Genomic DNA, 576,716 nt, shown 5'->3' on the forward strand with positions numbered 1-576,716 from the left:
GGAAAACAAAAGTTAACCCCCCCGCCCCCGATCTGCTATTGGTGGTCGCGTCTAGACCACCAATAGCAGGGATAGGAGGGGTGGCACCCGTGCCACCTCACTCCTATTGCTTCAGGGGGATCCTGGGTGTCTTAGACAACCGCGATCCCCCTTATATTCCGGGTCACCATAGACCCGGAATCGCAAGTGTGAATTCACTTGCGATTTGCCGTGATCGCCGACATGGGGGGGGGGGGGGGGGTGGGCGGAAATCTCCATGGCGTACGTCATGGGTCCTTAAGTACCGGGGGGTGTCATGACGTACGCGTACGTCAAGGGTCCTTAAGGGGTTAATCGCGTTCTGGATTGTGATTTATACCTATGTATAGAACTACCATCTCTACTGAAGCAAGTTCACAGCATATTGTACAAGTATTCTGACATCAGTGATCTTATAATATCAGCGCTCTGCGATCCCGCAACTTAAACGCTACTACCAGCGGCCGGGTGTTCGATCGGTGAGACCAGACAGGGTCCGCACTGTGGCTCACTGGCTCGATTGAGGACGTTTGCATAAATTGTGGGGAGCTACTGCAGTGAACCGGATTACAGGACTTTTTCTTTGGGACACTATTTTTGTTTGTTTCTTTTACTTTTTTTTTTGTTTCTTGTATTATTGGGTATCTGTACATCACATGGGCCCTGTGATTGTCTATACGTGACTTAGTTTTTAATGTATTATTAAATCTAATTATCAAATATCCATTGTACATCCAGTTGAGGTATTTTAGTTTGGTTCATTTTCTCTCTCTCACCTGCAGGTACAGGTGTACCCAGTTAAACTCATACAATTTTTGTTGTTGAGCTGTCTATATATTTTTAGATTTTAGTATTGAATTAGGTTGGGGACTGAAAGCCAACCTTTTTATTATCGTGGATAATAAGGCCTTGCTAAATAAAAATGTCCGCATGGAAAGGATGCATACCTGACATATGCTTTAGCATGGGAGGGGTGTAAAAAGAGACTAACATGACCATCTTCACAGAGTAAAAGCTGCTTAATCACAAAATAAGGCAGGTTCTATCCGACAATGCCTTCCTGAATTATTTTAATATCTTAACTGTGATACTCAAATTTTAGATGCTTGCTTTAAGGTTACTATTATGATGATGTGAAAGAAAAAAAAGGTGGTTCCCCTTACAGGTGAAACTCAAAATATTAGAATATCGTGCAAAAGTTCATTTATTTCAGTAATGCTACTCGTCTGTGGAAGGAAGCATGAAGTGTTCCAAAATCTCCTGATAGACGGATGCGTTGACCCTGGACTTAATGAAGCACTGTGGACCAACACCAGCAGATGACATGTCTACCCAAATCATATAATATATTGTGGATTTGGGGTTTTCATGAGCTGTATAGCCATAGTCATCACAATTATGAAAAAACAAGGCTTGAACTATGTTGCTTTGCATGTAATGAGTCTCTTTTATATTAGTTTCACCTTTTAAGTTGCATTACTGAAAGAAAAACAATATTCAAATCTTTCGAGTTTCACCTGTATTTTCATTCTCATCCAGATAGCAACCAAGTAGCAACACCCTCATGTTACCAGGGTGGGTGAGGACAATTGTTATTGGCTCTCCCCAGATTTAATAACACTTAGCCCAGAAGTGCCAACTTTTATTCTCTGGGCCTGTTGGTACCAGCTCTAACTGGTACCACTGGGGCGGTGGGTACCGGGGTAATATTTGTTTGTTAGCACTAGCTGTTATTGAGGCAAACGCTAAGTCCCAGCTTACAATATACTCTAGAAGACTGCTTCCACTACTAAGCCCACAAGTTCAGTTGAAAAAAAAAAAGAAACACTGAAGATGGCCGCAGCAGGAAGAAGGCTGGTAAATGATCTGTTTTACTGTATACATTATTCAACTCCCCAAGGACAGAACTAGTGCTGCCCAGCTGCACTAGATAACACTTTCCTTGGTAAGTTGGCACATAGCACTCAGCCCTGCAAGATGTTACACTAAAGTGCTGTAGTGGCTGTATTGCCAGGTTCGCGTGAGCCACCCTTTTCCCCAAAGTTTGGGTTTGTCAGAATCTGGTTGTGTAACTCTACAGGATATCTATAATTGATGTTGGACCTGTCACATTAGAAACCGTACAATGGATATTTGTAATGCAGATTTGTACCTGTCATGATCTTGTTAAATTTTGTAATCCTCCTAATTCACTGCCCCCCATCATGATAAACCACCCCCTGCCTTTATTTTTATTATTTGTTAGTTTTCTACCTTGATATTGCTCTGTATTTTCTGCTCAGTCTCAGTCAAATTCACAGACTGAGAAGGGGCATTACCCAGCAGGCTGTTATATCATCTGAAGCCATACAGGGGAGAACTTCCTCCCTCATTCTGCTACACACAGCCCAGAGCAGTTCAGTGTGAGATGAGCTATGATTTGGCTAAGGCTGCACCCCCCCCCCCCCTCTCCTCAGCACTCCAGACTGTTTCCTGATTTTGACCTTCTGCCAGGCCAGCAGGAATCCAAAGTCTGTGCAAAAGATGGGGGGGAAATGTGATCTGGACAAGTAGGGAGACACCTAGTGGCAGCTTTTTTTTTAAACACAAAACATAGAAAACTTTAGAAAGATTTTTTTATTTACCATAAGGAAAAGTTAGTTTTAATGATAGTGCCCATATAAAGATACATAGTAATGGTAAGTAGTTAAAATTGGAAATGTAATTTAATTGTCATACAATGTTGTGCCTCACTAAACAGACAATCTTGCAAGTCACACAATATGTGATGAAATTGGGCTTTTTTATTTTTTTATGGTCTGGCATGGTGACTGATGTGACCAGAGGGGCATTCAATTTACATCTGTTCACATCCAGTTATGACCATTTGTCAAACTGTGCGTGCTCAAAACAGGAAATGAGGCTAGATCATGCATTCTAGCTACCCAAAAAACAGCAAAAAGCTATTTAAAAAATGCATGAAAACAGATGTAAACTGTCCAGATTTTTACCTGAGCATTAGAATTGATCCTTTGATATAAACGTTCCTTTTTTAAATTTTTTATTTGTTCAAAATATGATCCATGCAACTATATAAAGCAGTCCATCACTACTTAACCCCTTAAGGAACAAGGAAATACCAGTATGTCCTGAGTCCTCTCCCTTACTATAACGAAGGGGCCACGGCATGGCCCAGAGTCACAGCGGGTTGGGCCGGGACCCGTGGCTAATAGTGTGTGGCACTGTTCGCAGTACCGCTTGCTATTAACCCTTTAGACGTGGCGTCCGATCGCCGAATGACTGCTCAGTGCCAGGCATGAGCAGTCAAGCAGCAAACTCATTGATCAATGGTTTCCTATGAGAAACCATTGATCAATTTACAAGATCAGTGTGTGCATTGTTAGCCCCCTATGGGAGCTATAACATTGCAAAAAAAAAAAAAAAAAAAAGTGAAAATAAAAAAGTGAATACAGATCCTTTAACACCTTCCCTAATAAAAGTTTGAATCACCCGCCTTTTCCCATTTAAAAAAAAAGTGTAATTAAAAATAAACATATATGGTATTGCTGCGTGTGGAAATTTCCTAATTATAAAAAAAATATATAGTTTATTAAACCGCACGGTCAATGGCGTACGCTCAAAAAAAATTCCAAATGTTAAAAGTGTATTTTTGGTCACTTTTTATATCATGAAAAAATGAATACAAAGCGATCAAAAAGTCTGATCAATACATAAATTGTACTGCTAAAAACTTCAGATCACGGCACAAAAAATGAGCCCTCATACCGCCCTGTACATGAAAAAATAAAGTTATAGGGGTCAGAAGATGACAATTTTAAACGTATACATTTTTCTGCATGTAGTTATGATTTTTTTCAGAAGTACGACAAAATCAAACCTATATAAGTAGGGTATCATTTTAACAGAATAAAGATAAGGTGTCATTTTTACCGAAAAATTTACTGCTTAGAAAAGGAAGCCCACAAAATTTACAAAATGGTGTTTTTTCTTCAATTTTTCACAATGATTTTATTTTTTCCGTTTCGTCGTAGATTTTTGGGTAAAATGACTGATGTCATTACAAAGTAGAATTGGTGGCGCAAAAAATAAGCCATCATATGGATTTTTAGGTGCAAAATTGAAAGTTATGATTTTTTAAAGGTAAGGAGGAAAAAAGTGCAAAAAACGAAAAACCCCAGGTCCTTAAGAGGTTATTAATTAACCTTCTCAGGAGGGTATTCTGTTCAACCGCTGACTATCTCAAAGGCATTTTGCAGGTATATGACGTCACGATACTCCGCCCCGTAGTCGCCCCGTATCCTTTGGATAGGGGATAAGATGTCTCAGGACCGGAGTACCCCTTTAAGGACTTAGGGTTTTTCTGTTTTTGCACTTATGATTTTTAGAAGGTGAGGAGGAAAAACAAAACTCTTCCAGTTTTCCACCTACAGACCTATATGAGGGCTTGTTTTATGCGCTACAAATTTTACTTTGTAATGACATCAGTCATTTTACCAGAAAATCGGACAAAAAAAAAAATGTGGGACAAAATTGAAAAAAAAAAAGCCATTCTGTAAATTTTAGCAGCTTCCGTTTTTATGCAGTGCACTTTTCTGTAAAATTGACACCTTATATTTTTTATGTAGGTCCATACGATTACAAGGATACCCCATTTATGTAGGTTTTATTTTATTATACTAATTTAAAAAAAAATTATCCTATGCAAGGGACAGCATGTAGTCCTATGCCGCTTCCTCTCCAAGCACATCTGGGATCCTGAGCAGTACACACAGTCAGTCCAATTGTTACCTTGGATGGTGCTCTATCTTGAAAGTAATAGCATGTGTAGATACCAAAATCCAAAGAATAAGAAGGCACTCTTCCAAACGATAAGCTGGTCTTTATTAGGATAAAATCTGGTTACAGACAATGCATGGCCGACGGGCTGTTTCTCACTGCACAGGGCGCTTAATTGTGACCTCTTCTGGGGTCATTTTATAAAGGTCATCTTCTGACCACTATAACTTTTTTATTTTTCCGCATACCGGGATATAGGAGGGCTCATTTTTTGAGCTGTGGCCTGTAGCTTTTCATTTTTGTTTTGATGGGACTTTTTGATCGCTTTTTATACACTTTTATCCCTTTAGGGACTCAGCCTATTTTTACTTTAAGGACTCAGCAAATTTTCGTTTTTGCATTTTCGTTTTTTTTGCTCCTTCCCTTCTAAAAATCATAACACTTAAAATTTTGCACCTACAGACCCATATAAGGACTTATTTTTTGCATCACCAATTGTACTTTGTAATTACAATACTTATGTTATAATATAACCTGCGGCGATACCCAAAAAAAATATTTATGGGGACTCTTTTGGTAGAGCACGCTTTTGGTACAAATGACACCTTATCTTTATTCTGTAGGTTCATATGGTAAAGGATACCCAATTTATATAGGTTTTATTTTAATACTTTTTTAAAATTATAAACTACATGCACCAAAATTAGTATGTTTAAAATTGGCATTTTCTGACCCCTATAACTTTTTTATTTTTCTGTGTACGAGGCGGTATGAGGGCTTATTTTTTGCGCTGTCATCTGTAGTTTTTATCAGTACCATTTTTATTTTCATGGGACTAAAGACCAAAGTGCACAATTTTGGACTCTGGTATTTTTTTACGTTTACGCCATCGGCCTTGTGGTTTAGCTAACCTAATATTTTAATAGTTCAGACATTTACGCATGTCGCGGTACCACATATGATTATTTTTATACATTATTACATACATTATTTTATATACACCCAACAACATTCTGTGGGAAAAAGCCCCAAAAAGTCCCAACAGGGAAATAAATGACTAGTAGTAAACTTTAATATGAACTCCAAAGAAAAATTACTAGATACTCAAATAATGTAAAACATTACAAAATCTTTATTAAGCCAATACAAATATACATAAAAAGATAGAAAAATAGCACAGCAAAGTAACACCATGGATAGCATACACCAAAATAAGCCTGTAATTACATATAAGTTAACAGTCCAGACATGCTTCCTGAAGGAGACTCTCTAAGTGCAACAAGTAATGAAAAAAGTATAAGTATAAGTATAATGAAGACATAAGCCAGACAATTATTACCAATACCGTATGATACAATAGGTCTTACCCAGGGATATGCACAACCCCTACATATGTTTCGTTCCTTCGAGCTTCCTTAGGGGGCATGCAGGCTTACCTTTGGTGTATGTTATCCATGGTGTTACTTTGCTGTGCTATTTTTCTATCTTTTTATGTATGTTTGTTTAAATAAAGTAATGTATGAACTCCAAAGAAAAATTACTAGATACTAAAATAATGAAAAACATTACAAAATCTTTATTAAGCCAATACAATGGGAAAAGGGGGGGTGATTTAAACTTTTAGTAGGCAAGGGGTTAATGAACTTTTTTTTTTTTTTTTTTTTAAATGTACACTTTTTTTTTTTTTAATGTACACTTTTTTTTAGCCCCCATAGGGATTCTTTTACTTTCGTTTTAGCGAAGTTGATCGCGGCATCGAAAACAAAAGTAAAAGAATCCCTATGGGGGCTAAAAAAAAGTGTAACATTAAAGGGTTAGTGCCGGGCCACGACCCAATCGGCCTTGCTCGGCATTAGCCGTGGGTCCTGGCTGCCCGTAGCAACCTGGACTCACCGGGTTTAACCCGTTCTCTGCCAGTGAGAACTGTTTAAACCTGTTAAACTGGACCATAGCGTACAGGTACGCCCTGAGTCCTTAAGGATCAGGGATGCAGGGCATATGCATACGCCCTACGTCCCCAAGAGGTTAAGTTTATTATGCTTACATATTTTTTATATGGAATTTGGGAAAAGGGGGATGATTTAAATTTTAGTATGGAAGGGGTTAATTCACATTTATTAACTTTTTTTAACCTTTTTTTTTTTTTTACACCATTTTTTAGTCCCCATAGGAGACTATTACATGCAGTCTTCTGCTTGCATAAACTGTTTAATGCTATGCCATAGCATAGCATTGATCAGTGTTATCGGCTCTCTGCTGCTCCAGCCTGCTGAGCAGGCATGGAGCAGCAGATCACTGATCGGACGGTGAGGAGGCAGGTAGGGACCCTCTCCCCATCCTCTTAGCTGTTTGGGACGCTGCGATTTCACCGCGGCGGTCCTGAACAGCCCGACTGAGCTGCCGGGAATGGTTTCACTTTCACTTTAGACGTGGCGATCAATTTTGATCACTGCGTCTAAGGGGGTTAATGACTGTCATCACCGCGATCAGTGATGTCCGGCATTAGACACAGGTCCTGGCGGCTGATAGCCCCCTGGACCGCCTGGCTATGACTTGGGGTCAGCCCGTGAACCTGTGTGATAGAAGGGGAGCGGGCGCAGGGCGTACATGTACGCCCTGCGTCCTTAAGGAGTTAACAGTGGGTCCCTGTAGCTGTCCCAACAGCAGCTGTGCCTGTTGACTAGAGGGAAAAGAACAAAACTCTGACATGGGGAAGATTTATCAAAACCTTTGGTTGCTATGGGCAACTGCACCATTTTCCAATCGGAATGATTTTTATTTTTTAAAAATTCCTCTGAAAAAGAAACAATTTGACTGGTTGCCATGATAAACATTTTCTCTGCACAGCTTTTGATAAATCTTTCCTATAGTCTAATACTCCTCTTGGATCTACTGCAGACTATAGGGACCTCCTCTGTAAATGGGGAATGCTGGATTTAAAGAGGTACTCCGGTGCTTACACGTCTTATCCCCTATCCAAAGGATAGGGGTTAAGATGCCTGATCGCGGGCGTCCCCAGCTGCGGGACTCCCGCGATCAGGCATCTTATCCCCTATCCTTGGATAGGGGATAAGATGTGTAAGCACCGGAGTACCCCTTTAAAGATTGGCTTGGAAGCAGCTAGTGAAGTGTTGACCACAGGTGTTGCACTGGTCGCTGAAGTTGGTGGTGTGCCGGCTGCAGGTGATGGAGGGGTGCTTGTACCCAGTTGCTTGCTGAAGCTGGGATTTGACATGCTAAAGATCTAGATTGTGCTGTCTCTATAAGTATATATTACACAAACCCGGGGCCGAAGCCCAGAGCACAAATCCCTATAGGGTAAACCCCCCAAAATAAAATATAACTTTTATTGTATTATTATATAAAATGATGACAAATGATTAAAACCCCAAATTTCACAGTTCCTGAAAACATCATTTGACTACATGATAGTCTCATCCTATGGGACAAATATCCTTCGGGAAAATTTGATACATATGAGTCAGAGTAACTGTATATCTATGGTCCGGAATAGTAACATATATAGAAAATGAATGGACTGTAGATTTCTAAGTCCTAGCGCATGCGCCGTATTCGCCATTGAGTTACACACTGGAAGCGAGCGGAATATTTTCTAAGTCCCCGCGCCTGCGCACCAAATAGGAGGCGATGTTTAAGTCCGGGCGCATGCGCGGCAATAGGACAAGCGATCAACCGATCATGTGATTACACACATGACCAGGACATCACAACAATGGCGCATCGTGATGATATCAACTTACGTCATCAGACACGAACAGATAAACATCAACCTGGTTGGCCACTTTCCACACAGGAAAGTGAGGTGGAAAGCACTCATTGGACATAAGGAAAAGAAACAGGGATTGGCCTGGTAGAGTGTCGGGGAGTGATGAGGCAATTAACCTAGGATATAAAAGACAGAGTGAGACACGTGGAAGGGTGTTTGCCGCATATTCCTCCTGAGGACGGCGCAGGTGCGCCGAAACTAGTAGAGGAGGCAAATTTCAGATTTTAATCTATTTCACAGATTCCATTTGTTTGGGTACTGCAGACCCATAAGACAGGAAACTACTGGGTTAATCCCAGAATTCATTACTTATCTGGAACTGTGAAATTTGGGGTTTTAATCATTTGTCATCATTTTATATAATAATACAATAAAAGTTATGTTTTATTTTGGGGGGTTTACCCTATAGGGATTTGTGCTCTGGGCTTCGGCCCCGGGTTTGTGTAATATATATTAGTGGGATCCCTAACCCACCCAGGGGTTCTTTTTGTGGTCTCTATAAGTAGAAGCTTGGTGTATTTGTGGCAATAGCTCAGTCTTTATGGCTGTTAAGAGGAGTGCTTTTTCTCTTTATTAAGCATTGCAGGTGGTGACTGTATTTTTAGGAACTGGAGGATATGTACAGCTGCAAACTGGTGACTGGAGGCAAAGGGACTTTTGAGCAACTGGGAGCACTGTAACTGTAATGTAGGAGTATTGGTGTTGGTATACCAAGAATCCAAGATGGCAGTGCCAATGGAACTTCCTGCTTGCATCCAGTCTGTTTTCTTTACCACGTGCAACACCAGATGATCCTTTTTGGTTCCTCCTCTCTGCTGAAGCAGGCATTTCTAAAGCTAAGTGCGGGAGAAGAGTTTGTATACATGGGCTGTGTTAACACTTGTGGTGCCGCAACAGTCAGTACCTTGTGCAAATTGCACTCCGAAATGTTGCACAGCTAGTGCGATCAGTTTTGTAATCCCAAGGTAGTGATTAATAGCTTGCATAGTCTCTTGGTCCACAATAACAAACAAACAAAATTGTGTTTTTGCCTTTATAAAGGAGATTTGAGCATAGATAGAAGAAATGGTGCACAGCTGTATTCTGTTGGTGAATGCCAAATTATGTAGTGTGTGACAGGTTTGTAAAGGTGCAAGTGGCAATCGAGCAGGCTTTTGTGATATGGCTGAGGTACGGAAAATGTCAAGTTCATGACGCCAGAAATATTATCACGTGGCTGACAGGGTGCAGCCTTATCTTACTATAAAGATTCCCGCAAAGTATTATTTCAATTAAACTGTAATCTGTACACAAGGCCCTGAGAAATAAAATCTCAAAAGCCAGGTGTCATGGTTGGTCAGCAGATCTGCACATTGGATGGACAAAGGAAATTAAACTATTTATGCTGACCCCCTCATGCCTGGATGGGGGTAGAGTGCTTGTGTCCAGGTCTGGGAGAGGACACCTTGATGCCCCACAGGGATCTGAGAATGTGAGATAAAGTGGGCTGGGGGATTGAGGCAGTTGTAGGTTTCCTAGAGAGGAGAATCGGATGGGTTGTACAAAGCCTCACTTAGAAAGATTTGTACCGCAATATCTGTGAGGTTGTAGCTATATTGGGGAGAAGTGTTGAGCTGAGTCCAGCACTATGGAATGTTGGGGCTATCGCTTGCCTAGAGACATGAATGGGTACAAAACTCCTCACTCGAATATCCACAGAGCTGAATCCCGGGACCTGCATTTAGTTTATTTACTTTGTGCCCAGTAAGTGGACTGCTCTGTGGACTGTACCCCCTAGCTGTGGATTGTGTTTTTCTGCTTGGCCAGGGATTAGGGGTGGAGTAGGAGAGTCCTTTGCATTATTTGGCTAAGTGGTTGCTAATGCAATAGTGCAAGAAACTAGAAATATTTAATCCCTAACATACAAAATAAGACTCAAGTAATACAGAAAACACATTTGGAATGTAAAAAAAAAAAAAATGATATTTAATAGAGATGAGCAAATTTACAGTAAATTCGATTCGTCACGAACTTCTCGGCTCGGCAGTTGATGACTTATCCTGCGTAAATTAATTCAGCCTTCAGGTGCTCCGGTGGGCTGGAAAAGGTGGATACATTCCTAGGAAAGAGACTCCTAGGACTGTATCCACCTTTTCCATCCCACGAGAGCACCTGAAAGCTGAACTAATTTATGCAGGAAAAGTCATCAACTGCCGAGCCGAGATGTTCGTGACGAATCGAATTTACTGTAAGTTCGCTCATCTCTAGTATTTAATTTACACTTTTAGACAAAAAGACTTTTGAGTCTCCATCAATCCTGGATAGTAAGACTACAGACACCCAAACTAGGTTCAGTTTGGCAGCTGGTACTTCTGCGCTAGGCCACAAAACTGATGACAGACTGATTTAGGCAAGGGTAGGTCCAGAAGGTAGAGCTGGGGGTGGGTGGTGAATGCATAAATCTTCTTTTTATCCCCTATCAGGATGACCACTATTTTAAACACAGACTCTAAACAGGTTAGGGTAAGACTGTGTTTAGTTTTTTTGCCCCAAACTAGGAATACCAAATCCCAGGATATCCACTCCAGGTAGTTATATAACAGAATTGAATCCCCCCTATCCTTAGTGGTTTGGCAATCGCCAATCCTCCAGTTTACAACTTGTAATACAGTTATGGTTTCAGGACCTTCTGCACAGGTACCAGCCCCTCTAAATCAGATAAACTTTACTGCAGCAAGAGTATAAAACTGGAATAGTCCTGTAAGCTTCCTGAGAATGTGATCAGGCTAGTTCATGGAGCTATACTGTGTAGACAGCTATTAATGTCAATGGGAGTTACACAAATTGCACAACTCATCCACCTTGGTTGTTTTCAGCTTCTGTGCCACCTCAGGCAAAATAGGTTGGTGGGGGCTGAAAAAACATATTTGATGTGAGAATACCCCTTTTAAAAAGCTAATAACTTGCTCCTTCTGTACCGAAACACAAATACTAAACAGTGTTCTGGACTGAACTCTACAATACTCAGGACATTGCTACATTTGGTGATACAGCGCAGCGTGACTCACTGTGCCGCAGGAAGTGGAAGAAGACAGGGAGCTGAGAACGGGACACCGATATCGGTGCAACAGGGGAACTTAGGAAGGTGAGATAAAGCTTAATTAAAAGCACCATAGTACTCTTTAAAAAAAAAAAAAAACGTGACACCAAGTTGGACACTGCAGACATACAGTATACAGAGAAACCTCTCGAAGACCACTAAAAATTGCATAGGAGAATTGGTGTTCTATAGATTGTATATTGAGTCTTCTCAAAGGGGTCTTTTTTTTTTAAAGGAGTATTCCGGGAGTAAAAAAAAAAAAAAAAGGGGGGGGGGGGGCTCATACCTGCCGCCGGTAACCCACTCCGGCCTCTGCCGCTATCCTCTTCCTGATTGCCAATGGTCGGTGAGTCATACTGCACTCAGCCAATCACCGGCCGCAGCGAAGTCCCGCATCAGCCACTAAGTGGCAGTGTGAAGTTTTCAGTCGTGGCACTGGTCTTATTCCTAGTGACATGCAGAGCTGGAATGTGGCGTTCGAGCCCCATCACCAGCCGAGGTGGGACGTCGCTGCGGCCAGTGATACGCTAAGTGCAGTATGACTCACCGGCAACTAGGAAGACGGCTGGAGCGGGTTAGCGGAGGCACTGGGGGGGGGAGCCTTTTTTTTTTTTTAACTGCTGTCTAAAAAATAAAACCGTGGTATGCTGCGGCTTTCAGTCCAGCAAGAAAACTGGATCCGGGGCAAAAATGAGCTGACCAGAGTCACTATGGGGGGATATTCATCAAAACCTGTACAGAGGAAAAATTGCTGAGTTGCCCATAGCAACCAATCAGATTGCTTTCTTTTTTCAGAGGCCTTTTAAAGAAAAAAAAAAATGAGAATCAATCTGGTTGCTATGGGCAACTGGACAACTTTTCCTCTGGACAGGTTTTGATAAATCCTCCCCTATGTGACTCCGATCAGCTTATTCAAATGAATGAGATGGGGGCAGGGTCTGGCTAAGATACGGGAGTGCCCAGTTTTCGCAGCCAGATCCGTTCCCATTATGGACAAAACGTGGTATGAACCCAGCCTTGGATGTCTAGCAGAGCAGTGTGTGTATGTACTGTGCATGCTGCAGAGCTGTGCATGTGTACTATTTCTGCAGCAGAGCACTGTGTATACAGTCATGGCTATAAATGTTGGCACCCCTGAAATGTATCTAGAAAATGAAGTATTTCTCACAGAAAAGGATTGCAGTAACACATGTTTTGCTATACACGTTTATTCCATTTGTGTGTATTGGAACTAAACCAAAAAGGGAGGGAAACCAAAAATGGTCTGGACAAAATTATTGGCATCCTTTCAAAATTGTGGAAAAATAAGATTGTATCAAGCATGTGATGCTCCTTTAAACTCACCTGGGGCAAGTAACAAGTGTGGGCAATATAAAAATCACACCTGAAAGCAGATAAAAAGGAGAGAAGTTCACTTAGTCTTTGCGTTGTGTGTCTGTGTGTGCCACACTAAGCATGGACAACAGAAAGAGGAGAAGAGCACTGTCTGAGGACTTGAGAACCAAAATTGGGGAAAAATATCAACAATCTCAAGGTTACAAGTCCATCTCCAGAGATCTAGATTTTCCTTTGTCCACAGTGCGCAACATTATCAAGAAGTTTGCAACCCATGGCACTGTATCTAATCTCCCTGGGCATTGACGGAAGAGAAAAAATGATGAAAGGTGTCAACGCAGGATAGTCCGGATGGTGGATAAGCAGCCCCAAACAAGTTCCAAAGATATTCAAGCTTTCCTGCATGGCAGGAGACCCAGGAGGACCCCACTGCTGACACAGAGACATTAAAAAGCAAGACTACATTTTGCCAAAAGGAACTTGAGTAAGCCAAAATCCTTCTGGGAAAATGTCTTGTGGACAAATGAGACCAAGATAGAGCATTTCGGTAAAGCACATCATTCTACTGTTTACCGAAAACAGAATGAGGCCTACAAAGAAAATAACTCAGTACCTACAGTGAAATATGGTGGAGGTTCAATGATGTTTTGGGGTTGTTTTGCTGCCTCTGGCATCGGGTGCCTTGAATGTGTGCAAGTCATCATGGAATCTGAGGATTACCAATGGATTTTGGGTCGCACTGTACAGCCCAGTGTCAGAAAGCTGGGTTTGCGTCCGAGATCTTGGGTCTTTCAGCAGGACAATGACCCTAAACATACATCAAAAAGCACCAAGAAATGGATGGCAACAAAGTGCTTTAGAGTTCTGAACTGACCAGCAATGAGTCCAGATCTAAATCCCATTGAACACCTGTGGAGCGATCTTACAATTGCTGTTGGGAAAAGGCGCCTTCCAATAAGGCTGGGTACACATCACGTTTTCTCCCATACGGGAGCGCATACGGCAGGGAAAGCAAAAATCTTGCTCTCCCGCATGCTTTCTATGTGCTCCCGTATGTAACTCATTTCAATGAGGCGGCCGGAGTGAAACGTTCGGTCAGCTCATTTTTGCGCTGTATGCGCTTTTACAACCGGACCTACAACCGGTGAAGAACATTTTTTTTTTTTAATCAACTGGTGCCAGACAGTTAAACAGATTTTTAAATGATTTCTGTTAAAAAATCCTTCTCTTTCCAGTATTTATTAGCTGCTATATACTGCAGAGAAAGTTCTTTTCTGTTTTGGATTTCTTTTTTTTTTTTTCTGTCCATGGTGCTCTCTGCTGACACCTCTGTCCTTATCAGGAACGGTCCAGAACAGGAGCAAATCCCCTGTTTTGTGTAAGATGTCTGCAGTAGAGCTGTATATGTACTGTGCATGCTGCAGAGCCTTGAAGGTGTATGATGTCTGCAGTAGAGCTGTATATGTACTGTGCATGCAGCAGAGCTGTTTGTGTAAGATGTCTGCAGTAGAGCTGTATATGTACTGTGCATGCTGCAGAGCCTTGAAGGTGTAAGATGTCTGCAGTAGAGCTGTATATGTACTGTGCATGCTGCAGAGCCTTGAAGGTGTAAGATGTCTGCAGTAGAGCTGTATACGTACTGTGCATGCTGCAGAGCCTTGAAGGTGTAAGATGTCTGCAGTAGAACTGTATATGTACTGTGCATGCTGCAGAGCCTTGAAGGTGTAAGATGTCTGCAGTAGAGCTGTATATGTACTGTGCATGCTGCAGAGCCTTGAAGGTGTAAGATGTCTGCAGTAGAGCTGTATATGTACTGTGCATGCTGCAGCGCCTTGAAGGTGTGAGATGTCTGCAGTAGAGCTGTATATGTACTGTGCATGCTGCAGAGCCTTGGAGGTGTAAGATGTCTGCAGTAGAGCTGTATACGTACTGTGCATGCTGCAGAGCCTTGAAGGTGTAAGATGTCTGCAGTAGAGCTGTATATGTACTGTGCATGCTGCAGAGCCTTGAAGGTGTGAGATGTCTGCAGTAGAGCTGTATATGTACTGTGCATGCTGCAGAGCCTTGAAGGTGTAAGATGTCTGCAGTAGAGCTGTATATGTACTGTGCATGCAGCAGAGCTGTTTGTGTAAGATGTCTGCAGTAGAGCTGTATATGTACTGTGCATGCTGCAGAGCCTTGAAGGTGTAAGATGTCTGCAGTAGAGCTGTATATGTACTGTGCATGCTGCAGAGCCTTGAAGGTGTAAGATGTCTGCAGTAGAGCTGTATATGTACTGTGCATGCTGCAGAGCTGTTTGTGTAAGATGTCTGCAGTAGAGCTGTATATGTACTGTACATGCTGCAGAGCCTTGAAGGTGTAAGATGTCTGCAGTAGAACTGTATATGTACTGTGCATGCTGCAGAGCCTTGAAGGTGTAAGATGTCTGCAGTAAAGCTGTATATGTACTGTGCATGCAGCAGAGCTGTTTGTGTAAGATGTCTGCAGTAGAGCTGTATATGTACTGTGCATGCTGCAGAGCCTTGAAGGTGTAAGATGTCTGCAGTAAAGCTGTATATGTACTGTGCATGCTGCAGAGCCATGCTGCAGAGCCTTGAAGGTGTAAGATGTCTGCAGTAGAGCTGTATATGTACTGTGCATGCTGCAGAGCCTTGAAGGTGTAAGATGTCTGCAGTAGAGCTGTATATGTACTGTGCATGCTGCAGAGCCTTGAAGGTGTAAGATGTCTGCAGTAGAGCTGTATATGTACTGTGCATGCTGCAGAGCCTTGAAGGTGTAAGATGTCTGCAGTAGAGCTGTATATGTACTGTGCATGCTGCAGAGCCTTGAAGGTGTAAGATGTCTGCAGTAGAGCTGTATATGTACTGTGCATGCTGCCGAGCTGTTTGTGTAAGATGTCTGCAGTAGAGCTGTATATGTACTGTGCATGCTGCCGAGCTGTTTGTGTAAGATGTCTGCAGTAGAGCTGTATATGTACTGTGCATGCTGCAGAGCCTTGAAGGTGTAAGATGTCTGCAGTAAAGCTGTATATGTACTGTGCATGCTGCAGAGCCTTGAAGGTGTAAGATGTCTGCAGTAGAACTGTATATGTACTGTGCATGCTGCAGAGCCTTGAAGGTGTAAGATGTCTGCAGTAAAGCTGTATATGTACTGTGCATGCAGCAGAGCTGTTTGTGTAAGATGTCTGCAGTAGAGCTGTATATGTACTGTGCATGCTGCAGAGCCTTGAAGGTGTAAGATGTCTGCAGTAGAGCTGTATATGTACTGTGCATGCTGCAGAGCCTTGAAGGTGTAAGATGTCTGCAGTAGAGCTGTATATGTACTGTGCATGCTGCCGAGCTGTTTGTGTAAGATGTCTGCAGTAGAGCTGTATATGTACTGTGCATGCTGCCGAGCTGTTTGTGTAAGATGTCTGCAGTAGAGCTGTATATGTACTGTACATGCTGCAGAGCCTTGAATGTGTAAGATGTCTGCAGTAGAGCTGTATATGTACTGTGCATGCTGCAGAGCCTTGAAGGTGTAAGATGTCTGCAGTAGAGCTGTATATGTACTGTGCATGCAGCAGAGCTGTTTGTGTAAGATGTCTGCAGTAGAGCTGTATATGTACTGTGCATGCTGCAGAGCTGTTTGTGTAAGATGTCTGCAGTAGAGCTGTATATGTACTGTGCATGCTGCAGAGCCTTGAAGGTGTAAGATGTCTGCAGTAGAGCTGTATATGTACTGTGCATGCAGCAGAGCTGTTTGTGTAAGATGTCTGCAGTAGAGCTGTATATGTACTGTGCATGCTGCAGAGCCTTGAAGGTGTAAGATGTCTGCAGTAGAGCTGTATATGTACTGTGCATGCTGCAGAGCCTTGAAGGTGTAAGATGTCTGCAGTAGAGCTGTATATGTACTGTGCATGCAGCAGAGCTGTTTGTGTAAGATGTCTGCAGTAGAGCTGTATATGTACTGTGCATGCTGCAGAGCTGTTTGTGTAAGATGTCTGCAGTAGAGCTGTATATGTACTGTGCATGCTGCAGAGCCTTGAAGGTGTAAGATGTCTGCAGTAGAGCTGTATATGTACTGTGCATGCAGCAGAGCTGTTTGTGTAAGATGTCTGCAGTAGAGCTGTATATGTACTGTGCATGCTGCAGAGCCTTGAAGGTGTAAGATGTCTGCAGTAGAGCTGTATATGTACTGTGCATGCTGCAGAGCCTTGAAGGTGTAAGATGTCTGCAGTAGAACTGTATATGTACTGTGCATGCTGCAGAGCCTTGAAGGTGTAAGATGTCTGCAGTAGAGCTGTATATGTACTGTGCATGCTGCAGAGCCTTGAAGGTGTAAGATGTCTGCAGTAGAGCTGTATATGTACTGTGCATGCTGCAGAGCCTTGAAGGTGTAAGATGTCTGCAGTAGAACTGTATATGTACTGTACATGCTGCAGAGCCTTGAAGGTGTAAGATGTCTGCAGTAGAACTGTATATGTACTGTACATGCTGCAGAGCCTTGAAGGTGTAAGATGTCTGCAGTAGAGCTGTATATGTACTGTGCATGCTGCAGAGCCTTGAAGGTGTAAGATGTCTGCAGTAGAGCTGTATATGTACTGTGCATGCTGCAGAGCCTTGAAGGTGTAAGATGTCTGCAGTAGAGCTGTATATGTACTGTGCATGCTGCAGAGCCTTGAAGGTGTAAGATGTCTGCAGTAGAACTGTATATGTACTGTGCATGCTGCAGAGCCTTGAAGGTGTAAGATGTCTGCAGTAGAGCTGTATATGTACTGTGCATGCTGCAGAGCCTTGAAGGTGTAAGATGTCTGCAGTAGAGCTGTATATGTACTGTGCATGCTGCAGAGCCTTGAAGGTGTAAGATGTCTGCAGTAGAGCTGTATATGTACTGTGCATGCTGCAGAGCCTTGAAGGTGTAAGATGTCTGCAGTAGAGCTGTATATGTACTGTGCATGCTGCAGAGCCTTGAAGGTGTAAGATGTCTGCAGTAGAGCTGTATATGTACTGTACATGCTGCAGAGCCTTGAAGGTGTAAGATGTCTGCAGTAGAGCTGTATATGTACTGTACATGCTGCAGAGCCTTGAAGGTGTAAGATACCTACAACACAATATATACGCACAAGCTCTGCAGTAAATCACTTCGTTCCTCATATACTTATACTTTGAACCCCGACTCCTCCCCAGCCATGTGACCGATCACATGATAATGACCTCATCACAGGTCCTTCAGCTGAGCATAGTATCTGGTGTGCGGTGACGGGGTCACATGGTCATGACATCATCAGAGGTCCTTTAGCTGGCTAGGAAATAGCATCTACCGTGCGGTGACGTCAGGACCTTCCTGATGGGGCGCTCCGTGTTCCTCACAGTGGGCACCACCAGTTTTGATGATCTGATTTCGTGCGTCTCCTCGGAGCGGATTGTCAGTGTAAGCGTGTGGGTGTCATGGAGCTGCGGGCACAGCACGATATATCTGGTGATCTGCACTATTACTAATGACAGTTCAGTCACCCGGTATAGTCTGTCCTCACGTGTTTATATGCAGTGTCCTGGTCATGTGATCACCCGTATGTAGAGATCACCTGCAGCTTGCAGTGTCTTTGGCTTTATAAAATAAGCCAATAGACTGCAACATTTTATTTTATGCTTCAGTTTTTTGTGCATTTTTAGTGTTTTACTGGCGCGTCCTCTTTTGTCACCGTACCATATGCATACCTCCCAACTGTCCCGGATTGAGCCGGACAGTCCCGCTTTTGGGGTCCTGTCCCGGAGTGGCCCCCTTCTGTCCCGCTTGTAAGCAGGCGCGGCCCATACTGCAGCCGCAGTTTATGGTGGGGTTGCGCTCCTCTATCTAGATACCGACTGTCATCTTACTAGCCGGGGTGAGGTGAAAAATTCAAACCCGTGAAAAAATCGGACCGCCCCTTTCCGAAGCTAGAAGGGGGAGGAGCAAGTTTGCCGAAGCTACAGCGGGGAGGAGCGAGGGCAGATTGGGGAGGAGCGAGGGCAGAGACATGGGTTTGATTATTTCACCGCACGTCTGCAGGTAATTAAGCCACGCCCCCTGTGTATGTGTGTGTGTGTGTGTGTGTGTGTGTGTGTATATATATATATATATATATATATATATATATATATATATATATGTGCGCTGGGTATAACGCTGTGTGTGTGTGTATATATATATATATTAGTGTGCTGTGTATAACGCAGGTTTCCTCGGGCTGCAAGGCTGAGGATGAACTGCACGGGCTGGCTTCTGCCTTTTCATGGTGTGTTCATTAGCCCCATAAAGAGGACATAAAAATGTACATGGTTTGTACAGCCAAGAACATCACTGTATGAATAGTAAGCGTTCTTACAGGGGTGTAGAGATGCACGGGGTTCATACAGGGAAGCAGAGATGCACGGGGTTCATACAGGAAAGCAGAGATGCACAGGGTTCATACAGGGAAGCAGAGATGCACGGGGTTCATACAGGGAAGCAGAGATGCACGGGGTTCATACAGGGAAGCAGAGATGCACGGGGTTCATACAGGGAAGCAGAGATGCACGGGGTTCATACAGGGTAGCAGAGATGCACGGGGATCATACAGGGAAGCAGAGATGCACGGGGTTCATACAGGGAAGCAGAGATGCACGGGGTTCATACAGGGAAGCAGAGATGCACGGGGTTCATACAGGGAAGCAGAGATGCACGGGGTTCATACAGGGAAGCAGAGATGCACGGGGTTCATACAGGGAAGCAGAGATGCATGGGGTTCATACAGGGAAGCAGAGATGCACGGGGTTCATACAGGGAAGCAGAGATGCACGGGGTTCATACAGGGAAGCAGAGATGCACGGGGTTCATACAGGGAAGCAGAGATGCACGGGGTTCATACAGGGAAGCAGAGATGCACGGGGTTCATACAGGGAAGCAGAGATGCACGGGGTTCATACAGGGAAGCAGAGATGCACGGGGTTCATACAGAAAAGCAGAGATGCACGGGGTTCATACAGGGAAGCAGAGATGCACGGGGTTCATACAGGGAAGCAGAGATGCACGGGGTTCATACAGGGAAGCAGAGATGCACAGGGTTCATACAGGGAAGCAGAGATGCACGGAGTTCATACAGGGTAGCAGAGATGCACGGGGATCATACAGGGAAGCAGAGATGCACGGGGTTCATACAGGGAAGCAGAGATGCACGGGGTTCATACAGGGAAGCAGAGATGCACGGGGTTCATACAGGGAAGCAGAGATGCACGGGGTTCATACAGGGAAGCAGAGATGCACGGGGTTCATACAGGGAAGCAGAGATGCACGGGGTTCATACAGGGAAGCAGAGATGCACGGGGTTCATACAGGGAAGCAGAGATGCACGGGGTTCATACAGGGAAGCAGAGATGCACGGGGTTCATACAGGGAAGCAGAGATGCACGGGGTTCATACAGGGAAGCAGAGATGCACGGGGTTCATACAGGGAAGCAGAGATGCACGGGGTTCATACAGGGAAGCAGAGATGCACGGGGTTCATACAGGGAAGCAGAGATGCACGGGGTTTATACAGGGAAGCAGAGATGCACGGGGTTCATACAGGGAAGCAGAGATGCACGGGGTTCATACAGGGAAGCAGAGATGCACGGGGTTCATACAGGGAAGCAGAGATGCACGGGGTTCATACAGGGAAGCAGAGATGCACGGGGTTCATACAGGGAAGCAGAGATGCACGGGGTTCATACAGGGAAGCAGAGATGCACGGGGTTCATACAGGGAAGCAGAGATGCACGGGGTTCATACAGGGAAGCAGAGATGCACGGGGTTCATACAGGGAAGCAGAGATGCACGGGGATCATACAGGGAAGCAGAGATGCACGGGGTTCATACAGGGAAGCAGAGATGCACGGGGTTCATACAGGGAAGCAGAGATGCACGGGGTTCATACAGGGAAGCAGAGATGCAAGGGGATCATACAGGGAAGCAGAGATGCACGGGGTTCATACAGGGAAGCAGAGATGCACGGGGTTCATACAGGGAAGCAGAGATGCACGGGGTTCATACAGGGAAGCAGAGATGCACGGGGTTCATACAGGGAAGCAGAGATGCAAGGGGATCATACAGGGAAGCAGAGATGCACAGGGTTCATACAGGGAAGCAGAGATGCATGGGGTTTGTACAGAGGCCTTCATGTCAGCATTCATTGCACAGCAGCTTCGAGAGAAATTCATGTCAGGAGGGACGTACAGGAGAAATAACACAGTGGCCTGTACAGCTTTATCCTGGAGAAATTGAAGAGAAAACAGATTTTGGCGGCGGATGCCACATTTGATTAAATCATTAACCTGTCTAGGATCATTTGTCAATTCAGACCAGAGATTGGCAGCGATTTCAGGTCATATGTGTCTCCGGTAAATAGGGGTGTTCAAGGCTGTCCAAGACAGCTTCAATCACCCTGAAGTGATAGGAGTGAGATGGCAGCGGTGCCACCCCACCCAGCTCTGCTATTGGTTGGTCAAAAGCGACCACCAATAGCAGATCGTGGAGGTGGCGCGAGGATTAAAGTTCAGGTCCCCTGCTCTGCCCACCCATGGTAGTCCGAGCGGGGGAACTGTGATGTGAGCATGTCCTCCTCAAGCAGTGGCAGGTGGCGATCGTGCTGTTGACGGGAGCTGGGGGTGAGTAGTTATCTAGCAACATCTGAAGGGGCACAGTTTGGAGATCACTGTGCAGTGGTCTCTAAATTGTGGCCATTAAGATCTTGCATAACTACAACTCCCAGCATGCATGAACAGCAAATGGCTTTCAGGGCATGCTGAGAGTGGTATATGTGCACTCCAGTTGTTGCATCTCTACAACTCCCAGCATGCCCTTCGGCTATCAGTTAATGCTGGGAGTTGTAGTTTTGCGACAGCTGCAGGCACACTGGTGAGAACCTGAGTGCTTACCCACCAGTGTGCCTCCAGCTGTCGCAAAACTACAACTTCCAGCATTAACTGATAGCCGAAGGGAATGCTGGGTGTTGTAGAGATGCAACAGCTGGAGGCATGCATATACAACTCTCTGCATGCCCAGAAAGCTGTTCGTGCATGCTGGGAGTTGTAGCTATGCAAGATCTTAATGGCCACAATTTAGAGACCATTGTACAGTGATCTCCAAACTGTGGCCCTTCAGATGTTGCTAGGTAACTACTCTCCTCCTGGCTCCCCTCAACAGCACGATCGCCGCCTGCCACTGCTTGAGGAGGACCTCCACCGCTGCTCACATAACAGTTCCGCCACTCTGCCCAAACTACCATGGGTGGGCAGAGCAGGGGACGTGAACTTTAACCCTCGCGTCACCTCCACGATCTGCTATTGGTCGGTCGCTTCTGACCAACCAATAGCAGAGATGGGTGGGGTGGCACCGCTGCCACCTCACTCCTATCACTTCAGGGTGATTGAAGCGGTCTTGGACAGCCTTGAACACCCCTATTTACCGGGTCACTGGAGACACATATGACCTGTAATCGCTGCCAATCTCCTGTCTGAATTAACAAAGGGGGGGGGGGGGGGGGGCACGGAATGCCTTCTGAACGATTTCAGCAGGCCTCCCGTTCCGTTCACCTCCCGGTTACCAGTGGTGAACAGAAACGCTGAGGGCGTACAGGTACGGCCTTGGTCCTAGACAGGTTAATGATTTAATCAAACTCCACTCGCAGACTGCAGCAAGTGAAGTTTTAATGTGGCATCCGCCGCCAAAATCTGTTTTCTCCTCCTCAATTTCTCCTGGATGAAGATGTACAGGCTACTCTGTTATCTCTCCTGTATGTTTTTGCTCCTGTGCGTCCTTCCTGACATGATTTTCTCTCGAAGCTGCTGTGCAATGAACGCTGACATGACGACAACTGTACAAACCCTGTGCATCTCTGCTTCACTGTATGGACCACGTGCGTTTCTTCTTCCCTGTATGATCCCTGTGCATCTCTGTTTCCCTGTATGATCCCCGTGCATCTCTGCTTCCCTGTATGATCCCCGTGCATCTCTGCTTCCCTGTATGATCCCCGTGCATCTCTGCTTCCCTGTATGATCCCCGTGCATCTCTGCTTCCCTGTATGAAACCGTGCATCTCTGCTTCCCTGTATGAACCCCGTGCATCTCTGCTTCCCTGTCTGATCCCTGTGCATCTCTGCTTCCCTGTCTGATCCCTGTGCATCTCTGCTTCCCTGTATGAACCCCGTGCATCTCTGCTTCCCTGTATGAACCCAGTGCATCTCTGCTTCCCTGTATGATCCCCGTTCATCTCTGCTTCCCTGTATGATCCCCGTGCATCTCTGCTTCCCTGTATGAACCCCGTGCATCTCTGCTTCCCTGTATGATCCCCTTGCATCTCTGCTTCCCTGTATGATCCCCTTGCATCTCTGCTTCCCTGTATGATCCCCGTGCATCTCTGCTTCCCTGTATGAACCCCGTGCATCTCTGCTTCCCTGTATGAACCCTGTGCATCTCTGCTTCCCTGTCTGATCCCTGTGCATCTCTGCTTCCCTGTATGAACCCCGTGCATCTCTGCATCCCTGTATGAACCCCGTGCATCTCTGCTTCCCTGTATGAACCCCGTGCATCTCTGCTTCCCTGTATGAACCCCGTGCATCTCTGCTTCCCTGTATGATCCCCTTGCATCTCTGCTTCCCTGTATGATCCCCGTTCATCTCTGCTTCCCTGTATGAACCCCGTGCATCTCTGCTTCCCTGTATGAACCCCGTGCATCTCTGCTTCCCTGTATGATCCCCTTGCATCTCTGCTTCCCTGTATGATCCCCGTGCATCTCTGCTTCCCTGTATGAACCCTGTGCATCTCTGCTTCCCTGTATGAACCCTGTGCATCTCTGCTTCCCTGTATGAACCCTGTGCATCTCTGCTTCCCTGTATGATCCCCTTGCATCTCTGCTTCCCTGTATGATCCCCGTGCATCTCTGCTTCCCTGTATGATCCCCGTGCATCTCTGCTTCCCTGTATGAACCCCGTGCATCTCTGCTTCCCTGTATGAACCCCGTGCATCTCTGCTTCCCTGTATGAACCCCGTGCATCTCTGCTTCCCTGTATGATCCCCGTGCATCTCTGCTTCCCTGTATGATCCCCGTGCATCTCTGCTTCCCTGTATGATCCCCGTGCATCTCTGCTTCCCTGTATGATCCCCGTGCATCTCTGCTTCCCTGTATGATCCCCGTGCATCTCTGCTTCCCTGTATGATCCCCGTGCATCTCTGCTTCCCTGTATGATCCCCGTGCATCTCTGCTTCCCTGTATGATCCCCGTGCATCTCTGCTTCCCTGTATGAACCTCGTGCATCTCTACATCGCTGTAAGAATGCTTATATAGAAATACACAGGGTCCATACAGTGATGTTCATGTCCTCTTTATGGGGCTAATGAACACACCATGAAAAGGCAGAAGCCAGCGCGTGCAGTTCATCCTCCACCTTGCAGCCCGAGGAAACCTGCGTTATACACAGCACACTAATATATATATATATATATATATATATATATATATATATATATACAGCGTTATACACAGCACACTAATATAACTCAGCCCTGCTTGGGAAACACTGGCATACACACACTTAACAAGGACGACAACTCCCAGCATGTCATTCAACACCTCTACTGTATCTGAGTAGTCTCCTGGAAGTTGTAGTTCACCAACACCTCTATTGTATCTTAGTAGTATCCTGGGAGTTGTAGTTCACCAACACCTCTATTGTATCTCAGTCTCCTGGGAGTTGTAGTTCACCAACACCTATATTGTATCTTAGTAGTCTCCTGTGAGTTGTAGTTCACCAACACCTCTACTGTATCTGAGTAGTCTCCTGGGAGTTGTAGTTCACCAACACCTATATTGTATTGGTAGTCTCCTGGGAGTTGTAGTTAATACACCAGTGTTTCCCAACCAGGGTGCCTACTGATGTTGCAAAACTACTACTCCCAGCATTCCCTGGTTGGGAAACACTGGCATACACACACATAACAGGGACTACAACTCCCAGCATGTGTCATTCAGTAGCCCCCCCTCACACATAGAAATCATCCCCAGTATAATATGTATTCCCCTGCAGTCTATTCATCCCCATCCCCTGTATTATGTCCTCTCATCCCCAGTGTCTCCTCACACACAGCAGTCATTATGGAGGTGAGGAGCTCTGCATGTCCCCTCTCCCCTCCCCCGCTCTGTGTTTCCCCTGTGCAAACATCAAACCTCCCCGTAAAGAATTGGGTCCTGCGTGTACAGAGCAGGGGAGGGGGGAGGAGGTTTCCCCCGTGAAAACATGAAACCTCCCAGTGATGAATGAGGTCCTGTGTGTACAGAGCGGGGGAGGGAGGAGCTGTGGACGTCCTCATTCTCCCCCTGCACTGTCTTGTATTAGGCAGAGCTGCGCTCTCCATCCTCCGTGAGGGGGCGTGGCTTAATTACCTGCAGACGTGCGGTGAAATAATCAAACCCATGTCTCTGCCCTCGCTCCTCCCCACTCTGCCCTCGCTCCTCCCCGCTGTAGCTTCGGCACACTTGCTCCTCCCCCTTCTAGCTTCGGCAATCTTTGGAAAGGGGCGGTTTGAATTTTTCACCCTAGATGCTGATGGTATAGGACCTGTGATGATGTCCCCAAAATGGGACTGCAGGATAGTAGAAATGGTGGATGAAGGACCTGTGTGGTGCTGTGGAGGAGGTGGGGCTGAGCTGAAGTGGAGGTCGCTTGTCACAGCAGTAGTAAGAGGATTACATGAGGAGGGGGATTGTTACAGTGTGTCACCCCAGTAGTATGTAGATTACATGAGGAGGTTTGTTACAGTGTGTCACCCCAGTAGTAAGGAGATTACATGAGGAGGAGATTTATTACAGTGTGTCACCCCAGTAGTAAGGAGATTACATCATGAGGAGGCTTGTTACAGTGTGTCACCCCAGTAGTAAGGAGATTACATAGGTTTGTTACAGTGTGTCACCCCAGTAGTAAGGAGATTACATCATGAGTAGGGGGTTTGTTACAGTGTGTCACCCCAGTAGTAAGGAGATTACATGAAGAGGATGTTTGTTACAGTGTGTCACCCCAGTAGTAAGGATATTACATGAAGAGGAGGTTTGTTACATTGTGTCACCCCAGTAGTAAGGTGATTACAGGAGGATGAGGTTTGTTACAGTGTCACCCCAGTAGTAAGGATATTACATGAAGAGGAGGTTTGTTACAGTGTGTCACCCCTGTAGTAAGTAGATTACACGAGGAGGAGATTTATTACAGTGTGTCACCCCAGTAGTAAGGAGATTACATCATGAGGAGGCTTGTTACAGTGTGTCACTCCAGTAGTAAGGAGATTACATAGGTTTGTTACAGTGTGTCACCCCAGTAGTAAGGAGATTACATCATGAGGAGGAGGTTTGTTAGTGTCACCCCAGTAGTAAGGAGATTACATAGGTTTGTTACAGTGTGTCACCCCAGTAGAAAGGAGATTACTCCTGGGGTGACACACTGTAACAAACCTTTTCCTATGTAATCTCCTTTCTACTGGGGTGACACACTGTAACAAACCTCCTATGTAATCACCTTACTACTGGGGTGACACACTGCAACAAACCTCCTCCTCATGTAATATCCTTACTACTGGGGTGACACACTGTAACAAACATCCTCTTCATGTAATATTCTTATACTGGGGTGACACACTGTAACAAACCTATGTAATCCCCTTACTACTGGGGTGACACACTGTAACAAACCTTTTCCTATGTAAGGTGATTACATAGGAGGTTTGTTACAGTGTGTCACCCCAGTAGAAAGGAGATTACATAGGAAAAGGTTTGTTGCAGTGTGTCACCCCAGTAGTAAGGGGATTACATAGGTTTGTTACAGTGTGTCACCCCAGTAGTAAGGAGATTACATCATGAGGAGGAGGTTTGTTAGTGTCACCCCAGTAGTAAGGAGATTACATAGGTTTGTTACAGTGTGTCACCCCAGTAGAAAGGAGATTACTCCTGGGGTGACACACTGTAACAAACCTTTTCCTATGTAATCTCCTTTCTACTGGGGTGACACACTGTAACAAACCTCCTATGTAATCACCTTACTACTGGGGTGACACACTGCAACAAACCTCCTCCTCATGTAATATCCTTACTACTGGGGTGACACACTGTAACAAACATCCTCTTCATGTAATATTCTTATACTGGGGTGACACACTGTAACAAACCTATGTAATCCCCTTACTACTGGGGTGACACACTGTAACAAACCTTTTCCTATGTAAGGTGATTACATAGGAGGTTTGTTACAGTGTGTCACCCCAGTAGAAAGGAGATTACATAGGAAAAGGTTTGTTGCAGTGTGTCACCCCAGTAGTAAGGTGGGCAGGACCAATAGGCGGAGTTAAGGCTTTTGCTTAGGTGGCAAAAATCCCTGCAACGGTCCTGCTTTTTAAGGCTGCTTTCACACTATAAAGTTCCTCTGTTTTAATAACCCGTTACAATGTCCCGTTATGAAAACCCTTAAAAACGGCCATTACAAAATCCCATTAAAATCTATGGGATTATTACATTATCCATTTTAACCTGTAATTGCCCGTTATGAATAATGGACGTTATTTGTGACAGGAGAAAAAATTGTACATACACTATTTATTTTTCTCCCGTCACAAAATAACGTCCATTATTCATAACGGGCAATGACAGGTTAAATGGATAATGTAATAATCCCATAGACTTTAATGGGATTTTATAATGGCCGTTTTTAAGGGTTTTCATAACGGGTCTTTAAAACGGAGGAACTTTATAGTGTGAGAGCAGCGTTGGTTAAACATCCCGGTTGTCGGCTATTTTCTTGCACAGCTGGGAAGTAGCTCTCGGTAAATGACTGCGGCCTGTGCTGCATAACATCTCGGGTCACGGTCTCCTACATAAATCACTCACACTCTGTGATTTACGGCTCCCATCATGCCCAGATCCGGCGGGACATTCCCGTATTTGGGGTCATGTCCCATTGTCCCGGAATGGCCCCCTCATTTCCCATTTCTAATTTACTTACTGACGGCTGACAGGGGCCCGCTAGGGCCGGCAGCCACTGTAAGAGAGTAATGGTTGCCAGGAGGTAGCCTAGCGGGTCTTGTAGCGCACAGGCACATCCCGTGCTACATCAACATCCTATCCAGACGTCGTGAGAGGCAGCTGGAAGATTCTAGCCGGCCCAACCACAGCGTCCGTGTCAGGTATCTGCAGCTTCTGTGCTCCACTGCTTCTCTGGTTGGGGGATGTACTGCTTAGGACTATGGCCTATAGAAGTGGGTCCCAGACCAGAGGAGCAATGGGGCACAGGAAAGTATATGGCTGCCACGGGGGTCAATCATCTTTCTTCAAAATGGTCACCGGATCTGGCTGGGAAGTGTCAAAACTGGGCGCTCTCATATCCCAGCTGGACCCAGACCCCATCTTATTCATTAGAATGAGCTGAATGAAGTCAGATAGTGTCAGCTTTGCCCCATTGCCTCATCGGCTCATCTTTGCCCCACTTGTGACATTTCCCAGCTGGATCCAATAAGTTTAACCCCTTAACGACCCAGGGTTTTTTAGTTTTTGCATTTTCGTTTTTTCCTCCTTACCTTGTGCGACAAAATTGAAGAAAAAACACAATTTTGTAAATTTTGGGGGCTTCCATTTCTATGCAGTAAATTTTTGGTAAAAATGACACCTTCTCTTTATTCTGTAGGTCCATATGATTAAAATGATACCCTATTTATATCGGTTTGATTTTGTCGTACTTCTGGAAAAAATCATAACTACATGCAGGAAAATTTATACATAAAAAATTGTCATTTTCTGACCTCTAACTTTTTTATAAAATTTTCTGCGTATGGGGCAGTAGGAGGGCTAATTTTTTGCGCCGTGTTGTGAAATTTTTTTGTATTGATTGGACTTTTTGATGGCTTTTTATTCATTTTTTCATGATATAAAAAGTGACCAAAAATACGCTATTTTGGAATTTGGATTTTTTTTGCACATACGTCATTGACCGTGCGGTTTAATTTAATGATATATTTTTATAATTCGGACATTTCCGCACGTGGCAAAACTAGGGCTTGGCGGTATACCGGTTCATATCAAAAACCAAAATTTTTGTCCTGCAGGATATGAATTTTTCCCCATACTGCAATATCGGTTGGGCCCCTCCCCCTCGGGATTGAATCAACCCAGCGATGCCCACCTGTTCTGCCTCCCCCTCCCCCCAATTAATTATCAGGCCAGCACTGCGCTGTCCCCATCGGGGTAAATACTCACATATCGCCCGCAAGCGCTGCTCTCCTCGTCCTCCTGTTTGTTGCGGCCACCGGCGCTGATACTCTATACTGTATGCTGTATCCCTATGCCCGGGCTGCAAAAGGTAAACAAAATAAACTTTAACTCTCCTTCCCTGTCGGTCCGGACCTGCTTCCTGGGAACGTCGGACAGCCATCAGCCTATCATCAACCACAGCGATGTTCCGCCTCGGCGGTTGATAGGTTGAGCCCATTGTCATGACAGTGCGCTATCACCAGCTGATAGGCTGACGGCTGTCCGACGTTCCCATCCCCAGGAAGAGCGTGAGACTGACATAGGAACGTGCGTTAAAGTTTATTTTGTTTACCTTTTGTAGCCCGGGCAGTATACTTTTTACTGCGTACAGTAGTGTATCAGGAGGACGAGGAGAACAGCGCTTGCGGGTGATATGTGAGTATTTACCCCGATGATTTTTTGCGGGGGGGGGGGTATACCATTATATACCGTGGAACCGCCATAAGTTACAAAAATACAGTGATGCACATATTTGGCCATACCGCCCTGCCCTAGGCGAAACCACATATGTTTATTTTTTATTTTTATTTACTCAGTCGTTTATTTATTTTTTATGGAAGAAGGAGGGGTGATTCTTACTTTTATTAGGGAAGGGGTTAAATGATCTTTATTAACTTTTTTTTTTTGCAATGTTATAGCTCCCATAGGAGGTTATAACACTGTACACACTGATCTTTTACATTGATCATTGTTATCCCATAGGATAACATTGATCAATGATTCTGCCGCTTGACTGCTCCTGCCTGGATCTCAGGCACGGAGCAGTCATTCGGCGATTGGACACCAGGAGGAAGGTAGGGACCCTCCATGTGTCCTTCAACTGGTCAGGATGCCGCGATTCTGCCGCGGCAGTCCCGAACAACCCATTGAGCTTGCTGGGGGTAGTTTACTTTCACTTTAGACACGGCGATCAACTTTGAACGGTGCGTCTAAAGGGTTAATAGTGTGCGGCACCGCGATCAGTGCCACACGCTATTAGCCACGGGCCCCACCCGCCGTGGCCCCGCATTAAGGAAAGGGAGAGGACTCAGGACGTACCGGTAAGTCCTGGGTCGTTAATGGGTTAAAGAAAATGTGGTGTAAATGCCCCTTTTTATATAGGTATTTCCATTCCGAATGTACAGGCGTGGTCTGGGGCATGGCTGAGGGGGCGGTCAGGGGCGGGTCTTGTCCCTCCTTTATCTCAGCAAAAGTTGGGAGGTATGCGTAAGAATGGGGGGAAAGCATACAAAAGAAACCCACAGCACACGTTCACTTGTGTGTTTTATGAGCAGAAAAAAACAGAGGTCTATAGGAGGAAAAACATCTCACCCAACCAACGCCTAATCAAAGCGTTTAAGCCAAAAAATGCTGGTAAAAAGGGGTGAAATAATTCACAAAATCATGGCATTTTCCTCAGAAACCAGCCTAAGGGTCTATTCACGTGTATTTTTCTGCATATTTTCCGCATCTGATTTTGCTACCTATTGACCAGTAATTTGTGCACGTTTGAACATATCCTTTAGAGCAAGGGTGTCCATTCTGCGGACCTCCAGCTGTTGCAAAACCACAACTCCAGAATGCCCGGACAGTCAATGGCTTTCCGGGCATGCTGGGAGTTGTAGTTTTGCAACAGCTGGAGGGCCACAGTTTGGAGACCCCTGCTTTAGAGAGAATCTGTTGCCACTTTGTGCACATTATAGGGCAGTGTTTCCCAATCAGGGTGCCTCTGGCTGTTGCATGTCTACAAATTTAAATACATTTATGTACTTCTCTTTATATTTGTCTCCTACGAACCCATACGATTAAGGCCATGTACAGTCATGACCGTAAATGTTAGCACCCCTGACATTTTTCTAGAATATGAAGTATTTCTCACAGAAAAGGATTGCAGTAACACATGTTTTGCTATACACATGTTTATTCCCTTTGTGTATATTGGAACTAAACCAAAAAAGGAGGGGAAAAAAGCAAATTGGACATAATGTCACATCAAACTCCAAAAATGGTCTGGACAAAATTATTGGCACCCTTAACTTAATATTTGGTTGCACACCCTTTGGAAAAAATAACTGAAATCAGTTGCTTCCTATAACCATCAATAAGCTTCTTACACCTCTCAGCCGGAATGTTGGACCACTCTTCCTTTACAAACTGCTCCAGGTCTCTCTTATTGGAAGGCGCCTTTTCCCAAAAGCAATTTTAAGATCTCTCCACAGGTGTTCAATGGTATTTAGATTTGGACTCATTGCTGGCCACTTCAGAACTCTCCAGCGCTTTGCTGCCATCCATTTCTGGGAGCTTTATGACATATGTTTGGGGTCATTGTCCTGCTGAAAGACCCAAGATCTCGGCTTTAAGCCCAGCTTTCTGACACTGGGCTGTACAGTGCGACCCAAAATCCGTTGATAATCCTCAGATTTCATGATACCTTGTACACATTCAAATCACCTAGTGCCAGAGGCCGCAAAACAACCCCAAAACATCATTGAACCTCCACCATATTTCACTGTAGGTACTGTGTTCTTTTCTTTGTAGGCCTCATTCTGTTTTCTGTAAACCCTAGAATGATGTGCTTTACCAAAATGCTCTATCTTTGTCTCATCTGTCCACAAGACGTTTTCCCAGAAGGATTTTACTTACTCAAGTTCATTTTGCCAAAATATAGTCTTGCTTTTTTAAGGCCTTCTTGCTGAATCCACTTTTGACTTTGGCTTAACCCCTTAAGGACGGCGGTGGATACGCCCCCGTTTTAAAGTCCTTAAGGACTGAGGGCATATGGATACGCCCGTGGGAATTTCGGTCCCCGCCGCTAGCCAGTCGGGGACCGGACCGGGATGCCTGCTGAAATCATCCCGTGCAAATGCCTGGGCGGGTCCTGAGAGCCCCCCATGTCTGCGATCGCCGCAAATGGCCGATCGATTCAGAACGGCCATTTGCGGCAATTTGGGCCTGATCAGGTCTCTGATGACCCGATCGCCCGGAAAATAGGGATGATCAGAGCTGTCAGTACTCCTGTGTAAAACTTTTTTTTTTTTAAATCAACTGGTGCCAGAAAGTTAAACAGATTTGTAAATAATTTCTATTAAAAAAAAATCTTAATCCTTCCAGTACTTTTTAGGGGCTGTATACGAAAGAAAAATCCAAAAAAGAAATGCAATTCCTCTGATGTCACGACCACAGCGCTCTCTGCTGACCTCTGCTGTCCATTTTAGGAACTGTCCAGAGCAGGAGAAAATCCCCATAGCAGACATATGCTGCTCTGGACAGTTCCTAAAATGGACAGCAGAGGTCAGCAGAGAGCACTGTAGTCATGACATCAGAGGAAATTAATTTCTTTTTTGGATTTGTCTTTAGTATACAGCCCCTAAAAAGTACTGGAAGGATTACGATTTTTTAATAGAAGGGATTTACAAATCTGTTTAACTTTCTGGCACCAGTTGATTTAAAAAAAAAAAAAGTTTTCCACGGGAGTACCCCTTTAACCGGAGACTGAGATCGGCGGGCGGCGACGTCGTGCGGCTGGATCCTACAGAAGCCTAGCGACATCTGGAGGGTACAGTCTGAGACCATTTTTTTTCCTATTATCCCTTGTAAAAATTTAAAATTTGAGAGAAAACCAGCATTTTAGTGAAAAAAAAAATTTACACATCCAACTTTAACGAAAAGTCGTCAAACACCTGTGGGGTGTTAAGGCTCAATTGACCCCTTATTGCGTACCTTGAGGGGTGTAGTTTCCAAAATGGTATGCCATGTTTTTTTTTTTTTTTTTTGCTGTCCTGGCACCATAGTGGCTTCCTAAATGGGACATGCCCCCCAAAACTATTTCAGCAAAATTTGCTTTTCAAAAGCCTAATGTGACTCCTTCTCTTCTGAGCATTGTAGTTTACCCGCAAAGCATTTTACGTCCTAACATGGGGTGTTTCCATACTCAGAAGAGATGGGGTTACACATTTTGGGGGCATTTTGTCCTATTATCCCTTGTAAAAAATTTTAATTTGAGGGAAAACTAGCATTTTAGAGAAAAAATAAATAAATAAATCCTTCCCTTCTGAGCCCTTTACTGCACCCGCCGAACACTTGACATACACATATGAGGTATGTGCTTACTCAAGAGAAATTGGGTTACACATTTTAGGAAGAATTTTAGGAAGAATTCAATAACTGGGTCTACAAGAACATGCCAGTGTAAAAAATTAAGATTTTGAATGTTCTCCTTCAATTAGCTGCTATTCCTGTGAAACACCTAAAGGGTTAACAAACCTTTTGAATGTAATTTTGTATACTTTGAGGGGTGCAGTTTTTATAATGGGGTCATTTGTGGGGTATTTCTAATATGAAGGCCCTTCAAATCCACTTCAAAACAGAACTGGCCCCTGAATAATTTCGATTTAGAAAATTTTGTGAAAAATTGGAAAATTGCTGCTGAACTTTGAAGCCCTCTGGTGTCTTCCAAAAGTAAAAACTCGACAATTTTATGATGCAAACATAAAGCAGACATATTGTATATGTGAATCAATATATAATTTATTTGGAATATCCATTTTCCTTCCTTATAAATTCTCACTGCACCCCTCATTACATTCCGTGAGGGGTGTAGTTTCCGAAATGGGGTCACATGTGGGTTTATTTTTTTTTTGGCGTTTGTCAAAACCTCTGTAACAATCAGCCACCCCTGTGCAAATCACCTCAAATGTACATGATGCACTCTCCCTTCTGGGCCTTGTTGTGCGCCCCCAGAGCACTTTGCGCCCACTTATGGGGTATCTCCGTAGTCGGGAGAAATTGCATTACAAATTTTTGGGGGCTTTTTCCTTTTTACCTCTTGTCTAAATGAAAAGTATAGGGCAACACCAGCATGTTAATTTATTTTTTTACACTAACATGCTGGTGTAGACCCCAACTTCACCTTTTCATAAGAGGTGAAAGGAGAAAAAGCCCCCCAAAATTTGTTAGGCAATTTCTCCCGAGTACGGCGATACCCCATATGTGACCCTAAACTGTTGCCTTAAAATACGACAGGGCTCCGAAGTGAGAGCGCCATGCGCATTTGAGGCCTGAATTAGGGATTTGCATAGGGGTATTCTACGCCAGTGATTCCCAAACAGGGTGCCTCCAGCTGTTGCAAAACTCCCAGCATGCCTGGACAGTCAACGGCTGTCTGGCAATACTGGGAGTTGTTGTTTTGCAACAGCTCGAGGCTCCATTTTGAAAACAGTGGCGTACCAGACGTTTTTCATTTTTATTGGGGAGGGGGGCTGTGTAGGGGTATGTGTATATGTAGTGTTTTTTACTTTTTATTTTATTTTGTGGTAGTGTAGTGTTTTTAGGGTACAGTCACACGGGCGGGGGATTACAGCGAGTTTCCCGCTGCGAGTTTGACCTGCTGCGCAAAATTTGCTGCATCACAAACTTGCAGCCTGATACTCACTGTAAGCCCCCTGCCCATGTGAATGTACCCTGTACATTCACAGGGGGGGCCTCCAGCTGTTGCAAAACTACAACTCCCAGCATGCACAGTCTATCAGTGCATGCTGGTAGTTATAGTTTTGCAACAGCTGGAGGCACACGGGGAGACAATGTTTCCCAACCAGTGTGCCTCCAGTTGTTGCAAAACCACAACTCCCAAACATTCTCAGGCATGCTGGAAGTAGTAGTTTGGCAACATCTTTAGAGCCAGATGTTGCTGAACTACAACTCCCAGCATGCTTGGAGTTGTAGTTTTGCAACATCTGGAGGACTACAGTTTGCAGACCACTAATACAGTGGTTCCCAATCTGTGCCCTTCCAGATGTTACAAAACTACAACTCTCGGTATGCCAAAACTGTCCAGGCATGCTGGGAGTTGTAGTTCTGCAACATCTGAAGGGCCAGATGTTACAGAACTACAACTCTCAGCATGCCTGGACAGTAAGGGCATGCTGAGGATGTGTAGTTTTGCAACATCTGGAAGGGCACAGTGGTCTCCAAACTGTGGCCCTCCAGATGTTGCAAAACTACAACTCCCAGCATGCCCAGACGCCAAGGGCTGTCTGGGCATGCTGGGAGTTGTAGTATACAGGGTCCCAATACAGCAATGCATGTCGCTTTACGGCGCCGTGCATTGCTGTAAAGAGCCCGACCGCGGCTGAAGATCCACTCACCTGTCGCCACCGCCGCTGTCTTCATCGCCGGGATCCGGGTCTTCAGGGACGGGGTAAGTACCGGGGCCGGGCCCCAGCACTCCCCCGTCCCCCGCCTCGTCCTCCAGTCTTCCTCCCGTCCTCTCCGGACTTCCAGGGGCCGGGCAGGGCGGGAGGAAGTAATCGTCCCCCCCCCTGCGATTGGTCGGTTAACTAACCGACAGATCGCAGGGAATAGGAGGAGGTGGCAGGCTTGCCACCTCGCTCCTATTCTTTAGCATGGTCCTGGCTGTCTGTGACAGCAGGGATCATGCAAAATTACCGGGCGGTCGGGTCCCAGAGACCCGATCAGCCCGGTATCGCCGCAGATCGCAAGGGCCTTCATGGCCCCCCTAGGCGTTTGCCCTGGATGCCTGCTGAAGGATTTCAGCAGGCATCCGGTTCCGATCTCTGCCCGTCGAGCGGCAGAGACCGGAAAACGCCATGACGTCCTGGGACGTCATTGGTCCTTAAGGCCCAGGGTGCCATGACGTCCCAGGACGTCATTGGTCCTTAAGAGGTTAAGGTGAAAAAGGGCTCAGTCCTTAAGGGGTTAAAATGGTATCTAATTATGAATTTAAACCTTTTCCATTCTAAATCCTTGTTAGCACTTACTTCAGGGATGTCCTAACAAATGCCTCTGTATTGTATATACTCAGTCCGTATACACCTATCACAGTATTTACAGTGAATAAAAAAGTACAATGAACCCACATTTTTATTGAATAGTTTAACATATTCATTTATTTTTGTCTATTATTTAGCATTGAAATATTATGTAACAATCAAATTCCCGACATCACGCATACTGTTAAAAACACCTTTTTAGGCTGGGTTCACATGTGTCTGGTGCCCAGCCTAAAACTTGCCGGAAGTGTTATTTTGCATCTGGCATCCATTGTTTCTGAATGCAAGACAAGGGAATGTAGCAGGATGTGTTCTACCGCCTGGCACCTCTGTACACTGAGGACAAGCGGGGCTCTGTGTACTGAGGACAAGCGGGGCTCTGTGTACTGAGGACAAGCGGGGCTCTGTGTACTGAGGACAAGCGGGGCTCTGTGTACTGAGGACAAGCGGGGCTCTGTGTACTGAGGACAAGCGGGGCTCTGTGTACTGAGGACAAGCGGGGCTCTGTGTACTGAGGACAAGCGGGGCTCTGTGTACTGAGGACAAGCGGGGCTCTGTGTACTGCGGACAAGCGGGGCTCTGTGTACTGCGGACAAGCGGGGCTCTGTGTACTGCGGACAAGCGGGGCTCTGTGTACTGAGGACAAGCGGGGCTCTGTGTACTGAGGACAAGCGGGGCTCTGTGTACTGAGGACAAGCGGGGCTCTGTGTACTGAGGACAAGCGGGGCTCTGTGTACTGAGGACAAGCGGGGCTCTGTGTACTGAGGACAAGCGGGGCTCTGTGTACTGAGGACAAGCGGGGCTCTGTGCACAAGGCCTTCTAATTCGAATAGAAGAATTTAAATTTTTTCTTGCCTAAGTGTGCGCACAGCAATGTTGTCAGAGCAGTTCAGCAGTAGTTCCATGATCTTGCATGTTCCTTGTGTAACCCCCAGTCTTTTGCTCTGCTAGATTCTCAAAGACCTCGGCTACAACAGACTGACTCTCCAGATTGGAAGGGGAGTAGTAGAACCGAAGTCATTCACCTCAGCTGGTTTTACCCTGGATGTCTTCAGGTATAAGGACTCTTTAGCAGAAGATATTAGGAATGCCGATCTTGTTATAAGCCACGCAGGTACTTCACATTTTTTTTTTTTAGACATGTGAGAACTTATAAAGAATTAGGTGCTAACCAACATAAGAAATAAAATATGATACCTACAGAGATTTGAGCATGTGTACATCCCCTAAGGGTAGGGTCACGCACAGTGGATCCGCAATGTATTTCAGTGTGAAGCACGCTGCGGATGCGACTGCAGAGTGAGCTCTCAGCTGCGGCAGGGTAGCTCTGTGTGTTTGCTTGTAGCTGCGGATTTCCCGCTGGCACTCACGAGCAGACACACAGAGCTTGCTTGGCTGCAGCTGGGAAATTGCTCTGCAGTCACTCTGTGTGGCCCTACCCTAAGTGTCTGTTCACACATGCACATTTTCTGCAGATAATTTTGCTACACGTTGATTCCAAACGTGCAGCCAAATCCACACGTGTGAACGTACCCATCCGATGTGGATTTGAAGTTGCAGATTTATATATATTTTACAGGGCAGTCACTTTGTTGACATGTCACTCAAAAATACATGAATTAACATCTGCAGTTTCAGATCCACATCTGTGGATTTTACTACTGTGGAGCGCATCTTCTCATCTGCATCGCATCTGATGTGTGTGAATACACCCTAAAGCAATGTTTCCCAACCAGTGTCCCTCCAGCTGTTGTAATACTACAAGAGGATATGAGACCCTGTTTTTGACCACCATCTGGTGATTGCTTCTAGCATGCGCCAAAGTTAGGGTTCAAAAGAAGTCCAAAACAAGATTAGTTGCTACTCTGAAAGGCTTTCTATTCATTTCAGGGCTGAATAAAATTTGTCAAATTCACAGTTTAGTTCATAGAATTTGGAAAATCATGGCTGTCTAACGCCAAAAGAGAGTGCTTCTGGTGAGAATGACTTCTGCCCTTCTATCTCTAATGCTCATGTTCCTCCATAGGTGCTGGAAGCTGCTTAGAAACACTCGAAGCACAAAAACCTCTTATTGTTGTCATCAATGAGAAACTAATGTCCAACCATCAGCTGGAACTTGCAAAGCAACTCCATAAAGATGGCCACCTCCTCTACTGTACATGCAGGTAACACAGATTCAGGGTTTGAGGCCTCATTCTTACTTCTGCTGTTTTTAATACAACAAAACCAAAGGTAAACAGTAACACTAGGCCATGTTCAGGATTCTGGCAGGATTTAGCATTCTGTGAAAATCTGTAAATATTCCATAACTAAATTTAGTGAATGGAATAACCAATTCACATACAGTGGAACAAAAATCTTCAAGGGAAAATATGCAGATATTAGTCAGTCGAAAAATAAAAAAGTTATGGGTCTTAGATGATAAGGAGGAAAAGAAACAGACCAAAAAAATGCTCTAAAAGCAATGATAAATCTCCCCCATGATGTGCTATGTTTTGGCGCAGTTCAGGCGCAAGCAGCATATTTAGCGACTTTTATGCGCCTTTTGATATAGACAGTTTCACTCTTTTTGCCGACCCGTAGAACCTTTTCTTGTTGACCATGCAGTGGTCACGTATTTATCATTTGTGACTTTTGTCAAAAGTCGCTATTTTGTGTGCAAAGGTACTTTTTAGGCGCAAAGCTACACCACCTACCAGTATGCGTGAGAATAATTTCTACCTTCCACAATTCAACCTTTAACCTCTTGTGGATGACAGCGTCCCACTCCCCTTCTATGACACGCGCTCAGGAGCTGAGCGCAGGTCATAGCTGGGTGGTCCTGGTGGCTATCTGCTACCAGGACCCATCTCTAATGCCAGACATCACCAATTACGGTGATGCCCAGCTTTAACCCCTTAGACACTGCAATGAAATTTGATTGTAGGGTCTAAAATGCAAGTAAAAATGTCCCGGCAGCTCTGTGAAAGTAAAAACACCTAACCTGCCAAATTCAGGACCCGGGAAAGTGTCTACTTCCCTTCCTCACAAGCGTCTAGAAAAGGTGTATGTGGTAGAGCTTTTCCCACCACAGCAGAGCTGCGCAAAATTCATCATCCTGCTGCACCTTCTTCATAAATAAGATGCACGCTAGTCAAACCCACCACCCAAATAAACGTGGGAAAATAGCTCTACCGTAGACATTCTTTTATAAATGTGGGCCCATGTGTATAGTCTAAAAATATATCACATTTCTAGATATTATACCAGAAATACAAATGATAAAAAAAAAAAATCAGATTCTCAGACATGTACAATTCATATATTTGGATTATTTTGGTATTGTGGTAAAATCATTATCATTGTAATTTCCACATTGGCCACCAGATGTTACTGTTATCTGCATTTCAGTATGAAGAAAGCCACATTGCTTGGGCGTTTTGCCATTCATACTCAATGTATTACATAAAATAACAGGGGCTCACATGGGGGGGGGGGGGGTGTTGGGGTTGGAGTTTATGGTTCTGACAGATCTGTTCCCCATTACCCTAAACCGTTTTTCAAAATAACAGCTGTATTGCAGAACGGGGAAAAGACAGGATACCAACCTGTTATCCCTTCCTTGGATAAATGGTATGTACATAATGAAGATGTAAGCTGAGGCACAATGTAAGCCACTTCATTAGGAGCACAGTGTAGGCCACTTCTTTAACCCCGTAAGGACAATGGACGTGTATCCTGATGCGATGGTACTTAATGCTTCAGGGCATACATTTACGTCCTGTATGTAACGGAGCATCGCAGTGGTGCTCGCAACTTGCACTTCAGGTCCTCGCTGAGACCCACCGGTAATGGCAGGCATCAGCAATTATGCTGATGTCTGCCATTAACCTCTCAGATGCAGTGATCAATACAGATCCTGGCATCTGCTGCAGATCGGTTCTTCTAATGGATGATCGGATCGCCCGTGGCACAGCTGTGGGGATTCGATCATCCGTGATGACGGATGGAGGTCTCCTCATCTGCTCCGGTTGTCATCCCGGGGTCTTCTTCTCATGTTTGAGAATTGACAGGCAGGGCGTGCGTTCAGCAGAGCTACACAGGGCTGCTGCAGGCAGGTGAACCCTTCCTGTCAATCAATTACATGACGTACGCAGAAAGAGGCACTGGGCTCCGCCTCTCTGACTGTCGGCCTGACTCCCCTAAGGGCTTATGAAGCTGAAGTCTGTAATTATAAAGAAGCCGAGTGTCACTGAGCTGTCAGCCAATCACTGCACTCTGCTTAGTAACCCTTTCCCCTCTGGTTTTATGCTGCACATGTCACACAGAAGAAGATTACTGGAGTTTGCCTGCTTATACACTATGTAGTAGAGCCCTGTGCGGGACTGGTTTTTCTATCCTGCTCCAGCCTGCTCCCAATGATTTTTTTTGTCTAACCCCATCTTCTAACAAAGGAATGTACAGATTCTAGGGTGCAATGCTCTGCACATATTCCCCATCTCCTTGGGGGTGACACAATGTTATAAACCTCCTCCTTATGTATTCTCCTTATTACTGGGGTGACACACTGTAACAATCCTCCTCATGTAATCTTCTTATTACTGGGGTGACACACTGTAACAAACCTCCTCCTCAGGTAATCTCCTTACAACTGGGGTGACACACTGTAACAATCCTCCTCATGTAATCTCCTTATTACTGGGGTGATACACTGTAACAAACCTCCTCCTCAGGTAATCTCCTTACAACTGGGGTGACACACTGTAACAAACCTCCTCATCATGTAATCTCCTTACTACTGGGATCACACACTGATAACACACAGAAACACCCCTTTCCTCATGCCATCTCCTTACTACTGGGATGGCACACTGTAACAAATCTCCTCCTCATGACATCTTTTTACTACTGAGGTGCACATTGTAACAAACCCCTTCCCCTTGTCATCTCTTTACTACTGAGCTGGCACACTGTAACAAACCCCCTTCCCCCTCCCCTTACTACTGGGGTACATGTCGCTGTAGGAGGATGAACATGCTGTCACACTTCTGCTCCTTCTCTATGCTATGGAGGGAACTGTGCACTGAATCCTTCTCTCACTTGAGCTGCAGTGGGGGTGTGGCCTCCTCTCAGCCAATCACAGAAGCTCACACACTGCCTGCTCTCTGTGTTCGGAGATCTTCCTGTATTCTGACTGAGTAGCTGTCCCATAATCCCATCATCTTCATTTTATGTTCTCGTTGTGTATGTGGCATGCTGTCATACTGCTTTGATAAAATCTGGATACGCAACACCCTCCACCCCACCCGGTCCAAGCTATAACTGACCTCCTCATAGAAGCAAATCAGATTAGTCTGACAGGACCGATCCCGCATAGACCATGTTGGTGCTGTGTTCTAAGATTATTTTTAATTAAAGTGTCCCTTTCACTTGAAAAAAAAGTTTGACATATCAGAGTCTTAAAGGGGTACTCCATTGGCCAGCGTTCAGAAGTAAATGTTCCGAACGCTGTTTTCGCATTGTGGGGGTCGACCACGCCCCTCATGACATCATGGCCATGCCCCTCAATCCAAGTCCAAGGAGGGTTTGGGACAGCTGTCACACCCACTCCCAGAGACTTGCATTGAGGGGACGTGGCCATGATGTCACGGGGGGCGTGGTCGACCCCCGCAGCGCGAAAACAGTGTTCGGAACAATTACTTCTGAACGCTGGCAAGTGGAGTACCCCTTTAAAAGCTCTGACTGGTTTAGGACCCAGTGGTGAGACTTCCACTGATCATTAGATTGAGTTGTGAGAAGCGCGAGGCTATGAACTTCACTCTTCTTCTGGCTGAGATCTTCATCTCATCTCTCTTACACTAGAGGGGCTCCATATAGAGCTTGTTTAGTGCAACTGGATGAAGATCACCGCTAAACCCTGAGACATGTCAAAGTTTTTAGAAATCGAAGGGACACTTTACCTTTTTTTGATACTGTCTCTGAGAAAACACTCATAGTTTCTCCACAATAGATGTTTCATTACAATACATGTCCTCCAGCAGATACAACACACACATGCTTCTGTACAGAGGCATACATTGGCCATTGGTTGCAACCCAAAAACATTTTTTTTTTTGCCGCAGCAGCTCACTGAATCGGAAAGTGCAGACTGCAGTGAAAGGGTGTGAAATCAGGTGGAGGAATGGAAAGTGACAAAGTAATAATAATGACTGTGTAGAAAGAGGCATTTTTCTCTAATAAGATTTATTACAGTATTTTGAATTGTGCTATTGTTTTATGCAGTGTTTGTACAGATTTCCTCTAAGTGGTCACTGTTGTTTCAACAAAGTACAGCGCTGCGGACACCAACAGTTAGGTCATAAGATAGATTTACGGTGCCTATTACTTCGTATATAGCTGACAGATTCCCTTTAGGGAAAGAAGCCTCATTCCAGATTTACACCCAAAAACCGCTTCTGTACTCCATTGTATTTTTAAGAGCCATAATAGCTTTTGACAGGAATGTGTAAAACCTTACTGTTTATTCTTTTCATCAGCACCCTTGAAAACACATTAAAGACAATGGACCTGTCATCTTTGAAAGTCTTCCCGCCAGGTCATCCAGAAATATTTGCAGACTTTTTAGATGGTGTTGTGGGCCTTCGATAGCAGTAAAGGAATGGACGATTCCACAATTCTCTGGAAGACTTGCTTATTATGACTGATACAGAACTATTTGTTACTTTGGATCTTATTAAAGATACATTTTCTGTGCTATTTTATTTTGTGTGCGATTTGTATCAGTCGTGACGTCACTTTATATAGTAAGAGAAAATGGAGGCATCGGAAACAAAACACAACTTTAGATACCCTAGGGGGGGTGCTGCTGTGGTGGTACCTTCTCAGAGATACCAAACCTGTCACTAGGACCGCTCATAAACATTTTGATCTTTAATATGGTATGTACTTAAATTTGGGGTAAGGATCCATTAAAGGGTACCTCTCATCAAATAAACTTTTGATATATTTTAGATTAATGAATGTTGAATAACTTTCCAATAGCATGTTAATGAAAAATATGCTTCTTTCTATTGTATTTTTCCCGATCAGTCCTGTCAGCAAGCATTTCTGACTCATGCTGGAGTCCTAAACACTCAGAGCTGCCAGCCTGCTTTGTTCACAGCCAAACAGGCTGTGAACAAAGCAGGCTGGCTGCTCTGAGTGTTCTCCTTTGTGAACAAAGCAGACTGGCAGCTCATAGTGTTTAGGACTCCAGCATGAGTCTGAAATGCTTGCTGCCAGGACTGGTAGGGAGACCCCTAGTGGTCATTTCTTCAAAATGGAAAATTAAATAGAAAGAAGCATATTTTTTAATAACATGCAATTGTAAAGTTATTCTGCATACATTAATCTATAATATATCAAAAGTTTTTTTGATGAGAGGTTCCCTTTAAACAGGAGGGCATGACCTAGCATAGAGCCAAAGTGCATGTGCTCTTCTAGCAGCTTCATTTACCAACGCTATACAGGCAGACAGGGTAATGTGCATGTCAGTAGGCGGCGTTCCCTAATAAGACTAGAATACCTAGACTTAGCCAGTGCAGGTATGAACTGGCTACAGATTCCGCTATAAACGGTGTAGTAAGCAGAAAATACCAGGTAATGGGAGATGATAGTGAGAGTTTACAGCCGAACGGTGCAAGTAAGTTAAAGGGGTACTCCGGTGAAAAACTTTTTTTATTTTAATTCAACTCTTGCCAGAAAGTTAAACAGATTTGTAAATGACTTCTATTAAAAAATCTTAATCCTTCCTGTACTTATTAGCTGCTGAATACTACAGTGGAAATTCTTTTCCGTTTGAAACACAGATCTGTCTGCTGACATCATGAGCACAGTGCTCTCTGTTGACATCTCAGTCCATTTTTAGGAAAATGGTAAAAGGAAATCCCCATAGCAAACATATGCTGTTCTGGGCAGTCCCTAAAATGGACAGAGATGTCAGCAGAGAGCACTGTGCTCATGATGTCAGCAGACAGCTCTGTGTTTCAAAAAGAAAAGAATTTCCGCTGTAGTATTCAGCAGCTAATAAGTACAGGAAGGATTAAGATTTTTTAATAGAAGTAATTTACAAATCTGTTTAACTTTCTGGCACCAGTTGATTTAAAAAAAAAAAAATAATGTTTTTCACCGGAGAACCCCTTTAAATAAAGTATAACAAATGAGTCCCTATTCAAGCATTCTAGGCATCGAATGAAACTTAATATACACTGGAGTCGTGCTTCAAACATGTAACAGAATTCGGGACAATTTCAATGCGCACCTAAGCCCTGCCCCAAAATTTGTGAAGCCAAATATCGCTTCAAAGCCATAGAGATTGGCACTTGTGGCTGCACAAATGATTCTTGTGCCTTAAAGGGGTATTCCGGCTATATACATCTTATCCCCCATCCAAAGGATAGGGGATAAGCTGTATTATCGCAGGGGTCCCGCCGCTGGGAAACACTGCGATATCTGTGCAGCCCCCAACATTCTGTGCCGGGCGCTGCCTCCGAGATGGGGATGTGATGTCATGACCCCGCCCCCTAGTGATGCCACGCCCCTCCCATAGACATGAATGGCGGGGGCGTGGCGTGACGCGCTAAAGAAAAACCCTTAGGTTATCGAACCAGATGACACACACTCAAACTCAAGAAGTGTGTCTGACTCGGCACCCATGATCCACCACTGCCGTCATGTGGATGATGGAGACCAATCTGATGCCTATTGTGCAGCTCCAAGGGAAGAATCCCACAGCAAGAAACTATGTCTGGGTAACTAAACATAAATTTCTCTATTTTTGTCACGTTTGTAAGCAATTGTGTCTGATGTGTGTAACGTCTTGAATTTTGTGTGTAATTATTTATTTTAGATGACACATGATGTTCCACACCAAAGAGTGTAAAGAACAGCTGTTTCAAGAACTTTTCCAGACTGACTGCATTTTCCCTTTCCTCCTTGTAAATAAATGTTCCCTTTTTTTTTGTTTCAATTTAATAATCAGTGTTGATCTTTTCTGTTTATTATGTGTTCACTTGCCTCCGAAACAGTGAGCAGCGGGTGACCTGAACCGACCACAATGACAGCTTTGAGGGTACAAGATATAAACCATTTTTTTAATGCCATTTCAAGCTACACATAGTGGAATACATGTTCAATATGTATTGATCTTATCAACCCACTTTAGAACAATCATGAACTTCTCTTAAAGGAGAACTTCAGAACACACAAATTGTCCCCCCCCATACTGCCGGCAGTAAAAAAAAAAATAGATGCACATACCTTCCTTCGCTCCCCCGATGCCTCCGGTAACCCGCACTGGTCTCTGCTGCGATCCTCTTCCTGGTTGCTAGTGGTCGACGGGTCATACTGCCAATCACTGGCCGCAGCGAAGTCCCGACTCGGCCGGCGATAGGCTGAGCGGCATTGTGACGTTTTCGGCCCCGTCAGCAGGTGCCGTTGTAGTGAAGAATTTTGTGTCTTGAAGCGTTCTCACACTGCCGCTCAGCCTATCCCTGGCCGAGTCGGGACTGCAGCCGGTGATTGGCTGAGTGCAGTATGACTCACCGACCACCAGCAACCAGGAAGAGGATCGCGGCGGAGACCGGAGCCGGTTATCGGAGGCCCCGGGGGAGTGAAGGAAGGTATGGGGGACAATTTTTGTATTCTGGAGTTCTCCTTTAAGGAAGTGCAAACTTTGTGTTAAGTCTTAAAACATTTAGTAAACTAAAGCTAGCGAGCCAGCCATATAAAATGTACACTTTTTCTGAAAATATTATTTTTCAAGAAACAAACTGTATTTGAGAATCTGACTACTGGGTCACCCGCACTAAACCCAATATGCTAGGTTATAGTGCAAGTGAATAGCTGTAAAATGAGGGTTCACTTACTTTAATCCGAGTTATGTTAGTGAATAGTTTTATTCATATTGCTCTCCAGCGCACATTGGAGGTGGGGAGCCAGCTGACTGAGCTCCCCTGCCTCATATTTGCCGCTGCCTGCCCCCATTTTGATTATTCCAATTCTTTACTCTCGCATCACTATGATGCCCAGTGGTCAGACACCCCCCCCCCCCCTTTCATCATAAACTTATTGCTGTGGACAGGGGATAAGTTTTATTTCCCCAGATTATCCCTTTAACCCCTTAAGGACTCGGGGTTTTTGCACTTTCGTTTTTTCCTCCTTACCTTTTAAAAATCATAACCCTTTAAATTTTCCACCTAAAAATCCATATTATGGCTTATTTTTTGCGTCGCCAATTCTACTTTGCAGTGACATTAGTCATTTTACCCAAAAATGCACGGCGAAACGGAAAAAAAAATCATTGTGCGACATAATCGAAAAAAAAACGCCATTTTTTAACTTTTGGGGGCTTCCGTTTCTACGCAGTGCATATTTCGGTAAAAATTACACCTTATCATTATTCTGTAGGTCCATACAGTTAAAATGATACCCTACTTATATAGGTTTGATTTTGTCGCACTTCTGGAAAAAATCATAACTACATGCAGGAAAATGTATACTTTAAAAATGTCCTCTTCTGACCCCTATAACTTTTTTATTTTTCCACGTACAGGGCGGTATGAGGACTCATTTTTTACGCCGTGATCTGTAGTTTTTATCGGTATGATTTTTGTTTTGATCGGACTTTTTGATCACTTTTTATTCATTTTTTTAATGGTATAAAAAGTGACCAAAATACGCTTTTTTGGAATTTGGAATTTTTTTGCGCGTACGCCATTGACCGTGCGTTTTAATTAATGATATATTTTTATAGTTTGGACATTTACGCACGCGGCGATACCACAGATGTTTTTTTTTTTTTATGGGAAAAGGGGGGTGATTCAAACTTTTATTAGGGAAGGGGTTAAATTACCTTTTATTAACACTTTTTAAAAAAATTTTTTTTTGCAGTGTTATAGGTCCCATAGGGACCTATAACACTGCACACACTGATCTCCTATGCTGATCACTGGCGTGCATTAACACGCCTGTGATCAGCATTATCGGCGCTTGACTGCTCCTGCCTGGATCTCAGGCACGGAGCAGTCATTCGTCGATCGGACACCGAGGAGGCAGGTAAGGGCCCTCCCGGTGTCCGGTCAGCTGTTCGGGGCGCTGCGATTTCACCACGGCGGTCCCGAACAGCCCGACTGAGCAGCCGGGTCACTTTCAGTTTCACTTTAGAAGCGGCGGTCAGCTTTGACCGCCGCTTTTAAAGGGTTAATACCGCACATCGCAGCGATCGGCGATGTGTGGTATTAGCCGCGGGTCCCGGCCGTTGATGAGCGCCGGGACCGACGCGATATGATGCAGGATCGCGGCGCGATCCCGCTTCATATCGCGGGAGCTGGCGCAGGACGTAAATATACGTCTTGCGTCGTTAAGGGGTTAAGGACCCATGACCTACATGTATGTCATGGGCAATTCTGGTCCCCGCCGGGCGGGGATCGGACCGGGGTGACTGCTGATATCTATCAGCAGGCATCCCGTGCACATTCCAAGGGGGGGTCATCAGACCCCCCCCCCCATGTCGGCGATCGCGGCAAATCGCATGTGAATTCACACCTGCGATTTGTGCAATTCCGGGTCATACGGGTCTATGGTGACCCGGAAAATCAGGGGAATCGGGGTTGTCCAAGACACTTACGATCCCCCTGAAGGGATAGGAGTGAGGTGGCAGGGGTGCCACCCCTTCTATCCCTGCTATTGGTTGTATAGATGCGACGACCAATAGCAGATCGGGGGCAGGGGGGTTTACTTTCGCTTTCCCCATTCTGCCCACCCACAATAGCCGGGGCAGAACGGGGAAATTACAAAGGACCGGGGACGAAGATCCACTTACCCATCCATGGGGGCGGAGGCGACAATAGACGTTGGAGATCGGCGGGTGGCGACATCGTGCGGCTGGCTCCCTGTATCCTACGGAAGCCGGTGAGTTGCTTAGCAACATCTGGAGGGCTACAGTTTGAGACCACTATACAGTGATCTCCAAACTGTGACCCTCCAGATGTTGCAAAACTACATATCCCAGCATGCCCTTCGGCGATCAGTACATGCTAGGAGTTGCAGTTTTGCAACAGCTGGAGGCACACTGGTTGGAAAATACTGAGTTCGGTAACAGAACCTAACTGAACCAGTGTGCCTCCAGCTGTTGCAAAAGTACAACTCCCAGCATGCACGGTCTGTCAGTACATGCTGGGAGTTGTAGTTTTGAATCAGCTGGAGGTTTGCAACCCCCCCCCCCCCATGTGAATGTACAGGGTACATTCACACGGGCAGGTTTACAGTAAGTTTCTTGAAGTTTGAGCTGCGGCAAATTTTTTCGCTGCAGCGCAAACTCCTAGCGGGAAACTCACCGTAACCCGTCAGTACAAATGAACCCTAACCCTTACACTGTCCCCCCCCCCCCCCCCCCCCAATAAAAATGAAAAACGTATTGTACAGCAGTGTTTCCAAAACGGAGCCTCCAGCTGTTGCAAAACAACAACTCCCAGCATTTCCGGACAGCCACTGACTGTCCAGGCATGCTGAGAGTTTAGCAACCGCTGGAGGCACCCTGTTTGGGAATCACTGATGTAGAATACCCCTATGTCCACCCCTATGCAGTCCCTAATTCAGTCCTCAAATGCGCATGCCGCTCTCTCACTTCAGAGCCCTGTCGTATTTCAGGGAAACAGTTTAGGGCCACATATGGGGTATTTCCGTACTCGGGAGAAATTGCACTACAAATTTTGGGGGCTTTTTCTCCTTTTACCCCTTATGAAAAGGAAAAGTTGGGGGCTACACCAGCTTGTTAGTGTAAAAAAAATTACACTAACATGCTGGTGTTGCCCCATACTTTTTATTTTCACAAGCGGTAAAAGGTAAAAAAGACCCCCAAAATTTGTTACACAATTTCTCCTGAGTACGGAAATACTCCATTTGTGGGCGTAAAATGCTCTGCGGGCGCACAACAAGGCTCAGGAGTGAGAGTGCACTATGTACATTTGAGGCCTAAATTAGTGATTTGCACAGGGGTGGCTGATTTTCCAGCGGTTCTGACATAAACACAAAAAAAAATAAATACCCACATGTGCCCCCATTTTGGAAACTACACCCATCACGGAACGTAACAAGGGGTATAGTGAGCCTTAACACCCCACAGGTGTTTGACGAATTTTCATTAAAGTTCGATGGGAAAATGAAAAAAAAAATGTTTTCACTAAAATGTTGGTGTTACCCTAAATTTTTCATTTCACAAGGGAAAATAGGAAAAAAAGCCCTCCAAAACGTGTAACCCCATTTCTTCTGAATATAAAAATACCCCAAATGTGGATGTAAAGTGCTCTGCGGGCGAACTACAATGCTCAGAAGAGAAGGAGCGCCATTGGGCTTTTGAAGAGAAAATTTGTCCAGAATTGAAGGCCACGTGTGTTTACAAAGCCCCCATAGTGCCAGAACAATGGACTCCCCCTGCATGTGACCCCATTTTGGAAACTACACCCCTCACAGAATGTAATAAGGGGTACAGTGAGCATTTACGCACCACAGGTGTCTGGTAGATTTTTGGAACAGTGGTCCGTGAAAATTAAAACATTTTATTTTTCATTTGCACAGCCCACTGTTCCAAAGATCTGTCAAACGCCAGTGGGGTGTAAATACTCACTGCACCCCTTATTAAATTCTGTGAGGGGTGTAGTTTCCAAAATGGGATCACATGTGGGGGGATCCACTGTTCTGGCACCACGGGAGCTTTGTAATTACACATGGCCCCTGACTCCCTGTCCAAACAAATTCACTCTTTAAAAGCTCAATGGCGCTCCTTCTCCTCTGAGCATTGTAGTTCGCCAGCAGAGCACTTGACGTCCACACATGGGGTATTTCCATACTCAGAAGAAATGGGGTTTCAAATTTTGGGGGTTATTTTCTCCTATTTCCCCTTGTAAAAGGGTTGTGAAACACATGTGAGGTTTTAAGGCTCACTATCCCCCTTGTTACGTTCCTTGAGGGGTGTAGTTTCCAAAAATAATATGCCATGTGGGGGGTTTCTGCTGTTCTGGCACCATAGGGGCTTCCTAAATGCAACATGCCCCCCATAAACCATTTCAGCAAATTTCACTCAACAAAATCCCATTGTTGCTCCTTCCCTTCTGAGCCCTCTACTACGGCCACCAAACACTTCACATACACATATGAGGTATTTCCTTACTCAGGAGAAAAAGCCCCCCAAAATTTGTAACCCAATTTCTCTCATTACCTCTTGCAAAAATTCAAAAACTGGGTCTACAAGAACATGCCAGTGTAAAAAAATGAAGATTTTTAATTTTCTCCTTCAATTTGCTGCTATTCCTATGAAACACCTAAAGGGTTAATAAACCCTTTTGAATGTAATTTTGAATACTTTGAGGGGTGCAGTTTTTATAATGGGGTCATTTATGGGGTATTTCTAATAAGAAGGCCCTTCAAATCCACTTCAAAACTGAACTGGTCCCTGAAAAATTTCGATTTAGAAAATGTGAAAAATTGGAAAATTGCTGCTATACTTTGAAGCCCTCTGATGTCTTCCAAAAGTAAAAACATGTCAACTTTATGATGCAAACATAAAGTAAACATATTGTATATGTGAATCAATATATAATTTATTTGGAATATCCATTTTCCTTATAAGCAGAGAGCTTCAAAGTTAGAAAAATGCAACATTTTCTATTTTTTCATCAAATTTTGGAATTTGTCACCAAGAAATGATGCAAGTATCGACAAAATGTTACCACTAATATAAAGTAGAATATGTCACGAAAAAACAATCTCTGAATCAGAATGAAAGGTAAAATCATCCCAGAGTTTTTAATGCTTAAAGGGACAGTGGTCAGATGTGCAAAAAAATAGCCGGGTCCTACAGGGAAAATTGGCTGGGTCCTTAAGGGGTTAAACACACACCCTAAAGCCTCTGAAAGGCTTTTTGTAAAAATTCCTTTCAGAAGATTGGTATGGATATAATAATGTTGCAAATTCAAAATCTTATGTTAACTGGTACATGAACTTAAACCTGGGACTAATCTGCATGCATAACACGCATATTGTACTGTGGATTATGGTAGAATGGGTGAAATCCATAGTGGAATAAGGCCTCATTCACATTGTCGTCAGCCTCTGCTATTCAGAGTTCCATCAGCAATCCGGGCAGTTTAGCGGAGCAAAAATTGTGCAAGCTCTATTCCCCCCCCCCCCCCCCCCCCCCCCCGCTAAAATCCTGTAAAATTACCAGGTCACCGATGAACCACATGCAAGTGAATGGGGTCCGTCATGACCTGGTCGTAGCGGTTTGCCGATCGGTCCCTTAACGGGTCGGAAGCAAACGGCCGTGTGAACCTAGCATTAGACATTATTATCTAACCCCAGTACTAGCTGAATAAATTGTTGCTTTGGGATGGACTATGTAAACTTACAATAAACTTCCAGGGCACTGTATGTATTGTTTCTGACATTTCAAAAGTATAATAGTTTTTTCCCACACTTGACTTAGATGAAGCTGACACGTGAGATAATGCCGCACTTGGAGGTGATCACGTTGCTGCATGAATTAGTCTACGAACAATAGTGACTTCTGTCATTTACCTTGTCGGCTTCTTTGTTTTTGGAATCATAAAAAAAATGCAGCAGTTAGTGTAACATCAGAATGATGGCTACATAAGTGAATGTAAATGATGTCAAAGAGAATCTGACTACTTGTTCACCTGCACTAAACCCAATATAGTAGGTTATAGTGCAAGCGAATAGCTGTAAAATGAGGGTTCACTTACTTTAATCCGTGCAGAGTTATGTTAGTGAATAGTTTTATTCATATTGCTCTCCAGTGCACATTGGAGGTGGGGAGCTGGCTGGCTGAGCTCCCCTGCCTCATATTCCGCCCGCAGCCTGCCCCATTTTGATTATTCATATTCTTTACTCTCGCATCAATAGGATGTGAGAGATGGCAGGGGGGAGGGGATTGCTCTGCTTTCTAAACACAGTTCACAATATTCAACAGAAGGATGAATGAAAGCCGGCCACTCACCAGTAAGTTCTTTCTTCAGGCTTTTATTGTAGCAACATAATACATTGACGTACGGAGGGATAAAAAAGGAAGAGCAGGGCCGGACGAAGCACTTGAGTGTGCGAAATGGAGCTTGTCGCCTCTGTACCCCCCTGCTCTTCCTTTTTGTATCCCCCCGTACGTCAATGTGAGTATTATGTTGCTACAATAAAAGCCTGAAGAAAGAACTTACTGGTGAGTGGCCGGCTTTCATTCATCCTTCTGTTGAATATTGTGAACTTGCTGAATTTCGTCTTTAGCCAGAGCACCACCCTAGTCCAGGTACCTCCAGCAGTTAGGAAGTTGCAGTGCCAAACGGACATTTCTTTGTGTTTTACGATTTCTAATCACAGTGCTGGCACCGCTACCTTTTTACCCCCGGGTGTCGGGTGTATCAAGGCTTCAGAGGCACAGGTAATAACACTGTTCACCTCTTTCTGACGATTCTCGCATCCTAGTGACCTGAGAGTAAAGAATTTGAATAATCAAGATGGTGGCAGGCAGGGGAGTGAATGTGGATGAGTCAGTCTATGAGAGTGGGTGGCTATGAGCAGCAATCTGTGTGAGGGAGGGGGGAACATGAGCAGCAGTCTGTTTTTAGAGAGGGGGGCATGAGCAGCAGCCTATGTGAGAGAGGAAAGCCATGAGCGCATTCTCATTAAAAGGAACGCCAAAAGAATTAGTCTCTGTGAAAAAGTACCAGTTTCTATGAGGGGAGGGCCAGTTAACAGCAGTCTGTCTGAAAAAGGGGGTCCATGAGCAGCAGGGATTTCATCTAAAATCCAAATGACTGTATAAATTGGTTTGGGCCCATTATTTTGTAGTTATACCCCTTATATAATAATTTCCACATCCTTACATCTGAAGTATAGTTGTTTTAGGCAGCAGTGATATTGAGGAAAGTTATGGCAGCATCAGCTGCGGCATTGGCAACTTTCATTAGTAAAGGATGGGGATAGCTGCAGAAGTGAGAAGCCAATGATGTCTAGGAATACTACAGTCATCATGAGAAGTCACCATATTGGTGTGTGCCAGATGGAGAACATCTACAATCACCTGGGATTCGCTGGATGCAATAGTTCCGTATTCTATGACTGCAGTCTGCTCCTTCTAAAGTCACCATAATGCAGACATGGTTTGGGGTCTTTAAGACAGATGATCTAGTAGATTAGTGTTTATTATAGAAGCACTCCAGTTTTTTTTTATATCATATAAAAGCGTCATATAAGCGTCATTTTGTTTTATTCTGCAAAAACTCAAGGCAAGAAAAATGCTATAACAGATGCACACCCAAAGATGCACACCCATAGTGAAAATAATAACATTTTATTAAATATACATGAAGCACAATGTAAGCAAAAAAGAAACATTGATAAAAACACTTAAAAAGGCCCATACTGAGCTACACTACAACAAGGAGACAATGGGGGAGATTTATCAAAACCTGTCCAGAGAAAAAGTTGTTGAGTTGCCCATAGCAACCAATCAGATCGCGTTTTTCATTTTTAACAAAGCCTCTGCAAAATGAAAGAAGCGATCTGATTGGTTGCTATGGGCAACTCAACAACTTTTCCTCTGGACAGGTTTTGATAAATCTCCCCCACTGTACGTGTCACCCCAGGACATAGGTGTAAATGAAAAGCCCAACCACCCTGTCCAAATGACACATTCCCCTTGTTTTATTCTAGTACCGCTGCATCCATGATTACTCTTACTTGGTCATGTGATCACTAGTCTAACTCCCAGAGGATATCAGTCCTGGGTCAGCTGATTTGCTATGAACTATAGTATGACATCATCACCTACCAGATTCCTTCCTGCTGGGTGCCAGGCCCCTCCTCATGCAGATCTGTATTTTGTTGCTGCCATTTTTATGGGATCATGATATATCGGAGGTATACACCTCCCCTGAGGCAGGGTTTTCACACCTTGTGTTTTTTGCTGTGTGAATTGTTTTTCTGCCGGGATTTTCCTAAAAGTGTTTAAAAAAATCATTCCCCACTTGTGCAAATCATGGTTAAAAATGCTACTTTCTACCCTGATTTCAGAAAACTGTAGCAGAAACAGTCAAAATACAAATACAGCCTAAAGACTTAAAATCTTGATAAAACACCAGTTTTGAAGGTATGAAAAAATTTTAGGCTGTCCTTATCACACCCCTTTTTTTTTTTTTTTTTTACAGTTTTTGATATGCCCTTCTATTCCTGAGATAGGATGGTTTATAGTTTGTTTGACAATTCAAGGAATCAGTCAGATGGGCGTGAACTTAATTTTAATAATGGGAGTGAATATCAAGTGATGGGCGGGATTATACAGTCAGGGGGTTTGTTTTTTACATGAAAAGGTGTGTATACCTTATACACACCCCCTGAATGTATAATTCCGCCCATCACCCAATATTTACTCCCATTATTAAAATTAAGTTCCTATCCTTCTGACTGGTTCCCTGAATTGTCAAACAAAATATTAACCCCCATATCTCAGGAAAGGAAGGTGTATCAAGAAACCACAAAAGGGTGTGTGACCAAGACGTTATTAATAATTATGCAATCTCATCATTTTTGGGTTGGCCACAGGTCCTTTTTTAAGGCAGGACTGTAAGATCTGCCCCAACCATCATTAATTTCTAACAATAATTCGTTTTCCCTTAGTCCTTACAGATGGGGTATTCCACCCCCTGCGAACTGGTTAGGACAGATGAAAGTTTTATTGAATAATAAAGCAATTGATTAATTAAACACACCCACATAGCCCTGTATAAGTAAGAGGGCCACCCTCTGTCCCCTTGTGTAAAAAAATAAAAATAAAAAGATACAAAAATAAAAATGATTAATAATAATAATTAGTAATAATAAATAGTAGATAACTAAAACTAGGGAGGGAAAGTTGTGCTACTGTTAGGATCAAGGGAAAACAAATTATCAGTAGAAATTAACGATTCCCTTACGTCCTAACCAGTAGCACAGATGGGGATATGGCAAGCAAAATACCCTCTGAGGGAGGGCTCTCCTGCCTGGCGGCAGATAAAACTGTCCACCCAAATGAAGAGTAATCGGCCAGTCTACTGTCAAGTCTGTAGTGGTTGATGAAGGTGGAGAGTGAACTCCAGGATGCAGATTTGCATATATGTTCCAAAGGAACTAAACTCCTTTCCACAAAGGAGGTAGATACAGACCTGGTTGAATGAGCTCTTACAAACTCTGGAGGCTCCATACCTCGGGATACCATGGAAATGCGAATAGCATCCTTTACCCATCTGCTGATGGAGGGTTTTGAAGCTCACTTGGACAAGGGGTTGCCATCTGTCCCACTGGACAGGAAAAAAAAACACAAGGGGACAGAGGGTGACCCTCTTACTTATACAGGGCTATGTGGGTGTGTTTAATTAATCAATTACTTTATTATTCAATAAAAATCCATCTGTCCTAGCCAGTTTGCAGGGGGTGGAATACCCCATCTGTGCTACTGATTAGGACATAAGGGAATTAACAATATAAACAAAATCAGGATTTGCTATATAAAGGGAGGAGTATAATTTTCCATTAAGGGTCACTTTAAAGTATCAGTAGGGCCAGTGGTTGCCTTCAGACATCGTATCAGCGTGGTATATAAGTTGTTATTTTGAACCTAAGCAGCCATGTACATAAACATAGATTTTTTGGGATAGCTTCAGGACATTTTTTTTCTGTTGCATTTATTTTTATTTTTGTAAAGAGTGTATTATAGTCACCAAAAGTGCCAGTCCCAGGGCAGTGTTTCTCTAGAGTACAATTGTTTGGAGTCCTGAGGTTTCATGGTAGAAAACCTCAAATGTATCTGTAAGGAGAGTAAAACAGTGTCAACAAATGAACAGATGCCCTCCATACTTAAAGGGTTACTCGTAGCTGGCTACTTGGACCACCATGCTGACACTTCGGTCCGGTGGTCGCTCGACCACAGCTGTCACGCCCCCTCCCATAGACATGAAGCCGTGTCCAGAACCCCAATGTGCTGGCCTGGAGATCGTGGAAGTCCCGGCCGGACCCCTCATGATTAGACATCTTATTCCCTATCCTTTGGCACAAATTCTCCTGCTCTGTTTAGACTGCGAAATTGCCACGGCAGAAAGCAGGGGCATAGCTAGAAACAACAGGGCCCGATGCTAAAAATTGCCTCGGGCCCCCTACCCACCCTAGACAAGGGCCAGACTGGGACCAAAAATAGGCTTGGGCATTTTAGAATAAGCTGCACATTTTTTTTTGTGGGGGTCCGACTGCTGGGACCTCCACAGATCACCTTGGTTCAAGTGGCTCTCCAGCTGTTGAAAAACTAAAGCTCCCATCATGTCTGGAGAGCCTCAGGCATTTGAGAGTTGTAGTTTTGTAATAGTTGGAGAGCCACAGATTGGGGCACAGTGTCATCATCATCACTGCAGGATTTACAAGTGACTCCAGCTCTGATGGGACAGTCAGTAGAATACACAATGATATTACTGACCTGATTGACTTGTTGTCTTTCCTTTCCTTTTGACTCTGTTGTCTTTCCTTTTCTTCCTCATCTGATCCAGACACCAGGTCTTCTTCCAGCGCCATCTTCTCTGCAGAGCCTGATGTCCGCACATCATAGGCTTCTCACTTTGTCAGTAGATCCTCATCCTCTGTATGATGACAATAATCATTGTAATCCTGCCAGACACTGTACCCTGAATATAATACTGCCCCACACTGTACCCTGAATATAATACTGCCACACATTATACCCTGAATATAATCTTGCCCCACACTGTACCCACTGAATATAATACTGCCACACACTGTACCCTAAATATAATACTGCCACACACTGTACCCTAAATATAATACTGCCACACACTGTACCCTAAATATAATACTGCCACACACTGTAGGCGATAAGTTTTCCTGTTGGGCATGAGACTAGACCTTTAACTTCTGTAGTTCTATCCTTCTTTTATTTTGTTGTGGGAATGTTTGATTCGGTTTTTCCCAACTAGGGTGCTTCCAGCTGTTGCAAAACTACAACTATCAGCATGCCCAGACAGCCAATGGTTGTATGGGCATGCTGGGATTTGTAGTTTTGCAACAGCTGGAGACATCCTGGTTGGGAAACACTGGTTTGGTTATAGGCCATTATATGCTTAATCTCCTCAACACTCCCACCGAACCACTGCACAGGGACAGGTCAGGTGATTGGAGTAGAAGTGCGTGCCTGCACGGGGCACGTCTACTCCCCTCAGCCCCTGGCCTGTCCAGCCCCGCCTTGATTTTTAAATGGCCCACGCCCTTGGAAAAGTTGTGCTGGCAGCGATGGCCTGGGTCCTTGGGCAGACCCCGAGCAGCCAGCCTGCTGTAGCAGCTAGTAGTAAAATGGTCCCCCCTGACTATGAGGTCCGGTCGCCATGGCGACCGTTGCGACCTTTATAGTTACGGAACTGGCAGAAAGTATATCAGCTCAAAGAATAAACATGTTCATTAATTTGGCAGAATTCCACCGAGACTGCAATTCTTTCTATGAAGACGATTGCATTGCTGTCTGAATTATCCGGCGGCGCCCTCTGCAAATGGACATTCAGAATGTAGAATTTAAGGCCTTAATCTGTCACCGCTGATCCAGCTTTAGGGTTGAGAAACTGTGTTATAGTGTGCTGTGTTATATTGGTGCACATTTCTATACTAAAACTGTAAAAAGAAGATGACCCTCGTTTCTGCATAAGCCAATGGTCTATAGCTGATAATAACACCATTGTTTCAATCAGAAGAGGTTGTACTTATAAATGTTTATTGTCAACTTAATGTTACATACAGTATGAAAGAATAAAAATCTTAATTTCAGCATACATTTTTGAAAAAAAGATAAGCTTTTATTTTGTATTCAGTGTACAAGTAAATTACAAAATACATGGAAATAAATACATTTTATGTACAAAGTATCTCTGCAGGAATAGATCTCTGTTCTGTGGTGTATAATCCAAGGTGCACTCTCAGTGAATTCTATTTTGCGTATTTTAAATGGACATTCAGAATGTTCTGTTACCCGTCTGTGCTGAAGGATTGGCAAGGCATAATAAATTTATCTCTCCTATCACTTCCTCAGGACGGAAAGAATTAAGAATCCACTTTATTCATTGCTTGGATCCCTATGTGCAGGCAAGATGCCACTTTGGTGCATATTGCTGCCATTCTATAAAAATGTAAAAAATAAAACCCATTATATTACACAAATACATGTATCATCTCTGCTATGTTATATGCATCTATATATTTATATATTTAAATAGATTTCTTAAATTCCCAGAGATATTATTTTCTGGCATCACCCATGCACATCTTCAGATTTCCTATTGCATTAAATAAATGAATGGGTTTAGGGCAAAAGGCTTTGCGGCTGCTATTTTGCACAGTGCTGCATTGAACATACAATGAACGAAGCTCTCTAGACAAAAGTCACAATAACAGACCATGACGTTTATACAGAAGGCTGCAGTACTTCGTATGGAGCTAGTATGGTACCACACTTCATACTTGTACTGTACGTAACAATACATAAGGAAAGGGTGTAAGTGAGGGGAATGTGCTTTCCTTTCATCGCAGTCTTTTAAGATGCATGCTATATACAGTATGAGGATGGGGAGTGAGACACTGTCTATTAGAATGAATGCGGTACAGCAGGGACTCAACCATGGTTTGTGCCATAAGCACTACCAATTCCCATCAGCAGAAAGCTTTGAGATGGTATCCAATCCCATTTTTGTCAAAAAACAAATAGAACTCATGGGCTCATGTATTCCCATCAAAGGGTAGGGGAAACATGCAGATCTGTTAGGGCCAAACCACTAGGACCCCGTGATCCATACAGCGGAGGTAAAATGTTCCCTGTAATGAAAGGAGTGCACCGCGCATGCTCGGCCACTGCTCCATTCATCATTGCTGGGGCTTTTGAACATTGCTGAGCGCTGGGGATAGGTGATAACATGCTGAGATGGGAATACCTCTTTAAGAGACTGGACAATTTAATAATATTCATCTTTTGCAATTCTTGCTACATATTATCATTCTATGTGCTTCCTAACAAGTAACTGGTTACAGAAAAGTACTTATGTTGTAAATTAGCGTCATCATTACAGTCGTTCTTTAAGCGTTGCTGTCATTGAAAAAAAAACATTTGACATGTAGCGCAGACATATCAAAAGTTTTGATCAGTCAGAGTTTCAATGGTGAGACCCCCCCCAATCTCGAGATACAACTGGGAGAAGTGCATTGGGGAAGACAGACTCTTTTTTATAGGTTCATGGAGCCCGTCTCCTGCAATCAGTCAGATTAAGCAGCGACCCAGGAAGAGAAGCACACAGCCGCACCCAACTATATCGAGAGATCGTGGGGGTCTCAGGGCTGAAACTCCGACTGATCAAAACTTTTTGCTTATGTGCATTACATGTCAAATGTTTTTTTTAAATGACAGTGACGTCTTAAAGGGGTACTCCGCCCCTATATGTCCCCTATGCTTTGGATAGGTGATATGATGTCTGATCGCGGTGGTCCCGCCGCTGGGACCCCCCGCGATCTCCGTGCAGCACCTGCCATTTTAAACAGTATATTTAGAATGCTGGGTTCTTACGGCGGGAGACGTCACACCATGCCCCTTCGTGACATGCCCCTCCATCCATGTCTGTGGGAGGGGGCGTGACAGCCGTCACGCCCCCTCCCATAGACATGAATGGAAGGGGCATGGCGTGATGTCACATCTCCCGTCGCAGGAACCCAGTGTTCTAAATATACTGTTTTAAATCCTGGGTGCTGCACGGAGATCGCGGGGGTTCACATATATACTTGAGGATAATTTCTCATCTTTTATGCTGATAATGCATTGGTACATCGAAACTAGTCTGGGGCATGTTCACAGAATGGATTTTGAAAGGTTTTTCGCCTTGGCTGTGTTCATATGAAGCTGATTTTTGTGCTGCAGATCTAAAATTTGCATGATGGGAAAAAAATAAGGCATTTTACAGATTAAATACATTGGGTTGCTAGTGTGTACAACAGCCAAGTTGAATGGGCTAAATCTGTATCCAAAATCGTATCAATATCTGTGGCAGGAATTTGAGGGTGTTGCTCCAATTTCAGTAGCAGATTTTATAAGGATTTTTCTATGTAAATATTCCCCTATACTGGAAAAAAAACATCAAACCTAAATGATGTAACCAGTACTAAATATTTGTTATCCATCCCCTAGTTAAAGGGGTACTCCCCTGGAAAACATATTTTTTTAAATCAACTGGTATCAGAAAGTTAAACAGATCTGTAAGTTACTTCTATTTAAAAATCTTAATCCTTCCAGTACTTATCGGCTGTTGTATGCTCCACAGGAAGTTCTTTTCTTTTTGAATTTCCTTTCTGTCTTACCACAGTGCTCTCTGCTGACACCTCTGTCCATTTTAGGAACTGTCCAGAGCAGGAGCAAATCCCTATAGCAAACCTATCCTACTCTGGACAGTTCTTAAAATGGACTGGGGTGTCAGCAGAGAGCACTGTGGTCAGACAGAAAGGAAATTCGAAAAGAAAAGAACTTCCTCTGGAGCATACAACAGCTGATAAGTACTGGAAGGGTCAAGATTTTTAAATAGAAGTGATTTACAAATCTGTTTAACTTTCTGGCACCAGTTGATTTAAAAAAACAAACAAAAACACTATGTTTTCTAGTGGAGTACCCCTTTAAACAATGCAATTGCCATTCAGTACATATTAGCGGGTGTGATCTCTCCTAATGTGTTACTGACAACATTTCATTATACTGTTTTCTATGCAGGGAAGTAGCACTTCTAATGAATCTGTTTGTCTAAGTATCACACCGCAGCTCCCAGGTGTGTGAATGTTCATCACATTGAGAACTCGCATCATTTCATGTTTTCATGGCACCGCTCAAAGGTGTGATCTGAGCTGGGAGACGTGACCTTATATGTATGCTTAAACATCTGCTTGCTATGTCAGGATTCCAGATCCTACTCTGCATGTTTATGATGCAGTTTTAGCCCCCCCCCCCCCCCCAAAATAGTGTGTTTAAAGGTTGTTGGAGGGATAAAACAATGTATGTATGGCTGGGGTGCTGTATAAATAAAAAATAAGTCATACTGGCCTTCCCTGCCACTCACTTTGATGCTCCAGGTCCCAGGAACAAGAAAGAAGTTGCAGACTTTTTTTTTTTTTTTACCCTTTATGATGCTTTTTTTTTTTTTTTTATCCCCAGACAACCACTTTAAGAACTTTTAACAAAACCTGAAAACATACACACTTCCCAGTTACCAACCCCACCTGACACAGCGGCACAAATCAGTTTGCCTTAAAGGAAAACTGTCAGCAAAGTCACCCGCACTAACAAGGCTTACTGGCAGGTGATGCTGATTAAAATTATGCCTACCATTTTTCTAATTATGCTAATGAGGCACACATGGCAAGGGTGAGGTTAAGAGCTAAGCTTGGGCACTGACGGCTAATGAATATTCATTTCCTCCCTCCACCTCTCCCCCACCTCCCCGCTCTGTAAGCGCTTGTACTGCGTATGTGCCTCTGCCTGGATACACACTCAAAGATAGCCGCCACTGTAATGAAGCTGCGCTAAGGCCGCTTCCGGGAGTACATGTGCAGTAGAAGCGCTTACAGAGCGGGGGAGTGGCGGAGGAAGGGAATGAATACTCATTAGCCGTTGACGTCACAGTGCCCCAGGCTTGGCTCGTAACCCCGCTCTTGCCAATTGTTCCTCATTAGCATATTTAAAAAACAAGATAATGGGTGAACGCAGGAACGGATACGGGGATTGTAGGCATCATTTTAAATCGGCGTCACCCGCACTACCAGCCAGAGGCAGTGCTGCACTAGTATTGTCAGTGCAGTGCCACAGTAATGATCGTGTATTGTTTGTCAGCCTTTCACTTACATCATTGTTGGCCGCATATCCCCTTTTTACAAAGAGAGATGTATGGCCGACTAATGATGATATTTGGTGTCACAGGATCCCAGCGATTAGCTAACAATTGAAAGGCCCTTAAAGGGATACTCCACTGCTCAGCATTTGGAACAAACTGTTTCAAACGCTGGAGCCGGTGTCGGTAGCTCGTGACATTGTAGCCCCGCCCCCCTCAATGCAAGTTTATGGGAGGGGGTGTGACAGCCGTCATGAGGCTATGACGTCACGAGCTCCTGACGCCGGCTTCAGCGTTCTGAACAGTTTGTTCCAAACGCTGAGCAGCAGAGTACCCCTTTAAGGCTAAATTCGTTCAGCCATAATATGGTGACAACACTTTAAATCTGCACTATAGCAGGACGGTGGGGGCTTGTTTGGGTGCACATAATATGCATGTTAATATGAAAGCCAAGTGAGACTGGCCTTAAGCTTTAAAAAAATTCTCACTGGTACCAGAACAGATTTATGGATCAACATTCTGTACTGTGCAAATAATTAACCCTGTACATTCTGCCTTAAAGGAAAAAATGTCCAACAGTCTTTGTTCCTGTTTACAGAAAGGCACGCTTTACCCTTCCCTATTGCTGCCTATGGGAAGTATCATAGTGGCCCATTAGAGTACAAAAGTATGTTCTTGTAGGCCTTTTCTCTGACACAATAATGGGCCCCTTGAATAACAAGGCCTCAAAGGTTCAGCTGACGTCAACTCCATATTATCCACGTTTGCTGCAAAGGTTGATTCACAGACAGTACTGGACTTTATTGATGATATGTCTTATGTGTGTAAAGATAACATCATTTGTAAATGGGAATTGGGGACCATGTGAATCTGCAGTTCCGTGTACATTAAGTTTCCGGGAGCACCATGTTGCAAAGAAAAACTATGATGAAGCCCCTTTATTTTAAGGATTGGAGTACAGGATTACTGTACTGGCTGCATTCCTGTATAATAGCCTCCCCTTTATATAAGGTTTACAATTTTTTTATTGACATTTACTGTGTAAACATCTAGGAAAATTTGGAAACATTAGAAATTGAGGCTCCTTTATGGTTCGGGGCTCCCTGTTATTATTTCATTTGAGCTGATTTGAATTTCTACAAATTCAACAGAATTTCTACAATTTTGGGCATTTCAAGTTGTTTAAATGATCATTGTTGTTTCAAAGAACTTCCCTCCATTTGGCATCCTATATGCTTCCTAATATATCTGTAGATTATTTTTTTTCAGAAATGACTCCATACCATTAAAATCATGGCCAATACTGTATACAATACTGTTCACTGTCTGTTGTTAGGAGAAATCGACAGATTACAGAAAGTAGGAGCTGGGCTAAGCATTTCCTATGTGCAGAAGAGGGGAGTAGAAAGAGACCCTGGGCAGGTCACATGCAAGTTCAGATTTTTTCCATTCTCTAGAGAATCTGCAATGTTCCTGAAACATAAATCAAGTTAGCAGCCTCACATGTTAGCAGCCTGTGTTCAGTGTTTAGTGTAACCCTTTACTTGCTATTCTGCTGCTGTTTCTTACCTTTCTGCTCACATTGCACCCTGCAAACCTAGTACAGTCAGCTGTTCTGTAAAGCAGTCCCCAGTAGAGTGGAAGTCTGTTCAGTCCAGTGCCTTTTCACCAGAACAATGGCATATCAGTATGGAGTGGGTGATGTACAGTGCTATGATTGGCCAGACAAACAAGGGAAAGGAATTTCCTTTGTTAGTTCTGCTGGCAAACAGTCCAATTCTGGTCCCATCCTCTGGAATGGAGAGAATGAGAAATATCTGTGCACCATGGAGGGAACTCTCAGAGGCCAAATACCAGCAGTGAGAGCCTTCCAAAAACACACGGTTAATTTAACAAAACCGTGCAGGTTTAAAAAAAAAGTTTTGAAACATGTTTTGTACATTATAAATGGAAACCCTAATAGGCCACTCAGTGCCATAGTTTCGGATGCTCTGTGTTCACAGTACTAGACAGGCACTGGAATTTTTTAAATTTATATATATATATAATTTATTTGGTCTCTTTTTGATGCACAGTTAAATGGGTTGTGCAGTGTTTACTTAAGAATATCATTTAAGAATTGATCAGCCATCAGAATTGATAAGTCACTACTGCAGAAAGGGGTTTGTAGAGAGGGCATTTTCTGAGGGTTGGAGTGGCAGCAGTGGGGGATCAAGCAGATGAGCTATGTTTTCTCTTTTGTTTTTGACCTGCTTGGCCCATATAAAAAAATTAAGGTTATAGCCTTTTAAAGACCTTTGCAACAGTTTTTATTCATTCTGTAATTCATTTTTAGAACTATGTCTAGTGTGTGTGTGTCAGAAAAAATTATAATAAACCATTACTCACCTCAAGTACTCGAGTAGTACCTCTGGTGTCTTGCTCTCGTCCCCCAGTGTAATCCTCTTCCTGAGCTGCAGCATGACCCTGGGCCAAGAAAGCACTGGGGCCAGCATGGCACATTGTATGACACATTGGGCCTGAGTGCTTCCTGGGCCCAGGTGTTATGCTGCAGCTCATAAAGAGGATTTCACCCAGGGAATTGAGTAGGACACCAGAGGCACCATGGGAACACTGGAGGTGAGTACAGGTTTATTTTTTTTGTTTGTATAACACACACTGGGCATAGGTCTAATCCAAGCCCCCTCTCCCTTCTGGCCACATAACCCCTTTAATTAAAAATAACCAACTTTGTATTTATCTGCAGGTCTTGTGTAGACCTAAGTGTCTCTATGGTTATGGGCTACAAACAGGTTCTATGTAGTGTGACCTGGTCAGAGGATGTTGCTAGTGCAGGCAGTAGAATATACACCCTCTACTAATGTATACTATGCTGATGTAACTATGTATGTAGTTACTGATATGGACATAAATCATTATTTTGCTCTTGAGACTACTTATGACATGACACCTACTGCACTGCTACTGTGTAACTGACATAGACATGCAGATATATAAGACTTACAGTATTTGTATCTCTCTTGCAACTGCTATATACAGTATATATGAGAGTAAGATTGATTGATGGCGAAATTTAAGTTAATGGTCATTTAGGTGCCCAAACAATAGTAATATTGAGCAACATTTCAGTAAATATTTGTTAAAATAATGGGAAATGAAAAGAGGAAAATCAAACAAATGTATGTGCAAATTTGACATTGGGAATTACTAGGAGCATACCGTGTATGTAAAATGCTGTTGAAAGGGATCATCCAGATTGTAGAAAAAGTCAAGTGAGATATAACAAACCAATATTTACTCACTCTTCTAATCCTGCATTGATGTCCTGTTTTAGGCTCTGGTTGTGACACTTAGTGTGTAACGGACGGCACGTGAATGTTGCAGCCAACCAGTGGTCACTTGCTGTACTCCTAGATTCATGGCTTCCATCACTGTGTGATGAGTATGGCACATGACCGCTTAGGCCGCTGATTGGCTGGAGCGGTCCTATTCCAAAAGGAAGACCAGGGTACAGACCAGAGCCTGGACAACACGGGATCGGAGATGAATAACTTTTTGGTTTGTTATTTTATATCTTTAGGGCCCCTTTTTGCAACCCAGGATAACGTCTTTAAACATTAGTTAATTTCCCCTTTAAACAATTTCAGCTGTAATTATTGCATTACCCCTAAAAAGGTGATGTCCACTCCAGAGCATTCTATGAGAGGTTTCCCTTATATCTAGAAAAATATTAATATAAAAGATACAGAGAATTTTATAGCAACTTGCCATAGATTTAAAACTATTTACTACCGATCCTACTTAATTTTAATTCTGCCAACAATTTTCAGTGTAAGGCCCCTTTCACACTGCCGGTATGCCTCGTCAAATACAGCCGTCAAACTCCCTTTTTATTAAAATTTTTTTCAGTTTGGCGGTCATAATTTTGACGGGTCTTAATGGCCAATAACGGGTCCGATGGACCCCATTATAGTCAGTGGGGTCCATCGAACGCCGTTATTTATGGAGAGAGAATTGCTGGAGAAAAAGACAGTGCAAGCACAATTTTTTCCCTGGCTATTCTTGATCCTAAAATAACGGGCTTCACAGTGCCGGAGACAAAATTAAGATTTTTTGCCCATTTATTTACATTACTGTAAAGGTTTGGACATGGAGCCATCATGAAGGACCCCAATGGATCTCTGCAATGCCAGGCACCAGGCAAATATAACTTTGTAGGTAGATTGCTTCCCTTTTCCAATTTTTTTTGGAGGAGGGTAACTTTAAATTTGCACTATATGCTCAGTCACTTTGAGTTATATAAGGTGACTAAAGAATACTAATAACTAATAGACATTTTAGAAGAAAGCAGGAACTGGTTTGTAGAAGATTCTTCAATTAGCTATAATAGTGTTACAAAAAATTTGAAATTTTGCTTAATTTACTCAAGATTAGAATTAACCAAGAATGTTTCCCGCACATAGATAAGATACACCAGCCACAGCAAAGTAATAGCCCAAGCCGTCATTCCCTCATGTGCTCTATTGACCTACTGAATGTATCACTTATGTTCCATAGCAGTCTGCCTTATCTACACGACCACTAAATGCATATATAATTCACCAGACCTTGTGCTTTATGGTTTAGTTTGAATACATTTTTTAGAACAAGTCATAATGCTTAGATTACAAACAATTTTGTAGGAGCTGCTCCTCCTGCTTCTTAAAACCATATTGAATGGATGCACAATAAATTAAGTTATAATGACATTTTTGTATAGTGCAAAGTGTCGTCGCTTTTTATAGTACAATTTAATATGTGTGAACAACTAGAAGAAGTACAAATACTTACTGAAATACTAACCAAGAATATATTGAGAGATCATTTAAGCTAGTTCCCCTGAAATAGCTATAAGAGCCCCTGAGCGGGTGTTGGGTCTTAGGCCTTGCTGGGTAATCTTACTGAAAGAGTAGAGAGTGATTAGGATTGCATAATCGCTGACTTTAGATTATTTAGTGATTCCCAGTGTTCTCCTTGATCCTTACTTTTTAAGTAGACCTTCAGAAGGACGTTTCTTCTACTTTTTACCTAGTTTAATGTGTTGGTAAATAAGGCATGGATACTACTGATGTTAGGTCAAGCTAGTTATTAGGATGCTTAAAGGGATACTCCGCCCATAGACATCTTACCCCTAACCAAAGTATAGGGCATAAGATGTCTGATCGCGGGGGTCCCGCTGCTGGGGACCCCCGCAATCAGATGGCCGTCACACCCCCTCCCATAGACTTGCATTGAAGGGGCATGGCTGTGACATCACAAGCAGGGCATTGACCGTGATGTCACGAGCCTCCGCCCCACATCACCAGTCATCCGGCACGTGCATCGGATGTCTTGGGTGCCACAGCCGAGATCGCGCGGGATCCCCGTGATCAGACATCCTTTGGATAGGGGATAAGATGTTTAGGGGCGGAGTACACCTTTTATATTTACTATATGTGGACCATACATGGGGATTGGATACTCTTGGTTTTACCATTAGCAAATAACCAAAATAAACACCTAACATATCAATAGTAAATTAGAATTAAGTTAGTTTGAAATTTCTGCTAAGAAAATTGTACTGTGCAAAGCCATTATTATTATTACGATCCATTTCTTTACCAACCATTTTTCTCCCGTGAATATATTATTGGATTCCATAATAAGAGTTATACGGAAATGTTTTATATGAAGCCAAGAATCATCTCAAGAATTCTCAAGGTTTCGTTCTGACTACATGTTTACAATTGAGTTCTATAAAGTAGATATTTTCTACGGAGAAGGAAAAGCATTATTATTATTTCATTTATAAACGGAACACATTTTAATATTTTCATCTTTATATTCCTAGCTCCATGTAAATAAACTCCCATAAAAATACATATTATATGGTTTTAAAAAGGGCCACATGTGTTTAACAATTGCAAAAAGTGGTTCAGCACTAGAAGATATGTGGACAATGGCTGGTCGCTAGCAGAAATATAACCCAAGTTTATTCCCTATAAGCGCTACTGTACTTCATTGTTCTTCTGTAAAATGGACTGCAATAGTAGAATGGACATGATGCTTAACAACATAGTAATGTTTTCTAAACCATAGAAACAGTGTTCCTGAGTTCTCAAGTTAACATTGGAAACATATGCCAGTCAAAGCAATACACCATTTAAATCCATCAAAGACCAACAAATCAGCTGAGTTAAAAACACTATAGGATTGGGATGTTGGTGGGCACTTATCTCCATGAGAAATGGATCTACAATATGAATGAAAAGTTGATTTAAGTCCAATGGGAATAGACAATGTTCTGACATACATAAACTTCTATATATCAGCGGCTCTCCCTCCATGGCCCTTCTATTGCCGATACGTTCCTGCCATGTTGCATGACTCCACAGCTTCTGTCTACGGGATACTGCAGAGTGATAAATTATAGGAATACATTGTTTGTACAGTGGCCATTTTATTTATAGTCGTTATCAAATTTAGTCCTAAAGTGCTGGGATAGGAGGGTGAAAGGTTAACAACCCTTAAGAATAAGCTATTCCCTGTAGCCAGCTTGATATACATTTTTTTTTTTTTTTTTGTGCAAACATGTCAAAATCCACATGCTGCTGGTGGAAATCACAATACAAAATTTGAAACGATGCATCAGAAAAAGAGAATTTTGGCTAAATATCAGGAGACGTATATCAGTGGGCAAGCTGTTATGATATAGTGCAGCTCCATTTGCTACACATATTCTGCATTCCCCATTAGTGTTTCTCGATAGTCAGAAAGCCCTGCTGATGCTGAAAGACTAACAAGAAAGCTTAGACACAGCTTAGTAGCATTGATATAAAAAGCAAACAAAAATGGTAAAAAAATATTGCAAAATAGATCGCTGTTAATGGACTTCCACACTCATCTAAGTGAACGGGAAGGGATTCCTACCTTATTTAATACTCTGTAAAAGAAAATTGTTACAAATCTATAGTTGCTAAATTTTACAGCAGTCCTATGTAGTTATCTTATAGTCTTGTTGTGACCTGCTCCTCCTGCCCGTCTTTCCACTTGTTGATGAGCAGATCACATGCTTCGCCCCATGAGTCAAACACGTCTTCTGTTGAGTCTATCAACTTGGCATTAGAAGAGCAGAGGTTGGAAGCACAGTGTAGGGAGCTGGTATGAATAGGAGTGTGATCCTGACTTAGTACACCAGTGCCCCCATCTTGACTCACCTCATTGAGGTTAATTTCACTTTTAGAGCATTCTGGCTCTTGGTCAGTTTGTTTTCCTTCCTGCCACATGTATTGCGGCTGGATGACACCATCGGAGATGGTGTATACTGGTTTGCTAGCAGGCTCTGGCACGTGTCCGTTCATCTTAGAAAAGAGTAAGCCTAGTCTTTTGAAGGACTCTTTCTTGGAACTTGAAAGCCTCTGCAGTTTGTTGCCATTTCGAATAAAGGAGCGCTTACTAATGCCATTACTTTTGGGAGCATCATCCATGATCTCAATCCCAGACATTGTTTTAAAGAGAGCCGAGACGTTGAAGTCTTTTTTTTTGTCGGCTACATTGAAGGATACACTTTTTGCCTTGGGACGTTCTTCTGGCCCTTCCTCTTTTTGTGAAACCTCTGTGCTGCTGGTGGAATAGCTTCTCCTTGGAGGCTTCCTGTTTCCCAGGAGATCGAGCACTTCATAACGGAAGCTGGAGATATCTTGTTTTAATTCCTGCAAGAACAGAACAAATAAGAAGGTAAGGGTAAAATGTAAGGGGATCTTTAAGTTATTGAAACTTTTGTTTGTTGGCTGCTTCCAAGACGGGGACGTGACGTCATGGTCACGCCCCCCCTAGTGATGTCATGCCACGCCACTCCATTCATGTCTATGGGAGGGGGCATGACGGCCATCAAGCCCCCTCCAATTAACATGAATGGAGGGGGAGTGGCGTGACATCACTAGGGGGCATGACAGTGATGTCACATCCCTCTCAGAAGCAGCACCTGGCACAGAATGTCGGGGGCTGCACCGAGATCACGGGGGTCCCCAGTGGCGAGGCCCCTGCGATCATACATTCTATCCCCTATCCTTTGGATAGGGGATAAGATGTATAAACCGGGAATACCCCTTTAAAAGGTTAGGCAGATTGTTTATATGACATTATTGAACAAAAATTCTTGATATTGTAATCCAGTTCATTGGTATGATCAAAACAATAGAAATAATGGGGGCGCTAACCATAGCTAGCAGTATTGTCCTTGGAGATGACAAAAACGACAATATTAGCAGAAATATATAAACTACCACATAATCCTGTGCGAAGACAATTTTGTGCTCAAGTATTTACTCTAAGGATTTCTGTAACATGTTATTTAAGTAAAGCAAGTTCTTCCTGAACATCACACGTACAGTACAATTTGCGCATTTTATCCCCCCAGTGCTATGAGAAGCTTTGTGGTCAGCTAAGAGATTGAGCATAGTAACAGAGAGAAGAGCAATTTGTTTTTTTTTAGAAATCATTATATGCCAGGATTTCAGTCCACCTAAAATATTACCAATACATTTCATGAGAAAATATGCAGATCAGTAAAAATGTGCCTTTGTATTTGGTATCTTGAGACTTATTCCATACAAAGGACAAATAACACTGATGCATTTCGAGTCCTGCAGACCCGAAACATGTTAGTGTTATTTGTCCTTTGTATTTTGTCACTTGTTGGATGGAGCAATAAATTCCTGTTTTAACCATACCAAGAAGCTGGATTATCCTTAGTGCACTGTATGTTCTGCGGGTTGGAGATACTGCCGCCCTGTCCGAGCTCCGGTGATCGGTGAGTGGAGGTGGGATCTGCTATACCTTGATTTGTATGCACATATAATTAATAAAACTGAAGAGTATAAGCCAACCCGAATATAAGCCGAGGACCCCAATTTCACCCCAAAAACCCAGGAAAAGTTACTGACTCGACTATAAGCCTAGGGTGGGAAATACATCATCCCTTCATGTCATCAACCTCCCCTTCATCATCCCCCCATGTCATCATCACCACCTGTCATCATCCCCCCTTCATCATCACCGCCTGTCATCATCACCGTCTGTCATCATCACCCCCCCTTCATCATCACCGCCTGTCATCATCCCCCCCTTCGTCATCACCGCCTGTCCGGGCATGCTGGGAGTTGTAATTTTGAACATCTGGAGGTCCGCAGGTTGAAGACCACTGCGGCCTTCGTCATCATCCAGACCCCCCCCTTTAATTTTCTACTCACCTCCCCTCGGTGGGAAGGAAGGGTGAGCTGGTCTGGGCCATCTATGCTGCTGGGACCGTCCGGTGGGGAGGGTTAGTCATTCTGGGCTGTCCATCTTCCCCGGGGGGCCCTCTTCTCCACTCTGGGCCCGGCCCCGGACTAGTGACGTTGCCTTGATGATGATGCACAGGGACGTCCCTGAGCATGAATGTCCCTGTGCGTCGTCGTCAAGGCAACGTCACTAGTCTGGGGTTGGCCCGAAGCGGAGAAGAGGGGCAGCCCGGAACGACTAACCCTCCTCACCGGACGGTCCCTGCAGCAAAGATGGCCCGAACCAGCTCACCCTTCCTTCCCACCGAGGGGAGGTGAGTAGAAAACTAAAGGGGGGGGGGGGTCTGGATGATGACGAAGGCCATGGGCTGTCTGGGCATGCTGGGAGTTGTAGTTTTGCAACATCTGGAGGTCCGCAGGTCGAAGACCTCTGAGAAGGGATTTACAGGTGGAGAGTTCACTCGAGTATAAGCCGAGGGGGGTGTTTTCAGCTGAAAAACTCGGCTTATACTCGAGTATATACGGTATTCTACTTTTGGAAGATACAAAAAGGAGATAGAACAAAGAAGATACGTATGTGAAAATAGGGTAAGCAGCAGATTTCATAGATGCATGAACTTTCATCATAGATGGGGAGAAGACCAGCTGTGAGGAAAAACAATTGCTTCCCGTGAGGCGTGTGTATCCAAGTGTGACTATTAGGAATCTTTCATGTGCCTGGCATGCAGACATCCACAACCATGTATGTACCTCACATTTCTGATAATAGGTCACATACTGACTAAATAGAATACAGAATTGTGCTGTACTGTAATAATCTACTTAGGAATTCACTTGCTAAGGATTACCACATAAAGTGCGGCCATCATAAGTAGTTACATAAGTAGCCATTAGTGATATAAGCAGAAAGCTGTCTAAAACTCAGTCTGCAGCAGCTAGCCATCACATCGATATGAGAGGCAAATACATTCTACACTATGTAAATAAAAACAAACTGAAAAACAATTAAAAAGAAAGAAAATGTAAGGCTGGGTTCACATCACGATTGTACCGTCCGACTATCAGACAGTAAAATCGGACAAAAATGGATTCATAAATTTTTTTTTTGATGCGAATAAAAATCGTTTCCAAAAATTGTACCGTAGAAAATAATATGCTTTTTCATCCTTAAACAAAAAATAAAATAAAATAAAAATGGGATCATGTGTTTGCAAAATTGTATGTCTAGACTAGAGTATTCTGAGGTTACTGAGCATGTGTCAAATTAAATTTGTCATTATTCGGATGAATTACATGATCTTCTACAATTTACATAGGGCTTTATTATGTAGAATCTGTGCACAATTGTGGTACGATTTTGAATCTGGGTGAACCCCCCCCCCCATTTTTAAATTGGACAAATTTGGATGCGGATACAACTTGATATACCGTTTTTTTTTTTTTAATGGTTTGCAGGTGAAAAATCGTGAGCTAAATTCGTATGGTAAAATGGTGATGTGAACCCAGCCTAACAGTGTGTTCTAATGCAGAGATGTGTTCTTAAATGAGGTATGGCTGCCATGGTAAAACACTTTGGCTTTTGGACATGCTGTCTATATGTACTGGTAAGCTGCTTTCACATCATTTCTACAATGAATGGATAATTCTTATTGAGTGCTGGATCATTTTCTTTTCTCCATACAAGTTTATTTTGCTCCAGAATTGGCATAATATATCTGTGCATCCCAAAGGCCAGTGTGAGTAGCAGTAACATCCTTCTGTAAACAAAGACATGGTGAGCAACTTCAGAGCCGGACTTTACCTGGAGAGGTAGTAAGTGAATGTATTTCTATATAACATAACACACTTTTTATATATTGAAATAAGAACCAGCAGTATTAGGGTCGGGTCACAGGATCCATAATTTGCTGCGTATTTGCTGCAGCTGATTATGCTACCAATTGATTTCGATGGGTAGGAAAATATGCAGCTGCAAATACGCAACTAAATACGGCACGTGTGACCCTACCCTAATGTATATCATAGATGTGGACTCTCACCTACAGAATTGGGATCCCCTGACTTGCAGTATACAGAAATAAAAGAGGGCACCACAGCAAAGACTAAACTGGTCCTCCTATTAGAGCATCTGATCTTGCCCCCAGGACAGAGAGGCCCGTTGGCTATTTACCCTTTAATCTTGAACCAATACACCCATTCCTTTATTTGTTGACAATTTGTTGAGTCCTGCAAAGTCTCCCAATACTAGGGCTCAAGTCCTGCAGGAACTCATGGGAACAGAGTTCCTGCACTTTTTCCACAGCAGGAACGCAGTTCCCATTAGCAGGAGTCCTGCAGGACCAGCCCTGAAAGGGGTACTCAGCCCCTAGACATCTTATTCCCTATCCAAAGGATAGGGGATAAGATGTCTGATCGCGGGGGTCCCCAGCAGATTTCGGCTGCGGCACCCCAGACATCCGGTGCACTGAGCGAACTTCGCTCCGTGCCAGATGACTGGTGATGCAGGGCAGAGGCTCGTAACGTCACAGTAATGCCCCCTTCCATAGACTTCCATTGAGGGGCCGAGACCGTGACATCACGAGCCTCCGAAACTGCACCCAACGCTCTAAACGAATGCCAGGAGCAGCAGGGAGAACGTGGAGGTCCCCAGCGGCGGGACCCCCGGGATCAGACATCTTATCCTCTATCCTTTGGATAGGGAATAAGATGTCTAGCACCCCTTTAAGTGGAAATCTTGGGTGAGTTCCCACACTTTTTCCCCAGGACTTGACCCCTGCTGGGGACCCTTTATCCAAGGGCCCCATAGCAGCCATGAAGTATGTCTCTATGGTATATACATTCTTGCCCCCTTATTTATGGCATTTGCACATTAATAAATAGATGTCATATCTCAACTCTACAACTTGTGGTTTCAAGGTTTTCAGGCAAAAAAAAAAGCTACAAGCTAATTACACGATGCAGAGCGGAAATGTTACATGTATCTTTTCATATGCAAATGGGATAAATAAACCGAGCCCATGCATTTTTCTTTATTGTCAATATATCCAGGATACAAAAATGTTTTATTACCTTGAAGTTTTCTTCTGTTAACCCTTCATTTGTTTTTGAATTCCTTATCATTGCTGCAACATATCGTTTGACCAGATTTCTGATCACCTCCTATAAAGAGAGAAAATATTTTGGAATGTTATAGAGGTGGAAGAAAATATATATGAATATGCAAAAATTTTACATGCTCATTTTTAGTTCTATATATTGCATTCTGATTTAGTGTTTATTTTTGGGATGGTAATAAAATTAGAGTAAGAAATGGGAAGAGTTAATTAAAAATCAATTATTAATTAGAAAATATAATGTAGAAGATGTATTTTAAAACACTCTAGTATAGTCCAACATAAGCGTCAAAGTTAGGTTATCATCAATGTTTGTGTCACCATCAGCACAAGAGTCCAGGAACATCAAAAATGTACCATGGCCTAGTAAAAATGTCAAAACTCCCAATAGTTAGGCTGCATTCACACCACGTTTTTGCAATACAGTTCCCGTATACGTTTTCTATGTGAAAACCGTATAGAACCGTATTGGAAAACGTATGCATTGACTCTCCATTGAAAACCGTATGCCAAAAGAGGCATCAGGTTGTGTCCGTTTTGCACCCTGTACGGTTTTGTCAGGTTTTTTTCCTGTACCCAAAACTGTAGTCTACCACGGTTTTAGGTCCGGTTGAAAAACTGTATTAAACCGTATACGTTTTTTTTTTAACATGGGAGTCAATGAGAACCGTACAGAACGGTATGTGTGTACGGTTACATCCGGTTTTCACCATACGGTTTTTAACTTTGCACAGTTTTTTTTCTTGGAATTTCAATCAAACAAGTAAAACTTTATTAAAAATGGAGTGAAAAGTTAAAAACATATATGTTTTTTTCTTAAAAAACGGATGCAACCGGATGTCATTTTTCAAACCGCATTCGGTTTTTAACTGTATATGGGTTAAAATTTGTACACAAGTTTTGATACAGTTTAGTCAGGTTTTGAGGAATCCGTTTTTCCTCAAAAACCTGATACGGGAACTGTATTGCAAAAACGTGGTGTGAATGCAGCCTTACTGTTTATCTATAGCAGCAGTCCTGAGCATCTCAAATTAGAATTTAAGCCTAAATCAGACTGTGATGAAGGAAACCGTTTGTTTCTGAAACACGTCGGAGTGATTTTGACCCTTGCATGCTTCAGAGTGACTTTTTTTTTAACAGCAATGCTTGGTTGAGATGCCACCGGCCTCCCACATAAAGTGTGCTGCCCGAACAGAGGACTTAGAACTGCTGTGATGAGGTTGGATCCAATTTCTTGATCGGATCACACATGAATGGTACTATGTCCTCTATCTGGGAACACTATCCACATTTTGGATAACAGCTTTTTACACATACCAGTGACATTACACATTTAGTGCTCCTAATCTTGACTGCTTTAACCTTAAGGGGTTATCCAGGAAAAAAACGTTTTTTTTATATATCAACTGGCTCCAGAAAGTTAAACAGATTTGTAAATTACTTCTATTAAAACATCTCAATCCTTTCAGTACTTATGAGCTGCTGAAGTTGAGTTGTTTTTTTCTGTCTAAGTGCTCTCTGATGACACCTGTCTCGGGAACTGTCTAGAGTAGAAGCAAATTCCCATAGCAAACCTCTTCTGCTCTGTGCAGTTCCCGAGACAAGCAGAGATGTCAGCAGAGAGCACTGTTGCCAGACAGAAAAGAACAACTCAGCTTCAGCAGCTCATAATTATTAGAAGTATTAAGATTTTTTAATAGAAGTAATTTACAAATCTGTTTAACTTTCTGGAGCCAGATGATATAAAAACATTTTTTTTTCCTGGAATACCCCTTTAACATACCACACGGTTTATACTCTCACTCTCCCCCATCTTGCACTGTTGGCTATATATAACATTTTTGTGAAATTAAAATTCTGAATTCCAATGCATATGACAATACCAAAGCTGTATATAGGTTTGCTAGGTAAACACTAATTGTTAAAAGGTTTGCAATCCCTTCATGCAAATGACCATACTTTAAAGGGGTACACTACTGGCCAGCGTTCTGAAGTAAATGTTCTGAATGCTGTTTTCGCGCTGCGGGGGTCGTGCACGCCCCTCGTGACATCACGACCACGCCCCCTCAATGCAAGTCTATGGGAGGGGGCGTGGCATCACGCCCCCTCCCATAAACTTGCATTTAGGGGGCGTGGTCATGATATCACGAGGGGCAAGAACGATCCCCGCAGTGCCAAAACAGCGATCGGAACCATACTTTAAAGGGGTACACTACCGTCACGCCCCCTCCCATAGACTTGCATTGAGGGGGCATGGTCATGATGTCACGAGGGGCGTGATCGACCCCTGCAGCGTAAAAACAGCGATCGGAACATTTACTTTCGAACGCTGGCCAGTGGAGTACCCCTTTAAGTTGTATGAAGCCATAATACCATACCCAAAGCAGTCTATGGAGTCATACTGTTGGGATCTCGCTAAATGTGACCAAAAAAATAATGATGCCGCCTTCCATTGGTCATCATATTACAGTCATTTAGACTAGAAGCATTGCTAGGTACTGGGCACTGTACGAAGGCACATAACACAGTACATGAAGTACCTACTGCTATATATATAATGGAGCAGCAAGGACTCTGTGTGCTTTATTCTAAGAAGATTGTGTACGCAGCAGAAAGTATTAAATGCATTTACAAAGCGTTGCAAATGTTGTAATAAAAGGATCTTGTCCACATTACGATGCTATTTTTGTCTCTGTCTCTTGTGTCAGTTACGTAATGAAACCTAATCAGTTTATTGAATGCAAAGTTTCAGACGGCATCAACCAGCTTTAAAGAGGCAGAGGGCCAAGAAAGACTCACCGGCGTTTGCAGACAAGTCATCCATATTTTATTGTGTGTTAAGCATAGGATGCAGGAGCTTTGTGACAGAACCCGCTATAAGGGGAAGTCTATCCTGCTTGTCATAATTGTTTTGAGTCAAAAACACAAGACTGTAACAATGTAATGCAGCAGAGCTTACCTGGTAATGCTGATTTTGAATCAGGTTGTCAGCATGCCGCTCCTGCAATATAGATGTATACATGAATTTCCTAAGCGTCAGCTTGATCAATTTGCAAAAATGTTTTCCAAAGTCCATGAGGCGAAAACCAAAAAGACCACTGACAATATTTAAAGGGGATTAGATGTCTGATCACGGGGGTTAATGCCTCTGTGACCCCCGCAATCTATGTGCAGCACCCAGCGTTCTAAACGAACATATGGGCGTCTGGGGTCATGACATCACGGCCATGCCCATCCTAATGTCACACCACACCCGCTCAATGCAAGTCTATAGGAGGGGGTGTGACCTTCCACGCCCCCTCCCATAGACTTGAAATGAGGGGTGCGGTGTGAGGTCACGAGCGGTGTGGCCGTGACATCAACACCCCTCCGCCCACTCCAAGCGTTCAGAACAATGCTGGGGTAGTGGAGTACCCCTTTAAATGAATATTTTGCAATAGAAGAAATAGAAAATAATTGGTAATGTGTCTTACAGTGAAACTCTTTAGGTTTTCATGTTGTTTCTCGAACTCTTCTTCACGTTTTCCTGGGCACAGCTGATAATGGATCCACTTGATCAGATACCAGATAGATTTTGGGCTGGCGATAATATTAAATGGAGGTGGCAGAGTCCCGCCCTCATCAAAGTAACTCATCCACAGTTTTGTCCTTGCGAACTTCCATTCAATGTCAGCATGATCCTGCCAAAGAAATGATGTCATTTAATCCAGGCTGACTCTGAAACCACTGTAAAGCCTGCAATAAGCATTTGGGTAAATTTTCATGTCTGTGAATTTTAGTGTCTGGACTTGGAGTCCTTGAACCTATCATCGAAAACAATTCTGATGGTTCCCCCTTATTATATAAAGGACACATACATTTCTGCATTGTGAACATTGTTTGCATATACAGGAAATATCAATAATAGGGAAGATCCCTACCTGCCTCCTTTCTGTCCGATCGCCGAATGACTGCTTCATGCCTGAGATCCAGGCGGGAGCAGTCAAGCGGCAGAAACACTGATCAATGCTATGCTATGGCATAGCATTGGACAGTATGAGAGATCAATGTAATGCATGTTATAGTCCCCTATGGGGACTATAACATTGCAAAACAAAAAACAAGTGAAATAAAAGTTAATAAAGATCATTTAACCCCTCCCCTAATAAAAGTTAAAAGTAAAAAAAAGTTAAAAGTAAAAAAAAACCTGTGTGAATAAAAATAACAATTGTGGTATCGCCACGTAGGTAAATGTCCAAACTATAAAAATATATAGTTAGTCGAACCACACGGTCAATGGCGTATGAGCGAAAAAATTCCAAAATCCAAAACAGCGTATTTTTGGTGACTTTTTATATCATGAAAAAAATGAATAAAAAGCTATCAAAAAGAATGGTACCGCTAAAAACTTTAGATTACGGCACATAAAATGAGCCCTCACACCGTCCCGTATGCGGAAAAATATAAACGTTATAGGGGTCAGAAGATGACAATTTTAAACATAATACTTTTCGTTCATGTAGTTATGATTAATACATTAAAATTAATTATTTGTAAATCCACTCATGAGATAAATTCTTCCAGCAAATGATTGCCTCCAAATTCATCTCCAATTGGGACTGATAAGTAAAAATTAAGCAGCACAGGAAAAGGAATTTTAGTTAGTTAGATGTAAAGGTGCACGTCTCAATTGACCGGGTCTGCAGTCCAAGCAAACTGAAGACAGCACTCTAGAATATAATGATCACTACACTATGTGTGACGTCACCCCTGCCCCCGCTATGCAAGTCTATGGGAGGGGGCGTGACGGCCGTCACGCCCCCTCCCATAGACTTGCATAGCGGGGGCGGGGGGGTGACATCACACAGGGGTGGAGTCATGATGTCATGATTCTAAAGCCCCGTGGTCACCACCCGGCTGTTTGTGAGCTGGCACCGCGGCACAATATGCAGGTGGTGGAGCATCTAGGAAATAGTGACCACAATATACTACATTATTATTTGTCTTTCAATAGGATGTTCTGTTGAGAAGCCACAAAACAGTAAACTTCAGGAAGGCAAAGTTTGATCAGCTTAGAGAAGCCCTTAACATTATAGATTGGGATAATGTCTTCAAAAACAAGAATATAGACACTAAGGGGGAGATTTTTAAAGCACTTTAAATTCTAACATTGAGAGCTATAGATCTTATGGGAATAATAGGGTCAGGAAAAGGAGAAAACCAATGTGGAGGAATAAAAATGTATAAAAGCGATAAATGAGAAAAAAGGACAATTAGGCTACTAAAACAGGAAGGTAGTGAGGGAGCAATAAAAAGCTGTAGGGAAAAAAATGTATATGGAAAAAAAACTGAAAAAGCAGCAAACCAAGAGCAATGAGGAAAAAGTGAATATATAAAGCACTTTTCTCCACTGTATTAACAGAGGAACATGAAACGGCAGGTAAAATACAGCAGGATAAAGTAAAATCCTCAATACATGTCACCTGCGTTACCCAGGAAGAAGTACAGTGCCCCCTACAAAAAAATCTAAATAGCTGAAACATTAAGTCCAGATGGCATTCAACTCAACGTTTTAAGGTAGTCAAGTAATGTAATAGACCCCTATATCAAATATTCAAGGATTCTATAGTGACAGGGTCTGTTCCCCAAGACAGGTGCCATTATTCAAAAAGGGCTGAAATTAACCCTGGGAATTATAAGCCTGGTAGTTCAACCTCCGTTGTATGTCAATTTTTAAAGGATTTTCTAAGGGATGTTATTTTGAAGTATACTAAAAATAAATGTATGACCCCATATCAGCATGGCTTTATGAGGGATCGGTCCTGTCAAACTAACCTGATCAGCTTTTATGAGGAGGTGAGCTCCAGACTGGACCAGGGACAATCGCTGGATGTCGTACATCTAGATTTTTCCAAAACATTTGATACGGTGCCACAGAAAAGATTGGTGCATAAAATGAGAAGGTTTCGGCTGGGGGAGAATGTGTGCAAGTGGGGAAGTAACTGGCTCAGTGATAGAAAATAGAGGGTGGTTATTAACCTATTAATGACCAAGGACATGTATACACTTCCTTGTGCCATTAACAGTGTATGGGGGAGCTCCTGACCCGAGCCTGCATCATATCAGGCAGCCCTCAGCTTATTCCTGTAGCTGAGGGCCACCGTTAGTAGCCAACATGCGGTTTGAAAGGGACCTTTAAACAGTCCCTGGTGGTCCAGTGGGGTGGATTGCCCCTCTGCAGTGCGATCGCAGGAGAGCAATCCACTACTGAGGTAGCCAGAGGGCTTACCTCTCCTCCTGTGGCTGCTGCGGCTCTATAATTGATAGAGCCTGGCCGGATCAGGCTTTATCAATTGAGTGCAGAGCACACAGATCAATGTAGTTCTATGGAATCTAATGATTCCTCCTAAAAGTCCCCTAAGGGTGTAAAAATAAAAAAAAAAGTTGGAAAAAACCTTAAAGAACATCAATTAACCCCTTCCATATTAAAAAGTTTAAGTCACCCCCCCCTTTTCCCAAATTCCATATAAAATACATGTAAACATAATAAAAATATACAGATTTTTTATCGCTGTGTGCATAATTGTCTGACCAATTAAAATAAAACATCATTTATCCCGTACGATGAATGGTGTAAACGTAAAAAAAATACCAAATCCCAGAATTGCGTTTTTTTAAATGACATCATACCCCAGAAAAAATTAAGTAAAAAGCGATCAAAAAGTCTGATAAATACCAAAATGGTACCAATAAAACTACAGATCACGGAACAAACGATGAGCCCTTATAGAGCCTGGTAAACAAAAAAATAAAAAAGAAAGCACCGCACTTAGCAGGAAATCCATGCAGATTTTCATTATTGCATATAGAAAGGGAGGTGGGTGAACACGGCCATACCGAGCAGGCGGCTGAGATGCAATAGGAACTCACAGGTGTGAAAGCTGTTTCTCAGGACAAGCCCGCTTCGTCAGACTACGCTGTGGCCAGAAAATGGCAATTAAAAAAATAAATTCTTAAAAGTTTTATTTTTATTAAGTAAAACATAATGCAAACAATACAAATTGGGTATAGTTTTAATCACGTCGAACTACAGTGTCAAGATTACATGTTAGTTTGACCACACGGAAAAAGGCTTAAAAATAAAAGAAAAAAAACCCAAACAAATTTGTTAAATTACTTTTTTTTCCAATTTTACTTCACATTTTTTCCCTGTTTCGTAGCATATGTTATGAAAAAAATTAACAAAGACATTACAAAGCACAATTGGTCCCTCAAAAAATAAGCCCTTATATGGGTGTGTAGATGAAAACGTAAAAGAGTTATGGCTATTAAAGGCTGAAGAGGAAAATATGAAAGTACAACACGAAAATGGGCCAGCCCTTGAGGGATTAATGGTAGTCCGAATGAGTTACTTTTACTAGTGCCATGCCCCAGGGGTCAGTTCTGTACCCTATTATTTTTAACATATTTGTTAATGACCTTGTAGAGGGATTTTATAGTAAAGTATTGATCTTTGCATATGGTACTAAACTGTGTAAAGTGGTTAACACAATAGAGGACAGTGCACTGTTACAAATGAATTTGGATAGGTTGGAGATATGGGCTGGGAATATATATTAAATGGGAAAACACTGAGGACAACTAGCATTGAAAAGGACTTAGGAGTTTTAGTTAACAGTAAATTTACCAGTGTCAGGCAGCTGCTGCCAAGGCAAATACAATCATGGGGTGCATCAAAAGTGGTGTAGATGCTCACGATTTCACCAATGTTCAAAAAACTAGTCAGACCACACATGGAATATACTATGTACAGTGCTGGGCACCAGTGTACAAGAGAGATATTGTCTAGCTAGAGATGATTCAAAGACGTGCATCCAGAATAATAAGGGGAATGGGATGACTACAGTACCCAGAAAAGATTATTAGAATTGGGGTTATTTAGTTTAGAAAAAGAAGGCTTAGGGGCGACCTAATAACTATGTATAAATGTATCAGGGTACAGAGGGCTCTCCCATGATCTATTTATACCAAGGGCTGAAAAGGAAGAAGGTTTCTACACCAACACAGATGGGGGTTCTTTACTGTAACAGCAGTGAGACTGTGGAGCTCTCTGCCAGAGGAAGTGGTCATGGTGAACTCAATAAAAGAGATCAAAAGAGGACTGAATGCATTTCTGGAGAGTAATAACATTACAGGTTACTAGATTCTGGACAAGGGTTAATTTAGGTATTTATTCTGATTGCCAGAAAATTGGCCTCTACCTCATGGGGTTTTTACCTTCCTTTGGATCAACCTTATAGGTTAATAGGCTAAACTGAAGGGACACATGTCTTTTTTAAGCCTTACAAACTATGTAAGCGGCAAAAAATTATACAACCCCCAAACTTTGTATCCAGAGGATGTAGAATGGTATGTATTAGCAATCATCTGGTTTACAATCTATTACATGTCCTTCTTAAAATTGCTGCCTTCACATGATCTAGTTTTATAGCTTTCTACTTTCCTAAATTAGCAGAATTTTGTGCAAATTCTCCCAAAATCCTATCATTGAATTAAATAAAATCTGCATTTTTGTAATCTTTTGATTTTTTAATTTATGCATTATAGCCCAGAGCCAAACACAGTAGAAAATATAAGTCATTGAGTTGTCCCTTTTAGATATGTTGTTAAAAATGTTTTCACCCCTTACATCTAACACTGTCCTCTGTTTTCCAAAAGTGACAAAACTAAGTAAATGATCTTGTATCAAAGCTTTAAAGGGGTACTCCACTGCTCAGCGTTTGTTCTGAACACTGGAGTCAGGAGCCCGTGATGTCATAGCCATGCCCCCTCTTGATGTCTCACCCCACCCCCTCAATGCAAGTCTATGGGAGGGGGCGTGACGGCTGTCACGCCCCCTCCCATAGACTTGCATTGAGGGGGCAGGGTGTGATGTTATGAGGGGCGGGGCTATGACGTCATGAGGTCCCAGCTCCAGCGTTCGGAACAGTTTGTTCCAAACGCTGACCAGCGGAGTACCCCTTTAAAAGGGATTTCTGGATTGTAAATTTCCAGAACTATATCATTTAAATTGGAATAGGCAAAATAATGTAATATTACTAGACAGAATTACCTTACAGGAGCTAATAGCCACTTTAATGGCAGCCATTTCTTTCAATTACTTTTAAAATCGGAAGAAATAATAAATAATTAAATAAAAACATACATTGTTACCTTCTTCATAGAAGGGAAAAACTCAAAAGATTTATTTTTACGTTTTTTCTTCTTTGAAGAAAAAAAAAATACTGTTAAAGGGTCAGTTCACACATGCATATGTTGCTGCATATTTTGATTCAGATTTTCTGCTGCTGATTTTTCTACCCATTGAAAATAAGCAACAGAAAGTCTGCTGCAAAATATACGTGTGAACCTATCCTAAAATGGATTTTGGCCTATTATAAAGCTGCAGAGATAGTAAATTCACAGCAACTTGCTGGAAGAGCACCAGACGTCAAAATATATGACCTTATATGACCTTATAATAAAAATGAAATACTCAATAGCAGATATGGGTCAGAGGTTATTCACACAGATAGGACAAATATATAGTGTTAATGTTCTGTAGCGCACCTAAATTAACCACATGGTGGCAGTATAATCAGGCTAATCTGACATGTATATTTAGAAGGTAGCAATAAGAAGATACAGTAATCAAAAAAATGAAACAAAACAGCAATAATATAACTTCTGTGCTATGTAGGCATCACAGCGTCATTGCAAAACTTTAAGACTGTAAATAAAGTACGGTATACGCAGCATGAAGTGCCTGAAAAATTAGATGACTCTAGTGAAAGACGACAATATATCATACGTATTGTTCACATGATGTGCAAACAAGTGCAGGTATCTTTACCACCAGGGCAGCTCATGTTGTATCCCTGGTATATTCTTACTTGGCAGTGGGAGCAACTTAAAGGGGTACTCTGGTGGAAAACTTTTTTTTTTTTTTAATCAACTGGTGCCAGAAAGTTAAACAGATTTGTAAATTACTTCTATTAAAAAATCTTAATCCTTCCAGTACTTATTAGCTGCTGAATACTACATAGGAAATTCTTTTCTTTTTGAAACACAGAGCTGTCTGCTGACATCACAAGCACAGTGCTCTCTGTTGACATCTCTGTCCATTTTAAGAACTGTCCAGAGTAGGAGAAAATCCCCATAGCAAACATACGCTGCTCTGGACAGTTCCTAAAATGGACAGAGATGTCAGCAGAGAGCACTGTGCTCGTGATGTCAGCCGAGAGCACTGCGTTCCAAAAAGAAAAGAATTTCCGCTGTAGTATTCAGCAGCTAATAAGTACTGGAAGGATTGAGATTTTTTTTATAGAAGTAATTTACAAATCGGTTTAACTTTCTGGCACCAGTTAATTTAAAAAAAAATTAAAATTCCACTGGAGTACCCCTTTAAACCATCATGAAACTGACTATTACTATTGAATCATCTTTTTAATGCCTGGGGAAAATTGCATAGCCCAACTTTTTTTTTTTTTTGAGGGCTGTGCAACATGGCATGAACCACGGAGCAGTTCAAGACTAACAGTCTTCTTAGTTTAAAGGGGTACTCCGCCCCAAGACGTCTGATCGCAGGGGTCCCGCTGCTGTGGACACCTGCGATCTCAGCTGCGGCACCACAGACATCCGATGCACGGAGCGAACTTCACTTCGTGTCGGATGATTGGCGATGCGGGGCGTCGTGATGTCACGGTCACACACCGCTGGTGACGTCATGACCACACCCCCTCAATGCAAGTCTATGGGAGGGGGCGACCGTGCTGTCACAAGCCTCCGGCGCTGCACCCGAAACTCTAAACGAACGCCGGGTGCAGCAGGGAGATCGCAGATCAACAGTTCTTTATAGGAAACCTCCACTTTGCAGGCTGACACTTTAAGATTTTGGCACTGCTTATCCTAGCACATTTTGTTTACTACCCAAGGAGTACTCTCTCCCTTTGGCTTGTCTAGAGTTGCACTGAGTGAGGCTAGGATTCCACTTGGTTTTTTGTGCTGCGTTTTTTTGGATTAAAAAAAACGCCTGAAAAAGCGCCAGTGCAATGTCCTGCGTCTGGCATTTTTTTCTGGCATTTTTTCATTTGTGTGGAAATTGCATTTTTGGCACCTTTTGGCGTTTTTTCTTTTGGTACCCAAAATTTGTTGGGTACCAAAAAAAAAAAAAAAAAGGATGCAGCAGTGATGGAAAAAATTTTATTAAACGAAATGTATATATTTTCTAACAACATTTTTTATTATTTTTTAATAAACTGTGTGGGTTTCACTTTTTTTCTCTATTTTTACATTTTTTAGGTAGTATTACTACTCCCAGCATGGAACTGACTGTTCCATGATTGGAGTAGTAGTACCTGTAGTAATAGACATATCGCCCCGGGTGTCAGGACTGGTCCCTCAGGTCCCATCTTCATATCCCGTCCTCATATCCTGACCTCCTATCCCGACCTCCTATCTCAACCTCATATGCTGACCTCATATACCGTCCTTATATCCCATCCTCATATCCCATCCTCATGTCCCATCCTCATATCCCGACCTCATATCCTGACCTCATATCCCGTCCTCATGTCCAGTCCTCAGGTGGGACTGATTTGTAATGAAGATATTGTAAGCTGAAAATAGAAGGGGGTGTGGCTTTGTGGGACTGGGCGGGATTTGCAAGCCAGACCAATGCACAAAAAGGGTAGATAATAAAAGGGGTGGGGCTTAAAATGTGGTCGTGTCTTTGTGAGATGGGGTGTGGCTTGCAAGCCGGACTGACACATTCACCAGGAGATGCAGAGCGGAGCTTGTGGAGTAAGGTACTGGAAGTCCCATATACTTGCATGGGACTTGAAACAAAAAGTCATCTTTTATGTAAGGGTGTAGGTAAGGGTTAATTTAACTATCATATATTTTTATTTGACATATAAGTAATATGTGTACCAGGTATTATTGAAATATCTCCAGCAGTACGGAAGTTATGTGGGAACATACATTTCCCATTGATTTGCATGGGACTTTAAACAAAAACCATGACCCTCACAAATGGGGGTAATTAAGGGTTAAATTAACTATCCTATATTTTAAGTGGACATATAAGTAACATGTGACCAAGTATTATCGAAACATCTCCAGCCATTTGGAAGTTATGCAGTAACATATATTTCCCATAGACTTGTATGGGACTTTAAACAAAAACCCCGACCCTGGAAATGGGGGGGGGGGGGGGGTAAAGGTTAAATCATCTATCCTATGCTTGTTGTGGACATATAAGTAACATTAGTGCCAAGTTTCATGTTAATATCTTTAGCCGTTTGGACGTGATGCTGGAACATACACACACACACACACACATACATACATACATACACACACACACATACATACATACATACATACACACATACACATACATACATACATACACACACACACATACATACATACATACACACACACATACATACACACACACACATACATACATACATACACACACACACATACATACATACACACACATACATACATACATACACACACATACATACATACATACACACACACACATACATACATACATACACATACATACATACACACACATACATACATACATACACACACACACATACATACATACACACACATACATACATACATACACACACATACATACATACATACACACACACACATACATACATACACACCCACACATACATACATACATACACACACACACATACATACATACATACACACATACACACACACACATACATACATACATACACACATACATAAATACACACACATAACTGATGTTGAGGGTTCTCTATGTAAAGCGCATTGTTTCTATTTTGACATCTACTGTACCTGGAGTTAAATCTGTCCCCGCTTTCTTTTACTAACCTATCAGACATATGTCACTTCTAAGGAACAGTGACAACCATTTCGATGTTAATCTGTCTATGTATATTACAGTATTCCCAAATAAGTTCACATGAAGGTGCTGGGATCATACTGTGCTTCTAGGCATTGTATCAAATACAGAACAAAGAGCATTTGCCAAGCCTGGAGTTCAATAAATCAAACAAATGCATCTGGCCATGAATATTGTTTAGATACATTTCTTTATTTTATTGAACTGTAAGCAAGCTGTTCTCTCTCTATTCTCTGAATGTGATCTGTTGTACTGGATAAATATCCATATTATGTACATGTTAGGGGCATTTGCAGTCATCTCTCAAATAGCAAAATCAGAACAGTTTATTGCAACTGCTCAATACACTTAATAAAAAGTAAGTGTGCATTCACTTGTGCATATTTTCTGCTGCAGATCTGCCCATTAAAGGTCACGCCCCCTCCCATAGACTTTGAGGGGGCGGGATGTGACATCACACGAGGGCGGAGTCGTGATCTCACGATACTCCAGCCCCCTGGTTGTCACGCTGCACACTCGGAGCTCACAAAGGTGGATGCTGAATGACAGATTGCGGGGGGAACCCCGGGATCAGACATCTTATCCCCTATCCTTTAGATTGGGGATAAGATATATTAGGGCTGTAGTACCCCTTTAAAGTCAATGGGCAGCAATATCTTCAGCAGCAAATCTGCAGCAAAAATACGCACATGTGAACATACATTAAAAGTTTAATACAAAAAGATATATATACTTTTAGGGTATGTTCACACATGCATATTTTCTGCTGCAGATTTGCTTCAGCAGATTTTGCTGCCCATTAAAGTCTATGGGCGGCAATATCTGCAGCAGATCTGCAGCAAACATACACATGTTCACTTACCCTAAATGTTTGATACAACATTTTTATACTTTTACTGTATTTTTTGGCTATAAGACTGTATTTTTAGCCAAAGCCAGAAGTGGAACTGATTTTAACATTTTCTGTGTTTTCGACACACTCTTGGTTTTGGCTAAAAATACAGACCAAAAGAGCAATGATATTGGCATTTTTACCTTTGGTGTGGAAATACCGTAGTTTTTTTTCTCCTTTGGCAGTTTTTCTTATTCTTGTGTCCACCTTTTTTTTTTATTTATTTTTTTTTACTCTTTTTTAAAAAATAAGATAAAAAATGCCATAAAACGGAAATGTAAAACCCACATTAAGTTTTTGATGAAGTAATGTGGGTTTTGCCAAGATTTCAGTGAAAAAACTCCATAGTCTCAACATTCTGCAGCTTTGATAAACTGCCGCCGAGCCCAACAATGCAGAAAAACGCACCAAGTGGGTATTGCAGCTAACATCTGACCCAAAAAATAAATAAATAAACAAATGAAAACCTAGCCCAAGACCTTTCCAGCACATAGTTTTGAGATAAAAGGCTCATTCTCCTTTTCCACTTCTCATCTGAATTGGGGTGCATCTTGTCATCCAGGGCAAAATTAAGCTGGAGCTCGCAAATATGAATAATTAATGTGTATTGACCAGTGGATGTGAACCCTCTGTGTTACTTAAAGGGGTATTCCGGGCAAAAATATTTTATCCCCTATTCAAAGGATAGGGGATAAGGTTTCTGATCGCGGGGAGCCTGCTGCTGAGACCCCCCGCGATCTCCCTGCAGCACCCGCATTCTATCCGGGTGCTGAATCTCCAGTTTCGGAAACCTCCAGGTTTCCGGTACTGGGGATGTGACGTCACGCCACGCCCCCTTCATTCATGTCTATGGGAGGGGGCGTGACGACAGTCACGCCACCTCCCATAGACATGAATGGAGGGGGCGTGGTGTGACGTCACATCCCCAGTCCCGTAAACTTGGAGGTTTCCGAAACTAGAGAGGCAGTCCCCACATAGAATGCAAGTGCTGCACAGGGACTGGTTTCCATTTGGGCCATTCCTGAGGGCGTTGACTAAGTGGTTCACTGGTTTTAACCCATTTTACAAGGCTCTGGACTACACTGCAGGTGGCTACCAGGTCGTTACAATGGTCCCAGTATAAGTAGGGGCTGACCTCAAGGCCACAAAACACGGAACCAATCTGAGTACTTTGTAGGTTAGAAATGGGCTGAGGTCAGACACAGGAGATACAAAGGAATGCAAGGCAGCAAGCAGAGATAAGGTGAAGAAGAAAGGCTGGGGAGACACGGTAACACAATCACATACATAAGAAAATACCTTCACAGGAACAATAGAGAAGTAGGAAGCTTATTGTTTAAAAACATGGGGTAAGTGAGGCCATCCTATAGCCATTGTCTGACTGTGATTAGCTGGGGGACATTTTGGGTGTGCTGGCCCTTGAAGAAATAGGCAAGTAGCATGCACGCATTGCAGTCGGATAGAGCACAGATCTGAGGCATGGGACAATAGTAAACCAGTGGCCGTCCCTGTCGGGATGAGCAGCACATTGGTGGGAGTGGACCACCAGTGTTACAATATGTCATCTGCTTGTTATCCCCCATCCTTTGGATAGGGAATTCATTAATGAGATGGGGGAACCCCTTTAATTATACATGGTTGTGTGCACGAGGCCTAAGTGTTTATTCATTGTGACAGCTATTTGTTTATTGATCTGTTTACTATATAATGGCCTTTTGCCCAGTGTTCTTACTGTATAAAGTAAGAGATTGTGATAGGGCTAGTTTTTGGCCTCGGCTATTTTTCTCTAACATTTTCTTCCCCATTTTATTTTGAAGTTTCTGTATTTCATACTTGGGATGGAGATAGAAAGGTTTGCTTCACGTGTAGGTTGAACCCTTCGGGACATGACGTGAGCTGCTCATGTCAAAGTCAAAACCAGTCCTGGGGTGAACTCCATATTTATCTCAGAAGGCTGATGGGTATTGAAGGCAAAATGAATAGAGCTGAAATAAAGCTTTCTTCTTGGATAGCATTCAAAGAAACACCAGTACTAAGTCTCTCCAGCATAGGCGCTGATGGCGAGGTAGACAAATAATAACCGCAGCGCTAAGCCAAAAATAGGATCAGAAATCAGGAATGTCAACTGGTTGACAAGGTGAAAAGGAGGTCTCCTACCCACAGGATGAGCTCATACCTGAAATCTGAATACAGTATCCTGCTGCATAGCATTATGGAAATTAATTTCTGGAGAGCATTAAAAAGATTTTATCTTATTACAGTGACCCCTCAACTTACAATGGTCTCAGGTTACAATATTCTCAACATACAATGGTCTTTTCTGGACCATTGTAACTTAAAACCAGATTTAACATACAAGTGGTCCCTCAACATACGATGGTAATCCGTTCCAAATGAACCATCGTTTGTTGAAACCATCGTATGTTGAGGGATTCGTGCAATGTAAAGTATAGGACAGTGGTCTACAACCTGCGGACCTCCAGATGTTGCAAAACTACAACACCCAGCATGCTCGGACAGCCAACGGCTGTCCGGGCATGCTGGGAGTTGTAGTTTTGCAACATCTGAAGGTCCGCAGGTTGAAGACCACTGGTATTGGAGGTTATACTCACGTGTCCCCGCCGCTCCGGACCGTCACCGCTCGTCACCGCTGCCTTGGATGTCGCCTTACATCGCGGTCGCCGCGTCCCCGGGGTGTCCCCGACGCTCCGGCAAGGCCTCTGCTTCCCCGGCAACCTCGCTCTCAGTCGCCGCCATCAGGTCGCTACGCACGCCGTTCCTATTGGATGATGGGACGGCGTGCGCAGCGACATGATGACGACGATGGAGAGCGACGACGATGCAGGGGATCCCGAAGAGGGAGCGCCGGAGCCCCCGAGGACAGGTAAGTGATCGCCAGCGGACCACACGGGGCACCGTAAATGGCTATCCGGTGGCAGCTGAAGCAGTCTGCGCTGCCGGATAGCCGTTTATGCGAAGGCCCCGACATACAAAAGCATCGTATATTGATGCTGTCTTCAACATGCGATGGCCTCTGAGAGTGATCGTATGCTGAAATGATCGTATGTCGGGGCCATCGTAGGTCGGGGGGGGTCACTGCTACGGACAGTCCAGATCAGCTAATTGTGTCAATGGCTGAGGAACTGACCAATCAGAATGGGTATTCCCTGGTAAAACATCTGTATTGCCGAAGTGCATGTGCTGACCGGCTGGCTGCACCTCTCAGGCAATACATGTCCTACACCTGCTCCAGCAGCCTTTATTTTACTATGATGTTGCATTCACAATGAACCTATGGTCAGTACAAAAAATGAGTTTTAAATCATTTTGAAGCCTCTGGTTGCCTTTTTATTTGGTTGCTACACCCCTGTTTCTGAGATATAGGGATATTACTATTTGATTGACTATGTTTACTATCTGGGTGTGAACTTTATTTTTAGGGGGTATAAATATTAGGCTCAGGGGGATGGGAGCATTAACATGATGATAACATTTTATCACCATTCCAACCTCTCATAAAGGAAACAAGTACATCCGTGAGGAGATTCATATGGAATGAATATTGGGGGAGATTTACCAAAATCTGCCCAGAGGAAAAGTTGCTGAGTTGCCCATAGCAACCAATCAGATCGCTTCTTTCATTTTTCACAGGCCTCTTTAAAAAATGAAAGAAGCAATCTGATTGGTTGCTATGGGCAACTCACCAACTTTTCCTCTGGACAGGTTTTGATGAATCTCCCCCATTATCCCCATTATTATGAGCCCATTTCAACTGGACATGTTAGAACCATGCTAGAAATGAAAAATGTTCATTAATTTTTTTCGTTAATATTTTGTCTTCTTTTTTTTTTTTTTCTCTAAAGAGACAATTTGTTCTGCTAACATTTAGTATTTTTAGCCATCATTCTGATTTTGAACAAATAATGAGCATGGGCAGCGTGCCAATAAAGATATGTCCATATGTTATAATAGATGGCTACTGGAGAATAGAAATAAAGGTATTATTTGGTTGTTCATGCGAACGAGGTCAGGCAATGAAATGAAGCCATGCATAAATAAAGATTTGTTTGATGTTGTGTCTATACGGGCCGCGATCTGCGTCTGGATAAGGGAATACGTGTACTAAAGAAGATGATTCGGCTATGTTTTCAGGCAATATGATTACCCTGACTTCCGCTCAGTGTAAAATGTCAATACTAAGTTGATGACTGAATGACACCTTCTCCCTTTACACGCTGTGGACAGCCTGTGGGATTTTGTAAGTAACAAGATACCTGCTAGGCTATGAACACCCTGTACATATAAGACAGATGGTGCGGAGCTCTTCTTCATTTTCGCTTATTATAAGTCGCTTCTTAAAGCTATAATTAATATCAGATCCTATTTGCATCATGATACCAATTTACAGTATGAGTTCATCTCTGGTGAACCAACAAGGGGTCTAGCTTGTGTATTATGATTTGTTTACACAGCAGTTCCCTGGAATACAGTATACAAAACTGCTCTCTTTACACGCAGAAGCTGCAGCTATGTTTCTGGGATTGCAAGTTCTCTTTTTATTGAATAGAGAGACAGAATAGGTGAAAAATGTTAGCTAAAAGCCCAAATGTTGAGACCCCGACTTATCGTAAGAACAAGGGACTCCAGTCCCACAATCTGCCCAGCTGCAAAATTGAGAACCCCACCACTCCATTTAGGCATATTTCAGGCCCAATTTATTGCTCGCCTAATCTCAGGATAAATCATCAGATCAGACTGAAGTAAATAGGAGCTGAGTTGCAGTAACCCAGCATGGCCACTACACAATGTATGGAGCTGTGTTCCTCCAGCTCTGTTACACTATGTATGTAAGGCCATGGTAAAAAATATAAATAAAGGCAGGAGGGGTGAACTGGGAGGATTAAAACATGTTGCGAGATCATGAAACGTATTCTTTAAAGAAACACACCAAAAATAATAAAAAATAAAGGCATGTACTGCTTTATATTATAATATTAAATGCTTTTACTTTTAGAGTTTTCCATTATTTTGGTGGTAAATATAGGTTTGATGTGTTTTGTATTTAAAAAAAATATATATTTTTTACAAGCTAGCATGCATTTCATATCCTCTGCTTGTAAAATACATATCACTTAAATTAGTAAATACGATTTACTATGTCTTCTTTCTGTAGGCAAAGACTTTAAGAAATCCCCCCCCCCCCCCATTTACTAAAAAAAACTACTGCATAATTCTTGACAGTAATTGTGTCAGTATCTATGATACAAAGATAAATATTCCTATGCTTCCCAACATGTCAGCCAGTGATTCATTTAAAAGGATATGCTATACAGGATTGGAATAATATGACAACACCACAACACCATGCCTGTCCATGAGTTGAGTTTAGCATAGTAGCCCAGAATGTACACAGAAATAAAAACTGTAACAGTAAATTTGTAAAATAGGTCGTATGTCTTTGAAAAGACAGAGAGATGTAAGCCCTCACTGAGGCAGGAGTACATTTTCATTTTCATATGCAATAAAAATCCCACCCAACTTCAAATCTGGAATTCAGATTAAAGGGGAACTCCAGCAGGGAATTTTTTTTTTTTAAATCAACTGGTGCCAGAAAGGTAAACAGATTTGTAAATTACTTCTATTTAAAAATCTTAACCCCTTAAGGACCAGGGGTTTTTCCGTTTTTGCATTTTCGTTTTTTGCTCCTTGCCTTTAAAAAATCATAACTCTTTCAAATTTACACCTAAAAATCCATATGATGGCTTATTTTTTGCGCCACCAATTCTACTTTGTAATGACGTCATTCATTTTGCCCAAAAATCTATGGTGAAGCGGGAAAAAAAATCATTGTGCGACAAAATTGAAAAAAAAAAACGCTGTTTTGTAACTTTTGGGGGCTTCCTTCTCTACGTAGTACATTTTTCGGTAAAAATGACACCTGATATGTATTCTGTAGGTCCATACAATTAAAATGATACCCTACTTATATAGGTTTGATTTTGTCGGACTTCTGGAAAAAATCATAACTACATGCAGGAAAATTAATACGTTTCAAATTGTCATCTTCTGACCCCTATAACTTTTTTATTTTTCCGTTTATGGGGCGTTATGAGGGCTAATTATTTGCGCCGTGATCTGAAGTTTTTAACGGTACCATTTTTGCATTGATAGGACTTATTGATCACTTTTTATTCATTTTTAAATGATATAAAAAGTGACCAAAAATGCACTATTTTGGACTTTGGAATTTTTTTGCGCGCACGCCATTGACCGAGCGGTTTAATTAATGATATATTTTTATAATTCGGACATTTCCGCACGCGGTGATACCACATATGTTTATTTTTATTTTTATTTACACTGTGTTTATTTTTTTATTGGAAAAGGGGGGTGATTCAAACTTTTAATAGGGGAGGAGTTAAATGATCTTTATTCACTTTTTTTTTTCACTTTTTTTTTGCAGTGTTATAGGTCCCATAGGGACCTATAACACTGCACACACTGATCTTCATCATTGATCACTGGTTTCTCATAAGAAACCAGTGATCAACGATTCTGCCGCATGACTGCTCATGCCTGGATCTCAGGCACTGAGCAGTCATTCGGCGATCAGACAGCGAGGAGGCAGGAAGGGGCCCTCCCGCTGTCCTGTCAGCTGTTCGGGATGCCGCGATTAGCCGCGGCTATCCCGAACAGCTCGACTGAGCTAGTCGGGAACTTTCACTTTCACTTTTAGCCGCGCGGCTCAGCTCTGAGCGCGCGGCTAAAGGGTTAATAGCGCGCGGCGCCGCGATCGGCGCTGCGCGCTATTAGAGGCGGGTCCCGGCTTCACTATGACGCCGGGCCCGCCGTGATATGACGCGGGGTTACTGTGTAACCCCGCGTTATATCAGAAGAGCAGGACCAAGGACGTACCGGTACGTCCTTGGTCCTTAAGGGGTTAATCCTTTCAGTACTTATCAGCTGCTGTATTTTCCAGATATACTACAGAGAAATGTGTGTAGTTCTTTCCAGTCTGACCTCAGTGCTCTCTGCTGACACCTCTGTCCTTGTCAGGAAATATTCAAAGCAGGAGAAGTTTTCTATGGGAATATGTTTCTAATCTGGACAGTTCCTTACACAACCAGAGGTGTTAGCAGAGAGCACTGTGGTCAGTCTGGAAAGAACTACACAATATTCTCTGTAGCATACAGCAACTAATAAGTACTGGAAGGCTTCAGATTTTGAAACAGAAGTAATTTACAAATCTGCTTAACTTTCTGGCTCCAATTGATTGGAAAACATTTGTTTTCCACTTGTTTTCACCGGAGTTCCCCTTTAAATACATGGATGGTAAGTTGTAATTCGGCAGAACCATATATTCTCATATGAGTTATTTTATTTGAAATGAAACATGCAATTTCGTATTAATGGTTTTCTCCCTTATTTTCACTGTAAAGCCACCTATTTGGGTCACTTGAATGGAAATGTAATGTCTACGGTATCTGCATGGACAACAAGCTACTAGGCACTTCAACAGAAGTAGGGGAAAGGAAATTATTTCTCACTGTGACTACCCTGACCAGATATCCAGCTCCTGATATCGTAAAAAAATAAAAAATAAAAAAAGTGCAATCAGATTTACAGAAAATGTGACAATTACAGTCAAAAATGTCTTTAGCCATCCAAGGATATGTTCACAGTACATTTGTAGTATGGAAGGATTATTGCATTGTGTGTTAGTGATATATTAATATTCTATTCCAGATGAAAACTGACCTAAAGCAATATTTTTGGATGAGGCATTTCTAGCTAGCTAGTCATAAGGGGCCAACCAGAAGCACCTAATGTGTGCAACTCCATATCAACAAAAATTCTATTAACGTAAAGTTTTGAAATGTCAGTTTTGAAAGGGACAGAATACCTTGTGAGGCAAATTCATTACTGGCAATGCTGTCTGGAAAAGTCAGTGCTCACTTTAGATAAATGAAGATGAGAATTAGACCATTAAGTGAAGCTGCTCGAGGCACTGACTTAATAATAGCCCACTGAGGGGCAAGCGAAATGTTGTAGATTACTATGTCTAGGAACTTGTCCAATATTGTGGTCTACAAATTTTAAAATGTAGGGAAATATTTCAGTTATGCTCCTGATTTAATTACAATCTCATATGTGTAATATCAGGAGCCATCGAGTAATCTATGCAGTTAAAGGGGTACTCCACTGGCCAATGTTCCGGCTGCGTTTGAAACATTTAGTTGAAAATGCCATGTGCGAGCAGTGGGGGTTGGCCAGGCCCCTCGTGATGTCCCCTCAATGCAAGTCTATGGGAGGGGGCGTTGTGTATAAGACCTGGAGTGTCCTTCAGGAAGAAAAGGAAGCAGGAAGAAAAGGAAATGAAGATGTTACTCACGGCAATCAGCTGGTAAGAGTTGTTCATCATGGCTATCAGCATATTGAGTAACACAACCAAGGAGATCACGTTGTACGTTCCAAACATAGTGGCACCAACAAATTCTGTGAACTCATGACGTGCTTTAACATTGGTGACATACAGGTTCAGGAGACCAAACACTGACCAGAACAAGGATTGTAGGGTCTCAAAAAGGCTGTAATATAGAAAAACAAGATACTATTCATTATTAGTGTAAGATATTTGAGATGAACATCCATTTTATTTACATAAAATCCTTAGCAAATTAATACTATTTTTGTTGTGCTATCAAAATAATGTTGAAAAAATGTTTTGCCCAAAAGTTTGTTCCTTTTTAACCCCTTAAGGACGCAGGACGTAAATGTACGTCCTGGTGAGGTGGTACTTAACGCACCAGGACGTACATTTACGTCCTAAGCATAACCGCGGGCATCGGAGCGATGCCCGTGTCATGCGCGGCTGATCCCGGCTGCTGATCGCAGCCAGGGACCCGCCGGCAATGGCCGACGCCCGCGATCTCGCGGGCGTCCACCATTAACCCCTCAGGTGCCGGGATCAATACAGATCCCGGCATCTGCGGCAGTTCGCGATTTAAATGAACGATCGGATCGCCCGCAGCGCTGCTGCGGGGATCCGATCATTCATAACGCCGCACGGAGGTCCCCTCTCCTTCCTCCGTGCGGCTCCCGGCGTCTCCTGCTCTGGTCTGTGATCGAGCAGACCAGAGCAGGAGATGACCGATAATACTGATCTGTTCTATGTCCTATACATAGAACAGATCAGTATTAGCAATCATGGTATTGCTATGAATAGTCCCCTATGGGGACTATTCAAGTGTAAAAAAAATGTAAAAAAATGTCAAAGTAAAAGTAAAAAAAAAGTGAAAAATCCCCTCCCCCCCAAAAAAAGTAAAACGTCCGTTTTTTCCTATTTTACCCCCAAAAAGCGTAAAAAACATTTTTTATAGACATATTTGGTATCGCCGCGTGCGTAAATGTCCGAACTATTAAAATAAAATGTTAATGATCCCGTACGGTGAACGGCGTGAACGAAAAAAAATTTAAAAAGTCCAAAATTCCTACTTTTTTAATACATTTTATTAAAAAAAAAATTATAAAAAATGTATTAAAAGTTTTTTATATGCAAATGTGGTATCAAAAAAAAGTACAGATCATGGCGCAAAAAATGAGCCCCCATACCGCCGCTTATACGGAAAAATAAAAAAGTTATAGGTCATCAAAATAAAGGGATTATAAACGTACTAATTTGATTAAAAAGTTTGTGATTTTTTTTAAGCGCAACAATAATATAAAAGTATATAATAATGGGTATCATTTTAATCGTATTGACCCTCAGAATAAAGAACACACGTCATTTTTACCATAAATTGTATGGCGTGAAAACAAAACCTTCCAAAATTAGCAGAATTGCGTTTTTCGTTTTAATTTCCCCACAAAAATAGTGTTTTTTGGTTGCGCCATACATTTTATGATATAATGAGTGATGTCATTACAAAGGACAACTGGTCGCGCAAAAAACAAGCCCTCATACTAGTCTGTGGATGAAAATATAAAAGAGTTATGATTTTTAGAAGGCGAGGAGGAAAAAATGAAAACGTAAAAATTAAATTGTCTGAGTCCTTAAGGCCAAAATGGGCTGAGTCCTTAAGGGGTTAAAGAATGCAGGTTAGGCCATCAATATTAACAAATTAATGGAGGACTGACTCCCCCCTGAACAACTTATTTAATAGAGTGGCACAGTGGCACTTCAATATTTACCAAGCACAGCTCCATACATTCGACAGTAGCTGTACCTGGTATTGCAGTTTTCCCATTCAAGGGTAGGCAGGTAGGTAATGGGGAACACCTCAGGTGTATAGGGATTGATATGTACCCATTTTATAAGTAGTATAAAAACACAGCAGTCTCCAATTCATACTCAATAGAAAACTTATTTGAGGTAATCAATAAACTTCATCATTCCAAATCCCTGAGGAAGCTTTGTTTGTAGAGATACATGTTGGGTGGCTCAGCTCATTTCTTTAGTACTTGCAATGATGACCTGTACTATCAGGACCAACCTATATTTTTAAGATATTTTCCAAGGTCACATGGTCATATTGGTAAAATTATGTTTAACACCATTATTGCAAAGTTTAGAACATGTACTCAGTGGGAACAAAACGGTACCTCACATGGGTACAGAAATAAATTTGCTTGAAATCCTGGTGGACTGAGGTGTACTAATTATTTATAATGGACTTCTAAAAAAAGAAAGAGGGTCAGAAGTGTAGGAACACTCATCTGCTTAATATAATCAGCAAGTTCTAACAGGCACAACGTGTCTTCCTTTCTGACAACTAATAGTTTGCTTTAAGAATGTTTCTATTTTATGGGTTTTAAAATGGGCTACAGTATAGTATGCATATTTGGATTGGCTTTGCAAAGTAGAATCTTCATTTGGACCAGGAGTTTGAAGCTGTGTTGAGTCCTCTTTTTTTTTTTTTTTTAAAGATCACGACAAGTAGGGGTAGCATGATCTGTAACATTAGATGTTAATGAATTTACAGTACACCTTAAATATTTACACAGTTGAAAGGGAGGGATGACATGGGACTTGGGGTTGATTCCCTTCATTATGCCTTAAAGAGGTACTCCGCTCCTAGACATCTTATCCCCTATCCAAAGGATAATGGATAAGATGTCTGATCATGGGGGGTCCTGCCACTGGGAGCCCCCGCGATCTCTCCTGCGATCGAGCAGACCAGAGCAGAAGATGACCGATAACACTGATCAGTGCTATGTCCTATGCATAGCACTGAATAGTATTAGCAATCGAATGATTGCTATAAATAGTCCCCTATGGGGACTATTAAAGTGGAAAAATAAAAGTAAAAAAAGTAAAAAATCAAAGTAAAAAACTATGTGAAAAACCCCCTCCCCCAATAAAAACGTAAATTGTCCCATTTTCCCTATTTCACCCCCAAAAAGTGTAAACATTTTTTTATATACATATTTGGTATCGCCGCATGTGTAAATATCCAAACTAATAAAATAAAATGTTAATGACATCATATGGTGAACGGCGTGAACGTAAAAAAAATAGTCTAAAATAGCTTTTTTATAAAATTTTATTCCCAAAAAAATTTATTAAAAAAGTATTAAAAGTTTTATATAAGCTAATATGGTATCAATAAAAAGTACAGATCACGGCGCAAAAAATGAGCCCTCATAACGCTGCTTATACGGAAAAATGAAAAAGTTATAGGTCTTCAAAATAGGGGGATTTTAAAAGTACTAAATTGGTTAAACAGTTTGCGATTTTTTTTTAAGCGCAACAGTAATAGAAAAGTATATTATCATGGGTATCATTTTAATCGCACTGACCCAAAGAATAAAGAACACATGTCATTTTTACTGTAAATTTTATGGCGTGAAAACGAAACCTACCAAAATTAGCAAAATAGTATTTTTTTGGTTGCGGTTGCGCCATACATTTTATGGTAAAATGAGTGATGGCATTACAATGGACAACTGGTCGTGCAAAAAACAAGCCCTCATACTAGTCTGTGGATGAAAATATAAAAGAGTTATGATTTTTTGAAGGAGGAGTCCTTAAGGGGTTAAGGTGCCCTCTTTGTTGCATTGATTTTTTGAGTTCTTTTGGCATTTCCTCACAATGCTTAGAATGAAAATCGTATGAAAATCGTATGACTCAACTTTGACCTCATCATTCCTGGTCTGGAGAAGCGCTTCGGCGTGCAACGGCTGTCACCTAGAGGATACCCCTGCGTCTCACTGCCGCACTCCCCTGTCTGTATCCCCCCGATATGTACCTGAGACCTGATGGTTGTTAACGGAACACTGAAATAAAAGCTGCTTTCAAGAGAGGACGCTGGTGAGTGCTCTGCTTTCTCTTCTGTGGATATATGAGATTCTATTTCTTTAAGCATGGTAGCACCAACGAAGTACCTCCAGCAGTTGCGAGGGGGTTTTCCAGTTGTCTATGGGTTTTCCATTTTCAGGATACTAGTTAGTGGTGCCGAGCTACTCTCTATCAGACTGAGAAAACTAAACGTCTTTACATAAGTTTCTTTACGTTAATATAAACTTTCCGCAAGTATTTTTGGTGCAGTGTATCAGTGTCCAACATACCACAGGCTCACACACCTTTAAGATCAGGTTTAGGACTCCAACATGCACACCAGAGATGGAGTATAGGAGGGACCTTATCTCCAGAATCTTCAGTCCTTCCCAAAACCCAGACCCAAACTCTAGCCTTATGTCACTGAAGCAAGAAGCCTCTGTGATACTTACCTCCCAGCCACTATTTTCCCAGCTGCTTGCTTACACTGGGTAAACCAAGTTAAGAATTGGATTCTTAACCTAATAATTCATAACTTCATAAATCAAAACTTCATTAAACCTGAAGATATATTCTGTGTAGATAATGAATGTTGTGAATTGCTGTGATTTACATTACACTTGCACCCTGTCATAAACAAGTTGTCTTGGAGGCATTACTGCTGAGTAGCAAGGAACTTAGTAAAACTGTGCACTCAGCATCCTCCGGCTTGTCACGGGTGAGTGGCCTGCCATTTTCTCTTAGTTGTCTCTGGAGCCGCCTTCCTAGAGGTTGATATTTTATGTCGTGTGTCTGCTCACTTTGCTAGGAACAGTTTGTAATGGTGTAGATTTGGAAACAGAGTTCACTTGTCAGCACGGACGTCTTCTCCTTGGAAACTGCAAGCTTAAATGACAAAGGTCTGCGGAGACATCCTGCGTCATATTATTTCATAGCCATTTAAAGGAGAGAACATCATTTGGCAGCATTCTGCCTGTGTCTGTACAAGCTGAATGAGCGCTGCTTAACCCCTCTTCTATTCATAGTGCGAAAGGCTTGTTTCTCTTAGCAATCACTTCTCAAGTGAAGGGATCTATACAAATGAAGCAGCCAAGACAATGCGTCAGAAACACTCAGAATTCCTGGCAGCTTTATCATTTAAAGGCAAATTCTCTTTATTTGTGATTTGATGTACACCACAATACTGATAATACCCTGTACCTACAGTATTCTAAATACTGGGACTGAAGACTAGTACACCCCAATTTTTAGTGCCAAGATGCACGCATGCACATCTGTGTGTTTTTAAAGGGTGTGTGCACATTTAAATGGCCTATAAAACAACTTATCTCCATGTGATACCTTATGTGCCTCCTAAATCCACTCATTTACAAAAAATTACTCCTTACCCCAGAAAAAAAAAAAAAAAAACATTGTAAAATCTTTGCTACTCGGTGTCTCCCTTTCTTGCAATCTGCTGTTAACTGCCTGTTGTTAGGGGAAATCTGCCTCTAGTAACAGACAAAGAGTTTCCAGAGGAGAAGCACTTTTTAAACTTCAGGTCTGTGTCCCTGTCTCTTACTGCTATTTGCTGTGATTTGCCTGTCTCTGTGGAGCTAATCTCCCACAATGCATATTGATATCTAAGTTTAAACATTGTATACAGTATACATGTAAAAAGATCTAGTATAAATTATAACTGGTTGTTATGTAAAATAAATATCTAGTATAACTTTAACTTGTTGATTAAAAGTCATTCTGAGGGGGTCTTAGGAGTCCAATGGTAAGGCTAAGGCTGGGTTCACATATGTCCGGCATCCGGCATAGGTGAACTCAGCCTAAATCTCGACGCAACTCATGCCACAACTGATGACAACTTGTCATCAGTTGTATGGCATCCAGCATCCATTGTTTCTGGGCAACCGACAGGGGAACACAGCAAGCTGCCTTCCTCTGTCCGGGACCCCCCGGCTTGTCCAACCATCCGGCATAAAAATTGAGACATTGGATGATTGTGAACTGTCCCATTCAAATAAATGGGATCAGTTCTAGCATTAGTTTCCCTTTGGTGCACGCCAGAGGAAAACTGTGCTGGACCCTGCACATATGTGAACCCAGCCTTACAGGGTTAGCTGTCAGTCACTTTTTAGGATTGCCCTCTGGACTCTATACATTATACTATTAATATTATAGCCTCCCCAGCTCAGTGTTCAGTCCATCTAATTGCTGGATTTGGGCTCCAGAATTATAATGAAGCCCTTTTCCTACAATCAGACAGACTGCTACCATGTGCTTCATCCAGCTACATCTAGAGATTGAAGGGGGAGTCTCAGCACTGAGACCCCAACTTATCTAAACTTTTGACATGTGAGTAATATGCTGAATTATTTTCTTTAAATGACAGTAAAGCTTTAAGATCATTTAGGGCTGGCAGGAAGACACACCATTTAATTTTTTCCCTATAAACTCATCACTCCCAGCTATCTGTATAAATAGGACACTCATCGTGACTTGCTATTAATATTTTGCTGCTTATTTCTCGACTGCACGCAGGGCCGGATTATCATTGGAGCTCAAGGGAGGTGTTGGGGGGTGAGTTAACTCCTTAAGGACCAAGCCCATTTTGACCTTAAGGACGAGGCCAAATTGATATTAGCATTTTCGTTTTTTCCTCCTCATCTCCTAAAAATCGTAACTTTTATATTTTCATCCACAGACCAGTATGAGGGCTTGTTTTTTGCACAACCAGTTGTTCTGCATAATGACATCACTCATTTTACCATAAAGTGTATGGCGCAACAAAAAAATACTATTTGTGTGGGGAAATTAAAAAGGAAAATTTTATTTAGGAAGGTTTCATTTTCACGCCGTACAATTTACAGTAAAAATGACATGTGTTCTTTACTCTGTGGGTTAATCCAATTAAAATGATACACATGATTACATACTTTTCTATTATTGTTGTGCTTTAAAAAAATTGCAAACTTTTTAACCAAATTAGTATGTTTAAAATCCTTCTATTTTGACGACCTATAACTTATTCATTTTTCGTATAAGCGGCAGTATGAGGGCAAATTTTTTGCGCCATGATCTGTACTTTTTATTGATACCACATTTGTGTAGATAAAACTTGTATTAATTTTTTTATAAACATTTTTTTGAATAAAATGTGACAAAAAAGCAGCAATTTTGCACTTTTTTTTTTTTTTTTTTTTTTTAACGTTCACGACGTTCACCGTACTGGATCAATAACATTATATTTTAATAGTTCAGACATTCACGCTTGTGGCGATACCAAATATGTGTATTCATTTTTATTTTTTTACACTTTTTGGGGTAAAATGGGAAAAAAAGGACATTTTACATTTTTATTGGGGGAGGGTTTTTTTAAACTTTTTTATTAAACTTTTTTTTTTTACTTTCACACGTTAATAGTCCCCATAGGGGACTATTTATAGCAATCCTTTGATTGCTAATACTGTTCAGTGCTATACATAGGCATAGCACTGATCAGTGTTATCAGTCATCTTCTGCTCCGGTCTGCTTGATCTAAGACCAGAGCAGAAGACCTGTGGAAGGCAGCAGAGGCAGGTGGGGGGACCTCCGTGTGCCGTTCTGGATGATTGGATCGCCGCAGCGCTGCGGGCGACCCGATCATCCATATTTCTGACTGCACTGCCACAGATGCCGTGATCTTTATTGATCACGGCATCTGAGGGGTTAATGGCAGACATCCGCGTGATCGCGGATGTTGGCCATTACTGGTGGGTCCCTGGCTACGACCCATCATACTGAAGTGTTCGGTCTTCCAGACAGCCTTAATCTGGCCCTGACTGCACGTGATGGTTAGCACTGGTTCCGTGTGCTTCTTTGCCATGCAACATGTCACATTTTGAATCGGGGAAGCGGAACAGGGAATTTTTTTTTCACTGTTTTCAATACATCTATAATACATGATTACAGCTAACCTCCTGTGGAAGATGAGCCTTTGAAAATAAGTTCCATGCAGCAGCAATAGATAATGGCTGAGATGTCATTTCTATTAACATTGTAGCCGTTTGTCAGCCAAATGAGGAGGCTATGAGCAGTTTAGATACAATGAATCAGCAACTGTCTATAAAAGCTTTGATAAACTACCTGCCTTCTGTAATGTTTGCAGGGATGATGCTACGCCACTATGAGACTCGAGATATACAGTGGTGCCATAGTGGGGAGGGAATATGTATTGACCTTCACTGCGGAATAAATTAGGCTAAAATATCATATTTTATTGCAACTAATATTTTCAGCAAGTTATCCTCATTAGGTCCATTCAGTGAACAGGTTTCCTGCTTTTTCTTCTTTCTTTTTTTGCTTGCTGCATTATGTTAAAAGTTTATTGTACCAACTATGAAGTTTCCTTGATGGACATGGAGGGTTATTGTATATTCCTAGGAGGGCACGCCAAATGTTGGCAGATTTTGAGTACACAGTCACACAGACACTATATTATGAACTAAACTAACTTTAAAGCCCCTGTAGCATAGTCAAATAAAAAAAATGCCTGGAATACCCCTTTAACTATCATATTCAGCAACATTATAGTTTTTCAAGAGATGGATTTTTTGGGACTACTGGGTTGTGACCATTGACCATGGTTGTGGCACTTTGCAACCCTTATTTGCGTTGCTTAGCCAAGACACTGTTATGACTCATGTATATCTTTTCATGTGACGACACTGAAGAAATTACACTCTGCTACAATGAAAAGCCTGTATAACAGTGTTTAATGTTGTGTCTAGAGATGAGCGAACTTACAGTAAATTCGATTCGTCCCGAACTTCTCGGCTCGGCAGTTGATGACTTTTCCTGCGTAAATTAGTTCAGCCTTCAGGTGTTCCGGTGGGCTGGAAAAGGTGGATACATTCCTAGGAAAGAGTCTCCTAATACTGTATCCACCTTTTCCAGCCCACCGGAGCACCGGAAAGCTGAACTAATTTATGCAGGAAAAGTCATCAACTGCCGAGCCAAGAAGTTTGTGACGAATCCAATTTACTGTAAGTTCGCTCATCTCTAGTTGTGTCCCCTCAATATAACTCAACACACATTCTTTATTTTCTTAATCCTGGCAACAAAAGTGAGTACACCCCTAAGTGAAAATGTCCCAATTGGGTCCAATTAGCCACTTTTTCCTCCTCGGTATCATGAGATGTGTTAGTGTTACAAGGTCTCAGGTGTGAATGGGGAGGTGTTTTAAATTGGTTGTTATCGCTCTTACATTCTCTAATACTGATCACTGGTAGCTCAACATGGCACCTCATGGCAAAGAACTCTCTGAGGATCTAAAAATGAGTTACTCTACATAAAGATGGCCTATGCTTTAAGATTACCTAGTCTTCATTCGGAGACTGAGCTGCAGCTCAGTATTTCAACATGATAATGGCCCAAACACACTTCCAAGATGACCACTGTCTTGCTAAAGAAGCTGAGACTAAAGGTGATGGACTAGCCAAACATGTATCCAGACCTAAACCCTATTCAGCATCTGTGGGGCATCCTCAAACGGAAGGTGGGAGAGCCCAAGGTCTCTAACATCCACCAGCTCTGTGATGTTGTCTTGGTGGAGTGGAAGAGGACTCCAGTGGCAACTTGTGAAGCTCTGGTGAACTCAAGAGGCTTAAGGCAGTGCTGGAAAGTAATGGTGACCACACAAAATAGACACTTTGGGCCCAATTTCAACATTTCCACTTAAGGGTGTCCTTACTTTTGTTGCAAAAATGTATACATTAATGGCTAAGGGGGCACAACAATAAACTTAGTTGTACAGGCTGTGCACTCAATACTTAATATATTTATAAAATATTTATATTAAATGTGAGGGGTGTGCTCCTTTATCTGAGATACATATGTGTATTTTGAACTTTATAGATCTTTTTATGCATGTTATATAACTGAGAACTGGCATTATTATGTTTTGACCTCTTTACACCAGAATGTTTTCATCCACTGACAACAAGTAGAGAGCTTGAACATGGTGAGACTCTGAAACACATTGGGGGGGGGGGGGGGGGGGGCATTTATCATTAGGATTAAAGCCTTTTTTGGTATACAATTGTTGCATTTTTGTGCAATGGCCTCCTTGTACATGATTTGTGTGACTTGAAGCTGAAGTGATTTTTTTTAAATCTGGCTTGTTTAACACTTTTACCTTTTTACTTTTCAGTGGTTGCTAATTTATGAAATACAATAATAAAAAATATACAACAGCCCATTCATGGCTTTCCATTTTGGGTGTGTGTAGAAAAGTTGCAATTTTTTTTTTTAGGCAATGGGTTAATTTTTTTTTGTGCAATATTAATGTTTAAAAATTATGTTCTACAGTGAAATTTAAGGAAATAATTCAACTACATCAACAATGATAACCCCCCCATTAAGTATATTAGAAAGATGCAGAACTGTTTATAGCTATGTTGTCAAGCTTGAATTTTTAAAAGCCCTATAAAATATTCACAAACTATAATACCCCCGATAGAAGTTATTTCCAATAGAACTGTGCACTGTTGAAGCTGAGAGGGCATGTGTCCTTGTTTATTGTGTGATCTTTTCTAATTCTCCATTAATTCCTTTCCAAAACCTATAGTGTATGTCAATGTAAAGCATTCCAATATCCCTGATGTAGATGAGTAATGATTTATAGCAGTGGTTTCCTAAGGCACCATAACCAGCTCACTTCCAGTTGTTTCCAGCATAAATCAAGAGCGGCCAGGGAATGGCAGACTATAGTGTAAGAATGATTGCTAGCTAATATATATGACAGAAACATACTTTAAGACACAAATTGGGAGGACAGGCTTGATCTTACGTGGAGAAGGCGTTGTTTTGTTTTTCACAGCGTATTCCTTTGCAGTTGTTGGGTTCCTCAGAGGCACTGGTCTCATAATAAAAGTAGAGTTGGTTCAGTCCATTGGCAAAGGCCAAAAGCACCAAGCAGTAAATAAAGAGGAATTTGAGAATGTCCAGCAGCATCCGTCCCAACGAAATCTGTAGGGGGCCAAGATGGGAGTTTGCTGTGAACAGTGAGATGAGGCGCAGGGAGCTCAGGATATTGGATATTGCAAAGAGTGCTTCGGCAATTAACGTTGGGTGCCACATATCCCATTCCTCTCTTGGCCGTGAGCCGTTGTACTGAGGGAAAAAATACAGGAACAAGCTGTAAATTATCCAGGCTGAGTCACACAGAAACTGTCCTACGGCTTGTGCCAAATGGGGAATTTAATCAATGGTAGCATTGCCCTTCTGCCTCGGGAAATGTCATGTTTTACTTGCACCGAAGGGCTTGAATTTGACTTATCTCAGCATGCCCACTTTACAAGGTCAAAACGACTAGTAGATTAAAATCCCAACTCATTTTAGTTCATTACATTTTCAATACAGCAATAGAATCTAGCAAGGTAACTGAATGAGATACGGTAGGTTTGACATGTTGATCATTATCACTCTCTGCTAATAAAATATCAGCCTCATTCACATGAGAATTTATAATAGCACTTACAGCTGCATTAGTTTCATATGAGGAAAATCCTGAATATTCAGATGCATAATGTTACGTTTGTATTTCATATTTGCACCGTGCCCAGAGGAGGGTAAGGGCACTTAAAATCTGTGCAATGTGGGAATATAGTGGTCATTTTGGCAAAAACTAATTGTAATCTCTGTCTGTGTTTGTGTATGTAAGTCATTAATACAATAACCCCTGACGTAAATGATCCTATTCCCATGCAAGTATATTTTGCAAACAAAACATTGTTTTGCAGAGGAGGTTGGGCTCCTGAATAACATAATATGAAATTCTGAGGAAGTCCCAAATATAGGGATTCGCTGAAGATAAAGTGACACTCCACTGCTTGTAGGTAGGTAAGGTCAAGTAACCCTACCACACAGTAAAGTGCTAAGTGCTGAGTGCTAAGATTGCAATCAAACCAAGTGGTAAAAAGTGTAACAGGAGCAACCACCAGTAGGAGATAAGGGAAAACTGATGAAAAATGACATCTACAAGTCATATAATGTTCTTCATGTACACACAGGACAGAGTATTCTGAAAAGTCACATTTTTAAGCAACAGTTAGGCTAGGTTTCCACTTGTTTCGTTTTTTTGGGTAAAAACGCCAATAAAACAGCCATTCTGCTGCACAGCGTTTTGTTTTTGTGTGAAAAAACGTTGTGGCCAGATGTTAGGCTCCTTTCACACTATATTATTGTTCCATTTAGGAAGTTCCGTCAGAAGTTCCGTCACTATATCGGGAAAAACCGGCCGTTACAAAAACCCCTGATGGCCGTGACTAAATCGCATTGCAGCCTATGGGGTTTTGTAACTGCCCGTTTGCACCCGTATATGCCCATAATTCATTACGGACGTTATATAGTGACGGGACATCGTGGAGGAAAAATTACTGCATGCAGGAGTAGTAGTACCTGTACTAATAGACAGATCGCCCCAGGTGTCACTTCTGACACCTGTTGTGATCCCCCTATATAATGGGCACTACCACTCTTCTCTGTTCTCCTGCACTGTACTCTGTGATGTGAAGTTCTTTACATCACAGATTCATATTTTTCGCAGATAGCTGTGATTGGCCAGATGGTTCCAGCCAATAACAACTGTCTGCAGGAAATACTGTATGAATAATTGGTATATAAACGGCAGTGCAGGGGACCAGAGAAGAGCGGCCTTGCCGCCCGCATTTATACATTATACAGGATGATCGCAGCGGGTGTCAAGAGTGACACCCGCTGTGATCTGTCCTTAACTGCAGGTACTACTGCTCCTAATATAGAGCACACTCTGCTCCATGCTGAGAGCTGTAGTACCTGCATTAATAGACAGATCGCAACAGGTGTCAGAAGTAACACCTGCTGTGATCATCCTTCATTGTTCTGAGATGTGGAGCGTCTTTCTCTTGCGCTTGCATCTCTGCATTATACTCCAGACGGCCAGTGATGTGAATAAAATTCACTTTGCTGATTCATATATGCCACCGAGAGTGGTGATTGGCTGCCACCATCCAGCCAATCACCACTCTGGGTGGAAAATATGAATCAGTGATGTGAATTCTATTTACATCACTGGCTGGCCGGAGTATAGAGCAGAGATGCGAGCGCAGGAGAAAGCCGCTCCGCATCTCTGCAATAGAAAGAACAATCGCATTGGGTGTCAGGAGTGAAACCCGGGGCGATCTGCCTATTAGTACAGGTACTACTACTCACATCATGGAACAGTCTGTTCCATGCTGGGAGTAGTAGTACTACCTAAAAATTTTTAAAAATAAAGAAAAAAGTGAAAAAGGTTAAAAACACACATACTTTATTAAACACATTATTAAATTACATTACAAATATATTATTTTTACATTTAAATGGCCCCTTTCTACATTTTTATTATTGTCAGATACATTTTTAGGTCCCTGCCTGCCCATATAAATTAGTCCCTGTTTAAAAATTACTAAAAATGTTGTAATTAAAAAATCTAAATTTTGTAAAAATGCTTTTTTTTCCCATCCCTATTGCACCTTTTTTTTTTTTGTATCCAGCAAATTTAGAAAAAAACGCCAAAGGGGCCAAAAATGCAATTTCCACTCAAAGGCAAAAATGGCAGTAAAAAAAACAAAACACCAGAAAAAAAAAATAATTTGTGGAAACCTAGCCTTACACTTTCATTTTTGTTATTTAAGATGCATTGGAGCAAAAAAAAATTTTTTTAAAAGGTGGACAGCACTACAAGCCAAGTCATTTATTAGGTGAGGAACCTTCATTTAGCATAGAGTACACTACAATTCTTACCTTTACATAAGCAACAATTTTAAGGGAGATGGTTGCAAGGTAGAGGGAATTCATTGCAAAATCCATGAGGTTCCACCAGTCATGAACATATTCAGTAAATCCCCCATCCCACATTTCTTTTATTTCGCCCCAAATAAAACCTGTGAATGAGAAGGTAAAACAGTCAGATCCAAGTATCACATAGAATTGGTAATCAAAGGACATTATTATATTAAAATAAAATTATGAGGATATAATACTTCTACTCATTTCCTCACCTGGGCGGCATTCATTTGAAAAGGGTTTGTACAGACAATGCCAATACTATATCTGTGTTAAAATCTTCTGATATGAATCAATGTCTAAGCTAACGTATACTTCATCTGTAGTTTTATATATATTCTATATACCATACATTAATGCTCTCATGGTTTAATGGAGTACCATAAGCAACATCTGCAGTGATTATACCCATTGACATTTCTTAGCACCTGCTTTGGTCCTCTTGTTCCGTGTCAGTCGCACTTTACATAAATATGCATGATATAAGCAAATCTGCATATAAGCAAAGCTTCTGCATATTTCATTCTAGCCTTAAGTGCTTAAAGGGGTAGTGCAATTTATTACCAAGAAACCATTTGACCTTATGTTTTATCATTTTAAATATAAAATGATCATGAATATTTTATTATATGCATGCCATTTCATATTTTTTACATTTGTTCGCAGTAAACAGTCAACATTTGCTTAGACAATTGTGGGGTTGAAAGGCTACATACTTACCATTTTTCGTTGAACTAAATATCCCTCAGCAGGAGATATGTTTTGAAGTAAATTTTTGTTAAGATCTTTACATTTGAATTTAAAATACCAAAGGTTTTTGTAGTATGACTTAAAAGAGAAATCATGTCAAACTCAACCTACTAGAACATTCCCTTGTTGCCTGTATTAATACATACAGGAAGCTACCGTACAAGTAATAAAGCTATTATTCTCTTACAATAAATGATCACTTCTCTTGTCACAGAGAATTAGACAAAAACATACAGAAAACCCATGCAAGCCATTGGGAGTTCCGTATCACACCATGATAGCCCAGAAGTCTACAGGAACTCTGGCTACTTATGAACATCATACGATCACTGCTGAATGCGAAACCTGGGTTATAATTTGCAACTTGAACTTTTAGCCCAAGAGATGTAAAGACAAAGAAAAATAACAAAAGCGTTAGAGAAATAATAAATTGCATAGAGACAAGGTATCAACTCCTTATTAAAGGTAAAATGAGTGGAACGACCACAGGAACAATGAAAGTGTAACAATGGTGTTATCAGAACTGGAATCCAACAGGAGAGGCAAAGACAATGGCCCAAATTTACTACTGATGTTGTTTTTTCCCATTTTTTTCCACCTGATTTATTAACCCCTTAAAGGGGTATTTCAGGATCTAACATTTTATCCCCTATCCATAGGTGCTGCAGCGAGATCGCAGAGGGTCCCAGCAGTGGGCCCCTGCAATCAGACATCGTATCCCCTATCCTTTGGATAGGGGATAAAATGTTAGATCCCAGAATACCCCTTTAAGGACACATCGATTTTTTATTTTTGCACTTTTGTTTTTTCTTCCTCACCTTTTTATAGCAATAACAGTTTTACCCATATGAGGGTTTGATTTTTGTGCCACTTATTGTACTTGTAATAACATCACTCATTTTACCACCAAATCTACAGCAAAACAAAAAACAATTATATGTGGGGCACAATTGGAAGAAAAAACTTGGCAACACAGTGCACTTTTTTGTAAAAATGACATATTGGGCCTCATTTACTAAGAGTGTCGGCTTTTTACTAGTGGGAAATGTTGTTTTAGACTTGCAGGATTCCTCTGTATTTACCATGGGGAAAAATTTTTTTTCCACCTTTTTTCCAGGTGGAAATTTCCAGCCATTCATCCACAGGATTTTCTGTGAATTCAATATAAAATAGGTCGAGTTGGGAAACCACGCCCCTTTTGCGACAGATCACACCCCCTTTCCGGCTTTCCAGAGTGCAATGCCCGGTTTGTTGGATTTTCCAGGCACACACTGGCGCAGACATGTTGCAGACACTGGGGTTTATTTACTAAGAGTGGAGTGGAGTTTTGTTTGTGAGTTTTGATTCCCAACAGGTATTTTCCCAAGGTATTTATTAAGGTTTCCCTATATTTTGCACTTTTCCCTACGTTTTGCTTTTTTACAACTCTTCTGATCTGTCAGGTTTTCCTTAGCTCAAATCCACCACATTTTCTTTGGAAACCTTAGTAAATATGTTGAGATTTTTCAAAACTGCCGGGACACGCCCGACAAAAAGGAGTTAGGATCACGTTAGTAAATAAACCCTACTCTGTGCCAAAATAACCCGACAAAAACTGGTCGGTTTTAGCTTAGTAAATGAGGGCCATAACAGCTCATCATTAATTACTTAATTACAATCATTATTTTAATTAATTATTAATTAAAAATTATTTTTTGAATAAGCAAACACAGTGTTTTTTCTTTAAAATTGGTGAAAAAAATACTGGTTAACCAGCAGTTTTTTTTCTACAGTTTTTAATAACTAATCTGTTGGGTTTTGTAAAAAAAATAAAAAATAAAAACCTGTGTGCATAATCACTTAATTTTGTGAGGTTTTGAGTTTTTTTTTTCTTTTACAGTGTTGGCAATGGCTAAACTTTTGTGGCAGAGAAAAATACGCCCCTATTGTGTTGACCCTAAACTGTCGCGATTGAAATTGAAAATCTGGGCCATAGTTATGTCCGGCACTGTGATAATGGAGGCTGCTGGGTAGTGCAGAAGGTAAGTATAGGTTTCTTTTAGCAGGTAGCCTGGGAATTTTTATAAAAATAAAATAAAATAAAAAGCATTTGCCAGACAACCCCTTTATAGTATAGTCAGAAGTAATGTAAATTTAGTAGAACTTTAATCTCTTTAGGACTGAATAGTAGGTAGCATTTTGCAGACTTAGTTGTATTTTTTATGAATACTTTTAGCGTATTGATTTATTTAGCTTTTATTAGTCATTACTGCGGTGGAATGGGAAAAAAGAGCAATCATTTTTGTTTTTAAATTTTGTGCCATTTAAGGTGCAGTATAAATAATGTGTAACTTCTATTTTATACCAAATAACTAGTTATTTTGACGTTTTACACATTTTTCACAACAATAGCACTTTTCATGCAAGAAAAATATATCACCTTACTCCAAGAACACACAATTTCTTCCAGTTGCATGTGGGATTGTTCTTTGTAGGATGAGTTATTTTTCCATTAAAACCATTTTAAGGTACATATAAAGTATTCACTTTTTTAAATAATTTGTTTCCTCTAAATAAAAACATTTATGTTTTTTTACAAAATAAAACCCCTTTTGTAAAAATATGTTTTTTTTACTGTATATATATAGATATATATACCATATATATATATATTTATATATATATTTTTTTTTTACTTTAAGTATTTTTTATAGTTCTATTTCACAATGCAATCTGCTGAACACTTGTATAATGCTTTGGTATATTCAGTGTTCCAAAGTATTATTGCCTGTCTGTGTGAAACTGACAGGCAATCTATTAGGCCGTGCCTCCGGCTGAGACCACATATTGAAGTATTCTAATGGTATATTAGGACTATTAGATGACTATTACTAGTGATCTGTAAAGGAGAAAACTGTAAAGGAGATCATGTGTTCCTGTCATCCTCTGTGCCTGTCCCTGAGATGATAAACCCCAACATCCTAATGGCAAAGTATTACTTCCATATTTACTTGTTATTCGTGGACTCCTCTGTAATAGCAGTAAAAGTAGAATCTTGCACGTTTTCTTCTCCCAACAATATTATACATTTGTATAACACAAGACATCCTATCCCACTTACTTGCCCCCTTTCTGCCCTAAAACTCCCCTATTAATGTGGTGCACAAAAAAAGATATTAGTCTGCCAATCTCACTCTGCCAATCTCAATCTAAATACCTTATTTTCAGTGCAATTAATCCAAAAAAGTGACAAAATTACATTAGCAGATTTGGCCCAGATTTATGAATCTGAGGACAAAAACTGTTTGGTTTTACCATAACAACCAATCACAGTTTAGCTTTCATTTTACCAGAGCAATTAGAGAGATGAAAACTGAGCTGTGAAAAAAACTACATGTATATACTATATTGTGGCATTGAGGCAAGATTGAGGGCAATGATTTCCCAGTCCTTTATCCTAGGTGAGCTGGCAGAGACGCTCATCAGGTGCCTTATCAACACAGAACAGCAGGAAGAGCAGATATTTAAGAGTCTAACAAATGTAGTCTGGTCACTCTCCCCAGAAGACAGCAAGGTGGCTGAGTGGTCGAGGCAGGGGTCCTTGTGACGAGCATACAGCTAGGCGCTATGAGTGACCCCCACCAGTGAAATGGACTGTGACAACTCGTGGTAACACAGATGAAGTGTTCGTTTTCCAATATGAGACAAACAAGGGGTCTGAGAACAAAAGACAAGAGGCTACAAATGCTGTGTGTGAACAGTGATAAAAAGGTTGCAGGACTCATGTTTTAATTGGCAGGGAAAAGCCCTCCAGTTGATAGTCAGGGCATGCTGTGTTGTGTAGTCAATGACTAGACAGCCTAGGATTTTGTTTGTTCCTGAGTTATATTTTTGTTTATCCTGCAACCTGTCTAATAAAGCTGGCGAGGAGCCAGACTTGCATAAAGAATTGTTGTTTGCCTGCTGAATCGAGTAGAAATGTGTCCTGTGGCTTTATCAAGGACAATACCAGAGCTAACTCCAGAGTCAAATCCCTACAATATATATATATATATATATATATATATATATATATATATATATTTGTGACCTTCTGTGGCATGTTTCTGTTTTATTTATAAGGTTAATAAAATAATAGTGTTGATCATTAGTGCTGGACTTCAATGATGTTGGATATATATTTCCTACAGAGGCTGGCCATGTAATCTATAGACAGGCTGGGAACACCAGGGAGAGCTACTCTATACTAATGTGTCTTGGCTCTGCCTAATATAGATGGCTTATTATTGCTTTTCTATGTATCTATAGGCCCTAATGGGTCATATGGAAAGGGTTTTATCCTCAAGAGACAAAATCTGCTCTTCCTTTTGGGTGTCCATCCATGGGTGAATACTGAATGTCAGCAATCTTAACTTCTGATGGTAAAACTGTCACTTTGTTATTGATTGAACGTGTTGACAAAGTGACACTTGGTTATCTATATCAGAAGAGCTGCTGTAATTTAAAAGTGACAAATAACAAGACTGCACATCCTGCTGACACAATAAAAAAGCTAAATCTAAGAACAGAAAACATAATGCCAAATTTTAGAGGTTAGATTCATATTCTAGTTATTTGTTATGTTATATCAGTGATATTAGTTTTGGGTATACCTTAATATGGGACAAAACCACGAATAAAATACAAAAGAACAAGTTAATAAAGATAGTAAAGTGCAACAGAACAAATCTGTAGTCAGTCTATTCAAGTTCTAGAGAACGGAAGGCAGCTATTTAACCCCTGAAGGACCAGGCATCCCGGCGCGCGCCGGGCGGGTTGCGAAACTGGATGTCTGCTGAAATCGTTCAGCAGGCGTCCGAGGCAAACGCCGAGGGGGGTCCCGGGAAATCACGCGGGCGATCTGCGGTGATTCCGGTCATTCGGGTCAGTGGTGACCCGATAACCCGGAACTAGATGGTGATTGGCGGTGTACGATACACCTCCAATCACCTGCCGTTGCTGGGGAGAGGTGACAATACTGTCACCTCCCCAGCAACGCTACTATTGGCTGGCGATCGTCCAGCCAATAGCAGTGCGGCAGAGGAGGGGTTAACGGTCCCTTCCTGCTGCTGCACCCGCTCTCTGTGTTCAGTCAGCGGGTGCAGCAGTGAGAAGAAGACCGTGGATCCCCCCTTGGAGCTCCGGAGCCCCCTCACCAGCCTTAGAATAGGGACAGAGGATTGCAGGGACAGGTAGGAGTTAATAAAGTTAAAAAAGTTAAAAAAAAGTTTAAAAAAAAAAGGCCCCCCACCCCCTGACCCCCTAATAGGTCCCTCAGGGTCCTATTAGGGTCTGATCCCTTACCCCGGGTCCTATTAGGGGTTCAGGGAGCTGCGTGCGCCACCCCTTTTTGGGGGGGTCGCAGTTTTTTTTTTTCTATTACTGTTGTACACTTTTTACAAGCACCACACACCATAGAAAAAAGGCGCTTGCCCGACGGGCATTTTCAGCAGCGGTGGCTTACGCTTTGTTAGCCTCCAACTCCGAATCTGCCAGTGAGGACGAGGAAGAGCCTGCATTTTTGTGTTCTTCCTCATCCTCCTCATCATCTAGTAGTGATAATGAGCCCCCTGTGTGGCGGCGGAGACGCCACCAGGCGAGGCCACCCCCCCCCATGAGAGTGACCCAGTGGCCCACACTAGTATGAGTGGCAATGCCGCTCGTAATAGGAGTCCAGCCCCCCAGACAAATGCACCGGAGCCCCCTCCCGGTGACCCTGTCTGGAGCCCCCCAGAGGGTTATCAGCCACGGATTCCTGAGTTTGTTGGCGACTCAGGAATTCGGATTGACCATGCTGGCTTCACTGATCTGGACTTTTTAAAGTTTTTTTTCAGTGAAAGCCTGGTCAATCACATGGTGGAGCAAATGAACTTGTATGCCCAGCAGTTCATTGCCCACCACCCTGATTCGCTTTTGGCCAGGCCCAATGAATGGCGTGCCATTGATGCAGTGGAAATGAGGACATTTTGAGGCCTCACTCTGCCTATGGGCCTGGACAAAAAACCAAGTGCTCGTCATTACTGGAGCGGGGACATCCTCTATCAGACCCCGCTTCACAGTATGGCGATGACACGGAGGCGGTTCGAGGCCATTCGGAAATGTCTGAATTATGCAGATAATGCGGCATGTCCGCCCTGAGGTGATCCTGCCCATGACCAGCTTTAAAAAAGTGAGGCCGGTCATCGATCACTTTGGGGCCAAATTTTTGGAGGCCTACGTACCGCTCAGGGACCTCTCTGTAGATGAGTCTCTCATCAGTTTTAAGGGGAGACTCATCTTCCGCCAGTATATTCCCTTGAAGCGGGCGCGGTATGGTGTGAAGCTCTATAAACTTTGCGAGAGTACCTCCGGGTACACTTGCAAGTTTATAGTATATGAGGGACGAGATTCCCGTATTGAACCCCCAGAATGTCCCCCCACTCTGGGTGTTAGCGGGAAACTCGTTTGGGACTACAATCGGTATATGGGGGGAGTTGATCTCTCAGATCAAGTCCTTAAGCCATATATAACGCCATGCGGAAAACACGGGCATGGTAAAAAAAATTTGCGGTCTACTTGATACAGGTTGCCATGTACAACGCTTTTGTACTATCCCAGGACGCTGGCAACACAGGGACATTCCTCCAGTACCAAGAAGAAGTCCTAAGGTTCCTGACCTTTGGCGACCGGGAAAGATCAGGCCGGACTTCCCAAGGGTCTGGAGTCATAGGCGCCAGGATCGTCCTAGGCCAACACTTTCCAGGTGTGATCCCCCACAGTGGAAAGAAGGGACAAACCCAGAAAGGATGCAGAGTGTCTAGCAGGAGGGGGATACGGAAGGACACCACGTATCAGTGCGACACTTGCCCAGATAATCCGGGCCTCTGCATAGCCTGCTTCAGGGAGTATCACACTTCCATGGAGCCCTAAATTTTCCCTTTTCAGTAGAATTTTCCATAATTTGACCAATGAACCAAGTCCAGAGTACATTCCAAATTGTTAACCTCCTAAAACCAATAAAAAAAAAAACCTGATAAGACCTCTGGGGGTGCTTTTTCAAAAATGGGTCATAGGTCACTGAGTCACTATCAACGGGGACTTTTTTATGTTGCCTCAAATGCGCAGCGCTCTCTCTCCACCTGAGCGGGTGCGCATTTGAGGCAACAGGTTAGGGACGGGCACACACATCACGTTCCCAGAATGATGACTCAGAGCATAGGGTTTGGGGTGGGCATATTTTTTTTTTAGTTTTGGCTATGCTCTGGGTCATCATTCTGGAAATATATCCTTTTTTATTATAATTTATAATTTTCTGGCCCACTGTATCCCATATTACAGGCCTCTGTACCCCACCTGTTACGGCCCGTTGCCCCCCATAGTGTTGCCCTATTTTAGGGCTCAGTACTCCCCCCATTAACGCTCCTTGAGGGGGGTCCCACATCTTCTGCTATGAAAAGCTCAAGGCCCCTGACTGACCTCATGCCTATACCAAGACCTGGTGTGCAACAGCGGAGCCAAAATCATCCGAAAATCAGGTATGTCCTTACTCCAAAGAAATGTGTTTACAAATTGTGGGGTGTCTTTTCTGCTATTAACCCTTGTAAAAATGTAAAATTTTGGGGAAAACTCACATTTTAGTGACATTTTTTTTTTTTTACATATGCAAAAGTCGTGAAACCCCTGTGGGGTATTAAGGCTTACTTTACCCCTTGTTACATTCCTCAAGGGGTCTAGTTTCCAAAATGGTATGCCATGTGTTTTTTTTTTTTTTTTGCTGTCCTGGCACCATAGGGGCTTCCTAAATGCAACATGTCCCCCCCATTTCAGCAAAATTTGCAAATGTGACTCCTTCTCTTCTGAGCATTGTAATGCTCCCGTAGTGCATTTGACGTCCACTTATGGGGTACCTACATACTCAGAAGAGATGGGGTTACAAATTTTGGGGGGCATTTTCTGCTATTAACCCTTGCAAAAATGTGAAATTTGGGGGGAAACACACATTTTAGTGAAATTTTTTTTCACCCTGCACGGGACAGCGCCACGGCCCGGGAAGGCACTGTGTAGAAGTAATATCAATCACACAAGTAAAGTGCCCCCTATATGATGTTCCTTCAGGTGCCACTGCTCCCTCAAAAATAAAGTGCAGCCCCTGTAAGCTAGCCCCAAAAACTGAAGGTGGGCCAAAACAGGGGGTCTCAAGCTGCTGCGAGTCCGTACCTATGGAGAAAAAAGGGGGAAGTACTTACCTCAGTCAGAAGAACTCACCTACTGGAGTCTTCAGTGAAGTCTTCAGTCAGCATTAGTTACCTGCATCACGCCTGGCTGCTATGCGCGAGCGAAGCGAGCAGGGAAATATGGGGACCCGGACCTGTAAGGTACCACCCAAGCGCTGACCGTTGGCGAGGGGGGGTTAACAGCGCATATACGCAATGTCTGTGCCCCCTCACTCGCAATGGGGAAACGGGGAACCGCAGTCCCTGAGTCCCCACCTGAAAACAGAAAAGAAAAGGAATAAAAAACTAACACGTTCCTAACTAGGAAAACAAAAATATTAGAAGACATGGTCTGGAGCAACCCAGACCACTTCCACCTCCTTCAGACACTAAGCTAAAACTGACAGGCTCAGAGCCTGAAGGCGGGTGTATCCTGCTTGGAGGAGCTTACTTTTTTTTATCCTAGTGTCACACCTCCTAGAGACAGCAAGATACACCCCACTGTCTGTGTCCCCCAATGGAGCAGATAGAGAAATGAAGATTGTGAATTTTCTCCTTCACCTTGCTGCTATTCCTGTGAAACACCTAAAGGTGTTCACATTTTGAATACTTTGGGGGGTGCAGTTTTTATAATGGGGTCTTTTATGGGGTATTTCTAATATGAAGACCCTTCAAATCCACTTCAAACCTGAACTGGTCCCTGAAAAATAGTGAGTTTTAAAATTTTGTGAAAAATTGGAAAATTGCTGCTGAACTTTGAAGCCCTCTGATTTCTTCCAAAAGTAAAAACTTGTCAATTTTATGATACAAACATAAAGTAGACATATTGTATATTTGAATAAATTTTTTTTTATTTGGAATATCCATTTTCCTTACAAGCAGAGAGCTTCAAAGTTAGAAAAATGCAAAATTTTCCATTTTTTCATCACATTTTGGGATTTTTCACCACGAAAGGATGGAAGTTACCACAAAAATTTACCACCATGTTAAAGTAGAATAGGTCACGAAAAAAACAATCTCGGAATCAGAATGATAACTAAAAGCATTCCAGAGTTATTAATGTTTAAAGTGACAGTGGTCAGATGTTCAAAAAAAGCTCTGGTCCTAAGGTGTAAAATGGCCTGGTCCTTAAGGGGTTAATATAGTTTGTGTAATCCCAAAGCTGTAGTATTGCTGCATAACACCCACTATGGGTCATTATTACCAGATGGCCAACTTAGCGTTGATTTCATTTCAGCTAGCTTATCAAGAAATATCGATTTGTTGCTGTAGGACTGCATCTCCAGTTCACACACTGTTTGTCTTTGGATTTTATACCTTTTATCTCAAAAGAGAACAGATATGTAACCAGAGTATTCCCATTTGTTCAAATTATATCATAAAGAAGCTGGAAATCTAGAAATCAATTAAGCAGCAGTCGTCTCCAAGCAATTCCTTTAAAAATATGCCAGATGGAAAGAGATACGTTTGACAAGAGAAAGAATAAAAATGAAATAGCTTATTCAATTCATTTTTTTAAATCACTTTTCATTTTACTAAATGACTTCATTTATTAAAGTCTATGGTGAAATGTATATTTCCCTAACCTTCTCATTTTGCAATATTCCCTGTTTGTTTTCTCTGGATCATGGCTTCTTCAGTTTTAGTAATATGCATATTACAGCCATAACTACACTATATTGGCAAAAGATTGTGACTTCTGACCATCGTACCCATACAATCCTGTAGGACATCCCATTCAATACAATTGATGTTAACATGGAAATGGGTCCTGCTTTGTTTTAACTATAAAAAAGCTTCCACTTTTCATAAGCTTTAGGTGTAATATAGATTTAGAGTATCCCCTAAACTCATATTGGTCCATCAAAGGTGCCTCATCACTTCAGAGAATCTGATACCGATACTGAATAGTCTATGGCAGGTTGTTTTTTAACACTCCAGCCAATGATTGGCTGTGACCTTGGTAAGCTAAGGCTCGTTTGCAACTGCTCCATCATGCAAACCCATTCCATAAAGCTCCTAGTACACATTTCTTGTGCTCATGTTCATTCCAAAGTTAGTTCTGAACACATGATAAACTTACAATGAAAATGTTAAATTCTCCTTGACAAATATAGAGAAATTGTAGCAGCCCAATTATACTACTTTAGAAAAGCTATATTTTCCACTGGAACCAATGCTTTAAAGTGAGAATACCTAGTAAATACAACATCTGATATAGCTTTCAAATATTTCTTTACTATACAAAAATAAACAAGGTATAACATTGGAGGCAGACTAAGGTACAGTAGATACCTCATACACTTTATTAGATGTCCAACTATAGATCTGTACAAAATAACTATTTAAATGTTTTCAGCTTATTAATAAGAACACTGAACTTTTTTCCTCAATATTTTTCAACACCTACTAAAAAAACAAAAAAACAAACAAACAAACAAACAAACACAATTAAATAATGTAGCCATTGAGAGTCATGTTGCTAAATAATAGTTCCATCTTATAGGAAATTAGAATATTAAATCTATATTGGATTTTGTAAAGTGTACGTTTATTTGAGTACTCATTCTTCTAAAAAGTTGTCAGCACACCTCCTCACTATTGCTACAGTCAATGAAAGGGACTTGAGGCAGGTAGATGAGGTCATTACTGTACACACAAATCAGTCAGAGGCATGTTTACCACAGCAAATATATTCACATTAATAAGTCTTTTTTTGACAGTGGAAAGCATATAAACAGAAATGCTAGCTTGGAGGAGAGTACTGAGAAAAATAAACATATGCACATCAATCATGAAAGAGAAATACACAGTGACAGGGCGGCCTCTCTGCAGTACTGAAATACGGAAAGAGATCATTCAATGGACTTAGGAGAAAGTAGCCCTTTTAGGCTTTTAAAGGTGAAAAGATGAAGAAAATGTACATGGTAATCAGAAGGACAACCAACATATTTTTATAACACTGTTTTATTAGTAGACACCGTTGTCAGGTAATTTTTCTTTTATTTGGCACAACAAAACACATTTACAGGGGTGCCCTTGGAGTGGTAACCACTTAGGTGCCAGGATCACTACTGACCATGGCATCTAAGCAGTTAAATGGCTGGGATTGGAGATATCAAGTTTTAAAGGTGTACTCCACTGCTCAGCGTTTTGAACAAACAATGCAAGTCTACAGCCATCACGCCCCCTCCCATAGACTTGCATTGAGGGGCGGGGCGTGACATCATGAGGGGGCAGGGCTATGACGTCACAAGCTCCCGGCGCCGGCTCCAGCGTTTGGAACAGTTTGTTCGAAGCGCTGAGCAGTGGAGTACCCCTTTAATATAAAGCTGGCACCTTCAATATTGCTTTACATCTATGACAGATGTCACCAAAAAGTAACCAAGTACAATTAGGAATATTAAAATAGTCCTAAACTCATGGGAAAATAAAAACTTTTTGCAAATTAGTAAGCCATAGTATAAATATTTCATGTTGAAAGTTAAATATAAATGCTATTGAGACATATTTGAAATAAAAGAGCAAAGAAATTATAATAGGTAAAACTGAAAAAGGCGGTGCTCGAATCCCAAAAGCAATTGGAAGTAGAAGAGGTTTGTACTCACCCGGTGTATGTGGGAGGTCACAGGGCAGTGATCCCCCACTAACACCTAGAGTCCTCTTGTCACTTATACACTGAAACGATCTCCGTCATATAGACATCCCTTAGGGAGGGCGCAAGGTGAGCCGGAATCACAGTACCGTGGTCCGTGTATAAGAAAAAGACAAATAGAAAAACCAGCGCTCGGAGACAGTTCAAAACATGATAACAGTCAAACCATAATTTAGTAGATTATCACTGAGATGAACTTACTTCACTAGGGGAGATGTGTAGGTAAAGTTACCTTTCACATCATCCCCTTCCAGGAGAGTATGACAAAAATGGCCAGGAAGCCCGTGGATGAGTAGGATAGGATTTATTGCGACGCGTTTTGGAGGGCTTACAGGAACGCCTCCTTCCTCAGGCATATAACAAGACAAAGTGATAATAGCCCCCTTATTTACATACCATGTCCGGGGTAGAGGCGTGTTAATTGGTTATTTTGTTCTAATAAAATGGTAGTTTGAGGACCTGCAGATCCGGTTCTGCAGGTCACATGTTCCCGGGTCACGTGATCATAGATCACGTGATACCCAGTGGTATGCTGGTTTCCTCCTAAGGGAGAAAAGCCGGAGGTTACGGCAATGGTACTCGCGACCACGTGATGAAAATCACCACGTGATCGAGGATCACCCGCCGACCTTCCGGAATGATGCGTTCCACAATGGAGCGCATACCTCCAATGCGCAAGTGGAGATAGGTAGAATGCTCAACGCCTGCGCACCTGATGTATCGATGACCCGATGCGCTCCAGAGTGGAACGCACTGGAATAACTATGGATAAATTGTTTAAGAACCAAAAACACCTATCCTACAGACATGTTTACACAAAGGAGGTAAATAATACATAAAGAGAAACATATTCAATTAAAAACATGCAATGATGATATAATATAATATAAATAGGATACAAATGTAAAAATTGTATATATATATAATGTACATATATACATGCAAGTGCATGAAAGCATACACATATGCACGTACACATGTATAACACACTCAATACACCCACACATATGCCAACATACACACCCATACTCATATATATATATATATATATATATACATACACATATATATATATAAATATACATACATATATACACATACACACATACACGTACTAACACACACCTACACAAATAAAATGTATACACACATATATTCATGCATACGAAAATATATACACATAAATAATATGTATACTAGTATATACACACACATGCACGCACATATATATCGCACATATATATCACACAAAACACATAAGGCATATTCTAACATATTACATCTCAATCAAAGGTGTATACTTGATTTAACATTGCAGAAAAAAATAAAATATATATGTATACATATATCTATGTGCATACGTGCACACATATGCCAAGGCACGCGCGTGCACATACACACATATCCACATTCTTTCATGTAAACAGGTAACTTTAAAATGTATTCCACAATATTTACATATCATATAAAATACGCGTCAATTACTTAATACACAAGGAAGAAAATCAATACACTTGTTCTAAGGATTCGTTTAACCCCCGGGGCATTAAGGTGTTCAATTTAAAGATCCAAAACATCTTCTTATTACATAGTAGTTTATAGTTATTATTTGTATTTAAAGATCCAAAACATCTCCTTATTACATAGTAGTTTATAGTTATTATTTGAATTTAAAGATCCAAAACATCTCCTTATTACATAGTAGTTTATAGTTATTATTTGGATTTAAAGATCCAAAACATCTCCTTATTACATAGTAGTTTATAGTTATTATTCCACTCTGGAGCGCATCGGGTCATCGATACATCAGGTGCGCAGGCGTTGAGCATTCTACCTATCTCCGCTTGCGCATTGGAGGTATGCGCTCCATTGTGGAACGCATCATTCCGGAAGGTCGGCGGGTGATCCTCGATCACGTGGTGATTTTAATCACGTGGTCGCGGGTCCCATTGCCGTAACCTCCGGCTTTCCTCCCTTAGGAGGAAACCAGCATACCACTGGGTATCACGTGATCTATGATCACGTGACCCGGGAACATGTGACCTGCAGAACCGGATCTGCAGGTCCTCAAACTACCATTTTATTAGAACAAAAGAACCAATTAACACGCCTCTACCCCGGACATGGTATGTATATAAGGGGGCTATTATCACTTTGTCTTGTTATATGCCTGAGGAAGGAGGCGATCCTGTAAGCCCTCCGAAATGCGTCGCAATAAATCCTATCCTACTCATCCACGGGCTTCCTGGCCATTTTTGTCATACTCTCCTGGAAGGGGATGATGTGAAAGGTAACTTTACCTACACATCTCCCCTAGTGAAGTAAGTTCATCTCAGTGATAATCTACTAAATTATGGTTTGACTGTTATCATGTTTTGAACTGTCTCCGAGCGCTGGTTTTTCTATTTGTCTTTTTCAAAAGCAAAGAAATGCAGGTTTCTAAAACTGTCTAATTCTTAGACAGAGCAAACCTAGGCAGACAGACTTTAAATATTCCTGATTTATCAAAGTATATCATGCTGTTCATTAAATCTAATCCAGTCTAGACTAAATGTAGACCAACTACTTACTTTAAACCAAACTCATCCACCAAATTGTGGCCTTGTCTTTTTTTAACCAAAGCAGCATTGCCTTTTTACTGGTGCCATGCCCATTTTATCAGAGCTGGCAGAAAAGTGTCTAAAATGTGTCTAAAACTCATAATAAATGTGCCAAAAAATGCTGGTACATTGTGGCAAAAGTGTTTTATATATATGATATTATAAAAACTATTGTAAACCATATTAAAGCCAGAGGACAATATACAAATTACAGTGCACACCCACATTATAAAGGACATAAAATCACACTATTAATTATACCAAATTGTAAAAGGCACAAACAAAATAAGGTTAAAAACACTCATAGAGCACACAAATAGTTACACACCATAAGGTAGAGGGCTATATAAGGTATATAGACCTACCTTAGGAAAAACATGATTCATTATTTTCAAAATAAATAATAATTTCTGCCCACAGTGAAATAATATCTCCAATAAAAATGCAATTTTAAGTCCAACATATAATCTAAAATGCCAAAAAAGTGCATGTGTATCTTTATATAACATATAAAGATACACATGCAATAAATATGTCACGCTCTAGAGATAGCCAATGCAAGATACTAAATACTAAAGCATGTGTATCTAATGTATGTGCCTGGATAGGTAGAGACAAAGACATATAGGCAATGCAATAAATGGGCTGTCATGGAACCCTCAGAGACTATTTGGACATCATTACAACAGAGTAGAGCCAAACAATTTTTGTTGTCCACGAATGGAGACAGAGACTATGAATATAAACAGACTACTCTGACATTATCACAATAATGCAGAGAGAAGAGGTTAAAAAACTATCCCCACTAGGCGCTATCTCCAGAGGAGAAAATAAAGGTGAGGTGAATCCTCTTAATCCAATAAAACTTGTTTATTAAAAAAAACAAAAATAAAATAACAGACTACATCAAAGCAAGACGCGTTTTGGGTGTTGTACCACCCTTCCTCAGTTGCAGATGTGCAACACATCTGCAACAGACTAACAGTGTGTCTTCAAAACAATATAAATTCAACCACTATACCCAATAATAGAATACATAGGGCAAGATTTCAAAAAGTCTTCAAAAAGTCATAAATGCACCAGATTCATCAAAGTGTATTGGGCTGATTGATAAATACAGCATATTTAAAGATGAAGACTGACTAATCTAAGTTTAGACCAACTATTATTGGGCCAAAATGTTGGTGCACTTTTTGACACATTTGGGCAAGTCTAATCAGTCTATAACACTCAAAATAAATGAGGGCAAGTCATGTAAGACAGATAAGGATAAAAAAAAGTCAGATCCTGTTATGACATTATCACACTAACATACAGCCAAGGAATAAACACACAATTGTGGCATCACATACTGGAATACACATACTTTATTACAAACTATGAATGAAAACAGAGACTTCTGTGATATTACATTGGAACAAAGATTGGGAATGAATATAAATACTAGTGAGACAACATTACAGTAGACATCCCATAAAGTTCATACAAGTATAAATAGATCTACATTATTGTAACAGAACAGCCCATAAAGAAAAACACAAACTACTGCTCATCCCCTTGTGGACACAGCTAATTATTATATTTTTTTCCAAAATATGTTTTTATTAAGTTTTTGTCAAGAAAAAACAACAGTAGTATTAGAGGTTGTCAGGCAATGACAACAAACGAGTTAAATATAACAATATCGTCAGCCAATTATAATTTTTTTTTTACTTCCTCAAGTCATAAAACTTACGAGGGTTTTTTTTTTTACAAAAACAATCAATTGTACTTTGTAATGACATCTTTCATTTCACCCCCGCGATCTCTGTGCAGCACCCGCATTCTGTGCAGGGCTGCTGCTCCAGTCTTGGAAACCTCTGTGTTTCCGGGACTGGAGATGTGACATCACACCACAGTATCAACGGGTGTCAGAAAGTTAAACAGATTTGTAAATTACTTCTATTAACACCTTAACCCCTTAAGGACCCTTGACGTACGCGTACGTCATGACACCCTGGTACTTAAGGACCCATGATGTACGCGTACGTCATGGAGAATTCCGGCCCCTGCCACGCGCCGGGCGGGGGTCGGACCGGGATGCCTGCTAAAATCGTTCAGCAGGCATCCCGTGCAAACGCCCAGGAGGGTCATCAGACCCGCCCATGTCGGCGATCGTGGCAAATCGCAAGTGAATTCACACCTGCGATCTGTGCAATTCCGGGTCATTACGGGTCTATGGTGACCCGGTGACCCGGAATATAAGGGGGATCGCTGTTGTCTAAGACACCCAGGATCCCCCTGAAGCGATAGGAGTCAGGTGGCAGGGGTGCCACCCCTCCTATCCCTGCTATTGGTGGTCTAGACGCGACCACCAATAGCAGATCGGGGGCGGGGGGGGGGGTTAACTTTCATTTTCCCCATCCTGCCCACCCACAATAGGCAGGGCAGGACGGGGAAACGACGGGGACCGGCGCCGAAGATCCACTTACCCATCCGGGCGGGCGACGGAGGCTGCGGGCGACGGAGATCGGCAGGCGGCGATGTCGTGCGGCTGGATAGTACGGAAGCCGGTGAGTTGCATAGCAAACATCTGGAGGGTACAGTTTGAGACCACTATACAGTGGTCTCTAAATGTATCCCTCCAGATCGCGCAAAACTACAACTCCTAGCATGCCCAAACATCTGTTTGCTGTCTGGGCATGCTGGGATTTGTAGTTTTGCAACAGCTGGAGGACCACAGTTTGGAAATCATTTTGCAGTGTTCTCTAAAACTGTAGCCCTCCAGATGTTGCAAAACTGCAAATCCCAGCATGCCCAAACAGCAAACAGCTGTCTCGGCATGCTGGGAGTTGTAGTTGCGTACCTCCAGCTATTATTAACTACATCTCCCAGCATGCCCTTCCGCGATCAGTACATGCTGGGAGTTGTAGTTTTGCAACAGCTGGAGGCAGACTGGTTGGAAAATACTGAGTTAGGTAACAGAACCTAACTGAAGGTTTTCCAACCAGTGTGTCTCCAGCTGTTGCAAAAGTACAACTCCCAGCATGCACGGTCTGTCAGTACATGCTGGGAGTTGTAGTTATGAAACAGCTGGAGGTTTGCCCCCCCATGTGCATGTACAAGGTACATTTACACAGGCAGGTTTACAGTAAGTTTCCTGCTTGAAGTTTGGGCTGCGGCAAATTTTTCACTGCAGGACAAACTCCTAGCGGGAAACTCACCGTAACACGCCAGTGCGAATGTACCCTAAAAAGACTACACTAACACATAATAAAGAGTAAAACACTACATATACACCCCTTACACTGTCCCCCCCAATAAAAATGAAAAACTTATTGTATGGCAGTGTTTCCAAAACGGAGCCTCCAGCTGTTGCAAAACAACAACTCCCAGCATTTCCGGAAAGCCACTGACTGTCCAGGCATGCTGGGAATTTAGCAACAGCTGGAGACACCCTGTTTGGGAATCACTGGTGTAGAATACCTCTATGTCAACCCCTATGCAATCCCTAATTCAGTCCACAAATGTGCATGGCGCTCTCTCACTTCAGAGCCCTGTTGTATTTCAAGGAAACAGTTTACTCGGGAGAAATTGCACTACAAATTATGGGGGGCTTTTTCTACTTTTACCCCTTATGAAAAGGAAAAGTTGGGGGCTACACCATCTTGCTGGTGTAAAAAAATAAAAAATTTTACACCAACATGCTGATGTTGCCCCATACTTTTTATTTTCACAAGCGTTAAAAGGAAAAAAAGACCCCCAAAATTTGTAACGCAATTTCTCTTGAGTACGGAAATACCGCATATGTGGGTGTAAAATGCTCGGCAGGCGCCCAACAAGGCTCAGGAGTGAGAGCGCACTAAGTACATTTGAGGCCTAAATTGGTGATTTGCACAGGGGTGGCTGATTTTACAGCGGTTCTGACATAAACGCAAAAAAATAAATACCCACGTGATCCCATTTTGGAAACTACACCCCTCACGTAATGTAATAAGGGGTACAGTGAGTATTTACACCCCACTGGCATTTGACAGATCTTTGGAACAGTGGTCCGTGAAAATGAAAAATTTTATTTTTCATTTGCACAGCCCACTGTTCCAAAGATCTGTCAAACGCCAGTGAGGTGTAAATACTCACTGCACCACTTATTAAATTCTGTGAGGGGTGTAGTTTCCAAAATAGGGTCACATGTGGGGGGGGGGGTCCACTGTTCTGGCACCACTGGGGGGCTTTGTAAACGCACATGGCCCCTGACTTCCATTCCAAACTATTTATTTCCCAAAAGCTTAATGGCGCTTCTTCTCTTCTGAGCATTGTAGTGCGCCATAAGAGCACTTGACGTCCACACATGGGGTATTTCCATACTCAGAAGAGATGGGGTTTCAAATTTTGGGGGGCATTTTGTCCTATTACCCCTTGTAAAAAAAAATTATTTGAGGGAAAACTAGAATTTTAGTGGGGAAAAAAATAATTTACACATCCAACTTTCACAAAAAGTCATCAAACACCTGTGGGGTGTTAAGGCTCACTGGACCCCTTGTTACGTGCCTTTAGGGGTGTAGTTTCCAAAATAGTATGCCATGTGGTTTTTTTTTTTTTGCTGTCCTGGAACCATAGGGGCTTCCTAAATGGGACATGCCCCCCAAAAACCATTTCAGCAAATTTTGCTTTTCAAAAGCCAAATGTGACTCCTCTTCTGAGCATTGTAGTTTGCCCGCAAAGCGTTTTACGTCCTAACATGGGGTATTTCCATACTCAGAAGAGATGGGGTTACAAATTTTGGGTGTCATTTTGTCCTATTATCCCTTGTAAAAATTTTAAATTGGAGGGAAAACTAGCATTTTAGTGAAAAAAAAAATCATTTTCACATCCAACTTTAACGAAAAGTCGTCAAACACCTGTGGGGTGTTAAGGCTCACTGGACCCCTTGTTACATGCCTTGAGGGGTGTAGTTTCCAAAATAGTATGCCATGTGTTTTTTTTTTGCTGTTCTGGCACCATAGGGGCTTCTGAAATGTGATATGCCCCCAAAAACCATTTCAGAAAAACTCACTCTCCAAAATCCCACTGTCGCTCCTTCCCTTTTGAGCCCTCTACTGCGCCCGCCGAACACTTCACATACACATATGAGGTATTTTCTTACTCGAGAGAAATTGGGTTACACATTTTAGGAAGATTTCTCTCCTTTTACCACTTGTAAAAATTCAACAACTGGGTCTACAAGAACATGCCAGTGTAAAAAATGAAGATTTAGAATTTTCTCCTTCAATTTGCTGCTATTCCTGTGAAACACCTAAAGGGTTGACAAACCTTTTGAATGTCATTTTGAATACTTTGAGGGGTGCAGTTTTTATAATGGGGTCGTTTGTGGGGTATTTCTAATAAGAAGGCCCTTCAAATCCACTTCAAAACAAAACTGGTCCCTGAAAAATTTCGATTTTGAAATTTTGTGAAGGAAACATAAAGTAGACATATTGTATATGTGAATCAATATATAAATTATTTGGAATATTTATTTTCCTTATAAGCAGAGAGCTTCAAAGTAAAAAAAAATGCAAAATTTACAATTTTGATGCAAGTATCGGCAAAATTTTAGAATATGTCACGAAAAAACAATCTCGGAATCAGAATGAAAGGTAAAAGCATCCCAGAGTTATTAATGTTTAAAGTGACAGTGGTCAGATGTTCAAAAAATGACCGTGTCCGACAGTGAAAATTGGCTCGGTCCTTAAGGGGTTAAGGACCAAGCCCATTTTGACCTTAAGGACCAGTCCAATTTTATTATAGCATTTTTCGTTTTTTCCTCCTCGTCTTCAAAAAATCGTAACTCTTTTGTATTTTAATCCACAGACTATTATGAGGGCGGGTGTTTTGCGTGACCAGTTGTCCTGCATAATGACATAACTTATTTTACCATAAAATAGCCCAAAAAAATCTATTTGTGTGGGCAAATTAAAAAGAAAACCGCAATGTAGCAAATTTTGGAAGGTTTTGTTTTCACGCCCTACAATTTACAGTAAAAATGACGTGTTCTTTATTCTGTGGGTCAATACGATTAAAATGATACCCATGATTATATACTTTTCTATTATTGTTGCACTTAAAAAAATCGCAAACTTTTTAACCAAACTAGTATGTTTAAAATCCTTCTTGATTTTGACGACCTATAACTTTTTCATTTTTCCATATAAGTGGCGGTATAAGGACTCATTTCTTGAGCCATGATCAGTACTTTTTATTGATACCCCATTTGTGTTTATAAAACTTTTATTCATTTTTTAATTATTTTTTATTGAATAAAATGTGACAAAGTAGCAATTTTGTGCTTTTTTTTAATTTTTACGTTCACGCCGTTTACCGTACAGGATCAATAACATTATATACCAAATATGTGTATACAATTTTTTTTTTTACACTTTATGGGGGTAAAATGGGAAAAAAAGACATTTTACATTTTTATTGGGGGAGGGGATTTTTCACATTTTTTATACTTTTTTTAAAACTTTTTTTACTTTCACTGTTACACTTTAATAGGCCCCATAGGGGACTATCTATAGCAATGATTTGATTGCTAATACTGTGCAGTGCTATGTATAGGACACAGCACTGCTCAGTATTATCGGTTATCTTCTGCTCTGGTCTGCTCGATCTCAGACCAGAGCAGAAGACCCCGGGAGAGGGGACCTCTGGCTGCCATGCTGAATGATCGGATCTCTGCGGCAGCGCTCCGGCCCATCCGATCATCCATACAAAGTACCGCACTGCCGCAGATGCCGTGATCTGTATTGATCACTGCATCTGAGGGGTTAATGGTGGATATCCGCGCGATCGCGGATGTCGGCCATTATCGGTGGGTCCCCGGCTGCTGCTAGCAGCCGGAACCTGCCGTGTATGTAGCGAGCACCCTTCCAATGCTCGCGGTCATACACAGGACATAAATGTACGTCCTGGTGCGCGAAGTCCCGCCAAACCAGGACGTACATTTACATCCGTGGTCTTAAAGGGGTTAAAAAATCTTAATCCTTCCAGTACTTTTTAGGGGCTGTATACTACAGTGAAATGTTTTTCTTTTTTGATTTCTTTTATGTCACAACCACGGTGCTCTCTGCTGACCTCTGGTGTCCATTTTAGGAACTGTCCAGAGCAGGAGAAAATCCCCATAGCTAACATATGCTGCTCTGGACAGTTCCTAAAATGGACAGCAGAGGTCAGCAGAGAGCACTGTGGTCGTGACATATGAGAAATCCAAAAAGAAAAACATTTCCTCTGTAGTATACAGGCCCTAAAAAAGTTTTCCAAGGGAGTACCCCTTTAAATGACCAGCATCTGAGAGTTCTCTGAAGTCAGTCATTACTGATGGGTGTCAGGTACAGATAGCAGCTGGTACCTGCCAGGTATGGTATGGGCTTCGCTCCTCAGCCTACACTATACTCCCTCACCCAACCCACCATCACAACAAAAGACAGACAATGAATAAAATATATAGTGGTGTAATATTAAAACACTAAAACATAACCAGTGGCATCACAGCAAAATAACAAACCCCAATAATGAAAACAAAGGCTACTAAAACATATAATGGAATACAGTTTAAGAATCCGTAAAAAATGAACAGTACCGTAAGTTAATTTATGAATGTCTGGGATAAACATGTATCTATCCTAAGATAAAAATAGAAAGGGAATAATATAATGGCAGACTAAATGGCCCATGTGTTCTTTTTCTACCATGAATTTATGTTTCGATTACATCTTATGTTTTCCCCATCAAAATAAAACACAGACCATAATATTATACTCAGAAAGTTGTGAGATCATCAGAATACAACACAACTGAGGAAAAGAAAAAAACTATTGTTATTAAACACAACCAAAGAATAAAGATAAACTGTAGATTTATATCATAATAATAAAACAGAGCCGCAGAGACAAAGACAATTAATTCCTCATGATAGAGCACAGCCAGAAATCAATACAAGCATTACTGTGGCATCATCACAATGCAAGACAACCCATAACAGAATGCAAAACATATTGTGGCATTATCAGAAGAAAACAACCTATAAAGAAAATGTCTATCAGCAGCCTTTCCAGGACATTGCCCAGGGGGGATCCTGAGACCCCCCTTGTTGGTGCTCTCACGGCTTTTCTGGGCCAAACTGGTCTCTGGTGACCTGGAAAATAAGGGTGATTGGTGCTGTCTGAGACCGCACTAATCACCCTTGCCCAGCAGGTGAGGTGGCACTGTTGCTACTGGTCCCGGCTGACCAATCAAGGCTCCTAAGTGGACGTTGTCACTAACAGCACCAACTCTGCTCCTAGTCCGGAGGGCGAGAGCGGGGGCCCCTGAACTCTGAACTTTGCGTTTCTGTTCACCGCCATGCATCGGGTGTTGATCTGAATGGGATGACTTCTGATATCTATCAGCAGTCATTCTAGCATGTCGCCCAGGGGGTCCTGACCCCCCCCCCTTGTTGGGGAACGCTGTGATTCGCCAATCAATTCTGTCCAGCAAATCACTGGTTTTCTGGGCCAATCAGATCTCTGGTGACCCGATGGCCTGGAAAATAAGGGTGATTGGCGCTGTCTGAGACAGCGCCAATCACCCTTGCCCAGCAAGGTCTCCTGCTGGCCGGTGTCACTTATGGCACCTGCTCAGCCCCTAATCCAAAGGGCAAGAGCAGGTGCCCATCTGTGTACACCGGCAGCTGGGGCCCCTGATCTCCGGCAGTGTCAGTGGGATCGTGCCCCAGGACCGGAGGCAGCAGCGGTAGGATCTTCAAATGCAGCAGTAGGAGGTGAGTCCTGTGCCTCCTGCTGTTGCATAAATAATACTCCCAGCATGCACAGCCAAAGGGCATGCTGGGAGTTGTAGTTATGCAAAAGCTGGAGGCACACAACTACAACTCCCAGCATGCCCTTTATTTGTCCGTGAATGTTGGAAGTTGTAGTTATGCAACAGTAGCTGTTGCATGACTACAACTCCAAGCATGCACGGCAGCCAAATGGCATGCTGGGAGTTGTAGTTGTGTGCCTCCAGCTGTTGAATACCTACAACTTCCAGCATGTCCTTCTGCTGTCAGTGCATGCTGGGAGTTGTAGTTTTGCCTAACTCAGTGCTTCCCAACCTGTGTGCCTCCAGCTGTTGCAAAACTACAAGTCCCAGCATGCACAGTCTGTCAGTGCATGCTGGGACTTGTAGCTTTGCAACAGCTGGAGGCAAACAGGTTGGGAAACACTGAGTTAGGCAAAATTGCAATTCCCAGCATGCGCTGACAGCAGAAGGAAATGTTGGAAGTTGTAGGTATTCCACAGCTGGAGGCACACAACTAACTTCCAGCATGCCCTTTAGCTGTCTGGAAGTGCATTCTGGAAGTTGTAGTTATGCCACAGCTATGGAACAAACTTTCTGACTGTCAGTTTGAATACTTTGAGGGGTGCAGTTTCTATAATGGGGTCATTTATGGGGGATTTCTTACAGAAAGGCCCCTCAAATCCACTTCAAACTTCCAGTGGGGAAAAAAAGTATTTAGTCAGCCACCAACTGTGCAAATTCTCCCACTTAAAAAGATGAGAGAGGCCTGTAATTTTCATCATAGTGTGACACTGTGGCAAGGGAAGGGTGTATTTCCCTAAATAACCCTGGAGAAACCTCCACCTGTGGCCTAATTAATGAGGTAGCAGAAAGGGGAAGTGTGTTTAAAAGTAAGTCAGACAGAATTGTTGGGGCTCTCCCCAGAAGACAGCAAGGTGGCTGTAGGGGGGAGGCGCAGGGGTCCTGGTGAGGAACACACAGCCCGAGCTGGGAGTGGCCCCAAGTCTGGACGAGACACACAGCAAGACGTTGCAAACACTGTGTGTGAACACTGAGTAGAAGGTTGAAGGAGGCATAAGTTTAACTGACCCAGGAAAAGCCCACCAGTTGATAGTCAGGGCATGCTGGATTGTTTAGTTAGTGACTAGACAGTCTAGGGTTTTGTTTTTTCCTGTCTTATGTTTTTATTTATCCTGCAACCTGTCTAATAAAGCTGGCGAGGTGCCGGACTTGCATAAAGTACTGTTGATTGTCTGCTGATTGGAACCGTGTCCTGTGGCTGTGTTAAGGATGATCCCAGAGCTATCCCCAGGGAGAATTCCTTACAATAGGTATACTTCAACTATGAGAGACACAATGAGAAAAAAAAATCATAAAATCACATTGTCTGATTTTTAAAGAATTTGTTTTCAAATTATGGTGGAAAATAAGTATTTTGTCAATAACAAAAGCTCATCTCAATACTTTGTTATATACCCTTTGTTGGCAATGACAGAGGTTGGCCCATTCCTCCATGCAGATTTCCTCTAAAGCAGTGATGTTTTGGGGCTGTTGCTGGGCAACATGGACTTTAACACCCTCCAAAGGTTTTCTATGGGGTTGAGATCTGGAGACTGGCTAGGCCACTCCAGGACCTTGAAATGCTTCTTACGAAGCAACTCCTTCGTTGCCGAGGCGGTGTGTTTGGGATCATTATCATGCCGAAAGACCCAGTTATGTTTCATCTTCAATGCCCTTGCTGATGGAAGGAGGTTTTCACTTAAAATCTCACAACACATGGCCCCATTCATTCTTTCCTTTACATGGATCAGCCGTCCTGGTCCTTTAGCAGAAAACTAGCCCCAAATCATGATGTTTCCACCCACATGCTTCACAGTAGGTATGGTGTTTGTTACGCCGAGCGCTCCGGGTCTCCGCTCCTCCCCAGAACGCTCGCTACACTCTCGTTACTGCAGCGCCCCGGTCAGATCCACTGACCGGTTGCGCTGTGATACTGCCTCCAGCCGGGATGCGATTCGCGATGCGGGTGGCGCCCGCTCGCGATGCGCACCCCGGCTCCCGTACCTGACTCGCTCTCCGTCGGTCCTGTCCCGGCGCGCGCGGCCCCGCTCCCTAGGGCGCGCGCGCGCCGGGTCTCTGCGATTTAAAGCGCCACTGCGCCGCTGATTGGCGCAGTGGTTCTAATTAGTGTGTTCACCTGTGCACTCCATATATATACCTCACTTCCCCTGCACTCCCTCGCCGGATCTTGTTGCCCTTGTGCCTAGTGAAAGCGTTCCCTTGTGTGTTCCTAGCCTGTGTTTCTGACCTCCTGCCGTTGCCCCTGACTACGATCCTTGCTGCCTGCCCCGACCTTCTGCTACGTCCGACCTTGCTTCTGTCCACTCCCTTGTACCGCGCCTATCTTCAGCAGTCAGAGAGGTTGAGCCGTTGCTAGTGGATACGACCTGGTCACTACCGCCGCAGCAAGACCATCCCGCTTTGCGGCGGGCTCTGGTGAATACCAGTAGTGACTTAGAACCGGTCCACTAGCACGGTCCACGCCAATCCCTCTCTGGCACAGAGGATCCACCTCCTGCCAGCCGGCATCGTGACAGTAGATCCGGCCATGGATCCCGCTGAAGTACCTCTGCCAGATGTCGCTGACCTCACCACGGTGGTCGCCCAGCACTCACAACAGATAGCGCAACAAGGCCACCAGCTGTCTCAACTGACCGTGATGCTACAGCAGCTACTACCACAGCTTCAGCAATCATCTCCTCCGCCAGCTCCTGCACCTCCTCCGCAGCGAGTGGCCGCTTCAGGCCTACGACTATCCTTGCCGGATAAATTTGATGGGGACTCTAAGTTTTGCCGTGGCTTTCTTTCACAATGTCCCCTGCACTTGGAGATGATGTCGGACCAGTTTCCTACTGAAAGGTCTAAGGTGGCTTTCGTAGTCAGCCTTCTGTCTGGAAAAGCTCTGTCATGGGCCACACCGCTCTGGGACCGCAATGACCCCGTCACTGCCTCTGTACACTCCTTCTTCTCGGAAATTCGTAGTGTCTTTGAGGAACCTGCCCGAGCCTCCTCTGCTGAGACTGCCCTGCTGAACCTGGTCCAGGGTAATTCTTCCGTTGGCGAGTACGCCATACAATTCCGTACTCTTGCTTCTGAACTATCCTGGAATAATGAGGCCCTCTGCGCGACCTTTAAAAAAGGCCTATCCAGCAACATTAAAGATGTTCTGGCCGCACGAGAAATTCCTGCTAATCTACATGAACTCATTCATCTTGCCACTCGCATTGACATGCGTTTTTCCGAAAGGCGTCAGGAGCTCCGCCAGGATATGGACTTTGTTCGCACGAGGCGTTTTTTCTCCCCGGCTCCTCTCTCCTCTGGTCCTCTGCAATCCGTTCCTGTGCCTCCCGCCGTGGAGGCTATGCAAGTTGACCGGTCTCGCTTGACACCTCAAGAGAGGACACGACGCCGCATGGAGAATCTCTGCCTGTACTGTGCCGGTACCGAACACTTCCTGAAGGATTGTCCTATCCGTCCTCCCCGCCTGGAAAGACGCACGCAGACTCCGCACAAAAGTGAGACAGTCCTTGATGTCAACTCTGCTTCTCCACGTCTTACTGTGCCTGTGCGGATATCTGCATCTACCTTCTCCTTCTCTACTATGGCCTTCTTGGATTCCGGATCTGCAGGAAACTTTATTTTGGCCTCTCTCATCAACAGGTTCAACATCCCGGTAACCAGTCTCGCCAGACCCCTCTACATCAATTGTGTTAACAATGAAAGATTGGACTGTACCATACGTTACCGCACGGAGCCCCTTCTAATGTGCATCGGACCTCATCAAGAAAAAATTGAGTTCTTGGTCCTCCCCAATTGCACTTCCGAAATTCTCCTTGGACTACCGTGGCTCCAACGCCATTCCCCAACCCTGGATTGGTCCACGGGGGAGATCAAGAGCTGGGGTATCTCTCGTTTCAAGGACTGCCTTAAACCGGTTCCCAGTACTCCCTGCCGTGACCCTGTGGTTCCCCCTGTAACCGGTCTCCCTAAGGCCTATATGGACTTTGCTGATGTGTTTTGCAAAAAACAAGCTGAGACTCTACCTCCTCACAGGCCTTATGACTGTCCTATTGACCTCCTCCCGGGCACTACTCCACCCCGGGGCAGAATCTATCCTCTGTCCGCCCCAGAGACTCTTGCTATGTCTGAGTACATCCAGGAAAATTTAAAAAAGGGCTTTATCCGCAAATCCTCCTCTCCTGCCGGAGCTGGATTTTTCTTTGTGTCCAAAAAAGATGGCTCCCTACGTCCTTGCATTGACTACCGCGGTCTTAATAAAATCACGGTAAAGAACCGCTACCCTCTACCTCTTATCTCTGAACTCTTTGATCGCCTCCAAGGTGCCCACATCTTTACCAAACTGGACTTAAGAGGTGCTTATAATCTCATCCGCATCAGGGAGGGGGATTGTTACGCCGAGCGCTCCGGGTCCCCGCTCCTCCCCGGAGCGCTCGCTTCTCTCTCGCTACCGCAGCGCTCCGGGCAGCTCCACTGACCCGGTGCGCTGCGATACCGTCTCCAGCCGGGATGCGATTCGCGATGCGGGTAGCGCCCGCTCGCGATGCGCATCCCGGCTCCCGTACCTGACTCGCTCTCCGTCTGTCCTGTCCCGGCGCGCGCGGCCCCGCTCCCTAGGGCACGCGCGCGCCGGGTCTCTGCGATTTAAAGGGCCACTGCGCCGCTGATTGGCGCAGTGGTTCCAATTAGTGTGTTCACCTGTGCACTCCCTATTTATACCTCACTTCCCCTTCACTCCCTCGCCGGATCTTGTTGCCATTGTGCCAGTGAAAGCGTTTCCTTGTGTGTTCCTAGCCTGTGTTCCAGACCTCCTGCCGTTGCCCCTGACTACGATTCCTGCTGCCTGCCCCGACCTTCTGCTACGTCCGACCTTGCTTCTGTCTACTCCCTTGTACCGCGCCTATCTTCAGCAGTCAGAGAGGTTGAGCCGTTGCTAGTGGATACGACCTGGTCACTTCCGCCGCAGCAAGACCATCCCGCTTTGCGGCGGGCTCTGGTGAAAACCAGTAGTGACTTAGAACCGATCCACTAGCACGGTCCACGCCAATCCCTCTCTGGCACAGAGGATCCACTACCTGCCAGCCGGCATCGTGACAGTAGATCCGGCCATGGATCCCGCTGAAGTTCCTCTGCCAGTTGTCGCCGACCTCACCACGGTGGTCGCCCAGCAGTCACAACAGATAGCGCAACAAGGCCACCAGCTGTCTCAACTGACCGTGATGCTACAGCAGCTACTACCACAGCTTCAGCAATCATCTCCTCCGCCAGCTCCTGCACCTCCTCCGCAGCGAGTGGCCGCTTCTGGTCTACGACTATCCTTGCCGGATAAATTTGATGGGGACTCTAAATTCTGCCGTGGCTTTCTTTCCCAATGTTCCCTGCACTTGGAGATGATGTCGGACCAGTTCCCTACTGAAAGGTCTAAGGTGGCTTTCGTAGTCAGCCTTCTGTCTGGAAAAGCTCTGTCATGGGCCACACCGCTCTGGGACCGCAATGACCCCGTCACTGCCTCTATACACTCCTTCTTCTCAGAAATTCGAAGTGTCTTTGAGGAACCTGCCCGAGCCTCTTCTGCTGAGACTGCCCTGTTGAACCTGGTCCAGGGTAATTCTTCCGTTGGCGAGTACGCCGTACAATTCCGTACTCTTGCTTCAGAATTATCCTGGAATAATGAGGCCCTCTGCGCGACCTTTAAAAAAGGCCTATCCAGCAACATTAAAGATGTTCTGGCCGCACGAGAAATCCCTGCTAACCTACATGAACTCATCCATCTTGCCACTCGCATTGACATGCGTTTTTCCGAAAGGTGTCAGGAGCTCCGCCAGGATATGGACTTTGTTCGCACAAGACGTTTTTTCTCCCCGGCTCCTCTCTCCTCTGGTCCCCTGCAATCCGTTTCTGTGCCTTCCGCCGTGGAGGCTATGCAGGTCGACCGGTCTCGCCTGACACCTCAAGAGAGGACACGACGCCGCATGGAGAATCTCTGTCTGTACTGTGCCAGTACCGAACACTTCCTGAAGGATTGTCCTATCCGTCCTCCCCGCCTGGAAAGACGTACGCTGACTCCGCACAAAGGTGAGACAGTCCTTGATGTCTACTCTGCTTCTCCACGTCTTACTGTGCCTGTGCGGATATCTGCCTCTGCCTTCTCCTTCTCTACTATGGCCTTCTTGGATTCCGGATCTGCAGGAAATTTTATTTTGGCCTCTCTCGTCAACAGGTTCAACATCCCAGTGACCAGTCTCGCCAGACCCCTCTACATCAATTGTGTAAACAATGAAAGATTGGATTGTACCATACGTTTCCGCACGGAGCCCCTTCTAATGTGCATCGGACCTCATCACGAGAAGATTGAATTTTTGGTCCTCCCCAATTGCACTTCCGAAATCCTCCTTGGACTACCCTGGCTTCAACTCCATTCCCCAACCCTGGATTGGTCCACTGGGGAGATCAAGAGTTGGGGGCCCTCTTGTTTCAAGGACTGCCTAAAACCGGTTCCCAGTACCCCTTGCCGTGACTCTGTGGTTCCCCCTGTAACCGGTCTCCCTAAGGCCTATATGGACTTTGCGGATGTTTTTTGCAAAAAACAAGCTGAGACTCTACCTCCTCACAGGCCTTATGATTGTCCTATTGACCTCCTCCCGGGCACTACTCCACCCCGGGGCAGAATCTATCCTCTGTCCGCCCCAGAGACTCTTGCTATGTCGGAGTACATCCAGGAAAATTTAAAAAAAGGCTTTATCCGTAAATCCTCCTCTCCTGCCGGAGCCGGATTTTTCTTTGTGTCCAAAAAAGATGGCTCTCTACGCCCTTGCATTGACTACCGCGGTCTTAATAAAATCACGATAAAGAACCGCTACCCTCTACCCCTCATCTCTGAACTCTTTGATCGCCTCCAAGGTGCCCACATCTTTACCAAACTGGACTTAAGAGGTGCTTATAATCTCATCCGCATCAGAGAGGGGGATGAATGGAAAACGGCATTTAACACTAGAGATGGACACTTTGAGTATCTGGTCATGCCCTTTGGCCTGTGCAACGCCCCTGCCGTCTTCCAAGACTTTGTTAATGAAATTTTTCGTGATCTCTTATACTCCTGTGTTGTTGTATATCTGGACGATATCCTGATTTTTTCTGCCAATCTAGAAGAACACCGCCAGCATGTCCGTATGGTTCTTCAGAGACTTCGTGACAATCAACTTTATGCCAAGATAGAGAAATGTCTGTTTGAATGCCAATCTCTTCCTTTCCTAGGATACTTGGTCTCTGGCCAGGGACTACAAATGGATCCAGACAAACTCTCTGCCGTCTTAGATTGGCCACGCCCCTCCGGACTCCGTGCTATCCAACGTTTTTTGGGGTTCGCCAATTATTACAGGCAATTTATTCCAAATTTTTCTACCGTGGTGGCCCCTATCGTGGCTTTAACCAAAAAAAATGCCAATCCCAAGTCTTGGCCTCCTCAAGCGGAAGACGCCTTTAAACGGCTCAAGTCTGCCTTTTCTTCGGCTCCCGTGCTCTCCAGACCTGACCCATCTAAACCCTTCCTATTGGAGGTTGATGCCTCCTCTGTAGGAGCTGGAGCGGTCCTTCTACAAAAAAATTCTTCCGGGCATGCTGTTACTTGTGGTTTTTTTTCTAGGACCTTCTCTCCGGCGGAGAGGAACTACTCCATCGGGGATCGAGAGCTTCTAGCCATTAAATTAGCACTTGAGGAATGGAGGCATCTGCTGGAGGGATCAAGATTTCCTGTTATTATTTACACCGATCACAAGAACCTCTCCTATCTCCAGTCTGCCCAACGGCTGAATCCTCGCCAGGCCAGGTGGTCTCTGTTCTTTGCCCGATTTAATTTTGAAATTCACTTTCGGCCTGCCGATAAGAACATTAGGGCCGATGCTCTCTCTCGTTCCTCGGATGCCTCGGAAGTCGAACTCTCTCCGCAACACATCATTCCTCCTGACTGCCTGATCTCCACTTCTCCAGCCTCCATCAGGCAAACTCCTCCAAGAAAGACCTTCGTCTCTCCACGCCAACGCCTCGGAATCCTCAAATGGGGTCACTCCTCCCATCTCGCAGGTCATACAGGCATCAAGAAATCTGTGCAACTCATCTCTCGCTTCTATTGGTGGCCGACTCTGGAGACGGATGTCGTGGACTTTGTGCGAGCCTGCACTGTCTGTGCTCGGGATAAGACTCCTCGCCAGAAGCCCGCTGGTTTTCTTCATCCTCTGCCTGTCCCCGAACAGCCTTGGTCTCTGATTGGTATGGATTTTATTACAGACCTACCCCCATCCCGTGGCAACACTGTTGTTTGGGTGGTCGTTGATCGATTCTCCAAGATGGCACATTTCATCCCTCTTCCTGGTCTTCCTTCAGCGCCTCAGTTGGCTAAACAATTTTTTGTACACATTTTTCGTCTTCACGGGTTGCCCACACAAATAGTCTCGGATAGAGGCGTCCAATTCGTGTCAAAATTCTGGAGGGCTCTCTGTAAACAACTCAAGATTAAATTAAACTTTTCTTCTGCATATCATCCTCAATCCAATGGACAAGTAGAAAGAATTAACCAGGTCTTGGGTGATTATTTACGACATTTTGTTTCCTCCCGCCAGGATGATTGGGCAGATCTTCTACCATGGGCCGAATTCTCGTATAACTTTAGAGTCTCTGAATCTTCCTCCAAATCCCCATTTTTCGTGGTGTACGGCCGTCACCCTCTTCCCCCCCTCCCTACTCCCTTGCCCTCTGGTTTGCCCGCGGTAGATGAAGTGACTCGTGATCTTTCCACCATATGGAAAGAGACCCAAGTTTCTCTTTTACAGGCTTCATCTCGCATGAAAAAGTTTGCCAATAAGAAAAGAAGAGCTCCCCCCATTTTTGCTCCCGGAGACAAGGTATGGCTCTCCGCTAAATATGTCCGCTTTCGTGTCCCCAGTTACAAACTGGGTCCACGCTATCTTGGTCCCTTCAAAGTCTTGTGCCAAATTAATCCTGTCTCTTACAAACTTCTTCTTCCTCCTTCTCTCCGTATTCCTAATGCCTTTCATGTCTCTCTTCTTAAACCACTCATCATCAACCGTTTCTCTCCCAAATTAGTTTCTCCCACTCCTGTCTCCGGTTCTTCTGACGTCTTCTCAGTGAAAGAGATACTGGCCTCCAAGACAGTCAGAGGAAAAAAGTTCTTTTTGGTGGATTGGGAGGGCTGTGGACCTGAAGAGAGATCCTGGGAACCTGAGGACAACATCCTAGACAAAAGTCTGCTCCTCAGGTTCTCAGGCTCTAAGAAGAGGGGGAGACCCAAGGGGGGGGGTACTGTTACGCCGAGCGCTCCGGGTCCCCGCTCCTCCCCGGAGCGCTCGCTTCTCTCTCGCTACCGCAGCGCTCCGGGCAGCTCCACTGACCCGGTGCGCTGCGATACCGTCTCCAGCCGGGATGCGATTCGCGATGCGGGTAGCGCCCGCTCGCGATGCGCATCCCGGCTCCCGTACCTGACTCGCTCTCCGTCTGTCCTGTCCCGGCGCGCGCGGCCCCGCTCCCTAGGGCGCGCGCGCGCCGGGTCTCTGCGATTTAAAGGGCCACTGCGCCGCTGATTGGCGCAGTGGTTCCAATTAGTGTGTTCACCTGTGCACTCCCTATTTATACCTCACTTCCCCTTCACTCCCTCGCCGGATCTTGTTGCCATTGTGCCAGTGAAAGCGTTTCCTTGTGTGTTCCTAGCCTGTGTTCCAGACCTCCTGCCGTTGCCCCTGACTACGATTCCTGCTGCCTGCCCCGACCTTCTGCTACGTCCGACCTTGCTTCTGTCTACTCCCTTGTACCGCGCCTATCTTCAGCAGTCAGAGAGGTTGAGCCGTTGCTAGTGGATACGACCTGGTCACTACCGCCGCAGCAAGACCATCCCGCTTTGCGGCGGGCTCTGGTGAAAACCAGTAGTGACTTAGAACCGATCCACTAGCACGGTCCACGCCAATCCCTCTCTGGCACAGAGGATCCACTACCTGCCAGCCGGCATCGTGACAGGGATGAATGGAAAACGGCATTTAACACTAGAGATGGACACTTTGAGTATCTGGTCATGCCCTTTGGCCTGTGCAACGCCCCTGCCGTCTTCCAAGACTTTGTTAATGAAATTTTTCGTGATCTCTTATATTCCTGTGTTGTTGTGTATCTGGACGATATTCTGATTTTTTCTGCCAACCTAGAAGAACACCGCCAGCATGTCCGCATGGTTCTTCAGAGACTTCGTGACAATCAACTTTATGCCAAAATGGAGAAATGTCTGTTTGAATGTCAATCTCTTCCTTTCCTAGGATACTTGGTCTCTGGCCAGGGACTACAAATGGATCCAGACAAACTCTCTGCCGTCTTAGATTGGCCACGCCCCTCCGGACTCCGTGCTATCCAACGTTTTTTGGGGTTCGCCAATTATTACAGACAATTTATTCCACATTTTTCCACCATTGTGGCTCCTATCGTGGCTTTAACCAAGAAGAATGCCAATCCTAAGTCCTGGCCTCCTCAAGCGGAAGACGCCTTTAAACGGCTCAAGTCGGCCTTTTCTTCTGCTCCCGTGCTCTCCAGACCTGACCCATCTAAACCCTTCCTATTGGAGGTTGATGCCTCCTCAGTAGGAGCTGGAGCGGTTCTTCTACAAAAAAATTCTTCCGGGCATGCTGTTACCTGTGGTTTTTTTTCTAGGACCTTCTCTCCGGCGGAGAGGAACTACTCCATCGGGGATCGAGAGCTACTGGCCATTAAATTAGCACTTGAGGAATGGAGGCATCTGCTGGAGGGATCTAAATTTCCAGTTATTATTTACACCGATCACAAGAATCTCTCCTATCTCCAGTCTGCCCAACGGCTGAATCCTCGCCAGGCCAGGTGGTCTCTGTTCTTTGCCCGGTTTAATTTTGAAATTCACTTTCGCCCTGCCGATAAGAACATCAGGGCCGATGCTCTCTCTCGTTCCTCGGATGCCTCGGAAGTAGAGCTCTCTCCGCAACACATCATTCCTCCTGACTGCCTGATCTCCACTTCTCCAGCCTCCATCAGGCAAACTCCTCCAGGGAAGACCTTCGTCTCTCCACGCCAACGCCTCGGAATCCTCAAATGGGGTCACTCCTCCCATCTCGCAGGCCATGCGGGCATCAAGAAATCCGTGCAACTCATCTCTCGTTTCTATTGGTGTCCGACTCTGGAGACGGATGTTGTTGATTTTGTGCGGGCCTGCACTGTCTGTGCCCGGGACAAGACTCCTCGCCAGAAGCCTGCTTGTCTCCTTCACCCTCTGCCTGTCCCCGAACAGCCTTGGTCTCTGATTGGTCCTGAAGAGAGATCCTGGGAACCTGAGGACAATATCCTAGATAAAAGTCTGGTCCTCAGGTTCTCAGGCTCAAAGAAGAGGGGGAGACCCAAGGGGGGGGGGGGGGTACTGTTACGCCGAGCGCTCCGGGTCCCCGCTCCTCCCCGGAACGCTCGCTACACTCTCGTTACTGCAGCGCCCCGGTCAGATCCACTGACCGGGTGCGCTGTGATACTGCCTCCAGCCGGGATGCGATTCGCGATGCGGGTGGCGCCCACTCGCGATGCGCACCCCGGCTCCCGTACTTGACTCGCTCTCCGTCGGTCCTGTCCCGGCGCGCGCGGCCCCGCTCCCTAGGGCGCGCGCGCGCCGGGTCTCTGCGATTTAAAGGGCCACTGCGCCGCTGATTGGCGCAGTGGTTCTAATTAGTGTGTTCACCTGTGCACTCCATATATATACCTCACTTCCCCTGCACTCCCTCGCCGGATCTTGTTGCCCTTGTGCCTAGTGAAAGCGTTCCCTTGTGTGTTCCTAGCCTGTGTTTCTGACCTCCTGCCGTTACCCCTGACTACGATCCTTGCTGCCTGCCCCGACCTTCTGCTACGTCCGACCTTGCTTCTGTCTACTCCCTTGTACCGCGCCTATCTTCAGCAGTCAGAGAGGTTGAGCCGTTGCTAGTGGATACGACCTGGTCACTACCGCCGCAGCAAGACCATCCCGCTTTGCGGCGGGCTCTGGTGAATACCAGTAGTGACTTAGAACCGGTCCACTAGCATGGTCCACGCCAATCCCTCTCTGGCACAGAGGATCCACCTCCTGCCAGCCGGCATCGTGACAGTGTTCTTTGGATGCAACTCACCATTCTTTTCCTCCAAACAAGACGAGTTGAGTTTTTCTCTCAATACTCTTCTGGATCATCCAAATGCTCTTTATCAAACTTCAGACTGGCCCAGACATGTACTGGCTTAAGCAGAGGGACGCATCTGGCACTTCATGATTTAAGTCCCTTGCAGCATAGTGTGTTACTAATGGTAGCCTTTGTTACTTTGATCCCAGATCTTTGCAGGTCATTCACTAGGTCCCCCCGTGTGGTTCTGGGATTTTGCTCACAGTTCTTGTGATCATTTTGACACCACGGGGTGAGATCTTGGGTGTAGCCCAAGATCGAGGGAGATTATCAGTGGTCTTGTATGTCTTCCAGTTTCTAATAATTGCTCCCCGGTTGATTTCTTCACACCAAGCTGCTTGCCTATTGCAGATTCAGTCTTTCCAGCCTTGTGCAGGTCTACAGTTTTGTTTCTGGTGTCCTTTGACAGTTCTTTGGTCTTGGCCATAGTGGAATTTGGAGTGTGACTGTTTGAGGTTGTGGACAGGTAATATCTGCAATCGTCAGAGCAGCTGAGAGGCAGGTATGGGGACCTCAAATGGCCATTAGGACTCATCGAACCACCACAATTATGTGCCAGGTGGTCCAGTGGTTCTCCCTGAGCCCTGATCAGTATTGATCGTGGCATCCGAAGTGTTCATTTCAAGCATGAGCGTTATAGTTGATGCTGGCTACTAATGGCCGTGCATGAAGCGAGTGCAGCTCCTGTGCTCGCTACATGTACTGGACGTAAATGTACACCCTGGTGTAATAAGTACCAGCGCACTAGGACATACATTTATGTCCATTGTCCTTGAGGGATTAAGCCATTTCAATTTTACAGAAGCCATACCCCTTTCCAAAGCCAGCCCTTTATGAACATAGTGAAAAATTATTATAAACATTTAACCCCTTCCCTCCCCAGGACATATGGACATATCCTGGGAAGGGGGAGGGGAGCCCGCAAAGGAGCGGATTGAGACTCAATCCCACTCTATATCGCATGGCCCCTGGCTGGATTCAACAACAGCAGCTAATAGTCTGCAGCAGCTTTTAACACTTTACATCCTGTGATCAAAGATGATTGTGGGACCTAAAGCTGGCAACTCAATGTTGTTGGCTGGTTGCTATGGGTGATTGGGACCACCGCAGGGTAATCGCGAGGTCCCGATTACCTTAAATGATGACCGGAGGGTCCCAACCTTCCTCTGTGCCATCCGATCTTCTCTCTGTGGCTCCAGCCTGCTCTGGCAGGCTAGAGAAACAGAGCGCAGATAACATTGATCAATGCTGTGTAATAGCCCAGCATCGATCAGTGTTAGAAATTGAGAGATTCCATGTAATAGTCCCCTATTGGGTCTTAAAAAATTATAATAATAAATGTGTATAACCCCTTCCCCTAATAAAAGTTTGAATCACCCTCCTTTTCCCATTTTATAAATGAAATAATGTAAAAAAATAAATAAATAAACATATGTGCTATAGCCGTATGCGTAAATGTCTGAATTATTAAAATATAATGTTAATTAAACAGAATTGCCCATTTTTGGTCACTTCATATAGCAAAAAAAATTCATAAAAAGTGATCCAAAAGTCCATTATAAACAAAAATAATGTTAAAACTAGAAATCACGATGCAAAAAAAAAGAGCCCTCATACAGCCCTGAATACAGAAAAGTAAAAAAGTTTTAGGGGTCAGAAGAAGACTATTTTAATTCTACTAAGTTTCTAGCAAAAAGGTTTTTTTTTCCACTTGCAAAATGTAAATATATACCTATATAAGTTGCGTATCATTGTAATCGTTGTAATCATATGGACCTACAGAATATAGATAATGTTTTTACTGAAAAGTACACTACGTAGAAACGCAACCCCCTTGCATTGCAAAACTGCGTTTTAAATTTTTAGTTTGCCCCACAAATTTTTTATTTTTTTTGGGGCTTCACCATACATTTTGTGGTAAAATTAGTGATGCCATTACAAAGTACAATAAGTCCTTAAAATAACAAGCCCTATAGATGGAAAATTTATAAAAAATAGAAAGAGTTATGGATTTTAAAATGCGAGGTGGAAAAAATTTTAACACGAAAAAAATGAAAAATTGTTGTGTCATTAAGGGGTTAATAAACAAGATGCACATTCATGGCAAATGACCACAACATACACATATTATGACTTAATGAGAATAAAACAAAGCCTTAAAAACAAACAAATAGAAAATAAAGAAACCAAAGCCAAGTAAAACCAAAACAAAAACACTGCTTTAACTTCATCACAATAAAACGTTACCAATGGATACTGAAATTACAAATACTTTTATAATTCCATCACATAAGAACACAACCTATAAAACCATACATAGACAACTGTGATATCTACAGACATCAGGAAAACAGAAAACCACCTGTAACACAGATTCTTGTAACATTGCCAACATAGAAGCTAATGAATGAAGTCCAAATATTGTTGTCACAATTCTGATATAATCCCAATAGAGCACAACCTATTTATACAAAGACTATTCTGGAGATATCAGGACATGGAACACAGATTTAGAAACATGGAAAATATTATTGTTCTAGCAACATTATAAAACAACTAAAATCTAAATACAAACACTATGATAATATTATCCCGATTTAGCATGACTAACATTATACAGATTATTGTTAAATCCTTACAATAGAACAAATCATGTAAACAACATATACACGGACTATTACAATAGCATTCAAACAAAACTCTGTCCAAACGCTTTAAAAAAAAAAAAGAATACACTATCAAGAAATAAAGATAATATCAAGTAATTTGAGAATAACAAACATCTCTGCTCCCTGCTTGAGATACAAGATGTATCAGTCGATCCTGCTCTGACAACTCATTCCGGAAATAGGTAGAAGATGTGAGCAGTGGAGGACCAGATAGAGCTGTAACGGGAGCTGCAGGGGGACCATGGTATGTAGGTATCACTTTTTTCCCATTTTTCCCCAGCCCTTGAAATGACCCTTCAATAAGAAAATACAGCTACAGTGATACATGCATACACTATTGTGACAGCATCCCTATATAACACAGTCAAGTAATAAATACATGAACTATAATGACATAATCATAATTAAAAAAATATATAATATAATATATATATATATATGTGTGTATATATACATATATATATATATATATATATATATATATATATATATATATATCTATACACCTACATATAAACACTATAAAAACAAATAATTTTTTTCTTGGCTTCACCATACATTTTGTGGTAAAATGAGTGATGTCATTACCAAGTACAATAAGACCTGTAAACAACAAGCCCTATAGATGGAAAATTTATAGAAAATAGAAAGAGATGGATTTTAAAAGGCGAGGTGGAAAAACTGAACAAGATGCACATTCATGGCAAATAACCACAGCATACACAGACTATTATGACTTAATGAGAATAAAACAAAACCTTAAAAACAAACAAATAGAAAATAAAGAAAGCAAAGCCAAGTAAAACCAAAACAAAACACTGTTTTAACTTCATCACAATAAAACGGTACCAATGGATACTGTAATTATAAAATACAGAGTGGGCCATTTATATGGATTCACCTTAAAGGGGTTATCCAGCATAAGGTGATTTTAGTAAGTACCTGGCAGACAGTAATGGACATGCTTAGGAAGGATCTGCGCTTGTCTTGGGGATAAATGGCTATGCTGTGAGATCACCATAACACTGTGGCTGGCTTTCTGTGATCCTGTATTTTCTGTTTTCTTGTTTGCCTACAAATCCCATGATTCCATTTTCCTCCTTCCCCCACCCATTGAAACTAAATGAGCTGCAGACCTGTGGTCCTCAATTAGGGTGCCTACAGCTGTTGCATTAGTTGCAGATTGCTCTCCACCCATTGAAGCAGACAGGCTCCCTGTCATCAGCTGACTAGTGAGTCAGGTCTCGACCGCATTGCAAGCTGGGAAAAATCTGAGACAACAGTCATTTTGTATGCTGGTAAAAATAAATATTGGGGTGAAAATCACATAAGAATTGTGAGAAAACCATCACACACAGGTACAGACACTATATTATGAACTACACTAACTTTACAGCCCCTGTAGCATAGTCAAATAAAAATGGGAATGGTTGGTGATATTAACTTCCTGTTTGTGGCACATTAGTATATGTGAGGGGGAAAACTTTTCAAGATGGGTGGTGACCATGGCGACCATTTTGAAGTCGGCCATTTTGAATCCAACTTTTGGGATACATATTGGGAATTTCACAAGAAAAACAATGATGTGCTTGGTATTAACGTAACTTTATTCTTTCATGAGTTATTCACAAGTTTCTGACCACTTATAAAATGTGTTCAATGTGCTGCCTATTGTGTTGGATTGTCAATGTAACCCTCTTCTCCCACTCTTCACACACTGATTAGCAACACTGCAGGAGAAATGCTAGCACAGGCTTCCAGTATCCGTATACACTGCTATATACTACTATATACACCGCAGGAGAAATGCTAGCACAGGCTTCCAGTATCTGTAGTTTCAGGTGCTACACATCACGTATTTTCACAGCATAGACAATTGCCTTTAGATGACCCCAAAGATAAAAGTCTAAGGGGGTCAGATCGGGAGACCTTGGGGGCCATTCAACTGGCCCATGACGACCAATCCACTTTCCAGGAAACTGTTCATCTAGGAATGCTCGGACCTGACACCCATAATGTGGTGGTGCACCATCTTGCTGGAAAAACTCAGGGAACGTGCCAACTTCAGTGCATAAAGAGGGAAACACATCATCATGTAGCAATTTCACATATCCAGTGGCCTTGAGGTTTCAATTGATGAAGAATGGCCCCACTTTCTTTGTACCCCATATACCACACCACACCATAAATTTTTGTGTTCCAACAGTCTTGGAGGGATCTATCCAATGTGGGTTAGTGTCAGACCAATAGCGGTGGTTTTGTTTGTTAACTTCACCATTCACATAAAAGAAATGCCTCATCACTGAACAAAATCTTCTGCGTAAACTGAGGTTCCTGTTCCAATTTTTGTTTTGCTCATTCTGCAGCACTTGAAACTACGGATACTGGAAGCCTGTGCTAGCATTTCTCCTGCGGTGTTGCTATCAGTGTGTGAAGAGTGGGAGAAGAGGGTTGCATTGACAATCCAACACAATGGGCAGCACATTGAACACATTTTATAAGTGGTCAGAAACTTGTAAATAACTCATGAAAGAATACAGTTACGTTAAAACCAAGCACATCATTGTTTTTCTTGTGAAATGCCCAATAAGTTTGATGTGTCACATGACCCTCTTCCTATTGAAAAAACAAAAGTTGGATTCAAAATGGCCGACTTCAAAATGACCCCCATGGTAGCCACCCATCCTGAAAAATTTCCCCCCCTCACATATACTAATGTGCCACAAACAGGAAGTTAATATCACCAACCATTCCCATTTCATTAAGGTGTATCCATATAAATGGCCCACCCTGTACTTTTATGATCCCATCACATAAGAACACAGCCTCTAAAACAATAAATAGACAATTGTGATATCAACAGACATCAGGAAAACAACCTGTAACACAGATTCTTGTAACATTGCCAACATAGAAGCTAATGAATGAAGTCCAAATATTGTTGTGACAGTCACATTCACAATTCTGATATAATTCCAATAGAGCACAACCTATTTATACAGAGACTATTCTGAAGATATCAGGACATGGAACACAGATTCAGAAACATGGAAAATATTATTTTTCTAGCAACACAAGAAAACAACTAAAATCTAAATACAAACACTATGATAATATTATCCCGATCCAGCATGACTAACATTATACAGATTATTGTTAAATCCTTACAATAGAACAAATCATGTAAACAACATATACACGGACTATTACTCTGTCCAAACACTTTTTTTTTTTTTTTTTAGAATACAGGGACTATTGTGGCACCATCACATTGGGGCACATGTTAGAAATAAAGATATTGCACATTGTTATTACATTATCACAATACAGCTTCTATTATCACATTATCACAATACAGTTGTTGTAGCAGAGCACAACTTGTGAAAGAGTACAATCTGACATCATCATAATGGGACACAGATTAAGAAGTGAAATACACCTTTATGACATTCTCACATTCGACCGCAGTCCATATACCTGCTATTGTTGGTTGTTGATCTGTTATCAATACTTTCACAAACAGTTTTTTTTAACCATTCACAGGCCTCTTGAATGAAGCAAATTAAGCAATTGTGCAAATGAGCCTTATATAATACGTCCTACCATTTTGTTTCTCCAGACATACAGTAAATATGCATAAAAAGCATCAGCTACAAATCAGCCTAATTTTCAGTCAAGACCTATCACAAAGCTGTTTCATTTTTCATTTTGGAAAGACTGGGATAAAAAAAAAAAACATTAAGATGTACACAGCCATTAACATTTTATCGGTCGACTGCCTGTTTTTCCACTAGATTAGGGACTGCTTATTTTAATTGATAGCTTATTTTATCTCATTCTTCTTTAAAGGACCCTGTCACCTAATTCAGGCTGCCCCCCCCCCTGGGAGCTGCATGCTGTAGTGACAGGCCCACTGATCTGAGGGGATAAGATGCCTGATCGCGGGAGTGTCCCGCCGCTGGTGACCCCCGGGATCTTGCACGTGGCACCCCGTTTATAATCAGTCCCTGGAGCATGTTCACTCCGGGTCTGATTACCGGCAACCACAGGGCCTGCGGCGTGTGACGTCACGCCTCCGCCCCTGTGTGACGTCACGCTCCCCCCCTCAATGCAGCTATCACGCCCCCTCCTGTAGGCTTGCATTGAGGGGCAAAGCGTGACGTCACACGGGGGCGGAGGCGTTGCGTCTCACGCCGCCCGCCCTGTGGTCACCGGTAATCAGTACCGGAGCGAACACGTTCCGGGGACTGATTACAAACGGGGTGTCGCATGCAAGATCCCGGGGGTCCCCAGTGGCGGGACTCCCGCGATCGGGGATAAGATGTGTAAGCACCGGAGAACCCCTTTAATTTGTTGTAATGTAATGTGGTGTGAGTGCTGTGAACCAGGAGCTGTGGGCCCCTCTGTCCACCTGTCTTTGATTGACAGCTTTCATTCTATTACTGCACATAGGGAGAAAGCTGTCAATCAGCATCAGCAGGGAGGCGGGTTGGGGGCAGGGGGTGGCAGTTGGGCTCCTCCTGGCTTACAGTGTTCACAGTGTACCACGACAAGTAAAGTCTAAGTTAAAGGGGTACTCCGCCCCCAGACATGTTATCCCCTATTCAAAGAATAGGGGATAGCATGTCTGATCGTGGGGGGGGGGGGGGTCCAGCTGCTGGGAACCCTGTGATTTCCAGGCCTGCGTTGCAGCATTACAGACACAGAAGCCTGGGGCTTCCATGATTGGGACACCCCTCCATTCATGCCTATGGGAGCTGTGTATTAGCCACTACACCCCCTCCCATAGACATGAATGGAGGGTGGGGGTGTGGCGTGACGTCACGATCACGGAAGCCCCAGGTCCGTAACGCTGTAGCGCCGTGGCCAGACCCCCGCGATCAGACATGTTATCCCCCATCCTTTGGACAGGGGATAACATGTCTAGGGGCGAAGTACTACTTTAAGCCAAACAGCATCACATTTAAGACAAAAAAAAAGACAACAATGACATCTGAGTGCCTGTCACCACTGCATGCTGCTTATATAGAAGACATTATGAAATAAGTGACAGGGTCTCATTAAATAATCTGTATTAAAATATTTATCCAGCTTTTCAAAATGCATGACCTATCATTAGCATAGGCCATCAGTATTAGATTGGTGGGAATCCTAAAGGACAGTGAGGGGCATTTACTAATCTTTTACTATGTAGTCTGGTTTTTACCCTGTTTTTTTCTACTTCATTTTTGACTATGTGCGACAAATTTACTAAATTGTTGCACGGCATTAATAAATTTGGCACACATAGGCAAAAGTGGGAAATTTACTTCATGTAGTAGAAAAAAATAGTCTGTTCCTTTTTCCTGCTGTCTGAATAGGTTTGGCTGCTGGTTTCCTTCTGGATCTTTTGTTTTTGAGTTTTTTTTTAGCTTTTTCACCACATCTAAATAATTCAATAACTACAGTGGTCCCTCAAGTTACAATATTAATTGGTTCCAGGACAACCATTGTAAGTTGAAACCATTGTATGTTGAGACCATAACTCTATGGAAACGTGGTAATTGGTTCTAAAGGCACCAAAATGTCATCCAAAATAGGAAAAAGTGACAAAGAAAAATAAGTAGATAACTGATATAAATAAAGCAAATCCTTACATATAAAAGTAATAAAGATCTGCTGGGAGCTGTAAATCACTGTCTATGTCAGTGTTTCCCAAGCAGGGAGCCTCCAGCTGTTGCAAAACTATAACTCCCAGCATGCCTGGACAGCCAAAGGCTGTCCGGGCATGCTGGGAGTTGTAGTTTTGCAAAAGATGGGGCCACCCTGCTTGGCAAACACTGGTCTATGTAGAGGACAGGATCTTCTTCAGGGGTCCTGTACAGTACAGGCAATGTCCTAAACAAGTAATGGAGTCGCCCTCACCTGGTGTCCAAAAGAGCAGCTAACCCTGATACAGGTAAAGTGTACAGAACATGTAATACCAGACACCAGTCAGTGCATACACTTCAGTAATACAGGGGTTTTACCAGTGAATGCCCATTTTGATTGGTTGGTTCTTCCAGCAATTGACACGTTTTACAGATCTGGACTGTCTGTAGCATTGTATGTTGAGTCTGGTTTCAACTTACGATGGTCCAGAAAAGACCATTGTATGTTGAAACTATTGTATGTTGAGGCCATTGTAAGTTGAGGGATCACTGTAAATTGTAGTCATGGCTCAGAAGTGGTAAACGGCGTTTAGTGTGTGTGTTTATTACATTTTTTTAACACAGTTTTTTTCTCCCTAAATGTACTTACACTTTTTTTTTTTTTTGGTTACTTCTTCTACAGATCCGTGTATCCTGTGGACTCCTTCGGATTCGGTGGACTACTTCGATGACCAGCGTTTTTCTTTGCTTGATGTTAATAAAATGGTTAACGAGGGCTTGTGGGGGAGTGTTTTTTGTAATAAATTTTTTTTTAAACCTGTTGTGTTTGATTTTTATTTTACTTTACTAGACAGGCTTAGCAGTGGAAGCTGTCTTATAGACTGAGTCCATTACTAAGCCGGGCTTAGCGTTAGCCACAAAAACAGCTAGCGCTAACCCCCAATTATTACCCCGGTACCCAACACCACAGGGGTGCCGGGAAGAGCCGGTACCAACAGGCCCGGAGCGTCAAAAATGGCGCTCCTGGGCCTAGGCGGTAACAGGCTGGCGTTATTTAGGTTGGGGAGGGCCAGTAACAATGGTCCTCGCCCACCCTGGTAACGTCAGGCTGTTACTGTTTGGTTGGTATTTGGTTGAGAATAAAAATAGGGGGACCCTATGCGTTTTTTTAATATATTTAATTATTTATTTAAAAAAAAAAAAAAAACGCATAGGGTCCCCCCTATTTTCATTCTCAGCCAAATACCAACCAAACAGTAACAGCCTGACGTTCCCAGGGTGGGCGAGGACCATTGTTACTGGCCCTCCCCAGCCTAAATAACGCCAGCCTGTTACCGCTTAGGCCCAGGAGCGCCATTTTTGACGCTCCAGGCCTGTTGGTACCGGCTCTTCCCGGCACCCCTGTGGCGTTGGGTACCGGGGTAATAATAGGGGGTTAGCGCTAGCTGTTTTTGTGGCTAGCGCTAAGCCCAGGTTAGTAATGGACTCTGTCTATAAGACAGCTTCCACTACTAAGCCTGTCTAGTAAAGTAAGAAAAAAACACAACAGGTTTTAAAAAATTTTTATTACAAAAAACACTCCCCCACAAGCCCTCGTTAACCATTTTATTAAAATCAAATAAAGAAAAACGCTGGTCATCGAAGTAGTCCACCGAATCCGAAGGAGTCCACAGGATACACGGATCTGAAATGAGAAGAAAACAAAAAAAATGGGTTAGTACATTTATTATCACCTGCTCACACATCTCCCGCCCCGCACGACTACAACTGCCAGCATGCCCTTACAGTAAGGACATGCTGGGAGTTGTAGTTGTGTGGTGCAGGAGATGTGTGGGCAAGTGACAAGCTTGTCCCCTGCCCCCAGCTGCAGGACTACAACTCCCAGCATGCCCTTACAGTAAGGTGGGGCGGAGGCCGGGCACAGTATTTCCCAACCTGGGACTTGTAGTTTTGCAACATCTGGAGGCACCCTGGTTGGGAAACACTGTTTTAGGCCAGTGTTTCCCAACCAGGGTGCCTCCAGATGTTGCAAAACTACAAGCCCCAGCATGCCTGGACAGTCAAAGGCTGTCTAGGCATGCTGGGAGTTGTAGTTTTGCAACATCTGGAGGCAACCTGGCTGGGAAACACTGGCCTAAAACAGTGTTTCCCAACCAAGGTGCCTCCAGATGTTGCAAAACTACAAGTCCCAGCATGCCTGGACAGTCAAAGGCTGTCTAGGCATGCTGGGAGTTGTAGTTTTGCAACATCTGGAGGCAACCTGGCTGGGAAACACTGGCCTAAAACAGTGTTTCCCAACCAAGGTGCCTCCAGATGTTGCAAAACTACAAGTCCCAGCATGCCTGGACAGTCAAAGGCTGTCTAGGCATGCTGGGAGTTGTAGTTTTGCAACATCTGGAGGCAACCTGGCTGGGAAACACTGGCCTAAAACAGTGTTTCCCAACCAGGGTGCCTCCAGATGTTGCAAAACTACAAGCCCCAGCATGCCTGGACAGTCAAAGGCTGTTCAGGCATGCTGGGAGTTGTAGTCTTGCAACATCTGGAGGCACCCTGGTTGGGAAACACTGGCCTAAAACAGTGTTTCCCAACCAGGGTGACTGTTTTAGGCCAGTGTTTCCCAACTGTTTTAGGCCAGTGTTTCCCAACCAGGGTGCCTCCAGCTGTTGCTAAACTACAACTCCCAGCATGCCTGGACAGCCAAAGGCTGTCCAGGCATGCTGGGAGTTGTAGTCTTGCAACAACTGGAGGCACCCTGGTTGGGAAGCCTGCGCAACTTACCGGCTTCCGTAGGATCCAGCGCTGCACGACACTGCCGCGCGACGATCTCCGACAGCGATCGTCGCTGGAGCCTCGGAAGGGTAAGTGAACTTCTTCGCCGGTCCCCTTCAGCTGTTTAGTTTTGCAACAGCTGGAGGACTACAGTTTACAGACCACAAACCAGTGGTCTGCAAACTGTGGCCCTCCAGCTGTTGCAAAACTACAACTCCCAGCATGCCTGGACAGCCAATGGCTGTCCAGGCATGCTGGGAGTTGTAGTCTTGCAACATCTGGAGGCACCCTGGTTGGGAAACACTGTTTTAGGCCAGTGTTTCCCAACAAGGGTGCCTCCAGCTGTTGCAAAACTACAACTCCCAGCATGCCCGGACAGCCAAAGGGTGTCCAGGCATGCTGGGAGTTGTAGTCTTGCAACATCTGGAGGCACCCTGGTTGGGAAACACTGTTTTAGGCCAGTGTTTCCCAACAAGGGTGCCTCCAGCTGTTGCAAAACTACAACTCCCAGCATGCCCGGACAGCCAAAGGGTGTCCAGGCATGCTGGGAGTTGTAGTCTTGCAACATTTGGAGGCACCCTGGTTGGGAAGCTTGCGCAACTTACCGGCTTCCGTAGGATCCAGCGCTGCACGACACTGCCGCGCGACACTGCCGCGCGACGATCTCCGTCAGCGATCGTCGCTGGAGCCTCGGAAGGGTAAGTGAACTTCTTCGCCGGTCCCCTTCAGCTGTTTAGTTTTGCAACAGCTGGAGGACTACAGTTTACAGACCACACACCAGTGGTCTGCAAACTGTGGCCCTCCAGCTGTTGCAAAACTACAACACCCAGCATGCCCTGACAGCCAAAGCCTATGGCTCTCAGGGCAGGAGCCCGGGCTGACATTACAGTGCAGCCGCCCGGGCTCCTCATACGGTCTCCCCGCTACCCCCCTTGTCTCCCGCCCGGGCTCCTCATACGGCCTCCCCCCCTCCCCTTGTCTCCCGCCCGCGCCGCTCAGCTCCCGCTGCTACAAGACTACAACTCCCAGCATGTCCTCACTGTAAGGGCATGCTGGGACTTGTAGTCTTGCAACAGCAGACAGATGGGAGTTGTGTGGCGCTGGCAGGTGAGAGGGGTGGGATGTAAATCACTGTAGTGTCCCGGTAGCGCAGTGAGGGTAGCGGAGAGAAAGTATGTCGGAGCCCGGGCGGCAGTAGCTTTTCCTGCTCCATGTTGGAGCTGGAGTAAATTTAGTCAATTTTTATGGCCGTTGCGACAGTTTATTGCGCAACTGCGACTGTCTCAGTTAATAAATTCCTGACCACTGCAAGTAAAAAGTGAAAACTTGCGTAAATTAAGCGGGAATTTTTTTTTTGACTTTCTAGCTCTTGCTAGGGAAAGTCGCACAATTTATAGGGTAGGCGCAATTGCGACAATTTTGTGCCAAAAATAGTCAGAAAAAAATGACTAAACCCCTTAGTAAATGCCTGTCAGTGTGAATACACTGTAATTACCATCTCTGTATGCCCGCTGTGCTTAACCTTGCACTTTATGCAGAAACACTTTGCTATTTAAAGGGGTTATCCAGGAAAAAAAACTTTTTTTTATATGTCAATTGGCTCCAGAAAGTTAAACAGATTTGTAAATAACTTCTATTAAAAAAATCTTTATCCTTTCAGTACTTATGAGCTTCTGAAGTTGAGTTGTTCTTTTGTGTCTAAGTGCTCTCTGATGACACATGTCTCGGGAACCGCACAGTTTAGAAGGAAATCCCCATGGCAAACCTTTTCTACTAGATTTTTTAATAGAAGTGATTTACAAATCTGTCTAACTTTCTTAAGCCAGTTGAGATATATATATATATATATATATATATATATATATAAGTTTTTTTCCTGGAACACCCCTTTAAATCTGTGACTAGGGGCTTATAAAGAAAGACACATATAGGATGTGATAAAAATACGTGTTATTTGAGAATGCATATAAAAATTCTGTGCTTGCTCATAATGGACTAACAAAGCCTTTGGTGTTTATCATATTCATAGTCCATACAAGTTAAATGATGTATATTACTTTCTGGAAGACATGATTTACTCAGCATTTACTTGCTTTGTATTGCTTTGGCTGAGGGATACACCCTTTAAAACAGTTATTCCTGACTATCGCTAAGGCTGGGTTCACACCACGTTTTCTTAAATACGGCTCCTGTATACGGTTGGGAGGAGGGGGGCGGGGCTTAATCGCGGCGCCCGCACTCAGCCGTATTCGGGAACCGTATTTAATGCAAGTCTATGAGCCGACCGGAGTGAACCGCAGCCTTCGGTTGGCTTAGTTTTCGGCCGTATGCGGTTTCCCGACCGCAGGCAAAAACGTGGTCGACCACGTTTTTGCCTGCGGTCGGGAAACCGCATACGGCCGAAAACAAAGCCGACCGGAGGCTGCAGTTCACTTCGGTCGGCTCATAGACATACATTAAATACGTTTCCCGAATACGGCTGTGTGCGGGTGCCGCGATTAAGCCCCGCCCTCCCTCCTCCCAACCGTATACGGGAGCCGTATTTAAGAAAACGTGGTGTGAACCCAGCCTTAGAGCGGTACGTGTGCTCTAAACACGTTGGTTGAAAGACTGACTTTTTAAATATGCTTACAATAACAAATTTTGTTTTTCAACAAGACAGGAGCTGGATAATTAAATTTTTTATGAACTTGGATCCTTGTCTATTGGTTCGTTGGCCTTCATGCACCCGTCTTTAGATACCAAGTTGAGGAGTTAAAGGGGTACTACCGTGGAAAACTTTTTTTTTTTTTTTTAAATCAACTGGTGCCAGAAAGTTAAACAGATTTGTAAATCACTTCTATTAAAAAATCTTAATCCTTCCAGTACTTTTTAGGGGCTGTATACTAAAGAGAAATCCAAAAAAGAAATGCATTTCCTCTGATGTCATGACCACAGTGCTCTCTACTGACAGCATATCTTTGCTATGGGGATTTTCTCCTGTTCCTGACAGTTCCTAAAATGGACAACAGAGGTCAGCAGAGAGCACTGTGGTCAGGACATCAGAGGAAATGCATTTCTTTTTTGGATTTCTCTTTAGTATACAGCCCCTAAAAAGTACTGGAAGGATTACGATTTTCTTATAGAAGTGATTTACAAATCTGTTTAACTTTCTGGCACCAGTTGATTTAAAAAAAAAAAAAAAGTTTTCCACGGGAGTACCCCTGTAACCCCTTAAGGACGCAGGATGTAAATGTACGTCCTGGTGAGGTGGTACTTAACGCACCAGGACGTACATTTACGTCCTGTGCATAACCGCGGGCATCGGAGCGATGCCCGTGTCATGCTCGGCTGATCCCGGCTGCTGATCGCAGCCAGGGACCCGCCGGCAATGGCCGACGCCCGCGATCTCGCGGGTGTCCGCCATTAACCCCTCAGGTGCCGGGATCAATACAGATCCCGGCATCTGCGGCAGTGCGCGATTTGAATGAATGATCGGATCGCCCGCAGCGCTGCTGCGGGGATCCGATCATTCATAACGCCGCACGGAGGTCCCCTCTCCTTCCTCCGTCCGGCTCCCGGCGTCTCCTGCTCTGGTCTCTGATCGAGCAGACCAGAGCAGAAGATCACCGAAAACACTGATCTGTTCTATGTCCTATACATATTAAAAATCCCCTCCCCCAATAAAAAAGTAAAACGTCAGTTTTTTCCTATTTTACCCCCAAAAAGCGTAACATTTTTTTTTTGAGACATATTTGGTATCGCCGCATGCGTAAATGTCCGAACTATTAAAATAAAATGTTATTGATCCCGTACGGTGAACGGCGTGAATGAAAAAAAAAAGTCCCAAATTCCTACTTTTTTAATACATTTTATTTAAAAAAATTATAAAAAATGTATTAAAAGTTTTTTATATGCAAATGTGGTACAGATCATGGCGCAAAAAATGAGCCCCCATACCGCCGCTTATACGGAAAAATAAAAAAGTTAGAGGTCATCAAAATAAAGGGATTATAAACGTACTAATTTGGTTAAAAAGTTTGTGATTTTTTTTAAGCGCAACAATAATATAAAAGTATGTAATAATGGGTATCATTTTAATCGTATTGACCCTCAGAATAAAGAACACACGTCATTTTTACCATAAATTGTACGGTGTGAAAACGAAACCTTCCAAAATTAGCAAAATTGCGTTTTTCGTTTTAATTTCCCCACAAAAATAGTGTTTTTTGGTTGCGCCATACATTTTATGATATAATGTGATGTCATTACAAAGGACAACTGGTCGCGCAAAAAACAAGCCCTCATACTAGTCTGTGGATGAAAATATAAAAGAGTTATGATTTTTAGAAGGCGAGGAGGAAAAAATTTAAACGTAAAAATTAAATTGTCTGAGTCCTTAAAGCCAAAATGGGCTGAGTCCTTAAGGGGTTAAAGTTGTGAGAGATGAGCAGTGCCAGGTAGTTTATGCATCACCTGACCTTTGCCAATCATCTAAATAGGACAATACTACAGGTCCTTGCACAATTGTTTCTAATAGTACAATGACTGCAGGTATAAGCAATGTAAACAAAATTGTAAAGGAATCCCAGCTCACCACCCCGTAGTAGTGCACGGATCTGTGCCCGGCAGGGCACTTCAACGTAGAACAGAAGAGCAATGATCCAGCACTTGGAAATACGAAAAAGCTTTATTGAAGATCACTGGACGCAGGTAAAACCGATCATACCAACAGACGCGTTTCGAGCGCATGCGCTCGAAACGCGTCTGTTGGTATGGTCGGTTTTACCTGTGTCCAGTGATCTTCAATAAAGCTTTTTCATATTTCCAAGTGCTGGATCATTGCTCATAAGCAATGTAAACATTTAAGAGGCTGCAGCCCTTGCACAAATGCCATGGGCCCCTTAATCGGCAGATCCATGGTAACTGGACCTTCTCCAATCTTATATTGATGTCCTATCCTGAGAAAAGGGCTACAATTTTGCAAGGCTGGACAACCCCTCTAAAGGTATGGCTTCTCTTACATGTTGTAGTTGTACCATTTGGTGAATAATCACTTCACATTTTTAGGAGACCGCTCAACTCCTTGCTACCACCGTTGTGCCTGGGCTGTAGGGTAGCGTCACCCCTCTCCAATACAAACGTAGAAAACAATGTCCGGCACCAAGCAGCGAGTAAAAGTCCATTGTCCATTGTATTTTATTGTCATGCTTCAATAAAAGTGGACTTTTACTCGCTGGTGGTGCCGGACATCGTTTTCTACATTTGGTGAATAATATTGTATGTATCAAATCGAGTGGCATCTTTGATGTTATAGCACCTATTCAAATTGTTTTATGTTTTATGTCTTTAAATATTTTGACAGCTCTCTATCAGATCCTTAAAAATTGATATTATTAAAAAAAAAACTTACCCCTAAAATTGTTTTGAATAACTCAGCACATGTGTAAATATTATTGTTATTAACAGCCTATACAGAAGTATGGAACAACATGATAAATGTCCTGTTAGTCCTGGGGCCAAGTCAAACAATTTCCCTGTTGCTTAAAGGGGTACTCCGGCGCTTAGAGATCTTATCCCCTATCCTGATCATGGGGGTCCCGCCGCTGGAGACCCCTGTGATCTTGCAAGCCCCCTCCCATAGCCTTGCATTGAGGGGGCGGAGCCGTGAAGTCACAATGCTCCGTCCCCGTGATTGACAGTAATCAAACCCGGAGCGAACATGCTCCGGGGACTGATTTTAACGGGGTGCGGCATGCAAGATCATGGGGGTCCCCAGCGGCAGGACCCCTGTGATCAGGCATCTTATCCCCTATCCTTTTGATAGGGGATAAGAGGGGATAAGAGGTCTAAGTGCCGGAGTACCCCTTAAAGGGGTACTCCCCTGGAAAAAAAATTTAAATCAAGTGGTGCCAGAAAGTTACAATCAGATTTGTAAATTACTTCTATTAAAAAATCATAATCCTTCCTGTACTTATCAGCTGCTGTATACAGCAGAGGCAGTTCTTTTCTTTTTGAATTTCCTTTCTGTCTGACCACAGTGCTCCCTGCTGACACCTCTGTACATTTTAGGAACTGTCTGGAGCAGAATAGGTTTGCTATGGGGATTTGCTCCTAACAGTTCCTAAAATGGACAGAGGTGTCAGCAGAGAGCACTGTGGTCAGACAGAAAAGAAATTCAAAAAGAAAAAAAAACTTCCTCTGTAGTATACAACAGCTGATAAGTACTGGAAGGATTAAGATTTTTAACTAGAAGTCATTTACAAATCTGTTTAACTTTCTGGCACCAGTTGATTTAAAAATATATATATATATATTTTCCAGTGGAGTTCCCCTTTAATACAAGACCTAATTTCTCATATTGTCATAGGCTCCTTTGTAGTCTTTCACTGCAGCCGGAAGGTTAATACATATACAGCACAATAAATTGCCATAGACATGTAGCACTTGTCAGCAGTCATATGCCGGAACACAATTCAAATCAGCAATTCAATCAATAAAATGATCGTTGAGGATAAAGTAATGTTCATATATTTCTGTGAATGTGGTAATGATCTGGTTGAAAAGCACCACCAGCACGACTTTACAAGGCAACTACAGGAGAAATATAACCAGACCATTTTATTTTCTTATTTAGGGTCTATTCACATGTACAGTATCCTACCTATAATTGATGCTGCAGATTTTTTTCTGCAGATTTAAATGTAAACTGCATCACTGAACACAGCATCAAATCTGCAGCTTTAAATCCTGTGCATCAAATATGCGCATGATACTGTACGTGTAAATAAACCCATAATGGGTTTTTTTCAATTACACTTAATACATTAATCTACACATCAATATCTGATTAGAAAGGTGCTGACCGGGCGTTCTTGTTGATCAGCTGTTCTGTAGAGCCTTTATAGCTACATCTACTCTGTCAATGGGGACAGAAGTAGTTGGCTCCATTCACTATGTAGTGCTAGGTTACTGCAGCTCAGCTCCTATTCACTTCTGTGGGATTCACTTTAAAACATTCATAGCTATCAATGTTTGATCAGAAAGGCCAATCCCTAGAATGAAGGCGAAGGAAGAAAACTTGACCCTTGCAAAGGCGCTGCTAGTTCCAGAATAACGTGGATGTCAAACCAGAGGTATTAGTAAAAACACTGGAGGGGTTTATTAGAACATAAGAAAACAACAAAGTTCAGGGATGATGCATTTCGAGGGAGCCACCCCCTTCCTCAGATCAGTGTGTCACTGATCTGAGGAAGGGGGTGGCTCCCCCGAAACGCGTCATCCCTGTACTTTGTTGTTTTCTAATGTTCTAATAAACCCCTCCTGTGTTTTTACTAATACCTCTGGTTTGACATCCACGTTATTCTGGAACTAGCAGCGCCTTTGCAAGGGTCAAGTTTTATTTCTTCGCCTTTACCTCCATCAGGATCGGATCATTCCCTTTCCTGGGACCCAGGCTTAGCAGCTGTTCCTGCTTATCTGCTATCCACGGTGTGGGTTATATGCGAACATTTTATTCGCTCAAGGTGAGCGGCCATTACTTAGGGGCAAGTGCTGCCCTTTTACGGTCACCTTGTATGAATTTGCCATCCCTTTGTAGTGGTAACGCACAAGGCGCCCTTGTCGGTCTCTTTTTCTTTTCTATTTTCAGGTGCAATCCCTAGAATGTTCCTTTTTAGCACAATGAAGGGTCTGAGGTGCTTCTGCGTTTCACTTGAAATGGATCAGCTGCAGCACCTGGCACAGCCGGTCAAATAAGCTTTAAGGACAACAGATTCACAGGAACACCATAACCCTTTTATTGTACTGATTGTTGGTGTCCTGAAATATGGACCCTCATTGGACTCCAAGGTTGGATCCTTAGGCTAGGCCATTGATGTTATAGTTTCTGAGAATCCCTTTAATATCAGACATGTAAAGCCATATATTCTGTAATACTGGGGCACTTGTCTGACATATTACCAGTGTACAATGTGACTAGCTTAATGCACATAACCTATTTTCCTTCTTGTTAAAGGAGATTTCCAGGACTTTTCAATTGATGGCCTAACCTCAGGGCAGACCATCAATATCGTATTAGTGGGGTACAGCTTTGCTCCCAATGAATTAGACTGGGAGTTAAAGTGGTACTCCGCTGCTCAGCATTTGGAACAAACTGTTCCGAACTCTGGAGCTGGCGCCGGGAGCTCGTGACATCATAGCCCCACCACCTCATGATGTCATGCCCCGCCCCCTCAATGCAAGTCATAGGAGGGGGCGTGAGCAGTGGAGTACCCCTTTAAACAGCAGTTTCTATGCAGTGTAGGCAGCCATCTTCTCCTTGCTCTATTCACTGTGTATGCCACGTGACGCATGGTGAAGAGCTGATTGTCGAGTTGGCGGTTGGCACTCTATCGATCAAATACTGATAGGCTATCAATTAAAAAGTCATGGAAAACCACTTTAACAAAAAAGGAAATAGGTTAAGTGCATTAATCTATTCACATTGTAAGATGACAATATGTCAGACAAGTGGCTCAGTATTACAGAATATATAGATTTAAAATGTCTTATATTAACATTTTAGCCTACCTGAACAAACACCCTTTTCAACTCTATAAAGATTATCTATTTATGTAGAGCATCTTGTAATACAAACACACTTTTCCCAGTAATACAATGGTCATATTAATAATAATAATCATAATACAAACTTACCTAGAACCCATGGTAATATCATCCACTCAACCACAGTGGGTGGAGGTCCTTGCATGTGCAAGTCAGTTCTAACTATGTGTTGGGATGCCAAAAGCAAGAAGAAAAGGAAAGTGAGATATGAGGCTGTGTGGCAGATAAATTTAATGAATGGCTTTTTAATGAACAGTCCCAGCCTGCTCTTGGGTGCGATCAAATAGGCCATAGAAAGCACAGGAAAAAGTAATCCAATAGTAATGCAGGTCAACAGTTTCACCGCCCAGTGCTTCCGGCGCCAACCTGGGAATCCATCGTACCACAGTGTAGCCAGTAACTGTTGACAGTTTGGCTGTGCCACAAACTGAAAATATAAAAAGAAACATATTAGAACCAATCTATCAATTACTTTATAGTATAGTAGAATATCATATCACATTTCACATGTAGGTCTACTGAGAGTCAAGTACACTTTTGACAGATAACATTTCCTATGGACACTGTGTTGCAGAACTCTACTTCTATAATAAAAAACCCCAGAGAATTTCTTTTAAAAACCACTCCCAGTTCGAGTGTGGGTCTGCAGCTCAGCTCCATTAAAGTGAATGGAGCCAAGTTGTAATACCACACCCAACCTGGGGACAGACAGGGAGCTGTTTTTGAAAGAAATTAACTCTGTTCTTCTACTCCTTGATAACCCTTTTAAAGGGGTACTCCACTGGCCAGAGTTCCGGCTGCGTTCAGAACATTTAGTTCCGAACACTGTGCGCATGCTGTAGGGGTCGGCCACGCCCGTCGTGACATCAGGCCATGCCCCCTCAGTACAAGTCTATGGGAGGGGGCGTGGTGGCTGTCACTCCCCCTCCCATACACTTGCATTGAGGGAGCATGGCCTGATGTCATGAGGGGGCGTGGTCGACCCCACAGCGCGCGCACAGCTTCAGAACTAAATGTCCTGAATGCAGCCAGAACACTGGCCAGTGGAGTACCCCTTTAAAACCAAAAAAAGATCAAGTCTTCTTCTTCTGCCCTCATGATACAGGCTGCTCCTGGGCTCTGAAGCCCAAAAGGGACGAAGAGGTACCAGTACCCTAAATAAGTAGACCCATATTATAAATAATGTGTTTGTTAGATTTTGTATTAGAAGTCAGAAGCTTTACATTCTGCCTCTGACTCTATCCCAGCCATATTTCCATGTTAGGTTGTCCCTTTCCTGTTCTACTTTTCTAGTTTGCAAATTTAGAATGTTTGTATTTGGCTTTTCATTTTCAACATTTGTTCAAGAACTTGTAATAAAATGTAATGTTTTTTTTTTAACAAAAACAAACAAATATAAAACCTTTCAGCGTGTGGCTGGTACAGTGTTTGGACTATTTAGATGTCAACGTTAAAGTAATTTATAGGTAAAGTGTGGCTGGCACCTCTGTGGAAATGTGACTTGAAATCACACATTGAGAAGGATATGTTCACAAGAGATCTCTCTCCTGTTTAGTCAAAGCTTTTCACACCTAGTGCAGACGTAGGCATTTTACTCAAGAGTAAACCATTTACTGAGTGTTAAGCATATGAGACAGATGAATACATTAACTACTTTACTGCCAATTAAATAAAGCTCAAACCTATGTTATTTTTACTGCGCGTTCTTCTAGGCGCAATTTAAAAGATTCACTTTTATTGATTTATGTTGTTCTTCAATTTGCAGCTAGTTTTGTGTCAAGTTGGTCATAGATTTACTAGTTTCTCTACATCCAAAAACAACAGAATTACAGTTAGTCTTATTTCTGTAGACTATGGTGGACAGAATATGGAGGTATTGCCCCTAGCAACTAATCAGAAAAGGATAGACGCTTTTAAGGTGCTGCTTGATACCACAATGTGTCTCCTAAATTCTTCTGTAGAGAGACAGATACTGAAACATGTTCCTTATTCTAATGTTTTTTTCTGAATAATTCAGGGGGAAATGGCACCCTGTTTAGCTGTGCACCCCTCCCCCTTTCTCACAGGTGGAGTTTTAAATGAATCCAGCATGTCACCCAGTCAGAGGCTATATGCCCAGCAGAGGTGAGTGGATAGTTGAGTGTTAGGCTCAGAATTTGTGCTAGGTTCCCATCCTAAATGAGGCCACCTCCCCGTGGTGGATGGGGGACACGTTTTGATCAAAAAGTGCGCTAAGAGCCTCAATTTTTTTGACCATTGTGTGCTGCTGCAATCCTCTTTTATATATATATATATATATATATATATATATATATATATATACAGTGATCCCTTAACTTACAATGGCCTCAACTTACAATAGTTTAAACAGACAATGGTCTTTTCTGAACCATTGTAACTTGAAACCAGACTCAACATACAATGCTATGTATGCCAGATCTAGATAAGGCCAGATCTACAAAACATATCAATAGCTGGAAGATCTATCCAATCAGAATGGGCATTCATTGGTAAAATACCTGTATTACTGAAGTGTATGCACTGACTGACTGTCTGGTAGCGCCCCCTACAGTACAGGTTGGTAGTACATGTTTTGTACTACTCTTTACCTGTGCCACAGTTAGCTGCTCCTTTGGCACCAAATGAGGGTGGCTCCATTTTACTTGTTTAGGACCATGTATGTACTGTACAGGACCCTGAAGAAGCTTCTGCCCCCTACATAGACAGTGATTTACAGCTCCCAGTAGGTCTATTTTACTTTTATATATATGGACTTGCTTTATCTATATTAGTTATCTACTTATTTTTGTTTAGTTCTCACTTTTTCCTATTTTTGGATGACATTTTGGGGGCTTCAGAACCAATTACCAGGTTTCCATAGATTTATGGTCTCAACATCCAGTGGTTGTCCTGGAACCACTTAATATTATAACTTGAGGGAGTACTGAATATATATATATATATATATATATATATATATATATATATATATACACGAATGTGAATAGATCTGCAGAATGGCACTGCTAGTATCGGTACTTCAGGGGTTAAGTGACCAAATCCGCTTTCCGCACTCACCGCACTGTATACGACTCAAAGCTCCTATTCAGAGACGCCGGCAGACCCGGGCAGCATCAGGTGCATAGCGCTCAGAGGTGAGGTGATTACCGGCAATTTCGCACCATATGCGCTTCTTCCGGCCTCTGAGTGTATGTGTGTATACAAAGGATAGGGGATAAGGTGTTTGATCATGGGGGTCCCGCAGCTGGGAACCCCACAATCTATGTGCAGCACCCAGCGTTCGTTTAGAATGCTCCGAGCGGGCGGCGAGGGTCGTGACATCACGGCCACGCCCCCTCATGATGTCATGCCCCCTCCCATAGACTTGCATTTAGGGGGCATGGCGTGACATCAAGAGTGGGCATGGCCGTGATGTCACGAACCCCGGCACCCACACCCAGCGTTCGGAAAAAAATGTTCCGAACGCCAGGGCAGCGAGTACCCCTTTAAATATATGCTTTGCAGCCCCATGGACATAGGACACAACATTATGGAGCTGTCCAACTGACTTCTATGCATGAGATTTTAAGGCATGTGCTATAACTTGTACACTTGTATAGAGGTCATTGTACATGGAGGGAGAGATCTGTTGTGACCGGCCAAATCTACCAGTACTGACAGTGACGTGACTGCTGAGAAGTGATCTCTACAAGACAGGAAGTGCCAGATTATCATTAAAGGAGTACTCCAGTCATCACATGCCTGAGGCGGGACATTGCTGTGGCCAACAATTTGCTGAGCCAAAGCGTGATGTATTGACCACAGGGAATCAGTAAGAGGAGCCCACTGGAGACCACAGTGGACAACAGAGTTACCATTGGAAGTAAGAAGATGTTTATTTTATTTTTTTTATAATGGGCTTAATGGCAATGTTGCAACCCCTCCCCCTCCATTTTGGAGCAATTCTTAGTAGCCAGGATAAAAATTGCAAGACTTCTGAATTATTTTATAGTATAGATAGTAAAAAAGAAATTTATATAAAACAATAGGAAGAATTATTAAAAATATGTTTAACATAAAAAATTGATTTAAACTATATCTCATTCTCTGACGACACATTTATGTTGAAGACCTATGAGTAAATGTCCTGCTGAATCTCTCTTTCCTTGTTTGCAAGCATGGCAGCATCTATGGAGATCACATCAATGTGCAGTTATTAAAGTAGAGAAAACTGGAATAGGCCCCTTTTATTCATACCTAAATTATACTCCTGTCTTCATGCACAATAACCAATCTATTCTGTGTCACGTTTCCCCATGTCCATGTTTTATAACCATATTTTTATAACCATATTTTTATAACCATATTTTGCGCTACAAAAACTTAATCTTCTCAATTTTAGTTGAATTTAGCTGGAGTGTGTAGCCATCAACTGCAAATGTACAAGTTCTATTTTTCTCACCTGGTATCGTATTGTTCACTTTATTTCAATGTACAAAAGAACAGCAAGGGAGAAATGATCAGGCAAGTGATAAGAAGTTCTGCCTATGAAGTACTAATTTAGATACAGAAGAAAATGAAAATAAAAGGGTATGATCAGATATAGTAATAGCTCAGAATGTGCAGAGATGGATTTACACTTTCCTCCATGTGGCTTTCTAGCTGTGTTTAGCTCATAAAATTAACCATTCTGTTATTTACTGTATTAAGTGGGCCAGAAACTTAGCAACTGGGCAGATTCCCATGCATAGAATTGTACTTAAAGGAGTACTAAGGATAGGGGATAAGTGACAGATCGCGGGGGTCCAACCTCTGGGACCCCCTGCAATCTCCCATATAGAGCCCCATCTCTCCTCCTGAAAGGGACGTGTCAACCACCGTACGAAGTGGCCACGACACGACCCCTCAATGCAACTCTGTGGGAGAGCCGGAGCACTGCACTGGTAATCTTTGGCTCTCCCATGGAGCTGCATTGAAAGGGTGTGTTGGTGGCAGCTTGATCCTTATATTTTAATGTTCTTGCCTTCATTCCTGGTTCTGTATTGCATAGTGCTGCTGGTTCTGACCCTCTGGTCAAATTTCTGGTTATCTTACTACTTGTCCTTGACATGTTTGTGTGGCATTGATCTGGCTTCTCTGAGCCTCCTTTTAGCTCCCTGTGCACTTAGTAAGTGTAGGGACCATTGCCCAGTTCGGAGCCACCACTTAGGGCAAATCATACAAGCAGGTAGAGACAGTGGTTGGGGTGATTTGAGCGCTGCACTATTCCATGCCTGTAATGACATCAGCACTTTAGGGGCTTGGGAACACCTCTTTGACTCTTGGCACCAGAGAATCAAAGCATTTTCTTTGCATAATGGAAGCACAAACATATATATTAAAGGTACTATGGACTATACATCTCCTTGTGCCAACAGCTATCTAACAGTATCAGCAGTTTGGAATGTGAAATTTAGTGTGCTTTAGAGACCTATGTGTGCACCAGAGCTGCAAAGAGCTGATTCTCCTGGCAAGGAATGGAAAATTCATTGGGCAGCGCATATAAATAAAACCACCTCCTTCCAGTCACTTTATCTGCAGTAAATGCATTTCTGTTCGGACCTTGAGAAAACTATCAGTAATCAGCAGCATGGGAAGAATGCAGAGTGACGTTAGCTTTATTAATGTATTTTGTTATTGCTATTCAATACGCATTACTTTAAATCTGTATTGCTATCAGCTTCCATGTGCCGCATCATCAGTTTAAAGCTCAGTTTCTGCCAACACTCAGGACAGAAAGCAGCAGGTTCTGCAATATAATTTTCTAATACGTTTTAGACACAAATCATCCATCATTTTAATTGGTCTTTTTTCTTCTTGCTTCTGCAGATATTAATTTCAGAACTGGTATTCATCAATTCTATTTTTAATTTACTATTAATCTATAGCATTTATGAGCTGCAGAAATGGATATATAGGGTCTGGTGATAATATGGATCTGATCTACTGTGGTATCTACTGCAGTAACATGGAGGTAGCCTTAAAAAAAGGATCGGAACATTTTTCTCAAACTTCAGCTATATTCAGGGAGCACAGTACAGAATTTCCTATTCTGTCTACATTATGATTAGAGATGATTGAGCCAAGCCTGTGAACCTGGTCTCGTGCAGAACTTTTAAACTCTTTGCCAGACCCGACTCGTGCAATCATAGCTTCTACCCTATTATTAGCAGAAGGCATAAGAAACACATGGCTTTTTGCCTGAATGAATGGAGGCAGTACAACTTGAGTGAACAGTGCTGCGGAATCTGTGTTTGCTATCTAAATAAAGAATTATTATTATTAAGTACTAGGAACACAAAGATCATGTCAGGGTAGCCCAGCATACATGGCAGCTAGCAGCAAGATCACAAGACCCAAGGTCATCCAATCATTGCTTGCATTATGTGACATACAGCATTCAGGCCAATCAGGAGACAGCATAGGGAAGGGTTTAGGAGCCTGATATAACCCTATACACTGCATTGCAGCCGCTATCTTGGAGAGAAAGCTGAGGGAGAGAGAGAGAGCAGTGAATGGGGGAACTACTGATTCCAGAAAGCCTTTACAAATCTAATATCAAGCAAGCTGAGCAAAGCATTAAACAATTGGAGACCTTAGACAGTGGCCTTCAGTGACCTTCCTGCATTACTGTGTCTAGTTGGTGCACTACAGTTTCCAGCAGTGTCTTATAGCAAATTGAACCCATAAAAACTATCAAATTACAGTGCAATGCAATCTGAGCAAAACAGTGGGCTGACATAAATTTTGACATAAATAAGCTTTAAGAGTAGGGTCACACGTGCCGTATTTTGCTGTGTATTTTGTTACATATTTTCCTACTTATTGATGTGAATGGGTAAAAAAGCAGCTGCAGAAAATACGCAACAAAATAGGGCACACATGACCCTACCCTAAAAGCGTTAATAGTGAATGTGGAATATGCATTTTAGGTCAAGATGCCAGTATTTTCTGAGTTTAATCAAACATATATTATTTCTTCCTAGGTTTAACATAAATACGCATTAAAAGCATTTATAGTGAACATGGAATATTTTTAGACATAGTTTTTCTATATGATTTTAACATAAATATGCATTAAAAGTGTTGAGAGTGAATATGAAATATGCATTTTAGGCCAAATTGCGTGTATTTTCTGGGTGTAAACAGCCAAACAGTGTTTCTACCTGTGATTAACATAGATACCCATTGAAAGTGTAAGAGTGAAAGCTGACTGGCAGTTTCTCTGCCACCTGATTACTTGGTAAATGCCATATCACCCCAAATCATAACAATAACCTCCACATTTTTTTCCAATAGAAAAAAGTCAGTGGAAGAGGTAGAAAAAGAGCACCCCAACCATGTCTTATGTCAGTAGGCATGTTAGTAGCAGTAGCAGTTCTGTGGGCACCACCAATTTGCCCAGGCCCAGTACAGGTAGCAGCAGTTAGGTGCCTGGTGATAGTAGTAGCAGCAGCATCAGTAAGTAAAAGTTGTCACTGTCTTCCAGGGGTTGTGTAGTTCGGGAGGATAATAAGGCATTTGTGGACTGGTATACTCATACTCAATCATCTCAGGAGCCAATTGTCAGTGGATTCCTCATTATCTACACTTACATGGCATGGTGGAAATGTCAACCCTAGACATTCTGCTGCATCATCTCTTTCTTTGCAACCCCTCACCAGTGCTTAGCAGAAGGATATCATAAGCCACGAGGAGCCCAAGGAGTTGTGTTAGGACAGCCAGCCTTTGGAATGTGTTGCAGAGGGGATGGAGGTGGAAGCTATGGGCAAGTATAGCACTAGTGGGACTGGTTGAGGTCGGTGTGGCGGTAAGACTGTAAGGCATCATGCTGAATATGCTGAAGGGGAACATAGATCCCTATAATTCAGACCCAATATTCAGAATTCAATATTTACATCACTCTACAATTCAGAACTTAAAACATGCCCAAAATGTGACTCCAATATTCATACTGCAGACCAAACCCAATAATACTGCAGACCAAACCCCATTATCCGGATCACATATTAGACCCCATAAATCAAACCACAGATCAGATCCCTTGAATGTTCACTTCTGCTGAAGTTTAGAACTGTCTTCTCCTCTGGGAACCACCACACATGACACCCTGATGCATGCTAATATCAAGATATTCTATGTACTGGTACTTACAGCTAAAGAGGAGCTATTTAAAAAAACGAAAAAAAAAACTGCTGAGACTGGGACAAATATTTTCTGAGCTTGCTATTAAAAAAAACTGGGACAGTTCCAGGGAAGTTAGAACTTTTGCCAACTCTGCGGATTTATGGTACATCCACATATACCGTATGCACAGTTAATTTGCTGTTGTGGATTCTAAGCTGTTAAATCATTAAAAGAAAGTAGTTAAACACAGCATCAAATCTGTACCAGCACATCCGCAGTGGATACCATATGTGAATTTACCCTCAAACGGTATACGTGGCCTGTGTCTAACTACTTCACTGCTTTATGCAAATCCTTTGCAATGTTTTGCAGAATATTTAGTGTTCATTCCTGTTTTATACTTCCAATGGTGTATGAATTGTATATACCAGAGCAAATATAAATAGAATCTATATAAAATGCTGAATTCAAGATGAATTCCGATTCCATAATTTTCCAATGAAACATGAACGCAAATAGGAAGAAGAAAGAAGACCACCTTAGGTACCAGAGAAGTAGCCAATTCCATCCAGTCAGGCTATTGAAATACAATGCCCTTTATTTTGCAAGTGAAGTGAGGGAGACAAGAACACTGTGTACACGGCATTATGGGATAAAAGACTAAAATGTCAGTCATCCCGGTGACAGATACTCATTAAAGCTTTTCCCAGCAGAACAATGCAAAGTAGACATATCTGGGTAACATAAATTGTGATCTGTGCAGAAATACTAAGGCTGTGAGGACATCACTTCAGATGCAGAGCCAGTACTCAACGTGATACTTTAAAAGTGTTTATACTAAAGTGTAAAAAGTATACTGTATTATCAACATATTAAAGTCATTGAAGAAACTTAATAATAGGCACTTGCTTGCCAATGCAGGATGCTCTCTGCTGGTTGAAGTTTGTCCAAAGGGTACCAAAACCAGTGATTATGTTATATGATCCCATGTACACATCATCCATGGGCTATGCACATTTATTTGTTTATAACTGGAGGCCACTGATGTGGTCATGTGATTACAGTATGTCACAAGATCAATTAACATGATATCATTTCCAAGCATATTAAGCAGAAGGGACTGAGTCTGACAGTCTTTATTGGTTGCTGGCTTACAGCCACTGAAGCTGAATTCCACAGTTCCTACATTGTGGAGGGGGTTGTCTCTGATGAGACAACCCCTTTTATAGGCTGGCTGCATGACTAGTTTAAGGGTATGTTTGAACGGGCAAATAAAGTCCCCATAATGCCTCAAAAATGTCTACAAAACACCACAAAAATGCTCAAAAATGCATTAAAACAATGCTGAAAAAAAAGAAGTGACATTATTTTCTCAGAGCAGTTCTGATTGGAAGCTCACATTGAAATCAAGCAATAACAAGCCTGAAAAGCCACATGAAAAGTATTGCCGAAATCAGACGTGATTTTTGAAGCACTTTTTGTGAACAGATTTTAAGAAGCTTATTGTAACTGTGTAAACATGCCCAGGAACCGGAGAGATCCTTTCTTAAAAGGGTATTCAGTTTTTTTTTATTTGACTATGATACACGGGTTGTAAAGTCAGTGTAGTTCATAATATAGTATCGGTACCTGTGTTTGATAGGAGGTCTCACATTTCTCATCTAATCTTTGCCCCCTGATGTTCATTTTAAGCAGCATACAAAATGAGTGTTGTCTCCGGCCTTTCCCAGGTTGCAGTACAGCCTGAGACAATGCATCACTAGTCAGGTGTTGAAAAGGAGCATGTCTGTGCTTCAATGGGTGGAGTGACTGCTGGGTGGGAAGGAGATCATTCTCCACAGGGCTGCAGGGAATTATAGTTTCACACACAGCCCGCATGTAAGGGAGCCTTGCTGTGCTGCAATGGGTGGGGTGGCTGATGAATGGGAGAAAGATAAGTCACCCCTATCTAGAAACAAAGGATCTTGGGATAGTCTGAGGGAGGGAACTCCAACAAGAAATAGCCAGGTCACACAAAGAAGCAAGCACCGTGATCAGGGACATAGGACACGGCCATTTATCACTACACAAGCATGTATCCTTAATATTCATTACTGGCTGACAGGTAATTGTAAAGTCCCCTGATGTTGGATAACCCCTTTAAACATAATTTGTTGACTAAAGTCAAGTGTATATTGGCTATTGGCACTAGTGGTTGATAAGGGACCCAAGACAAAGTAGGAGGTTAGTGACTGACACAGCAATAGCAGCTTTCGCCCTCCACTTGAATAGAGTCTAATATTTATTTTCCCAATAGTTGATTGACAATGTAAGAATAAACACAATATGCATATTATTTTATACATTTCCCTTTAACCATTTTAGCGTTTATGAAACACAAATAAATGTTGTGAAAGTGCTGATATGATGTATGATGCACTGCGGGTTTCCCCAGAACTGTTCTAGTTAATGTCTCTTTCCAGAAAACATTTTTTTTCTTACTAATCTCAAAGATTAGGAAGCAGCTATGTTGGCTAAATCCATCTTTATCAGCTAAAGCTATCGTTTATAAAATGGCCCTGATAGCTTACTGAAAGCAATTCTCTTTGTGTTGTTGTTTTTAAAAGGATAATTTATAAATTTGTACAGTACAGAAAACAATGTGGCTAAACCTCGAAGGGTATTTCCATTACTTAGAATGGGGCCCGATCTACTATGACCAATCTCAATAGTGAGTTCAAAACAAGAAAAGTTAATAATGTCTTCCCATAATACACTGGGGTAATGCACATAGTAATAACAGGGCATAGGGATAATACAAATTTCAGTAAATTAATCATGCATCCAGTGATGTCACAGTAGTGGGATAATGTGCATAGTGATGTAACCGTACCGGTATAATCTACTCAATGAAGATACAGAGCAATACTTATGCAAACAGCAATGTACCCTTACTGGGAAGTCACACAATGGGGTGTCACAGTACAAGAGGAAAACTAGTCATACATTTCAGATGCAGGCAGAAAACCCACTGCCAAACACATCTAATGGCAGCTCATCTCTTTCTAACCAAAAGGATAAGGATCATGCTAACATTCTTTTTGCTCTTCCCTTTTGGATAAAGGGATAAAGCACACAAGAGAGTCGCAAACATATAACTTAATAGTTGAAATGGGGCCCAATCAGTTGTCCATCACCCCTTGAACTATCCATGGAATTTACCAACTGAACCTCACCTCTGAGTGAAGATGGCCGCCATTTTTTTATTGAGCCCTATTCCTGGTGCCCTGATTGCTATGCCTATAAAATACATTAGATTTCCTTTTTGGTGACTACTGAAAGGAAAGTACTCCTAGGGACTACAGGTACCCAATGTTAACCCTTTGCCGACATCTGCCACACATATACGGCAGATGTGCTCTGGGCAAGTATGTAGAGGGTTCAGAATTTGAGTGCTATCAGCAACTGACAATTGCCATTACCTTCATTTCCAGTCATTAAACCCCTTAGATCAGTGGTTTCAAACTGCGGCCCTCTAGATGTTGCAAAACTTCAACTCCCAGCATGCCCGGACAGCCATTGGCGACAGCCAATGGCTGTCCGGGCATGCAGGGAATTAAAGTTTTGCAACAATTAGAGGACCACAGTTTGGGACCACTGCCTTAGATGATGCACTAAATAGCGACTGTGGCATCTAGGCAGTTAGATGACAGGTGCCGGTCATCTTTCCTCTAGTCACGCACTTACCCCGTAGGATGTCAATTGGATGTCATGGCATTCAGGGGCCTTCTGAAGACCTCAGTGGCTGCCAAAATATTACTCCTATTACACCTCCCCATGCCTGTGATCATTAACATCAATCCCTCACCTTAATATTATCCCTCTCACACACTTCAGGCCAGTCTACTTAGCAATATATGTTTTGATTGAATGTGCCCCTTGGAGTTAACATTGCTATAGCCTTTGTTTTCCGGCCCATCCATTTGGACTGTGATGGAGATTAATTGGACGTAGTGGATTACTGTCAACCGTCATGATTACCCAAAGGGCCCCACTGGTTCCAGCTTGTTCAGATTTATAACTCAAACCAACCATCTATGTCAAACAACCTTGTTATGTCAACTACCAGTCACATTTGGGGAAAGCAAATAATACTGTCTGAATTAGACAAGCATTAATAAAATGTCATATAGATGCAATGGACCAGCGAAGGCATTCAGGGCTTGGAGCATAAAAGACAAGCAATACTGTTTGATAACTCCATTTTAAACCCAATTTTCATGATCATTCTCATTCAATAGGTTCATGTACTTCTTTTTCTAATTCTAAAAAAACCCAACCTATTTTCCCTACGGTAACTTTCAACCTATTTTCAGGTTATGTCAGGAGAAATGGATCCAGCTGGGCAGAAAATAATTGGATATTTTCTTCTTCAGTGTTTTAGAAGGCTGAGGGGATCATACTACACCAGTTATAATTGTATCTGGAAACAGTTCAAATATACTGATCACAAAACCAATCAAATGTGAAGACCCCGACATATATATTGTGTCTCATGAGTCAACACTTGTTGCAAGCTCACTTAATGTCTGCCATTTCTTCTTATGAGATCTTTGAAGTATCTTTTGATTGCTGTGGCGATTAGTAGCTACATAATCATTGTTCGCATCTGTATCAACACTTTATTGATAGGATCCAGGACATGGAGTTAAAGTTAACTGATGGAGCTATATACATGTTCTTTTTATGGTTCTTTTTTAGTAAAGCCAAAAATAGAGATCTGCAATATAGGTGAATATTTTATGGTATCTCCATTATATTTTAATTTGTACATCTGATTTAAATGGAATCTGTCAACACTACTGTATATCATTGTCAGAGCTGCAGACTTGGGCAGATAGGGAAATAAAAAAAAGGGTACCTGTCTCTATACTGATGGCTTTTTGCAAAGTTATAAAATCATGTTTTGCAGTATGAGTTGCAGTATGCATATCTCCTCCCTTCCCCTTCCCTACACTGCATGATTGATGTACAAGTCTTAATCAAGAGAAAAAAAGGATGATACAGCCCAGCATGTAAAAGTCTCTCGTCCTGGGCAGCTTACACTTCCAGGTGCAGAACACTCTAGCGTAACCCCCACGCCACCAGATAGATGAAAGGAAGCCTGAAGTAGAAAATCCAGCCAGGAAAGGTATCCAGCACTCAATGGAAAAGCACAAAATCCAAACTCTCTTCAATCCACAACGTCAAAAAACATTCATGCGGACCAATCACTGACGTGTTTTATTTACCACTTTGCTTTACCTCTTTTACCTCTTTCAAGAAAGGACGAAACTTGTCTGTGTTTTTAAAGTGTAGGGGCCCGCATGGATGTTTTTTGATGTTGTGGATTGAATAAAGTTTGGATTTTGTTCTTTTCCATTGAGTATTGGACACCTTTCCTAGCTGGTCTTCCTCCTTTGGGCTTCCTGTCATCTACAAGTCTTGTTGCTGTAATCCAAGTAGGGAGGTGTGGGGGAGAAAGGAGGCTGCACGGGGCAGCTCAGCACCTCCTCTATGATACTTGGAAGGAAAACATGATTTTGTAACTTTACAAAGAGTAGAGACATTAGAAATAAGTTAAGAGACAGGTATAAGTTGTTTTATCTACTTATTAGCTGTCTGCTCATATATCTACAGCTTTAAGCATGATAGATAGATTTCCTTTACATATGTGCATTGAGAAAAACAAAGCATAAATGCTCTACCGACCTAGATACAGACAAATCTAAATACAAACAAAATTAAAATTTATATTTTGTGTCCATGATCTTGTGCCAATGAGGCCCAAAAATATAAAACTACTTTAACAAAAAAAAAAAAAAAACAACATGCAACAATACACACTAATATGTTATTCTGCATGTCATGTAGTTTAAGAACATATGGGGCAGTATTTGCCACTAGATATCTAAGGACTTGTGTCTAAGGCAGCCATGTTAAGGTAGTCATTGCTTAAATGGGTACTCCCGTGGAAAACTTTTTTTTTTTTTTTTTATCAACTGATGCCAGAAAGTTAAACAGATTTGTAAATTACTTCTATTAAAATATCTTAACCCTTCCAGTACTTTTTAGGGGCTATATACTACAGAAGAAGCGCTTTTCTTTTTGGTTTTCTCTGATGTCACGACCACAGTGCTCTCTGCTGACCTCTGCTGTCCATTTTAGGAACTGTCCAGAGCAGGAGAAATTCCCCATAGCAAACATATGCTGCTCTGGACAGTTCCTAAAATGGACAGCAGAGGTCAGCAGAGAGCACTGTGCTCGTGACATTAGAGAAATCCAAAAAGAAAAACATTTCCTCTGTAGTATACAGCCCATAAAATGTATTGGAAGGATTAAGATTTTGGAATTGAAGTTATTTACAAATCTGTTTAACTTTCTGGTACCAGTTGATTTGTAAAAAAAAAAAAAAGTTTTCCACGGGAGTACCCCTTTAAGTAGAAAACATTATAAAAATGTTTGATATAGTTGCTGCTGCCATGTTGTGGCTAGAGAAAAAAATTTATTTCCCCCCTTGCTGCGAAATTTGCTGCTACAGGCTTTTATTATGTTGTGGATTTATGATTTATTTCACTATTTTCTGTGTATAAGGGTCAGATGCATAATAAATCTCTGCATGAATAAATTCCGACACGTGAAATCCCCCATATCGGGTGAATTCAGTCCCACTGTACAGCGTGAGCTCTAAATACAGCGCTGTGTAAAGAGAAGCCAACCAGGTATTTGCATGGTTGCAAAGGTCTTCCTTCTCTAACACTACTGTCACACAAAGCAGTTTTTTTAAAAACTACAGTTGTAATTTACCGTATTTTTCGTCCTATAGGACGCACCGGCGTATAAGACGCACCCAATTTTTAGGGGCAAAATCTAAAAAAATAAAGATTTTGAACCCAATAGTGGTCTTCAACCTGCGGACCTCCAGATGTTGCAAAACCGTTGGCTGTCCGGGCATGCTGGGAGTTGTAGTTTTGCAACATCGGGAGGTCCGCAGATTGAAGACCACTGCATTGGATTTAATACTCACGTGTTCCCGCCGCTCTGGACCCGTCACCGTTGCCCTGGATGTCGCTCCATCGCTGTCGCTGTGTCCCCGTCGCTCCGGAACGTCTCTGCTGCCGGCTGGGTATCCTCGCTCTCCGTCTCCGTCATCACGTCGTTACGCACGCCGACGCACGTACGCGACGACGAGGAAGGAGAGCGCCGGCCATACAGGGGATCCCTGAACGGAGAAGACACCGAGGAGGTAGGTAAGGTCCCTCTCGGTGTCCTGTAAGCACTAACACGGCTATTCAGTCGGGCTGTTCGGGACCACCGTGGTGAAATCACGGCGGTCCCGAACAGCTCGACTGAACAGCCGGGTTAGTGTCACTTTCCCTTCAGACGCAGCGGTCAGCTTTGATCGCCACGTCTGAAGGGTTAATACAGGGCATCACCGCGATCGGTGATGTCCTGTATTAGCCGCGGGTCCCGGCCGTTGATGGCTGCAGGGACCGCCGCGATAGGGGTGTATTCGCCGTATAAGACGCACCGACTTTTTCCCCCCAGTTTTGGGGAAGAAAAAGTGCGTCTTATACGGCGAAAAATACGGTAACAAACAAAACAAAAAACAAAAACAAAGGATAAAAACAGTATTAGGATTCAGACCTCAAGATATAGGGTGAACTGGAAATTTAAGTAAGACTGGAGATGTAGCTGGTTGTACAAAATGAATTATGCTTTTTATTTAGATAAAATATGACTGTCTATTATCTGAGCAGGGCCCTTGCTATAACATACACTATATAATAAAATGTGGTAAAATCAAATATGGTAAAATATAATTGCATAAAATTATGAAATGATAATGTCCCCTAGTTTTGTGCCAATTTAATTGTCCAGTGTAATGCGCATATATAGGTTCGTAAAGTCTTGTTAAATATGTAAGTTGGAATACACAGCATGAATCAAGTTGTGAGCGTTGCAGGTATGGCACGGGTAAGAAGGATGTGAAGATGATATCGCTGGGACTTGCCGTCTTCATGGAAGGTTGCAGTGAGATGCCGAATCCCTTAGCTGTCGGATGGCACGGCCCCGCACGGACGTGCGTCTGGCCAGCAGAAGGGGTGACGTGCCCTCCTTAGCAGCGGCGTCCTCGTGTAGAGATTTGTATTTTGGACACGTATCACACCACAGTGGACTGCAGTGCTTGCGAAAGCCAAAGTAAAACAAACGTGGCTGTGGCTGAGCCATTGATAAAGCCACCCCCCCCCCCCCAAAAAAAAAAATCCGTCTGGCCTCAGCTGTATCTCTATTGCCACCTGTTTGCCAGTATACCACCATCTATTTCATTGTCTGCAAGCGCAATAACCAACCACATTGGTTTTACTTTGACTTTCGCATGCACTGCAGTCTCCCTGTTTGGGGCTGGGGACCACTGTGGTGTGATATGTGCTCAAAATACAAATCTCTACACGAGGACGCCGCTACTAAGGGGGGCACATCATCCCTACTGCCGGAATCTTTTCACCTACTGAGCCATCCGACAGCTAAGAGAGTCAACATCTCACCGCAACCTTCCATGAAGATGACAAACAAACAACCAAACAAACCCAAACAAACAAAAACAGCAGTTTGTGACAGCAGCCTAAGACTTGGTTTAAAAGGGATCAGGAATATAGATGAAGTGCCTTTATTTCTCTTTTATTGCTGAATCCACGGATAAGATGGGATCAGGCCATTTACAATAGGCGATAGTCACATCTCACCCTTTACAATGACCTCGGCACAGGTCGCAGATCATGCCTAAAAACACTACCCCCTTAGAAGTCAGTAGGGTCCCTTTCAGTGTATTGTTTCCTATGTCTGCCCCAGGGGCGGACAAATCACATGTGTAGCATGTTCACCTGCACAGGGGCCCGCCACTACACATGGGCCCTCAGGCACTGGCCAAGGGCCCCCTTGAGAGAGAAGTGTAGCTGGTGAGAATCCAGGATAGTTGTCCCGATCCCCACTCAGACAAGTGCTATTTTTTTTTTGCAATCCCTGCGCTGCTCCTGCTCCGGTATCATTAGGGAGACAGGCAGTAGCGCAGGGATGAAGATATCTGATTCATGGCTCCGCCCCCAGCACAGGAAGAGGACGGAGGCCGAGAGCTGACAGGCCTCCCAGGAGCACAGCGGCTGTGAGGGTAAGTTATGTTCCCTGTCCTGCCTCTCTTCTTACTAGCAGTATACCCTGGGGCTGGGGGGTAGCAGCCCAGTGGGGTCACTTTCCCTGCTCCGGGGTCCACAGGTCACCTACAGGTCACATTACAAGCACAATTTTTGAGAAAAATTGCTGCAAAAATGACGCGGTTTTACCACGATTATTTGAAATCGCGGTAAAACTGCACCATTTTTGCCGCGATTTTTCAAAAAATTGTTTTTGTAATGTGACCTGTAGGTGACCTGTGGACCCCGGAGGAGGCAAAGTGACCCCACTGGGGCCACAACATGTGGACACACTGCTTGTTTATTTATCATTAATCCATTAAGGCAGTGTTTCCCAACCAGGGAGCCTCCAGCTGTTGCAAAACTACAACTTCCGGACAGCTAAAGACTGTCCGGGCATGCTGGGAGTTGTAGTTTTGCAACAGCTGGAGGCACACTGGTTGGTAAACACTGAGATAGATAGATTGACTGGGCATAGATCAGTGTTTTCCTACCATGGTGCCTCCAGCTGTTGCAAAACTACAGTCCAGGCATGCTGGGAGTTATAGTTTTGCAACAGCTGGAGACACCCTGGTTGGAAAACACTATCTATCTACTTATCGATTTATCCATCCCACAGGGTGCCTCCAGCTGTTGCAAAACTACAACTCCCATCATACCTCAACAGCCAAAGGCCTAGGAGTTGTAGTTTTTTTTTAGTTTTGCAACATCTGGAGGCCCTGGTTGGTAAAAAGATATCCATGTCCTATCTATCTATCTATCTATCTATCTACTGTATCTGTCTTATATCTATATATCTTATATCTATCTATCTATCTATCTATCTCTATCTATCTATCCATCTAATATATTTCTATCTATCTATCTCTATCTATCATCTATCTATCCATCTAATCTCTTTCTATCTATCTATCTATCTATCTATCTATCTATCTCACATCTATCTATCTCATATCCATCTCATATCTATCTGTCTATCTCATATCTATCTATCTCATATCTATCTATTTCATATATATCTATTTATCTCATATCCATCCATCTCATATCTATCTATCTCACATCTATCTATCTCATATCCATCTCATATCTATCTGTCTATCTCATATCTATCTATCTCATATCTATCTATCTCATATCTATCTATCTATCTATCTATCTCATATCTATCTATCTCATATCTATCTATCTATCTATCTATTGCATATATATCTATTTATCTCATATCTATCCATCTCATATCTATCTATCTCATATCTATCTATCTCATATCTATCTATCTATCTATCTCATATCTATCTATCTATCTATCTCATATCTATCTATCTATCTCATATCTATCTATCTATCTATCTCATATCTAGCTATCTCATATGTAGCTATCTATCTCATATCTATCTATCTATCTCATATCTATCTATCTATCTATCTATCTATCTATCTATCTATCTATCTATCATCTATCTAGCTCCTATCTATCTATCTATCTATCTATCTATCTATCTATCTATCTCATATCTCATATTTATCTCATATCTATCTATCTATCATTCAGGACCCGGGAAAGTGTCTACTTCCCTCCCTCACAAGTGTCTAGAATAAGTGTATGTGGTAGAGCTCTTCCCACCACAGCAGAATTCATCATCCTGCTGCACCTTCTTGATAAATAAGACGCACGCTAGTCAAACCCACCACCCAAATTAATGTGGCAAAATAGCTCTACTGCAGATGTGCAAATACAAATACAACAAACCCGGAAATGTTAACATCCAACAATTATATTTTAATATACATGATTACTCATAATGATTTCTAATTATATCAATGAGTTTTCTTGACCCTTGCGTACATCATTGCGACATTTATTTGCACTTGCAGGTACGTATCTACTATACCGACATTCCCACATTGCACACAACATCTGTAGCGCTTCCTGTGATTAGTAAACATAGCATAGAACTGGGTCATCCTCTCCTTCCGAGGCTGCTGAATGAAGATGTTTTCAGGTGGTGTTGTTGACTTATCATAATACATTTACTGAGCAAAGTACTCTGAAGCATGAGACATCTTTATTAGAAAGAGTTCTATAATGAGGCTGTATGAAGTGAATGATGCAAACAATGAGTCGAGAGGAATAACATAACCACAGGCAGAGAAGTGAGTGGGTGTAGAAATCACGTAAACACAACATAAGTCCTCTATTCACTCGCATCTCTCTTTACAAAGATTTACTCCCAGCCAGAAAAGAACATTAGCATTTACTGTAGTAATACTTTGCACACGTTGTCTTATCGTACAGGTTACATCATTACTTATCTTGATGGTTTAGCTTTACAGACTACAGATGGCAAACTAGGGCAGACACAGTTGGCTACAATCATATTTATTTATCACCTGTCCCTAGAGCTGATGATACACACTTAAGATCAAGGCAGAAAGCAGAGATTGCTAATGCAAAACAGGATTTCTAGTCTTGTATTTGGCGATACTGTATAGATGTTTTCTGGAGATTATAAGAGATAAATAACAAGTGCACAAGTGGCTGCTGATTGATCCTCCCACCAGCAGTGGGTGCTGACTTATGGGAGAAGGGTAAGGGAGAGGACAGAAGGGGATGGCTCCCTTTACAAATAATAACAGATCAAAAAAAATGTAGTGGTAAATGCCATATGATATATGGCTTCTGTGCGTAGCTGATGTTTTTTTTTTTTTTTTTTTGTTACTTAACCCTCTTAAGGACCAAAACAATTAGGTCTGTACGCCCCTTAAAGACCAAGCCTGATTTTTCAAATCAGGGATGTCTGACTTTATTAGAGAACAACTCTGGTAACCTTTTGCCAATCACGATAATTCTGACATTGTTTTTTGTCACAAGTTGTCCTTCATGTACAAGTAAGCTGATATCATTTGTAGTTTTTTTTTTTTTTGCAATGCAAAAAAATCATAAAATAATTTTTTTTGCTATTTTAACACTAATAGGTTGCATATATTTATACTAACTGAGCAAATAGTTTACAAAACTTATACTTTCAGATGTCTACTTTATTCAGACAGCATTTTTTTTAAATTAACGTTTTAAATGAATTAGAAGCCTAACAATTTTACTTGAAATTTTGGAAATTTGAAAAGTACATCTATTTTTGATGTGCTATGTAAGGTTTGCAGAAACCTGGTGGTAGAACATAGGAATCCCTCATATATGACCCCTTTTTAAAAACTAGACCCTTAAGGTATTCACTATGGTGTATGGTGAGAATTTTGAATAACAACCTTTAAGGGGTGACCCCCTTGCGGGGAAAACCCTTACTAGAAACCCCCCTTAATAAAATGTAAATCTTTATTATTGCAACTCTTAAAATATACCCTATGGACACACAAGTTAAAATTATCAGCGCTGTCGGTGCTATTGACTGTAAGGGGTTAGTACCTCCTAATTATTGTAATGCTTGTTTGTGTTTTATATCTCGTGCACTAATGACTGTGCACTAATAGTCATATATGCATTACTACGTGCCGTGTGAACTCAGATGCACCGCTCGCTGTATTAAAAAATGGCTAGCCTCCCCCTCCCCCCATTTTTTAATACAGCGAGCGGTGCATCTGAGTCCACACGGCACGTAGTAATGCATGTATGACTATTAGTGCACAGTCATTAGTGTACAAGATATAAAACACAAACAAGCATTACAATAATTAGGAGATACTAACCCCTTACAGTCAAAAGCACCGACAGTGCTGATAATTTTAACTTGTGTGTCCATAGGGTATATTTTAAGAGCTGCAATAATAAAGATTTAAATTTTATTAAGGGGGGGTTTCTAGTAAGGGTTTTCTCCGCAAGGGGGTCACCCCTTAAAGGTTGTTATTCATTGATTGCCCTTGAACCTCAGGGATCCTTGTTTGTTTTGTGTATGGTGAGAATTTTAACACCATCGTTTTTTGGCAGGAATTATTACAAAGTCAGTGTTAAAAATTTGAAATTTGCTTTTTTTTCACAAATCTTTATTTGTGGGACATATTTTTTGTACATTGCTTTTGATGTTAAAAGATATGCACACAATTTTTTTATTGAGCTGCTTGTCCCATGTTTGGAAATACCCCTGCATAGGCCATATTTGGTTCCTTGGCTAGGTGACGGAACCCAGAAGGAGAGGAGCGCCATTTGGCTTTCAGGGCTTCATCCTACAGTCATGGCCGTAAATGTTGGCACCCCTGAAATTTTTCTAGAACATGAAGTATTTCTCACAGAAAAGGATTGCAGTAACACATGTTTTGCTATACACATGTTTATTGCCTTTGTGTGTATTGGAACTAAACCAAAAAAAGGGAGGAAAAAAAGCAAATTGAACATAATGTCACACCAAACTTCAGAAATGGGCGGGACAAAATTATTGGCACCCTTACAAAATTATTGAAAAATAAGATTGTTTCAAGCATGTGATGCTCCTTTAAACTCACCTGGGGCAAGTAACAGGTGTGGGCAATATAAAAATCACACATGAAAGCAGATAAAAAGGAGAAAAGTTCAGTTAGTCTTTGCATTGTGTCTGTGTGTGCCACACTAAGCCTGGACAACAGAAAGAGGAGAAGAGAACTGTCTGAGGACTTGAGAACCAAAATTGTGGAAAAATATCAACAATCTCAAGGTTACAAGTCCATCTCCAGAGATCTAGATTTGCATTTGTCCACAGTGCGCAACAATTTCAAGCAGTTTGCAACCCATGGCACTGTAGCTAATCTCCCTGGGCATGGACGAAAGAAAAAAATTGATGCAAGGTGTCAATGCAGGATTGTCCAGATGGTGGATAAGCAGCCCCAAACAAGTTCCAAAGATATTCAAGCTGTCCTGCAGGCTCAGGGAGCATCAGTGTCAGCGTGAACTATCCGTCGACATTTAAATGAAATGAAACGCTATGGCAGGAGACCCAGGAGGACCCCATTGCTGACACAAAGACATAAAAAAGCAAGACTTCATTTTGCCAAAATGAACTTGAGTAAGCCAAAATCTTTCTGGGAAAACATCTTGTGGACAGATGAGACCAAGGTAGAACTTTTTGGTAAAGCACATCCTTCTACTGTTTATCAAAAATGGAATGAGGCCTAAAAAGAAACGAACACAGTACCAACAATGAAATATGGTGGAGGTTCAATGATGTTTTGGGATTGTTTTGCTGCCTCTGGCACTGGGTGCCTTGAATATGTGCAAGGCATCATGACATTTCAGGATTACCAAAGGATTTTGGGTCGCACTGTACAGCCCAGTGTCAGAAAGCTGGGTTTGCGTTTGAGATCTTGGGTCTTCCAGCAGGACAATGACCCCAAACATACTTCAAAAAGCACCCAGAAATGGATGGCAACAAAGCGCTGGAGAGCTCTGAAGTGGCCAGCAATGAGCCCAGATCTAAATCCCATTGAATACCTGTGGAGAGATCTTAAAATTGCTGTCGGGAAAAGGCGTCCTTCCAATAAGAGAGACCTGGAGCAGTTTGCAAAGGAAGAGTGGTCCCAACATTACGGCTGAGAGGTGTAAGAAGCTTATTGATGGTTATAGGAAGCGACTAATTTCAGTAATTTTTTTTCCAAAGGGTGTGCAACCAAATATTATGCTAAGGGTGCCAATAATTTTGTCTAGCCCGTTTTTGGAGTTTGGTGTGACATTATGTCCAATTAGCTTTTTTGGTTTAGTTTTAATACACACAAAGGGAATAAACATGTGTATAGCAAAACATGTGTTACTGCAATCCTTTTCTTTGAGAAATACTTCATTTTCTTGAAAAATTTCTGGGGTGCCAACATTTACGGCCATGACTGTATAATAACGGATTATAGGTTACACTTCATGCCTGCAAAGGGTTTTAGCTTCCAGAACCATATAGAACCCCCACAAGTGACCCCATTTTGGAAACTACACCCCCTAAAGTATTCATCTAGACTAAAATTGAGTACTTTGAGTCCTTTTTGTGTTGCTAGAATGGTTACAAATTTAGAAGAAAAAATGTAAATTAGCTTTTTTTTCCACAAATGCATCTGTGGGACATATTTTGTGTACATTGCATCTAGAAAGGAGAAAATGCACCATATATTTGATTAAGCTGCTCGTCCCGTGTTCAAAAACACTCCCGCTGAGGCCATATTTGGTTCATTGCCTGCAAGGCAGGACCCAGAAGGAGAAGAGCGCCATTTGGCTTTCAGGGCTTTATTTTAGGCCGAAAGGGTTATAGGCCGCACTTCATGCCTGCAAAGGGTTTTAGCTGCCATAATCATACAGAACCCACACAAAGGGACCCCATTTTGAAAACTTTTTGTGTGTCTGTAATGATTACAAAGTCAGTGGAAAAAAATGAAATTTGCTTTATTTTTCTCAAATATATAATTTGCGGGACACATTTTTTGTGCATTGCGTCTGAAAAGGAGGAAATGCACCCCATATTTTATTACACTGTTCGTCAATACCACTGCTTAGGCCATATTTGGTTGCTTTGCTACATGGTGGGACCAAGAATGAAAGGAACCTGTCATGTATGTATTGGCCTGTGTTCACACACAGCTATTTGTTTGGTTGTTTGTGTGTGAACAGTTTTATGTTCCCTGGTCAGGGAATAGTTAATTGCCTTTGGTTTGCTAGCCAATAGCTCCTAGGGTGTGTCTATTTAAGGTCAGCCTAGTCTAGCCTCTGGGCTGGTGATACTTCATATTATCCTGACTTTCTAAGATGCTGGACAGGCTTCATGGAGCTCTTGGTGAAACCCTCTTTGTTTGAGCTTTTAATATACTATCTCTGTTTTAGTATGCACTTTGTATTTTCTGGTTTTAGCCAATGTTATGTGGCATGCTCTTAGTAGATTTTAAGCTGTTTTTGTTTTGTCGGTTTTAGTATTTGTATGTCCTTTTTGCTATGTGTTTGTTCACACTGTGTTTTCTCTTGTATTCGTTTATATTTCTGTTTTCCTACTGGGTCAGCTTCTAACCACACTGTGGAGTGTGTAGCTGGCCAGTAGTCTATTTGAATTTATCATTAATGGCTACTTTGTAAGTGGAGTGGAGTGTTCAGTTTGTGTGTCCAGTGTGAACAGTGTCCTATGTTGCATCCCTGTTACTGTTCCATGGGGACCCCTTGTCTACTGGAGGTGTTTTGAGGGATTGCTATTTATCCTGTCTTGTGTTCAGTATGAACAGTGTTCTATATCTATATTCTGTGCATTTAGGCATCCCTGTTACTTCTCCATGGGGACTCAGAGGGTATTGTTATTCCTACGTCTACTGGAGGTGTTCTGAAAGGATTGCGATTTTTCCTGTCTTGTGTTCAGTATGAACAGTGTTCTATAATTATATCCTGCTGTATCTGTTTTTCTGAGTTGTAACTAGGCATTCCTGTTACCTGTCCATGGGGACTCCGAGTCTACTGGAGGTGTTCGGAGGGATTGCGATAATTCCTGTTCAGCGATAGATCACGCTTACCTGTCAGTGGGGACTCAGAGGGTATTGTTATTCCTGTGTCTACTGGAGATTTTTCTAGGGGATTAAGCTTATTCCTTTTTTGTTCTGGAGTAGGTTCAGATATATCCGTTTTCCTGTCCTGTGTTTTGAACTCTATATGTTTATTTGGAGTTCTGTACATGACCACTTATCTATAGTGTCCTCTGTTCAAGACCACTGAGTCCTCTGTTCAGGTCCGCTGATATAGTGTCCTCTGTACTAACTCTCTGATCTGTGTCCTCTGAACTTTATACTATAGAGTTCTATGTTCCTGTTATGCTTCTGGTTTGTGACTTGGTTGTGACTTGGTTTGGTTTGTGTATGTTTTTTTATTAGGCCCCTGCACTTTAGTTCAGGGAGGGACCGGCACCCAGTTGTTCATCCACCGGTTAGGGTGGATGGGCAAGTAGGCTGCTAGACCCATACCGCACCCCCACAAGTGACCCCTTTTTGAAAACTGCACCCCCTAAAGTATTCACTTAGGATAGTAGTGCATTCTTGGAGGCCTTTTTGTGTTGATGGCATTAGCATAAGTCAGTGTAAAATATTTGAAATCGCTTTTTTTTCACATATGCATCATTTGAGGGATACATTTTTTTTTTAAATCATAGCTTCTGAAATTAATGAAATGCACCCCAAATGTTATTACTGTTTGTCTCATGTTAGGGAATACCCCCATTTTAGCCTTATTTGGTTGCATGGCCACATAGTGTGACCCAAAAGGAGAGGCGTGCCATTTGGCTTTCAGGATATCATTACACAAATTATAGGCCGCACTTCACTTTGCATAGCGTTCTAGTTGTCAGAACAAGAGATGAGCAAATCGAAGCTGACGAATCCGAATTCATTACGAATTTCATAAAAAATTTGATTTGCAATGAATGCGAATATCGCCCGAATCGCTTCATTAAACTCCATTTAGTGCGGTCCAGGCTCTAGGGCATCTAAAATGGCAGATCCACATGTGAGGACATGGGGAAAGGAACTGTGGGAAGGTGGGAACAATGGTAGGCGGGATGACCCTCAATAACATGCAGGATGCAGCCTATCAGCAGCCAGTCACCCCTGTGATGTCACAGCCTTATATAATCGGCAGCCCTATTGCGGCCAGTCACTTCATTCATTACACTGCAGAGATAGGACAGACAGCCTGTGTGTGTGTGTTACGCAGAAAAGTTTTTTCCAGCAGCGTTTCACCTCCTAGTCACATCAGCATTCTGGTGGACAGAGAGCAGTGCATTTTTCCACTGAAAAGGATTTTTTTTACTGCAGCCATTAACCTTCCAGTCACTTTCTACAGCATTGTATTACAGAGGGGGCAGGGAGCTGAGTGTTGCCTCATACATTTCAACAAGCTGCATCAACTTCATAAACCTTAGCAGAGGAGGCAGGAATAATTTTACAGCGCAATTCTGTGTCTTATAATACCCAGCAGTCCATTTCTAATAGTCTTTGACAGAGTGCAATTTTGGGTTTAGTACACGGCTTTTGTATGCTCCAGCACTGTTGTGTACTGCTGGAGTTGTGCAAAAATACGCCTTTTTAAGCGTACTGTAGCACATTTTTCTGCCCTCATAAGTGCACACCACATACGTACATCTAAATAGTGTACTATTTGTACCTGTTAATCTGTCAAGGGCCTAGATACTGTGAAAGTCCAGGTAAAAGTAATTACCGGCTGGTGTTTTACTCCAACACGTTTTTTAAGCGTACTATAGCGAATTCTTCTGCCCTCATAGGTGCATACCACATAAATACATCTAAGTAGTGTACTATTTTGTAGCTGTTAATACTTCAAGGGCCTAGATACTGTGAAAGCCCAGGCAAAAGTACTCACTGGCTGGTGTTGTACTCAAATACTTTTTGTGCATAGTGTAGTGCATTTTTCTGCTCTCAGAAGTGCATACCACATACGTACATCTAAGTAGTGTACTATTTTGTACATGTTAATCTGTCAAGGGCCTAGATACTGTGAAAGTCCAGCCAAAAATAATCACCGGCTGGAGTTTTACTGCAATATGTTTTTTTAAGCGTACTGTAACGCATCTTTCTGTCCTCATAAGTGCACATAACATACACACATCTATGTAGTGTACTATTTTGTAATTTGTTAATCTGTAGCGCATTTTTCTGCCCTCATAAGTGCATATCACATACGTACATCTAAATAGTGTACTGTTTTATACCTGCTAATCTGTCAAGGGCCTAGATACTGTGAAAATCCATCCAAAGTAATCACCGGCTTGTATTTTACTGCAGTACATTGTTTTAAGCGTACTGTAGCGCATTTTTTTGCCCTCATAAGTATATACCACATACCTACATCTAAGTAGTGTACTATTTTGTACCTTTTAATCTGTCAAGGGCCTAGATACTGTGAAAGGACAGCCAAAATACACACTTGCTGCTGTTCTAGACAAATACTGTTTTAAGCGTATTGTACTCCCCTCATATATGCACTAAGTATGTCAGGCAGAGAAGGACACAGAGCAGTGGCAGAGGCCTAAATTCATCAGGCTCAGGCAGAGGTCGCAGCAGACTAGGGGCGAGTGGCAGCAGGAGTCGCACCGAGAGGCCTGAGCTCCCAGTATCAGCTAGCGGGTGTGTCTCGACCACCAACCCATCTGCCGTCATCGATTGGTTATCACGGTCATCCACTTCATCACAAGTGACATCTGATACCCCCAATCAATAATCAGTTTCTCAGACACAACGCTCAGTTGGCATGACCCGGGAGCATTTCCTGTCCTCTCATTGCCTCTGTATTATGCTGTTCCCTCCCCTAAAGAAGTATCTTATGCTGTGGGTTCAGCTCCAATATTTACTGAGGATGATCTAATAGAGGACAGTCAGCAGCTACTGCTCAGCCAAGAAGTGGAGGAAACATCCACCACTTCCTCCGCTAAGCGAAGGTGATGAGGAGAGTGACGTGGGAGGTGGTGTCGCCAGCGTTCACGGTACTGAAACTTACACTGTTGAGGAACCTGAGATCGACATTAGTGACGTGCAGACACTCGTTTATGATGAAGAACCCAAGCGCAATTGGGAGCCGGGTGCAGAAGGAGCTTCATCATCATCATCATGAGAAGAGGGTTTTAGGTTGCCTGTGAGGCAGCAGCTGAGCCAGCAAGGTGGTAGCCTGGTTGGCAGTCAGCATGGTGGCAGAAGTGGAAATTCTGGATCCAAACGTGCCTGGGGGAGACCACCTGCTTCGCGGTAGCCTACCTTCCCGGGAGGTAGTAGAACAGGGGTTCCTGGAGACGGCGGCAGTAGCAATCAATTAGTGCGCACTATTTGTGGGAAAATTTGTGGGAAAATCAGCTTCTCGTCGGTGTGGCAGTTTTTCGTCAAGCATCCAGAGGAGGTTAACATAGCCACACGCAAGATGTGTCGGCAGAAGGTGAAACATGGCCAAGGTCCCAATGTTGGCACCACGGCCCTGCGTCAACATACGCTGCGCCACCATAAAGTGGTCTGGGAGAACAGTGGCTCCGATGTAGTGGTCCAGCCTGCTGCATCACCCAGTGGCACGCCGTTCCCTCTTTCAGCCAGCCAAGGCTCCACCAACTCAGCTGAAGGGAGCTGTGTGTCATACCCTCCTTCTGTCACTCCAGATGCTCCTTCTCCTCCTACATTTAGTCAGTCATTCCGCCAACAATCCATCGGCGAAGCCATGTCCAAGAAACAACAGTATGTGCCCACTCATCCAACGGCACAGAAGCTGAATGTGCTCCTGTCCAAATTGCTGGTTCTGTAGTCCCTCCCTTTTCAAGTGGTGGACTCTGCACCTTTCAGAGAACCGATGGCTTGTGCTGAGCTGAGGTGGAGAGTGCCAAGCCGTCATTTCTTTGTGAAAAAGGCAGGACCAGCCCTGAACAATTTTGTGGAAGAGGAGGTGGGCCAGTCCTTGAGCCTGTCGGTGTGTACCAAAGTGCACAGCAGCACTGACGTCTGGAGCTGTAACTATGGTCAGGGACAATACATGTCCTTTACGGTTCACTGGGTGAATGTGGTTCTTGCACAGCCACAACACCTCCATGCTCTTAGGACGTTGGTCCTGTGATAGTGTGCGACTCCACCGTGTCCTCAGCCTCCACCAGACAAGTCTCAGTGCCGCTTCAGCATACCATGTGTGCAGGGCACGGCGATGTCACGCTGTTCTTCACGAGGTTTGCCTTGGCTAAGGGAGTCACACAGCGGAGGAACTGCTAAAAGTAATTCGTGAAGAAATCGGAGCTTGGCTTACTCCACGAAAACTGGAAATGGAAACCATGGTGACTGACAATGGGAAGAACATCTTGTCTGCGCTGTGACTGGGAAGGCTGAGCCATGCGTTTTGCATGGCAAACGTGTTTAATCTGGTTGTCAAGCTGTTCCCCCCATTTGCAAGACATCCTAACAATGGGTCAGAAACTTTGCATGCACTTTAGCCACTCGTACACTGCAAAGCACACCCTCCTTGAGCTGCAGCATCAGAACGGTATCCCCCAACAAAGTCTGATTTGCTACGTTGCCAAACGTTGGAATTCTACCCTCCATATGTTGGACCGACTATATGAACAGAGAAAAGCCATAACCGATTTCTTGATGATCCAATAGGATAAGGGTACTCCCCTGTGTAACTTTAATGTTAACCAGTGGCAGCTCATCTGTGACACCTGCCATTTGCTCAGGCCCTTTGAAGAAGCCACATTATTAGTAAGTCGCCAGGATTACGGGATGAACGACATCTTTCCACTGCTTCATTTCTTACAACACGTGTTTGAAATGATGGTTGGTTAGGGCAATGGAGACATGGTGCCTACATCTCACAGCCACATGAGTCCTGTGGGGGCTGAACTGGAGAAGGAGGGGGAGGGGCACAATGGAGCACAGTTTAGGTTTTGCCAAATGGGCGGTCTTTCTAGTAACCTGACAGGAGAGGAGTAGCAGGAGCAGCCAGAGGAGCTAGAGGGTTATGAGGAAGGCGAGACCGAGGACCCAGGCACACCGTGGCAGTATGCAGTGGAGTTGGAAGCAGGGAGTCCGTTCGAGTTACTTGAGTAGTGACAGCCGAATGGTCACCGTTCGACAGCGGGATGACTTCTGGCTCTCCACCTTATTGGACCCTCGCTACCGGCACAAAATGGGGGCCTTTTTCACACCCACTGAGAGGGAGGACAAACTAACCAACTACAGAGACATCCTGTGTAGTCAGTTGGCTGATGCCTATCGGCGTAATTGTCCATTCTCTCGCAGGTCTGATTCGGGGGCCCTCTGCGGTCACCTTCCACAGCCATGGCTGCTGGGGTGGGGTGGCAGGAGCAGTACCAACTCCATCAGCAGCAGCCTGAGTCTACAGTCGCTTATGAGTACCTTTCTTCACCTGCATAGTGAAGCAAATCATCAGCAGGTAGACCTGAGCAGGACCTGAACCAGTAGGTGGTGGCATACCTTGACATGACCTCGCCAACACACCTTGAAGATCCGCTGGACTTCTGGGCAGTCAAACTTGATTTGTGGCCGCAACTAGCAGAGTTTGCCCTGGAAAAGCTGTCTTGCCCGGCCAGTAGTGTGCCATCAGAGCGGGTCTTTAGTGCGGCGGAGGCCATAGTCACCCCAAGGAGAATTTGTCTGTCCACGAAAAATGTGGAGAGACTGACCTTTGTGAAGATGAATGAGGCATGGATCAGCCAGCATTTCCACCTACCAACGCCTGATGCATCAGAATAGATTGACCATGGTGCCACACAAACACTTCACAAATATGTATAGTGCCAAACAGATTTAAGGCGCTGCTCCCCAGTCAAACATTCCTCAGACCTTTTTTCACCCACCTTCGTCCCCGGGTATTGGTATTGCCACGCAGCGCACCACACTGTCACCGGGTCACTTTCAGGACTCCTGATGCTGCTGCTGCTGCCACCTCCAGGCTGTGCTATTCAGCCACTATATGGTCTCCTCATGTTTCAGCACACTCCAGGCTGTGCCATTCAGCCACTATATGGTCTCCTCATGCTTCAGCTAACTCCAGGCTTTGCCATTTAGACACTGTATGGTCTTCTCATGCTTCACCACCTCCAAGCTGTGTGATTCAGCCACTATATGGTCTCCTCATGTTTCAGCACACTCCAGGCTGTGCCATTGAGCCACTATATGGTCTCCTAATGCTTCAGCCACCTCCAGGCTGTGCCATTCAGCCACTATATGGTCTCCTTATGCTTCAGCTAACTCCAGGCTTTGCCATTTAGACACTATATGGTCTTCTCATGCTTCAGCCAATTCCAGTCTGTGCTATTCAGCTACTATATGGTCTCCTCATGCTTCAGCCGCCTCCAGGCTGTGCCATTCAGACAATATATGGTCTCCTCATGCTGCCACAAACTCCAGGCTTTGCTATTCAGCCACTATATGTTCTACTCATGCTTCAGCCAACTCCAGGCTGTGCCATTCAGCCACTATATGGTTTCCTCATGCTTCAGCCACCTCCAAGCTGTGCCATTCAGACACTATATGGTCTCCTCATGCTGCCACCAACTCCAGGCTGTGCCATTCAGACACTATATTTTCTACTCATGCTACCGCCAACTCCTGGCTGTACCATTCAGCTACTATATGGTCTCTTCATGCTTCAGCCAACTCCAGGCTGTGCCATTCAGACACTATATGGTCTCCTCATGCTTTACCATCTCCATATTGTGGCATTCAGCCACTATATGGTTTCCTCATTCTTCAGCCAACTCCAGGCTGTGCCATTCAGCCACTATATGGTCTCCTCATGCTTCAGCCACCTTCAGGCTGTGTCATTCAGACACTTTATGGTCTCCTCATACTTCACCACCTCCAGGCTGTGCCATTCAGCCACTATATGGTCTCCTCATGCTTCAGCCACCTCCAGGCTGTGCCGTTCAGACACTATATGGACTCCTCATGCTGCCACAAACTCCAGGCTGTGCCATTCAGCCACTATATGGTCTCCTCATACTGATGCCACCTCCAGATTCTGTCATTGTGCCACCATGTGACATGTGACTCCTTGTTAGATTTGGTCCTTTGTAACCATATGCCGGGGCATGGGACATTCAAACTTGGGAGTCATCTTTTAATCTTAGGGATTGTGAAGCCCTATTGTCTACGCCAGCTCTAGGCTGTGCCGTTCAGCCACTATATGGTTTACTGATGCTGCTTGGCCTGAGACATTACCTAAAAATATTTTATGGTAGCACTAGCTACCATAAATCTTCTATTTCAATTTTAAAATTCATCTTTTCATCTTAGGGATTGTGAAGCCCTATTGCCTACTCATGCTGCCACCAGCTCCAGGCTGTGTCATTGTGCCACCATATCGTCTCCTTATGCTGTTGGCACCTTACTTTAAACTTTTAAAACTTTAATATATCTAAAACCTTCAAATTTCAAAAATATCTTTATTGTGAGGCCCTATGGTCTTGTCAGGATGTTGCCAGCTCCAGACTGAGTCGTTCTGCCACTATATTTTCTCCTCATGCTACTGCCAATTCCAGGCTGTGTCATTCTGCCAGATTATGGTTTCCTCATGCTGCTGCCACCTCTAGGCTCTGTCATTGTGCCGCCATGCGACCCCTTGTTAGATTAGGGTTTGTGGTCATACAGTATAAGTTCAAAGTAAACACAGGGATATTAAACTAATCTAATATAAATCTTAAATTTAAATTTAAAAAAATCTATGTAAACTTTTCAAGACTGAGGCCCTATGGTCGTCTATGTCATATTACCTGTGGAGTTATCACAAGAATCCAATTAAACAGCTTGGAGCAATAACAATGAACCATAACTGAATAAATGAAACATTCGCACTGTCATAGTTAGGGGGGCTCTGAGATGAAGGGGCTGGAACAGATGGTATCTCACCTGGCGGAGGACAGCCAGCTCGATGCTCACCAGAATGGGTACTCAAAAGATGTAAATAAATTCAAAGGAAATAAAATAAAATAAAAATGACATAAAAATTCTCTTTATTCTCTTCAATTTTGACACCATATGGTCTCCCTGCTGCCATATTGACGCCCTGCAGCAGTGATTCTAATAGTAATACCTGTAATCTGCATGTCATACTGAATAACAGTATTATTTCACTAACATAGCACACTCCATTTGCATGTTAGGACAAGGCAAAGTGCCCTTTTGAGGCTCTCTGTAGGCCAGAAATAGTCGTTTTTAATAGCAATTCACCGAGAATAAATTCGGCCCGAACCAAACTTTTTGGGAAAATTTGGTGAATCGGCTGAATCGAATTTTTCAAAAGTTCGCTCATCTCCAGTCAGAACAATACTTCACCCCCAGAAGTGACCCCCTTTTTGAAACTACACCCCCTAAAGTATTCACTTAGGACAAATGGGAGTACGTTGAGCCCTTATTGTGTGGCTGGAATTATTTCAAAGTCAGTGTAAAAAATGCTTTATTTGTGTGACATCATTTTGGTACATCGCTTCTAAAATGGATGAAATGCGCCCCATATTTTATAATGCTGTTCGTCCCTGACTGACTGGTAGCACCAAGAAGGAGAGGAGCCCCCTTTGGCTTTCAGGGCATCATTATATGAATTATAGACCCCACTTCATGCTTGCAAAGGATAGGAGCTAGCAGAACAATACCGCACCCCCATAAGTGACCCCATGTGGACTGCAAGATTTTTGTCTCAGAAAGAAATATGTATTAGCTGGACCAGGGACCGCTCTAATCGCTCCGTGGTCAGCTAGCAGTGAAACACAGTTAAAGTTCCTAATGGATGTACCCGTCATGTTGTGGGAATAAGAGCCAACTCATGGCCAATATATCCATCATTGGGGTTAAAAAAAAAAATCTTGAAAAAACTGGTTTATTTTATTGGAGGGGAGGGGGGGAGGGGTGATAGTCCCCATTCTTACTGCATTTCTGCAGTATGTTATAGGTGTTTGTTGGAGTGGAAAAAAGGGATGCCAATGTATATTGTAGCAGCCTCATTCGGAAATAAATGGGGCTGCTACAGTACCTTTTTTGATGTGATGCTGACGGATACATCTTACATACTGCTGAAATGCAGTATGAATGGGGCCTTTGTAAAAACATATTTCATAAGGGTAGGGTTACACAGAGCGCATCTGCAGCGTATTTCACACAGCGGATGTCACGCAGGCAGTCACAATAGTGAGATCACTGCTGCGTCTGGGTAGCTCAGGGTATCCGCTCATGACTGCCAGCGAGAAATCCGCTGTTATGAGTGGACACACAAAGCTACCCAGCTGCAGCAGGCAGCGAACTATTGTAACTGCTGGCGGGGCATCTGCAGCATGTAAAATGCTGTGGATGTGAGCCATGTGATCCTACACTTTATGCATTTTTATTATATTTACCGTATTTATCGGCATATAACATGCACTTTTTAGGCTAAAATTTTTTGCCTAAAGTCTACCTGCGTGTTATACGCCGATAAGCCGTTGCAGTTCAATGATTTAAAGCGGGCGCTTTAAATCAATGAACTGCAGCGGCTTTGCAGGTGCAGAGACCTGCCATCGCTGCCGGCTTCTCTGCCCCTGCCTGTCCTGGGGTCTAGAGCCCTGCTGCCGGCCCTTCTCTCCCCCTGGCAATGGGGCAGCGGCGTCGATAGCCGCCAGGGGGAGAGAAAGGGCAGCGGCACCCATTGCCGGCACCGCTGGCCCGTTGCCTCCCCCATCCCCGGTTGTATAATTATCTGTTGCCAGGGTCGGGTCCGCACTGCTTCAGGCCTCCGGTGTGCGTCCCCTGCGTCGTTGCTATGCGCTGCGAGACCCAATGACGTCACTCGTCATTGCGCCGTGCAGTGCATAGCAATGATGCCTGGACGTGTATACGTGTCCCTGGTCAGTATCGTGTTAAAGGGGATATGTGGTGTTATCCAGAGAGACTCTCCATAATAGGGAAAATCCAGCCTAAAAAAAGAGACTAATTGAAATGCGTTGGGGTTTTTATGTGTTTTTGTAGTCCATCGTGAAAATTTTTTAAAATAAATAAAGCAATAAAGTACACATATTTTTTATACCAGTGCACCATATAACGAAAAGGAGATATGGAGGTGAATTATCAGACCTGGGTGAGCTGTATTTTTTTTCCCTTTTTGTTCTGAGGCACACCTTTAAAAAAAAAAAAAAATTAGAAAAATGCCACATAGTTGTTAATTCTGTGCTAAAAGTGAAATTGGACGTCACATACCCAAGCCTAGGGCATTGAACAGTGCCTACAAAAACCATTAGATGGCACATGTACACCATGGGGCAAGATGTTCAGCTACAGGCGTTTCATTGACCTTACGCCATCATTGTGCAGACCAAGACAGCAATGGAGGCTGAAATGGAGGTCTATCCTCTTGAGTGGTGAATCCTGCATTTTTCTCAGATGCAGTGATAGGCAGATATTGATCTAAAAACCACATGGGCAATGCCACGAAGAGGCATTTATGAGGTAACGACACACCTGTCTTACTCGTGGGATTATGCTGTGGGGTGGCATAATGTACAGTAGTTGGACTTGTTTAGTTTTTATTCTGTATATTAAATGTACATTAACAATCAGTATTACATTGATTTGGCTATGGAACCAGTGGTACAGCCACTTCTCTGAAGTGTCCTAGGAGCCAATTTTCAATATGACAACACTAGGTTGCAACTTGTTCATGCTACTGTGATCAGCCTGCATGGCCTAAACAGGCTACCATGGTATGCAGAGTTTCTGTAATTACTTGTCTGACATCTGGGACATCATTGGTTAGGATTGATGAATTTTCCATCAGTGGCTCTTGATGATTTATTTACGTGGCCAGGTGCATTCGGAGTGGCAAAATATTCCTCGGACAACCACTAATAGCCTGCAATGGCCAAGACAGCTCCATGCAGAAGAAGAGCTGGGGTGTCAGACAGGAGATCACAGGGGAACTCAGCGATCTGACTCTTATACCCTTTCCAAGGGATGGGGATACATTTTTCTAAGCCCGACTACTCCTTTAAGAAACCATAACTGCATTAAGCTTGTAGGCTGCTAGAATACACAATCTAATATACAGTTTTGTCAGGTACAACATCTTAGCTTCTAGTTTACCTCACAGTATTTAGCTTTTCAGCAAATAAGGGCCAAAATGGGACAAAAAGGCATAACAGAATGTAAAATGGGCTCTTCTTTTCAAATTACAAATAGCAATACATTATGGTTGAGAACCTTGATGCTGGAAAGAAATGAAGATATGGAAGATATGTAATTTACTGATTTATGAATGTAATAATTACCTATGGTTTGTTCTTAATTTAAAATGCTCTCATAAATTTTCCTCATTTAGAAAATTAATGAAATATTATGACAGGGATATGCCACAGGAAAATGAATAATTTCATTTATTTTAAATGCGTCATAACATTGGTGTTTTGAATTAAAACATAAGAGTCACATTTGGTAATTAAATCCCAAATTATTGTTTCAAACTCATTGTTCCTCAGCAGAAATCTACAGCCATGCTGGGGTTTGCACATGCTGTGTACATTCACAGAATTAAAAGTGCCCTCTTATATAGGCTATAATAGGCTAGGTTTCCACATTTAGGTTTTTTTCGGCTAAGTTTCTACTTGGTTTTTTTTCTGGCAGTTTTTGGAAAACTGCCACTACAGTTTTTGAACCAAAGTCAGAAGTGGATCCATAAGGGAGGAGAAGTGTAAGTCCTTCCTTTATATGTCCTATTCTTTTTAAATACACTTCTGGCTTTGGCTCAAGAACTGCACTGGCAGTTTTCCCAAAAACTGCCAGTAAAAAAAAACAAGTGGAAACTTAGCCTTCTGGGGTTTTTGGAAAACTACCACTGCAGTTTTTGAGCCAAAGTCAGAAGTGGATCCAGTAGGACAGAGAAGTCTTTTCTATACATTCCATATTCCTTTTCAATATACTTCTGGTTTTTGCTCAAAAACAGCAGTGGCAGTTTTCCCAAAAATGCCAGAAAACCTGTGTGGAAACTTAGCCTTAAATTGGCGAAAGACATAGCAGCTTTACTCTTCCTTTCTATGAGAACAAATATTTAGATCAGAGAATTTACACTGATTTCCTTTTGTTACAATTTTTACAATCGTAGAACTCGTTTTGCCTTTATAAGATGGAGACGTTTATATACAGTGTATATATATATATATATATATATATATATATATATATATATATACGATTTATTTATTTTATTTACTTTATGTTGTGGATATAAATATACTTTTAAATACATATTTTAAACAAACCTTATAACACCGGTAATTTATTGCTAAATGTAACGCCATTGCTGGCTCAATATTTGATATGCACAGGAAAAACTATGTACCAGCAAGGTTACATAACTCAAAAATTCCCGCAAGGGAAATGAAAACTAATTAGATTCTTCTGCTAATGTCCAAACTGCTACAAAAAAGTTAACTATACTGTATCCATTTTGAACATGAATGTTTTTTTTAAATCACTACATCCCTTGAATGTCTTAAAGGGGTACTCCGATGGAATTTCTTTTTTCAAATCAACTGGTGCCAGAAAGTGGAACAGATTTGTAAATGACTTCTATCAAAAATTCTTAATCCTTCCAGTACTTATAAGCGGCTGTATACTACAGAGGAAATTCTTTTCTTTTTGGATTTATTTTCTGTCATGACCCAAAGAGCTCTCTGCTGACACCTCTGTCCATGTCAGGAACTGTCCAGAGCAGGATAGGTTTGCTATGGGGATTTTCTCCTGCTCTGGACAGTTCCTGTGTTTTTTTTATACTGAGACCCTACTGAAATATTCTGTCTTCCATGGAAAAACAGATTGCCAGACCATCTTAGCATCCTAACCCCTTTTTTGTAAATATCAGTCAGAGGTCTCGTTCACATTGCCGTCTGTCCCCATTATGTCATGACTGTTATTAAATCCGTTCAAGCCTTTTGCAAACAGCTTGCAAACGGTTGTAAAAGGATCACATTGATGTCAAAGGGATTGTTTTACAATCCTTTGTTATCCTTTTGCATCCGTTTGGTTTCTATTCCATTTATTTTACAGGAAAAAAGACGGTGCATGCAATATTTTTTCCCCATCAAAAAAACAGGAAGAGAAACGGATATAATAAATTTAACATTAATGTCTATGGAAAAGGATGAACCTTTAATGTCATCTGTTTGCATCCGTTTGCTTAAGTTTTTTTTCCAATCTATTATTGATCAGTTATTACTTTCGAGCATGCTCAGAAGAGGTGTGAGCAAAAAAAAAAAAAAATAAAAACTGACTCAAAGGGACAAGAAAGGATATGAACGGATGCAAAAGGATACAAACTAATGCAACAGGATGCCATATGTCCTTTTTTTATTTATTTAAATAGCCTGTTAAAATAACAGACAAATGGCATCCTGTTTTTCAGTATGATCCGTTTAGCAGCAACAACGGGAGAATATCAGGAAAGGAGAGAACGGCCATGTGAACCTAGCCTAGAGCAGTGGCCATTATTCCTAATGGAATCCAGGAGAATAAAGTGTTGGTTAAGCCCCATTCACACTGTTATTATGCCAGGGAAATGTGACGGCCATCAGAGGAGCCGGGGAGAATAGCGATAGAAAAAAACCTGCTTGTGCCGTCTATTTCTCCCGCTATTCCCGTCAAAAAACAACGATGCCCAACAGACCCCATATTAGTAAATAGGAGCGGTCAGGACCCATTGTTGGCCTTTGTACCCCGTCACGAGAACAGACGTTAAAGGCACAAAAGAAGAGAGAGACGGCCGTTCTTGATTGGGCACAACGGCAGTGTGAAAGGGGCCTTACACAGTGATTGTCATCATTTGGGGGAAATTTCTCAGCTCGCTTGGTGACAACACTGGTTTAGAAGAATTCACTGTGGTCACCTGTGTCCTTTTTGTGCCTAAGCACTTTCTGAAATAGATTTACACAATGCCTTTCATATAACCAGGTACGTAAAACACATTATGGAGTATAATATAATAAGAAATAAAAATGCAAAGAAAAGTAATTGTTCCCTGTAGTACTTTGTGGAGATATTTATCATGTTATGATCAACCCAAAATGTATGGCAGTCATTCAGAATAATTGGCTATAGTCAAGCAGATGCTTGGGGTGAATCATGGGTCATGCATTAGTTCTATCACTTGAGCTAAATGAAAGTGTCCTATACAACAACAAAAAAACAAGGTAGGGTAGCTAAAAAGGCCATGTCACTATTTTGTAGTAAAAGTAGCAACTTACAAGCACCAGGCTCTTCTTGGTGTGAACATACACTATGACAGAATTTCCTCTCTGAATTTCCTCTAAGTCTTCATGCAAAAACCCACGGCACACAAGTCATTTAAAGATGATTCAAGCAGAATTTCTATGTAGAAATCCCACCTGGAACCCTTGTAGAATCAAAGCCCTATTGATATCAATAGAAGGTCCTGACGAGGATTATTTTCTGCTTCAAGAATTGACATGTTCTTTCTTGAAGCATTGAATAACCTTTATTAGGAGCTTCCATTGTCATCAATGGGGCTTTGATTCTACGGGGATTCCAGGTGGAATTTCTACATAGAACTACTGCTTGAATCTGCTTCAAATGACTTGTGTGCCAGTTTTTTGCATGGAGAAGTAGAGGAAATTCATTGAGGTTGTCATTTTTTTCAGTTTTGCTATGGTGTCTTTCATCTTTGATTTACATTTCTGCCAACTATAGAATATTAAGATATATTTCTATATAAGCATCCAAAGAAGTAACATAGTAAGCAAACAAAAATACTGTCATACTTTGTGTCTCTATGTCTGTTGAATTCCTATAGATCATCCAGAGATGACCCAAAAATTACCCATTCTTCCCATACACCCTAAAGACGTGGGTTAAAAGTGCAATCTTTATTGTATTATACGCACACAATTTATATTAAAATACTAGGAGTCACTGTAATCCACTTTCCTAATAGATGTGAAATGACCAACTGGTTCAATGTTTGATATAAATCACACCAGATAGCGGTGCCTGCAGAACACCACTAAACTGGATACTTGGACAGATGGCTACCTATATTAAAATCTTTCACACTGCCCCCCTCGACATGTTTTGCTGGACCATCAAGAGGTAAGCGGGCACTCTTACCTCTTGATAAAGCTGGTGGTCCAGCGAAATATGTCGAGGGGGGGCAGTGTGAAAGATTTTAATATAGGTAGCCATCTGTCCAAGTATCCAGTTTAGTGGTGTTCTGCAGGCACCGCTATCTGGTGTGATTTATATCAAACATTGAACCAGTTGGTCATTTCACATCTATTAGGAAAGTGGATTACAGTGACTCCTAGTATTTTAATATAAATTGTGTGCGTATAATACAATAAAGATTGCACTTTTAACCCACGTCTTTAAGGTGTATGGGAAGAATGGGTAATTTTTGGGTCATCTCTGAATGATCTATAGGAATTTATTGGATATTGTGACCCTCCATACACCGGTCTCTCTCTTCCTTTTTGGTCTATGTCTGTTGTTCACATTTTGGTCATATACAAGTTAAACCTCTTTTTTTAGAAGACTACTTTAAAAATATAAAAAGATCTTCCTTCTCATAGGAAATAGATGACTAGCATTGATAGTATGGAATGGAAAAACAACTTAGTTGCAGAAAAGCTGGTCTGCAAAAAGACTGGTCTTCTGTAACCAACCATGAGATTATACCATATATAATGCATGCCAATGCATTATATATAGTAAAATTATCTTTTTTTAAATCCCCATGAGAGGATATGAAATTTAAAAGTCTTCTCCGCCGACCCTGTAAGTAATCCCCTGGGCTGGGAGCTACACTTACGCGTTTCTGGGTGTAAACACTTTCATCAGGTGTGAATCACGCCTGATGAAAGGGTTTATGTCCAGAAACGCGTTGTGTGAACAAAATAGAGGACAACTTCAAATACCTATGGTTCCCGATCCTTGCTGATCCCTACCAATTTGCTAGCAGCGCGGACACTAGTTTCTGGTTTCACCTTCCTCCTTCATCTATGTTTAACGCCGACGCCCTCTGTGTGGGAAGCTGCAGCAGCTTTAATCTCCTTGAAACACCTTTGTAAGTGTTGTGCCTGGAATTTGCACAACCTTTCCAGGTGAGCATGTTTCCTCTATCCATGTACTTCTACTATAGGGTGGTGATCCCGCACTAGGAAGCGCTTGTTGTCCATTTGTTTCGGCTGTAATCATGCTCCTTCAGTGTGACGTTGGCCTTTGTGGAGTGGTATTGTATATGACAAATGGCAGAAGTGTAGTATCCAAGCTTATTACCATATCAGAGTTAGGATATTATTGATTATTGTTATATTATACTGTGGTGCTCACCTTGCCTTTGTATTGTTTATGGTTTGTACAACCACATAGAACTGACACTATATGTACTTCTGTACTTATAGTAGGACGGGGTCATTTACTCAGAGCAGGGGGTCAGGGCCTTGCTCTGAGGCTGTGTTGTGGCTCTCCATGGAGCCTTTTTAATGGTTATAATGAATTTTGTAACTTGATCTGTTGCTTTGTAAATTAATAAAGTTATTGTTGATGACTTAGTGGTGTGCATTCTGTTTTCAGTGGCAGCTGTTTTTTGTAGATTTATGTATTGCACTGAGTTGCACCCACTTGTATATATTACATTGTAGTGAGCCCCCCAGACTGTTTTTTGTTGCTCCTTCAGTGTGATTGACAGCCTTTGTCACTGCTCCGCTGCTTAGGAAGCAGAGTGTTGATGCAGGCTGTTAATCATGCTGAGGGGTGTGTGATCACAGCCGGAGAAGACTGGACTATGTAAGTATAGCTCCCCGCCCAGGGGCATACTTACAGGGTGGCAGGGAGATTTTCTAATGTCATATCCTTACCATCCCTGCAGACAAGAACATCTCCCAGGAATGGTAAGGATGAAGATTTCACCATATATAATGCATTTATGTATGGTAAAATCTCATGATTGGTGGGTCCCTTTTAAGAGGTGGCATTTTGGAGAGAATTTACTTGTACATAAATTGACGCAAATAAATATGCTGCTGTCCTACATGCTTATGTTTTTGACAAGCTGGTCAAACAAACAAATTTCTTCAATGTCTGTAAATCACCACATCCATTCTTCCTTATGAGGGAGAACACGTACACATGGCCCATCTTTTGATGTTTTAGTTGCATCTCACATATCTGAGTAACTATGCTGCTATGAACTCTGACATCTACAATGAGATCATGCCAGACATAAAAATGCAGCTATAAAATATGCACTTAGAATTCTTTAATGTATTATACTCTTGGGGAAAAAAGACTTGACATTGAGAAAACAAGGAAACGAACATCACCATCTAATACCACAACTAAACTAGTTTAAAGCATACATTATTATACAGGTTATGCTTACATAACTGACTTTCATGTGTCTCTTTATGCAACACGTCACAAGGAGTAAAAGACTAAGTATGGAGCGGCGATTGACCACTGTTCAGTGTCCTTCAAGCTGGTGGGAACCAACCCTCTTAGACAATACGCATGATTGTAAAAATTATAAGTTGCTAAGTTGTTTTCCTCATACTTTCCTTTGCTTGTGTCTAGAGGTATACGTCTCTCATAGAGCTTCTTTTCTTTATTCTTAAAGGAGTACTCCGGCCCTGAGACATCATGGAAGTCACGCCCCCTCTTATAGACATCATGGAAGTCACGCCCCCTCCTTTGGATAGGGGATAAGATGTCTCAGGGTCGGAGTACCCCTTTAAGTCCTTTTACTAAAGAATAATCTTTTAGTCTGACATTTGCTATTCCACATTTTTTCTAGCACAGCATCCTCCTAATTCAGATCATACTTTAGTTCTTTAAACACATTTGTGCAAAAATTGTGTCTCTCTCCTATTTTTTTCCACTCATCTAATCTCGTTTCCATAAAATGTAGCCCTGGGGGCGGCCTCTTGTGGCCTGACACATTTACCGAATTATATCAGAAATCAGGGCCACCAAGAGGTGTAAAAATGTGTTAATTCCTTAAATTATTAACCCCTTAATTATATCAGAAATCAGGGCCACCAAGAGGTGTCACAATTTATTAACCCCTGAATTGTATCAGAAATCAGGGCCACCAAAAGGTGTCAAAATGTATTAACAACTTAAATTGTTAACCCCTTAATTATATCAGAAATCAGGGCCACCAAGAGGCATCAAATTTATTAACCCCTTAAGGACTCAGGACCCATTTTCACCTTTCCTCCTCTGCTTGTAAAAATCATAACACTTTCAATTTTGCACCTACAGACCCATATAAGGGCTTGTTTTTTTGTGTCACCAATTGTACTTTGTAATTACATCACATTATATAACATAATCTGCAGCAAAACAAAAGAAAAACATTTGTGGGGAGAAATGAAAAAAAAAAACAGCTATTTTGTAACTTTTTAGGGCTTCCGTTTCTACGCAGTGCATTTTTTGGTAAAAATGACACCTTATTTTTATTCTGTAGGTCCATATGGTTACAAGGATATCCAATTTATGTAGTTTATTTTATTTTATTTTACTACTTAAAAAAATTATAACCACATACACCAAAATTAGAATGTTTAAAATTGGCCTTTCCTGACCCCTATAACATTTATTTTTCCGCATGCAGGGATACATGAGGGCTCATTTTTAGTGCCGTGGTCTGTAGTTTTCATCAATTTCATTTTTGTTTTGATGGGACTTTTTGATCGCTTTTTATAATTTTTTTGACAAAAAATGCACAGTTTTGGATTTTGGTGTTTTTCTACGTGTATGCAATCGACCATACGGTTTAGCTATCCTTATATTTTAATAGTTTGGACATTTACGCAAGCAGTGATACCACAGAGGATTATTTTTAGTTTTTATAACATTATTTTATTTAAATAATAGGAAATGGGGGGGGGGGTAATTTAAACTTTTATTAGGAGAGGGGCTTATTCACATTTATTAACTTTTTTTTTTTTTTTACACTTTTTACTTTCTTTTTAGTCCCTATAGGGGCTATACCATGCAATCTTTTGATTGCATATCCTGTTCAATGTTATGCCATAGCATAGCATTGATCAGTGTTATTGGTGCTCTGCTGCTCCAGCCTGCATGGCTGGCTGGGAGCAGCAGAGAACCAAGTGGATCGCGAGGAGGCAGGTAGGCCTCATGCCGTCCTCTCAGCTGATCGAGACATCGCAATGCAGTATTTTTTCTCTGCTTAATTCCTGTTCTTCCAATGGACTGATGGATGGAGCTACCTTTACTGGAGAATTCCAGCATGCAAGTGAATGAGCCCTAACATACTTTTTTGACACATTGCACCTCTCTGGACAAAGGGGCTTGGCTTTGTTGAAAAGGGGTGTGGCTAACATGTAATGCCCTGTGCCAAAATGTGCCAAAAGTTTGGGAGATAATTTGCCTTCATCTGTTGCGGACGTACAACTCCAATAGCTGTCCGTGCATGCTGGAATTTGTAGTTTTGCAACAACTGGATGCACCCTGGTTGGGATCACGTGTCTAAACTAAGTTTACACTGTACACCAAATTTTTCTGGTCAGAGATTCTGCAGTAGACCAGAAGCCTTTTTGGACCATTGGGGACACCCCGGGGACGCAGCGACAGCGATGGAAGGCGACATCCAGGGTCCGGAGCGGCGGGGACACGTGAGTTTAACCTCCAATACCAGTGGTCTTCAACCTGCGGACCTCCAGATGTTGCAAAACTACAACTCCCAGCATGCCCGGACAGCCGTTGGTTGTCCGGGCATCCTGGGTGTTGTAATTTTGCCACATCTGGAGGTCCGCAGGTTGTAGACCACTGTCCTATACTTTACATTGCACAGATCCCTCAACATACGATGGTTCCAACATATGATGGTCCATTTGGAACGGATTACCATCGTATGTTGAGGGACCACTGTATATGCAGTTTCCTTTTCTTTCAGATTCTTATCTTATCTCTCAGAAAAAAGAAAAATCTCTGTATGATATTTGAAGATTGAGCTTAAAGGATACTTTTAATGACTCTGGATAAAGCGGAGCCCTAAAGAAGCCATGTGAGATCTGTAATTGCTGTCCACAGTGGTTGTCAATCTGCATTTTTTGTAAAAGATAAAGTTGACACTGAGAGCTGAATAAAATATACACTCAGGAGGAATATTGTTCTTCATTGGAAAAACAATTTGGGGTTGTCCTGTAATACAGTGAGTCATATACTGATTTATAATGATTCCTTATTATCACAGACTGTGACATTTCTCTCTACAATGTGATAGTATCTCTGATGCGGTCAGCAATACCAGAAGAGGTAACCCATTACATTGACAACCATACACCTTCCTCTGTCACCCCTATTATCATAGGAAATGAGGGGGTTACCTAATAATAACTAGTGAGAAAATAAGTATGCATTTGATGTAATAAGAGATATTCTGTCGCCTGTGTTAATCTTTCATGCATGCCATGCATAAATGTATAACAATGATGTCTGCTAAATAAATAATAAGCTGCCGGTAATGTTGTGAAATCCATCGCATGCATTTATTTGACACATAGCTGCACCTGATTTCTGCTGCTGTTTAAGAGCAACCAGATCTTAGAACAATTAGCAGAAACTATAACTTATATAGGTTTTTTGCTTTGTGCATGGACCTGTAGGGGGACACACATGGATAAATATTGCTGATAACAGCCCCAACGACTGTTATGCTACCAAAATGCTTCCCCCTGAAGAAGCATTTTGGTAGCGAAACGGTCGTCGGGGCTGTATAGGTATGGTCTGGCACCCCATATGATTCATCTAATACTTTTGTCCAGATTTTCTTTCTGCCTTGCTCTGCCTATTGCATGCATGTCTATTATGTATTTGTGCCTGGTATGTCCTGAAATAGTGTGTTAATGTCCTATGGGTATAGCCTACATATCTATTTTCTATATGTATTTTGGTGCCTTTGTGTGATGTCTATGACTGTATATATTAAGCCTTTTTGTGTTAAATTAATAAAGATATGCATATTTTTTGGTATCTTGTTTGTGATGCACTAATTTCATATCTAGGTGTAGCATTCTCTATGTGTACCTTTACCTATAGGTGTTTTGTAGGGTTTTTGTCAGTTTATCGGTGATGACCTTTATTTTATTGTTAAAAAGCATACAAAATTCGCTAGTGCAGTTTGCTAGTTACTGAAAAAAACAATAAAAAAATTAACCATTAGCCTTGAAACAACTTAAAGGGGTACTTTTTTTCAAATGAACTGGTGCAAGAAAGTTAAACAGATTTGTAAATTACATAACACAATATAAGAAAAGTATCCCGACGAAGAAAATTCGAAAGTTTCCGAAACGCGTCAATAGTTTTGTAGACTCTCTGTGCCCCCATAGTGACGTCACTATTAGCTGCTCACAACACCAAGCTACTTACCACGAGGACGGAAGCTGGTTGAGACGCTACCGGCCGGAGCGTTCTCCCGCTATCTCCGCTCAAGGACCATCACCCCGAAAAGTGACGTTCCCGATCAGCAACAGACACCAGGTACTCATTCTTACTAGAATGTTACATTTCACCTGTGCCTAAGGCAACTAGGAACCTCTTTTTTATCACAATTGCAGCACAGGAGCACCCCTAAAACGGGCCCACTACGGAAGGATTCATTATTTGCTCTTAGAAAGTGTCGCAACGCAATTATTTTTTCTAGCAATATACAGCATTTCTTACATCAGGTATTTGAATAGTTATCGTTTATTCCATCATTCACTGTAACCACCCGTTCAATCATCTAAAATCATTTAAAATCTTGGATTCATATTTCAGAGGACTATTGTTCAAGTTCAATGAAATATCACTAATTGGAAGGTAGGACATTGTTCTTTTTATTTCATATTGTCATTCCACATTTGCTATCTCTCCCAGCGCGTACTCCTACTTTTCTTATAGTGTGTTATGTATTTGTTGTACGCCTTACAGGGAAGCGTACAGGAGTAACACAGCAGAGGTATAGCCCACACTATCCTCCAGCGCAGGTAATATACATTTAATTATTTTATATTTGTAAATTACTTCTATTTAAAAATCCTAATCCTTCCAGTACTTATCAGCTGCTGTATATTACAGAGGAAGTTGTATTTCTTTCTGAAGTTCTTTCCAGTCTGACCACAATCTGCTGATATGTCAGGAACTGTCCAGAGTACAAGCAAATCACCATAGCAAATCTCTCCTGCTTTGCACAGTTACTGATATGGACAGAGGTGTCAGCAGAGAGCACTGTGGTCAGAAAGAAAAGAACTATACAACTTCCTCTTTAGTACAGAGCAGCTGATAAGTACTGGAAGGAACAAGATTTTTTAAAGGAATAGTGCAGTTAAAAATAACTTATTCCCTATCCAAAGTATAAAGGGTAAGTTATAGATAGCCGGGGGTCCAAACACTGGGACCCCCCTGATCTCCTGAATGGGGCCACAGCAATCTGCCAGAAGTGGCCATTCCGACCCCTGCAGGGAGCGGCGGCCGACATGCCCCCTCCCCTGGGATATATGGAGGGGGCATTTCCAGCAGACTGCCGGGGTCCCATTCAGGAGATTGCGGGGGTCCAACAGATGGACCCCCCCCCCCCCCGCAATCTATAACCTATATCCTTTGCATAGGCGATAAGTTATCTTTCACTATACTACTCCTTTAAATAGAAGTAATTTACAAATCTGTTTAACTTTCTGGCACCAGTTCATTTGAAAAAAAAATTTCCACTGGAGTACCCCTTTAAAAAATACTTTAGAGGTATTAGGCAGTGTATTACACGTGTTTTGAGCCTTTTTTCATTGCTGGTTGCCGTAGAACCTGTTCGCCGCGAACCAAACTTTTTTACAAAGTTCAGAAAGCCGGCCGAACATTTGAAAAGTTTGCTCAACTCTACGTATTATTATTAATAATTATAATAGTATTATTATAATTTAAAAAAAACATTTTTTACTAAACGCACAGCTTTCAATGCAATGTGTTCAGCATTCATACCAGCTGTTTACATGTCTCTTGTACTCCTGATTTTTACACATATTTATTACCTGTCTTCACCACACATATCTTACTATTTTCATATCTATCCGCTCCATCATTTCTAAATACTTGCAATGGAATTGAGACTGGTCACCTACAGGTTGTAGGATTTTACCATTGTACAAACAAAAGTCAAAGTGAATAAAAAACTGCCACAAAATACATTACACCCAGATCATGCTGCATTTTCATACAAAATGTAGGATAGCTAAAACATAAATCTTATAACAAACATTAGAAGCCATGATTTCCCAATGCTTGATTTGTCATATGTCGGAACTTAATGGATCCCAGTGACTTTTAAAGGGATTTACTGAGGTCTGTCAAGACTTGATGGCAAGAATAAAACAAATGTATGCTATTATTGCTGTCAAAAGAGATAGAATCCCCTGGCCGATTACCTAGTGGAGGTACCTGACCCTTATGAGAGCAATGCCTAACAGAGGTACCGTTTCCTGGCTGCTGATAATAAGGCATTTATCATTTCTTTATACTGGAGCATGGCAGACAATGTAAATGCCAGAACCTTCTCACGCCACAATGGTTAAAGTGAATGAATATTTATGATGGAGCAAGGATCTATACTGACCACAGTGAAGTGCAGGCATAAATAAATGCAGGATTACTGAAGCAGGGAAATACTGAGGGAGAAAAGTGCCTGTCTGACACCATGCAGGCTGTATTTAATGTTGGTGTGCCCAAGGCGGTGTGTGTAAGCATGCTCAAAAATGGCAATCATGCCCCCAAGGTACATATGTCCATCTTTCCTGTATCTGGTTCTCTTTTACTTTTATTGAACAAATTAGATGGTTGGTAACAATGTGGTAGCCCGGTACCATATTACATACCGTACCTAGTGTAGAGGTCCCCAAAGTCAGAGTAACTACGCTCAGGTAGGGTCCCTCAAGCGGGACAACCACTAGTCGCCTCTTCTTAAGTCTAATTATCTAATGTTAATATATGTTTATATTTAATAATAGTATATATCTAGGATAATGTATAGTACTTAGCTTGTTTAGCGGCGCAGGACCTTCGGTCATGTGACCATGTTAATCTCCTCTATGGTATGTTGAAGGACCTTAGGAGGTCCTTGGGTCACGTGTTACCCACAAATCTTTTTAATGGTGATTGACATCAGTAATGGACCAATTAGCACTAGTCCAGCCCCTGCCCACACTAGTCCAGCCCCTGCCACTAATCCCCTAAATCCAGTGGAACAGCGCATAATACTTAAAGACTCTAACTTGGTAAAGTTCCAACCTTTGTCAATCTCCAAAGAAAGCAGTTGTATGCACAAGAGACTGTTCCTTTATTGAAGCTTGCAGAAAATCTTCAGTAAAAGTTATACCTGTTTCAGAAAACTCTCCGGTTGTGGACATTCTATTATTATGTACCTCCCCATCTCTCTTGGGAAGGGTGGTGGTATTTTCCCTCATACTTTCTATATTTTAAAATAACCCTGGAATCTTGCATTTTTTTTTTCACTTCTTATTATCACAGACAGGATTAAAATGAGTGGTGACAGCAATATATAGATACGATGGGATTATGCCATTCACAAAAGGTGAGGGATACAACTCCTCCTCTCTGCACAGTGACCTCTGCACCGGTCACAGAACATGCCTAGAAATCTATAAGCCCCATCTAGTCTACAGTTTCCTATGTTTATGTTGCTGCTGCAAAACATCTCACTAAATGCTGTTAGTAGAGCAGAAGCTAAGGCAATATGGCCTAATAAGTGCAAACCATGCACCTGGGTCATAAAAATACTTGGGCAGAATATAGACTGTGTGATACAGTCCTAACCTCAGTGGTAGCTGCAAATACAGTGACGGAGTTTAAGTATACATGGGATAGACATAAGGCTATTTTTCATATAAGGTAGAGATAGGTATAAGGCTATCCTTCATATATGGTAGGGAGAAGGACTATTTATCAAGTATTCAGAATATTGGGCAAACTAGATGGGTCAAATGGCTCTTATCTCTGGAAACATTCTATATTTTTATGTTTCTTAAAAAAAAAACAAAAAAAAAAAAAAGCTTTTCTTTAATCACTGGGGCAAGACATATACCATGAGAGGAAAAATGTAGATCTATACTTTACCACAATGATGTGGATTAAAAGACGAGAAACTTGACGTAATACTCAGCTAGTGATATATATTGTAGTAAAGTATACAGGAAAGTGGTGGATGGGGTGTTCAGCCAGGCACAATATATGAAATACAGAAGGATATGCTGCTTTAGCAGAGCATAGTCTGCTACGGCTCTATTGATAAGTTTCATGGGCTGGATTTCCTGGACTGTAGGACAGGTTGGATGTGGGAGTGCTCCAGTCCACACCTCTAGTTCACTATGGGTTTCCCAATTTCAAGGTGTCCTCAGGTGAGGTTTGGTGCTGCTGATTGCTGGAGAGACAGAGGAGAAACAGCCACAGCCAGAGTAGCAGCTGAAACCTACCAGGTTTGAACCTCCTCTATGGACATTTGTGTGAGTTTGCTTGGAGCCAGACATTAGGCCCACAGTAGGAAAGTGAGAGATCCTGATGTTTAGTTAGAGCCGGACAGGTTTAGGTTTTGTTCACACTATGCTTTGTGCCTAAAATTCTTTTGAATAAACATCCTCTTGGACGTTTGAAACCAACTGCCTGTGTGAATACTGTCATTGCCGACCCCACCATGTGAGCTGTTCCCTACAATTGGTGGAGGATGCGGGCAAACCCTGTTGCTAGGGGCAACGGCATGACCAAACACTGCATTTGAATTTTGTGCACATTTAAAAGGCCAGAAGCACATGTTCTGCGTGAAAGCTGCTGCTGCATTGCAAGACTAATCCAGCACAATGGAGAAGATGAGAAAGAAGCTGATACAGGCTAATCAACAGCTACAGAAGTTTCATGCAGAAGCTTTTCAAGCCCAGCAACAAACACAACAGAAGACCAAGGTGTAACAATAGCAGACCATGGCACAACAACACCAGTCCATGGCACAGCAGCAGGTAACAAATCGTTTGTTAATGGAGCAGATTGCTGTGCTCAGAGAGACTGTTGTGGCTAAGACCTCACAAGTGGAGAGAAGCCCCCCTGAGACTGTGAATGTGAGGAGGGCCGTTCAGCTGGTCTTACAAAAAATGACACCTGATGATGACGTCGAGTCCTACTTCACTGTATTTGAGAGAGTGGCAGAGAGAGAGAAACTGCCAGTTGCCGAGTGGGCAGAAGTGATTGAGCCCTTTCTGACAGGTGAACCGCAAAAGGCCTACTATGACCTCAGGGAGCAGGATGTCCGGGACTATGCTAAACTAAAAGTGGAGATCCTTGCTCACCTTGGTTTTACACAAGCTGTACATGCCAGGAGAGTCCACAGTTGGAGCTACGCCAAGGACAAACCCGCCCGATCACAGATGTACGATCTTATTCATCTAGTACAAAAGTGGCGGGAACCCAAATATACACCCCATCTACCACTTTCCCATACACTTTAATGAGTGATGTATCTTTATAATGTACCATCAGGGAACAGTGGGTATAGATATATTTACTCTCCAGCAGTAAAAGTCATGCATCTAATCTGTTGAGGATGGAGGGCGTATGGGTACACCGTCGCGCTCTGTACGCCCTCTGTATTTCCAATCACTGTTGCTTGTCGAGCGGTGATCGTAACAGGATGCCTGCTGAAATCATTCAGCAGGCATCCAGTGGCAATGAAACCCCCCCCATTATGGCCGTGATTTGCCAGTTATTTCTGACTGGTGAATCACATTTTTTCCGGGCTGATTGGGTCTCTGGTGACCCAATCACCCGGAAAATAAGGGTGATCGGTGCTGTCAGAGACAGCTGAACTAATTTATACAGGCTAAAGTCAGCAACTGCCGAGCCAAGAAGTTCATGACTAATCGAATAACTGTAACTTCGCTCATCTCTGATGCCCGGGCTGCCAGCATGTAAAACAATGAAAAGAAAACCTGCCACACTGGTATCTGCTCCACTCCTCTGCTGCCATCTTCTTCATGAGGCTGAGCAGCCTCGTAAAAGCATTGGTCACCAGGATTTAATGCATCACACTGTTGCTCAGCCTATCACTGGCTAAGGCAAGACATCACTGTGGCCAGCGATTTGTTGAGGCGCAGTCTGACGCATTGACCATGGTCAAACCAGGGAGAAGATGGCAGCAGAGCGGATACCAGGGCACCGAGGGAGTGGTGGCAGGTGAGTCCTGTTTTACATGCTGGCCACCCGGGCATAATATAAAAAAAAAAAGTTGACCATGAGACTTCTCCTATAAGCCATGGGGCATTAATGTGTCAAGGTTCTTCTTTGTCCTACTGCTTTTAATAACTAGCTAATGTAGTCTTAACCTCTGCAAGGTTAACCTCTGAGGGTTCATTTTCAAAGGGGGTGACCCTCATACTACCGTTTAATATTATATGTGTGTTGGCTAATCCATTTTGATAGCATTCTTTTTGTTTGTCTCATATAATTTTCCACAAGGGCATTCATTACAAATATGCCCTAATATTTGAAGGTAATGTGGGTTTTTATTTCACTCTAATCTGTTTGTGGGGCATTGAGAGAATTGCCATCTTCTCTAATAGAAAGCTGTCTGCAGCCTTGGTCCTCTGGCTCCGTTATACCTACATCTCCAAAATACTGTGTGTGGGCATATGCCGTCATGCCCCCTCCCGTAGACATGAATGGCAGGGGCGTGGTGTGACATTATGAGGGGGTGTGGCGTGACGTCACGTCTTCAGTCCCGGAAACACAGAGGTTTCTGAGAATGGAGAAGCAGCTGCCATAGAATGCAGGTGCTGCATGGAAAATATGGGGGTCCCAGCAGCAGACATGTTATCCTTTGGATGGGTGATAAGATGTCTATGGTCAAAATACACCTTTAAGTCTAGCCTTTCACACTCTGGTCTTAAAATAAATTCTTCTGATGTTAGATAAGTTGCACGGCTCTTAATAAATCTGATGTGTCAGTGGCTGTGTGCACCCCTGACTGAAATCTACACCAGCTAGGAGCTGGCTTCATCCACTATTTGCTATGCGAATACATTTCTAACTATCTGAAATCAAAACACTGGTGTATGTGGTTAATAAATTTTCCCTTAAATGGGTACTCAGCCCCTAGCATCTTATCCCCTATCCAAAGGATAGGGGATAAGATGTCAGATAGCTGGGGTCCTGCCACTGGGGACCCCCGGGATCTCTGCTACAATGCCCCGCTATCATTAATGTACCGAGCAAACTTGCTCTTTGCGTATTGACCGGCGATACAAGGGACGTTGCATCGTGGCCCGCCACCGCAATACAAGTCTATGAGAGGGGGCGTGGCGGCCATCAAGCCCCCTCCCATAGACTTGTATTGAGGGGCGAGCCGTGACATTACGAGGGGGCGGGGCCGTGATGTTACAATGCTCCGGCCCCTGTATTGCCGGTCATTACGCACAGAACAAGTTTACTCTGTGCAGTAATGATAGCGGGGCGCTGCAGCGGAGATCCCGTGGGTCCCCAGCGGCGGGACCCCCGCGATCTGACATCTTATCGCCTATCCTTTGGATAGGTGATAGGATGCTAGGGGTGGAGTACCCCTTTAAGTCTTTACATCGGACATTGGATCTGAAGTTCTAGAATGTGGACAGAAGAGTGTACTGTATTATTCGTGCTCATGTGTTAAACGTTCATCTGATGACAAACTGTAGACTTATTCTAGTAGTTATAAGAAAAATATCATATGCCGCTGTAGGTATTAATGCAAACCTTAACTTCAGATCACTACATTATATACCAAAAACTACAAAATGACGCAAAAAGGGGGTAAGAGCACATATTGCCTCTTGAGAATGCCGTGGTGACGGCGAAACATGTAGAGGCGGCAATTTTGTGTTTTAATTAGTATCACAATTGGGAAGTTTGGGCCCCTGCAGAGCCCTGTACACTGGAGCCATGTTGCCCCAATAACTATATTACTTTCCCATGTGACATTGTATTTTTAATCATCACCTTCTGGATTTGTTACTTTTTAGATATATACTATTAAAAGTTATGTTTTAGGGGGGAGATATTTGAGGTGTTTGCACCCCAGGCTGTGGCCTTGGGGTTTGGTTAATTATCTACATTATATACAAGGTAAATAATCTACAAAGTATTTCAAGTATGTGTAGATGTGCTGGGTAAAATTGTGTTCACAGCTGAATCCTGGTAGAGCCATTTTATTTTTTACGTTTTTTATTTTTATTTGATGCCATAAAAAGTAACCGTGCAAACAATGTAAGTTCACCTCACCTCTTTCTGATGATACTTTATTGCTACCTTCAGCTTTGCCAGGTCATGACACTTCTGAGGATCCAGCTCCTCACTCTGGTCATCCCTGTGGTTAAGAATAATTTCCAGTTCTCGAGAGCTCCTAGCTTGGTCAAGCAGATCCTTGGCGAACCTCTTACATTGCTGAGATAGTTCTTCATATTCTGCCTTGAACTCATTCTCCACCTTGCTGAGCTCTTTCAGCTCCCACCCAAGGCGGAAAGCTGTCAGTATAGGGTCCTCGCTGGATAAGGCAATCAAAGATGGGCTGGCCAGAGCTTTGTAGATGTTTAGTCTAGACCTGGAGTGTCTGAGGCTGTCAACTTCCGAGCTGGAGACACATTCCACACAGTTGCAACGTATCTGGTGCGGGCGAGGTATTGTCACCCTTCTTTGGACTAAAAGTTTTATAATTTCATAGTTATTAGTGTGAGCTGCCAACATAATGGGCGTAATGTCTGGTGTGAATTCTGAAAACTGTGTATCCATCATTAATGTTGGTACCTAGGCAAAGAAATAAAGAATAAATAATAGTAAATTGGCTGTTAAAGACATAACACATGTTCATAAAGTTCAGAAAAAACAAGTTCATAAAGGTAAAACAGTTGTATGAGCAGCTTACATAAACAAATAGACGTCACAAATAATAAGATTGTTAGACCCTCTGAAAACTGAGACTGACATGAATGCGTATTCCGATACGCATTCATGCAAGATACATGGGAAATACATGCTTATTATATAATTAGGGGTTTCTTGATTATGATCCAGGGGTGTAAACTGAGGAGGAAGCTATTGGAGAGAATGTATATAGTATGCAGGGCCGGCTCTAGCCAGGCTGCCTAGAGTGCCCCCTTGATCAGAGCGCTGCCGGCGGCACTGCGCTGGCTCCAGTAGTAAGGTAAATACATGAGGAGGAGCTTTGTTACAGTGTGTCCCCTCAATAGTAAGCAGATTACATGAGTAGGAGGTTTGTTAAAGTGTGTCACCCCAGTGGTAAGGAGATAACATGAGGAGGTTTGTTACAGTGTGTCACCTCAATAGTAAGCAGATTACATGAGGAGGAGGTTTGTTAAAGTGTGTCACCCCAGTGGTAAGGAGATAACATGAGGAGGTTTGTTACAGTGTGTCACCCCAGTAGTAAGGAGATTACATGAGGAGGAGGTTTTATTACAGTATGTCACCCCAGTAGTAAGGAGATTACATGAGGAGTGGGTTTGTTACAGTGAGTCATCCCAGTAGTAAGGAGATTGCATGAGAAGGGGGTTTGTTACAGTGTGTCACCCCAGTAGTAAGGAGATTACATGAGGAGGGAATTTGTTACAGTATAGTGGGGCAAAAAGGTATTTAGTCAGCCACCAATTGTGCAAGTTCTCCCACTTAAAAAGATGAGAGAGGCCTGTAATTTTCACCATAGGTATACCTCAACTATGAGAGACATAATGAGAAAAAAAAACTCCATAAAATGACATTGTCTGATTTTTAAAGAATTTATTTGCAAATTATGGTGAAAAATAAGTATTTGGTAAATAACATTGTTGGCAATGACTGAGGTCAAATGTTTTCTGTAAGTCTTCACAAGGTTTACACACACTGTTGCTGGTATTTTGGCCCATTCCTTCATGCAGATCTCCTCTAGAGCAGTGATGTTTTGGGGCTGTCACTGGGCAACACAAACTTTCAACTCCCTCCAAAGGTTTTCTATGGGGTTGAGATCTGGAGACTGGCTAAGCCACTCCAGGACCTTGAAATGCTTCTTATGAAGCCACTCCTTCGTTGCCCAGGCAGTGTGTTTGGGATTATTGTCATGCTGAAAGACCCAGCCACGTTTCATCGTCATTGCCCTTGCTGATGGAAGGAGGTTTTCACTCAAAATCTCACGATACATGGCCCCATTCATTCTTTCCTTTACCTGGATCAGTTTTCCTGGTCCCTTTTCTGAAAAACAGCCAGAAAGGTCCCCCCCCCCCAGTGTGGTCCTTGTGATCATTTTGACACCATGGGGTGAGATCTTGTGTGGAGCCCAAGATCGAGGGAGAATATCAGTGGTCTTGTATATCTTTCATTTTTGAATAATTGCTCCCACAGTTGATTACTTTTTAAGTGGGAGAACTTGGTGGCTGACTAAATATTTTTTTTGCCCCACTGTATGTCATCCCAGTAGTAAGGAGATTACATGAGGAAGGGGTTTGTTACAGTGTGCCACCCCAGTAGTAAGGTGATTACAAGTAGAGGAGATTTATTACAGTGTGTAACCCCAGTAGTAAGGTAATTACATGAGGAGGAGGTTTGTTACAGTGTGTCACTCCAGTAGTAAGACTGTTACATAAGGAGGAGGTTTGTTACAGTGTGTCACTCCAGTAGTAAGACTGTTACATAAGGAGGAGGTTTGTTACAGTATGTCATCCGATCCCAGTAGTAAGGTGATTACAAGTAGAGGAGATTTATTACAGTGTGTCACCCCAGTAGTAAGGTAATTACATGAGGAGGAGGTTTGTTACAGTTTGTCACCCAAGTAGCAAGGAGAAAATATGAGGAAGGGGTTTGTTACAGTGTGTCACCTCAGTAGTAAGGTGATTACAAAGGAGGAGGTTTATTACAATCTGATACCCCAGTTGTAAGGTAAGTACACGAGGAGGAGGTTTGTTACAGTGTGTCACCCCAGTAGTAAGGTGATTACAGTATATGGGCTCTGGAGGTAAGGGTTTAAGACTAAAATGTTATGAATATTTATGCCGACAATCTATTCTTTATAATGTTCATTAAATCCTTCTATAAACAAAGAGTTATTTTAAAACATAAATAATAAATGGAGCAGTCCTGCCAGGCTAGGGATATAAGGTAAGGTAAGAAGGAATAAAGGGTAAATAATAGGGTAATAATCTTATTACCCTATTCTTTACCCTTTATTCTTTCTTACCTTTTATCTTATATCCCTAGCCTGGCAGGACTGCTCCATGTAGAGCTCCCAATTTTGCTTTTTTTTTTAAACTATTTTTTACTATTTGAAAACATATTACAGATATTTATGCAGAATCTGTTTATCACTTGGTATAATATTATACTTTAATATATTTATATTTGATATGCTAAATACATGAGGAATATCTATTTCGTATGGAGTAGTGGAAACATATAGTACCTTTTCAGCAACGGAAACCTCTTAATAGTAGGTATGCTTATTGGAAATGATAGAAATAACAGCACATCTCTATCCTGCCTGCCTAGTACCATGGTTACACCTGTAAAATAAATGGTATTCTGGGTGAGATTCCTCATTCAGGCAGTGTGCATGTTTTTTTAGGTAATGGATTACAATGATCTAATTTCCAATTCCCAGTCACTCATGAGTAGTTTTCTAAAAATTGCAGAAAGAGTCTCTGACATGACATCTCCAGCTTCTTGGTTTTCCGCTAAATATGTAATAACATAGTTAGACATCTGAAAGCAATCTATTAATGGGCATGTAATGACCTGAGACTTAATCCATATTCTATTAACTGCTTCTCCTGGCATAAACAAATCAACATCCCGCTCAGTACTTCCTGAAACAACCGAAAATTCATTATAGAATAGGATGGAATGAAAAAGCTCATCATGACAGGATAGTGATAAGGAAAGGTAAAATATTAGAGCCTAAAAGAGCTAAACTGTTTGTGGACTATTTCTTATTTTTTTTTTTTTATATAATAGCTATTACTAAATTGGAATTAATATAAAAACAATATAAGGAAGTAAAGAGAGGAAAGATCCTGCTCCCCGGAAAAGCAATATCCAATAAAACTTAACGTTTATTAGTGCACATTAAAAATGTTATGCCACCGAGGCAGCAAGTGACATGTCACTCATAAAAGCAAGGAGTGAAATGCCGACGCGTTTCGAGCATAAGCTCTTAGTCATGGCACTGACACCATGTCACACAGAGGTTGAACTAGACACTGAGCAATGTCAGGCCCACCATGGAAGCACCTCCCCGCCTACAGGAATAGGAACTGATGTGCTAGGCTGGGAGCTGATCAGGTGAAAGGTAATCAGACTTCTCAAACACTGAGTTAACTAGTTCCCAACCAGTCATAACACAAAAATAAACCATAGACTTGGTGTATGTGTGGAATATTGATATAACATGTTTTTCATATAGCTGGTGATGTTTCTTATTTTCAAAATATAGCAATAAGTCCAGCCTGTGAAAAAATGCACAGAAGGAATAGATTTTCTGGGTTTTAAACAAAATCCGTATAAAATCCACAAGGTGTAGAAAATGGCCTAGAAAAAACAGTATACCAGAATGGGTATCAGGAGTTCTTAGTCTCCGTTCACATGGAAAAACCAAATAATCATACTTAAATGCGGAATGCAGCTGTAAAAACTATGTAGTGTATGTTACAGTGTTCAGACTGAGATGTGAGTATAAACGGTATATGTAGTACTGCATAATGTGTTACAAATGGCATTTGACATAAAACACCATGCAAAATTATGAATGTAGAAAATAACCGCATGATGTGAACACTGACCCACCAATATGGGCCAATCCAAAGAACATATTTAAATTAGAAATACAGCTGTAAAAACTATATGATGTGTGTTAGAGTACAGACCAGAATGTAATCATGAACAGTACATATGGTACTGCATAATATGTTGCAAATAACATTTTGCATGTTACATCTTGCAAAAATATGAATGTAGAAAATAACCGCATGGTGTGGACACAGACCCACCAATACAGACCAATCCAAAGAGCATAAAACATGAGCAGACCACACCTCACGGGAATAAAAAAGAAAGAACATTTTCAATAGAAGTACATGAGATCATTTCTAAAATTAACACCTGAGGGGGCTCTGGTTTCCATTCTAAGGATCCAAAAAGCTTCCCTATTAAAGAGGGCATGTAAATTTGTTTTAAGCATATACGTCAGCAATACAGCGGTTCACTAGTGAAATGCTAACGTAATAATCTTCAAGCCAATTACATTTGCCTTGATCGGCAGTGTTGGTGGCTTTGGATGTGGTTGTAAGTTACAATACAATATTCTAGTAAAGAATAATAACAATACTGTAACTTTAGATCATTGTAACTTGATGGACACGCATTCTGTAAATACATTGCAAACTAAAGGTTGTCCTCAAACATCCTATGTGGCATTGGTGGTCTGTCTAACGTGAAAGAGTAATTAAAGGACCACTGTATAGTGGTTTGCAGCAGTCTTCATTCTGTTGAAAAAGGGCACACTACAGGCTGGTATAAAACATCTTGCATTTTGATAATTGATCTTTAGGGCATCAATGGTAAATGGATTCCTTAATGCCCTACAGGATATTATGAAAACTGACCTAAGGATCCAATAAACCAGTATATAAAGGAATTACTGTTTATGCAGTTTCTACATTTGCTATGTGGGCTCCAGGGAAGCTTCCTTCCGTGCATTTTGTTACCTGTTTACAAATTTGTTCCTCAGACATTGGCAATGACTATGTCAGGTCAGGCACATACAGTTTTGGCAACAGTTAATTTCCACCGAGCAACAATATTTTTTGGCAGCAATGTGTCATTCCTTCACAAAAATATTTTGTCAGTAGAATTTAAAATGACCTCTCCGAGTCACAGACATTAGGCAAGCTGGGATTGCCATGGCAACCAACACTCATAGTAAACTGGAAATAATAATACAGGGCAGGCTGAGGAAAGAAATAACAGGCTGAAGAAAATGTTGATCAAAGCGCGCACTGTCACTGTTTGGCTCGTCTATAGTTCTGGATAATTGTTTCTTGAAGCTTTTTTAATAATGTTGGCCGCTGATAAAACTGACTTAATGACTAAAGGAACGTTCCATTACACATCGTGTTAGAATATTGTTTCTCATAAAACAACACGCTTTTGTTTTATTGGAAAAAATATTACGTAAACAGTGATTCCTAAAATTGCCAAAAGCCTGGACATAGCTATAGAGAAAGCAGAGTGTAAGAGGCAGTGGGTGTACTGTAGATGCACTGTGCCACCCAACTTGTTTGAGCCACAATAACTATAGAGAAAGCAGAGTGTAAGAGGCAGTGGGTGTACTGTAGATGTACTGTGCCACCCAACTGGTTTGAGCCACAATAACTATAGAGAAAGCAGAGTGTAAGAGGCAGTGGGTGTACTGTAGATGTACTGTGCCACCCAACTGGTTTGAGCCACAATAACTATAGAGAAAGCAGAGTGTAAGAGGCAGTGGGTGTACTGTAGATGTACTTTGCCACCCAACTGGTTTGAGCCACAATAACTATAGAGAAAGCAGAGTGTAAGAGGCAGTGCGTGTACTGTAGATGCACTGTGCCACCCAACTGATTTGAGCCATAATAGCGATATAGAAAGCAGAGTGTAAGAGGCAGTGCGTGTACTGTAGATGCACTGTGCCACCCAACTGGTTTGAGCCACAATAACTATAGAGAAAGCAGTGTGTAAGAGGCAGTGGGTGTACTGTAGATGCACTGTGCCACCCAACTGGTTTGAGCCACAATCAAAGACATTTTCTAGTAACCCCTAGATTTTCATGCTTTAACCTCTTAATGGAAATCTGAACTTCACTGCTAGGAACTACTAGGTTGCTACTTCTGAGAGTGGTCCCAGTGGCCTGCTGGCCTAGAAGACAAGTAGACACCAATGTGAGGCTAAGGTTATAGACAGGCAACAGCTGAGTGTGGTCAGAGACAGGCAGGATGGTTGTGGCTGGCAGCTCAGGTTTACGATCATCAGCCTAGGTTATACACAGGAAAAGCGATATGGTGCAGAGAATCGGGCAGAGGCAAAGTTAAGATTGAAGAAAGACTCCAAACATAGAGTATACAAGTAGACAAGGTGGAGGAGGCAGAGGAGACTATGAGAGGAGAGAAGGAAGCCTAGGACAGAGCACAGCAGTGGCAGGTCAGCTGAGCACTGGGAAATGATACATGCCTATTGGGACAAGCCACTAGCGTTACACAGAGGTAGCTGTTGCATTTTGGCTATGGTGCCTAAAGGTGTCCAAAGGCCTCTCTGCCGCAAAACTACACATCAGTATTATAAATGGCACATGAGGGAAGGAGATTGTTAGAGATTTGTCATTGAGGTCCAGGAGCTTCAAGTTACCCCTCAATTTAAAAAGACAAAATATAGAGAACAATGAAGGAACCTTTCCCACATGCCCTATAATGGGGCAGTGTCTCCTGCTAAAGGAATTCACTATCTATTACGTGGCTTCTGGAAAACTAGAGACATCAATATATACCGCTTCAGGAAAAGCAAGCATTTATGCTGTGGTTGTCCCTGCAGATTTTACCATGATGTCTTGTAGCATAAGCCTTGTATTTACAGGATTTACAATTTGAACAACCACTTTTAATGCATTTATAAATTTTGTATCATTTTCTTTTCCCTAGAAAAATCATTTCAATTCAGTAAACATCATTTTTTGAACACTGAGGATGCTCGCTGTTTGTTTTCAAGCCTCTGATCGTTCTTTGGTGGTTGAAAAAGGGACCTTTCAGCTCTCCTGACATGTCTGTTTTAGCAAATACTTGTTTTTGTTGTAAAATAACAATTGTGGAGCATCTATTCCTAGAATTCTGCACTGTGCTGTTCCTGTTATTATTCTTGGAAACGTTTGAATAAATTAACAACTGAATGTAAACATTCCTTTTGTCAATAAGTTGTACCCCTACACTCTGTACTGACTGGACAGTGCTGGAACACACTTCACTGACTGGACAAATGACAAAAATGACAAAACAGGAGTTCTAAGAAAAAATGAGAAAATGAGAAAAAATAAGAAAGAATTAACATTTTGTGGTTAATACAAGTATGTAATGTCCGTTTATTTGTTTTTGCATTTTCCCGTTTTAGGCCCTGTTCAGACCTTGTTTTTCATGCATTATCTGTTTTCTGTGCTTTTCTTCCAGGCGTGGAAGAGTTAAGCCTTTCACATATGTGCTAGGCGGGTGTGGCTATATAGCTCCAGCACAGTCTGTATTCCAGTTGCTGGTTATTGAGTGCAATACTACTATGTCTGTTTGTGCTATACGCTTCCAAGTCTGCTTGCGCATGCACCTTGTATTTATCTTGCCTTTTTATATGGGTTTTTAGCCATGGTTATATAGCATGCTCCTTGTACTTTAGTCTTTGTTACTTCAGTCGGTTTTAGTATTCTGTCTGTTCAGCTTTGTCGGTGTTCACACTATGTCTGAGTCTTGCTTGTTACCTGTGCTCTGTATTATTATCTGTGTTATTTTCTTGTTCGGTATTCTGGAGTCTATTCAGACTCATACGGTTCTAGTTTGTATTTTCTGTGTCCCAGTGTGAACAGTATCCTATATTTATATCATGTTTGGTTGATCCGATCCTTTGTTCTTTGTACTTGTACCTGCTTGTGATAGTTCTTAGTAACTTACCTTTTGAGTTTAGTGTTTTGGCTCTCAGTTCTTCCGCTATCCCCTTCATCTCCTGGATTCTGCTGTATACTCCTATCATGCCTAGTCTTGTTCATTTTATCATGTCTGTTTGTTATTTCACTTTATTCTGTCCTGTGTGTGAGTTTATATTCTTCCCTCTTAGTATTTGTTTTGTCTAGTAGGTTTCTGTTTCTGGCCTGTGACCGACTATGTTTATTATTTGTTTTTATGCCACTGCACTTTAGTGCAGGAAGGGATCGGCTCCCAGTTGTAGGCAGGGAGAGCGGTTTTAGGGTCAGTTTAGGGCACACTCTCCCTGTCTCCCCCCCCCCCCCCCCGGTCCGTCCTTGACAAGTATTTCCTAAAATAGGCAAGCCAGGAGAATGAGTCCTACTTAACCCCTTAAGGACTCAGGATTTTTCAGTTTTTGCACCTTCGTTTTTTCCTCCTTACCTTTTAAAAATCATAACCCTTTCAATTTTCCACCTAAAAATCCATATTATGGCTTATTTTTTGCATCGCCAATTCTACTTTGCAGTGACATTAGTCATTTTACCCAAAAATGCACGGCGAAACGGAAAAAAAAATCATTGTGCGACAAAATCGAAGAAAAAACGCCATTTTGTAACTTTTGGGGGCTTCCGTTTCTACGCAGTGCATATTTTGGTCAAAATGACACCTTATAATTATTCTGTAGGTCCATACGGTTAAAATGATACCCTACTTATATAGGTTTGATTTTGTCGCACTTCTGGAAAAAATCATAACTACATGCAGGAAAATTTATATGTTTAAAAATGTCATCTTCTGACCCCTATAACTTTTTTATTTTTCCACATACAGGGTGGTATGAGGACTCATTTTTTGCACCGTGAACTGAAGTTTTTATCGGTATGATTTTTATTTTGATCGGACGTTTTGATCACTTTTTATTCATTTTTTAATGGTAGAAAAAGTGACCAAAAATGCGCTTTTTTTTACTTTGGAATTTTTTTGCGCGTACGCCATTGACCGTGCGGTTTAATTAATGATATATTTTTATAGTTCGGACATTTACGCACGCGGCGATACCACATATGTTTATTTTTATTTTTTTTGCACTGTTTTATTTTTTTTATGGGAAAAGGGGGGTGATTCAAACTTTTATTAGGGAAGGGGTTAAATGACCTTTATTAACACTTTTTTTAAAACTTTTTTTGGCAGTGTTATAGGTCCCATAGGGACCTATAACACTGCACACACTGATCTCTCATCCTGATCCCAGCGGCGGGACTCCCGCAGTCAGGCATCTTATGAGATCTTATAAGATGTCTAAGCACCGGAGTACCCCTTTAATCCACATTTCATTTGACTACAGCCCATACGACATCAAAACCAGTTTATATACTTCTTAAGATCATTTTGCACTACCGGAACTGACACTTGAATATAGCACCCAAAGAGCAAATGACTGAAATCAGTCCAATTTGGGAAAGCTACAGGCAGCTATTTATGTTTGGAGGCTTCCATTATGACCACAAGATGACCAGTCTGTGGTAATTTTCTGATTAAATTACAAATGTATATGTATTCAGCAGAATGTTTGCTGGGCTGTATAACAAGTATAATGGTTAAATCCTATATGCTCTGTGATTCTTTAATTCTTGAGGTGTGTAGTCAGCACTAAATAACATTAACCACAAAGATGTGTAATTTTATCATAAAAATATCAAAAACAGTATAATTTCAAGACTGGATCTACAAATAGGCTTAATACAATATTATTATTAAAGCCATAGCTTAAATCATTTCTGTGCAGTTGACGTTGAAGTAAACAATGGGGATAAATAGTCCTTTTATTATGTGAAATTCTTTAGGCTGCTGTCTGCGGTGTTGGTTCCTTGAAGTAGAAATGGCTCAAAAGAGGCAGTTTTTCTTGTGGCTGCTGAGAAAAAATAAGAAGACTCTACCTTAAGACTTTAGTTTGGCTGCGATCGGCTGAAGACATGCTGATCGCCACCAGGGTGCCAGATTTATTCTTATTCTATCTTCCCTTTCCAAAATGACAGGGAGTAAATGGAGAGTTGCTGTCATTATTAAGTAATAATTCTGTAATGAGCACAAGGGAAATGTTTTATATGCTTTAAAATATTTTTTTTTACCCAAGGGAGAAGTCGTGAGGCATGCCATTTCATGTTAAAATTAAAGATGAATGGAAAAAAAATGATCATTTTGACTCTTGAAAGTCACTGATCTAGCTAGACCAGGGTCTATAGAGCAAAGCTCCCTAGGAAAAAGTATGCAAAATAGATCTTTATAAAGAGCAAAACTATCTCTAGTATCATGTATAGGCAACCCTGTAAGCATTTGAAACATTTCTTAGGGGTCATGCAGGCAAACCAGAAACACCATCTGTAGACAGCATAGTCTGTAGTCCTTGCCTCTTGTCATTTAAAGGAAATGTGTCATCAGAAAATGACCTATTTTATTAAATTAAGTTTTATATGTAAAAAATTTTTTTTATAGAATTTGTGTTCATATTTTTCCAATTTTTTATTGTACTACCTATGTTTATTATAAAATAATCCTGAAATCTTGCAGTTTTCAATCAGACTACTAAGCCTAAAATAAGGACAAACCAAAGATCACTTTCCAGCAGTATCTTCCTTATTATCACAGACAGGAGAACAGTGAAATATGACACCAGTAGAAAAGATATTATTTACTATCCGTGCTGGTTGGTATGTGTGTATGTTCCACATACACATAGGTGTTTTAACCCTTACTCACCCCCATTTGCCAGGGGCGGGGTTTATGTTTAAAGTCCCATACAAGTCTATGGGAAATATATGTTACTGCATAACTTCCAAACGGCTGGAGATATTTCGATAATACTTGGTCACATGTTACTTATATGTCCACTTACAATATAGGATAGTTCATTTAACCCCTAACTACCCCCATTTGTGAGGGTAGGGGTTTTTGTTTAAAGTCCCATGCAAATCAATGGAAAATGTATGTTCCCACATAACTTCCGTACGGCTGGAGATATTTCAATACCTGGTACACATATTACGGGTCTGGATAGGAGGTCGAGATATGAGGACGGGATAGGAGGCCAGGATATGTGGACGGGAAAGGAAGACGGGATAGGAGGTCGGGACAGGAGGTCGGGATAGGAGGACAGGATAGGAGGACGGGATAGGTCGGGATATGAGGATGGGATAGGAGGACGGGATATGAGGACGGGATATGAGGACGGGATATGAGGACGGGATATGAGGACGGGATATGAGGACGGGATATGAGGACGGGATATGAGGATGGGATAGATGGACGGGATAGATGGACGGGATAGGAGGTCGGGATAGATGGACGGAGAAGAGGTCGGGATAGGAGGTCGGGATTGGAGGTCGGGATTGGAGGTCGGGATTGGAGGTCGGGATTGGATGTCGGGATAGGATGTCGGTATAGGAGGTCGGGATATGACAACAATATATGAGGATGGGATATGAAGTCAAAAGCTTCCTCCTTTTGTTTATTTTTCTCCCAAACAAGGATTAGGAAGGAAAAACCGGGCAACGGCGGGTATTCAGCTAGCCTATCTATATATATATATAAAACTCAATGGCCCTTATTTACTAAGAGTGTTGTGTAGGTTTCTTTGTGGGTTTTAATTCCCTACAATTTTTTTCCACTGTATTTACTAAAGTTTCCCTACATTTTCCACTTTCCCTACACTTTGCTTTTTTTTACACATGCTCTGATCCGTCTAGTTTTCCTCAGCTCAAATACACTACATTTGCTGTGGAAACTTTAGTAAATATGTTGGACTTTTGTGAAAATGTTGGGGACGCGCCCCTTTTCGTAAACCACGCCCCTTTTCCCGGCGGCCAATTCTGGCACAAAATCTGTCGCAGACCGAATTTCTGGAGCAATGCGAAAGAATCTGGCGCACAACCCGACAAAACCTGTCGGGTTTGCAATAGTAAATGAGGGCCAATGTGTGTATGTGAGTGTGTATGTGTGTGTATGTTCCAGCATCACGTCCAAACAGCTGAAGATATTAATATGAAACTTGGTACGCATATTACTTATATGTCAACAACAAACATAGGACAGGTAATTTAACCCTTACTCACCCCATTTGCCAGGTCGGGGTTTTTGTTTAAAGTCCCATACAAGCCTATGGGAAATATATGTTACAGCATAACATCCAAACGGCCAGAGATATTTCGATAATACTTGGTCACTTAAAATATAGGATAGTTAATTTAACCCTTAACTACCCCCATTTGTGAGGGTCGGGGTTTTTGTTTAAAGTCCCATGCAAATCAATGAGAAATGTATGTTCCCACATAACTTCTGTACCGCTGGAGATATTTCAATAATACCTAGTAAACATATTACTTATATGTCAAATAAAAATATATCATAGTTACATTTATCCTTACCTACACCCTTTCATAAAAGATGGTTTTTATTTCAAGTCCCATGCGAGTATATGGGACTTCCAGTACCTTACTCCACAAGCTCCGCTCTGCATCTCCTGGTGAATGTGTCAGTCCGGCTTACAAGCCACACCCCATCTCACAAAGAGAGGAGGTCGGGATATGAGGTTGAGATATGAGCACGGGATATGAGGTCAAGATAGGACAGGATAGGAGGTCGGGATATGTGGACAGGATATGAGGTCGGGATATGAGGTTGAGATATGAGGATGAAATATGGGGACGAGATATGCGATTGGGATATAACAACAATATATGATAATGGGATATGAAGTCAAAATCTTCCTCCTTTGTTGATTTTCCTCCCCAGTAAGGATTAGGGAGGATAAACCGGGCAACGCCGGGTACTCAGCTAGTAATGTACTAAAAATAAAATAGCAGAATTACCATCAGAAAATGGAAACTGATTTAAAAAAAGACCATGGCCCAGATTTATCAAACTGTGTGAGAGAAAAAGTGGAGGGATTTTTCCCAAAACAACCAATCACAGCTCCAGTTTAACTTTACCTCAGCTGTAAGCTGAGCTGTGATTGGTTGCTGTGGAAAATCACTCCACTTTTTCTCTCACACAGGTTGATAAATCTGGGCCCCTGTTTCTGTATTTGGCTGTAATCAGTAAAAAAAATTATAAAAATGAAAATCTAGACAATACATTCACTTTAAGAGATTTTTCCTATACCATACTCTGGAACTCATTATCCCATCAGCTTAGACTGTCCAGTTGAAACATTAAAAAACCAATATGAAAGCCCATCTCTTCATGATGTAAGCCTACAACTACAATCTGTCACCACTGCACTACCAAATAAGCAGCTTCTACCCTTCTACCTCACTGTCTGTCTCTTCTTGTACAGTGTTCCTGTGCACATTATTCTCTCTCCCTGTCTACCAGTCTATCACTCATTTACTTCAGTATTAAAGGGGCTTAGTAAACCATATGCCTTAAAGGGGTACTCCTGAGGAAAACATTTTTTTCAGATCAACTGGTGCTAGAAGGTTACACAGACTTGTAAATTACTTCTATTTAAACAACTTAATCCTTCCAGTACTTATCAACTGCTGTATACTACAGAGGAAGTTGTATAGTTCTTTTCTGTCTGGCCACATTGCTCTCTGCTGAATCCTCTGTCCATGTCAGGAACTGTCCAGAGCAGCAGAGGTTTGCTATTGGGATTTTCTCCTATTCTTGACAGTTCCTGACACAGATAGAGGTGTCAGCAGAGAGCACTGTGGTCAGACAGAAAAAAGAAAATTCAACTTCCTGTGGAGCATACAGCAGCTGATAAGTACTGGAAGGGATAAGATCCAAGGGCCCTGGGGGAAGAGGATTTCTAAGACTGGGGAATCAGAGATTGTTAGCCAAGGGCTATTAAAGGGGTACTCCACTGCCCCAGCGTTCGGAACATTTTGCTCTGAATGCTGGGTGTGGGCTGCGGGGGGTATTGATGTCACGACCATGCCCCTCATGACATCACGCCTCCTCAATGCAAGTCTATAGGGGGGGCATGGCCACACCCCCTCCCATAGACTTGCACTGAGGGGGTGTGGTGTGACATCACAAGGGGCGCGGCAGTGACATCATGTCCTCCGCAACCTGCACCCAGCATTCAGAGCAAAATGTTCCAAACACTGGGGCAGTGGAGTCCCCCTTTAATAAACATAATGCAGTTGGAAATTTCTTTTAAAGGCGTCCTAGAGGACATTGTAGTCTGTTTGATGTTGGAAAAATGTTTTCCTTACATCAGTACCATATACATCACTAAGCTTAGTGATGGTGTAATTCAACCATAACTCAGGGTCTATTTCTGGCCACAAATTAGGACAATTAGGAATGTTTAGTACAAGTAGCTTTCCAAACTTGCAATGCAAGACTATCAATGGGTTGAAGGTTTCTAATACTACAAGAAGAGCATATAATATAGCAACATATAACATAGCAACATATAACATAGCATATACATATAGGTCTCAGAGAAATAAGATGTAGATAATGAAGAAACTGGTGTTGGTTATAGGGTCAGAGAGTACCCACAGGCAATGTAAACTTAATTGACCTGCAAAGTAATATAGGTGGTAATCTGGTAGGACATATCCCTCCATGTTCTTTGAAAGTTTACATCTACAAAGGAGTGCAAGGGGGGGGGGGGAGTACCCCTTTAAGGAGTATAGAATACAGAATAATGGGGCAAAACTTCAATTTGTAAAAAAAATAAAAAAATTATAATAAAAATAAAACAATAGGTCTGAAATGCACTTGTGGTAACGGGGTGTGATGATGGCAGATGTTGTTACCCTAGGGGCAGATGGCATTAACCCCTTGTATTCGTGATGCCAGGGCGTGGCTTATCCTCGATACCACCCAAAGGTATATCGCTAGATCCTGGGCTAGGCACGGAGGACTTCCCAGATGACAGGGACTGACTTGACTGAAGACTGACAAAGCTATGACTGTAGCTTACTTGCATTTGATGGTGGCCACAGGACTTGACTTTGAGGCCTCTAACACTCTGCACACACACACTAGGCACGACTGACCTCAACAAAGACTTATCTCCAAAGAGGAAAAAAAAAAAAAGAGAGACGGTAGCTCCACCCAGGGATTATATGGGGGAGACTAGCAGGGAGCCCATAGGTCACTCTTGGGGTCACTTGGTCACTGATACCTCCTGGGTAACAATCCCATGACATATCACATGGTACAACTCTTAAAGCAACAAGACATTGTACATTACAGTGCAGAACATATGTACAGGGGGGAAACAAGTACAAGGGAGCCCAGAGGACACTGAAGGGAGGCTGCCAGAGAGGGCAGCAAGGGTACAGGGTAACACTTGGTAAGTAAATGTGAGAAACCTTCAAAAATTATTTTCAGCAGCAAGTAAATGGCCTTTTTAAGATGAATAAAATGAATATTATATTTAATGACAAGACAACCCCATCAATGTGCTGCTTATATAATCTTCCTCCAGTAGAATGTGTGTTTCAATGCCTTTTGAGGTTTCATTTAAAGTCTTACAATTTGCACAAAGACATTTTGACATGGATAATTTATTGAATGGATCAGAGAAAGTGTTGTATACCTGGCCCGCTGAGCGTCTCCTAAGCCAGCTCAGCCCCTTTTATGCACATGGCTTTCCAAGTAAATTGCTAATGTGATTACAGGGGGACTGAGTGTTGCTGTAGACTCACAAGGCATACAATCCACATAAGTGCAGCCCCATGAGTGTTCAGGAGTTTATTTTGCAAGATAAGTGATGTTTGTATTCCATTATGTAGTAAAGACTGATTTATTTCTTTATACCACTGGATTTTCAAATGTAATTTGGTAACTCAGTCGGGAATTTTCGCGAAGGAATTAATTCTATGTTGCACCGATACAATAACCCTTCAGCACCTAATAAATAGGAATAGCAAAAATAATGTAAATGTCATATAAAACATATGTTACAAGGTATACAGCTGGCCTGGGATGACAATCTGCCATCCTTGTGTGTTGTTAACCCCTTAGGGACTCAGCCCATTTTCACCTTAAGGACTCAAAACAATTTTCGTTTTTGCACTTTCATTTTTTTCTTCCTCATATTCTAAAAATCATAACATGTTCAATTTTGCACTTACAGACCCTTATAAGGGCTTGTTTTTTGCATCACCAATTGTAATTTGTAATGATATTACTTAATTGAAAACATAATCTGTGGCAAAACAAAAAAAAATTATTTGTGGTGTGAAATAAAAAAAAAAGCCTTTTTACAACTTTTTATGGCTTACCGTTCTACACTATGCACTTTTTTGGTAAAAACGACACCTTATCTTTATTTTATAGGTCCATACGGTTACAGGGATACCCAATTCATCTAGGTTTTATTTATTTTACTACTTAAAAAAAATTATAAAAATTATAACTACATGCACCAATGTCAAATTCTCACTCCCTATAACTTTTTATTTTTCTGTGTACGGGGCTATTTTTGCACCGTGGTCTGTAGTTTTTATCGGTATTTTTATTTTGATGGGACTTTTTGATCGCTTTTATCAATATTTTTATTGTATATGAAGAAACCAAAAATGCACAATCTTGGACTTTGGTATTTTTTTACGTGTACGCCATCTACCATGCGGTTTAGCTAACCTTATATTTTAATATTTCGGACATTTATGCATGCAGCGGTACCACATATGATTTTTTTTAATTACATTATTATATTATAGGAAAAGGGGTGTGATTCAAACTTTTATATTGGAGGGGGGGGGGGGGGCTTCACATTTATTCTTATTTTTATTTTTAACAGTCTTTACTTTTTTAGCCCCTTTTGATTGCATACACTTATCAATGGAGCAGTAGATCGCCGATCGGATGAGGAGGATGTGAGACAGGTGAGGACCCTCCCGTCGTCCAGTAAGCTGATCAGGACAGTTTAAACTCGTAAGAACTGTTTAAACCCCGTTAGCGGGACTCAGGATGTGCAGGTACGCCCTGAGTTATTAACCCCTTAAGGACGCAGGGTTTTTCAGTTTTTGCATTTTCGTTTTTTCCTCCTTATCTTTTAAAAACCATAACCCTTTCAATTTTCCACCTAAAAATCCATATTATGGCTTATTTTTTGCATCACCAATTCTACTTTGCAGTGACATTAGTCATTTTACCCAAAAATCCACAGCAAAACGGAAAAAAAAAATCATTGTGCGACAAAATTGAAGAAAAAAACACCATTTTGTAACTTTTGGAGGCTTCTGTTTCTACGCAGTGCATATTTCAATATGACATATTTCAAAATGACACCTTATCATTATTCTGTAGGTCCATACGGTTAAAATGATACCCTACTTATATAGGTTTAATTTTGTTGTACTTCTGGAAAAAATCATAACTACATGCAGGAAAATGTATATGTGTCACGATGCCGGCTGGCAGGTAGTGGACCCTCTGTGCCAGAGAGGGATTGGCGTGGACCGTGCTAGTGGACCGGTTCTAAGCCACTACTGGTTTTCACCAGAGCCCGCCGCAAAGCGGGATGGTCTTGCTGCGGCGGTAGTGACCAGGTCGTATCCACTAGCAACGGCTCACCTCTCTGGCTGCTGAAGATAGGCGCGGTACAAGGGAGTAGGCAGAAGCAAGGTCGGACGTAGCAGAAGGTCGGGGCAGGCAGCAAGGATCGTAGTCAGGGGCAACGGCAGAAGGTCTGGAAACACTGGCAAGGGACACACAAGGAACGCTTTCACTGGCACTAAGGCAACAAGATCCGGCAAGGGAGTGCAAGGGAAGTGAGGTAATATAGGGAGTGCACAGGTGATAACTCTAATTGGAACCACTGCGCCAATCAGCGGCGCAGTGGCCCTTTAAATCGCAGAGACCCGGCGCGCGCGCGCCCTAGGGAGCGGGGCCGCGCGCGCCGGGACAGAACAGACGGGGAGCGAGTCAGGTAGGAGAGCCGGGGTGCGCATCGCGAGCGGGCGCTACCCGCATCGCGAATCGCATCCCGGCTAGCAGCAGGATCGCAGCGCCCCGGGTCAGAGGACGTGACCGGGGCGCTGCAGCGGAGGAGGTGAAGCGAGCGCTCCGGGGAGGAGCGGGAACCCGGAGCGCTCGGCGTAACAGTACCCCCCCCCTTGGGTCTCCCCCTCTTCTTGGAGCCTGAGAACCTGAGGAGCAGACTTTTGTCAAGGATGTTGTCCTCAGGTTCCCAGGATCTCTCTTCAGGACCACAACCCTCCCAGTCTACTAAAAAAAAATTTTTTCCTCTGACCTTTTTGGTAGCCAAAATCTCCTTGACCGAGAAGACGTCCGAGGAGCCGGAAACAGGAGTGGGAGGGTTGTGGTCTGGAGAGCACGGGAGCCGAAGAAAAGGCGGACTTGAGTTGTTTAAAGGAGTCTTCTGCTTGAGGAGGCCAGGACTTGGGATCAGCATTTTTCTTGGTTAAAGCCACGATAGGAGCCACAATGGTAGAAAAATGTGGAATAAATTGCCTGTAATAATTGGCGAACCCCAAAAAGCGTTGGATAGCACGGAGTCCGGAGGGGCGTGGCCAATTTAAGACGGCAGAGAGTTTGTCTGGATCCATCTGTAGTCCCTGGCCAGAGACCAAATATCCTAGAAAAGGAAGAGATTGGCATTCAAACAGACATTTCTCAATTTTGGCATAGAGTTGGTTGTCACGAAGTCTCTGAAGAACCATACGGACATGCCGGCGGTGTTCCTCTAGATTGGCAGAAAAAATTAGGATATCGTCCAGATATACCACAACACAGGAGTATAATAGATCACGAAAAATTTCATTGACAAAGTCTTGGAAGACGGCAGGGGCATTGCACAGTCCAAAGGGCATGACCAGATACTCAAAGTGTCCATCTCTGGTGTTAAATGCCGTTTTCCACTCGTCCCCCTCTCTGATGCGGATGAGGTTATAGGCGCCTCTTAAGTCCAATTTAGTGAAGATGTGGGCACCTTGGAGGCGATCAAAGAGTTCAGAGATGAGGGGTAAGGGGTAGCGGTTCTTAACCGTGATTTTATTAAGACCGCGGTAGTCAATGCAAGGACGTAGGGAGCCATCTTTTTTGGAGACAAAGAAAAATCCGGCTCCGGCAGGAGAGGAGGATTTACGGATAAAGCCCCTTTTTAGATTCTCCTGGACGTATTCGGACATGGCAAGAGTCTCTGGAGCAGAGAGAGGATAAATTCTGCCCCGGGGTGGAGTAGTACCCGGGAGGAGGTCGATAGGGCAATCATAAGGCCTGTGAGGAGGTAGAGTCTCAGCTTGTTTTTTGCAGAAAACATCCGCGAAGTCCATATAGGCCTTGGGGAGACCGGTTACAGGAGGAACCACAGAGTTACGGCAAGGGTTACTGGGAACCGGTTTTAGACAGTTCTTGGAACAAGAGGACCCCCAACTCTTGATCTCCCCAGTGGACCAATCCAGGGTTGGGGAATGAAGTTGAAGCCAGGGAAGTCCAAGGAGAATCTCCGAGGTGCAATTGGGGAGGACCAAAAGTTCAATCCTCTCATGATGAGATCCGATGCTCATAAGAAGGGGCTCCGTGCGGAAACGTATGGTACAGTCCAATCTTTCATTATTTACACAATTGATGTAGAGGGGTCTGGCGAGACTGGTCACTGGGATGTTGAACCTGTTGACGAGAGAGGCCAAAATAAAATTTCCTGCAGAACCAGAGTCCAAGAAGGCCACTGTAGAGAAGGAGAAGGCAGAAGCAGACATCCGCACAGGCACAGTAAGACGTGGGGAAGCAGAGTAGACATCAAGGACTGTCTCACCTTTGTGCGGAGTCAGCGTACGTCTTTCCAGGCGGGGAGGACGGATAGGACAATCCCTCAGGAAGTGTTCGGTACTAGCACAGTACAGGCAGAGGTTCTCCATACGGCGTCGTGTCCTCTCTTGAGGTGTCAGGCGAGATCGGTCGACCTGCATAGCCTCCACGGCGGGAGGCACAGGAACAGATTGCAGGGGACCAGAGGAGAGAGGAGCCGAGGAGACGAAACGCCTCGTGCGAACAGAGTCCATATCTTGGCGGAGTTCCTGACGCCTTTCAGAAAAACGCATGTCAATGCGAGTGGCTAGGTGAATAAGTTCATGTAGATTAGCAGGAATTTCTCGTGCGGCCAGAACATCTTTAATGTTGCTGGATAGGCCTTTTTTGAAGGTCGCGCAGAGGGCCTCATTATTCCAGGACAATTCTGAAGCAAGTGTACGGAATTGTACGGCATACTCGCCAACGGAAGAATTACCCTGGACCAGGTTCAACAGGGCAGTCTCAGCAGAAGAGGCTCGGGCAGGTTCCTCAAAGACACTTCGGATTTCCGAGAAGAAGGAGTGTACTGAGGCAGTGACGGGGTCATTGCGGTCCCAGAGCGGTGTGGCCCATGACAGGGCTTTTCCGGACAGAAGACTGACTACGAAAGCCACCTTAGACCTTTCAGTGGGAAACAGGTCCGACATCATCTCCAGATGCAGGGAACATTGGGAAAGGAAGCCACGGCAAAACTTAGAGTCCCCATCAAACTTATCCGGCAAGGATAAGCGTATCCCAGGAGCGGCCACTCGCTGCGGAGGAGGTGCAGGAGCTGGCGGAGGAGATGACTGCTGAAGCTGTGGTAGCAACTGTTGTAGCATAACGGTCAGTTGAGACAGCTGTTGGCCTTGTTGCGCAATCTGTTGTGACTGCTGGGCGACCACCGTGGTGAGGTCAGCGACAACTGGCAGGGGAACTTCAGCGGGATCCATGGCCGGATCTACTGTCACGATGCCGGCTGGCAGGTAGTGGACCCTCTGTGCCAGAGAGGGATTGGCGTGGACCGTGCTAGTGGACCGGTTCTAAGCCACTACTGGTTTTCACCAGAGCCCGCCGCAAAGCGGGATGGTCTTGCTGCGGCGGTAGTGACCAGGTCGTATCCACTAGCAACGGCTCACCTCTCTGGCTGCTGAAGATAGGCGCGGTACAAGGGAGTAGGCAGAAGCAAGGTCGGACGTAGCAGAAGGTCGGGGCAGGCAGCAAGGATCGTAGTCAGGGGCAACGGCAGAAGGTCTGGAAACACTGGCAAGGGACACACAAGGAACGCTTTCACTGGCACTAAGGCAACAAGATCCGGCAAGGGAGTGCAAGGGAAGTGAGGTAATATAGGGAGTGCACAGGTGATAACTCTAATTGGAACCACTGCGCCAATCAGCGGCGCAGTGGCCCTTTAAATCGCAGAGACCCGGCGCGCGCGCGCCCTAGGGAGCGGGGCCGCGCGCGCCGGGACAGAACAGACGGGGAGCGAGTCAGGTAGGAGAGCCGGGGTGCGCATCGCGAGCGGGCGCTACCCGCATCGCGAATCGCATCCCGGCTAGCAGCAGGATCGCAGCGCCCCGGGTCAGAGGACGTGACCGGGGCGCTGCAGCGGAGGAGGTGAAGCGAGCGCTCCGGGGAGGAGCGGGAACCCGGAGCGCTCGGCGTAACAATATGTTTAAAAATTTCCTCTTCTGACCCCTAAACTTTTTTTTTTTTTCCACGCACAGGGCAGTCTGAGAGCTCATTTTTGCGCTGTGATCTGAAGTTTTTATTGGTACCATTTTAGTTTTGATCTGACTTTTTGATCACTTCTGATTAATTTTTTAATGGTATAAAAAGTGACCAAAAATACGCTTTTTTGGACTTTGGAATTGTTTTACGTGTACGCCATTGACCATGCGGTTTAATTAATGATATATTTTCATAGTTCGGACATTTACACACGCGGCGATACTATATGTGTTTATTTTTATTTACACAGTTTTATTTTTTCAATGGGAAAAGGGGGTGATTCAAACTTTTATTAGGGAAGCAGCGGGGATAGTTTCACTTTCGCTTCAGATGCAGCGGTCAGCTTTGATCGCCGCGTCTGAAGGGTTAATACACGGCATCACCACGATCAGTGATGTCCTGTATTAGCCGTGGTTCCTGGCCGTTGATGACCGCCGCGATATGGCGCATATCGCGGGAGACGGTGCAGGACATATATATACGTCCTTCGTCATTAAGGAGTTAAGCCCTCGGGAACCGGGGCGTACCTGTATGCCCTGCATCCTTAACTGGTTAAAGAAAACCTGTCATCAAACTATATTTTCTAAACTAACTCAAAATATATTCCCTAACACCTTCTAACACCCATCCTGCCCTTAAAATTTTTTTTCTGAGCTTTAAAAAGCTGTGTATCATAGCTTTCCCCTTGCTTACAATGTGTGAGCTCCTGGCAGGAGAAAGTCTGTGTTCCCCAACAGGCATGACATCACTGAAGCCTGCGAGAGCTTTGCCTCGCCATGCCCCACATGCACTTCCTGAGTTTGGTCTCCTGCCAGGCGGGGAGGAGACCAAATTAACTGTTTGACTTGCGGCAGAGAACAGAACAGAGCCACCTAGTGGCTGTTTTTTCAATCATGTTAAAAAAATATAAAGGAAGTAAATATCAAAGTGTCTTATAATTACGTGAGGGACAATATATTAAAAGTTTAGTTTGGTGACAGGTACTATTTAACAAGCAGACTTGGCACACAAACCCCACCAGCTCATATACAATATGCCTCACCCCACACCACAATGTGTACTGGGTCATGTTTTGCTTTACTTTGTCAAAACCATGCCACTTCCATAAATATGTAAACCGCACATCAAGGAATAGTGAAAATAGAAGTACTTAAAGAGTAGCTGTAACCAAACTTAACTTTTAATGATGACAGGTTCTCTTAAAGTTTATGCAGCAAGTTAAGGGGGGCTCAACCAGTATGTTAAGATTTCCTAAATAAGAAAATGGGGGTGCAAGGCAGTGCATTTAAAAAACACACAATGTATGTGGGCTAAGCAAGCTATCCCCTATTGCACAATGAAGTTTCAATAGCAGGAATGTGTATGTATATATATATATATATATATATATATATATATATATATATATATTATACATCAGGCAGCAATTGTGGATATTAGATATTGGATTTTTGGACTGCAGACACCTTTTACACATTGTATGGGTTGGGGATTAACTGGGTACTGTATATTCTATTTGCATGTGACCCTTGAGGGTGGACGTACTTGCTGCCTCATGTTTTGTAGGAGTTTGTTCATGTTTGAACAATTTGAATTGTCTTTATCCTTTTTGTTGCGATGTATCAGGATTGTAATTGTGCTAATAAAGTTTATTTTTTGCTATCCACTATTGTCATTATTATTTAGAGGTGTGCATTGCATTGCAGGGCATCCGCTTTGCCTTGTTTTGTTAGTTTTAGTCTAGCCCTAGTATATAGTGGGGTAATTTACCATTAGGGTGCATTTACATGTACTGTATTTGCTTCTGAAGATTTAATCATAAATCAATTAAAACGAAACAGTTGAATGCAGCATCAAATCTGCAGCAGATTCACAACATCAAATCCACAGTGTATGTTTTTTTAGATGTACCCCTAGAAAGGGTGTACAGAAAAGAGGACGATGTATATAATTCTGCTGCTCTGTTTTATGATTTCCTTCAATAGAAAAAAAAATGCAGTAAATTACCACTTATTTAATTAATGTATTACTATCGCCTCACTGCCTGGCAGTATTTTGTAGGCTTTGTTTACTTGTGTCCATAAAATGGGCCATCAATAAATATTAATATGTTATTATGCTGTCATAATGGAAAATATAACAATTGGACAAAATCTGAAACAGGAAAAGGAATAGGTCAATGAAGCAGCTGTTGTGATTGTAATAAACATAAGGAAAGTGTTACAGATCTGGCTTTGAATACAATTATGTAAACATAATGTATGTATGTATGTAAACATGCCAGACATATACAATGTTGCTTTTGGAATAAGCTAACCTGAATATTCCATTTGTATGTGACTGGGAAATCAGGAGGTGTACTGTAATGTAGGGGAAAGACACAAGCTAAAATTCTCTGTTATTTGTTACATAGTGTAAGTGCCTACAGGGTGTGTGGGCAACATCATAGCAGGTAGTTCTCACCCACTAGCTTGGGAACAAGGAAAACTATGTGATGATGTCCTCAGAGAAGAAAATGCTTTATTTATGATATATATTAGAAATACTTCTACTCCTGATGTACACACATGACAGCTTATCCTAAAGTTAGACCATTTAAAGGGAATGTTTCATCAGAAAATTACCTATTGTTTAAATCAAGATTTTATATATATTTCTTAAGAATGAATTTACCATTTTACAATCTATATTTTAAAACAATCCTAAAATCTTGCATTTTTCGTTGTGGACGCTAGGCCTAATATTAAGCTGACACTTTCTGCTCTGTAGAGATCAATTTCCAGATACATACACATACAGGAGTACAGTGAAGGGGACACCAGTATATAGATAACATGGTATTTACCACCACTCACAACAGCTAAAGCTCAGTGCTCAGTCTTCCCCTCCCTGTAGATTTCCCTCTGCACAGGTCACAGAGCATGTCTAGAAAAGGTTCCCATTCTAGTCTGCTCCAGTCTGTTGTGCCAATGACCATGGTGCCTATGTCTATTGTGCCTGTGTCCAAGATGGCTGTCCCCATAATAATGTACAAACATTAAAAACAAAATTGCAATCAGAAAATAGAAACAGATTAGAAAATAAGAACAGGTATGTATGTAGCTCTAATTGGTAAAAATAAATCCAGGTGACACATTCACTTAAAGCTTAAAGGGGTACTTTGGTGGAAAACCAATTCAACTGGTGCCAGAAAGGTGAACAGATTTGTAAGTTACTTCTATTAAAAATTGTTAATCCTTCCAGTATGTATCAGCTGCTATATACTGCAGAGGAAGTTGAGTTGTTTTTTTCAGTCTGACCACAGTGCTCTCTGCCGACACCTCTGTTTGCTTGTACTCTGGACAGTTCCTGACATGGACAAAGGTGTCAGCAGAGAGCACTGTGGTCAGACTGAAAAGAACAACTCAACTTGCTCTGGAGCATACAGCAGCTGATAAGTACTGGAAGGATTAGGTTTTTAAATAGAAGTAATTTACAACTCTGTGGCAAGAGTTAATTTGAAAAACATTGTTTTCTTCCCTTTAAAGGGGTACTCCGGTGGAAAACTTTTTTTTTTTTTAACCCCTTAACGACGCAGGACGTATATTTACGTCCTGCGCCGGCTCCCACGATATGAAGCGGGATCGCGCCGCGATCCCGCATCATATCGCGTGGGTCCCGGCGCTAATCAACGGCCGGGACTCGCGGCTAATACCACACATCGCCGATCGCGGCGATGTGCGGTATTAACCCTTTAGAAGCGGCGGTCAAAGCTGACCGCCGCTTCTAAAGTGAAACTGAAAGTATCCCGGCTACTCAGTCGGGCTGTTCGGGACCGCCGCGGTGAAATCGCGGCGTCCCGAACAGCTGATCGGACACCGGGAGGGCTCTTACCTGCCTCCCTGGTGTCCGATCGACGAATGACTGCTCCGTGCCTGAGATCCAGGCAGGAGCAGTCAAGCGTCGATAATGCTGATCACAGGCGTGTTAATACACGCCTGTGATCAGGATGAAAGATCAGTGTGTGCAGTGTTATAGGTCCCTATGGGACCTATAACACTGCAAAAAAAAAAGTAAAAAGAAAGTGTTAATAAAGGTCATTTAACCCCTTCCCTAATAAAAGTTTGAATCACCCCCCTTTTCCCATAAGAAAAATAAAACAGTGTAAAAAAAAATAAAAATAAACATATGTGGTATCGCCGCGTGCGTAAATGTCCGAACTATAAAAATATATCATTAATTAAGCCGTACGGTCAATGGCGTACGCGCAAAAAAATTCCAAAGTCCAAAAAAGCGTATTTTGGTAACTTTTTAGAACATTAAAAAATGAATAAAAAGTGATCAAAAAGTCCGATCAAAACAAAAATCATACCAATAAAAACTTCAGATCACGGCGCAAAAAATGAGTCCTCATACCGCCCCGTACGTGGAAAAATAAAAAAGTTATAGGGGTCAGAAGATGACATTTTTAAACGTATAAATTTTCCTGCATGTAGTTATCATTTTTTCCAGAAGTGCGACAAAATCAAACCTATATAAGTAGGGTATCATTTTAACCGTATGGACCTACAGAATAATGATAAGGTGTAATTTTTACCGAAATATGCACTGCGTAGAAACGGAAGCCCCCAAAAGTTACAAAATGGCGTTTTTTTTCCGATTTTGTCGCACAATGATTATTTTTTCCGTTTCGCCGTGCATTTTTGGGTAAAATGACTAATGTCACTGCAAAGTAGAATTGGTGACGCAAAAAATAAGCCATAATATGGATTTTTAGGTGGAAAATTGAAAGGGTTATGATTTTTTAAAGGTAAGGAGGAAAAAACGAAAGTGCAAAAACGGAAAAACCCTGAGTCCTTAAGGGGTTAAATCAACTGGTGCCAGAAAGTTTAACAGATTTGTAAGATTTTTTTAATAGAAGTAATTTACAAATACTGACGGCTTCTTGTTTGGTATTTTGGTTCCATAGTAGTTGCATACTATTCACACTGTGTATTATTTGTCACACTGTGACCGGTTCCGCCGGACGACCAGGGCGATATTTACACTGATTAACGCGTGGCTGCCGCCATGGCCGTTCCGGTTGTCCCGCTCCAGTGGTCCATTTTAGGTTTTGACTGTTTCTTGCTAATAGAAAATCCGTGCCCCTATAAAAAGATGAGACTTCACAGTATGAAACATGACTACTGAGGAAAGGGCCGTGACCGCAGTGCCCTGAAACGTGTCTAGTTTTGATTTTATTCGCCACTACTGATCCTGAACACAGCGCCAATATATTAATTTGGACTTGTGCCATCACAACAGCTATCGCTACCTGGTAGTCCAGCCTATTCCATCAAGTGAGCACGCACAGCCTCTGGTTCCAGCCTCTGTCTCCAGTGTTTGCCTCCAGCCAGTTACCAGTGACGTCACACGCTGACCCCACGAGGTTTTGCCAACTACCTACAGCAGTGAGTACCACCACCAGCGAGCGGCTCTCCATCGGTCCGGTGCATACCAGACCTGCCATGGCCAGCGCAAGCCAGCGTTCAACTTTTGCAACCCTGGGAAGATCGCTGGTATCCTAATTCCATCTACAGTGGACGGCTATTGAGAGACTGGTAAAATATTCTGCCACCTGTGCTATAGTGCTCTATACTTAGGCTACAGTGCTACATTTCTGAAACATCTGAACATTCAGAAACATTTTGAAACATCTGAATACTTAAGGTTAAATAACAAGGCTGCAACCTGTGTTAACCATTTAGTGACATTTATGGACGCTGGTTGTTATGACATTATTTGAATATTTTCAACAGGATCTAATGAACAGTTATTTACTAGTGGCTACAATTTTTATGTTTATTTTATGCTTAATGGCCCTCATTTACTATTCTAAACCCGACTTGTTTTGTCGGGTTTTGTTGGCGCATCTTTGTCTGCGACATGTCGCAGACATCGTGCGCCAGTCTGCAACACAATGCAACATTTTTTCCAGATGGACCCGATGTGGATTCTCCCAAACCTGAAAAAGGGGTGTAACCCGACATTTCTGAGCTTTCCCACGTATTTATAAAGGTTTCCAACCCAAATTTGTTGAATTGTTGTGGATTTTTTCCCGACAACTCAGAGGAGTTGGAAACCAAAACCCACGTGCGACAAACAGGATGCGACATAATAATAAATACCAGGTGAAAAAAGCAGTCGGGTAAGAAAGCAAGATAGACTTACAACCCGATTTTCTAAGTAAATGAGGGCCAATGTTCTATTAATAATTGTGAACTGTCTATTCTATTTTTCACTGTGAAGATAGTTTATTAGATACTGTCAATTTTAATAAAGTAAAGAATATATATTACAATTGAACCCCGGTTTTCAATAATTTAATAATTCTTCATATTTTTTAACCTCTTCAGGACGCAGGGTGTATGGATACGCCCTGCATTCCGAGTCCTTAAGGACACAGGGCGTATCCATACGCCCGTGGGAATTCCGGTCCCCACCGCTAGCCGGTTGGGGACCGGAGCCGGATGCCTGCTGAAATCGTTCAGCAGGCATCGTGGCATATCGCCCAGTGGGGTCATTATGTCCCCCCATGTCGGCTATGGCCGCAGATCGCTGGACAATTCAGCCCAGCGATCTGCGGCGATTCCGGGTCAATCGGGTCTCCAGTGACCCGGTGACCCGGAATTACTCTCTGACGGCCCCGAACAGCCATAGCTAGCAGGGGTGAGGTGGTACTGGTGCCACCTCACGATCGCCCTGATTCGCCGTCCGGTTTACCGGCCGACCAATCAGGGCACCTGCTGCGGGTGTCACTCCCGCAACCCGCTCCGCCCCTCTCTTCCGGAGGACATGAGCGGGTGCGGGACGTGGACCCTGGCAGCTGGGGACCCCTATCCCTGGCGTCCCTGTTGGGATCGGGGCCCCAGGAGCGGCGGCGACGACGACGAGGGACTGACCTGTGTGCAACACAAAACGAAAACTCTCAGCATGTACAGTCTGTCAGCGCATGCTGGGAGTTGTAGTTTTGCAACAGCTGGATGTCCCCCCCCCCCCTCCCCAATGTGAACGTACAGGGTACACTCACATGGGCGGAGGTTTACAGTAAGTATCCGGCTGCAAGTTTGAGCTGTGGCAAATTTTCTGCCGCAGCTCAAACTGCCAGCGAGAAACTACTGTGAACCCCTGCCCGTGTGACAGTACCCTAAAAACACTACACTACACTACACTAACACACAATAAAATAAAAAGTAAAAAACACTACATATACACATACCCCTACCCCTTGTTACGTTCCCCAAGGGGTCTAGTTTCCAAAATATAATGCCATGTGTTTTTTTTTTTGCTGTCCAGGCACCATAGGGGCTTCCTAAATGGCATGCCCCCAGAGCAAAATTTGCTTCCTAAAAGCCAAATGTGACTACTCCTCTTCTGAGACCTGTAGTGCGCCAGCAGAGCACTTTTCACCCCCATATGGAGTATTTTCTGAATCGGGAGAAATTTGGATTCAAATTTTTGGGGATATTTTCTGCAATTAACCTTTTGAAAAATGTAAAATTTTTGGGAAAACAAGCATTTTAAGTACATTTTTTTTTTTTTTTACATTTGCGAAAGTCATGAAACACCTGTGGGGTATTAAGGCTCACTTTATCCCATGTTACATTCCCCGAGGGGCCTAGTTTCCAAAATGCTATGCCATGTGTTTTTTTTGCTGTTTTGACACCCTAGGGGCTTCCTAAAGCGGACATGCCCCCCCCCAAAAACCATTTCAGAAAAATGTTCTCTCCAAAATCCCCTTGTCGCTCCTTCCCTTCTGAGCCCTCTACTGTGCCCGCCGAACACTTTACATAGATATATGAGGTATGTCCTTACTCGAGAGAAATTGGGCTACAAATACAAGTAAAAATTTTATCCTTTTACCACTTGCAAAAATTGGGTCTACAAGAACATGCGAGTGTAAAAAATGAAGATTTTGAATTTTCTCCTTCACTTTGCTGCTATTCCTGTGAAACACCTAAAGGTTAAAAACTGACTGAATGTCATTTTGAATACTTTGGGGGGGGGGGGGGTTTAGTTTTTATAATGGGGTCATTTATGGGGTATTCTAATATGAAGACCCTTCAAATCCACTTCAAAACTGAACTGGTCCCTAAAAAATATCGAGTTTGAAAATTTGGTGAAAAATTGGAAAATTGCTGCTGAACTTTGAAGCCTTCTGGTGTCTTCCAAAAGTAAAAACTCAAAAATGTTATGATGCAAACATAAAGTAGACATATTTTATATGTGAACCAAAAAAAATAATTTTGAATATCCATTTTCCTTACAAGCAGAGAGCTTCAAAGTTAGAAAAATGCAAAATTTTCATTTTTTCTCATCAAATTTTGGGATTTTTCACCAAGAAAGGATGCAAGTTACCATAAAATTTTACCACTATGTTAAAGTAGAATATGTCACGAAAAAACTATCTCGGTATCAGAATGATAAGTAAAAGCATTCCAGAGTTATTAATGTTTAAAGTGACAGTGGTCAGAATTGCAAAAAACGGCAGAGTCCTTAAGGTGAAAAAGGGCTAAGTCCTTAAGGGGTTAAAAAAACTTCTATACACCTTCCTTGAGGTCGAGCAAACTAGATTTATTTGTATTTATATTGTCTACACCTTGGGTATAGGTGTATGCCCATCAGACCTCGGTCAGTGTAAAAATTGTGAGTGTTACAGTGAGCGCTCCGGTCCCCTCCTCTGGATCAGAGCGCTCGCTGCCTCTGCCCCAGTCTGCTGCTTCCCTGTGCGTCCCGGTCAGACACGCTGACCGGGAGTGTAGGGTTTCCTCCGTCGGGGATGCGGTTAGTGTGGCGGCCGGTCCCCGCACACACGCCTCATCCCGTGTCCACTTACCCGCGGTCCTGTCCCCTTGCGCTACCTCTTCCTCCCGGCGCCCGAGGCCCCGCTCCTTAGGGCGCGCGCGAGCCGGCTTCATGAAATTTAAAGGGCCAGCGCACCATTGATTGGTGCCTGGCCCTTACTGTCTTTAAAAGTCTCCAGCCCCTTCCTGCCCTCGCCGGATCTTTGTGCCTCATGCCTCAGAGAAAGCTTTCCCATTATTAAAGTGTTCCCTGCCTGTTGCCGACCCTTGCCCGTGACCACCGCCTCTGAACTTTTGCTGCCTGCCTAGACCTGTTGCTAGTGACTACCGCTTCTGAACCTGTGCCACCTGCCCTGACCTTTGCTACGTCTGACTACGCTTCTGTCCATTCCTCCTGTACCGCGCCTATCTCAGCAACCAGAGGGGTTGAGTCGCTATCTGGTGGAACGACCTGGGGGCTACCTGCCGCAGCAAGTCCATCTCGCTTTGCGGCGGGCTCTGGTGAAGACCAGTAGCTCCTTAGATTCCGTTCCCTGGGTACGGCCCACACCATCACTCCTCTGGTCCAGTGGATCCACCTCCAGTCACCTGTCCGGACCGTTACAGTGAGCTGCACCATTTCTTTTTCTCATTTAGTATTAATTTACAAATCTGTTTAACTTTCTGGCACCAGTTGATAAAAAAAAAAAAAAAAAGGTTTTCCACCGGAGTACCCCTTTAATGTATGTTATTACTTGTTAATTCTAAAAACATAATAAATAAACGGTATAAAAAAAAATGTTTGAAAAGCTTTATCTTGTTTCTTTCTTTCTGACGTATCTTACAGTGATCAGGTGCCAGGGGTATTCCAGGAAAAAACTTTATTTTTTTTATATCAACTGGCTCCAGAAAGTAAAACAGATTTGTAAATTACTTCTATTAAAAAATCTTAATCCTTTCAATAATTATCAGCTGCTGAAGTTGAGTTGTTGTTTTCTGTCTGGCAACAGTGCTCTCTGCTGACATCTCTGCTTGTCTCAGGAACTGCACAGAGTAGAAGAGGTTTACTCTGGGGATTTGCTTCTAAACTGGGCTGTTCCCGAGACACGTGTCATCAGAGAGCACTTAGACAGAAAACAACAACTCAACTTCATAAGTACTGAAAGGATGAAGATTTTTTAATAGAAGTAATTTACAAATCTGTTTAACTTTCTGGAGCCAGTTGATATATATAAAAAAAGTTTTTTCCTGGATAACCCCTTTAAATGTGTTTCTAATACCAAGTTTTAAAATTATGATTTATTCTTGAAAGGGCTTTTCCTAGACTTTTATATTGATATATTTTTTAGGCCTATTCACAGGCCTGTATGAAGGAACATAGCATAGGGTGTTGGCTGTGTCCGACAATGCAGCTCAGGTTGATTTTAATTAATTCAATGCATCTAATGGGACTGAGCTGCAGTATCAGGCCCAGCCACAACGGTATACGTAATGCTGTGCCTGGGTAAAATTTAAAGGATGGTGTCATTAAAGGGGTTATCCAGGAAAAAAAAAAAGTTTTTTTAAAATATATATCAACTGGCTCCAGAAAGTTAAACTGATTTGACAAGCAGATATGTCAGTAGAGAGCACTGTTGCCAGACAGAAAAGAACAACTCAACTTCAGCAGCTGATAATTATTGGAAGGATTAAGATTTTTTAATAGAAGTCATTTACAAATCTGTCTTTCTAGAGCCAGTCGATATAAAAAAAAAAAAAAAGTTTTTTCCTGGAATACCCTTGTAATGTTTCCTCTAGCAAAACAGTGGATGTAATATGCTCCTGATTTTCTGCCAAAAAAGGACTTCATGTCTTGTGTCAAGCACTTGAGCAAAATGCTTTTTATAGAAAAGCCTGAACTCGGGCAGACGCATCCATGCATATCTTATCTGTAGTGTGAAGTGTTGCAGCTGTTAGATATATAATAAAGATTGACTGCCCCAACCTTGGTAAACAGTTCACCTGAAGATCCCAATTTTTGCCTTGTATTTAATATATAATGCCCTTCCTATAAAGCTAGTAAAATATATATATTTGGAAACCTGATGACAGGTGTGCTTTAAACATCTCTTAACATATTGCATATCTTTTCTCCAAGGATGTGAAATTCCAGATGGCAATAATAATAGTTATTTAATGTAGACCGCTAATGAGAAAAAACTATATGTTAGCTGCTGCTCATTTTCTCAGTGGAAATAAAAGTACCGCTTGAGCACAAAATGTATAATTTTCCCTTTAAAAGAAGCCTTCATAGCAATCTCTTTTCATAGGACAAATTACAAAAGTGAAACATTTCTTCATTCATGAAGATAGATTTAAGTTAAAGGGGTGTTCTGGGCAAAAACCTTTTATCCCCTATTCAAAGGATAGGGGATAAGATGTCTGATCGCGGGGGGCCCGCTGCTGAGACCCCCCCACGATCTCCCTGCAGCACCTGCATTCTATGCACTGGGTCTCTAGTTTCGGAAACCTGGAGGTTTCCGAAACTGGAGATGCAGCACCCGGATAGAATGCGGGTGCTGCAGGGAGATCGGGGGGGGAGGGGCTTCTCAGCAGCGGGCCCCCCGCGATCAGACATCTTATCCCCTATCCTTTGGACAGGGGATAAAATATTTTTCCCGGAATACCCCTTTAAGCTTTCCTGAAGAGCTTAGTGTATTCTTATCCAGCTAATTTATTTGATTTTTTCAGGACTAGGTTTTGAAAGTCTCTTCTAACCATTTAATAGAAAGTGTAGCAGTCTCTGTAATAGGGGTTGTATAAAAGGCTCCTCTCATGAGGAAGATATGGTGCAGGCTTAAAAGCTTATCAGACAGGAAATATTCAATCCATCTCTTTTATCTTGTAAATGCACGGCCTGGATGTCGTCTATATATTGCGGCTTTCTTGATGATGTAAAGAATACCCTAGAACCACTCTGGCTTATTTTACACTGCTTATTTGTAACACAAATACTATTTTTAGTAAACTGCACCATAAAAATAGGATTACCATTTTGCTTGTATGTCCTGCAGCTGTTTGCTATAATACTTGCCTCAAAAAGGTATGGAGAGCCGGATACTGGGGGATTATAGGGAACTATATGTTAGATTAATGGTTATTCCACTTATGAATAAATAATAAATACTGTAAATAAGCTGATAACTCACATCTGAAAATTCAGTGTTACCAATGTGTACACACAAATATCATGTTTATTTATAACTGTTTTTATTTATTAATACATTTATTTACCTTTTTGTAGCTATACAACTGTATTATATGAAATTTTATTCATAGCATGAAGCTTACCAGCAGGCTCAGGGAAATCAAACCCCCACCAATTGCTTTCCTCTGTCCTTGAGAACAATTTTCTGTACCCAGCAATCCATTCACGAGGCATGCATACATAGTATATGTGCATACACACCATTCTGAAGGTGCTGAAGCCACCATGACACAAAGCTTATTTACACGTAAGGAGTTTCAAGCAGCTGTCAGATATCTCTTATCTACCGGGAAACAAATGATCAATCTTTCTTTCCTCTGAATCCTGCCATGTGTGAAACTGGTGCTGTACCATATACAGTATCTCACATAAGTGAGTACACCCCTGTAAATATTTTATTATATCTTTTCATGTGACAACACTGAAGAAATGACACTATGCTAAGTGGTAAGTGCACAGCCTTTTTAACAGTGTTTAACCCCTTAAGGACTGAACCCTTTTTCATCTTAAAGACTGAACCGTTTTTGCAATTCTGACCACTGTCACTTTAACCCCTTAAGGACTCAGCCCATTTTGGCCTTAAGGACTCAGACAATTTAATTTTTACGTTTTCATTTTTTCCTCCTCGCCTTCTAAAAATCATAACTCTTTTATATTTTCATCCACAGACTAGTATGAGGGCTTGTTTTTTGCGCGACCAGTTGTCCTTTTTAATGACATAACTTATTATATCATAAAATGTATGGCGCAACCAAAAAACACTATTTTTGTGGGGAAATTAAAATGAAAAACGCAATTTTGCTAATTTTGGAAGGTTTCGTTTTCACGCCGTACAATTTATGGTAAAAATGACATGTGTTCTTTATTCTGAGGGTCAATACGATTAAAATGATACCCATTATTATATACTTTTCTATTATTGTTGCGCTTAAAAAAAATAACAAACTTTTTACCCAAATTAGTACGTTTATAATCCCTTTATTTTGATGACCTATAACTTTTTTATTTTCCCGTATAAGCGGCGGTATGGGGGCTCATTTTTTGCGCCATGATCTGTACTTTTTTTTGATACATTTGCATATAAAAAACTTTTAATAAATTTTTTATAATTTTTTTAATAAAATGTATTAAAAAAGTAGCAATTTTGGACTTTTTTTTTTTCGTTCACGCCGTTCACCGTACGGGATCATTAACATTTTATTTTAATAGTTCGGACATTTATGCACGCGGCGATACCAAATATGTCTATCAAATTTATTTTTTACGCTTTTTGGGGGTAAAATAGGAAAAACTGACGTTTTACTTTTTTATTGGGGGAGGGGATTTTTCATTTTACATTTTTTAAATTTTTTTTTTTTTACACTTGAATAGTCCCCATAGGGGACTATTCATAGCAATACCATGATTGCTAATACTGATCTGTTCTATGTATAGGACATAGAACAGATCAGTGTTATCGGCGATCTTCTGCTCTGGTCTGCTCGATCTCAGACCAGAGCAGGAGACGCCGGGAGCCGGACGGAGGAAGGTGAGGGGACCTCTGTGCGGCGTTCTGAATGATCGGATCCCCGCAGCAGCGCTGCGGGCGATCCGATCATTCATTCAAATCGCGCACTGCCGCAGATGCCGGGATCTGTATTGATCCCGGCACCTGAGGGGTTAATGGCAGACGCCCACGAGATCGCGGGCGTCGGCCATTGCCGGCGGGTCCCTGGCTGCGATCAGCAGCCGGGATCAACCGCGCATGACACGGGCATCGCTCCGATGCCCGCGGTTATGCACAGGACGTACATATGCAAAGTACCACCACACCAGGACGTACATTTACGTCCTGCGTCCTTAAGGGGTTTAAGGGGTACTCCGGTGAAAACCTTTTTTCTTTTAAATCAACTGGTGGCAGAAAGTTAAACATATTTGTAAATTACTTCTATTAAAAAATCTTAATCCTTCCTGTACTTATTAGCTGCTGAATACTACAGAGGAAATTCTTTTCTTTTTGGAATGCTCTCTGATGACATCACGAGCACAGTTCTCTCTGCTGACGTTATTATAATAACAATAATGCTTTATTTATTGTTGTCCTTAGTGGGATTTGAACCCATGTCTCCAGCACTGCAAAGCAGCAGTGCTAACCACTGAGCCACCATGCTGTTCTTAGCATACATCTGCTATGCACGGTTGCTAAAATGGACAGAGATGTCAGCAGAGAGCACTGTGCCCGTGATGTCATCAATGTTCGAAAAAGAAAGGAATTTCCTCTGTAGCATTCAGCAGCTAATAAGTACTGTAAGGATTAAGATTGTTTAATAGAAGTAATTTACAAATATGTTTAACTTTCTGCCATCAGTTGATTTAAAAGAAAAAAAGGTTTTCACCGGAGTACCCCTTTAAGCATTAATAACACTGGGATGCTTTTACAGTTTATTCAGATTCCAAGATTGTTTTTTTTTTGTGACATATTCTACTTTAACATAGTGGTAAATGTTCATCATTACTTGCATCCTTTCTTGGTGAAAAATCCCCAAATTTCATGAAAATTAGAAAATTTAGCATTTTGTTAACTTTGAAACTCTCTGCTTGTAAAGAAAATAGATATTCCAAATTAATTATAGATTGATTCACATATACAATATGTCTACTTTATATTTTCATCATAAAATTTACATGTTTATACTTTTGTAAGACATTAGAGGGCTTCAAAGTTCAGCAGCAATTTTTCAATTTTGAAGTGGATTTGAGAGGTCTTCATATTAAAAATACCCCATAAATGACAACATTATAAAAAAAAAAAAACATTTCTCTCGAGTAAGGAAATATCTCATATGTGGATGTTAAGTGCTCTGTGGGTGCACTAGAGAGCTCAGAAGGGAAGGAGCGACAATGGGATTTTGGAGAGTGAATTTTGCTGAAATGGTTTTTGGGGAGCATGTCACATTTAGGAAGCCCCTATGGTGCCATAACAGTAAAAAAAAAAACATGGCATACTATTTTGGAAACTACACCCCTCAAGGAACGTAAAAAGGGGTACAGTGAGCCTTAACATCCCACAGGTGTTTCACGACTTTTTGTTAAAGTCGGATGTGTAAATGAAAAATTTTTTTTCCCAAAAATGCAGTTTTTCCCCCATAATTTCATATTTTTACAAGGGGTGATAGAAAATGCCCCCCCAAAATTCATAACCCCATTTCTTCTGTGTATGGAAATACCTCATCTGTGGACGTCAAGTGCTTTGCTGGTGCACTACAATGCTCAGAAGAGAAGGAGTCACATTTGGCTTTTGGAAAGCAAATTTAGCTGAAATGGTTTTTGGGGGGCATGTCACATTTAGGAAGCCCCTATGGTGCCAGAACAGAAATTAAAAAAAACACATGGCATACTATTTTGGAAACTACACCCCTCGAGGAACGTAACAAGGGGTACAGTGAGCCTTAACACCCCACAGGTGTTTGACGATTTTTCGTTAAAATCTAATGTGTAAATGAAAAAAAATATGCATTTTTTCCCCCAAATTTTACATTTTTACAAGGGGTAATAGGAGAAAATGCACCACAAAATTTGTAACCCCATCCCTTCTGAGTATGGAAATACCCCCTGTGTGGACGTCAAGTGCTCTGTTGGCGCACTACAATGCTCAGAAGAGAAGGAGTCACATTTGGCTTTTGGAAAGCATATTTTGCTAAAATGGTTTTTGGGGGGTATGTCGCATTTAGGAAGCCTTTATGGTGCCAGAACAGTGGACCCCCTGTGCCCTGCTGGTGCACTACAATGCTCAGAAGAGAAGGAGCGCAATTGGGCTTTTGAAGAGAAAATTTGGCCATGTGCATTTACAAAGCCCCCATAGTGCCAGAACAATAGACCCCCCCACATGTGACCCCATTTTGGAAACTACACCCCTCACAGAATTTAATAAGGGGTGCAGTGAACATTTACACCCCACTGGCGTTTGACAGATCTTTGAAACAGTGGGCTGTGCAAATGAAAAATTACATTTTTCATTTTCACGGACCACTGTTCCAAAAATCTGTCAGACACCTGTGGGGTGTAAATGCTCACTGTACCCCTTATTACATTCCGTGAGGTATGTAGTTTCCAAAATGGGGTCACATGTGGCACTATGGGGGCTTTGTAATTACACATGGCCAAATGTTCTCTTCAAAAGCCCAATTGCGCTCCTTCTCTTCTGAGCATTGTAGTGCACCAGCAGAGCACTTTACATCCACATATGGGGTATGTTCTTACTCGGGTTTACAAAGTTTGGGGGGCTTTTCTTTCCTATTTTTCCTTGTGAAAATAAAATTTTTTGGGTAACACCAGCATTTTAGTTAAAAACATTTTCTTTTTCATTTTCCCATCCAACTTTAACAAAAATGCGTCAAGCACCTGTGAAGTAGTGATGTCGCGAACATAACATTTTCGGTTCGCGAACCGCGAATGTCCGCGAACCGTGAACGTCCGCGAACCGCGAATGTCTGCAAAAGTTTGCGAATCGGCGAACCGCCATTGACTTCAATGGGCAGGCGAATTTTAAAACCCACAGGGACTCTTTCTGGCCACAATAGTGATTTAAAAGTTGTTTCAAGGGGACTAACACCTGGACTGTGGCGTGCCGGAGTGGGATCCATGGCAAAACTCCCATGGAAAATGACATAGTTGATTCAGAGTCTGGTTTTAATCCATAAAGGGCATACATCACCTATTATTCCTAAATGGTTTGGAATAACGTGCTTTAGCCCCCTTTAGGCAGCACATAGAGCCCCCCTTTAGGCATCACATAGTAAGATTCCCCCCTTTAGACAGCACATAGATTCCCCCATATTAGGCAGCACATAGTTAGAGCCTCCCTTTAGGCAGCACATAGTTAGATCCCCCTTTTAGGCATCACATAGTTAGATTCCCCCTTTAGGCAGCACATAGATTCCCCCATGTTAGGAAGCAGTGCTAACCTCTGAGCCACCATGCTACCCTTAGCATACATCTAATGTCCACGGTTGCAAAAATGGACCGAGATGTCAGCAGAGAGTACCTGAAAAATTAGGCATGTACACATGCCTGAAAAATTTGGCATTGTTGCAGCCGCTTCTGTAGCAGCGGCCATAAAAATTGCAACACCATAACAATTGCAGCAGCAGAGGCCAGAAAAATTAGGCATGTACACATGGATGAAAAATTGGGTATTTTCGCAGCCGCATCTGTAGCAGCAGCCAGAAAAATTGCAGCACCAGAAAAAGTGCAGTAGCAGAGGCCAGAAAAATTAGGCATGTACACCTGGCTGGAAAATTTGGTATTGTCGCTGCTGTAGCAGCGGCCAGATAAATTGCAGCACCATAACAAATGCAGCAGCAGAGGCCAGAAAAATTAGGCACATGGATGAAAAATTGGGTATTGTCGCAGCCGCAGCTGTAGCAGCAGCCAGAAAAATTGCAGCACAATAACAAGTGCAGCAGCAGAGGCCAGAAAAATTAGGCATGTACACATGGATGAAAAATTGGGTATTGTCGCAGCCGCAGCTGTAGCAGTGGCCATAAAAATTGCAGCACCATAACAAGTTCAGAAGCAGAGGCCAGAAAAATTAGGCATGTACACCTGGCTGGAAAATTTGGTATTGTCGCAGCCGTTGCTGTAGCAGCGGCCTGAAAAATTTCTGTTTGTTTTGCCAGGCAGAAAGTTCCCTAAAACATTGCGGCTTGAACCCTAGTTGGTGGCGGATAAGTCACGCAAGTCATCCGGCATTCAGAGTTCAAATACAGCAGCGTGTGGACCATTTTTCGGCCAAGGCAGCTCATCTGATCAGGCCTTGTTCAGTCAAATGTATCGCCCAGTGTAAGTCCCCTCGGGATCCATCGATCATTCATCTTAAGAAAGGTGAGGTAACCCAGACTTTTTTGACCAAGGCGACTCCTCTTCTCAGTGATAATACCTCCTGCTGCACTGAAGGTCCTTTCTGACAGGACACTTGAAGCGGGACAGGCCAGAATTGGGATAGCTCAGGCCACAGGTCAAGCCGGTATACCCAGTAGTCAAGGGGTTCATCGCTCCTGAGAGTGTCGATATCAGCGGTTAAGGCCAGGTAGTCTGCAACCTGTCGGTCAAGTCGTTCTCTGATGGTGGACCCCGAAGGGCTGTGGCGATGCGTAGGACTTAAAAAGCTCCGCATGTCCTCCATCAACAGCATGTTTGTACAGCTTCCTGTCCTTGCCGGCGTGTTTGTGGGAGGAGGTGGAGGATTACTTTCACCTCTTCCCCTATTAGATCCCTGTTGTGCTGTGACATGACCCTTATACGCTGTGTACAGCATACTTCTTAATTTATTTTGGACCTGCTGAATCCTTTCCGCCTTGCTGTAATGCGGTAACATGTCAGGCACTTTATGTTTATACTGGGGGTCTAGTAGCGTGGACACCCAGTACAGGTCGTTCTCCTTCATCCTTTTTATACAAGGGTCCTTCAACAGGCATGACAGCATGAAAGACCCCATTTGCACAAGGACGGATGCCAAGCTACTCATGTCCCGTTCCTCGTCCTCAGTGATGTCAGGGAAGGTATAATCTTCTTCCCCCCAGCCACGTACAACACCACGGGAACCAGATAGGTGACAAGGAGCACCCTGGGATGCCTGCTGTGGTTGGTCTTCCTCCTCTTCAAAGCCACATTCCTCCTCTGACTCCTCTTCCTCACAATCCTCTTCCAGCTTTGCCGCAGGTCCAGCAAGAAATGCTGATTAGGCTGTTTCTGGTGGTGATGGTGTCCACAACTCTTCCTCTTCACGCTCATCTACTGCCTGATCCAGCACTCTTTGCAGGGCACGCTCCAGGAAGAAAACAAACGGTATGATGTCGCTGATGGTGCCTTCGGTGCGACTGACCAGGTTTGTCACCTCCTCAAAAGGATGCATGGGCCTACAGGCATTGAGCATGAGCCTCCAGTAACGTGGCAAAAAAATTCCCAGCTCCGCAGATGATGACCTAGCACCCCGGTCATACAAATATTCGTTGACGGCTTTTTCTTGTTGGAGTAGGCGGTCGAACATTAGGAGTGTTGAATTCCAACATGTCGGGCTGTCGCAAATCAAGCGCCTCACTGACATGTTGTTTCTCCGCTGGATATCTGACAAGTGCGTCATGGCCGTATACCTTCATGGATTGCTTCAGGATATCCTGTAAGCCTGGGTACTTGAGCACAAAGCGTTGTACAATCAGATTACACACATGTGCAATGCACAGCACATGTGTCAACTTGCCCAACCTCAATGCCACCAACAAATTTGTTTCGTTGTCACAAACCACCTTGCCGATCTCCAGTTGGTGCGGAGTCAGCCACTGGTCCACCTGTGCGTTCAGGGCCGACAGGAGCGCTGGTGCGATGTGACTCTACACTTTGAGGCAAGTCAACCCCAAGTATCCGGGATGTGGAATAGCACCTGGGGAGCTGGGGGGTGTCGGTAATGTGGAGCAAGACGCAGCAGTGGAAGAGGACTCGGCCGAGGATGTTATGGTTGAGGATGGAGTAGGAGGAGTAGAGGAGGTGGCAGCAGGCCTGCCTGCAAGTTGTGGCGGTGTCGCCAACTCCTCTGCAGAGCCATGCATTCCATGCTTGCCAGCCATCACCAGGTTTACCCAATGAGCAGTGTAGGTGATATACCTGCCCTGACCATGCTTTGCAGACCATGTATCAGTGGTCAGATGGACCCTTGCCCCTACACTGTGTGCCAGACATGCCATAATTTCCTTTTGTACAATGGAGTAAAGGTTGGGGATTGCCTTTTGTGCAAAAAAAATTTGCCCGGGTACCTTCCACTTTTTAAAGGCCTCAGACTCCACCAGCTTGTATGGTAAAAGCTGGCGGGCTAGCAGTTCCGACAAGCCAGCTGTCAGATGCCGGGCTAGGGGGTGACTTTGAGACATTGTCTTCTTGCGCTGAACATCTCCTTGACAGACACCTGACTGTGGGCAGATGAGCAGGAACTGTTCAAGGCGAGAGACGGAGAGGCGGATGGTTGAGAGGGGGCCAGGAGGGCAGCAGTGGTTGACCTGGCTGAAGATGCTGGACCAGGAGGAGGATGGCGTTGACTTTGTGTGCTGCTTGTACTGACGTGTTGATCCCATAGGCGTTTGTGATGTGACATCATGTGCCTTCGCAAAGCAGTTGTGCCTGGGTGGGTGTTGGACTTCCCACGACTCAGTTTCTTCTGGCACAGGTTGCAAATGGCCTCGCTGTTGTCAGAGGCAGACACACAAAAAAAAATGACACACTGCTGAGCTCTGCGATGACAGCATTCTGGTGGTGGCAACAACATGCGTTGATTGGCGTCCCGTCTGGCTGACCCCGGGTGCCGATGCATGCTGTCTGACTGTGCCACTAGCTCCTTGCGACGACCTTCCCCTACTTCCAACTCGTCTCCTCCTACTCTCTGTCTCCCCATCTGAACTTTCCCCCCTCTTCTTCTCTTCTAGTGGGCACCCATGTGGCATTCACGGACACATCATCATCATCAACACCTTCACCGCTACCTTCCTCTGCCTGTCATTTTTTTGGTTAAATTTGCACAAGTGTGACACCTAATGTGATTTGTACTAGGGTGACACAATTTGCCCTGCAGGCAAGAAAAATGGCAACTGTGACGTGAACTAACAGTGACGACTGATTTTATTTAACAGCCAAAATAGGTATTTTTTTTATTTGCACGACTGTCACACCTAATGTGATTTGCACTAGTGTGACAATGAGCAAAAAAACTTGCCAGCAGAGTTCCCCTTTTATGCAGTGGTCCCCAACCAGCTGTTGCAAAACACATGGACTGATATATTTCAGCCCTTTAAATACTGTAGTAGTTAGTTGCTTGAAGGAACTTAAGTTTGATTCTGGAGTACCCCTTTTAACCAGCGGTTCCCTCCCAACCAGGGTGCCTCCAGCTGTTGCAAGACTCACAGACTGATATCTTTCAGCCCTTTGAATACTGTAGTAGATAGTTGCTTGAAGGAACTTAAGTTTGATTCTGGTGTACCCCTTTTAACCAGCGGTTCCCTCCCAACCAGGACTGATATCTTTCAGCCCTTAAAGCTGATGTTACACTAGTGCTTTAGAAGTAAACTGGACCCTGTATACACCACCTAGCAGCAACCTAGCTGTAGATTTCCCTATACAGCAGGAGCAGCTTCTCTAACCCTCCACTTCTTAAGTCTGCAGCATGCTAAATGAGGCTAAAATGGCGTCCGTGCAATAGGTAGGAGGGTTTGGAAGGGAGGGGCTGCTGCTGATTGGCTGTAATGTGTCTGCTGACTCTGACTCACAGGGTCAAAGTTTACTGCTATGTTAAAGTATAGGGGGCGGATCGAACTTCACATATGTTCGCCCGGCGACGCGAACATGCGAAATTCGCCGGGAACTGTTCGCCGGCGAACAATTCGCGACATCTCTACTGTGGAGTGTTTGACGAATTATACCCCTTGTGCTCCCTATATCTTTTGTTATGTTCCGTGAGGGGTGTAGTTTCAAAAATGGGGTCATTTATGTCAGAACCACTGAAAAATCAGCCACCCCTGTGAAAATCACCAATTTAGGCCTGAAATGTACATAGTGCGCTCTCACTTCTGAGCCTTGTTGTGCGCCCCCCGACCATTTTACGCCCACATATGAGGTATTTCCGTACTCAGGAGAAATTGCGTTACAAATTTTGGGGGAATTTTTTCCTTTTACCGCTTGTGAAATAAAAAGTATGGGCAACACCAGCTTGATAGTGTAGTTTTAAATTTTTTTACACTAACAGGCTGGTGTAGACCACAACTTTACCTTTTCATAAGGGGTAACAGGAGAAAAAGCCCCCCTAAATTTGTAACGCAATTGCTCCCGAGTATGGAAATACCCCATATGTGGCCCTCAGCTGTTTCCTTGAAATACGATAGTGAGAGAGCGCCATGCGCATTTGAGGACTAAATTAGGGATTGCATAGGGGTGGACATAGGGGTATTCTATGCCAGTGATTCCCAAACAGGGTGCCTCCAGCTGTTGCTAAACTCCCAGCATGCCTGGACAGTCAGTGGCTGTCCGGAAATGCTGGGAGTTGTTGTTTTGCAACAGCTGGAGGCTCCGTTTTGGAAACACTGCCGTACGATACATTTTTCATTTTAATGGGGGGGGGAGGACAGTGTAAGGGGGTGTATATGTATTGTTTTACCCTTTATTATGTGGTAGTGTAGTGTAGTGTTTTTATGGTACATTCACACTTGTGGGGGTTTACGGTGAGTTTTCCGCTAGGAATTTGAGCTGCGGCGGAAAATTTGCTGTAGCTCAAACTTGAAGCCAGAAACTCACTGTTAACCCACCCGTGTGAATGTACCCTGTACATTCCCATGGGTGGGCCATACCTCCAGCTGTTGACAGACCGTGCATGCTGGGAGTTGTACTTTTGCAACAGCTGGAGGCACACTGGTTGGAAAACCTTCAGTTAGGCTCTGTTACCTAGCTCAGTATTTTCCAACCAGTGAGCCTCCAGTTGTTGCAAAAGTACAACTCCCAGCATGCACAAACAGCTGTTTGGGCATGCTGGGAGTTGTAGTTTTACAACATCAGGAGGGCTATAGTATAGAGACCACTGTATAGTGGTCTCCAAACTGTAGCCCTCCAGATGTTGCTAGGCAACTCACCGCCTTCTGTAGTCTGCACCATGGAGCCAGCTGCACGTGATTACCTCCCGCCACCACCGATAGTAAGTGACCTCTTATGCCGGTCACCTTCGGTTCCCCCGTTCTGCCCGGTCTACTGTGGGTGGGCAGAATGGGGTACCTAACTTTAACTCCCCCGCCCCCGATCTACTATTTGTCAGTCATTTCTCACCGACCAATATCAGGGATAGGAGAGGTGGCATTCCTGCCACCTCACTCCTATCCCTTCAGGGGGATCGTTGGTGTCTTGGACACCCCCGATCCCCCTTATTTTCCGGTTCACCGGAGACCTGTATGACCTGGAAATGCCGAAGATCGCCGGTCTGAATTGCCGACATGGGGGGGTCTCAGGACCCTCCTCGGCCATGTGCCGGGATGCCTGCTGAATGATTTCAGCAGGCATCCCGGTCCGGTCCCCGACAGGCTAGCGGCAGGGACTGAAATTCCCACGGGCATACCCATACGCCCTGAGTGCTTAAGGACTCTAAAATGGAGGAGTATGGATATGCCCGTCATCATTAAGGGGTGAATGTTATATCCCCTTAAAATAACTCAACACACAGCCATTAATGTCTAAACCAGGGGTGTAACTATATGGGGTGCAGAGGTAGAAGTAACACTGGGGTCCTGGTGCCTAAGGGCATTGGGCCATTTCCCTTCTCCAATGCTATGTGACATGTTAGTGTTACACGGTTTCAGGTGCTAATGGGGAGCAAGTGTCTTAAATTTGGGGCTGTCGCTCCAAGTTAACTGGAACTGAAAGTTCAACATGGCACCTCATGAAAAAGAACTCTCTGAGTATCTGAAAACATGAATTGATGCCCTAGGTATTAGAAGATCACCAAGGCCCTGAAACTGAGCTGCAGCACAGTGAGACAGTGGTTTCAGAGGACAAGTTCTACTCAGAACAGACCTCGCAAGAAGTTGAGTGCACATGATCAACACCATATTCTCAGGTTGTCTTTGGAAAATAGATGTATAAGTGCAGCAAGCATTTCTGCAAAGGTTGAATGAGGTTAAAGGGGGTGGGGAAGGTCTGTCACTGCTCAGACTATATGCCACACACTATATCAAATTGTTCTGCATCGTTGTTGTCCTGTGATGCACAAGAAAGCCTGAAAACAGTTGTCTGCTGAAGAAAAACAGACTAAGGACATGGATAACTGGAACTTTGTCCTGTGGTCTGATGAGACCAAGATAAACTTACATAATTTAGATGGTGTCAAGCATGTGTGGCGCCAACCAGGTGAGAAGTACAATAACAAGGGTGTTTAGTCTACAGTGATGCAAAGAACACAGTAGTGCTTCCATGAGTGGGACCTTGATCATAAGGTTGGATGCAAGCATTAGTACAAAACACACTCACCTGGTGCGGTTGTGCAGAATCCAGGCACAACATTCACAAGCGCACATCATAGATGGCAAATCAGCTGCCACGGCTTTCCACACTGGTGGCACTGGCGTAACAACTTAAAATAAAAGAAAATGACATTGGATGCTGGAGTAGCGCTGCTGATAAATCGCAAAAGTTAGAACATACTGGTACGCGGGCAGGTTAGGCACCTGTGGGGAGGGTGTGATGGAGGGCAGATGTTGTTATTACCCTAATGGCAAATGGCATTAACTTAATTCTTGAAGCCAGGGCGTGGTTTAACCTCTGTACCACCCGAAGGTATGCCGCTGGATCCTGGGCTATGCCCGGGGCAAATAATTACTCCAATGACAAGTTACGGAACAATAGCAGCTTTACTGAGGTAGTCAGGTGTAATAGTCTTGACACCTCACTTAGGCCCAATGAGGTGACCAGTGACTTCAGAGACTCTAGGGCTTGCTGGTACTTTTAGTGGATTTGGACAATTTGCTGCAGGCCCATGCTGACTTGGTACAGACTGATCTTGACTGACTTGACTAGACTGACTTCACCACCTATGTAGCTTACCAGGCTTTGGCGTTCACCTGTGGGGCACTGGATTAGTGGAAGCGTGGCTGCGTGGTAGGCCTTGGGTCTCCTCAGGACACCAGACACTCTCTCAGGACTTGACTTCACTGACCTCAGAACTCAAGAGAGTGAACTAGCTCCTCCCAGGGTTTATATGAGGGAGACTCTGGAGGGGTCCCATAGGTCACCCTGTAAGTCACGTGACCACCAGTCCTTTGTTACAACACTTGGTAACAGTATTTAAAGGCACATAACAGTATAAAGACATTATAATAGATAACACAAGGTATAATTAACCATTTACATTACACAGATTAAAGAGGGACTCAGGGGACACCACAATATAGTCAGCCTGACAGGACAGCAAGGGTACAGGGGGGCAACTCCTGTACTGGGCCACCACAAACTCCCCCTCTTAACAACAGCTGTCCTCGGTGCCCAGTCCTAGAGGGCAGATGATAATAAGGTGGCCAATGAGGCCATGTAACAATAATAGAGACAGTTCCTGGGGCATTGAGCCAATGTCCTTCACAGGGCTGATGAACTGGGGAAGAGTTCATGTGGCATTACAATTTATGTCCTAACATGCTCCATCTTTGAGGGTTTGACAACTGGGACAAATGACACGAAAACATATGAGATCCTTTTAGTCTTGTAACTGCTTTTTAGTGAATAAGGATGAGTTCGGATTGGGCTGCCTGAGGCTCTCTACCCTGTTGCCTGTGCTAATGGGGCCCTTCGGCATTAGCTACTTCTTCCCATAACTTTAGGACTAGCAGTTATACAATTTTTTTTTTTTTCATTTTGACAACACTTGAAAAAGTTACCTATATACACAGTAGCTCTGTCACTGTACGTGTTACTTACATCTCCAAGAGAACTCTCTGGCCACAGGAGAACCCTGTACACAATGCACAGGAAACAATAGACATTAGACATTTGTTGACTGACATGGACTGATCATATAGACTAGTTAGCTACAGTCCTGACTAATTATATGACATTTGACTATAGTAGTTACACAAGATATACTATGTACATTACTGACTATCTGTACACGTAATTAGTTAGAATTAATCATTCTATACTGACTAGACATTACTATACTGTAGACAGATAACTTTTACAGTACATAAAGCTACTTTTACTCTCTATACCTTGCTGGTATTAGCATGGCAGTGAGGTAAGTGGGTACACTTCTCCTGACAAAGTCAGGATACCTCCTATACAATTGCCATGGGTAGGAAAGACATTAGACACTTTAGACATTTTGTATAAACACTTTATATACACTTTTTTACATGGTGACTTAAAAAATACAGTTTCACAACAATAATGATAATTGCATTCACTTGTAAAGAGGACCACGGGACTGTGCCCCCTACAGAGGACTGACATGAGTGTTCCAATTCACTCGGGACAAAGTGGACTCAGTTATGGTAGGTCTCACAGTGACTAGGGATGAGTAAATCAAATCTGATGAATCCGAATTCGTTACAAATTTCAGGAAAATTCGCTTAATTTAACTCCATTTAGTGCGGTCCAGGCTCCAGGGCATCTAAGATGGCAGCTCCACATGTCAGGACATGGGGCAAGGAACTCTTGGAAGGGGACAAGCCGGGTAAGAGGGATGACCCTGAATCACATGCAGCATGCAGCCTATCAGCAGCGAGCCACAGCCCTATATAATCGACAGCCAGCTTGTGTGCCTACCTGCCACAGCTACTATTCTGATCCTGCCACCCGCCTAATGCCACACATCTGATGCCAAGTTCTCCCTTTTTCACCCACTTTTATCACCGGGTACTGGTATTGCCACCCACCGACCCACTCTGTCACCGAGTCACTTTCAGGACTCCTGATGCTGCTGATGCCACCCTCCAGGCTGTCTCATTCTGCCACCATATGCTCTCCTCATGCTGATGCCAGCTCCAGGTTGTCTCACACTGCCACCATATGTTCTCCTCATGCTGATGCCAGCTCCAGGCTGTCTCATTCTGCCACCATATGTTCTCCTCATGCTAATGCCAGCTCCAGGCTGTTTCATTAAACCAATATATGGTCTCCTCTTGCTGCCGCCACCTTAAGGCTGTGTCATTCAGCCACTATATGGTCTCCTCTGGCTGCTGTCAACTCCAGGCTGTGTCATTCAGCCACTATATGGTCTCCCCTTGCTGTCGCCAACTCCAGGCTGTGTCATTCTGCCAGATTATGATCTCCTCGTGCTACTGCCTCTTCCAGGCTGTGTCACTGTGCCGCCATGTGGTCTCCTCATGCTGCTGGCACATTAAATGAAAATTTTTAGGTTCATCTATTTGAAATCTTCAATTTAAATGTTAAAAAGTATCTTTAATCTTTTCAATTGTGAGGCCCTATGGTCTCGTCAGGCTGTTGCCACCTCCAGGCTGGGTCATTCAGCCACTATATGATCTCCTCATGCTGCTGCCACCTCCACACTGTGTCATTCAGGCACTATATGGTCTCCTCGTGCTGCCAACACCTCCACTCTGTGTCATTCAGCCATTATATGGTCTCTTCATGCTGCCAACACCTCCACGCTGTGTCATTATGCCACTATATGGTCTCCTCATGCTGCCAACACCTCCAGGCTGTGTCATTCAGCCACTATATGTTCTCGTCATGCTGCCGCCACCTCCACGCTGTGTCGTTCAGGCACTATATGATCTCCTCATGCTGCCAATACCTTCACGCTGTGTCATTCAGCCACTATATTGTCTCCTTATACTTATGCCACCTCCAGGCTCTGTCATTGTGCCACTCTGCGACAGTGATTCTAATAGCGACGCCTCTAATCTGCATGTCATACTGAATAGCATTATTATTTCACTAACACAGCACACTCCCTATGCGTAAGGCAATGTGTTCTACACATGTGTTGAGGCAATGTGTTGAGGCTCTCTGTAGCCCAGAAATAGCCGTTTTTAATATCGAAAATTCGGACCAAACCAAACTTTTTGGGAAAATTCGGCGATTCGGCCGAATCAAATTTTAAAAAAATCGCTCAGTGACTACCATTTGCACAGCAGCAGCTTCCGCCACTGGGGGACAATGTGTTGGTGCCTGTTTGTGCCGGCCAAACCTCCTCCTCACCAGGAGTAGGCCAAGGCACTGTAGTGTGTTCCCGGTGAATAAGCCAAACCTCCTCAGTGACAGGAGTAGGCCTGGGCACATCTGTTGATGACTTGAGTCGGAACTTCAGTGCCATAACATGCGCCTCGGGCAGACATGTTGCTTCTTCTTCTTGACAGGTTCCCCTGGCTTTAGGAAACAGCAAGCCAAAGGGGTCCGCATTTCAATCATCCAATGGAAAGTAGTAGAAAGGAAGCTGTGTGGGGTTCTTCGGACGGGTCCCCGCGGCCTCCCACTCTCCTCTCATGCTGTTGACCGGAGTATATTCCACTATCTCCCCTCTCTACAGAGAATGCAAATGTGGGGGGAGATAGTCTCTCTTGACTGCTCTTCTATTTACTAGGATGGTCCCACAGTGACGGCAGTCCATGAGGGTGCCAAACCCCCACACTTTATCAGACTTCATGTCGGTGGCTCTGAGCCTCTCTAGGAGTGGCTCTCCCTCTCCGGGGTGGTCTAGCATCCTAATGTACAGGGCCTCAATGGTCTTTGTGTCTTGTTGTTGGCGCACTTCCTATGATGATGGTATTGGCCTATATTCCATCCTTCTTTGTGCCCTCATCTCCTCCACTAATGCAGCCATTTGGGCCTCTTGCCTCTCAGACTGGGCCTTCCCTGGTAGGGGTAGAAGGTGCTCTCTCATGTACTGGATAAGTCTCGATCCATCGCCAAATAGCCACCGGGGTAGTGGTGGCGACCGGGAGCATGCTGTGGGCTTCTGGACCTGGAGGGCAGGCTCTGGGCTGGGGGTAGATGGAAGGGTAGAGAAAGCGGCCACAGCCGGGGTATTCACTTCCGATTCCTCTGTATGGATCTCCACCCAGAAATCTCAGGTCCGGTGGTGTGGAGACAGCCTCACTGGCGACGCTCCTCTGGATGACACAGGTATTCCACCCGCAGGAGTCGCTGGCCACTCTCCGTTGTCATCGGGCAGCGGGTCTTTGAGATAGGCATCTTCAGCCCCAATGGAGATCCTCTGCAGCCGGTCCGCCAACTCCTGAAACATCTGTGCTGTGGCCGCTGCAACTTTTCGGGCGCCGGGCGCCATCTTAGGACTCTCTGATCTCATGCTTGCTTGTTCTTCCACTATGTTGCTCTCTCTGCAGACTTCCAGCAAACTAAAGAGGTCCAGAGGCACTGTTTCTTTTATAGTGGGCTTCTGGAAGATGGTCACCGGCCGGAAGTATGTCAGCGGTGTAGCGGTGACTTCAGCTCCCCCAGCAACAAGGGAAGGATCTTTCAAGTTCCACCTAGAACTCGGGACGGCAACATGGTTTCCACGCCCAAGAGCGGGACACTGACCAGTGCAGGACATCTTCGTGCACTTCTCCTGCACATCTTTAACTCTTTCAGGTGCGGCCAGCACTTTGTTACGCAACATAACTTCGACCCGTATTTTACACATGGCAGGCACAATTCTTTTACGGTTCACAAAGACAGATAGCAGACTTTTCTTCACCTCCCCCTCTATTTCACAAGCACGTCGCAATAAACAGATTTTTCACTGGCAAAGTCCCAAACACTTTCTGGCGCAATTTATTTTCCCATCTGCGTGCAAATTTTTGGCAGTACTGGACACAGTTCAATCTCGGTTCTACTTTTTGCATAAGGCACACACCTGTATTCTGTTCGTAGGATGCCAAAAGTTGTGGTGAGGGTGTGATGGAGGGCAGATGTTATTACCCTAGGGGAAAATGGCATTAACCCCTTGTATTCTTGAAGCCAGGGCGTGGTTTAACCTTTGCACCACCCGAAGGTATGCCGCTGGATCCTGGGCTATGCATAGGGCAAATAATGACTCCGACGTCAAGTTACAGAACAATGGCAGCTTTATTTGACAGCTCAGTTAGGCCCAAAGAGTTGACCAGTGACTTCAGAGACTTAAGGGCTCACTGGGACTTATAGTGGATTTTGATAATTTGCTGCAGGCCCATGCTCACTTGGTACAGACTGATCTTGACTGACTTGACTAGATTGACTTCATCCCGTATGTAGCTTACCAGGTTTTGACGTTCACCTGTGGGGCACTGGATTAGTAGAAGCGTGGCTGTGTGGTGGTAGGCCTTGGGTCTCCTCAGGACACCAGACACACTCTCAGGACTTGACTTCTTTGACCTCAGAACTCAAGAGACTGAACTAGCTCCTCCCAGGGTTTATATGGGGGAGAATCTGGAATGGTCCCATAGGTCACCCTATTAGTCACATGATCACTGGTACCTTCCTTTGTTACAACACTTGGTAACAGTATTTAAAGGCACATAACAGTGTAAAGACATTTTATATAACACAAGGTATAATTAACCATTAATATTACATAGATTAAAGAGGGAATCAGGGACACCACAATAGAGTCTGCCTGACAGGACAGCAAGGGTACAGGGGTGAAAGTACTGTACTGGGCCACCACACACCTATTCCCACCAAATATTTTTCTACAGTGGAGCATGGTGGTAGGAATGTCATGGTCTGGGCCTACAGGAGTGCTGCTGGCACTTGGGAGCTACAGTTCATGGAGGGCACCATAAATGTCAACATGTACTGTGACATAATTAAGCAGAGCATGGTCCCCTCCCTTCGGAGACTGGCCTTCAGGGCAGTATCCCAGTATAATAACAACAACCCCAAATACAAGACAACCACTGCCTTGCTAAAGAAGCTGAGAAAGGTGATGGACTTGCCAAGTATTTCTCCAGACATAGTATCTCTCCTAGACTCGATTGAGCACCTCTGGAGCATTCTCAAATGGAAGGTAGGGAAGCACAAGCTCTCTAATATCCACTAGCTCTGTAATGTCGTGATGGGGGAGTGGAAGAGGACTTCAGTGACAACCTGTTAAGTTCTGGTGAACTCCATGCCTAAGAGACTTAAGGCAGTGCTGGGAATCCATGGTGGCCACACAAAATATTGACATTTTGGGTCCAGTTGGACATTTCCACTTAGGGTTATACTCACTTTTGTTGCAGAGGTTTAGACATTAATGGCTGCGTGTTTAGTAACATTAAAGATAATCCTGTCCCCAGCTATTGAAAAATTTACACCCCTTGTTGGCCTAGTTAAATATCCAGGGCTAGGCAGGTTATCGGTAGTGTTGCTCGCGAATATTCGCAATGCGAATTTTATTCACGAATATTGCATATTCGCGAATATTTGCGAATATAGCACTATATATTCGTAATTACGAATATTCGTTTTTATTTTTTTTATAGCACACATCACAGTGATCACCCCTCTCTGCTTCCAGCTTGTGTGGTGTAAAGAAGGCTCTAATACTACTGTGTGAGACTGGCGTGCATTTGCATATGCAAATTTTCGCTTATGCTAATTTTTGTGTATGCTAATTTTCACATACGCAAATTTTCACATATACGAAAATAAAACGCAAATATTATGAATATGCGAATTTAGCAAATATATGACGAATATTCGTCCATATATTCGCGAAATATCACGAATTCGAATATGGCCTATGCCGCTCAACACTAGTTATCGGGCAGGATAAAATGAGACGACTGATATATAGTTTTGTGTTATAGAGTTGACATAACTTGTAATTTTTAACCTTTTAATCCATGCTTCTTCTATCCTTAAGATCCAGTGGGTGGTCATATTCAGTGACTGACAGCCTTCACTCACTGACACAGCATACTGCCTGCAGACAGAGCTACATGTTCAATGTAACAGGTTCCAATTTATTTCTGTTTAGTGTTCCTTTTACATTAGAGATATCTAATTAAAAACATTAATCTATTAGTCAGAGCATAAGCATTGATTTCAATAAAACCATGCATAGCTTAAAAGGGATATTCCAGTATCAAAAAATTATAGGTTTTTTTTTCAAATATCACCCCAAGATACATAACTTACTAATATAGTGCTGTCCCAAATTGTACTGTCTTCAGCATATTTTTGCATGACTCTGACCGGACATTGTGTAGTTCCCCCCCCCCCTTTACAAAAATGTTTTTTTTTTTCTCCAGCTTCCCATATTCTTTCTCTCTCCACAGACAATGCATCATCCTCTGTGGTCTCAGGAGGCTTGTCTAGATCTTGCCTTTGAGTTCAATTCCCAACCCAGTGAGTTATTTAATCACCTCTGACCAGCCCCTACAACACCACTTCCCTGATGTAACAATGGGGTGTGTTTACAGCATGCTGCCTTATGCTAAACAATGCCACAGGCAGAGAAACAAACAAGCAATGAATACAGCAGTTTTTGCAGACTTTCAGAGTGGGGAGAGAGTCTCCTGTGTAGAGCAATGTTATGCAGCAGCTCTGAGCAGGAAACTGGCAGGAATGCTGTGGGAGAGGATTTGGCAGGGTGGGAGGGTTGTGATGAAGAGCTGAGGGAAAACACTGCATATTATGAATTGTAGTACTGCTCAACAAGAGAGCACAGTGATTATCTAAAATACAAAGAGACTCACAGACACAGAAAACAAGGAAACTAAGGGAAATAGATGGAGAATACTACAGTATATGCTTCCGCATATTTTTTCTTTACCTGATATTGGAATACCTTTTTCATTTCTTTTCTTTTGGTGCTTTAAATGGGCACTGTCACCAACTTTATTTTTTGATATGTTGTAGTACTTATGTACTACAACATATCTCTAATATACTTTTATTATATATATATTTTTTTCATTAAAAAGGTTTAATTTACATTTAAAAACTGGCTACTGAAAAAGGACTGATTTTGGAGTGGCAATCAGTCCTTTTTCAGTTAGGCTACACTCGCTCCCTGCCTGTCAATCAGACAGGCGGGAGCGAGCGCATTGGCTCCCCGGCCACTGGCTGGGAGGCCACTCCTCCTTCACATCACCGCCGCCGCCTCGTTGCCGCCGCTGTCCCTGCACGCCCGCTGCCGGACTCTGCAGTAACTGCAAGTGTAATGGGGGAAGGGGGTATGCGGGGCGGGGCGGGGGGGGGGGGGAGGGAACGGGGTAGTGCCATAGCGGGGGGGGGGGGGGGCACAGGCTAGCAAAAAAAATAAAAAATAGGATGGTGGGAGCTACCTGTTACGCCGAGCGCTCCGGGTCCCCGCTCCTCCCCGGAGCGCTCGCTTCACTCTCCCCGCGGCAGCGCTCCGGTCACGTCCTCTGACCCGGGGCGCTGCGATTCCGCTGCCAGCCGGGATGCGATTCGCGATGCGGGTAGCGCCCGCTCACGATGCGCACCCCGGCTCCCCTACCTGACTCGCTCTCCGTCTGTTCTGTCCCGGCGCGCGCGGCCCCGCTCCCTAGGGCGCGCGCGCGCCGGGTCTCTGCAATTTAAAGGGCCACTGCGCCGCTGATTGGCGCAGTGGTTCCAATTAGTGTGTTCACCTGTGCACTTCCCTATATCACCTCACTTCCCCTGCACTCCCTTGCCGGATCTTGTTGCCTTAGTGCCAGTGAAAGCGTTCCTTGTGTGTTCCTTGCCTGTGTTTCCAGACCTTCTGCCGTTGCCCCTGACTACGATCCTTGCTGCCTGCCCCGACCTTCTGCTACGTCCGACCTTGCTTCTGTCTACTCCCTTGTACCGCGCCTATCTTCAGCAGCCAGAGAGGTGAGCCGTTGCTAGTGGATACGACCTGGTCACTACCGCCGCAGCAAGACCATCCCGCTTTGCGGCGGGCTCTGGTGAAAACCAGTAGTGGCTTAGAACCGGTCCACTAGCACGGTCCACGCCAATCCCTCTCTGGCACAGAGGATCCACTACCTGCCAGCCGGCATCGTGACAGTAGATCCGGCCATGGATCCCGCTGAAGTTCCTCTGCCAGTTGTCGCTGACCTCACCACGGTGGTCGCCCAGCAGTCACAACAGATAGCGCAACAAGGCCAACAGCTGTCTCAACTGACCGTTATGCTACAACAGTTACTACCACAGCTTCAGCAGTCATCTCCTCCGCCAGCTCCTGCACCTCCTCCGCAGCGAGTGGCCGCTCCTGGGATACGCTTATCCTTGCCGGATAAATTTGATGGGGACTCTAAGTTTTGCCGTGGCTTTCTTTCCCAATGTTCCCTGCATCTGGAGATGATGTCGGACCTGTTTCCCACTGAAAGGTCTAAGGTGGCTTTCGTAGTCAGCCTTCTGTCCGGAAAAGCCCTGTCATGGGCCACACCGCTCTGGGACCGCAATGACCCCGTCACTGCCTCTGTACACTCCTTCTTCTCGGAAATCCGAAGTGTCTTTGAGGAACCTGCCCGAGCCTCTTCTGCTGAGACTGCCCTGTTGAACCTGGTCCAGGGTAATTCTTCCGTTGGCGAGTATGCCGTACAATTCCGTACTCTTGCTTCAGAATTGTCCTGGAATAATGAGGCCCTCTGCGCGACCTTCAAAAAAGGCCTATCCAGCAACATTAAAGATGTTCTGGCCGCACGAGAAATTCCTGCTAATCTACATGAACTTATTCACCTAGCCACTCGCATTGACATGCGTTTTTCCGAAAGGCGTCAGGAACTCCGCCAAGATATGGACTCTGTTCGCACGAGGCGTTTCTTCTCCTCGGCTCCTCTCTCCTCTGGTCCCCTGCAATCTGTTCCTGTGCCTCCCGCCGTGGAGGCTATGCAGGTCGACCGGTCTCGCCTGACACCTCAAGAGAGGACACGACGCCGTATGGAGAACCTCTGCCTGTACTGTGCTAGTACCGAACATTTCCTGAGAGATTGTCCTATCCGTCCTCCCCGCCTGGAAAGACGTACGCTGACTCCGCACAAAGGTGAGACAGTCCTTGATGTCTACTCTGCTTCTCCACGTCTTACTGTGCCTGTGCGGATGTCTGCCTCTGCCTTCTCCTTCTCTACAGTGGCCTTCTTGGACTCTGGATCTGCAGGAAATTTTATTTTGGCCTCTCTCGTCAACAAGTTCAACATCCCGGTGACCAGTCTCGCCAGACCCCTCTACATCAATTGTGTAAATAATGAAAGATTGGACTGTACCATACGTTTCCGCACGGAGCCCCTTCTTATGAGCATCGGATCTCATCATGAGAGGATTGAACTTTTGGTCCTCCCCAATTGCACCTCGGAAATTCTCCTTGGACTTCCCTGGCTTCAACTTCATTCCCCTACCCTGGATTGGTCCACTGGGGAGATCAAGTGTTGGGGGTCCTCTTGTTCCAAGAACTGTCTAAAACCGGTTCCCAGTAACCCTTGCCGTAACTCTGTGGTTCCTCCAGTAACCGGTCTCCCTAAGGCCTATATGGACTTCGCGGATGTTTTCTGCAAAAAACAAGCTGAGACTCTACCTCCTCACAGGCCTTATGATTGCCCTATCGACCTCCTCCCGGGCACTACTCCACCCCGGGGCAGAATTTATCCTCTCTCTGCCCCAGAGACTCTTGCCATGTCCGAATACGTCCAGGAGAATCTAAAAAAGGGCTTTATCCGTAAATCCTCCTCTCCTGCCGGAGCCGGATTTTTCTTTGTGTCCAAAAAAGATGGCAACCTACGTCCGTGCATTGACTACCGCGGTCTTAATAAAATCACGGTTAAGAACCGCTACCCCTTACCCCTCATCTCTGAACTCTTTGATCGCCTCCAAGGTGCCCACATCTTCACTAAATTGGACTTAAGAGGCGCCTATAACCTCATCCGCATCAGAGAGGGGGACGAGTGGAAAACGGCATTTAACACCAGAGATGGACACTTTGAGTATCTGGTCATGCCCTTTGGACTGTGCAACGCCCCTGCCGTCTTCCAAGACTTTGTCAATGAAATTTTTCGTGATCTGTTATACTCCTGTGTTGTTGTATATCTGGACGATATCCTAATTTTTTCTGCCAATCTAGAAGAACACCGCCAGCATGTCCGTATGGTTCTTCAGAGACTTCGTGACAACCAACTCTATGCCAAAATTGAGAAATGTCTGTTTGAATGCCAATCTCTTCCTTTTCTAGGATATTTGGTCTCTGGCCAGGGACTACAGATGGATCCAGACAAACTCTCTGCCGTCTTAGATTGGCCACGCCCCTCCGGACTCCGTGCTATCCAACGCTTTTTGGGGTTCGCCAATTATTACAGGCAATTTATTCCACATTTTTCTACCATTGTGGCTCCTATCGTGGCTTTAACCAAAAAAAATGCTGATCCCAAGTCCTGGCCTCCTCAAGCAGAAGACGCCTTTAAACGACTCAAGTCTGCCTTTTCTTCGGCTCCCGTCCTCTCCAGACCTGACCCTTCCAAACCCTTCCTATTGGAGGTTGATGCCTCCTCAGTGGGAGCTGGAGCTGTTCTTCTACAAAAAAATTCTTCCGGGCATGCTGTCACTTGTGGTTTTTTCTCTAGGACCTTCTCTCCAGCGGAGAGGAACTACTCCATCGGGGATCGAGAGCTTCTAGCCATTAAATTAGCACTTGAGGAATGGAGGCATCTGCTGGAGGGATCAAGTTCTCCTGTTATTATCTACACCGACCACAAGAACCTCTCCTACCTCCAGTCTGCCCAACGGTTGAATCCTCGCCAGGCCCGGTGGTCTCTGTTCTTTGCCCGATTTAATTTTGAGATTCACTTTCGTCCTGCCGATAAGAACATTAGGGCCGATGCTCTCTCTCGTTCCTCGGATGCCTCAGAAGTTGAACTCTCTCCGCAACACATCATTCCACCTGACTGCCTGATCTCCACTTCTCCTGCCTCCATCAGGCAGACTCCTCCAGGAAAGACCTTTGTTTCTCCTCGCCAACGCCTCGGAATCCTCAAATGGGGTCACTCCTCCCATCTCGCAGGTCATGCGGGTATCAAGAAATCTGTGCAACTCATCTCCCGCTTCTATTGGTGGCCGACTCTGGAGACGGATGTTGTGGACTTTGTGCGAGCCTGCACTATCTGTGCCCGGGATAAGACTCCTCGCCAGAAGCCCGCTGGTTTTCTTCATCCTCTGCCTGTCCCCGAACAGCCTTGGTCTCTGATTGGTATGGATTTTATTACTGATTTACCCCCTTCCCGTGGCAACACTGTTATTTGGGTGGTCGTTGATCGATTCTCCAAAATGGCACATTTCATCCCCCTTCCTGGTCTTCCTTCTGCGCCTCAGTTGGCTAAACAATTTTTTGTACATATTTTTCGTCTTCACGGGTTGCCTACGCAGATTGTCTCGGATAGAGGCGTCCAATTCGTGTCTAAATTCTGGAGGGCTCTCTGTAAACAACTCAAGATTAAATTAAATTTTTCTTCTGCATATCATCCCCAGTCCAATGGACAAGTTGAAAGGATTAACCAGATCTTGGGTGATTATTTGCGACATTTTGTTTCCTCCCGCCAGGATGACTGGGCAGATCTCCTCCCATGGGCCGAATTCTCGTATAACTTCAGGGTCTCTGAGTCTTCCTCCAAATCCCCATTTTTCGTGGTGTACGGCCGTCACCCTCTTCCCCCCCTCCCTACTCCCTTGCCCTCTGGTCTGCCCGCTGTGGATGAAATTTCTCGTGACCTTTCCATCATATGGAGAGAGACCCAAAATTCTCTCTTACAGGCTTCATCACGCATGAAGAAGTTCGCGGATAAGAAAAGAAGAGCTCCCCCCGTTTTTTCCCCTGGAGACAAGGTATGGCTCTCCGCTAAATATGTCCGCTTCCGTGTCCCTAGCTACAAGTTGGGACCACGCTATCTTGGTCCTTTCAAAATTTTGTGTCAAATTAATCCTGTCTCTTATAAACTTCTTCTTCCTCCCTCTCTTCGTATCCCTAATGCCTTTCACGTCTCTCTTCTCAAACCACTCATCCTCAACCGTTTTTCTCCCAAATCTGTTCCTCCCACTCCTGTTTCCGGCTCCTCGGACATCTTCTCGGTCAAAGAAATTTTAGCTGCCAAAAAGGTCAGAGGGAAAAATTTTTTTTTAGTGGACTGGGAGGGTTGTGGTCCTGAAGAGAGATCCTGGGAACCTGAGGACAACATCCTAGACAAAAGTCTGCTCCTCAGGTTCTCAGGCTCTAAGAAGAGGGGGAGACCCAAGGGGGGGGGTACTGTTACGCCGAGCGCTCCGGGTCCCCGCTCCTCCCCGGAGCGCTCGCTTCACTCTCCCCGCGGCAGCGCTCCGGTCACGTCCTCTGACCCGGGGCGCTGCGATTCCGCTGCCAGCCGGGATGCGATTCGCGATGCGGGTAGCGCCCGCTCGCGATGCGCACCCCGGCTCCCCTACCTGACTCGCTCTCCGTCTGTTCTGTCCCGGCGCGCGCGGCCCCGCTCCCTAGGGCGCGCGCGCGCCGGGTCTCTGCGATTTAAAGGGCCACTGCGCCGCTGATTGGCGCAGTGGTTCCAATTAGTGTGTTCACCTGTGCACTTCCCTATATCACCTCACTTCCCCTGCACTCCCTTGCCGGATCTTGTTGCCTTAGTGCCAGTGAAAGCGTTCCTTGTGTGTTCCTTGCCTGTGTTTCCAGACCTTCTGCCGTTGCCCCTGACTACGATCCTTGCTGCCTGCCCCGACCTTCTGCTACGTCCGACCTTGCTTCTGTCTACTCCCTTGTACCGCGCCTATCTTCAGCAGCCAGAGAGGTGAGCCGTTGCTAGTGGATACGACCTGGTCACTACCGCCGCAGCAAGACCATCCCGCTTTGCGGCGGGCTCTGGTGAAAACCAGTAGTGGCTTAGAACCGGTCCACTAGCACGGTCCACGCCAATCCCTCTCTGGCACAGAGGATCCACTACCTGCCAGCCGGCATCGTGACACTACCCTTTAAGGAAGTTGCACACTTGCTGCTTGTAAGGTGGTGAATTTGTCCCTTTAAATTGTGTTGCTTGACCTGAGTAAGGGCTAGGTCTAGAATAAGGATTTATAAAGTCAGTATATTTCTGCCTTTCTATAGGAACGATCCCAGGTTGATCCCTTACCTATTCCTACATTTGGCATGTAAAAATATCATATCTAATGGGTATATAGACTCCTATAATGACATTCTACCAGTGCTGTTGATAAATACAGTATAAACACAATATAAAAATATTATCTTTATCTAGTTCTGCTAGGTTTAGGTAATATATTCTTAATTTTAGCTAACCTTTGATGCACCAAGTAAAAAAAATCCTTTTTTTTTTTTTTAGCACTTTGAGCATGGAAATGTATATGATGCTGACCACCAGGAATAAAATGTCATATAGCACCATAGATTTCTATCACTTTTTTGCTTAGTGAGACATCTCACAATGTATAACTCCAAAAACTTCCACAGGTACCCGAGGAAGGAACCAATTTGGTTCCGAAACGTGTTGTACATTTTAATGTTAATAAAATATACCTATACTATACCTGGCAGTGCCCATTGATCCCTAATTGTGGGGGAGGAAATATTTGGAGTTTTATTTGCGCTGGTAGTACTTGGGGAGGATCAGCAGCCATTGAAGGATTTTGACTACCAAAATACGCTATTGTGTGTTGTGTCCACATGTTGCACAACCCAAACCGGTAAGTTGTTCTGCGAGTATTCCTTTGCCCTGAATTGTTTGGGAGGTTTTCACACCGGGGTGCACCTCTTGTGTGTCTTTTTGTGTTTACAGATCTCACAATGTATGGTCGGCTTTAACCCCTTAAGGACACATGACGTTCTCATACGTCTCCATTTCCGAGTCCTTAAGGACACATGACGTATGAGAACGTCATGTGTTTTACCGGCCCCCCGCAACCATCTGGAGCGGAGCCGGTCCCCGATGCCTGCTGAAATCGTTCAGCAGGCATCGGGGCATATCGCCCAGGGGGGTCATTATGACCCCCCATGTCGGCGATGGCCGCAGATCGCTGGACAATTCAGTCCAGCGATCTGCGGCGGATTCCGGGTCAATCGGGTCTCCAGTGACCCGGTGACCCGGAATTACAGGCTGTTCGGGGCCGTCTCCGACGGCCCCGAACAGCCAGAGCCAGCAGGGGTGAGGTGGCACTGGTGCCACCTCACGATCGCCCTGATTTGTCGGCCGGATTACCGGCCGACCAATCAGGGCGCCTGCTGCGGGTGTCACTCCCGCAACCCGCTCCGCCCCTCTTCCGGAGGACGTGAGCGGGTGCGGGACGTGCACCCCGGGTGCTGGGGACCCCGATCCCCGGCGCCCCTGTTGGGATCGGGGCCCCAGGAGCAGCGGCGGCGGCGGAGACGACGAGGGACTGACCTGGTGCAGCGAGGATCGTTGGAGGTGAGTGACAGCCTCCTGCTGTTGCTTAGCAACAGCTCCCAGCATGCAAAAAAGGCATGCTGGGAGCTGTAGTTATGCAACAGCAGGAGGCAGACCACCACAACTCCCAGCATGCCCTTATGGGCATGCTGGGACTTGTAGTTTTGCAACAGCTGGAGGCACATTCTTTCTATGGAAAAGTGTACCTTCAGCTGTTGTGTAACTACAACTCCCAGCTTGCACAATCAGCTAAAGTGCATGCTGGGAGTTGTAGTGGTGCATCTGGTGGTTGCATAACTACAACTCCCAGCATGCCCGTTGGCTGTCGGTGACTGCTGAGAGTTGTAGTTTTGCAACAGCTGAAGGCACACTGAGTTAAGTAGCAAACCAGTGTGTCTCCAGCTGTTGCATAACTACAATCCCCAGCATCCCCAGCCAAAGTAGTATGCCTCCAGCTGTTGCATAACTACAACACCCAGCATGCCCTTCCGCTGTCCGTACATGCTGGGGGTTGTAGCTTTTGCAACAGCTGAAGGCACACTGGTTGCAAAACACTGAGTTTGTTACCAAACTCTGTGTTTCACAACCAGTGTGCCTCCAGCTGTTGCAAAACTACAACTCCCAGCATGCACTGATAGACCGTACATGCTGGGAGTTGTAGTTTTGCAACAGCTGGATGTTCCCCCCCCCAATGTGAACGTACAGGGTACACTCACATGGGCGGAGGATTACAGTAAGTATCCGGCTGCAAGTTTGAGGTGCGGCAAAATTTCTGCCGCAGCTCAAACTGCCAGCGAGAAACTACTGTGAACCCCCCGCCGGTGTGACTGTACCCTAAAAACACTACACTACACTAACGCAAAATAAAATAAAAAGTAAAAAACACTACATATACACATACCCCTACACAGCCCCCCTCCCCTCGCCAATAAAAATGAAAAACGTCTGGTACGTCACTGTTTCCAAAACGGAGCCTCCAGCGGTTGCAAAACTACAACTCCCAGCATGCACTGATAGACCGTTCATGCTGGGAGTTGTAGTTTTGCACTGATTCCCCCCCCCCCCCCAATGTGAACGTACAGGGTACACTCACATGGGCGGAGGATTACAGTAAGTATCCGGCTGCAAGTTTGAGCTGCGTCAAATTTTCTGCCGTAGCTCAAACTGCCAGCGAGAAACTACTGTGAACCCCCCGCCCGTGCGACTGTACCCTAAAAACACTACACTACACTAACACAAAATAAAATAAAAAGTAAAAAACACTACATATACACATACCCCTATACAACCCCCCTCCCCAATAAAAATTAAAAACGTCTGGTACGCCACTGTTTCCAAAACGGAGCCTCCAGCTGTTGCAAAACAACTACTCCCAGTATTGCCAGATAGCCGTTGACTGTCCAGGCATGCTGGGAGTTTTACAACAGCTGGAGGCACCCTGTTTGGGAATCACTGGCGTAGAATACCCCTATGTCCACCCCTATGCAAGTCCCTAATTTAGGCCTCAAATGCGCATGGCGCTCTCACTTTGGAGCCCTGTCGTATTTCAAGGCAACAGTTTAGGGCCACATATGGGGTATCGCCGTACTCGGGAGAAATTGGGCTTCAAATTTTGGGGGGTATTTTCTGCTATTACCCTTTTAAAAAATGTAAAATTTTTGGGAAAACAAGCATTTTAGGTAAAAAAAATATATATTTTTTTACATATGCAAAAGTCGTGAAACACCTGTAGGGTATTAAGGTTCAAATTACCCCTTGTTACGTTCCCCGAGGGGTCTAGTTTCCAAAATAGTATGCCATGTGTTTTTTTTTTGCTGTCCTGGCACCATAGGGGCTTCCTAAATGCGGCATGCCCCCAGAGCAAAATTCGCTTTCAAAAAGCCAAATGTGACTCCTTCTCTTCTGAGACCTGTAGTGCGCCAGCAGAGCACTTTTCACACCCATATGGGGTGTTTTCTGAATCGGGAGAAATTGGGCTTCAAATTTTGGGGGGTATTTTCTGCTATTACCCTTTTTAAAATTGTAAAAATTTTGGGAAACCAAGCATTTTAGGTAAAAAAAATATATATTTTTTTACATATGCAAAAGTCGTGAAACACCTGTAGGGTATTAAGGTTCACATTACCCCTTGTTACGTTCCCCGAGGGGTCTAGTTTCCAAAATGGTATGCCATGTGTTTTTTTTTTGCTGTTCTGGCACCATAGGGGCTTCCTAAATGCGGCATGCCCCCAGAGCAAAATTTGCTTTCAAAAAGCCAAATGTTACTCCTTCTCTTCTGAGACCTGTAGTGCGCCAGCAGAGCACTTTTCACCCCCATATGGGGTGTTTTCTGAATCGGGAGAAATTGGGCTTCAAATTTTGGGGGGTATTTTCCGCTATTACCCTTTTTAAAAATGTAAACATTTTGGGAAAACAAGCATTTTAGGTAAAAAAAAATATTTTTTTTTACATATGCAAAAGTCGTGAAACACCTGTAGGGCATTAAGGTTCACGTTACCCCTTGTTACGTTCCCCGAGGGGTCTAGTTTCCAAAATGGTATGCCATGTGTTTTTTTTTTGCTGTTCTGGCACCATAGGGGCTTCCTAAATGCGGCATGCCCCCAGAGCAAAATTTGCTTTCAAAAAGCCAAATGTGACTCCTTCTCTTCTGAGACCTGTAGTGCGCCAGCAGAGCACTTTTCACCCCCATGCGAGGTGTTTTCTGTATCGGGAGAAATTGGGCTTCAAATTTTGGGGGGTATTTTCTGCTATTACCCTTTTTAAAAATGTAAAATTTTTGGGAAACCAAGCATTTTAGGTAAAAAAAATATATATTTTTTTTACATATGCAAAAGTCGTGAATCACCTGTAGGGTATTAAGGTTCACTTTACCCCTTGTTACGTTCCCTGAGGGGTCTAGTTTCCAAAATGGTATGCCATGTGTTTTTTTTTGCTGTCCTGGCACCATAGGGGCTTCCTAAATGCGGCATGCCCCCCAAAAACCATTTGTCGCTCCTTCCCTTCTGAGCCCTCTACTGCGCCCACCGAACAATTAACATAGACATATGAGGTATGTGCTTACTCGAGAGAAATTGGGTTTCAAATACAAGTAAAAATTTTCTCCTTTTTATCCCTTTCAAAAATTGGGTCTACAAGAACATGCGAGTGTAAAAAATGAAGATTTTGAATTTTCTCCTTCACTTTGCTGCTATTCCTGTGAAACACCTAAAGGGTTAATACACTTACTGAATGTTTTTTTGAATACTTTAGGGGGTGTAGTTTTTATAATGGGGTCTTTTATGGGGTATTTCTAATATGAAGACCCTTCAAATCCACTTCAAAACTGAACTGGTCCCTGAAAAATAGTGAGTTTGAAAATTTTGTGAAAAATTTCAAAATTGCTACTGAACTTTGAAGCCCTATGGTGTCTTCCAAAAGTAAAAACTCATAAATTTTATGATGCAAACATAAAGTAGACATATTGTATATGTGAACCCAAAAAAAATATATTTTGAATATCCATTTTCCTTACAAGCAGAGAGCTTCAAAGTTAGAAAAATGCAAAATTTTCATTTTTTTCATCAAATTTTGGGATTTTTCACCAAGAAAGGATGCAAGTTACCATAAAATTTTACCACTAAGTTAAAGTAGAATATGTCACGAAAAAACAATCTCGGAATCAGAATGATAACTAAAAGCATTCCAGAGTTATTAATGTTTAAAGTGACAGTGGTCAGAATTGCAAAAAACGCTCCGGTCCTTAAGGTATAAAATGGCCTGGTCCTTAAGGGGTTAAAGGGGTACTCCGGTGAAAACCTTTTTTCTTTTACATCAACTGGTGGCAGAAAGTTAAGCATATTTGTAAATTACTTCTATCTATTAAAAAAATCTTAATCCTTCCTGTACTTATTAGCTGCTGAATACTACAGAGGAAATTCTTTTATTTTTGAAATGCTCTCTGATTACATCACGAGCACAGTTCTCTCTGCTGATGTTATTATAATAATAACGCTTTATTTATTGTTGTCCTTAGTGGGATTTGAACCCAAGTCCCCAGCACTGCAAGGCAGCAGTGCTAACCACTGAGCCACCATGCTGCTCTTAGCATACATCCGCTATGCATGGTTGCTAAAATGGACAGAGATGTCAGCCGAGAGCACTGTGTTCGTGATGTCATTAGTGTTCCAAAAAGAAAGGAATTTCCTCTGTAGCATTCAGCAGCTAATAAGTACTGGAAGGATTAAGATTTTTTAATAGAAGTAATTTACAAATATGTTCAACTTTCTGCCACCAGTTGATTTAAAAGAAAAAAGGTTTTCACCGGAGTACCCCCTGAACATCTCTGCAAAAGACTTTGAACAAATAACTAGGAATACTCTAAGTAAGATTTTCAAACCATTGTGAGAATTTGCAGAAGACTGGCAAAGTGCTAAGTGTGTACTGTCTTCCCATGTGTGCACATTCATGGAAAGATGCATATTTTTGCATACCAGATGCTCACAATAGTGATGAATTTAATATATGCTAATATTAATCTTATGAAGTACAGTACACTTTAAATATGCCTGTGTGAAGATAGCATATTGAGTATTCATTAACCCTATGCATTTTGTAAGTACCACTTACTACTCCGTTAACCAGAAATATTTGTTTTCACCCTTACAACATTTATTTAAATCCACTGTTCAGTATTAGTATTTGAGCAAGAGCAAAATTGTAAAAGCTAGACAACTGGGTCAAAGTATTCCAAATTGGTAGGTCTTGTAGGTTATTCTTAGTGCGCGACAGTTAGTACCTTCCAAAAGTGGTAGAATGAAGGACAACCAATGAACTGGCAATAAAGTCCTGGGCACCCAAGGCTTATTGATGTACATGGAGACTAAAGGCTAGCGTGGTCTTGTCTGATTCCACAAAAGAGCCAATACTGTCTGCTATGATAGAAAGGTGTCTGGAGACATAGGGTATTATAGTTTGCTGTTATTGGGGCTGTGTAGATGCAGACTGACCCCTGTCCACCAGCTGACCCCTGTCCACCAGCAATTACAATTGGGCAAATGAGCACCAGATACAATTGGGGCATGTGAGCATCAATAGCATTAAAGTTCATGGCACTCACCCTCTCTGTGTTTGTCAAAGTTCTTTATGCCAAAAATCCCTCAAAAGTACATAGTGCAGGACGTTGAAGGCAGGCAAATGTGCCTGCCTGCCTGCCTTCAACGTCCTGCACTATGTTCTTTTGTTGGATTTTTGGAAGAAGAATGTCTAACGAACATAAAGAGGGTGAGTGCCATAAACTTTAGCTAATGCTAAGATTTGTCTATAATGTTGCAGTCATTGAGCAACACCCACATAGTGAATCTGTGTAGCGTATTCCTGGGCTCATTACTGTTGGAGTTTTGCATATTGGCATAGTACCAGAAACTCGCAATACTTCCTCTCATGTACGGATTGCATATGATAATTATGATACAGAGTAGTGGAAGACTTGACAGGAAGTTGGAAGTTGACAGGTTGCTTTTTAAAGTGTACTTATCAATTAAAGGGATTATCCAGGAATAGAAAAACAGCTTATTTATTTCAAAAACCGCTCCCTGTATGGCTCTGCAGCTCAGTTCCATTGAAGGGACTAGAGCCAGGTTATAATACCACACACAACCTGGGGATAGACGTGGAGCTGTTTTTGAAATAAATTACCTTTTTTCTATCCCTGGATAACCCCTTTAACTTCATAAGGACAGGGTACATTTTTATACTTTTGTTTTTCTACTCCTTACACTTTAGTAGACATAACTCTCTTATTTGTTCATCTACACACTCATGTAAGGGCTTGATTTTTGCGGGACCAATTTTACTTTGCAATGACACCTTCATTTTCCCATGACATACTCCAAAAGAAAAAACAGAATTATAATTTGTGAGGTAAAATTGTAAAAATAAAATATGCAATTTTGCTAATTTTGGGGGAGGGGGTTCTTTTTACCCTGTACACCCTATGGTCAAACTAACATGTTTTATTTTTATTTTTTGCTACTTTGGGTCAGACCGATTCCAGCAATACCAAATTTGTATAGTTTGTGTCATGTGTTACTAATTATAAAAAAAAAACTCAACTTTTTATTTTGTTATTTTCTGACCTCTAGAACTATTTTACTTTTTCGTATACTGTGCTGGATGGGGGATAATTTTTTGGGCTGCAATCTGAAGTTTTTATTGGTACCTTTGGGGTATTGATCTGAATTTTTCCTTTTTTGGGATGTGACGTGAAAAAATGCAATTCTGGGGTTTGGTATTAGGGATGAGTGAATCAAATCTGACGAATCAAAATTTGTTACGAATTTCAGGAAAAATTCGCTTTGCAACAAATCCGAATATCGCCACGATTCGATCGCACAAATCGCTTTATTAATCTCCATTTAGTGCGGTCCAGGCTCCAGGGCATCTAAGATGGCGGCTCCACATGTCAGGACATGGGGCAAGGAATGCTGGAAAGGCAGGAACATGGGTAGGCGGGATGACCCTGAATCACATGCAGCATGCAGCCTATCAGCAGCCAGCCACCCCTGTGATGTCACAACCCTATTTAATCTGCAGCCATCTTGTGGCCAGTCACTTCAGCATTTTATTGCAGAGAGAGAGGGACAGAGAGCCGTTTGTGTTGCTCAGAAAAGCATTATTACAGCAGCGATTCACCTCAAGCCCAAATCCAGCCTAGAAGCACTGATAGGGAAGGGAGAGAGATTGAGACAGTGCAATTGTGGGTGTATTACAGCAACGATTCACCTCAAGCCCAAATCCAGCCTAGAAGCACTGATAGGGAAGGGAGAGCGATTGAGAGAGAAAGTGTGATTTTGGGTGTAGTACACAGCGACTGTTTGCTACAGCACTGGTGTGTACAACAACTGAAAAGCTAATAGTAGCCAGCCAGTTAGGTAGAGCAGAGCACTAGAAGCCATAATCATCTGCTATAAGTGCCTAATACAGGTTGCGTAGCGATGTGTATTGTCCTCTATTAACTGTAACCTGTGTGTACATAGGCCAGCCAAAAGTAAACACCTGCTGCTGTTCTAGACAAATACTGTTTTAAGCGTAGTGGAGTGTATTGTACTCCCCTCATAAGTGCATACCACGTACGTGCATCTTCGTGGAGTACCATTTTGTTCCTGTTATAGTCCTAAGGGCATAGTTACTGTGAAAGGCCAGCCAAAAGTACACATCTGCTGCTGTTCTAGACAAATACTGTTTTAAGCATAGTGGAGCATATTGTACTCCCCTCATAAGTGCATACCACGTACATACATCTACGTGGTGTACCATTTTGTTCCTGTTATAGTCTTAAGGGCATAGTTACTGTGAAAAACCAGCCAAAAGAACACACCTGCTGCTATTCTAGACAAATACTGTTTTAAGCGTAGTGAAGTGTATTGTACTCGCCTCATATGTGCATACCATGTACTTACATCTAAGTGGTGTACTATTTTGTTCTTGCTCTAGTCCTAAGGGCCTAGTTACTGTAAAAGGCCAGCCCAAAGTACACACCTGGGGGTGTTTTAGACAAATACTGTTTTAAGCGTAGTGGACTGTATTGTACTACCCTCATAAGTGCATACCACATACGAACATCTACACGGTATACCATTTTGTTCCCGTTAAAGTCTTCAGGGCCTAGTTACTGTGAAAGGCCAGTCAAAAGAACACACCTGCTGGTTTTGTAGAAAAAATACTGTTTTAAGCGTCGTTGAGCATATTTTACTCCCTTCATAAGTGCATACCACGTATGTACATCTATGTGGTGTACCATTTTGTTCCTGTTAAAGTCTTAAGGGCCTGGTTACCGTGAAAGGCCAGCCAAAAGTACACTGGTGTTGTTGACAAATTCTGTTTTAAGCGTAGTGGAGCGTATTGTCCTCCCGTCATATACGCACCAAGTATGTCAGGCAGAGAAGTGCCAGGCAGAGGTCGCAGCATACTAGGAGCGAGTGGAAGCAGGAGTTGCAGTGAGAGGCCTGAGCTCCCGGTGTCAGCTAGCGGTCGTCTCTTGACCAGCAACCCATCTGCCATCTTTGATTGGTTAACACAGTCATCCACTTCATCACAAGTGACATCTGACACCCCCAGTCAACAGTCGGTGGGTTCCTCAGACACATCCCTCAGTTGGCATGGCCCGGGAGCAGTCCCTGCCCTTCAATTGCCTCTGTCCTATACTGTTCCCTCCCTCACAGAAGTATTATATGCTGTGGGTTCAGCTTCACTATTTAGTAAGGATGATCTACTAGAGGACAGTCAGCAGCTACAGCCCAGCCAAGAAGTGGAGGAGACATCTGCCTCTTCCTCCGCTAGGCGGGCACTTAGTGATTAGGAGATTGGTGTGGGAGGTGGTTTTGCGAGCGTTCATGCTCTGTTGAGGAACCTGAAGAGGACGTCAGTGAAGTGCAGACACAACTCGATGATGATGAAGCCGATCGCACTTGGGAGCCGGGTGCAGAAGGGGCTTCATCATCATCAGGAGAAGTGGGTTGCAGGATGCACATGAGGCAGCAGCTGAACCAGCAAAGTGGTAGCTTGCTTGGCAGTCAGCATGGTGGCAGAAGTGGAAAGTCTGGAGCCAAACGTGCCCAGGGTAGACCACCTGCTTCGCAGCAGCCTACCTTCCCAGGAGGTAATAGAACAGGGGTTCCTGGAGTTGGCGGCAGTAGCAGTCAATCAATTCGGACTGTTGGTGGGAAAATCGGCTACTTGGCGGTGTGGCAGTTTTTCATCAAGCATCCAGAGGATGTTAACCTGGCCACATGCAAGATGTGTTGGCAGAAGGTGAAGCGTGTTGGCTCAACGGTCCTGCATCAACATATGCCGCGTCACCATGAAGAGGCCTGGGAGAAACATGGCTCCAATGTGGTGGTCCAGCCTGATGCATCACCCAGTTTCACGCCGCTCCCTGTTTCAGCCAGCCAAGGCTCCACCACCTTAGCTGAAGGAAGCTGTCTGTCATACCCATCTTCTGTCGCTCCAGATGCTATTGCTCTTCCTACTTTGAGTCTCTCATTCCGCCAGCAATCCATTGGTGAAGCCATGTCCAAGTGACAACAGTATGCACCCACTCATCCAACAGCACAGAAGCTGAATGCGCTCCTGTCCAAATTGCTGGTGCTGAAGTCCCTCCCTTTTCAAGTGGTGGACTCTGCACCTTTCAAAGAACTGATGGCTTGTGCTGAACCGAGGTGGAGAGTGCCAAGCCATCATTTCTTTGCGAAAAAGGCAGTACCACCCCTGCACATTTTTGTGGAAGGAAGGTGGGCCAGTCCTTGAGCCTGTCGGTGTGTTACCAAAGTGCAAGGCAGCACCGACGTGCGGAGCTGTAACTATGGTCAGGGAAAATACATGTCCTTTATGGCCCACTGGGTGAATGGTTCCTGCACAGCCACAACAGCAACTTGGACAGGTCAAGATGCTTCCGTCTCCAAGCTCTCAGGCAGTTGGTCCTGTAACAGTGTGCAACTCCGCCTCCTCATCCTCCACCGTGTCCTCAGCCTCCACTGCACGGACAAGTCTCAGTGCCTATTCAGCATACCATGTATATAGGGCACAGCAGTATCACGCTGTTCTTCACATGGTTTGCCTTGGCGAACAGAGTCACACAGGGGAGAAACTGCTAAAAGTCATTCATCAAGAAATTGAATCATGGCTTACTCCATGAAAACTAGAAATGGGAACCATGGTGACCGACAAAAGGAAGAACATCTTGTCTGCTCTGCGACAAGGAAGCCTGAGCCATGCGGCCTGCATGGGACATGTGTTCAATCTGGTTGTCAAGCGCTCCTGAAGTGTTCCCCCCATCTGCAAGACATCCTAACAATGGGAAGGAAACTTTGCATACACTTCAGCCACTCGTACACCGCAAAGCACACCCTCCTTGAGCTGCAGCATTAGAACAGTATCCCCCAACATAGTCTGATTTGCGACGTTTCCACACGTTGGAATTCCACCCTTCATATGTTGGACCGACTATACAAACAGAGAAAAGCCATCACCGGTTTCTTGATGATCCAAGCAGATATGGGGACTCCCCTGTGTAACTTCAATGTCAACCAGTGGCACCTTATACGTGACACCTGCCGTTTGCTCAGGCCCTTTGAGTAAGTCACATTATTAGTCCGTCTCCAGGATTACAGGATGAACGACATCATTCCATTGTTTCATTTACTACAACATGTAGTACGATGGAAACGATGGCTGGTAAGGGCACTGGAGACATGGCGCCTACATCTCACGGCCACATGAGCCCTGTGGGGGCTCAACTGGAAGAGGAGGAGGAGGGGGAAAGGGACAGTGGAGCACAGTTTAGGTTTCACAAAATGGGCGTTTTTTTTATAGTCATCTGACAGAAGAGGAGGAACAGTAGCAGCCAGAGGAGATAGAGGGTGATGAGGAAGATGAGACAGAGGACCCAGACACACCGTGGCAGTATGCAGTAGAGATAGAGGCAGGGAGTCCCTCCGATTCACTTGCACAAATGGCACGATGCATGCTCCCTTGCTTGTTTAGTGACCGCCGAATTGTCACCATTCAACAGCGGGATGACTTCTGGCTCTTAACCTTATTGGACCCTCGCAACAAGCACAAAATCGGGGGACTTTTTTACACGCACTGAAAAGGAGGACAAACTGACCTACTACAGAGAAATCCTACGTAATCAGTTGGCCGATGCTTATTGGCGCCATCATCTCGCAGGTCTGACTTGGGGGGCCCTCTGCGCTCACTGCCATGGCTGCTGGGGAGGGGTGGGGTGGCAGGAGCAGTACCAGCTCCATCAGCAGCTGCCTGAGTCTACAGTCACTGATGAGTAGCTTTCTTCACCCGCATAGAGAAGCTACTCATCAGCAGAAGATAAACCTGGAACAGGACCTGAACCAGCAGGTGGTGGCATACCTTGACATGACTCTGCCAACAGAACTTGAAGATCCGCTGGACTTCTGGGCAGCCAAACTTGATTTGTGGCCACAACTAGCAGAGTTTGCACTGGAAAAGCTGTCCTGCCCGACCAGTAGTGTTCCATCAGAGCGCATGTTTAGTGCATCAAGGGCCATAGTAACCCCAAGGAGAACTCGTCTGTCCACGAAAAATGTGGAGAGACTGACTTTTGTGAATATGAATAAGGTATGGATCAGCCAGGATTTCCACCCACCAATGCCTGATGCATCAGAGTAGATTGACCATGGTGCCACACCAACAATTCACAAAAATGAATAGTGCAAAACATATCTAACTTGCTGCTCCCCAGTTACAGTAATTCCTCCGCATCAGACCACAAGTAAGTATTGAGGATATGCATTAGCTAAAAACTAAAGAAAAGGAAAGGTGTGCAAAAAACACACTGTGTGCTACCTACACCACCAAGTATTGATGTGATGCAAAGACCTCTAAAAGGTAGAAGGGAACAACGTATGGTCCATTGTAACCGGTGGTTGTAAAAACTTCCCCTGTAAGGCCCTACTCTCGCATTGTTAATTTGCTTCTTGGCAAGTGTTATTCGCTCTAAAAAGGGCGGCCCCACACAGGAACCTCTCTCTATTTCCACCTACAAATACTGCCATTTCTCAGTGTTTTTAGGTGGAAATAGGGAGAGTTTCCTGTGTGGGGCCACCATTTTTAGGGCGAGAAACAATTTCCAAGAAGGGAATAAATAGGGAGAGAGTAGGGCTATACAGGGGAAGTTTTTACCCCCACATGCTACAATAGACAATACTTTGTTCCCTTCCACCTTTTCGAGGAAAGTGTTACTCGTCTTAAAAAGTGTGGCCCCACACAGGAACCTCTCCCTATTTCCACCTAAAAACCCTGGGAAATGGCAGTGTTTGTAGGTGGAAATAGGGAGAGGTTCCTGTGTGGGGCTGCCCTTTTTTAGTGCGAGGAACAAGTGCCAAGAAGGGAATTAATAATGCAAGAGTAGGGCCTTACAGGGGAAGTTTTTACCCCCACCAGTTACAATGGACCATATATTGTTCCCTTCCACCTTTTAGAGGTCTTTGCATCACATCAGTACTTTCTGGTGTAGGTGGCACATGGTGTTTATTTGCACACCTTTCCTTTTGTTTGATTTCCCAAAAATTTTAGGTACATATATTTTATCCTAAGAATATTATCAAAAGTTAAGTTTTACGTGATGCATATCCTCAATACTTGTGCACACAAACACTTTTACAAAAGAGACCGTTGCCACACATCTGATTTCAAGTTCTCCTTTTTTCACCTACCTTCGTCACCGGGTACTGGTATTGCCACCCACCGCCCCACTCTGTCACCGGGTCACTTTCAGGACTCCTGATGCTGCTGATGCTAGCTCCAGGCTGTCTCATTCTGCCACCATATCTTCTCCTCATGCTGATGCCAGCTCCAGGCTGTCTCATACTGCCACCATATGTTCTGCTCATGCTGATGCCAGCTCCAGGCTGTCTCATTCTGCCACCATATGTTCTCCTCATGCTGATGTCAGCTCCAGGCTGTCTCATACTGCCACCATATTTTCTGCTCATGCTGATGCCAGCTCCTGGCTGTCTCGTACTTCCACCATATGTTCTCATGCTGATACCAGCTCCAGGCTGTCTCATTCTGCCACGATATGTTCTCCTCATGCTGATGCCAGCTCCAGGCTGTCTCATTTTGCCCCAATTTGATCTCCTCATGCTGATGTCAGCACCAGACTGTGTCATTCTGACACCATATGTTCTCCTCATGCTGATGCCAGCTCCAGGCTGTCTCATACTGCCTCCATGTCTTCTCCTCATGCTGATGCCAGCTCCAGGCTGTCTTATACTGCCACCATATGTTCTCCTTATGATTATGCCATCTCCAGGCTGTCTCATTCTGCCACCATATGTTCTCCTTTTGCTGATGCCAGCTCCAGGCTGTCTCATTCTGCCACCATATGTTCTCCTCATGCTGATGCCAGCTTCAGGCTGTCTAATTCTGCCACCATGTGTTCTCCTCATGCTGATGCCAGCTCCACGCTGTCTTATATGGCCATCATATATTCTCCTGATGCTGATGCCAGCTCCAGGCTGTCTCATACTGTCCCCACATGTTCTTCTCATGCTGATGCCAGCTCCAGGCTGTCTCATTCTGCCACCATATGTTCTACTCATGCTGATGCCAGCTCCAGGCTGTCTTATACTGCCACCATATGTTCTCCTCATGCTGATGCCAGCTCCAGGCTGTCTCATTCTGTCACCTTATTTTCTCATGCTGATACCAGCTCCAGGCTGTCTCATACTGCCTCCATATGTTCTCCTCATGCTCCTCATTCAGCCACTTTATGTGTCCTCATGCTTCTGACTCCTCCATGCTTTGTCATTCAGCCACTATATGGTCTCCTCTTGCTGCCGCCTACTCCAGGCTGTGCCATTCAGCCACTATATAGTCTACTCATGCTTCCGCCACCTCCAGGCTATGTCGTTCAGCCACTACATGTTCTCCTCTTGCTGCCGCCAACTCAAGGCTGTGCCATTCAGCCACTATATGGCCTCCTCCTGCTGCAGCCAACTCCAGGCTGTGTCATTCAGCCACTATATGTTCTCCTCTTGCTGCCGCCAACTCCCGGCTGTGCCATTCAGCCAATATATGGTGTGCTCATTCTTCCGCCACCTCCAGGCTGTGTCTTTCAGCCACTATATGGTCTCCTCTTGCTGCCGCCAACTCCAAGCTGTGCTATTCAGCCACTATATCGTCTACTAATGCTTCTGCCACCTCCAGGCTGTGTCATTCAGCCACTATATGGTCTCCTCTTGCTGCCGCCAACTCCAGGCTGTGCTATTAAGCCACTATATCGTCTACTAATGCTTCTGACACCTCCAGGCTGTGTCATATGAGCTCCTCTTTCTGCCGCCAACTGCTGGTTGTGCCATTCAGCCACTATATGGTCCCTTTTTGCTGCTGCCAACTCCAGGCTGTGTCATTTTGCCACTATATGGTGTCCTTATGCTTCCGCTACCTCCAGGCTGTGTCATTCAGGCACTATATGGTCTTCTCTTGCTGCCACCAACTCCAGGCTGTGCCATGCAGTTCACTATATGGTCTAATCATGCTTCCGCCACCTCCAGGCTGTGTCATTCAGCCACTATATGGTCTCCTCTTGCTGCCGCCAATTGAAGGCTGTGCCATTCAGCCACTATATGGTCTCCTCTTGCTGCCTCCAACTCCAGGCTGTGTCATTCAGCCACTATATGGTATCCTTATGCTTCTGCCACCTCCAGGCTGTGTTATTCAGCCACTTTATGGTCTCTTCTTGCTGCCACGAACTCCATGCTGTGTCATTCAGCCACTATATGTTCTCCCCATGCTAATGCCAGCTCCAGCCTGTCTCATACTGCCTCCATATGTTCTCCTCATGCTGATGCCAGCTCCAGGCTGTCTTATACTGTTACCATATGTTCTCCTCATGCTGATGCCAGCTCCAGGTTGTCTCATTCTGCCACCATATGTTGTCCTGATGCCAGATCCAGACTGTCTAATTCTCCCACCAAATGTTCTCCTCCTGCCGATGCCAGCCTCAGGCTGTCTCATTCTGCCACCATGTGTTCTCCTCATGCTGATACCAGCTCCAGGCTGTCTCATACAGCCATGATATATTCTCCTGATGCTGCTGATGCCACTTTATGGTCTCCTCTTGCTGCCGCCAACTCCATGCTGTGTTATTCAGCCACTATATGTTCTCCTCATGCTAATGCCAGCTCCAGTCTGTCTCATTCTGCCACCATATATTCTCTTGATGCCAGCTATAGGATGTCTCATACTGCCACCATATGTTCTCCTCATGCTAATGCCAGCTCCAGGCTTTCTCATTCTGCCACCATATGTTCTCCTCATTCTGATGCCAGCTCCAGGCTTTCCCATACTGCCACCATATGTTCTCCTCATGCTGATACCAGCTCCAGGTTGTCTCATTCTGCCTCCATATGTTCTCCTCATGCTGATGCCAGCTCCAGGCTGTCTCATTCTGCCACCATATGTTCTCCTCATGCTGATGCCAGCTCCAGGCTGTCTTATACTGCCACCATATGTTCTCCGCATGCTGATGCCTGCTCCAGGCTGTGTCATTCAGCCACTATATGGTGTGCTCTTGCTGCTGCCTACTCCAGGATGTGCCATTCGGCCACTATATTGTCTACTCATGCTTCCACATCCCCCAAGCTGCGTCATTCAGCCACTATATGGTCTCCTTTTGCTGCCGCCAACTCCCGGCTGTGTCATTCAGCCACTATATTGTGTCCTCATGCTTCCGCTACCTCCAGGCTCTGTCATTCAGCCACCATATGGTCTCCTCTTGCTGCCGCCAACTCCAGGCTGTGCTATTCAGCCACTACAACATCTACTAATTCTTCCACCACCTCTAGGCTGTGTCATTCAGCCACTATATGGGCTCCTCTTTCTGCTGCCAACTGCAGGCTGTGCCATTCAGCCACTATGTGGTCTCTTCCTGCTGCCAACAACTCCAGGCTGTGTCATTCAGCCACTACATGGTGTCCTCATGCTTCTGCTACCTCCAGGCTGTGTCATTCAGCCACTATATGGTCTATTCATTCTTCCGCCACCTCCAGGCTTTGTCATTCAGCCACTATATGGTCTCCTTCTGCTGCCGCCAACTCCAGGCTGTGCCATTTAGCCACTATATGTTTTTCTCATGCTTCTGCCATCTCCAGGCTGTGTCGTTCAGCCACTATATGGTCTCCTCTTGCTTCCGCCATCTGCTGTGCCATTCAGCCACTATATGGTCTCCTCTTGCTGCGTCCAACTACAGGCTGTGTCATTCAGCCACTATATGGTCTTCTTATGCTTCTGCCACCTCCAGGCTGTGTTATTCAGCCACTATATGGTCTCCTTTTGCTGCCGCCAACTCCAGGCTGTGTCTTTCAGCCACTATATGTTCTCCTCATGCTGCTGCCACCTCCAGGCTGTGTCACTGTAAAACTTTTTAGGTTCATCTATTTGAAATCTTCAATTTAAATGTAGAAAAGTATATTTAATCTTTTTATTTGTGAGGCCCTATGGTCTCATCAGGCTGTTGCCACATCCATGCTGCGTCATTCAGCCCCTATATGGTTTCCTCATACTGATGCCCCCTACAGGCTCTGTCTTTGTGCCGATCTGCGACAGTGATTCTAATAACGACACCTGTAATCTGCATGTCATACTGAATGACAGTATTATTTCACTACCCCAGCACACTCTCTATGGCAAAGTGTCCTACACCCCTATTGAGGCTCTCTGTAGGCGAGAAATTGCTATTTATAATAATAATTCAGTGTGAATAAATTCGGACTGAAACTAATTTTTTTGCTAAATTCGGCGAATCGGCCGAATCTAATATTTCAAAAATTCACTCATCTCTATTTGGTATGTTTTTTTTGTTTATGACATTTACTATACAGGATAAATATTGTTATATTTTAATATTGAACTGCACTGACTTGTGTAATCTGTGCTCCGGCTACCTCTTCAGTGGATCCCCCCTTCTCCGCAATCCACTACACTAGACCACAGCGATGTTTTAAAGATCTCTTTAGACTACGCTGTCAACAGCGATCTAAAGCGTTAATAGCTGCCCGTAGCAATTGCCCACTGCATACACTCTGAGCGGTACCATTATGGACTAGATCTGTCATGGGTTTGCTGTATTACCTCAAAGGCTAATGCTTATAATCTTTCCCTTCTTCTTGAATAACTGAATTTCCAATGAGGCCATAGAACACCATTGTACTGTATTTAAAGGGGTATTCCGGCTTTATACATCTTATCCCCTTTCCAAAGGATCAGGAATAAGATGTATGATTGCTGGGGACCCTACATTCATGTCTATGGGAAGGGGGCATGGCATGATGTCCCTAGGGGCATGGTTGTGATGTCACGCCCCCGTCTCGGAGGCAGCTCCCAACACAGAATGCGGGGGCTGCACCGAGATTGTGGGGGTCCCCAGCAGCGGGATCCCTGCAATCATACATACTATCCCCTATCCTTTGGATAGGGGATAAGATGTATAAAGCCGGAATACCCCTTTATGAATAATTACTTCTTTCTTCTTGGCATCAGGCAGAATCCTTTTTGTTGGTAGACTATGTTTGTACAGATCTAAGTCTATATTCTGTAGGTCTGTCTCATAATAACTTCTACTGTTAGCTAGAGTTATATTCTTATCAGTGGAAAAATAACCCATCATAAGTAATCAGTCTCTGTAACTTATTTATCTCATAGAGGGTAGATCTAATGTAATGTGACTCTGCTCCTAAATTATCCCTATGGATAACATCTCCATGGATTCTCCTGCTATGCAATCCAAGAAATTAAAGTGGTTTTAATGCAATCTCTGAAATTAATTTGCATATCTTTACACAAGTGCACCGGATATATGTAAATTATCCTTATAAAAAAGACCTTGTAAGGAATCATTTTGCTTTATTTTTAGCTCTTATACTAATGTTTAGACATTTTAGGATGAAGACGCAAGTGGATTATTAAAATAAATATACTTTTTATTAATTTATATATAATATAACACAGTTGTGAAATTGTAGGCATGAACATTGAAAATAATGGATGGTATGGATGCCTATTGACTTCAGGGGGACCTCATATGTCCTGAGTTGCTGCAGGGAAACCAGCTGCAATTCTATAGTTTCCCCATTACGCATGGTTGGAGATTCCAGTGTAGAAGGTCTGATTGCCTGGCCTGAAAGGGGTTTGCAATATAAAATTATGGTGCCTAATCCTGACAATCCATAAAAAGATTATATTTTGTGTAACTTATGATCAATACAGTATTGTGCTATTGTTCTATAACTCCTTAAATTTGACATTCATATGACAGTTGTAAAAAATCCCTTCAGCTGCTAACTTTTGGTAAGGTGTCACTCTATTCAAAGTGTTTTCTATGTTTATTATTGACCCGTTACAAGGACAGATCATCAATATCAGATTGGTGGGGTGACGACACTCAGGTCATCTGGATCTTCATTTGTGAGGTTGATGTTGTCATGTAAGGTTGATGTTGGCAGCCATTGGTAAAGTCAACACTTCTTTTCCTATGTTATTTGAATACAAATATGTTCTTACAGTAAATAAAACTTACATAGATCATTTCATGGTGATACAGATAAGAATATAACTGCACTTGTTCAGTCCTAGGCGATTCCTTCACACTATGTAGCAAAGGCCTACCAGGGAGAGATAGCAGCCTCAGGACGAATTGTTCTCGGTCAGATGAACACTGCTCAGCTTAAACACACTGCCCCATGTAGTGTGTATGACTCTACAAACAGCTAATGCATGTAAAGCTAATAATATAGTTCATGGACTAGTGATTTTTTCAAGAAAACAAAGAATTCTGTTGCTTTATTAACATTTAACAATTCTACTGTTTTCCAGAAATCGGTTAAACCCTTGTGAACAATAGACAAGATTACAATTATTTCAGTAATATGGTACTTAGGAACAAAGCAAAAGTACAATGCAAAAGAACTAGTGTGCAACATCTATAGATCCTGAATACCATTTATGTGGTTATCTCATTAAAACAACCCTAGTTAACCGTGACTACTTCTGGCAAAAATCAGCTGTTTTAATATCGTAAACCATACTTTCTCTAAACTTCAGCTTAAATAGAAAAATATATATTTTAACAGTGTATAAAATAGAGTATAAATAAAGAATAATACTTAATATAATACAAAGTAAAAATAATGATTATAATAAAAATCAATAGAAATGTAAGACCCGTCAAGAAATATTAAATAGAAACGTAAAAAAAAAAAAACACTCATCCTAGTGTTATGATAAACAAAAATGAATAATAAAGAATCTGGTAAACTGTTATGGGTTAATTAAAGGTAAAGTGTGGAAAAATGTTCTTAATGTGAAGATTTTTTTCCCCTTCTCTGTTTATGGAAGGGTGGGTGGGTGGGGGAGGGGATAAGTTACATAAATATGTGTATTTTGTATCTTGCTAATAACTTACAAAATGATGTTTGTATGAGATAATTAAATAAAAATAATAATTAAAAAAATTTCATGGTACACAACTCCTAGCTTTTTAGCAATGAGTATCCTACTGTAATCAAGCTCAAGTGGGCTCAGTGACAATAATCCCTCCTGGGGTGCTACTATGTATATCAATTGACTAACAGTCCCATAGCCCAAAACCTGGATCATAAAATACATAAAGTGCAAAATCACATATACAGCTTCCCTCAGTTTGCAAATAGTAATAATGTTAGACCTGTAAAGAACAAAAATAAATACAACCTCATTCAAGTACCACTGGGAAAGCAGGGCTATTGTACAACAGATGGAGGATAACCTTGCAGGTGCCCTCCTGGACCCCATGTGTTCTGTTGCCCATCGGCAACTTCCTCATGGGGTGTTGTGTCAATATCAGGAGGAGGTACCTGGTGGTCCGTGGCTCCATTCCTGCCTGCCCACTAGGACCCGAACGGATGCCTTCTCAGTTCACATCCGCTCGGCAGCAACACTCTTATGCATGCGCTAACTCTCAAGCCTCACTCTCGCATCTCTCGCACTCCATCAACATCCATACTCAAGTCCCACACGCCTGATTTGCTTGCGCACTGTCGTACAAGGATTCCGTTCTCATAATACACATGTTATGTTCAGCAATGCACCTGCGCATATTATACAATGCGCTTGCGCACTACCATACAGATGTTAAATTCATATAGTACATAAGTTGCGCTCCGCACAGTATCTTAGAAAGGAGATATATAAATAGTACTAACCCCCACAATATCATGAATGATGATAATGTCTATTTTGGGGTTTAGTACTATTTATATATCTCCTATCTAAGATACTGTGCGGAGCGCAACTTATGTACTATATGAATGTAACTTTTGTATGGTAGTGAGCAGGCCCATTGTGTATGAACTGTGGAGGGCCCAGAAGTACTAGCGTGGGCCCGATCGCGTCCTAGAGGGCAGGCATGAAAGGAGCCATGGACCACCAGGTACCTCCTCCTGATGTTGATTAAGGTTAATTATAAGGTATATGTAAAGCAGAGAACGTGTATAGGTAGCTGCAACCCGACAATAGGGACAATAGTATTACTGCCAGACGAGTACTAATGTGAAAAAGGTTGTGTATACCATACAACCTGCGAACAATGTACAAAGTGGGGGTACACTTTCCTCAAGGCTTGATTGTCACCAATAAATGGGTATATATAAAATTTATGTAAAAAATTATGTAGATCCAGTGAATTAATTTAAAACAATTTATTATTACAATGATAGTGCTTGTGGTGTCCTTTGTAGGGCACTTACATCGGACTCACCACGATAAGCAAGGTAGTGAATGAATAAAATATTCATACAATGAAATAAAATAAATTAAATATCTATTTTATTTTATTTCATTGTATGGATATTTTATACATTCACTACCTTGCTTATCGTGGTGAGTCCGATGTAAGGGCCCTACACAAAGACACCACAAGCACTATCATTGTAATAATAAATTGTTTTAAATTAATTCACTGGATCAACGTCATTTTTTTACATATATTTTATATACACCCATTTGTTGGTGACAATCAAGCCCAGACTTGAGGAAAGTGTACCCCCACTTTATATTAAGCAGAGAACGCTGAACATGACACAACACCCTTGAGGAAGTTGCCGATGAACGCGTGGGGCCAAGAGGGCACCTGCAAGGTTATCCTCCATCTGTTGTCCAATAGCCCTGCTTTCCCACTGGTACTTGAATGAGGTTGTATTCATTATTGTTCTTTACAGGTCCAACATTATTACTATTTGCAAACTGAGGGAAACTGTATATGTGATTTTGCACTTTATGTAGTTTGTGATCCAGGTTTTGCGCTATGGGACTATTGTTCTGAGTATACGTGACTCAGCAGGTGCCCCAGGAGTGTCTCCCCTTGTTATGTAGCGGTCTTTGGGCCTTTTTAATGGTTTTTAAATGTTTTTTTTCTGCTTTAGTTATCTGTAGATTATAATAAAGTATATTTTCTAACTTGTACCTGAATAGTGGGTGTGCACTTTTTTGGTATATCGTCCTTTTTCTTGTGGTGATATAAGTATCCTACTGGACATTAACATATTTACCATAATGTGCACTTGTTATGAATAATACAAGTAATCCTAAACCTATCAAGCAGACAATTCATAAGAACCAACATGCATAAAAATCATTGAAACACATGCATTTACAATTTTATGTCCAAATTGATATTTTCACCCACCTGCTTTTCTCCACTTGGTCTTCTGTAACTTAGAAGTAGCTCCACAGCTCCCACCACTTCCTTCCTTATTGCATACAAAAGAGCATCTCCTACATAGACACTGTGGCTGAGCAAAAGCTCCATGATCTCTAAGTTTTCGTTCTCTATGGCTATGAGAAGAGCACTTCTTCCAAGTGGATCCATGCAGTTGATGTTGATGTTGTAGTAGATTTCGGCTTCCTCCAGGGCATGCTTGACACTGGCATAGTCTCCCTTTTCCACAGCAATGAGGTAGGCCTTTTCCTCTTGCGACAACTCTGCCTCTGCCCGCACAATCTGCAGTGGAATCCGATCTCTGTAGGGTGAGTAATTCACCTTTTTGTAGTAAAGCTGGGCCATTGTTCATAGTGACATTACAACCTGTGAGAGAAGAAAAATAGATCATTGTTATATTAGTAATAAACCTCATCATAAATCTATGACAGGGGGGTAGTCTTTAATATGTTAAATGCTTAAGAGTTCTTTCAAGCGCCAAGCCAAACCCCCAATATCAACACTTAACACATTCAAGTAGTGGAAGCGGCGCTCCAAAATTCAGCAGGAAACTTGATCATTCACCCGGTGTGCAGACAAGGTTTCAATAAATGACTCTATAAGAGTTGAAACATCGCTGTTCTCTGCACACTGGGTGAATAAATGTATGGAGTTGTCTGCCGAATTTCAGAGTGCTGCTTCCACTATTTGAATCTGCTCTTGTTCTTTTTCCCCATGATGTTTGTTTCTGTTTTTATCTTTTAGCTTTGCTTCCAATTTGCACAGGATGTATATATAAATGCCTGCTAGGGCATCTGTCAGAATGCTTCTCTTCCGTACATCTAAATCCATGGTACTTGGTTCTCCTATAAAATTCTGCAGTAGTTACCAAAACAGCCAGGCATTACTGTTTGGTTGTTTCAGTAACTCCCACACACATCCTTGAATAGAGCTACATAAAAGTGCAGCCTAATGTTTATTCCTCCTCTGTCAGGTGGGGCTGGGGGGCAAATCCGACCTCCTGCAATCTCCTGCATGGGACATTGGCAGTCCGCAGGAAGGGGGCGTGTCAACCTCCGGCCGAAGTGGTGACCGATATGCCCCTTCCATGTATCTCTATAGGAAGCCCGGAGATACAGCATTCGGCTATCTCAAGCTCTCCCACAGAGATACATGGAGGGGGCGTGACAGCTGTTGCTGCATGCATGGGTCAATATGCTCCCTTTCTGGGGACTGCCAGGGTGTAGGAAGACTGCCTAGGCTTTAAGAAGATCTTGAAACTGAGCTGCAGCACAGTGGGCAAGACCATACAACGGTTTCACTGGTCAGGTTCCATCTAAAACAGGCCTTGTAATGGTTAACCAAAAAAGTTCAGTGCACAAGCTTAGCAAACAGGGCTGTCTTTAATGCGGGGCAAAAGGGGCAGCAGCCCTGGGCCCGGTCATTCCTGGGGGGCCCAAAGCAGCTAGCCCTTTAGCCCCACACTAAAGAAGCTAGCCGCTGATGCTGGTCCAGGCAGGGCCGGATTAACGTAGAGGCCGATGAAGCTTTAGCTCCATGAAGCTTTAACTCTATGCTAAAATAGGCCCAGCAGCCTGCACAGATGGCCCGCATAAGCTGCCCGGTGTCCGTGGCAGCTACATTTGCAGAAAAAGAGGGCCGGCCCTGCAATGTCCCAGGCCGGCCCTGTTTCCTTACCTAGGCTCTGTGTGATGATGTGGGCTGCGTAACCTCCTGACCTATGTGCGCACATCCCTGCTGCGTGCCCCAAGTGAAGTCAGGGTAGTGTAGGAGGCTCCTCCCCCTAGCCAACCCGTGCTTGCCAAGTTCAAAATATTACCCCACATTGTGGCTAAAGCCTGCCTGAGGTCCCGCCGACGGTCTCTGGAGTCTCCCCCAAAGGTACCACCAGTCAAGAACTGATTTGCCATTCAGGTACACAGAAAAGCTAGGTAACAATTTCTCACCTAGCTTTTACATGCTCCTGAATGGCATATCTGCTTATCATAGCTCAGCCATTATAGACAGATTTGACTTAAAGTTATAGGTAACTCTGTCTATAATAGCTGAGCTATGATAAGCAGATATGCCATTCAGGAGCCCAGAAAAGCTAGGTGACGATTTCTCACCTAGCTTAATCAATCTCCTGAATGGCATGTCTGCTTATCATAGCTCAGCTATTATAGACAGTTTTGATTAAAAGTTTTATGTAATCGATCTATAATAGCTTAGCTATTATAACCAGATATGCTTTTCAGGAGATTGGAAAAGCTAGGTAAGAAATTGTCAGGCAGCTTCTCTGTGCTCCTTGGTGCCATTTCTGCTTATATTAGTTAAGCTATCATAGACAGATTTGCCTATAATTTATAATAAGTTATCCTTCTAGGCTATAAGCGACAATGGCATTCAGGAGCACGGAAAAGCTAGGTGATAATATTTAAAAAAAAAACATGTGGTATCACCACGTGCGTAAATGTTAAAAATATTAAAATATAATGTTGAGTAATCCGCATGGTCAATGGCCCAATTTGGGTATTGTTGTAATCGTTTGGACCTACAGAATAAAGCTAATGGGAGAGATTTATTAAAACCTGTATGGAGGAAGAGAGGTGCAGTTGCCCATAGCAACCAATCAGATTGCTTCTAAATTTTTAAAAAAGGCCTTGTCACGATGCCGGCTGGCAGGAGGTGGATCCTCTGTGCCAGAGAGGGATAGGCGTGGACCGTGCTAGTGGACCGGTTCTAAGTCACTACTGGTGTTCACCAGAGCCCGCCGCAAAGCGGGATGGTCTTGCTGCGGCGGTAGTGACCAGGTCGTATCCACTAGCAACGGCTCAACCTCTCTGACTGCTGAAGATAGGCGCGGTACAAGGGAGTAGACAGAAGCAAGGTCGGACGTAGCAGAAGGTCGGGGCAGGCAGCAAGGATCGTAGTCAGGGGCAACGGCAGGAGGTCTGGAACACAGGCTAGGAACACACAAGGGAACGCTTTCACTAGGCACAAGGGCAACAAGATCCGGCAGGGGAGTGCAGGGGCAGAGATCAGATATAGTCTGGGAGCAGGTGGAAGCCAATTAAGCTAATTGGGCCAGGCACCAATCATTGGTGCACTGGCCCTTTAAGTCTCAGGGAGCTGGCGGGCGCGCCCTAGAGAGCGGAGCCGCGCGCGCCAGCACATGACAGCAGGGGACGGGAACGGGTAAGTGACCTGGGATGCGATTCGCGAGCGGGCGCGTCCCGCTGTGCGAATCGCATCCCCGACGGCCATGACAGTGCAGCGCTCCCGGTCAGCGGGACCGACCGGGGCGCTGCGGAGAGAGAGACGCCGTAAGCGCTCCGGAGAGGAGCGGGGACCCGGAGCGCTAGGCGTAACAGTACCCCCCCCCTTGGGTCTCCCCCTCTTCTTGGGGCCAAAGAACCTGAGGACCAAAAACTCAATTTTTCCGTGATGAGGTCCGATGCACATTAGGAGGGGTTCCGTGCGGTAACGCACGGCACAGTCCAATCTTTCATTGTTAACACAATTGATGTAGAGGGGTCTGGCGAGACTGGTCACAGGGACGTTGAACCTGTTGATAAGAGAGGCCAAAAAAAAATTTCCTGCAGATCCGGAATCCAAGAAGGCCATAGTAGAGAAGGTAGAGGCAGATATCCGCACAGGCACAGTAAGGCGTGGAGAAGCAGAGTTGACATCAAGAACTGTGTCACCTTTGTGCGGAGTCAGCGTACGTCTTTCCAGGCGGGGAGGACGGATAGGACAATCCTTCAGGAAATGTTCGGTACCGGCATAGTACAGGCAAAGATTCTCCATGCGGCGTCGTGTCCTCTCTTGAGGTGTCAAGCGAGACCGGTCAACTTGCATAGCCTCCACGGCGGGAGGCACAGGAACGGATTGCAGAGGACCAGAGGAGAGAGGAGCCGGGGGGAAAAAACGCCTCGTGCGAACAAAGTCCATATCCAGGCGGAGCTCCAGACGCCATCCGGAAGAACGCATGTCAATGCGAGTGGCAAGATGAATGAGTTCATGTAGGTTAGCAGGAGTTTCTCGTGCGGCCAGAACATCTTTAATGTTGCTGGATAGGCCTTTTTTAAAGGTCGCGCAGAGGACCTCACTATTCCAGGACAACTCGGAAGCAAGAGCACGGAACTGAATGGCGTATTCGCCAACGGAAGAAACACCCTGGGCCAGGTTCAGCAGGGCAGTCTCGGCAGAAGAAGCTCGGGCAGGCTCCTCGAAGACACCACGGACCTCAGCGAAGAAGGACTGGACTGTGGCTGTGGCAGGATCATTGCGGTCCCAGAGCGGTGTGGCCCAAGACAAGGCCTTTCCAGAAAGGAGACCACGGCAGAGTCTAGAGTCCCCATCAAATTTGTCCGGCAGGGACAAGCAGGGGTTAGGAGCGGACGGACGCTGGGGAGGAGTTGCAGGAGCCGGCGGAGGAGATGGTTGTTCCAGTTGCAGCTGCTGTGTCAGTGACAGCAGCTGCTGTAACTGTGACTTCAGTTGCTGTGTCACGGTGGTCAAGCATGCCAGCTGGTGATTTCGTTGGGTGATCATCGTGGAAATGTCGGCAAGACTTGACAGCGGCACCTCAGCGGAATCCATGGCCGGATCTACTGTCACGATGCCGGCTGGCAGGAGGTGGATCCTCTGTGCCCGAGAGGGATAGGCGTGGACCGTGCTAGTGGACCGGTTCTAAGTCACTACTGGTGTTCACCAGAGCCCGCCGCAAAGCGGGATGGTCTTGCTGCGGCGGTAGTGACCAGGTCGTATCCACTAGCAACGGCTCAACCTCTCTGACTGCTGAAGATAGGCGCGGTACAAGGGAGTAGACAGAAGCAAGGTCGGACGTAGCAGAAGGTCGGGGCAGGCAGCAAGGATCGTAGTCAGGGGCAACGGCAGGAGGTCTGGAACACAGGCTAGGAACACACAAGGGAACGCTTTCACTAGGCACAAGGGCAACAAGATCCGGCAGGGGAGTGCAGGGGCAGAGATCAGATATAGTCTGGGAGCAGGTGGAAGCCAATTAAGCTAATTGGGCCAGGCACCAATCATTGGTGCACTGGCCCTTTAAGTCTCAGGGAGCTGGCGCGCGCGCCCTAGAGAGCGGAGCCGCGCGCGCCAGCACATGACAGCAGGGGACGGGAACGGGTAAGTGACCTGGGATGCGATTCGCGAGCGGGCGCGTCCCGCTGTGCGGATTGCATCCCCGACGGCCATGACAGTGCAGCGCTCCCGGTCAGCGGGACCGACCGGGGCGCTGCGGAGAGAGAGACGCCGTAAACGCTCCGGGGAGGAGCGGGGACCCGGAGCGCTAGGCGTAACAGGCCTCTGAAAAATGAAAGAAGCGATCTGATTGTTTGCTATAGGAAACTGCACCTCTCTTCTTCGACACAGGTTTTGATAAATCTCTCCCAATATGTCACTGGTTGCAAAAAGTGCTCTGTGTAGAAATCCCATCAAAATTGCATTTTTTTTTCAATTTTGTCCCACTAATATTTTTTGTGCGTTTCACTATAGATTTCATGGTAAAAAAAGAGATGTAATTGCAAAGTACAATTGGTGAAACAACAAGCCCTTATATGAGTCTGTAGGGGGAAAAATAATTATTAGTTAATTAATAGTTATGTCTATTAGAAGGTGAAGAGGAAAAAAGAAACCTCAAAAATGAAAGGGTTAAAGGCTATAAGCAGCAATGGCATTTAGGAGCATGAAAAAGCTTGGTGACAACTTTTCACCTGGCTTTTCCATGCTCCTGAATGGCATATCTGCTCATAATAGATCTGCTGTAAGACAGATGTACCTATAAACAGATATGCAATTCAGGAACACAGAAAAGTTTGGTGACAATTTCTAGCATTTTCATTTGCTCCTCATGCTTCTATCAGCTCAGCTATTATAAATAGTGATGAGCAGCAGGGGCCATATTCGAATTTGCAATATTTAGCGAATATATGGAAGATTATTCGTCCTATGTTTGCGTAATTCGCATATTCGCTATGTTCATTCCTTTTATTTTTTCCATGTGAAAATTTGCATGAAAAATTAGCATAAAAATTAGCATAAAAATTTGCATGTGAAAAAATCTAAGCAATATTTGTCATTACGAATATATAGCACTATATTCAAAATCGCGAAGTGCCAATACTAATTTTAAACAGATATGCCATTCAGGAACATGAAAAAGCTAGGTGTGAAGAGCTTTTCCTTGTTTCTGAATGACATATCTTCTTATAGCTTTACTACTTTATGCGGTGCTGGGTAATTGCTGTGCCTAAAATGTTTCCCTACCAATCCTGCAGAAAATATATATGTCTGGAAGAAATCGTCACAGCTCACCGAGCTAGATGGAAAATTAAAAGAGGACGACTCTAATGAGAGAAGATATTGCCTGTGAGTTCCACAAAGTAATGGCATTACCATTTGGGCACTATAGATAGGCACTATAGATAGAAGTTGTTTAAAGTGCATCTGCCATACATTAGTTTCACACTGCTGTTGTGCCCCTGTATAAATGGCTGTTAGGCTCTTTTTTTCACAGCCTTTAACGGACGTTTATGGGATGGGGCACAACGGGCAATAACAGGTCCTGATGGATCCCATTTACTATAATTGGGTCCGTTGGGTGCTGTTATTTTGTAGTGGGACTAGCAAGAGAAAAAGATGACACAAGCGGAGGGGGGGGGGGGGGAACGTTCAAAAAATTTGATTGCCTAGAGTCCAATCAAAATTAAAGACGGCCCTGTCTGCATCATATACAGAGGTTGTCTTTGGGAAATAGATGTATTAGTGCTGCCGGCATTGCGGCAGAGGTTGAAGGGGTGGGGGTTAGTGCTCAGACTATACACCTGCATTAAATTGGACTGCACACCAAAACCCTATTGAGCAACTGTGGGGCATCAAATGGAAGGTGGAGGAGCGCAAGGTCTCTAACATCCACCAGCTCCGTAATGTCGTCATGGAGAGGTGGAAGAGGACTCTAATAGCAAACTGTGAAGCTCTGGTGAACTTCTTGCCAAAGAGGCTTAGGGCATTGCTGGAAAATAATGGTGGCTACACAAAATATTTACCCTTTGACAGCAATGGGAAGCTGTTGCAATTGGATTCTGCTCAGGAATTTCCTGGTGAAATTTCTCAATGTGAACTGGTCCTAATACAGGAAGGCGCTGTTCACACTGGCAGAATATGTTCATGGGAGGTTGCCCAAAAACATGCAAACTAGTATAGTCAGATATGCTGCTGAGTATTGTAATGACACAAGAATTATAATTCTCTAGGATCTTTTTAGAAACAAATCAAACCGTATCCATCATAGATTGATTCCAATAAAGCTGCAATCCTAGTTCATCCATTTTTCCTGGTTAATTTGCTGCCTGGAGAGTAATATTCCTATATTTGATAAACAGTGAACCAGAGATCAAGTTTGTAGCAGATTGTTACCTGGCCAGTCACATGTGGGCCTACGAGACATGACTGTCATTACTAAGATTTCTCCTTCCACATGAAGACTGCTGACATTAACTATAAGCTTGTCTTGGATTTTATCAAGAATGCTTTAAAGGGGTACTCCACTGCCCCAAAATGTTCCGAATGCTGGGTGCAAGCTGCCCTTGTGACGTCACGCCCATGCCCTTGTGATGTCACGCCACGCCCCCTCAATGCAAGTCTATTGGAGGGGGCATGGTGGCAGCCATGCCCCTTCCCATAGACTTGCATTGAGGGGGTGTGGTGTGACATCACTAGGGGCGTGGCCGTAAGGTCACAACCCTCGCAGCCTGCACCCAGTGTTCGGAACAAAATGTCCCGAACGCTGGGGCAGTGGAGAACCCCTTTAAATCACTGTTAGTCTGTGGCAGCTCATTTTGCATTTGCAATCGAGATAAGGAATATTCAGTAATGACTGGAGATCAATATTGAGGTGGGAGATTTGTTGTCCTAAAACCTGACCAAAACATAGTTTTATTGTAAAACGAGGTTATAATATTATATCTAAAGTTGAACACCAAACATTCACCATTTTTAAGGACCTAAAGTTAGACTGTAGACTCTAACATACATTTATTAAGGCTACTCTTACAGCCGGACCAACAGGAATGCAAAAAATGTAGTTTTCTTTTCCTTATGGTAATTATATAAGCTAAGATTAAACAGTTCATATGTAATGATTGGTCAGACTAATATGGTATGTAATTGGTTCCTATTTAATGAACCAATTAAGATTTATTAATACTGTTTTTGATTTAGAAAGCATAAAACTAGACTGGACAGGCAGAAGCTGTGCCCAATTGATTACAGTGGTAAGGCTCTGTGGTGGACTTGTTACGTCCTGCTAGATATGTTACACACTTTATGGTTGGCTTACTTTACTCCAGTACTAAGCTGTAAAATAATGGTTCATTCCATTAATAAATCTGGATCATTTTACAATGCCTCTTTTCTAGCTAAAAGTGTTAAGCTAGTGCTGGACAAGCAAGTTTTGTTTTATACCGATTTGAATACAGCTTTTTTATGTTTTTGGGCAATAAACTGTAGAAGAAGCCCTGCATCTCAATGGTGTCACTATCTCTGACTGTTGTTTACTGCCCTTTTACCATCTCTACCGAGCTAAACTCCCACAATATTTACTACACTTGATAATTATTCTATACAGTGACCCCCCGACCTACGATGGCCCCGACATACGATCATTTCAACATATGATGGCCTCTCAGAGGCCATCACATGTTGAAGGCAGCATCAAACTACAATTCTTTTGTATGTCGGGGCCATCGCATGAACGGCTATCCGGCAGTGCAGACTGCTTCAGCTGCCGGATAGCCATTTACGGTGCCCCGTGTGGTCCGCTGCCGATCACTTACCGGTCCTCGGGGCTCCGGCGCGTCCTCTTCGGGATCCCCTGCATCGTCGGAGCTCTCCATCGTCGTCATCACGTCGCTGCACACGCCGTCCTGTCATCCAATAGGAGCGGCGTGCGTAGCGGCGTGATGGCGGCGACGGAGAGCGAGGATGCAGGGGAAGCAGAGGCCTTGCCGGAGCGTCAGGGACACCTCGGGGACGCGGCAACAGCGATGGAAGGGGACATCCAGGGCAGCGGTGACGGTCCGGAGCGGCGGGGACACGTGAGTATAACCTCCAATACCAGTGGTCTTCAACCTGCGGAGCTCCAGATGTTGCAAAACTACAGCTCCCAGCATGCCCGGACAGCCGTTGGCTGTCCGGGCATGCTGGGTGTTGTAGTTTTGCAACATCTGGAGGTCCGCAGGTTGTAGACCACTGTCCTATACTTAACATTGCACGGATCCCTCAACATACGATGGTTTCAACAAACGATGGTTCATTTGGAACGGATTACCATCGTATGTTGAGGGACCACTGTATTCTAATCTATCAAATTATTATTAAAGAGTCATCAATATGTCATGGTTTCTCAGCTGTTCAAATGAGGTGATACAGAACTGTGAACATAAAACATTGCTCTTAATAATATTAGTATACGTGGAGGTGTGTAAACTCTATATGTTAATGCGCCTTGAACATTTTCCAGGCAGCATTAAGGTTGCACCTGTGAGGCCATGCACCTATATCAGCCAACTTGGGTGGGGCTTGTAGCCTCTCTCCCTCCTTCCATTGTATGTGTGCTCAGTCACACTGGAGGGAACTGGGAGCAGGCTGCATGTCGGCCTAGTGCTGCTGTAATTACCCACTGGCCCCTGGTTTTTGCTTATCATGCACCGGTAGGTTTAGCGTTAGGTCCCGTGCCATCTGAGAAACCTTGGTGTTGGTGTGCGGGCTCTGGTGTGTCCTTAATATAAGGATACACTGGCGAATGTCTCAATTTTAGCATCAGTGTTGAGGGATAGCCAATGTCATTGTACACATCTACCACAGTAGTGCACCTAAATTTCTGTATTGTATTATTCTAATTGTTACACATCCACACCGTTTACCTGGTGTAGGATTCTATTGTGGCACTTGTAGTCTACTGCAGGCATCCTCCATTGTATGCATTTTTATGCTGGGGATCGCCCCTAGCAACGGACTACAAGGGCAGGATCTGCTCCCCCAGTATATATGCACAACTGCATTTGGGGTTGAGCACCTCCAGCCATTTGAGACCACGTTTTTTGTTGTTGTTTGAAAATTTATACGTGGAGGTGTTTAAACCCCATATGTTAATGCGCCTTGAACATTTTCCAGGCAGCATTAGGGTTGCACCTGTGAGGCCATGCACCTATATCAGCCAACTTGGGTGGGGCTTGTAGCCTCTCTCCCCCCTTCCATTGTATGTGTGCTCAGTCACGCTGGAGGGAACTGGGAGCAGGCTGCATGTCGGCCTAGTGCTGCTGTAATTACTCACTGGCCCCTGTTTTGCTTATCACGCACAAATAGGTTTAGCGCTAGGTCCCGTGCCATCTGAGAAACCTTGGCGTTGGTGTGCGGGCTCTGGTGTGTCCTTCATATAAGGATACACTGGCGAATGTCTCAATTTTAACATCAGTGTTGAGGGATAGCCAATGTCATTGTATACATCTATCACAGTAGTGCACCTAAATTTCTGTATTGTATAATATTAGTGTAAAACATAAAAAAAAAAAAAAAATGTTTAAAAAGATTTTGACTAGTTCATTTACTTTTTGTATACATAAATTGTGCACATTTGATAAATAGTGAATTGTCCATTAGCCTGTCAGTGGGGATATCTAGCTGAAGATGACTGAAAACATGGATATTGTAGCCGAACAAATCACTTTCTTTAGTTCACAGATTCCCTCCTCTTATCTCAATTTGCTGAAAATAGATTAAGAAAAGATTTTAGTGGCTGAGTGAGCAGCTTGAACAGTTGTATAAGGGCTACTCCGGTGGAAATGTTTTTTCAGATTAACCTGCTCCAGAAAGTTATACAGATTTGTAAATTACTTATATTAACCCCTTAAGGACCGGGGTTTTTTCCATTTTTGCATTTTCGTTTTTTGCTCCTTGCCTTTAAAAAATCATAACTCTTTCAATTTTGCACCTAAAAATCCATATGATTGCTTATTTTTTGCGCCACCAAATTCTACTTTGTAATGACGTCAGTCATTTTGCCCAAAAACGGAAAAAAAAATCATTGTGCGACAAAATTGAAAAAAACCCACCGTTTTGTAACTTTTGGGGGCTTCCGTTTCTACGTAGTAAATTTTTCGGTAAAAATGACACCTTATCTTTATTCTGTAGGTTCAATACGATTAAAATGATACCCTACTTATATAGGTTTGATTTTGTCGCACTTCTGGAAAAAATCATAACTGCATGCAGGAAAATTAAGACGTTTAAAATTGTCATCTTCTGACCCCTATAACATTTTTATTTTTCCGTGTATGGGGCGGTATGAGAGCTCATTTTTTGCGCCGTGTTCTGAAGTTTTTAACGGTACCATTTTTGCATTGATAGGACTTATTGATCGCTTTTTATTCATTTTTAAATTATATAAAAAGTACTTGAGGACTAAGGTTAGAATACACTGGTCTCCATCACCAATGCAAAATGTCCACAAAATACACATGTACAATGCGGTTATAAATGTTGCACTTCTATACAAGAACCTATCAAAGAGATATAATCGGCACACGGATAGTAGGCCTTTTCTCATTGCTCTTATTTATAAGGACTATGCTGCGTAAAAATTACCTTCCCTCCCCCCGCACACAGGCTTGCTGATTCATGTAGAGGCGATTATTCTGAAGGGTGCAATGGCACCTAAATTATAGTATAGGTCTCCCAAACAGTGTAAAGACGCTTATTCCAAGGCAACCTTTAAAACATGACTTTTATTGAGTTACTATTAAAATGTTATGCACATGTGATAGTGATTTATAAAATATGTGACCAATGCCACCACCAGTGTCCTGCATTCACAGTATGTATATTGATATTAGTCCGTGTCACTTATTACTCCTGTAGATGAATGGAGTGCACCACATAAGATCAAGTTGCTGCTGTATGTGCAGTGTGTGCTGGTACACTTCTACTCAGTCCATAGTACAATAGTGAGTGTCTATGTTCTTGACAATTGCACAATGTCCCAATATTTGCACCACGTCAGTATATTTCTCTGGTGTACTATATCACTCAGACAGCAGTGTTTGTGCAATTGATGAGTTCACAATGTCCCATAAATTGCATCACATACCGTATTTTTCGCCCAATAGGACGCACCGGCATATAAGACGCACCCAATTTTAAAGGTGCAAAATCTAGAAGAAAAAAAAAGATTCTGAACCCAACAGTGATCTTCAACCTGCGGACCTCCAGATGTTGCAAAACTACAACTCCCAGCATGCCCGGACAGCCAACGGCTGGAGGTAATACTCACGTGAGGAGGTAATACTCACGTGTCCCCGCCGCTCCAGACCCGTCACCACTTGTCGCCGCTGCCCTGGATGTCGCTCCATCGCTGTCGCCGCGTCCCTGTGGTGTCCCCGACGCTCCGGACGTCTTCTTCCCCGGGATCCACGCCATCATCACATCGCTGCGCACGCTGCTCCTATTGGATGACGGGACGGCGTGTGCGGCGACATGATGACGTCGAAGGAGAGCGCCGGCCATGCAGGGGATCCCAGCACGGAGCAGACACCGAGGAGGCGGGTAAAGTCCCTCCCGGTGTCCTGTAAGCTGTTCGGTACGCTGCGATTTCACCAAACAGCCCGACTGAGCAGCCGGGTAAGTGTCACTTTCGCTTCAGACGCGGCGGTCAGCTTTGATCGCTCCGGACCCGAAGATCTGAAGGGTTAATACAGGGCATCACCGCGATCGGTGATGTCCTGTATTAGCCGCTGGTCCCGGTCATTGATGGCCGCAGGGACCGCCGTGATAGGTGTGTATTCGCCATATAAGACGCACCAACTTCCCCCCCCCCCCCAGTTTTGGTGAAGAAAAAGTGCATCTTATACTGGGGAAAAATACAGTAATCCGTAGACCTCACTGCACACTTTCCCAATATTGCACAATAATATCCGCTATTTATATTGCACCAAACAATTCACCAAACATATCAGTCACAGCAAATCAGCGTATTGCACAGTCTAAAGTGCATAGTCTCATAAGTGCATGGTGCTTGAATTGATTCATCCTTCCAGTGCATTATACCGGTATATTAGTTCGCTGCCATTAAACACAACTAAGTGTATAATGCCAGCTTCAGGACCAACTATTCCAACCATGTCCGCTATGGTCAATATACCAGTGATGTTTGGTTAAGGAAGGGCCAGGTAGGTCTGAAACTTTATTTGTTTGTGATTAAGACATTCATTGGCTCAATGTTCTAAAGAACTTGGATAATAAAGTTGAAGAGTACATGGATAATAAAGATGACAAGCAACAAAAAACTAAGTTGTATGTTGACTATATGTCTTTTATTGGATAACTATCCTGTGATCAAGAAGTGCACGGCATTAGTCCGACATCCAGGAACATCACCTCTCCAAGAGTGTACTGTATGTACTCACTGGGGGAGATTTATCAAAACCTGTGCAGAGGAAGAGTGGTGCCGTTGCCCATAGCAACCAATCAGATTGCTTCTTTCATTTTCCACAGGCCTCTTTAGAGGCCTGTGGAAAATGAAAGACGCAATCTGATTGGTTGCTATGGGCAACGGCACCACTCTTCCTCTGCACAGGTTTTGATAAATCTCCCCCACTGTCTCCATGTTAGAACCAGTTTGTGAGGTAATGTGAAAAAAAAAACGTAAAAAAACTGGTAAACCTATCTCGAACAAATGTTAACATAAAATGTATTAAACAGCTAAGGGGATAAAGGCCGTTGGTATTTTTAGCAGCAGCATTAGCAGTAAGAATGCTGAAGATCGTCTAGCTCCACATTACTGCACTCCAGCATCCAAATCTAAACACACTATCCAATTTGGATGTTGCCAGCTGTTCTTTCCTTTCTTATTTATGAGGCTGTAGCGTTGGCCTTTCATGTGCTTCCAAAGCTAATTAGCGATACAAGGTAAACTGGCAGATCCCACTGTTACCTAAGTGTGCCCTCCTGGCCTCTCGCCCATTTGGAACTTTAGCTCTCTGTAGCCAACAAGAAGATGTGATGATGAACTTACATGGACATTACAAAGCAAAACATTGTTTTGGAAAATATCCAATTTTTTTTTTGTTCCATTCTCCTATCTTGGCAAAAGCCGGAGAGCAGGATGGTAATCAGTGTTTCCAATGATACAGTTAGTCTTCCTTATAAATACACTGTGTGGTGTGGGAGTAATTTATCGTACACATCTACTACCATGAATGATGGAGAACACTGTAAAACATTAATAGAAGTGTCTCTCAAGTGCAGTCCTCAGGGACCTTAGTCAGGAAGACAAATGTCAGGTTGGTTGCTTGCACTGCGTGAGGAAATCCTTTGTGGACTATACTTTTAAAGGGGTACTCCGGTGAAAACCTTTTTTCTTTTAAATCAACTGGTGGCAGAAAGTTAAACATATTTGTAAATTATCAATACAGTAGAGAATAGAATAACATCGGCACTCACCGGTCTTCTCTTTAAAAAGGCTTCTTTATTAATACATACTCACAACTAGTGTTGAGCGGCATAGGCCATATTCGAATTCGCGAATATTCGCGAATATATGGGCGAATATTCGTCATATATTCGCGAATATTCGCATATTCGTTATATTCTCGTTTTATTTTCGCGTATGCGAAAATACGCGCATGCGAAAATTATCATATGTGGAAATTCGCATATGCGAAAATTAGCATATATTAATTTTCGCATATGCGAAATTTCGCACGCCAGTCTCACACAGTAGTATTACAGCCTTTTTTACACCACACAAGTCTTTACATCACACAAGCTGGAAGCAGAGAGGGGTGATCACTGTGATGTGTACTGTGAAAAAAAAAAAAAAAAAAAAAAAACGAATATTCGTAATTACGAATATATAGCGCTATATTCGCGAAATTCGCGAATTCGCGAATATGCGATATTCGCGAATAATATTCGAATTGCGAATATTCGCGAGCAACACTACTCACAACATGGCAGCATGACAGCATACTCACAACAGGGCAGCATGATGGCTTTATTAAAACATACTCACAACATGAAATGCAGTAAGGGAGAGGGACCCGTGCACGGGTCCCTCTCCCTTACTGCATTTCATGTTGTGAGTATGTATTAATAAAGAAGCCTTTTTAAAGAGAAGACCGGTGAGTGCCGATGTTATTCTATTCTCTACTGTATTGAAGATTTGAACTTTGCTACTACGTCAGAGCACCACCACATCTCTATCGGTTTGTCCTAGTCACACGCCCGCCGTACAATCCAGTCTAGCCAGTAGGAGCAGTGCCGAATATCACATCTCTTTCTTGATATTTGTAAATTACTTCTATTAAAAAATCTTAATCCTTCCTGTACTTATTAGCTGCTGAATACTACACAGGAAATTCTTTTCTTTTTGGAATGCTCTCTGACGACATCACGACCACAGTTCTCTCTGCTGACGTTATTATAATAATAATGCTTTATTTATTGTTGTCCTTAGTGGGATTTGAACCCAAGTCCCCAGGACTGCAAGGCAGCAGTGCTAACCACTGAGCCATCATGCTTCCCTTAGCATACATCTGCTATGCATGGTTGCTAAAATGGACAGAGATGTCAGCAGAGAGCACTGTGCTCGTGATGTCATCAGTGTTCCAAAAAGAAAGGAATTTCCCCTGCAGCATTCAGCAGCTAATACGCTAATAAGTACTGGAAGGATTAAGATTTTTTAATAGAAGTCATTTACAAATATGTTTAACTTTCTGCCACCATCTGATTTAAAAGAAAAAAGGTTTTCACCGGAGTACCCCTTTAATGATGAGTCGCTGATTACAGAAATTGGGGTAGATTGGGAGTCAGGTTTATGGATCTAAACTTCCTAAGTAAAGAATCGTAGAAAATGACATGGAGAGATCTAAAAGAGTGGATATGTTTCCTCCAAGTCACTCGAAGCCTTGGCCATAATCTGTGTGTCTGTATGTAGAGACTTTTATTCTATAAGGCCTTAGGTACATGGTCATGTTGTGGATCTGTTATAAGTCATTATGTTTGTCTCTAATTTTATTTCATGCCGAAACGATGCCTCTAGGAGAGAATATGGGCCCACATTTATCATTGCAGTGCAAGTGAAGCATTTTTTTACACCTTTTTTTTGTGTGTGCTGATAATGTGTAGGAACACCAAATTTATTAAAAGGTAAAAGAGCTGTGATAAATTTTGTGCAGGTCACATTTTCTGAAATTTCTGTCTACACATACACCAAAAAGCTACACCATGTCTGGGCTGGTGTAGTTTTAGAGACTTTTCAGTGGCTTTGCGCCTTTTTTTGCTCCTTTTTACAAAAAGGGGCAATGATAAATCCCTTCCATATCATGTCTATTGCTAAAATCAGCAGAAACGTGTAAACAAAAAGGGGCAAAAAACCCTGCTTGCGCCTTTTTGCCCCCTTTTTTAGACACAAAAAACAGTCTAAAGACAATGATAAATGTGGGCCATAGTGTCTTACATCAAAGGTGTATTCCGGAGTTTGGACAAAAAACTTAAAAGAAGACTACTATTACTTTATGCCTAAAAAAGGTGATCAGGGGGTGGTGACACATATATATTTCATTGCAATGCTATATAGTGACCCCCCGACCTACGATGGCCCCGACATACGATAATTTCAACATGCGATGGCCTCTCAGAGGCCATCACATGTTGAAGGCAGCATCAACATACGATGCTTTTGTATGTCGGGGCCATCGCATAAACGGCTATCCGGCAGCGCAGACTGCTTCAGCTGCTGCCGGATAGCCGTTTACGGTGCCCCGTGTGCTCCGGTGATGGTCTCCTACCTGTCCTCAGGGGTCCGGAGCGTCCTCTTCAGGATCCCCTGCATTGCCGGCGCTCTCCTCTGTCGTCATCACGTTGCCACGCATGCCGTCCCATCATCCAATAGGAGCGGTGTGCATAGTGACGTGATGGCGGCGACGGAGAGCGAGGATCCTCGGGAAGCAGAGACGTCCGGAGCAGCGGGGACACCCCGGGGACGCGGCAACATCGATGGAAGGCGACATCCAGGGCAGCGGTGACGGTCTGGAGCGGCGGAGACACGTGAGTATAACCTCCAATACCAGTGGTCTTCAACCTGCGGACCTCCAGATGTTACAAAACTACAACTCCCAGCATGCCCGGACAGCCGTTGGCTGTCCGGGCATGCTGGGTGTTGTAGTCTTGCAACATCTGGAGGTCCGCAGGTTGTAGACCACTGTCCTATACTTTACATTGCACGGATCCCTCAACATACGATGGTTTAAACAAACGATGGTTCGTTTGGAACGGATTACCATCATATGTTGAGGGGCCACTGTACCTGGGTAATGCTACACCTTGCAAGGCCCTGTACTAGGCATAACCTAGTATACCCTTTAAAGGAACTCATATTAAAATGCACCAGCATGGGGTGATAAGCTTAATCAACTGATTTTGGTAGGAATTTTGGTGAAGTATTACGTGGTGGCTTTTCATACATGGATGTCTTAGAAATTGAAAGCTGCATTTATAGAGCATTCTGGCTTAATAAAAGGGATCCCCAGCTTAACCCTTGCAGTGCCTAGGAATAAGGGTGTCTTCCTGAGATAACCCATTTAAGGGTTACTTGAGTAGATCATACTTAACTTAACCCTATTAGAACACTGTCCTTTGGTGCAGCCTTGAGAGTGTGCATGTGGTCTTTATCTGCGTGGTTGTATTTAACCTATTCCAGGCAATATTTGGTACAACAAATAAACAGTAGTAGTGTACACGATTATATTCTGTGTCCATCTTTCTACAAAGTACATGTTGCATTTGCTTTAACACCAGCTTTATTATCCAAATATATTCAAGATCAATAGGAAAATCAATAGGGATATCTCGCTGAAGATATTCATCTTAACAAGACAAAAGGACATTCGGTCATCCCTTACATTTTCAAGAACATTTCAGATGAAAGTTGTGGTGAGGGTGTGATGAGGGCAGATGGAATTATCCTAGGGGCAGATGGCATTAACACCTTGTGTTCGTGACACCAGGGCGTGGTTTAACCGCCTCACCACCCGAATGTAGGCTGCTGGAACCTGGGCTAGGCATGGGGACAAATAATGACTCAGATGCCAAGTTACAGAACAACGGCAGCTTTACTGAGTCAGTCAGATGTAACAGTCTATACAGCTTTGCTAGGCCCACAGACGTGACCAGTGACTTCTGAGACCACAGGGCTTGCTGGGAGTTATGGTGGACCGGGACAATGTGCTGCAGAGCCACGCTGACTTGAGACAGATTGACTTGGACTGACTTGCCTTAGACTGACTATACCTAGTTTGTAGCTTACCAGGTGACGCCCCCTCCCATAGACTTGCATTGAGGGGACGGGCGTGACGTCACACGGGGGCGGAATCCTGACGTCACAGACTTCCATTCCCGTATGTCGCGACTCAGGCCCTCTAGCGCTTCTGCACAAAAAGCAGGTGGGTGCCGCATACAATACTGCGGGGGTCCCCAGTGGCGGGACCCCCGAGATCAGACCTCTTATCCCCTATCCTTTGGATAGGGGATAAGATGTATAGGGTGGGAGTACCCCTTTAAAGGCATAGCACATTTTATATGCAATACAACACAGGCACTAAGGAATATACATAGGGTACAGGTGCAAGGGGGGGGGGGGCAGGGGTCACTGTATGGAGGCTGCCTGACAGGGCAGCAAGGGTACAGGGGTGCAACTCCTGTACTCGGCTACCACACAACTAAAGGTAGATACATAAGAAAATAAACAGTTCAAGAGTATAGTTAAATGGGCACTGTCACCAACTTTATTTTTTGATATGTTGTAGTACTTATGTACTACAACATATCTCTAATATACTTTTATTTTATTTTTTTTCATTAAAAAGGTTTAATTTACATTTAAAAACCGGCCACTGAAAAAGGACTGATTTTGGAGTGGCAATCAGTCCTTTTTCAGTTAGGCTGCACTCGCTCCATGCCTGTCAATCAGACAGGCGGGAGCGAGCGCATTGGCTCCCCGGCCACTGGCTGGGAGGCCACTCCTCCCGCACATCGCCGCCGCCTCGTTGCCGCCGTTGTCCCTGCACGCCCGCTGCCGGACTCTGCAGTAACTGCAAGTGTAATGAGGGAACGGGGTATGCGGGGCGGGAGGGGGGGGAGGAGGGAACGGGCTAGTGCCGTAGCGGGGGGCGGGGGGATGGGCTAGCAAAAAGCGACTTCTTAAGACTTTCTATATTTTACAGTGCATACTAGAAATTAGTAGAAAACTTGAGACTAGGGGATCCCAAGAATGATATAAACATATAAACCTTACCTGGTGCATTTATTGTTCCCTAAGTAAACAGTGTTGTAGTGTGGTAGGCTACTTGAGGTAATGGTGGTAATTAGTGCAGCAACTGGGTGAGGTACAGTTCCACAGCAGAGGTCTGAGGGTGACCTCCACTCTCTCTCCTCTACTCTGCACGACTAACAACTAACTAGCGCCTCTTCGTCTAGCCAGACTTTAGAGAGCAGGGCAGAAGCCCTGATTGGCTGAAGCAGTCATGTGATTATACCTAAGCAGTGGGCCCAGAGCAGACACGCTAGGTGACATCCACCTGACAGGTCAGGAAGACATGTGTTTTTCGCACTGGGACACAGCAGTAGGGTGTCAGTGCTGTGATGAGCCTACAACATGTTACAGAGGACTTGTGTTTTTTTTTTAAAGTGAGATATGGGAATCCATAGACAGGTGAGTTGATCACTTACCGGTGTATAGTATGGTCACCACCTCTGCCAGTTCCAGAAATATAGGGCTTAGATAGACCAGATGGCCTAATAAGCCCTATATCTCCAGAATCAGGGGCTTATCCCTATAGCTTAAACAGATATTTGATTAGCCCCCCCTGTCTATAGATACACATATTTCCCTTTTTGAAATAAGACCACAGGTCCTCTTTAAGTATGCCACATTAAAACAATGAGTATTATTGAATACAAAATATTTAATCCATTGGACATAGTTGAGTCCTTTATTAATATATTTTAATATATTTATATTTAGGCCTTAATTTGGCTACTGTCTAAACAGGGGACACCATCCTCCTCTGCTCCAGGCCTTTGGCTTGATGATATCTAGCGCCTAAAGCCTACCACCTGATCTTAAGCTGTTCTACAGAGTTATATGCAAATGTGACGGCTCAGGGGGCAGACTTTGGGCACTAGACCCCTCCCCCCCACTCCCATCCAGGTCAAACTGATTGGCCTACAAATATTAATCTTTAGAATGTGTAAGCTTTTCAGTAAGGAGTGTCCTTTGTTTCTCTACTAGGCTTAAAACAACAGCATGACCCATCTCTACATCATGTACACTACTGCATATCACCATATCAATGCTAATAGTCCTGATAAGTAGGGAACAAAGCCATTTTTATTCTGTTCTACCGTCTGTTCTGTTAACTCACAGGGAACATGGATTTGTTATTCTCTTCCGCAGTAAAGAGTATGTGTAATAGAATCAGCAATTCATACATAAAAGTCAAATATCTAGTATGGTCCGTGAGTTCAAGAAACAAAGATGGATCGTCTAACTAGGACAAAATGTACTTTATCTGCATTCAACTAAACACAAAGGCATGACATGAAGGGGAGGTGAAACAAAAGAGTAAGAAAGAAATAATGAATTAGACAGCCAGTTTGAAGAGATAAAACAAAATTACTGGATGTGGTTAAACAACCTCAAAACATGTCTGCAATACGAAATGATTTTAATCGTCAGTGGAAACAGCTGCGGTTTGGTGCACTCATTGCTTATTTGAAGTAATTCTGCCGTACTGGGCTCCCAGCAGAATGTGTAACAGCGCAGAGAACTGATGTATTGGTTATTATGGGTCCTCTTGAAACAAATCACATCTGATTCCTACCTTATCCTTTTATCCTCTATTTCACCAGACGTTCATAAACCTCTTACGTTGTCTCTAACAGGAGAAACTGTTTAACCCCTTCACTGCCAGTATTTGGCCTCTGACAAAAAAAATAGAATAGATTTTGCATTCATTTTAGTAATGTAGAATCAAACAACCAAACCCAGTGAAAAAACTCTTTTCTCCCCATGGATGGCGGTAATCTCCATTATCTACAAATGAGTCCATGGCGTGGGCGCATGCGACAAACTGATCGAAAGAAAATCTTCTAGTGCTGTTGGCCAAATGATTGCATAGTTTTCTTATAATTTATACAGTCGTGGACAACGTCTATAGGAATCTTTATAATCTTTCTCTGCAGATGTTGTGTATGGTGATGTTAAATAGGCACTGTTATTAAAGGGGTACTCCACTCTCCAGCATTCAGAACATTTCGTTTACTTAGAATTTAGAATTATGCCCCTCAATGTTAGTCTATGGGAGGGGGCATGGCAGCCATTACACCCCCTCTCATAGACTTGCATTGAGGGGGTGGGGCATGACATCACAAGGGGCGGAGCGTGATGTCACAAGGGGGCGGAGTGACCCCCGAAGCCCACATCAGCGTTTGCAACTAAATGTTCCGAATGCTGGGGAGTGGAGTACCCCTTTAAAATTTTCTAATGTACTTTGTTTTAAAAAAATGAGGTTTTCTATGTTTTTTTTTTTTTTTTTTAAAGCTTCCACTAGGTGTCTCCCTACTTGTCCAGAGTACATTTCCCCCTATCTCTTGCATAGACTTTGGACTCTTGCTGGCCTGGCAGATGTCCAAAATCAGGAAATGTTCAACACACAAAGCTCATCTGCAGTGCTTCACAAAACACATGTAATGTCCCACCTGGGAGCTCCACATCTCCCATAGAAACACTTGTAATACACACCGTGGGCTAGACAATAGATATAACACTGTACAGGATTAAAGACCCAGCAGGGTAGTAACTCACGATTAGGCTGATCGTTTTCCAGATATATACGAGATTTATTTTCAAATTCATAGAAGTAGAAATCTTCTTGACAAAGTGGAGCAAAGCTTGTAACAGACACAGAGCTCAGATCTTCCGTCTGCTCAACACCTTGGACGCGACGGCGCTTCGGGGGCATGCCCCCTTAGTCATGCGTACCAGGTGTGGAGGGAGGAGGATTATATATTATATTTATCATGTCTATATAATCCTCCATCCCTCCAAACCTGGTCTGGAGTGCTGAGGTGGTGTGTGCAGCCTTAGCCAATCATAGGTCATCTCACACTGAACTGCTCTGGGCTGTGTGTAGCAGAGTGAGGAAGGAAGTTCTCCCCTGTATGGCTTCAGTTGATTTCACAGCCTGCTGGGTAATACCCCTTCCCAGTCTGTAAATCTGACTGAGACTGAGCAGAAAATGCAGAGCAATATCAAGGTAGAAAACGAAAAAATAATACAAATAAAGGCAGGGGGTGGTTAATCATAATGGGGGCAGTGACCTGGGAGGATTTTAAAATGTAACAAGATCATGAGAGGCAGTGGCATACCAAGGGGGGGGGGGGGCCCGGGTGCCACTCACAAGGGGGGTGCCAGGGGCGGACTGACCCGCCACCACCACTGCTGAGGATCCGGGACACTCATCCCAGATCCCCAGCAGACAGCGCTGCATTCTCCTGTATGCGCGATACACGCACATACAGGAGAAGGCGTCCCCTCTGTGTGAGCCGCATCTACAGCTTACACAGAGAAGACGTGACCTCCGCCCCCACGCAGTACAGGCGCCGGTGATGTCACTCATCGGCGCCTGTACTGTGGAGGAGAGAAGACGCGGCCCCTGCAGCTGAGGAGATCGCTGCGTGGGATATCAGGTGAGCATCCTTTTTTTTTCTCAACTCTGCCTATACCTATGGGAAGGGGGGGGGGGGGTTTACTCTGCATATACCTATGGGGGAGGGAGGATACTCTACATATACCTATGGGGGAGGGGGGATACACTACATATATCTATGGGAAAGAGGGGGGGGGGTGTAACTGCATATACCACTGGGAAAGAGGGGGGGTGTAAGTGCATATACTTATGGGAAAGAGGGGGTGTAACTACATATACCTATGGGAAAGGGGGAGGGGGTGTAACTGCATATACCTATGGGGAAGAGGGGGGGTGTAGCTGCATATACCTATGTATACCTATGGGAAAGAGGGGGGTGTAAGGGCATATACCTATGGGAAAGAGGGGGGTGTAACTGCATATACCTATGGGAAAGGGGGGGGTGTAACTGCATATACCTATGGGAAAGAGGGGAGGGGGGTGTAACTGCATATACCTATGGGAAATTAGGGGGGTGTAACGGCATATACCTATGGGAAAGAGGGGGGTGTAACTGCATATACCTATGGGAAAGAGGGGGGGGGTGTAACTGCATATACCACTGGGAAAGAGGAGGGGTGTAAGTGCATATACTTATGGGAAAGAGGGGGTGTAACTACATATACCTATGGGAAAGGGGGAGGGGGTGTAACTGCACATACCTATGGGGAAGAGGGGGGGTGTAGCTGCATATACCTATGTATACCTATGGGAAAGAGGGGGGGGTGTAAGGGCATATACCTATGGGAAAGAGGGGGGTGTAACTGCATATACCTATGGGAAAGGGGGGGTGTAACTGCATATACCTATGGGAAAGAGGGGGGGTGTAACTGCATATACCTATGGGAAATTAGGGGGGTGTAACTGCATATACCTATGGGAAAGAGGGGGGTGTAACTGCATATACCTATGGGAAAGAGGGGGGGGGGTAACTGCATATACCTATGGGAAAGAGGGGGGGTTTAACTCTGCATATACCTATGGGAAAGAGGGGGGGGGGGTAACTCTGCCTATACCTATAGGGAAAGGGGAGGAAAGGGGGTGTGGGGTAACTGCCTATACCAATGGGGAAGAGGGGGGGTAACTCTGCTTATACCTATGAGGAAAGGGGGTGGGGGGACTCTGCTGCCTATACCTAAGGAGAAAGGGGGGTTAACTCTGTTCCTATACCTATTGGGAAGGGGGTTTAACTCTGCTGCCTATACCTACAGGGAAGGGGGGCTACCTAACTTTATACCTGGATGCCTAACTACTTACCTACATACCCAGCTACCTAACTATGTACATACCTGGCCTTCATACATGGCTGCCTAACTACCTAGCTAGCCCCCTACCTACCTAACTTGTCACCTACCTACATATCTAGCTTCCTGATCTACCTACCTAGTTACCTATTTACCTGGCTACCTACCTACCTGCGCTTTTACTGTGCAGGATACCAAGGAGAGCATTGTTACAGTTTGTGTGCCTATAGATGGAAAGATTGTGTAGGGGAGAGCACTGGAAAAATGCAGACTCTGACATGTTTTTCCTGCAGATGTTAAGAGATCTACATGGCGGTCTTATCCGGATGGAGAAGAAAAGGAAAGAGGACTCCGCTGATCAGAAAAGACGTAATTGTGAGTCCCAAAATGTAACAGTAATTACTTATATGGTATACAGATCCTGTCTACAACTGATACCTACCACCATATGATCCTGTGTATAATCACTTATATTGTATACAGATCCTGTATAGTATACAGGTCTGTGTATAGTGGTTTTATTCAGTACAGTATGGCGGTACTATCCAGTTGTTGTGTGGTGGTATATACTTACTCCTTGTATACCAGCATTATTGGTCATGGAAATTTACCTACGTTAAAGTGTTTCTTACATATGTAAATTTTAGTTTATTGTGTGTGGGGGATTTGGGTGGAATAGGGGCGTGGCAGAAGATTGACGAGCTGCAGAGCCTAGCAGGGGCCCTTGCTTTTTTTTGGTCCGAGGGCCCCGAGTGTTGTCAGTCGGCTCTTGGGAGGGGGTGTAATTAAGGGGGGTGGGGTAAATAAAGGGGGGGAAGGGAGGGGGGTGTAATTAAGGGGGGTGCGAGTGGGGGGGGGTGCCAAACAAAGGATCCGCCCCGGGTGCCAAATGCTCTAGATATGCCCCTGATGAGAGGTACTCTTTAAATTACAGTAGAACATGTAGGGGGTGTGACACTGTGGCAAGGGAAGTGTGTATTTCCCTAGCTTACCCTGGATAAACCTCCACCTGTGACCTAATTAATGAGGTAGCAGAAAGGGGAAGTGTGTTTAAAAGGAAGTCAGACAGAAAAGTTGGGGTTCTCCCAGAAGACAGCAAGGTGGCTGTGGAGGGGAGGCATAAGTTTAACTGGCTGGGAAAAGCCCACCAGTTGATAGTCAGGGCACGCTGGATTGTTTAGTTAGTGACTAGTTAGATGGTCTAGGGTTGTGTTTGTTCCTGTGTTATGTTTTTATTTATCCTGCAACCTGTCTAATAAAGCTGGCGGGCCGGATTTGCATAAAGTATTGTTGTTTGCCTGCTGATAGTGGAAATGTGTCCTTTGGCGGTGTCAAGGAAGATCCCAGAGCTATTTCCAGTGAGAAATCCTTACAGGGGAAAGAAGCAATCTGAAGCAACTGCACAACACTTCTTCAGGTTTTGATAAATCTCCCCTATAGTTTGTTTGGTTTTTACAGAATGTATATTCTCTAACAAAAAAAGATACATTTAGTATCAGAGCCCAAATGTATGAGCTAGACCAGGGGTCTCAAACTCAAATTATCTGGGGGCCACTGGAGGTAGCGGGTGGGTGAGGCTGGGCTGCATGTCCCCCTCACATATAATGCCCCCATCATGCGTCCCTCACATATAAAGCCTCCATCATGCGCCCCTCATCATCCACCAAAAACACCCCCCATCATCCACCAGCAACACCCCCCCCCCCGTTCCCCCTACCCCACTGTGGTAATAGCATGAGCTTATGGATGATGGGGGTGCTACTGCTGGGGGGGGGGGGGGGAGCATTAAGTAGGCAGCAGTTTCCCCACATTGGGAAGATAGCAGTTTCCTCACATTAGGTAGCACAGTTTCCCCACATTAGGTAGCCGTAGCACAGATTCTCTACATTAGGTAGCCGTAGCACAGTTTCCCCACATTAGGTATCCTTAGCACAGATTTCCCACATTAGGTAGCTGTAGCATAGATTCCGCACATTAGGTAGCCATAGCACAGTTTCTCCACATTAGGTAGCACAGCACAGTTTCCCCACATTAGGTAGCTTTAGCACAGATTCCCCACATTAGGTAGCCTTAGCACAGATTCCCCACATTAGGTAGCTGTAGCACAGATTCCCCCCCTGGACAGTGCTACTTACATCTGTCTGCGGGGACTTCCTGGCGGAGGTGCGCGCTATAAGTGACGTCATCACATGCGCTACGTAGGACGTCACTTACCACGTACACCTCCGTCAGGAAGTCCCCGCAGGCAGATGTAAGTACCAGTTTAGTGACGGGGCAAGACTGGTTTCCCCGTCATATATGCACATGGTCCCATGTAGAAGTTTTTGCCGAAGTGTGTGAAGGCTTTTGGCATTTAGCCCTGCTTGCCCGAAGCAGGCCTAAATGCCTGCCCAGCACCCAGAACTGCATGTCCCGGGCATCGGGCGATACATGTTCCAGGTCCCTAGTGCGGCCCACAAAATTTCGTTCTGTGGGCCCCAAATGGCCCACAGGCCAGGAGTTTGAGGCCCCTGAGCCTTAAATCAACTGGTGCCAGAAATGTAAACAGATTTGTAAATTAATTAAATTAAAAAATCTTAATCCTTCCAGTACTTATCAGCTGCCATATACTACACAGAGAGTTCTTTTCTTTTTAACTGTCCTTTCTGTCTGACCACTGCTGACACCTCTGTCCATGTCAGGAAATGTCCATATTAGTAGCAAATCCCCATAGCAAACCTATGCAGCTCTGGACAATTCCTGACATGGACAAAGGTGTCAGCAGAGAGCACTTATGGTCAGACAGAAAAGAAATTCAAAAAGAAAAGAACTTCTTCTGTGGTATACAGCAGCTGATAAGTACTGGAAGGATTAGGATTTTTTAATAGAAGTAATTTAAAAATCTGTTTAACTTTCTGGCACCAGCTGACTCTATGCCCTTTTGGTTAAATGCAGCAAAAAAAAAAAAAAATGTCTAAAACAGATTTTTGGTGCATCTTCAAATGTAAATATGGACCATGATGTGCATGTCAGAAGTGGGAAAAATCCTGTGATGTGCACGTGATTTGCAGTTTAAGGTAGGGAAGTCTTTGGTAAATCTCATAGCAGCAGGGCTTCACTAACCTGTCAGAGTTCGGTCCCTGGTGGGTCCATCTGATCCAGACCCATAACATTATTGAAACACAGCTATGCATTGCAACAACTTTAAAATTCTGTTCCCTCTGTCTTGATAATTCGCTTTTATTAAGATACTGAATCATACAAGAACAAAAAGAAACTCAAACCAAACCAAAATGTGAAAACCTATTCAGGCAGATTAATTATTGCGAATGCAATAATGAAGCAATGGAATTTGGGCCAAAAATTAACCTGGTTTACAAGACTTTTCAGATTAGCCCAGATCAGCACAGGTGCTAAAGACCGCTCGTCACACGGCCTTAAAGGAGTACTCCGGCCTTAAACATCATATCTCCTATCAAAAGGATAGGGGATAATATGTCTGATCGCAGGGGGTCTGCCTGCTGGGACACCCGCGATCTCTGGGCCGGTGTGGCGGCATTCTGAACATGGAAGCCTGGGGCGTCTGTGTTCATTGCGTCTCGACACACCCCGTCCATTCATACATAGCCGTCATGCCTTCTCCCATAGACATGAATGGAGGGGGCGTGGTGGCTGTGGTCGCTAGTCATCCGGCATGGAGCGGAGTTCACTCTGTGCACTGGATGACTGGGGTACCGCAAAGGAGATCGCCGGAGTCCCCAGCGGCTGGACCCCTGCGCTTGGACATCTTATCCGCTATACTTTCACTCTAGTTCACCTCTTAAGGTAGACCTCAAAAGCCAACAATAACTGCGTAAATGCTCTTGTCACGATTCGGCAGGCTGGAGGTGGATCCTCTGTGTCAGAGAGGGATTGGCGTGGACCGTGTCGGTGGACTGGTTCTAAGTTGCTACTGGTTTTCACCAGAGCCCGCCGCAAAGCGGGATGGTCTTGCAGCGGCGGTAGCAACCAGGTCGTATCCACCGGCAACGGCTCAACCTCTCTGACTGCTGAGATAGGCATGGTACAAGGGATAAGGCAAGAGCAAGGTCGGACGTAGCAGAAGGTCAGGGCAGGTAGCAAGGATCGTAGTCAGGGGCAACGGCAGGAGGTCTGGAACACAGGCTAGGAACACTCAAGGAAAGGCTTTCTCTGGCACAAGGGCAACAAGATCCGGCAAGGGAGTGCAGGGGAAGTGAGGCATAAGTAGGGAGTGCACAGGTGGAAACTAATCAGGGAGATTGGGCCAGGCACCATCATTGGTGCACTGGCCCTTTAAATCTCAGAGAGCTGGCGCGCGCGCGCCCAAGAGAGCGGAGCCGCGCGCGCCAGAGCATGACAGCCGGGGACCGGGACAGGTGAGAGACTTGGGATGCGATTCGCGAGCGGGCGCGTCCCGCTATGCAAATCGCATCCCCGCCGGCAATGACAGTGCAGCGCTCCCGGTCAGCGGGTCTGACCAGGGCGCTGCAGATAGAGGGACGCCGCGAGCGCTCCGGGGAGGAGCAGGGACCCGGAGCGCTCGGCGTAACAGCTCTATTTTTGGAACCATATTAAGTGTAGTGGAGGGTTTAGAGAGGGGTATCATTTAACATTAATAATATATACGGTTAGTGTTTCAGCTTGATTGGAGACAATTTGTAAATATAGGAAGCATGTAGACTATAACCAGCAAATAATAGAATACCGTAGTGCTGATAAATATTTTGACATAGACCCATTTATAATGTGGAAATATGTATCTGAAATCTCTTTAAGGCCAATATGCATTTTTTATGACGATAATGCTTTGTGTGAAACTCATTTTTTAAATCTTTATTATATGGTGCAAAAGTATTATTCTGTACCTTACAACCATACTACCCATAACAATACACGTAATGGGTGATAAGCATAGAGAAAATTGGGATACCAACTTGAAAGCTGTATCAGTGGCTGGGGAAAGTGGAAACTGTATTAAAATCACCAGAGTACCCCTTTAAGTCCACTACAGAAATCTGACTTTAACCCGATAACGACCACGGACGAGTATAGACGTTCAGGTTGGCGGGCGTTCCCGCACCTGGACGTCTATACTCGTCCATTATTCTCGTGGGTGCTGCCCAGTGCACCCACGAGATCGCGGCAGGGACTCGGCTGTATCACACAGCCGGGACCCTGCTGCACTGCCAGGACCGAAGTAAACTTCGGTCCCGGCAGTTTTAACCCTTACAGCCGCGGTCGGAAGTGACCGCGGGCTGTAAGTGTTATGACAGAGGGAGGGAGCTCCCTCTGTCACTCCTGCAGCACCGGGGCCGGGGCCTGCCGCACTGCCGGGAGTGAAGTTCACTTCACTCCCAACAGTTTAACCCTTACAGCCGCGGTCAGAAGTGACCGCGCGGTGTAAAGAGTTCTGACAGAGGGGGCTCCCTCTGTCTCCTCTGCAGCACCCCGCAGCGCGATCGCGAGGTGCTGCTGCATACCTGGGCAGCCGGGGGTCCTACAAAGACCCCCAGGTCTGCCCTGGGTATTGCCTGAAAGGACGTGCCAGAGGCATGTCCTAATATGCTGCCTGCTAGTGAAAACTGGCAGGCAGCATATAACTGCAATGCTTTGGAATACTAAGTATTCCAAAGCATTAAAAAGTGTAAAAATAAATAAATAAAATAAAAGTGTAAAAATAAAAAAAAAATTAATAAAAGTGTAAAAAAATAAAATAAATAAATAAATAAATAAATAAATAAAAAATAAAATATATATATATATATATATATTAAAAATACATTTATTAAATGAATCTAATTTAAAAAAATGCATAATGTGTAGGATCGCATTGGCAGACATCCGCAGCATGTAATATGCTGCGGATGTCCACCATGTGATCCTACACATTATGCAGCAGTCATGGTAATGAGCTCCCTGCTGCGGCTGGGTAGCTTTGTGTGTCCACTCATAGCGGCGGATTTCCCGCCAGCAGTCATGAGCGGACACACTGAGCTACCCAGCCGCAGCAGTGATGGATATATTCGCCATGAGCGGGTGTTTATTCCCACAACATGGCGGATATATCCATCAGGAGCCTTAACTGTCACAGACAGACACGTTATACTGCCAGCTGACCAAGGACCAATCAGAGTGGTCCCTGGTCCAGCCAATAACTTGTAGGGGTGCGGTATATAAATGGGGTCACTTGTGGGGGTGGGGGTACTGTTCTGCCCTGAAAGCCAAATGGCGCTCCTCTCCTTCTGAGTCCTACCACGCGGCCAAGGAACCACATATGGCCTTAGCGGGGGTATTTCCGAACATGGGACAAGCTGCTAAATAAAATATAGGGTGCATTTCTTTCAATATCAGAAGTGATGTACAAAAAATATGCCCCCCAAATGATGCATTTGTGAAAAATTGCAAATTGCAAATTTTTAACACTGACTTTGTAATAATTCCTGCCAAAAAACTATGGTGTTAAAATACTCACTGTACCCCCTAGCGAATACCTTGAGGGGTCTAGTTTTTAAAATGGGGTCATTTGGGGGGGTGTTCCTATGTTCTACTCTACTACCTTTTAATTTCTGCAAACCTTGCATAGCACACAAAAAAAGATGTACTTTTCAAATTTTCAAAATTTTCAAAATTTCAAGTTTAATTGTTAGGCTTCTAACGAATTTAAAATGTTAATTAAAAACAAAAAAATGATGTCAAAATAAAGTAGACATCTGAAAGTATAAGTTTCATAAACTATTTGGTCAGTATGTATAAATATATGCAACCTATTAGTGTTAAAATAGCAAAAAATCTTAATTTTTTGTAAAAATTTCATGATTTTTTGCATTGTAAAAAAAAACTACAAATGATATCGGCTTACTTTTACTATGTACATGAAGGACAACTTGTGACAAAAAAACAATGTCAGAATTATCGTGATTGGCAAAACGTTACCAGAGTTATTCTCTAATAAAGACAGACATCCCCGATTTGAAAAAACAGGCCTGGTCTTTCAGGGGCGTACAGGTTTATTTGTATTGGTCCTTAAGGGGTTAAGCCACCGTAGAGGAAGAACTGACATTTCTCAGAGAGTCAAATGAATAATCACTTTGTTTTGTCTTCTTGTATTGCCAATATAGGAGTTTTAGAACAGAGCATATAAAGAATATTTCGTTAGTGGTTATGTTGTAGATGGTAGTTATTTTAGCTTTACAGCTCCACAGATACTATAACTACTTTTTGTGTACCATCAGCCTATAAACAGGGGGTACTTTTGCAATATCACAGTACCTGTTATGCTGCTACTGAAGTAAACAGTTGCATGTGGCAGTAGATTTGTTTTAGTGTCTAATTGAGTATGGATTCTGTATTGTATTGTATTTTATTGCTTCTTATGTGCATACTCTGAGGTTTACCGTATAAGACGCACTTTTTCTTCCCCAAAACTGGGGGGGGGGGGGGAAAGTCGGTGCGTCTTATACGGCGAATACACCCCTATCGCCGCGGTCCCTGCGGCCATCAACGGCCGGGACCCGCGGCTAATACAGGACATCACCGATCGAGGGGATGCCCTGTATTAACCCTTAAGACGCGGCGATCAAAGCTGACTGCCGCGTCTGAATGGAAAGGGACACTAACCCGGCTGTTCAGTCGGGCTGTTCCGAACAGCCCGACTGAATAGCCGGGTTAGTGCTTACAGGACACCGGGAGGGACCTTACCTACCTCCTCGGTGTCTTCTCCGTTTATGGCCGGCGCTCTCCTACCTCGTCATCAGGTTGTCGCGTACGTGCGTAACGACGTGATGGTGGCGACGGAGAGCAAGGATACCCGGCCGGCAGCAGAGACGTTCCGGAGCGACGGGGACACAGCGACAGCGATGGAGCGACATCCAGGGCAGCGGTGACGGGTCCGGAGCGGCAGGGACACGTGAGTATTACCTCCTCCTGCAGTGGTCTTCAATCTGCGGACCTCCAGATGTTGCAAAGCTACAATTCCCAGCATGCCCGGACAGCCAACGGCTGTCCGGGCATGCTGGGAGTTGTAGTTTTGCAACATCTGAAGGCCCGCAGGTTGAAGACCACTATTGGGTTCAAAATCTTTATTTTTTTAGATTTTGCACCTATAAATTGGGTGCGTCTTATACGCCGGTGCGTCCTATAAGACGAAAAATACGGTAATTGATGTGCAGTGGTTTACATTCTCTATGACGGATAAAATGTATGAATATGAGAGGCAGGTCTCAACTTTTCATCATAGAAGCTGCTAGAAACTCTTTAGTCTACAAGTCCAGCCCTCTATTCTCAGGGGCCAGAAAAAAAATACAGTTAGTCTGGCTTTGGCAAATGGCGATTGAGGTTCTTAGTATGCTTGCTAAGCAGATAGTAGTAAGTTAGGTATAGCTCTACCTGTGCAAACAGGGAGTAAAGCCTAAGTCTAGTCAGCCTTGGTGTTTTACAGTGGAATACTCATAGTAGTGCCAAGTGGTATTACACTCACAAGCTGCTTCCAGTCCACACTAAAGGGACATCTCTAAAATCCGTAATCCATCTGGGATAAAGATACAATGTTGTCTAAATATCCAGAAAGAAGAAGGTGAACATGGGCTCTTCTGCATCAATTTGTATCTTTTGGCCCGTGAACCACACCCCTCCAGCACAACACTGTGATAGGGCATTGCAATGAAAAATAATAGTAGACTTTTGTTTTGACTGTTCCCCAAGATCATCCCTTTCCATGCTAGATAAGTTTAGTCATATCAACCCTGAAGAATTTCAATCTGTATTTAGTTACCAAGGGGACCTCCACCTTCTCTCATACTCAACAAAAGAAAATGTGTACTCTATTGTCAAAATCTACTTCTGTGTCTTATAAAGACTGTATCATAGGTTATCTGTTTTTGTATTTGTAATTCACAAAAGTGTCTTGCTGCCATTTGCCCCAGTATCATGACATTCCAACGTATGTCCCCAGACACTGTACCTATACGAATTTCAAGGGGTCATAGAATGTTCTCACAAGTGCAGACCCTCCATTGATATAAGTGATGTGGTCACAAGTAAAAGGTGTTCCAGCCATTGCCCTCTAGCTGCTGTTAAAGGGGTTATCCACCATAAGGTGGTTTTAGTATGTACCTGGCAGACAGTAATGGACATGCTTAGGAAGGATCTGCGCTTGTCTTGGGGCTAAATGGCTATGTTGTGAGATTACCATAACAATGTGGCTAGCTTTTTGTGAACTGGTATTTCCTGTTTGACTTTTCTTTTTTTGCCTACAAATCCCAAAATTCCATTTTCCTCCCTCCCACACATCAGCCACCCCACCCATTGAAACATAAATGAGCTGCATCCATTCAAAAGACCTGTGGTTTTCAATCAGGGTGCCTACAGCTGTTACATTAGTTGCAGATTGAACTCTCTCCCACCAAGTGATCGCTCCGCCCATTGAAGCAGACAGGCTCCCTGTCATCAGCTGACTAGTGAGTTAGGTCTTGGCCGCATTGCAACGTGGGAAAAATCTGAGACAACAGTAATTTTGTATGTTGTTAAAAATAAATATTGGGGTGAAAATCACAGAAGAATTGCGAGAAAACCGTCACACACAGGTACAAACACTCTATTATGAACTACATTAACCCCGGCAGCATAGTCAAATAAAAAAAAATCCTGGAATATCCCTTTAAAGAAACATCTATGCCAGGAGAAATACAATTACCAACTGGGCCATCCATAACATCTCCAACCATCACTGCATTTTAGACTTTTAGTGCATACTGCAAAAACAAATATGTCACCTGTCTGTTTTCCTCAATTGGAAGTACAATTTATCAGAAATTTACCAGCTAAAAAGAAAAAAAATAGGAACAGTGATAGGGTAAACATGCTTAGAATTTTTGTAGTAATGGTGATGTGGTGAATTTGATAGTGCTGTTATTATATAGGCACAATGCTAATGTAGAAGACATTGGTGGGAAATGCTGACAGTATACAGTTGTACATCAGCCGGGCAGCTCACAAGTAAAGTGATCTCAAGAATGGAAAAAGATAAGCCCATCAGTTGTGTTTTTGAGCTGAAGACAATTGTTTTTTTTAGCATAATCTCCAATGTAATATCTGACAGAGTTAAAGGGGAACTCCCGTGGGAAAGATAAATGTTTTCAAATCAGCTGGTGCCATAAAATTAAACAGATTTGTAAATTACTTCTATAAAAAATCTTAACCCCTCTAGTACTTATCAGCTGCTGTATACTACAGATATACTTTAGAGAAAATTGTGAAGGTCTTTTCTATCTGACCACAGTGCTCTCTGCTGACACCTCTGTCCGTGTCAGGAACTGTCCAGAGCAGCATAGGTTTTCTATGAGGATTATCTTCTAATCTGGACAGTTCAAGACACGGACAGAGGTGTCAGCAGAGAGAACTGTTGTCAAACTGGAAATAATTTCAAAATTGTCTCTGTAGTATACAGCAGCTGATAAGTACTGGAAGGTTTCAGATTTTGAAATAGAAGTAATTTACAAATATATTTAACTTTCCGGCACCGGTTGATCTGAAAACATTTGTTTTCCAATTGTTTCCATCGGAATTCCCCTTTAACCCCTTAACGACCAAGGACGTATATTTACGTCCTTGGCCGTCTCCCGCGATATAACGCGGGGTCACGCGATGACCCCGCGTCATATCTGGTCGGTCCCAGCATGTATCTGTATGCCGGGACCCAGGGCTAATAGTGCGCGGCAGCGATCGCGGTGCCGCGCGCTATTAACCCTTTAGACACGGCGTTCAAAGTTGAACGCTGCGTCTAAAACGAAAGTGAAAGCTGCCCGGCTGCTCAGCGGGGCTGATCAGGACCACCGCAGTGAAAATGCGGTGTCCCGATCAGCTGGGACACGAGCGGAGGTCCTCTTACCTGCCTCCGACGTGTCCCCTCGGCGATTGATTGCTCCAAGCCTGAGATTCAGGCTTGAGCAATCGACCGCTGATAACGCTGATCATTGCAAAGCTATGGCTTTGCAGTGAACAGTGCTGGCAATCAGTGTGTGCAGTGTTATAGGTCCCTATGGGAGCTATAACACTGCAAAAAAAAATTGTAAAAAAAAAAGTTAACCCTTTCCTTAATTAAAGTTCAAATCACCCCCCTTTTCCCATAAAGAAAAACACCATGCAAATAAATATAAATATAAACATATATGGTATCGCCGTGTATGTAAATGTCCGAACTATAAAAATATATCATTAATTAAACCGCACGGTCAATGGCGTATGCACAAAAAAATTCCAAAGTCCAAAATAATGTATTTTTGGTCGCTTTTTATGTCATGAAAAATGAATAAAAAGCGATCAAAAAGTCTGATCAATACAAAAATGGTACCGCTAAAAACGTCAGCTCACGGCGCAAAAAAATTAGCCCTCATACCCCCCCATATGCGGAAAAATAAAAAAGTTATAGGGGTCAGAAGATGACAATTTTAAACGTATACATTTTTCTGCATGCAGTTATGGTTTTTTACAGAAGTACGACAAAATCAAACTGATATAAGTAGGGTATCATTTTAATCGTACGGACCTACAGAATAAAGATAAGGTGTCATTTTTACAGAAAAATGTACTGCGTAGAAACGGAAGCCCCCAAATTTACAAAATGAAGTTTTTTTGTCGCACAATGAATTTTTTTTCCGTTTCGCCGTAGATTTTTGGGTAAAATGACTGATGTCACTGCAAAGTATACCGTAATTGGTGGAGCAAAAAATAAGCCATCATATGGATTTTTAGGTGCAAAATTGAAAGGGTTATGATTTTTTAAACGTGAGGAGGAAAAAACTAAAGTGCAAAAATGAAAAAACCTGTGGTCCTTAAGGGGTTAAATACTATTTGATTGTATCGATGAAATAGTATTTATTTGGTCTCCAACGATAAGCAAAAACTTTGCCTCTTCAGAGGCTGCTAGACACTATTTGATTGTAGAAAAACATCTCCTGAAGCATTGTCACAAATTATATGGGGTCCTGTGCTAAGAAGGTATCCTTTTTTCTTTATGTTACAAGTGCTGACAGGCTAGCCTTTCTGTGTTCCCAACTGACGAGTACAGAGATGGCCTGTATATCTTAGAAATGACGCCTCTTTGCAGTCAGAGAAGTCTGAGAAGTTCTCACCTATGGGAGTGTTCTTTAGAGGTTCACCCATATCCTTTTAAGAATTTTCTAAAACTTATTTGGACGACACCATTAACCCCTTAAGGACCGAGGGTTTTTCCGTTTTTGCATTTCCGTTTTTCCTCCATGCCTAAAAAAAGTCATACCTCTTTCAATTTTGCACCTAAAAATCCATATGATGGCTTTTTTTTTGCGCCACCAATTCTACTTTGACATCAGTCATTTTGCCCAAAAATCTACGGTGAAAAGGAAAAAAAAATCATTGTGAGACAAAATAAACAAAAAAAAAAGCTGTTTTGCAATTTTTGGGGGCTTCCATTTCTACGTAGTACATTTTTCGGTAAAAATTACACCTTATCTTTATTCTGTAGGTCCATATGATTAAAATGATACCCTACTTATATACGGTAGGTTTGATTTTGTCGGACTTCTGGAAAAAATCATAACTACATGCAGGAAAATTAATACGTTTAAAATTGTCATCTTCTGACCCCTATAACTTTTTTATTTTTCCACGTATGGGGCGGTATGAGGGCTCATTTTTTGAGCTGTGATCTGAAGTTTTTAGCAGTACCATTTTTACATTGATAGGACTTATTGACTTAATTTTTTTGCGCGTACGCCATTGACCGTGCCGTTTAATTAACAATATATTTTTAGAATTCGGACATTTCCGCACATGACGGTACCATATATGTTTATTTTATTTTTATTTACACTGTGTTTGTTTTTTTATTGTAAAAGGGGGGTGATTCAAACTGTTAATAGGGAAGGGGTTAAATGATCTTTATTCACTTTTTTTTTTCACTTTTTTTTTTGCAGTGTTAAAGGTCCCATAGGGAGCTGTAACACTGCACACACTGATCTATTACATTGATCACTGGTTTCTCATAGGAAACCAGTGATCGATGATTCTGCCGCTTGACTGCTCATGCCTGGATCTCAGGCACTGAGCAGTCATTCGGTGATCGGACAGCGAGGAGGCAGGTAGGGATCCTCCAGCTGTCCTGTAAGCTGTTCGGGATGCCGCAATTCCGCCGCGGCTATCCCGAACAGCTCCCTGAGCTAACCGGCATGCTTTCACTTTTACTTTAGATGCGGCGTTCAACTTTGAGGCTGGACCCGCTATGGCCGTGGCCCCGCGTTATAGATCGGGAGCAGACACATGACGTACCGGTACGTCATGTGTCCTTAAAGGGGTATTCCGCCCCTAGACATCTTATCCCCTATCCAAAGGATAGGGGATAAGATGTCAGATGGCCGCGGTCCCGCTGCTGGGGACCCCCGGGATCCCTGCTGCGGCACCGCGCTATCATTACAGCACAGAGCGAGTTCGCTCTGTGCGTAATGACGGGCGATACGGGGGACGGAGCAGCGTGACGTCATGGCGCCGCCTCTCGTGACATCACGGCCCGTCCCCTTAATGCAAGTCTATGGGAGGGGGCGTGACGACCACCCATAGACATGTATTGGAAGGGGCGGGCCGTGACATCACAAGGGGCGGAGCCGTGACGTAACGATGCTCCGGCCCCTGTATCGCCCATCATTACGTGCAGAGCGAACACGCTCTGTGCTGTAATGATAGCGTGGTGCCGCAGCGGGGATCCCGGGGGTCCCCAGCAGTGGGACCGCGGCGATCTGACATCTTATTCCCTATCCTTTGGATAGGGGATAAGATGTCTAGGGGCGGAATACCCCTTTAAGGAGTTTTTAATCTATTTATTCCATGTATATGTAGGGATTCAGACATGGATCACTAAGAAGCAGTTGACAATTTGAATATCGGAGTTACTGGAAAAAGAGAAGTATTTGTGACATGTTTGACCATACATGTACAAATATATGACATATTATTTTGTCTTATGTCTATTTTACTGCATATGTCATTTGGGCAACTTCCAATCATATCTGTGTTACAGATCTGTAGTTTCCCACTCATATATAGCTGAGATGAATATGTCTATTGGAGGCTATGTGCAAAGATTCAGTTCTTCCATGCCCAGTTCACACAATGTCATTCAGTCTGCCTTTTCTTAGTTCAACAAATGACAACAATTGCTGCCTGTGCTGTTAGGTAGCATCCCTGATTTTCAATGCATCATCCCCCAGTTTTTATTGTCAGTTGCAGAGGTTATAGATATTTATGTACCCACTTTGGTAATGTGATTTTGATGGCCATACCTGCATTTGCTTTGCATTTAAACAATGAATCAAATTCATTGCTCCCTTTCTGCAAGCAAAACAGACCATCATCCCTAAATACTAAAAAGTCTTTATAAAATAAAATCACACAGTAATGAATTTCATTTTATAATATCGCTGCCAAAATGTTACTCTGAGTGTCCATAAATCTGTAATAGGCACAATACAGTATTTAATGTCGCACAATACAGAGGCGTTAATGATAATAGAAAAGGAGAAGTACGCAGAAGTTGAAGCTTTAAAAAGGTACTCCAGTGGAAAACATTTAATTTTTTTTTTCAAATCAAATGGTGCCAGAAAGTTATACATATCTGTACATAACTTCCATTAAAAAATCTTAATCCTTCCTGTACTTATCAGATGCTGTATACTACAGAGAAAGTTGAGTTGTTCTTTTCAGTCTAACCACAGTGCTCTCTGCTGACACCTCTGTCCATGTCAGGAACTGTTTGCTCTGTCCATGTCAGGAACAATTTGCTCCTGCTCTGGACAGTTCCTGACATGGACAGAGGTGTCAGCAGAGAGCACTGTGGTCAGACAGAAAAGAAATTCAACAAGAAAAGAACTTCCTGTGGAGCGTACAGCAGCTGATAAGTACTGGAAGGATTAAGATTTTGTAATTGAAGTAATTGACAAATCTGTTTAACTTTTTGGAACAGTTGATTTGTAAAAAAATGTTTTCCATAGGAGTACCCCTCTAACCCCTTGCCGCAAAATGCCATTTATAAGTGGCACGGCTACACGGCAAGATTATAAAGTGAGCTCAGGAGCTGAGCTTGCATCATACTCGCACAGTTAGACGCGGTGACCAAAGTTGATCGCCATATCTAAAGTGAAAGTGAAAGCTCCTCAGTCGGGCTGATTGGGACCATCACAGTGAAAACGTAATATCCCGATCAGCTAGGATGCATCAAGAGGGTGCCTTACCTGCCTCCTGTGTGTCCGATCGGCGATTGATTGCTCCAAGCCTGAAATCCAGGCTTGAGCAATTGACTGCTGATGCCACTGATCAATGCAATGCAATGGCAGTGATCAGTGTATTAAATCAATGTACTGCATGTTATAGTCCCCTATGGGGGCTATAACACTGCAAAAAAAAAGTGGAAAAAAAAGTTAATAAAGATGATTTAACCCCTTCCCTAATAAAAGTCTGAATCACCCCCCTTTTCCCGTTTAAAAAAAAAACTGTGTAAATAGAAATAAAAATAAACATATGTGGTATCGCCAAGTGCGTAAATGTCCAAACTATAAAAATATATCTTACTTAAACCGCATAATCAATGGTGTACACAGAAGATGACATGTAGTTAAGATTTTTTCCAGAAGTAAGACAAAATCAGACCGATATAAGTAGGGTATCATTTTAATCGTATGGACCTACAGAATAATGATAAGGTGTCATTTTTACTGAAAACATGTACTGCATAGAAACTGAAGCCCCCAAAATTGACAAAATGGCGTTTTTTCTTCAATTTCTTCATGTCGCACAATGATTATTTTTGTTTCGCTGTAGATTTTTGGGTAAAATGACTGACGTCATTACAAAGTAGAATTGGTGGTGCAAAAAATAAGCCATCATATGGATTTTTAGATGCAAAATTGAAAGAGTTATGATTTTTTAAAGGTAAGGAGGAAAAAAGGAAAGTGCAAAAATGGAAAAACGCTATGTCCTTAAGGGGTTAAGCATGAAATATCTTATTGCAGAAAGCCATACATCACATTTTTTCCTAACAGCATGATTCAATATGTGGTTCATTTTCATAAATATGTAATTACTTTGTAGGAAAAGGGATTCCATTTGTTAATACGTTCTGCCATTAAGGACTGACTTTGGCTGACAACTACCTCTCCCTATCATTCCATACATATGGAGGATAACCTCTGCTTAGTGTTCATGTCTTTTAATTGGGGTGAGGGGAGAGAAAGATAGCTCTGTTGACAGCTTTTTTCCACAAAAACTAAAAGGTGGAGTGGTTTGAATTTAACATGTACCCCCTATGGGTACATCCTGGGAAGGGTAATAAATGTGTATGACCCATCTACCTAATAAAAGTTTGAATCACCCCCAGTGTCCCATTTTATAAATAAATAATGTAAAAACAATAAAACATATGTGGTATCTCCACAAAAAATGAAGCCTCACATAGCCCCTTATACAGAAAAATAAAAATTAATAGGGGTCAAAACATTTTTGCGGGCAAAAGATAGAGAGTCCCACACTGCTGTAGCCATGGCAAATGGAAAACCACAGGTATGCAACAAGGAAGCAAATCCCCCCCTTTAGATGCTCAGTCCAGAGAGAGCAGAAATAAATCCAAATGTACGTATTGCAGAAATATGGATGGCACTCACCAAGGTTGAAGCTTCGATAAGTTCTTTATTGTACAAACAGAGTGGCGGTGTCAAGCAGGTGAAGGAACAGGAACGCCGAGGTCCTTGGAGTTCCTGTTCCTTCACCTGCTTGACACCGCCACTCTGTTTGTACATTAAACTTATCGAAGCTTCAACCTTGGTGAGTGCCATCCATATTTCTGCAAATATTGTACAAATTTTCTTATAAAAAGTTATATAGATATATATTTTTTAACTAGTAGAATACAACAAAACCTATATAAATTGGGTATAGCTGTAATTGTATAGACCTACAAAATAAAGTTAATAGGTCATTTTTACCAAAAAGTGCACTGTGTAGAAGCAAATATTTGCATAATGCCATTTTTTTCGCCTCACAAATTTTTTTTTTTAGCTTCATCAAACTTGTTGTGGTAAATTGAGGGATTTCAATACAAAGTACAGTTAGTTTCACAAACAGTAAGCCCTATAGATGAAAAATTGGAATGGATTTTAATAGGCGAGGAGGAACATTTTTTAAAGATAAATCGCTGCATCATTAACGTGTTATGGATGGAACATAAAGCATAAAGTCCTAGAGCATACTTTACTACATGGACCATGCTTTAGCTTTTGTAAATGGAACAGCCCTGACCACCGTAACAAATTAACTTTAACTGGTTCACTGAAGCACCTGTGAAAACCCCTATAGTAACTATCAGGTAAACCCCTGAATTGTCAAAGGGGTATTCCAGGCAAAACCTTTTTTTAATATAAATCAACTGGCTCCGGAAAATTAAACAGATTTGTAAATTATATAGAAGAGTTGGAGAGGCTCTTGTCTGACTACCCACCAAATAAACCCGGGCTACCTAATTAGACACTTATACCCAAGGTGTCAGATTGTAGTTTGTCTGTAGAAATATATATATTAGGGCTCAGGGTTTGAGACAACTGGACAGGTTGTGTTTAAAGTAATATTTCAATTTATTGATTGTATATAATGTGACAATTGAATATTAGATAAAATGTAAATAGCAGCAACTGCGTCTCACAGGGCCCTTGTGTAGGCGCAGCACCAACTATTAAGAACTATAGCATATGTATAGTACAGTATATAAAATATAAAAATATACTTGTAAAAAATTTATAAAAGATCTAAAATAAGAATATAGAGACCACCATAAACATATATATAGAGAGGGATCTGGGTGGGAGAGTCTTAGACCATCCTCTATGGTAAATAATCTCCTCTCATAAAAAAGTCCTGCTCATATAGACCGATTCTGGTATTGTGGTAACCAATGGCAACCATAAGGTTTGTAACCCGTAGCAACCGTTCTGATGAGTCCGGCTATTTAAGCACTTCAACGTTTAAGTAGAAGATAAACTTGATATTTGTAGACAATATTCAACATGAACAGCTAGTGTGCAGTCACTGTTAATATGCATGCATATTTGTATGATACTTTGTATCTCACCCCTCCCGAACACTGATGCGCTGAACTTCACGGGGATGCTGCGATCTCCTCCTGATGTGCTGTGTAATCCTGCAGTGTATTAGCACTGAGTAGCTGTCTTGGTAAGCGGCAGCATCACCGGAGACTCGGCCGTCTCCCACAGTGGGGATGTTGGTAGATGGTGGGTTGCGAGTGGTGTTGTCGCAGCGGTTCTGCGGATGCGCACGTACATGTGCCGGTGGCGTCCTCGTGGCAGCGAGGCGCGGATGTCTCCTTCACCGGGTGTCGGGTGATTGACAGTTTATTGTCCGGTATCGGACTGCTATTGACTTAAGCAGGGTAAATATACTGGTGGTCTCAATAGGTATTGAGGGGACGCTGGACGCGTTTCAGGACTGTCTCAGTCCTTTCTTCAGCAGCAGAATAAGTGTAATGGGGGGTCACTGTGTCGTATTTTATACATTTAACTCCTCCTCTATCAATTAGTGACATCAGATCCAGAGTAAACAAAGTAAACAAAACAAAATAGTGGTGTTAGATTTATGAATGAAAGTAGTAGAGCTCAGTACTAAATGAATAGGACTGTCTTGAATTACATATAGTCTGCTGTGTAATGCATTGAAAATAAAATAAAAAGACCTGTATTCAATAATATACGTGAGTGAATTACAAAGTGATGTCTTTTTGTGTGAATGGAATGTTTGAGATATATAAAGTAAATTCATTGTGTGCCAATTGTTGACCATAAGTATAAAATCATAGTATCTGTGTACAATTGTATAAAAGTATGAGTACTATGTGAAAGTCTAAATATTGATGATAATGCAAATATTTAACATAATGGTGTAGTGTGAAATGGGATATATATTTTGCTTGTGAGTATAATTGTGATGGTGAAACCTAATATGCAAATGTGGTGATTGTGGATTACTAGAGACCAGGTGTCTGAAGAAAAGTATCTATACTCTTAGTGTCCTACAGTCAGTATATCTGTTGCAGTATAGAAGAAGGGACTAGATAGTGTACATAAGGCATATGGATATGGTTGAATACAAAAGTTGTAGACAATGGAGATATAAATACCCGAGTTGTGTGGATAAAGGCAAGGGCCCAATAAAGGGTCCGTCAGGGTGCTGATAGTACAGCCAGACCCCGACGGGCCGTCCAAAGGGACCTCACCCATCTTTATTCCAAAAAGCCGAACAGTTCCAGGTCATTATTCAAGCCCTTGGGGGATAGTGACCCAAATTCGAATATCTTGCGAGATTCTGCCCTAGACATTTTCCCGATAAAATTCCCTCCCCTCCAATCTTTGTGTATCAGTTGTAGTGCCGTATATCTTAAAAGGTTAGGGTTACCTTGGTGGACAGATTTGAAATGTGCCGATAAGGGGTGTTTATCATTTTGTTTTTTGATGTTGTATCGATGCTCCAGAATGCGTGTTTTAAGTGCACGTGACGTGCGTCCTATGTATTGTTTATAACATGGACACTCAATTAGATAAATAACCCCCTTACTGGCACAGTTTAAAAATTCTTTAATAGTAAAGGTGTAATCATTTACTGTAGATTTTACCGTCACGGTTCTCTTGTCGAATCTCGTGGATTTACAATTCGGACATTGTCCACATCTAAAAAAACCTTTTAAGTCAACCAGAGTAGAGTCTGGTTTGGTACGTTTTTGATTGGGACGTATAGTGGGGGCTATCTTGATGCCGAGATTGGGGGCCTTTGTGTATATAATGGGAGGCTTTGTAAATTACTTCTATTAAAAAATCTTAATCCTTCCAATAGTTATTAGCTTCTGAAGTTTTCTGTCTAACTGCTCGATGATGATAAATATCCCCATAGGAACTGCACAGCTCCCGGGACGTGAGTCATCCGAGAGCAGTTAGACAGAAAACAACAACTCAACTTCAGAAGCTAATAACTATTGAAAGGGTTAAGATTTTTTAATAGAAGTAATTTACAAATCTGTTTAACTTTCCGGAGCCAGTTGATATATATAAAAAAGTTTTGGCCTGGAATACCCCTTTAATGTTTTTACCTCTTGAAATAGGTAAAACGGGAACAATTGAGAAGTGATTGGAATTATTATTTTAAGTTGAGTATCCCAGACATAGTGACTTATACAGCACAGAAACCAAGTGACCAATGAAAGCAGCATTAAAGAAAAGTGGCCCCGTAACTGTACTTTGGCATCTTTGGTTATGTGAGCAATTTGTGGAATTGAGCTTTAGTGCAGAATTGCAGGCTTTTCATTGTTCTATGCTTTTCTGTGTAATTATTATTTGATGAATTATGTTTAAATTCTGATTTATTTATTAAATCACTATTCCCTAGGTCAGAAGTTACTGGAGACTCAGCAGTCAGCGGCTGCTGTGTGTTCCAGCACAAATTGAGCTCTTGGCAAAAAAGGAATGCAAAGGGCCCTCCATATGACAGCTATTTCCTCTCATTGTTGGCTGCGTTAGGAGCCCCCACCAGTCTACACCAAAGCCAATGTGTTTCATTTACATGGCATTTTAGGAACACTGTGGAATATACAAGGTCTTTGTTTGTCTCTTCTAATAGGACAACAAGTAAAGAATTCTGTTGTCAGCATATTATGATTTCTTTACCAGCTTAGTGCTATTCTCATGTTCTGTTGAGTTAGAAGCGTTCGCTGGTGTCGCAGGCTTCCTTATGGCGGTGAGCCTTTCATTATTAGCTTTTATTTTCTGTCTCAGTTAATAGCTGAATATCATAGCAGTTGGTTACAGGGTGATTCCCAGGCAGACTATGGTTTTCGGCTAGTTAGAATCCAGCACTAATATATTCCTTTGCCACTTTAGTTTAAATCACATACTTTTTTTTAAATCAAATATTTATTTAAATTAGTTGTTCTACAGGGACCTACAGACATATCTTATTTATAGGCCCACTTTACTTAGCCATGCTATGTTTTCTCTGTTAAATAAAATCAGAAATTAATTTTACTATTTCTTTTGAACCCATTAATTAGATCAATGTATTGTAAGACCAGCCTAAACACCCCTCATTTGACAAGGAGTGGCCTATTAAAAGGGGGAACATATTAGAAAGTAAGCTTGGCATTGAGAGAATGTGGGCATGATTTGAAGTAAAGTTGGAATGATTTTTAGAAGATTGTATGGGATTTCCTAGGTTGGTCACCATCATATTTCTCTTATGGGCTCACAGGCATTAGTTCACATTGATAAATTAAATGGTTTGGGACATAATATTAATGGTATAAGGATCGGCAGTCATTGTGGGATTTGTAGGGTAATCCTGAACAAGGACCTTCACAGCTCCATTCTTGTTGATTCACATGGCTGAACTCTAAATGGTCCTGTGTTGATTATTGTAATGAAAAGGTCAGTGCTAGTGCCATGACCCCTTCCCTGAAATAACTAACACAGCACCATCCAAGTCTGAGTAACCAGTAGCAACTAGGAGCTTGATAAAAAAAAGTTTATAAAATAGAATGGGTCAAACGAAGGGTCACAAAATGTGTGTGCTCCATTCATCAGGGGACCGTTTTCACTCATATTTACCTGTTCTTGTGATCAACGGGGGGGGGGGGGGGGGGTCTCAGCTGTCCGATCCTATGGATCAGCTGGTTAACTATCCCATAACAATTAAAAAAAAAAAAAATCTGTATATGTTAAAGAGGTATTCAATGACTGAATTTTTTAAGTGAGTTTAAAAATTAAATAAAAAGCATATCTGTGTTAAAACCTAAACGGCCCCCCTCAACATGTTTTACTACCAAAGTATCAAGAGGCAAATGGGCAAATGTTTAGGTTTTAACACAGATGCCATTGTCCTGCTATCAGAAGAATACAGGTGTTCCTGCAGGCACCTTGTATTATACAAAGTTATGCATTATATTAGACCGGTTGGTTAAGTCAATTATCATAATCAGGACAATATGGCTGATGGTGACTTTTAAGCAAGTTTAATGTGCGGAATTATAATAATAAAGATTGCACTTTTAATAACACTTAAATAGGGTATATGGGAAATAAAGTTTTTTTTTGGGTTATCCAAGGGTAGCCTATAAGTAAGGAATATAACGAATACGTGAAATTAATGAATATAGGACAAATATTTGTCTATATATTCCCGAAATATGGCAAATTCGAATATGGGCAATGCCGCTCATCACTCATTTCCAGCAGCTGTTGTTGTAAATCCACAGTAAATTAACATAAGCCTACCTAGGATAAATTCTAAGGATCTATTCTAAAATAAAAAATGAAAAGGAAATGATATAAGGGTAGACTAAATGGACCATGTGATCTTTTTGTGTTGACAATCTACTAGGTTTTCTATTGCAGTTCAATCTTGAGCAAGTGAATGAGGTTAGGTCCCAGTATTGATCATGGCAACACAGATATTAATGGCGCTGTTTCTGTTTCTTGCAGAGCTACTCTAGTCCGATAACAAAGTCAAGCATTTCAGCAATGATCCTTGAAAGTCAGATTGTTACATGGAACTCTTTGTGAGCATAGAATCAATGTAATGTAGCCTCAATGATATATTATGCCGTATTGAACTTGAATGTCTTCTTCACTTTTGTCTGACTTGACACTACAGTATGCACTTTTTTTTGCCATTATTTGCAGAAGACTTTCAGGCAACTAGCCAGGTAGGCATTACTAATATATGTATTTCAGTTCCAATTTCATTAGCTAAATAGATTATATAGCCTATAAAAGTTATAGCCTTGCTCCAACACAGTAGCTGCATGTACAGGCAGCCATTAATATTATAAACCTTTCCAGAATCCAAGTTAATTTGTTAATTTGCTGGAAATGCTGTAAAATGCAGATACTGAAGAGTCCCACTCTCTGATCCTGATGGAGTCAGGGGCTGCTATCTATTTTTATTCCATGTCTAAAAGACATGTAGTGGATGTTTTTAGTGGAAAAGGGCTAATTATTTCAGCAGCTTGTCACTTTACTTGCATAGGGCTGTCACTTTGCAGTATGCTATCAAGCACTATTTAGCATTAAACCGCCAAAGCAAATATATGTTGGCATGAGAAAAACATCCTTCCATGCCAACATATGTAAAGGGAAAGCTAGATTAGAGCTGATAGTGCAGTGGGGTTAGTGAAAATTATTTTTCATTAGTAGCGCAAGATATCATAGGCTAGGTTTATATGAGGTTTGTCTCAATGTTTGTGCCCCAACATATGTAACCAAGTACCCATAGGTACTTTTAACCAGAGATATGTCCAAAGTTTTTTTTTTTTTTTTACTAAGGTTTATTGAAAAAATGGTGCAAATTCGAAGGTTTGAGCAAATATGTGGTGGCTCTATGCTGATTTGTGCAATGCTTGCCAAGTGGGCAGGGTTTGGCAAAGAGAGGTGTGGATTTGCATAAGGAATGTGGCCACCCCGTACTCAATATGTATAAGAAATTATGCCAGCTAGCCGCATTTTTTACAGAAGAAGGCAAACTCTTTCATGAAACTTTGACTACTTATCATAAAACAGAATCCAAAGGGAGTTCTTACTTTTTCCATTTTTTTTCAGTGTTTATAATTAGAGATTAATTTTTTAAAAATTTGATTTGGCCGATTTGCCGAATTTTTCAAAAATGTTTGTTTTGAGTCCGTATTTATTTGTGGCGAATTGCTATTAAAAATGGCTATATTTGGCCTACAGAGAGCCTCGATAGGGGTGTAGAACACTTTGCCTTGCTGTAACATGTATAGGGAGTGTGCTGGGTTAGTGAAATAATACTGTTATTCAGTATGAAATGCAGATTAGAGGTGTCGCTTATAGAATCACTGTCGCAGAACGACACAATGACAGAGCCTGGAGGTGGCATCAGTATGAGGAGACCATATAATGGCTAAATGACACAGTATGGAGGTGGTGGCAGCATGAGGAGACAATATAATCGCTGAATCACCCAGCCTGGAGGTGGCAACAGCCTGACGAGACTATAGGGCCTCACAATTAAAAAGATTAAAGATTTTTTTTAACATTTAAATTGAAGATTTCAAATAGATGAACCTAAAAAGTTTTATTTAATGTGCCAGATGCATGGGGAGACCATATAGTGGTTGAATGACATAGCCTAGAGTTGGGGCAGCCAGAGGAGACCATATAGTGTCTGAAAGACAAAGCCTGGAGGTGGCGGCAGCAAGAGGAGACCATATAGTGGCTGAAGGACACAGCCTGGAGGTGGCGGAAGCATGAGTAACCATATAGTGGTTGAATAGGACAGTCTTGAGTTGGCGGCAGCAAGAGGAGACCATATAGTGGCTTAATGACACAGCTTGGAGGTGGCAGAAGCATGAGTAGACCATATAGTGGCTAAATGGTACAACCTAGTGTTGGCGGCAGCAAGAGGAGACCATATAGTGGTTGAATGACACAGCCTGGAGGTGGCGGAAGCATGAGCACACTATATAGTGGCTGAATGACACAGCTTGGAGTTGGTGGCAGCAAGAGGAGACCATATAGTGGCTGAATGACACAGCCTTGAGCTGGCATCAGCATGAGGAGAACATATGGTGGCAGTATGAGACTGCCTGGAGCTGGCATCAGCATGAGGAGAACATATGGTGACAATATGAGACAGTCTGGAGCTGGCATCAGCATGAGGAGAACATATGGTGGCAGTATGAGACAGCATGAAGCTGGCATTAGCATGAGGAGAAAATATGGTGGCTGTGTGAGACAGCCTGGAGCTGGCATCAGCATGGGGAGAACATATGGTGGCATAATGAGACAGCCTGGAGCTGGCATCAGCATGAGAAAAACATTTGGTGGCAGTAAGAGACAGCCTGGAGCTGGCATCAGCATGAGGAGAACATATGGTGGCAGAATGAGACAGCCTGGAGCTGGCATCAGCATGAGAAGAACATGTGGTGGCAGTATGAGACAGCCTGGAGCTGGTATAAGCATGAGGAGAACATATGGTGGCAGAATAACACAGTCTGGAGCTGGCAGCAGCATGAGGAGAACATATGGTGGCAGAATGAGACAGCCTGGAGCTGGCATCAGCATGAGGAGAACATATGGTGGCAGTATGAGACAGCCGGGAGTTGGCATCAGCATGAGGAGAACATATGGTGGAAGAATGACACAGCCTGGAGCTGGCATCAGCATGAGGAGAACATATGTGGCAGAATGAGACAGCCTGGAGCTGGCATCAGTAGCATCAGGAGTCCTGGAAGTGACCCGGTGACAGAGTGGGGTGGTGGGTGGCAATACCAGTACCCGGTGACGAAGGTGGATCAAAAAAAAGGACGTCACTGATGTCCTCCTCAGGTTCCTCAACAGGAGTTGAACACTCGCAACACCACCTCCCACGCTACTCTCCTCATCAATACTTGCTCGCCTAGCAAAGAAAGTGGCGAATACCAACTGAGGGTTGTGTTTGAGAAACCCACAGACTGTTGACTGGGGGTGTCAGATGTCACTTGTGATGAATTGGGTTAACCAATCGATCACGGCAGATGGCTTGCTGGTCGAGACACAACCGCTATCTGATACCGGGAGCTCAGGCCTCTCGCTGCGGCTCCTGCTGCCACTCGACCCTAGTCTGCTGCGACCTCTGCCTGATGAATTTAGGCCTCTGCCACTCCTCTGTGCACATCCTGGCACTTTTCTGCCTGACATACTTAGTGCGTATATGAGGGAGCACAATACACTCCACTATGCTTAAAACAGTATTTGTCTTCCACACCAACAGGTGTGTACTTTTGGCTGGCCTTTCACAGTAACTAGGCCCTTAAGATTTTAACAGGAACAAAATGGTACACCACTTAGATGTACGTACGTGGTATGCACTTATGAGGGGAGTACAATACGCTGCACTATGGTTTAAACAGTATTTGTCTACAACAGCAGCAGGTGTGTACTTTTGGCTGGCCTTTCACAGTAACTAGGCCCTTAAGACTTTAACTGGAACAAAATGGTACACCACCTTTGTAAACACAGGTTCCACTTAATAGAGGACATTACGCTCTGCTACGCAACCTGTATTAGGAACTAATAGCATGTGATTATGGCTTTTAGTGCTCTGCTCACCCTAACTGACTGGCTACTATTAGCTTTTCAGTTGATGTACACACCAGTGCTGCAGCACACAGTCGCTGTGTACTACACCCAAAATTGAACTTTCTCTTTTAATCTCTCTCCCTTCCTCATCAGTGCTTCTAGGCTGGATTTGAGCTTGAGGTGAATTGCTGCTGTAAAAATGCTGTTCTGTGCAACACACACTGCTCTCTGTCCTTCTCTGTCTGCAATAGAATGTTGAAGTGACTGGCCGCAAAATGGCTGCCAATAATATAGGGCTGTGACTGGCTGCTGATAGGCTGCATGCTGCATGTGATTTAGGGTCATCCCTCCTACCCGTGTTCCCGCCTTCCCAGAGTTCCTTGCCCATTTCCTGACATGTGGAGCCGCCATCTTAGATGCCCTGGAGCCTGGACCGCACTAAATGGAGTTGTTCAGATTCGTTGCGAAGCAAATTTTTCCTGAAATTCGTAACAAATTCGGATTTGCCAGATTCGATTTGCTCATCCCTGTTTATAATAGTAAAATTCTACTGTTACTAGAACGTCTATAAATAATCCTCATCCTATGTTGATTTGCATAAATTACAAATGAAATAAAAGGGTCGCCAAAAGAGTTGAGTGTACTTACAGTAAATGCATCAACACTATTGGTGACATTTTTGCCCCATAACCTCTGAAGATCTCACATCTGTGACGAAACATGTTAGGGGGGGCGATGTGAAAGATTTTAATAACAGCATCAGCACTAGTAACAGCACACACTGCAGGTGTGTACAACAAAAGTCCTGGTGAACGTTTTTGCAATATTTTCAGAATAGTGCCTGTGATGCTGGGCTTTTAAATCATGTTTAGCTCAAAGTTATTACCCCTTTTAGTACAAAGCTATTACAAATCATAGATTTCATTATAATAAAAAAAAAGAAAAACGGACAACCTATATTATTGTGTGACTTTATGTGCACCTTTTTCCTAGCAGTAACCAAATATGTTAGCCAGCTGCAGTTTTTCAGATAGTCACAAACAGTTTCTTCAAGTAGTGTATATTTTTATGGCAACATTGTTTCACTAAAATAGTAAAAAGTAAAATACCAAGCAATAGTTTTGCTTTAGTTAAGTTGGAGACAGGGCAGAACTCAATAAACAGTGGCAACTTGTGTTTCCTGAATATCACTTGTGATGATCAATTTATCTACCGATACAGATTTAAACACCAGCTGGTTACACACTACTTATTTTAGAAAAGTTTCTTAGACTGTGATTTTGTTGCAATGGGAAACAATATGAACAACAAAATCGATCCTAAGAGTCTAACATGAAGTAAATGGAGTCACTGTCAATGCCTGTTAAGACGTTACATCCTGTAGTGTCATTGTGCAGTGAGATTTACGGCAGTATCGACTGAATGAATAAAAAGGAAGAAATAATTTGAATGGGCATTAATCTTTTCCTGAATCTGTGTACAAAATTGATCTTAAAACTATTCTACTTCATACAGAATAGTTATTTAGATTTTTATTGGAGCACATAAAGATACATTCAAGATAACTATCAAAAAATACTGTGACTGTGACAAGTTCCATTACTATCATAAAGATATGCTACTGCATAGTGGACAAAAACATAAGAAAGCTAAATATATGACTTGTATTTAGGAAACTAATATGACCATAAAGAGTAAAGGAGAAGACACAGGGATGCACACAAACAATGGCTTCCTAAGTTGGAAGTTAGCAAAAACTCTATCCTTTGGTCCTAGGGGGAAGATGGAATATTATGGTGGATAACTATGCCTACTATCTCAAATATCATATAAAACAACATACTAACAATGCTATGCTCATAAAGGAAAGTTAAAGGGGTACTTTGGCCCTAATACATCTTATCCCCTATCCAAAGGATCCCCCGCAATCTGTCATTGCACACCCACCTTTGTGAGCTCTCTGCAGCGCTGGAGGCCCTGAGTGTGAAGCATGATGACCACGGGGCCGGAGTACCGTGACGACATGACTCTGCCCTGTGTGACATCATGCCCCCTTTCATAGACTTGCATTGAGGTGGCGGAGCCTGGCGTCACACAGGGGCAGAGTCGTGATGTCACTATACTCCGGCTCCGTGGTCGTCACGCTACACACTTGGAGCCTCCAGTACTACAGAGAGCTCACAAAGGTGGGTGCGCAATGACAGATTGCGGGGGTCCCAAGCGGCGGGCCACCCACGATGTATTAGGGCTGGAGTACCTCTTTAAGTGTGCCTATAGGGAATAGGCAAGAAAAATCAGCATACGCTTAAGCAACACATGTAAGAGAAAAAAGGGGAGATGTATCATATGCATTTATTTTGTAATTTTTTCACTTATTTTCACTAATGTTGAGCATGCAGTTGTTGCGCAAAATTCATAAAAATGTGCAAGCTTCTTTATAATGTTTTGCTTGAAATATTGACCTGTTTACCTTCTGGTTGACTGTGTAAAAACTGAACCTGATCAGGGTGAAGATGCAAAAATTTGTGTGCAATTTTCAAAAACTTATTTTAAGTAAATATGCAAATTTAAAACCTCAGCACCCATCCCCCCCCCCCCCCCCCGCCGAGAAAATGTTGGAGAAAATATGGGAGGTCAAATGGTGAACAAAAGGAAATATTAGGACTTCCAATTATAATTAATATACTGAAAGGGGTCCCCAACGGTCCAAGCCTGGAGCTTGTCTGTTAGGGGTTAAAGACTGAGCTCTAAGGCAAAATCCATCTGCACAGGTTGGGATCTGTATATATGAGAGGGCATTGGTGCACATACCTTTATAGAGGGCCAATCTGTCTAATGAAACAGCAAAAGATATCAAGAAGTGTGGCAGGGGAAATGGTGCGGCCAGACTAATGAGGTTGGTAGGTGGGTGCTCCAAGATGGAAGTGAATACATTTTGTAGCATTATGAGGTTGAAGTCCTGTAATGTTTACACTTTCTGGTTAGAAAGTGGTGCCTTATTAAAATGACCAATTATTACAGTTCTAAGGTATGTTGCATGCTTTGTTGGACGACTGTTTAAAGAGAGTCCATACTAGCATCCAGTGTATCTTGGTGCTCCTCCAAATACTAAACCAACCAGTTTAATGGCTATAAATAAGATTCCCCCAAAAATAAATAATAAAGCATCACCACCTTTATGTAATGTTATATTCCATGTGCTTTCAAGTGCTTGCTGAGATTAGCCTCAACCTCCTGGCCCCAAACCGAATAAAAATATAAGAAAGATACCATAGCACTTAAAACAACGATGCTTCGGCAGAACAGTACTGCCTTTATCAAGTACTTGATAAAGGCGGTGCTGCCTTGCCAAAACATTGTTCTTTTTGGTGACCAATAAAAGCTGGAGGCAGCATTTCTAAAAGCATGCGGTATGTTTTGTATTTTCAGATTCAGAGTATGGCTATAAGCTGTTTTTCAGCAAATAAAATCCTCTAGAAGGTGACCTTAACCGTTGAAACCAAGGTAGATTTGACTGGGGAGGAACACGATGGAGGACTCCAGCAATCTTTAATGATCAATACACATCCAGTGGATTAAAAGCAAGCTCAGTTTATGGTGAAGGAGATGTCAAGCATTCAGAAGGTAGCATGGGGGAACCACCATAATGCCCAGATGCCACAGTGAAGGTACAGTATGTTGGTGCTGCAGTGGAGAGGGTGTAGGATTTCTCTTACTGCAAGCCTCCATGATTCTGGTATCAGTGCTGATTCTTGACCATCTAAAACAGAACAGCATGAGGAAGAGAGAAAGACTTGTTTATTGTGTATTCTGTCGTTAGGGGACTGTCATCTAGGACAGATCTTAAAAATAATATTGTGCCACTTAGAGTAAGAGATCTAAGTAATGAGGTGAAATAGGGTCTCACCTAGACGTAGATCTACAAGAGTTTTTTTTTAAAACTCTATGCAACATTTCAGTTACATCAACCTTCCTCTGATTACATAAACCGTTCTTGCCTAAGAAAGGTTAATGTAAAGGAAATGTTACGAGTAAAGAGGGACACTGATATTGGTAGCTCTGTCATGGCTTTCTTGTTGTGGATATACTTTGGCATACCACAGAACCAGGCCCGGTGAGCTGTGCACACTTGTAGCTAAAGTCATTTATTTTATGCTGTTGATTTACTCTGTGTATCACCTAGAGCAATCGTTTTCTAGCTTTAAAGGGGTACTCCACTGGAAAACATTTTCTTTTAAATCAACTGGTACAAGAAAGTTAAACAGATTTGTAAATTACTTCTATTACAAATTCCCAATCCTTCCAGTACTTATCAGCTGCTGAATACCACAGAGTCCTTTTTGAATTCCCTTTCTGCCTGACCACAGTGCTCTCTGCTGACACCTCTGTTTATTATAGGAACTGTCCAGAGTAGGAGCAAATCCCCATAGCAAACCTATCCTGCTCTGGACAGTTTCTGACATGGACAGAGGTGTCAGAAGAGAGCACTTGTGGTCAGGCAGAAAGGAAAATCAAAAAGAAAATAACGTCCTGTGGATTATATGGAAGCTGATAAATACTGGAAGGATTGGGATTTTTAATAGAAGTAATTTACAAATCTGTTTAACTTTCTGGCACCATTTGATTTAAAAGAAAATGTTTTCCAGTGGGATACTCCTTTAATACTTGGATAAAAAGAAACCCATGCTACCAGTAGTTGGCTAAGTACTAACATAGGTGTTGGATTTACAGATATGCCTTTTCTAAACTTATTAGTAAAATTTAAAATGCAATGTAGCCACTGACAACAGCACACTACATTTTCCCCATACTGTGCTACACTATTAGCATAGCTTCTGTAAAAAAGCAGGGACACCTGTCTTTGACAGGAGTCCATGATCCTTTACATACATTCCATGGACGTCTACAATATTAGTGTAGGCAATGGAAACAGAAGCAGAGACACAATACCTGCTATTGTAGTGAATGCTGCCAGCTTGAATAACCCAGTCTTAAGAGACAAGCTGGCCATGTACAAAAGGGTCTCTTGTCACACCTCCTGATGACGGCGATTTATTGCTGAAACATGTAGAGGTGGCATTGAATGTTTTTAAGAACATGTACATATGACCTTTCTTGTGGGTTCTTACACAATAATCCCAACATTAGGATATATAGAGAGTGGTGTTCCACCGATTAATATGGAATATATGGGCATATAGTACATGTATTTTTAAACTCACTTTTGAGCACCAATTGTTTTGGTTACATATTAACGTATACTAATAAAAGTTATGTTTTAAGGAATCCCCTCCCAATAGGGATATCTGTACCCCAGGCTTTGTGCTCTGGAATAATTGTGTTATATTTAGTTCAGATCCCGGAATTCCTTTTGGGGACGTTTGTGATCACTGTAATAGACTCAATTCATTCCATAGTTACTTTATATATCAGATGTGCATTTTCTTCTCAATAAATACGATATGTACTCAGTTTGGGTGACCGGATACAGAAGGATCAGGTGTGTTGAATACAAATCCTTTTGTTTTATAGAGAAAAGTCACCCCCAGGGGAGGTATCAAATGAGTATCCTTTTGGCATACATTTGACAAGTTTCTTTTGCAATACTTTTATTCTCCCTACTGTGACAGTAACATGAAATATAATATATATTTATATGTATACAGTGGTCCCTCAACATACGATGGTAATTCGTTCCAAACGACCCATCGTTTGTCGAATCCATCGTATGTTGAGGGATCCGTGCAATGTAAAGTATAGGAAGCTGTACTCACCTGTCCCCGTCGCTCAGGAGCAGGTCCTCACCGCTCTCGATGCTGTCCCAGGGGCTCCCAATGCTGTCCCGCTGCTCCAATGTCTTCTTCGCGATCCTCCGGCTTCTTCCGCATCTTCTGCAGGGTCCGGGCCTCGCTTTCTGGTGACGTTATTACGCTGCTGCGCCGGCGCGGCCTGCGTAGTGACGTAATAACGACGCCGGAAAGCGAGGCCCGGACCCTGGAGAAGATGCGCAAGACACCGGAGGATCGCGAAGTGGACCCGGAGCAGCGGGAATAGGTAAGCGAACCTGCCAGGGATGCTTAAACTGCTATCCGACAGCAGCTTAAGCATTTTGCGCTGTCGGATAGCAGTTAATGCGATGGCCGCGACATATAAAAGCATCGTATGTCGATGCTGACATCGACATGCGATGGCCTCTGAGAGGCCATCGTATGTCGATTTTATCATATGTCGGGGCCATCGTAGGTCGGGGGGTTACTGTACATATATAATGTGTATATAGATATATATATTCTTTTCTTACTATGAAAATCAATGAGCAGATATTCCCAACTTTCCCAGCTATAGGGAATATATTACATACATTTTGAGAACAGTCTGGCAGGAATAAAAAATAAAATAAAAAAGATGCATAAAAATATGTTTATGTGACCAGTGATGAGCAAAACTCTCATCATTTATTTTGGGAAGTTTCACACAAATTGGAGGTTTTGCACCTGCGGCTCAGTAAGTATGAAAACAGGCACTCCTGTCTTTGACAAGATTCACCTGAAAAGATTGATAGAAATTCAGAGTTGAACAAATTTTGAAAAATGTTGAAAGAACTTGATTTGTTAAGACTGTTCACTCAACTCTACGCGTGACCATACCCAAATTTTTACTTTGTGTAACTATTTGACACATTTCAGAGAGACTTGCCAGCCATATAATGTATATGGGGGCCTCCTGACTCTTCCCCTACAGAAGAAGTCAGGGAAGAGATGTGCAATGTTCTACTGGGTCCACTCTATAATTGTTTTGGTTAGGTATTTTCTGAGACTTTATTTCCATTACTGTTTTATATAATTTTATGATTCAGAATGTTTTACACCTGTTATTTGATCTGTAACCACAAAAATGTAATGGCTGTGAACCTTCTGGAAAAGTGTGTGCGTGTGTTGGGCGTGGATGGAAAATATTGCTGGTTTAGCACATGCTCTAGTCAATGTGAAGCTGGTCAGAAGGGGGAAGGTATAGCTGTGTATAGGGTACAGGAAAACTTTAGTCTGTGATATTCTGGCGTCAATGTATTGCATTGGCCTATATAAGCAATCTATTGATTGCTTATAAATGTCCCTTAGATGGTGTATGCCTAGAAACGTTACACCAAAAATGGTGTAAAGACAGTAAAAAAAAAGGTTTTAAAATAAAAAAACTCCCTTTTCTAATACAAATTTATATTGCCCCCCCCCCCTTTCAATTTTACCCCCCAAAATTCACTTTTGTCTGCAGTCAGGAACAGTTAGAGAAGCGTGGCAAGGGGTCTGCAATGGCCCAGGGCAGAAGGCCACAAGTATGTGCCATCTACTGCTCTATGCCACGGGGAGAGCTGGGGACCTATTCTGCAGATTGTGGGGACCCACTGGTCAGACCTCCTTATATCAGACACTTATCAGCTTATCTAATATTCACAGGATAGGGGATAAGTGCAGGATAACCCCATGTTACTTTCCCTGAAATACAGGCCTGCAGCTCTTATGTGTTACTTTTCATTTGTTGCTGATGAAGCGTTTGCAGATTTTTAACATTTTAAGACTACTTAGTCTGTACCTCAGCAGTTTTTTTTTGTTTAAACACCCAGTATTACTTCTTGAAGCTGAGCTTTCTGCTAATAAATCTTCAAGGCCTTACAGCCACAGAGAATCCCTGTAATAAGTCTGGCAGATTTCAGATGGTGCTTTTGAACAGCTCTACTTGAATACATTTAATACTTATAGTTGGGCAGAAACTCCTTGCGGCTCCAGACAAGTATGGTTGCCTTATCTTTAAAGATGAGCGAATCAAACCTAACAAATCCCGAATTCGTTACGAATTTCAGGAAATATTCGATTCGCAACAAATGCGAATATGGCCGTGAATCGCTTCATTAAACGCCATTTACTGCGGTGCAGGCTCCAGGGCATCTCAAATGGCGGATCCACATGTCAGTACATGGGGCAAGGAACGCTGGGAAGGCGGGAAGGGAAGTAGGTGGGATGACCCTGAATCACATGCAGGATGCAGCCTATCAGCAGCCAGTAACCCCTGAGATGTCACAGACCTATATATACGGCAGCCATTTTGCGGCTCTTCATATCATTCATTACACTGCATACAGTACAGATAGGATGGACATCACTGTGTGTGTTACACAGAAAAGCTCATTCCAGCAGCGTTTCACAGACTAGTCTGCAATTTTGTGTTTAGTACACAGCTTTTTTTGTGCTGCAGCACTGTTGTGTTCTGCTGGTGTTGTGTAAAAAGAAGTTTTTTTTTAAGCATACTGTACCGCATTTTTCTGCCCTCATAAGTACATACCACATACATACATCTAAGTAGTGTACTATTATGTACCTGATAATCTGTCAAGGGCCTACATACTGTGAAAGTCCAGGCAAAAGTACGCAATGGCTTGTGTTGTACTCAGATACTTTTTAAAGCATACTGTACCACATTTTTCTGCCCTCATAAGTGCATACCTGATACCACATACCTACATCTAAGTAGTGTACTATTTTGTACCGATTAATCTGTCAAGGGCCTGAAAGTCCAGGCAAAAGTACTCACCAGCTGGTGTTGTACTCAGATACTTTTTTAAGTGTACTGTAAAACATTTTTCTGCCCTCATCAGTGCATAACACATACCTACATCTAAGAATTGTACTATTTTGTACCTGTTAATCTGTCAAGGGCCTAGATACTGTGAAAGGCCAGCCAAAAGTGCACACCTGCTGCTGTTCTAGACAAATACTGTTTTAAACGTAGTGAAGCATATTGTACTTCCCTCATATACGCACTAAGTATGTCAGGCAGAGAAGTGCCAGGACGTGCACAGAGGAGTGGCAGAGGCCTAAATTCATCAGGCAGATGTCGCAGCAGACTAGGGGCGAGTGGCAGCAGGAGTCACAGCTAGAGGCCTGAGCTCCCGTTATCAGCTAGTGGTCGTGTCTCCACCAGCAACCTATCTGCTGTCGATTGGTTAATACGGTTATCCACTTCATCACAAGTGACATCTGACACCCCAGTCAACAGTAGGTGGGTTCCTCAGACACAACCTTCAGTTGGCATGGCCCCTGTCCTCCCATTGCCTCTGTCCTATGCTGTTTCCTCCCCTAAAGAAGTATCTTATGCTGTGGGTTCAGCTCCACTATTCAGTGAGGATGATCTAATAGAGGACAGTCAGTAGCTACTGCCCAGCCAAGGAGTGGAGGAGACATCTGGTGCTTCCCCCGCTAGGTGGGCAAGTAGTGATGAGGAGAGTGATGTAGGAGCTGGTTTTGCCAGCGTTCAGGCTCCTGAAGCAGACACTGTTGAGGAACCTGAGGAGGACATCAGTGATGTGCAGACACTTGTTGATGATGATGAAGCCGATCGCAATCGGGAGCCAGGTGCAGAAGTGGCTTCATCATCATCATCAGGAGAAGAGAATTGCAGGTTGCCCGTGAGGCAGCAGCTGAGCCAGCAAGGCGGTAGCATAGTTGGCAGTTAGCATGGTGGAAAAAGTGTAAATTCTCGAGCCAAACATTCCCGGGGGAGACCACCTGCTTCGTGGCAGCATACCTTCCCGGGAGGTTGTGGAACAGGGGTTCCTGGAGACTGCGGCAGTGGCAGTCAGTTAGTGTGCACTGTTGGTGGGAAAATCAAATACCTCCGGAGGAGGTTCACATAGCCACATGCAAGATATGTTGGCAGAATGTGAAGTGCGGCCAGGGTCCCAATGTTGGCACCATGGCCCTGCGTCAACATATGCTTAGCCACCATAAAGCAGCCTGGGAGAACCGTGGCTCCGATGTAGTGGTCCAGTCTGCTGCATCACCCAATGGCATGCCGCTCCCTCTTTCAACCAGCCAGGGCTCCACCACCTCAGCAGAAGGGAGCTGTGTGTCATACCCTCCTTCTTTCGCTCCAGATGCTCCTGCTCCTCCTACTTTTAGTCAGACATTCTGCCAACAATCCATCAGCGAAGCCATGTCCAAGAGACAACAGTATGCGCTCACTCATCCAACGGCGCAGAAGCTGAATGTGCTCCTGTCTAAGTTGCTGGTGCTGCAGTCCCTCCCTTTTCAAGTGGTGGACTCTGCAGCTTTAAGAGAACAGATGGCTTGTGCCGAGCAGAGGTGGAAAGTGCCAAACCGTCATTTCTTTGCGAAGAAGGCAGTACCAGCCCTGCACAATTATATGCAAGAAAAGGTGGGCCAGTCCTTAAGCCTGTCTGTGTGTACCAAAGTGCACAGCAGCGGCGACATCTAGAGCTGTAACTATGGTCAGGGACTATGCATGTCCTTTATGGCTCACTGGGTGAATGTGGTTCCTGCACAGCCACAACACCAATTTGGACAGGTCACACCGCTTCCTCCTCCACGCTCTCAGGCCGTTGGTCCTGTGACAGTGTGGGACTCCGCCTACTCATCCTCCACCGTGTCCTCAGCCTCCACTGCCCAGACAAGTCTCAGTGGCCCTCCAGCATAACATTTGTGCAGGGCACAGCGGTGTCACGCTGTTCTTCACATGGTTTGCCTTGGCAAAAAGAGTCACACAGGAGAGGAACTGCTAAAAGCCATTCGTAAAGAAATCGGAGCATGGCTTACTCCACGAAAACTGGAAATGGGAACCATGGTGACTGACAATGGGAAGAACAACTTGCATGCACTGCGACTGGGAATGCTGAGCCATGCGCCCTGCAAGGCACACATGTTCAATCTGGTTGTGAAGCAGTTCCTGAAGTGTTCCTTCAATTTGCAAGACATCATAACAATGGGAAGGAAACTTTGCATGCACTTCAGCCACTCATACACCGCAAAGCACATCCTCCTTGAGCTGCAGCGTCAGAACGGTATCCCCCAACATAGTCTGATTTGTGACGTTTCCACACATTGGAATTCCCCCTCCATATGTTGGACCGACTGTATGAACAGAGAAAAGCCATCACCGATTTCTTGATGATCCAAGCGGTTAGGGGTACTCCCCTGTGTAACTTCAATATGAACTAGTGACAGCTCATACGTGACACCTGCCATTTGCTCTAGCCCTTTGAGGAAGACGCATTATTAGTAAGTCGCCAGGATTACGGGATGAACGATATAATTCCACTGCTTCCTTTCTTACGACACATGTTGGAAACGATGTCTGGTCAGGGCACTGGAGACGTGGCGCCTACATCTCACGGCCACATGAGCCCTGTGGGGGCTGAACTGGAGGAGGATTAGGAGGAGGGGGAGGGGCACAGTGTAGCATGGTTTAGGTTTTGCCAAATGGGCGGTTTTTCTAGTAATCTGACAGGAGAGGAGGAGCAAAAGCAGCCAGAGGAGCAAGAGAGTTATGAGGAAGGCGAGACAGAGGACCCAGACACACAGTGGTAGTATGCAGTGGAGATGGAGGCAGGGAGTACCTCTGAGTCACTTGCACAAATAGCACGATGCATGCTCACTTGCTTGCATAATGACAGACGAATTGTCACCATTCGGCAGCAGGATGACTTCTGGATCTCCACCCTCGCTACTGCCACAAAATAGGGGCCTTTTTTACACCCACTGAGAGGGAGGACAAAATGACCTACTACAGAGGCTTCCTATGTAGTCAGTTGGCCGATGCCTATCTGCGCCATCGTCCATCCTCTCGCAGGTCTTAATCAGGGGGCCCCCTGCACTCACCTTCCACTGCCATGGCTGCTGAGGAGGGGTGGGGTGGCAGGGGCAGTACCAGCTCCATTAGCAGCCTGAGTCTACAGTTGCTGATGAGTATCTTTATTCACCCGTATAGTGAAGCAACTCATCAGCAACAGGTACACCTGGAGCAGGACCTGAACCAGCAGGTGGTGGCATACCTTGACATGCCCATGCCAACACACCTTGAAGATCTGCTAGGCTTCAGGGCATCCAAACTTGATTTGTGGCTGCAACTAGCAGAGTTTGCCCTGGAAAAGCTGTCCTGCCCGGCCAGTAATGTGCCATCAGAGCGGGTGTTTAGTGCGGCGGGGGGCCATAGTCACCCCAAGGAGAACTCGTCTGTCCACAAAAAATGTGAGAGACTGACCTTTGTGAAGATGAATCAGGCATGGATCAGCCAGGATTTCCAACCACCAATGCCTGATGCATAAGAGTAAATTGACCATGGTGCCACACCAACACTTCAGAAATATGGATAGTGCCAAACAGATTTAAGGCGCTGCTCCCCAGTTACAAACATTCCTCTACATCACATCAGACCTTTTTTCACCCACCTTTGTCACTGGTATTTCCACCCATCGCACCACTCACCGGGTCACTTCCAGGACTCCTGATGCTGCTGCTGCCACCTCCAGGCTGTCTCATTCAGCCACTATATGGTCTCTTCTCATGATTCAGCCAACTCAAGACTGTGTCATTCAGCCAGTATATGGTATCCTCATGATTCAGCCACCTCCAGGCTGTGCCATTCATCCAATGTATGGTTTACTGATGCTTCAGCGAGCTCCAGTCTGTGTCATTCAGAAACTACATGGTTTAGTGATGCTGCTTGGCCTATATATATTATTTATATATTTTTATGGTAGCACTAGGTACCATACATCTTCAATGAGATTTCAAAATTCATCTTTTTATTCTTAGAGATTGTGAGGCCCTATTGTCTCCTCATTTGCCGCCAACTCCAGGCTGGGCCATTCAGCCACTATAAGGTCTCCCCATGGTGCCAGAAACTTCAGGCAGTTATTCAGCCACTATACAGTCTCCTCCTACTGATGCCACCTCCAGGCTCTGTCATTGTTCTGCCATGTGACATGTGACTCCTTGTTAGATTTGGTCCTTTGTACCCACACGCTGGGGCCCGGGACACTAAAAGTTGGGAGTTAAAAGTTCAATTTCAAAATCCTTAATTTCATTTTCAAAATCTTAAATTTAAATATCATAAATTTCAATGTCTCCTCATGCTTCTGCCAACTCCAGGCTGTGCCATTCAGACACTATATGGTCTCTTCATGCTTCAGCCAACTTCAGGCTGTGTCATTCAGCCAATATATGGTTTACTGATGCTGCTGGGTCTGGACCAAAATTTTTTTTAGCTGCCCTAAATCTTCAATTTAAATTTCAAAATTCATCTTTTATTCTTAGGGATTGTGAAGCCCTGGTGTCTACTCATGCTGCTGCCAACTCCAGGCTGTGTCATTCGGACACTATATGGTCTCTTCATGCTTTAGCCAACTCCAGGCTGTATCATTCAGCCAATATATGGTTTCCTGATGCTGCTGGGTCTGGGCCTAAAAATGTTTTATGGTAGCACTAGCTACCCTAATTCTTCAATTTAAATTTCAAAATTTATCTTTTTTTCTTAGGGATTGTGAAGCCCTAGTGTCGCCACATGCTGCTGCCAACTCCAGGCTGTGTTATTCAGACACTATATGGTCTCCTCATGCTTCAGCCAACTCCAGGCTGTGTCATTCAGGCAATATATGGTTTACTGATGCTGCTGGGCCTGGGTCTGGGAATAAAAATGTTGTTATGGTAGCACTAGCTACCCAAAATCTTCAGTTTAAATTTCAGAATTCATCTTTTAATCTTAGGGATTGTGAAGCTCTAGTGTCTACTCATGCTGCAGCCAACTCCAGGCTGTGCCATTCAGACACTATATGGTCTCTTCATGCTTTAGCCAACTCCAGGCTGTGTCCTTCAGCCAATATATGGTTTCCTGATGCTGCTGGGTCTGGGCCTAAAAATGTTTTATGGTAGCACTAGCTACCCTAGATCTTCAATTTAAATTTCAAAATTCTTATTTTATTCTAGGGATTGTGAAGCCCTAGTGTCTTCTCCTCCTGCTGCCAACTCCAGGCTGTGCCATTCAGCCAATACATGGTTTACTGATGCTGCTGGGCCTGGGTCTGGGCCTAAATTTTTTTTATGGTAGCACTAGCTACCCTGAATCTTCAATTTCAATTTCAAAATGCATATTTTATTCTTAGGGATTGTGAAGCCCTGGTGTTTACTCATGCTGCTTCAAACTCCAGGCTGTGCCATTCAGACACTATATGGTCTCCTCATGCTTCAGCCACCTCCAGGCTGTGTCATTCAGCCAATATATGGTTAACTGATGGTGCTGGGCCTGGGCCTGCACCTAAAAAATATTTATGGTAGCACTAGCTACCATAAATCTTCAATTTAAATTTCAAAATGCATCTTTTAATCTTAGGGATTGTGATGCCCTAGTGTCTACTCATGCTGCAGCCAGCTCCAGACTGTGTCATTCAGCCACTATTTGGTCTCCTCATGCTGTCAACACCTCCACACTGTGTCATTCAGCCACTATATGGTCTCCTCAGGGCAGGCGTTAGGGCAGGGCAATCTGGGCAATTGCTTAGGGCCCCCATACCCCAGGGGGCCCCCTGCGGGCTGCTCAGTGGTGGATCCAGGGGGGATCCGCCACTGAGCAGCCCGCAGGGGGCCCCATCACATTCGGGACATCCCTGTGTCCCAAAAGATCTTTTCAGTACACAAGGATGTCCCGGTTACCTTTCTGCGGCCCCGCATTAACTTTAAAAATGCAGGGGCCACCAGGAGGTAGCACACACTGGGACGTCACTGATGTCCTGTGCGTGCGCCCATAGGAACGGAGAAGTGGAGCATCAGAGAATCGAGGAGCAGGACTTGTGCGCGCATGGTAAGTTACCTCCATGACATCTTGTATATGGCTGAAGGCTGTATGTCTGTGGGGGAGCTATACTGCACCTATGTGGGGAACTATACTTCACGTAATGTGGGGAATTATACTGCACCTAATGTGGGGCGAACTATACTGCACCTAATGTGGGGGAACTATACTGCACCTAATGTGGGGAAACTATACTGCACTTAATGTGGGGGAACTATACTGCTCCTAATGTAGGGGAACTATACTGCATCTAATGTGGGGGAACTATACTGCACCTAATGTGGGGTAACTACAACCTAATGTGGGGAACTATACTGCACCTGATGTGGGGGAACTATACTGCACCTAATGTGGGAGAACTATACTGAACCTAATGTGGGGATCTATACTGCACTTAATGTGGGGACCTATACTGTACATAATGTGGGTAACTATACTGCACCTAATGTGGGGAACTATACTGACAACCTAATGTGGAGGAACTATACTGCCAACCTAATGTGGGGGGACTTATATTGCCAGCCTAATGTGGGGGAACTATACTGCCAACCTAATGTGGGGGAACTATACTGCCAACATACTGTGTGTGGGGGGGGGGGGCTTATACTGCCAACCTAATGTGGGGGAAACTACACTGCCAACCGAATGTGGGGGAACTACAACCTAATGTGGGGGGGACTTATACTGCCAGCCGAATGTGAGGGAACTACAACCTAATGTGAGAAAACTACAACCTAATGTGGTGGAACTATATTGCCAGCCTAATGTGGGGGAACTACAACCTAATGGGGGGGGGGGGGACTATACTGCCAGCCTAATGTGGAGGAACTATACTGACAACCTAATGTGGGGGACCTATACTGCCAAACTAATGTGGGGGAACTACACTGCCAACCAAATGTGGGGGAACTACAACCTAATGTGGGGGGGGGGGGGGGACTTATACTGCCAGCCTAATGTGGGGGAACTGTGCTGCCAATCTAATGTGGGGGGACTACAACCTAATGTGGGAAAACTACAACCTAATGTGGGGGAACTATACTGCCAACCTTATGTGGGGGAACTACAACCTAATAAGAGGGAACTATACAGTACTGCCAGCCTAATGTGGGGGAACTACAACCTAATGTGTGGGAACTATACTTTCAGCCTAATGTGGGGGAACTACAACCTAATGTGGGGGAACTATACTGCCAACCTAATGTGGGGGAACTACAACCTAATGTGGGAGAACTACAGTCTAATGTGGGGGAACTACACTGCCAACCTAATGTGGGGGGAACTATACTGCCAACCTAATGTGGGGAGACCTATACTGCCAGCCTAATGTGGGGGAGCTATACTGACAACCTAATGTGGGGGAACTATACTAACAACCTAATGTGGGGGGACCTATACTGCCAACCTAATGTGGGGGAACTACAACCTAATGTGGGGGAACTGTACTGCCTACCTAATGTGGGGGAACTATGCTGCCAACCTAATGTGGGGGACCTATACTGCCAATCTAATGTGGGGGAACTACAACCTAATGTGGGGGAACTATACTGCCACCCTAATGTGGGGAAACTATGCTGCCATCCTAATGTGGGGGAATTATGCTGCCAACCTAATGTGGGGGAACTATATTGCCAACCTAATGTGGGGGAACTATACTGCCATCCTAATGTTGGAGAACTATGCCGCCATCCTAATGTGGGGGGAACTATATTGCCAACCTAATGTGGGGGAACTATACTGCCATCCTAATGTGGGGGAACTATACTGCCAACCTAATGTGGGGGAACTATAATGCCATCCTAATGTGGGGGAACTATGCTGCCAACCTAATGTGGGGGAACTATACAAAAATATTAAATTGTACTATTCTGATCCCTATAACTCTTTTATTTTTACGTATGAGGGCTAATTTTTTGCGCTGTGATTTGTATTTGTGTTTTTGTTGGTACCATTTTTGTTTTGATGGGACTGTTCAATTGCTTTTTAGATATTTTTTATGTAATAGGAAAAACACTAAGATCATAAAACATACTTTTATTGGTGTACATTTAAAATATAGGCACACAAAAACAAAAAGATATACAAAACAGTATATAGATAGCAACCCAGCTTATCCTAGTGTTGGATATATTGCTGGAGTAGAGGCTATACTAACCCTGCTTAGTCGCATAGATGCCACGCCATCCTGGACTCCTGCACACGCCGACCACCAATCCATATGGCCCTATAAAGCATCCTAAAGACGCCATATGATACGGCCTCAAGTGGTATGTAGGACCATCATCCTGTGGGTGTATATTCTGTGCCCCCCCCCCCCCCACATTTTTATTGTATCAACCTAATAATCTAAAAGAGTATTTGTATCCGCATATCTACCGCTCTGCAACTATACACTCATCACATCAACTTAAGGAACATTATTTATCAAAATACAAGAGGGAACATAAACTTTGGACCATTACCTACATAACCCCATCTGGGCCTTTCTACCTAAGCACACCAGAACACTTATCTATACCTCTACATGTCGTATCATGATCATACTTCTATTCAGTGAGGGAGGCTACGGGAGAAAATATACTCCTACCCTCTACACACTTGTCCCTGAAGAGTTGGGCCGCTTGAAAATGCGCCGCAACGAAACGCTTTGGATTTATGTGGCTTAAACTGTACAATATTTGTATGCAATCTTTGTATCCTATAATTGATGTGCCTACAATTTGTATATTCACCGAATAATTAGGTTGAGGTTTTTACAAACCAGCTCAGTTATTGCTGGTGACGTGCTATATTCACTGCAAACGGTGCCTCGATTCCTTCCAGAACCAGGGAGAGACAGGAGGTTCCTGTTGCAGGTTGGCATTCTCTAGGAAGGCCTCCCTGCAGTAACAGGTAGGGGGTCCTATGCGACTAAGCAGGGTTAGTATAGCCTCTACTCCAGCAATATATCCAACACTAGGATAAGCTGGGTTGCTATCTATATACTGTTTTGTATATCTTTTTGTTTTTGTGTGCCTATATTTTAATTGTACACCAATAAAAGTATGTTGTATGATCTTAGTGTTTTTCCTATTACATTTCAAAACTACACATAGGTCTACACGCATTTTCTCCTTCCTATTCTATAGATATTTTTTATGGTATTTGAAGTAACCAAAAATGTGCAAATCTGGTTAGTGCACTATTACGACTTTTGGTGCCCCACTTTTGATTTTGCCCAGGGCCACGGTAAGCCTAAGACCGGCCCCAGGTCTCCTCATGCTGCCGTCACCTCGAGGCTGTGTCATTCAGACACTATATGGTCTCCTCATGCTTCAGCCTCATCCAAGCTGTGTCATTCAGTCACTATATGGTGTCCTCATGCTGCCAACACCTCTACACTGTGTCATTCAGCCACTATATGGTCTCCTCATGCTGCCAACACCTCTAGGCTTTGTCATTCACCAACTATATGGTCTCTTCATGCTGTCAACACCTCCATGCTGTGTCATTCCGCCACTATATGGTCTTCTCATACTGATGCCACCTCCAGGCTCTGTCATTGTGCCACTCAATGCGGCAGTGATTCTAAAATGGGTGCCTGTAATCTGCATGTTATTCTGAATAACAGTATTATTTTACTACCCCAGCACACTCCATATGCATGTTAGAACACAGCAAAGTGTTCTACACCCCTATTGAGGCTTTCTGTAGGCCAGAAATAGCCATTTTAATAAAGATTTGCGGCGAATAAACTCGGATAGAACCAAATTTTCTCGAAAAGTTCGGCGAAACGGTCAAATCAAATTTTTCTAAAGTTTGCTCATCTCTACTTATCTTGCGAAGAAAGGTTTCTAAGTGTTTGCTTTCTTTTTCTTTGTGTTGCCTCTGGCCAGACCCCATGATCTACTGTTCTTTCTCTATTTGAAGACTGCTAAAATCCCCTTCTGCCTGTTTTAGGTCAGTGGGGAGGCTTGGGTATGTGAGAAGATTTCTTGACCTATGTCAAGCCCGGACTTAAGTTCAGTACATGAAACTGAGAATAAAATGCAGGATTTGTTTTAAATGGTGATGTTTCTTTAATTTTGGCAGATCACATTCTGAAAATTAAATTACATTATAATTGATCAGATCAATAACATGTGATTTACAGCCTGCACTACTGGTATGATATAATCCTCTCTCCTGAGGAAGAGACTTCTCGAAACCCGTGTAGAGGTGAGGCAGGGTACAGTAGGACAATCAGGTAAATAGAATGTGACTTTTATATACAGCATTGCTATTGTTACTACTCTATATGTTAGTACAATGAGGACTTTTTCCGCTTATCCTTGTGATGTCCTTGTTATTGTTCTGGGGTTTATGTATTTTAGAGGTGGGTAATTTTTAGGGATAGGCCTTTGTTGGAATTTTATATATTTGGAATTTGGATATTCAATAAAGCTTTTTTGTATCATGCATTGTGAGTTTTGTAGGTTTTTCTATTATAGTGTCTGACAACATTGGAATTGTAGGTTATGGTAAAATATAAACACTGCTTTAACTGTACAGATATAAATGTACTTTATAAATAGTAACATTACAAGTGGATTGTCGTGATGTTGCACCACTATGCCATTGTTGGCATGCACTACATCTGTATTGTTTTGCCTCCCGATCTTATTGTGTATGCATACATAAACACTTCATCTCTTCTGGTGGCAAACTTAGCATGTCAATGTTTTGTCCCCCCTGCTGTTCCCATCTCTCCACTGAAGAAAGTGAGTTATTTTGGGAGAAAACTCTTACATTTTACAGACTGTGCTTTGGAGAGAACACATCTTCCCCATATGGCTACATTATTAATAAAAATATAGACTCACCTTGCACTTATAGCTACAGTGGTTCAGCTTTATCTATGTTTTATAGTATGTTGTATTTTATTAAGTTTGTGATGAATATGTAGCAAAATTATTATCTTCACATTTAACACATTACAAAGACCCTGTAGATGTCCAGTTGATGTTTAATACATCATTATCTTACTGTTTTACAGTACAGTGATGACTATGAATCTTTATAATAGATTAATGGCCGCTGGTGGCAGTAGAACCAGTTGATGGCTTCAAATGTTTTCTTAAATGTATAGAATTCTTGTTTGAATCTTGATCCAGACTCATTGCCATTTGGCATTGGGTGGGATTTTTTTTTCCTTTCAGGGCAGATTAGCTTATACCCATTACATACCATACTCATATCTTTTTTCTCTCTTGCTCAGTAGGGGGGAAACAAAGTTCTTAAATCATACCTGTCATAAGGCTGCCCTGTGTGTGTATGGCCATTTTATAACTTGTAAATGGTATTTTTCAGTAGAGTTCTGTTTTGCGGTCTTCATCACTGATTTCCACATTCCTATACACACTCAGAATATATGTCTCTCTCAGTGGCCACCCATCAAAAGACCTTGATAAAATAAAAATAATTTAACCTCAATAGGCTTCCAAACTTAGGTTTGCTATTTCTAATCCATTCATATTAGATGCAGTTAAATAAGAGTAATTTATGAGCTCTGCAGAGCTCTATCAAATATACAGCTATTAGTCTATATTAACCCCTTAAGGACCCGGGCTTTTTCCGTTTTTTCATTTTCAATTTTTCCTCCTTAACTTAAAAAAATCATAACTCTTAAAAATTTTCACCTAAAATTATATATAATGGCTTAATTTTTGCGTCACTAATTCTACTTTGTAATGACATTAGTCATTTTACCGAAAAATCTACGGTGAAACGGGAAAAAAAATCAATGTGCGTCAAAATTGATGAAAAAACACTATTTTGTAAGTTTTGGGGGCTTCTATTTTTACGCAGTACATTTTTTGTCAAAAATGATACCTTATCTTTATTCTGTAGGTCCATACGGTTAAAATGATACCCTACTTGTATAGGTTTGAATTTGTATCACTTCCGAAAAAAATCATGAATACATGCAGGAAAATTTATACGTTTAAAATGGTCATCTTTTGACCCCTATAACTTTTTTATTTTTCTGTGTTCAGGGCGCTTTGAGGACTCATTTTTTGCGCCGTCATCTGAAGTTTTTAGCGGTACCATTTTTGTTCTGATCAGACTTTTTGATCACTTTTTATTCACTTTTTTGTGGTATAAAAAGTGATCAAAAATGCGCTATTTTAGACTTTGGAATTTTTTTGCGCGTACGCCATTGAACGATCGGTTTAAAAAGCGGTATATTTTTATAAATCGGACATTTCCGCACGCGGCGATACCACATATGTTTATTTTTATTATTATTTACATAATGTTTTTTTTATTTTTGGAAATGCCAGGTGATTTAAACTTTTATTAGGGGAAGGGATAATTGAAAGGGTTAATGATTTTTTTTACACTTTTCTTATGCAACATTATAGCTCCCATAAGGGGCTATAACATTGCATTTACCGATCTTTTACACTGATTGATCCATCTCCATAGGAATGGATCAATCAGTGTTTTCGGCGATTGAATGCTCAAGCCTGGATCTCAGGCTTGAAGCATTCATTCGGCGATCGGACTGCAGGAAGGAAGGTAAGAGACCTTCCTCCTGTGCTACAGCTGTTCGGGATGCCGCGATTATACCGCGGCGATCCCGAACAGCTCCCTGAGCTAGCCGGGCACTTTTACTTTCGTTTTTAGCCGCACGGCTCAGCTTTGAGCGCGCGGCTAAAGGGTTAATAGCGTGCGGCACAGCGATCAGTGCGCTATTAGAGGCGAGTCCCGGCTTCACTATGATGCCGGGCCCGCCGCGATATGATGCGGGGTCACCGTGTGACCCCGCGTTATATCGCAGGACCGGGACCCATGACGTATGCATACGTCATGGGTCCTTAAGAGGTTAAGATGCTTTGCCCCTACATCCATTTCTGTAACTTTATCAAAACAACATAAAATAAATATTAAACCAGGAATGGTTTAAGATGTTATTGTAAACTCATAAAACAAAGATATGAAAAGAAAGTTTACAATACAAGGTAAGAAGATTTACACAATGAAATGATGTATAATTTTTTATATTGATTTAAGTCTAAGCTGCATAATTTTTCTCTTTACTTTAAGCAACTAGCTTGTCAAAAGAAAAAGAAAAAGTAAAGATGACTTATTAAAAAAAAATCCAGAAAAAAATATTTTCTATCATGTTTATTATAGTGGGTTTGTTAAAATTCTCCTGAGCATATCATAGTGGCTAGGTCAAACAACAGATCACTAAGTAGTTAATCCCTTTATCATTATATACACTGCAGAAGTCTTAATAACATGAATAAAACAATATTAGCAAGTAAGCAGGTGCTGGAGTGGAAAGAAGAATAGCAGCTACTCATATAATTGAATCTCTGGTAAGTAGATCTCTGCAGGCAGCGTCTGGCAAGCCCTGGATAAAAGACTTAGGGACATAGGTAATAACCAAGTTAACAAAGGTACGTTCATGTGTGTAAATATAAAGAAATATATATATATATATATATATATATATATATATATATATATTCCCCCTGAGAGAGAGAGAGAGTCTTATTATGTTAATAAATTTGTGTTAATTGTCTGGGACATGAATACTAAGGCTATTATTTTGCACCATCCTTTTTGATTTTTTCTTTCTCTCTCTCTCTCTCTCTATTGTAAGACCTCTCTCTATTGTAAGACAGTGACATGAATGTGGGAATTGTTATAGTTCCCCAAAGTAACTATTGTATGTGGAAACTAGATTTCAGAAAGGGCATATCTTATCCATAGAAACTGGGTGAAATATGGAGAATTGAGAAAATACTTAAACTCTCTTAGTTTGCTAGGAAGTTTGGTAAGTCCTGTTATCTGGCCTGGATTTTAATTATATAAATGGCAGGTTGGTAATGGGGTCTTTCAACCCCATTCTTGGGTCATTTCTTGCTTTCAATTGGCCTCAAGTAATACTGAGCTTAAAAACAATGTGCACTGGGAGGCTGTGAGGAACCTCTGATGAGAGTTAAAATTCTAAAGTTGCAAGACAAAAACCTCCAAGGAAAGTGGACTTAAGGCGCTGAAGGACCAGACAACGTGGAGACAGTAAAACATTTATTCCCAGTATGCAACACGTTTTGCGCATGTGTGCTTCATCAGGCGCATGCCTGATGAAGCGCACATGCGCAAAACGCATTGCATACTGGGAATAAATGTTTTACTGTCTCCACATTGTCTGGTCCTTCAGCGCCTTAAGTCCACTTTCCTTGGAGGTTTTTGTCTTGCAATTGCTACACCGGTGGTACGGCAGCAGTGGACCATTGTTATATACCTTCCCCCAAGTTGTGCTGGCCCATGCACAACTTGTTCTGGTAAGCGCTATACTCTTTTAGTGTCTTACCTTGTTTTGGCAAAATTACACAATGGAGTGCTCCTTTTCTGTTTTTTTAAAGTTCTAAAGTTGGCAGCCCAATAAAGGGAGCATTTACCTTGTGTGAGTAACACATTTCTGGTTATAGTTTTGTTGGGTGGCTGGTAGTAAGCCACCTGTATAATGAGAGATTTGGTGTAGTTCATAGATTATTTTGTATTTGTTCTGGCTGCATTTGTTTTGTTACTAATAAATAAATACAGGAGAAGCCCTATTTAAATGTTACTACTGTATCCTTGTCTACGATGGCTATTTTAACACTATTTTAACACCTTGGTTGGAGTCACCTGTCATACATTTAGTCAATTGGACATAATTTGGAAAGACACAGCCTGTTTATATAAGGTCTCACAGCTGACAATGCATAAGAAGCCATGTAAAAGAAAGAACTACCTGTAGAGCTCAGATACAGGATTGTGTACAGGATCTGGAGAAGGGTACAAAAAAATTCTGCTTCCCTCAACGTTCTCAAGAGCACAGTGGTCTCCATAAATCGGAAATAAAAGAAGTTTGGAACAACCAGGACTCTTCCTTGAGCTGGATGCCTCAGTTTACCTTCCAACTAGACAATGACTCTAACCACTTAGCCAAGACAACGTCGAATTGGCTTAGGGACAACTCTGTGAGTGTCCTTGAATTGAACCCAATAGAACATTTCTAGAGAAACCTGAAAATGACTTCTACCGATTGTCCCTATTCAACCTAACAGAGCTTGAGGGAATCTATAGAGAAGAATGGCACAAAATCTCCAAATCAAGGTGTGCAAATTTTTTTTTTTACATTATACTCAGGAACACTGGATGTGGTAGTTATTGACAAAGGTTCTTCAACTAAGTACTGAGTAAAGGGTCTGAATACTTATGTCAATCCAATAGTTAAGTTTTTACTTTGCAATAAATTAGCTGAGATTTCTTTTTTTTTTTTTTTTTTTTTTAAACTGTTTATTTGTATTTTTTACAATTTTACAAAATGGTAACAAAGGAAAATAGAGCTAAGGTATAAAGACAAAAATGGAAATTAAAACATATCAGTGTCATGTATATGTATAGCAAAGTTATGACATCACAATAACAATGAGTAGCATTGTCACAATGCTTCAATATACAATACATGCTATTTAATTATAATTTTTTTTTTTTTTTTATACCTAATTAAGTAAGTCGATAGAAAATAGATTAAGCTTACCATTCTACACATGGCAAGTTAGCTTATCTACATGACCAGTATAACCGCCTTGCTGAACATATTCCATTTTAAGTAAAGAAAGAAGAAAAATAAAAATAGAAAAGAAGAAAATGAAAAATAAAAATAAAAAAAATAATCAAGAAAAAAAAAAAAGGGTAAATCGAAAGGAAATAAAAGTAGTTATAGATAAAATTAAAAAACACAAACTAAAAAGACAAGCTGCATGATCCCCTTCAACCTTTTAGTAGTTTTTTATTTTATTTTTTTTTTTAATGGAATATTTTTCAGCGTCATTAGAAGACTCATTGCCGAAATTTTATGAAATTTGGCGGCTGTGGGATGAATACGACACATAGCAAGAACACCATAGACAAAATAAAAAATAATTAAAAAAATTAGCTGAGATTTCTAACATTCTGTTTTTACTTTGTCCTTATGGGGTATTGAGTACATTGATTTAGGGTATTGAGGGTATTGATCGGAAGGCCTTTTATACTGGGCAATAATAAAATATTTCAAAGTTGTTCATCTGGCTATTTCTCAGAGAGGGAGAATAAAAAATGTACAGCCTTTTTTTGCTTTTCTTTTTTCAAGTGTCAAGATAGGAGCAGAGATGGGGAAGGGGATGTCTACAACCGTTCGGAGTGTGGAGAGAAGGGACAGCATACATCTAAGGTAGCTCAGACTCGCTACACATAGGGATGATAGCACAATAGATAATTGACATATGCTATGTTCAAGTATAGAGGGAATGCAGAACAGCCATGGCAAACTCTAGACTCTTCAACACATAGACCTTACATTCAGTATGTATTACATTCACCCACAAGAGAAAAAGCTAAACCTATGAGGAAGCTGCCAGTTACATACCAGGGTTTAAAAAGGAATAAAGAATTGCATACCCAAGATTTTTTTTCATTTTAAATGGTGTCCATAAGCTTTTCCAGAGAACCTACTCATTTATTAAGCAATTAGTTATCACAATAAATGAAATGATAAAATACCCATCCAAATGTCCATTAAATGGTTTTGGTCCTCATTCTTTAATGTCAAGGCTTTCAGTTTTTGTATGCATGGTACTGATCACAAGAATGTAGTCACTTGCATACGTTTTAGGGTCATGTTTTATTAATTCATTATGAGGAATTCTTTCTTTCTTATTAAATGCAGATTTGCATTTTTCTTGTCTGTTGTTTACTTTGTTAATGGAAAGAGATAATTAGCCATGTACAAATTGTTATGGATGCTTATAAATTCAATTTCCATCTATTTAGTGCTATCTTTGTACCATTAATATACAAAGATCATTTTATTAGCATGTATAAGAATCTAAAAAAATAATCTAAGAGTCAAAACTGCTCTGAGAAATCCGGTTAGAGCTGCTTCTATAGAAAACTACTTCCCAGCATTGTGTGCAAAAGCTCTAATACTGTAGTGGCTTAAAATGGTTTTGCAAGATTTTAATTTGAGCTATTCTTTGTCTAAACATGTAAATATAATATAAAATGTACTTGAATTTTGAATATATTCACTGCTCTGCCCCAGGTCATGTGACGTCTGTGTCTCACATGATTTTTTTTGCTTCATATTTACTGTCTGAATGTAAGTTACATCACATATAGGTGGTTGGCTCAACTAATGCACAGTCTGTACAAAGCATCTGTGGTTCAAATCCCCATTGGGTTGTTTTGTTTATGCTTAGTCCATCCAGCTAATGCGCTTGCATGAATTGGCATTCGAGTAACATATGTGTAATTTCCATGTGTCAGATTCTTCATGCACTGAAGAGGAAGTAACATCTAGAGGAGAGGGAAAAAAAAGTTACAGGTAGAGGCTGTGCAGAGAAGTAGCAGCGGAAGCTCCGCCCATGCTCCAAGTTGGAACTAAAAGAACGGAAGAATATAGAATATCAGGTGAACCAGAGCACGGAACAGGACCAGGTAAGTATGGTTGTCATCAGTGTCATCTGCACTACCAGTCTGTACTGACAGGTTAATGCAAGTGACACTGATGAAAGATTTCCTTTAACAAAGTAATCTGTTTGATTCAAGAATTATCAGAGGTCTGGAAAAATTTCAGAAGACAACAATGACAATTGCTAAGCAACTTTCTAAAATACTATTCAGAGGAGCTCCAAATAGTAGCAAATCTGCGAATCCTCCTTTGGTACCTTTGACTTGGCAAACTGGACTCCAAAGATCCTTTGCTCCCAAAAGTTACCCAGTTTTGAAGTGAAATATATGCAGGTACTACACTTCAAAGTGTATGTTTTGCATTTGTAATGTGTCACTGAATCACATTAAATTCAACAAAATTTTCTTTATGGCTTTATGGGTGTGAAAAAGAAGTGAGGTGTGATATATATTTTCTCCATATTGTATGGTATTAAAAACATACTCAAAAAATGCATACAAATATACTTTAAACAAGCATAAAAAAAACTGGCACATGAAAAACACATCTAAAACATCTGCCTCAGCAGGCTCTATCAGCAAATCAGACTCCATGACCCACTTAGAGCAGATGAGTTGACCTTTGGCGGTCATTTAAACCAATCGGATCCCTGCATGCATGTTGCAGGGGGGAGGGTGATCCGTTAGGGGATAGTCATTGATCAAGGCTCTTAAGGGGTTAATGATGAATAACAATGGCATCACCGTTGTCCATCACTTACTGTGAAAGCATCGCTGCTGATAGCTTATGCGCTTGCTTCACAGTTGAAATGCCGCTCAGGATGTTTATGTATATACTGGTGCCATAAGTACCAGGGCACCAGGATGAACATTTACGTATAATGTCCTTAAGGGGTAAATTATGTTTTCAGGTACATATGCCATCATCTAAAAATCGCAGATACTGATATTGCCACCACAAAAGACTGTTTAACATCTTGAATATTGGGAATCAGAGAATAAATATTATATTGAGAGAATCCCAATTATAACTTAAAGGGGTACTTTGGGGGGAATTTTTTTTTCAAATCACTTGGTTCCAGAAAGTAATACAGATTTGTAAATGACTTCTATAAAAAAAAAAAAAAATCTTAATTCTGCGGTATATTTCAGGAGGTTGTGAAGTTCTTTTCTGTCTGACCACAGTGCTCTCTGCTGCCACCTCTGCCCATGTCAGGAACTGTCTACAGCAGGAGAGGTTTGCTATAGAGAATTGCTCCTACTCTGGACAGTTCCTGACACAGACAGAGGGGTCAGCAGAGAGCACTGTGGTCAGACAGAAAAGAACGACTCTACTTCCTGTGGAGAAAACAGAAGCTGATAAGTACTGGAAGGATTAAGATTTTTAACCCCTTAAGGACCAAGCCCATTTTCACCTTAAGGATTAAATTTTTTGCTCATCTGATGCTGTGGGATGCTTTTAATTATGAATTTGATTCCGAGACAGTTTTTTTTTTTGTGACATAGTGGTAAATATTCGTTGATGCTTGCACAATTTCTTGTAAAAAAATTAAAAAATTTCATGAAAAAATTAAAATTTTTTAATTTTTCTTACTTTGAAGCTCTCTGGTGTAAGGAAAATAGACATTCCAAATAAATTATATATCGATTCAAATATACAATATGTCTACTTTATGTTGGCATCATAAAGTTTACATGTCTTTACTTTTGGAAGACATCAGAGGGCTTCAAAGTATAGCAGCAATTTTCACATTTTTCACTAAATTTTCACAACTGGAATTTTTCAGGGACCAGTTCAGTTTTAAGTGGATTTGAGGGGCCTTCCTATTAGAAATACCCCATAAATTACCCCATTATAAAAACTGCACCCTTCTTAGTATACAAAATGACATTTAGAAAGTTTGTTAACCCTTTAGGTGTTTCACAGGAATAACAGCAAAGTGAAGAAGAAAATTCAAAATCTCAATTTTTTACACTAACATGTTCTTGTAGATCCAGTTTTTGAATTTTTACAAGGCGAAAAAGGAGAAAAAGCCCCCCCAAAATGTGTAACCCAATTTTTCTTGAGTAAGGAAATACCTCATATATGAACGTAAAGTGCTCTGTGGGTGCACTAGAAAGCTCAGAAGTGAATGAGCGACAATGGGATTTTTGGAAAGTGAATCTTTCGGGGGCATATCGCATTTAGTAAGCCCCTATGGTGCCAGAACAGCAAAAAAAAAACAAAAAAAAAAAAAACACATGGCATACTATACTACACCCATCAAGGAACGTAACAAGGGGTAGAGTGAGCCTTAACACTCCATAGATGTTTGACGACTTTTTGGTAATGTCGGATGTGTAAATTATTATTTTTTTCCCCAAAATGCTGGTTATTCACCAAATTTACAATTTTTACAAGAGGTAATAGGAGAAAATGCCCCCAAAAATTTGTTACCCCATTTCTTCTGAGTTATGTAAGTAACCCAAATGTGGACGTAAAAGTGCTCTGCGGGTGCACTACAATGTTCAGACGAGAAGATGCCCCATTTGGCTTTATGAAAGCAAATTTTGCTGAAATCGTTTCTTTTTTTTTGGGGCGGGGAGGGCATGTCGCATTTAGGAAGCCCCTATGGTGCCAGAACAGCAAAAAAAATCCCCACATGGCATATTACTTGGGAAACAACACCCCTTAAGGAATGTACAAGGGCTACAGTGAGCCTTAACACCCCACAGGTGTTTGTCAAATTTCTGCTTAAGTTGGACGTGAAAATTTTAAATTTAATTTTTTTCACAAAAATGCTGGTGTTACCCCAATTGTTCTTATTTTCACAAGGGGTATTAGCAGGAAAAGCCTCTCAAATTTTTTAACCCCAATTCTTCTGAATATGGAAATACCCCATATGTGGATGTAAAGTGCTCTGCGGGCGAACTACAAGGCTCAGCAGAGAAGGAGCACCATTGGGCTTTTGTAGAGAGAATTTGTTTGGAATGGAAGTCGGGGGCCACGTGCATTTACAAAGACCCCATACTACCAGAACAATGGACCCCCCACTACACCCCTCACAGAATGTAATAAAGGGTACTGCACCCCACTGGCATTTGACAGATATTTGGAACAGTGGGCTGTGCAAATGAAATTTTTTCATTGGACCACTGTTCAAAAAATTTGTCAGACACCTGTGGGGTGTAAATGCTCACTGCACCCCTTGTTACATTTATTGAGGCGTGTAGTTTCCAAAATGGGATCACATGTGTGGGGGGGGGGTCCATTGTTCTGGAACCATGGGGGCTTTGTAAGTGCACATTGTCTTTCCAAAAGCCCAATGGCGCTCCTTCTCTACTGAGCCCTGTAGTGCACTAGCAGAGCACTTTACATCCACAGATGGGGTATGTTCTTACTCAGAAGAAATGAGGCTACAAATTTTTCCTTTTTTCCTATTACCCCTTGTGAAAATGAAAAAAGTGGGATAACACCAGCATTTTTGTGAAAAAATACACATTTTTCATTTTCAAGTCCAAATTTAACAAAAATTCTTCAAACACCTGTGGGGTGTTAAGGCTCACTATACCCCTTGTTATGTTCCGCGAGGAGTGTAGTTTCCAAAATAAGTTTTTTTTTTGTGTGTTTATGTCAGAACCGAACCGCTGTAATGATCAGCCACCCCTGTGCAAATCACCTCAAATGTACATGCCGCTCTCACTACTGAGCCTTGTTGTGCGGCCCCAGAGCATTTTACGTCCACATATGGGGTATTTCCATGCGTTACAAATTTTGGGGGTCTTTTTTTTCCTTTTACCTTTTGTGAAAATGAAAGGTATGGGGCAACATGCTGGAGTAGACCCCAACTTTACCTTTTCATAAGGGTTAAAGGAGAAAAAGCCCTCCAAAATTTGTTAGGCAATTTCTTCCGAGTACCGAAATACCCCATATGTGGCCCAAAACTGTTGCCTTGAAATACGACAGGGCTCTGAAGTGAGAGAGCGCCATGCGTATTTGAGGCCTAAATTAGGTATTTGCATAGGGACGGACCATATGGCAGTGTTTCCCAAACAGGGTGCCTACAGCTGTTGCAAAACTCCCAGCATGCCTGGACAGTCAATGGCTGCCCGGAAATGCTGGGAGTTGTTGTTTTGCAACAGCTGGAGGCTCCGCTTTGGAAACAGTGCCATACGAGAAGTTTTTCTTTTATTGGGGGGGGGGGGAGACTGTGTAGGGGTATGTGTATATGTAGTGTTTTACTTTTTATTTTGTGTAGGTGTAGTGTAGTGTTTTGTTGTAGTTTTTGCAACAGCTGAAGGCACACTGGTTGCGAAACAACCAGAGTTTGTTACTTAACTCAGTGTTTTGCAACCAGTGTGCCTCCAGCTGTTGCAAACTATAACTCCCAGCATGCACTGATAGACTGTACATGATGGTTGTTGTAGTTAAGCAACAGCTGGAGGCCCACTGCTACAACCCCCAGCATGCCCTTTGGCTATCCGTGCATGCTGGGGGTTCTAGTTATTCAGCTGCTGGAGGCACACTTTTTCATAGAAGAAATATGCCTCCAGCTGTTGCATAACTACAACCCCCAGGATGCACAAACTACCAAAAGGCATGCTGGGAGTTGTAGTTGTGCTTTCTGCTGTTGCATAACAACAACTTCCAGCATGCCCTTTTGTGCATGCTGGAAGTTGTTGCTAAGCAACAGCAGGAGGCCAGCCTTACCTCTTGCTGCTGTGCTCTGTGCCTCCTGCCTGCCGCCGCCGTCTCCGCTCGGGGGGCCCCGATCCTACCGCCGATGCCGGGAATCAGATTCCCCCGCATCAGGTGAGGACCCTCCAGAATGGGGGCAGAGCGGGTGCCGTTAGGGACACCCCCACAGCAAGAGTCCTGATTCTGATTCCTGGTAACGGACGACGAATCCGGATGATCATGAAGTGGCACCAGTGCCACCTCACTCCTGCTGGTAAAGCGTGATAGGTGCCGCATCGGACAGCACCTATCACCCTTTTTTTCAGGGTCACCGATTGAGCTGGAATCGTCGCAAATCGCCGATCTGAATTGATTGCCGACATGGTGGGGGGTCTCAGGACCCCCCCAGGGGTTTGCCCGGGGTGCCTGCTGAATGATTTCAGCAGGCATCCGGTCCGGTCACTGATGCCCTGGTACTTAAGGACCAAGGGCGTACCTGTACACCCGTGGGAATTTCGGCGCCGGGTGGGGACCGGACCGGGATGACTGCTGATATCTATCAGCAGGCATCCTGTGTCAACGCTTCCGAGACCAACCCATGTCGGCGATTGCCGCAAATCGCCAATCGTCATATGGGTCTCCGGTGACACGGAAAATAAGGGGGATCGGGGTTGTCCAAGACACCCTGATCCCCCTGAAGGCATAGGAGTAAGGTGGCAGGGGTGCTACCCATCCTATCCCTGCTATTGGTCGGTCAGAAACTACATCCCTCACGTAATGTAATTAGGGGTGCAGTGAGCATTTATGCCCCACAGGTGTCTGAAATGTAATTTTTCATTTGCACAGCCCACTGTTCCAAAGATCTGTCAAACGCCAGTGGGGTGTAAACGCTCACTGCACCCTTTATTAAATTCTGTGAGGGGTGTCATTTCCAAAATGGGATCACATGTGGGGGGGGGGGGTTCCACTGTTCTGGCACCATGGGGGCTTTGTAAACGCACGTGACCCCTGACTTTCATTCCAAACAGATTCTCTCTCCAAAAGCTCAATGGCGCTCCTCCTCTTCTGAGCATTGCAGTGCGCCATCAGAGCCATCATAAAAAATTGGAAAATTGATGCTGAACTTTGAAGCCCTCTGATGTCTTCCAAAAGTAAAAACATGTCAACTTTCTGATGCCAATATAAAGTAGACATATTGTATATGTGAATCAATATATAATTTATTTGGAATGTCTATTTTCCTTACAAGCAGAGTGCTTCAAAGTTAGAAAAAGGCTAATTTTTTTTATTTTATCATCAAATTTGGGAATTTTTCACCAAGAAAGGATGCAGGTATTGACGAAAACTTACCACTAACATAAAGTAGAATATGTCACGAAAAAACTCTCGGAATCAGAATGAAAAGTAAAAGCATCCCAGAGTTATTAATGTTTAAAGTGACAGTGGTCAGATGTGCAAAAAACGCTCTGGTCCTTAAGGTGAAAATGGGCTCGGTCCTTAAGGGGTTAAGGGGTTAAATAGAAGTAGTTTACAAATCTGTTTAACTTTCTGGCACCAGTTGATTTGAAAAAAATTTAAAATATTTTTTCCACCAGAGAACCCCTTTAACCTTTATTATAAACTAAATAAAATGCACCACAAACAACAAGAGGAAATCTTTGTATCACTTGCCTATCCGGCGATCATACCACACTGATAGCAGCCATCATTCACTGTCTATGAAATGAGCTCAACCCAGAGATTTTTTTTTCTGTTCCTAGGAAAACTAGGTGATAAATAATAAGGCTACCCCTACAGTTCCCACGGGGGCTGACACCTGGATTTAGCAGACATGAGGAGTACAAATCAACTACCTGTATTTACTGTTTTTTTTTTTTTTTTTAGGGAAATGCTCTTTTATATAGGTCAAGACCAGTCAGCAGTTAGTGATATGTTTTGTTGTATGTTGTAGTTCTCTGTTACTTAATATAGCACCATTTGATATACCATGAATAAATAAAACACATAATACATTAAAATGAAAAAACTAGATTTAAAATCTATAAATTGTTATGTTATCAATTGTATGAATATATCACGGTGTAATGCAATTCTTGCAATTATGCAATTTTTCGTGAAAAATTTCTTCTATTCAAAATTCATTTTAAGGCTGTTCACAAACTGTATTATTTTACCAGTTTTTTGTAGCCTTACAAATATTGTCTGTTTTGTTAAACAAATGCTAAACAATGTTATGCTGTGTACATACATAGCCTTATGTTCAGTATTTTTAACCAAAACCAAGAGTGGAACAGACACAGAAAAAGTTGCAAATCTTTCTATTATGGCTTTTCTCTGTGTTGGTTCCACTCCGGGTTTTTATACGTGAGCATAGACTTATAGAAATTGGTTTAAAAATCTGCCAATTTTAAGGTTTAAAGGGGTACTCCCACCCTAGACATCTTATCCCCTATCCAAAGGATAGGGGATAAGATGTCTGATCGCATGGGTCCCGCCGCTGGGGACCCCCGCATTATTGCATGCGGCACCCACCTGGTTTTTCACCGGAACCACTGGAGGGTCTGAGTCGCGACTCCGGGAACGGAAGTCCGTGACATCAGGACTCCGCCCCTGTGTGACGTCACGCCCGTCCCCTCAATGCAAGTCTGTGGGAGGGGGCGTCACGCCCCCTCCCATAGACTTGCATTGAGGGGACGGGCGTGACATCACACGGGGGTGGAGTCCTGATGTCACGGACTTCCGTTCCCGGAGTCGCGACTCAAACCCTCCAGCGGTTCCGGTGAATAATCAGGTGGGTGCCGCATGCAATAATGCAAGGGTCCCCAGTGGCGGGACCCCCACGATCAGACATCTTATCCCCTAGCCTTTGGATAGGGGATAAGATGTCTAGGGTGGGAGTACCCCTTTAAGGCCGAGTTCACACTACAGAGTCTGTGGAGCAGATTCCGCCAGAATATTGAGTAAGTTCAATGTTCTGACAGAATTTATAGATCGCACATTTTTGACAGAAATCCCCCCCCCCCCCCCCCGAAAACTCTGCAGTGTGAATGGGTTAACAGAAAACCCATTCACTCCCATTTTACTCACAGACAATTTTCTGACCAAAATTCAGACATGTAAAACCGGCCATACAGTCTTTCTTTCTTCACATGCCTACAATGCCGCCATAGCAATGACTGTTCACATGCTACATGTACAATGTTTTTGGAACATTCCACAGGCAGTTGATCCGGCAATAACATCTGATCCCTAAGAGCTGCTAGAGTTCAACTTATTCTAGGAGAATTTGACACAGACATGTTATTTTACAATTGGCTTAACTTAAAAGTCAGTTAAATTATTTGTAAAAATAAAACTAGATGAAGAACCTAATAAAATATTCATTATGTCAACAAACACAGCGAACATTTGTTTATTGTATATAGGTAGACTTGGTTGTCTATTCAATCTTCTACATATAAGATAGGCAGTTGTTTAACCAAACCAAAAGGAAAAACATAAATAAATAAAAATAAATAAGAATAAAGGAAATATAACATCTCCGTCTGTATAACAGCTGCGTCTGTCCTTTATATATGTTTATGTTTTCTATTATGATAAAATTCAATAAAAAAAATATTGAAAGAAAAAAAAATATTCATTATGTGTATTCAATATTTAATGAGTGAATAGACTCTAATAAAAGACATTTCTGCATGTTATGACACCAAAATGTCACCAAACTGTCTCCTTCATTGTCACAATACTTTAATGAAGGCATTGCTGTGTCTGGATTAGCTAATATGTCCATTTGTTGGTTCTATTATCCAGATGTTTGAAGGTCACATAAAGGACAAGCCTTGGAGAAGACAACAACCTGAGCTCATGTGGCCAATTATATTAATTAAAATCACAGAGAGCCAATGCTGATTATATGCACCTGACACTGGAATTAATAGTCGGAATTACCAAATGTATTTCCTGCAGCCCGTACTGATCATTGGACAGTGTTCCAGATTATTACCTAGCTCCTAGGGGTTAATTCTATCCCAACATATAATTATGCAACCTGCAAACAGAGCCAATAGATCAATATCTATTCTTTTTCTGTCTTAATAGGGTCATTAGTGGTTTTCTTTACAACCTGGCCTTTAGTCAGGAAAATAAAATATTAGACTTCTGACCATTTGTGTCATTTGTTACTTACATTAGAGTCTTACAAACTGGATACAATTTTTTTTTTCTAGATGATACTGCGAGGCATGACAATCTTCCTTTTGTCTAACAGAAACCGGAATACAATATTGGACGATATAAGGTGGAGAGTGTCTGACATGAAGAATCATGTTCCTGTTACTTGGTGGATAGTCCAAGGTGCCATTCAATATCACCCTGTATATTGATTTATTCCCACTCTTCCCAAGATTTATGAGGTTGATTTAACCTGCCATTAACTCCTATTGTGGACGTGTAGCCTTGTTGGGTAATTATTCCCTGTCTCATTGGCCCTTAGTGAGCCTCAATCGAAAACTGGTTTCCCAAAAGACATGAATACGTTGTCTACTCTAAATATAATGGAGGAGATTTATCAAGCTCTGTAGTAGATTTTTTTTTGCGTACTTGCGCATGTGCGACTTTTCTATACATGCTGCGACTTTTTGATTTTTGCTTATTCCAAAACATCATTTTTTATTTTTTTTACTTTGCAGTGGTCATGTATTTATCAAACGTGATAGTTGCTATTTATGAAGAAAAAAAGTTGCATCTCCATTTAAAAGTCGCATATGTATTCCAGGTCCAACCTGGCTTACAGAAAGTGCATACGTCCGCAGAAAAGGAAATTAACACCCACTTTAACAACTGTTCTTGTTCTGCATCATGAAACAAAGCTACTTCATTAATGTTAATTATAGAAAAAATGTATTATATAACTAATAACTGTTAATTTTAAGGTTGAAATTACACACTGCACACCTTGTTAATTTTAGAACACGTACATGCTAGCGTACCCACTAGCGTACCCACTATTGTGTTAAAATAGAGTAAGGCACAAAATAATTGTGTAAGAATTCTTACAGAATACATAAATAACCCATATGTGGCACTAAAATCTTTCCTTAAAAAAAAGAAACATCCATAGTAATACAGCTTTATGCACATTTTGGGGCTTAACTATTGTTTATGTGCCTGTTGGTGCTGCGGTGTCTTCCTTCCTGACGTAAACTCCAGCCTCAGCGCGGCTACACAATACTCCGCCCACCAACGTCACAAGAAGCGGGCTCAAAATTAAACAAAAAAGCCTCCAGAGTACAGATATTCATGGTGCGGCATAGTATGTTTTTAATATTTTTTAATTTCTGAGGAGGGTGGATGGGTTGTTGCGGGATAGTTGGAGTGCAGCTATTTAATGCCAGGCAGGCCAGTCAGGGTGTCACCCGATGTGGTATGCCCCCGGTAATAAAGGGTAGATAAATAACTTTGGCTGTTAACGTAAGGGAAAACTTTTCTGCTTTAAAAAATGCTTTTGTAAGTGGGTTTACCAGGTTTTGCTTACGTGTGATTTATTTATCAAGGGCGTGCGACTATTTGATAAATAGGTCACATGTAAGCAAAAATAAGTTAAAAAAAATTGTCATATTCTTATATAAGGCATTTTTTGTAATATCCTGTTTCCATTGTTGCTTATCTACCATCCAAACGTAATAGACTTTTATTTCTTCCTAATGCATCGTGATCTGTAACATATATACCATTTAAAGGGGTTGTCTCTGAATTATAACCACTGTCCATATACCCTATAAGGCATACTGTAAGGTCCCCTAGGATGTTAGGATCCCCCACTATGAGCCATATTGAAAAAGTGCACTAGTGGACCAACCCATTCATGCATTACATATAAAGATACATAGACAACCACACAGCTGAATGGCCAGCATTTTATGTGTAAAGTTTATATTATAAGTTCATGTAATGTATAGCCAAGTGTTTCCCAAACATTTTCAGCTCAGGGCACGGCTTGCTATAACATTTTTACTGCATGGCACAATGACCCCCCTCCCCCTCATATATAGCTTGCCCCCTGTAGGTAGGTCTGACCTGTGGGTAGATTTCCCCCCAAATGTAGGACCCCCTGTAGTTAGCTTGCCCTCTGTAAGTAGGACCCACAGTAAATACCTTTCTGTATGTATTAGCACATAATTAGGTTTTTCTCTGTGACTAGCTTGCTTGTTGGTAGTGTTCCCCTTCTATATAGGCCCACCCTGGTGTTAGCTTGCCATCTGTAGGTTGAACTCTATAGATAGCTTTACCCCTGTGTATAGGTCCTCCCTGTATTTAGCCGCAGGCTAGGACCCTGTAGCAGCGATATGCCCCAGGGGTCCTAGTACATCCCATCACCCTCTTCCACACAAGACTGCCATGGCATATATCAGTTGGGAACCACTGGCATAACCAAACATGGATTTTCTTGATAACAATCCGCTTCTTTAATGAAGGGATTGTCATCATGCAACAACCCCAGAAGTCATACATTACTAATATCTATAAAGGTAAATGTAAAAAAGTGAAAATCATAAAACTCATAACAGAGTGATTGCAGTTTTTGTTACAGAAATTACAGTATTGCCGCTATAGAAAACTATTTTATATGCATTTTTCATTGCTGTGGTTTATCCTTATTGAAGGTAATTTGGGATTAGTCTGATGGTAGATAAGCCTTCTGAAAATATTTCACTTTTGTAAAGTAATTTACTATTCAGTTGTTTTTGAGATGGTAACTGAGTGTCAACCATCAACAGCGAGCACTAAAGCACCCATAGATAGAGGTGTTACTGATGGCCTTCACAGAGCCTGAACAGAAATCCACATTCAATTCTCAATGTGTGAACTAAGCCTAATAGTATGATAGAATATTTGTGAGCATGATACTTATATTAATAATATACTGAATTTGTGGGGCTGGATCTCCACACAATGTTGTCTCTAGCCCGTGTTTCTGCAGGCCCTAGAATTTTAGAGCTGAAAAGGATAAAGATTACCTCGTATTCATGAAACGATGCTGAAAGGTACCTGTGAGTACAATTCTAAAGGTCAGCTGTGTTCTGCTAAACTGCTCGCAATTACACCCAATACTTATGGTTACATCTTTCAATTTACACTGCCAACAGCCAAACAGTTTACGGGCATAATCTTTGGGTTTTAAAGGGAAAGCATCTACTTTGTAAGAAATAATTTATTTTCTTAGAAATCTTTTTATACCAATATCCTTCTAAACCAATATAAGTTTAATCATTGATATAAACACTATTATTTTAGGTTTCATCTATAAAAACAAGACTTCATTTTGAAATGTACCAAAATTATTGCTTAATATCACCTATGGAATTGTCATTTTTTTATCCCTTGTTCTGTTTAATTTTATATTTATGTTTTACGGGAATACGTGTTACATTGGAAAAAATAACACACATTACCAGAGACAACATAAATGTGTAATTTTTTGGACTTCATATGCTTATGTTGTACAGCACAGGTAGCCATGTGCTTTCAATTACTATCAGCCAAACTTTTGTTCAGCGAACAGTCATCTCTCTCAATCTTCCCACATACATGAAGGTTTGGTACAGTGAAATGTTCATGTTTCCTATATGAGGAGTGGAGGGGTAAGCCACAGACTGATCTGGGAGCAGCTTATCTGTTCCACAGCAATAAAGGTGGCAGAAAAAATCCAACATACCTGATTCTTCTCTCCACTAACATAATCTGCTCTCATTCAATTTTGACAGAGTCGTCGGATTGGGACAACTTTAGTCTAAGAAGTATGGGCACTATTTGTCCCTTTAGCTAAGCTCCATAATGTTGACAATACAGAAAAATGCATAGAGCAATTGTCCTAGTTGAGCAAAAGGAAAACAGTCTTTCATAGAAATAATTATTGTCATCTACTTGCAACGCAAGTGCTAAAGTTTTGATCTACTGTTCTTAACAGTTAACTTTTTTTTTAAAGTGCCATGTCTGGGCATGTACTGGGCAAGACAAGGGGTGACATTTTCCAATGATTACTTTGTTACTCCTAGTAGGAAATTACACATTTTGATGACTGGTTATGTATAACACTTGCTGAAGTATACAACTGGCTACCATAACTTTTTCTGCTAGCAACCCCTGGGTTCAACAGTACCAAAAGACAATGGTGGTCATTTATTATTGGTTTTACCCTGTTTTTGTGGTGTTGATATGTTGCTCCATTTTGTGTAGCTGTGCCATAGTCTGGTTATCTTTTTGTGGTCATGAATTTATCATGAATTTTTCAGCAGTGATTTGTTGCATAATTTGTTACAAATCTACACTGAAGTTACTATGTGTCCCTAACATAATAGATCTACGCCATAGGGGAAATAGACAGACACACCAGCAAAACAAGCGTATTGATATATACTGTATTTTATTAGACAAAAATGCACAAAAAGACATACATTTAAAAGTATTAAAAAATGCAGAGAGGTAGGAAATATTTTTTAAGCAGAATGCTACTGGTAGAACCGACTAAAAGCACATAACATACATATGTAATAAATACCAAGCAGTGATACAGATGACTATATTAGAAAAGGACAGTAGTGATTTGCAATATATAAATAGTTAATGAGTAAAGTGGCAAAGTGCCTCAAATACATATATCACAAGGTCAAAGTGGCTGAAAATACAGGTAGAATATGCATCACCAGGTAATAAGTATCATTACCACAACTGAGAGGGTCAAACGTGCGAGCCTCCACAACCCAATGTTTTGCTCCAAGGCTTCATCTGGGGAGTAGTGTTGAGCGGCATAGGCCATATTCGAATTCGCGAATATTCTCGAATATATGGACGAATATTTGTCATATTCGCGAATATTCGCATATTCGTAATAATCTCGTTTTATTTTCGCATATGCGAATATTCGCGTGCGCGAAAATTAAGATATACGAAAATTTGCTATACAAAAATTAGCATAAGTGAAAATTTGCATATGCGAAAATTTGCATATGCAAATTTTCGCATATGCGAAAATTCGCACACCAGTCTCACACAATAGTATTAGAGCCTTCTTACACCACATAAGCTGGAAGCAGAGAGGGATGATCACTGTGATGTGTACTGTGAAAAAAAAAAATATTCGTAATTACGAATATATAGCTCTATATTCGCGAATATTCGCGAATTCGCGAATATGCGATATTCGCAAATAAAATTCGAATTGTGAATATTCGCGAGCAACACTACTGGGGAGTCGTCATAGAAAAAACAACCCTCCTTAATAAATGATGTAATAACCAATAACAACTAGGTTCAGTAAACACCTGAGAGATAAGTTCACACCCAAAATGCATCATAGGTAAATGAAGTAAACTCAGAGTAGTTTGTGACTGGTCAACAGATAAGTCAGTCACGCCTCCATAACTGTCATGTGACCCGGGGTGATAGCTGGTAAACAAACCATGTCCCAATAAGGGCCAATGAATCTTACCCCACATGTGCTGTCATCATCCGCCTCCAGATAGCGCCTGTACAGCGCCATTTCGGGGGAGGAAAGGAACAATAACATCGCTCGTTGATCTCGTACCGGCGGGAGTCCTCCCCCTTGCTACATGCGATGCGTGTCACAAGGGGGAAGGGCCGGATCCCCACACTGTTACCCATTAGCCTAAACCTGGCTTACAACACTGTCTGTGGGGAACATTTGTTAAAAGTCGCACATTTTGTCACAACCAATAAAAAGTTGCAGAAAAAGTCACAAAGGAGGAACCATACAAAGGGGTGTGCTAAAGTATAATTTAAAAAAAGGGGAAATAGCAACATATATATCTCATGCCCTGCAACCACTCCATACATATGGTGCACATGCACATTACCACCACAAAAATTTAAGGTGTAGAAAAATCTTTCACCTACAGCAACCTTAATAAATTCCCCTAAATAATATTAGCCGTAGTTTCAGTAAAATAAGGGGGCTCTTATTAAAGTGACATGTCGTGATCGCTTGAGGTGCTGATGTCCGGTGAGACACAACTGATCGCAGATGGTCTGACTGCTGGGACCCCCGCATTCTCCAAAATAGAGAGAGCCCATGCTGCAGACAGCACACGCTTTATTCATTTCTATGGGAGCTCCGGTTGGGCATCTTCGGTGCTCCTATTGAAAATAATTGAGTGTATGACATCTGTAGTATGTATTCTCTCTGAGAACTGGGGTCCTGTTCTGGAGGGTTCCCATTGGTTAGACCCCCTGCGATCAGACTCTTATTCCCTATCCTGTGGATAGGAGATAAGTTATGTTTCAATGGACAACCCATTTAAGGTAAATGATGGGAAAGTCAAAAGAACAATATAAAGTAAATGAATGTAGATACAAACACAAAATTCTATTTGGCTAACAAGCTAAGCAAGACTCTCTGTTTGCATACAGAGTGCCCCTAAGTAAATGGTTCTGTCTTGGTGACAGATTGCTTTTAATTGGATTCTTTGATGGCTGTATCTGGTACTACAGCTCAGTCCTCTTCAAGTGAATGGAATAAATTGCCACACCAGACACAAACATCCATATGTAAATGGGATGTACCTGTGTAAACAATCAAAAGTGAGCAGTAAATACAGAAGGGTCACATCCCCTTCATTGTACTGAATGGCAGTGGGCCTGGAGATCTGAGCCCCACCAATCAAGCATTGACTGCCTATCTTAAGGACAGTCCAAGAATGTTTAAATGGTGTATTGTCATATCCATAAACTTTTTATATCTTATTACTGATGAAAATTAAAGACTTATTACCTTGTAATATGGTTGTTAAACTTTTCAGAATATTTACTAAAGAAAACAGCTCCTAAAAATCCCACCACCAGGGGTCCCTTTACCTACTGGGACACTAACATGTCCTGCAGCAGCATCAGGCTTGTCCATGAGTCATGGACAAGAGATGACTAATGAAAAAGGCTGCATGAGCAGACAGACCAATCACCCCCCCCCCCTTCCCCTGAGAGGGTTTATAACACTGTGAGCTAATAAAAAGAGGTATTTTTATACTAAATATAAATGATAGAGGCATAAAAATTAGATGCACTTGGTCAGGATTAGGTACTGAGTAAGATGTATTTTTTTATGTGGGATCTGACAGGTAAACTTTAAGTACTGGAGATTCCCTTCCAATTTCATTGCAGAATGATTATGCTTATTTGTCTCCACATCTTGCACAACATTTGTCCAACATCGGAATTGTTTTCACATTTTCAATTTACAAAATCTATCCTTATTTCTTGCTTATTCCAAAGAACAGTTCTTTTTATTTGCTTGTCTATATTGGCACATATAACAGAGCCGTCACTCACTGCTAAATGAGTTCATTTTACGGCAACTCAAACAATTAATGGCAATGTTTAATTCTAACTTTAAATAGAAACCTATTATAAATGGAAACTACTGGTCATATTGCTTTTTGCCAGTAAAAAATATGTTTATTTCCAGGGAGCAATGATTCATAAACAGGAAACAAATTATTATCAGTGTTATAATTAATCATTTTCTACCTGCTGAGGCCTTTTAACCTAATAACATCCAATACAGATTCCTGAATCATGCCTGTTAGTAATGCATGGAATGTTTAATGATGTAAGTATAACACATATCTGTCTAAATAAGGTTGATAAATTGTTTTTACAGAAGATCCACTGAACTAATATCAAGGTATATGTTCCCCTATTCATTGTTGGTCATGGACATTTAAAGGATATTTGTCATTACTGATGGTGAAGGTCAAACAATCTATGACTGGTAACAACTAGTTTTGTAGCTTACATGAGAAGCTTGCACATTTTATTTTACAATTTGGAAGGGCAAGTGATCATGCAGAATGTTTTTTCTTGGCTGCCAAGCAATATCTATATTGGTGCCATCTAAGACTACCTTGTGCCATATGAAATTCTGATGCCTTATGTCCTTATGTTACAATGGGGTCCTGAGGTGCTTCAGACACCAAAGCCTGCCTGCTGTCTCTGCAACTCCTACATGCTGCTTTATATAAGGGCACCATACTACAGCTACAGGTCTGTCCTGCCAGCACAAAACTTTTGGCTTTTAGGAGTCCTGCAATAATACAGCACACTCATAGTTAAAGTGGTACTCCGGCGCTTAGACATCTTATAAGATGCCTGATCGCGGGGGTCTCTCCGCTGGGGACCCCCGTGATCTTGCATGGCGCACCCCGTTAAAATCAGTCCCCGGAGTGTGTTCGCTCCGGGTCTGATTACTGTCGATCACGCCCCCTCCCATAGGCTTGCATTGAGGGGGGAACGTGATGTCACACGGGGTGGAGCCTTGACGTCACAATGCTTCGGCCCCGTGATTGATAGCAATCAGACCCGGAGCGAACACGCTCCGGGGACTGATTTTAACGGGGTGCGGCGTGCAAGATCACGGGGATCCCCAGCAGCAGGACCCCCGCGATCAGGCATCTTATCCCCTATCCTTTGGATAGGGGATAAGATGTCTAAGCACCGGAGTACCCCTTTAAAGGTATTGAGTATTCATTGGAGAAGAATTCCCCTCACTTCCCTCCATTACTACAATGACTCAAAAAAAAATCACGCACCAAATTTTTGGTGCCCTATTTAGCTAAACGGCAGATCATTTTTTATGCAGGTTTGGCTACTATGAGTAAACAACTATAGCAGTCATATGCTGCCTTTATATTGATATAGACTGATGTGTCCACTTAAATTTTCTGGGGGATCTGTTCCTATCTCCTTTGCTATGAGTAAATATTTGGGAAAGCATGATGGTTCAGCTGCTTTTTGTTAGGCAGTTTGCTGTAACAGAACCCTTCTCCCATTACTTTGCATTGGAAGAGACTAGGAAAGACTAAGCTCACATGCTAACTAATATCCAGGTGACACAAACCATCTATAAAAATCTAATCACAACTGGTGCCAGAAAGTTAAACAGATTTGCAAATTACTTCTATTTAAAAATCTTAACCCTTTCAGTACTTATCAGCTGCTATATGCTCCACAGGAAGTTCTTCTCTTTTTGAATTTCTGTCTGGCCACAGTGCTCTTTGCGGACACCTCTGTCCATGTCAGGAACTGTCCAGAGCAGGAGAGGTTTGCTATGGGGATTTGCTCCTACTCTGGACAGTTCCTAAAATGGACAGAGGTGTCAGCAGAGAGCACTGTGGTCAGGAAGAAAGGAAGTTCAAAAAGAAAAGAACTTCTTGTGGAGCATATAGCAGCTCATAAGTACTGGAAGGATTAAGATTTTTAAATAGAAGTAATTTACAAATCTGTTTAACTTCCTGGAACCAGTTGAAATTTTTTTTTCCAGCGGAGTACCCCTTTAAGCATTATTGCAAAATAAGTAGTCTGCAGGTAAAAAGAAAAAAATCAGAACCTAGGTGGCTATCATAAATGTATTGCTTTAATTAGGATCTCCATGGATTTATAAAAAAAAATGATGTAAAATGTTAAAAACGATAAGAATAGAACAGTAACTGACAAAGTAAAAATAGAATCTACAATCTTCAACTCTTCAGACTTTTAATATTTTGCCGTAGTGTTCCTTTGTCAAGTCAGACACATAATAAGTATTTTTTAAAACAGAACAATTACAATTACAGTTTTATTTCTGTAGTTTTAGCAGTGAGGGGGGGGGGGGGGGGGGGGACTTATGTGGACATGATCAGGTGTTTTTTGAAGTATCTGCAGGACTTCTCAGACTTTCATTATGTCCTCCTGGGGATTACAAGGTCTGATGACAACGGGGTAATCATATGTCTGATTGCAATTCTTTCTTAAAGTTTTGCTTTATTTATAAAAAAAATAAAAAAATGTTTCCATTGCTCTTACAATATCCCCTCTTGCTAGCAGTGCCTTCCCAAATGCTCCTTCCCCACTCTTGGATTTGTAGGTAGATGGACCATTGATTTATTTCAATATCATTGTCAGTGTCAACCCCTTTGCACCTTGCTTACCTCCCATAGTTTAGCATTATTTTCTGGATTGCTTATCAGGAATGGTATGCTCTTATATTAGAGACAAAGAAAGTAGTATCATAAGTTGTGCTTTTAAAGTACTATAACATTTTGAAAAGCTTTGTATATGTTAAGCTTTGTATATGTTAAACCTAAATGTTTACAGACAATTTATTAATCTTTATTATTTACGGGAATGTAAGATGTAGCTCATTTAGTTTAATTTGTTGGATGCAATTCAGTAGAAGAGAATTAAGTCTTAAAGGAAAACTGTCAGCTTGCTCCCCCCCCCCCCCCCGCACTAACCAGCGGTACTTGCTGGTAGTGCAGGGGACGCTGATCAGTTTGATACATACCATGCCTGATTCCGCCACGCCGTTCACCCGTTATCTTCTTTCTTCTTGATATGCAAATTAGCTAATAACTGGCACGGGCGGGTTACTGCCTTCACCTGGCACTGTGATGTAACCGCCGCCTGGCCTGCAGCACTGCCCGGCTTATGAATATTCATGTTCTCCCTCATCATCTCACTCTCCTCCCCGCTGATTTCAGGACTCCACTGCACATGTGCTGGCTTCCTGTCTACAACCTGAAGCCGCTTCAGCACAGTAGAGTCCTGAAATCAACGGGGAGGAGAGGGAGATTATGAGGGAGAACATGAATATTCATAAGCCGGGCAGTGCTGCGGGCCGGGAAACAGTGACGTCACAGTGCCAGATCAAGGCAGTAACCTTGCCCGTGCCAGTTAGCAGCTAATTTGCATATCAAGAAGAAAGAAGATAATGGGCGAATGACACGGTGGATCTGGGCACAGTATGCATCACACTGATCAGCGCCCCCCATACTTCCAACCAGTACCGCTGGTTAGTGCGGGAGGAGCAGGCTGACAGTTTTCCTTTAAAGGTGTATTCCAAAGGATATATTTTATATTATTTTATTTAGCATATATATATATATATATATATATATATATATATATATATATATATACTATAGCATACAAAAAAACTGTACTTACCTTCCCCCTATCCTGTGTCAGTGCCATTCTGCTAGTGTCAGTACCTTCTGTCAGTGCTGTCAATATGAACTTGAAAAAGCTATCATTCAAATCCAAGGTGACCCTATCTATTATAGAAAGAAACATATGGAGCTGCAAATCCTTCGGGTGAACTTAGGAACCTCGACAACACAGGAAGGCTGAAAGATCAACCGCCACAATGATGAGTGCATATATTGCTTGTAGTGAATTACCTTGCACAGCACAACATCGAGATAATCTGCTTTTAACCCATTTTCAGCTAAGGCAGCCTGAAAGAACTAACCACACAAATGAGGGGATGCATAAATGCCATTTCCAAAGACAAAATAAACTAGCTTGTGAAGCTACCTAGGTCATAGCAGACCCTTCAGGCTTCTCTAGAAGATTTATTCAGCTGATAATTCCAGTTTATAACCACTGTGAAGACTGAATGTTTTGGTTGAATGCACAAAAGCTGCCATAATAAGACCTGACATATATAGTCATTAGGTGGAGAAGATGACATGGAGCATTTCACATTTTACCCCAAACTATGAAAACGACTCTGGCTTCAAGATAGTAATACTAACATTTTCAGTATAATATTAGAGTTCTTGATTTTTTGGGTCACAGAAAGGTGATGGAGGAGAAGCATCTATATACATAAAAGTGATAAAAGGAATTCAAGAACTTGCACCAGGGTCAAAGAAGTGAAAAGAAAGTCTAATTGAATACATGCTTTTAAATGACAGCTATGTGTTTTATGAGATTTTAATCAATACAGGATTTCTTACATCTGTAGAAGAATAATAGTTAGTGGCAACTGCTGGCTGAAAGTACGCTATTGACATAAATAGGAGCAAGGCAGGAAGAAAACCCTTGAAGTCGGCGCCGCTGGCTCCTGCTAGGTCCTCCAGCATCTAGCAGGAGCCAGCGATGCCAACTTCAAGGGTTTTCTTCCTGCCTTGCTCCTATTACTAAACTCCAGGACGACACTGTCTTCTCCTGCACCATCAGTGCCCCGATTTTACCGTGGGTTATATGCGCATTTTTTACCAAAAGATGAGCGGCCATGTATAAGCTCCGCGGGGTTGCCCCCCTCTCACCACTCATTGCCTTAGGCTAATACACGAGGCGCCGTTGGTCGGTCCTTTCTTTTTATCTCCACAGAATCTGCTATAGACATTTGTTACATGAGTGCTTGGCCAAATGTGCATGTGTATTTCAATGGAAGAAGTCATATTAGATGCTGCTAGACCCTCTGATAGTGGACAGTAAAAAAGGATTAGTCCATCAGTGACAGGAATGGAAGGAGTCTGGCTAGGTTGCCACTCGTTTTTTTTTGGGACAAAAACGCCAATAAAAACGCCCATTCTGCCGCATGGCGTTTTTTTTTGTGAAAAAACGCTGCAGCCAGATGTTAGCTGCAAGTGAATAGTAAACTGCAAAATGCCAAATCCACTTGGCGTTTTTCAGTTTGGCGTTTTTTTTTTTTTATCCTTTCGGCGTTTTTGGGCTCCTTGGCAGTTTTAAAAAACGACCTCTTGTCGAGATTTTGGCGTTTTTTCGGGAAAATCTTGGCGTTTTTCTCCGATACAAGTCTATGGGAGTGAAAAAACGCCAAGAAAAACGCCATGCGGGTTTAAAATTTGGCGTTTTTTCAGGTGGTTTTTATTCTCTTTTGGACTTTAGCGATCCAAAAAAGTGTTGGAGATACCATTTTTATTAAAATTTTTTAGGGTACTATTAAAAAATAATAAGAAAAAAGATACAGTAGTGATGGAAAAAATTGTATTTAACAAAATATATCATTTTATAACAAAATTTTAATAAATTTTTAAGCAGGGATCAATTTATGTGGGCGGGTATGGCACTAAAATGTAGCCGACAATAATAAAAATGTAGTGTGTGTGTGTTTTTCACTTTTAATTTTTTTTACATTTTTTAGGTAGTACTACTACTCCCAGCATGGGACACACTGTTCCATGATAGGAGTAGTAGTTACCTGTAGTAATTGAAAGATAGCCGGGATCCGTTGCGATCCTCCTGTATAATGTATAGATGTGGCCGCTCTTCTATGGTCCCTGCACTGCCGTATATATACACATATTCATATTTCCCACAGAGAGCTGTAATTGGTCAGATGGTTCCAGCCAATCACAACTCTGTGGGAAATAGGAATATGTGTATACATACGTCAGTACAGGAGACCATAGAAGAGCGGCCGCCCGTATCTATACATTATACAGGAGGATCGCAGCGGATGTCATGAGGAGTGACACTCCCTACGATCTGTCTATTAATGCAGGTACTACTGCTCCCAGCAGAGTGTGCTCCATGTCGGGAGCAGTAGTACCTGCAGTAAGGGACAGATCACAGCGGATGTAATTCCTCCTGACACCCGCTGCGATCCTCCTGAAGTGACTGTCGGGATCAGCTGTTCTCAAGACTACAGAGCCGGGAGAAAAGCTGATCCTGAGCAGTAAGATATACATCGTATACCTACTGCCCAGCAAGAACTTACAGTGAGCCTGAAATGTGTATACAGTATTCACATTGCTGGCTCACTTAACCCCTTGCTGAGCTGTGCGCTAAGCCAGCCCGGCAAGGAAAGAGTTAGCTTACACTGCTGGACAGTGTAGGTTAACCCTTTGGGGCGGTATACACTATATACAGCTATCTATAGAGAGCTGTATATAGTGTATACAGAAGATGGAGCAGTCCCCTTACCTCCGTCCAGTCGCTGCGGGTCCGTGTAGCTCTGCCCCCTAGTGATGACGTCATTAGGTGGCGGAGCTACAGACGAAATCCAGACTAGTAAGTCTGAAGCTCTGTTCACATTGTCCGTTTTGGATAATGGGAACAGACCCTTCTGACAGTGTCTACCCAAACAGGGAGACTCCAGCTGTTGCTAAACTACAACTCCCAGCATGCCCAGACAGCCAAAGGCTGTCTGGGCATGCTGGGAGTTCTAGTTTTGCCCCAATTGGAGTCTCCCTGTTTAGGTAGACATTGCATTATGGGCGCTCTCCACTGCAGAGAGCGCAAAAAATTTCTTAACCCATTTTTTTGTGTTTTTTCTTCTTCTAAATTCATATCCATGTATGCAGAGGATTACGACGGATTCGATGGATTACGACGAATTAACTTGATATTTTTTATTTTAATAAAATGGTTAACGAGGGCTGTGGGGGAGTGTTTTTTAAAAATAAAATAATTTTCCAATGTGTTTTTTTTTTATTTAATATTCAGGCTTAGTAATGGAGGCTGTCTAATAGACGGAATCCATTACTAAGTCAGGGCTTAGCGTTAGCCCCAAAAACAGCTGTCACTAACCTCCAATTATTACCCCAACCCACCACAAAATACACAACACATTGGAAAAATTATTTTATTTTAAAATACACTCCCCCACAGCCCTCGTTAACCATTTTAGTAAAATAAAAAAATCAAGTTCATCCGTCGTAATCCATCGAATCTAAACAATGGGTTAGGACATTTTTTGCACTCTCTGCAGGGGAGAGTGCCCATAATGCAATGTCTACCTAAACAGGGAGACTCAAATTGCTGCAAAACTACAACTCCCAGCATGCCCACACAGCCTTTGGCTGTGTGGGCATGCTGGGAGTTGTAGTTTAGCAACAGCTGGAGTCTCACTGTCTGGGTAGACACTGGCAGAAGGGTCTGTTCCCATTATCCAAAATGGACAATGTGAACAGAGCTTCAGATTAGCCTGAATCCTGTCTGTAGCCCAGCCCCCTAATGACATCATCACTAGGGGGCGGAGCTACACGGACCTGCGGTGACAGAAACGAGGGAGGTAAGTGGACCTCCTGTTCTGTATACACTATATACAGCTATCTATAGATAGCTGTATATTCTGTATACTGCCCAAAGAGGCTATGGGAGCAGGGAGTCCTGTCAGTCTGGTAACAGGATTCTCGGCTCCCTTATAGTATACACAGGTACACTATGCACCCCTGTATACTATATGGCCGGGGGAGGTGAGTAGTGATGCTGTACATCACTCCTCATCTCCTTACACTCTGTGGACCGGGCGCTCAGCATCCGACCCACAGAGTGGTACCTGAAGACTGAAAAAACTGCCACAGGGGACAAATTTGGCTGTTTCCACACACCAGGGAAAGCACCAGAAAAAACGCCAGAAAAACTGCCAAAACTCAGGAAAACCATTACCTGAACTCTTCATAAATCAAAAAGACCAAAACAAATCTATCCAAAAATTCTGCCTTGATACTGATGTAGATCGAAAACTACATAGAATATGCATACAAACTGTAAATCTGTGTTGCAGAAAAACAGAAGTGACGCTTGTTGACACTAATTCTGTGCCGAAACCACATTGGAGTGTCTGAATGTGGATTAGCACCAATGAATGGGGCCAATTCATAGAAATATAATAGAATTGCTAAAGAACAAATGGAGGCTTCATGGGAAGAAGATTAACCTACAACATCTGACTCATTAAAAATAATTTAGTTTTATTATATTTAAGGCAAGAAATAAAAATTTTTTCCATCAACTATTTTTTTCTAGTAACTGAACCAACAGCCTTTAGCTATTGTGGCTTACGCTGTATATACTGTGAGGAAAGAATTACAAGCTGATTCTTTGCTTCAGGTTTATGGTGTAAATAATCTGGCGGTAACAAATTTTAGGGCAGTATGAATCTCACACATAAAGAGATTTAACTAAGGTCTCTGTCGTAATTCTGACCCTTAAGACTTTTTGGCTTTTCTCTGTTGAGCAATGCAACTTTATTTGTCACAGAGAAGAAAAAGTGCTCTCCCTGTTTGCCTGTTCTTCTGAGCACAGTGGAGCTGCGTACCGCACATGAATCACTATACCTTATTAAAGGGGTACTCCACTGACCAGCGTTCGGGACTAAATGTTCCGAACGCTGTTTTCGCACTTCCGGGGTTGGTCACACCCCAATGACATAATGGCCAAGTCCCCTCAATGAAATTCTATGGGAGGGGGCGTGACGGCCGTCACGCCCCCTCCCATTGACTTACATTGAGGGGGCATGGCCATGACATAACAAGGGGAGTGGCCAACCTCCGCAGCACGCTGGCCAGTGGAGTCCCTATTTAAAAGCCTTTGCTTGGGTCTAGTAAGGTAACATTTCTTAGATGTAAAAGAAAAGGGCATATGAGTAACAAGTAGATTAGAAGGCTGAACATTTTAAATAAATGTAATTTTTTTACATCACTACTTGAAACCAAAAAGAAAAAGAAAAAACAAAAATTAGACTAGACAGTCTAATTATGCTATGAGTGGCACATGTTGATTGATAAATCTAGTATATCTTTATACTGTCTACAACTTAGTCTAAGTTTTGAACAACTATTAGTTAATTTGTTTTACTCCAATATGTTAATGCATGCTTTTGGCATAATTGTGGCACAGGAACTGTACACAGGCCAAAACCTTTTCCCTCAAAGTCCCTCCCACTTGCACCCAAACCATGCAGTTTTGCTTTGGGCCAGAAACAAATGTATCTATAACTCATAATAAATTAAGTTCAACTAATGTAAACCAGTTTTTGCCTCAAATTACACCAGAATTTTGGGGCATTTGCAACAATTATTCTCACCCATTGACATTAACTTGATTTATGAAATTTTCCAGAGAATTACTGATTTACAGAATTGAAAAGTGAAGAGGTAAAGATAATTTATATGCGAGCAGACTGTAAATGTTTTGCAGCCTTGCATTATTTTTATATCACATATTGATTATGTGTTATGCACTTGATGCTCTCATTTAGTTATAATTATAGACTCAGGAATACTATAGTTGCTAATGTTTTAAAAGGAAATACAGTTTTCCATAGACTTATACTGCTCAATTGACAGTACATACCAAATACATACCAAAGTAATTAACAAACATGAATCTTTCAGAGGACCCTGAAGTTACACTCTTCTTCCTCAAGTAATATCCTAAAACCATCAGCAAACAGTGGAACAGTAGAATGGGATAAAACTCAACTTTTTCACTACATTTGAGAGCTGTAGCATACTTGTTGGCTCCAGACCTGAGCCTTACCGCTACCTGCACCACCTTTCTACTACCCCCTTGGATTTCATTGTATCTATCTATCTATCTATCTACCTATCCTACATCTTCACTCCTTCTTGACAAGCCCTCAGTGAATTACAAAGAGTTCCAATTATACAGTACCAAATCCACAAAAGTATGGTCAATGCAGGTTAGATCTTGATACACTATAGGTTTGGGTAGAATGGCAACCAGATGAACTCTGAGAAGCTACCAATGTTCAACATCGCTCTGGTTAGCAGACTCTAAGGCTACCCTTGTAACTATACGGGATCCTTCTGTGAGGTTGGATGGACTTTGCAGCCAGGAACCCAGGTTGTGTCTGCATAGTGCAATAATTACATATTGGCATAAGTCGAAAGGCAGCAATCAAAACTTGTATCCCATAAGGATAGTGGTGTTGTCAACTATGAGGCTGAAATTGAGAAAACATGTATAGTCACAAGCGACAGGCAAGAGGGCAAATAGGTTCACAGTAGTAGTGAAGCATTCATATTACTCGTCAAACTGTCACCGGAAGTTGGTTGACAGGTGACATGCCCCCTTGGTCCCAAATCCCAACACGTCAGCCAGTCCCTTCCGATGCTATTTGACAGATACCATGCCCCTCACCACGTGTCCTAACTTCGCACATATGTTGGCCCCAGCCCTCTCACAACCCCACCTCTAACAACTGACGTCATGCTACGTGGAAGCTACGTCCTAGACCCCTCCCCAGCTTATCACACACATACATGCACATTAACTATCAGGTAAATACAGAACCCATAGTTTGCTTATTTAGTTATGAGCACCCTTTATATCACATTTTTATTTATACCAAAGTAAACCAGTCATTGACAGCCACACATTATACCTCATAGCAATTTACAATAGGACTTTTTACTATGTGGTAAATGTGGTAAATGTGGTATGTGGTAAATTAAAAAATACTAACACTAATTCGCAGACACACACCGCTTATTCAGTATAATGTTAGAAAAGCAATTCATACACCCGCTACTATATTTCTAAAAAGAACCCTAAAACTACTAACCTTTTAGGGGAGAGAAGTATATACAGAGTGCTAGTCCTGGTGCCAGATCTTTCTGAGTGAATAGCATAGGCTTCATAGTGCAGGCTTTGTGTACTAAAGCCCCCCCCCCCCCCATATTATGACGTAGTAGGTGTAGGCTAAATTGCGCAGATTTCTATGTGTAAACATGTCTGGACATGTTTGAAAGGGGCAGTCTGAAAAGCTTAAGTCTGCAAGTAACCACCCATGTATATTTCCCTTTATAGATAATCAAACAGACCAGTAGTGCAAAGTTTAAAAAGCTTTATTGAACAGATAAAATAATTCCTAACCGTATAAAAATGTAAACTAGATATAATAAAATAAAACATATTTTTGTTTTGTGCAATACAAATATAATGATATTTATTTACAATACAATATTGTTCATTAATATACATAATATTCACAGAGTTAACCAGGCAGTTTGTAAAAATGGCACAGAGTCCTTCTTTTAGGAAGCAGGCTTCCCTGTGTTAGCATTGGCGGAGTAGAAGGTGTAAGATGTATTCCTCGTCTAGGGGTTGCTGTTCCCGAAGAGGCATTTAACTCCATTTTTATTCCATCCAGAATCTCTCTAGTGCTTGAATTACCTACAACACTAGACGGTATGTTTAATTCAGGCATGGCATGATAAATGTTTCCATTCCAGGGGGTATTTTGTTTTTGAGCAAGCCGTGACTTTGTGTTTTGTTCCGCACCAAATCCACCATATTAGATCCAGGTTCCACATTACCCTTGGAAATAAATTCACCTTTATCACTCCACGCCGTAACATCTCTGTCCTGGAGCACTCTGCTTAACAATAGCTCTGCATTTCTTTTAAACCTGGGATTGACATTATTTACAATCTCATTCACATAATCACTTTTATTAGTAGTGGAATTTGTCAATTGTTGAGGACCAGGAGCAAGTGTTGTAATAAGGTTTAAGACGCTAACTCTTTTGCATCCTGTTTAGCAAGAACCAAGGATCTTTGCAGTATATCTGTGTTTCGTTTAATTTTCACGTCATCAGGTGAATCACCACGCTGTAAAACATCTCTAATTTCACATAAAGACGATGTATTATACCTTGCCGTATGCTAGATGTATGTGTAACGGCATGATTTATCTTGTTACGTCATGATTTATCTTGTTGAGTTCGTGTTTGGGCACCAAGTACATTTTCTCTGTATACTCCATTATTTGTTAAAAAGCAGGCTTGTTATTAATGGAATTGCAAACCCCAACAGCGTAGCTATGAACCTACCAGTTTGATTCACTAAACGCTTCTTTTTCTTTATGGGCATGGTCTTATGACTCAGCTTCCTTGTAGCTTTACGCCACTTCTTTAGTATATTTTTCTGGTCTTTTAGAGGTATACGTCCTTTTAAGATGTTAAAAATAATTTCCCCTATGGCCGCTATTAAATCATCACTCACGTGACGCAAGATAGATTTTCTGACTGAAGGAGGGCCTTCACCAGGCTTTTAAGGAGCCCAATTACATCTTAATCTCTCAGACATCTTGCCAGTACTACGTACACCACATAGAATGCAGTGCAAAGTGAAAGGATTATTTTTTTGAGCTATTTTTCTTTAATATATACACTGCTGGTAAAGCTGGGGGAAGGACCCCGACCTTAAACAATACTGTTCGAGGGTATTGGCCCGTAAATCAACTAGTAAATGACCGTTAGGCTCTCGTGTGGCATCCTCAAAGGCTTCTAAAAAGAAATGAGTTTTCCCTGGGTACATTTGTCTTGCTAATGTTAGAATTGTCAAATTTACCTTGTCTGGTGGAAACAGATCATCATCTATAAATGAATGCGGCAAGCCTTCAATAAATCTAATCATCGTACAATTTTTGCCAACATAAAACCAAACAATATTTTCAGGTCTTTTCAAAATGTGAGTTTCACCATTATAAAATAATACAAAATAACTCTTTGCAGAGTTGGATGGACCCGCTAAAATACATGAAAACGGATGTTGTCGCCGTGTGTCCATGATGCTGGTACTCAAAGAGCGTTTAGAAGCCAAAAGGTAATGATGTATATTCAGCTAAAAACTGGCTCCTTGAGTGCAGACCTTCCGGCTCATTGCTCATGAGTTTCTTAAAAAGGTCTGTAACTTCGAGCTCAGCTATTCTGAGCATCTCAAAAAGATTTGCAACCCTGTCTGAAAAAGAAAAATGTAACTGTGTGATGACTACATTAAATACCAAAAGGTAATGTAAAATCATCTGAATGCTGTCTCTTTGTATATACAGACCTCTGAGTCTTACGCACAGGCCTCGTTTCAATTTCCCAACGCATCTTATGCCTAACAATACCTGGTTGTTCCACTGTTATGCATTTTTGGTTTTCAGGGGATAGGTTACAGATAAATTCCAAAACTAGGTCCTTAAGGCTATCAAAATTGATATATTGTGTATTTGTGGCATTTAATGTAATGCCCTTAAGCTTTAAAACCATTTTACAAGTGTTCAGTTCGTAACCATAGGTTTTTGGACCTGCAAATACAAACTCTGTGATGTAGCTATCATCAGGGATTTTACTGGTTAATTCCCCCAAGTAATCACCTAATGGTGGATTCAGATTACCCTCTTTGTGCACAAAAATTTCAGAATCGGTGTCGTGATAAAGACACCTGTCCGGTAATCTGTCCAAAAGCATGTACAACTCTAGTCAGGCATAGGAAGTTGTAAAGCAGGCTATAAAAATGTTTGTTTTTTTATTGACTGTATGGTGTCCCTCAGCATATTTCCAGTTCACAGTGGCTCGTCATCAATAAAATTTAGCTCAGAAACCTCATAGTAAGGCACAAAGACATACTTAAAGAGTTCATCAGGGTTATTCACAATACTGGTGCAGGGCAAATTAGATCTGTGCAGACTTCCCCCATAAAGAATTTAAGAAAAGTTTGGAGATCTGTCTTTTAGTGGGGTTCACAATTATATCTGGAGAATCTAATTGAACCCCTTCTTTCTCAAGAAATTAGTCAATGAATTGCTTTCTAAATGTCATCCGTGCACCAGCTAGGGTTACCCGATGCCTCCTGTTTTTCCCTTAAATGGAGTTTAATGTAGGGAGCAAAGAGGTCTTCTGTAGTCTCAGGGAAATGCCAAACTTCATAGATGTCAGCAATCCTGAACCCTTTTTCCAAAACCATCTCCAGTTCGATTGTACACCATGTACCCTTCAGAGAGCGCTCTTCAACACTATGCATGCATTCAGTTGTTTGTGTATTTACAGCGCATGTATAGCAAATGGGAAACATTTGTTTTTTGTTAATTTTCACAGGTAGGATAGGGAAAAACAAATCTCTTGGGGGATACACCTTAACCCAGGCAATTCCAAAGTAATTTTTCATATGAATAAAATGTTCATATATGATGCGGGGTGACCTACAGGATACATTTTTGTTTTGTTGATAAAGGGGTATAGACTTGTAAAACCATAGTAGTGTATAGTCTCACCCGCACCCTGTTTGTGATAGAGCTGTATGGCATTAGTTCTGCCGACATGAAGAGCATCACAAGGATCGAGTGGCGCTGGAAATTTCATTTCATGGAGAAATGCTTGAAGATTAGAATCTTTTTTAAGCATTTCATTCCCCTCATGCTTCCACAAATCACATACTACGTACCCTCAGCTCTGTAGATAACGTTTTTTCATCAAAAAAGTATGGTACAGCTTGCTGTAGTTGGTATTTGTAACAGTATTTGTATTGTTTTCATTATAACAGGTGTGACAGCCGTGGTAAAATCAACCCTGAAATTCAAAGGCTATGTCTTTTCCGTCAACCTGTGCATAAAAGTCTAAAAAATATTGTCCAACTTGCTTTTCCCCGCCTCTCAGTGCGTGCTTGACAAGCTTCTCTGTATGCGCTACATACATGAGCCAGTGAATAGCAGGGGAAGAGAAACACTTTTTTGTTTTGTGATAATTGTCTGCAGGTACAATAGCAATTTTGTTTTAAGGGAGAAACTTAAATCGGTACATAGCCATACATACAGAAGCCAGAGTGATGAGTTAAAAAGGATCAACACACTGAACCTCCTCAACATTTTTCTTTAGACAGCTATTGTATTTTGAAATTGTTTTCCTAGTCATCTCCATCACTCTGTCTCTGTAGCGCTCACAGGTTGTCTCAAAACCTCAATGTCTTGTTTACAGTAGGCCTTGAGCTCTGCTTTAAAATTAAAAGTATTGCTTTTTGGGTCCACATACCAATCCATAAACTCCTTTTTGTCACCAGGCATCATATATTCAATCCCATGATATTTAACATCTGGTACAGGGCCCACATAATCCTGATTCCGGTCGGTATTAAAAAAGTGTGGAAAATGTACCTTTGACCCTGGAAAATCCATAGCTTGAGGTAATTTGCTGAGCTTCATGGGATGAAATTTAGGGAGTCTATGAAAAGTATTTTCATGTCACACATAAAAGTCGTCCCCCTTGAGTAATCATTTTTACCTGCAACTTTTCATTAATCACTTCCTTTACAATAAAGTATGAGTTATATCTCCCAGCATTGCGTGCTATAAGGTATAACCTGTAAATTTACCACTGATAAAGATTTGCACAAAGTCATGGTCATGCATACAGGTTTTACCTTCAAATTTCCAGGAATTTGCGCTGTACAATATTGTTGCATAAATAAAATTGGGCTCATGTATTCCTCTCGATTGTGTGCATTCAAAATCATAAAAAACATATAGATCACTTTGTTTCTCTGCCTTGTAGCACTGCATATATCAGAGATGATTATCAAATCTATGCATACGGCCACCACAAGAGCTACACTTCAATCCACTACACTTAAGTTTTTCCTCACGATTGAACACAAAGCGACAACATTTGTCTCAAAATATTTTAGTTCTGCAAAAGTCTGGCTTATCTCTTGCTATGCGCTCATGTATCTCTAAACACTCTCTGGAGCGGCAAAACACATGGCAGGCAGTGCAGCGTGGTTACAGCCCCACACTATCGGTACAGATTGACCGTTCACGTGAACGACAAAATGTGGTGTCCCAGTACCGCATTCTATACGGTACTTGTTTATTTATGGGTCCCCATAGCCAGAGTCCCTAGGACGTAGGTATTCCTGCTAGCCAGTCTATCCCTAGTCGCCTCTATTCTAGTGTATAGATCTCTAATTTATTCATAGGTTAATATAAATAGAATAACATGTGTAAATAAATGGTTAATTACTTGTTTCCATTAGCGTTGCAGGACCTGCGGGTCATGTGACGAGGTGAACTATATAGTATTTAGCTTAAGGACCTTTGGAGGCCCTGTGACGTAAGCAATCCCATCTCACCGTGTAATGGTGAATGGCAGACGTTCGGACCAATCAGATTCGCCATGCCCCTTGCCCATATAAGGGAGCGGCGACCATCTTCTCTCTCTCTTGTTCCTGGGTTGCTGAGCTAGCAACCCCTCTCTTACCTCGTGGGCTGTCAAGCAAGCAAGACCTGTACAGCAGTAATCGCAGTGAGTTAGGCCTGAGCCTTGCGGCAACGGCTGAACAATTATAACTATAGAGTGTATCAATTTCCAAACACTCTGCAGCATCACCGGACCTAATAACTCCCCTAAATCTGGACGGATCTGCAAATCTCTTCCTAAATTCAGAGACTTTATGTCTAGCTCAAGGTCCATAACTACTGCCAGTCACTAAGCTACCTAAGGACTGTTTGTATGAGACTGTTACTGTGCCATGGTTATTGCAAGAACTTCAGTAAAAGTTATTCAAGTTCAAGTTTAAATCTCCTTGTGGACCTTTAGTTATTTTATGCGCTTATGCGCCTATCGTTACTGGGAAGGGCGGCGATAGGCATGAACATTGATTCAGCATACCAGCCCTCAGCCTGGCATCATGAACTCTAGGGTTAACATTAACCCCTTCTATACCTATACCATACCACCACTACCATACACCCCCCAAGGGCTACCACAAAGCCTTTTTGGCGTTGTACGAACAGGATTCGGGTGTGTGCCTACCATTGCCACTAGTGAAAGTGTAGTCCCCCCTAAGAAGTGAACTTTATTAATGTACTATGACTTATACTCCGGAGTAAGGGGATGCGCGCACGGTGCTGTGTGGAGGAAGTGCGCATGTATAGTAAGGGGGAGGTAAACAGTACTGCGGAGCTACAAGTCAGTGCGGGACATCCCGACGCACGTGATCCAGAGACCCCGCCCACCGAAGCCCACGGTGCCGCAGCGGCCATTTTGTCAGAGCCTAGGGCCAGAAACCAACAAAGAGAGACAGCCTAGTGCGGGAAAAGGCTCAGAGTGCACCAACAGGCTAGAAACTGTGAAGAACCGGAACAGTACGGGACTCTGAGACATCAGATTACCCAATTGAAGTACTACATGGAATCACTTCAGCTACCGATCAACGCACTCAAATTCCAATTGAAGGCTGTTGAGTTTCAGGTCACCGCTCTCAAGTTTGAAATCTATGCTCTCAAGTTCCAGATTAAAGAACAATTGTGTATTTCCCTGGGACCTAGGAATCCAAGGTCTATTTAAAGGGCCAGTATAAAAAATACAGAAATGTCGGAACCTGCAGTCCCACAGTCCCCACCTGAACAGCAAGGGGGCGATGCTCCAGCGGCCCAGCCAACGGGGTCTCCACCCTCAGCTAGAAGAATGTTGCCGCCCTCACCAACACTCTCGACCTCCCAAGGACGCGCCCTGCCTGTGATGCCGGCAAGACCTCCAACACCGGCGGAACAGGACCCAACCAGTCCACCCTCAGTCTCTCCCTATGTGTTGGGAGTCCCAGATGCTGCACCTGTCTTCTTGGGGAATCCTGTGCTTCCCACCTACAATGGTGATCCTTTTACACTAAGAGACTTTAAAGAAAAATTCTACAGTCTCCTTGCATTTTATGCACTTCCCCCTCATCAACAGGTACAACTGCTTCTGGGAAAACTCCAGGGACCCGCCTTGGAAGAACTTCGCACATGGCCAGTGGCTGATAAGGCCACAGTGGGACAGATTTTTTAAGGACTTTCTCAAGTGTTTGAATCTCATTCCCCCTCAGAGGTATGCCTCCGACTCTATGAACGACGCCAGAAGCCAAGTGAGACCCTCCGAGCGTATGCAGTGGCTTTGCAGAGCGCATTAGAGGCGGTACAGAAGTTGGACGGCATCAAGCCCGATCAGGGCAATCGAGTTTTGATGGACCGTTTTATAGAGGGGGCGCTAAACAAATGGGACAAGGCCCAACTTAGGATGCTGGCCGTGCAGAATCCCGAAATGGCATTCCCAGCCTTTAACCCCTTAAGGACTCAGGGTTTTTCCATTTTTGCACTTTCGTTTTTTCCTCCTTACCTTTAAAAAATCATAACCCTTTCAATTTTCCACCTAAAAATCCATATTATGGCTTATTTTTTGCGTCGCCAATTCTACTTTGCAGTGACATTAGTCATTTTACCCAAAAATGCACGCCAAAACGGAAAAAAAATCATTGTGCGACAAAATCGAAAAAAAAAACGCCATTTTGTAACTTTTGGGGGCTTCCGTTTCTACGCAGTGCATATTTCGGTAAAAATTACACCTTATCATTATTCTGTAGGTCCATACGGTTAAAATGATACCCTACTTCTATAGGTTTTATTTTGTCGCACTTCTGGAAAAAATCATAACTACATGCAGGAAAATTTATACGTTTAAAAATGTCATCTTCTGACCCCTATAACTTTTTTATTTTTCCACGTACGGGGCGGTATGAGGACTCATTTTTTGCGCCGTGATCTGAAGTTTTTATTGGTATGATTTTTTATTCATTTTTTAATGTTATAAAAAGTTACCAAAATACGCTTTTTTGGACTTTGGAATTTTTTTGCGCGTACGCCATTGACCGTACGGCTTAATTAATGATATATTTTTATAGTTCGGACATTTACGCACGCGGCGATACCACATATGTTTATTTTTATTTTTTTTTACACTGTTTTATTTTTCTTATGGGAAAAGGGGGGTGATTCAAACTTTTATTAGGGAAGGGGTTAAATGACCTTTATTAACACTTTTTTTTTACTTTTTTTTTGCAGTGTTATAGGTCCCATAGGGACCTATAACACTGCACACACTGATCTTTCATCCTGATCACAGGCGTGTATTAACACGCCTGTGATCAGCATTATCGACGCTTGACTGCTCCTGCCTGGATCTCAGGCACGGAGCAGTCATTCGTCGATCGGACACCGAGGAGGCAGGTAAGAGCCCTCCCGGTGTCCGATCAGCTGTTCGGGATGCCGCGATTTCACCGCGGCGGTCCCGAACAGCCCGACTGAGCAGCCGGGATACTTTCAGTTTCACTTTAGAAGCGGCGGTCAGCTTTGACCGCCGCTTCTAAAGGGTTAATACCGCACATCGCCGCGATCGGCGATGTGTGGTATTAGCCGCGGGTCCCGGCCGTTGATTAGCGCCGGGACCCACGCGATATGATGCGGGATCGCGGCGCGATCCCGCTTCATATCGCGGGAGCCGGCGCAGGACGTAAATATACGTCCTGCGTCGTTAAGGGGTTAAGAGACTAGCGATGAAAGTAATAGAGTCGGGACCTCAGACAGAAGAAATTAGTGTTCCTTCTACAGACTAGTGTTGCTCACGAATATTCGCAATGCGAATTTTATTCTCGAATATAGCATATTCGCGAATTCGCGAATATTCGCGAATATAGCACTATATATTCGTAATTACGATACAATATTATTTTTTTCTCCACAGTACACATCACAGTGATCACCCCTCTCTGCTTCCAGCTTGTGTGGTGTAAAGAAGGCTCTAATACTACTGTGTGAGACTGGTGTGCGTATTTTTGCATATGCGAACATTTGCATATGCTAATTTTTGCATATGCAAATTTTCGCTTATGTTATTTTTTGTATATGCTAATTTTCAACACTACTACAGACTCTCAGGGTCCTTCGCCCCAACCCTCTGTCCCTTCTCAATCTGCCCCACCAACACCTTCTCCTAGTCCTTGGACAGCTGACTTACAAGACATTAAACAGGACATTAAACAGTTAGCCAAGGCCTTTAACCCCTTAAGGACCGGAGGTTTTTCCGTTTTTGCATTTTCATTTTTTTGCTCCTTGCCTTTAAAAAATCATAACTCTTTCAAATTTACACCTAAAAATCCATATGATGGCTTATTTTTTGCGCCACCAATTCTACTTTGTAATGACGTCAGTCATTTTGCCCAAAAATCTATGGTGAAGCGGGAAAAAAAATCATTGTGCGACAAAATTGAAAAAAAAACGCTGTTTTGTAAATTTTGGGGGCTTCCGTTTCTACGTAGTACATTTTTCGGTAAAAATGACACCTGATTTGTATTCTGTAGGTCCATACGATTAAAATGATACCCTACTTATATAGGTTTGATTTTGTCGGACTTCTGGAAAAAATCATAACTACATGCAGGAAAATTAATACGTTTAAAATTGTCATCTTCTGACCCCTATTACTTTTTTATTTTTCCGTGTATGGGGCGGTATGAGCGCTCATTTTTTGCGCCGTGATCTGAAGTTTTTAACGGTACCATTTTTGCATTGATAGGACTTATTGATCACTTTTTATTCATTTTTAAATGATATAAAAAGTGACCAAAAATGCACTATTTTGGACTTTGGAATTTTTTTGCGCGCACGCCATTGACCGAGCGGTTTAATTAATGATATATTTTTATAATTCGGACATTTCCACACACGGTGATACCACATATGTTTATTTTTATATTTATTTACACTGATCTTCTATGTTGATCACTGGTTTCTCATAAGAAACCAGTGATCAACGATTCTGCCGGATGACTGCTCATGCCTGGATCTCAGGCACTGAGCAGTCATTCGGCGATCGGACAGCGAGGAGGCAGGAAGGGGCCCTCCCGCTGTCCTGTCAGCTGTTCGGGATGCCGCGATTAGCCGCGGCTATCCCGAACAGCCCGACTGAGCTAGCCGGGAACTTTCACTTTCACTTTTAGCCGCGCGGCTCAGTTTTGAGCGCGCGGCTAAAGGGTTAATAGCACGCGGCGCCGCGATCGGTGCTGCGCGCTATTAGAGGCGGGTCCCGGCTTCACTATGACGCCGGGCCCGCCATGATATGACGCGGGGTTACTGTGTAACCCCGCGTTATATCAGAAGAGCAGGACCAAGGACGTACCGGTACGTTCTTGGTCCTTAAGGGGTTAAAGAGATGGCAGTACCACCTAAAAAGGCTGACCCTCGCCCTGTCACTCCACCTAGTGTTCCTCCTGTGAGACCACCTGGGAGCCAAAGACCCGTTTGTAGTTATTGTAACAAGAATGGACACTGGAAGAGCCAATGCTGGGCTTTAACAGGCGTCCCCTGGGGTCGAGGACCGCACCCCAGAAGTAGAGATTGAAGGTCCAGAATCAACCAGCGATAAGAAAGGACTGTCTATGTATGTAGCTGCTTGCCCTTATGTACAGGTGATGATTGAAGGTGTCCGATTACAAGCTCTGATAGATACGGGGTCTCAGGTATCCACTATGCCAGAGGGGGTTTTCTATAAGTACTGGGGCCCAGAAAGGTTGCAGACTTCAGAGTAATTGCAGGGAATAGGAAACCAGTACCCAGACATGGTTACTGGGAGCCCACGGTGCAGGTGGGAAAACATGTGTTAGGAAGGCAAGGGGTGATCGTCACAAATGTTAGAGATGAGGGAGCAGCCGATTTCATTTTAGGCATGAATATTATGAGGCACTGTTTTGATGATATTGTCTGTGCACTGCATGCATCTCTCCCTCACTTGTCACCCCCAGGCCGGCGAGCTGCCCAACACCACCTCAAAATCCTCCAAGCAGAACAGAAGTTCGTAAATCATCATGGAGAAATCTGTAGAGTAAGGATTAAAGATATCTGAGCCATTAGTCTACAGCCACAGACAGAGACAGTTATTTGGTGCCGTGCCCGACCCGGGGTGAAAAATCAAGATTACCAAGCGCTCTTGGAACCCCTTCTGCTGGAAGATTGTCCCTTGGTGTGAGCTGCTAGAAGCCTGGTTACCGTACGGAATGGGAAGGTCCCGGTGAGGCTTATCAATCTCTCTCAAGTTGCTGTCCAACTATCCAAGTACACCCCAGTGGCTACTTTACACCATCTAGACGTCAGAGATGTAGTCTCGAAGTCACAAGTGGTCCAACATGGACCTGATCAGAGCCCTGCGGAACCTTGGTGGAACCAGCTACAGATAGGAGACGAAGATACCCCTAAGGAACAGGTGGAAGGAGTCATCCAGGTGGCTAAGAAACATCAAGAAGCTTTCAGCTAATTTCCCACAGACTTTGGCAGGACCACCATGATCAAACACTGGAGACAATCCATCCATTAAAGAGAGGCATCGCCCTGTGGCTCCTGGGATGTATCAGACCATAAAGAAAATGCTGGTGGAGATGAAAGAGGCCAGAGTCCGTGGGATGCACCTTTGGTCTTGGTGAAAAAGAAAGATGGCACCATCCACTTTTGCGTAGACTACCGGAAGCTAAACAACATAACTCATAAGGATGCCTATCCTCTCCCACGCATTGAAGAATCCTTGACCACGTTGGGGTCTGCTGCCTACTTTTCCACACTGGATCTGACGAGCGGCTACTGGCAGGTGCCAATGGCAGAAGAGGACAGAGAGAAGACCGCATTTGTGACCCCCATGGGTCTTTTCGAGTTCAAAAGCATGCCCTTTTAGTCTACTTTCGATCGTATCAGGAACACCTGGATCACCTGAAAGAAGTTTTCCAAGTTCTTATCCGACATGGACTCAAGGTTAAACCTTCCAAATGTCACTTGCTAAAGCCTCAAGGACATGTCATCAGTGCTCAAGGGGTCCAGCCGATCCAGACAAAGTGAGTGCTGTGAAAGAGTGGCCTACACCCAGGACGGTGCGAGACGTCCGAAGTTTCCTGGGGTTTGCTGGATATTACTGGCGTTTCATCCCTCATTTTGTTCAAATTGCCGGACCCTTGACCGAATTACTGAGAGGGACTGCCCGGGATAATTATAATGGGAGGCTTCCCATCCAGTGGGCCAAAGAGCAAGAAGATGCCTTTCGAGCCCAGAAGTATCTCCTCACGGAACCCCCCATATTGGCGTATCCTGATTACAGCCAGCCGTTCCGTTTATACACAGACGCTAGCTTTGAAGGTCTGGGGGTGGTCTTATCTCAAGTGCAAGATGGCAAGGAGAGGGTGATTGCCTATGCCAGCCGGCATCTTCGAGATGCTGAGAAGAATGACCCTAACTACAGCTCCTTCAAGCTGGAACTTCTGGCCCTGGTTTGTGCTATTACTGACAAGTTTAAAGACTATCTGGCTGCTACTCCCTTCACGGTCTACACTGATAACAACCCTTTGGCCCATTTGAACAGTGCCAAGTTCGGAGCTCTTGATCAGCGTTGGGCCTCTCGGTTGGCCAACTATGACTTTAACATCAAGTACTGCAGCGGAAAAACCAATGTCAATGCAGATGTACTTTCTCGCATGGCCCGGTAGAAGCACCTCCTGCTGAAGATGTGTGGGAATATTTAGAAATGCATCCCTTATACCAAAGGTTCGTGAGCCAGAATGCTCTAACTGCCCAGGCGGGTGACGGACCTGAATCTCCCAAGGTCTCTGAAGATCTGTCTACTTGGAAGACACTTCAGGATGAGAGCAGAGTTATCGGGGACCTCCTCGACTATTGTCTCCACAAGAAAGTGCCTACTCGGGTGCGCAAGGCCCATGGAGACTTCGAATTGAAGCGGCTGTGGTGACAGAGAAACCGCCTGTTCCTGCACAAGGGGTTGGTCTACCGAAATTCCCTGGACCCAATCTCCGGAGACCGCATACACCAGATTGTGGTTCCCAGGAGGGATGCAGCCGTGGTTCTGAATGCTTATCATGACCAATCCGGACACTTCGGGGTCCATAAGACAGAGATCACGGTCAGAAGGAGATTCTACTGGATTGGGATGCGGGGAGACATCGAGAAATGGTGTGCCGAGTGCTCCGTGTGCAATGTGATAACGTGTATTTTGGGGTTGACATCATGTTGAACAGAGCTCTCTGTCAGGGGCTGACTTGTATGGCTTTGTGACGATTGGGAAACGCTGTTTGCTGCCTCTAGTGGTTCATCACAGGTCTGCGGTTGTGAAGTATGCTGTCTGCTGCTGGGGTTCTCTAGTGTATCGTCACAGGTCTGCGGGTGTGAAGTATGATGAATGTCATTGGGTCCCTCTAACAGGTTGACACAGGTCTGGGGGTGTGAACTATGTTGTATATTACTGGGACCCTCATCGCAGATTTGATGATCTGTCTGTTGTGTTGTATTCATTATGTTTTGGCTGTCAAATTTCTGAGTCTCTCTGCAACATTTTGCCGATAAGGCCCTCTTAGACCGCCCAAATATTTTATATACTTGTTCATACATATAACAAAGGATGTGTAAAAAAAAAACTATACATAAACAATTTGCCCTTTATATTAACTAAATAAAACACAAAATACAGAATTTTGCATAAACCATAGAAAACTAGTCATTGAATAATAAGTCTTAAATAACTTAAGTCATAGAAAAAAAAAGTCATAGGATCATCATACAATTACAAAATGCCTATAAAAAGAAAATAGAGAAAAACTACTCACGTTTTCATCAAAGATAGCGCTTTGCAGAGAGGCAGGTTCTTTGTGTTGCTGCTGGCAGTATGGGATTCAAGCTTCTTTCTTTGCCCATATATATATACTAAAATCACTACTTATATAGAAGACACAACTGAAATACGCTGCTACTTTAGCAGTCATGGTGCACGGACGTACGGAAAAAATACTGCATGATCAGTATTTCAAGGCTAAATCACCGGCTAGTTTCTGTGGAATTGAGAAGTTATATCATAATGTTAAGAAATATGGAATAAATAAACCAGAGTTAGTTTCGTGGTTACAACACCAAGATGTTTATACACTGCTTAAGCCCGTGCACAATTTTTTTTCTAGAATTCCGGTATTTGTACCCGATATAGATCTTGATTAGTGTTGCTCGCGAATATTCGTAATGCAAATTTTATTCGCGAATATCGCATATTCGCGAATTCACGAATATAGCACTATATATTCGTAATTACGAATATTCTTTATTTTATTATAATTTTTTTTAATCACAGTACACATCACAGTGATCACCCCTCTCTGCTTCCAGCTTGTGTGGTGTAAAGAAGGCTCTAATACTACTACGTGAGACTGGCGTGCGCATTTTCGCATATGCAAAAATTCGCGTATGCTAATTTTTACATATGAGAATTTCCAATTATGCTAATTTTTGTATATGCTAATTTTCACATATGCTAATTTTCGCATATGCAAATTTTGGCATACTCGAAAATAAAACGCGAATATTACGAATATGCGAATTTAGCGAATATATGACGAACATTCGTCCATATATTCGCGAAGTATCGCAAATTCGAATATGGCCTATGCCGCTCAACACTAATCTTGATAGAGATCTTGTTAGCATGCTTGAATGTACAGAAGAAAATGATGGAATAAAATATATTTCAACAGTGATTGACATACTATTCAAATTATGCCTGGTGTTTCGGCTTACACGACAAGACAGCGTCTTCCGTTACCTGTGCTTTTAAACTTATTTTTTAATATGACAATCGTGTACTTCAAAAACTACAGACTGACAGAGGTCATGAATTCTTGAAGCGTCTCTGTTGCAGGTACAATATCCAGCATTTTTTCAGTACAAATACTGTGAAGGCCTCCGTAGTCTAGCGGTTTAATCGTACGTTAAAAACTTGAATGTGGCACTAATTTACAAAGCATAACATATTTCGCTATATAAAAACTCTTCCAGACCTTGTATATAGTTATAACCGCACCTACCACAACACAATCCGTTGCAGGCCTATTGATGTGTCAAAAAGAAATTCTTTACAAATATGGCAGAATATTTATAGCAAGGCCTTAAACTTTAAAGTCATCAAACCAACATAAAAAATTGGGGATCGTGTGAGGATATCCCATTATCGAAGTTTTTTCTCTAAGGCATACACACAGAGTTATACAGATGAAATTTTTGTTATTGCCGGTATCATTACATGCTTTTACAAGCTGTTATACAAGATGGTTGATGTACACGGGGAGCAGATAGAAGGACCATTTTACAGCGAAGAGATCCAGAAAGTACCTATGGTTGTTGATCGTGTCTACAGAATAGAAAAAGTGTTCAGAGGCAAAACACAATATTTTGTAAAGTGGCCCGGCTACCCTGCTAAATTTAACAGCTGAATCATGGAAAATCACCTGATAGATATATAAATCATGGAGACAAAATGATTTAACATCACATTACCATCCAATTTGAGTGGTAAATTGTATCGCGACAACACAACAGCGGCCTCTACTGTTAAGTTAGCAAAGCCAGTGCATCTTTCCAGACCGTTTGAAGTTGCCGTGACTGAAATACAGTATCCGCACACATGGTACACTCTTTTATCTTGGTAAGCGAGATGAAGTGCTAAAGGAATACTACATCAGATCAGGCTTTTACGCTAGTATAGGGGAGGTTGTAAAGGCGATCAACGACCGAATAAATAACTAGAAGATATCAAGCGAAAACTTTAAACTGCGTTATGTACCATAAAGAGGGCCGTTTATACTACGGATTAATTTACCATTAAATTTGCTCCTGGTGAAAAGCTGACGTATATTTTAGGAATGCCACCTTTGGTCGATGGTTCTGCGGAAAAACAGCAAGTGGAGAAAAAGAATATTTATGCTGATATACACGCTGGGTTTTATACTTTATTTGTGTATACACATATAATTCCACATCAACTTGTGCAGGTATGTGCAGGACGCTATGACAACTGTCTCAACAGCTATTATGGATAGATTAAGCCAGCCACCAAAAGAACAAGAAGCATCACCGTCACTCCCTATGCTTATGAATGAGACTGCAGGACGTAAAAGGCGTCATCACCAGAAGCCTTCTAGACATGTGCGTGAAGACATCTTTTAATGCTCGCAATGGCCTTTATACATGACAGCTCTGTAGAGTGCACCAAATCGGAACTGTATATTTTTTATATACCGCCAACACAGACAAGTATTGAAAAATCATTCTTTGTAGAAGTTCAACCTATTGCCACTCTGTCCGACAATGCACCTCTGGAGTTTTACATATCCGGTAGCAGAGAACATTATCATGATCTGAATAATACCCTCTTGTACATACAGTAAACTGTCATATTGTTAAACAGGATAACTCAGCTAAAGCTGATGGGGCTCGTGTGGGTTTAATTAATTACCCTATAGCCACACTTTTTAATCAACTGGATATTATATTAGATGGTCGACTAATTTCTCAATCAGATAACATCTATAGTTATAGAGCGTACATCGAGACTTTCTTAAACTACAGTCCGCAAACTCTGGGTTTACAGCAGGATTGTTCCATAAAGACACCGCTGGTCATCATCATGACAGAAGCCTTGACAGGAACAATTTAGGGTTCATCAAAAGAGCTCAGGCTACAGCCAGCTCTATATCTGTAGAGCTTTTTGGTCCTATTTATGGAGATATATTTAATCAGCTGAAACTCATACTGAATGGCCTGGATCTTAAGATTAAATTGACCCGAAATAAAGATGTTTTTTGCCTGATGTCTGCCGAGGCAGAGCCATTTAAAATCTAGATCTTACAGGCCTCACTTTAAGTGAAAAGAGAGGTTCCGCCAGCAGTTAGAATAGGCCATAGTCCAGTGCTACTAACAGCAATGGCAAAATACGGCTTGGACCAAAGCCAACTGAAAGTGTATAGCATCTCCCAAGGAGCATGGATATCGACGCATGAAAATCTATTGCTTGGTCAATTCCAAAAAGTATTATCATAGTGTTTATCGAAAATAAATCGTTTAGCGGGAATTTTCACAGAAATCCGCTATGCTTTCACCACTATAATATAAACTACTCGGCCTTGTATCTGGATGGTACACAGATCCCTAGGAAGCCGTATCAGCCTAATTTTGACGCAGAATTAGCCGTTAGTTAGTATCTTGCTCGTGTACATATATCAGGAAAGCAAAAGTCGGATAGCAGCTTCCCCACAGATCGTGAAGAGTTTATGAATGGTTACACGTTTTTCTTGTTCAATTTGTCGCCTGACCAAGAACCGGGGGGAGGGGGAAGGGGGGGGGGGACTATTCACTTGTTAAGACTGGAAATCTTCGCGCTGGAATAAGGTTTTCTGAACCATCTACTCAGTAAATATGATAGTATATGCTCTGAATACAAATATTCTTGAGATAAACAACCGCCGAGAGATATATTGAGTGACTATAATTAAAACATAAAATCTACAGTTGTCAATTCTCGCTATATCCGATCCGTATATTAGCCAAATGTTACAGGGCGTATTTCCGTGTGATTTCTTACCTGATACAGCGCCCTGCAGGATACAATGTGAATACGGATACAAAAGCAAGTGGAAGTCACTGGATATTAATTATAATATGTCCTAATGAGCGGGCACTATTTTTCAATAGCTATGGCTTTTCACCCGATTCTGCGATATTCCCAAAATAATTTATTCAATCAGATCAGTTGCAGGACACAACGAGTCATTACTGCGGCTCTTATTGTATATTTATGCTGTTTTATCTGACAAGAGGAGCGTCTTACAAAGAGGTATTAGAATTATTCACTGAGGATGTTAAAAGAAATTATCAATTAGTGGATATGTTTGTGAAAAGCAATCTAACTGCTGTGAAAAGTTTATGGAATACAAAATGTATTTTTAAACAAGATTGGACGGCTCTTTGTGCTAATATAAAATCTAAATAACTTTAATTTTCTATAGTGATATATAAATTGAACTGCTGTAAGCCATATGTTATCAGATATACATGTTACCTCTGTGTGGATAATTAGGCATGCAACAACATATACTAATGTGTTTTTTCACATGTCAGGCTGGGTTCACATCATGTTTTCAGCCATACGGGACCGCATACGACTGGGAGGAGCTTAAACCTTACCTACCTTAAACATATGGGCATAGTTAGGACACGTGGTGAGGGGCGTGGTATCTGTCAAACACCACCGGAAAGGGCTGGCTGACGTGCTGGAATTTGGGACTAAGGGGGCTTGGCACCTATCAACCAACTTCCGGTGACAGTTTGACGAGTAAAATGAATGCTTCAGTACTCACAGTCAAATGGTCACAAGCCAGGAGGGCACATGTAGACAAAATCGGCAGGCAAAAAGGAGTTACCAGGTGCACAATCCAAATAAGCTGTAGCCAGATAAGCAATTGCTTAACTACAAAGCAGGGAGAATATAGTGAGAGGCAATTATTCTGTTTAAGTGTCTGTCTTAAATGCCCTCTAGAGAACCTAGAATGGACTTTGAGCCAGAGCCCTATTGCCTGCATGTCCTGTCTCACACATGATTCATTTTGAGGCTGTTGGCCATGGCAATCTCCCAATGTGCTACTGGAGGAGATCAGAACTCTGGAAAATCAGACAGGTAAGTCCTTTATCTTTCACTAGTTCCATTTTCTAATGTATAAGGTTTGGCATCTTTGTATGAGACACAAGTCTGGTGGTCATTTTTATAGGACATACATAACACTCCCTTTTTGTTACACCACTGATAAATATTTTTCTACAAAAAAAAGTCACTATAGTGTACAGATGGCATGATCAGTCACAAACATATTTGTTTAACCTTGAAAACAATTTAATTGTTTCTCAAAATTTTTCAAAAGGAATCCAAAGTTCCTATCTACATACAGAGGTCAAATATGTCTAGCTCTGCAAAATGCTTATGCGTAGATAGAAAAATACTGCACTGTAATGTCTTAAGTACTCTACAGAGGTTATTGTTTATCCACAAATTCTTTATTCTGCATTGTCAACATTTTTTTTTTATGTCAAGGAAGGTTAAATGTGAACCAGACAAGACAGCACCTTGGCTAAAAATAAATAGGCAACGGATTTGTAGTCCTTCCTCCACATCCCCTAATCTAATTTCATACATAACTTACAGCAACAAAAAAAAATATGCCCTCTAAACTTCTAAAAAGTTAAACAGGTCACATCTCGGCTAAACTAAAAGCCCCCAAAAAACGTTGTACTTCAGATCTTCTTATGCTATTGCTATCATGTCAAAGGACTGAATGGCCAATAGAAACTGGACAAAGGAGTGAGCGTTAGAGGGTTTACATATAAGTAGCTGTACGAATAGCAATGCCAAACTGTAGCTGCCGAAAAAATGAGGTTAAAATTTCAAAATCTAAAAGGTCACATTAAAACAGAAAAATCTAAAAAAGGGGGAGTACTAAAAGTGATGCAGAAACGCAATGCTTTTAGTACTCCTTTTTTTTCTATTTTAAAATGACCTATTACATTTTGAAATTTTAACCTGATTTTTTCGGGAGCTGGAGTTTGCCATTTTTATTCGTACATGTATCACCAAGGAGAAGGCTTGGCATGTGGATTCCATTTGTTTCCAAGCTGCGATGTGATTGTCGGGGACTTCAACATAAATGGCAGCGAGTTGGCTTTTCTTTTATGTGTGAACCAGTAACTGTAGCATTTACAGTCACTCGGTAACGTTTAGCCAATGCTGTCACCATGTTTCCTTTACACTAAGTGTATCTGGCAACATCCAAGAGACTAGCATTGAGATTGGTACTGGATTGGTAGAAAAGTGATACAGACCTATAAAACAAAATGTGAAATAGTAAAAGAACCAATTTATATAACTCATTTAATATACACAACTCCAATAAGCAGACAGAGATGACATATGATAAAAAATGCCTCTAATCGTCATTATGGGTAATTATACTGACAGGGGACATCTGTCTCCTAGTGCATCTAAGCTTATCTGTACATGATCTCCTCTTCTGTCAATACTGTATATCAGGGGTACTCTACTGTTTTTAGAGAGGGTCCGCTTATTCAGGTCTGACATCAGGTAAAAGTCTGAGCTGAACGCTAAGGCCTGGTTCACACCTAGCGGCCTCAGTGCCATGAAGGAAAGAGCAAACAAGCGACTGAAGTGTGGAGGATTTATGACCTGAACACTGCCACACACTGTACCCCTGAAGATAATACTGTCACACACTGTACCCCTAAATATAATACTGTCACACACTGTACCCCTGAATATAATACTGCCACACACTGTACCCTCTGAATATAATACTGCCACACACTGTACCCCTGAATATAATACTGCCACACACAGTACCCTCTGAATATTATACTGCCATACACTGTACCCTCTGAATATAATACTACCACACACTGTACCACACACTGTACCAAGACAAGAAGAAGTGGGAGAAGGACATCTGGCTGCAGGAGATTAAAGGGGTATTCCAGGATTTTCCTTTATCTGACAATGCTTCAGGGGCTGTTCCTGTGTTTCATGGTGGTCTCGCAGTTGTTCTGTTATTTTTGCCCCAATGTTTATTTTTAACAGCATATAAAATTAAAGGGGTATTCCAGGCAAAACCTTTTTTATATATATCAACTGGCTCTGCAAAGTTAAACAGATTTGTAAATTACTTCAATAAAAAAATCTTAATCCTTCCAATAGTTATTAGCTTCTGAAGTTTTCTGTCTAACTTCTCAATGATGATGTCTCATCCTTGGAGCTGTGCATGATGGGAGAATATCCCCATAGGAACTGCACAGCTCCCGGGACGTGAGTCATAAGAGAGCAGTTAGACAGAAAACAACAACTTAACTTCAGAAGCTAATAACTATTGGAAGGATTAAGATTTTTTAATAGAAGTAATTTACAAATCTGTTTAAATTTCCGGAGCCAGTTGATATATAAAAAAAAGTTTTGGCCTGGAATACCCCTTTAACCCCTTAACGACGCAGGACGTATATTTACGTCCTGCGCCGACTCCCGCGATATGAAGCGGGATCGCGCCGCGATCCTGCTTCATATCGCGTCGGTCCCGGCGCTCATCAACGGCCGGGACCCGCGGCTAATACCACACATCGCCGATCGCGGCGATGTGCGGTATTAACCCTTTAGAAGCGGCGGTCAAAGCTGACCGCCGCTTCTAAAGTGAAACTGAAAGTGACCCGGCAGCTCAGTCGGGCTGTTCGGGACCGCCGCGGTGAAATCGCGGCGTCCCGAACAGCTGATCGGACACTGGGAGGGCCCTTACCTGCCTCCTCGGTGTCCGATCGAAGAATGACTGCTCCGTGCCTGAGATCCAGGCAGGAGCAGTCAAGCGCCGATAATGCTGATCACAGGCGTGTTAATACACGCCAGTGATCAGCATAAGAGATCAGTGTGTGCAGTGTTATAGGTCCCTATGGGACCTATAACACTGCAAACAAATTTTAAAAAAAAAAGTGTTAATAAAGGTCATTTAACCCCTTCCCTAATAAAAGTTTGAATCACCCCCCTTTTCCCATAACAAAAATAAAACAGTGTAAAAATAAATAAAAAAAAACATATGTGGTATCGCCGCGTGCGTAAATGTCCGAACTATAAAAATATATCATTAATTAAACTGCACGGTCAATGGCGTACGCGCAAAAAAATTCCAAAGTCAAGAAAAGCGTATTTTGGTCACTCTTTATACCATTAAAAAAATGAATAAAAAGTGATCAAAAAATCCGATCAAAACAAAAATCATACCGATAAAAACTTCAGATCACGGCGCAAAAAATGAGTCCTTGTACCGCCCTGTACATGGAAAAATAAAAAAGTTATAGGGGTCAGAAGATGACATTTTTAAACGTATACATTTTCCTGCATGTAGTTATGATTTTTTCCAGAAGTGCGACAAAATAAAAGAAGGGTATCATTTTAACCTACAGAATAATGATAAGGTGTAATTTTTACCGAAATATGCACTGCGTAGAAACGGAAGCCCCCAAAAGTTACAAAATGGCGTTTTTTTTTTCGATTTTGTCGCACAATGATTTTTTTTTACCATTTCGCCGTGCATTTTTGGGTAAAATGACTAATGTCACTGCAAAGTAGAATTGGCGACGCAAAAAATAAGCCATAATATGGATTTTTAGGTGGAAAATTGAAAGGGTTATGATTTTTAAAAGGTAAGGAGGAAAAAACGAAAGTGCAAAAACGGAAAAACCCTGAGTCCTTAAGGGGTTAATGTAGTCTCTGGTTTTCCCAGGTTGCTGAGATATGACATCACTAGTCTGGTGTGCCAAGAGAGCATGTCCTTCTTCAATGGATGGAGCGGCTGCTGGGTGGGAGAGAGATCACTCTGCAGTGAAGTGTAGTTTTTCAACAGCTGGAGGCACCCTTGGTCAGAAAACACTGGTCTATTGCATGGAACGGATTACATGTGTGTTTTAATTGGTGGGGTGGCTAATGTGTGGAGGGAAAAAAGTGACCTCACACTTACAAACAAGTAATCATGGGACTTGTAGTTTGAGGGAACAAACCCCAACAGGAAATCGCCAGTTCACAAAAAGATAGCCTCAGTGTTATGGTAATCTCACAACATAGCCATTTAGCCCCAAGACAAACACTGATCCTTCCTAAGTATGTCCATTACTGTTTGGTAGGTATATACTAAAATCACCTCATGGTGGACAACACCTTTAATTCTGTAGAAAGTCTATTGAACCTGTCTCATGGAGCAAGCAGATAATTATGGAGAGAAGCGCTTAGCAGAATGTTTCTCTCTGCTCATTCCAGTGATTGGTGAGGGTCTTAGAACTCAGACCCTGACCGGGGAAAACTTTTGGCATGTCTCCATGACATCTCAAAAGTGTTTTTTTTTTTAAATTGACATTGACACTTGTGCAATGTTTATGTGTCAGGCTTCCTTTCAGATTAAAGCCCACAAAGTATATAAAGTATACAGGTGATGGTTTTAACCGAACCATCTCAATCCACTGCTTTCCTTGGTTCCTAAAATGAATAAAGATAGATAAGAAGAATAGTACATAAAAGGATGCATAGTGTTTATGTTGTATTGTAAGCCAAGATATCTTTAATCAGCATAGACACAAAGTTCTCCTTACATACAGTGAGTCTCATTGGTGCAAGGTTGTAATTCACTGCATATAATGATATTATATTAAAATAATTACCAAAAGGTTTAAATTTATTTGAAACGTTCTCTATTTAACTACTGTATCTTTTCTATCCTTATACACTGCGACAAACTGGGGCATATTGTGAAAACATGTGTCAGCAACAGCTACATATGACGGCATTTTTTAATTAGCACACAGAGCAGATCACGTTTAAAGCATTGCTTCATTACTAGAACTTGGCTCGGGCACCAATGGGGACGTTACACTTATTTCTGAAAAAAACAAATGAGTTTGAGCAATCTATTCTTAGAATCCAGGCTGGTTTAGGAATGAGGTTATACAATAATGTAGACCCAGCTTGTAATAAAGAGAGCAATGAGCTGATTCGGTAAAGGGGCATGCAGTATATAAAAGGTCAGAATGTAATCAAAATTGTGCAGGATATTGTTTGTGTGGATGGACCCTTAAAGGGGTACTCCGGTGAAAATCTTTTTTCTTTTAAACATATTTGTAAATTACTTCTATTAAAAAATCTTAATCCTTCCAGTACTTCTTAGCTGCTGAATGCTACAGAGGAAATTCCTTTTTTTTTGGAACACTGATGACATCACGAACACAGTGCTCTCTGCTGACATCTCTGTCCATTTTAGCAACCATGCATAGCAGATGTATGCTAAGGGTAGCATGGTGGCTCAGTGGTTAGCACTGCTGCCTTGCAGTGCTAGGGGCTTGGGTTCAAATCCCTCTAAGGACAACAATAATTAAAGCGTTATTGTTATTATAATAACGTAAGCAGAGAGAACTGTGGTCGTGATGTCATCAGAGAGCATTCCAAAAAGAAAAGAATTTCCTCTATAGTATTCAGCAGCTAATAAGTACAGGAAGGATTAAGCTTTTTTTTAATAGAAGTAATTTACAAATATGTTTAACTTTCTGCCACCAGTTGATTTAAAAGAAAAAAGGTTTTCACTGGAGTACCCCTTTAAGGAGAAATCAAGTCAAAATAATTTTCTAAAATACTATGTAATTAAATTGATCTGTGAAAACTATCACTTGAATGGCAACTATAATGGTATGTTGTGTTAGACAAGATTCACATCATGATTCAGCAAGGGCCCAGTTTATTTATATGGCTGAGTGTAGTAGCTAGGGATTTGGGTCATTTTCGGAGTGTATCTGAATTTTGGTTTATACTGAAAGGCACAGCAAAGCATATTGTTTAGTCCAAGCCAAAACTCAGATATGCTTGAAAAATTACCCTTTCGTAAACACTAGCCAACTACATGGGTCATTGAATTGAATTGGGCCCATTCTTGTCCAAGCACTGATACATCGGTAGCCATGCAAGCCACACTTTTTAGACTAGGCCAAATCATTACTAAGCTTGGAAAATTACCCAAACCTAGTCATGAGCTGACTATGCTTCAGGCATTGAAATTAATGGGTTGTAGAGATATCATTTAAATATCAGTTAACAGAAAGTTACAATAGTCCAAGAGGGTATTGGCTAGTATGCACCAAAATCTACCTCCAATAATGTTAAAGGGGTTATCCAGGAAAAAACTTTTTTATATATATCAACTGGCTCCAAAAAGTTAAACAGATTTGTAAATTACTTCTATTAAAAAATCTTAATCCTTTCAGTACTTATAATTGTTCTCTGATGACACGTGTCTTGGGAACCGCCCAGTTTAGAAGAGGTTTGCTATGGGGATTTGCTTCTAAACTGGGTGGTTCCCAAGGCACGTGTCATCAGAGAGCAATTAGACAGAAAAGAACAACTTTAACTTCAGAAGCTCTGAAAGAAGTACTGAAAGAATTAAGATTTTTTTAATCGAAGTAATTTACAAATCTGTTTAACTTTCTGGAGCCAGTTGATATATTTAAAAAAGTTTTTTTCCTGGATAACCCCTTTAAGGTGAAATATGGAAACTTTTTCTAAAGGAGACTTTTTATATAACAGACTACAAAAAAGACAAAGAGGAGCGCTCCATGGTGCAATAAATAACAAATATGGAAACGCTAATGGTGATAGAGCGCTTACCAATGTAAGTTGTGCAGATGCCAGCACAACTTGGATGATAGCATGAAGCATATCCCTCTGCTGCCACTCCACAATAAAAGCAATAAAAACAACGACCTCCAGACCAGTATAGTAGGGCGCTGAGGGACCAGGCAACAGTAGAAGCAATCAGCTTTATTCCCAACATGCAGCGCGTTTCGCGCTAGTGCGCTTCATCAGGCATATGGATAGGGGGAACAGGAAGCAGTATATATGCACACTCCAAGTCAATTAATTAACCCCTTGGTGTCAGAAAAAATCATTCACCAAGGGAGTCACATGATGCACAACACACAGGGGGTGTTAACCCTTAAAAAGCCAGACACAAACAAATGTGCAAAATACGCGTAGATCATATTGCACTCATATAAAGTGCATAATGCATGATAATAAATACATGTAGAGGTATAAAATATAACTATAAAAAAAATATCTATAAAAAAATTAATAAATAAAATATAATATACAGAAATACAAAGATACAAAAATACACAAATACAAAAATACTAATACTAAAAATTAGCGAGTATTGTCAATGACTTCATTGAGTCCGTTTGGAAATAAGGTACATAATTTAAAAATCCAAAAGGACTCACGGTTAATAAGCCTTTGCAATCTATTCTGAACAGTGTCAGAAATGGTTTCCAATATCATCAGTTTCAAGCAGGCTGCATTCTTATTATGAAACATAGCAAAATGGCGGGACACACTGTGCAGCATGAATCCGTTTTTTATGTTGGATCGATGCTTGTTCATACGAGCCCGCACTGGCTGCACAGTGCGCCCGACATATTGGAGATGGCAATCACAAGTCAATAAATAGACTACAAAAGAACTCTCACAAGAAAAAGAACCATTGATGAAAAACCTCTCATTAGTAATGGCTGATTTAAAAAAATTTGTCAGCGCACACCATCTCGCAGCACAGGCAACGCGACTTGTTGCACCTTTGCATGCCACATATGGTGGCAGGTATGGGGGGTGGTGGGCTTATGTCTTAGCCTACTGGGGGCTCGGAGATTACGGAGGTTTGGCGACCTTCTAAATGTGATCCAACATAAAAAACGGATTCATGCTGCACAGTGTGTCCTGCCATTTTGCTATGTTTCATGATAAGAATGCAGCCTGCTTGAAACTGATGATATTGGAAACCATTTCTGACACTGTTCAGAATAGATTGCAAAGGCTTATTAACAGTGAGTCTTTTTGGATTTTTAAATTATGTACCTTATTTCCAAATGGACTCAATGAAGTCATTGACAATACCCGCTGATTTTTAGTATTAGTATTTTTGTATTTGTGTATCTTTGTATCTTTGTATTTCTGTATATTATATTTTATTTATTAATTTTTTTTAGATTTTTTTTATAGTTATATTTTATACCTCTACATGAATTTATTATCATGCATTATGCACTTTATATGAGTGCAATATGATCTACGCTTATTTTGCACATGAACACATCTTTGTTTGTGTCTGGCTTTTTAAGGGTAAACACCCCCTGTGTGTTGTTCATCATGTGACTCCCTTGGTGAATGATTTTTTTCTGAGTTTTTTTCTGGGTTAATTAATTGACTTGGAGTGTGTATATATACTGCTTCCTGTTCTCCCTATCCATATGCCTGATGAAGCGCACTAGCGCGAAACGAGTTGCATGTTGGGAATAAAGCTGATTGCTTCTACTGTTGCCTGGTCCCTCAGCGCCCTACTATCCACTGGTCTGGAGGTCGTTTTTTTTATTTAACAGAACACAGTATACACTGATTTGAAAACTAGTATAGTGTTTATAGTGTTGATGTGCCAAATTTAGGTTCCAATTTGAATATATTAGAAAAATGCTTGATCACATAATATAATGTTATATAAAAAGTGAAAGGCTTTCAATGTAGAGGGGATAGTGTAGACTGAAAAACTAGTGTTTGGAGTCTTACAAGCCATGCAGTGCTCCATGGGAAAAAAAATATATAAAACAGCTCTCTTCTAAAAAGAAAAGAACTTGCTCTACATTGGCACTCACTGAAGTTAGCTTTCCTGAAAGTCAATGTTTAACCGATAAAGGGCCTTAAAACATGTTTAAAGATTACATGCCAAGACATACTGCCCCAACTTAGAAGTCTCTCGATAGCCACACAGCGCTCTGTACTCATAAGGAGCAACAACACTGATATAGCTGTCTATAGATGGGTAATTTTCCCTTGTGGCAAAGATTCTGTCCTTGGCATATAATCTCCAGTACTGTTTTAAGGCCCTTTAAGGCAATGCAGAGTTCCTTTCTTTCTAGAGAAGAGCTATGATGCATTCATTTTTTTCCCATGAAACATTTCCTTATTTGTAAGAGTCTATATGCCAGTTTGGTGGTCTCCTAAAGGAGACACACTACCCTTTCCTTAAAGGGGTTGTCCCATCAGGCAAAGTTTGTCAAATCAGCTGGGCACAACATGCATAAATGTGAAGGAGGATAAATGTGCTGGGTTTTTTTTTGTTGGCAAAATGACCCCCATCCCTGAACTGTTCTTCTCCCTCATGGATCTAACCACATCCTGGTTTCTTCTCTGAGTTATGACTCTGCTGATCACAATCCCCATTTCTTACATGCACAATTGAGACTAAGGGCTCGTTCAAACGTCCATCTGCCCCCATAAATTCATGCCTATTGTGCAAACGGGTTGCAAACGGCTGTAAAATAATCCCTGTTCCGTTTTTTTTTTTGACAGGGGAAAAGACGTTGCATGCAGTATTTTTTTCTCCCATCATAAATAACGGAATAGAAAGGATATTCAAATTTAAAATTTAACATTGAAGTCTATGGCAAATGGATGAGCATATAATGTCATCCATTTGCACCCGGTTTTTAAATGCTCTGGTCCAAGCCCATTTTTAGGGACCAGAGCATTTTTTGAACATCTGACCACTGTCACTGTCACTTTAAGCATTAATAACCCTGGGATGCTTTAACTTATGAATTTGATTCCGAGACTGTTTTTTGTGACATATTCTACTTTAACATAGTGGTAAATTTTAGTCGATACTTGCATCATTTCTTAGTGAAAATTTTCAAAATGTCATGAATTCTTTTTTACTTTGAAGTTCTCTGCTTGTAAGGAAAAGAGACATACCAAATAAATTATATATTGATTCATATGTCTACTTTGTGTTTGCATCATAAAGTTGACATGTTTTTACTTTTGGAAGACATCAGAGGGCTTCAAAGTTCAGCAGCAATTTTCCAATTTTTCACAAAATTTTCAAAAGCGGAATTTTTCATGGACCAGTTCAGATTTGAAGTGGATTTGAGGGGCTTTCATATTAGAAATACCCCATAAATGACCCCATTATAAAAACTGCACCCCTCAAAGTATTCAAAATGACATTCAGAAAGTGTGTTAACCCTTTAGGTGTTTCACAGGAATAGCAGCAAAGTGAAGGAGAAAATTTTAAATCTTCATTTTTTACATTCGCCTGTTCTTGTAGGCCCAGTTTTTGAATTTTTACAAGGGGTAAAAGGAGAGAAATTCCCCCACAATTTTTCTCAACTAAGAAAATACCTCATATGTGTATGTAAAGTATTCTGCGGGCGCAGTAGAGGGCTCATAAGTGAAGGAGCGACAATGGGATTTTGGAGAGTGAGTTTTTCTGAAATGTTTTTTAGGGGGCATATCATATTTTGGAAGCCTCTATGGTGCCAGAACAGCAAAAAAATAAAATAAAATAAAAAAAAACAACATGGGCCTATCACCGCCCCAATCACCGCCCCGATCACTGCCCAGCAGGGTAATAATTGGTCAGTCATTCCGACCGATCAATCACGTGATCGTGAAGTGGCACCTGTTTTCCAGATCACCAGAGACCCGATTGAACCGGAATCGCCGCAAATCGCCGGTGTGAATTGACCCCGATCTCAGGACCCCCCCAGGGGTTTGCATGGGGTGCCTGCTGAATGATTTCAGCAGGCATCCCGGTCCGGTCGCTGCCCGGCGAGCGACAGGGACCGGAATTCCCACGGGCGTACAGATCCACCCTTGGTCCTTAAGTCCCAGGACGCGAGGGCGTACCTGTATATATACGTTAATATCCCTTTTTGAACCATTATTACTTCTGAGCATGCTGAGAAGGAGTGAAATCAGCAAACTCTTGCTATGCAGCAGGATTACTACTACTCCCATCATGGAACAGACTTGTTTCCATGAAGGGAGTAGTAGTTTCCAGGCTACGGGAGTCTGGGGAGGCTAGATTAGTGCTTGTACTACTACCTCCATCAAGGAGCAGTCTGTTCCATGTTGGGGGTAATAGTACAGGGGCTGAGGGAGTGATCGCATCGGGTCTCACTTCTGAGACCCGATGCTATCAGAAGTTCTTAACCAGGGGAGCAGGCGGCATGCTCTGTAAACTGCGATGTAGACAACAGTTATGAAAGCAATGCAGACACACATGGGATTAGTAAGTCTATATCTCTGAAGCAGTACAGAAATGCTTGTACTTTCAAATATGCTTATTTCACATAATTCATCAATTGTAAAATCTTTTTCTTAAAGAAACAACCCCGTTAAAGGGGTACTCAGGCCCTAAGACATCTTATCCCCTATCCAAAGGATAGGGGATAAGCTGTCTGATTGCTGGGGTCCCAACGCTAGGGACCCCCGCAATCTCTTATGCAGCACCCACCTGTCTCAACTGCATGAAGCAATGATCGGTCTGTGTCTGAAGCCTCACGACCACGGGGCCAGAGTTTTGTGATGTCACGACTCTGCCCCCTTGTGATGTCACGGAGCTATCATCACTTCATGAAGCTGAGACAGGTGGGTGAGAGATTGCAGGGGTCCCCAGCGGCGGGACCCCGCGATCAGACATCTCATCCCCTATCCTTTGGATAGGGGATAAGATGTCTTAGGGCCAGAGTACCCCTTTAAGGTCCCATATGACAAAAGAAAGCTAAACTCGTATATGGTTCAGTAGTGTTTATTCCATTATAAGTGCCAAAACTGATTCTGTCTTCTGTAGGAATATAGGAATGCAAATAGAGTAAAACTTTAGACCTTAATTGACTTAATAAATGATTCATTAGTGTTATATGAAATGAAATTGACATTCCTGTCCACACTATTTAAGCTTTGTCAATAACCAATGGACAGCGTGAATGCCTTAGAGTGAGGAAATTAAATCTACTTGCATTTATTCAATTTCATAAGAACCCATTGAACCCACCATTATCTCCTGCGCTGCATAACCACCAAAACAGTCATAAAATCAGACACAATGAGGTTACTGGTTGTGAGGATGCAGAACCAGACATGACAAGTAGTAGCATATTTTAATCATCACATGAAATTTGTAATGCTGCTTAGTTTTTTTCCAGATGAAGTTTTTTTTTTATTTTTTGTTTTTTTTTGTCAAAATTACGGTACATATGGTAATTTCTTATTGTGTAAATTATACAATGCAAAGTTCAATACATCAAAGTATTCTATAAAACATAAAGGTCACCATGCATCTTAAAGGGAATCTTTCAGCAGTTTTGAGCCCTCAAAAGTGTTGACAGTCCTATACAGAGGACAGGGAGGGCATGTTTTGCTAGTGATCTCGACATGGGCTCTTGTTATTAGTTGCCCAATGTTCTCTGTCTCCTCGGTTCCTTCTCAGCTATAATTGGGAGCTCTAGCTGTCTCTGATTACCATGGAATTTGTAATTTTTTTCAATTTATTTATGTGTTATGTATAAGAAGGGATAAAAGGGAAAATGCGTTATTTTTTTTATTACACTTTATTGTATGCACATTTTATTTTTACTTTTCTTTTCATTTTCACTAGTCTCACAAGGGGATGGACAGCGATCACAAGATCGCTGGTATAATAAGCTGTACTAGTATATAGTGTAGTGTGTTCTGCCTGTCAGCATTAGGCTGCACATCATGGTCGAGTACACAGACATCCATGACAAGTCTGGGAGCCTTCACAAGACCCCCAGCTGCCATGGAAACCAGAGCCATGAATCGTAAGATTCGAGGCTGTGCCAGAGGATTTGACCACAGCATGTGAAGAGTTAAACTACCGGAGCAGAAGTTTCACCGCTCCTTGTAGTAACAGCAGGAGCCTGGCTATCATATTGACAGCCCAGCTCCTGTGATCCATGCACAGGAGAGCCTCACAAGCTTATTTTAGCACCTGCCAAGAAAACACAGTGGGCTTGAATAAGTACGCATAATGACGGCTGTAAAAAGAAGTATCGGTTAATATGAAATGTTGTGATGTGCAGTGGACCTTGATAAAAAGTTGTTGTCTAATGAAATAGCTGTTGGTTTCCATATCCTTAATCTATTGTGTCAAGGGAAAAATTATTTGGTTAAAGTTTTAGTGTTGTGGCTTTTAACTGTATTATATTATTTAGCCAACATGTGAACCAGTCCTAATGGGTTCTCTAGGAATGTATAAAAAAAAGGAATATGTTAATACACATATTTTATACATTGGTTATCATGCACGCTAAAAATAAGACGTGTCACATAGATTAAGATTCTTTGACTGTACATTTCTGCTCTAATTTCTTTAGTAAATCTGTAGGGCATCAAGAGGTCATGCCGCCTCCATTTATACCCTAGGCACCTTTTTGCCACTTTTCAAATGTGACAAGACAGGCACAAAACCATGTAAAATGCACCCATTTTTTTACTTTTGTATGCCAGGGAATTGGCATAAAGGCTTTATTTAAAATTCCTTCCGAAAGAGTTAACTAATAAGTAGTTGTTTCTGTCATCAGCGTGGCCAAACCTAAGCTGCTGGCATCGGTCAACAGTACTAGTGACACCATAGGATCTGTACCTTTCTTATGTTCCTCTAAAGATCATTTTTGAGCAATCTTTACTGATAGAAATATGTAGATGGGGTTCTTTGGTGCATTGGGGCATTACCTAGCCCCAAAGGTCACTGCTATGCCACCCACCAGCTCCTGTAACAATGCCCGCTTTATAGTATCTTCTGCAGAGGTGCAAGATTTCCAAGCTGATTTCAGCTATCTCACTTTAGGGGAAAAATCTAAGAATATTTACAAGCTGAAGCTATTAAGCGAGGCACTTGGGGGGCTATGTAATGCACCCAGTGCACCAAACAATTCCATTTGCATCAGTATAGATTAAACTTAAGGTGCAATGGAAGAACTTTGGAAAGATACAGGTACAAAAGTGATCATAAGTACTATTGACCAATATCTGATATTTCTTTAAATCTACAGAAGAATTGCATCCAAAGTTCCTAGTAAATGTTTGTTGACATACAATCTTATATAGACATAAAGGCCCTGATTTACTATTGTAAACCTGACCTGTTTTGTCGGGTTGTGTGCCAAAATGGGTTGAATGTTGCTACGAATTGTATCTCGGACAGAATTTGTGCCATAATTAAAAAAAAAAAACGACCATTTCTTCATTTTACTCACAAAGCCAGAAAAGGGTGCATGGCCGTCAGGAAAACGGCGTGGTCACCAAAAAAGGGGCGTGTTCCCGACATTCAAAAAGAATCCCAAGATATTTACTAAGGTTTTGACAGAAAATGTGGTGGATTTGAGCTCTGGAAAACCCCACAGCTCAGAGCAGTTGTAAAAAAAGCAAAACGTAGGGAAAAGTGAAAAACGTAGAGAAACAGTAGTAAATACTATGGAAAAATATCTGTAGAGAAACAAAACCCACAAAGAAAACTACACTCCACTCTAATAAATCAGGGCCAATATATGTAATATGTGACATTTAAAATGTACATACAGTAGATCCCTATGGCTTTATTTCATTCTTCTTAAAGGGTATATGTTCTCGGGCAGCCCATACTGCCAATTATTGAAAAACTATGGGCTGCCCTGATGGCAGGTTCTCTTAAAGAGGAATATAATATAGTCATTGGGATCTATGCACATTTTATATTTCACATACTACATATATTATGTCTACAGTGGGGCAAAAAAGTATTTAGTCAGCCACCAATTGTGCAAGTTCTCCCACTTAAAAAGATGAGATTCCTGTAATTTTCATCATAGGTATACCTCAATTATGAGAGACATAATGAATAAAAAAATTCATTAAATCACATTGTCTGATTTTTAAAGAATTTATTTGCAAATTATGGTGGAAAATAAGTATTTGGCTAATAACAAAAGTTTATCTCAATACTTTGTTATATACCCTTTGTTGGCAATGACAGAGGTCAAACGTTTTCTGTAAATCTTCACAAGGTTTTCACACACTGTTGCTGGTATTTTGGCCTATTCCTCCATGCAGATCTCCTCTAGAACAGTGATGTTTTGGGGCTGTCGCTGGGCAACACGGACCTTCAACTCCCTCCAAAGGTTTTCTATGGAGTTGAGATCTGGAGACTGGCTAGGCCTCTCCAGGACCTTGAAATGCTTCTTACAAAGCCTCTGCTTCATTGCCCGTGCAGTGTGTTTCTGATCATTGTCATGCTGAAAGACCCAGCCACATTTCATCTTCTGATGAAAGGTGGTTTTCACTCAAAATCTCACAATACATGGTCCCATTCATTCTTTCCTTTACACGGATCTTTCCTTTAAAACAGACCCAAAGCATGATATTGCCACTCCCGTGCTTCACAGTAGGTATGGTGTTCTTTGGAAGCAACTCGGCATTCTTTCTCCTTCAAACACGACGAGTTGAGTTTTTATCAAAAAGTTCTACTTTGGTTTCATCTGACCATATGACATTCTCCCAATCATCTTATGGATCATCCAATTGCTCTCTAGCAAACTTAAGATGGGCCCGGTCATGTACTAGCTTAAGCAGGGGGACACTGTCCCTGGCGGCGTAGTGTGTTACTGATGGTAGCCTTTGTTACTTTGCTCCCAGCTCTCAGCAGGTCAATCACTAAGTCCCCCCGGGGTGAGATCTTGCGTGGAGCCCCAGATCGAGGGAGATTATCAGTGGTCTTGTATGTCTTCCATTTTCTAATAATTGCTCCCACAGTTGATTTCTTCACAACAAGCTGCTTGCCTATTGCAGGTTCAGTCTTCCCAGCCTGGTGCAGGTCTACAATTTTGTTTCTGGTGTCCTTTCACAGCTCTTTGGTCTTGGCCATAGTGGAATTTGGAGTGTGACTGTTTGAGGTTGTGAACAGGTGTCTTTTATACTAATAACAAGTTCAAACAGGTGCCATTAATACAGGTAAGGAGTGGAAAACAGAGGAGACTCTTAAAGGGGTACTCCACTGAAAACCTTTTTTTTTTTTTTTAAATCAACTGGTGCCAGAAAGTTAAATAGATTTGTAAATTACTTCTATAAAAAAATCTTAATTCTTCCAGTACTTATCAGCTGCTGTTATGATCCATAGGAAGTTCTTTTCTTTTTGAATTCCCTTTCTAGTCTGACCACTGTGATCTCTGCTGACACCTCTGTCCCTGTCAGGAACGGTTCAGAGCAGGATAGGTTTTCTATGGGGATCTACTCTGGACAGTTCCTGACATGGACAGAGGTGTCAGCAGAGAGCACTGTGGTCAGACAGAAAGGAAATTCAAAAAGAAAATAACTTTCTGTGGATCATCACAGCAGCTCATAAGTATTGGAAGGATTAAGATTTTTTTTATAGAAGTAATTTACAAATCTGTTTAACTTTTTGGACCAGTTGATTTAAAAAAACATTTTTTTCCAGTGCAGTACCCCTTTAAAGAGGAAGTTACAGGTCTGTGAAAGCCAGAAATCTTGCTTGTTTTTAGGTGACCAAATACCGTATTTATCGGGGTATACCACGCACCGGCCTATAACACGCACCCTCATTTTACCAAGGATATTTGGGTAAAAAAAGTTTTTTACCCAAATATCCATGGTAAAATGAGGGTGCGTGTGTGCGCGTGTATACCCCGATATACCCCCAGGAAAGGCAGGGGGAGAGAGGCCGTCGCTGCCCGCTTCTCTCCCCCTGCCTTTCCTGGGGTCTAGAGCGCTGCTGTCGGCCCTTCTCACCCCCTGGCTATCGGGTCCGCGCTGCTGCAGACCTCCGGCGTGCGTCCCCTGCGTCGTTGCTATGCACGGAGCAGCGCACTGACGTCATGCGCCGCGCCGTTCAGCGGATAGCAACGACGCCGGGGACGCACGCCGGAGGCCTGCAGCAGCGCGGACCCGACTCAGGTAATAATGCCACCGGGGATGGGGGGAGGCAACGGGGCAGCGGCGCCGGCAATGGGTGCCGCTGCCCCTTCTCTCCCCCTGGCTGTCGGCGCCGGCACCGATAGTCAGGGGGACAGAACGGGCAGTGGCGCCGATAGCCAGGGGGTGAGAAGGGCCGACAGCAGCGCTCTAGACCCCAGGAAAGGCAGGGGGAGAGAAGCGGGCAGCGACAGCCTCTCTCCCCCTGCCTTTCCTGGGGGTGTATCGGCATATAACACGCACACAGACTTTAGGCTAAAAATTTTAGCCTAAAAAGTGCGTGTTATACGCCGATAAATATGGTACTTATTTTCCACCATAATTTGCAAATGAATTCTTAAAAAATCAGACAATGTGATTTTATGGATTATTTTTTCTCATTATGTCTCTCATAGTTGAGGTATACCTATGATGACAATTACAGGCCTCTCTCATCTTTATAAGTGGGAGAACTTGCACAATTGGTGGCTGAATAAATACTTTTTTGCCCCACTGTATATAAGAGTGTATATCCACAAACATTAACCAGGAACCTTGTACACAATTCTGTAGATTTGAAGAACTAGGGATACTATCTGTCACTGATCTTTTGATTCCTTGAAAACCCCCTTAACTAAAGGCATACAATGTATAAAATAAAATGTGAAGTTTATTTCAATATACATGGACAATGCTTTTTCAAGGTTCTGTCCCCTTATCCCCTGGTCCTTCTTTAACTGTGAGCCCCCAGACCTTTGTTCAAATGTCATCCCCAAAATTAGCACCGATGAAAAAAGTTGTGTTTTTTTTTTTTTTTTTAAAGAAGTTCTGTTCTGTAAGAGAATACTAAGATACTGGCAAACACAGAAGAGCTGTTTTATGTAACTGATAAATTATCTTAATATTACAAAACGATGCTCAGGAAAACTGTGGCTGTTGTAGATTCTTATTTGTGACTTAGATGGATCGTCTAATTAGTTTCCTATGAGAATAAATGGCTGTTCCTCTTCACATCACTTTAAACTTATCTACAGATAAATGCTTGTAGACAGGCCTCAGTAATAAAAGAAACATCACTACTTCCATTTGGCCTGACAAAGTTTTCCTTTTAAAATAATCCATGTCTGTATTGCTTTGAGCAGGTTCCCACCCCTGTACAAACACGCTCAGAGATGTGTATGCTTCCTCATCCAGTAACTATCCACATGGCATTATATCTGAAGTCTACACTGGCTGTAAATAAGGATCAGTGGGATTGGATTCTGACCAATTTCCTAATTCCTAATAGCATTGGCTTAGTACACTATGTGTTCTTTTTTTTTATTTGATAAAACGGTGACATCTCTCAGATGAATTGTTAGGACTGGTGTTACTGCTCATTTGCAGCTAAATAAAATGATACATATACTCTATAAATATAGAATAAACAACAATGAAGGAAATAGAAAAAGGTACACATCAAAGTATTTTTGTTCCTAATATAATCCTGTTTTTATTTTTTGTTTTTATATTCTATTCTATTTTATGGTGCAGTTAAAAGGGAGATCCAGGATAAAAAAAAAATAATGCTTTCTTCCAGCACCACTTTTGTCCTCAGTGTGAGTGTGAGTGTGTTTGTGTGTTTGTGTGTGTGTGTGTTTGTGTGTGTGTGTGTGTTTGTTTGTGTGTGTTTGTGTGTATGTGTGTGTGTTTGTTTGTGTGTGTGTGTGTGTATGTGTGTTTGTTTGTTTGTGTGTATATGTGTGTGTGTGTGTGTGTGGTATTGCAGCTCAGTACCATTTAAAGCATACCTGTCATACTAGGTCATGCAGATTTTCACATTTCTTTTTATTTGTCTAGCTTCTGTATTTAAACAACACAAAAAAAAGTTATAGGGTTTAGTCCCACTTGAGGGTGGATGCCCTCTGGTGGCTTTTGGATTAGTAGCAAAAGATAAATCCTTCTGTTCTGCTGCTCACTCATTCTGACATGCACTGCTCAGGAAGGGGGTATGTCTGAGGCAAGCACTGTGCCTGCCCTCACTCACCATGAAATCACTTCCTCCCTGAGTTTGCTGTGCTGGGCCTGTACTGGGCAGCAGCAATGTACAGGAAAGGGGGCGTTCCGTCCCCGCATGACGTGGCAGCATGCACACCCCACCATGTATCTCTATGAGATTCATGGAGGGGCGTGCAGGCTACCGCGTCATGCAGGGACGGAACGCCCCCTTTCCTGCACATTGCCGCGGCTCCGTACAGGAGATCATGGGGGGCACCAGCATTCGGACCCCCCCCGCGTTCTAAAATCTATCCCCTATCCTTCGAATAGGGGATAAAGTTCAGAGCACCACAGATCTCCTTTAATTGTATAATTGTCAAACGACTAAGGGATGCAAGATTTTTACCATGATTTTAGAATATCACATAAAAAAAGTCAAAATATAGTATAAAATGCCTATCTTCATAAAACACCTCAATTGTGAATATAAGTCAAATCTCTTTGCCTCATGACGCGTTTTCTTGGAAAAATCCACTTTAATAGGGTCACACGTAAGGTAAACACTGAATATTTGCCACACGTGCGTTTTCAGTCCTGGCATTGTATATGGGTGTTTATTATTACTCCCATAGACATTGTTAGCACAGAAAAACACATGTGCATCAAATACACAGCATTTACACAGTATTATTTATACTTCTGTACATAAAATCTGTTTTTATATCATTGACACAATGTTGCTATTACATTGAAAATCTCCTTTTTTCACATACTTTTTTATGTGTATGTCTTTTTTTTTAATCTTCAGCATGTCCCAACAGATCTGTATTGGTACCGTTTTTAGTCCTTATTGTGGTCATTGGCTTTAATTTAACAACTTGTGTCCTAATTTTTTATGAAGCTATAAAAAAAAATGTGAATTCATACATCTCTACTCCTGGCTGTCTCACTGCCAGCGGCCGATCCTGCCCGCTCATCTTATGAACTGTCTGTCTCAGGCTGCCGATCCGCTCTCTCCCCCCGCTGTGCCTTGTTGCAGCTACCTTGGTGAGTGCTGGGCCTTTTCTAACCTATTAAACTTACATTGCCACGCGCACCACCATGACTCGGAAGTGCTGACCACCATATTCAACATAGCAAAATGTGCAGCGTATTTCCCGCTGCCCGCTGATTTCCTTTAGTGTGAAATACGCTGCTTATGTATGATGTGTGTATCCTGCCTACATTTGATGTGCAGGATTTGAAGCTGCAGATTTCAATGTAAACGAATTTACTGAACACAGGGTCAAATCTGCAGCTTCAAATCCTGCACTTCAAATACGTGCAGGTACTGTATTAGTGAATTTTGACTATAAATCTACCGCCATTGAGTGTCTACAGCTCCAATGCACTGCTACCTGTGCTCTACAAGGTGATGCAGCAGTTACACCGTGGATAAAGCCTAAAAATAAAATTGCCCCTGCAGTGATGTATCCCTCCCCTGCTTATTCATGATCTATTGACAGGTACTGTAGGCATCTGCTGTCAGTCAAGTCAGTATTATTCAAACACACAGAATTGCATAAGCCTGAAGACACTTTTAAGCTACATTTTTTCACAAAAAAACTTATATATTATATAATTTCACAGCTGCACACAGGCAAGGACATTAAGATCAGGGAGGTGGAAAGAAATAGCAAGCATGGCTTAAAAGAAACCACCAACTGAGATCTAAATTTGCAAGTCCACAAGCAGACACACTAAAAGAAGAACTTCAAGAAAAGGAGGAAAAATACATATACATTGGAAGATACTACTAGCTTTTACATTAACACACATGACTACCTCTGCTGCTGTTATCATTGATCCGCTGTCTATAATCTGAGCAACAAGATCAATTTCTATTCTTACATCAATAATATGAAAAACACACACATGGAAAAACAACATGGAAAAACAACAATCATAGCAACTTTAACCCCTTAATGACACAGCTCATTTTGACCTTTTCTTTTTTTCCTTTTTACCTTCTAATAGCCATAACTCTTATTTTCCCACCTACAGTCACATAAGAGGGCTTGTTTTTTGAATGACCAATTGTACTTTGTAATGACACCCTTTATTTTACCATAAAATTAACAAAGCAACCAAAAAATAATAATATTTATGGTTGGAAATATAAAAGAAAATACTGCAACTTTTTTTTTTTTACGCAGTGCATTTTACAGTAAAACTGATGTGTTATATTTATTGTGTGGGTCAATACTACTAAATGATACCTATCTTTACACGCTCTTCTATTATTGTTTTAAAAAAAATTACTTTAAAAAAAAACTACCTTTAACAAAACTTTTTTTTTTAAAAAGAAGTATGTTTAGAATTGCCCTATTTTGACTCCTATAACTTTCTTATTTTTCGGCATATGGGGCTGTATGAGGGATCATTTTTTGTGCAGTTAGCCGTAGCTTTTATTGGTTCCACTTTTGCTTATGTGTCTTTTTTGATTACCTTTTATTCTCCAAGTCATTTCATTCTCCAGGGCATACATTTCCGCCCTGGTGTGTTAAGTCCCAGGTGTCAATGGCATAAATTTACTCCCTTTGTCCCTATCAGGTTAAGAATGTTAATGTCCACTGACAATGAAAAGAGATCTTGATAATAATAAAAAATATAATCGTATATTATTTTAGAACGTTTTTTCTATTGTGCCATGCTGAGTAATAACTCTTTGATCGGGGGACGTGACTAGGTCCCTAGTTTACACAAGAGTTTAAATGGAGCAACAGGGAACATGCTTGTCATATTCTGCACTCTGAAATTGCCTTGTGGTATCTGCTAAAATGATATAAGCAGCAAATAATTTTAGTCCTGTTAATGTGAGGTGTGGCCTCCATAGATCAGACTTGTTTTCCAGTACATCCTACAGATGCTCGATTGATTTAGATCTGGCCAAATCAACACTTAGAACGTATCTGTATGCACCTCAAACCATTCCTGAACAGTTTCTACAGTGTACAAGGAACTGTCTGGAGCAGGAGAGATTTTCTATGGGGATTTGTTCCTGCTCTGGACAGTTCCTGACACGGACAGAGGTGTCAGCAGGGAGCACTGTGGTTAGGCTTGAGAGAAATGCACAACTTCCTCTGGAGCATACAGCAGTTGATGAATACTGGAAGGATTAAAGGGTTACTCCGGCAGAACTCTTTTATTTTTTTTTATAATCAACTGGTGCCAGAAAGATAAACAGATTTGTAAATTACTTCTATTAAACATTTGTAATCCTTTCAGTACTTATCAGCTGCTGTATGTTACAGAGGAAGTTATTTTCATTTAAAATTTATTTTCTTTCTGACCACAGTGCTCTCTGTTGACACCTCTGTCCATGTCAGGAACTGTCCAGAGCAGAAGAGGTTTGCTATAGGGATTTGTTCCTACTCTGGACAGTTCCTGACATGGACAGAGGTGTCAGCAGAGAGCACTGTGGTTACATATGTGTATAGTTTTCTGTCAACAGCTGATTTGAAATGATTTCTTTACCTTACCTTATTATGCCCGAATCCCCACCTCCTTTTTGGGTAGTCATATGATTTCTTTATAGAATGGGATTCATACACTAACCTGGCAAAGACTTAAAGGGGTTATCCAGGAAATAACTTTTTTTTATATATCAACTGGCTCCAGAAAGTTAAACAGATTTGTAAATTACTTCTATTAAAAATTCTTAATCCCTTCAGTACTTAACTGGACTGGACCAACTGTACATCACATTTTTTAATTCACAATACACATTTTTGGTAATTAATACAGTTTATTAGATATATAATTATTTACTAGAATTAGAATTAATATTTATTAACCTCATGTCCTAAAACAACAACATTTTAAACAAGTTATTTATTTATACACAATGCAGTACTGATCAACAATAATTTATAGTACCAACTGTGCACAAGCCAGGATCAAGTTCACCATTTGGTAAGAAGTGCCTATTTGGTGGCAGTTGCTATGGGGTCCAGCACTAATGGGTTGCCAAACCTTAAAGGGGTTATCCAGGAAAAAACTTTTTAATATATATCAACTGGCTCCAGAAAGTTAAACAGATTTGTAAATTACTTATATTAAAAATCTTACTCCTTTCAGTACTTATGAGCTTCTGAAGTTAAGGTTGCTCTTTTCTGTCTAAGTGCTCTCTGATGACATGTGTCTCAGGAAACGCCCAGTTTAGTAGAGGTTTGCTATGGGGATTTGCTTCTAAACTGGGCGGTTCCCGAGACACGTCTCATGGAAGAGCACTTAGACAGAAAAGAACAACCTTAACTTCAGAAGCTCATAAGTACTGAAAGGAGTAAGATTTTTTTATAGAAGTAATTTACAAATCTGTTTAACTTTCTGGAGCCAGTTGATATATAAAAACATTTTTTTTCCTGGATAACCCCTTTAAGGTTTGGCAACCCATTAGTGCTGGCCCCCATAGCAACTGCCTCCTGGCTTGTGCACAGTTGGTACTATAAATTATTGTTGATCAGTACTGCATTGTGAGTAAATAAATAACTTGTTTAACATGTTGTTGTTTTAGGACATGAGGTTAATAAATAATAATTCTAATTCTAGTAAATAATGATATATCTATTAAACTGTATTAATTACCAAAAATTTGTATTGTGAATTAAAAAATGTGATGTACAGTTGCTCCAGTTATAGTTCATTTGAGAAATTACGCTGTATTTGCATTATTTATTCACAGGGTGGTTTCAGCCATTGGCCTGATTAGTTCATTTGTATTTTAGTCAATATTCATTTGAGATCGTGCTTCTCCTCAGAGCCACCAAATGATGTAACCAGTGGAGGAGACCATTTACCAGGCGGGGTGGATGCTAATTAGCAGCTTGTGGTTCAATTAGTTAAACTGCCAGCAATAATTGTATCTGTAGAGTAGAGGTTTTCAATGTGTTTTAACACAATGTCACCTTTAGTTCTGCCTGTTAGTTGTGGCTAACTCTATTAAGTTAATCTGCTTGTGAAATGATTCCATTAACAGCAAGCCAAACAATAGCAATAAACTGTAACAACAAAAAATATAAACATCCAGTAATGTACCAAAAATACCTTAAAGTCACCAGGAACCATAGCTGCCTTATCGACATATTGTGAAGCTGCATGTTGCCCCAGTCCTCCACTGTTAGAACATCCTCTTATCTCCTTGCAGCCACACTTTCTGATGCTTAACACGGAGAAAGGAGAATGCAAAGGTACACTATGCTGTCCTAGCCCTGCCTACAAAGGCAAAGTGACCAAAACCATGGGCACATGCCCTTAGCTACATCTTTGCCCTCCCAATGATTAGTGTAGGATCTATGTGGGCAGGCCCGTCGCTACAGGAGAGGCAAACCAAGCAATTGCTTGGGGCCTCGAGCTGGCCAGGGGCCCCGAGCAGAGCCGGTGCTTGCCCGTCCTGTAGCGAAGGGGCAATGCCCCCCATCGCTATTAAGGACATCCCTGTGTTCCGAAAGATGTTTTCGGGACACAGGGATGCCCCCCGTTAACTCTCTGCGGCCCCGCATTAAGTTTAAAAACGCAGTGGCCGCCAGGTTATAGCGCACGCTGGGATGTCACTGACGTCCCGTGCATGTGCCTATAGCAACGGAGGCGCAGAAGATGGAGCATCGAGCAGGAGGAAGACGTGCGCTGGTCAGCTTGGTCAGTGGCCAGCGGCATGTCATCTTCGGTGTTCCAACCACTGCTTCTCCGGTCCCAGAACTAATGCTATGGCCAGACAGGAGGAGCGGTGGTCGTAGCACTGAAGTGGGGCAGTGCACAAGCATACAGCCTCCAGCCATACACTGTATATGGCTGGAGGCTGTATGTCTGTGGGGAACACTGCCAGCCTAATGTGGGGAGAACTATGCTGCACCTAATGTGGGGAGAACTATACTGCACCTAATGTTGGGGGGAGCACTGCCTACCTAATGTGGGGAGAACTATACTGCACCTAATGTGGGGGGAACACTGCCAACCTAATGTGGGGAGAACTATGCTGCACCTAATGTGGGGAGAACTATGCTGCACCTAATGTTGGGGGGAACACTGCCTACCTAATGTGGGGAGAACTATGCTGCACCTAATGTGGGGGGAACACTGCCAACCTAATGTGGGGAGAACTATGCTGCACCTAATGTGGGGAGAACTATGCTGCACCTAATGTTGGGGGGAACACTGCCTACCTAATGTGGGGAGAACTATGCTGCACCTAATGTGGGGGGAACACTGCCAACCTAATGTGGGGAGAACTATGCTGCACCTAATGTTGGGGAGAACACTGCCAACCTAATGTGGGGAGAACTATGCTGCACCTAATGTTGGGGAGAACACTGCCTACCTAATGTGGGGAGAACTATGCTGCACCTAATGTGGGGGAACACTGCCAACCTAATGGGGGGAGAACTATGCTGCACCTAATGTGTGGGAACACTGCCTACCTAATGTGGGGAGAACTATGCTGCACCTAAATGTGGGGGGAACACTGCCTACCTAATGTGGGGGGGGGGGGGGCTCTGCTGCACCTAATTTGGGGTGAACACTGCCAACCTAATGTGGGGAGAACTATGCTGCACTTAATGTGGGGGGAACACTGCCAACCTAATGTGGGGAGAACTATGCTGCACCTAATGTGGGGGGAACACTGCCAATCTAATGTGAGGAGAACTATGCTGCACCTAATGTGGGGTGAACACTGCCAACCTAATGTGAGGAGAACTATGCTGCACCTAATGTGGGGGGAACATTGCCAACCTAATGTGGGGAGAACTATGCTGCACCTAATGTGGGGGGAACACTGCCTACCTAATGTGGGGAGAACTATGCTGCACCTAATGTGGGGGGAACACTGCCTACCTAATGTGGGGGGAACTCTGCTGCACCTAATGTGGGGGGAACTCTGCTGCACCTAATGTGGGGGGAACTCTGCTGCACTTAATGTGGGGGGAACTCTGCTGCACCTAATACGGGGGGTTACTACGTCCAGGGCTGGACTAGGGATGAAAACCAGCCCTGGAAATGATTGCATACCAGCCCCACAGCACTGTGTCATTGTGCAAGCAAACGGCCGCAGAGTGCAGGCGTATCACTTTGTGGCTATATATATATATATATATATATATATATATATATATGGAGTACACCCCTACTTTGCCAAATGTTACAACGAATGGTGTCAGTGTTCAAGATCTAATCACAGTTCACCACAAATTCAAAAAGTAAAGTGCCACAACCCTCTCTTATAGTGAAAAATTGCGAAAGAAAGAAAGGTGCTATGTGAAAATCCTGTATTCTGAGACCAATATTACCAATAATACCAGTATACAAGGAGGAATATAACCAGCATACATATTACCATCATACTGTTACTGCCACACACTGGGCCCCTGAATATAATACTGCCACACACACTGTAACCCTGAATATAATACTGCCACACACTGTACCTCTGAATATAATACTGCTACACACTGTACCCCTGAATATAATGCTGCCACATACTGGGCCCCTGAATATAATACTGCCACACACTGTACCCTCTGAATATAATACTGCTACACACTGTACCCCTGAATATAATACTGCTACACACTGTACCCACTAAATATAATACTGCCACACACTGTACCCCTGAATATAATACTGCCACACACTGTACACCCCAGATATAATACTGCTACACACTGTACTCCTGAATAGTGTTGAGCGGCATAGGCCATATTCGAATTCGCGAATATTCGCAAATATATGGACGAATTCGCGAATATGCGATATGCAACACTACTCCTGAATATAATGCTGCCACACACTGTATCCCTGAATATAATATTGCCACATACTGTACCCTAAATATAATACTGCCACACACTGTATCCTCTGAATATAATACTGCCACACACTGTACTCCTGAATATAATACTGCCACACACTGTACCCCTGAATATAATACTGCCACACACTGTTTCCTCTGAATATAATACTGCCTCACACTGTACCCCTGAATATAATACTGCCACACACTGTACACCCTGAATATAATACTGCCACACACTGTATCCTCTGAATATAATACTGCCACACACTGGGCCCCTGAATATAATACTGCCACACACTGTACACCCTGAATATAATACTGCCACACACTATTCCCCTGCAATATTGTCACGATGCCGGCTGGCAGGTAGTGGATCCTCTGTGCCAGAGAGGGATTGGCGTGGACCGTGCTAGTGGACCGGTTCTAAGCCACTACTGGTTTTCACCAGAGCCCGCCGCAAAGCGGGATGGTCTTGCTGCGGCGGTAGTGACCAGGTCGTATCCACTAGCAACGGCTCACCTCTCTGGCTGCTGAAGATAGGCGCGGTACAAGGGAGTAGGCAAAAGCAAGGTCGGACGTAGCAGAAGGTCGGGGCAGGCAGCAAGGATCGTAGTCAGGGGCAACGGCAGAAGGTCTGGAAACACAGGCAAGGAACACACAAGGAACGCTTTCACTGGCACTAAGGCAACAAGATCCGGCAAGGGAGTGCAGGGGAAGTGAGGTGATATAGGGAAGTGCACAGGTGAACACACTAATTGGGACCACTGCGCCAATCAGCGGCGCAGTGGCCCTTTAAATCGCAGAGACCCGGCGCGCGCGCGCCCTAGGGAGCGGGGCCGCGCGCGCCGGGACAGAACAGACGGAGAGCGAGTCAGGTAGGGGAGCCGGGGTGCGCATCGCGAGCGGGCGCTACCCGCATCGCGAATCGCACCCCGGCTGGCAGCGGAATCGCAGCGCCCCGGGTCAGAGGACGTGACCGGAGCGCTGCCGCGGGGAGAGTGAAGCGAGCGCTCCGGGGAGGAGCGGGGACCCGGAGCGCTCGGCGTAACAGTACCCCCCCCCTTGGGTCTCCCCCTCTTCTTAGAGCCTGAGAACCTGAGGAGCAGACTTTTGTCTAGGATGTTGTCCTCAGGTTCCCAGGATCTCTCTTCAGGACCACAACCCTCCCAGTCCACTAAAAAAAAATTTTTCCCTCTGACCTTTTTGGCATCTAAAATTTCTTTGACCGAGAAGATGTCCGAGGAGCCAGAAACAGGAGTGGGAGGAACAGATTTGGGAGAAAAACGGTTGAGGATGAGTGGTTTGAGAAGAGAGACGTGAAAGGCATTAGGGATACGAAGAGAGGGAGGAAGAAGAAGTTTATAAGAGACAGGATTAATTTGACACAAAATTTTGAAAGGACCAAGATAGCGTGGTCCCAACTTGTAGCTAGGGACACGGAAGCGGACATATTTAGCGGAGAGCCATACCTTGTCTCCAGGGGAAAAAACGGGGGGAGCTCTTCTTTTCTTATCCGCGAACTTCTTCATGCGTGATGAAACCTGTAAGAGAGAATTTTGGGTCTCTCTCCATATGATGGAAAGGTCACGAGAAATTTCATCCACAGCGGGCAGACCAGAGGGCAAGGGAGTAGGGAGGGGGGGAAGAGGGTGACGGCCGTACACCACGAAAAATGGGGATTTGGAGGAAGACTCAGAGACCCTGAAGTTATACGAGAATTCGGCCCATGGGAGGAGATCTGCCCAGTCATCCTGGCGGGAGGAAACAAAATGTCGCAAATAATCACCCAAGATCTGGTTAATCCTTTCTACTTGTCCATTGGACTGGGGATGATATGCAGAAGAAAAATTTAATTTAATCTTGAGTTGTTTACAGAGAGCCCTCCAGAATTTAGACACGAATTGGACGCCTCTATCCGAGACAATCTGCGTAGGCAACCCGTGAAGACGAAAAATGTGTACAAAAAATTGTTTAGCCAACTGAGGCGCAGAAGGAAGACCAGGAAGAGGGATGAAATGTGCCATTTTGGAGAATCGATCAACGACCACCCAAATAACAGTGTTGCCACGGGAAGGGGGTAAATCAGTAATAAAATCCATACCAATCAGAGACCAAGGCTGTTCGGGGACAGGCAGAGGATGAAGAAAACCAGCGGGCTTCTGGCGAGGAGTCTTATCCCGGGCACAGATAGTGCAGGCTCGCACAAAGTCCACAACATCCGTCTCCAGAGTCGGCCACCAATAGAAGCGGGAGATGAGTTGCACAGATTTCTTGATACCCGCATGACCTGCGAGATGGGAGGAGTGACCCCATTTGAGGATTCCGAGGCGTTGGCGAGGAGAAACAAAGGTCTTTCCTGGAGGAGTCTGCCTGATGGAGGCAGGAGAAGTGGAGATCAGGCAGTCAGGTGGAATGATGTGTTGCGGAGAGAGTTCAACTTCTGAGGCATCCGAGGAACGAGAGAGAGCATCGGCCCTAATGTTCTTATCGGCAGGACGAAAGTGAATCTCAAAATTAAATCGGGCAAAGAACAGAGACCACCGGGCCTGGCGAGGATTCAGCCGTTGGGCAGACTGGAGGTAGGAGAGGTTCTTGTGGTCGGTGTAGATAATAACAGGAGAACTTGATCCCTCCAGCAGATGCCTCCATTCCTCAAGTGCTAATTTGATGGCTAGAAGCTCTCGATCCCCGATGGAGTAGTTCCTCTCCGCTGGAGAGAAGGTCCTAGAGAAAAAACCACAAGTGACAGCATGCCCGGAAGAATTTTTTTTCTAGAAGAACAGCTCCAGCTCCCACTGAGGAGGCATCAACCTCCAATAGGAAGGGTTTGGAAGGGTCAGGTCTGGAGAGGACGGGAGCCGAAGAAAAGGCAGACTTGAGTCGTTTAAAGGCGTCTTCTGCTTGAGGAGGCCAGGACTTGGGATCAGCATTTTTTTTGGTTAAAGCCACGATAGGAGCCACAATGGTAGAAAAATGTGGAATAAATTGCCTGTAATAATTGGCGAACCCCAAAAAGCGTTGGATAGCACGGAGTCCGGAGGGGCGTGGCCAATCTAAGACGGCAGAGAGTTTGTCTGGATCCATCTGTAGTCTCTGGCCAGAGACCAAATATCCTAGAAAAGGAAGAGATTGGCATTCAAACAGACATTTCTCAATTTTGGCATAGAGTTGGTTGTCACGAAGTCTCTGAAGAACCATACGGACATGCTGGCGGTGTTCTTCTAGATTGGCAGAAAAAATTAGGATATCGTCCAGATATACAACAACACAGGAGTATAACAGATCACGAAAAATTTCATTGACAAAGTCTTGGAAGACGGCAGGGGCGTTGCACAGTCCAAAGGGCATGACCAGATACTCAAAGTGTCCATCTCTGGTGTTAAATGCCGTTTTCCACTCGTCCCCCTCTCTGATGCGGATGAGGTTATAGGCGCCTCTTAAGTCCAATTTAGTGAAGATGTGGGCACCTTGGAGGCGATCAAAGAGTTCAGAGATGAGGGGTAAGGGGTAGCGGTTCTTAACCGTGATTTTATTAAGACCGCGGTAGTCAATGCAAGGACGTAGGGAGCCATCTTTTTTGGACACAAAGAAAAATCCGGCTCCGGCAGGAGAGGAGGATTTACGGATAAAGCCCTTTTTTAGATTCTCCTGGACGTATTCGGACATGGCAAGAGTCTCTGGGGCAGAGAGAGGATAAATTCTGCCCCGGGGTGGAGTAGTGCCCGGGAGGAGATCGATAGGGCAATCATAAGGCCTGTGAGGAGGTAGAGTCTCAGCTTGTTTTTTGCAGAAAACATCCGCGAAGTCCATATAGGCCTTAGGGAGACCGGTTACTGGAGGAACCACAGAGTTACGGCAAGGGTTACTGGGAACCGGTTTTAGACAGTTCTTGGAACAAGAGGACCCCCAACTCTTGATCTCCCCAGTGGACCAATCCAGGGTAGGGGAATGAAGTTGAAGCCAGGGAAGTCCAAGGAGAATTTCCGAGGTGCAATTGGGGAGGACCAAAAGTTCAATCCTCTCATGATGAGATCCGATGCTCATAAGAAGGGGCTCCGTGCGGAAACGTATGGTACAGTCCAATCTTTCATTATTTACACAATTGATGTAGAGGGGTCTGGCGAGACTGGTCACCGGGATGTTGAACCTGTTGACGAGAGAGGCCAAAATAAAATTTCCTGCAGATCCTGAGTCCAAGAAGGCCACTGTAGAGAAGGAGAAGGCAGAGGCAGACATCCGCACAGGCACAGTAAGACGTGGAGAAGCAGAGTAGACATCAAGGACTGTCTCACCTTTGTGCGGAGTCAACGTACGTCTTTCCAGGCGGGGAGGACGGATAGGACAATCTCTTAGGAAGTGTTCGGTACTAGCACAGTACAGGCAGAGGTTCTCCATACGGCGTCGTGTCCTCTCTTGAGGTGTCAGGCGAGACCGGTCGACCTGCATAGCCTCCACGGCGGGAGGCACAGGAACAGATTGCAGGGGACCAGAGGAGAGAGGAGCCGAGGAGAAGAAACGCCTCGTGCGAACAGAGTCCATATCTTGGCGGAGTTCCTGACGCCTTTCGGAAAAACGCATGTCAATGCGAGTGGCTAGGTGAATAAGTTCATGTAGATTAGCAGGAATTTCTCGTGCGGCCAGAACATCTTTAATGTTGCTGGATAGGCCTTTTTTGAAGGTCGCGCAGAGGGCCTCATTATTCCAGGACAATTCTGAAGCAAGAGTACGGAATTGTACGGCATACTCGCCAACGGAAGAATTACCCTGGACCAGGTTCAACAGGGCAGTCTCAGCAGAAGAGGCTCAGGCAGGTTCCTCAAAGACACTTCGGATTTCCGAGAAGAAGGAGTGTACAGAGGCAGTGACGGGGTCATTGCGGTCCCAGAGCGGTGTGGCCCATGACAGGGCTTTTCCGGACAGAAGGCTGACTACGAAAGCCACCTTAGACCTTTCAGTGGGAAACAGGTCCGACATCATCTCCAGATGCAGGGAACATTGGGAAAGAAAGCCACGGCAAAACTTAGAGTCCCCATCAAATTTATCCGGCAAGGATAAGCGTATCCCAGGAGCGGCCACTCGCTGCGGAGGAGGTGCAGGAGCTGGCGGAGGAGATGACTGCTGAAGCTGTGGTAGTAACTGTTGTAGCATAACGGTCAGTTGAGACAGCTGTTGGCCTTGTTGCGCTATCTGTTGTGACTGCTGGGCGACCACCGTGGTGAGGTCAGCGACAACTGGCAGAGGAACTTCAGCGGGATCCATGCCGGATCTACTGTCACGATGCCGGCTGGCAGGTAGTGGATCCTCTGTGCCAGAGAGGGATTGGCGTGGACCGTGCTAGTGGACCAGTTCTAAGCCACTACTGGTTTTCACCAGAGCCCGCCGCAAAGCGGGATGGTCTTGCTGCGGCGGTAGTGACCAGGTCGTATCCACTAGCAACGGCTCACCTCTCTGGCTGCTGAAGATAGGCGCGGTACAAGGGAGTAGGCAAAAGCAAGGTCGGACGTAGCAGAAGGTCGGGGCAGGCAGCAAGGATCGTAGTCAGGGGCAACGGCAGAAGGTCTGGAAACACAGGCAAGGAACACACAAGGAACGCTTTCACTGGCACTAAGGCAACAAGATCCGGCAAGGGAGTGCAGGGGAAGTGAGGTGATATAGGGAAGTGCACAGGTGAACACACTAATTGGGACCACTGCGCCAATCAGCGGCGCAGTGGCCCTTTAAATCGCAGAGACCCGGCGCGCGCGCGCCCTAGGGAGCGGGGCCGCGCGCGCCGGGACAGAACAGACGGAGAGCGAGTCAGGTAGGGGAGCCGGGGTGCGCATCGCGAGCGGGCGCTACCCGCATCGCGAATCGCACCCCGGCTGGCAGCGGAATCGCAGCGCCCCGGGTCAGAGGACGTGACCGGAGCGCTGCCGCGGGGAGAGTGAAGCGAGCGCTCCGGGGAGGAGCGGGGACCCGGAGCGCTCGGCGTAACAAATATTACTGGCACATGCTATGCCCTAATGCTGACTAATTGTACCTCTGTGTCTCTAAAAACAATGAATGATGCCACTGTGCCCCAACAATAAATGAAGACCCTGTGCCCACAAAATAAATGATGCCACTGTGCCCCTAGGATTAATAATGCCACTCGCCCCTAGGATTAATGATGCTACTGTACCCACAGAATTAATGATGCCACTGTGCACCCAGAATTAAGGATGCCACTATGCCCCACAAAATTAAGGATGCTTCTGTGCCCACAGAATTAAAAGTGCCACTGTGTCTACAGAATTAAGGATGCCACTGTGCCCACAGAATTAAGAATGCCACTGTGCCTACAGAATTAAGAATGCCACTGTGCCTACAGAATTAAGGATGCCACTGTGCCTACAGAATTAAGGATGCCACTGTGCCCCACAAAATTAAGTATGCTACCGTACCCACAGAATTAAGAAAGCCACTTTGCCCACAGAGTTAAATATGCCACTTTGCCCCACAAAATTAAGGATGCTACTGTGCCCACAGAATTAAGAATACCACTGTGCCAACAGAAATAAGGATGCCACTGTGTCCCAGAATTAATGATGCTACTGTGCCCCCAAAATTAATGATGCCGCCTTGCCCCCAGAATTAAGGATGCCACTGTACCTACAGAATTAAGGATGCTGCTGTGCCCCCAGAATTAATGATGCTACTGTACCTACAGAATTAAGGATGCTACTGTGCCCACGGAATTAATGATGCGCCTGTGCCCCCATATAAACTGTGCCCCTACATGAACTTTGCCACTGTAACTCTTCATCTGTTGCAAACTACAACTCCCATCATGCATAGACAGAAGGTCATCATGGTAGCTGTAGTTCTACAATAACTGGAGAGTCACAGATGGGGGAACACATCACTGCTCCGCTGCTCTGGCCTCTTCTAGTCAGGCCTGGCCAGAGCAGATGATGCAGGCAGCTAATGGTGCTACCTGCATCATAGGAGAAGCGCAGGACAGGGACACATCACTCCCTCGCTCCGGGCCACGGCTATTCATTTGTATTGGCGTCTCAAAGACACAGCTACAAATGAATAAGGGGAGATCCAGCGGATAGTCCGAATGACTGGAGGACGCAGTCCTTATGTATACCGCGATCCGCCAGTTGAGTACCCCTCATATAGGACATAGATCAATGTTTCCTAACCAGGGTGACTCCAGCTGTTGCAAAACTACAACTCCCAACATGCTGAGGCACCTTGTTTAGGACACACTGATCTATGTCCGATTTTAGTGTTTCCCAACCAGGGTGCCTCCAGCTGTTGCAAAACTACAACTCCCAGCATGCTGAGAGTTGTCATTTTGCAACAGCTGGAGGCACCCTGTTAAGGACACACTGATCTATGTCCTATTATAGTGTTTCCCAACCAGGATGCCTCCAGCTATTGCAAAACTACAACTCCCAGCATGCTGAGAGTTGTAGTTTTGCAACAGCTGGAGGCCCCTTGTTAAGGAAACACTGATCTATGTCCTATTTTAGTGTTTCCCAACCAGGGTACCTCCAGCTGTTGCAAAACTACAACTGCCAGCATGCTAGGAGTTGTAGTTTTGCAACAGCTGGAGGCACCCCTGGTGAGAAAAGGGGGGGGGGTGAGCACGGATCGTGCTGGGAAGGGGGGATGGATGATGCTGGAAAAGGGTGGACAGGGATGGTGTTAGGGGGGGGGGAGTTTGAGACACAGAGTGCCCCCCAGTTTACCTTCCTCAGAAGCCGTTCTGCGCTGCTGGGCTCCTATATTCTCCAGGCACTTCCTGCTTGCTGGGGTCATGTGACGTTTTGGTCACATGACCCTAGCAGAGCAGGGGAAACTGCCAATCAGCAGAGGGGGAAGAGGAGGGTAAGTCCCCTGTGATATCTCTTTCCTGCACAGACCTCCGACCGTCCCTGTCACAGGCTGCACTGCAGATTGAGTTTACAAAAGCGGCCTGTGACAGGGATGCCCGCTCCTCCTGCCCCAACTAAAAACTACTGCTTATAACTTTCAGCGGCCGCTGCATTATGCATACAAGGTCCTGATACAAGTGTCAGGACCTTGTATGCTAGTGTGAGGCGGCGGAAGCGGTATCCCTGTATCCCGGTAGTCCAGTCCGGCCCTGACTACGTCCTGACGCTGGCCCTAGAGCGTGACATGCGTGGACATCAAGGGGGGGGGGGGGCCTCCATGTCCATTTTGCTTGGGGTCCCCAAATTCCTTCAAACGGCCCTGTATGTGGGAGCCCAGTTGCAAGCAGTCACTGTTCAGCACTGTTAGAGCACATTCACAAGGTTAAAAACTGTTTTTTTGTTTTTTTTTGGCACAGAAACCATGCAGATTGTGCATCAAAAAATACAGTGTCAGCTTTGACATACGTCCTTACAACGAGAATTAAACATACATGGCTTCAATTGAAACCACTGAGCTGTCCATGTACAGTAATTCACAGTCACGAAAGCTCTTCAAAAGTGATGATGCTCTTGGTTGCTGTGCTTCGCTCTGGCTAAAGGTGGCCTGACATTATTAATAACTGTTTGTCGAACAAACATTATCTCTCCTGAACTCGGCTAAACCGTCACGTGTTCTCTAATAATAATAATAATTTTATTTAAATAGTACCAACAGATTCCAAAGCACTTTAAAATTTTGGGGTCCAAATAAAGACAAGTATCAGACATAACAATATTACACACTAACTATTCAAGCAGAAGGAGTGAGGGCCCTGCTCGTGAGAGCTTACAGACTAGGAGGCATGGGGTTGAGACAGAAGCCATTATTGATACAATGGTCCAACCATATGTGGAGGATTAAGCTGCAGACAGAAGCTAATTCTTCCAGAAAAGTAGGGTCAGCAGATTACAATCCAACATGTGTGACCCTTCTCTCCACTGACTTCTTCTGTTGGTGGAGAATCAGGAGGCAATCAAAATTGGTTTTCTAATCCACACAACACTGTTAGGAACAGCATGTCATGTGTACAGCTCTGAAGTATTAATGGGGGGCGGACAACAAAAATTATTTAAGATACAACAAAATATACTGAACACTATGAATCCACCAACTTTACAAATTCATTAGAACTCTATTCTACGCATGTTTTCTTGTGTCAATCTCATTATAGTAAAGCAACTCCTGTATATAGTGTACTGAGCACCATCTCTCAATACTAAATAGCCCCGACGATCAGGGCCATGCCATGCCATGAAGGGAGATGAGAATCTTGCCTCAGATGGCAGATTGCAGCGTCCATGAGGGGCAGCAGCAGGTTCCATGGAGTGGACATCAATAATACTGTCTAGCATCTTCCGCTACACACCACTCCCCTCATCTGTCTTGTTATGTACTGTTGGTTCCATTAACTTTATGACCTGCAAATAATGGCTGGGCACAGATGTGGAATGCAAGGTAATCATGATGGGGACTGCTGTAATCGAATAGGCGGACTAATATATATATATATATATATATATATATATATATATATATATAGTGTATCAAGAAGAAATGTAGAGTCCTAGGCACCGCCCTCTATCACCTGTCAATTAGCCCGCTGGATAGGTATTAGTGTCTGATGCAGTGTCCCAATGTCCAATAGTAATATGCAACAATTCTGGGGTGCTCACGTGGAAAATATAGTTGCAAAGGTACTGTATATTCAAAGAATGAATGAAGCACTCACCAGATGCATTGCGTTTAAAATCTTCAGGCTTTATTTGAAAGGTCTTCCGAAGATAAATCAGGTCGGACACGGACAGTGCGGGAGAGCTGGAGGGTGGAGTGGCGTGGGGGAGTGGGCAACGGACCATATCGCGCTGTGACGCGCTGCGAAGTGCGCCACAGCGCGATACGGTCCGTTTCCCATCCCCACACGCCACTCCACCCTCCAGCTCTCCTGCACTGTCCATGTCCGACCTGATTTATCTTCGGAAGACCTATGAAATAAAGCCTGAAGATTTTAAACGCAATGCATCTGGTGAGTGCTTCATTCATTCTTTGAATATACAGTATATATATATATATATATATATATATATATATATAGAGAGAGAGAGAGAGAGAGAAAGAGAGAGAGAGAGAGAGAGAGAGAGAGAGAGAGAGAGAGAGGTATACAGTTCACTTTACTGATACTGGATATGTTGCAGATTTTATGCTTGCAAACCTTTCTTAGGGTCACACGCGCTGATTTTTAAGGGGGTTCTCCGCTGCGTATTTGAAAGTGGGGGGGGGCTCTTCTCGGCTGTCCGCAGCCGATTTTCCGCGGCGGAATGTACAGTGCGGAAAATCAGCCGCAAGCCCCATTGAAGTCAGTAGGGACTGTGGCGGATTTTCCGCAGCATAAATTCTACCGTGGAAAATCTGCTGCAGACAGCTGAGAAGAGTCTGCCCACTTTCAAATACGCAAAAAAATCCGCGCGTGTGAACGTACCCTTATAATTTTTTATTGGGGTGTCGGGGAGGGGCAGGGGCGGAGCACCATTTCAGTTTTTCCTCAGGCAGCAAAAACACTATAATCTGCCCTGTCCACTATGCAAGTTAAAGGATACCACAGAACACCTCCAGGTCTTGTGATGTTCATGCTTAGATAGGCCTAAACTATGTTCTTGACACAATGGGGACCTATACAATATTATGCGAGTATACAGGTACAGTCTTATATAAAACTCAGATGAATGTAGTATAATACTAAATACATTATATCTAAAGGACTGATAACAACAATATGAATCAATCTACTTTGTATTTTATTGTGGGAAATAAATGACATAAAGTGCAAAAATAAAACGAAAAGTTACCACATATTATTGAAAGCATTGTTCTGTATACTATATATATGATCCTTTTCCTTTTTTTAGACAGATTGATTTTATTGTTAGAATACATTTTAATATAATAGTCTATATTAGTAATAGTTACTGTTATTTAGTATTTAGTGTTTGTAGACTAAACGGGGGGTATTTATCAATTTTGCCTGTTGACAATTTCTTTTTACCCTTTTTTTTTCACTTTGGTTTTCGTGAACATCCACCAAATTTATCATTTGGTGCAAGTTGTTAGTAATTTTGGCTGAAATGTTGAAATCAGCTGTTCACAGCGCCTCTTACACAGAATTTACCCCCACAGAGGACCCGTATTTTACCCTGTAGAGCAGCCATTTTGGAGTCCCTCCTGCAATATATCAGCAAGCGACAAGAGTTATTTTCTTTTGTAGGGTTTATAGCCACCATGTGAAATGGATTTTATTTTCAACTTGGGTAGTTTTTTTGTTTTTGTTACTTTAGTGCAGTGGTCTTCAACCTGCGGACCTCCAGATATTGCAAAACTACAATTCCCAGCATGCCCGGACAGCCGTTGGCTGTCCGGACATGCTGGGAGTTGTAGTTTTGCAACATCTGGACTTCCGCAGGTTGGAGACCACTGCTTTAGTGCTTACCTTTCCTGAACCTGTGTGGCCATGTCCAATGCTGGCTCAACGGAGGGTGAAGGTTCCTCAGAGACAACCATGTAGCAGGATAGTATTGAGCAGCCCTGGAGGAGTCGCTGCTTTCACAAAAAAAATGTTGTTAATGTATTTTGATGCCTTTACATTTTCTGACATTACTAAGTGTGTTTTCCATGTGCAAAATATCTTGGCGGGGATTTGCGCCAAAAAAACGGGATTTGCACCAAAGATCGATTGGCACAAATGATGAATTAGGGTGCGTCCCCACAGGGCGTGTACGCAGCGTATTTGACGCTGCGCAAATTTTACGGCAGCAGCGGGAAATACGCTGCGTATCCCTTGCTCACTATACACACAGGGCTTTCCGGCGGCAGCCCTATGTGTGTAGTGAGTTTTGGAGGCGGGGCCGTGTGCCGGCGTGACTGTGTGCCGCGGCCCCGCCTCCAAAATTCACTGCACACATAGGGCTGCCGGCGGAAAGCCCTGTGTGTATAGAGAGCGAGGAATACGCTGCGTATTTCCCGCTGCTGCCATAATTTTTGCGCAGCGTCAAATACGCTGTGTATGCGCCCTGTGGGAATGCACCCTTACTGACTAAAGTTAAAATCACACACAGGACCGTGTGATTTTGAAAAAGTTGTAAAAATGACAGTGGAGAAGATGTGCTAAACTTTGGCGCAAAATGACACTGCGCCAAAGTATTGCGCCAAAGTTACGTGAAAAAAAAAAAACATAATTCCTTTAATAAATACCCCCCAATGTGTCTACATTTTATAACATAGGGAAACAGACACATAGTTTAGGGAAAAAGACACAGGCTTAACCTATGAATCAGTAGTTTTGATCCAGAAAAAGCACTTAGCAACCATTCAAAACCAAAATTTAATTTCTAAAGCTGGAAAAATAAAAGCGGTATTGTGGTTTGCTGTATTGTAAATAATATGATGTTGGAAACAGTTTAGGATTCCTTGAAAGTGAAATTCATCTGTCACAAACAGCAATGCACTGAAGTTGGTATGCAGCAACTATCTGTCTTTTTTTAAGTGCACAGTAACACAGTAACAGAAATGCCTGAAGCACAAGGCTGTAAAATGGCTACATTTTTACAGAGCCATAATAGGGCAGCCATAAACGTAGGCGGTCTTACTGTTCTCAGTATGTTAAATTTCATGTGAATAATCCATCAAGCATGGTCTATGTAATGTTTTATGTCTTCAGTTTCTCTTCCCTAGGAGCACTTCTGTGTATATGCAACACCCAACAGAGCAGTGCATAAAAGAATTTCCATATGGCTCTAAAGTCATATGTGACACTACTATACAACCTCCATGCCATGTGCATGAGGCCTAATACAGTGGTCCCTCAACATACGATGGTAATTCGTTCCAAACGACCCATCGTTTGTCGAATCCATCGTATGTTGAGGGATCTGTGCAATGTATAGGAAGTAAAAGTAATAGTACAGGAAGCTGTACTCACCTGTCCCCGCTGCTCCGGACCAGGTCCTCACCGCTCCCGATGCTGTCCCAGGGGCTCCCGATTCTGTCCCGCTGCTCCGATGTCTTCTTCGCGATCCTCCGGCTTCTTCCGCATCTTCTGCAGGGTCCGGGCCTCGCTTTCTGGTGACGTTATTACGCTGCTGCGCCGGTGCGGCGTGCGTAGTGACATAATAACGACGCCGGAAAGCGAGGCCCGGACCCTGGAGAAGATGTGGAAGACGCTGGAGGATCGCGAAGTGGACCCGGAGCAGCGGGGATAGGTAAGTGAACCTGCCAGGGATGCTTAAACTGCTATCCGACAGCAGCTTAAGCATTTTGCGCTGTCGGATAGCAGTTAATGCGATGGCCCCGACATATAAAAGCATCATATGTTGATGATGACATCGACATGCAATGGCCTCTGAGAGGCCATCGTATGTCGATTTTATCATATGTCAGGGCCATCGCATGTCGGGGGGTTACTGTAATATTATAATTCCTATAAACATTGTATATTACCTGTTCATAAATTCTCAGAATCTAGGTCTAGTGAGTTATCATGTGCTTCTCTTTAGGTGTCCTAAGGCTAGGTGTCCACACAGTTTTTTATTTTTTTCTTGCGCTTTACTTTATTTTTTTTTTAAACTACCTCTGTAGTTTGTGTGCCAAAGCCAAAAGTGGATGCAGTAGGAAGAAAAAGCAAGTCCTTCTTTTATATTTCCCATTCCCTTTTAACCCCTTAAGGACATAGGGCGTATCCATACGCCCCCGTTTCCAAGTCCTTAAGGACCGAGGGCGTATGGATACGCCCTGAGCATTTCCGGCCCCCGCCGCTAGCCGGAGGGGAGCCGGGGCCGGATGCCTGCTGAAATCGTTCAGCAGGCATCCCGGCATATCGCCCAGGGGGGTCATTATGCCCCCCCATGTCGGCGATTGCCGCAGATCGCTGGACAATTCAGTCCAGCGATCTGCGGCAGATTCCGGGTCAATCGGGTCTCCAGTGACCCGATGACCCGGAATTACTGGCTGATTGGGGCCGTCAGAGACGGCCCCGAACAGCCAGAGCCAGCAGGGGTGAGGTGGCACTGATGCCACCTCACGATCGCCCTGATTCGTCGGCCGGATTCCCGGCCGACCAATCAGAGCGCCTGCTGCGGGTGTCACTCCCGCAACCCACTCCGCCCCTCTTCCGGAGGACGTGAGCGGGTGCGGGAAGACGACCCCCGGTGCTGGGGACCCCGATCCCCGGCGTCCCTGTTGGGATCGGGGCCCCAGGAGCGACGGCGGCGGCGAGGGACTGACCTGTGCGGCGGCATCGTGGAGCAGCAGCAGGAGGTGAGTGACAGCCTCCTGCTGTTGCTTAGCAACAGCTCCCAGCATGCAAAAAGGGCATGCTGGGAGCTGTAGTTATGCAACAGCAGGAGGCAGACCACCACAACTCCCAGCATGCCCTTATGGGCATGCTGGGACTTGTAGTTTTGCAACAGCTGGAGGCACATTCTTTCTATGGAAAAGTGTATCTTCAGCTGTTGTATAACTACAACTCCCAGCTTGCACAATCAGCTAAAGTGCATGCTGGGAGTTGAAGTGGTGCATCTGGTGGTTGCATAACTACAACTCCCAGCATGCCCGTTGGCTGTCGGTGACTGCTGAGAGTTGTAGTTTTGCAACAGCTGAAGGCACACTGAGTTAAGTAGCAAACCAGTGTGTCTCCAGCTGTTGCATAACTACAATCCCCAGCATCCCCAGCCAATGTAGTATGCCTCCGGCTGTTGCATAACTACAAGACCCAGCATGCCCTTCCGCTGTCTGTACATGCTGGGGGTTGTAGCTTTTGCAACAGCTGAAGGCACACTGGTTGCAAAACACTGAGTTTGTTACCAAACTCGGTGTTTCACAACCTGTGTGTCTCCAGCTGTAGTGCGCCAGCAGAGCACTTTTCACCCCCATATGGGGTGTTTTCTGAATCGGGAGAAATTGGGCTTCAAATTTTGGGGGGTATTTTCTGCTATTACCCTTTTAAAAATGTAAAAATTTTGGGAAACCAAGCATATTAGGTAAAAAAAAAAAATGTTTTTACATGTGCAAAAGTCGTGAAACACCTGTAGGGTATTATGGTTCACATTACCCCTTGTTACGTTCCCCGAGGGGTCTAGTTTCCAAAATGGTATGCCATGTGATTTTTTTTTGCTGTTCTGGCACCATAGGGCTTCCTAAATGCGGCATGCCCCCAGAGCAAAATTTGCTTTCAAAAAGCCAAATGTGACTCCTTCTCTTCTGAGACCTGTAGTGCGCCAGCAGAGCAATTTTCACCCCCATATGGGGTGTTTTCTGAATCGGGAGAAATTGTGTTTCAAATTTTGGGGGGTATTTTCTGCTATTACCCTTTTTAAAAATTTAAAATTTTTGGGAAACCAAGCATTTTAGGTAAAAAAAAATGTTTTTTTTTTACATATGCAAAAGTCGTGAAACACCTGTAGGATATTAATGTTCACTTTACCCCTTGTTACGTTCCCTGAGGGGTCTAGTTTCCAAAATGGTATGCCATGTTTTTTATTTTTTGCTGTCCTGGCACCATAGGGGCTTCCTAAAGGTGACATGCCCCCCAAAAACCATTTGACGCTCCTTCCCTTCTGAGCCCTCTACTGCGCCCGCCGAACAATTAACATAGACATATGAGGTATGTGTTTACTCGAGAGAAATTGGGTTTCAATTATAAGTAAAAATTTTCTCCTTTTTATCCCTTGCAAAAATTCAAAAATTGGGTCTACAAGAACATGCGAATGTAAAAAATGAAGATTTTGAATTTTCTCCTTCACTTTGCTGCTATTCCTGTGAAACACCTAAAGGGTTAATACACTTACTGAATATCATTTTGAATACTTTGGGGGGTGTAGTTTTTATAATGGGGTCTTTTATGGAGTATTTCTAATATGAAGACCCTTCAAATCCACTTCAAACCTGAACTGGTCCATGAAAAATAGTGAGTTTGAAAATTTTGTGAAAAATTGTAAAATTGCTGCTGAACTTTGAAGCCCTCTGGTGTCTTCCAAAAGTAAAAACTCATAAATTTTATGATGCAAACAGCTGGAGACATATGGTTTATGTGAACAAAAAAAAAATTATTTTGAATATCCATTTTCCTTACAAGCAGAGAGCTTCAAAGTTAGAAAAATGCAAAATTTTCATTTTTTTCATCAAATTTGGGGATTTTTCACCAAGAAAGGATGCAAGTTACCATAAAATTTTACCACTAAGTTAAAGTAGAATATGTCACGAAAAAACAATCTCGGAATCAGAATGATAACTAAAAGCATTCCAGAGTTATTAATGTTTAAAGTGACAGTGGTCAGAATTGCAAAAAATGCTCTGGTCCTTAAGGTGAAAAAGGGCTCGGTCCTTAAGGGGTTAAATATACTTCTGGCTTTGACTCAAAAAATGCAGTGTCAGTTTTCCAAAAAACGGCAGAAAAAAAACTTGTGTAAAAACTTTGCCTAAAACAGATATATTGAATAGTAACCTAGAAAAGCCTACACTGTATATCAAGGGTGCATCCTCTACATCTAGAGGAAAGAAGGTTTCTACACCAGCACAGACAGGGGTTCTTTACTGTAAGAGCAGCGAGACTGTGAAATTCTCTGCCTGAGGAGGTGGTCATGGTGAACTCTGTAAAATAATTTAAAAGGGATCTGGATGCATTTTTGGAGAGTAATAACATTACAGGTTATGGATTCTAGATCTATATGGACAGAAGGTTGATCCAGAGATCTATTCTGATGCCATATTTGGAGTCAGGAATTAATTTTTACCCCTAGTATGAGTTTCTTTTTTTTGCCTTCCTCTGGATCAACTCAGTAGGGACTCATTAGGGATATAGGTTGAACTTGATGGACTCTGGTCTTTTTTCGACCTTTCGAACTATATTACTATGTTACTATATCAATGTGGAAAATGTATTCATATTTGTAAAAAGGACTTATAACTATCTAGTTATTTTGACAGTGTTTTATTAAAAACTAAAATTAGATTTAAAAGTAAATAATATTTAAATTTAAATTGCTACAATTCCAGGTTTTCAATTCATCGGAATAATTACTACAATCGCTGGACTTGTGGGGCACCGGATTACTGTATTTTTGAGCACCAGCATTGCATTGTTCCTCTGGAGATCTAAGCAGTAGTAAGAGAAACAGACATCAGGCTCTAAAAAAATGAGAGTTGTATATGACTGGTAGCTATTGCCAATTTCATCCATTTTACCTTACAAAAGATTTGAGATATCTTCCTGAGTCGTATCCCCTGCTAAATGATTGCAGGAGCTTAATAAAATTAAGGAAAAAAGGAATACATATTGCCTGATGTGAATAGGCTACTGTAGGAAAAATATGGTAGTAAACTTAGTTGGAGAGGCTGGATTTTGCTGTGATTGTATCATGAAATATTCTTTTAAAGGAGGAATTCCTGTGTGATTTGGAGTATTTTAGTGGACCATGGTTTGGGGCATTCTTGGGAGATTTGGGATTAAAATGTCCTGTATTTTGGGAGGAAAATGTTGGTTAGTATGGATGTCTATTCTTGGAGCTGATCCAAGGACACTCCTCTATAAGATTCATGTAACCTTATAGAATTTGTCCATAGGAGTTGTCCACATTTTAATGTGTTCCCTGTAGGATCAATTGGCTGATGTGTTTTCTATGGATGGGTGCATTCAGGGCATTCCATGTGTATATCATACTGGTAGAGAGCAAACCGGCCTATTGATCCTGACGGCAGCACAGATAAACAATATCTCCTTGAGGCTAGTAAATTAAAGCAATACATATGCTGACTTCTATAGGCTCTGTTTCAAAACCTCAATACATTCATTTAAATCACTATGACAGTAACACTTCATTTATTTACAAATAAAATGATCAATGGATTGCTATTTGCATGTTCTTTCCAGTGTGTTCAATTTAAATCTGTTAAAACAGATCCTACTTTCTTTGAATTAGATGCCCGAGTTGTTTCCCAAGACAAATAAATAATGCAGCATTGGCTATATTACCTATACACTTATATCAAGCTTTTCTCTTTAAGCTGTGATTGTAAAGTGTATACATGCAGCTACAATACTATACTATCTATACAATTAGCTTGTTTTCTTAGGACATTATATAAAAATACATTGAAGTCCCTTCAGAGCCTAATCCTTCCAGCTTTCATTACCACACAGCTCAATGATGTATTAGTGAGAGATAGAAAAACAAGTCCATGGCTCACTGATACATTCTCAGTCCTTCCTGCAGTTTATTTACTGAAAGAGAATTGTAATCATCATTCTGCAGTGGGTCAGATACAGATGTTAATAACAAAGCTAGACGCTCCATGTCACTATGGACACCAATGGATCCTGATGGGTTCCATTGACTCAATGGGATCCGTTGAGTTTCCACCTGATGTCAGTTCTTTTGCAGGATTTAAACTGAGAAAAAAAATGACTGCTTACAGTAATTATATTGTAACAGAATCACTGAATGGAGCTCCTAAAACAGAGCGACAACAGTGATGTAAACAAGGCCTTACAGCTGTGGAATTTTAAATGAAATCAGGAGCTGTTGTGCCACTTGAATCAGGTAGATCCTGTAGGCACTTGCCACTCTTTGGCATATATCAAAACAATGAAATGTCCCTTATCACAAGCTAATATTTTCATCTATAAGACTCCCCCATAAAGTGTCGCTCCAAAGTTCAGCTCCTGCCCAACCTTAACATTGAGCATAGAGAAATGTTTTCCATGCAAGGTTGTTGGGTTACCTAGGCAACCATCAGACATCCAGCGAGTTCTGTGTATGAGTAACTAGAAAAAGAACCCATGCATGGAACTCACTGGGTTGCCTCAGCAACTGTGCTTCCCAGCATAGATTGCATCGCTTTATGCTCAATTTGATCAGGCAGGAGCTGAACTTTGGAATACCCCTTTAAAAACTCAAAATAAAGAGGACAAAACTCACACTGCAACTTACTAATTGGCCGTTACAGAGATGTAAATATTTAAAATCTGTTAATTTATTTAAATTGTAGTTAATTAGGGTTGGAAAGAACATTCCCAAAAGGGACCACATCGGCGGATGAGCCACAACTTGGTCCATGACGCTGATATAGTGGTGGAATACTTTCTGAGTCTTTAGTTTACTAGTAGCATGTTTCCCCCTTTAATTATGTATTATGTGTGCAATGACAGCAGAAGAGTTTATAGTACAAATAATAGTTGGCACAATTCACTGGAAATATTACTGTACCTATATAACTAAAGGTTAAGCCGCCACAATCTCTTCCTGTGGTGAACCTAAATGACCTCAATGTAATGTGATGGTTAAGTGGGCCACGCTACAGATATGTTTTTCCTGAAAGCCTAGAAGCTAGGCATCTGGTGGTATGCATTAGAGATGAGCGAACTTTTGAAAAATTTGATTCGCCCGATTTGCCAAATTTTTCGAAAATATTTGGTTTGATCCAAATGTATTCACGGAGAATCTATGTTAAAACGGCTATTTCTGGCCTACAGAGAGCCTCAATAGGGGTGTAGAACACTTTGCTGTGTTCTAGCACACATATGGAGTATGCACATATGGTAGTGAAATCATTATTCAGTATGATATGCAGATTACAGGTATCGCTTTTAGAATCACTGCCACAGAGAAGCACAGTGACAGAGGCAGGAGGTGGCATCAGTGTGAGGAGACCATATAGTGGCTGAATGACACAGCATGGAGGTTTTGACAGCATGAGGAGACCATGTAGTGGCTGAATGACACAGCCTGGAGCTGGCAGCAGCATGAGTAGACACTAGAGCTTCACAATCCCTAAGATTAAAAGATGAATTTCGAAATTTTAATTGAAGATTTATGGTAGGTAGTGCTACCATAAAAATATTTTAGGTCCAGGCCAAGGCCCAGCAGCATCAGTAAACCATATATTGGCTGAATGACACAGCCTGGAGGTGGCTGAAGCATGAGGAGACCATATAGTGTTTGAACGGCACAGCCTTGAGTTGGCATCAGCATGAGTAGTCACCAGGGCTTCACAATTTCTAAGAAAAAAAAGATAATTTTGAAATTTAAGTTGAAGATTTAGGGTAGCTAGTGCTACCATAAAATATCTTTAGGCCCAGGCCCAGCAGCATCAGTAAACTATGTATTGGCTGAATGGCACAGCCTGGAGTTGGCAGCAGCATAAGGAGACACTAGGGCTTCACAATCCCTAGAATTAAAAGACGAATTTTGAAATTGAAATTGAAGATTTCGGGTATCTAGTGCAACCATAACAAATTTTTAGGCCCAGACCCAGCAGCATCAGTAAACCATATATTGGCTGAATGACACAGCCTGGAGTTGGCTGAAGCAAGAGGAGACCATATAGTGTCAGAATGGCACAGCCTGGAGTTGGCAGCAGCATGAGTAGACACTAGGGCTTCACAATTCAAGATTAAAAGATGAATTCTGAAATTTAAAAGGGAGATTTGGGGTAGCTAGTGCTACCATAACAAATGTTTTATTCCCAGACCCAGGCCCAGCAGCATCTGTAAACCATATATTGCCTGAATGACACAGCCTGGAGTTGACTGAAGCATGAGTAGACACTAGGGTTTTACAATCCCTAAGATTAAAAGATGAATTCTGAAATTTAAACGGAAGATTTTGGGTAGCTAGTGCTACCATAACATTTTTTTTCCCAGACCAAGGCCCAGCAGCATCAGTAAACCATATATTGCCTGAATGACACAGCCTGGAGTTGGCTGAAGCATGAGGAGGCCATATAGTGTCTGAACAGCACAGCCTGGAGTTGGCAGCAGCATGAGGAGACCATTGAAATTTATGATTTTTACATTTAAATTTAAGATTTTGAAATTGAAATTAAGGCTTTGAAATTAAACTTTTAACTCCCAAGTTTTAGTGTCCTGGACCCCGGATGTGTAGGTACAAAGGATCAAATCTAACAAGGTGTCACATGTCACATGGCAGCACAATGACAGAGCCTGGAGGTGGCATCAGTAGGAGGAGACCATATAGTGGCTGAATGCCACAGCCTGGAGTTTGTGGTAACATGAAGATACCATATAGTGGCTGAATGGCACAGCCTGGAGGTGGATGACGCATGAGGAGACCATATAGTGTCTGAATGGCACAGCCTGGAGTTGGCAAAAGCATGAGGAGACCATTGAAATTTAAGAATTTTTAATAGAAATGTAAGATTTTGAAATTGAAATTAAGGATTTTGAAATTGAACTTTTAACTCCCAAGTTTTAGTGTCCCGGGCCCTGGCGTGTGGGTACAAAGGACCAAATGTAACAAGGAGTCACATGGCACATGACAGAGCCTGAAGGTGGCATCAGTATGAGGAGACCATATAGTGGCTGAATGACTGCCTGGAGTTTGTGGCAGAATGAGGAGACCATATAGAGTCTGAATGGCAAAGCCTGGAGTTGGCGGCAGATGAGAAGGCAATAGGGCCTCACAATCTCTAAGAATAAAAGATTAATTTTGAAATTTCCATTGAAGATGTATAGTACCTAGTGCAACAATAAACATATATAGGTAATGTCCTAGGCCCATCAGCATCACTATACCATGTAGTTTCTGAATGACACAGACTGGAGCTGGCTGAAGCATCAGTAAACCATATATGGGATGAATGGCACAGTCTGGAGGTGGCTGAAGCATGAGGAGATCATATAGTGGCTGAATGACACAGCCTGGAGTTGGCTGAAACATGAGAAGAAACCATATAGTGGCTGAATGAGACAGCCTGGAGGTGGCAGCAGCAGCAGCATCAGGAGTCCTGAAAGTGACCCGTAGACAGAATGGTGCGGTGGGTGGTAATACCAGTACCCGGTGATGAAGATGGGTGAAAAAAGATCTGATGCGGATGATTGTTTGTAACTGGGGAGCAGCGCCTTAAATCTGTTTGGCACTATCCATATTTGTGAAGTGTTGGTGTGGCACCATGGTCAATTTACTCGAATGCATCAGGCATTGGTGGTTGGAGATCCATGCCTGATTTATCTTCACAAAGGTCAGTCTCTCCACATTTTTCGTGGACAGACAAGTTCTCCTTGGGGTGGCTATGGCCCCCGCTGCACTAAACACCTGCTCTGATGGCACACTACTGGCCGGACAGGACAGCTTTTCCAGGGCAAACTCTGCTAGTTGTGGCCACAAATCAAGTTTTGCTGCCCAGAAGTCCAGCAAAACTTCAAGGTGTGTTGGCATGGGCATGTCAAGGTATGCCACCACCTGCTGGTTCAGGTCCTGCTCCAGGTGTACCTGCTGCTGATGAGTTGCTTCACTATGCGGGTGCTGGTGAGCTTGTACTGCTCCTGCCCCCCCACCCCTCCCCAGCTGCCATGACAGTGGAAGGTGAGTGCAGGGGGCCCCCCGATTCAGACCTGTGAGAGGATGGACGATGGCGCCGATAGGCATCGGCCAACTGACTACATAGGATGCCTCTGTAGTAGGTCATTTTGTCCTCCCTCTTAGTGGGTGTAAAAAAGGCCCATATTTTGTGGCGGTAGCGAGGCTCCAATAAAGAAGTCATCCCACAGCCGAATGGTGACAATTCAGCTGTCACTACACAAGTAAGTGAGCATGCATCGTGCCATTTGCACAAGTGACTCGGAGAGACTCCCTGCCTCCATCTCCACTGCATACTGCCATGGTGTGTCTGGGTCCTCTGTCTCGCCTTCCTCATAACCCTCTAGCTTCTCTGGCTGCTCCTGCTTCTCCTCTCCTGTCAGATTACTAGAAAAACCGCCCATTTGGTGAAACCTAAACTGTGCTCCTCTGTACCCCTCCTCCTCTTCCTCCACCAGTTTAGCCGACATAGAGCTCATGTGGCCATGAGATGTAGGCGCCACGTCTCCAGTGCCCTGACCTGCCATTGTTTCCAACACGTGTTGTAAGAAAGGAAGCAGTGGAATGACCTCATTCATCCCATAATCCTGGCGATTTACTAATAATGCGGCTTCCTCAAAGGGCCTGAGCAAACGGCAGATGTTATGTCTGAGCTGCCACAAGTTCCCATTGAAGTTACACAGGAGGGGTACCCCTATCCACTTGGATCATGTTCATACAGTCGGTCCAACATATGGAGGGTGGAATTTCAACGTGTGGCAACATAAAAAATCAGACTATGTTGGGGGATACCGTTCTGACGCTGCATCTCAAGGAGGGTGTGCTTTGCAGTGTACGAGTGGGTGAAGTGCATGCAAAGTTTCCTTCTCATTGTTAGGATGTCTTGCAAATGGGGGGAACACTTCAGGAACTGCTTGACAACTAGGTTGAACATGTGTGCCATGCAGGGCACATGATTCAGCCTTCCCAGTCGCAGCGCATGCAAAATGTTCTTCCCCTTGTCAGTCACCATGGTTCCCATTTCCAGTTTTGGTGGAGTAAGCCATGGTCCGATTTCTTTACGAATGACTTTTAGCAGTTCCTCCCCTGTGTCACTCTTTTTGCCATGGCAAACTATGTGAAAAACAGCGTGACACCGCCGTGCCCTGCACATATGGTATGCTGAAGGGCCACTGAGATTTGTCTGGGCAGTGGAGGCTGAGGACACAGTCGAGGATGAGGAGGCGGAGTCGCACACTGTCACAGGCCCAACGGCCTGAGAGCATGGAGGAGGGAGGAGCGTGACCTGTCCAAGTTGCTGTTGTGGTTGTGCAGGAACCACATTCACCCAGTGAGCCGTAAAGGACATGTATTGTCCTTGACTGTAGTTACAGCTCCAGACATTGGCTCTGCTGTGCACTTTGGTACACACCGACAGGCTCAAGGACTGACCCACCTTCTCTTCCACAAAATTGTGCAGGGCTAGTACTGCCTTCTTCGCAAAGAAATGACAGCTTGGCACTCTCCACCTTGGCTCAGCACAAGCCATCAGTTCTTTGACAGGTGCAGAGTCCACCACTTGAAAAGGGAGGGACTGCAGCACCAGCAACTTAGACAGGAGCACATTCAGCTTCTACACTGTTGGATGAATGGGCGCATACTGTTGTCTCTTGTATATGGCTTCACCGATGGATTGTTGGCGGAATGGCTGACTAAAAGTAGGAGGAGCAGGAGCATCTGGAGCGACAGAAGGAGGGTATGACACACAGCTCCCTTCGGCTGAGGTGGTGGAACATTGGCTGGCTGAAAGAGGGAGCGGCGTGCCACTGGGTGATGCAGCAGACTGGACCACTACATCGGAGCCACGGTTCTCCCACGCCGCTTTATGGTGGCAAAACATATGTTGATGCAGGGCCGTGGTGCCAACATTGGGACCCTAGCCATGCTTCACCTTCTGCCGACATTTCTTGCATGTGGCTATGTGAACCTCCTCCGGATGCTTGATGAAAACCGCCACACCGCCGAGTAGCTGATTTTCCCACCAACAGTCCGCACTAATTGACCGCTCCTGCCGCCGTCTCCAGGAACCCCTGTTGCACTACCTCCCGGAAAGTAGGCTGCCGCGAAGCAGGGGGTCTCCCCCGGGCATGTTTGGCTCCAGAATTTCCACTTCTGCCACCATGCTGACTGCCAACTATGCTACCACCTTGCTGGCTCAGCTGCTTCTTCACAGGCAACCTGCAACTCTCTTGTCCTGATGAAGATGAAGCCCCTTCTGCACCCCGATCCCAATTGCGATCAGCTTTATCCTCATCAACAAGTGTCTGCACGTCACTGATGTCCTCCTCAGGTTCCTCAAAAACATCCTCCAGCATGACCGATTTGGCGTTTGGTCAGTAATGGTGTGTGGTGATATTTCTTTGGGGGGCCGCACAGCCCTCCATGTGCTTGCCAGAGGTAGCCTGACTACCATTAGGTACCGAGATGAGATCCTCAGACCCCTTGTGAAACAATATGCTGGTGCTGTTGGCCCTGAGTTCCTTCTCATGCAAGACAATGCTAGACCTCATGTGGCTGGAGTGTGTCAGCAGTTCCTGCAAGAGGAAGACATTGATGCTATGGACTGGCCCGTCTGTTCCCCAGACCTGAAACCTGAATTTGTTCATAATTTGTGTGATTTTGTTGTCAGCACATTCAACTATGCAAAGACGAAAGTATTTAATACGATTAGTTCATTCAGATTTAGGATGTCTTATCTTAGTGTTCACTTTATTTTTTTGAGCAGTGTATTTATATAGAAATATAGTCAATATATGAAATGGGACGAAAAAGGATAAATTAACTGAATTTTTTTAATAAGATGGAGAAAATAATGATAATAAATTTTAAAAAAATGGTAATGGTAAAGAAAATTAATATACGAATATGTCAGAAATATATCACACAAAACTCAGAATATAAAATAGTACTTATCTTCTGCCAGAGCAGCAAATAAAGAGAAATCTAACTGACTATTGAGACTGTATATCACCTGAGATGCCTCATGATTGGCTGTTTACATATCTGATTTGCATGTTGAAAAAAGTTTTCTCTGTTAACCATATATTAACCCTTTTGCTGCTGGAGTAGTGAATAAAAGACTTGAGCATAATGTGAAGCCTCCGCTTGATATAAAATCAATTACACCAACCACACAATGTATTAGCAATTCACTGGAGAGACTCACATAGGACCACAGCAGTACACCTCACAGGCAATGTTTACAGATAGTAGACGCAAGGTCTTTTTGTCAATGAGAACTATATAATAATAGTAAGATAATATCACCAGGATTCAACATTACATTTCAGTACAAAAGCACATAATATTTCATTTGCATATGACTAATAAAGATCTTAAGATACTGAAGTATTCTTGTAATCTTCAAATATCAACTTTCTTCCAAAGTGATATAACATGTGATCGTTTATGTCAAATAACTGTCAAGTTTTGTCAAAAAGTCTGTTGAAAATGTACATAGAGTAAACAGTTAAATTTACATCTAACAATAACAATGTTGTAGCATAGAGTAAAGAGCCGGACTGGCATAACTGAGGGTGCAGTGCCCCAACATGGAAGGCTGGATCATTACGAAGGCCTGATACCCAACCATCACAATGATGACACTGGGCACTCTGAATGATGATGGGGATGCCTGATGCATCAACCATAATTATGTCACCTGTGAAAGACTAAGGAAATCCTGAAAACATGACCTGTTGAAGGTACTTGAGGACCGCGCTTGGGAAACACTCTGCTATATAGGATCTCTTTAGGACATCTCATCCTATAGGCCTCTCATGAGTGTGCTGCCATTTTCCAATGTTGCAGGGTTTGAGTAGATACCTTAACTAAACAAGTGCAGATCTCATATTTTGGTGCTCGTTTACAGGGCCTATTACAAGGCTAGACAATCCCTGGATAGGTCATGCGGGCCTTTGCTGCCATCATTTGTCAGCCCCTATTATGCAGGGATTTGTGTGGACAATGAGTGACCTTTTTTTGGCAAAGTGATCAGCTGACGAATGAGCGTTTGCTCATTCTTTGGCTGACAGGGCAATATCGATCTTTTAGGCCAAAAATCACTCCACATAATAGTGCTCTTAGACACATGAGCACAACTGCCACTGCTAGGGCCTATCACAATATATATTTTAATAAAGACGATTAAGGAAACAGAGAAGCTATATTTCAACTTACAAAAGACGTATATTTCATGAAAGTATTACTTCTGGTGGCCTACTAAATTATAACAAGCTAGTGTTATCTAGAGTTGAAAAATGGACATCAATGTTCTTACTATGCAAGTGCAAGAACAGTTTACACACATCTGGGGCTTTCCATGTGTGCACCCTTAGTAAAAAGAGCAATACAGCATAAGGAAGGTCACCAAACAGGTTCCCACTGTATTAGCCAAAGTTGAGTAGCAGTTTTCTTTAAAATCATTGGAGACCCATTGATTGCTATGGCTTGTACGATGGGCCATTCTCTGCAATAGAAAATAGCATTAACATTGTGGCTCCCCAGAGATATCAGCTGACCTGAAATGGGAAAAAGGAGTCCCAGCTGTGGGATTCCTATAGCACTGCTATTCCCAACAGGATTTTTCTTAAATCAAAAAAGCACTTCAATAGAGTATGTACCTCATAGCCACTAAATATAATAATACTTGACCTTCGGTGCATACATATTGCAGCTGATAATATTTGGCTCTAACTTTTCATTTTGTCAAGAAATGTGCATAAATATATTTACAGAATTCTTGCCTGAAAATAGTATGAAAAGTATTTGCCAAATCTTAGTTAAATACGCCTGCATGCAATGCTATAGGCCTACAATAGATAATATTATTTATAATGATCACATATATTGCAATTAATATAATTTCTAGTATTAATTCTATACCAGACAAATTTGAAGCCGATGTTATGCAATGATCACAACCAGGGAAAACGTATTCTGCAGTGATGTCTGCGTCCAAAAAGATCTGCACTACAGTATATGTTGTGTCTGCATGCACAGTGTGGATATGAAGCTTGGAACCTTACAGGGTCTATACTGTACTAAACCATGTAATATGGCTACATATAAAGAATGCTCCACAGAAGGATAAGACAATTGCGATCCTAGCTGCTGCTGTACTAAATCACTGACCGGAGGGTTTATACCTGTTGCAAATATTCTGTTACATTGATGATGTAGCTGCATTATTAGGCATTTATCAATTTCAATAGAAACACAAAAGACAGTACAAAAGGTTAGTTATTGTTGCAGAAATATACCCTAAATCTGCTCGCGCCACTATATCACCCCCCCCCCCCCCCCCCCGTCCTCATAACAGGCAGGCTTACAAACCAAGCAGGAACAAAATAGCTATATATTCAATCATAATACGGTAAATATATTTTTCTTACACCGAGGCATTCCAGAGGAGTTATTTACCAGACCAGATCAGTTTACAGAAGCAAAGGAGCCATCTAAGCTTGCAATCAGGTCATACTGAAGATACAGAACACTATGCAGATCATAACAACAGAGCAGCATAACATCTCCAAAAATGTGCACTTGTAAACATGAGCTGTCAGTTAACGTATATCCTTCTGACTGTGTGTTGTATCATGCAGCCAGTAAGTGTGCATATATATACAGCAGTGTCATAGAAGTGGATTCTGTTCAATAAACCTGACATTAGAAAGGTCAAAGATCGAACTGAAACAATTTACAGGTTTCAAAACAGTACACAAAACAGAATTCCCAGCATGGAAAAACTGGGTCACACATAACCTTAAGTAATATTTCAAGATTCAGCCAACGCAGTAGATATAATTCTGTGAATCACTGTGTGGATTAAACATCAGGTTCCTTTAATTGCCTTAACTCCGGCTTTTCCATTCTGGCGGGTATTAATACTTAAGCTGTTGTCGAGAACACCATGGTTTATGGTGCATCATGTCTGGGTAGAGAAGGGAATAGGAAATCCGTAACACTAAGGCGCAGAATTTATTCAATATTATCGTACAAAGGTTTTCCAAGATGTTAATATTTAATACAGCATGCTTAATGTAACCTGTATAGGCTGAGCATTGCTGAGATTGTCTGCTTCAGGCCCCTTGGCAGGCAGGATTACAACAGAGAACAATAGAATTGAATGGTATAGACTTACCTAGGCTGACACTTATGGTCTACATAATCAGAGATCTCCTTGTGTACGCTGCATCCACTTCTGTTATACATCCCCTTGTCAACCGTAGAAGAAGCCCAGCAAGTCCAAAGAGTCACACATATTCCTATTCTCTCCCAAACTTCCCCATAGTTGTAGAAAAGCAACAGTAATAAATAAACACCATAGGTAATAATGACAGCACTTTCTTCTTATACCTTCTCTACAGCGATCCAAGGAACCAATAACCTCTTTTCCATTTGGAGATTATATACAGCAGCAACATCATGGTTTCTTTGATTCAATAGAAACCTGGAGATAAAAGCATCTTTCACTGGAAAAGCAGGGGAGAGTTTAGCATAGCCCTACCATAACTCATTGTTGTATTGCACAATGCCATAAATTGTCTCCTCCATCAGAATTTCCCAAATAGATGAGAAGACGCCTCCTGGAAAGGGCTACCTTTGGATGAAGGCTGTGGATGCTATTGTATGATGCTTGTATGTGTGTGTGTGATTCAAGGAGCAGAAGCAGCAGTCAGTGAAATGCATGCACCTCCCTCTATCCTCTCCCTCCCACCCTATACTTCCCTCTGTCAGCCTCTGCCTAACACCTTGCACACATACACATGCAACAAATGCAGATGCACGCTCAGGATCCTTCACCAACCTGCTCCGCTCTTTGTTTTTCTGTATGGTTGACCCAAAAATCAGCAAAAGGTTTATCTCCTTCTTCCCCTTGCGCCATTGTAAGTTACTGTCTTGTCATACATGTAGCAGTGCTCATTATGTCGGTGCAGTAACACTGAATTGGTCATTTCTTCGAACTGATATCAAGTGACTCCAAGAGCTGAGATCTGAGATTTTCTATGGGATTGCAAGCATCTTAACTCATTGAAAATTATCATTTTTATTAAATTCATTCAACATGATTTTTGATAAAGTTAAATAGATATTGCATATTTCATATCCACGTAACAGGTGTTTCAATTTTACATAACAATAAAGACAAAGTAAAAAGAAGAAAAACAAAGGTAGACAATGAATTACAGATGTCGAGTTTAGATGTTGAGACAATCTGCACACAGAAGCTCCAGTCAATAGGGTCAGTCCATTGGTGATGTTGTCAATTGGTGGACTGGTGAACATGTCGGATACATGTTGGAAATGGGTAGGTGCAGTCCAAAGTTATCTCTATTAAACAGTCAAGCATACATGTTGATCCTTTATGGTGGATCATAAACATCTTAAAATTCTAGTTGGTGTTAAAGGGGTACTCCGGTGGGGTATCCGGTGGATATTTTTTAAATCAACTGGAGCCAGAAAGTTAAACAGATTTGTAAATTACTTCTATTAAAAAATCTTTACCCTTCCAGTACTTTTTAGCAGCTGTATGCTATAGAGAAAATTATTTTCTTTTTGAATTTCTTTTTTGTCTTGTCCACAGTGCTCTCTGCTGACACCTGATGCCCGTATCATGAACTGTCCAGAGCAGGAGAAAATCCCCATAGCAAACCTATGCTGCTCTGGACAGTTCCTGACACGGACAGAGGTGTCAGCAGAGAGCACTGTGGACAAGACAAAAAAGTTCAAAAAGAAAAGAATTTCTTCTGCAGCAAACAGCTGCTAATAAGTACTTGAAGGGTAAAGATTTTTTAATAGAAGTCATTTACAAATCTACTTAACTTTCTGTCACCAGTTGGTTTAAAAAAAAAAAATGTTTCCCACCGGAGTACCCTTTTAAGGTAACTGAAGAAAACAATAATGAGAGATTCTTCCACACTAGAATCCCTTAAGAAAACACAAAATATAAAGTATTAAATATTGGGAAATTCAGCCTGCTACATCTCTATATGTACCACATCTATTTACAGCGAAGCCTCTCCAAAAAAAAAAACACCTCTACAAGAAGACCACCCCCCTATCCAGACCAGATTTCATGGATTTGTTTGTCCATATTTTTCAGAAGATCCCCCCATACGTGAACACTTTAAGGTAGGATCACTTGTGCCGTATTTTGCTGTGTATTTTTTGCTGCTGATTTTGCTATTCATTGATTTTAATGGGTAGGAAAATATACAGCAGCAAGTATGCACCATAACATTATAGTGACATTTCGGGTGGTCTTCTCAAGGATGTTTTTCTGCATATGAAAGACTATGTTTTTAGATCCTTTATTTAACCCCTTAAGGACAGAGGGCATATCCATACACCCTCGTTTCCAAGTCCTTAAGGACTGAGGGCATACAGGTACATGTTTGATTTGCACAGGGGTAGTTGATAGTTACAGTGTTTCTGACATAAACGCAAAATACCCCTCAAGGAACATAACAGTAGAATTTTCATTAAAGTTGGAAGTAAAAAATTTAAATGTTTAATTTTTTTAACTTAAATGCTGATTTTATCCCAGATTTTTAATTTTCACAAGGGGTAATTGGAAAAGAGACCCCATAATTTGTAACCCCATTTCTTCTGCCATTGGGCTTTTGGAGAGAGAATGTGTCTGGAAATGAAGGGCATGTGTGTTTACATTTCCCTATGGTGCCAGAACAGTGGACACCCCACACATGTGTAATAAGGGGTGCAGTGAGCATTTACACCCCACAGGTGTCTGACAGATTTTTGGAACAATGGTCTGTGGAAATGAAAAATTTAATTTTAAATTTTCACAGCCCACTGCTCCAAAGATCTGTCAAACGCCAGTGGGGTGTTAATCCTCACTGCACCGCTTATTAAATTCTGTGAGGGGTGTAGTTTCAAATATGGGGTCACATGTGGGGGGTCCACTGTTCTGGCACCAAGGGGGTCTTTGTAAATGCACATGGCCCCCAACTTCCATTCCAAACAAATTATCTCTCAAAAAGCCCAATGGCACTCATTCTCTTCTCTCTGAGAACTGTATTTTGCCCGCAGAGCACTTTATATCCACATATGCGGTATTTCCATACCCCAGAGAAATGGTGTTAAACATTTTGGGGGGCATTTTCTCCTATTACCCCTTGTAAAAAGGAAAAATTTGGAGTAACACCAGCATTTTAATAAAAAAAAAAAAATCTAATTTTTTATTTTCACGTCCACACCTGTGGTGTATAAAGGTCCACTATACCCCTTGTTACATTCCTTGATGGGTGTAGTTTCCCAAATAGTGTGTCATGTGTTTTTTTTTCTGTTCTGGCACCAAAGGGGCTTCCTAAATGCGACATGCCCCCCAAAAACCAAAATTTGCTTTCCAAAAGCCAAATGTGACTCTTCTTCTGAGCATTGTAGTGCGCCCGCAGTGCACTTGACGTCCACACATGGGGTAATTCCATACTCAGAAGAGATGGGGTTACAAATTTCAGGGTGGGGGGCATTTTCTCCTATCACCCCTTGTAAAAAAAAATTGTGAAAAAAAATTCATTTACACATCCAAATTTAACGAAAAGTCGTCAAACACCTGTGGGGTCTTAAGGCTCGCTGTACCCCTTCTTACGTTCCTTTAGGGGTATGGTTTCCCAAATAGTAGCCATGTGGGGTTTTATTTGCTGTTCTGGCACCATAGGGGCTTCCTAAATGTGACATGTCCCCCAAAAACCATTTTAGCTAAATTTACTTTCCAAAAGCCAAATGTGACTCCTTCTCTTCTTAGCATTGTAGTGTGCCTGCAGTGCACTTGATGTCCACACAAAGCGTATTTCCATACTCAGAAGAGATGGGGTTACAAATTCGGCGGGTCATTTTCTCCCATTACCCCTTGTAAAACTGTAAAATTTGGGGAAAAACCAGCATTTTAATGAAGAAAAATTTTTTTTTTAATTTACCCATACAACTTTAAATGAAAAGTCATCAAACACCTAAGGCTCACTGTACCCCTTGTTACGTTCCTTGAGGGGTGTAGTTTCCAAAATAGTATGCCATGTGTTTTTTTTTGTGGTTCTGGCACCATAGGGGCTGTCTAAATGTGGCATGCCCCCCAAAAACTATTTCAGAAAAACTCACTCTCCAAAAGCCCATTGTCGCTTCTTCCCTTTTGAGCCCTCTAGTGCACCCACAGAGCACTTAACATTCACAAATGTTGTCCCTCTGTTGTCCCTCTGCCTCCCGCCCACCCAGTAAGGGGAGATATGTCATGGGGGAGAAAGGTGAGGGCAGGGGAGAAGGGTGGGAAAAAAGATAAAATCTTGAAATTCAATGTATAAAATGTTATTTATTAAAATGTAAATGATACATTTTTTCAATAAAGAAATGTTGATAAAAATAAAAAACATTCACATATGAGGTATTTCCTTACACAACAGAAATTGGGTTACAAATTTTAGGGTGATTTCTCTCCTTTTACCTCTTGTAAAAATGTAAAAACTGGGTCTACAAGAACACGCAAGTGTAAAAAAATTAAGATTTTGAATTTTCTCCTTCACATTGCTGCTATTCCTGTGAAACACCTAAAGGGTTAATACTTTTTGAATGTCATTTTGAATACTTTGAGGGGTGCAGTTTTATAATGTGGTCATTTATGAGGTATTTCTAATATGAAGGCCCCTCAAATTCACTTCAAAACTAAACTAGTCCCTGAAAAATTCAGATTTTGAAAAAAGCCCTCTGATGTCTTCCAAAAGTAAAAACATGTCAAATTTATGATGCAAACATAAAGTAGACATATTGTATATGTGAATCAAAATATAATGTATTTGGGATGTCCATTTTCCTTATAAGCAGACATTTTTCATCAAATTTTGGAATTTTTTTTTACCAAGAAATGATGAAAGTATTGACAGAAATTTACCACTTACATAAAGTAGAATATGTCACAAAAAAACAATCTCAAAATCAGAATAAACGGTAAAAGCGTCCTAGAGTTATTAATTCATAAAGTGACAGTGGTCAGAATTGCAAAAAAGGGCTAAGTCCTTAAAGGGGTACTCTGGTGGAAAACTATTTTATTTTATTTTTTTCACATCAACTGGCTCCATGAAGTTAAACAGATTTGTAAATTGCTTCTATTGAAAAATATTAATCCTTCCAGTACTTGTCAGTTGCTGTATGCTCCAGAGGAAGTTGTGTAGTTATTTCCAGTCTGACTACAATGCTCTCTGCTGAAACCTCTGTACATGTCAGTAACTGTCCAGAGCAGGAGAAAATTCCCATAGCAAACCTCTTTTGCTCTGTACAGTTCCAGATATGGACAAAAGTGTTGTCAGAGAGCACTGTGGTAAAGCAGGAAAGCAGTTCACAACTTCCTGTGGAACATACAGCAGCTGATAAGTACTGGAAGGATTAATATTTTTTAACAGAAGTAGTTTACAAATCTGTTTAACTTTCTGGCACCAAAAAACAAAACAAAAAAATAAACATTGTTTTCCACTGGAGTACCCCTTTAAGGTGAAAAAGGGCTCAGTCCTTAAGGGGTTAAACAGGATTCTGTTTCAGCAAAACAGCAACCAGAGGATAAAGGATATTTCTGCATATCATAAGGATGTTACTAGATATCCTGGGATGCAATGCATTGTCACAGCTTAGGGAATGTAGCACAGAAGAGGTTAAACCATCAACTTTACTAGTAAGCTTTAGGAATGCATTGTAGGTTGCTATGGCAATGGCAGCTGATGATGCATTTAAAGTAATTAAGTATATTGCAGGCGGTCTGTACAAAACCTCCACAACTTGTAATATATTATAGAACATTAAGAGGTTAATCTGGCTTTTCATTCATCAAGCAGCCAGCATGATACAGTCTGCTTTTTTCTGTCATTAAAAACTATGTATCCATAATGTCCAAATCCCCAGGACAAAAAAATGCTTGTCTTCTTATCCGTTGCAAGGGATCACATGCTGTCAGTATGCAGCTTAACACTGAAAAAAGCCATCACAAGTGATGAGCAGCAGGGGCCATATTCGAATTTGCGATATTTCACGTATACATAGATGATTAATTGTCCTATGTTCACGAAATTTGCATATTCGCTATGTTCACACGGGGGCGGAGTCGTGATGTCACGATCTCACATCACTGTGGTCGGGAGCCGAAGCCTCCAGCGTTTCCAGAAGCTGCAACAGGTGGGAACTGCAGCCGAGATCCCGGGGGTCCCCTTTGGATAGGGAATAAGATGTCTAGGGGCGGTGTACCCCTTTAAGATTTTTTAATAGAAGTAATTTACAAATCTGTTTAACTTTCTTGAACCAGTTGATTTAAAAAAAAAAAGTTTTCCACCAGAGTACCCCTTTAAGGTCAAACTCTGAATAGGAAATACTAACACGAAAAACATTCCTTGGAACTCTATTTCTTATTTTTGTGTGGAGTTGGAGGAACGGTCTGATAAGGGAGGGGGCATGTTGATCGGCTGGAGAACAATTTTAGGTGTGTGAACACCTTGAGGGCATTACTGGGAGCAACAATGGTAGAACAGAGGTGCAAATATTTCCATTACAGTTTAGTTGTGTTGATGCAGAGGGAGCCTGTCTTTGCTTCAATGGTGGAGCGACCGCCGGGTGGAAAGAAGATCATTCTCTTTTTGCAACAGCTGGAGGCACCCTGGTGTGAAAACACTGGTCTATTGCATATAAGAGATTACAGGTGTGTTCAATGGGTGGGGTGGCTGATGTATGGAAGGGAGAAAAGTGACCATACACTTACAGAAGTTTACATAAACTATATCAAAAGACACATGTGCATGTTTTTCTCATTATCTGACATGAAATCAAAATAAAAGAAAGACAATTTCTACATCATTCATCATCCTGGCTACCATGACAGTATATACTGAACCAATAAAACACTTCTGTTAAAACTTGAAGCTCCACAATATTATCCATAGATATTTCCATTCAATACAATCAAATACAAATTGAAAAGGAAAGATCAACTCACCCATTCCTCTAGTGGTAATAAATCCTCTGGTGTACAGACAAACAGGGCTGGCTCCCAAACAGTAAATCATCTAAAGATGTCTGTCAGGCACTATGAAAAAGTGTTAAAGGGGTTCTCCGGTGCTTAAACATCTTATCCCCTATCCAAAGGATAGGGGATAAGATGCCTGATCGCAGGAGTCCCGCCGCTGGGGACCCCCGGGATCATGCACGCGCCCCCCCCCCCCCCGTTTGTAATCAGTCCCCGGAGCATGTGCGCTCCGGGTCTGATTACGGGCGACTACAGGGCGGGCGGCGTGTGACGTCACGCCTCCGCCCCCGTGTGACATCATGCTCCGCCCCGCAATGCAAGCCTATGGGAGGAGGTGTGATAGCTACCACGCCTTCTCCCATAGGCTTGCATTGAGGGGTGGAGCGTGACGTCATACGCCGGTGCAGGCGTGACGTCACACGCCACCCGCCCTGTAGTCGCCGGTAATCAGTCCCGGAGTGAACACGCTCCGGGGACTGATTACAAACGGGGTGCTGCGTGCATGATCCCGGGGGTCCCCAGCGGCGGGACTCCCGCGATCAGGCATCTTATCCCCTATCTTTTGGATAGGGGATAAGATGTTTAAGCACGGGAGAACCCCTTTAAATCTTTATTTCACAAAACATACATGGTAGAGAAGTGTAAAATCCAAGCAATTGCTTACCAACATTCAAATGCTTTTTTTTTGCAGTACAGAGTATTGATCGATCACCCATATTACATAACTTGTAAGTTTCTATAGTACTTCCTTAGATTATCACTTACTAATGTATCTGGCACTTATCATTGTGAACCATGTGTATATAGAAAGAAGCAGCACTCCAATATCTTCAAGTGAAATTGGTAAGTTAATTTAGCCATTTTTCACAGGGCATCATTTTAACTACTGCATGAAGCCATTTTCAAGTAAAATAAAAGTAGTGCTACAACGTATAAATATTCTTCCCATAAAAATATTAAGCTATTAATTATATAATTAATAAAAACAAGTGAAAAAACATTGTTGTGTTGTGTATATTAAAATGTGCATGATAAATAAAGTTGATATAAAGTTAAATGCACCCAACACATCTATAATACAAATAATCTGCAAATTAACAAAACGGGCTGGAACTCATCATAAGTATGACAAACTGAAAGAGTGGCACTCACCATAAGAAAAAAGCAGGCACTCCATAATATTAATGAGAAAACACCATCATAGAAAAACAAATGTGGCATATAAACAGTACAACTGCACAGCTCAAACTATCTCTCTCATTCATTGGTAAATGAATTCAACAACAAGTAACACAGCAACTCTGCAGACCAAGGAACACCATTGCAGTCCATGCACTCAAAACATAATAGAAACATAGATACACAGAATGCAGGTATGGACTATTTGGCCTGTCTAGTCTGCCTAACATTCTGAATGAAATATCCCTGGCCCTATCTTATATGAAGGATAGCCTTATGCATATCCCATATAAAGAGGTACTCCGCCCCTAGACATCTTATCCCCTATCCAAAGGATAGGGGATAAGATGTCAGATCGCGGGGTTCCCGCCGCTGGGGACACCCGGGATCTCGGCTGCAGCACTCACCGGTTGCGGCTTCCGGAAATGCCCCCTCCCATAGACTTACATTGAGGGGGCGGGGCACGACATCACACGGGGCGGAGTCATGACATCACGATCTCCTGTCACCGTGGTCGTGAGACGTTAGGATGAGAGCCTCCAGCGCTGCCGGAAGTCGCAACAGGTGGGTGCTGTAGCCAAAATCTTTTCGATAGGGGATAACATGTCTAGGGGCGGAGTACCCCTTTAAGCTTGCACTGTATTTGCAGCTATCACTTCTGCAGGAAGGTTATTCCATGCATCCACTACTCTCTCAGTAAAGTAATACTTCCTGGTATTACTGCATACATTTTTTGCCCCTCTAATTTAAAACTGTGTTCTTTGTTTTTCTTCTTTTAAATATCCTCTTCTCCTTTACTGTATTGATTCCCTTTTTGTATTTAATGGTTTCTATCATATCTGTCTCTTCTTTCTTCCAAACTATACATGTTAAGGTCTTTTAACCTTTCCTGGTAAGTTTAATCCTGCAATCCATGTACTAGTTTAGTATCTTCTCTAAACTCTCTCTAGAGTATCTATATCCTTCTGGAGATACGGCCTCCAGTACTGCCCACAATACTCCAAGTGAGGTCTCACCAGTGTTCTGTACAGTGGCATGAGCACTTCCCTCTTTCTACTGCTTATACCTCTCCCTATACATCCAAGCATTCTACTAACATTTCCTCCTGCTCTATAATTACCCATAAAACCTTTTCCTTGGATACTAAGGTCAGGACTGTTTATATTTTGCCCATGTTGCATTATCTTGCACTTATCCACATGAAATGTCAGAATCCAGATTTCTGACTATTTTTCTAGTTTACCTTTTAATCCTTTTCAATTTGGTGTATCCCTCCAGGAACATCAACCCTGTTACAACTCTTTGTGTCATCAGGAAAAACACCAAGACCTTACCATCAGGATATTAACCCGATAACGACCAAGGACGAGTATAGACGTCCAGGTTGGCGGGCGTTCCCGCACCTGGACGTCTATACTCGTCCATTATTCTCGTGGGTGCTGCCCAGTGCACCCACGAGATCGCGGCAGGGACTCGGCTGTATCACACAGCCGGGACCCTGCTGCACTGCCAGGACCGAAGTAAACTTCGGTCCCGGCAGTTTTAACCCTTACAGCCGCGGTCGGAAGTGACCGCGGGCTGTAAGTGTTATGACAGAGGAAGGGAGCTCCCTCTGTCACTCCTGCAGCACCCCGCATCGCGATCGTGGGGTGTTGTGTGTAATACGCGGCTGGCCGGGACCCTGCCGCACTGCCGGGAGTGAAGTTCACTTCACTCCCGGCAGTTTAACCCTTACAGCCGCGGTCAGAAGTGACCGCGCGCTGTAAGGAGTTCTGACAGAGGGAGGGGGCTCCCTCTGTCTCTCCTGCAGCACCCCGCAGCGCGATCGCGGGGTGCTGCTTCATACCTGGGCAGCCTGGGGTCTTACAAAGACCCCCAGGTCTGCCCTGGGTATTGCATGAAAGGACGAGGCACGTCCTAATATGCTGCCTGCTAGTGAAAACTGGCAGGCAGCATATAACTGCAATGTTTTGGAATACTAAGTATTCCAAAGCATTAAAAAGTGTAAAAATAAATAAATAAAATAAATGTGTAAAAATAAATAAAAATGTAATAAAAGTGTAAAAAAAAATAAAAAAAAAATATATATATATATATATATATATATATATTAAAAATACATTTATTAAATGAATCTCATTTAAAAAAAATGCATAATGTGTAGGATCGCATTGGCGGACATCCCCAGCATGTAATATGCTGCGGATGTCCACCATGTGATCCTACACATTATGCAGCAGTCACGGTAATGAGCTCCCTGCTGCGGTTGGGTAGCTTTGTGTGTCCACTCATAGTGGCGGATTTCCTGCCGGCAGTCATGAGCGGACACACTGAGCTACCCAGCCGCAGCAGTGATGGATATATTCGCCATGAGCGGGTGCTTATTCCCACAACATGGCGGATATATCCATCAGGAGCCTTAACTGTCACAGACAGACGCGTTATACTGCCAGCCGACCAAGGACCAATCAGAGTGGTCCCTGGTCCAGCCAATAACTTGTAGGGGTGCGGTATATAAATGGGGTCACTTGTGGGGGTGGGGGTACTGTTCTGCCCTGAAAGCCAAATGGCGCTCCTCTCCTTCTGAGTCCTACCACGCGGCCAAGGAACCATATATGGCCAAAGCGGGGGTATTTCCGAACATGGGACAAGCAGCTAAATAAAATATAGGGTGCATTTCTTTCAATATCAGAAGTGATGTACAAAAAATATGCCCCCCAAATGATGCATTTGTGAAAAATTGCAAATTTCTAATTTTTAACACTGACTTTGTAATAATTCCTGCCAAAAAACTATGGTGTTAAAATACTCACTGTACCCCCTAGCGAATACCTTGAGGGGTCTAGTTTTTAAAATGGGGTCATTTGGGGGGTGTTCCTATGTTCTACTACCTTTTAATTTCTGCAAACCTTGCATAGCACACAAAAAAAGATGTACTTTTCAAATTTTCAAAATTTTCAAAATTTCAAGTTAAATTGTTAGGCTTCTAACGAATTTAAAATGTTAATTAAAAACATAAAAATGATGTCAAAATAAAGTAGACATCTGAAAGTATAAGTTTCATAAACTATTTGGTCAGTATGTATAAATATATGCAACCTATTAGTGTTAAAATAGCAAAAAATCTTAATTTTTTGTAAAAATGTCATGATTTTTTGCATTGTAAAAAAAAACTACAAATGATATCGGCTTACTTTTACTATGTACATGAAGGACAACTTGTGACAAAAAAACAATGTCAGAATTATCGTGATTGGCAAAACGTTACCAGAGTTATTCTCTAATAAAGACAGACATCCCCGATTTGAAAAAACAGGCCTGGTCTTTCAGGGGCGTACAGGTTTATTTGTATTGGTCCTTAAGGGGTTATACAAAATTACGGATCAATAAAAGTACAGATCAATAAAGTGCCCCACTGGTAACAAAACCTTGCCCTGAGTACACTGCATTGGCAACAATACTCTGTTGTCTGTTTATTGAAAAGTCTTTTTTACTAAAGTCTAGATAAGCAATGTCTACTGCACACATCTATTATCTATTATTTTAGTCACCCAATCATTGCACAAATCAATAGGATTAATTTGACATGATTTCTCTAAGCAGGTGCTTTATCTTATTTATAAAAGGCAATAAGTAGAAAGTTACAAATAACCTAAATGTATACTAATAAGATATCATGATCATAATGAATGGCATCAACTGATGTAATAAACTAATGGTAGATATTTTGTATATGATAATATAAACTTTTTTTCAGTATAGAGGCAGTCTATAACGAATCTTTTTATTGAATGGAAAAATTCCATCAAAAAGGCCTGCATTGTACATTTTCAACATATAGGGAAGAAAAATCCCACATCCTTTAAGGGGATCCCATTTAAACCAAGAGTCTTGTTTATGAGCATTTCCTTGAGAAATCTCAAGCTCTTCCAATGAAACTGATATTGATAAAAATCCGGAAATGCTGAGGGAGGTGTGTGCAGCCTTATCCAATCAGAGCTCACCTCTAGAGATGAGCGAACTTACATAAATTCGATTCGTCACGAACTTTTCGGCTCGACAGTTGATGACTTATCCTGCATAAATTAGTTCAGCTATCAGGTGCTCCGGTGAGCTGGAAAAGGTGGATACAGTCCTAGGAAAGAGTCTCCTAGGACTGTATCCACCTTTTCCAGCCCACGGGAGCACCTCAAAGCTGAACTAATTTATGCAGGATAAGTCATCAACTGCCGAGCCGAGAAGTTTGTGACAAATCGAATTTACTGTAAGTTCGCTCATCTCTACTCACCTCACACACTGAACTGCTCTGGGCTGTGTGTAGCAGAGTGAGGGAGGAAGTTTTCCCCTGTATGGCTTCAGATGATGTCACGCCTGCTGGGTAACGCTCCTTCCCAGTCTGTGAATCCGACTGAGACTGAGCAGAAAATATAGAGCAATATCAGTAGAAAACTAAAAAATAATAAATATAAAGGCAGGGGGTGGTTTATCATGATGGGGGCAGTGAACTGGGAGGATTATAAAATTACCAAGAACCTGAGAGGTACTCTTTCACAGAATAATTGGTACATATTGCCTGGAAAGTAAATAGGGATTCATTAAATGTGACAATCTTAATAATGTTCTATTTTTTTCCATCTATATATCTATTTCTATCTTTTTTTCTATCTTTCCATTCGATTTTTCCAATCCCATTAACCTCCCTGAACTCCCTTCATTTATATATGTATTTCAACACTATATTTTATCCATATTTTACTTTCATCCAGTTTTAATTTGAACTATAGAATTTATCAAATACTGTAAGTGTGTCTGTTTTTTTCTTGCAAAAAAAAGGGATAAAGGGGTACTCCAGTTTTTTTTTTATTTGACTATGCTGCAGGGGCTGTAAACTTAGTGTAGTTCATAATATAGTGTCTGTACCTGTGTGTGATGTGGTCTCCCAATTCTTCTGTGATTCTTGCCCCAAAGTTTATTTTTAACAGCCTACAAAATGAGTGTTGTCCCATGTTTTCCCAGGTTGCAGTGCGTCCGAGACATTTCATCACTAGTCAGGTGATTAGAGGAAGCCTGTCTTTGCTTTAATGGGTGGAGTGACCACTGGGTGGGAGGGAGATCATCCTGCAAGAATTGTAGTTTTGCAACAGCTGGAGGCCCTCTGGTTAGAAAACACTGGTCTTTTGCATGGAATGCTGCTCATTTATGCTTCAATGGGTGGAGTGGCTAATGTATGGGAGGGAGAAAAGTGACCTCATACCTACAAACAAGGAATTATGAGACTGGTAGTTGAATGGAGGAAACTCCAACAGGAAATAGCCAGTTTACAAAAAGATAGCCACAGCATTATGGTAATCTCACAACATAGCCATTTAACCCCAAGACAAGCACTGAACCTTCCTAAACATGTCTATTACTGTCTGGCAGATATATACTAAAATCACCTTGTGGTGGATAACCCCTATAAATGGGCACTGTCAGATGTAAAAACTTTCTATATGTTGTGCATCTTGGCAAAACAATAGTTTTTCTAATATACTTCTTTATAAAATGTTCACATTTTAGAAAAGAAAACTGCCTTTGAAACTCCTACCACTAGGGGTCCCCATACCTCCTGGGAAACGGATGAGTCCTACAGCAGCATGAGTGTGTCCAAGGGTCATGAACAAGAGATGGCTGATTGACAAGGCTGCAGGAGGAACACGACCTGCAGCAACACTGCTGTAACACAGAGTTTTCCCACAAATGTACCTCCAGCTGTTGCAAAACTACAACTCCAAGAATGCCTGTACAGTAAAAGGATTTCTGGGCATGCTGGGAGTTATAGTTTTGCAAAAGCTGTAGGCTCACAGCTGAAGGCAACACTGTTGCAAAATCCAAACACTGTACCTCCAATTATTCCAAAAAGTCCCAGCATTACAGGACTGTCAAAGGATGAAACACATGAATGACATAGGGGATGTTTATCAAAGGATTTAGACTGTTTTTTCCTGTTTAAATTTGTTGCACAGAAAGTCGCAGTCTAAAAATGTGCGACTTTTTTTGCGACTTTTGCTCTAGAGGATTTTTAGAACATGATGCATTCTAGTCTATTTTAGAAGGAAATGCATTGGAAAATGCATTGGTGCTGAATTTATCAAAAGCGACTTTTCAGCGACAAGTCTCATCGGCTGAAAGTACGCCGAAATGTCAGACCATGCTGGAGCAGGTCTAAATACAGTTTAAAGCATAGATCCTGAAGTCAGTGCGCAGAATTTGGTCTATATTGATGTGGGACATAGACAGCTTTGATAAATATCCCCCATAGAAACATATATAAAATGTATGCATAAAAAACACTGTACTTTTAGTACTAAACCTTTGCACTTATTTAGGAAGATATAAGTTACACACTCACCATATTGTCTTTGGTGGGAGAGTACAGCCAATTTCCAATAATCATTGTTTGTGTATGTGTGTACAGCATAAAACCAGAGAGGAAAGGGTTACAGAGCAAGGCTGCCAGGCTCACTCCCGAGAGCAGTGAGTCAACAGAGTGAAGGAGGGGGAGGAGTCGTTCAGTGCAGGCAAGAGAGGGACATGCCCCTACCTTTAGGAAGATTGAAAAGACATTGAACAGCTGTAATATGCTATTTTTTAGTGAAAATCGGTCATAGAGACATATATGTACATGATCAGGATTAGGTACTGAGTAACATATAACAGTTTTGTTTTTTTGTGGGATCTGAGAGGTATGCTTTAACCACTTAAGGACCACAGGATTTTTTGTTTTTGTACTTTCATTTTTTCCTCATCAAGTTCTAAAAATCCTAATGCTTTTAATTTTGCACCTACAGACTCATATGAGGCTTATTTTTTGCACCACCAATTGTACTTTGTAATGAATCATTTCACCACAAAATTTACTTCAAACCCAGGAAAAAAATATTTGTGGGGCAAAATTGGGAAAAAAAATCCATTTTGTAACTTATGGGGACTTCCGATTCTACGCAGTGAACTTTTCAGTAAAAATGACACCATATCTTTATTCTGTAGGTCCTTACAGTTACAAGGCGTACCCAATTTATCTATGTTTTCTTTATTTTACTATTTACCAAGATTAGTATGTTTAACCTGTTAAGGACCCAGGGTACGTCCTGACACCCTTAAACTTAAGGACCCAGGACGTACCTCTACGCCCGTGGGAATTTTGGTCCCCGCCACGTGCCGGGCGTGGACAGGACCGGGGTGACTGCTGATATCGATCAGCAGGCACCCCGCACAAATGCCCAGGGGGGTCATTAGACCCCCCCCATGTCGGCGATCTCCGCAAATCGCCGGTGAATTCACACCGTCGATTTGCGCCGATTCCGGGTCATACGGGTCTATGGTGACCCGGAAAATAAGGGGGATCGTAGTTGTCCAAGACAAGGATCCCCCTGAAGGGATAACTACAACCCTTCGGCGATCAGTACATGCTGGGAGTTGTAGTTTTGCAACAGCTGGAAGCACACCGGTTGGAAAATACTGAGTTATGTAACAGAACCTAACTGAAGGTTTTCCAACCAGTGTGCCTCCAGCTGTTGCTAAAGTACAACTCCCAGAATGCACGGTCTGTAAGACATGCTGGGAGTTGTAGTTTTGAAACAGCTGGAGGTTTGCCCCCCCCCCCCCCCCCATGTGAATGTACAGGGTACATTCACACGGGCAGGTTTACAGTAAGTTTCCTGCTTGAAGTTTGAGCTGCAGCAAATGTTTTGCTGCAGCGCAAACTCCTAGCGGAAAACTCGCCGTAAACTGCCAGTGCAAATGTACCCTAAAAACACTACACTAACACATAATAAAGGGCAAAACACTACAAATACACCCCCTTACACTGTCCCCTCCCAATAAAAATGAAAAACGTATTGTATGACAGTGTTTCCAAAATGGAGCCTCCAGGTGTTGCAAAACAACAACTTCCAGCATTTCCGGACAGCCACTGACTGTCCAGGCATACTCGGAGTTTAGCAACAGCTGGAGGCACCCTGTTTGGAAATCACTGGCATAGAATACCCCTATGTCCACCCCAATGCAATCCCTAATTCAGTCCTCAAATGCGCATGGCGCTCTCTCACTTTGGAACCCTGTCGGATTTCAAGGAAACAGTTTAGGGTCACATATGGGGTATTACCGTACTTGGGAGAAATTGCTCAACAAATTTTGGGAGGCTTTTTCTCCTTTTATCCCTTATGAAAAGTTGGGGGCTACACCAGCATGTTAGTGTAAAAAATAAAAATGTTTACACTAACATGCTGGTGTTGCCCCATACTTTTTATTTTCACAAGAGGTAAAAGGGAAAAAAGACCCGCAAAATTTGTAAAGCAATTTCTCCTGAGTATGGAAATACCGCATATGTGGGCGTAAAATGCTCTGCGGATGCACAACAAGGCTCAGGAGTGAGAGCACAAGAATTGGGTCTACAAGAACATGCCAGTGTAAAAAATGAAGATCTTGAATTTTCTCCTTCAATTTGCTGCTATTCCTGTGAAACACCTAAAGGTTAAACAAACCTTTTGAATGTTACTTTGAATACTTTGAGGGGTGCAGTTTTTACAATGGGGTAATTTATGGCGTATTTCTAATATTAAGGCCCTTCAAATCCACTTCAAAACTGAACTGGTCCTTGAAAAATTTCGATTTTGAAAATTTTGTGAAAAATTGGAAAATTGCTGCTATACTTTGAAGCCTTCTGATGTCTTCAAAAAGTAAAAACATGTCAAGTTTATGATGCAAACATAAAGTAGACATATTGTATATGCAAATCAATATATAATTTATTTGGAATATACATTTTCCTTATAAGCAGAGAGCTTCAAAGTAAAAAAATGCAAAATTTATCATTTTTCACCAAATTTTTGAATTTTTCACCAAGAAATGATGCAAGTATCGACAAAATTTTACCACTTCCATAAAGTAGAATATGTCACGAAAAAACAACCTCAAAATCAGAATGAAAGGTAAAATCATCCCAGAGTTATTAATGCTTAAAGTGACAGTGGTCAGATGTGCAAAAAATGGCCGGGTCCTACACTGAAAATTGGCTGGGCCCCTAAGGGGTTAAAATTGTCCTCTTCTGACCTATATAACTTTTTAATTTTTTTCTGTATATGGGGTGTTATGAGGGCTCATTTTTTGTGCCATGATCTGAAGCTTTTATCAGTACCATGATTGTTTTGATCAGACTTTTTGATCACTTTTTATAAATTTTTTAGGGTATACAAAGTGACCAAAAATTAGCAATTTTGGATTTAAGATTTTTTTTACATGTACGCCATTGAACATGCGGTTTAATTAACCTGATATTTTTAGAGTTTGGGCATTTGCGCATGAGGCGATACCACATATGTTTATTTTTATTATGTTTATGTATTTTTTTAATGGAATTTGGGAAGAGGGGGGTGATTTAGATTTTTAATAAGGAAGGGGTTAATGTGTATGTTTTTAAACTTTTTAAAAACTTTTTTTTACACTTTTAGTACCCTTAGGGGACATTTAAGAGGAATCATTTGATTCTTCATACAGGTCAATGTGGTTCCATAGAACCACATTGATCTGTGTGCTCTGCGCTCGATTGATAAAGCCTGGTCCTGCCAGGCTTTATCATTCACAGCGCAGCAGCCGACACAGGAGTAGAGGTAAGCCCTCCGGCTGCCTCAGAAGTGGATTGCCCCCCGTGATCTAACTCCAACTGTAGATCACTTATAAGATTAGTGCAAGCAGAGGAATCTTTGTTCAGCTTTCATCTCCTCTGACTAAACAACACTCCTTTTTGGAGCTGAAAATTTGAACATGAGACATTCACAGCGTTTACCAGAGATCATCTTTTGAACCAAATCCTCCAAAGTGTATATAGTGTGATGATCTCTTAACAGGCAGCCTAGACCTATCTTAGGTGATGGTGCTTGCAACCGGAGCAGGACTTGTAACCTGCTGTAAGCAGACTTGATCTGAACAGGATACTGGACACTGAAAAGGCTTGAACTTCTCCCGGGGAGAGCATTCAACAAGGGGTTGTCTTTCTCTATGTCTCTATCTTGCTAAGTTTCCACTTGGGTTTTTTTCTGGCAGTTTTTGGAAAACTGCCACTGCAGTTTTTGAGCCAATGTCAGAAGTGGATCCATAAGGGAGGAGAAGTGTAATTCCTTCCTTTATATGTCCTATTCCTTTTGAATACACTTCTGGCTTTGGCTCAAAAACTGCAATGGCAGTTTTCCAAAAACTGCCAGAAAAAAAAACATGTGGAAACTCAGCCTCTTGGGTTCTGACCCTAATTGGACCTAGCAGAAACTTTAGACTAGACTTAAGACTTTAGACTTATGCAACATTATGCAAATGCTGAAAGCTTACACTCACATTATACCTCACTAGACGCTTTAAAGGCAATGCAATGCTCAAACAGTTTGACAAGTGAACTCAGATTTATGCAGATGAAAGGGTTTGTCTTAGCCACATGGGAACTCCTAATAGATGGAAGCTGGAACACTGTTACCGGGACACTGCAACTTCTCACCTTCCCTGGCAGGTGTATCATAACTTTCTGTTGGTTTTTACTTTATTTTGCATCTACGTAGACAATTCTGACCAGAAACCCAAAAGAAGGGGCGTGGCATTGATGTATTCTGCATTCCCAATACATTTCTTATAGGTTTCCATACAGATTCTGGTACATGGTATTTGAACTTTTCTGAACAGCTTTAATTTGATTTGTTTTCCCATTAGTGATGTGATTGGAATTGGATTCCACACATTGGAACAAGTAGATATACAGAGTGGAATGCCAAAAACCAACCAAATACACTAAGCAACAATCAAACAGATAATACATCTATTTGGATGAAAAAAATTAAACTCTAATACGGCATGATTAAAAAAAAAAACAAGACAAAAAGAACCCCAGACATTCTTAGTAAATCTGGGCCATTGTGTGTATATACTGTAAACACGATATACAGTATGTGTGCTTGCTTTTCTGTGTCCTATAGGTGTTGTAAGCTACAGCTTAAATAAATGTTGCAATTAAGCCATAAAGGGGTACTCCGGCCCTAAGACATATTATCCCCTATCCAAAGGATAGGAGATAAGATGTCTGATCGCAGGGGTCCCGCCGCTGAGGGACCCCTGCAATCTCTTATGCAGCACCCACCTGTGTGATCTGCACGCCAGCGATGGAGGCTCCAAGTCTAAAGCCTCCCGACATCACGCCCCCCCCACCCCCTCGATGCACGTCTATGGGAGGAGGCGTTTCAGCTTTATACCTGTATTTTAGGAAGCTTACATATAGATACTGCTAAAGTTCATATATTACCCTATACACTTAATTTAGACTTTTCACATTTATATAGACAGAGACAAGTGGATACAAGTGGATTCTGGACATCCAGAAACTAATTCCATCTCCTCCAGTCTTGTGAACCAGAGCTGACGAATTCTTTTTACATGTACAAAATGTATATGAAACACCAAGGTCATCGTGAGCTCCTACTTTCCCAGGAGGGGACATAGGACCAGAATGAGCGAAAATGATGAGAACTGTAACTCTCAACTACCGGTGGGGTCGTTTCATCTAACTCCCTCAGGGGAACGTCCCTCCTGTTGTTTACGTTAAAGGATTCACATCTCTCATGCCCATCTGTTTTATAAAGGTAATGCTAGACTGCACAGCACCATCAACCTAAGAAACGTACTGTATAAAGAAAGTCAGTCATTCTGTACAACAATACCCATAGATAATTGCTTTGGTAAAACATTCACACTTATTTGTACTGCAGAGTTGTGTTAATTACAGAAAAAAAGTCTACAATGTGTTATACAGAAACACAAGTCTACAGTGAGTTATACAGATACACAAGTCTACAGTATGTTATACAGAAACACAAGTCTACAGTGTGTTATACAGAAACACAAGTCTACAGTGAGTTATACAGATACACAAGTCTACAGTGTGTTATATAGATACACAAGTCTACAGTGTGTTATACAGATACACAAGTCTACAGTGAGTTATACAGATACACAAGTCTACAGTGTGTTATACAGAAACACAAGTCTACAGTGTGTTATCCAGATGCACAAGTCTACAGTATGTTATACAGATACACAAGTCTACAGTGAGTTATACAGATACACAAGTCTACAGTGTGTTATACAGATACACAAGTCTAAAGTGTGTTATACAGATACACAAGTCTACAGTGTGTTATACAGATACACAAGTCTACAGTGTGTTATACAGAAACACAAGTCTACAGTGTGTTATACAGATACACAAGTCTAAAGTGTGTTATACAGATACACAAGTCTACAGTGTGTTATCCAGATACACAAGTCTACAGTATGTTATACAGAAACACAAGTCTACAGTGTGTTATACAGATACACAAGTCTACAGTGAGTTATACAGATACACAAGTCTACAGTGAGTTATACAGATACACAAGTCTACAGTGTGTTATACAGATACACAAGTCTACAGTGTGTTATACAGATACACAAGTCTACAGTGTGTTATACAGATACACAAGTCTACAGTGTGTTATACAGATACACAAGTCTACAGTGTGTTATACAGATACACAAGTCTACAGTATGTTATACAGATACACAAGTCTACAGTGAGTTATACAGATACACAAGTCTACAGTGAGTTATACAGATACACAAGTCTACAGTGTGTTATACAGATACACAAGTCTACAGTGTGTTATACAGATACACAAGTCTACAGTGTGTTATACAGAAACACAAGTCTACAGTGTGTTATACAGATACACAAGTCTAAAGTGTGTTATACTGATACACAAGTCTACAGTGTGTTATCCAGATACACAAGTCTACAGTATGTTATACAGAAACACAAGTCTACAGTGTGTTATACAGATACACAAGTCTACAGTGAGTTATACAGATACACAAGTCTACAGTGAGTTATACAGATACACAAGTCTACAGTGTGTTATACAGATACACAAGTCTACAGTGTGTTATACAGATACACAAGTCTACAGTGTGTTATACAGATACACAAGTCTACAGTGTGTTATACAGATACACAAGTCTACAGTGTGTTATACAGATACACAAGTCTACAGTATGTTATACAGATACACAAGTCTACAGTGTGTTATACAGATACACAAGTTTACAGTGTGTTATACAGATACACAAGTCTACAGTGTGTTATACAGATACACAAGTCTACAGTGAGTTATACAGATACACAAGTCTACAGTGAGTTATACAGATACACAAGTCTACAGTGTGCTATACAGATACACAAGTCTACAGTGTGTTATACAGATACACAAGTCTACAGTGTGTTATACAGATACACAAGTCTACAGTGTGTTATACAGAAACACAAGTCTACAGTGTGTTATACAGATACACAAGTCTACAGTGTGTTATACAGAAACACAAGTCTACAGTGTGTTATACAGATACACAAGTCTACAGTGTGTTAAACAGATACACAAGTCTACAGTGTGTTATACAGATACACAAGTCTACAGTATGTTATACAGATACACAAGTCTACAGTGAGTTATACAGATACACAAGTCTACAGTGTGTTATACAGATACCCAAGTCTACAGTGTGTTATACAGATACACAAGTCTGCAGTGTGTTATACAGATACACAAGTCTACAGTGTGTTATACAGAAACACAAGTCTACAGTGTGTTATACAGAAACACAAGTCTACAGTGTGTTATACAGAAACACAAGTCTACAGTGTGTTATACAGAAACACAAGTCTACAGTGTGTTATACAGATACACAAGTCTACAGTGTGTTATACAGAAACACAAGTCTACAGTGTGTTATACAGATACACAAGTCTACAGTGTGTTATACAGATACACAAGTCTACAGTGTGTTATACAGAAACACAAGTCTACAGTGTGTTATACAGATACACAAGTCTACAGTGTGTTATCCAGATACATAAGTCTACAGTGTGTTATACAGAAACACAAGTCTACAGTGTGTTATACAGATACACAAGTCTACAGTGTGTTATACAGATACACAAGTCTACAGTGTGTTATACAGATACATAAGTCTACAGTGTGTTATACAGAAACACAAGTCTACAGTGTGTTATACAGATACACAAGTCTACAGTGTGTTATACAGAAACACAAGTCTACAGTATGTTATACAGATACACAAGTCTACAGTGTGTTATACAGATACACAAGTCTACAGTGTGTTATACAGAAACACAAGTCTACAGTGTGTTATACAGATACACAAGTCTACAGTGTGTTATACAGAAACACAAGTCTACAGTTTGTTATACAGAAACACAAGTCTACAGTGTGTTATACAGATACACAAGTCTACAGTGTGTTATACAGAAACACAAGTCTACAGTGTGTTATACAGATACACAAGTCTACAGTGTGTTATACAGATACACAAGTCTACAGTGTGTTATACAGATACACAACTCTACAGTGTGTTATCCAGATACACAAGTCTACAGTATGTTATACAGATACACAAGTCTACAGTATGTTATACAGATACACAAGTCTACAGTGTGTTATAAAGAAACACACGTCTACAGTGTGTTATAGAGATACACAAGACTACAGTGTGTTATACAGAAACACAAGTCTACAGTATGTTATACAGATACACAAGTCTACAGTGTGTTATATAGATACACAAGTCTACAGTATGTTATATAGATACACAAGTCTACAGTGTGTTATATAGATACACAAGTCTACAGTATGTTATATAGATACACAAGTCTACAGTGTGTTATACAGATACACAAGTCTACAGAGTGTTATACAGATACACAAGTCTACAGTATGTTATACAGATACACAAGTCTACAGTGTGTTATATAGATACACAAGTCTACAGTGTGTTATCCAGATACACAAGTCTACAGTGTGTTATACAGAAACACAAGTCTTTAATACGTTATACACAAACACAAGTCTACAGTGTGTTATACAGAAACACAAGTCTACAGTGTGTTATACAGATACACAAGTCTACAGTGTGTTATACAGATACACAAGTCTACAGTGTGTTATAAAGAAACACACGTCTACAGTGTGTTATACAGATACACAAGTCTACAGTGTGTTATACAGAAACACAAGTCTACAGTATGTTATAAAGATACACAAGTCTACAGTGTGTTATACAGATACACAAGTCTACAGTGTGTTAAACAGATACACAAGTCTACAGTGTGTTATACAGATACACAAGTCTACAGTATGTTATACAGATACACAAGTCTACAGTGAGTTATACAGATACACAAGTCTACAGTGTGTTATACAGATACACAAGTCTACAGTGTGTTATACAGATACACAAGTCTACAGTGTGTTATACAGATACACAAGTCTACAGTGTGTTATACAGAAACACAAGTCTACAGTGTGTTATACAGATACACAAGTCTACAGTGTGTTAAACAGATACACAAGTCTACAGTGTGTTATACAGATACACAAGTCTACAGTATGTTATACAGATACACAAGTCTACAGTGAGTTATACAGATACACAAGTCTACAGTGTGTTATACAGATACCCAAGTCTACAGTGTGTTATACAGATACACAAGTCTGCAGTGTGTTATACAGATACACAAGTCTACAGTGTGTTATACAGAAACACAAGTCTACAGTGTGTTATACAGAAACACAAGTCTACAGTGTGTTATACAGAAACACAAGTCTACAGTGTGTTATACAGAAACACAAGTCTACAGTGTGTTATACAGATACACAAGTCTACAGTGTGTTATACAGAAACACAAGTCTACAGTGTGTTATACAGATACACAAGTCTACAGTGTGTTATACAGATACACAAGTCTACAGTGTGTTATACAGAAACACAAGTCTACAGTGTGTTATACAGATACACAAGTCTACAGTGTGTTATCCAGATACATAAGTCTACAGTGTGTTATACAGAAACACAAGTCTACAGTGTGTTATACAGATACACAAGTCTACAGTGTGTTATACAGATACACAAGTCTACAGTGTGTTATACAGATACATAAGTCTACAGTGTGTTATACAGAAACACAAGTCTACAGTGTGTTATACAGATACACAAGTCTACAGTGTGTTATACAGAAACACAAGTCTACAGTATGTTATACAGATACACAAGTCTACAGTGTGTTATACAGATACACAAGTCTACAGTGTGTTATACAGAAACACAAGTCTACAGTGTGTTATACAGATACACAAGTCTACAGTGTGTTATACAGAAACACAAGTCTACAGTTTGTTATACAGAAACACAAGTCTACAGTGTGTTATACAGATACACAAGTCTACAGTGTGTTATACAGAAACACAAGTCTACAGTGTGTTATACAGATACACAAGTCTACAGTGTGTTATACAGATACACAAGTCTACAGTGTGTTATACAGATACACAACTCTACAGTGTGTTATCCAGATACACAAGTCTACAGTATGTTATACAGATACACAAGTCTACAGTATGTTATACAGATACACAAGTCTACAGTATGTTATACAGATACACAAGTCTACAGTGTGTTATAAAGAAACACACGTCTACAGTGTGTTATAGAGATACACAAGACTACAGTGTGTTATACAGAAACACAAGTCTACAGTATGTTATACAGATACACAAGTCTACAGTGTGTTATATAGATACACAAGTCTACAGTATGTTATATAGATACACAAGTCTACAGTGTGTTATATAGATACACAAGTCTACAGTATGTTATATAGATACACAAGTCTACAGTGTGTTATACAGAAACGAAAGTCAACAGTGTGTTATACAGATACACAAGTCTACAGTGTGTTATACAGATACACAAGTCTACAGTGTGTTATACAGATACACAAGTCTACAGAGTGTTATACAGATACACAAGTCTACAGTATGTTATACAGATACACAAGTCTACAGTGTGTTATATAGATACACAAGTCTACAGTGTGTTATCCAGATACACAAGTCTACAGTGTGTTATACAGAAACACAAGTCTTTAATACGTTATACACAAACACAAGTCTACAGTGTGTTATACAGAAACACAAGTCTACAGTGTGTTATACAGATACACAAGTCTACAGTGTGTTATACAGATACACAAGTCTACAGTGTGTTATAAAGAAACACACGTCTACAGTGTGTTATACAGATACACAAGTCTACAGTGTGTTATACAGAAACACAAGTCTACAGTATGTTATAAAGATACACAAGTCTACAGTGTGTTATACAGATACACAAGTCTACAGTGTGTTAAACAGATACACAAGTCTACAGTGTGTTATACAGATACACAAGTCTACAGTATGTTATACAGATACACAAGTCTACAGTGAGTTATACAGATACACAAGTCTACAGTGTGTTATACAGATACACAAGTCTACAGTGTGTTATACAGATACACAAGTCTACAGTGTGTTATACAGATACACAAGTCTACAGTGTGTTATACAGAAACACAAGTCTACAGTGTGTTATACAGAAACACAAGTCTACAGTGTGTTATACAGATACACAAGTCTACAGTGTGTTATACAGAAACACAAGTCTACAGTGTGTTATACAGATACACAAGTCTACAGTGTGTTATACAGATACACAAGTCTACAGTGTGTTATACAGAAACACAAGTCTACAGTGTGTTATACAGATACACAAGTCTACAGTGTGTTATACAGATACACAAGTCTACAGTGTGTTATACAGATACACAAGTCTACAGTGTGTTATACAGATACATAAGTCTACAGTGTGTTATACAGAAACACAAGTCTACAGTGTGTTATACAGATACACAAGTCTACAGTGTGTTATACAGAAACACAAGTCTACAGTATGTTATACAGATACACAAGTCTACAGTGTGTTATACAGATACACAAGTCTACAGTGTGTTATACAGAAACACAAGTCTACAGTGTGTTATACAGATACACAAGTCTACAGTGTGTTATACAGAAACACAAGTCTACAGTGTGTTATACAGATACACAAGTCTACAGTGTGTTATACAGATACACAAGTCTACAGTGTGTTATACAGATACACAAGTCTACAGTGTGTTATACAGATACACAAGTCTACAGTGTGTTATACAGATACACAAGTCTACAGTGTGTTATACAGATACACAACTCTACAGTGTGTTATACAGATACACAACTCTACAGTGTGTTATCCAGATACACAGGTCTACAGTATGTTATACAGATACACAAGTCTACAGTATGTTATACAGATACACAAGTCTACAGTATGTTATACAGATACACAAGTCTACAGTGTGTTATAAAGAAACACACGTCTACAGTGTGTTATAGAGATACACAATAGTGTTGCTCGCGAATATTCGCAATTCGAATATTATTCGCGAATATGGCATATTCGCGAATTCGCGAATTTCACGAATATAGCGCTATACATTCGTAATTACGAATATTCTTTTTTTTTTTTTTTTTTTTTTTTTTTTCTTCACAGCACACATCACAGTGATCACCCCTCTCTGCTTCCAGCTTGTGTGGTGTAAGGAAGGCTCTAATACTACTGTGTGAGACTGTCGGACGAAAATTCGCATATGCGAAAATTAGCATATGCGAATTTTTCGCGTATACTAATTTTTAATATGTTAATTTTCGCATACGCGAATGTTCGCATATGCGAAAATAAAACGAGAATATTACGAAAATGCGAATATTCGCGAATATATGACGAATATTCGTCCATATATTCGCGAATATTCGCGAATTCGAATATGGCCTATGCCGCTCAACACTAATACACAAGACTACAGTGTGTTATACAGAAACACAAGTCTACAGTATGTTATACAGATACACAAGTCTACAGTGTGTTATATAGATACACAAGTCTACAGTATGTTATATAGATACACAAGTCTTCAGTGTGTTATATAGATACACAAGTCTACAGTGTGTTATACAGATACACAAGTCTACAGTGTGTTATACAGATACACAAGTCTACAGTGTGTTATACAGAAACGAAAGTCAACAGTGTGTTATACAGATACACAAGTCTACAGTGTGTTATACAGATACACAAGTCTACAGAGTGTTATACAGATACACAAGTCTACAGTATGTTATACAGATACACAAGTCTACAGTGTGTTATATAGATACACAAGTCTACAGTATGTTATATAGATACACAAGTCTACAGTGTGTTATACAGATACACAAGTCTACACAGTGTAATACAGAAACACAAGTCTACAGTATGTTATACAGATACACAAGTCTACAGTGTGTTATACAGATACACAACTCTACAGTGTGTTATTCAGATACACAAGTCTACAGTGTGTTATCCAGATACACAAGTCTACAGTGTGTTATCCAGATACACAAGTCTACAGTGTGTTATACAGAAACACAAGTCTTTAATACGTTATACACAAACACAAGTCTACAGTGTGTTATACAGATACACAAGTCTACAGTGTGTTATACAGAAACACAAGTCTACAGTGTGTTATACAGATACACAAGTCTACAGTGTGTTATACAGAAACACAAGTCTACAGTGTGTTATACAGATACACAAGTCTACAGTGTGTTATACAGATACACAAGTCTACAGTGTGTTATACAGATACACAAGTCTACAGTGTGTTATACAGATACACAAGTCTACAGTGTGTTATACAGATACACAAGTCTACAGTGTGTTATACAGATACACAACTCTACAGTGTGTTATACAGATACACAACTCTACAGTGTGTTATCCAGATACACAGGTCTACAGTATGTTATACAGATACACAAGTCTACAGTATGTTATACAGATACACAAGTCTACAGTATGTTATACAGATACACAAGTCTACAGTGTGTTATAAAGAAACACACGTCTACAGTGTGTTATAGAGATACACAATAGTGTTGCTCGCGAATATTCGCAATTCGAATATTATTCGCGAATATGGCATATTCGCGAATTCGCGAATTTCACGAATATAGCGCCATACATTCGTAATTACGAATATTCTTTTTTTTTTTTTTTTTTTTTTTTTTTTCTTCACAGCACACATCACAGTGATCACCCCTCTCTGCTTCCAGCTTGTGTGGTGTAAAGAAGGCTCTAATACTACTGTGTGAGACTGTCGGACGAAAATTCGCATATGCGAAAATTAGCATATGCGAATTTTCGCGTATACTAATTTTTAATATGTTAATTTTCGCATACGCGAATGTTCGCATATGCGAAAATAAAACGAGAATATTACGAAAATGCGAATATTCGCGAATATATGACGAATATTCGTCCATATATTCGCGAATATTCGCGAATTCGAATATGGCCTATGCCGCTCAACACTAATACACAAGACTACAGTGTGTTATACAGAAACACAAGTCTACAGTATGTTATACAGATACACAAGTCTACAGTGTGTTATATAGATACACAAGTCTACAGTATGTTATATAGATACACAAGTCTTCAGTGTGTTATATAGATACACAAGTCTACAGTGTGTTATACAGATACACAAGTCTACAGTGTGTTATACAGATACACAAGTCTACAGTGTGTTATACAGAAACGAAAGTCAACAGTGTGTTATACAGATACACAAGTCTACAGTGTGTTATACAGATACACAAGTCTACAGAGTGTTATACAGATACACAAGTCTACAGTATGTTATACAGATACACAAGTCTACAGTGTGTTATATAGATACACAAGTCTACAGTATGTTATATAGATACACAAGTCTACAGTGTGTTATACAGATACACAAGTCTACACAGTGTAATACAGAAACACAAGTCTACCGTGTGTTATACAGAAACACAAGTCTACAGTATGTTATACAGATACACAAGTCTACAGTGTGTTATACAGATACACAACTCTACAGTGTGTTATTCAGATACACAAGTCTACAGTGTGTTATCCAGATACACAAGTCTACAGTGTGTTATCCAGATACACAAGTCTACAGTGTGTTATACAGAAACACAAGTCTTTAATACGTTATACACAAACACAAGTCTACAGTGTGTTATACAGAAACACAAGTCTACAGTGTGTTATACAGATACACAAGTCTACAGTGTGTTATACAGATACACAAGTCTACAGTGTGTTATAAAGAAACACACGTCTACAGTGTGTTATACAGATACACAAGTCTACAGTGTGTTATACAGAAACACAAGTCTACAGTGTGTTATATAGATACACAAGTCTACAGTGTGTTATACAGATACACAAGTCTACAGTATGTTATACAGATACACAAGTCTACAGTGTGTTATAAAAAAAACACACGTCTACAGTGTGTTATACAGATACACAAGTCTACAGTATGTTATACAGAAACACAAGTCTACAGTATGTGTCACGATTCGGCTGGCAGGAGGTGGATCCTCTGTGCCAGAGAGGGATTGGCGTGGACCGTGCTAGTGGACCGGTTCTAAGCTGCTACTGGTTTTGACCAGAGCCCGCCGCAATGCGGGATGGTCTTGCAGCGGCGGTAGCAACCAGGTCGTATCCACTAGCAACGGCTCAACCTCTCTGACTGCTGAAGATAGGCGCGGTACAAGGGAGTAGACAGGAGCAAGGTCGGACGTAGCAGAAGGTCGGGGCAGGCAGCAAGGATCGTAGTCAATATGGCAATAGCAGGAGGTCAAGTACACAGTATGGACAAACACAGTAACGCTTTCTCTAGGCACTAAGGCAACAAGATCCTGCAGGGGAGTGCAGGGGCAGTGATCAGATATAGCCAGGGAGCAGGTGGAAGCCAATTAAGCTAATTGGGCCAGGCACCAATCATTGGTGCACTGGCCCTTTAAGTCTCAGAGAGCTGGCGCGCGCGCCCTAGAGAGCGGAGCCGCGCGCGCCAGCACATGACAGCAGGGGACCGGGGCGGGTAAGTGACTTGGGATGCGATTCGCGAGCGGGCGCCTCCCGCTGTGCGAATCGCATCCCCGACGGCCATGTCAGAGCAGCGCTCCCGGTCAGCGGGACTGACCGGGGCGCTGCAGGGAGAGAGACGCCGTGAGCGCTCCGGGGAGGAGCGGGGACCCGGAGCGCTCGGCGTAACAGTATGTTATACAGATACACAAGTCTACAGTATGTTATATAGATACACAAGTCTACAGTGTGTTATATAGATACACAAGTCTACAGTGTGTTATACAGAAACACAAGTCTACAGTATGTTATATAGATACACAAGTCTACAGTATGTTATATAGATACCCAAGTCTACAGTGTGTTATATAGATACACAAGTCTACAGTGTGTTATACAGAAACGAAAGTCAACAGTGTGTTATACAGATACACAAGTCTACAGTGTGTTATATAGATACACAAGTCTACAGTGTGTTATACAGATACACAAGTCTACAGTGTGTTATACAGATACACAAGTCTACAGTGTGTTATACAGAAACACAAGTCTACAGTGTGTTATACAGAAACACAAGTCTACAGTGTGTTATACAGAAACACAAGTCTACAGTGTGTTATACAGATACACAAGTCTACAGTGTGTTATACAGAAACACAAGTCTACAGTGTGTTATACAGATACACAAGTCTACAGTGTGTTATACAGATACACAAGTCTACAGTGTGTTATACAGAAACACAAGTCTACAGTGTGTTATACAGATACACAAGTCTACAGTGTGTTATACAGAAACACAAGTCTACAGTGTGTTATACAGATACACAAGTCTACAGTGTGTTATACAGATACACAAGTCTACAGTGTGTTATACAGAAACACAAGTCTCCAGTGTGTTATACAGATACACAAGTCTACAGTGTGTTATCCAGATACATAAGTCTACAGTGTGTTATACAGAAACACAAGTCTACAGTGTGTTATACAGATACACAAGTCTACAGTGTGTTATACAGATACACAAGTCTACAGTGTGTTATACAGATACATAAGTCTACAGTGTGTTATACAGAAACACAAGTCTACAGTGTGTTACACAGATACACAAGTCTACAGTGTGTTATACAGAAACACAAGTCTACAGTATGTTATACAGATACACAAGTCTACAGTGTGTTATACAGATACACAAGTCTACAGTGTGTTATACAGAAACACAAGTCTACAGTGTGTTATACAGATACACAAGTCTACAGTGTGTTATACAGAAACACAAGTCTACAGTTTGTTATACAGAAACACAAGTCTACAGTGTGTTATACAGATACACAAGTCTACAGTGTGTTATACAGAAACACAAGTCTACAGTGTGTTATACAGATACACAAGTCTACAGTGTGTTATACAGATACACAAGTCTACAGTGTGTTATACAGATACACAACTCTACAGTGTGTTATCCAGATACACAAGTCTACAGTATGTTATACAGATACACAAGTCTACAGTGTGTTATACAGATACACAAGTCTACACAGTATAATACAGATACACAAGTCTACAGTATGTTATACAGATACACAAGTCTACAGTATGTTATACAGATACACAAGTCTACAGTGTGTTATAAAGAAACACACGTCTACAGTATGTTATACAGATACACAAGTCTACAGTGTGTTATACAGATACACAAGACTACAGTGTGTTATACAGAAACACAAGTCTACAGTATGTTATACAGATACACAAGTCTACAGTGTGTTATATAGATACACAAGTCTACAGTATGTTATATAGATACACAAGTCTACAGTGTGTAATATAGATACACAAGTCTACAGTATGTTATATAGATACACAAGTCTACAGTGTGTTATACAGAAACGAAAGTCAACAGTGTGTTATACAGATACACAAGTCTACAGTGTGTTATACAGATACACAAGTCTACAGAGTGTTATACAGATACACAAGTCTACAGTATGTTATACAGATACACAAGTCTACAGTGTGTTATATAGATACACAAGTCTACAGTATGTTATATAGATACACAAGTCTACAGTGTGTTATACAGATACACAAGTCTACACAGTGTAATACAGAAACACAAGTCTACCGTGTGTTATACAGAATCACAAGTCTACAGTATGTTATACAGATACACAAGTCTACAGTGTGTTATACAGATACACAAGTCTACAATGTGTTATACAGATACACAAGTCTACAGTATGTTATACAGATACACAAGTCTACAGTGTGTTATACAGATACACAACTCTACAGTGTGTTATTCAGATACACAAGTCTACAGTGTGTTATCCAGATACACAAGTCTACAGTGTGTTATCCAGATACACAAGTCTACAGTGTGTTATACAGAAACACAAGTCTTTAATACGTTATACACAAACACAAGTCTACAGTGTGTTATACAGAAACACAAGTCTACAGTATGTTATACAGATACACAAGTCTACAGTGTGTTATAAAGAAACACACGTCTACAGTGTGTTATACAGATACACAAGTCTACAGTGTGTTATACAGAAACACAAGTCTACAGTATGTTATACAGATACACAAGTCTACAGTGTGTTATACAGATACACAAGTCTACAGTATGTTATACAGAAACACAAGTCTACAGTATGCTATACAGATACACAAGTCTACAGTATGTTATATAGATACACAAGTCTACAGTGTGTTATATAGATACACAGCTTGCTCTTTTTGAGTGTTGCTGTGTAAGAGGGGGCGTGAAAGAGGAGTTTCAAAAACTGTGATTATCTGTTGTGCGGAGTGAATCTGTGGAGTGGGTGCGACTGCCTATAGCCCACATTCTTATTTTGGGTAAGTTTTTCTCTTTTGCACATAGTGGGATAACTGTTAGAGTTTAAACACCCTTTTTCATTTATTTATTTTTTTTTTTTTTCTCTGTTCCACCTCTAGGGGGAGGAGGAGTAGATTGGGCACAGGTGTATAAATCTTAGCTTGGGACTCTTATTGAGAGCCTGCTCTTTTTGAGTGTTGCTGTGTAAGAGGGGGCGTGAAAGAGGAGTTTCAAAAACTGGAGTTTGAAAGCAGGAGGTTGAGATCGCTGTGAGTTTTCATTTTTGAACCCACAAGGTCTACAAAAAATTTTAAGTGTCATTTTGACTGTCTGTTTTTTTTTTGTGAAATCCCCATAATTAGATGGCCTCCATGTTGGAAAATGCAGTCCAATGTACATCCTGTTCAATGTATGCAATCCTTGAACAACAGTTTGAGGGTGCATATTGTTGTGCGAGATGTGTGCTAGTTGTCCGTTTGGAAGCCCAGATCCTGCATCTAGAGGGGCGACTGGCAACAATGAGAAGCATTAACAACATGGAGAGGAGTCTCCTGCTCACTGAGCAGGCACTCTCGGGAATAGAGGTGGGGGAGGACAGTGGGACGGAGTTGCAGGACAGTCAGGCAGTTAGCTGGGTTACAGTTAGAAAGAGGGGTAGGGGAAAAAGTGTCAGGGAGGCTAGTCCTGAACTGGCACACCCCAACAAGTTTGCCCGCTTGGCAGATGAGGGGGATGCCATTACAGAGCTAGCAGAACTGCAGCAGGATACCGCCTCTGACGGCCAGGGGGGTGTCTGCTCCAGTAAGGAGGGAGGGAGGAGTACAGGGCAGGCCAGACAGGTACTAGTGGTGGGGGACTCAATTATTAGGGGGACAGACAGGGCAATCTGTCACAAAGACCTGGATCGCCGAACAGTGTGCTGTCTGCCTGGCGCACGAGTTCGGCACATCGCGGATCGGGTTGACAGGTTGTTGGGCGGGGCTGGAGAGGACCCAGCAGTCATGGTACATATTGGCACCAATGACAAAGTAAGAGGTAGGTGGAGTGTCCTTAAAAATGATTTCAGGGACTTAGGCCGCAAGCTTAAGGCAAGGACCTCCAAGGTAGTCTTTTCTGAAATACTACCAGTACCACGAGCCGCACCAGAGAGGCAGCGGGAGATCAGGGAGGTAAACAAGTGGCTCAGAAGCTGGTGTAGGAAGGAAGGGTTTGGGTTCATGGAGAACTGGGCTGACTTCGCTGTCGGTTACCGGCTCTACCGTAGGGACGGGCTGCACCTCAATGGGGAGGGTGCAGCTTTGCTTGGGGAGAAGATGGCTAGAAGGGTGGAGGAGTGTTTAAACTAGGGACTTGGGGGGAGGGAACCTACAGCAAAGAGGGGGAAGATAGTGTAGATAGAGAGGTGGGAATTATAAATGTACCTGGGGGTGGAGCGGAGGGAGGGGTTAGAATAGTTAATAGGAATAGGCTTCATAGGAAAATAAAACTTACACCCTTGAATCCCATTAACCCCAATAACATAAAGGATGGAAATGAAAAGTGTATGTTCACAAATGCCAGAAGCCTAGCAAATAAAATGGGGGAGCTTGAGGCCTTGATACTGGAGGAACATATTGATATAGTTGGGGTCACTGAGACATGGCTGGACTCCTCGCATGACTGGGCTGTCAATCTGCAGGGGTTTACATTGTTTCGCAAGGACAGAACGAACAGAAAAGGTGGTGGAGTCTGTCTGTATGTAAGAAGTGGTATGAAAGTCAGTGTGAACGATGCCATAGTGTGTGATGATTCTGAGGATGTGGAATCATTGTGGGTAGAATTACAAAAGGAGGGAAATACTGAAAAAATAGTATTTGGTGTAATCTACAGACCCCCTAATATCACTGAAGAGATAGAAGTTCAGCTTCATAAACAAATAGAGAGGGCCGCCCGGGCAGGTACAGTGGTAATAATGGGAGATTTTAACTATCCAGATATAGATTGGGGTCCGGGGTTGGCTAAAACTACAAAGGGGCGACAATTCCTAAATTTATTGCAGGATAATTTTATGGGCCAGTTTGTGGAGGACCCAACAAGAAGTGATGCCTTGTTGGATCTGATCATTTCCAACAACGCAGAGCTGGTTGGTAATGTAACTGTGCGGGAAAACCTTGGTAATAGCGACCACAATATAGTTACTTTTGACTTAAAATGTAGAAAACAAAGACAGGCGGGGAAGGCAAAAACATATAACTTTAAAAAGGCAAATTTCCCTGGGCTGAGATCTGCACTACAGGACATAGACTGGGGGGAGGTGTTCTCAAATACTGATACAGAAGGTAAATGGGACATCTTTAAATTAACTCTAAATAACTATACAGCTAAATATATACCAAAGGGGAACAAATATAAACGATTGAAACTAAATCCTACATGGCTGACACATGATGTTAAAAGAGCAATAAACAGCAAAAAAATAGCCTTCAAAAAATACAAATCTGATGGGTCAGCGATAACATTTAAACAGTACAAGGAGCTTAATAAAATCTGTAAAAATGTAATAAAAACAGCAAAAATTCAAAATGAGAGACAGGTGGCCAAAGAAAGCAAAACTAATCCTAAATATTTTTTTAGATATATAAATGCAAAAAAACCAAGGACAGAGCATGTAGGACCCCTTAATAATGATAATGGGGAGGTTGTCACAGGCGATCAAGAGAAGGCGGAGCTACTGAATGGGTTCTTTAGTTCTGTATACACTATGGAAGAAGGAGCTGACATTGGCCAGGTCAGTGCTGGTAACACATCATGTAATGTACTGAACTGGCTTAATGTAGAGATGGTACAAGGTAAGTTAAGTGATATAAATGTAAGCAAATCCCCAGGACCGGATGGACTACACCCAAGAGTTCTTAGAGAGGTAAGTTCAGTAATATCTGTACCCCTGTTCATGATATTTAGAGATTCTATGGTGTCTGGTATTGTGCCAAGGGACTGGCGCAAGGCGAATGTGGTGCCAATCTTCAAAAAGGGCTCTAGGTCTTCCCCAGGAAACTAAAGACCGGTAAGTTTAACGTGCATTGTGGGTAAATTGTTTGAAGGACTTATAAGGGATTACATACAGGAATACATAGGGGATAATTGTATTATAAGTGATAGCCAGCATGGGTTTACTAAGGATAGAAGTTGTCAAACCAATCTAATTTGCTTTTATGAAGAGGTGAGTAGAAGCCTTGACAGAGGAATGGCTGTGGATATAGTGTTTCTGGATTTTGCTAAAGCATTTGATACTGTCCCTCATAGACGTCTGACAGGTAAGTTAAGGTCTTTGGGTTTGGAAATTTTAGTTTGTAACTGGATTGAACACTGGCTCATGGATCGTACCCAGAGAGTGGTGGTCAATGATTCGTACTCTGATTGGTCCCCGGTTATTAGTGGTGTACCCCAAGGTTCAGTACTGGGACCGCTGTTGTTTAATTTATTTATCAATGATATAGAGGATGGTATTAACAGCTCTGTTTCTATCTTTGCAGATGACACCAAGCTTTGTAGCACGGTACAGTCTATAGAGGATGTGCATAAGTTACAAGATGACTTGGATAGACTAAGTGTCTGGGCATCCACTTGGCAAATGAGGTTCAATGTGGATAAATGTAAAGTTATGCATCTGGGTACTAATAACCTGCATGCATCGTATGTCTTAGGGAGGATTAAACTGGCAGAGTCACTGGTAGAGAAGGATCTGGGTGTACTTGTAGATCACAGACTACAGAATAGCATGCAATGTCAGGCTGCTGCTTCCAAAGCCGGCAGGATATTGTCATGTATCAAAAGAGGCATGGACTCAAGGGACAGGGACATAATACTCCCCCTTTATAAAGCATTGGTACGGCCTCACCTGGAATATGCTGTTCAGTTTTGGTCACCTGTTCATAAAAGGGACACTGCGGAGTTGGAAAGGGTGCAGAGACGCGCGACTAAACTAATATGGGGCATGGAACATCTTAGCTATGAGGAGCGATTAAAGGAGTTACAATTGTTTAGTCTTGAGAAGAGACGTTTAAGGGGGGATATGATAAACGTATATAAGTATATTAATGGCCCATACAAAAAATATGGAGAAAAACTGTTCCAGGTTAAACCCCCCCAAAGGACGAGGGGGCACTCCCTCCGTCTGGAGAAAAAAAAGTTTAGTCTCAAGGGGCGACACGCCTTCTTTACCGTGAGGACTGTGAATTTATGGAACGGTCTACCTCAGGAACTGGTCACAGCAGGAACAATTAACAGCTTTAAAACAGGATTAGATACATTCCTGGAACAAAATAAGATTAATGCTTATGAAGAAATATAAAATCTCATCCCTTCCCCAATATCGCGCCACACCCCTACCCCTTAATTCCCTGGTTGAACTTGATGGACATATGTCTTTTTTCGACCGTACTAACTATGTAACTATACACAAGTCTACAGTGTGTTATACAGAAACACAAGTCTACAGTATGTTATATAGATACACAAGTCTACAGTATGTTATATAGATACCCAAGTCTACAGTGTGTTATATAGATACACAAGTCTACAGTGTGTTATACAGAAACGAAAGTCAACAGTGTGTTATACAGATACACAAGTCTACAGTGTGTTATATAGATACACAAGTCTACAGTGTGTTATACAGATACACAAGTCTACAGTGTGTTACATAGATACACAAGTCTACAGTATGTTATATAGATACACAAGTCTACAGTGTGTTATACAGAAACACAAGTCTACAGTGTGTTATCCAGATACACAAGTCTACAGTGTGTTATACAGAAACACAAGTCTTTAATACGTTTTACACAAACACAGGTCTACAGTGTGTTATACAGAAACACAAGTCTACAGTGTGTTATACAGATACACAAGTCTACAGTATGTTATACAGATACACAAGTCTACAGTGTGTTATACAGATACACAAGTCTACACAGTTTAATACAGATACACAAGTCTACAGTATGTTATACAGAAACACAAGTCTACAGTGTGTTATACAGATACACACGTCTACAGTGTGTTATACAGATACACAAGTCTACAGTGTGTTATACAGATACACAAGTCTACAGTGTGTTATACAGATACACAAGTCTACAGTGTGTTATACAGATACACAAGTCTACAGGGTGTTATACAGAAACACAACTCTACGGTATGTTATATAGAAACACAAGTCTACAGTGTGTTATACAGAAACACAAGTCTATAGTGTTTTATACAGAAACACACAAGTCTACAGTGTGTTATACAGAAACACAAGTCTACAGTGTGTTATACAGAAACACAAGTCTACAGTGTGTTATACAGATACACAAGTCTACAGTGTGTTATACAGAAACACAACTCTACGGTATGTTATATAGAAACACAAGTCTACAGTGTGTTATACAGAAACACAAGTCTATAGTGTGTTATACAGAAACACAAGTCTACAGTGTGTTATACAGATACACAAGTCTACAGTGTGTTATACAGATACACAAGTCTACAGTGTGTTATACAGATACACAAGTCTACAGTGTGTTATACAGATACACAAGTCTACAGTGTGTTATACAGATACACAAGTCTACAGTGTGTTATACAGATACACAAGTCTACAGTGTGTTATACAGATACACAAGTCTACAGTGTGTTATACAGAAACACACGTCTACAGTGTGTTATATAGATACACAAGTCTACAGTGTGTTATACAGAAACACAAGTCTACAGTGTGTTATACAGATACACAAGTCTACAGTGTGTTATACAGATACACAAGTCTACAGTGTGTTATACAGATACACAAGTCTACAGTGTGTTATACAGTAACACAACTCTACGGTATATTATATAGAAACACAAGTCTACAGTATGTTATACAGAAACACAACTCTACGGTATATTATATAGAAACACAAGTCTACAGTGTGTTATACAGAAACACAAGTCTACAGTGTGTTATACAGATACACAAGTCTACAGTGTGTTATACAGAAACACAAGTCTACAGTATGTTATACAGATACACAAGTCTACAGTGTGTTATAAAAAAACACACATCTACAGTGTGTTATACAGATACACAAGTCTACAGTATGTTATACAGAAACACAAGTCTACAGTATGCTATACAGATACACAAGTCTACAGTATGTTATATAGATACACAAATCTACAGTGTGTTATATAGATACACAAGTCTACAGTGTGTTATACAGAAACACAAGTCTACAGTATGTTATATAGATACACAAGTCTACAGTATGTTATATAGATACCCAAGTCTACAGTGTGTTATATAGATACACAAGTCTACAGTGTGTTATACAGAAACGAAAGTCAACAGTGTGTTATACAGATACACAAGTCTACAGTGTGTTATATAGATACACAAGTCTACAGTGTGTTATACAGATACACAAGTCTACAGTGTGTTACATAGATACACAAGTCTACAGTATGTTATATAGATACACAAGTCTACAGTGTGTTATACAGATACACAAGTCTACAGTGTGTTATACAGAAACACAAGTCTACAGTGTGTTATCCAGATACACAAGTCTACAGTGTGTTATACAGAAACACAAGTCTTTAATACGTTTTACACAAACACAAGTCTACAGTGTGTTATACAGAAACACAAGTCTACAGTGTGTTATACAGATACACAAGTCTACAGTGTGTTATACAGATACACAAGTCTACACAGTGTAATACAGATACACAAGTCTACAGTATGTTATACAGAAACACAAGTCTACAGTGTGTTATACAGATACACACGTCTACAGTGTGTTATACAGATACACAAGTCTACAGTGTGTTATACAGATACACAAGTCTACAGTGTGTTATACAGATACACAAGTCTACAGTGTGTTATAGAGATACACAAGTCTACAGGGTGTTATACAGAAACACAACTCTACGGTATGTTATATAGAAACACAAGTCTACAGTGTGTTATACAGAAACACAACTCTACGGTATGTTATATAGAAACACAAGTCTACAGTGTGTTATACAGAAACACAAGTCTATAGTGTTTTATACAGAAACACACAAGTCTACAGTGTGTTATACAGAAACACAAGTCTACAGTGTGTTATACAGAAACACAAGTCTACAGTGTGTTATACAGATACACAAGTCTACAGTGTGTTATACAGAAACACAACTCTACGGTATGTTATATAGAAACACAAGTCTACAGTGTGTTATACAGAAACACAAGTCTATAGTGTGTTATACAGAAACACAAGTCTACAGTGTGTTATACAGAAACACAAGTCTACAATGTGTTATACAGATACACAAGTCTACAGTGTGTTATACAGATACACAAGTCTACAGTGTGTTATACAGATACACAAGTGTACAGTGTGTTATACAGATACACAAGTCTACAGTGTGTTATACAGATACACAAGTCTACAGTGTGTTATACAGATACACAAGTCTACATTGTGCTATACAGATACACAAGTCTACAGTGTGTTATATAGATACACAAGTCTACAGTGTGTTATACAGAAACACAAGTCTACAGTGTGTTATACAGATACACAAGTCTACAGTGTGTTATACAGATACACAAGTCTACAGTGTGTTATACAGATACACAAGTCTACAGTGTGTTATACAGTAACACAACTCTACGGTATATTATATAGAAACACAAGTCTACAGTATGTTATACAGAAACACAACTCTACGGTATATTATATAGAAACACAAGTCTACAGTATGTTATACAGTAACACAACTCTACGGTATATTATATAGAAACACAAGTCTACAGTGTGTTATACAGAAACACAAGTCTACAGTGTGTTATACAGAAACACAAGTCTACAGTGTGTTATACAGAAACACAATTCTACACAGTGTCTTATACAGAAACACAATTCTACAGTTCCTTATACAGTGGTTTTCCAACAATTACTACTGTAAGTCTGGATTAATAAAAAACAAAACAAAAGATGCTAGCAAAATGGAGAGCTGCCCCCAGTTTTACTGCACAATTCTGTTAATTAAAAAAATGTATTATGAAGTGGCAAAAACCTTTTACTGAATACACAATTGAGATATATCTTATACGTACATAATAATTTTGGAAAATCTTGCAAAGATGTCAATGACTGACCTTGCTTCCTTTCTTTTTCTATAATGTTTGTGTTGACTTTAAGATTATAGATATTATATTCATGATTTCCTAAAGGACATATATCATTAACAAAAATGTATCCCCTATGCGCAAGATAGGGATACGTTTGAGATTGTGGGAAGTCCGACTGCTGAGATTCCCATGTTCTCCTACATGGGGCCTTGGCTTTCCCCAGGAATAGGGCATGTCGACCAGGGTCCTGATACAGGAGTTTGCAGGGAAATCCCAGTGGTTGAACCACGTGCGATCTAAAGAAGACTCATATGCAAGAAGTCTGGGTGGAACATTCAGAGTAGAACATTCAAAGATATCTTAAATTATCACTGTAATAAATATATACCTTATGGGAATAAAAGGGTCAGAAATAAAAGAAAACCAATATGGATGAATAAAAACATTAAAGGGGCAATAAAGGACAAAAATAAAGCATTTAAAATAGTAAAACAGGACAGCAGTGAAGAAGCATTAAAAAGCTATAGAGAAAAATGTAAAATATGTAAAAAAAAAAAACAGATATAAGCCGAAAAATAGAGACAGAAAGACTCATTGCCAAAGAGAGTAAAACTGAACCCAAAATGTTCTTTAACTATATAAACAGCAAAAAGGTCAAAAATGAAAGTGTCAGGTGAAATACAGTGTGATAAAGGAAACTCCCCAGTACAGGTCACGTGTCTAATCCAGGAAGAAGTACAGTGCCGCCTACAAAAAATCAAAACAGACAAATCACCAGGTCCTGATGGCATTCACCCCCGTATTCTAAAGGAATTAAGTAATGTTATAGACAGACCCCTATTTTTAATATTCTGGGACTCTAGTAACAAGGACTGTACCCCAGGACTGGCGTATAGCAAATGTGGTACCAATATTTAAAAAGGGAACAAAAGATGACCCAGGAAATTATAGGCCTGTTAGTTTAACCTCCGTTGTATGTAAATTGTTTGAGGGTTTTCTTATAGACGCTATTTTGGAGTATCTTAATAAAAATAAATGTATGACCCCATATCAGCATGGCTTTATGATTGATCGGTCCTGGATAAAGCCCTGTTGACTCTTGGATAAAGCCCCGTTGGGTGAAACGCGTTGGAGGTCTGGTGGGTAACTGGGGAGCCGAGGGAGTGTTACTGATCTATGCCACCACTACATGTGGCTTTCTCTGTGATCCGTCTTGTGTGCATTTTTAAACATATTGGTCCTATCTATTTATTTGGCACGCTGTTGGCACTTTAAAACATGTGAGTTGCACTATAATTAACAAGTACATATTTATTATTATATTTATGAGGCAATGTTGCCCTGATATGTGCCCTATGTGTATATAACCTTCTTTTTTTGCACCTTTGTTTAGCACACCTGGACACTATATATATAATTTTTACCTTCTTTTTATCTCCCCCTGCTCCCTGGTTCCCACTTCTGTTTGTCCACGCTGTGTGTGTAATTTTTATATGTCTTTATATTATTCTAAATAAAATTTATTTTAGTTTATACATGGTCCGTTTTCAAGTGGTTTCTTTTCCTTTTGGTTCTAGATTGATCGGTCCTGTCAAACTAACCTGATCAGCTTTTATGAGGAGGAGAGCTCCAGACTGGACCAGGAGGAATCGCTGGATGTTGTATATCTGGATTTTTCCAAAGCATTTGATACGGTGCCTCATAAAAGGTTGGTGCATAAAATGAGAAGGATGGGGCTAGGGGAGAATGTGTGTAAGTGGGTAAGTAACTGGCTCAGTGATAGGAAACAGAGGATGGTTATTAATGGTACTTATTCTGATTGGGTGACTGTTACTAGTGGGGACCACAGGGGTCCGTCTTGGGTCCTGTTCTGTTTAATATATTTATTAATGACCTTGTAGAGGGGTTGAATGGTAAAGTAACAATCTTTGCAGATGATACTAAACTCTGTAAAGCGGTAAACAGAATAGAGGACAGTGCTGTGTTACAAATGGATCTGGATAGGTTGGAGGTTTGGGCTGGGAAGTGGCAAATGAGGTTCAACACTGATAAATGTAAGATAATGCACATGGGGAAGAAAAATCATGGGGTGCATCAATAGGTGTATAGATGCCCACGACAAGGAAATAATTCTACCGCTGTACAAATCACTAGTCAGACCACACATAGAATACTGTGTACAGTACTGGGCACCAGTGTACAAGAAAGATATAGTGGAGCTGGAGAGGGTACAAATACGGGCAACCAGAGTAATATGGGGAATGGGAGGACTACAGTACCCAGAAAGATTATCAGAATTAGGGTTATTTAGTTTAGAAAAAGAAGGCTTAGGGGAGACCAAATAACTATGTATAAATATATCAGGGGACCGTACAGAGATCTCTCCAATGACCTATTTATACCCAGGACTGTATCTATAACAAGAGGGCATCCTCTACGTTTAGAGGAAAGACGGTTTCTACACCAGCACAAACGGGGGTTCTTTACTGTAAGAGCAGTGAGACTGTGGAATTCTCTGCCTGGAGAGGTGGTCATGGTGAACTCTGTAAAAGAGTTCAAAACGGGTCTGGATGTATTTTTGGAGAGTAATAACATTACTGGTTATGTATACTAGATTTATAGGGACAGAACGTTGATCCAGGGATTTATTCTGATGCCATATTTGGAGTCGGGAAGGAATTTTTACCTCTAGTATGAGGGTTTTTTGCCTTCCTCTGGATCAACTCAGTAAGGACTCATTAGGGATATAGGTTGAACTTGATAGACTCTGGTCTTTTTTCAACCTCATGAACTATGTTACTTTGTAAACAATGTATGGCATCTTCCCATTGCATATAATCATTGAGATATTCTCCCACAGAAGCAATTCTAGCTAAAACCTATGGAGGCAGCAACCAATATATTACAAAAACAAGGGACCTCCTATGAGGTAAAGCCTATTGGCTGCCTGGATTTAAAGGTCAAATACTGTACACATGGCAAAACTTAACCCCTTAAGGACCGAGTCCTTTTTCACATTAAGGACCAGAGCATTTTTTGCAATTCTGACCACTGTCACTTTAAACATTAATAACTCTGGAATGCTTTTAGTTATCATTCTGTTTCCGAGATAGTTTTTTCGTGACATATTCTACTTTAACTTAGTGGTAAAATTTTGTGGTATCTTGCATCCTTTCTTGGTGAAAAATCCCCAAATTTGATGAAAACAATGAAAATTTTGCATTTTTCTAACTTTGAAGCTCTCTGCTTGTAAGGAAAATGCATATTCAAAATAATTTTTTTTTGAGTTCACATATACAATATGTCTACTTTATGTTTGCATCATAAAATTTATGAGTTTTTACTTTTGAAAGACACCAGAGGGCTTCAAAGTTCAGCAGCAATTTTACAATTTTTCACAAAATTTTCAAACTCGCTATTTTTCATGGACCAGTTCAGGTTTGAAGTGGATTTGAAGGGTCTTCATATTAGAAATACCCCCATTATAAAAACTACACCCCCCAAAGTATTCAAAATTATATTCAGTAAGTGTATTAACCCTTTAAGTGTTTCACAGGAATAGCAGCAAAGTGAAGGAGAAAATTCAAAATCTTCATTTTTTACATTCGCATGTTCTTGTAGACCCAATTTTTGAATTTTTGCAAGGGATAAAAAGGAGAACATTTTTACTGATATTTGAAACCCAATTTCTCTCGAGTAAGCACATACCTCATATGTCTATGTTAATTGTTCAGTGGGCGCAGTAGAGGGCTCAGAAGGGAAGGAGCGACAAATGGTTTTTGGGGGGCATGTCACCTTTAGGAAGCCCCTATGGTGCCAGGACAGCAAAAAAAAAAAAAAAAACATGGCATACCATTTGGGAAACTAGACCCCTCAGGGAACGTAACAAGGGGTAAAGTGAACCCTAATACCCTACAGGTGTTTCACGACTTTTGCATATGTAAAAAATATAATTTTTTTTACCTAAAATGCTTGGTTTCCCAAAAATTTTACATTTTTAAAAAGGGTAATAGCAGAAAATACCCCCCAAAATTTGAAACCCAATTTCTCCCGATTCAGAAAACACCCCATATGGGGGTGAAAATTGCTCTGCTGGCGCACTACAGGTCTCAGAAGAGAAGGAGTCACATTTGGCTTTTTGAAAGCAAATTTTGCTCTGGGGGCATGCCGCATTTAGGAAGCCCCTATGGTGCCAGAACAGCAAAAAAAAACACATGGCATACCATTTTGGAAACTAGACCCCTCGGGGAACGTAACAAGGGGTAATGTGAACCTTAATACCCTACAGGTGTTTCACGACTTTTGCATATGTGAAAATTTTTATTTTTTTTTTACCTAAAATGCTTGGTTTCCCCAAATTTTTACATTTTTAAAAAGGGTAATAGCAGAAAACACCCCCCAAAATTTGAAGCCCAATTTCTCCCGATTCAGAAAACACCCCATATGGGGGTGAAAAGTGCTCTGCTGGCGCACTACTGGTCTCAGAAGAGAAGGAGTCACATTTGGCTTTTTGAAAGCAAATTTTGCTCTGGGGGCATGCCGCATTTAGGAAGCCCCTATGGTGCCAGAACAGCAAAAAAAAAACACATGGCATACCATTTTGGAAACTAGACCCCTCGGGGAACGTAACAAGGGGTAATGTGAACCTTAATACCCTACAGGTGTTTCACGACTTTTGCATATGTGAAATTTTTTTTATTATTTTTACCTAAAATGCTTGGTTTGCCAAAATTTTTACATTTTTAAAAAGGGTAATAGCAGAAGACACCCCCCAAAATTTGAAGCCCAATTTCTCCCGATTCAGAAAACACCCCATATGGGGGTGAAAAGTGCTCTGCTGGCGCACTACAGGTCTCAGAGGAGAAGGAGTCACATTTGGCTTTTTGAAAGCAAATTTTGCTCTGGGGGCATGCCGCATTTCGGAAGCCCCTATGGTGCCAGGACAGCAACAAAAAAAACACATGGCATACCATTTTGGAAACTAGACCCTTCGGGGAACGTAACAAGGGGTTAAGTGAACCTTTATACCCCACAGGTGTTTCATGACTTTTGTATATGTAAAAAAAAATATATTTTTTTTTACCTAAAATGCTTGTTTTTCCAAAAATTTTACATTTTTAAAAAGGATAATAGCAGAAAATCACCCCCAAAATTTGAAGCCCAATTTTTCCCGAGTACGGCGATACCCCATATGTGACCCTAAACTGTTGCCTTGAAATACGACAGGGCTCCAAAGTGAGAGCGCCATGTGCATTTGAGGCCTAAATTAGGGACTTGCATAGGGGTGGACATAGGGGTATTCTACGCCAGTGATTCCCCAACAGGGTGCCTCCAGCTGTTGTAAAACTCCCAGCATGCCTGGACAGTCAACGGCTATCTGGCAATACTGGGAGTAGTTGTTTTGCAACAGCTGGAGGCTCCGTTCTGGAAACAGTGGCGTACCAGACGTTTTTCATTTTTATTGGGGAGGGGGGCTATGTAGGGGTATGTGTATATGTAGTGTTTTTTACTTTTTATTTTGTGTTAGTGTAGTGTAGTGTTTTTAGGGTACAGTCGCACGCGCGGGGGGTTCACAGTAGTTTCTCGCTGGCAGCTTGAGCTGCAGCAGAAAATTTGCCGCAGCTCAAACTTGCAGCCGGATACTTAGTGCAATCCTCCGCCCATGTGAGTGTACCCTGTACGTTCACATTTGGGGGGGGGGGGGGGAGAAACATCCAGCTGTTGCAAAACTACAACTCCCAGCATGTACGGTCTATCAGTGGATGCTGGGAGTTGTAGTTTTGCAACCTCTGGAGGCTCCGTTTTGGAAACAGTGGCGTACCAGACGTTTTTCATTTTTATTGGGGAGGGGGGCTGTGTAGGGGTATGTGTATATGTAGTGTTTTTTACTTTTTATTTTATTTTGTGTTAGTGTAGTGTAGTGTTTTTAGGGTACAGTCACACGCGCGGGGGGTTCACAGTAGTTTCTCGCTGGCAGTTTGAGCAGCGGCAGAAAATTTGCCGCAACTCAAACTTGCAGCCGGATACTTACTGTAATCCTCCGCCCATGTGAGTGTACCCTGTACGTTCACATGGGGGGGGGGGGGGGGGAAATACCTCCAGCTGTTGCAAAACTACAATTCCCAGCATGTACGATCTATCAGTGCATGCTGGGAGTTGTAGTTTTGCAACAGCTGGAGACACACAGGTTGTGAAACACCGATTTTGGTAACAAACTCAGTGTTTTGCAACCAGTGTGCCTTCAGCTGTTGCAAAAGCTACAACCCCCAGCATGTACAGACAGCGGAAGGGCATGCTGGGTCTTGTAGTTATGCAACAGCCGGAGGCATACTACATTGGCTGGGGATGCTGGGGATTGTAGTTATGCAACAGCTGGAGACACACTGGTTTGCTACTTAACTCAGTGTGCCTTCAGCTGTTGCAAAACTACAACTCTCAGCAGTCACCGACAGCCAACGGGCATGCTGGGAGTTGTAGTTATGCAACCACCAGATGCACCACTACAACTCCCAGCATGCACTTTAGCTGATTGTGCAAGCTGGGAGTTGTAGTTATACAACAGCTGAAGGTACACTTTTCCATAGAAAAAATGTGCCTCCAGCTGTTGCAAAACTACAAGTCCCAGCATGCCCATAAGGGCATGCTGGGAGTTGTGGTGGTCTGCCTCCTGCTGTTGCATAACTACAGCTCCCAGCATGCCCTTTTTGCATGCTGGGAGCTGTTGCTAAGCAACAGCAGGAGGCTGTCACTCACCTCCTGCTGCTGCTCCACGATGCCGCCGCACAGGACAGTCCCTCGCCGCCACCGTCGCTCCTGGGGCCCCGATCCCAACAGGGACGCCGGGGATCGGGGTCCCCAGCACCGGGGGTCGTCTTCCCGCACCCGCTCACGTCCTCCGGAAGAGGGGCGGAGCGGGTTGCGGGAGTGACACCCGCAGCAGGCGCCCTGATTTGTCGGCCGGGAATCCGGGCGACGAATCAGGGCGATCGTGAGGTGGCACCAGTGCCACCTCACCCCTGCTGGCTCTGGCTGTTCGGGGCCGTCTCTGACGGCCCCGATCAGCCAGTAATTCCGGGTCATTGGGTCACTGGAGACCCGATTGACCCGGAATCTGCCGCAGATCGCTGGACTGAATTGTCCAGCGATCTGCGGCAATCGCCGACATGGGGGGACATAATGACCCCCCTGGGCGATATGCCGGGATGCCTGCTGAACGATTTGAGCAGGCATCCGGCTCCCCTCCGGCTAGCGGCGGGGGCCGGAAATGCTCAGGGCGTATCCATACGTCCTCGGTCCTTAAGGACTTGGAAAAGGGGGCGTATGGATACGCCCTATGTCCTTAAGGGATTAAAGGGGAACTCCAGTGGAAAAACATTTTTTTTTTTTTTTAAATCAACTGGTGTCAGAAAGTTAAACATATTTGTAAATTACTTCTATTAAAGAATCTTAATCCTTCCTGTATTTATTAGCTGCTGAATACTACAGAGGAAATTCTTTTCTTTTTGGAATGCTCTCTGATGACATCACAAACACACTGCTCTCTGCTGACGTTATAATAATAATAATAATAATAAGTCTTTAATTATTGTTGTCCTTAGTGGGATTTGAACCCAAGGCCCCAGCACTGCAAGGCAGCAGTGTTAACCACTAAGCCACCATGCTGCCCTTAGCATACATCTGCTATGCACGGTTGCTAAAATGGACAGAGATGTCAGCAGAGAGCACTGTGGTCATGATGTCATCAGTGTTCCAAAAAGAAAGGAATTTCCTCTGTAGCATTCAGCAGCTAATAAGTACTGGAAGGATTAAGATTTTTTAATAGAAGTAATTTACAAATATGTTTAACTTTCTGGCACCAGTTGATTTAAAAATGAAAAAAAAAATAGTTTTTCCATCGGAGTACCCCTTTAACCTCTTCAGGACACAGGGCGTATGGATACCCCTGGGCGTGGGAAATCCGGTCCCCACAGCTAGCCGTTTGGGGACCGGAGCCGGATGCCTGCTGAAATTGTTCAGCAGGTATCGCGGCACATCGCCCAGGGGGGTCATTATGTCCCCCCATGTGGGGAATGGCCGCAGATCGCTGGGCAATTCAGCCCAGCGATCTGCGGCGGATTCCGGGTCATTCGGGTCTCCGGTGACCCGGTGACCCGGAATTACAGGCTGTTTGGGGCCATCTCTGACGGCCCCGAACAGTCATAGCCAGCAGGGATGAGGTGGCACTGGTGCCACCTCACGATCGCCCTGATTCGTCGGCCGGTTTACTCCCGCAAGAAGACCCCGGCAGCTGTTGGGATCGGGGGATCGGGGCCCCAAGAGCAGCGACGAGGGACTGACCTGGGGAGCAGCAGTTGGAGCTGAGTGACAGTCTCCTGCTGTTGCTTAGCAACAGCTCCCAGCATGCAAAAAGGGCATGCTGGGAGCTGTAGTTATGCAACAGCAGGAGGCAGACCACCACAACTCCCAGCATTCCCTTATGGGCATGCTGGGACTTATAGTTTTGCAACAGCTGGAGGCACATTTTTTCTATGGAAAAGTGTACCTTCAGCTGTTGTATAACTACAACTCCCAGCTTGCACAAACAGCTAAAGTGCATGCTTGGAGTTGTAGTGGTGCATCTGCTGGTTGCATAACTACAACTTCCAGCATGCCCGTTGGCTGTCGGTGACTGCTGAGAGTTGTAGTTTTGCAACAGTTGAAGGCACACTGGTTGTGAAACTCAGTTATTTTTTTTACCTAACTCAGTGTTTCACGACTGGTGTGCCTTCAGCTGTTGCAAACCACAACTCCCAGCATGCACCGTACATGCTGGGAGTTGTAGTTTTGCAACAGCTGGAGGCACACTGGTTGTAAAACACTGAGTTAGGTCACAAACTCAGTGATACATAGCCAGTGTGCCTAGAGCTGTTGCAAAACTAAAACTCTCAGCATGTACAGTCTGTCAGCACATGCTGGGAGTTGTAGTTTTGCAACAGCTGGATGTTCCCCCCCAATGGGAATGTACAGGGTACACTCACATGGGCGGAGGTTTACAGTAAGTATCCGGCTGCAAGTTTGAGCTGCGGCAAATTTTCTGCCGCAGCTCAAACTGCCAGTGAGAAACTACTGTACCCTAAAAACACTACACTAACACACAATAAAAGAAAAAGTAAAAAAAAAAAACACTACATATACACATACCCCTACACAGCCCCCCTCCCCTCCCCAATAAAAATGAAAAACGTCTGGTACGCCACTGTTTCCAAAACTGAGCCTCCAGCTGTTGCAAAACAACTACTCCCAGTATTACCAAACAGCCACTTACTGTCCAGGCATGCTGGGAGTTTTACAACAGCTGTAGGCACCCTGTTTGGGAATCACTGGCGTAAAATACCCCTATGTCCACCCCTATGCAAGTCCCTAATTTAGGCCTCAAATGGGCATGGCGCTCTCACTTTGGAGCCCTGTCGTATTTCAAGGCAAGAGTTTAGGGTCACATGTGGTATTGCAGTACTCGGGAGAAATTGGGCTTCAAATTTTGGGGGGTATTTTCTGCTTTTACCCTTTTTAAAAATGTCAAATTTTTGTGAAAACAAGCATTTTAGGTTAAAAAAAAATTTTTTTGTACATATGCAAAAGTCGTGAAACACCTGTGGGGTATAAAGGTTCACTTAACCCCTTGTTACAATCCCCGAGGGGTCTATTTTCCAAAATAGTATGCCATGGTTTTTTTTTTTGCTGTTCTGGCACCCTAGGGGCTTCCTAAATGTGGCATGCCCCCAGAGCAAAATTTGCTTCCAAAAAGCCAAATGTGACTACTCCTCTTCTGAGACCTGTAGTGCGCCAGCAGTGCACTTTTCACCCCCATATGAGGTGTTTTCTGAATCGGGAGAAATTGGGCTTCAAATGTTGGGGGGGAATTTCTGCTATTACCCTTTTTTTAATTGTAAAATTTTTGGGAAAACAAGCATTTTAGGTCAATTTTTTATTTTATTTTTATTTACATTTGCGAAAGTCATGAAACACCTGTGTGGTATTATGGCTCACTTTATCCCATGTTACATTCCCCGAGGGGTTTAGTTTCCAAAATGATATGCCATGTGTTTTTTTTTGCTGTTTTGACACCCTAGGGGCTTCCTAAGGATGACATGCCCCCCAAAAACCATTTCAGAAAAATGTTCTTTCCAAAATCCCCTTGTCGCTCCTTCCCTTCTGAGCCCTCTACTGCGCCCGCCGAACACTTTACATAGACATATGAGGTATGTGCTTACTCGAGAGAAATTGAGCTACAAATACAAGTAAAAAATGTCTCCTTTTACCCCTGCAAAAATTCAAAAATTGGGTCTACAAGAACATGTGAGTGTAAAAATGAAGATTTTGAATTTTCTCCTTCACTTTGCTGCTATTTCTGTGAAACACCTAAAGGGTTAAAACACTGACCAAATGTCATTTTGAATACTTTGGGGGTGTAGTTTTTATAATGGGGTAATTTATGGGGTATTTCTAATATGAAGACCCTTCAAATCCACTTCAAAACTGAACTGGTCCCTGAAAATTTTGTGAAAAATTGGAAAATTGTTGCTGAACTTTGAAGCCCTCTGGTGTCTTCCAAAAGTAAAAACTCATCAATTTTATGATGCAAACAAAAAGTAGACATATTTTATATGTGAATCAAAAAAATATTTTTTGGGTATATCCATTTTTCTTTCCGAGCAGAAAGCTTCAAAGTTAGAAAAATGCAAGATTTTCAAATTTTTCATCAAATTTGGGGATTTTTCACCAAGAAAGGATGCAAGTTACCAAAAAAATTTACTACTATGTTAAAGTAGAATATGTCACGAAAAAACCATCTCGGAATCAGAATGATAACTAAAATCATTCCAGAGTTATTAATGTTTAAAGTGACAGTGGTCAGATGTGCAAAAAACGCTCTGGTCCTTAAGGCCAAAATGGGCTTGGTCCTAAAGGGGTATTCCAGGCAAAAACTTTTTTTTTATATATCAACTGGCTCCGGAAAGTTAAACAGATTTGTAAATTACTTCTATTAAAAAATCTTAATCCTTCCAATAGTTATTAGCTTCTGAAGTTTTCTGTCTAACTGCTCAATGATGATGTCACGTGACGGGAGCTGTTATGGGAAAATATCCCCATAGGAGCTGCACAGCTCCTGGGACGTGAGTCATCAGAAAGCAGTTACACAGAAAACAGCAACTCAACTTCAGAAGCTAATAACTATTGGAAGGATTAAGATTGTTTAATAGAAGTAATTTACAAATCTGTTTAACTTTCCGGAGTCAGTTTTTGCCTGGAATACCCCTTTAAGGGGTTAAGGCATTGTAGGTATTTATTCAACATACTTAAAAGGAATGAATTATCAGAAATTGACTTATTGTTTAAATCATATTTTTATATAAAATAGATTATTTACATTTTTGGTATTTTTAAGACATGTTTAAGGCATAAGTGCTGAGGGCAGCGAGTGAGGAGGCGTTTGGAGCCGTCATCCTCATATTCAGCACCATCTTTGCCCTTCCTGTATTGTAATCTCAGAAAAGATCGATGACGCTGATTTGGGATGAGCGAATCAAATCTGATAAATCCGAATTCATTACGGATTTCAGGAAAAATTCGCATTGCAAAGAAAGCAAATATTGCCACGATTCGATCGCACAAATCGCTTCATTTAACTCCATTTAGTGTGGTCCAGGCTCCAGGGTTTCTAAGATAATGGCTCCACATGTCAGGACATGGGGCAAGGAATCACATGCAGCATGCAGCAGCCAGCCACCCCTGTGATGTCACAGCCCTATATAATCGGCAGCCATCTTGTGGCCAGTCACTTCAGTATTCTATTGCAGAGAGGGACAGAGAGCAGTGTGTTGCACAGAAAAGCATTGTTACAGCAGCGATTCACCTCAAGCCCAAATTCAGCCTAGAAGTATTGATAGGGCAGGAAGAGAGATTGAGAGAGAAAGTACAATTTTGGGTGTATTACAGCAGCAATTTACCTCAAGCCCAAATCCAGCCTAGAAGCACTGATAGGGAAGGGAGTGAGATTGAGAGAGAAAGTGCAATTTTGGGTGTAGTGCACAGTGACTGTGTGCTGAAGCACTGGTGTGTACAACAGCTGAAAAGCTAATAGTAGCCAGTCAGTTAGGGTGAGCAGAGCACTAAAAGCCATAATCACATGCTATTAGTTCCTAATACAGGTTGCATAGTGGAGCGTATTGTCCTCTACTAAGTGTAACCTGTGTGTACATAGGTGATATATCATTTTGTTCCTGTTAAAGTCTTAAGGGCTTATGTGGAATACTGCCTTGGGGTGTTGTGTAGATGGGGTGTTGCTGAGTTGGTATATGATGGGTTAATTTAACCCTTGTCACTCGTGACGCCAGGGTGAGGGTTAATACGCTGAGGTAAATCTTCGGCCTATCGCCACCCTTCCCAGAAACGATAGGTGCGTGTATAAATGACTGAATGTCCACAGCAAAGATGAACTTGAACTTGCGTGAAACTTTACTTAGGTATTTGCGGTACATCCAATAACAGCAACAGTCTTATTAACAAAGTCTCTATTCAGCACGGCAGTGATTGACAGATGCTGAAGACCATTGAGTTATCCAGAAATTATTAGAATTAGGGTTTCTTGCAGAGATCCGCTGGATTTAGGGGAGTATTTAGGTCCAGTGATCTTGCGGAGTTAACAGGGATTGAAGTAACTCACAGTTTTTGAGAGATGGCCGCGGCCGCAGGGCTTAGGCCTAGCAAGTGCTGATGACAGCTGCGCAGATCCATCCTCATCAGCAGTGCAGGAACAAGAGAGAGATTAATGGCTGCCGCTCCCTTATATGGGCAGCAGTATATAGCGGAAAAAAGCGGAGGTAGCGCCTGGTGCAGTGTAGGTCTCTAGCCGGTGTAAGTGGGTACCCGGGTGGAGGGTAGCGTGTCCCTTGCCGGTGATAGTAGCTTGGTATGCTGGCCTGCAGCGTGATGACGGAGCCCAGAGGTGAATCCGTATGTAGAATGCAGAAAATATAGAAAAATGCTGCGGTGGCGCTTCCAAGGAATTCACCCAAAGTCGTGGGTATATGTATAAAGTAAATAATTTATTTTTACAGCATAAAGAAATCAAAGAAAATAAATAAATAAAGCAAGACGCGTTTCGGCAGTCACAGCTCCCTTTTTCAATTGCAGGTGTCTTGCTTTATCTATTTATTTTCTTTGATTTCTTTATGCTGTAAAAATAAATTATTTACTTTATACCTACACCCACGACTTTGGGTGAATTCCTTGGAAGCGCCACCGCAGCATTTTTCTACATTTTCTACCTTATATGGGCAGGGGCATGGCCGTTTTGGATTGGTCCAATGTCAGCTGCCACTCACCGTTACAATGCATGGTGGTTGATCACCTGACTACCTCCAAAGGTCCTTAATTAGAAAACCATAGAGTTCTGGAATGCATCACGTGACCCGCAGGTCCTGCAACACTACAACAAGGTAAGCATACATTATATTAATACGCTGAGGTAAATCTTCAGCCTATCGCCACCCTTCCCAGAAACGATGGGTGCGTGTATAAATGACTGAATGTCCACAGCAAAGATGAACTTGAACTTGCGTGAAACTTTACTTAGGTATTTGCGGTACATCCAATAACAGCAACAGTCTTATTAACAAAGTCTCTATTCAGCACGGCAGTGATTGACAGATGCTGAAGACCATTGAGTTATCCAGAAACTATTAGAATTAGGGTTTCTTGCAGAGATCCGCTGGATTTAGGGGAGTATTTAGGTCCAGTGATCTTGCGGAGTTAACAGGGATTGAAGTAACTCACAGTTTTTGAGAGATGGCCGCGGCCGCAGGGCTTAGGCCTAGCAAGTGCTGATGACAGCTGCGCAGATCCGTCCTCATCAGCAGCGCAGGAACAAGAGAGAGATTAATGGCTGCCGCTCCCTTATATGGGCAGCAGTATATAGCGGAAAAAAGCGGAGGTAGCGCCTGGTGCAGTGTAGGTCTCTAGCCGGTGTAAGTGGGTACCCGGGTGGAGGGTAGCGTGTCCCTTGCCGGTGATAGTAGCTTGGTATGCAGGCCTGCAGCGTGAGGACGGAGCCCAGAGGTGGATCCGTATGTAGAATGCAGAAAATATAGAAAAATGCTGCGGTGGTGCTTCCAAGGAATTCACCCAAAGTCGTGGGTATAGGTATAAAGTAAATAATTTATTTTTACAGCATAAAGAAATCAAAGAAAATAAATAAATAAAGCAAGACGCGTTTCGGCAGTCACAGCTCCCTTTTTCAATTGCAGGTGTCTTGCTTTATCTATTTATTTTCTTTGATTTCTTTATGCTGTAAAAATAAATTATTTACTTTATACCTACACCCACGACTTTGGGTGAATTCCTTGGAAGCGCCACTGCAGCATTTTTCTACATTTTCTACCTTATATGGGCAGGGGCATGGCCGTTTTGGATTGGTCCAATGTCAGCTGTCACTCACCGTTACAATGCATGGTGGTTGATCACCTGACTACCTCCAAAGGTCCATTTTTTTTTTTTTTGCCAACAATGAGTCACCTGTTAGTACACAAAAGTTATACTGGCTAGCCGGAAGCTAGATTACAGTAAGTTTGGCAGCTAGGGTCTATTGGCTACATGCTACTTACCCCTAGAGCACTTCAACATAACCTACCTAGGTTACCTTTAGAATTACGTGTTTCATTTTTAGCTCACAAGAGCACCTACTGGCCAGGTAGAGCATATCACACATGCAATACAGAGAAGAGAAATATGAGTGTACCTAACAGTGGCAGGAATTGGGTATCAATAGGCTACAATTCCTAAGTGTTTTCTTGAAATGTGAGATACATTTTGTTTTTGTGTATGTACTGAAGCAGACTGAAGTAGTACATTTAAGTGAGTAGTCTAGAGTACTATGTGTGCAAGTACTGCTTACTAGTTAGTCTTGCTATCTTAAGGGTAGGTTACTCTGTTATTTTTGTTGAGACAGGTGCTAGCGATTGGCGACTAGAAACAATGTCACTCTCGGAGGAGCCAAGAGAGTCACCTATTGAACAACTACTAAAACACCTTTTAGCATGTTTATACCTTTGTATGTACATGTGTACAAGAGTTATTTACATTTTTGTGTTTGGTGTACACGTGCATATAGCAGGCAATTTTCTGCGTACAACCTTTACTTACTTTTTATATACACAGACATGAAGCTATTTTTCTTGTGTACAAGAACCAGATACATCTTTATGATACATTTATTAACACTCCAACAAGGTTCAGGCGCATACACCTGATAAGTGCAACATTTAGCAGAGAGTCCTATAAATATAAGGTTATGTACATAAAATGGACGTGTAAGGATCTGCAGTCCACCTACACATTTCTTCTGAATCTTCTTGTGTCTCTAGTAGATCCTCTATATCTGCCAACATCTAAGGCAGACGAGGAGTTGATGTAACTCTCCCACATCACATTGGTGAGAGTAGAATGGGCAACAGTAGGATTTAGGGTGACCAGCGGCTTACTGGCCGGGATCCCAGTTGGTGCATAGGGTTTAAGCACCCTCGCCATATCAGGAGTGGGGCAAAACACTTTTGTCGGTACCCTAGAAGCAGGCAAACTCTCCATGTCAGAAGAGGGCCTTGGTACATACGTTGGTACCTGTGCAGGAGGCAAACTCTCATTGCTCCGAGAGGGCCTAGGTACGGTCTTTGGTGCCCACAATTTAGGCTTACTTTCCTGAACTTGAGCAGGACTTGGCACTTTACTGTACACAGCAGATGATTGACGCTTTAGAGGTTCCTCCTCCTTGAGTACGTTGGTGGAGGCATCAGGAGCAGACCATTTCGGCCTCAGGTTGAAGGGATCCGATTCCCAATCTGTAGATGGAAAGTATTTGAAAGGAAGCTGTGTTGGGGCTGTTGGTCTTGTGACCGCCGCGGCCCATTCTCCACGCAGGCTCTGGACGGGGGTGTACTCCACAATTTCACCCACCTCCAAGGAGTAGAACTTTTTATGAAGATATGGCCTCTGTACTGCTCTCCGGTTTACGAGGATGGTTTGCCCGGTGTGGCAATCTAAGAGTGTCCCATAACCTCGTAACGCCAGGGTGAGGGTTAATACGCTGAGGTAAATCTTCGGCCTATCGCCACCCTTCCCAGAAACGATAGGTGTGTGTATAAGTGACTGAATGTCCACAGCAAGGATGAACTTGAACTTGCGTGAAACTTTACTGAGGTATTTGCAGTACATCCAATAACAGCAACAGTCTTATTAACAGAGTCTCTATTCAGCACGGCAGTGATTGACAGATGCTGAGGACCATTGAGTTATCCAGAAATTATTAGAATTAGGGTTTCTTGCAGAGATCTGCTTGATGTAGGGGAGTATTTAGGTCCAGTAATCTTGCGGAGTTAACAGGGATTGAAGTAACTCACAGTTTTTGAGAGATGGCCGCAGCCGCAGGGCTTAGGCCTAGCAAGTGCTGATGACAGATCCTTCTTCATCAGCAGCGCAAGAACAAGAGAGAGATTAATGGCCGCCACTCCCTTATATGGGCAGGGCTGTTTTGGATTGGTCCAATGTCAGCGGTCACTCACAGTTACAATGCATGGTGGGTGATCCCCTGACTACCTCCAAAGGTCCTTAACTAGAAAACCATAGAGTTCTGGAACACATCACGTGACCCGCAAGTCCTGCGACACTACAACAAGGTAAGCATACATTATGTACATATATACACTTAGAATTTGAATAATTTTAACTACTAAAGGGGTCACTAGGGGCTAACTATAGATGAGGACCCCACCGGTACCTAGGGACTCTGACTTTGGGGACCTCACCACAAGGTAACGGATGCAATCCGGTACCGGGACACCACACTTAGTTTCTGTGAAAGGCCAGCCAAAAGTACACACCTGCTAGTGTTGTAGACAAATACTGTTTTAAACGTAGTGGACCACATTGTACTCCCCTCAAAAGTGCATACTACATACGTACATCTAAGTGGTGTACCATTTTGTGTCTGTTATAGTCCTATGGGCCTAGTAACTGTGAAATGCCAGACAAAAGTACACACCTGCTGGTGTTGTAGACAAATATTGTTTTAAGTGTAGTGGAGCGCATTGTACTCCACTCATAAGTGCATACCACGTACGTACATCTAAGTGGTGTACCATTTTGTTCCTGTTAAAGTCTTAAGGGCTTAAGTCCAGCCAAAAGTACACAACTGCTGGTGTTGTAGACAAATACTGTTTTAAACGTAGTGGAGCATATTGTACTCCCCTCATATACACACTAATTTTGTCAGACAGAGAAATGCCAGGACATGCACAGAGGAGTGGCGGAGGCCTAAATTCCTCAAGCGCAGGTAGAGGTCACTGAAGACTAGGGGCGAGTGGCAGCAGGAGTTGCAGCGAGAGGCGTGAGCAAGCGGTCGTGATTTGACTAGCAACCCATCTGCCATCATCGATTGGTTAACACGGTCATCCACTTCCTCACAAGTGACATCTGACACCCCTAGTCAACAGTCGGTGGACTACTCAGACACAACCCTCAGTTGGCATGGCCCGGGAGCAGTCCCTGTCCTCCCATTGCCTCTGTCCTATGCTGTTCCCTCCTCCACAGAAGTATCTTATGCTGTGGGTTCAGCTCCACTATTTAGTGAGGACAATATACTAGAGGAGAGTCAGCAGCAACTGCCCGGATAAGGAGTGGAGGAAACATCTGCCGCTTCCTCCACTAGGCAGGCAAGTAGTGATGAGGAGGGTGGCATGGGAGGTGGTGTTGCGAGTGTTCAGGGTCCTGAAGCAGACACTGTTGAGGAACCTTAGGAGGACATCAGTGACGTGCAGAAACAACTTGATGATGATGAAGCCAATCACACTTGGGATCCAGCTGCAGAATCAGCTTCATCATCATTAGGAGAAGAGGGTTGCAGGATGCCTGTGAGGCAGCAGCTGAGGCAGCAAGGGGGCAGCATGGTTGGCAGTCAGCATGGTAGCAGAAGTGGAAAGTCTGGAGCCAATTGAGCCCAGGGTAGACCACCTGCTTCGCAGCAGCCTACCTTCCCAGAAGGTAGGGGAAAAGGGGTTCCTGGAGTCAACGGCAGTAGCAGTCAATTAGTGCGGACTGTTGGTGGAAAAATCAGCTACTCAGCGGTGTAGCAGATTCTCATCAAGCATCCGGAGGAGGTTAACATGGCTGCATGCAAGATGTGTCGGCAGAAGGTGAAGTGATGCCAGGGTCCAAATGTCGGCACCACGGCCATGCATCAACATATGCAGAGTCACCATAAGGCGGACTGGGAGAACCGTGGCTCCGATGTGGTGGTTTAGCCTGCTGCATCACCCAGTGGCACGCCGCTCCCTGTTTCAGCCAACCAAGGCTCCACCACCTCAGGCGAAGGGAGCTGTGTGTCATACCCATCTTCTGTCGCTCCAGATGCTCCAGCTCCTCCTACTTCGAGTCACTCATTCCACCAGCAATCCATCAGCGAAGCCATGTCCAAGAGACAACTGTGTATGCGCCCACTCATCCAACAGAGCGGTGGACTCTGCACTTGTGATGGCTTGTGCCGAGCCGAGGTGGAGAGTCCCAAGCCATCATTTCTTTGCGAAGAAGGCAGTACCAGCCCTGCACAATTTTGTGGAACAGAAGGTGAGCCAGTCCTTGAGCCTTTGGGTGTGTACCAAAGTGCAAAGCATGTATGGAGCTGTAACTACGGTCAGGGACAATACATGTCCTTTACGGCTCACTGGGTGAATGTGGTTCCTGCACAGCCACAACCCCAACTGGGACAGGTCACGCCGCTTCCTCCTTCACGCTGTCAGCCCGTTGGTCCTGTGACAGTGGGAGACTCCGCCTCCTCATCCTCCACCGTGTCCTCAGCCTCCACTGCCCGGACATGTCTCAGTGGCCCTTCAGTATACCATGTGTGCTTGGCATGGCGGTGTCAGGCTGTTCTTCACATGGTTTGCCTTTGCGAATAGAGTCACACAGGGGATGAACTGCTAACAGTCATTCGTAAAGAAATCGGAGCATTGCTTACTCCACGGAAACTGGAAATGGGAACTATGGTGACCGACAACGTGAAGAACATTGTGGCTGCACTGCCACAAGGAAGGTAGACCCATGTGCTCTGCATGGCACACGTGTTAAATCTGGTTGTCAAGCACTTCCTGAAGTGTTCACCCCATTTGCAAGACATCCTAAGAATGGGAAGGAAACTTTGCATGCACTTCAGCCACTCGTACACCGCAAAGCACACCCTCCTTGAGCTGCAGCGTCACAATGGTATCCCCCAACATAGTCTGATTTGTGACATTGCCACACATTGGAATTCCACCCTGCATATGTTGGACCGACTGTACGAACAGAGAAAAACCATCACCGATTTCTTGATGATCCAAATGGATAGGGGTAATCTTGTGTGTAACTTCAATGTGAACCAGTGGCAGCTCATACATGACACCTAAGCAAACAAGACCTAGGAGGCTCAATCCTACTACTAATTAAAAATGGGTGCATGCATGAGTGAAAAAAACATAATTGTAAAATGGAGAAAAAAGCTACACTGAAACAATAGCAGCACACCAAATGCATAATTTGAAAATACAGAAATTCTCTTTATTGCACAGTTAACACACAATGAAGTATCAAAAAATAGACACACAATTTGATAAAAACACTTAAAATTGGCCATAAAGGCCCAAAGCACAACAAAGAGGAGAGGCCATGAACCCCCTCCTCTAAAGGCACCTGTCCTGAGATGTAATACAATAAATAATGGAAGCTACACCCCAGTCTGCATACAGCACAGCCCTCCTAAATAGTAACCATGAATAAGAATTTCACTAGTGCATATGGCTACACAAACTACCAGATAAAGCAAGATACTAAATGTATATAATACAGACAAAATACAACCAAAATGAGGCAGGCGAGTCAGATTGGAGGACATCCAAGAGTAAAAGAAAGTGCAGTCAGGACAGGGCCACAAAAGACCCCACGCGTTCCATCGCAACTAGCGACTTCCTCAGGGGTGTGGAAGTCGCAAGTTGCGACGGAATGCGTGGGGTCTTTTGTGGCCCTGTCCTGACTGCACTTTCTTTTACTCTTGAATGTCCTCCAGTCTGACTCGCCTGCCTCATTATGGTTGTATTTTGTCTGTATTATATACATTTAGTACCTTGTACTATTTGGTAGTTTGTGTAGCCATATGCACCAGTGATATTCTCATCCATGGTTACTATTTAGGAGGCTGTGCTGTATGCAGACTGGGGTATATCTTCCATTATTTATTGTATTACATCTCAGGACAGGTGCCTTTAGAGGAGGGGGTACATGGCCTCTCCTCTTTGTTGTGCTTTGGGCCTTTATGGCCAATTTTAAGTGTTTTTATCAAATTGTGTGTCCATTTTATGATACTTCATTGTGTGTTAACTGTGCAATAAAGATAATTTCTGTATTTTCAAATTATGCATTTGGTTTGCTGCTATTGTTTCAGTGTAGCTTTTTTCTCCATCATACGTGACACCTGCCGTTTGCTCAGTCCAATTGAGGAAGCCACATTATACGTAAGTTGCCAGGATTAAGGGATGAACGACGTAATTCCTAGTGTTGAGCGGCATAGACCATATTCGAATTCGCGAATATTCGCGAATATGTGGACGAATATTCGTCATATTCGCGAATATTCGCATATTCGTAATATTCTTGTTTTATTTTCGCATATGCGAATTTTCGCATGTGCGAAAATTAACATATGCGAAAATTTACATATACAAAATTAACATAAGCGAAAATTCGCATATGCGAACATTAGCACATGCAAATGTTCGCGTATGCGAAAATTCGCACACCGGTCTCACACAGTAGTATTAGAGCCTTCTTTACACCACACAAGCTGGAAGCAGAGAGGGATGATCACTGTGATGTGTATTGTGAAAAAAAAAAAAATGAAAAAAAAAAACACGAATATTCGTAATTACGAATATATAGCGCTATATTCGCGAATATTCGCGAATTCGCGAATATGTGATATTCGCGAATAAAATTCGAATTGCGAATATTCGCGAGCAACACTAGTAATTCCACTGCTTCATATCCTACAACAAGTGTTAGAAACGATGGCTGGTCAGGGCAATGGAGACGTTGTGCCTACATCTCACGCCCACATGATCTCTGTGGGGGTGGAACTGGAGGAGGAGGAGGATGAGGGGCACAGTGGAGCACAGTTTAGGTTTGATGAGATGAGCGGTGTTTCTAGACATCTGACAGGAGAGGAGGAGCATGATGAACTAGAAGAGCTAGAGGGTTATGAGGAAGGCGAGACAGAGGACCCAGACACACCGTGGCAGTATGCAGTGGAGATGGAGGCAGGAAGTTCCTCCGAGTCACTTGCACAAATGGCACGATGCATGCTCACTTGCTTTCATAGTGACAGCCGCATTGTCACCATTCGGCAGCGGGATGACTTCTGGGTCTCCACCTTATTGGACCCTCGCTACCGACACAAAATGGGTGGCTTTTTTACACCCACTGAGAGGGAGGACAAAATGGCCTACTACAGAGAGATCCTACGTAGTCAGTTGACTGATGCCTATCGGCACCATCGTCCATTCACTAGCAGGTCTTACTCGGGGGGCCCTCTGCGCTCACCTTCCACTGCCATGGCTGCTGGGGAGGGGTGGGGTGGCAGGAGCAGTACCAGCTCCATCAGCAGCAGCCTGAGTCTACTGTCACTGATGAGTACCTTTCTTCACCGTCATAGTGAAGCAACTCATCAGCAGCCGGTAGATATGGAGCAGGACCTGAACCAGCAGGTGGTGGCATACCTTGACATGCCTATGCCAACACACCTTGAAGATCCGCTGGACTTCTGGGCAGCCAAACTTGATTTGTGGCCGCAACTTGCAGAGTTTACCCTGGAAAAGCTGTCCTGCCCAGCCAGTAGTGTGGCATCAGAGCGGTGTTTAGTGTGGCGGGGGCCATATTCACCCCAAGGAGAACTCGTCTGTCCACGAAAAATGTGGAGAGACTGACCTTTGTGAAGATGAATCAGGCATCGATCAGCCAGGATTTTCAGCCACCAATGCCAGATGCATCAGAGTAGATTTTCCATGGTGCCACACCAACACTGCACAAATATGGATAATGCCAAACAGATTTAAGCCACTGGTTCTAAGTTACAAACATTCCAGCCACCTTCATCACCGGGTACTGGTACTGCCACCCACCGCACCACTCTGTCACCGGGTCAGACAACAAAAAATGTGGTCTCAAATGGCTGGAGGTGCTCAACCCCAAATGCGGTTGTGCATTTATACTGGGGGAGCAGATCCTGCCCTTGTAGTCCGTTGCTAGGGGCGATCCCGAGCATAAAAATGCATACAATGGAGGATGCCTGCAGCGGACTACAAGTGCCACAATAGAATCCTACACCAGATAGACGGTGTGGATGTGTGACAATTAGAATAATACAATACAGGAATATGGGTGCACTACTGTGGTAGATGTATACAATGACATTGGCTATCCCTCAACACTGATGTTAAAATTGAGACATTCGCCAGTATATCCTTATATGAAGGACATACCAGAGGCCGCACACCCACGCAAAGGTTTCTCAAAATGGCACGGGACTTAACGCTAATCCTACCTGTGCGTGATAAGCAAAACAGGGGCCAGTGGGCAATTACGGCAGCATTCAGTCGACTCACAGCCTCCTCCCAGGTACCCTCCAGCGTGGCTGAGCACACATACAATGGGAGGAGGGAGGCAAGCTGCAAGCCCCATCTGAGTTGGCTAATATAGGTGCATGGCCTCACAGGTGCTATTCTAATGCTGCCTGGAAGATATTCAAGGCGCATTAACTATGGAGTTTCCACACCTCCAAGTATAAAATTTAAACAGACAACAAAAAACGTGGTCTCAAATGGCTGGAGGTGCTCAACCCCAAATGCGGTTGTGCATTTATACTGGGGGAGCAGATCCTGCCCTTGTAGTCTGTTGCTAGGGGCGATCCCCAGCATAAAAATGCATACAATGGAGGATGCCTGCAGCGGACTGCAAGTGCCACAATAGAATCCTACACCAGATAGACGGTGTGGATATGTAACTATTAGAATCATACAATACAGGAATATGGGTGCACTACTGTGGTAGATGTATACAATGACATTGGCTATCCCTCAACACTGATGTTAAAATTGAGACATTCACTAGTATATCCTAATATGAAGGACATACCAGAGCCCGCACACCAACGCCAAGGTTTCTAATGATAATCCTACCTGTGCGTGATAAGCAAAACAGACTCCCGATGGTGCTGCCGCCACCTCCAGGCTGTTTCATTCAGCCACTATTTTGTCTCCTGATGCTTCTGCCAACTCTAGGTTGTGTCATTCAGGCAATATATACTCTCCCAGCATTAGTGCCATGTTGATACCAGACCAGTAATTAAAGGAATATTGCCAAGGACTAGCAGAAATAGGGAACTGTGGATACTGACCACGGGCTGTTGGAATTGACTGACTATCCCAGGTGGTAGATTTACCATTTTGAAATTCCTCAGTTCCAGTAGGCTTTAAGTCGTTCATTCTTTGTTGTGGTTCTTCAGTTGCAGAATTAAGTTGTATCATGTTTTCCTGTTCCTCCGATGAGCTAATGTCACTGGAACACACAATACTCACATTGTCATCTAATGAAGGATCCTTTTCTTCAGAGAAAGTATCTATCATTTTATTATTTTGAATGTCAGTTGGCATTCTGACAAATTTTATGAATCCCTGGGGTCTCCTCATGCTTCAGCCAACTCCAGGCTGTGCCATTCGGGCACTGTATGGTCTCCTCCTACTGATGCCACCTCCAGGCTCTGTCATTGTGCTGACATGTGACATGTGACTCCTTGTTAGATTAGTTTCTTTGTACCCACATGCCGGGGCCCGGGCCACTAAAACTTGGGAGTTAAAAGTTCCATTTCAAAATTCTCAAATTCAATTTAAAAATCTTAGATTTCTATTTAAAATTCTTGTATTTCAATGGTCTCCCCATGCTTCAGCCACCTTCAGGCTGTATTATTTAGACAGTACATGGGCTCCATTTGCTTTACTTACCTCCAGGCTGTTTCATTCAGCTAATATATTGTTTTCTGATGCTACTGGGACTGGGATATTAACTCCAAATATGTTCTGGTAGCACTAGCTAACATAAATGCTTAATTGAGATTTCAAGATTGATATTTCAATGTAAGGGGTTATGAAACCCTCTGGTGTACTGCTGATGCCTGCTCCTGACTGGGTGTTTCAGGAACTACTTGGAATATTGATGCTCATGGGCTTGGGCCTTACATTTTTGGATGTTTAGCACAAGCTAAATACATGCTTAACCCCTTAAGGACCAAGCGTTTTTCTGTTTTTGCACTTTCGCTTTTGCCTCCTTACCTTTTAAAAATCATAACCCTTTACATTTTGCACCTAAAAATCCATATGATGGCTTATTTTTATAGCCACCAATTCTACTTTGTAATGACATCATTCATTTTACTCAAAAATCTATGGTGAAGCAGGGGAAAAAAATAATTGTTCGACAAAATTGAAGAAAAAACTAAATTTTGTAACTTTTGGGGGTTTCCGTTTCCGTTTCAGTAAAAATGACACTTTATCATTATTCTGTAGGTCCATATGATTAAAATGATACCCTACTTAAATAGGTTGGAAAAAATCATGACTACATGCACGAAAATTTATACAATTAAACTTGTCATTTTCTGACCCCTATAACTTTTTAAATTTTACACTAAAACTTGGGAGTTAAAAGTTAAATTTCAAAATCTTAAATTTAAATAAAAAAAATCATACATTTCAATGGTCTCCTCATGCTTAAGCCAACTCCAGGCTGTGTCATTCAGGCAATATATGGTTTACTGATACTGCTGCTGGGCCTGGGAATAAATATTTTGTTATGGTAGGTAGCACTAGATATCCAAAATCTTCATTTTAAATTTCAAAAGTTCTTGTGTTTTTTGGGGGGGGATTTTGAAGCCCTGGTGTGTACTCATGCTTCAGCCAACTCCAGGCCATGTCATTCAGGCAATATATGGTTTACTGATACTGTTGCTAGACCTGGGTCTGGGAATAAAAATGTTGTTATGATAGGTAGCACTGGCTATCCAAAATCTTTGGTTTACATTTCTGAATTCATCTTTCAATCTTAGGGATTGTGAAGGCCTAGTGTCTACTCATGCTGTTGCCAACTCCAGGTTGTGTCATTCATCTACTATATTGTGTCCTCATGCTGCCAACACCTCCACGCTGTGTCATTCAGCCACTATTTGGTCTCCTCATGCTGCCAACACCTCCACGCTGTGTCATTCAGCCACTATATGGTCTCCTCATGCTGCCAAAACCGCCATGGTGTGTCATTCCGCCACTATATGGTCTCCTCATACTGATGCCACCTCCAGGTTCTGTCATTGTGCCACTCTGCGACAGTGATTCTAAAAGCGATGCCGGTAATCTGCATGTTATTCTGAATAACAGTATTATTTCACTACCCCAGCACACTCCATATGCGTGTTAGAACAAAGCAAAGTCCTGCTCTAGTCCCCAGCTGCGATCCTCTTCCTGAGATGCATCGTGACACTTGGGCCCAGAGTGGGATTGGGACCCCGTGTGTCATACTGCCTCTAAGTCAATCACTTGCCTCAGAGTTATCCCACCCCGGCCAGTGATTGGCTGAGCAGCAGTATGGCAGTATGGCACACTAGGCTCTGACGTTACTCTTGGCCTGCAGCTCAGGAAGTGGATTGCAGTACAGGAGCAGGACTCCGGAGGCACTGTGGGAGTATTGGAGGTAAGTAGATGTTTAAATAGGTTTTTTAAATAGTATAAAATGAGCATTGTTCTGAAAAAATTGAAAAAGAAAAGGAAAAACCCTTCTGCCGGATAACCTCTTTAGGCTTTAGCTAATAGAAAAAAAAACAGCTTTATGGCTTACTTATTATTCTCTAAAATTACAAAAGAGGAATTCAGATGATGTTTTGGTGATAGGGAAAATAGATTAAGACTAAAAGAAAGCTTTATCGTACAAAAATTTAAATTACTTATTGAAATTTGTGACATGCAATAGCTCAGAATCTTGCCTATGTCTATACAGTATAATAAATCACTTTAATGTTTTCCCCTACCCTTTTATTAATCCAATTATTTCTATAAAGGTTTGTAGAGAGGTCCCTCAGGATATTGTATTAAAATGATGGCACATATATCATTGCATTTGTGTGGGGGTTTTTTTTTGGTGCATTTTACTCCAATATGGCATCCATTCTATTGTATGACATTTTTATTAACCATTTGTGTCTGAATGAAGAGCCATACGTCGATCAGTCAAAGTAGATTGGAAAGTGAATGTGGCTAGCTACTTGGCCAGGATTTACATATTGAAAAGAGGTCACAGATTAAGAAAGAGTAAGAAAAGAGTAAGAAAATGACAGACCCTGGCATTAAAAAGTGACATCATTTTAGCCAGTGTGAAAGTTAATAACAATGATGTGTGTTGTGATAAATTTATAAAAAAATAAATAAAAAAAGCATATGGAATTATACATTTAGGGGGAGATTTATCAAAGGATTTAGACTGATTTTTCCTGTCTAACAGAAAGTCGCTGTCTAAATATGTGCAACTTTTTTGCGACTTTTACTTTAGTGGATTTTTCGAATATGATGCATTCTAGTCGGCATCGGCTGAAAGTACGCTGAAATGTCAGACCATGCTGGAGCAGGTTTAAATACAGTCTAAAGCATAGATCCCGAAGTCCGTGTGCAGAATTTATCAAGAGCCGTGTGCCTTTAGATAAATGAGGCACACAGTAGACCAGCCTAACGCTCTGTAGTTTGGTCTATATTGTTGCGGGACATAGACAGCTTTGATAAATCTCCCCCAGTGTGTCTATACGTCAATAAAATATCAGAGCCTTAACTAGCCAAAATTACTTTTAATAAATGTGGGCAGTGTTCCTCCTTTTTGTTGTTTGCTATTGTTACACTCTGCGCTCCGGCGGCAAGCTCTGGCCGTTAGTGCAGTGTCCCTGTGTCCCCGTCTGCCGGCAGGGCTGGGATTCGCATTGTGGGACACGCCCGCATGCAAATCCCAGCCAGTCACTCACCACGCTCAACTGCCGCCTCCTCCTCCTCTGTGTCTATGCTCCGGCACGAACATCCCTGTCTCCTAGGGTGTGCGCGTGCCGGAGCTCTGAAATGTAAAGGGCCAGTGCTCCCATAATTAGTTATTGCACCTGACACTACATTATAAAGTCCCTGCACCTTCCACACTTCCCTGCCAGATCTTCAGTGCCCCCTACTCCCTATTGTACTACAGGACACAAGGTTGCAATAGAGCCCTCCTTGGAGTATGATGTAGTACTGGGGACGGATTTTCCATTTTTTTCAGCAATTATGGGAAGACTGTCAGGTGACTAGAGCAGGTACACCTTATGGGTCCACAACACTTGACTTGCACCACACACTAGTGGAGAGTTACTCAGCAGAGGCTGAGGATGGGGAGTGTCAGTAGTCACTAGATATATGTCAGATGGGGGTCTGCCAGACTGCTGGGGGAGCTGAAGACCAGACCGTGAGTCAAGTCCAAGAGGATCCAGTGACTCAAGTGACAAGTGTGCCTCTGACTGAAACAGAATCTTCAGTGAAACCAGAAACGGATCAGGTACAGGAACATGGGTTCCATCTCCCAGCTGAAGATGAGCCCAAGGTGGGGCTAGAGTTGCACTGTCACCTGGAAGAAGTGAATGAGACTGGAAAAGAGGAAGCTATGCTGAACCTTGTGAATAAAGATGAGCCAAAAGGGGGGTTGAAATTGCGCGGTCATCTGGAAGAGGTGACTGGAAAAGAAGCTACAGAGATGTCTGTGGATAATGCAGAAGTACTGAAGAGAGTACATGTGGAGCTGGGTGCTGCGCTTACTGTCACAGACAGAGTCCTGAGTGAAGGAGATGTGATATCTGGACCAGAGATGGATCGGGACCAGGAAGGTAGAACCACTGGACCAGATGTTGTTGCAGACCCAGGAGCCCTAGACCTTTCTGCTGGGCAGCGCAGAGACAGTGTTGAAGTGAAAGAGAAGTCTGCCAGTGAGCAGAGAGACAGTCCAGAGAGACTGTCCAGGAACTACCCTGAAGCCCAAGTGGCCAAGACCCTAGAAAAGGGGGAGACTACTCTTAAAGGTGGAGAAGAGTCTGAACGAGTTGATTTGAAGGAAGAGACAGGCCAAGGACAGGTTACTGTCAGAGGACAAGAGAATGTCTCAAGGTCCAGCAGCGAGATAAGGAGACCGCTGTAAGTAAGAGATCTCGGAAAAAACGCGCTGGTCTTGGTAAAAAAAGGGAGCAGATCCAGAACCTTGAAGAAACCTTACAGATGGTTTCTGCTAAATTGTCTCAAAAGGAAGAAGTAGTTCATCACCTGACAGAGGAGAAAGAAAAAACGCTTGCAGACTTGAATAAAGAGCAGAAAGCGATGCTTCAGCTGCAGAAAGATATGGAGCGCCACAAAAGTGAGTTTGCGGCTCTACAGGAGGAACTGTTCCGCTCCCAGGGTCTTATGACCAGCAAGGAGAGAGAATTGGAGATTCTGGCCAAGCAGATCTCATTCAAGGATGAAGAAGTGAATGTCCTGTGTGGGGCATATCTGGCTCTACAAAGTGATTACAAGGCTAGGTTGGTAGTCATGGAAGAGCTGGAGAAGGAGAAAGTGGTAATGGCTCATAAGGTGCAGATCCTGGAGGCGCAGAACGAAACGCACATTAAGTCTCGCGCAGCTGCCTTGGATTCACTGGGTACTCAGCTCTCTGAACAAGAGGCTCAGCTTAAAGTCTATGAGCAGAAAGTGTAAAAGATGGCGCAACTGAATAAAGACAATGAGCAGATGAGAGAACAACTGTTATCCCTGGAGGATACTGTCAAAAACTTGACAGAATTGCTGGAAAGTGAGAAGAAGAACTCTGCTAAGCTCAAGAGTGAGCAGCAGAAATGTTTAAAGCTGGAAGGGGACATGAAGGTCCTAAAAGAAAGCAGTGACCAAGCTATAGTAGAACTGGCTAACGAGAGGTTAAAAGTGTCTCAGATGGAAATTGAGGCCAAAGCCACAGCCGTCCGTGTAAAAGAAGAAAAACAGCTTGAGGGGCAAAAGCTACTGGAGACAGGAATGCTTTCTCTAAAAAAGGCGGAGTCTGAACAATGGAAGCAAGAAACAGTAGAGTCTTGAGACCATGAGAAGAAGCCATATGAGAAGTCCTCTGAAGCTGCAGAGATATTGACATTGGATGGTGAAAATTCTGAGGCAGAGAAGTTCTCTGAGATAGAAGTTAAACCAGAGATAACTGCAGAAGCTGCAAGTAAAGTCAGTGACACATCTGAAGGTGCAGGTGAAAAACTGCCTAAAGGAGCCAAGAGTTCTCAGCCTAAAAATGAGCCTGTGAAGGTTGGTGTCCCTAAAGAAAGGGCTAATAAGAAAGCAGAGTCCTTAAAAAGAGGTCACTGTGATAGAAGACTGGGTCGTGGTAGAATCCCTGAGAGGCGCTGGATTAGTTCCAGAAAACATCGGAATAAAGTCTGCAGAAGTAGAATTTGGAGAAGAGTCCGTCTCAAGGAGAAGATGGACAGGTGCATTAAAGGGAAGCCTCCTGAAATTGTGGAGGATGTCTTAGAAGACCTGCAAATGGGCGATACAGGCTCGGTTGGCCATCAGCAAAGTCCGGGCGGTGGTCATACCAGTGACAGAAGAAGACAAAGGCCTGGAGCATCTGCCTTGTCCACACCTAGTGTCCAGAGCACTGCACAGACCAAGATGAAGAACCTGGTGTTGGAAAGGTGTGACATGAATGGAGCTTTTTACAAGGAATTTGTCAAAGGTGACCAAAAGTCTTGTGCTCGGTGGCTGATGAAAGTGCAAATGAAAGAAAGGTGCACCATTGAAGTGGTGCAGATAAAATCTACTGATGAAGGAAGCCAAGTGCCTCAAAACCTGTTGGACGTAGTTGTTCAAGGAAAAGGAAAGGCAGTTGGACTCTGCCTTTTGAATACAAGTGCTCCTTCCCAGTGGTCTGAGCAGAGGGGGGGGCAGTGTGGCAAGGAAAGGGTGTATTTCCCTTGCTATCTCTGCAGAATGCTCCACCTGTGGCCTGATTAATGAGGTATCAGGAAGGGAAAGTGTGTTTAAAAGGAAAATAAACAGAATAGTTGGGGCTCTCCCTGGGAAACAGTATGCTGGCTGTTAGAGGGGGAGACACACGGACCCTGTTTAGGTAACACGCAGAAGGCGCTGCGAGTGGTCCAAGAAGTGGTGTGAACTGTGAGTAACAGGTTGCAGGAGACACATGTTTAACTGGCTGAGAGTAGCTCACCAGTTCGTAGCCAGGGCATGCTGATATGTTTAGTCAGTGACCAGACGGTCTAGGACTTTATTTTGTTCCTGTTTATGTTTTGTTTTACCTGCAACCTGTGGAAATAAAGCTGGTGAGGAGCCAGACTTGTATGCGGAACTGTGGTCTGTGGTGTTATTGTGAGGAACGTGTCCCGTGGCAAGTGACGAGGACGATCCCAGAGCTAATCCACAAGGAGGAAGCCTCCATAAAAGCTATCTTTTCATATATATAGAGATCATATAGAGTAGTACATTGGATATAGAAATCATGGAAAGAGTAGCTGCCTAGGTAAGACAATGTTCACATCTATTAAGTACACTAAAGACTACTGGTAAACACTGTGATACAAGTAGAAAGGCATTCTGACATATACTTTAGGTGACAGGCTTATCAATGGGTATTTGGTGGAAAACATTTATTTAGTTATTTATTTTTTTAAATCAACTGGTGCCAGAAAGTTAAACAGCTTTGTAAATTACATTCATGGCCGTAAATGTTGGCACCCCTGACATTTTTCAAGAAAATTAAGTATTTCTCACAGAAAAGGAATGCAGTAACACATGTTTTGCTATACACATGTTTATTCCCTTTGTGTTTATTGGAACAAAACCAAAAAAGGGAGGAAAAAAAAGCTAATTGGACATTATGTCACACCAAAATCCAAAAATGGGCTGGACAAAATTATTGGCACTCTAAACTTAATATTTGGTTGCACACCCTTTGTAAAAAAAAAAAAAAAAAACAACTCAAATCAGTGGCTTCCTATAACCATCAATAAGCTTCTTACACCTCTCAGTCGGAATTTTGGACCACTCTTCCTTTGCAAACTGCTCCAGGTCTCTTTTATTGGAAGGGCGCCTTTTCCCAACAGCAATTGTAAGATCTCTCCACAGGTGTTCAATGGGATTTAGGTCTGGACTCATTGCTGGCCACTTCAGAACTCTCCAGCGCTTTGCCTCCATCCATTTCTGGGTGCTTTTTGACATATGTTTGGGGTCATTGTCCTGCTGAAGAACCAAGATCTTGGATGCAAACCCAGCTTTCTGACACTGGGCTGTACAGTGCGACCCAAAATCCGTTGGTAATCTTCATATTTCATTATGCCTTGCACACATTCAAGGCACCCAGTGCCAGAGGCAGCAAAACAACCCCAAAACATCATTGAACCTCCACCATATATCACTGTAGGTACTGTGTTCTTTTCTTTGTAGGTCTCATTCCATTTTTGGTAAACAGTAGAATGATGTGCTTTACCAAAAATCTTGGTCTCATCTGTCCACAAGACATTTTCCCAGAAGGATTTTGACTTACTTAAGTTCATTTTGGCAAAATGTAGTCTTGCTTTTTTATGTCTCTGTGTCAGCAGTGGGGTCCTTCTGGGTCTCCTGCCATAGAGTTTCTTTTCATTTAAAGGGGTACTCCTGTGGAAAACTTTTTTTTTTTTAAGGTGCCAGAAAGTGAAACAGATTTGTAAATTGCTTCTATTAAAAAATCTTAATCCTTCCAGTACTTTTTATGACCTGTATACTGCCATATTTCTCTTCTGTCACAACCACAGTGCTCTCTGCTGACCTCTGCTGTCCATTTTAGGAACTGTCCAGAGCATGAGAAAATCCACATAGCAACATATGCTGCTCTGGACAGTTCCTAAAATGGACAGCAGAGGTCATCAGAGAGCTCTGTTGTCGTGACAGAAGATAAATAAAAAAAGAAAAGCATTTCCTCTGTAGTATTCAGTAAACTACTGGAAGGATTAAGATTTCTTAATAGAAGTAATTTACAAATCTGTTTAAGTTTCTGGCACCAGTTGATTTAAAAAAAAAATGTCGACGGATAGTTCGCGCTGACCCTGATGCTCCCTGAGCCTGCAGGACAGCCTGAATATCTTTGGAACTTGTTTGGGGCTGCTTTTTCACCATCCGGACAATCCTGCATTGACACCTTTCATCAATGTTTCTCTTCAGTCAATGCCCAGGGAGATTAGCTACAGTGCCATGGGTTGCAAACTTCTTGATAATGTTGCGCACTTTGGACAAAGGTAAATCTAGATCTCTGGAGATGGACTTGTAACCTTGAGATTGTTGATATTTTTCCACAATTGTGGTTCTCAAGTCCTCATACAGTTCTCTTTTTCTGTTGTCCATACTTATTGTGGCACACACATACACACAATGCAAAGACTAAGTGAACTTCTCTCCTTTTTATCTGCTTTCAGGTGTGATTTTTATATTGCCCACACCTGTTACTTGCCCCAGATGAGTTTAAAGGAGCATCACATGCTCGAAACAATCTTATTTTTCCACAATTTTGAAAGGGTGCCAATAATTTTGTCCAGCCCATTTTTGGAGTTTGGTGTGACATTATGTCCAATTAGCTTTTTTTCCCCTCCCTTATTTGGTTTAGTTCTCGAAAAATTTAGTTGGTTTAGTCTCGAAAAATTTCAGGGGTGCCAACATTTACGGCCATGACTGTACTTCTATTTAAAAATCTTAATCCTTCCAATACTTATCAGCTGCTGTATACTACAGAGGAAGTTCTTTTCTTTTTTAATTTATTTTCTGTGTGACCAGAGTGCTCTCTGCTGGCACTTCTGTCCATGCCAGAAACTGCCCGGAGCAGGAGCAAATCTCCATAACAAACCTATCCTGCTCCGGACAGTTCCTGACATGAACAGAGTTGTCAGCAGAGAGCACTGTGGTCAGACAGAAAATAACTATACAACTTACTCTGTAGTATACAGCAGCTGATAATCACTGGAAGGATTAAGATTTTTGAATAGAATTAATTTACAAATCTATTTAACTTTTCGGCACCAGTTTATTTAAAAAAAAAGTTTTCCACTGGAGTACCCCTTTAAAGGATGGAAATACAGTCTACTAGTGACTAGGATCGAGAAAATTGAGTCCGGAAAACTCAGTTGTGACCCGAATTTTGGGGAAAACTTGGCTCGCCAGACCTCCAAACATTTCAGGCAATGCAGTCAGTAAAGAAGCAATCTGTACAGATCGCTGCTTTCCTGTAACATCTTGCTGGGCTTATAGCTATGCGCTGACCCAGCATGGAAAGTTAACCCCTTAAGGTTGTATACAGCCATCTTGGATCTTAGCTGTATACTGTATTTTGTGAAGAAAGATCCACTTACCCACCTGGTCACTACACTACACTACTGGCAGAACTTTGCAAGAAGAGCTTGAAATGAGGTTGGTAAGTATGGGTCTACTCAAATTATGCATTTTTAGCATTCCTTTTTGTTTGTGTTAAAAAGTCATGTTAAAATGTATAATGTGAACAGCCCTTTTCTGCAAGTGTGTCCCCAAACAAGGAGCCTTCAACTGTTCCTAAACTACAAATATTATCATTCCCAGACAGTTAAAGGCTGTCTTGGAACAATGGAGGTTGTAGCTTAGCACCCAAAATCTACTAACCTACAAATATTACACTGGTAGCCACCACCACAATGGTAATGGTAGAGATGGTACCAACAGGCCTTGAGCCTCAAAAATGGCTCTCCTGGGCCTAGGCATAGGTCTGATGTCCAATATCAATGGTCCTTTCCCACCCTGGTAACGGGAAGCTGTTGCTGCTTGGCTGGAACCCCACATGTTTTTCTTTTATTATTTATTTATTAATTAATTTTTTTATGAAAAAAAAAGTGAAAGTAACACTTTTCGAAAGGTCGCTCATCTCTTCTAGTGACTGCGTCCAGTTTGTTTTTCGAAAACTTTTTACTAGAATCCTGATGTATACCAGCAATACAGTGTATATACTAGATGTGAATACGACCTAAGACAAGATTACAAACGTGAAGATGTAAGACAGCAGCCACCAAGGCTGTCAACTGAGTAAAAAGGATGCCAGGACTCTCAGTCATTTTTTAAAAGGGGCTATATTAGACTGTACCTGTAAAATATTAATAGAGGTGCTTTTTAACAGCTTAAGGTCAGTCTGATCAGGATGGACTAGATGGAGTCCATAACTTTATTAAGCCTTCTGGCAAAAACCTATGTTAAGACTAGCAAAATAAACCTATAGGAGTCACAATGCATTGGGCACTTACTTGGTTTAAGGGGCACCACTATAGAGGCCTCATTAAAAACAAAAGCAAGTATTTCAGTAAGAAGGGTGTGATGGAAAACCTGCTGTAACAAATGTTCCAGAAGCGTACTATATCTACTATAATTTACTTTAGACAACCCCTCAGGCTTAGGAGATTTACCCCTGGACATGTCCTGGATAGTATTGCCTATCTCCTTCTCAGTTATGTCTGCCTCTAAAAAGGCATGTTGGTCCTTAGTGAGTTAAGGAAAGATGAGGTCTGAAAAATATTCAAGCACCTGTTCCTAGGAGGCCACAGTGGTCAACTGGAAAAGTATAAAATAATATTCACAAAACTGATCGGCCAAAGACTCAGCATCCATCAATATATCCCCTAAGGAGTCCTAAATTTTTAAGACTGCACTGGATGCAGCATTTTGCTTAAAGGGGTATTCCGGGCAAAAACATCTCATCCCCTATCAAAAGGATAATGCGTAGCTGCGTCTGAAGTTTCGGAAACCTCCCATAGAAATGAATGGAGGGGGCGTGACGCCCCCTCCATTCAATTCTATGGGAGGTTTCCGAAACCTCAGACGCAGCTACGTATAGAATGCGGGCTGCTGCAGGGAGATCGGGGGGGGGGGGCTGCAATCAGACATCTTATCCCCTATCCTTTCGATAGGGGATAAGATGTTTTATGCCCAGAATACCCCTTTAATCCTGAAGACCAGAATCTTACTGGACTGATTCTCCAGCTCAAAATAAGACTGTCAAGTGGAGAATAAGTTGCTTGTTGATTTAACTTGAATAAGTTGATAACAGAAGCATTATAAGCTTAACCAATGCGACCTAGGGGCGTCTGAACAGTTAGAAACATATTGTTGTTTAAATTTGCAAATACTGACACAAATTTTACAAATGCACTTTTTTAATAGTAACATTTGCCTTAAATACACTGTGTAAAAATAGCCTAATTTATAATACCAGGTGGATAGCGTTTTGAAAACCACATCCACTTGTAAAGGGAAAATGTTATGCAGAAAAATGGGCATCGCGCTTACAGAAATGCAATGGGTTTTATCCCTTATTTACATTTTCCATTTATAGAATAGGTTCACAAGGTGTATTTTTTGGCATATTTTTTATAGTAAAAAATGTGTCCACAAAGTTGCTGAAAAATTGCGTCTGTATGTTTTTACATTATTGTGCTCTATGTAAGTCTTTGGGAAAGTGGTTGTCTGTGTGCATAAAAAATAGACATTATGGCCGGCATTTATTATTGTAGGTGTAAGTGAAGTATTTTTCTACACCTTTTTTTTTTTGTGTGTGCTGTAATGTGTAGGAGCGCCACATTTATTAAATGGTCACAGAGCATTTGATAAATTTTGTGAAGGTCACATTTTCTGAAATTTCTCTCTTCACATACACCAAAAAGCTAAGCTAAGTCTGGGCTGGTGTAGTTTTAGAGACTTTTCAGTGGCTTTGTGCCTTTTTTGTGCATTTTCACAAAAAGGTGCAGTTGATAAATCCCTTCTATATCATGTGCATTTCCAAAATCAGTGGATTGCAAAATCAGCAGAAATGTGTAAACTAAAAGGCGCAAAAAAGGCGCAAATAAACCCTGCTTGAGCCTTTTTTGCACCTTTTCTAGACACAAAAAACAGTCTAAAGACAGTGATAAATGTTGTCCTATATGAACAAGCAAAATGTCACTTATTTACATGGAGGGAAAAAATGTGTCCCTTTTTTATGGATAACCTTTTATTCTTGTCTTGTAAAGTAAATCTATGAATATATGTAAGTTTTGAAGCTAAAACGGTAGTGTTAAAAACTCTGTCCATCAACCGTGACAGCTTTGTGTTTTTCGTTATATAATCAGTGAAAAAAACAGTAATGTTAATGATTGAGTGTTGCTGCTTACCTGAGCAGAAAGCTACATTTATAGCACATTCGCTGTATAAAACAACAAAATCAGAATAAATGCACAAAGCGTCTCGGAAACAAAGTGTAATTAGAGAGGGAAACATCGCCAAAGCATCACTGATTCTGCACAGAAGAAATTGCTAAATGGCACTTGAAAGACCAAACAACATACATACAGAGACTTTGGTGTCTGCTAATGTACCATGTTCAGAAATAAGCCGGTAATTTGGAAAATATTTGCTCCTAAAAATGAACTAAATTTTACTTTACGAAAAAATTATCAATAAAAAAATTAAATGAGAACCAACAGAATCAGCCAAAATAAAATCCACAATGTTACCATGTGCGTATTCTGTGTGTTTTTGGTCATTAATATCATGCATTCTCAAAGATATTGCTTTGGTACAAAATAACACAAGAACCTTTTAAATTGCATATAACTTAACTTCTGTTACAGTCTATTACACCAAAGCTAAGCATTTCATTTCTATAATCACATTTTTGTCCTTGTTCAGTCAAGTGGTTTTTATTCTTCTTCCTATTAACTACTGCTACTTTTTGCAGGGAAAACAGATAACAGCAGAATCATTCTAAATACCCAATGGTGAGTTCAGGTAGAAAAATCAATTTATTCATCATCTGATACCAAAGTCTTGTACAGATTTTCTTTTCTGCTATTACGATATTTTCAAATAAAAAAAAAAAAAGCCTAGAGAAAGGTAATGAGAAATTCCATTTAAATACAAGCCATGGCTGTGTCACGACCAAGATTACTTACTGTAGTGTTGCCATGGCAGCCTCCAATTGGATACTCAAAGAAAGAGGCATCTATCCTTAAAATGTGCCGTCAGTCAGCCTCTTGCTGCTCTAGGGGTCGTACTTTTGGACCATTATAGTTTAGAAAGATATATCCGATAATAGATTATACACAGTAAAATGCAATTATGACCACCCAAGAGCAAAACATTGGACTATTCTGAAGTCGCCTTTTACAAGCCCTGATCTGAATCCTATTGGACATCTGTGGAAGGAGCTAAACCCTGCAGTCTGGAGAAGAAACCTTTACACCTGAGACAGCTGGAGCAGGATCTTATGAGGAGTGGACCAAGATACCTGCAGTCTGGAGAAGAAACCTTTACACTTGAGACAGCTTGGGCAGGATCTTATGAGGAGTGGACCAAGATACCTGGAGACAAGTACAGAAGTTTCACTAAGACCCCTTTCACACCGCCGGTATGCCCCATCAAATTTGGCCGTCAATCTCCCTTTTTTTTGAAGTTTGACAGTCGTAATTTTGACGGGTCATAACGGCAATGGGGTCCGTCAGGCGCTTCTATTTTCGGAGAGAATAGTGGAAGAAAAAGACGGAGCAAGCACTATTTTTTCTCCGGCTATTCTCCATCCTAAGATAACAGGCTTCACACTGCCGGAGACAAAGGGCAGTGTGAATGTAGCCCAAGGCTAAGTTTCCACTTGTTTTTGTTTTGGCATTGAAAAAACGCTGTGGCCAGATGTTAGCTGTAAAACATTAAAAAATAAATATTTTTCCATGTTGCGTTTTTCAGTTTGGCGTTTTTTAAATCCTTTTGGCATTTTTTCACTCTTTTTTGACATTTTTCAGCTCCTTGGCGGTTTTGCAAAGTCGCAGCATGTTGGGCCTATGGCGTTTTTCTCCCATAGAAGTCTATGGGAGTAAAAAAAACGCCAAGAAAAATGTCATGTGGGTTTTAACTTTGCATTTTTGCAGGCAGTTTATATTCTTTTATGGACTTTAGCGATCCAAAAAAGTCATGGAGATCCTTTAAAAAAAAATAATAAAAAAAATATAGTAGTAACGGAAAAATTGTATTTAAAGAAATGTATCTTTTTTATAACCAATTTTTTTAATTAATTTTTAAACAGGAATCAATTTATGTGTGCAGGCAGGGCACTAAAAATGTAGCCGACAAAAATAAAAATGTAGTGTGTGTGTGTTTTTTACTTTTTTTCTTAATTTCTTTTACATTTTTTAGATAGTACTACTACTCTTAGTATGGAACACACTGTTCCATTATGGGAGTAGTAGTACTGTACTAATTGACAGATCGCCCGGGGTCTGTTGGGATCCTTCTGTATAATTTATTGATGCGGCCGGTGGCTCTTCTATGGTCCCCTGCACTGACGTATGTATACACCTATTCATATTTCCCGCAGAGAGCTGTGATTGGTCAGATGGTTCCAGCCAATCACAAATCTCTGTGGGAAATATGAATAGGTATATATATGTCTGTGCAGGGGACCATAGAAGAGCGGACGGCCGCATCTATACATTATACAGGATGATCACAGCGGGTGTCAGGAGTGACACCCGCTGGGATCTTTCCTTAACTGCAGGTACTACTACTCCCAACACGGAGCACACTCTGCTCAATGCTGGGAACTGTAGCACCTGCATTAATAGACAGATCACAACAGGTGTCAGAAGTTTCACTCGCTGCAATCTGTCTATTAATGCAGGTAATACAGCTCCCAGCATGGGGCAGAGTGTGCTCCGTGTTGGGAGTAGTAGTACCTGCAGTTAAGGACAGATCACAGCGGATGTCACTCCTGACACCCGATGCGATTGTCCTATCTATTGCAGAGATGGAGAGTGGCTCTCTACAGCGCTCGCATCTTTGCACTGTACTTTTGCCAGTGATGTGAATAGAACATCACTCATTCATATTTACCTCTGAGAGCAGTGATTAGCTGCAACCATCCAGCCAATCCTCACTCTTGGCGGAAAATATGAATGAGTGATGTTCTATTCATATCACTGGCCGGCCAGAGTACAGAGCAGAGATGCGAGCGCTGTATAGAGCCACTCCACATCTCTGCTATATTATGGACGACCGCATCGGGTGTCAGGATTGACACCTGGGGCAATATATGTCGATTAGTACATGTACTACTACTCCCATCATGGAACAGTCTGTTCCATGCTGGGAGTAGTAGTATCACAAAAAAAAATTTAAAATAGAGGGAAAAAAAGTCAAACACACACTTTATTCAATATTAATAAACATTTTGTTATATAAAAAAAAAAGTTTTGTTAAATACATTTTTCCCATCATTAGTGCATCCTTTTTCTTTTTTCTTTTTTTTTTTTTTTTTTGGTTGGTACACAACAAATAAAAAAAAAAAAACGCCAAAGAGGCCAGAAATGCAATTTCCACTCAAAAGCAAAAATGCCAGAAAAACCCCCCAGAAAAAACGTCAGACGCAGGAAAAGTGACTTTTTTTCACACAAAAAAATGCAGGAAAGAAAAACAAGTAGAAACTAAGCCTTAGGCTAGGTTCAGACTACGGAATCTCCGGGCAGAAAATTTCCGCCCGGAGATTCCGAGTGCGGCCAGCTCTGACTGAATCAGTCGGGCACTAGGACCGCGCGGACACTGTAGTCTCTAATAGACTGCAATGTGTTCCGCGTGGATTTCCGCCTGAAGAAAGAGCAACGCCATTCTTCAGGCGGAAATTTCCAAGCGGATTTTCCGTTCACAAATTCCGCTTCACAAATACCGAAGTGTGAATTTGTGAACAGAAACCCATTCACTACATTATGCATTTTAGCAAGCGGAATTTCTGCCTGCAATTTCAAAGCGGAATTGCAGGCGGAAATTCCGTAGTCTGAACCTAGCCTTAGAGTTACAGAAATCGCTGGATTGCTGTGACTGTCTCAGAAGGTTGTGCAACAAAATATTAAGTTCAGGTTCCAGCATTTTTGTCCAGGACAGTTTTATTATTGTGTTTTTCAAAATTATTCTGTTGAACCAAAATTCTAAAGCAAAGTTTGATTTTTATCAGTTAATTTTTAGGTAATTTTAATCCATTATTACTTTTGTCATGCTAGGATTCCACTTTTTTTTTCCCAGTGTTTATTTCACTGAAAAAACGCCAGAAAAAACTCCAGTGCAATTTCCTGCATCTGACGTTTTTTCTGGCGTTTTTTTCATTTGAGTTGAAATTGCATTTTTGGCCCCTTTGAAATTTTTTTCAAAATGTGTTGGGTACCAAAAAAAAAAAAAAAAAAGATGCAGTAGGGATGGGAAAAAATGTATTTAAGGAAATTTTTATTTTTAATAATGAACTTTTAATGAATGTTTTATAAAGTGTGTGTGTTTCACATTTTTTTCTCTATTTTTACATTTATTTTTAAGGTAGTACTACTACTCCCAGCATGGAACAGACTGATGGTTGTAGTAGTACCTGTACTAATAGACATATTACTCCGGGTGTCAATCCTCGCATCTCTGCTCTGTACTCCGGCCAGTGATGTGAATAGAAATTCACATCACTCATATTTTCCGCCCAGAGTGGGGATTGGCCGGCTGGTTGCAGCCAATCACCGCTCTCAGAGGGAAATATGAATGAGTCATGTTCTATTCATAGCACTGGCCTGAGTATAGTGTATAGTATATAGACTATAGTTCTCACAGCTGTGATTGGTTGTGATTTGTCGCTGTGGGCAAAATCACTCGATTTTTTCTCTCACACAGTTTGATAAATTTTGGCCAATGTGTAATTTTTATGGAAAAATGTGCTATGTAGAAATGCAACCCCCTTAAATTGCATAGTCTTTTTTTTTTCAATTTTACCCCACAAATAATTTTGTTTGGGCTTCACTATACATTTTGTGGTAAAGTGGGTGATGTCATTACAAATACAACAACAAGCCCTATAGATGAAAAATTGGAAGAGTTATGGATTTTAAAAGGCGAGGAGGAAAAAATGAAAACGCAAAAAAATACAAAAAACCATAGTGTCATTAAGGGGTTAAGAGTCAAAAATGCCTAGAGATTTGCACCAAATTTATTATGCCACATGTGCCATTTAGATACCCTTTTAATTGAAGTCAATTGACAACATTGTTAATCTCCCCATTTACACTGCTGGAAATATTCTAGTGATCACATACAAAGTGAAAATACCTGAACTAATGGACCAGTAATAAATTACAGTACAAAAAATACATAAATGTAAATCCCACATAATAGGTAAAATTATGCAACTGTTAAAATGCACATCTAATGCATTTCCATTCATAATGTGCTACCTGCAGTTGTTTTTCTGGCAATTCTATAAGGAACAGGTGAGAATGATGTCATTGGCAGTGCAGGACACAGCTGGAGTCTCATAACTTGTCATTTAATTCACAGTCCCATATGATAAAATGTAAACCTTCAGCGCTCATTTAACAGATAAAAGGGCAACATATTATACCTCACAGTGCGCAAACAGAACGCCAACATTTTTTACAAAAAATATACACCAAAAAGAAATAACAGACTATAGAGCCCCCAATTATTAAGTGACATTTCTGCTAAGAATCATTAAAACACTTTTAAGTCTGCGTAATACAGTTTAACCCCTTAAGGACTCAGCCCATTTTGGCCTTAAGGACTCAGACAATTACATTTTTACGTTTTCATTTTTTCCTCCTCGCCTTCTAAAAATCATAACTCTTTTATATTTTCATCCACAGACTAGTATGAGGGCTTGTTTTTTGCGCGACCAGTTGTCCTTTGTAATGAAATAACTCATTATATCATAAAATGTATGGCACAACCAAAAAAACACTATTTTTGTGGGGAAATGAAAAAGAAAAACGCAATTTTGCTAATTTTGGAAGGTTTCATTTTCACGCCGTACAATTTATGGTAAAAATGACGTGTGTTCTTTATTCTGAGGGTCAATACGATTAAAATGATACCCATTATTATATACTTTTCTATTATTGTTGTGCTTAAAAAAAATCACAAACTTTTTAACCAAATTAGTACGTTTATAATCCCTTTATTTTGATGACCTCTAACTTTTTTATTTTTCCGTATAAGCGGCGGTATGGGGGCTCATTTTTTGCGCCATGATCTGTACTTTTTTTTTATACCACATTTGCATATAAAAAACTTTTAATACATTTTTATAATTTTTTTCTTAATAAAATGTATTAAAAAAGTAGCAATTTTGGATTTTTTTTTCGTTCACGCCGTTCACCATACGGGATCATTAACATTTTATTTTAATAGTTCGGACATTTACGCACGCGGCGATACCAAATATGTCTATAAAATTTTTTTTTACACTTTTTGGGGGTAAAATAGGAAAAAAACGGACGTTTTACTTTTTTATTGGGGGAGGGGATTTTTCACTTTTTTTTTACTTTTACGTTTACATTTTTTTACATTTTTTTTTACACTTGAATAGTCCCCATAGGGGACTATTCATAGCAATACCATGATTGCTAATACTGATCTGTTCTATGTATAGGACATAGAACAGATCAGTGTTTTCGGTCATCTTCTGTTCTGGTCTGCTCGATCTCAGACCAGAGCAGGAGACGCCGGGAGCCGAAAGGAGGAAGGTGAGGGGACCTCCGTGCGGCATTCTGAATGATCGGATCCCCGCAGCAGCGCTGCGGGCGATCCAATCATTCATTCAAATCGCGCACTGCCGCAGATGCCGGGATCTGTATTGATCCCGGCACCTGAGGGGTTAATGGTCATTGCCGGCGGGTCCCTGGCTGCGATCAGCAGCCGGGATCAGCCGCGCATGACACGGGCATCGCTCCGATGCCCGCGGTTATGCACAGGACGTAAATGTACGTCCTGGTGCGTTAAGTACCACCGCACCAGGACGTACATTTACGTCCTGCGTCCTTAAGGGGTTAAGAAGCATTTTTTTTAGTTTTTTTTTTTTTTTGCTTATGTAGCACAGAATAGGCTATTACTAGGGAATAATGTAGAGGGTTTTGTTTATGCCTTTTGCTTACCACTTTTTTTCTGGTGTGGCATGCATGGTTAACAATTGCACAATGATATGGGTTCTGTAATGCAGCCTACATTTCCCATGAATCCTCGGGCTTTGGCTGGGGTGTTTGATTATTGCAGCTGTCATCTCATCAGCCTGCTAGTGCTGGATGTCACCAGGAGGTGAAGTTAGACTTCTTACCTGGCTTTTATGTATAGCAATTGTTTATTTAACCCCTTAAGGATGTTTTTTCGTCTTAAGGACGTTTTTCCGTTTTTGCATTTTTTCCTCATCACCTTCTAAAAATCATAACGCTTTCAATTTTGCACATAAAATTCCATATGATGGCTTATTTTTTGTGCCACCAATTCTACTTTGCAGTGAAGTTAGTCATTTTACCCAAAAATCCACGGTGAAACAGAAAAAAAATTCATTGTGCAACAAAATTGAAGAAAAAATTTCATTTTGTAACTTTTGGAGGCTTCCGTTTCTACACAGTGCATTTTTTGGTAACAAGTGTACCTTATCTTTATTCTGTAGGTCCATATGGTTAAAATTAAACTCTACATTTATAGGTTGGATATTGTCGTACTTCGGAAAAAAATCATAACTACATGAAGGAAAATATATATGTTAACAATTCTCATCTTCTAAACCCTATAACTTTTTTATTTTTCCACGTACGGGCCGGTATGAGGACCCATTTTTTGCGCCGTGATCTGAAGTTTTTATTGGTACCATTTTTATATTGATTGGACAATTTGATCACTTTTAATTTATTTTTTCATTATATAAAACGTTACCAAAAATACGCTATTTTGGAATTAAAAATGTTTTGGTGCATACGCCATTGACCATGCGTTTTAATTAACAATATATTTTTTTAGTTCGGACATAGCGGTGATACCACATATGTTTATTTTTATTTACACAGTTTTTTTTATGGGAAAAGGGGGGTGATTCAATCTTTTATTAGGGAAGGGGTTAAATGACCTTTGTTAACTTTTTTTTTTTTTTTCACTTTTTTTTGCAGTGCTATAGCTCCCATGCTGGTGTTACCCCAAACTTTTCATTTTCACAAGGAGTAATAGGAGAAAATGCCCCCAAAATTTGTAACCCCATTTCTCTCGAGTAAGGAAATACCTAATTTGTGGATGTAAAGTGCTTTGTGGGTGCACTAGAGGGCTCAGAAGGGAAGGAGCGACATTGGGCTTTTGGAGAGCGAATTTTGCTGAAATGGTTTTTGGGGGGCATGTCACATTTAGGAAGCCCCATGATGCCAGAACAGTAAAAAAAAACAACACATTGCATAGTATTTTGGAAACGACACCCCTTAAAGAACGTAACAAAGGGTACAGTGAGCCTTAACACCCCACAGGTGATTGATGAACTTTGGTAAAATTGGGATGTAAAATTAAAAAAAAGAATTTTTTTCAATAAAATGCTGGTGTTCCCCACATTTTTCATTTCCACAAGGGGTAATAGGAGAAAAAGCCCCCAAAATGTTTTTAACCCCATTTCTTCTGAGTATGGAAATACCCCATATGTGGATGTAAAGTGCTCTGCGGGTGAACTACAATGCTCAGAAGAGAAGGGGCGCCATTGGGCTTTTGGAGAGAGAATTAGGTTGGAATGGAAGTTGGGGGCCATGTGCATTTACAAAGCCCCCATGGTGCCAGAACAGTGGACCCCCCCAACATGTGACCCCATTTTGGAAACTACACCCCTCACAGAATTTAATAAGGGGTGTAGTGAGCATTTACACCCCACTGGCATTTGACAGATCTTTGGAACAGTGGGCTGAGCAAATGAAAAGTTAAATTTTTCATTTTTACAGACGACTGTTCAAAAAAATCTGTCAGACACCTGTGGGGTGTAAATGCTCACTGTACCCCGTGATACATTAAGTGAGGGATCTAGTTTCCAAAATGGGGTCACATGTGGGGAGGGGGTCCACTTTTCTGGCACCATGGGGGCTTTGTAAACACACAGCCTTCAATTCCAGCATAATTCTCTCTCAAAAAGCCCAATGGCGCCCCTTCTCTTTTGAGCATTGTAGTTCGCCCGCAGAGCACTTTAAATCCACATATGGGGTATTCCCTTACTCAGAAAAAATGGTGTTACAAATTTTGGGAGGCTTTTTTCCTATTACCCCTTGTGAAAGTGAAAAATTTGGGGTGACACCAGCATTTCGGGGGAAAAACTAATTTTTTATTTTCATGTCCAACTTTAATGAAAATTTGTCAAAGACCTGAGGGGTGTTTAGGCTCACTATACCCCTTGTTACATTCCGTGAGGGATGTAGTTTCCAAAATGGGGTAACATGTGGGTGTTTTTTTTTTGCACAGGAGTAGCTGTAACGATCAGCTACTCCTGTGCAAATGTACATGGCGCTCTCTCACTCCTGAGCAATGCAGTTCGTCCACAGATCATGTTATGTCAACATATAGGGTATGTGGCAACACCAGCATGTTAGTGTAAAAATTAAAAAATCCCCCCAAAATTTGTAACGCAATTTCTCCTGAGTAAGGAAATACCCCATATGTGGCCCTAAACTGTTGCCTTTAAATACAACAGGGCTCTGAAGTGAGAGAGCTCCATGAGCATTTGAGGCCGAAATGAGTAATTTGCAATAGGGGCGGACCCGGATACAAGGATGGGGCTGGTCTCCACCAAAACCTTACAGCAGTGTTTCCCAAACAGGGTGCTTCCAGCTGTGGTAAGACTCTCAACCTGCCAGGACAGTCTATGGCTGTCCGGCAATACTGGGAGTTGTTGTTTTTCAACAGCTGGAGGCTCCATTTAGGAAACACTGCCGTATGAGACGTTTTTCATTTTTATTGGGGGGGGGGGGGTTGTAAGGGGGTGTATATGTAGTGTTTTACTTTTTACTATTTGTTGGTGTAGTGTAGTGTTTTTAGGGTACATTCACACGGGCGGGGGTTCACAGTGAGTTTTCCACTGGAAGTTTTAGCTGCAGCAAAACTGCAACTCCAAGAATGCACTGACAGGCTGTACATGCTGGGAGTTGCAGTTTTACAACAGCTGTAGGCACACAGGTTGGAATCACTGTTTTAGGAAACAGACTCTAGCTCAGTGTTTCCCAACCAGTGTGCCTACAGCTGTTGCAAAACTACAATTCTCAGCATGCCCAGACTGTCAGGGATGCTGGGCGTGTAGTTCTGCAATATCTGGCCCTTCAGATGTAGCAGAACTACAACTCCCAGCATGCCTGGACAGTCTGGGCATGCTAGGAGTTGTAGTTATGCAACAACTGGGGAAGAACAGTTTGGAGACTGCTAATTAGTGGCCTCCAAACTGTAGCCCTCCAGATGTTGCAAAACTACAACTCCAAGTATGCCCAGACTCTCCAGGCATGCTGGGAGTTGTAGTCCAGGCATGCTGGGAGCTGTCTGGGCATGCTGGGAGTTGTAGTTTTACAACTTTTAGAAGGCCACAGTGAAGATCACTTATTGGTGATCTTCACTGCAGCCTCCTCCACCGCTGCACTTTCCGGTTGCACTCCTCCTGCTGCAGCCTCCTCCACCGCTGCTCCAGGATGCCGGTCTGGATAAGTCGGCCTTGCTCCCCTCCTCGCCGCTCGCGTCCCGTCCCCCCCTGCTCTTCCCGGACTTCTATTGGTGGGCAGAGCGGGGGAAATTAACTCTAACTCCCCCGTCCCCAACTGCCATTGGTGGTCGTACTGACTGAGGTGGGAACACTGCCACCTCCTCCTATCCTTTATTTTCCGGGCGGTCGGGTCGCCAGTGACCCGATTGGCCCGGATTCCCGCATATCGCCGGTCTGAATTGACAGGTGATTTGCGGCGATCGCCGACATGGGGGGGTTATCAGGACCACCCTAGGCATTGCCACATGATGCCTGCTGATAGATATCAGAAGTCATCCCGGTCCGATCACCACCCAGCGAGAGGCAGTGATCGGAAATGCGGAAGGTGTACAGGTATGCCCTTCATCCTTAAGTGACGGGACGCGAGGGCGTATCCATATGCCCTTCATGCCCAACAGGTTAAGGAATTTCGGTCCCCACCACTATACAGTGGTCTCTAAACTATAGCCATCCAGATGTTGCAAAACTACAACTCCCAGCATTCCTACACAGCGGTTTGCTGTCTTGGCATGCTGGGATTTGTAGTTTTGCAACATTTGGAGGGCCACAGTTTGGAAATCACTGTGCGGTCGTCTCTAAACTGTGGCCTTTCAGATTTTGCAAAACTGCAACTCCCAGCATGCATGAACAGCAAACTGCTGTCTCGGCATGCTGGGAGTTGTAGTTGCGTACCTCCAGTTTTTGCATAACTACAACTACCAGCACGCCCTTCGGTGATCAGTACATGCTGGGAGTTATAGTTTTGCAACAGCTGAAGGCACACTGGTTAGAAAATACTAAGTTAGGTAACAGAACCTAACCGAAGGTTTTCCAACCAGTGTGCCCCCAGCTGTTGCAAAAGTACAACTCCCAGCATGCACAGTCTGTCAGTGCATGCTGGGAGTTGTAGTTTTGAAGCAGCTGGAGGATTTCCCCCCCCCCCCATGTGAATGTACAGGGTACATTAACACGGGCGGGTTTACAGTGAGTTTCCTGCTTCAAGTTTGAGATGCAGCAAATTTTCCACCGCAGCGCAAACTCCTAGCGAGAAACTCACCGTAAACCCTAAAAACACTACACTACACTGCACTAACACATACTAAAGGGTAAAACACCTCAAATACACCCCCTTAAACTGTTTACCCCAATAAAAATGGAAAACATGTCGTACGGCAGTGTTTCCAAAACAGAGCCTCACGCTGTTGCAAAACAACTCCCAGCATTTCCAGACAGCCACTGACTGTCCAGGCATACTGGGAGTTTAGCAACTGCTGGACTCACCCTGTTTGGGAATCACTGGCGTAGAATATCCACCCCTATGCAATCAATCCCTAATTTAGTCCTCAAATGCGCATGGCGATCTCATTTCATTTCTGTACTCTGGAGCAATTGCACTAGAAATTTTGGGGGGCTTTTTCTCCTTTTACCCCTTATGAAAAGGAAAATTTGGGGTATACACCAGCCTATTAGTGTAAAAAAAAAAATTTTTTTACACTAATATGCTGGTGTTGCCCCATACTTTTTTTTTCACAAGAGGTAAGAGGAAAAAAAGACCCGCAAAATTTGTAACACAATTTCTCCTGAGTACGGAAATACCCCATATGTGGGCGTAAAATGCTCTGCGGGTGCACAACAAGGCTCAGGAGTGAGAGTGCACTATGTATGTTAGGCCTAAATTGGTGATTTGCCCAGGGGTGGCTGATTTTACAGTGGTTCTGACATAAATGCAAAAAAATAAATACCCCATTTTGGAAACTACACCCCTCACGGAATGTAACAAGGGGTATAGTGAGCCTTAACACCCCACAGGTGTTTGACAAATTTTCATTCAAGTTGGATGGGAAAATGAAAAATATATTTTTTTTTAACTTAAATGCTGGTGTTACCCTACATTTTTCATTTTCACAAGGCAACATAGGAAAAAAAAGCCCCCCCCCCAAATTCGTAACCCCATTTCTTCTGCGTAAGAAGATACCCCATATGTGGATATAAAGTGCTCTGCTGGCGCACTACAATGCTCAGAAGAGAAGGAGAGCCATTAAGCTTTTGGAGTGAAAATTTGTCCGGAATTGAAGGCCACGTGTGTTTACAAAGCCCCCATAGTGCCAGAACAATGTACCTCCCCCCCACATGTGACCCCATTTTGGAAACTACACCCCTCACATAATGTTATAAGGGGTACAGTGAGCATTTACACCCCACAGGTGTCTGACAGATTTTTGGAACAGTGGTCCGTGAAAATGAAAAATTAAATTTTTCATTTGCACAGCCCACTGTTCCAAAGATCTGTCAAACGTCAGTAGGGTGTAAATGCTCACTGCACCCCTTATTAAATTCTTTGAGGGGTGTAGTTTCCAAAATGGGGTCACATGTTGGGGGGGTCCACTGTTCTGGCACCACAGGGGGCTTTGTAAACGCACATGGTTCCTGACTTCCATTCGAAACAAATTCTCTCAAATTCGCTCAATGGCAATCCTCCTCTTCTGAGCATTGTAGTTTGCCCACAGAGCACTTTACATTCACATTTGGGGTATTTCCATACTCAGAAGAAATTGGGTTACAAATTTTGGGGGGCATTTTCAACTATTACCTCATGTAAAAATGTAAAATTTGAGGAAAAAACTGCATTTTAGTGGAAAAAGAAAAAGTTTTTTCATTTACACATCAGATTTAACAAAAAGTTGTCAAACACCTGTGGGGTGTTAAGGCTCACTGTATCCTTTATAAGGTTCCTTAAAGGGGGTAGTTTCCAAAATAGCATGCCATGTGTTTTTTTTTTTTTTTTTTTGCAGTTCTGGCACCATAGTGACTTTCTAAATGCGACATACCCCCAAAAACCATTTAAGCTAAATTTGCTTTCCAAAAGCCAAATGTGACTCCTTCTCTTCTGAGTATTATGGTTCGCCCGCAGAGCATTTTACATCCTAACATGGGGTATTTCCATACTCAAGAGATGGGGTTACAAATTTTGGGCGGCACTTTCTCCCATTAACCTTTGTAAAATGGTAAATTTTGGGGAAAAAAATGCACTTTAGTGATAAAAAAAATTTTCATTTACACATCAGACTTTAACGAAAAGTAATCAAACACATTTGGGGTGTTAAGGCTCACTGGATGCCTTGTTATGTTCCTTGAGGGGTATAGTTTCCAAAATGGTATGCCATGTGGTTTTATTTTTTTGCTGTTATGGCACCATAGGGGCTTCCTAAAGGTGGCACGCCCCCCAAAAAACCATTTCAGCAAAATTCACTCTCCAAATTCCAATTGTTGTTCCTTCCCTTCTGAGCCATCTACTACGCCCGCTGAACACTTTACATCCACATATGAGGTATTTCATTACTCGAGAGAAATTGGGTTACACATTTTGGGGGCTTTTTCTACTATTACCCCATGTAAAAACTGGGTCTACAAGAACATGCGAGTTTAAAAAATGAAGATTTTGAATTTTCTCCTTCATTTTGCTGCTATTCCTGTGAAACACCTAAAGGGTTAATACACTTTCTGAATGTCATTTTGAATACGTTGAGGGGTGCAGTTTCTATAATGAGGTAATTTATGGGGTATTTATAATATGAAGGTCCTTCAAATCCACTTCCAAACTGAACTGGTCACTGAAAAATTCCGATTTTGAAAATTTTGTGAAAAATTAGAAAATTGCTGCTGAACTTTGAAGCCCTCTGATGTCTTCCAAAAGTAAAAACATGTCAACTTTATGATGCAAACATAAAGTAGACATATTGTATATGTGGATAAATATAAAATGTATGTGGAATGTTTATTTTCTTTACAAGCAGAGAGCTTCGAAGTTAGGAAAATGCTAAATTTTCTAATTTTTCATAATGCAATTATCGATGTAAATTTACCACTATGTTAAAGTAGAATATGTCTCGAAAAAATGAACAATCTCCGAATCAAATGTGAAAATGGGTTTGGTCCTTAAGGGGTTAAGGACTCAGCACATCTTCCCCTTAAGGACTCAAAACAATCTTCATTTTTGCACTTTCGTTCAAAATCAAAACGCGTTCACCAATTGTACTTTATAATGACATTTTATAACACTAGCTGAGTACCCGGCGTTGCCCGGTTCTTCCTTCCTAATCCTTGCTGTGGAGGAAAATCAACAGAGGAAGCTTTTGACTTCCTATACCGTCCTCATATCCCAACCCCACATCCCGACCTCCAATCCCGACCTTCTATCCTGTCCTCCTATACCGTCCTCCTAGCTCGACCTCCTATCTCGACCTCCTATCCCAACCTCCTATCCCATCCTCCTATCTCGACCTCCTATGCCGACCTCCTATCTCAACCTCCTATCCCGATCTCCTATCCTGTCCTCCTATCCCGTCCTCCTATCCCATCCTCATATCCCGTCCTCATATGCCGACCTCCTATTCCGACCTCCTATCCCGTCCTCCTTTCCCGTCCTCATTTCTTGATCTCCTATCCCGACCTCCAATCCCGACTTCCTATCCCGACCTCCTATCCCGTCCTCATATCCCGTCCTCATATTCCATCCTCCTATCTCGACCTCCTATCTCGACCTCCTATCTCGACCTCCTATCTCGACCTCCTGTCTTAACCTCCTATCCCGACCTCCTATCCCAACCCGTATTATGTGTACCAGGTATTGAAATGTCTACAGCCATACGGAAGTTATGTGAGAACATACATTTCCCATTGATTTGCATGGGACATTAAACAAAAACCACGACCCTCACAAATGGGGGTAGTTAAGGATTAAATTAACTATCCTTATTTTAAGTGGACATATAAGTAACATGTGACCAAGTATTATCGAAATATCTCCAGCCGTTTGGAAGTTATGCAGTAACATATATTTCCCATAGACTTGTATGGGACTTTAAACAAAAACTCTGACCCTGGCAAAAGGGGGTGGGAAAGGGTTAAATTACATATCCTATGTTTGTTGTTTACATATAAGTAACATGTGTGCCAAGTTTCATGTTAATATCTTTAGCCGTTTAGACGTGATGCTGGAACATACACACATACACACACACATACACACTCACATTGGGGGACATGTATCAAAGATTTTACCCCTGTTTTGTGTGTATTTTTTTGCGCAAAATTTTGTTCAAACCCTTTTTTTGCGCACGTTTTGGTAGAGCATGTCCTCCAGATGTGGCTGAATCAGGGTACCTTGGAGTGACATCTATAGTACACATTGATTTATTAACTGCGTACTTTTTTTTTACACCAAAAATTTTGCCGCAAGAGCTGTTTTTTTTGCGCAAATATAAGCCATCTTGTACTTATCGTAGCAAGATGCTCTAAATCATTGATCCTATTTTTAAAAGAGTGGATTGAGGAGATTACTATATTTACCCGCAATTTATGAAGCTCATTGCGCTTGATTGATAAATTTAGCGCTTCTGCGCATAATTTAGAATTCGGGAAAAGGGGTAAACTGCTTCTACCATACACAAAAAATGATACATGTCCCCCATTGAGTTTTATATATATACTAGCTGAGTACCCGGTTTTTCCTCCCTAATCCTTGTTGGGGAGGAAAATAAACAAAGGAGGAAGTTTTTGACTTCATATGCAGTCCCCAACCCCACATCCCGACCTCCTATCCCGTCCTCCTATCTCGACCTCCTGTCCCGACCTCCTATACCGTCCTCCTATCCCGACCTCCTATCCCGATCTCCTATCCCGTCCTCCTATTCCGACCTCCTATCCTGACCTCCTATCTCGACCTCCTATCCTGTTCTCCTATCCCGTCCTCCTATCTGGACCTCCTATCCCGTCCTCCTATCCAGTCCTCCTATCTCGACCTCCTATCTCGACCTCCTATCCCGACCTCCTATCCCCTCCTCCTTTCCCGTCCTCATATCTCGACCTCCTGTCTCAACCTCCTATCCCATCCTCCTATCTCGACCTCCTATCCCGACCTCCTATCCGGACCACCTATCCCGTCCTCCTATCCCATCCTCCTATTCCGACCTCCTTTCCCGTCCTCATATCTCGACCTCCTATCTTGACCTCCTATCTCGACCTCCTATCCCATCCTCCTATCCAGACCTCATATCCCGTCCTCATATCCCGCCCTCCTATCCCGTCCTCCTATCCCGACCTCCTATCCCGACCTCCTATCCCGACCTCCTATCTCGACCTCCTATCCCGACCTGCCATCCCAACCTCATATCCCGACCCATAATATGTGTACCAGGTATTGAAATAGCTCCAGCCGTACGGAAATTATATGGGAACATACATTTCCCATTGATTTGCATGGGACTTTAAACAAAGACCCTCACAAATGGGGGTAGTTAAGGGTTAAATTAACTATCCTATATTTTAAGTGGACATATAAGTAACATGTGACCAAGTATTATTGAAATATCTCCAGCCGTTTGCAAGTTATACGGTAACATATATTTCCCATTGACTTGCATGGGACTTTAAACATAAGCCCCGCCGCTGGCGAATGGGGGTGAGTAAGGGTTAAATCACCTATCCTATGTTTGTTGTTGACATATAAGTAACATGTGTGCCAAGTTTCATGTTAATATCTTTAGCCGTTTGAAAGTTTTTGTGGAACATACACACATACATACATACACACACACACACACGTTGAGTTTTTATATATATATATATATATATATATATATATATATATATATATATGTAGAGAGAAGAGACAGCACCGATCCAATCAGCATGTGCAGGTGATCATCAGGGAATGCCAACCCGGAAAGGCATACAGAAGTTCAAGGTGGATACAGCACCAAATAGCTGAGGACTATGGCTAGTAGATGGAACAAGACTTTATTTGCCATCCATGTGCAACGTTTCGGCAATAAACTGCCTTTTTCAAGCATATCAAACAAAGTGACAATGTGCATATATATAGGAATCACAACATCCTGTGATTGGTTACATAACAGGTGTTATACATATATCATTACAATCAATGGCCACATCCTATTGGCTAAACTGTGTTGTCATAGTGATTCAAATACACAAGAGATATAAATATAAGAAATATGAGAAAACAGCCATCTATAACATATATATAAGCTTCAGATGTGTTCACTGGGACCTCACTTACACTGATCCATGTCACCGATTGCATCTTCATCACATAGATCGCATAAAAAATCTTGCGTCTGTATGTGACAGCTTCGCTTGTAAACAACCAAACTGCGGCTGCGTGGCTCCACACCGTGTAGTTCCGATCAGCTGACCACTGTAGGTCAGCTGATACAGGAGCATCATAGATGCCCAGGATCAAAACAGTATGATCCGCGCTAGCGCCAACTACCTGCGCATGCGTAGTGCATCTGAATGAGTCACCGCACATCAGTGATACCCGAGGCGCACCTGACCAAAGACGCACCGCATAATCTATAATGCATATGAGTCTGAATAGACTTCCATACATGCACTCATCAAGACTAACATTTTCATTAAACCTAGGCATCTATGTTAATAACAATAAAAAGTATATCACAAGAAGATGCCATATTGAAACAAGGATCAGTGTAACACAGAATATATTCAAATCATAAGGTCTACATTTATACAAAAAGGAAATTTTTTCAAGGAGTCCTCAGTGAATTCATCCTCCGCTGTAATCTTCATATAAGGTGATAATGAATAATAAGTGAAGTGAATCTAAAAAGACATAAACAAATATTAAAATATCATCATAGAAAGATATCCAAAAACCTCATGTTGTCACTTATAAAAATTAAATACACGGAACAGGTAGAAGAAAAAAGTAAAAAGAATTAGTGAAGGCAAATAATGAAAAAAAGGAAAAAAGAAGAAAAGAAAAAATAGAGACCGAAAAAATAATAAATAAAAAATTATAAATAATATATATGATAAAGAATAATAATTAAATAAAAAATAATAATAATAAAAAATAAATAAAAAATATATAGATAAAAAATAACAAAAAGAATATAAAAAATAATAATAAAAAATAAAATATAAAATATAAAAAAAAACTGTAAAAAAATATATATAAAAAAATAAAAAAAGAAATAAAAATCAAAATAAAAAAAGAAAAACAGAAAAAAAGAAAAAGAAGAAAGAAAAAGGGGGGAAGGGGAAAAGAGAAAAAGGAAAAAGGGAAAGAAAAAGAAAAGAAAAAAATGATGAAATGAAAAATAAAAAATAAGGAAGATGAATTAGAATAAAAAAGAGAAAAAAAGAAGAGTGAAAAGAGGAAAGAAAAAAGGGGGAAAAAGAAGAAAAAAGAGGGAAAAAGGAGAAGAGAGAGGGAAGGGGGAAAAAGGGGGGAAAGAACGGAAAAAAGGAATAGAGAGCAAAAAGAGAAAAAAGGAGAAGAAAAAGAGAATGAAAACAGAAATAAAAAGGAGGATAGTATAAATGCCTACATAAAGGGTTTCAAGCCAAAATCCATATTCAATCCCTTTGGATACATCGTATCTAATATATAGATCCATTTAAGTTATTTCTGGCGCAATAATTTCTCCCTGTCACCCCCTCGTCTCAACATAGGTACATGATCTATAATGCGAAATCTTAACTGACTAATATTGTGACCTAATTCCAAAAAATGCTTAGGTAGTGGGAGATCAACCTTTTTAGTCCTAATAGAAGATTTATGACCATTTAATCTTATCTGGCACTCATTGGTGGTTTCACCTATGTAATAAAGCCCACATGAGCAGGTCAATAAATAGATTACAAAGGAGGAGCAGCATGTATATCTACCATAAATTTTGAATGGTTTGCCTGTATGTGGGTGATTAAATGAATCACCCTTTATCATAGAATTACAA

The 576,716-nt window shown here is 42.5% G+C and overlaps 2 protein-coding genes across 6 annotated transcripts; one reads left to right on the forward strand and one right to left on the reverse strand.

Annotated features, from left to right (window-relative positions):
* The first annotated feature begins 12,183 nt into the window (after positions 1-12,183).
* Positions 12,184-42,808, forward strand: LOC130291291 (UDP-N-acetylglucosamine transferase subunit ALG13 homolog). Of its 4 annotated transcripts, none has more exons than XM_056539893.1 (4): positions 12,184-12,234; positions 37,028-37,190; positions 38,103-38,241; positions 42,592-42,808. In XM_056539893.1, the coding sequence occupies exons 1-4, from the start codon at positions 12,199-12,201 to the stop codon at positions 42,701-42,703; spliced, it is 450 nt and encodes a 149-aa protein (XP_056395868.1). In that variant the 5' UTR covers positions 12,184-12,198; the 3' UTR covers positions 42,704-42,808. The 4 variants fall into 4 exon arrangements, with proteins under 4 accessions (XP_056395868.1, XP_056395867.1, XP_056395870.1 ...); XM_056539892.1 differs by lacking the exon at positions 12,184-12,234 and adding an exon at positions 18,212-18,407; XM_056539895.1 differs by lacking the exon at positions 12,184-12,234 and adding an exon at positions 19,003-19,025.
* A 17,938-nt stretch (positions 42,809-60,746) lies between these two features.
* TRPC5 (transient receptor potential cation channel subfamily C member 5) lies at positions 60,747-480,942 on the reverse strand. Of its 2 annotated transcripts, XM_056541484.1 has the most exons (12): positions 480,863-480,942; positions 480,197-480,505; positions 303,545-303,943; positions 220,506-221,027; positions 166,450-166,786; positions 110,363-110,502; positions 107,388-107,710; positions 96,683-96,878; positions 77,920-78,126; positions 77,406-77,447; positions 74,403-74,492; positions 60,747-69,764 (listed from the first exon to the last, which is right to left on the reverse strand). In XM_056541484.1, exons 3-12 carry the CDS (start codon positions 303,920-303,922, stop codon positions 69,060-69,062), a joined length of 2,940 nt encoding a protein of 979 aa, XP_056397459.1. In that variant the 5' UTR covers positions 303,923-303,943; positions 480,197-480,505; positions 480,863-480,942; the 3' UTR covers positions 60,747-69,059. The 2 variants fall into 2 exon arrangements, with proteins under 2 accessions (XP_056397459.1, XP_056397460.1); XM_056541485.1 differs by lacking the exons at positions 480,197-480,505; positions 480,863-480,942 and adding an exon at positions 373,674-373,812.
* Between the last annotated feature and the right edge of the window lie 95,774 nt (positions 480,943-576,716).

This window comes from Hyla sarda, chromosome 9 (assembly GCF_029499605.1).
Source record: "Hyla sarda isolate aHylSar1 chromosome 9, aHylSar1.hap1, whole genome shotgun sequence".
Classification (NCBI taxonomy): Eukaryota; Metazoa; Chordata; class Amphibia; order Anura; family Hylidae; genus Hyla; species Hyla sarda.

What these genes read in the sequence shown, in the direction of transcription:
- LOC130291291 (XM_056539892.1), top strand. Translation starts at nt 18,324, where the DNA reads ATGGGGCGCTCCGTGTTCCTCACAGTGGGCACCACCAGTTTTGATGAT. An exon ending in CCTCGGAGCGGATTGTCAGT is followed by an intron (nt 18,408 to 37,027) that starts GTAAGCGTGTGG and finishes TTGCTCTGCTAG; the next exon opens with ATTCTCAAAGACCTCGGCTA. An exon ending in TCTTGTTATAAGCCACGCAG is followed by an intron (nt 37,191 to 38,102) that starts GTACTTCACATT and finishes GTTCCTCCATAG; the next exon opens with GTGCTGGAAGCTGCTTAGAA.
- TRPC5 (XM_056541484.1), bottom strand. Translation starts at nt 303,922, where the DNA reads ATGGCCCAGCTTTACTACAAAAAGGTGAATTACTCACCCTACAGAGAT. An exon ending in GACCAAGTGGAGAAAAGCAG is followed by an intron (nt 221,028 to 303,544) that starts GTGGGTGAAAAT and finishes TTCTTTGCCTAG; the next exon opens with GTACCAACATTAATGATGGA. An exon ending in TTCAAAATCAGCATTACCAG is followed by an intron (nt 74,493 to 77,405) that starts GTAAGCTCTGCT and finishes CTCTCTTTATAG; the next exon opens with GAGGTGATCAGAAATCTGGT.